The 576716-nt window shown below is 41.2% G+C and overlaps 18 protein-coding genes across 27 annotated transcripts in view; 12 read left to right on the forward strand and 6 right to left on the reverse strand.

Moving 5' to 3' along the window:
- Positions 1 to 3435: 3435 nt before the first annotated feature.
- On the reverse strand, positions 3436 to 8990 carry LOC117261959 (uncharacterized). The gene is made up of 12 exons (XM_033634568.2): positions 8795 to 8990; positions 8626 to 8669; positions 7803 to 7866; positions 7514 to 7645; positions 6416 to 6520; positions 6273 to 6322; positions 6070 to 6189; positions 5903 to 5948; positions 5633 to 5704; positions 5306 to 5459; positions 5128 to 5210; positions 3436 to 5039 (listed from the first exon to the last, which is right to left on the reverse strand). The coding sequence occupies exons 1-12, from the start codon at positions 8825 to 8827 to the stop codon at positions 4890 to 4892; spliced, it is 1053 nt and encodes a 350-aa protein (XP_033490459.1). The 5' UTR covers positions 8828 to 8990; the 3' UTR covers positions 3436 to 4889.
- Positions 8991 to 11958: 2968 nt separating this feature from the next.
- LOC117262656 (ADP-ribosylation factor 5-like) lies at positions 11959 to 18003 on the forward strand. The gene is made up of 6 exons (XM_033635713.2): positions 11959 to 12168; positions 13065 to 13145; positions 13285 to 13394; positions 14621 to 14692; positions 16417 to 16542; positions 16654 to 18003. Exons 1-6 carry the CDS (start codon positions 12102 to 12104, stop codon positions 16738 to 16740), a joined length of 543 nt encoding a protein of 180 aa, XP_033491604.1. The 5' UTR covers positions 11959 to 12101; the 3' UTR covers positions 16741 to 18003.
- A 3412-nt stretch (positions 18004 to 21415) lies between these two features.
- On the forward strand, positions 21416 to 25098 carry LOC117261860 (protein tyrosine phosphatase domain-containing protein 1). Its single transcript, XM_078168366.1, has 12 exons — positions 21416 to 21597; positions 21686 to 21766; positions 22419 to 22537; positions 22768 to 22905; positions 23008 to 23279; positions 23373 to 23675; positions 23755 to 24009; positions 24104 to 24220; positions 24324 to 24425; positions 24567 to 24647; positions 24769 to 24879; positions 24976 to 25098. Exons 1-12 carry the CDS (start codon positions 21416 to 21418, stop codon positions 25096 to 25098), a joined length of 1884 nt encoding a protein of 627 aa, XP_078024492.1.
- A 1641-nt stretch (positions 25099 to 26739) lies between these two features.
- Positions 26740 to 30380, forward strand: cimap1b (ciliary microtubule associated protein 1B). The gene is made up of 7 exons (XM_033635797.2): positions 26740 to 26923; positions 28030 to 28145; positions 28241 to 28441; positions 28612 to 28713; positions 28806 to 28927; positions 29015 to 29155; positions 29229 to 30380. Exons 1-7 carry the CDS (start codon positions 26919 to 26921, stop codon positions 29319 to 29321), a joined length of 780 nt encoding a protein of 259 aa, XP_033491688.1. The 5' UTR covers positions 26740 to 26918; the 3' UTR covers positions 29322 to 30380.
- Positions 30381 to 31847: 1467 nt separating this feature from the next.
- rabl2 (RAB, member of RAS oncogene family-like 2) lies at positions 31848 to 36191 on the forward strand. Its single transcript, XM_033634564.2, has 8 exons — positions 31848 to 32524; positions 32675 to 32704; positions 32872 to 32951; positions 33053 to 33132; positions 33545 to 33656; positions 33762 to 33859; positions 34890 to 34973; positions 35281 to 36191. Exons 1-8 carry the CDS (start codon positions 32418 to 32420, stop codon positions 35359 to 35361), a joined length of 672 nt encoding a protein of 223 aa, XP_033490455.1. The 5' UTR covers positions 31848 to 32417; the 3' UTR covers positions 35362 to 36191.
- A 1833-nt stretch (positions 36192 to 38024) lies between these two features.
- shank3a (SH3 and multiple ankyrin repeat domains 3a) lies at positions 38025 to 322320 on the reverse strand. Of its 3 annotated transcripts, XM_078167968.1 has the most exons (26): positions 322126 to 322320; positions 238293 to 238749; positions 201190 to 201393; positions 192731 to 192802; positions 160852 to 160960; positions 160148 to 160299; positions 158093 to 158260; positions 152815 to 152931; positions 139309 to 139386; positions 138606 to 138672; positions 137543 to 137772; positions 137164 to 137333; positions 122868 to 123049; positions 122421 to 122444; positions 96620 to 96733; positions 64321 to 64396; positions 60859 to 60941; positions 58608 to 58732; positions 58081 to 58216; positions 54433 to 54513; positions 54231 to 54254; positions 53723 to 53850; positions 53377 to 53482; positions 52132 to 52658; positions 49910 to 52023; positions 38025 to 44556 (listed from the first exon to the last, which is right to left on the reverse strand). In XM_078167968.1, exons 2-26 carry the CDS (start codon positions 238605 to 238607, stop codon positions 43986 to 43988), a joined length of 5973 nt encoding a protein of 1990 aa, XP_078024094.1. In that variant the 5' UTR covers positions 238608 to 238749; positions 322126 to 322320; the 3' UTR covers positions 38025 to 43985. The 3 variants fall into 3 exon arrangements, with proteins under 3 accessions (XP_078024094.1, XP_078024095.1, XP_078024096.1); XM_078167969.1 differs by lacking the exons at positions 54231 to 54254; positions 122421 to 122444; XM_078167970.1 differs by lacking the exons at positions 192731 to 192802; positions 201190 to 201393; positions 238293 to 238749; positions 322126 to 322320 and adding an exon at positions 185362 to 185647.
- A 24437-nt stretch (positions 322321 to 346757) lies between these two features.
- On the forward strand, positions 346758 to 354028 carry arsa (arylsulfatase A). The gene is made up of 8 exons (XM_033634911.2): positions 346758 to 347026; positions 349497 to 349737; positions 349865 to 350083; positions 350568 to 350737; positions 350944 to 351068; positions 351408 to 351535; positions 351627 to 351729; positions 352432 to 354028. The coding sequence occupies exons 1-8, from the start codon at positions 346803 to 346805 to the stop codon at positions 352725 to 352727; spliced, it is 1506 nt and encodes a 501-aa protein (XP_033490802.1). The 5' UTR covers positions 346758 to 346802; the 3' UTR covers positions 352728 to 354028.
- mapk8ip2 (mitogen-activated protein kinase 8 interacting protein 2) lies at positions 353164 to 393186 on the reverse strand. 4 transcript variants are annotated; one of them, XM_078167971.1, is made up of 15 exons: positions 393033 to 393181; positions 392685 to 392929; positions 375195 to 375300; positions 365638 to 365877; positions 365447 to 365522; positions 364219 to 364422; positions 361070 to 363293; positions 360600 to 360811; positions 358575 to 358650; positions 357706 to 357878; positions 357496 to 357605; positions 357291 to 357413; positions 357093 to 357163; positions 356902 to 357000; positions 353164 to 355692 (listed from the first exon to the last, which is right to left on the reverse strand). In XM_078167971.1, the coding sequence occupies exons 2-15, from the start codon at positions 392747 to 392749 to the stop codon at positions 355620 to 355622; spliced, it is 3852 nt and encodes a 1283-aa protein (XP_078024097.1). In that variant the 5' UTR covers positions 392750 to 392929; positions 393033 to 393181; the 3' UTR covers positions 353164 to 355619. The 4 variants fall into 4 exon arrangements, with proteins under 4 accessions (XP_078024097.1, XP_078024098.1, XP_033490800.1 ...); XM_078167972.1 differs by having other exon boundaries at positions 364321 to 364422; positions 392685 to 393186; XM_033634909.2 differs by having other exon boundaries at positions 392685 to 393185.
- On the forward strand, positions 377575 to 381220 carry LOC117262167 (gastricsin-like). Its single transcript, XM_033634912.2, has 9 exons — positions 377575 to 377652; positions 377812 to 377953; positions 378056 to 378173; positions 378537 to 378655; positions 379544 to 379743; positions 379877 to 379993; positions 380131 to 380278; positions 380559 to 380657; positions 380789 to 381220. Exons 1-9 carry the CDS (start codon positions 377579 to 377581, stop codon positions 380951 to 380953), a joined length of 1182 nt encoding a protein of 393 aa, XP_033490803.2. The 5' UTR covers positions 377575 to 377578; the 3' UTR covers positions 380954 to 381220.
- A 1422-nt stretch (positions 393187 to 394608) lies between the features above and the next one.
- Positions 394609 to 397094, reverse strand: LOC117262540 (zona pellucida sperm-binding protein 3-like). The gene is made up of 8 exons (XM_033635545.2): positions 396585 to 397094; positions 396324 to 396442; positions 396071 to 396174; positions 395805 to 395982; positions 395589 to 395706; positions 395421 to 395503; positions 395153 to 395340; positions 394609 to 394977 (listed from the first exon to the last, which is right to left on the reverse strand). Exons 1-8 carry the CDS (start codon positions 397032 to 397034, stop codon positions 394913 to 394915), a joined length of 1305 nt encoding a protein of 434 aa, XP_033491436.1. The 5' UTR covers positions 397035 to 397094; the 3' UTR covers positions 394609 to 394912.
- Positions 397095 to 408239: 11145 nt separating this feature from the next.
- LOC117262539 (zona pellucida sperm-binding protein 4-like) lies at positions 408240 to 410734 on the forward strand. The gene is made up of 8 exons (XM_033635544.2): positions 408240 to 408680; positions 408788 to 408975; positions 409076 to 409173; positions 409364 to 409521; positions 409603 to 409795; positions 409894 to 410080; positions 410199 to 410274; positions 410543 to 410734. The coding sequence occupies exons 1-8, from the start codon at positions 408299 to 408301 to the stop codon at positions 410641 to 410643; spliced, it is 1383 nt and encodes a 460-aa protein (XP_033491435.1). The 5' UTR covers positions 408240 to 408298; the 3' UTR covers positions 410644 to 410734.
- Positions 410735 to 411720: 986 nt separating this feature from the next.
- chkb (choline kinase beta) lies at positions 411721 to 422216 on the forward strand. Its single transcript, XM_033635709.2, has 11 exons — positions 411721 to 412314; positions 412975 to 413083; positions 413276 to 413389; positions 413744 to 413877; positions 413966 to 414070; positions 416617 to 416675; positions 417864 to 417951; positions 418097 to 418205; positions 419301 to 419401; positions 419508 to 419589; positions 420908 to 422216. Exons 1-11 carry the CDS (start codon positions 411812 to 411814, stop codon positions 420962 to 420964), a joined length of 1461 nt encoding a protein of 486 aa, XP_033491600.2. The 5' UTR covers positions 411721 to 411811; the 3' UTR covers positions 420965 to 422216.
- Positions 422217 to 422403: 187 nt separating this feature from the next.
- cpt1b (carnitine palmitoyltransferase 1B (muscle)) lies at positions 422404 to 436826 on the forward strand. 2 transcript variants are annotated; one of them, XM_078167974.1, is made up of 26 exons: positions 422404 to 423113; positions 423206 to 423394; positions 423535 to 423719; positions 423819 to 424170; positions 424295 to 424440; positions 424567 to 424721; positions 424832 to 424992; positions 425107 to 425229; positions 430825 to 430965; positions 431121 to 431260; positions 431416 to 431587; positions 431748 to 431849; positions 432301 to 432441; positions 432531 to 432608; positions 432711 to 432818; positions 432922 to 433006; positions 433631 to 433826; positions 433931 to 434116; positions 434205 to 434310; positions 434397 to 434513; positions 434628 to 434792; positions 434905 to 435039; positions 435491 to 435643; positions 435762 to 435875; positions 435984 to 436076; positions 436188 to 436826. In XM_078167974.1, the coding sequence occupies exons 1-26, from the start codon at positions 422862 to 422864 to the stop codon at positions 436320 to 436322; spliced, it is 3930 nt and encodes a 1309-aa protein (XP_078024100.1). In that variant the 5' UTR covers positions 422404 to 422861; the 3' UTR covers positions 436323 to 436826. The 2 variants fall into 2 exon arrangements, with proteins under 2 accessions (XP_078024100.1, XP_033491572.2); XM_033635681.2 differs by lacking the exons at positions 422404 to 423113; positions 423206 to 423394; positions 423535 to 423719; ... (3 more) ...; positions 424832 to 424992; positions 425107 to 425229 and adding an exon at positions 428712 to 428905 and having other exon boundaries at positions 430807 to 430965.
- Positions 436827 to 436979: 153 nt separating this feature from the next.
- sephs1 (selenophosphate synthetase 1) lies at positions 436980 to 444389 on the reverse strand. Its single transcript, XM_033634014.2, has 10 exons — positions 444312 to 444389; positions 442190 to 442312; positions 441969 to 442065; positions 440766 to 440869; positions 440525 to 440632; positions 440155 to 440309; positions 439954 to 440044; positions 439751 to 439850; positions 439124 to 439336; positions 436980 to 438290 (listed from the first exon to the last, which is right to left on the reverse strand). The coding sequence occupies exons 2-10, from the start codon at positions 442283 to 442285 to the stop codon at positions 438076 to 438078; spliced, it is 1179 nt and encodes a 392-aa protein (XP_033489905.1). The 5' UTR covers positions 442286 to 442312; positions 444312 to 444389; the 3' UTR covers positions 436980 to 438075.
- Positions 444390 to 444970: 581 nt separating this feature from the next.
- bend7 (BEN domain containing 7) lies at positions 444971 to 452778 on the reverse strand. 2 transcript variants are annotated; one of them, XM_078167976.1, is made up of 10 exons: positions 452584 to 452778; positions 451960 to 452037; positions 451519 to 451872; positions 451103 to 451219; positions 450677 to 451020; positions 450212 to 450319; positions 449899 to 450016; positions 447628 to 447741; positions 446338 to 446379; positions 444971 to 445839 (listed from the first exon to the last, which is right to left on the reverse strand). In XM_078167976.1, exons 1-10 carry the CDS (start codon positions 452645 to 452647, stop codon positions 445781 to 445783), a joined length of 1398 nt encoding a protein of 465 aa, XP_078024102.1. In that variant the 5' UTR covers positions 452648 to 452778; the 3' UTR covers positions 444971 to 445780. The 2 variants fall into 2 exon arrangements, with proteins under 2 accessions (XP_078024102.1, XP_078024101.1); XM_078167975.1 differs by lacking the exon at positions 444971 to 445839 and having other exon boundaries at positions 445889 to 446379.
- A 1693-nt stretch (positions 452779 to 454471) lies between these two features.
- On the forward strand, positions 454472 to 462795 carry prpf18 (PRP18 pre-mRNA processing factor 18 homolog (yeast)). Of its 2 annotated transcripts, XM_033635807.2 has the most exons (11): positions 454472 to 454642; positions 455686 to 455763; positions 455993 to 456019; positions 457344 to 457445; positions 457542 to 457655; positions 458011 to 458157; positions 458682 to 458750; positions 458997 to 459137; positions 459245 to 459316; positions 459411 to 459566; positions 462008 to 462795. In XM_033635807.2, the coding sequence occupies exons 1-11, from the start codon at positions 454577 to 454579 to the stop codon at positions 462086 to 462088; spliced, it is 1053 nt and encodes a 350-aa protein (XP_033491698.1). In that variant the 5' UTR covers positions 454472 to 454576; the 3' UTR covers positions 462089 to 462795. The 2 variants fall into 2 exon arrangements, with proteins under 2 accessions (XP_033491698.1, XP_033491699.1); XM_033635808.2 differs by lacking the exon at positions 455993 to 456019.
- Positions 462796 to 465478: 2683 nt separating this feature from the next.
- On the forward strand, positions 465479 to 481609 carry LOC117261887 (uncharacterized). 2 transcript variants are annotated; one of them, XM_033634448.2, is made up of 6 exons: positions 465479 to 465572; positions 468218 to 468794; positions 473379 to 473555; positions 475116 to 475325; positions 477832 to 478045; positions 478460 to 481609. In XM_033634448.2, exons 2-6 carry the CDS (start codon positions 468309 to 468311, stop codon positions 478636 to 478638), a joined length of 1266 nt encoding a protein of 421 aa, XP_033490339.1. In that variant the 5' UTR covers positions 465479 to 465572; positions 468218 to 468308; the 3' UTR covers positions 478639 to 481609. The 2 variants fall into 2 exon arrangements, with proteins under 2 accessions (XP_033490339.1, XP_078024103.1); XM_078167977.1 differs by lacking the exon at positions 465479 to 465572 and adding an exon at positions 466261 to 467414.
- A 62463-nt stretch (positions 481610 to 544072) lies between these two features.
- LOC117262012 (MAF bZIP transcription factor b) overlaps positions 544073 to 576716 on the forward strand; it is a 51574-nt gene continuing 18930 nt past the window's right edge. The window contains exons 1-2 of the mRNA XM_033634626.2: positions 544073 to 545432; positions 552644 to 552714. Coding sequence (XP_033490517.1) covers positions 544456 to 545432; positions 552644 to 552671 — 1005 coding nt within the window. The 5' untranslated portion in view covers positions 544073 to 544455 and the 3' untranslated portion in view covers positions 552672 to 552714. The remainder of the gene's footprint in view (positions 545433 to 552643; positions 552715 to 576716) is intronic.

The raw sequence follows: 576716 nt of genomic DNA on the forward strand, positions 1-576716 counted from the left end.
GTAATAGTGCTATCTGGGGGTCCGAGTGGGGGCCAAAGAGTTAAGGTTAAATGGATAGAAAAGTAGGAAAGAGCACAGGTAGATAGAAAAGTAAGAAGGAGCATAGGGAAGGCAGAGCCAAGAAGAGACGTTTGTGTGGACTGAACTCTCCCCCGCCGGACCGGGCCGTACACTGTACCTCCTAGAGAAGAAACTAACAGGAGAAAAACTTACCTAACTTTAATCAAGGTGGAGATTAACAGGTCAATTGTTGTTGCACGTACTTGCAACTGTGAGTGAAAGTTGGAGCCATGCTGGGGGAGGGGAGAGAGGTTTAGGGAGAGTAAATGAAGTTAATAAGTGCCCCTTTTCCTGGAGAACCTGATGACACTTGTTGCTGAGGTGGATGCCAATACATCAATGGCTGTGTCAAATAAAATCATGTGCTTGTGTAGTTGGAGGAAGTCATCTCAAGATAAAGATACATTTGGCAGTACTCCTAAACAGGGGCAGAGGCATTTTTCTTTTCCACTAACCCTGTGACATTATCCCCAACACTCACACTCACTATCATTCTTCACTCAGCTGCCTGTTCCATCAGCAGAGGCTGACCTCTGGTGGCGTGTGCTGTGCACTACAATATATCACCTCGATACAGCATCTTTCTATCAGTTTATTAGAAAGAGGAGCATCTGTATCTTTGATGGTATTGAAAATAATAACTTAGGGATTTCTAAATACCCCAGTACATACGACCCAAGCCTGATATAGAGTCTGTTTTAACACCAGATATAAAATAACATAAGCAGTCACTGGTGTTCCTTTCCAGGAGTGACGTGTAATTTGATGAGGAATATTTTACAAAGGCGTGTCAGTGTCACACAGATACGCGGCTAGAATTTTCCTTCTAAAATGAACTGCCAAAGAATGATGTTTATAATCTGGTTATATAGCCACCAAAACCACCAAATTGTTGGCCACTGGCAGCCTATCCTTTTATTTCAGTTTCATTTTTAGTTGTCATATTGAAAACAACTGATGGGTGTTAACCTTTCCACTGGAGAGAAAACAGTGTGAGTGCACATAATGACTTTGTAAAAGGGTTAAAATAATTAAGTTAGTTTCCTGGTAAGTGTTTTTTCTCATTATAATATAGCACCACCACAAATAAATTAACACATATACAATGTAGACATTTGACAGATGGCCGTAACAGACTGCTTTATCATTTGTACCTTAATGATGTTGATATCAGAAGACACAAGTGCTTTTTGTTCTTTCTTTCCCCAAATGTAAGTTCCCTTTTCTAATACAGGCAGAGTTTTGTGTTCAATAACCTTGGAGCTGGAGGACAGAACACATTTAGATATCCTGAAAGTCATTTCTAAGCCATCGCCTCACAGCTTAGTCACTGAATCTGTGCAGGTCATTCATCATATTCAGAAAATTCGCTGGGCAGATATTTAATGGAGCAACTATGTGTTCAGGCAGACAAACATGAACATGCAGTTTTGTCACTACAGCAGGGATGCTGTTTATGCCAGTGAGCCTTGTCGCTGTATGGGGGACAGAGCACCAGAGTGGCAGGCTAGAGTGATGGCAGAGGATGTGGAGGAGATGATATGATGTGTATATGCTTAGAGCAGGAAGCTGAAGAGGGAACTATGAAATGGCCAAGCAAGGATCAATGTTCATCTTGAAAGTAAAAGACGAGATACTCTGCCGTGACAACTTTTCAATCAGTGCCACCATCTGAGGACAGAGCTCTGCACATTAAAGAAAAGAGGAAACATCTATCACCACAGAGCGGATATGTCTCACGCACCATCTTATAATAATACTGATTATAAAAAAGTGATCCTTGACTTCTCTTCTTTTTTTACTTGCCTCCTTCTCACTGAAGTTGGGTAACCTAGGCTCTGTTGCAAAGCAGTTCTCTCACACTTTTTTTCCCTTTTAGAAATGTAAGATAATTGAGCACCGCCAACTCTGCTCAGGCACTGAAACAGCTGATAAGGAGCTGCTATCGTGTTTGTGATCAGTGTAAAAGTAAAGACATATGATAATGCTGTGTATTGTTCTTGATATTGATGTATTTTATTAAATACATGTTTCTGGAAAGGAAATAGATTTGGTTTAAAATATGTTTTCAGTGTTTAGGTTCTAGAAGAGCGTTATAAGAGGAAGTGGGTTTGAAAATCACCTCTCAGTTTTTGTTAAATCTGTTATTACCTGTAGTGAAGTACAAATATCTACAATTCTGCACCATGGGTTTAAGAAACGTCTCATTTGCCTTTTATATGAGTGTTTTGATTGGGAATCTTCGTCTGTTACATAGGTGTGCTGGTTGGAATTTCCCTCATAAAGAGAACTGCAAAATATATGACTTCATACTTTAATTTATAACCACCAAACCACCAAATTGTTTGCCATCGGCAGCCTCTCCTTATATGTCCTTTTTGTTTCTAGCTGTTGGCATTGAATATTGCTGATGGGTGCTAACTTGTCTACTATGAAAGAAAAGAGTGAGTGGTTGTAACGACGTTGTAAATGGGTTGAACTTACTCATCATAATAAAGGACCACAAAAAAAATCAATACGTGCACGAACGTGCTTGACACATGGCTATAAAAAACTGCTTTTACCATGTTGTATCCCAGTGTGTTGTGCCTATGTTCTTATTGTGATCAGAAAATACGGGTGTTTTTCTGGTGTTTGTTGTTGTTATTTCCCCCAAGTAATGTATGTATCACTTTTATTTTTCTCACACAGGCACAGCTTTGTGTTCAGTGTGCCAGACTACCTTGGAGCTGGAGAGCAGAACACATTTAGAAAATCATTTCTGAGCCACCGCCTTGCAGTTTAGTCAGCAAATCTCTGAGGTTCATTCATCATATTCAGAGAATTCACTGGGCAGATAATTAATGGAGCAACTATGTGTACACACAGACAAACATGAACATGCAGTCTTGTCACTACAGCATGGATGCAGTTTATGAGCTCTGCTATGTTCAAGTATGGGGTTTTCTTTCTACACATGACCAAAAGAATAGAAATATGACCAAACAGCTGAGAAATACTGCAAATGGGTCACTTATAATAACTTGCACTGTGCTGCCCAAAAGTGTCCATAAGTTGGCCTCATATTGAGGAAACAATCTGTATCAATTCCCTGTCTTTCCCAGGTACTTATATTCGCTGAGTGAGGCTGCTTTTTCAGTAACACTGTGGTGCACAGTCATTATTTTTATCACATCCTATCCCTGAATAGACGAGATATCTGGGGCACATCAGATAACCGATGGCTACAAGGAAATTAAAATTAGGTTAAGACGTGCAGCATGGCTTTTTATTATTATAATAAAATGACTCAACAATTTGAATCTGTGATAAGAGCTCAACTTATCATCATACAAAGGTGTTTGTTGTGAACGCAGTGATGAAAAAACACAGCTCTGCAGAATGGAACATTTATTTTTTTAAACAGGCACAAAAAAAGTTTTTTCACAGACATATCTCAAATTTTTAACCGTGTTGTGCAATTAGATTGTCACAAGCCTTGTGTTATGTATAACCTTTATGTTTTATTGTTTGCATCAACCCCATGTATGCAACTGTGTGGCCCTCAGAAAAGAAAGTGAACATGAAGTTTGCTTTACAGTACAGTAGATAACTGAGCGAGTCAGGTGATCACTTATACAAGCAGCAACAGGTTGGCCTGCAGCCTGTTAACCATTAACAGAGTGTTCAACTGGAAGACAGACACATGTGACTAAACATGATCACAGAGTTCATACGACAAAAAGAGTGTGTACTGATCTTTGTGCCAGTGCTTGTGTATGTATTTATGTGTGTGTGTGTGTGTGTCTGTGTGTGTGTGTGTGTGTGTGTGTACTTGTACATGCTACACAGTGAGGACCATAAAATGTATTTTAGTAACATAGTGGGGACATTTTTGCAAAGTGAGGACATTTTGGCCGGTCCTCACTTTTTCAAAGGCCTGTTTGAGGGTTAAGACTCAGTTCTAGGGTTCAGGTTAGAATTAGGTTTAGGTTAGGATTAGGGTTAGGCATTTAGTTGGGATTGTTAAGGTTACGGTAAGGGAGTAGGGAATGTACAGTGTACAGTGTACAGTACAATGACGATCTTAGCAAGTGTGTGTGTGTGTGTGTGTGTGTGTGTGTGTGTGTGTAGACAACCAGTGACCTCAGTTACACAACCACACATTATTTTTTACAAGATACAGTTGTGGTTGCACACAGACGTGACAAAGCAGATATCGTGTTCCTTCTCTTTTCTGCAGCAACTCAACATTCCTCACTGTCCCAACTCATAAATGCTCCTCACACTGAACTCTGTGTTATTGTAGGTGACGCGTGCTTCTGAAATGACACAATGGTGAATGCAGAGTATGCAACCCTGACAGGTTCTCCATCATTCTTGTATTGTTCTGCTGAGGGACTATTGCATAACAAGTCGATAACAAAGCACATAGTCAAAAAAACACCTCAGTGAACAAAATGCATGTGACAAAACATAACAAAATAGAAACCCATTGCCACAATAATTACATAATTCTCTGACATTTTAAAAATTTTAATAAAACAGTACATTAACAGAACATATATAAATATAACTCACTTTTACAATTTATCAAGTAGTCCCTTTTGCTCCCAGCAGCTGCAGAGTAAAACACTGCATCAGTTGGTGTTTTTTAAAGAGTCTTTGTGCATCCTTTAACTTTTTGTTCTATTTCTTTTCATCCCCAGTCCTCAAATGAAATAGTTTTGTGTTTCACAATGATGACACGAAGTCATGTAGTGTGCAGGCGTGCAGTCAGTCTTTCTCAGGCCAGAGTGTTGTTCCCATGGCACAACAATGTCTCCGAATGCGTTTAGAGTCAAGAATCACTACGAGCTCCTCAGTGATTCCTCAAAGAAGGCCAGGCGGTCGTGTGCCACCAGGGGTGTATTCTCCCCAAGAATGGCCTCCGTGAAGTTGGGCCGCCTCCAGGCGTAAACCATACTGTTCAGGAAGCCTTGCAGGGACACACTGGCAGCCTGGAAGAAACAAAAACAAAACTATAACCCGCAACTCAGACATCTGATGATAATTTATTATTATAAACATTGTTCTTCTGAAACGTACCTGTATCGCAAAAATGCCAAATAGGCTGCGTTGTTCAATGGTTGTCCACATCATCAGAGTAGACAGCAGAATGAGGACAAGAGCTACAGCAGGAAGAGATATTAAGCATCAATCTGATGTTGATTTAAAGCCAATAAAGTGTATTACATTAACTGTAAATGTGTATGTGTGTGTGTACCTGGTGTCCAGCAGAACAAGATGACCATCACCATATTTCTTGCTGTCGAAATCATTCTTTTGAATCTCCTCCTTGAACGTCCATCTCCCTCCACAGGAAAAAGTCCTTCCTGCTCATGTCTTTCATACCATTTACCAACCTTATAGTAAATGACCTGAAACAAGAAAAAATGAAGGGTTACAGTCTGCTTACACACATGTAAATACACTATTCAAAGCTTAAGATAACACTGTCAAATTACAAATCTAAGCTTTATCTTCATAGATTTTGAAAGTCAATATACGAGACTGTAAATGAAAAATGTCCTAAATCCTCCTAATTACTTACAGCGCAGGACAACATCACTGGTATCACGATGAGGATAAGAAAAACTATAATAAAAATGTCATGCAGTCTCTCCTGGGAAGGAAAAAAAAGTCATGTTAGTATAAACACACTACAAACTATAACAAAGCATTACATAATAAACACACTACCAATCACATACAGTAAAATGATTAGAAAAAACATGTAAAACGCTGCAAATTAAGAGCAATGTATACTCAAAAAGCCTTTTAGGTTAAAAAAAAGTGTGTCATGAGACAGTGTTATACTCACAGTGACAGAACAGGAATCCCTCCAGATGTGCAAGAACAAAATACAACTGAGAAAAAAAGAAAAATCAAAAAGGTCAGAAACACAGGGGAACCGATTTATTTTACTCCTTTCACTTATTTGAAAGCAGTGACTCTGGAGGAAGTCGGTGATGGAAGCTGTGAGCTCACCTGGTGCAGTATTTGGTATTATTAGGGAGGATCAATGATCGGTCAGTGACTGGAAACAGCAAAGTAGGTTTTATGAAGGGAGTGAGCACATATGCTAAGTATAATGCCATGGGGATCAACCTGAAACAAACAGAAATGAAAAATTAAAATGTGTACAGCAGGAATAAGGTCCACAAAGTCTGGAAGATAGTATAAAAACTTACCAGACAAAGGCATAGACAGGTATAGTGACTATTTTCCTTCTACTCCGACTCTGAAAACCAGAAAGATAATGAGAAATCAGTTACTGAATTAGCCCTGACTGTTCTGTACAAATTATATTTTACAAATGCAGTGGATGCCTCACCTGTCCCCGTTCGTCCTCTGTGGGTCTTGCTCTCCAACCTTGGAATGCGTTCTTGGACTTCCATGCGTAAAGCACCACCAGCAGACATGAAATCAAATAAAATGTCTGCAACGGACAAACACACAAAGATGCAACTGTGAAGTATAACAGTTTGTAAAGCAAAATATGCAAAATGTGACAACATGCATCATGAAGCTAAAAGGCGGATCACTTGAATCTGATCAGTTAGGACTTCCCAAAGGTACTTACATTTGTTTGGGTACATAAAATACTATAATTGAATGTTATTAATTAATTAATGCTGTGAGCTGTCAAATTCTGTCTCAACTGCAGCCCAGGAACATTTGACAACCTTAAAAAATGTGCTTATTATAGTTCATAAATCAATAATAAAATTGGGGCTTGTTGCCAACTGAAGTGTATAAAGAATATCACTCCAACCAATGAAATGATTCATTTAGGCTCAGGGTATTCCTTTGCTTTGTTTAAATATTGGGCTTTTAAAAGGCTAAATATTTTCCATATCTGTATTTTGAAGGAAAGTCACAATCTGAACTGAGTGAAACTCGTTTTTGTTCCTACATTACATTCTTTCCTATGTTTGCTTTATGTAACATCACTATCTACTCTGGCCTCAACTCTTATCACTTTAAAATACAGTGTGAGTTCAGAAAATGTTGGGCTTAAGCTGATGCAGTTTACGAAAGACTTGAAAAATTAACAGAGCATGAAACATGCAGCATCACCTTTTGGTTTAAGGACAACTTGGCTTTAAAGATGCAATGCAAGAATCATAAAGCTTTGAATTGTTTTACTGCTAGAATGACGTGACTCTTCTCAGTTACAATCTTAAGTGATTCAGGGAAAATCCGCCAGTGATCAGATTAGACACCGAGATCATGATCTGCTCCTCAACCCTGAAAACTACAGGTGCTTCAGCAAGGAAGTACCCAGGCCTAAGTGGATGCCTCTCTTAACTCCCCTGTCTTGTTTTAGAAAATGAAACTTCAGATATGTCTCCTTCAGACACCAGGAAACAATAATGTAAATGATTAATTTATAGGGGTAAGAGGTTTTACAAAGTGAAATGTTTCTCACCAGTGACAGCGGCAGGAGGTATTGGCAGACAAACACACTGTTTTCAGTGCTGACTTTGTTCATGATACTGGTGGACATCAGGATCAGAGCAGCCAGGAGGTCTGCCAGGGCGAGCTGCACCAGGAGGTGTACCTGCAAACAAATAGAGGAGCTATGAGATGCATAAGAAGACAAAAATCAACAAATGTCCTGCACTAAAACATCAGCATCAACATACAGTAACACTAATGCAGACATACAGATACACACACAGGGATTCATATACATAAACGCATACAGCCTGACTCACCTGTTGGTGTAGACGTCTCCATTTCCATATGGAAACCGCCAGGACAGAAAAACTCCCAATCACACTGCAGTGAATAGAAATATGTGAGGCATTAAATAACACCATAAAGGCTGGATATGTCTGCACTGAATTTATTTTAGGAAATGTCTTGACCATGTAAGGTTTAACACCAATGAGGAGCCTGAAGTTGCCACCACAAAAACACTAAAGCTGAGATGGGTTTATTGCACAGGTCAGCTAGACTTCTTTGTTTGAAACTTATCTCAGACACATGTGATACCTGCGTAAAAAGCCATAAAATGACAGACATGTTCAGTCATAACCGTCGTCTAGGGTCCATAGAAACTAACTGACATTTTTCCCGCATTTTCTTCTCCAGCACCAGTTTTGTTCTGTCTTTGTCACAAGCAAATGAAAGAAACAGCGAGACTCATACACAAAGTCACAGCAGCAGAGTGACTGAGTCCATTGAAGGAAGTTTTGAGTTTTCAGCTGCTACAACTATCCTGAAAACGACAACTCAGTGCTGGATGTTACATTCACACGGTGGCAACATCCTTAATAGAACGAAACATTATGTAAGAACTCTGGAGGAATTCAGAAAGAAAGCATCAGCCCGTCTCTTGTCACATGCCACCTTGCTGGTTTGGCAAACCTCCACAATCAGATGATTGAAATCATAAGATTATTATCTGCTGATTTACTGTAAAACTCAATTTAAAACATGTTTATATATGCCAATATCTGGTTGCTATATAAACTCGCATGTGTTGTCAGAAGGGTAAATCAAGCATGAGGAAGTAAGCACAATGAAGCATATTACCTGGGAATGAGTAACACGATGTACTCAGTAGAGAGAAAGTCAATCTGCAACAACAGAATTCAAACAGATCAGAATCATAAATGCAATGTACCTCTTAAACTCCCAACAGTTTTCATTCATTTTCTGTTAATTTGTTATTGTACAGAAAAGTATTACACGTAATGCCTACCTGATCTCCACTCAGTACACGATTGATCTCCATGATGAATATCCAATTATCAGTCTGTTTTCACTCTTGTCGGTCAAGGCTGAATAATGTGTCTCCTTAACAGGTTGGCCCTTGTGATAATGTACTTTCATATCGGAGCTCTCCTCTATAAAAGTCTGCAGCTTGTCCTATCCTGCTGTTTTGGCTCCACCTGCTTTGGGTGTGTGCTTCATGAGCTGGTGCAACACTTTTTTTTTCATGGGAATCCCCGGGTGGGACAGGAATATTCCTTGTCTTGCCTCCAGTGTTTCAAGAAATGTTAACACTTAACTGTGAGATGGAGTTCCCTCTGTACTTTTTGTGTTTACACTGATGTGTCTTAGATGTGGCACAGCAGAGGGTACTTTTCACATGCTACAGTACATGGCTGTGTGGGAAGGTACAACAGGGCCTGAGTTATGTTTACTTGCAAAACTTGCCGATATAAATCTCATTAGCAATACTGTTTTTAAATTTATTAAGAATGCACTTCCTGTTGCAAGAAAACGTATAGCTCTAACATGGATTGCCCTTTGGAGAAAATAACATGTTCTGAGAAGCAGATATGATCAGCTCATTAAGTTATGCCAACCCTATATTGACCATAAGGACTCTCTCAATCTGCAGTTAAATATCTACACTGTACAACATGTTTAACCACTGTCTTATAGATAGATAGAAAGATACATTCAATTCTACTGATTGACTCAGACTTGATGTAGACTCACTGCTGTAACTACAACAATACACCCTGTGGGTACTCACCTACGTAATGTCTCTCATGTTATATTTTGTTATATTTTGTTATGTCTTATTTTATCTAATTTTGTTTTATTTGACCTTGTGGACAGTGTTGTCAAGGTGAATCTGTAATAAGGGTGGACGTAGAGAGGAGGAGGGAAGGGCAAACTGTTTTGTCTAGTTCTGTTTTGCTGTTCTGTTGCTTAGAAATAAGAGATGTACGTGTAGATGCCCTTATCTGAACTGGTGGTTTCCTACTGGAGGAAAAGGAGGCACCCTGTCAAAGTTACCAGCAGAGGAAGTGGAGAGAGTGAGCTCATACAAGCACCTTGGGGTCTGACAGCAATAAAAACAGGCCTGGTCACATCACACTGGCGCCCTCTTCAGGCAGGGTGAGAGCACACTATCCTCCCTGAGGAGACTCAGATCTTTTAGTGTGTGTGTGTGCAACAAGCCCCTGAATATCTAATATCTGTTTTATCAGTGTTGTAGCAGCACACTATTCTTTGCTATTGTGTACTGGGGTGGTACAGTAGCATCGAGGCTAGTGAGATCAGCAGACTTAATAAGCTGGTAAGGAAGGCCAGATCTGGAACGGGACAGTCTGGAGGCAGTGGCAGAGAGGAGGATGAAGGGCAAAATTAAAGCTATCCTAGATAGCCCCTCTCAACCCCTCTATTACGAGCTGAGGCAGGTGGGCAGCTCGTTCAGCTAGTGGGTCATCCCACCCAGGGGTGAAACTGATCACCTCAGGCGCTCCTCTGTACCTGCTGCTATCAGACATGTACAACAGCAGTGTAAACCACAGGCTTTTCACAGAGTCTAGGACACTTACACTTGTCTCCTGTTCCACTGTTTCACTGCTGGACTGCTGAATTACATAGCTATCATGTATACAGTATGTTAGTATTTTCTGTTATATATTATACTATATCTATATTATGTTATACCACACCTGCTATATTACACTTCCTGCATTATACTACCTTAACCTGCTACTATATCTCATACCCCATAACATCATAATTTATCATATTGTGCTGAATTATGTTCTGTTTTCTGATTTGTGCATCATATTCCATATTATATTCAAATTACATCTCTATGTACAAATAAACACAAGTCATTATTTAATGAAATCTTCATGCTTTGCTGACTCTGTTGCTTTTAATCACAACTGTCTTTTTAATGATACCACGGTCAGTTTACCTTGTAGTTTTTGTTTCTATATGTTCTTGTATAGTTTGTCTATTTTTGTTTGTTTGTTTTTATCTATTTTTATTTTCAAGTTCAATGTAGTCTCACAGTGCAGTCATTACGTTCACAGACACAGCCCATGCATAACTGTCTTGCAAAAGAGTCCTTGGAGCTCGGGATCTTTTCAAAGACCATTTTTGATTCCCACTATCCTCAGGTGTAAGGAAAATACACAATGGGTAAGAAAGAGCACACTAAAACAAAAACAAACAAACAAAAATAAAATTAAATAAAATATTATTATGTAAAAAAAAGGAAAATCATAACAGTCAAAAAGTGAACTATACATTAATATTAATAGTCTCTAAAAGCAAGGTCAGGGTCCAGTAGATCACATCATATAAAAAGCTATTAGATAACAGGTGCCCATTTAATTTGAAATATATCTGTTTTTAATTACAGTCTAGCAGTTATACTTTCATACATCCCTAATTTTCTCCCTTTATTGTGTTACTGTGGGGGTCTGTGGCCTCAGCCAGGAAATTGTGATCATCTTCTTCGCAATTAAAAGAAGGATCCTCAGTATGGATGTATTGTTATTATACTCTACATCAGCAGGTAGGGATCCTAATAAGAAGTAAGAAGGTTCTACAGGTAATATTATATCCAAACATTTTTAATCTCATTTTATATAGGCCTAGGCCAACCACTTATTATTCTTTTACTTTCTTTGTATGTACCATTGCTGTCTTTGTGCTAAAGAATTTCTTTGTTATGTATAACTTGTTGCATTACAATCAGGAGCTGTAGACACACACAGGCTGTTACATACAGGTGGACTGCTGGGTGAAGTAACGTACCTGTTAACGTCGAGCAGCCACGGTGCACGGTTAACAGCATACATGTTTACATACTTCCATACAGTATTTATCATGTTGTGGCAAACGTCTGTCACAGAGACATCTAGTGGTAGGAATCGGCATTGCAGTTTACTATGTGATGAAAGCAGCTGTTTTGCAACAAATAAATAATGTGGGCTTTTTATTTTGATAAAGACGGGCTTCGGCAAACAGTTAAAATGATGGCTCGGGATATATTGTGTCTTGAATGTGTCTGAGGGGGAAAAACGATAAAATGTATTCAACAAGTGATCGTTCACAGATATCGGCGTGTCAATAAAGTTGTTTCAAACTGATGACGTCGTGGATTCCACGTTGGCCCGGACGTGGCAGTCGGCAGTCGTCTTGTGTGGAAATCAGAATAACTGGATCAGTGTAAAACCAACACACGTCGCCTGTGCTGTGGCTAATATCGGTTCTTCTGCCATAGATTGAAACACCATCGGCCAGTAATGGGGCTCACAATCTCATCCATCTTCGAACGGATCTTCGGCAAAAAGCAAATGAGGATTTTGATGGGTGAGTGAAAGCGGTGTCTGGCTGACGAACGTCAGTGCGAGGCACGGCGGTTAGCTTTAGCATTAGCTAGATAAGTAGTTAGCTAACATTAGTTCTTTATGAGCTTTTAACGGCGGTGTAGTTATCAAACTTTTACAGTACAGCATTTGGGACAGGAGCGGAATTAAAACGAGCTATTTTATTTGTTGTAAACGTGGAGTAAAATACGAAAAACTAGCTTTCCCACCACGCGCTAAGTTAGCTAAACGTCGGGTGTTTTTTTAAAGGAAGTTTGGCAATGGAGTCTCCTAACGTCAAAGAAAACGAATTAAATTTAAAGAATACGTCTTTACATTGTAACAGTTTTCAATAAAATGAGTTTGGCTCGAATTGTTGAGCGTGTCTGTCGTGTAATAATTACTTTCTTGCAGTAACTTATTTCTAGTTGGGCCATAATAGCCGTTTCTTGATAATGTATTTTAAGCTAGCTCTTATTAGTTTGCCTATCTTTTTTTGACGGTGCCTCGTCATAGCTCTTTTCTACCATGTTTCACTTGTTGCCGTGTAATGCTAATTATCTCCTGACGTTTGATGGACAAGTGCCATTGTGTTGCGTTGATCTTCAGTTTGTTTCCGGATAGTTAGGGAGTAATGTGTCCTCGACGATGTTAATTACATATGGATCAGCTTTAATATTATGGGATGTTACCATATAATACTAATTGATTAGAATTGCTCAGTACACATGATTGGCTGTGCGCAGTCACATGTACACCGTCATTACATGTCATCAGTTTTCTGATGATTAAACCTACAGGAAAACGCCTGTTACGCAATGAACAGCTGGTTGTCAGCCATTGCTCTATCCATCCTGATATATACATGTTGATTTCTAATCACACTTTTTCCTCTTCTAGTTGGGCTGGATGCGGCTGGTAAAACAACGATCTTGTACAAATTGAAGCTTGGTGAAATTGTGACCACCATCCCAACCATTGGTAAGAAATATCCCAGCAGTTACTTTAAAGTTCTTTTATTATCCTCTGTATTATTTAATGCGTTCCCTTAACATGTTTAACTCATTGAACTTTGTGGACAGTGTTCTCAAGATCTTTGCCCTTTCTCTCCCTTGTGAAGGTTTCAACGTGGAGACAGTAGAATATAAAAATATCAGCTTCACTGTTTGGGATGTGGGCGGCCAGGACAAGATTAGACCCCTCTGGAGACATTACTTCCAGAACACACAGGTATGGGTGTGACTGCCTCAGTGCTGCAGGACAGCTTTGGTTTCATGATGCAACGTTAAGCCCATGTTTAACATAATTTAACTACAGTGTCAGGGAGGAGCAGTCAGAGCATGCAAATACTTACACTCAGATCATCAAGTGAAGCTGGTTCAGAACAATACTTTGATCAGTCACTATCAAAAATACTGTATTGATCCCTGAGGGGAAATGGTGTTTAGTTACAGTCACTCCAATGTAAAGAATAGAGCATTATAAGAGGTAAGAATAGGAATACGAAATTAAGATTAAAGCAATACAATTAAATAGAAATGAAAATGTGCAAATTTCAACTACAATATCTACATCAATAGAATAAAACAAGAATAGAATAAGAGTAAACATAAGAAATGTGCACAGTTATTTGCATTGTATGTTGATGAACTCATGTCATCAAAGTATAGTGCCACTTAACGCAAGTTTCACTCATCTATTCATTTTAATACAAGTTTTTGCAGCCCATTTGTCAACAAGGGCTTTCATCTGAAACAGGTTTATCCTCTGGCTACATTGGTGCTGTTGATAAAAGAGGAGTGTAATGCTCACATTTCAAACTATATACTTATACTCTTTTATGTAGCCTCATACTTTTTTTCAAAATACTTAATCGAATCAAGAAATACAACTGTTGCTCTCCTTCCTGTGCCTGTTTTTTTTTACCCAGATCAGTCCTGCATCAGCCAAGATGCGTATTGTGATATGAACAATTGGTAACATTGCATCTCCAAATTTCGTCATAAATATTTCCTCTCTACCAGTCAGTTTTGTAGTTGTTGGATCTTTGATCATGTTCAGTAATTGACAATTCTTTGTACATTACTTAACTCACTATAATTAGCCTAAATAGGTCTGCTTCTAAAGATTATTTCATTATAGATCAATCTCCAGGTTATTTTCACATTTTATCAATAAATTTTTGTGTGTAAAATGTGAGAAAATTATGTCGATCACAGTTTCTCAGAGTTTGAGGTGACATCTTCAAATGTCCATACCCAAAGATATTCAATTCACAATCGCAGAAGGTCAAAGAAAGCTGCACATATTCACATAGCTGGACCCAGAGAAACCAAAAATGACTGTAAATTTATACTATATTAAATAGTTGTAGATTTATTTTCAACCGTTACAGTTCTGAAATTAAGAAAAGGGAAAGTGATCACTTGGATGCTTTTTTGTTTGTTTTCTTGTAGGGGCTCATCTTTGTGGTGGACAGCAACGACAGAGAAAGAGTGGCAGAGTCTGCAGATGAGCTCTCAAAGATGGTACGTAATTAATATCTAGGGACTGTAATTAAAGAGTGTTCTCTGTAGAGAGTTTCAGTATTTTACATTTTTGTTGTGACATGGGAAGTAGCTGTCTTTGATTTGGAGTTGTCTTATACTGTGATGTAGTTAAATCAGAACTAATGATGAAAATAAAAACAGTAATAACACAGTGTAAACTGTTCAATGGATGGCAGTCCCTCACACCACCAGGATCTGAATATAGTCAAACTAAAACCTGTATGTGTATGTTTGGGTCTCTGTGTGTTGTTCACGGGTAACCCATAGACTTCGAAATGATTTAGATAACCATGTTGGTTTCTTCTGAGCACATCGATACAAATGCCCAGTAGCCTTAATCCTACTATAGTTGCCTTGTACTGTGTCAGTGTTGCTGACGTAGCCTATTCATTACAATGGGTGTGGTCACCTTCTTCATGAGTCACCAAAATATTCTGAAGTGGAATCATTTTTTATTGTCGCTGCCTCGGTGTATGAACTACAGCCAGTGTTAACATGTTTGGGCTGTGCTTTTAATCAGTCATTTGCATTTTTGCAGCACATGGTCTGACTGCATTGTTATAAACCACTGAGAATGTTTTTATGCATGTCGGTCTATAGGTTGATTTTGATACTCTTCAGTTTACTGCACTGCGCACCAACTGGGTTTGTTGGGAAATGGCATCGGCACGCATTTGGTGATTACCGTTAGTAACGCTGTCCCCACCCAACAGTGTCAGCTCTGTTAGCACCATTAGCAGTGTCAGCATGCTAAGTGTTGCTAACATAGTTAACAATGCTAAAGGGGTTTTACGGCTTGAAAGATGGCCGCTCACTAACCAGGGCTACCTGGGAGAGACTGGAGAGTAGCCACCATGTTTCTGCTGCCGTCCTAGTGCTGGGACAGCGTCACCAGAGGTAATCAACAAATGAGCATTACTACTAGTTAGCTCCTGCCCAACCTGCACATGTTAACATGGCAAGTTGGCTGATTGTCAGCAAAGCCACCAGCCAAAGTAAAATTAAAGGCAAGACATACAGCACATTCATGAAAGTTTCACCACCTCTAAATGGATAGCACTTTGAAATGCAGCGCTAAAGCTCACAGAGTCAGTGAAGCCCAGGACCAAAAGGAACCACCTCTTATATTTATCAACATTTTGCTGTTTTGTTTTGTTTTTTTTTGTTTTGTTATGTTTTTTTGGTATTTCTTTAAGATTAACCAGGTAATTACCAACCAGATTTTTACTAGAAGATGAGCAGGGAGATCTGGATGCTGGCAAGATGATGGAAAGTTTACTATAGTTCATTTACATATACTACCCACTAGGGATGGGTATCGTTAAGATTTTTTATAGATACTACTACTTTTATCGATACTACTTATCGGTTCTTTTTCATTTCTATTTCGTGAGAGGCTGCAGGATGATTATGAATAATACCAAAATGTTAAAATGTACCGATAAAAGAACTAATAATGTCAGAGCTTATCAATACTATGGTCTTTAAAAATGAATACCGGGTTTCAGTACCCATCCCTACTACCCACATGTTCAGGATACAAAGTGAAAAACATCCCTCTTAAAGACTCACATCAAAGAAATAATATTAGCGCACTGTAAATTTAAGTATTAAATAAAATCACACTTTTATCTGTTTGTAGTGTTTTGGTCATAATATGAAATCTCAGAGTTGATGTTCTAATCTGTTTTCTTCCTCCCTAGTTGAATGAGGACGAGTTGAAAGAGGCTGTTTTGCTGGTGTTTGCTAACAAACAGGACCTTCCCAACGCCTTAACAGTCAGCGAACTCACAGACAAACTTGGTCTACACAACCTCCGCAGAAAAACTGTAAGTAATCTGAATAAACATGCTCCCTACACCTGCAGTAAGAATCAAATCTGTAAGCACGTGCACAGAGCTACATTCATACCTAATACTTAATAATCTCTGACCCCCCAGTGGCACATTCAGCAAGCCTGCGCCATCCAGGGCGATGGGCTGTATGACGGACTTGACTGGCTATCCAAAGAGCTGTGCAAGAACTAAAGAAGGATCAGCTGGACAGATGAGAGAGAGAGAAACTGAACTCCACAGGACAGGAGAGAAGGCACAGACATTCAAAACCAGAAAAATTTGGTCTTCCAGCACCAATGTTCACAAAAAGGACAAGGCTGGTGGACGATATATAATCATCTTTGGGAAATTTTAATATTACATGTTTTTTCTTTTATTATCATGCTATTACCATATTATCTCTTGACATAGTCTTTATTTTTTTCCTTTTCTTCCCAACTCTTACATGGCAGCAGGTTGTAATTACACATTCAGTTGCATGACGAGCAAATGGTCTATTAGGGAAATCTCATGGAAACAGTGAATAGAGTGATGGGAGTTGTATTTTTGTTTGACACCTGGGCTCCTGTTTAGGCAGCATTTGCAGTAATTGAGTACATATATAGCTGTTCATCTCCACAACCCCTTGTGGATATTAGACTCCCTCACAGACCTGACCCTTTGCTCTTCACTGCTGTGTCTCATGCCAACTCATTTCTGTAAAGGCCTGCAGCTCGTAGAGGGAGATGGATGGGGATTGCGGCAATTTCATAGATAGATTTTGTTAGTCGTGCGGGGCCTCCCAGTAAATGGATCCAAAAAGGAACACGGTGCCTTCTGGTCCCTCTTAACACAAATCTGAGTAATCCTTTCCTTTATCTTATTCTGAGGTCATGCTTACTCGTGAGATGCTTTAGTGACTTTTTTGCTTTTGAAAGATAAAATAATGCAATAAGACACTTCCTTTTGTTTTGCAATGTGTGCTGTGGTGCAGCAGTACCACACCAGTGTGAGAGTAGTCTTTACAACTTCACCATCAACCAGGGTTTTGTCCAGTTTGAACATTTGTAAATTTGTCCGCACTCCTCTTCCTTCTTTTTTTTAACACCCACCATGAAAAAAACGATCTAATTTAAAAGTTAGTTCTTTGTCCGCTCTTTCTTTAAATCACTTTTAACGCAGAAAAGGGGGAAGGAAGTGTCTTTCCAGTGTTGACACATGGCCAATGTCAGTGTGACACAGTAAAGTAGCATGTTTCTGTTGTTGTTTTTGTTGTACTGTCTCAATGCAAATACTGTATTATATTCTTAATTATTCTACCCCTCTTAAAACACAAAAACATATCTGCCCATGAGCTTTTTTTTGTGTAAACATTCCACCTTATGCTTGCAGATGCTGAAGCTGCTGCTCTTACAATTATTCGCGAAAAATATTTTCCACAAAAAAGCTCTGAATAAAAATGGTGTAAAAACAAAACAAGTTTGCGTTTTTGACTCCACTCATTGTTGAAGTCATTTTACCCATTCAGAATATTTTAACACTTCTTCATTTTCTTCTTTCGTCTTCATTTGTTTCAAAATAACTCACTAAAAAGCTCAACTGGCATCTTCTATCAGGAACTGTGCCTGATAAGAGGAAGTGTATGAGCTGTTAGGGTCTGTGACAGATCTTACTTTGAAACCACTACACTGTTTAAAACTTCTTTCATCTTGTTCATATATGTTTGTCTAAGCAGGGGGATTGTCTGACTCTATACCACAACATGTACTGCTACTGCATGTTGAAAATAGCCCCAGGCCAGTAGGCTTATTTTGCATAAGAAGTAAAAGGTTATGGGTGTAAATAAGCTGTCACGTAGCTCCTGTTACAGCTGTAAACTCACACATAGAGAGCTTAAAGCAGTATATATCTAAACTGCCCATCAGTGCTATGCCTAAGCAAAGCCAACATGACCTGACCTGCAGTTGATCTTTGTTCTGACCTCTAATGACATTGGATGATACCTAGGAAATGAATGCAGCAACAAGAACAGACTATGTAGGACGGTCATTTCTGTCCCACTGATAGAGAAATAAATTGGCACCAGGCTTAGAATGATTTCACATACACAGCACTGTTGTGTGTAATATTTCCTTATGCAAAACTAGTTTATGTAAAGTTGATATATTATCAGTAACATCTGACATACTCTAATAATGTAGCACACCCAATTATTTTTTAGTAAGACTGATGTTTTAATGAAACATCATTTTGTGTAATCATGACCATAGTACAGGCCTGAGTTATATCTGTCGCAACCTGCCTCTTGGACCATTACAAATGTGGGGGGTACACCAACAATTTAATCAAATATAATTAACAAAAGCAAATTAATTAAATACATTCTTATAACAATAATATGTGTTGTGTGAGTCTCAGTGGAAATAGGGAGTGCATGTGCATTAGGGACAAGGTAAGGTGTTGTAAGGTGCATGAAAGAAGAAAAGGGATACTGTAGTAGACTTACACTGCCGTCCTCACTCGACTGTCGGTGTGCCTGCAGGACACGAGAAAAAAATACATCTCCATCATTATCACGCTGTTCCCATTGCTGCACTGCAGGGGGCGATATGTCCAGAGCTGCTCCAGCAGAGGTGGAGTTCAGCCTGTTATTCTTTCCTGCTTTGTCCTGCTTAGGATGAAGATATTCTAGTGAAATAAATTTAGTGTATGTTAGTAAGTCAGATTTTTAAATTGCTTCTTAACATATTGTTCTTTTTTGGTCGTTATTCCACTCATCCACAGTGTGTTTAAATCTGTTCAGACAGTTGGTAAGTGGTTGAAGGGAGAGACAGTGGCGGAGCGTTTGGAGACAGGATACACACACACACACACACACACACACACAATATTTTAAATGCAACCCTTGCTTTTGCTCCCATTTTCACAGGTTAAGTTAAAGATCTAAGACTTTTTTATGAACTCGGTAGATATGTTTCTCTCAAATTTGGTCACTAAAAAATTCACTTCTGTGAGCACTTCTCCTTTTTCAAGATGATCTATTCACCTGACAGGTGCTGCATATGAAGATGCTGATTAAACAGCATCATTACTAAGCAGGTGTTTGGAATGGTCACCATAAAAGGACACTACAAACATGCAGTTTGATCACACAACACGATGCCACAGATATGGCAGGTTTTGAGAGAGTGTGCATTGGCATCCCGACTGCAGGAATATCCATCAGAGCTGTTGCTTCTAAACTGAATGTTAATTTCACTACTTTAAACAGTCTCCAAATTTGTCTCTGTGAAGTACATCCAACTGGCATCATAACCGCAGAACACGTAACCAGCTCAGGACCTCCACGTCCAGTGTCTTCACCTGCAAACTGTCAGAAACTGTCTCAGAGAAGCTCATCTGCATGCTTGTTGTCCTCACCAGGGTCTCGACCTGACAGTGGTTCATCAGCGTAGCCAACTAGTGTGGCTGTGAGGCCTGTTGGATGAACTGCCAAATTCACAGAAATGACTTCGGAGACCGCTCATGGTAGGGAAATGAACATTCAGTTGACGGCTCTGAACAGCACTGATGGACATGCCTGCAGTCAGAATGCCAATGACACACTTCCTCAAAACATGGGACATCAGCGGCATCGTGTTGTGAAATCAAGCTGCACATTTTAGAGTGGCCCTTTATTGTGACCATCCCAAGGCACACCTGTGTGATGATGATGATGCTGTTTAATCAGCATCTTGATATGCAGCACCTGTCAGGTAGATGAATAAACTTGGAAAAAGAGAAGTGCTTTCTAACATGGATTTTAACAAAATTGTGACCCAACTTTGAGAGAAATATATTGGAGTGCATAAGAAAAGTCTTAAATCTTTATATATACACAGTGTTGAGGAGTAACTAGTTGCACGTAATTAAATTGCAAAATAAATGTAATTGTAATCAGTTACTGAGAAAAAACAGTAATTAAATTACAGTTACTAATTAAGATGTGGTTGATTACAAAGTGTTTTTTGTGCATTATTTCTGGAAATCTTTCAACTTTGTTTTCCAGTTTAAAACATTTGTTAGAAAAATAATCAAATGTAAAAAGTTACATTACATACTACATTTTTAACAGGATAACTAGTAATCTGTAACCTATTACATTTTTTTTTATAATTGCAGGACATTACATTACATTAAAATATAATGTTTCTCAGTGAACACAAAACATATCTGTGCTTTTTGACAGTTGTGAGATCAACAACTTATATTTTCTTGGCATCAAGATGTAAAGTAAAATCATGTCTGAAGCTTTAGGTGGTGCCAGGTAATTAGGACCTTCACACACAATGTTTATAGCAGAAGGTATAGGTATTAAATAATCGGCTTGCTATGATGTGTGAATGTGTGTCCTAATGTATTTATGACAGCTAATCAGGCTTAGTGGAGCTGGGTCAGCGCATAGTTTTGTCAGTGTGTGTATCTGTAAGGAGCAGGGTGGGTTAGCACAGCAGAGCACATGTGTGTTCTGCTACTATCAGCACCCTTTTTCTTCAATTTTCTCTGAGGATACATTAAATGGGATTTACAGCTTCACTGTGCAACTTAATCAAAAAGGTACGTTTAAATCTGATTGCATTATATTGCATAGAATGTGATATATTCACTGTATACTGGATGAGTCGCTATTTCTGATATCCCCTCCAGCTCAGTGACTTTTTTATTTTCAGTAATAATAGTACCTAAGTAACAGCACCCAACCGCAACAAATGTCACTGTGACAAGCTGTATCTCTGTCAAGTGTGGGAAGAAGGTCACATGAGGTTTCCAGCTGGCCTACTTGGAGCATAGTCCTTAACATCTACAGTGTGATAGCTCATGCTGATCTCAGGGTTTCCCCTGGTGCAGGATGATGCCGACCTTTATACCAGTACCCCAGCCTTCCTACTCCCAGGCCAGGGAGAACCTGGTGAAGGCTATTCCACCCAAGATCCTCTGTCTGTTGGCCTGCGGAGGGAAAGACTGCCGCTATGAAGGACCAGAGTGCTGGAAATTAAATCAGCAGGTCATCCGAGGCCTTTTCTCCTCCTGGTGAGACGGTGTCACTGCAGCTGTGTTGCGTGCTGTTTCAAAAACATGAACTGGTAATTTACAGATTATGAACTTCTTCCCATGGCAGGGTGACAGATGACATTATTGCCATGGCAAGACCATCCAAGTGTCTGATTGAGAAGTACAACATCATAGACCAATTTCAAAGGTAATCACTGTTGCTCATTATTCCTGTGTTGTGTGTGCTGTTCTCCTGTGTGTCTGTGCAGTGTGTGGTTATGTATGATACACGAGAAGCTGTAAGAATTATGAGCCTTCTTGAAAGGTGTGACAACATTGTTATCGTACAACTCCCTGCGCACATACAGGTAATAAATAGGAAACAAAGTGGGGAAGGGATCAAGATTAGAAATATTAGATTAGACAGATTAAGAAAAAACCCTCTGTTACTTTCTATTGGGTGAATGAGGGTCTGACATCATTACTTTTATTATTACACTAATCAATTTTTCCCACTGTGGACATATTATTACTTTATTAGTATAAGAAATATTACCTTTGAGTGGGCATGATTCAGGGCCAAAAAAATTCACAATAACATTATTGCAATATCTATAGAAAATGTAAAATAATAATCACCTTTTACTCTGATTACTGTGTTTTAGGTCACTTCTTTTGGCAAATAATTTACCATAAAAAATTCAAGTGTAGGTTGGTGGAAAGGGAGACAACGCAAGAACATAAAGAAATGAAAATGATTTGGTTATTTGCCATTTCAATATACTGCGACACCCCTACCTTTGAGACACATACACAGCACCAGTGTCAGTCATTGTCTTCATAATATGACTTTCTCCCAGGCTGAACATCCGATCGATCATCAACATGCAGATACCAGGAGAGCATGCTCACTGTGGACCTCCCCTCGACCCTGAGAGTGGTTTCACATACTCTCCACAGGTCTTCATGGACAATGACAGTGAGATCTCGATACAGTAAATACACAACATGAAAGATTGACTGCCCTTTGTGTGCCACTCACATGGTGGGAAATGTGAGATAGAAACAGTTGAGCTGATGTAATGAGAGTTTTGGTTTGTGCCAACAGGGCAGCAACTAATTAGTGTTGTGTTTCTACATCATAAACTTGCCTGCAAACACAGCTCATCCTTATGAATGTCCATATGCACATATTTGTATTTTTTGCAGTTTACTTTTACAACTTTGGGATGCCAGATTTTGGTGTGTCCTCTCTCGTTGGTGTTATTGACGGGGTGAAGGTTTTGGCCTTTGCAGTAAAGGAAGGAAGAGTGGCTGTGCACTGCCATGCAGGCCTGGGCAGGACAGGTAGGAATATGCACTACTGTTCATATAAACAGTGTGTGTGTCAGGCTGTGCACATTTAGTGCTGTCATGTGTGTTTTCTTGTGTGTTCTTGCTGCCTAACAGGTGTCCTGATAGCCTGTTACTTGATTTACACCCTGCGCATCAGCCCGAGTGAGGCCGTCCATTACGTACGGATTAAACGGCCACGCTCTATCCAAACCCGTGCACAAATCAGCCAGGTGTTTGACTTTGCTCGCCTGCTTGGCACACAACTGGTGCAATACCCGGACCTCAGCCTGCGGCACGGCGCACCTTTCACCCTGCAGCACTACCTAAACCGACAGGCAATATTGCTGCATGGCCTGGAGGCACGCACCCTCAGACACACACCCAAGGTCAGAGCTTTATCATTACATTAACCCTTCATCATGAATATATCTAAATACACTGTGCAACAGTTTACATCCCCCTTCTTTTTTCTCCATTAGGTGGTATATCTTCTGTGTGTGCATCTCTCCTGCTTGGCCCTGGGTCTCCCTGCTCCTCCAGAGATCCAGGCCGAGCTGGAGAAGAGGTCAGCACTGAGGACCCTGAACAGGGCTGTGAGGGAGACCCTGGTGTCCAAACAGTACTTGCCCTTACTGAGGGAGGGTCATAAGGGCTCATGGGCGGGTTCAGGGTCAGTGTCCTCCTGGGACGAGCCACTGGGATTCTTGGAGAGGAAGAGAGAAGTGCTGCTAGACAAACGCAGCTACAGCGACTCTGACCTCAGCAAGATTGCAGTAAATGAGGTGCAGTTTCAGATTATCTGTTCACAGTTACATAAAGTCTCATGAGGCTTTTCTCACTTTGTTGCATTCTGTCCTGAAGGATATGGAGTCAAGCACATACTGCACCCCAGCACTTGGAAGTGAGAGACAGTGGTGTGTACAGGATCTCATACGCTCTGATTTGAGACCAGGTAGTCCGATCCTTGCCACCCTTTCACCAAGTCACCAGACCATCAAAAAGAAATCTCAGACACTCAACATCCCAATATCTAACATAACAACGAGCAACAACTGTGCGAAGAGGTCTAAGTGCACGGCTAAAAAGACACTTGGCAAATACAGCTCCAACATGGAGGTAACTGTGATTCTTACAGTGAAAAATTAAGCCAGTAAAGCCGGCTTCAATGTGAATGCTTTAAAATATTTTCATATTTTTATGTCATATATAGCTGTGCAGAAATCCACATAATCCAGGCCCAACTGCAGTCGCCCGTGCTATTGCTAAGGCAATGGCAGACCATGGTCCTCCAGGAGAAATCATCCTGCAAAGATCGGCTCTGCTGCAGGTGAATAACACCGCTGCAAACCTGGTTTCACATCGCAACATGTCACTTTGATCTTGAGCTCTAGAGCCATTGAATTAATACAGTCACTTACCTTTCCCAACAGGAGGAGCTAAACAGTAGCGACTGTGGCTGGGCTCTGCTGGTCACTGAGTCAGATCCTCAGGTTCTCAGTTGTCTGTTGTGGACCTGGCTGGACAAGTTAAGGGTCAGTGGCATCAGACAGGAGGGAATGATTCCAGTGTTTTCAGTTTATGAAGTAAAAAATACACCTTGATGTGTTGCATCTCCGTTTACACTCCCCATACTGTGGTAACGTCCCGTCTCTGTCTCTTCAAACCTCATCCAGGAGCCTGTTCTGAGTGCAGAGGATGTAGACAGGTTGACCAGTGGAGCGAACAACAGGAAACCTCTCAGTGTGCTCAAGAAGGTAAAGAAACACGTGTGTGATGATTCACCTTTGACTCTTGAGTATTCTTCTTAAGACTCCTTTACACTCTAAAACTCGTATGCAAAGATTTAAAATGTTGTTCAATATGACATCATTACAGCCACAGAGACACACCATCTATTGTCTACTGAGCTGTGTGAGTACAGTGACCAACCTGTGTCCACACAGAGAGGAGGCAGTGCTGCAGCGACTGATGCGGGCCCTTACAAGGGTGAGACACGTCGAATTATAGCATGTTGAAGTTGTGCAGTTCCACAAGAAACCATTTAATATTGTTCAATAATTTGCCTTTTTTAAATATCACCAGCGCCCCCAGGAGGCAATGGGAAACCTTGCGACTCTGATGAAGGTCCTGAAGGCGAGTTTGAAAGAAACCTTCCACAACTACAGATACCTCACAAGGGCCTGCAGCACCAATGCTACAATTTGAAGCATGCTGTGCGTTCCAGTACCCACACTACCATACTATATAGTATACCAGAAAAAGATTTAGTGTGTCCCAATATGTAGTATGTCAAATGCAGTATGTCAAAAATGCCAGGATGGTCTACTACTGTTGGTCCAATTTTGCAGTATGCAAGCCAATATGCTTTTCTGGTTCTTCTGACCCACAATTCTCTGCACAGCGGACGACACGACACATCGACTGAGTGAGCAGCAGAGAGATAACAGCTTGATGGCTCATTGACAGCTGTTTGACAGCTGACTGACAAGCTGCTGTCAGAAGTTGCAATGACAGATGACAGCGCATTCAAGTAACTGATGACCAGTCGAAGAGTAATAATAGGAATATTGATTAAGTTGAAAAAAATTAATAATTAAATATTACAAACAACAATAGAACATAACTATTAAAATATTAATTGGCAGAGAACTGCAGATGTATGAGGGATTCAGGGCGTAATGTTATGAGACAGTGGTATGTCCTGTGTGCATACTGCATGCAACAGTACGTACATTTTGAGGGCAGCTGCAGCACCTACTAAAAGTAAAAAGAAAAAGTATGTGATGCGGAACGCACATGGACTGATTACTGAAAAGGCCTACTGGGCACAGGCCCAGGGGCCCAAAGTGTCAGGGGGCAACCCTGGCCTTCACCTGCAACATGTCACTCAAGTTAACAGCTACTGATCAAGAAGAGACACAAATGACCAATAAAGACACCATATTACCTCAAAGAGACACAAAACTACCAAAACATGCAGAGAAATTACAAAAATATGCAAAACAACAACAAAAAAGAGGCAAAACCACCACAAAGCCTGTGTGTTTGCAACTACGACATATTAAAATGTTTGCTGTGAAAAGGGCAGATTAGAACAAGTCTTTTTGGAGCCCTTGGCAAGATTTGGCCTTTGGAGTACCCCACCAGCTCTTACTGACACCATCCAGTTCACAAAAAAGTAACCAACCACCAGAAAATGTCTTTCTCTATCTTTTTAGATTTATCAAATAAACTGCCAACCATGTATTAAGTATGATCTCCCCAATCTTGTCTTAGCCTAATCTAAGTTTATCTGTTATGTTTGGCGCTAAAATGTTGTGTTTGTGTTGTTTTTTCTTGTACTTTCACACACTATCACCACACACAGGAGGGCGACAAATGTGCAAAAATATACTAATCATTAAAAAAGAAACATAAGAGCTCATAGATTTTTACGCTTAGATCCCTTCTCTATCTTTTTCAAGAATTTGTGTGGCTTCAGTTGATACAGAAGATTGATCCCTCAGACCCACAATATGAATCTGGATGTATCCTTGAAACCACAATTAACTGAGTTTAAAAAAAGAAAAGAGAAATAACACCTTATAAAACCCCTAATGTAGAATTCAACAACGACACTAATACATTTACTGTAGGCTCATATATTTGTTTCATGTCTACTTTAAATAGTATGTAAGCTACTGTACCTTAGTACCAGTAGACTGAATCCAAACAGTGTGTCCACAGTGTGACCCTGTGGCCTGTGTCAGCCTTTCATGCCTAATAAATCATTTACACCATCTGCATACTGTGTTTTCTCTTATAACATTATCGGGAAATTCCTTCACTTGACCTGCACTGTTGCAATACACAGCACATATTAAACATGCCTGTCAGAGAGACGTCTCCACGACAGCGTTGTCATAGTGAAGCTGACAACAAGCACTAAACAATCTGTGTTTGGGTTCAGTGCACATGCTGAGTTCCTGGGATCTCACCGTAATACCCTGACACACAGAGAGGCTCACAGCAACATCAGGATACTCATGAGGTAAAATGATCTATCTATTTATTTTAGGTCACTAAACTGATAGCAAGTTATTGATTTGTACGTACTTGGTAGACATCTTGTGGTTTTGTTACAGGCTACTGTAGGTGTATGATACCTGTGTTCACTTGGTGAACCATTAGTTAAACTTTACCCACATATCACCATTAAACAGTAGGCCTTTATTCCAGCGTACAGTTAGCTCATTTGAGTTAGCCAGTAGCTAGCTCAAAATGTATCTCATTAAATGGCCTAAACAAGTGACAGTGCTGTCAGGTTCACTGCTCTGTAACTAAAGTGTAAGATTAGATGTAGTGCTAGCTTTCATATGTGTGACAAGTGGAACTAATATGACTAAATTATAGATTTTAGATGTTTCTTTGTTTTCCTCTCAGTGATTGTATGTTTTTTTTAAAATACACCCTAAATAATTAATTCAGCTAATTATATATTTACATGGTAAATGTGATAAAATGAAATAAAACTAAACTAAAAACGTGTTTAACATTCAAATTTTTTTAAAAAAAATCACAGCTAAAGGGTGTTTCCTTATTTTGTGACAAACAAAACTTTCTATAACTTTCTAGTGCTTCACATCCAGCTCAAATGAACACATGCTGCTGCTTATTATTATTCAAAAACATCTGCTGTGATTGACAGTTCTGCTGTCCATGGTGACATCACACACTGAGGAGCAGTTCAGAATGATGCACAGTGTGTACATGTGAACTTCCATCAGTACCTTCAGGCTTTAACTGCCCCTAAATAACATTTCTAACAATAAAATACACATAATACGGCCTCTTACGGAGCTTGTTGCTACAAGTCCCAGTTATTTGCAGCACAGAATCTAAAGAAACATTTACTAAGTTTGGAGTAGACTCTAATAAAACCTCAAGCACCAGTCAGACCTGTTAGAGATGCTAATGAGGGCTAAATTTCCCATTCAAAGGAAATGTGTGCCAAGGGACCTTTAGAGGGCAAGTGAGCCAATGTGCATAGGAGTCATAAATTTGATAATTTTTATGCTACAACCATGGATGACAGCAGAAGTGCTCCAAAAGCTAATTAATGAATATTCCCTTCCTTACAATCCATCTCTCTCTCAGGGTAATGTCAAGTACTGAACCTTGGGTTGGGACCTGGAGGCCCCACAAGCCAAGAGGGCCCATAGCTGCCCTCTATGGCAGCCCAGGGCCCAAGTATGCACTGCCTGGACTCACAGGTATAGCCAGAATGGCCGTTAAGCTTTTTTTTCAACCACCAACACCATTATTATGATTAGTACTGACACTGTCTGTCCTTGTTTCCACCATAAAGGAGTTTCTCAACATGACCCCACTAAATACAAAGCACCAATGTTCAGCTTTGGGGCACGTCATGACCGCAAGCTAGAGAGCTCCCCTGGACCAAGCTACCTCATCCCCTCCAACATCACCAAAGTGGGCAGAGACGGCACTCCTGCGTTTTCACTCCACAGCCGTCCAAAGGAGCCACAATTGTTCCAGGCTCCCGGACCAGGTCAGCCAACCCCTTCACACATAACTGATTTTGTAAAAGCGCATGGAATTAAAACGCTGCTGATCTCAAATCTCAGACTACGCACTGAAATCTGACATTTAAATGCACACTGTTGTCATCTGAGTTTGCCGGTCAGCAGTGTTTTTAAACACACTTCCTTGCTGTTTTAGGCAAATACTCCCCAGAGCGTTCAGTAAAGGCGATCTTCCACTCCGCTCCTGCTTATTCTCTATCTGGGAGGGGCAAAGACATCAACACTATCCAAACACCAGGTACCGTATTTGGTGTCAACTTTATTTAAGCTGTGGGTAATAAAATTCAATGTTGCATGGAGTATACATTTCACCTGTAACTCATTCTGCAGGTCCAGCCTCCTACTCTCTGCCCCCAGTGCTGGGAGACAAAACTGTGGCCACATCTGCAGCTCCCACCTTCTCGTTTTGTGGCCGCAGCAAAAACGGAAGCTTCCATGAGGACCTGAAGAAGGTCCGTATGAATGTCATGACAATAATTTCCTTAAAAAATATGTAGAACTCCTTACACTTTTTCTCTATACATTTGTTCCCCCTCCAGACTCCTGGCCCCGCTGCCTACAAAGTTGTGGACCCTTGTATTTACAATAAAAAACCTCCCCAGTTTAGCATGACAGGCCGCAACTTCCCACCCAGTGAAACCACAAAGAAACCAGGACCTGGCGCACACTGTCCTGAGCAGGTAAGAAACCTCACTGGGGCTTTGACGAAATATTTTGCATTTGTTCCTTTGCTGACGTTTTTTCTCTTCCTAGGTGACCTTCACAAGAGCAAAAGCTCCGAGCTTCTCCTTTGGACTACGTCACTCGGAGTTCATCGCGCCCCTCATCATAGATGTGCCTGAATAATCACACATCATCTCATTTCAACCAGAAATTCACACAGCATAAAACAAAAAGCACAATAAAGCTCAGAAAGCAAACTGTGCAGAATTATTGAGATCAGATTATATCGCCACAGTTGAAAGGACCCACTGTGTTAGTACATGTCACTTTGTCAGGGTTATGACCACTATCAGTATTTGAAGTAAGGAATACTGAATTTAAAAAAAAGGCTTCATGAGTGGCACATGTCTGACATGATTTTTAAGAAAGTATCTTAGACTGGTTTTATTTCCCGAGCTTTTTCTTGTTGGTTCAGAAAACTACTATTTATTTGTGATTTTGTAATTAACATTTTCAGTCAGTACTTTATAAGAATCAATCATAACATGTCATGGCAGGTGTTAATAGTAATATAAAAGATGGCTTCATTCCTTGTAAGTGTCCCAATGAGCCTTGTCAGGGAACCAGCATGCACCATAACGCAAGGCTCTCCTACTGGCCTGACCTGAATGGAATGAAGCCAGTATTAATGCTTTTAGACACACCTGCTGTGTTAGTCAAGAGGGGTCTGTGTTTAGCTGGCACATAAATCATCAGTGTAACAGAGACTATGAAACTATTTTATCAAGAGAAGTGAAATGTTATTTTTATCGAGGATGTTGTGTTACTTCCAATCCACAAAAACCTTTGATGCACTGAAAAAAAATCACTTGTCCTCTACACACCCAATTTGTGGAACTGGATGGTAAATGGACCTGCATTTGTAGAGCGCCTTTTAGTCATCTAGTGACCACTCAAAGCGCTTTATACACTACGAGTCACGTTCACCCATTCACACACTGGTGGCTGAGGCTACCATACATGGTACCGCCTGCTACTCAGTTTTAACACACTCAAACACACCGATGGAACAGCCATCGGGAGCAATTTGGGATTCAGTATCTTGCTCAAGGATACTTCGACATGCAGCCTGGAGGAGGCCGGGATTGAATCGCTGATCTTTCGATTGGTGGACGACCCGCTCTACGTCTAAGCCACAGCCGCCCATTCAGTTCAACATTATATTAAACACTTAAGCAATGACATTATGCACTGCAGTTATTTTAGTATAGAAATGGTAATTGGAATGATTAAACATGGAAAGAATGTTTCTCCAATTATATTGTAGCTTGGACATTATGTCCTAAAAGATGTGATGGGACAAAGAGAAGAAGGGGTATGTTCTTGATGGTTACAGGTAGAGGCAGGGGTACTTTTTTAAAGTCTGGCTGCTGAGTTTGATATTGCTTTTTCATGATATGGGCCTGCAGATGCAGAGCTAACTGCAAGCCCCATGCGGCAATGCCATTTAAATGGGAACATTACCTAAATTAATTACTCAAATATGTTATTTCAGTGGCCTAGGGAAGGTAAATTAATATTTGTGAACATGAGCTACTCTCTCTCAAAGCCAGACATCAGAGAAGAAAGAAGGCTAGGCCAGGCTAGCCATAGGCTGCTCCAGAGACAATGAATGGGAGCCTGATTTTGTGGACCCCCTTTAAAAAAAATAATAAATAAAAAAATAAAAAAAGAGAAAAATAAAATCCTTTGCATTTTTTTTTATTTCCTTGGGACAATAATACAAAAAACTTTTTAAAATGTGTTTTATTTATTAGTTGGTTTTTTGTTTTGTTTTTTTTAAATCAGACCTCATACTTTTTTAAATATAAGCCTCAGCCTAATGGCTGAGATGGCCCTTCATGGTAATGGTAAAACAGTAAGAAAAAAAGTACAACCCATGTACTGTTATAATGCTTTTGACATGTTAATATACCAACAAATATCACTTTGTTACCATGGAATTAGTAGTGTACCAGTACTAGTAGTATTTTCACGTATGATAGATTAAGACCTACTTTGAAAACATCTCAGAAATGGTCCAGAATTTATATATTTAAGCAATATCACACAAGAGGGAGTGATGTTATACTCGTATATGTGATTGTGCTGTGATTGTCTATGGCCAAATCACAGCCATGACGATATACGAGTATAACATCACGAGCTCGAGTGTGATATTGCTTAATTAACAACAATTAATGTAATCTTTTTTATTTTCATAAAAATGTGAATTTATTATTTTAGCATCACCACCTTTTACCATAAAAGGACAATTCAACCGTTTGGTTGAGCATGGATTTAGACAGTGAAAAAATAAATAAATAAATCATACTTAAACAATAAATTATTTCAGCCTATATGTATTGGATAACATTACATGTTTCATTAAATAACAATGAATGATCAGAAGACTTTTGATTTCTTAGTGAATAGTGACATTAGTTCAACACCATTACATTAACCTTGAAAAGCCAAATGAACCGTTTGGTAGGGCATGTTAAAAAGTAATATTTGACCCATATACTTCTTTTATTTTTTGTGTTAAAAACATTAAACAAATTGCGTTTCTTTAATTAAAGAAAAAACAAACAAAACAAAAAAAGAGAGAATCTGAGGTCATTCTTGACAGGCACTTGTAAGGACAGCAGGCGCCATGACGAAGGGGTCCTTCAGGCGTCCCCGTTGCATAGAAACGAAAACCGTCGGAGATGAAACAACCACAAACTTTTAATATCCTGATACCCAGATGAATACATGGAACCAACAGACTTTTCCTTGTGATTGAGAAACATAATTAACACAAGACAGTCAGCGACATTAGGATAAGTACTTCTGGTTAAATGCTATCAACGCTAATTCAGTTAGCGGCGCTAACGTTAGCCTCCTTCAGTGCTCAGGGTGAAATGTGGAAGTAACGGTACAGTAATGATACTTTAACAAGACAAATGTAATTATTGATCGTCTCTGTGATATACTCAGCTTCAGCTAGCATGAGTTTTGTCGATGTCAGGACCGAGAACCCGGTGAAATGAGCGATATCTAGCCGAACCACACGATGTGAATCTCGGCTAACTGACGGAAAGCTAGCTAAGACTCATTCTCATTGTCAGTAGCCACCGTATACTAGCTCCTATTGGAGCTCAGGTTGTTTGTTAGGTGTTTATTAATTCAGACAGGCAAGTGTTGACTAATACAATCGTCCCAGGCAAAGCATAGAAAGTTTAATAAAGTACTAAAATGGCTGGCGACATTGGCAGCATCCCTGAACTGGACCAGAAGAAGTACGACTCAGAGGAACAAGTTAAGATCATCTGTCTGGGGGACAGTGCTGTGGGTAAATCTAAGTGAGTATTAGCCGCAGTAATCTCAGGCTTCCTGTAGCTGTTTTGTGTTTTATAATATTTGTAACTTTCCTGAATAGAACATCTATTATTCTGTCTAATATTTCATTGTTGCGTTGACACAGACTGTGAATCTCTTTCTCTCTCCTTAAGGCTGATGGAGAGGTTTCTCCTGGACGAGTAGTATCCTTTTGCAGCATACTAGTGTCAGCCATTTCTGTAAGTCATTATATGTAGTATTATTATAGCCATAACAGCCTCTGTGTGCACATGAACATGCTATTTAAGGGCAGGCCGGCCTGCCTCTGACAAAGCTGTTGAGAGGTTAAGACCCTTAACTGTCTCTGCAGTCGGCCGCAGCAGTTGTCAACCTATGCACTGACTCTCTACAAACACACAGCCACTGTAGGAAACAAGACAGTAGTGGTCGGTATGTATGGTGCAGCTGCTTTTGTTCTGCTGTCAGTGACGACAGGAAAATCACCTGGAAAGCTTAAATCAGCAGGGATGGTTTTTGTTTTTGATTCACAGATTTCTGGGACACAGCTGGTCAGGAGAGATTTCAGAGCATGCATCCTTCGTACTACCACAAAGCACATGCATGCATCATGGTAATACACGCTTTTGGTTTTACGACAGGTGCATTTCAGTACTCATCTTGCTCCCTGTTGGGACCTTGCATATGTGACTGTAAAAAGTATTCAGAAAAGTAAGGATAAATGATTTCAGATTGATTACTTAAACAACACTTTCCATAAAAAGGCCCAAAATATTGTTTAAGCTACACTCTACACTCTGGTTAAAATCCATTTCTCAAGTATACATTTAACTTGTTCCTTTAGCCTTAAAGGGTTTATCTCACAAAAAATGTACTCATGTTTTGGGATTTAAGAGGCAGAGAAGTCAACAAGGACTTGTTAGATGACTGCTGGAATGCACCAGTTGAACTGGGGAGGTGACACACTGTCACTGTCAGTACATAAGGCTAAACTCCTGTGTAAACACCTTTCTTCTTTCTCTTAGGTTTTTGATGTTCAAAGGAAGATCACATATAAGAATCTGGCCAACTGGTATAAGGAGCTGAGAGAGTACAGACCTGAGATACCCTGCTGTGTGGTTGCCAACAAAATTGATGGTGAGTCTGGCTCTGACACTGCACATAACAATGATTAATTGCCCGACCAACACATATGACTCTGGACGTATAGAGGCAATCATGTTTGTTTTTCCGTATCTGCAGCTGACTTGAAGGTGACACAGAGAAGCTTTAACTTTGGAAAGAAGCAAGGACTCCCATTTTACTTTGTATCAGCAGCTGATGGGACCAATGTAGTTAAGGTTTGAACTTTTGCTTATTCGCCTGTGGTATTAAAGGGAGAGTTTTTGAAGTGGAGTTGTGTAAGGTACTTATCCATAGTCAGTTTATTACCTATAGTAGATGGCAGTCACAGTCGTGTTGTAACAGAAGCGAAGCAACATACTGCAGTGGACGGGGGCGTTAGTCACCTAAAAAATCAACATAAGTTTAAGTGTATGTTATATTTAGAACATTTTCACTGCCTTACCTTGTTGTCAGACAGCCCTCTCCAGCAGAGAACTGAAGTTGTTATATCACTCATGTTCTTGTCAAAGCCACCAAACTCAAACAGTAATCTTAGCTCGCTGAACATGTTAGCTGCTGGTTTACCGCTGTCTCTATCATTTAGTTGTTTGTGTTATTGTGTGACTTTAGTGAACCAGAACTAAACCTTTAAAACACCAAAGTCACACAAGAACACAAACTAACGGATTGAAACAGCGGCAGACCAGCAGCTCCTGTGTTCTGTGAGGTCAAATTGCAGTTTTGTTAAAGAAGTCTGGTGGCTTTGATAAGAGCATAGTTAACAGCATCCGTTTCCCGTTGGAAATGGCTGTCTGACGGCAGTGTAAAGCTGTGAAAAAATTATAAATGTAGCATACGCTTAAATTGATATTAATTTTTTTAGGTGGCTGAAATACATCTTGTTGCTGCCCCTGTCCACAGTAGTACTTTGTTTAGCTTCCGTGGCAGTACTCCTGGCTGCTTCTCCAAACTGGGACCGTGCTGACTGCCATTTGCTGTAGGGAACACACTGACTGTGAATAAGTACCTCATACAACCCCACTTCAAAAATCCAATCCTTTTAATGTCAGCGATCACTAAATTAATTCTTCATGCATTTCAAACTCATTAATACAGTTAACTGTATGTATGACATTACAACAGGTTTGACAGTGCTCCTTTTATAAACAAAATTTCAAGTTAATTCAGCCTGTATAATCTCATAAATTGTCCAGACCACTTGAGCGCCCCCTGTGTGTTGATAGTTCTGACTGACTGTCACAACAGATGTTCAGAGAGATGATCAAGAGAGCAGTGGACTACAAGCAAAACCCCAGCGACTTCATGGATGAAGTGATGCAAGAATTAGAGGTACACCTCTTTGAATACAGAAACACAGTGTGATCACTGATGTGCTTATCTTTGAAGCTGTTTAATACAACCCTAACCAAAGGCGCTCTAAGAAACTCCATAATTGGTTTATAAGCTGCCATTGTTGTTTTGTTTAAAACAAATTTGTGAGATGCCCACATTCATGAACACAATTTACTTTTTTAATGACTTCTTTGTTCAGTTGGAATATGTTTATACTAATTTACTCTCCTGTCTTTGTTGCTGAAATGAGTTTTTGGCTAAAAACATGTTTGTATTGATGTCGTTTGTTGCACTAATCTCATAGAACTTTGACCTGGAGAAGAAGGAAGATAACTCAGAAGCAGAGGAGGACGGACTGAAAGCAGAGAGTCCCGAGCTGGTCTGACAGATGTTTACACATCCTTCAAACCCTGTTCTCATCTCATGGATAAGTTATCCTCCTCTGGGGTTGCAGCTCAACAGGCACAATATTTGTCACTATGTTGGTCTGCTTTTATACCAGTGGTTTCTAACTCAGCCACGTGAGGTTGGCAGACAGTCTTGTAGTCACGTTTTAAGTCACTGCCCTCATGTGACATCTGCAGGGAAATAAACCTGGTGGAATAATTAGGAATTGTGTTAATATTGTGTCATTTAGCTGCTGTGTTAGGCTTGTCATTAATACTTTGTCTAAAAACATCTACTATAATAATAGTAGAAAATCCTACAATGAGGCTGAATGTGTTTTCATTTTGTAATAAGAATGTGAAGCATTGAAAAACGAACTCGCACAGCAAAGAGAACGTGTGACTATGAACTGTATTTGCTGCTGTTCTCGATGTTTGTGTGTAGTGTTGTGTGCAGTGCCAGCGGGGGAGCTGCTGCTGTTGGCTGCTTTTGTTGCATTTATTTTATGATGTAAAGTCTGTTTCAGCACACTTTAAATGAAAACTTAATGTACCATGTAACCAAATTATTATCATGTCTCTCTTTGCCACTTGCTGTGATTGAGCAACAGGCACAAGAGCACCCAGTACTCAACTCAGCATATTGTACAACTGCCAGTCATACATGAGTAGACATCAGCTGTATTGAACTCTTGTGAAGATCTCAGCCTTGTGAAATGTTCAGCCAGCTATGTCCCTCATGATGGATGTGAGGTGGCTGTGTGTGTGTTCATATTAGCAGGAATGGTGCCATGAAGAACATTAAATCAGTTTCCTGGCAGAAAGTGAATTTATAGGTCCAGTCTGTTTTCTTTAATTTATAATCACCTGAAAATATGTTTTTTAGGGCCAGAGCAGCACGTGATTGTCTATTGGGGAGGCTTAACATACTCAAAATCTCATGAAACTTTGCACACACACGTCACATTTGGTGAAAAATTTGTCATGTTCAGCTTCCAAAAAATGGCTCAGTAGCGCCCTCTACAATTTTTTTTTTTTTTTACAAAGCAGCCCCCGAAGCTGGCTTGACCTACATGTACGAAACTTGGTAGGCACGTGTAACATACCAGGACGTACAAAAAAGTCTCTTGGAGCCATAACCTAAATCCAACAGGAAGTCAACCATTTTGAATTTTATGTGGAATTTTTGTGCATTTTTGGCCATTTCCAGGGGTCGTACTTTATCAAACTTCTCCTACGGATTTGATCGGATCGACTTCAAATTTGGTGTGTACCATCTGAAGACATTGGACATCAAAAGTTCAAAGCTTGAGTTTTCATTCAACTGTGTAACCGTGGCGAGGCGTCAAACTGGAAGTGGTTTGTAACTCCAGAATACATGGTCCAATCTGCCCCAAACTTCACGTTTCATAAAGCTCCAGGCCTGAAGCCACCTACATGCACATTAGGTATCATGGTGATTGCGACACCTACTGGCAACAGGAAGTACGTTTTGTCAGACACTTATCTTTTGATTTACATGATACATGATTTACAGAGTTGGGACTACGGTTGAAGAGCAGCAACATGATGTATAATTCATGTCCTCTACAGGGCGACATAGTGGAAAACAGAAGTAATACAAAATGTAAAACAGGTCATTCTAGCGCCCACACTCCATGGAAGATATACCATCTCACCCCAGCATACAGTTCCTGACTTTAACAGAAATGAACTGCCGCGTCAACCGGCATTCTGCCAGCACCCCTGAGTTGCGCAAAGGTGCGAGGGCCCGTTCATTGCTGCTTGCAGCTTTAATATTTTCTTGCTACCTTAGAATGAGACGTTTATTTCTATAGTGCATAGGGAGCGAGTCCAAATCCACCACGTTTCTGCATTAGCCCAGAACGGACAAATTAAACACCGGCTCTAGATAGGGCCATTCACATTTTTGTGTCAGCGACTGTAGTTTGCAGCCACTCAGCAATGAGCTATATCGGAAAAACACACATATTTTACGTGAAATGGCCTCATTCAGCATTTTTACCACTTTTAATCACCAGGGGTCTCATTTATGAAATAATGCGTAGGATCCAAACAAAAAATGTACGTATGAACAAAAGCCAAAAATGGCATCTGCCAAAAAATATTCTAACAATTTCTACAATCAGGCTTCCACCTCACCATCTGTGTTAGCAATTACCCATCTCCAAAATGTATGGGTTAAAGTTTCTCCCATCAAGTCTGTTTTTATACATGACAACTTTTTGTGTGAGAAGTGGCGGGCTTTCAGGCCTCATTTTGTGCGTACGCAATGTTTATAAATGACACCCCTGGCCCCTGGTTTGTTTTGCAGAGGAAAAGACCTCTGCAGATAATTTGGCTCCCAGTAAAAACCTCTTAAACAATGATCTCTAAAGGAATCTTAACCAGGAGTTCATGCTTGCCACATGGGAAAATTCTCAGCTGGTTGCAATCTGCAATCCTCACCACTAGATGCCACTAAATCCCACACACTGCTCTTTTAACATACCATTCAGTTATTTATAGCTGTTATGTTGTACACAGAAACCATGTGTATATATAATATTTATATTTGGCTGTTTTGTGTGGCATTTATTCAAAATAAATCACACTGGAATGTTACTTTAGTACCGAGAAACTGAATTAGCAGGAACAAGACTTTGATGAAGTTCATGTTTTAATTATAAATTTATTACATAATATAACAAACATATATCTCTGTGGTGGAGATATCCTGGGCAACATCTCAGATCTTGCCTCAGCTTTCACTATCACCCTTACTCTGTTTGCATGAAGAATACTAGGTAGCTTCTGGTGAACTTTTATTTCGACTAGGGCTTTCGTGTATTAAAATGTAGGGGGATTCCTAATGCTCCAAGCGTCCAGAAGTTGCCGGGATAGAAGTCGTAGATGGTTTGCCTGGTCAGCAGATGCTGAGAAGGGGAAGTTCACCTGTGAGACAAGGCTGAGGCGTTGCAGTGATACATCCACCATTCTAAACTTCACAGTGCAAACAAGGAGAAAACCAACAATGAAAGAAAAAAACCCCTTTGATGATAAGATCACTGGTTCCAGTGGGTGACCAGACCCCAGTGGGTTTTAAAAAGGTTACACTGCTCCCCCTACACTATTTAGATTGTGCTTTGTTGATTAGAAAATAAGACAAAGATAACCCTTCACTGAACTTATTTGACCTAATGATGTGTAAGTCTGTTACATGTTGCATTTTGCATCTGTATTTGTGGTAAACTTACACAACCATCTGGACCAGATATTCACTACAGCATTGTTTCTTCTAAGCAGGCCAGCCTGTGTGAGTCCAGACTGTACACGTTCACCCCTCGTGTTTGTATTTATATGGGAACAGTAAGTCAAGCTGGATAATAACCTTCATCACAGTAAAATCAAGCAATCGTGATGTGATTTGTCTCAAAATTTAAATAGAAATGTTAATGCAAAGCTCACAGGTAGATATACACAGGCTATTGTTTACATTCATAAACAATAGCCTGCTTCTTTACAAAATAATAACAGAAGGATCTAACAAATGTCTGTAGTTCTCAAGATTTCCAGGAGATGGCACCATATTATTGAGTCTAACAGCTCAAGAATGCTGTAACTAAGATAGTCCTAAAGCAAAGACAAATATACAGTTAAAAGTTAAGTTATTTTTTGGCACATTTTTCCTTTGTGTTGTTTGTTCCTCACTGGATCACCTCACATAGCATATCCAAAACTCAGAAACTGAAGGTCTGAAAAAGGAAAAAGGAGTGCTGCCAGACAGAGTGGAGGGTAAGGAGCGCAAATGCCATCTGGAAATGTGTGTACAAAACAGTGACACTGCATAAGCTGTACCTACACAGTTACAAGGTGAGTCATAGTTGTCTTGCAATATAAAATGTGACAATGGTTTCGTTCAATACCCTGTGGTGGTCTGTCTCTCCGTCTGTCTGTCTGTCTCTCCCTTTGGGCAGAGCAGTCCACTTTCTGAAGACGTCACTCGGTACAAAACAACAGTGCAGAACAATGAAGTTCAAATCTGGAATAGAAGATGAATGTGTGTGCATTTTTCTGTTTGTGTGTGTGTGTGTGTATGTATTGTGTGTGTGCGTGTTTGTGTGACACAGCCACTGCCGGGAATCTCTGATGGTAATACAGTAAGGCTATAGTGGACTAGCTCCAAAGATGTGAACCCTAACAATCAACCATACACGCGCTCTCACTGTCATCCTCGTCGTCGCTCTCACAGATACACTCAAAAAAATGGAAACAAACAAGCATTTGCACACACGCACAGTCACACACGCATGGTGAAGAGGAACGACCACACAGAGATTCGGGGAATCCAGATGCACGCATGCGCTTGGACGATGGGTGGCTTTTATGTTAGCACCTTGTCACCTTGTTTTGTGCAAATCATCCCCTAGTTCATAGTTCAGAGTTCAAAAGTTCAAGAGTTCATAGAAAGAATAAAATCTGCTCACCTTTTCCACAGGTGGTTAACTATGCATATATGCCAAACATTCATATATAGATCTATATACTTTTTGTTTTTCAAAAATTTATATGAAATCTATCATATATACATTGCTTGTGATTTAAAAAAAAGAAATTTTTTGTAGTTTGTTCATTTTTACAAGTGTAAGTACGTTGAGAATGGACAGGATATTCATTTTTTTCTGTCTTTTTTTCTGTCACTCTAAAATTCAAATGAGTGAAAGATTTAAGTATCATGTTCCACACGCTACAAAATCTACCCACAGTGTCCGAGGGTAACAAATCAAAGAGAGAAAGAAAAAACAAAAAAGTAATAGAAAAAGAACAATAAACACAAAAAGTCCAAATGAGTCTGAGGACAAACTGTAACACTGGAGTCAGAAGTAAAATAATCAGTGAGGTCACAGTGAGGCAGTGAGTGCTATTCCTACAACCCACATACGACGTTATATTTACCACCCGTTTCTTTTTTTATTTGTTTTTTTTTTATAAACTGCTAGCATAAAAGAGAGAAAAGAAAAAAAAGATGCACACAACTCCTCACCAAGTGAAACTGCCTTGGCATACTGACTGGTTGCTGCTGATGTACGGAGGTTTTTTTTAGTGGTAATAAAGATTACCTGGCCGTCTGTTCGAGAAAAGCTATGGATAAAATGCTTTTTTTGTTGCGTGAATAAAACTCACTGTTTCTCACTGCCAGCAGAAGCTACTCATGAGTACAATTGCAGATTTTGTATTGTTAAAGGAAAATTCAGTTGTTTCTTTTTTACAACCTGGGTCTTATTTTTAGAGTTCCGGCTGCCACCGTTCATGATAATACTTTACTCACTAAGTAAATCGTAGAGATAGAGGGAAGCAGCGACGTACCAAGACACTGCCAGGTTGTAAAATACTGAATTTCCTTTAAGACCTTACAGAGGCGTTCCCATCCCCACAGCCTGATAAACTACAGACACATTTTCTGCAGTGGCATTTCAGAAGGGCACATACTTTACATCTAGCTCATTTCAGCCCGTGTATGACAAGTTTCTGTTGATTACACTCCAGGTAAAAGTAGGTTTTAAGGATAACAAACATTTGCTTTGCTTCAGTTTAAGCTTAAAGGCATAGTTTGGATTTTTTGAAGTGGGGCTGTGTGAGGTACTCACCCATTGACAGTGTATTACCCACAGAAGATGGTGGTCAGTATGCTCCCAGTTTAGTGAGAAAAACGAGAGTAGCGACACAGATGGGTTAGCAGCAAAACACATTTTAACCTCTTGCACAAAGGCCTACCTAAAAAAGATCATTATCAGTTGAAGTTAACACTATATTGAGAATATTTTTACTGCTTTACCCTGCCGACAGACAGCCTTGTCTTTGGCACTACATTTTCTCAACCATAGAACTTTAGCCCTCCATAAACTTAAGTCCTCTGTGCACTGTATTACACTGCAGGTCAGCAGTTTGGGTCAGACGTTCAGTGGTTTAGGGAAGACACAACAAACACAAGAAAATAAAAGAACTGAGTGATTAGCAAAGACCAAGTGTCGTGTGGGGACAAATGGATACCTTAATAAATCAGAATATAGAGAAGAACTTTTGCAACAGACCGAAAAAGAAAGAGAGGCGAAACTTGTGTGAAAACTGGTTGCAAAGATAGAGCACAAGCCGATTGTGTAAACTGTAAACCCGTGCTCATGGACCCAGAGAGCTGCTGCTGCCTGGAACTGGTTACAACACAACCTTATGATCCTTCTAAATCGGATGCCGCCAGCGCTTCACACTTTACAGGTTGTTCGGTGAGTCGTTTTATTTATTTGTAGGTATTAATTTTACCAGGAGGTTGGGTACAGCCGTGCTCTTCAGCAAGTGTCTCTCTGGCTTCTTAAGCAGCGGTTTTACATAATCCTCTTAAGAGAAATGTTCAGTGTAAACGTCGAGCTGTCTCAGTCTGTGTGTGTTGATGTCTATATTCAGTGTAACTGGCCACAACTATTTTCATTTATTTGTTTGAGCAGCCCCCCAAAACAAGCATGACATCTTTAGAAAAAATCTTTAGAAAAGTGATGTTTCATTTCAGGCTGACCTACAGTGTAACACAGTGCGCTGCACAGTTGTGCTTATGCGTAGGAATACATAAGTTCTACGGCTGAGAAAATGTAATGCTGAAGGAAAGGGCTGTCTGATGGCAAGACAGAGCGGTGGAAATATTCTCAGTATAGCATCCACTTAGACTAATATTGATTTTTTTATATGTAGGCTTTTTTTAGTGGCTGAAATACATTTGGCTGCTGACCCCAACCACGACAGTCCATTGCTGAGCTTCGTGGTGATACTCCCGCCTGCCTCTCCAAACAGGAAACATAGAGATCGCCATCTACTGTATGTGATACACTGACTGCAGATGAATACCTCATACAGCCTCACTTCAAAAAGTCCAAACTATCCCTTTAATTTGACCAGGCTCACACACACACACACACACTTGGTTTCCTTCTGCAGCAAAAAAGATAATTTCCTCTCTACTGGTGATGAGAAACATCCCAGTGTTTCCTTCTGTCACGACCTTGTGCAGCCTGGTCTGAGAAGCATCATCAGTGGTTGCAGGGATGGAAATTTTACTAGCCGACTAACGTTTGTTTTTGTTTTTTGTTTTTTTTTACAGACTGTGGTGGTGTTAAATTGTCCTCACAGGTAAGAATTGAAATGAATAGTGATAAAACAACAGCCAACAACATCTCCATGCTAGTGCCCCAAACTTCCATCCCTGAGTGATAAACAGGCAAAAGATGAAGAGCCCCTTTTACCAATTAGCTGTCTCATTAGGTGGTCCTTACTGTACGCTGTTGTGGATAAAGTAGGGCCAGAGAACCACGTCAGTGAGAGCTGTAGCTGAAGCGGTAGGGATGGGTGTCAACTGGGGTCTCAGCCTCACATTACGGGATGCCCTTTAGTATGAAGGAAGACCGTAAGAAAATAAAAACAAACATCAAACTCTCTGTCCAAGACATGATGCAACTCGTCATGCTACGGTTCAAGAAAGGGTGACCATAAGGAAAGTTGTATACCTATGACAAAAATTTCATTTCCATATCTATATACTTTTTTTAAATTTCAAATATATATTTATATATTTATATATATATATATGTATATAATTGGTAGAAATGAGTAAACTATTGGTGGAATAAATTTAAAGATTTCTCTCTGCCTTCTATACTAAAAACCAAAAACAGGCTAAGATTAATTTATTACATTTCCTCTTTGCAACATTGTCTTTTCTTCTGAAAGCTATATTTAGATACATATATATCATATTATATAATACCTATATATAATATTCCCTTTGGAAAACCAAAAAATTGATTATGAAAAAAGCCACGAGTGTTGATTAAACATTCTCCAAATATAATAGATAGCACAGTCTGGGTACCAAGGTGGAGGGGTTTTCTCCCGTGGTTTACTTGGTGGAGCTCCACCTCTGGGCTCGAAAGTCTTCGGTTTAAAAACTACAGCAGGTATAGAGAAGACACACCTTTTCAGAGCTGTGTCTGCAGTATGTCCGTAGTCCTGTGTTCATCATTGTTGATCTCTGTATAAATATTTTGAAAGGCAACTGAGCTTTCTGTTTGGAACAAAAATTCTTCCTCCTCCTCCTTTACTCAAACTGCAAAAGGCTTTCAGAGGCCTAATAGATGGAGGGATAGAGGTAGAGAGGAGAGGAGGGAATAGTGAGAGAGAAAGTGTGGGTGTTACTAAGGGAACAACTGAAGCTTTCACAAATCAAATGTTTTAATTGGAGCTCATGCGATTCTCCTCGGCAAAGAAAGACCAGAGCCTGTTTTGAGGTCTGATCTAATTGGCTGCAGGCAAGGAGGTGGGCAGACACTAAGGGCCGAGTAGAGGGGAACGAATGTATTGACTCCTCCTCTTCAGTGCAGTGCCAAGTGCAGGGTATTTATGCAGAAAGGGAACATAAAGTGTCGCTAAGGTACACAGGTAAACATTTGTGATGCAGAACATAAAAGCAGCCAGAGTAAAAGAGGAGCGGCCCCTATCCTTTCTCTTTCATCAACACTGTTATCTTGCCCATTCTATCTTCGTCTTTCTCCCCATCTGTTGCTGTGTCTCAGGGCAGGGGTCAGCTCTCTAGCAGCAGTTTTAGTGCTCGTTCAATGTTCATGCGGTGTCCGACTCGCGTCACTCCCAGCTCTGCAAAGTCATCCTTAGTTAGAGCTGGGAGGTGAGAGCCTTCGATCTCGTGTTCCTGAAATCCTGCTCTGTGCTCCCCCAGATTGATGCTCTCCAGCCAGTCGCCGACGTCGTACTTATTCCAGAGGTGGAGGGGTTTCTGGTGGAAGGGCCGGAGGGCTAAAAGTGGTGACCCCAGCCCGGGGGAATGAGAAGGTGATGGGGATGGGGAACGAGAGCGGGAACGGGCGCTGGAGCTCCTCATTACAAAGCGGACCTCTTTCGGCTCCTGGGGTAGGCTGAGGCTAGAGGATTTGAGGATGGTTTGTGGCGGTGTTGTCGGTGAGGTCGGTAGGCCGAAGCTTGAGAATCGTCCAAGAGGGTCGCCCCGATCAGGTGAGCCTGAACCTGGGCTTGGGGTGCGTCGGGTGACAGGGTATCGGCTTCCAGGGCGGATGGTGTATGTGGTGCCATAACTTCTCTGAGAAATGGTGTGGAGCTCGCCTAGGCTGCTGAAAAGTCTGTGGGAGACAGAGAGAGACAGAGACAGTTTCAGGAATGTTAACAGATGAGACGAAAGTGAACAGATGAAGAAGAAAAGGAGACCAAGCTTTGGGTTATATGTATTAACCACTTTAAGTTCTTAAGTTTAAGTTAGTGTAGGCGTGACGTTAATAACTGACTGAATAACAGACCCAGCTAGTCTCACATCACAGCGACATCAAAGCAGCAAGCTGCGCTCATTGGTCACGACATCATTTACAGCTTTACTACTCAATCGTGAATATATCACATTGGACTTGCATCACTATTTCAAGTAATACATCAACTATACAAGGGAATATATGGCAGCATTTGAGAATAAGGCAATATTTTCACTGACATCTACACTCAGTCCATCTGAACATTACTGAAAGTGTTTTTCCTCTAATGAATTAAACCAAAAGCTACTTCCTGTTAAGGCATATGTGATCCACAAACAGCAAAGGCTCAGAATAAAAGTACAGTAACAACCAGATTTAGTGTTTTACATTGAAACGAGGACTAACGTGAAAGCACTGACAGTACAAACATGTGCACGCATATATTTACTATGTCAACACACAGTAGGCAGTTGCACATTACTGACAGTGAAGTAGCTTTTTTGACAAAGAATTACAGTTGAACGTATACTTATTTACTCTGAGGTGCAGCTATTCAATGCGCCAAGTCAACAATTCGGGAATCTCAGTGATTAATCAAACCAATCTTACCATCTGCAGCATGAAGAGGAAGAATTGTACTAACACAATCTGGCAACAATTCTCAAGAATCTGATACTAACAACAGTTTCTCCAGCATCTTCCAAAAGAACAATAAATGCCGTATAACCCACATTTTTATGCCTGACCCTGTTTTGAAAAATAATAGCATCAACTTGTTAAACAGTCTGAAAGTGGCTGATTAGTATACTACTGATCTAATGGAGGAAAAGATGGCCAGAAGGGAGGAGGATGGATTAGAGATTAAGTCTAACATGAAAGTTTAGCTTGGTGTAAGAAAGGAGAAGCAAAAAGGAGGAGGCCTAGATGTGGTAAGAGTCGGTGCAATGGTGTCTGCTTTGTTCATGCATGTTAGTGAGTGTGTTATGTACACGTGTGGCACATGTCTTCCCTCTACTGCATGTGTCTGGAAACTTTGATGTGGACTAGAGAGTGTGATGGAACAGAGGTAGCTAAGGCAGCGCACAGGCTGGAAGAATGATCAGACTACAGGGAGCCGACGGATATGAGATGAGCTCCATGCGCACTTACACAGTCGTCCTGCCCTCCTGGGCGCACAGTCAGTTCTAGACCAATCAGATCAGAGCAGCAGGGCGGAGCATGCAAGGTGAGCAGAGAGAGAGCAATGGGAGAGAATGTTAGCATCACTCCATGAGACGCAGCCTGCCAACCAGACTCTGCTTCAGCCAACTCTGCTGTCTTTGACGTGCTTCGTGTGTGTACAATTCTGTGTGTGACTGTGTGAGTGTTGCTGTGAGTGCATGTATGCGCCCAGGTATTTATGCGTGTGTGCATGTGATGGTGTTTTTGATGTATAAGCACGACAAAGGCAGCAGAGCAGGCTTTGGCACTGGAAGGTCTGACCAGTGGGCTACATGAGAGAGAAATGAGCACACTATTCACATATCAAACACTGCACAAACAAAAGAAAAACAAACAAACAAAGAAACAAACAAATAAAAGGCGGGCACATGTCCCTTGACTTTTGTGGTTGCTTTTGTACTTATTCTGAAATTATGTGGACTAAATGAACCATTATTCTTGATAGCAAGCAATTATTTATATGTGTTGTGCAAGTAGTTGTGATTAATTAACATCTGTATCTGCTACACTGTTTATAAGGGTGTGTGTGTGTGTGTTTTCAGGAAATATAAACTGCTGTTTTAGTGTCATTTAAGAGACCTACAGTATCCAATAAGCAAGACAGTCAGGGACCATGGCCATCCTCAACACAATCACTGAAAAACAAAACAAAGTTATGCAAATTACATAAACAGAGAAGAACAGAAAACCAAAGGGCACAAATGAAAAAAAACACAAAACAAAAAAAAAAACGAGAACCACAGGTTTCTAAACCACCCAAAGCTGATACATGATACACAGCATGTGAACGAGGTGGACACAAGAGAGACAAAGTACAGCAGCATGTGTGGTTTCTGAAGGGTTTAAATGGGGCACACAGTGGATGGGGTAAGTGAGTAACATTACAGTTAAGGGTGCTGGGATGCCTACGCTACATGTGAAATGCTCTAGTAGGTGAGGAGGAGAAACAAATGCAGAGGCAGAGAGAGAGAGAGAGAAAGAGAGAGAGAGGGAGGAAGAGAGAAAGAGAGAAATAATGGTGTGCATGGTCATCTTTGTCAGCCTAGGGCAATCAGCTGTTGGGATGGATGTGGTGAGGATGAATTTGATTGCATTACCTCCGAAAAAGGATGAGCCCAATCATGAGTGAGTGTTACATGATATGTTGTATTTGATATCATGGTCACCTGTTCCTTCCAGGGATCATGATGTTGTTGAGGTACACACCGATGATTGATGGCTAAATTTGGCTCAATGTCACATGGTGACTTCATGTTTCATTTGCGGTCGCCCAGGCATCGCAAGTCTTAAGCGATAGGGATGAATGAGCTTTTCAACCCAAACTATCTTGGTAATAGACTACTGTTACTAATAAAAGAACAAAAAGGGGATCAGACTGCAAAACATGCTTATAAGACTTTAAAATACAGAATAGTTTATGCTTACGCAATTATCTTCATTAAAAAAAACCCCCAAAAAACAAAATCTGATAATCTGAATACATGACTTTGTGATATTTATGGAGGTGCTGGAGGTAAATTCTGCATCAAGGATTTCCAGAGGCAACAGCATGAAGTAGCAGCAGACTTTTGTTGATGCCAAACTATACTGTAGCTCTCAAATAACAAATTCTGCCAAGCGCCAACATTAGTCAGTATCAAAGGCCAAAAACTAACAGCCCTATACTGATCAATTCTCAAGAGTCTTTCCATTCTTTGATGGGTGTAGATTGCTAAAAATCTAAAGCATTTTGGTTTCACTTGTGCGGAGTTGGTCAGCTCCTCCTCATGAGATTAATACGATAAGCGGACTGCGAAAAGGTCTATTCTAACATCTTCTTAAACTTAGAGTCTCTCCTCAGGTCTTTTAGCTCCTCTTAATCAGCAGTGAAGTATAGTGAACATGAAAGCAAAATTGTCCACCCTCCTTATTCATTCGAACAGAAATGAGGACAAGAGAAGAAGAAAAGAGAGGAGCGAGACTAAAAAATCAACTGCATCTAAAACTTCGGAGCTCTTTGAAACCTCCATTCAGAGATCTTCACTGATAAATTACTGTAAATGAAGGATTCTCCTGAACAGCACGTTAAAATTAACACTGATTAGTCTCAATTTCATGGCAGAGCAAAACTACAGTGGACAACCAATGAATGAAAGCATTTGTTCTTCCAACTTGCCAAACCATAAAATCACAACCGGGCCAAATCCTGAGTAGATCAGAAGAGAAGACATTTATTTGACATTTACCCTTCCTTGGCACCTCAGAACTTTTGACAAGGTCAGGTAGTCTTGTCATTAACATGGCAGTTAATGCTGAGATCATGAGGGGATGGTTTTAACATGACACACCATTATAGTTCAGTCATGTTCAAATATTTCTGAGAATACATCCTTAAATCTTTGAAGTTATCACTGATGATACTGTAGGATGGGGCACGATGATAAGAAGGAAACTGCAGTTTCTGGTCTTATCAAGTTTATATCAGTGATGGCTGCAAAGAGGTGCAGATATAAGAATGCATTATGTATTATTTGAACAAGGACTCTGGGAAAAGCTCAAGGAAAAGCTGGAAGGGTAGCTACTGGCAGGGTCAAAGGTTAGAACCCAACAGAGTGTGTGTGAGATGAGGAAAGGCTTTCGGGGAGAGCATGCCTCCAAGCCCTGTTACCTTGTTTGCATCAACAGATAATCTACTACTACTACTACTACTACTACTACTACACACACACACACACACACACACCCACACACACAACAAACAGCGTAACCTTATCATTATTGCCTACTTCTGCTTGATGTATATACTTTACAACCCCGATCATTTAACAGGAGGCCAAGGAGTTCAGCTGCAACTATGGAAACAAGGAACAATCGAGACCCAAGACCAGAGCCATCAATTGTAGTACTACTGTATATCTCTAACACCAACAATTTGTCATGGTAACACAGTCCTACAACCAAATATTTTATATTCTTTTTTAAGTAACTTTTACTCTGAAATAGTCTGTAAGTGAAGCAATCAGGTGATGCAAACAAGGTAACATCATAGATAAAAGAAAATACATGAAACAAAATGTGTAAAGGGTTATTTTCCAATGGGATTAGTTGATAGGCTTGTTAGGAAAAGTATATATTTAAAAAAGCTTAAGTTTACCCTAGGGGCTATAACCTTAAGGTTTACTCTCTTCGGTGTCCTCACATCTGCAGAAATATAAAGGACTTCATTGTACCTTCAGGTATGGTGTGAAAACAAGAAACCCACAGATAATAGACAAAACAGCACTGTGCTTCAGATGCTCTAGTTGACCCCAGTGTCGCTGTGAGAAGCAAGCTTGCCTTTGCCTCTTCTCTATGCTTCATATTTGCTTTTTACTCACTGACGCTGCAACATGCTTTGTGACCCATAGAAAGTTAAAGCAAAGATTAACAATGCTGTAACACTAACACTGTAAGGGTAGCTAATGCTAGCAATGCTGGTGGCTTCTGATCTCATTAGCGCTTACCATCACAATGGACTGGCTTAAATGTGGATTCATTTGCATATTTTAAGATGTGAATAAAACCAAATCATGCACAGAAATAAAACTTAAAGCCACCCTCTTTGACTCAGCCTCTAGGTATCTCTATTTCCAGATAAGTGTTATTAGATTTAAGACCAAAATAGACTCGAAATTGTTGTCTACAAAATATGTTTGCTTTTAAATAATAAATCAAAGCCTCTATGTTTGCAATCTCTCTTCCAGTGGGCTTGTTATTGCAAAAAACAAGAAGGGATATCGACTGCCGACATAATAATGGATCTAAATAAAGAGTAATATAAAATGTCGGTAGACAAGAGACAAGAATTAAACTCAGTGTCTGACAAGTATGTAATTTAAGATGATTTCAGACCCTTCTTTCTGATGTTAAACCCTGGAGTTGCTTTAGATTGTTAACTCTCACTGTCTCTGCCACTGTCTGAGTAAAATATATCATGACTTTTAATGTAACCATCTGTTCTGTCACGCAGTGTCGAATACAGTTTTCTTACCTGGCACCTGCCACGGGTGACTTCCTCCCCGGATCAAGTGATGCTCCCAGTGGTTCCTCTCCCAGTGACCTAGTGTCTTTATTTAGCTGCTGTAGTCGTGAACTGAGCTCCCCCATAACAGATGGTTTTGCTCCCTCATCTACACCCAGTCCCAGTCCCAGCCCACCAAGATTGCCCAAACTCCCAATACCTAGCCCCACCCCTGGCCCGCGAGGTTCCACTGGGTCCCCCCACAGCTTGGACCTCCGCTGGAAGAGGTAGCGTGGCTTGGTGGGGGCTAGTCCAGTCACTGAGGCTGAACCACCTGAGGGCAGCCCAGCTCCTCCAGCTGCAGCAACAGCCAGGGCGGCAGCCTGTTGTTGTGATAGCAGCTCGCTGTCAGAGCTCTGCTTCAGCAGAGGGTCCCTGAAGGTGACGGGGCCTTTACTGCCTCCTATCTGGGACTTGAGTCGGGGCTTAGGAGGCACTGGCGGCTTGTCGAGCACAAAAGTCTGCCCGTCAGCATAGGAGGTGTGCGTGGTATGTGTGTCGGCAGGCTCGCCGCTTTCTGAGGACAATGTGGACATGCTGGAAACCGTGGAGACGGTGCTGGTGGTCTCAAGATGGTGGTCTCGCTCTCTGTCGCTGGAGCTGCGCGTGTCAGCCTCCTCCACGCCTGAGTCAGCCGCAGAGCCAGACTCGCCCACCGGTGGGGGCTCCAGAGGGTCAGATGGCTTCCCTGAGACAGCTGCTGCACTGGGTGGAGGTGCCGGCTGGGGAGGCTGAGGCTGGGTGGGGGTCACAGTTGGGGTTGTTGGGGTTGAGGGAGTCTGGGGTGTGGGTGTTGGAGGGGTAGTGGGAACGGAGGCAGGTTTAGTTGGAGACACAGGTGTCCCCTGTGCCTGTGCCAGCAGCCCATTAGCAAACTCATCCGGTGGTGGAACAACTCCAATCTTACGTAGCTCCTCTCTAGTTTCCTCATCACTGGAGGACAACATTGCTGGGGGCAGGGTCACTGTGTATGGATCCACATCCTCCTCGGAGCTTCCCTGAGCCAGACTCTTCTCTTGGGCTGGACTGGCAGGACGCTGAGTTTGAGGCTGGGCCTGGAGCTGGGCTTGGGGCTGGGAGACCGTGGGACTGGGGGATTTAGCTCGTGGAGTTGGAGATTTGCTGGGCTCTGTGGATGTTGGGGCAGGTGTCTGTTCTAGTTCTGGACCCACCCCGACAGCCTGGCCATTACTAGTAGCATGGACCATGATAAGCCCTGCCGTTTTCTGTTGCGACGTATCCATAATACTGATCAACATACTTTTTTTATCCTCTAGTCTCTTCTCCTCCTTCCGCTCCTCTACTCTGGCCTCCATCTCCTGCCGGAATGATACAGGTGATGGTGATGTGGCCCACTGTGGTTTGGTGGGCTGGGGAACTAAAATAGATGTCGGGGAGGATCCAACTCCATACCCCACTGCCTTGGTGCTTTTAGGCGAAAAAGGGGGAGTTGAGGGAGCCCCTTCCCCATGTGGAGACTCTTTGGTCTGAGGGTCAATGAACATAACGCTCTGGCCTGCCCGCTCCTGTTTAGTCCTAGGCTCTGGGCTGCCAGTTGGGGACTGGCTCTGGGAGGTCAGTGCTCTCTCCCTTGCGGCCAGCGCAAGAGCCAGTGGAGAGTTGGGGTCCAGGGGCTTTCCTGTGAGCGGATGAATAAAGGTGGTCCCACTAGGTGAGGGGCTCAGGGCCAAGGCAGGGGGTGGCAGCTGTCCCAGCTCTCGGGTGAGCATCCGTTCATCGATGGAGTGAGACTGAGTCAGAGAGGGGGAGTCGGAGCTGGTTGCAGACGCCCCCTCCATGGTCCCAACAGAAAGGAAGACAGTGGATTTCCTCCGTTCTTCAAGGCGACGCTCACGATCTTTCACTGCTCCAGCTATTGCAGCGGCGAAGGGGCCCTTACCCTGAAACATCATCTCCCCCTGGGCACGCATACGCTCTCGCTCAGCCATCAGCTGCTGCTGGTAGTAGTCTGCACGGCTGGTATGTGTGTGTCCATGGGTATGTGGGTGTCGTCCTGAGGGTGAGCTCTCTCGGGAGTGGGCAGCAGCTAAGGCTATACTAGCTTTTTCTTGTGCATCTTCCACCTGCAGTAAGACACAAATAAATCAGCCAAACATGTCAAAGTTAGAGAGTCTCTGACACATTAGTAAAAAAATAACAAAACAGAAGACCATGCCCAACATGTAACCTACCTGTAGTTGTTTCACCAAGGGACTTTTCTTCCTCTGGGGTTTGGTGGGTGTGTACAGTCCAATGCTAAATTGACCCACATTAGCATAGGGGTTGTCAATAACCCGACCCTTCCTTTTGATTCGCTCAGGTGGAGTAGCAGCAGAAGGACGGGGAATTTCTGTAGGTTCTACAGGTAGATGGGAAGAGTCCTGGAGGATGATCATGGAGCGGGCTTTCTTCTGTCTCTCTATGTGTGTGGCCTGCCGCTGTGCGGCCTCGTAAGGCAGGTCCAAGGAGGAGGGCTTGAAGCTGGAGCGTCCTCCAGGCTCGTGGCCCTGACTCTGGGTCCTAGATGGGGGAGGAGGGGGACAGAACGCTGGGGGAGGACCAGTGTCTAGGTAGTAGGGAGGAGGTGGAGGTGCCGTTTGTGGAGGTGGAGGGATGGGATGGGGCTGTGAGTGGTCTCGGAGGGTGTCTGTCATTGAGGAACTGCGTGGAAATCTGTTCTCGCCTGCAAGGGCAGACAGCCGATCCTCCTCAGTGGCACCTGATGAGGGAGGGAAGAGCACAGACCCTCTGGTGACCAGGAGTAAGCTCATGAGATAAGACCATTTCATACCAGCCTAGCAGGTCCACAGCTGCTTCCTGAAAAATACACTGCAATGCATCCATCTGTAAATCTGTTAAGTCACACATTTAATAATGTTTAAGGTGTCTTAAATCCAGCTATACAATATTTCAATAAAACTTGTAATACTGGTAACTGTTTTTGACTTATTTAACAATTAATTCAACATTCATTTAATGAGTGTACTTGAGAACAGGAAAAATGTTTAATAATACAGATGGTATTAATAATGTATGTGTATATCTACTTTTGAAATAGGCTCTGTACTTGAACATCTGCTCTGCAAATCTGTTTCCGTGAATATCCAGTAAGCACATTTGCACATTCGGAACATGTAATGCAATGTAAGTATATACTTGTAACCATGTCAACATTTGTTAATATGTATTTCTTGTCAATAGGAACTCAAAAATAGGGCTTCGATGAGGATGCAGCTTCATCTTCAGTATTTTCTATTTGCTGTACAGCTGTCTATGTGCTATTCTTTGTGGGTGTGGTGATGCAATTTTACAAAGAGAATGAAGCTTCCTTGTCTTATATTCCCTACATGTCAATATATTACCTACAAGCATACTGTACATAAGATACACTATCATTCACCTTATTTGAATATGTACAGGATGGGTGATTGTTTTACCAAAAGACTTGGTCCTGGACATCCCCTTTGGTAGCGGTATGTGACCTCTCTCAACGCCTGGATGAAGACCGCCATGTAGAGTCATTCCTTGTCTCTCAAACAGTGACTGCAGCACAACAAAACAAAGATATATGAAACACAGTTTTAATGCCTTTAATGCGTCTGAAAACTGTATACAGAATACCAGCAACAAAGCAGGACAAAGAAGTGTACATGTGTGCAGTGTTGCATAGTGCTGTGAAGCCCAGGTGTTTTTGAGTTATGTTATGCGTCAGATTGAGTTTGCATGTAAGCCAGCACAGTGGCATATGCTGTCTGCCAGTGTGCTGTGTGTAGGTGCACTCACACTGATCTCTGCTGGTGTTATTCTCCTGCTGGTAGGCCTTTGTTTGACAGTAGCTGCTCTGTAATCTGCCTCCGAGGGCTGAGAACGCAACATAGACTCCTGGGACGCCAACATTTCATCTAGTCTCTCTGTTGAGAAGGAAATGAGCCACAGCTAAATACTGAGACACAAGACCAGAGAAATGTTGTGCCACATTGTGATTAAAAAAGCATCTCCAAAATGTAGCTATACACTGCAATGTGAGGTCATGCGCTATGGGACTGTATAAAATTGCTGCACTATCTCAAAACAAGTTCATTGTTTCCTCGATGACCACTAGGGAGTGAGCACTCAGAATTAAAAGAGACAGAAAGAGAGGAAAAAAGACAAAAGGCAGAGAAAGAGAGAATCCACATATTTCAAGTGTTCTGCTCTTCACCTCTAAATCAACACTGCTTAACTTGAGACAGCAGTGATAAATCATCTTTATGACGTTCAGAGAGGTGTCAGTTTCTTGCCTCAGACTCACCTCCTCTTCTCCTCCGAGCAGAAGCTTGGTGGGAAAAAGATAGCGTCAGCAGAGGAGGGGAAATGACAAGAACAAGCCAACAGAAGTGACTATTCTAAAAGTTAGGAGACACACCAAGTTTTAATGACAAAGGGAAAGCAGAAATGTGACAGAAAAGGAGGACGAGAGTGTGGAGTTTGCATGCCAGCTATCTGGCACTCACCCAGTTCTTCCAGCTCAGCGGTCATGGACTTAGAGCGTAGTGTCAGGGTGGTACTGGGAGCTCTCTTGGGTGGCGGGGGAGCTGTGGAGAAAAGGCATGGTGTTGAGGATGAGGTTGAGGGGGATGAAGATCCTTTTGGTTTGCGGCTCAGTGCCCTCCTTGCATCCCCCAGACGGCCAGCCCATCCCGTCCTTCCTGCTTTGATCTGGTCAAAATCAGATGAACTGGACGGCTCACACTTAGCCAGGACCTTGTTCAGGCTACGGTTGGAGCCCAGCTTCTTCATGTTTGGCTCTCTGTTGGTCCGATGGCTTGTTAATTTGTCAGATTGTCTCCAAGACTTTCAGTTTTCTAGTCTTTGTGGTGCAAGAATTCCTCTCCACTGAGGAGCCCAGAGGCAGTAAATGTACAGCTCAGTCCACTCTGTAACATCCCCGGCTTTCTGAATCCTCCCATTACACACAGAACAATAGATTTTGTCTGCCACAATAGGCAGAATAAGTAAAATGAGTGTGGCAAGGAGAGGGATAAAGTCCTCCATCTTACTTTTAATATGCTGCCTGTCTGGAATTTAGCAGGTGTGTATCAGACAGAGACGCGCTGACACACCGGCTTACACACACATGCATATCCTCCCACATGCGGGACCACATGCAGATACACAGAGAAAACTCCCTGAGGGAGGACATAATGACGTGTGGGCTGACAGACGAAGAGATGACAGTAAATTCAACAGCTAAGGAAAATGATGCGCTGCAGACTTTATACCCAAAAGCCCATGGGAGCCTCCCAATCCTACTACACACACACAAGGCAACTGGGCTGTTATCGTCCCACTCAAAGCGGTAAAACACATCTAACAAATACAAGCTCCAAATGCAAACGACAGACTTGCAGTTTTCCAAAAAAAGCTTTAAATCAGGTTACAATAAACACTGTAATTAACCAAATTAAAAATAATATGATCATGTATTTAAGCATGCTAAGTCTGCATAAACGGTGAAATGCCATGCAGCTGTAAAGAGATCCCCAAGCCACATACAGCAGCAGTCTCTACATGCTGCAACAAACCCAAGTTTCCTATCAATACCACACAATACAACTAGATCAGCTCACTGTCTCCGAGATCGACAAGCTAGCTCTTAATGCACCACTGTAGAGCGATAGATCTCCAAATCCCACAGATGCCCTAGTGCCTTACTAGAGCCTAACTGTCCTGCTGCCGTCAGCAGCTGCAGATCTGGTGTACATACGCCATCCTGGGTACAGTCCATATCAAACATCTTCATTTCCTCACCAGCCTGCACATTCTGGTACAGTGGCAGGGAGCAGAGGAGACAGAGGAGGACGGAGCAAGTGAGAGGAACAGAGACAGAGTCAGAGGGAGAGAGAGATGCTTTTGCTGTAATGTAATGCTTAATTCAAACATGCAGTGTAGTCACCATGGCAACAGTGGCAGTAGTGAGGCCTCGCATGGTGCAGAGAATGTGTGTTTTGTATGTGTGTTTGCCTGCAAGTCTCTGGGTATGAGTGCGTGTGAGAGTGTGAGAGCATGCGCCTGTGCATTTGTGCAAAGGTGCGGCACAATATGCAGAGTCCCACCAAGTCCCACCGGAGGAGCGGTGCAGTGGGAGAGAGGGTGTTCGACACAGCTTAGGATGTAACAAAAGAAGACATTTTGGAGAAGTTTGAAAGAGGAATGAAGAATCCTGTTCTGAGGTCTGAAACACTAAACACGCTCCATCTTGTCTGCAGCTGTTTGCACTGTTGTCAGCACTTGAATCGATCTGTCCATCTTTTCTTCAATTTACAATAAAGGAATTGCACCAGCTATTGTCTTTACAGTTACCTCGCTCCTTCTATCACCTACTGAATATCTGTGGTCTCAGCAGAGATAAGCAAGCTTTAATGGAGGCAACAGACAATGACTTGAGAACACAAAAAGACAAAAAGGCACTGAGGTAAAGACACACTAAATAAATGCAGTTATGCCTACATGTTTTCATGTAGTTCCAATACATCTACCATAATGGTGCTGTATTGCACCAATGACTTAAAATACTGGGAGTAAGCAAACAAAAATGTTAAAAGAATTAGACAGACATTTTGGGAAATACACTTACTTGCTTTCTTGGTGATGGTTTGATGACAAGATGGATACTTCTCTTATTTTCTCTCGCATAAAGCCTGGAAACAACAGCTAGCCTGTCTGTGTCCAAAGGTAACAAGATCTGCCTACCAGCACCTCTAACGCTCATTAATTAACACTTTCCTCTTTGTTTAATCCGCACAAAAACCAAAGTGTGAAAATGACAATTCGCCCTTTTATGTGGCGGACTATTTCTTGGTCACAACATGTAACTGAGAGTGGAGACCCAGAGTCTCCGCTGGTTGGCTGACAACTTCACAGAGCCAAGAAACAGTCTGGCACATAATCCCCCGTAAAATGGCAAATTGTCATTTTAACACTTCAAATTTTGTATGGATTAAACAAACGAGATATAACGTGTTAATTAGTGAGCTTTAGCCATGCTGGTAGGAGGACACAGCCATACTAACTGTTCCCTTTTGTTTTCAGTCTTTGTGCTAAACTAAGCTAACCAGCCGCCGGCCGTAGCTTTATATTTAACGGATAGAAATGAAAGCAGTATTGATCATCTCATCTAAGCATATTTTCCAAAATGTCAAATTTTTGCTTAAATAAATCATGACAACTGAGTGAACTTAATCCACTGAGAGAGATGGGACATGCGGATCAAAGCTCCAAAAAAAAAAAGGCAGTTAGTGGACCTTGAGTGCAGTTTTTTTTCTTGTCAAAATATGTTAAACTGTATAAACTATCATCAGCCATATCTAGTAAAGATAAAAGCTAGAAGAATGATGGCCAATGTCTAGAGATGAGTTTATTGAAAAGAGACAAGCATAAGGAAAGATACAAAGGGGTGACAGAGAGACAGTGAGACAGATTAAGAGACAGCATAAGGCCCTGAGTAGCAGGATTTAGTTGATATAGTACTGTCCCAATGAAACTAGGTCAAACCCATTTATCACTGTCTCTGTATCTCAATAATTGCAAAGGAGGTGCGCACACTACTCTTCCACACACACACACACACACACACACACACACACCATTGCAGTGTACACAGTCCTGAGGTCATAGTGCCAGGACTGTGTGGGAGCTGAGTAATGGCGAGCTGTGGTTGACATGGAAACCACATGAATTTACAGCAGGCGAACGTAGTAGAAATCACCTTGACAACGGAAACACACATATCTTTTTAAGTCCTCTGTAATATGAAACCAACTTAAACGTTTCCATTACATTACAGCTATAAAATTTATTAGCAAACAACTGAGACATCCTATAGCAAACTATGTGTCATGCTAAAATCCCTAAAGCACACACTATATTTCAATTAAGCCATTACTACATAATTAGGGGAATAAGTTATATTTAAATTACTGTTCATACTAATTTTTATGTTTAATAATAGTTACAAAAAGCACATATATAAAGTGGAATTTTGTGACATTTAACATGAAGAAAATAACATTTTAGAAATGTTATTTATTACATATGAAATGTAATATTTCACATGTGGAAATACGAGTTTAATGTAGAGGAGCTTTTCCTCTGGTCTTTACCTTTCTTGCGAACGACCTCCTCAGACTCCGGTTTGCGCGTGACAGACACCACCTTCATCAGCAGCCTGTTGCCCCCTTGCCGGATCAAGGACACCACCTGTTTATGGCCCACCTTCACTACATTCACCCCGTTTACCTGAGACAAAACAAACACAAAGACAGAGTGAGCCACGTCAACACAAGTGCGACCATTTCCAACAATTCTGCTGACACCAAAGCACCATAGTTACCAAATTCTGGTTAATTAGTTTACACAAAAAGTAAACCCACTCAGAGGAGTTAAAGGGATAGCTTGGATCAATGAATGCTTTGTATAGCTTCATATGTTTGCTGCAAATATTCACAAATATCTACAAACCCATTTTGCTGGCACAGGAGGAAATATGCGTCAGATCCATGAGTGTACCATGTGACTGTGCAGACTGCAGTTATTAGTTTTTTTCTCTGTTCAGGGACATCACCGGTGTGTTCAGTAATGAGACAGATACAGACGGAGAGGAAGCAAGTGAAGAGCTGTCCTTAATTACCTCAATGAGAAAGTCTCCTGTCCTCAGACCGGCCCTCCAGGCCACTCCCTCCACGTCCACAGACTCCAGGTACTGCAGGGCAGGGAATGCTGGGGTGGGGGTGAACTCTTCAATGGGCGTCTCAGCTGAGAAGAAACACAAAAAGTAAACCCACTCAGAGGAGTTAAAGGGATAGCTTGGATCTTTTGAAGTGGGGTTGTATGAGGTACTTATCCATAGTCAGTGTATTACCTACAGCAGATGTTAGTTGGCACACCCCCAGTTTGAAGTCCAACAACAGAGCTAAGCAACACGGCAGCAACAACATGTATTTTAGCCACCTAAAAACATCAATATCAGTTTAAGTGAATGCTATATTTAGATTATTTTCCTTGCTTTACCCTACCATCGGACAGCTATTTCTGATGAGGATGTAAGCAGTTATATTGCTTTCCTCTAAGCCAGACTCCACTGAGGAAAACAACGATTTAACATCACTGAACACAGGAGCTCCTGGTCTACCAAGGCCTCCATCAGTTGGTTTGTTTGACTTATTGTGTGACTTTGGCATTTAAAAGGCTTAGTTTGGATTCACCAAAGTCACACAGTTACACAAACTAACTAACTGAGCGAGGCCGCAGTAGACCAGCAGCTCTAATGTCCAGCAAGCCAAAATCATTGTTTTTGTCAATGAAGTCTGGTGGCTTTGAGGAGAGCATAGATCTGGAACTGGAGATGTTCACGGCTTCCCTATTGAAATGGGCTGTCTGACGGCAATGTAAAGTGATTAAATTATTCTCAATATAGCGCACACTTGAACTAATATTGATGTTTTTAGGTGGCTAAAATATGTTTTGCAGCTGCCCCCGTCCACAGCAGCACATTTCATGTCTGTCGAATCTCCAAGCTGGCAGACATCTACTGTATGTAATACACTATCTATGTATAAGTACCCCATATGACCCCACTTCAAAGAATCAGGACTGTCCCTTTAAGCAAAATCTACGACTTCCTTTGATTCATTTATGCTTTTCTAGCAAATTAGATTGCCAATGATCACAACAAGATCACAAACAGAACATTTATTACATGCTGCAAATAATATTTGGAAAATGTTGGCTGCTGGTTTAAATCTGCTCTATTTTAATTTCCTTGGAGGCTGTGCTACATTTTTAAAAACTTCTCTTATTGCTTTACTAAAGTGATTTAATTAATAAATTTGTACTGTTTAGTTTTATTCCTTGATTAAAGGTCTCTATATTAGTCAGTGATACTAGTAGCCCTGGGTGAATGTGCTACTGTTACCTGCATTATTTTTTGTAGTGGCATACAATCACATGCTTACACGCTTGCACAACAGCATGTATGTCTCAACAAAAAAGACACACACACACACACACACACACACACACATACAGTACACAAGCCCACTTTGTTAAGTGAGTGCGCCACCACAAACTCCATTTAATCTTGGAACGAATCCAACTAAATCACTGACACATGAGAGTTCTCAGAGGACCACTAAGTGAACTGCAGTGTGTTCGTGCATGTGTGTGTGTTTGTGTGTGTGTGTGTTTGAGGGTACTGGGGAGTAAAAGACAGAGTGAGTAAAAGAGAGCGGGGTGAGCCAAGATCCATGGTAGTGAGTGATGGAGCAGTAAAGCACACTCAGACTCCCGGCAAGGTGCCTGAGAGGGGTTGCCATGGTAACCAGCCTGAGCAGGGGTGCTGGCACGTGCATGAGTAAAATGAATTTGTGGCGACAGAGAGGAGTAGAGGGGCGATACCGGTTGAAACGCGGACAGGTTTGAAAGCTATTGTGTGAAAGTATTTTGAGAGGAAAATGGACGGGGAGGATGTGAGGAAGGTGGCAAAAAACAAGAACAGACAGAGCAAAGATGAGAGCAATAGGAGAGGAGGGGAGTGAGGAGTGCGTCTCTACTAAAGCTGAACGCCATGTGTGGAGAACAGATGGGACAGCTAGCCGACAGCTCAGCCAAGGATGACGCCACCAAAGGGGCTACGTGCACTCACTCACACACGCGCGCACGTACGCACACACACAGAGTGCATCTGAGTATACAAGCTGAATGTTGACCAAAGCTGGTCGTGTTGTTGACTCACACACTAACAACACAGACTGAGCTGTACTCCATGACTCAGATCAACAAACTATTTCTCACATCAAAGCTCTCACACATTGAAAACAGGTAGGTAGTGAAAGTGAATGCTTTGGATAAAGTGTGTGCGCACGCGCTTGTGTGTGTCTCACCTTTGGCTCCCCGCAGGACAAAGCCAAACCCCTCATTTTCTTTCTTCTGTAAAACAGCATTCTTCTCCTCTATGATATAGTCACTGTGAAGGAGAGAGCAGAGAGAGAGCAGGTATGAATCCAACACCATCCTCACACACACAAAGAGAGAGGGGCGAGAGGGAGGGCAGGAGAGGAAAGAGGGTTGGTCGGGGGGGTTGACAAGTGGGAGGAGACGGAGGCACACACATATACATTACATATATACACACCTATAATTCCTTTCCTATTAACCAATTAACCAATCATATTAAAAGCCAAGCAAGCAACCACAGCTCAGGATTCTCTGGGATTGTACCAGTATTTTGAGAGAGTGAGAGAGAGAGAGAGAGAGAGAGAGAGAGACACACACACACACACACACACACACACACACACACACTGGTATAGAGAAAAAGAGAATGAGCAGGCGAGAGAGAGAGAGTCCTTGTGATTCTGAAGTATCTGTGGGATAAAACCTAAGAGTGAATCAATCTTCGGGCTGATCCCTCAGATGAGACTGCAGCTGAGGAGGGTGTGGAGAGCTTCTGCTAAAGAAACTGACAGAGATGGCTAAGATGCAATATTATCCCCTGACTAATGATAGAGGGAATAGGAGGAAAAAGTAAGTGAGCACTTCATCACTGCCTGATTTTCCTGAGTGTTAAGGGGTAGAGGCTGTTAGATGGTGTCAACCTGTGCTGCTCTGCACACACTTAAATGCATCCTTTTTTTTTTTCAAGCCACACATCTGTGTCCAAAGCCTGTGAGCCAAAACTGAAGCAGAGTTAGTAAAGCAGTCTTTGCAGCGAAGCGAAAATCAGCATAATGGCTGGACGTGTGCAAAAAAAATATTCAGATAAACCTGCCTTTCTCATCAAACTGATGACAGTAATATGAGTTGTAATGGTTTTAATCTACATATATGATAATGAAAGATGTAGATTAAAAACATTATAAAGGTGGCTTAAATATGCCGCACTTAAAGGTCCAGTGTGTAGGGTTTAGGGGGATATATTGGGCAGAAATAGAATATAATATAATAAGTATTTTTTCTTTAGTGTATATAATCACTTAAAAATAATAGTTTTGTGTTTATTACCTTAGGATGAGCTGTTTATATCTGTACAGGGAGCAGGTCCTCATCTACCGAGATCCCCATGTTGCACTGTAATGTTTCTACAGCTGCCCGCAATGGACAAACCAAACACGGGCTCTAAATAAGGCCATTTGCATTTTCACGTCGGCCACTTTTTGTTAGCAGCCCCTTCGCAAAGAGAGAAATCAGAAAAACACTGATTTTTTAAAATGCAAAACTGCTTCATTCAGTGTTTTTACCGGTTTAAATCACTGAGTCTGTTTGTTTTGGAGAGGAAGAGACCGCCAGAGTAATTTGCCTCACGGTAAAAATCTCTTCAAAGTCTGGAACAGAAAAAATGTGAGCACACATTCAGTTGTTAGAGAAAAAAGGTGAGCACACATTAGCAGGTGTTAGGCTAGGGGCCCGTCTGTGACTTGCCAAAAAGCAAAAGAGAAACACTGATTTGCAACGTGCACTGCTTTATTCAGTGATTTTTACCGGTTTAAATCACCGGGTCTGTTTGTTTTGGAGAGGAAGAGACTGCTGAGGATAATGTGGCTCCCAGTAAAAACCTCCTGAACAATGAACACTGAAGGAATCTCAAGTTGAAGAGGTTTCAGCTGGTTCCTCACTGCTAGATGCCACTAAATCCCCCTTAATCGGACACACTGCTCCTTTAAAGTGTAGACAACTATAACTTAATACTCTAAAACTTAAATTTGATTTGATTGTACACAATTTACAAAAAATTGCAGTATTACTTGTAATCTTCAGTCTTTTCACACCACACTTTGATTACTGTTTACAGCCTGAACACCTTGACAAAAGTTTTGTAGTATATTGTCGAATTTCATTATCATCAGTCATCCTACCTCACAGCTGAGGCAGAAGTAGAGGGCTGGTGTTCAGGTTGCAACTCAGTAGGCGGCTGCAGTCTCCATTAGCTTAGATACACTTCACCCTCTCAGACTTACCAAGGGAACACAGAGCTCCTGCTGCTGGAGCCAGGAGACCCGTAACAAACCTTTCTGCAGGAGGGAGGTCAAAGGTTTGGTTTCATAAAAAGCTATCTATCCACTTTTGCACTTATTGTTATGCACAGAAAGCTGTGTTGGTTAAACATCAGTAAGATGCTTTGTTTTAGTCCAAACCCTTTTATCCGCCACGCTTTCATCTCTGCTCTATGCCCCAAATGCCGCATTAATGCAATAAGCTCACTGTCCTTGTTCAGAATCTCTATCCACCTACATAACTCAATAAAGAAACTCTGATGTAAGATTTGAAATGATAAATGTTTCCTCAAAATAAACCTGTCCTTTGACATTAGTGATTTTAGTATTCCTCAGACTGCAGTGCAGATATCCATCTAAAGGACTGCAACTCAATAAGTTTCTGTCCTACCTGAGCGTTTAGCTGGCATGTGCAACTGGTATTTTTTTCAGACATTCATATGTTGCATCTGACTCTTAAAATGTCAGTCTCATGGCTGTAACCTGCTGTGATTTTGTGCAGAGCTGATTCTTACTATGGCACCTCTGGAAAGCAACAAGAAACTTACCTCATTCTCTATTTGTCAAGTTCACAACTGAACTATGGCACTGTCTGCCTTTTAAAAAAATACTATATACACACCACGCAATGCCTCGACTATCACAGGCTAGTGTGGCTGTGGTTATGCTAATTCCACAAACCTGGAGCTCTGGTAATAGAGATGACATTTAAACCAACTAAAAACCTAGAATGCAAGAACTTGACATTTTATAAAAGGCTGAGAAAGTGGGTGGAAACAATTGTCACTCAGACTAGCGCTGTATCTCAAACTGACACACTGTGGCATTAAAGCCAGAATTTGCATCATAACAAAACCAAACATAGCTTGCTACTTCACTCGCAGCTAACAAATCTGATTTAGAAGAGAGGGAGCACTGACACCCTCTGTGCAATAAATGTCAAACTCTAGACAGGGACGGCAAATAAAGAAGGACGTGAACTAAGAGTAGAGAAATAAAACATTAAATAGATTGAATGAGAACATCCTGGCAGCAAATCACAAAACTGTGCTTGTGCTTGAGTATATACTATGCATGTGTGTGAACAGTGCACATGCTGACAGAAAAAAAACTGGCTATGCAATTTATATGCATGTGCGTTTCACATTTAGAACTGGGTGCACTGGCATCCTTATGCCTTTAGATGGCAGCAGCTTCAAGGTACTCTAAATCCCTCTCACATGGACTCCATTACCCCTGATCAGTAAAGGAAGCACTCTGCGATATGACCACTTTAGTTTGTGCAGCACAGTATACACAAACACAGGGCCTGCATGTTGCAGTAGCAAGCCAGCTCAAGGAAAGAGGCTGTACCTGTATGAGGTGAAGTTGTCGTAGGATCCCACAGTGTAGTGTCTGAACAGTCTCTTAGTGCGGTCCTCCCGTGTCTCTGCAAAACAGATTAAAAGGCTTTTTAATTTAAAATTGATAAATCTGTTCATACTGGGTTGAAATAGTGTATTCAACTTCAAAGTCAATTACTCATTTGGTAATCTATTGTATGTATAAGTACACCTGCTTTTGGTATTACGTAGAGAAGATATTTAAACTGTGAACTCCTGGTTTTGCTTTATCTTTACCAAGGCCTTATACAAAATGTTAAATAGTAGTGCCATCAAACTGTGACTAAATTGCTGTTGTGATTTCATATCAGAGACACATCATTACAAGTTTAAATTCCTAGTGAAGTGTCTTGAAAGCAAGGTCAGCCACATTTGCCAGTGTACAGTGTTCTTGCAGCATTTTGTCACAAAATTGAGTAAAGGAGCTGAATCCCAGGAACGCACTTCTTAAATGTGATTTAGGAAGATTTATTTTATTGGAAAAGATTCACTTCTGCTAGTGACGTTTAACAAATCCATGAAAATCCAAAAATGTCAAGGCTGTTTCTGCCTCAGCTCTTTGCGTGGTAATATAAAAATGTCAGCAAAAAATTTAATTCAGTTAGCACAGAGAGGAATTAAGCTACCACAGAGAAGTAATTATCATTAACATGATTCATTTATCATAACCTACCAGAGTATAATTGTTCCATGGTAATTTTTTGTTTTTGAAACTGTAAAATAATTGCATAATTCTGCCTTGAAAGTCTTTCTTTAAAAGCGGGCAAATGCACAAGAATGGAAACCGTGTTGAGCTCAATTAATATAGTGTGTGTGTGTGCACAGTGTGCATGGTTCCTGTCAGCATGTGGGTGGATTCATCCTGTGGGAGTGCTGATAGAGATCGATGCCCTCTCCCCATCCCAATAATACACACTGCACCTCCACTAAACAGCAATCTGCTGACTACACACCCCGAGAACCTTTCAGGCCACACAGAAACTCTTAATTGGGCAAAGCTGTGAGAGCGAGGGGCGTCCTGGTGGTGATGTGAGACACACGGTGTGAAGCCACGAGTCTGGCTTGTAACCTTGGTCACACGGCTCCCCCTGCTTCTCTGTTTCCTGTCACTTCTACTGTCTGCTATCTAATAAAAGCAATACATCAAGCTGTTTGAGATATCCAGTCTGTATGAGAAAGAAAGAGACATGTAGGGAAAGAGATCAAAGTGAGTGAGCAGACTTGAAGTGGCTGGTATCCTCAGATCCACTTTAGCCTGTCCATCTGACTGTGTGTGTGACTGACAGACTGTCAGCTGAGAACAACTTGAAGCTCTGATAACTGCATCCACTGACACTTGGTAACGGAGCAGAAAGGCAAAAACAATATAAAGGATTTAGCAGTTTGCTCCAAGTTCTGAACCATCATCCTCTGCTCTTCCGCTTTCACCTGCCGTCTCATTTTCTTCATCTGCTGTCCTATTAAAATCTTGTTTACTTGTGCTGTGTTCCTTATTCTTCTAGAGTGCCACTGTGCGAATCTCAATCTCTCTGATTCTTACACATTCATTTGTTTCAGCATGATTGCGAATGCGTGGCTTTCCTCATCCCTCACTACACATGCCTTGGTCATGTGTAGTGTTTTAATGAAAGCAGCCTACATTACAAGACCGAGCTCTGCCTGTTTGATATCAAGGCCCATCTCTTCCCAGAGAACCACAGTGAATTGGTCAGTGTGTCACCGCCATGGTCACTGGTTTCAACGTTATGTGTTTGACTTGTGTTTTTTAGCTGCAAAGAAAATTCTCACCTAAAACATTTTTTCATGGTCATAAAAAAAAACTTTTGCCGATCTAATTGCCCTTTTTTGAACTATTGTTAGATGTTTATTTTTGACAGACATGCTCAGATATTTGCAGTGCAGCCACAAACAAGCGTGACAGATATTTGCTATTATCAAGTTTTGGGTTCACTCCATCAGGATGAGAAAACGTGATTCTTTCTGGAGTCATAATTTTGCTGCAGTGATCAATAATACAGAGAGTAATTCGGCTTGAAAAAGCAAAAGAGACACCGGTTTCTCCAATAGCAGCATTTGCATTCAAGGGCTATGTGTCTTATATTTTCCATACTGAAACCACTCTGTTTTGTTCTTACTAAGCTATCGATCACTGCTCTCTCCACCCACACAAAAAACCCACAGCTGAACGCAACAAGTTCTCAAGAGGGTGGACAAAAGTCATTCTGGAAAATATGTGTCAGAACAAATTGTGAAATCTGGATTGTTTATTTCAGGATTTCCTCAGCATTGATCTCTTTGGATGAGGATGTAGTTGAGAAGAGGACATCTTCCTTTTGGCACCCACCTCCCTGGACTTGGTTTATAGGTGTGTTGGAAAACTGCCGAGGCAATGATGTTATAGCAACTTTGTAAGCAGCAGATAAGTGGTGTCACCATCCCTTTCCTCCAATCAGACCCTGTTTCTTTAGCCCTCTCTGCTGCCAAAAGGAAGCCCTGTGAATTGTTTTTAATTTGCTCCGACATCTTACAACTTGGCTGCCTGGGTCCAGACTTTTGGATCCACCCACTCCACTAAGGAAACGGAGTGTAACAAGTTCACAATTCCATCTGGAATCAGGCAAACAACCTGGATGACTAAGACGACCATACAAAGACATGAAATGTGAGAAATTACAAACTCAAATGGGAAGTGGAAAAGGAAGGTTGAGGGAAAGTGGGTACATGAAAACGAACGGCATTTTCTCACAAAAACTTGAAGAAAATTGAAGATTGATAAAGAGTGTGTGAGTATCAAAGCAGGAGGTTTGTAATCAAGGTGGAAGCTGAGTGGGCGTTTTTGCTAGTTATCGGTTATCAGAGGAGGTAAGGCGGAAACGAGATGAGAGGCGAGGGCTGGTTGGTATTTTGTCTGGATCAGAAGGTTACTCTACGTCCGCTCTTGGGAGGAAAGACATGGCATTTTGTAAGCACTGGTTGTCAAAAGAAAGAAGAGATCAAAGAAGAGGTGATATTTGGGGAGAAAGTTGTAGATGAGTCAGCAATTGTCTTCTCCCGCAAATTTAGAGTCTGTCTCACACACACATTCTCACTCAGCCACACAATCATCAAAAAGCCCTCACGTCAGAAAGGGACAAAAGAAAAAGAAAATCAGCCAAATGCTGGATAATTTGGGGAGTTGTTAAATGTAAATGTGCACGCTGAGAGTATTTTGTGTGTCTGAGCGGTATATGCATTTGTGTATGTACAGTATGTGTGCGTGTGCGCAGCCCGTGCACGCCGTGTGATACCAGATGCAGTCTAAGAGCGTGAAATGCAGCTCATTCATCACAGTTGTCATCTATTTTGTACAGCCCAGGAGCATCTAAAGGCAGGGCCCTGATAGCACAGATAACCTAAACTCCACTTCCATCTATCACACACACACACACACACACACACACTGGAAACAAGAGAAACGACAAAAGGCGTCCACTACTGTAAGTAAAGGCTGTTGTTTTAGTAGTAATGTACATTTTGAGGCTTTATATTATTATTATCATCACCATGGTTAGCTTACTAGTACAGGAGGCTGTGTTTTAGCACCAGGTGGGAATAAAACAACAAGAAGCATTTTCCAATTTGCACTAGAGCTACAACATCTGGGCTGTCAGAGGGGCAGATAAGTACACTGAGATTTCAGAGAACAAAGACAATGACGAACTCGCTGGATGTCACTCAGTAAACTCCTTGTTGTACAGTCATGTTAAAATGAAACACATTAAAGGATTACCACCTACTATGAGAGCCACGACAAAAAATGGCAGCTGGTTGGCTTTAGACATACTGTCGCTGTTTGGTGATAATACTGATGTCCAGATAAAACATTCAGTTAATGTTTTTCTTCAAACCACTAAGTTTTTGCAGACAAAGAAAAATATAAATAAATAAACAGCCAAAAAGAAAAATTATGAACATTAGCAAAACATCTTAACAAAAAAAAAAAAAGAAATAACAAAGTATAATGGCACAGTGTTTTGTAAACACACTGAGGGGGAAAGCAAGAGAGGAAAGAAGGAAGGTCATTTCCCTCAGAAAACAGCATGAGAGACGATTGCCTGTGAGTGCACATTAGGAGGTGGCCTCAGAATGTGGTTTAATAAGAGAGATCTAAGGAGAGTAGCATTTTCATTATAGTCTAGATGCTGCATCTGGTGACAGGAACACAGATGGTGGTAATGACGTCCTTAGAAAAACAATGTCTAGCACATGAAGAAAAAAGTAAAATTTGGTCAAAGCAAAAGTTTTATTTAAGCCGCTTACTGATAGATAGACATAGATAGATACTACAGGTATGACTGATACAATAGATAACATCAGCATGTCTTAAGTTTCCTCTGTCTCTATCACGTACTGATATGACACAGCAGCACTCACGTTTACACCCGTGCTCATTAAAGCTTTTACACTCTCTGTTTCAAACACCTGGCTCTTAGTTGGTCTTTCCTGGGAGGAATTTTCTCCTGCAAATGAGGTAATAAATTTCATATTTCTGATGACAGAAAACATGGTTTAGATGAAAAAAAAAAAAAAAAGACTAAAAGACTTACTAAAGCATTGATGCTTTCCAGCCACTTGTGTGGAGCACTAAAGGCTTCAGGAATGCACTAGGGGCACCTGCTGGTCAAAATAATTCACAGCAGGCAAGTACACTGTACATTAAGGCTGTGTTCACACCTGCACATGCTTTGTGTTCACACCATAAACAAACATCACCTGACTTAAAGCTCTTTAGGCTGTCTTGGTACCACATGTTTAACTGGTAATATATAACCATGTAAACAAACTGGACTTCAAGATCCTTATATTGGCATCATACGGGAACTGTCCATTGGTCCGACAGCCCATTGGTCCGACATCCCATTGTTCCGCCCATATTAAACCCATTGTTCCCAAGTCCGTTCCGAAATCATCATGATGCCCTGTGGTTAAGGTCTGGTTAGGTTTAGGCACAAAAACCACTTGGTTAGGGCTAGGAAAAGATCATGGTGTGGGTTAAAATGAAAAAGAAAGTGACATACACATAAGCTGTGAGTCTGCTTCGCCTCAAGCCTTTCCCAGCTGACTCAGAGCCGGTCACGGCGCACCATCAAGGTAGAAATACGCCCGCCGGGAGCCGTTCAGCACCGCGGACTGTCGGACTAATGGGATGTCGGACCAATGGGCTGTCGGACCAATGACATGGACCCCATCATACAGGTTAGGTATGAACACACGACCTTGCTAGGATGTGTTCAATAGTTGATACAGGCCACTAAATTAAACCCATGTCACAAATAACTAGACATAAATAAATCATTACTCACCCTTCAGTGTTAGCAGCCTAGTGTAAACTGTACTGTAGGAGGGACAATATTTCTGTCCTTCAACTGAATAATGAAGTTGGTGTGCAACCATTTAGAGAAACACAATCTCCTGTGCAGACCCAAAAGCTGAGAGGGGTTCTATTACCTCATACTTTTGATAGAAATGAACATAAGTGTACCAATCATGCTGTCTGAAACAACTTTGAATGCACTGATAATGTCAATATCTTTATCATTCCAGGGTTTCTCCACACATTAATCTATTTGTGGCTGCCCACCACAATTAAAACATCTGCCGCCACATTTTGGTTTTCTGGATTTGGAGCTGGACTGTTCATTAGGAGCTCTGTTGGAATATATACATATACTGTTCAGTTATGTGTTGCTCCACACTCCTGGAGTGTAGCACATACTCTGAGCACAGATGGAGAAACATGGAGGATCGGATTGACTGATCAATTATCAACCAACTCAAAAATTCAAAGACTTTGGCTGAGTTTTTTGTGGGTCTATTCACAGACCCACAAAAAACTCCATATTTAGAGGGGACACAGACTGACACAAGGGGACACACAGGCAAGGAGACAGCAATAAAAAAACCTATAAAGTTGGCCCCCCTACAGCCCAACTCCTGTCATCAGCTACCGTCATACATAGATTCTAATTCTGTGGGAATAGTTGATACAGGGCTTCAGTCAAAACAACCCCTTTTGTCTTAATGCATACTTTATAGTGACATCACAACCTACACAAACTTTAACCTCATGACGTCCAAGCAAATAACATCACTGCACTGGCCACATACACATGAAAATGCAGCAATAAAACCCTGACAACTGATTTAGGTAATGTTATTCATTTTAGTAACACTTATTAAAGGCATGCTATACATAATTTTCCTCACAAATAGTACACAGACTAACACAAAAGTAATCACTCTCAATCATCACTTATGACCCACTAGAAGTGTGTGGCGGAGTACTAAACTACAGAGACCCTGTCTGAGTTAACAGGCTCCAGCCAGTAACAGCTTACAAGTTAGATCAGGACTTTAGAGAAAAGATGGTGACCGGGTGCCAGAACGTAAGTAGCACGCATCCAAGAGGAAGCTACAAAAATGGAGGACATAGCACCAGAAAAACACAAATATACAGCAGGGCAAAACAGCAAGCATAAATCTGGTTTGGCTTTCACTTCTGCTGGAGAGCACTGAAAGAGAGGATGGGGATGAAGAGCAACATGGGGTTGGCCTGTTTTCTATTGGACATGTAAATGTTAATGTCAAAAAATGCTAACAGATAAATGCTCTGCATCTGCCTCATCTACAGACTTAATGTGGTATTGATTGAAAGGTTTTGTTTCCATGTGTTAGGAGCGATAATTCATCCATAAAAATATGAGAATGAGCTGTTTGTTTTCGCTGGCGATAGCTGTGAATGTAGTGTGTTAAAATCCAGAGATGGAAGCATATTTAGCACACAAAGCTGTACTTCACGCTGTAACGTCGCTGCTCTTTCTGTCACCCTGTTTAACCTGCCACATCTCTCACAGCTCTGCTGTGAATGTCGCTGTCTTAGCTCACAGTGCTTCTCTATTCAGGACAAATTGTAACACCTTCGCTGTCCTTGTCTGAAGGACACAAGAGCTACATCACATAAACACAGATGCATGGAAACACAAACCAACACAGGCACACACACCGTCGCTGTGCCCTGCTGAATGAGAATTAACCTATGCTGTTTTACCACTGATAAGAGCTGCAGACACATGCACACACGCGCACACAAACACACACACTTATCAAGTGAGCCTCATTGACTTTTTAATTCTTTCTTTCCACACCCCCACTCAATCCTCCTTTCCTTTTCTCCTTCTCTCTCTCTCTGCTTCCTCATTCATGTCGTGCATGTTAACCTCCTAAACCAGGTGGATAGAAGACCAAGCAGGGGGCGTAGTAAACTCTGAGGGCTCCCTACACCTTGAATACTAAAACACTGTTTAAATTAATCAGAACAATGCTGGACTCCCCAGTGTGACAACTTTCCAAGAGCCACACAGCCTGTGAGGAGATGCTTGTGGCAAAAGAAAAATAAAGACAGAATCACACTCTTTCTTTCTCCTTTGTGCTGTCACACAATGTGCCTGTCGTTCCACAGATCCAACAGGGAGTTGCTGGACCATGCAGATGGATACAAGGCTAACCCACTTCCACACAGCACAGAGGGAAATAGCAATGTCTTCATTTTCTTTTTCCTCTTCATCTTTCTGTGTCTATTCTTGATTTTCTATTCGTCTACCAAATGATTCTCGAATAAGACTTTAAAAGAAAAGTGAATTTTTTTTTCATTCCTGGGTGAAATTAGTCATGCTCACAATAGAGCAGTGTGATAGAGAGGACACTGAGGGAAAAGAAAAGTACAAAAGAAAGACTAAAAGCGGGCTCTGTATCCATTTAATCTTTATCTGTTCTGTACATATAGGGAATTCAAATAAACCATGCACATGGTTGGGAGCTGCAGGATAATGTTCGACATCAAAGGTGGGGTTGACGCACTACTAGATCTTTTCATCAAGTCATTTGTCTGCATACATGGACATGATAGGGAGAATGTAGAGTAGCTTAATTAAGTGTGAAGTGGAGGGTGTCAGAACAAAAAGAAAAGATGAGGAGGGAAAAGCAGGGAAGGAATGTTGGAGGGCAGGAGGACAGGGAGGACAGATTAAATACGAGACTGAAATGGGATAGCAGCAGATGACAACAGACTGACAATGAAAATATCTCTGATAGTGTGGAGTGTGTGTTGTAATGTATCCTGCCAAATAGTCCTGATTTAGTCCTCCAAAACAACCAATATGACAGTTCCAAATACAATGCATTCACACTGATTATTTTCTGAGGGTTCAGATTTGTTTCATCCTCAAGATTTTATTACATCAAACCATTTTTTTATATGCTATATTAACTTAATGTTATCTAACTACTGGTTCTACATTCAGTTATCACCTCTCTATATAGCAGTTTTTATTGTTAGTGGGAGAGTCCATCATCCCAGCGATGGATGGAAGTTACATGCTAGCCAAGATGCCAAGAGAAAATGTTTACATTGTACGTTTTTGCAAACTAGGGATATGTTACATTTGTATGTTTTACATGTATCATATCAATATTTCTTAAGTGACGTACATTTGACTACATGTATATGAGCCGGGGGGCATGGGATGAACTTTTACCAACCCTAACCAAGTGGTTTTTGTGCCTAACCACATGTTTACCCCAGTGTTGTAATAAAAAAAAAAAAAACCCCACAAAGAACATACAAATGTTACATATCCATGGTTTGCAGAAATACACTGCTCAAAAAAATAAAGGGAACACTTAAACAACACAATGTAACTCCAAGTCAATCACACTTCTGTGAAATCAAACTGTCCACTTAAGAAGCAACACTGACTGACAATCAATTTCACATGCTGTTGTGCAAATGGAATAGACAACAGGTGGAAATTATAGGCAATTAGCAAGACACCCCCAATAAAGGAGTGGTTCTGCAGGTGGTGACCACAGACCACTTCTCAGTTCCTATGCTTTCTGGCTGATGTTTTGGTCACTTTTGAATGCTGGCGGTGCTTTCACTCTAGTGGTAGCATGAGACGGAGTCTACAACCCACACATGTGGCTCAGGTAGTGCAGCTCATCCAGGATGGCACATCAATGCGAGCTGTGGCAAGAAGGTTTGCTGTGTCTGTCAGCGTAGTGTCCAGAGCATGGAGGCGCTACCAGGAGACAGGCCAGTACATCAGGAGACGTGGAGGAGGCCGTAGGAGGGCAACAACCCAGCAGCAGGACCGCTACCTCCGCCTTTGTGCAAGGAGGAACAGGAGGAGCACTGCCAGAGCCCTGCAAAATGACCTCCAGCAGGCCACAAATGTGCATGTGTCTGCTCAAACGGTCAGAAACAGACTCCATGAGGGTGGTATGAGGGCCCGACGTCCACAGGTGGAGGTTGTGCTTACAGCCCAACACCGTGCAGGACGTTTGGCATTTGCCAGAGAACACCAAGATTGGCAAATTCGCCACTGGCGCCCTGTGCTCTTCACAGATGAAAGCAGGTTCACACTGAGCACATGTGACAGACGTGACAGAGTCTGGAGATGCCGCGGAGAACGTTCTGCTGCCTGCAACATCCTCCAGCGTGACCGGTTTGGCAGTGGGTCAGTAATGGTGTGGGGTGGCATTTCTTTGGGGGGCCGCACAGCCCTCCATGTGCTCGCCAGAGGTAGCCTGACTGCCATTAGGTACCGAGATGAGATCCTCAGACCCATTGTGAGACCATATGCTGGTGCGGTTGGCCCTGGGTTCCTCCTAATGCAAGACAATGCTAGACCTCATGTGGCTGGAGTGTGTCAGCAGTTCCTGCAAGACGAAGGCATTGATGCTATGGACTGGCCCGCCCGTTCCCCAGACCTGAATCCAATTGAGCACATCTGGGACATCATGTCTCGCTCCATCCACCAACGCCACGTTGCACCACAGACTGTCCAGGAGTTGGCGGATGCTTTAGTCCAGGTCTGGGAGGAGACCCCTCAGGAGACCATCCGCCACCTCATCAGGAGCATGCCCAGACATTGTAGGGAGGTCATACAGGCACGTGGAGGCCACACACACTACTGAGCCTCATTTTGACTTGTTTTAAGGACATTACATCAAAGTTGGATCAGCCTGTAGTGTGTTTTTCCACTTTAATTTTGAGTGTGACTCCAAATCCAGACCTCCATGGGTTAATAAATTTGATTTCCATTGATAATTTTTGTGTGATTTTGTTGTCAGCACATTCAACTATGTAAAGAACAAAGTATTTAATAAGAATTTTTCATTCATTCAGATCTGGGATGTGTTATTTTAGTGTTCCCTTTATTTTTTTGAGCAGTGTATATAATACCAATGGTGGCACGGTGGTACAGTGGTTAGCACTGCTGCATCCCCCACCCTGTGGGGTTCGAACCCTGGGGTGGGGGAGCCCCTCCGTGTGGAGCCTGGGATGCTGGTCTTTTTCCAGGTACTCACAATCCTCCCACAGTCCAAAGACATGCAGGTTGGGTTAATGGTCACCCTAAATGGCCCATGAATGTGAGCATGAATGGTTGTCTGTCTCTACGTGTCAGCCCTGCAATAGTCTAGTGATCTGCCCAGGGTGTACCTTGCCCCTCACCCAATATCAGCTGGGATAAGCTCCAGTCCCCCCGTGACCCAAGGGGGTAAGTGGTTACGGAAAATGAATGAATGAATGAAAAACGTACGAGGAACTCACAGGAAACAATCCGGCCTTATAATGATAGCTTTCTTTACACCTTGTGAAAGCTGTATTAAATTACTGTTGATGATGCCAGTGTTCTGTTCTCCGTTAGACCTGCGTGACAGATGGTTGAATAGCTTCAAAAACTCCTTTCACCTTTCAGATATCCTATTTTTTGGACCCTATTATTTGTGGGTTCTATGTCCAATGATTTTTGTTGCTTGCTGATACTAATGAGGCGACATTCATACCTAGTTCAATCCCTGATTTGGCTGCTGTGCGGAGGTCAGGGGACAGGGAAGGAACACCTCTCTTTTGTCAATCTTGAGACAAGTATTTTGGTCATTTTTCATGTGTACAACCAAGTGCAACATTATGAATGCCTTCCAGGATAGAATGTCTAAAAATGTGTGCAGTTTAATAACTATAGCGTTTTTCCTCTCTCATTGACAGCCTGCTTTTCACTCCGTCTTGGAGCGCAGACGTTTCAAGCAGCTATAATCACTTTTGCCTTGACAAGGGTAGGCAACACATCGTGCTAACTAGTTATTTTCAAACACAACCCAACTTGGTTGCAAATGTTACATCCTACTGCTGCTTCAGATTAAAAGTGTTAGATTGTTGAAACACAAGGTGGCTTTTATTGTGAAGCAGCCACAGCTAATTGAGTGATTTGTAATCATGATTAGCACTGACTGAATGTTTAGAAATAATGCACCAAAAACAAGACAACAATCATTTTTGTAATTTTCTTGAAGCAGATCGCTTTTAATATTACGGGGGGAAGTGGGATGCACACAGTGAGCTGTTAGATAAAGAGCTACAGATGACAGGCAACACACCTCCAACTTCTCAAGGTAACCAACGTTACTATGACTTGCTGTCGTGTGGAAAATTACTCATGAAATCAGATTGAAGTTACAATTATTTTGGGCTGACCAGTTTATTAAAACATTGTGTTTTTGTTTGGATGTGCTGACACATCAGTTGTTCCTCTGGTGTGTTTGACAGAGTAGCTGCTCACGAAGTGTTTGCTGCCCTCTGAATGATGGGACCTGCAGTAATAAACCTTATGTGTTGTTACCATGGTAATTATGGGTGTAGCCAAATCAACCTGGACTGAAATTTAGAGAGAAAAAGCATGTGCACAGCTGTTATTGTTTGTCAGCAAACTGCAGTCTCTGGTGTCAGAGTGAGAGACTTTGTAAACCCAAGCATCAGCCTTGACCTCATCCTTAGGAGGTCACGCTACTGCCACCTTGGCTACAGAAGGACAGTCGTTATTCATACAATCCCAAGAGGTCGACAGAGATAAACATAGGCTGTTTCATGTCTTTGAACAAATGACCAACACTGTCAAATTTCTCGTAAGGGCATTCTGCTTGTCAGCTGGTTTAGGTTTTCTCTGCTGACTTCCTCAGACTTTCTCTCTAACACTGTAGGAGCCAAGAGGAGAGGAAAGAGGAGAGAGGAGAAGGAGGAGATGGTTTCTGGATATAAACTTAACAAGGCGCTGTGATCAAAGCACAGACTAAAACAACGACATTGCAAGACAGGCTTTTAATAAAATAGAATAGGAGATGAAATCTAATAATGCCAGCACTAAAAGAGAAAAGTTCATCAAAGCTGTCATGTTTGAGAGCTGGACAACGTTTTGCCTCGGCTTTAGAAGTTAAAATGCCAGATCTGCCCTCTCTTATTTCATTAGGACCAATAGACGGTCACAGGAGTAATGGAATTTATATGATAATTAAGACATATCTATATTAAAAAGGGACACACCAGCAGGAACCTTCAATTACTAACAAAAATGTTCCAAGAATTAAACAAAAAGGCTTTCCATTTGTGTAAGGCTGAGATGAAGAGGAGGCGATGGATAGCAAGAACAAAGGAAAAAAGACTATGATTATCATCTATGTGGACACTGACAAGATCTTTAATAAGTTATTTTTTGTAAAATATTTATTTGACCAGAAGTCATAAAATGTTTTTTTTTTTTTTTGCACGGAACCAAGCTCAGTCATAGTCACTCAGAATTGTAGTAGTGCACACCCTCCTCTTCTAAAAATGGAAACGTTTGTACGCTTGCAGACAGACATTGTTCTTCTGTCTTACATTTCCCCTTATGCTGAGTCATATTGCAGTAGTAGTAGTTTCTCACATTTACAAAAGCGGCCTATTTTTAGATTATCCTACAAGATAACATTTCAACATCATAGGCAGTGTGACGACAAGTGAGCCATCTGTTTGCCCTCTATAGTGATCATTTAATGGCATCAGAAGAGTGCTGAGAGCTGTGGACAGGGAGTGACTTACCCCAGTACAGTTCATGACACTTGGAGTTTGGATGCTCAGCCTTCACGACCGTTACCACCCCGTCTATCCTGCTACACATCACAGGCAGATCTGACACCATGACTGGACAACAGTCCATTTTTTTCCACTTTATCTTTACAACCTCCTCTCTGAGACTTTGACAAGGAGGTCGCCCCTCCTGCCACTGGTCCGGCTCCCAGCTGGAATCACCGAGAAGAGTCCGGCCTGGCCTCCCTCTCATCCTCGCCTAGAGATGATTAAAAGCACTCCCGAAACGCCCATCCTGTGCCGGCTGCTATTCAGAATTCCTCAGCACCCTTTTTCCTCTTAAAGGCCTCCCTGATTTCTTCGTTTTGAGAGTGAAATAAGACTTCCTGGATGAATGGCAATAAATACTGTGTGTCGGCGTCTCTGGCCTTAATGTCCCATTTTATTTCAGCCTCCAACAAACAACTCCAGCATAGATTTCACATCCCTGCTTCTCTGCTGTCTTTCTTTTTTCTCCTCCCCTCTCTCAGAATTGGTTGGTTTGTTGAAGAGCCTTCTGAGAGCTCGTTGTTACCGCGTAAGTGTCGGAGGCAGAGACCAGCGGCTATAAATACCTCCGCTCTGTCAAAGTGGAAGCATTGAATAATTAAGTCAAATTCAGACAACAAGAGGCAACTACTGTACGAGCTTTTCAAACATTGTGACGGCTCGTCACGACACGCCTTTGAGTCAAGGTCAAGACGAGGAGAGATGCAGTCAGACAAACAAACACATATTCTGGGAATGAGAATAGAAGCGGGAGACTAGGTGTGTTCAGTACAGGAATGGATGTATCTTTAAGACTAAATCCTCGAGCTGAACTGAGTGTACTGAATCATCAATGTCACTGCTTGAATCGGTACCGTTATGTACTGGAAGTTCCCTCACTGGTGAATGAAAGCATCACAGTGCACTCGGCTGTCTGTTACTTCCTGTTTGAAATCTTCCTAAAATATGGTGAAAGTAAGCGCTGTGGTGGTTCAAGTTGTTCCCTTCTCTCTTTCCCTTCATTTCCTGTAACCTTACCACTGTACACGTCCTAATAAACGTGAAAAAGAAAAGAAAAGAAAATGAAAGCAAAAGAAACAATCATGTTGCAGATCAGAGGCTAATGAGCAAATAAACTTTAAAGGGCCAGTGTGTAAAATGGGTTGAAAACAGTGACATCAGTGGTCAAATTCTAGATTGCAGGGCTCACTCGCTCACCCCTCCCGTCGGGTAAATGACGGTGGCCTCGTAGGGACAAAAAGCCTTGCGCACGATTTTTTCAGGAGTAGGTCTATCTAGCGACGAGGTGAATGTTTATTTAGAAATCTAAGCCATGTTACTATATTGTAATGAATCCCTCACGAGCAGGAGACCAGAGGAGCGTTCAGGAAAAAGGCCCGTTTATTTGAGCACTCCAAAAACTCTGGTAACACTCCACTCCGTCCCAAACTCTGACTCTTCTAGCGTAACAGACACACTTCATAACTTTACACACATACTAGTTTACCATACTAAGTGGGGACCCCCCTCCCCTCTCTGCTCCACCAATCTCCAGCCCGCACACTGACTGACAGCGTAGCCGGTAAACACAGCTCAGCTGTTTATTTAGCCTAGCAGTATCTCCGGACTATAGTAGCTGCAATGGACGACTTTGAATGCGATTTTGAAGAGTTTCTTGTAGCGGACACAGACCCAGAGCCATACCTGTTTGAGCCGGAGCACACAGATGAGGAACTCCATGTGTTTGATGCTGAGTGGGCGAGAAGAGAGGCTGAATGCACAGAATGGGATTCGGTGCTACTGCTGCCATCGTTGGGAGATATATCATCAGGAGGAAAAGCGCCGCAGAGAGTGCATCACAAGGAGTGAAGTTGCGTCTTCTTTTCCTCGCAGATGACGGTTTGGGTTCATTCTCTCCTGTTGCGTGGTAAGTGTGGTCCATTCGCAAACTTTATAACTAAAAAAACTTTTCACTAAACTTTTCTTCCTTCCTTCCGCTGTCTTCGTTGGTATATTTATTCTCTGGCTGGCTGGATTGTCCGCTCGGGCTGCCTTACATACATGGCGGCGCAAGATGGCGACCTCTCTAAAGCAAGGCCCTTGCTATATATATATATATACAAAAGCATAATTATAAGGCTTTGAAAACCAAACAAATTTTATTTTATAGCGATCATACACTTGTATACACATATTAATGGGTAGAATATTCAGATTCAGATTCAGATTGACAATAAACCATGCCAAATATTACACACTAGCCCTTTAAGCACTGTTACTATCAGCAGAAAAAACACATGTGGTAGTGTCCACACACACTCCACCCATAAAAGTATATAATCTAGGGCAAAAGAAAAGTAAGAAATTCTTCCTACTCTTTAACCAATCAACCAATCAGTGAGGGAAAAAACCCCCTGCTATCTCCAGGATGTCACTGCATCGTCTTTTCGGTGATTATGATGGTGTATGATGTATTGTCTGTATCTGCGTTGGACTAATGTCAGTAAAGTTTTTGACTCTGAATATCTACATTAACTAAACCAGCCACCGTGCACTAAGTGCGCTCTAACTGAGAGTAGTGTTTTTCCTATTTTCTTTTTTTTTAATTCGCTGCAATTTTACACTAAGCTTCCAATATGTGAGGAGGCGCTGAGTGTCTATTCTGCTCTGAGCACTGCATGTTTGGAGGTTTGAGAGTTGAGAAAGGTTCAGCTTTGGGTCAAACGCTGCATTTGTCCATGTCACTTTCACAGTGGAGGAAGGGCATGACACGCACCACAAAGACCAATCGCCACCTCCTACATGTACAACAATAATGGAGGAGAAATTTATACGGAACCCAAATAAACCAGTGGGTCCATCCTACATGCTTCAGCCTTCTCTTATCCAGAGCAAGAGCCAGAGCAAGTACTCTACCATGTGCTGACATTTATTTCTGCACATATCCATATCATAGCAACCAGACACAACCAAAGCGTCTCTGCTAAGGAAACACTGCACCTCCGAAGCACTTAAGCGCTGCCAGCTTTTCAGCTGTGAAAAAAATGCTTTAGTAGACACACAGCATTATGAAAATAACAACAGTGATTGTCTGACCTATGAGAATTTGGTCGTACAAGAGCACACAGACAAGCATACGGCCAGAAGGTGGCAGCGCCAATATAATCAATGATTTTTTTTAAATCAAAACTGGCTTGAGATTTTCATCAGGCTCATGAGACGCACAACTGTGTTTAACATGCAGTACTTTTCATAATCCCTTACACATAAAATGACAGATAGATAACATGAAAAAATAGAAACAGAAATAAAAACAGAAATAAAATAATTTAAAAAAGAAAAAAAAACTACATTCAGAATGGACAAGAAGATAAAGAGAAGGCAAAATGAAAATGAGAGGAAGGGAAGAAATAAAAAATAACTGAACAGAGGGCATGATCTTTGCGTTTGGATGCATTTCAGGCGAATATCGCAGGATGGTTTTTGTTTAGTACTATTAATTCTTTCTATTCATACATACAAATGTTCAACTTGCAGTTACCAGTACCAACTGTGCTGTGTTCAAAGCTTCTTTCTTCGTCTCCAATGCTTATATTGGCCCAATACTGTACTGAACTGAAGCAAACAGTCAGAGCAAAATTATTCAAATCCAAAAAGAGATTTAGAATTTCCACCCTCTCATTCTACAGGAGGGTGGGGGACTGATGCTGAGACAGAGATGGAGGGAAGGATAGTAAAACACGGAGACAGAAAAAAACAGGGGTGCCTTGGTGTAAAGGTGGGCGTGTGATTAGTCATGCCCAGTCAGAGGGATGCTTTACAGCTCTGCCAGGTAAGTTGCTGTGTGTGTGTGTGTGTGTGTGTGTGTGTGTGTGTGTTGCCTGCCACATTTTCTAGACACGACACCCACAACAGTGAACACAGTTGTTGTCGAGTCATGGCATCGAGAGAGTTTATGTAAACAAAATGATTCATCCGACTGTGTCAGATTACTCATAGAAGCAGCTATACCAGGTGAGTATGGTGTGTAAGAGCAGCCATGACACTGTGAAATAGACTTGACTTTCAGAGAGGAATGCAGTGACCTACCCATATGTGTGTGTGTGCTTGTTTATTTGTGTATTTGTGTATATGTGTGTGTTTCTGTGTGTGTGTGTGTGTGTGTGTGTGCGCGTGTGTGTGCAGGTGACCTGCTGTCATCCAATGCGGCCCCTGTCAAATGTGATATGTCTCTGCTCCACTGTGAGACCTGCTTCAGCTTTGATTCATTGTTCAAATAGCATCGCCATCTATTATGATTTGATATGGATCTGTCCTCCAGAGAGAGAGAGATGGCTCAACACACTCGACTGACTTCTGATGAAAGTACAGATAGCAGCCATCACTCTGCTGCGAACAAACAAACACAACACCCACCCACACCCACACGCACACGACACCCACACACACCTTGAGATGTGTCACTGTCGGACACTTCAGGTGGATTTTTTTTTATGGGGGTAAACAGCAGGACTCCTCTTGAACTGCCAGTCTATAACACTGACTCAGCTAAACTTTAATACCAAAGACATGCCTTCCAACCTGTGGTTTATACTCTCCCTCTCTCCCCCTCTCTTTCTAATAAGATGGATTAGTTGGCTATGCTAATCTATCTGCTGACTCCACACAGAATATAGACAATAACTGAAGTGTGTGCATGTGCATAAGCATACACGTGTCGAGAAAAAAAAGCCTGTCTATTTGTATGCATGTGCACATGCCCTGCTCTGTGGTGTCAGCATTTGCATACTCACTCTGAATTTTACAAGACAACACATCAGAGTTTCTGACTGAACTCACTGTCTACGTGATTTGCAATCTGGGCCTCAACAGACAAATTAATAGCTCCATGAGAGGACTTAACTGAAAGTAATTTGTCATTGAAAGGTAAACGTTTTTCTGTTAGTTATTTTTATTAGCTTGCTCAGTTTAACCTTTGAGAACACTTAAACTAAAGATGGAATAAATCTGAACAATAAGGCATAAAATGTAGAAATGAATCACGGCAAAAATATGGACAAGGTGACCATGAGAGCACAAGGGGCTCAATGTGGGATGAGGACTCACTGGAGGATCAGAGCAATATTTGTTTTTGTACTCAAATCTGTTTTCTATTTATTTTCTGTGCAGCAGATCTAAATTTTCATTCTGTTGCCATCACAGATTTGGTCTGTCTGGCTTTCATGACCATGGATTAAACTGTGCTGAAACAGAAAAATTACATAGATCAATTAAGTAGGTTCTCTTTGAAATGATGGTATGCTCTTGAATATTATTTTGAAAATAAATATTGAAAAATCATAGTTCTAATAATTATGGTAAACCTTGTAGGTAGATGTTGCCTTATGAAGCATGAAACTTAACGCGTTCAATTTTGTCTCACTTGACAACTTCTGTTGAGGTGCCATTGAGCAATTCTCTTAAGCCTTGAGCATGCATGGTTTTCAAGAAGGTATAAAATACAAGCTGAGAAATTAGAGTGACTTCCTGTCTCCTTCGCAGCAAGCAAATGTAAAAGGTGTGATGAGAAAAATGCAAGTGTTACCAACATGTTTTCGGTGTGACTGGCCTTGTGAAAACATAAAAGCATTCATTTTCATTGTCAGTGTGACATTCTAGGTGTGAAGGGTTGAAGATTGACACGTCCTTGAAATGTTGATCACATCACAAAAAAGGGAGAGGAGAGGAAAAAATGGACAAGGATAGTGGAAAGAAAAAGGGTGACGAAAAGGAGGGAAAGGGCTGAGGTTGCAGTTGTTACTCTCACAAAGCCAGATGCTCTGTTAGCAGACTAAGGGTGCTTGTAGACCTTGAGTTCACTTGCTCTGGTTTGAATCGGGGACTAATTTTGTTATAAAGTTGAATAAATGCCTAAAGTTTGTGTTCTTTGTGTTCATTCACAAGTGGACCAGATAAAATGCCTGCGTGAGAAACGCAACACTTTCTAATGTCAGAGTAGAGGGACAACTATGCGGGTTGATTTTAGCGCTGCTTATCGTGGACTTTATTGCTTGCATTGTTCATTTTAGTCAAACCATACAGTTTGAAAATGAGGCGTGGCTCCAACTAGAAAACAATGTTTTGATGCAATGGATGTGCTGAATGTGCATATTAAGGCAGTACAGGAGGAGGCGCACATGAATAATTCTCCAGGACTGTAACATGCTCATGCTTGTTTAACCCAAACAATTTGTAATGTGTCTGCAAAACAGATTGAGATCGGAACAAGTTCACACCACAAACGTACCACACCAGAGTTTGTTTGTAACCAGACCGCAACCATTTCTTCAAGAAGGTCTCATTCTGGTTGTTTTCATGCACAAGGGTGCGATTGCTGTGTTCACACATGCACAAATGCATGGCACTTAGGGGGCAAACAAACTTGAGTTCGATTGAACCGAATCGAACACAGCAGGTGTAAAAGCACCTGAAGACATAGCTTAAATTAGTCCTGTAACTATCAAAACAAATCCGTCTCACATGAAAGTGTGGTATGTATGAGAGTTGTTTCGATACCAATACCAGTTTCGGAAATGCCAACTGGATACTGGATCCAGCATCGACGAGCATGTGATTGTACCACTCCATTACCACGTGACTGATTAAACAGATAAAACAGCAGTTCACTGTAAAATAAATTCTTCTTTGCTGCTCTAAAACAGTAGCCTACACAGCAACTGTGTAATGTTAGCTGTTAGTGAACTATCAGCATTTGGCAGTTTCTATGGTGACTCATTCTCTGAATGTTGTTGCTCATGTTTTACAAAGGGTTTAATCTGAGCAGTGGTATCAGATCATGGTAACCAACTGGCATCGGCGGAAAAAATGGTATTGGAACATCTCTAGTATGTACAGTACAGGCCAAAAGTTTGGACACACCTTCTCATTCAATGCTTTTTCTTTATTTTCATGACTATTTACATTGTAGATTCTCACTGAAGGCATCAAAACTATGAATGAACACGTGGAGTTATGTACTTAACAAAAAAAGGTGAAATAACTGAAAACATGTTTTATATTCTAGTTTCTTCAAAATAGCCACCCTTTGCTCTGATTACTGCTTTGCACACTCTTGGCATTCTCTCCATGAGCTTCAAGAGGTAGTCACCTGAAATGGTTTCCACTTCACAGGTGTGCCTTATCAGGGTTAATTAGTGGAATTTCTTGCTTTATCAATGAGGTTGGGACCATCAGTTGTGTTGTGCAGAAGTCAGGTTAATACACAGCCGACAGCCCTATTGGACAACTGTTAAAATTCATATTATGGCAAGAACCAATCAGCTAACTAAAGAAAAACGAGTGGCCATCATTACTTTAAGAAATGAAGGTCAGTCAGTCCGGAAAATTGCAAAAACTTTAAATGTGTCCCCAAGTGGAGTCGCAAAAACCATCAAGCGCTACAACGAAACTGGCACACATGAGGACCGACCCAGGAAAGGAAGACCAAGAGTCACCTCTGCTTCTGAGGATAAGTTCATCCGAGTCACCAGCCTCAGAAATGGCAAGTTAACAGCAGCTCAGATCAGAGACCAGATGAATGCCACACAGAGTTCTAGCAGCAGACCCATCTCTAGAACAACTGTTAAGAGGAGACTGCGCCAATCAGGCCTTCATGGTCAAATAGCTGCTAGGAAACCACTGCTAAGGAGAGGCAACAAGCAGAAGAGATTTGTTTGGGCCAAGAAACACAAGGAATGGACATTAGACCAGTGGAAATCTGTGCTTTGGTCTGATGAGTCCAAATTTGAGATCTTTGGTTCCAACCGCCGTGTCTTTGTGAGACGCAGAAAAGGTGAATGGATGGATTCCACATGCCTGGTTCCCACTGTGAAGCATGGAGGAGGAGGTGTGATGGTGTGGGGGTGTTTTGCTGGTAACACTGTTGGGGATTTATTCAAAATTGAAGGCACGCTGAACCAGCATGGCTACCACAGCATCCTGCAGCGACATGCCATCCCATCCGGTTTGCGTTTAGTTGGACCATCATTTATTTTTCAACAGGACAATGACCCCAAACACACCTCCAGGCTGTGTAAGGGCTATTTGACCAAGAAGGAGAGTGATGGAGTGCTGCGGCAGATGACCTGGCCTCCACAGTCACCGGACCTGAACCCAATCCAGATGGTTTGGGGTGAGCTGGACCGCAGAGTGAAGGCAAAGGGGCCAACAAGTGCTAAACACCTCTGGGAACTCCTTCAAGACTGTTGGAAAACCATTTCAGGTGACTACCTCTTGAAGCTCATGGAGAGAATGCCAAGAGTGTGCAAAGCAGTAATCAGAGCAAAGGGTGGCTATTTTGAAGAAACTAGAATATAAAACATGTTTTCAGTTATTTCACCTTTTTTTGTTAAGTACATAACTCCACATGTGTTCATTCATAGTTTTGATGCCTTCAGTGAGAATCTACAATGTAAATAGTCATGAAAATAAAGAAAACGCATTGAATGAGAAGGTGTGTCCAAACTTTTGGCCTGTACTGTATGTATGCATCAACATAGGCACTGCATTTTGCCTTACACATCTGCATGCAACATTAAGCATTTTGAAATATCAATATAATTTTCCCTGAGGTATTCCTGTTTTAAAAACTAAAATAAAGAAATAGAGCTGATAAAAGCAAAACAGATTCCATGATACCTTTAATAATAATAATAATATTAGTAATAATGATAAGCACTACCAGAATTCATCCTTAAGTTACTTGGTTTAAGATAAGGATCAATATTTTGCAATACACATCACAGACATTACTTGACAATTATGCTTTCCTCTCTCTAGCATCCACATGTAGCTCCCAGTCCTCATGGACTATGAGAACATCTTGTGGTCTCTCTTTTATCCGTCTCTTTGTCCTACACTCATCCCCCAGATTGACAAGAGTTGTTAATTATTCAGTTAATCTATCTTTCTTTAATTCATCAAGTATTTATGTCTCATTCGCGTAGTATGTTGATGCATGTGTATAGATTTGTCACTTGTTTCCCATGGGGGTTTGCCTTAGCCTGAAAACAAAATGGCTTTCTAATTAGGAGTGTGCTCTGTTACAACAGTCAACTGTATTTGAAATACAATGTTATACTTAACTATGACAAGAACGTTTCTGACTGATGCTGATATTTCAGTAATAGACAGTGGGCTTAAATCACATTTGCAGTTGCTCCAATTAAAATAGAGCCCTCAGTATTCATCTTTAAAGGTGACGATGCCCATTAAAAGTGTTCAAAAGAATGATACTGCCACTCATTGTGACATAGTGAGGAAAAAATGTCAAGCACTGCTGTTAAACAGCCTTAGATGATGAATGAAATCCATCACTGTAGCAGCAATAAGTATTGACCTTGCACCTGGGACGTGAGCAGGGAAGAACCGAGCCACAAAAAGTCCACAAAGACCTCCAATCGTTGGGAAAACTACGCTGATAGTTCCACAGTTCTGACCAGATGACTCCGAGTATGATTGCTAACCAATCCGCTGCACCATCTCTGTGTCCCCTCTTACCTTTCTCTTCCACCTTACCCTCCAACTCGCTCTGCCCATGTCAGTCTCAGCTGCCGCAGCAACGCTGATGTTTAAGCATTCTAGGGGAGTGCAGACACACTCCAAAACTTCTTAATGGGCAGGCTAAAAATAGCTCAGGCTGGATCTGACTGGGCTGATTCATGCGGCTGTGAGTCATTCAACTGTGCCGCGGTGTGAGGAGAGCAAGGGAATACAGTGAACGAGCACAAAGAGAAAAGAAATAAAAGTTTGCACGCTTGTTAAGATATCAAACCATTGAGAAAATCAAGCATTGCTTATCCCATCACAGAGAGAATGTGCATTATTATGCTGTGAGTGTGTGAGTGTGTGTGTGAGTGTGTGTGTGTAGAGGTCCTTAAGGGCATTTGAGGCTGCAGGGCAACCTAAGAAAAATTAAAGCTGATATAATGGCTGCTAAAAATGCATTGCAGTTTCATTTACCATTTGGCAGAATGTGTCTCTGTATTTGGCTGCAGCAGGCCCATTTCTTACTGGGGGACAGCAGGATGGGGGGTGGGGTCTTCTAGCTGGAGGGCCAGAGGGTCCCAACAGATTGTAGCCAACAGATTAACAGTACTGTTGCTGAAAATGAGTGGTCCCCGGCAATTTGGTAGCATCATTAGAAAGGGAAGAGCAGTTCATACTCACATCATTATCCCCTCCATTACCACGGGTAAACATCTCCCATTAACCCCCACATACAGGCCGGCAGCATGTGTGCTGTATGTGTGTGAGTGTGTGTGTGTGCGCGCGCGTGCGTGTTAGCAGGATGGGTAAAGATATCCAGGCAAATACTACAGATTTAAGCACAGCTCAGCTTTAAAACAGTGTGTTGGATTCTGAGTCTGGAAAGCACAGTTTTTTTTTGTTTTTTTTTTTACCTTAAACAGTGCAATGATTTATAATAACACATGGATACGGCACAGTTACCCAACAAAAACACATATCAGCTGTTTGCCCACAGCCAGCAGCCTTTCACCACTGCATCACTCATTGTACTCATAATGAATTCAATCAATAGTCTTTGCTTTTCATACTCATTTTCTTGCTCAAACCCTCCTCTTTCCTATTTCTCTCCTATTTTTCCCCCTTTGACTTCTACACTTCGCCTTTGTCTTTCCTCCCCCTCTCTGTCCCCTCGAGCACCGGCTGAAGATGAACTGTTGGCTGCAGGTAGAGCTGGCCATGCTGAGAGAGAGGAGAGGAGCACTGTGGTGACAGATAACAGCCAAGCGAGTCAGTGATGGTTTAAACTGTGCCTCTCTCACATGGTCACCTGCTTCCTTTCTCTTTCTCTCTTGTCTCCGTCTCTCTATTACTTGCTCGCTGCCTTTACCTCTCCCCTCGTGCTCTCCCAAACTGAAAAAGCTTTTTCCAGCATCCCATTTTTTTTTTTGGTCTTTCCCCCGTCTCCATCATTGCTCTTTCAAACCTGGCAGAGAGGAGTGAAAAGAGATGGAGGCAGATATAGATAAAGAGGGATAGCACTTTCAGAGTCATGACTCATAGGTGATGTACAGCGGCAGAGAGAGAGAGGGAGAGAAAGAGAGAGCAGTAGTATTTGGGTTACTTAATTGTAGACAGGGCTGTCTTTCCTGCTTCACTAGGCTGAGACATATTGCCCTAACTGTCAGTGACGCCTCAATGGTTGCCTTCAGATAAACAACTGTGTGTGTGTTTTAGTGTGTCAAAGTGTGTGTTGCTCTGCTGTTGTATCACTGTTGATGAATCTCTGGATGAGGATAAAATTTGCTTTGAAATGCTTCAGTAGATTTAGAAATTATCATGTTATTAAATAATATATTAAATGTATTGTTCTGTATAATGCACTTCCATTTTGATCATTAAACACAATTATAATCAAATCCCCATTATCTACAAGTAGCGCCTCTAGACTTTGGACTGAATGGATAGAATTCAGATTATACAAAGAGTCATTTTGGTGTATTTGTGACAGTCAGGAAAATTTATTAATTGTTCTACAGCCATTGCTTTTGCATTAATTGTGTATATGCTAATATATGCATAACTTTGAGCCTTAATGAAATGTAAACAGGTGAGTTTTAAGTATACAGTTGTCATAAATGTTGAAAGTAGCTATAGAGACAAAAACTGTTTTTTTGTACCAGGCTGTGAACATGTTTATTTCTGCTGTAAAGTTCAGCATTTTAACATGGGAGTCTATGGGGATTGACTGGCTTCTGGAGCCAGCCTCAAGTGGCCATTCGATGAACTGCAGTTTTAAGTGCTGCTGCATTAACTTTATTTCTTAGCATCGGAGGTTGACACCTGGCGAAAAAGGCTTTTGAAGCCACTGTGCGTCGTGTGATAATGCAATACTGCATGTGGCCAATACATTTCTTACAGCCCATTTCCTGGAAGCTTGGTTTGAAGTGTCACTGGAACAGTTTCTATATTCATGTAATATGATGTGTATGTACAAGACAAACTCCTTCCCTTCTGATATCTCCTTTGGGACCTTAATTTGTACAAAATATGTACAATAGACAACAATTTTTTTTGATCCAGTTTGAATTGTGCCATGAATTCCTCATATGAAGTCTGTCAATTTCAAAGTCAAGAAAGTCCCGGGTTGTGGTGGTAGTTTTGTGAGCAACCGCTCAGTCGAGTACATCTCTCATCTCGCTTGATACACGTCACCACCATTAACATCAACATGGCTTTAACTTCAGCACAAATGCAGTGTTATCTTATCCGTTGTGTTTTGTCCAGCAACTCCTGGTCAGAAAGCTAAAGCACAAGCAAGACCTGTTGCTTGGTGTGTACATCCTAGTTGGAAACACACAGGCATCGTAGCTTCAACGAGAGAAAGTTAATGAGGTCACTTACACACCTTTTGGGTGTGTCGTCTTTCTAATTGCGTATTTTCACAGTCTTATACTTCCACCATTTTAAGACAAACTCAGTTTTCTTGACTTGCAAAATCATCTTTTAAATTGACAAAATTGTAATTCATGTGTAATTCATGGCACAATTCAAATGGGATCTTGCAGTTGACTACTGTACATACCAGAAGGGGAGGACCCTCGCCAACTGGATGACATGCAGTGGGGGGTTGTGGGCTGGAACCAAGCCCGTGGCTGCTGTGGCAAGGACATTACCTATGTGCATGAGGTGCCTGCACTACCCACTGAGCTATTGGGAACCCCACCATCCCTCCATTTCTGAGTGAAATGGCACATATGGGTGGAGTTTAGTAATAAGAGGCATTTAAATCAAATCTTTCTACTTGATTGGATCATTTAAAGTAGGCGAGTAGTGACAAGGAGCTGTAAAGAGATACAGGGCTGTACAGGACCGCTGGCCTCCTCCCCCTCCCCTCCCACCTCCCTCAACTGTGTTAGTACACAGGAGGCAGAGGCCAAGAGATACATGAATAAATTTATACAAAGTTTTGCCAACTGACATCTAAACATGCACCTTTCTCTATCTTAAAGCCACTACAAACCAAATAAATAGGTGTGGTTTATATGATGGAGTTTGCCAGTTGCCTTCATCTGATCAATTTGAGTCATCACACTACTGTAATGTTTCTAAGAGGAGAAAAGAAGAGGAAATTTTACTTATAATTTTTCCTACAACACAAGATAACACAACAATTAACACAGGGGCCCACTGTGTATTTAAATGTGTCTGGTGTTTGTGATGGTGAACTATCTGCCTTTTCATTAACAGTAAGAATATATGCTGGTGATTAAAAACTAACACCCAGCATCCCCATTTAGCATCAAAGAAAACCAACAATACCTAGAGTCAGAGAGGAAGAACAGGAGAGGCAGCAGACACTTTTAATCGCTGAGAAATAGGTATCCGAGGGTTCTCAGTTTTTGAGGATTTATGAGTGAGTGGGGCTCAATATCAGGCCCATCTTGCTCCCTCCCTCTACTCGTTCTTTTTCTCTCTGAAAGACACGCTCTGCCATCTCCACTTTGCTGTCCTTTAGAGTATGCTCCACCATCCGTCTCCCTCACTATCTGGCCCTTTCTTTCCCACCTTCCCCTATCTTTTTCTCACAATGCATTTAAATGGGGTATTTAGAGATTCCGGCCTTTCTCATCTCTTCACACATACTCTGAGGTAACCTCAATCCCTCAACAGCCCTTTGAAAAGGAAAAAAATGCCCCAATTGCTCCAGAAATAGGTCCCAGGAGATGCATGATAAACATGCAAGGAATAGGGAGGTATTTATGACAAACTTGTCCTTGTACCATTTCCAATATACATGTACTTGCTGCAGCATCTTGCCAAACTTTTTCACACAATGACCAGATGTTTTTCATGATGCTGCACATGTTGTCACCCCTGAGACCACAGCAAACGAAATGTGCCATCTGCTAATTAAATGACAGTCTAAGCGGGGATGTGGTCACATTAATCTGATGTACTGGCAGTTGTTTACAAAGGGTTCCATTCAAATCTGTCACAGTGGGATGGATGGCAGATTCATCACGGTCAGCAGAGATTTACAGTGTGTAATAATATAATCAACACAAGTTCTTTAAAAAATTCTGACCTTTAAACAGAATTACAGTTTTAATAACAGCCTGGTTGTTAGTTGGTGTATGTTTTTTCTTTCTGTGTGCTGCCTAAAATAATAACACCACAGTGCAGCAACAGCTGATTTTGCTGGCAGGCTACTGTAATTATCAGCGTTCTAAAACATCAAGGGTTATTGCCAAATTTAGGTGATGTTTGTTGTCTCAGGCAAAATTGCTTTCTTCACTTGCTGAAAAACACCTGAATCTTAAATTCAGGCATATTCTCAGGTGACTGGTGACAGACAACGTGGGAAATAACAAACTGATGTAGGAAGTTGGCGAAGAAGGTTCTAGGGAAGGAGTTACACAATATTTAATTTACAAAATATCACAAAATAGCTACTATGTTCCCGTATTTTTTAACAAATACCTAAATAGCAATATTGCGACATTGTCGAGTTGACTATTAGTGTTTTCTCAGAGTATTTCCAAAATGAGATTTTTGAAAAATAATCATCAGTAATGTGGATATAATGACTAAGTGCATAAAGACAGCTAAAACAGTCTGGTAAGATCAGAAAATTACAACATTTTACTGTAATGCAGCCTTTAAAACTAAGAAGAGACAACATTTATAATGTCACGATTTCCAAAATCTAAGCCAACACCTTGTTTCATATCATAATACCAATAATGTGTGAATATATTGCCCAACCCTAGCTGGAATACACTGAACATCACAGAGTAATGACACCAGCAGTAACAGTGTGGGTGGTTTTAAGAATGTCTGTTTGTTTCAAATCGTGGGCTAATCAGTTTAAAAGACTTAGGGCCAGATCTACTAAAGGTCTGCGTGTATAAAAACGTGTGCAAACTACTAACAGTGCGCACTAAGGGTTGCGTCTTTCAAAGGTGCAAAATAGCACGTCTGCATCCAGTTAGTATGTTTGCTGCAATGAATATGCAATATGGGGCATTTACACACAATTGTGCGTGTGCTGGGAGGAGAAAATGTAAATATATTAATTTAGCACATGCAAAGTGATTTATCAAACCTGAAAGCAATTTTGCTCATAGAAACTGCATCTATATTTAACACGTGTCAAAGGGAGGTGCAAACGGTTTTTATGCGTAATTGCGCACACATGGCTGCGGTTATTGTTGCAAGAAGGAGACATCAAAACGATGAAAGAAGACGTAGAGAATGCATTTTTCACCCTTGTGTGAAGCAAGCAACACGGGCTGGAGCAGAATGCCATGCTGACATACTAACACACACACACACACACACACACACACACACATTGAACACGCGATTGATTAAATGAATGAACATTGGAAGCGGTTCAGCGGCAGTCCCGCCGGCTGGCGCAGTCACTGTTGAGATTACATTCGTTTTTTATTATTAACAAAATGTTTTTTTATTGACTGTATGAATGGTTTTGTTTTCAAATAAATATTTGGAAACGAAAATGTATGCTTTGGTGTACTTTTACATAGTTTTGCAATATGTATAGCAGCCTATTGTATGTATCAAAATGTGTAATTTTCAGCAGCGGTCAGAGGTATAAATGCTCAGAAGTGTAGTGTGTTTCATTTTTGTAACTTAAAGGCTTCAGAAAACATACAAGACACATCTTTAGGAAAAGTCATAGGAAGAGAAGCTTGTAGGTTTTATCTAAACAGAGTTATTTGCATTATAAAAACCCAAACAGACCGTCGTGGTGGTTCTAGTGTTAAACATAATGCTGTAGATTAGAATACGAGTGCTAGTGTGACCCAATAAACTGCAGAGCATTGCAAAGTTAAGCAAATCAACATTTACTGAAAAAAAGATGATTTAAGTCACTTTCTAGACTCCAGACATTATTAACAAACGAAATACTCAGTCTCATTAACGTCTAATTATGTTAAGCCATGCAAAATCATATTAAAGACACATTGTTTCAGTCACAAAATATATTGGGCTATAACTCTAACATTTATCGTGGCAAAAAAACTAAACTAAACAGTTCTTTATCGTATAGCCTATTTTACACAAAATGAATAATCATAGCCAATATAAGAAAACTTAAACGTGACAGTTGAGTGTATTATTTGTGTTTCCTTTTACGCATGTGGAACTTGCCCGCCGTGCGCACTTCTCCTCCCTCTCCGGTCCCTGGCTGTTGGTCACAGATTTCTTCCCATGTAGCGTAGCGTTCCTTTGTGAGAGAGTCAGGTTTCTTTGCTGTAGCTCATTTAAGTGTTTATTGGTCTCATCTACCAACACCTCTAATTCCATAGGGTCGAATTTCACTTGGCGCTTTCTCTCCAAACTCGCCATGCTGCAAACCATAAAACACGCACACCCCTCATTTAAATAGGGTGTCTCCAACACGTTTGCACCTCTTGTCATTTACGCAATCACTCTTAGTAAATCACCCGCAAACCGCGGATCAGCCCCACACGCAAAATTCTAGATTGTGCAGGCAAATTAGTACAGGCAAATTGGGATCTTAGTAGATCCGGCCCTTAATAGGTAAACATGAAATACTCTTTGGTGGTGCAATTTACACAACTGAGCTGTTAACTTGCAATTAAATTTGTTTGTATGGGAGAGAAAATTCAATATCTGATGCTGTGTTATGCCACAAAATTTTAAATCACACTCAATTTGAACATTTTTCAATATGATTAAAAATGGAAAATTTTTAAATTAAAAAAATATAAAGAACATATGAATGGTTGACTGTTTACTGGTAGTTTGCTGTTGCATTTGCTGAAAAATTGTCTGTCTACATGTTTTTTCGCACAGGCCTAAGTGGGCGACCTTTTCAGTGCACCTGCGTTTAATTAGGCGCTAATTAAGTGTCCCTAAAAGCTTGACAATCTTCGGTGGAAAACTCAAGACAGTCGGCAGTCAGCATGGGAGGCAAATGTCAACTAATGAAGAAGGAAAAACAAGCTTTTAATACTCTGAAGGAAACAGATTGTTTTTAAAGACAAATTGCCAACAGTGTCTTTCACTTGAGCTTACATTGTCCTAATGGATCTGGAAACAGGAAAGAACAGTGATCTGAAAATGACCTTGCAAGCCTACTTTGTGTTTATAAATAGAAAGTGCAATTATTTCCAATTGTAAAACAAGTTTTAAGACCAGTATGCAGCATTTTGGTTCTTACATATGCATAATTGGAGCGATTGTTGATTTTCCAGGCAATTCATTTTAATTACCGCCACCAAGGAGAAGGTTATGTGTTTGGTTTCGTTCGTCTGAGCCCTGTCAGCATGATTACAAAAAAACTACTGGCCCGATTTTCATAAAACTTGGTGGAAGGGTCTAGTATGGGTCAAGAGCGAACCCATTTATCTTTGGAACATATCTGAATCACACGATTCACAGGGCGGATACATTATTCATTTTTTCTTTCGTTAACATCGAAAGATACGGCATTTGGCCTTGGCGGAGGTTTGCGCTCTCCCAGTGCCCTTCTAGTTTTAAAATAGTTTACTTTGGTGGTCCAACTTTATAGTGGAGACATGTTGTCAGAATGATACAATTTTATTGCAAAACAGGTAGATATACAGTGCATGGCTCCCAAAATTTGAGACAAAGAAATTGCTGCCTACCAAAGGTCAAAAGATTTACCATACTTGGAAGCTTTTCTGAAGGACGCACTATATATTAGATGAGAATGAAAACGCTTAAACTCACTGTTGTCTCAACAAAAATGGTTGTAGTCTCCCAGTCCCTGTATCAACTAGGACGTTAAGCTGTTTCACTCAGTCTTGTACTGGTGTTTATTTAACAGTAAGACCATATCTGCTTGTTCACATATAAATTGCACATTCATGCTTCTTGCTGCCAAAATTTACAGATAATATTGCACTGTCTGGGGGCACAAGTAATGTCACTCCCACTTTGTGCTTTAATTTTCTGATCATTAAAATCCCTACATATAATTTTTCATTAAAATCAATATTCAGTTTTGGAGGCAGTGTTCAGTGGTTGCAGGAGAGCTATTTTACAGATGCTTTCTGTAGTTGACACAGGAGGTTAATAAAAAAGTTAAAATTGAAAATGAATTACAAATAAATAAAGTAATCAAAAAATGAAGACATTTTACAGTAGAATAAATATATCAAAAGTAGTTCTCACCCCTTCAAAAATCAACACTTTATCCTGGTGGAGGGGTTCGTGACCCTTCACGCTGTGTTGTCAAGGGCAATGGCTCCTGGTTGGGTCTACCAAGGCAAATTGGTCCTTGGGGAGGGGCCAGACTAAGAGCGATTCACAGACCCCATATGAATTGGCCAAGAAGGAGCTGCAGCACCACCCAGGAAAGGGAAATCGGGTCCCTCTCTGTGAGCTAGCTCTGGTAGGGGAGCCCATTAGTAAGTGTCTGCTAGCTGAACCTTGACCCATGGGGCCTGAAAGACCTACTCGAAGCCCCGAGATCTGACAAAGCAGCAGACTGGTACATGGAAGCTAGAGGGTTTGCAGCTCCAATGGTCGCCAAAGCAAAAACCCAGGTATGGGAGGTCTTTGGTAGGTTTATGGAGAATAACTTTTGGTTGGCCTCAAGAAAGTCCTAGCAAACTGTCATGCGACTCAGACAGGGTGACCCTGCTGACCCTGATCTGGGATATTGTTGAGCAGTGGAAGCAGCACTTTGAGGAACTCAACCAACATGAGCTCTCCAAGGTAGCTTATAAACTCCTCAGCAGTAAGGTGCCAGATGTGGATGAGGTTCACTGAAAGCTCTGGACACTGTTAGGCTGTCTTAGCTGAGAACGCTGATTCAACTTGGATGTTAGGGACAGAGCCTGCAGTATGGCAGAACAGGGTGGTGCTACCCATTTTGAAAACATAGCGCCGAAGGGTGTGCTACAACTTTTGTGACTCACGTACTGGGGCTGTTTACGGTCAGGAAGAGAAGTTATCAATTAATTTACAGTGTACTTTTTCCTTATTCATATTTTCTAGTTTTAGGGTATTTACAATTAATAAACAATTACAACACCTGAGACATAAACATAAATGTTTGAATATTTTGACAGCCAGATTTCTTGTTTATTTGATCAAAAATACATTAGCAGATGCTCTGACACCAAAGCAGGGACTGTAGGGCTTACTTTGCTTTTCAGCACCATGGACAGAGCCACGGCCAAACACCACTTCAACACATGACAGGAAGATAGAAACTTGTAGTGTCACAATATGAACATGTATGTGTGTGTCTGTGTGCATGTAGGCGTCTTACCTAGCCGTGGGTCATACTGCCTCATCTGAACTTCTTCCACATAGTCTGCCGGGAACCAGCCTGTCCTCCCTTTGACCGTGCCTTCCCAGAAACCTCCTTCCCCTATACTCAGCACTGAAAAGAGAGAAAGAATAGGGAGGGGGACTGAGTCAGTCAAATACTGTTATAAAACATGCCTAGTTTTCATTACTGTGAGGCTGTGGAGCCTGTAGAGCCTTGGAAAAGAGACGACAAAGGGCCATACAGCCAAGTGAGGTATTTAGGTTTCCATGTTGTGGGTTCATAAATTACAAGTGTGCATCGACAGCGAGGGAAGGAGGGACAAGTGAGAGGGAGAGGGAAAGATTTTTGTTTTACAAATACACACAGATGTGAAAATATTGGTCTGTAACTAATGTACTGTACCAAGGTGCTTGGGCAACATCAGCTTTATTCTCTTTCATGCCAATAAACGGGGAAAGAGAGACTGAGAGATTTAAAAGTAAAGGGAAAGACTGGAGGGAAAAGACAAAAGGAGATCAAGAAAAAAATTGAGAAAAAAAAGAGGAAGGAGAGGTGGTGAAAGAGAGCAAGAGGGCGGGCAGGAGAAAGAGAGAGATTCCTTCTAAGTTCCGCTGTGGTAATTAGAGATGAATGTATAGTTGATATTGATCTTCCCTGCAGGACTGAGCCAGCACGCTCATTTCTACAACACTCATCCATTATCCCAGCAAGCTAACAGACACACACACACACACACACACACACACACACACACACACACACACACACACACACACACACACACACACACACACACTCCTCAGAGATCACCAGCTGGAACTGAAGCTTTGCCTGAGTGAGCCCTTCTTCTAAACTGGTTGCTAAGAGACGGCAGTATGATGTTGCAGCCAGCAGACAGCCTGCTAAATGATAGTCTACTTCCTCCAAACTATATTCTACTCTGGCATGGGGACATGTCACGGTGATGTAACCTGGGGCACTGTGAGAGGCAGCCAACTGGACTTCATCTTCAGTGACATGATAGTAAATGTTCAAATATCAGCCATTCACAGGATTCCTTGCTGTATCTTGTAACAAATGCATTATTTTCTCCAGGTCTTGCTGCTGAAATGTGCCTACATCTTACTTCTCCTAAAATTTAAACCATTCACATCCTGTTGAAAAGACACTCATGTCTAACAGGCTTGAGCGGGAGTGTGTTTCAGTACATTGTGTGATCAGCCGAGTTCAAATCAGCCCTGTAAGTAACAGTAATGGGGAATTATTATGCTTCTCCTTATTTTTTGAAGGATAATCATATTAAACGTGGCCAAAGTTTCATATAATGAAGTGAAAGTAATCCACGTGAGCAAAAACCTCAGGCTTCAGATCTTTGAATACTTTGTTTTCAACATTTTTTTCTACTTTGGCTACAAGCTGATGTCAGCTAATGTCAGATTTCTTAATAAGGTAATTTGCTCCAGGCACACTACATTGTGTAGCCTACACTGCTACATGTAGCTACATGCTAACATCAGGTACTGTGTGTTCCAATCCCCATACTACCATACAACATAGTATGACAGAAAAAGATTTACTATGTTCCAATACATAGTATGCCAAATGTAGTATGCCAAAAATACCAGTCCAGTCCAGTTTTGTAGTATGCAAGCCAGCATGCTTTTCTGGCTATTCTGATCCGCAATTCTTGGCACGGCAAAAGACACATTACATCAACTGTCAGAAGTCGCAATGATGGATGACAGTGCATTCAGGTGACCAGTCAATTCATAATATAGGAATAGTTATTGTTTAATTGAGTAAAATAATCATAAATATAACCAACAACAAAGGGCATACGTATTAGATAACAATGACAGAGAAATGTATAGCCTCTGTAATTTTATTATCGTGAATATGATATGTTAGAATCTACGATGTATGCAGTCATAACTTGTTGTGAAATAACAGCATCAGAGCTTGGTGAACAGCATTTTGTTTTAACTTCATGGCAGCAGATATATGAGCAAGAGGGTCAAAGCTCAGGGTGTCACATTATGAGGAAATAGTATGTTCTGATTGATGTTCTATTGAAAATAGTATGTTCTGATGCAACGGTACGTACTTTTTAGGGGAAGTTGCAGTAGAAAAAGTATGTAATTCGGAAACAACCCGTAAACTTGTTTGCTGACGTTGTTAATTTGTCCCTGATTTTGGATCGTATACCTGTTCCAAAATGTACAGTTGTGTTTAGAAGCTTTTATTGGTGATTTTTCATGATAGACAGTGCCACTATTCTCCATTACATTTACTCTGCGTCTCTGCAATAATGGCGCAGAGACGCCAAGATGTGGTAGTAATCAGAGCAGTCTGGGCTTTTATGCAAGGGCGGCTTAAAGAGACAGGTGCTAAAATGGAGCGTTCTCAAACAGAGGGTAAATACAGATGTTCCATTACCATTACACCACTAAAGCATGTAAATATGTTCTAGTAGAAACTCGAAATACAAGTATGAACCAGAGAGATAAACATAAAAGGAATTCTTTAAGCGTACAGTATTAATCTATCTCAATGCGTGCTACATGCTAAAAATCTCTCAGTGACACAATGGTACTAAAAGAAAACAACTCACCACAATTGCTATGTACAAGTTGGTCTGTGTACATGCTCATTATTTTTTCAATGCTTGTGGATTGGGGTTGCACTCCCAGCTAAACCCCCCATAGCTCACCTCTCTGCCAGGCTAAACACACACTAGCTAATAGAGAGGTGGTGCGTGAAAGGGGAGAACGGCTGTTTATCGACTTCCCGCTGTAAAAAACATGACACTCAGCACACAGAGGATACATGGACTGATCCCCCTCTCTGATCTCAGCTTAACACAACTTTACCCTGCCGTCTCCTGAGAACAGACTCCCTCTGTCTCCTTTTTTTTCCATGTTTAAACCCTTTATTCTCTCACTGTCTCTCTTTCTCTCTGCTCTGCACGTCTTTCTCTCCCGGTCCCCTTCACTGTGTTTCTGAATGATTTCTCGGTCATCGCCTCCATCCCTCTCTTTGTCTTTGTCAGTGTGTCCATCTATACTGTAATGGTGTCCCTGCAGTAGACAGGTGCCGGCTGTGCTCTCTGTTCCCCATTGACAGAAATGAAAGAAAAGGTGAGCCCTCTGATTGATCTTCTGGGCCGCCCTCGCTCACTTCCCTCACTGCCTTATCCCCCCGCTACTAATCCATTTCTGGTCCCTGACACCAGCACCCGACTATATGGACAGAATCGACCGCTGAGTATGTAAGAATGCAAGCAGAAGTCACTGTTTCACACATCTAAAATATCTATGTACACCTTTATAACTTCCTGTTCTTGTTCCTCCACACATACATATGTGAGGTACATACAAACACCCTCTTTAATTATCTTTAAACACACTGCAGGCACTCTAAATGCTGAAATCAAGCCAATTAACTGTCAGTGAAGTCAAGGAAAGGTCAGTGAAACATGCACATACACACACACTAGCGCAGAAGTATTTTAATACATAACATGCTTGATAATCCTCACAATGCCCTCAGCAGTTGATAGCAGAGACTCTGCATAAACACACAAAGAAAATAATAATCAAAATTTCACTGCCACTCTAACACTCTTAATAAGGTCTTAATCAAAACAGCTAGGGTTATTATTTTGGCTAAATTACAGTGTTGAGTGATACCGTATATTTATAGCAATCTGTTTCTACAGATCCAGATGGGCTCGACTCTATATCTGGCGCAAACAGACATAACAGCCAAGTGCATGTATAGTACATGTCCACACAACAAAAACACATGCATCTACAGTGTGTATGCCCTTACATGTACTTAGAGAGTTCCCCGCTGTGTCAGTAGCCTCTACCTTACACCGCCACTCTGTTTTGGTGCTTGCCAACACTGCGTTGGCATGACAACTGTCCCTGTGAATCAAATGTGGGCTTGCAGGAGCCAAGTGGCAGGAAGGAACTCAAACAGTGCATGTCTGTGCAGGAGGATTTACAATATGTGTGTCGTGTTGATGTTTTCGTCCAACCAGACCGCTTTGGGACCACTGCCATGTGGAGAGCTACAGTTGTAGGTAGTAGTGGGAAAATGCCTGCCAACAGTAAAGGCAGTCCATAATATGTCACAACTGTTACAAGACAAATTAAGTGGAAAAAATATATATTTATATATATATATTTTTTCTATTAATGGTCCTGCTGGTCTCCATACTGGATCATTTTACCACAAAGAGCTGGTGTCAATGTGTGACATTTTGCATTCATCACTTTAAAAACACTATATTTCCTCATATTGTCTGTGCTGGTGCAACTGTCTTCACCCTCTGTCTGAGAGGCTCTATTTTAGCACCTGTCTCTTAAAGCCCTCCTGCAAAAGCCCAGTCTGCTCTGATTGTTTCCGGGTCCTCTGTATCTCTACGTCTCTGCAGCCTCATTGCAGCCGGGGGAATGCTATAACAGAGAAAAGCGGCACTTTTGACCATGAAAAATCAATAACCAACCAACCAACCAACCAACCAACCAATAAAAGCTTCTAAACACAACCAGACATGTTCCAGCAAGAACATGATTTGAAATTAGGGAGAAATTAACAACATAGGCAACCAAGATTCTCTGACGTTAGCATGTAGCACAGTAGGGGACGGAATGTAAATACTTGAGAGCAGCTGACCATATTAAAAGAAAACAAACTGTCACGAGCTGATGACGTCTTATATATAAAAAACTGCTGGAAACAAACTATCAAGATCAGTCTGAAGCCTGAGGTTTTGGCTCACAGGGATTACTTCTACATACCTTTACCTTATTATTCAAAACTTTGGCCACCTTTAATATGAACATTAAATATTGTAACTTCATATATATATGACAGAAAATAAGAAAAAGTATATTAAGTCCCCTTTAAGATAACTGCAAGTTTGCAAAAACATTGCAAAGCAGTCACTCCTTAGCTTTGATTGAAATGCATTTAAGAAAGTGCAGACTGAGGTTTCTAACTGGCAGCAGTCTGCAACCACTGGTGACTTCAAACAAGTATGTTCACTCAATCACTCTGAGGAATGTTTTTAGGTCAGATTCTATGATAATAATAATAATGGTATTTCTAGCTAAAGGGTGGAAAGATCACTGGTCAATAAGTCAGAGTCACTTGACTAAAAGCTCTTCAGATTTTCTTACAAGTTTATGGATGGTCTTGACAAAGTTTTTCTGATTGTGATATTTTTCTTTTTGGCATCTGCCATGAGAAAAAGTCCCTATTCAAACACAGAGACGACATACAAAGTAGTTTTCTGTGGTTCAAAACAAAGATTCAAGTAGCACTCAATCTCTCAACGCAAAATCACACAGTCTGTCACGGCAGGTTGACACCACACACTTGGTGGTGGACTCTGGAAGTGATTTAATGGCTGAACAAGATTTTGATGAGTGCATTCAATAAGCAAGGAAACAACCAAGATGTAGAATTCTGATGCAGAAGGGCAGGCAAGGGCATTAAAAATTGAGTTTGCAAGTACCTCATGCTCATACTAAATGATCCTTTTCTTTTTAACTTCATTTAGAGTTTTTGGAAAAGGGAGAGCAGCTCACAAACTGGCTACCTGGGTCAAAATGAAGAATGCAATTATTTCTCAAATGGATGTCTCCTGCACGAATAATTACATTGAACAAAGGTATGAGTGACAGCTGACCTCAAGAAGAAGAAGAAACACACTCTGATACAGTAGGTGGGACTCAGCTTCTTGCATACACTGAAGACTGCCTTTGAGAAGAGTGGATTCACCGCAGAACGTTCATTTTTTTATACTCTGTTCCACTCTGTATGGGGGTCTACTGGGGCTTAACTGATCCACACTTCAGTACATAAGGCAATCAACACCTCAGCTGGACATCAGACAATAAGAGGTCAGGCCTATCTCGACTGTATCACTAGAAGCAGTGATCTGCCATGCTGATTCATAATCACCTCCACAGGCAAACTAGTGGGTGCAAATACACAGCATATGTTGACATGCATTCATACACACAGTCACACATGAATACACGCACCATTACACACATGGTTACACACGGAGTAGCCACTTTTTTGTGTACACCGAATCACAGTAGTATCATGTTGTGCTTTCTCTAGAACATTTGTCTGTGAAAGATTCTGCAAGATGGTGAATGCACTGAGCAAGAATGTTGTACAATGTGGAGTTGACTGGATTGGGCAGCTGCAGTTTGAACAGCTGCACATCCATGTTGAAACCTGCACTGTCCATACCAAAGGTGCTCTGTAGGGTCAACGTCTGGGCACTGCGCAGGCCACTGACGCAATGAAAACTCACTGATATGTTCCTCATTTGGTGCCGACATGTGCCTCATGACATAATGCTGGTGGTGTGGATGGACTGTAGCCATGAGGGATTGACGTGGTCATCAACAGTGTTAAGATATGCTGTGTTGTTCAGCCATTCTTCAGTGGGTATCAGGAACCCTTATGTGCTAGTGTGGACCAAAAAAAAAAAAAAAAAAAAAGAAAACATTCCTCACACCATCACACTGCCACCGACAGCCTGTGATGTTTACACCTAACAGGATGGCTCCATGGATTCATGCAGCTTGTGCCAAATCCCCATTCTTTTATCAGTATAATGCAAAAGAGGCCTGGACTTTACTCTCCTCAATGGACCACTTTTGATGTTCCTGTTCTTTACTATGTTGGCTGCATCCACTCAGCTCCAAGTCCAGTCCACAAGTCCAGAATGTATTTGGGTCATATTGTGTGAATGAGAGCAAACAATTCAGAAGTGAGTCAGCACAATAAATAAAATATAATGGATTGATGTAGTAAAAAAAATACTGATTGTTACATGTATTGTTGTGCAACTAATTGTGACAATTTATCATGATTTAGATTTTAGGTCACACCACCCAGCCCGATCAGACCTGAACAGCAACTCCTTGAGTGTCAACAGTGTTTTAGTACTGTCTATACACCTACTGAGATTCTTAACTGCCAGTGCACACACATACTCAAACAGATTGAACAATACACATCAGTACGGGAATATATTGTATTATTTCCTCTTGCAACACATTATCAATACCCTAGTGCCAAATATCAGTATTTTTATTAAGACATGCAGGTGCTCTAAATGAATCCCCCTGTCAATTTGACCTACAGGAATCACTACTTCATGACTCCTTAGAGGGGCTGTTATCAAATGAATAAGGGTAAAGTGAACGGAAAGTTAACTAACTTGCGGTAACTCCCAACAGGAAAATGGCAGACAGTGTGGAATCGGACAGTGGGGGAAAACAAATCAGAAAGACTGTCATCTTTCGAGTTGAAAGTCTGGGCCCACCTCGAATTATCAATACCTATCTGAAAAAATACTGTGTACTCACAAAAACTAATTGAAACAAAACAAAACAAAACAAAATCACAGGAAATGTCTGTAATTTAGTCTTTGTCAATTGGGTTTAAATTTGTCAACACAAGCATGAGGCGGCGTTGGTGCAGATATTTATTGTGACTGGGATGTCTACATGACTGAGAGTCTACTGCCTTCACAAAGTGTTATGTTGGTATTGTAATATTCTTTAATATTTAATATTGCTATTTTGGTATAGATACATCCACTAGATGGCACTAGAGGGCAGAGTCAAAAGTTCTCACAACAAAAAACATGGAGGATGGAGGTCGTAATAATTTACCTTCTAGTGGAGGCAGCTTTGTAGATGGCGGTGGTCTGTAAGGCCATTAATTGCACTGAAGCATCGTTCCGCCATTTTAAAAATGTCTTTGTCATGTCCTACTGCCGTGTATCGCTTGAACAAAGCTACACTGCCCCCATGATCTCCGGTGGTACTGCTCCCTTTTGCCTATATCCATAAGTTTTCAGACAAAGAACACAAATACGGATGAAATGAGCACAGACAGAAGGTTCCGTCTGCGTCCGTGTACATATCTAACATTGAGTATAAATGAGCCATATCGCAACCCCAACTGTAAGTCAGGCTACAATGTGTATGTGTGTGACTCTTGCACTTTTTTGTACATTGTTTCATCTTAGTTGCTATATTCTGTGAAACTGACACCAAAGTGCGGTAAATAAACACATAATTCCTGAATTTTTAGAGGCTGTTTTTCTTCTTCACTTACATAGACATTATGATGTATTATAGACAATTGTCTTGCAATCAGGGTGCCAAATGAACACCCACTAAGTGCTAAATGTGGGTAGATTTTCCATTTGGCGAGTAAATCTTAGAAGGCTATCAACCACACTGGCGGGTATATGATTGTACCAAAATAGTCATTTAATAAAAAACTATGCTGAAAGTCTCTACCGTGTTTTGGTGTCATTGGGGGCGCGCTGCTCTGCTGCTTCTAAGCTGCTCCTGTGCTGTCAGTGTTACACACGTGCGTGAGCGTGCCTACATGGTGCCACGAAACTGACCGTCTGGAACGCTCCTAGTTTTGTGCATAGACTGTATGAATGGACTGTATAATGGACGTAGCTACCATGAGGTCATCCACTGGTTTGCGCACTGCTATTTTAAAGCCTCAAGTTTGCATTTTCTTGTTTTTTTGGAGCCAGAAGTGACCATAATTGGATGAGAGGCTGGTGCTTTGGCAGAACAAGGGGCAGATCTGATTCTCAGACTATAGCGCACTTTATAGACAGCGTGTCACTCAACCAGCCCTGCCCTAAATATGCATTACTTTGGGCCTTAAGCGTGTGTTAAAAAAAAAAAAAATATATATATATATATCACCCTTCGTACAGTTGTCACATGGGGGTCTATGGAAATTTACTCAGTTTTAGAGCCAGCCTCAAGTGGCCATTCAGTGAACTGCAGTTTGTGGCACTTCTGCCTTGGCTTTATTTTTTTGCAGCCTTGGAAGTTGCAACTTGGTTTCGTGGCACTGTTTACCTTACAGGACATGAGCTGATCCACTAAACTATGACTTGCCGCTGGTCAGCTGCTAGCTAGTGTTGTGCCCAGTCCCATGGCCAGTGAGTCAAAAAATTAATTTTGGACACTACTTACAAATGTGTCAAGTATCACAGAATCGCTATATCGTGATATCACTGTATTGTGGACAACGTCTCATGATACTATATCATATCAAGAGTTACTCTGTGATTCCCAGTCCTTACAGTAACTGCTCAGGCACATATATTCTGTGTACTCTGCAGTAAGACTTTGTATCTTTCGTAGCACTGCCCAACATACTGTATTGTAAAGCCTCAGATATCCACAGCAAGTTTCATAGTGGATTGAATAACATCTCACTGGGCCATTAACGGCAAATTGTGAGCTTAGATAGAAATAACATACAAACGAAGCATGAAATGTGACCAGAATGGAGAGTAGCATAATAGAGAGCCCCAGAGAATGAAACAAAGGGAAAGAATGTGACAGAAAGAGGCTTGCATTCAGCAGTGACAAAGAGAGATGAGAGCCAGCTAAAGACAGACACAAGCTGACAAAGGGAAAGAGCTATGTTTCAACAGGCACCCAGTTATTCATGAGTGTCCAAGTAGTCGGCTGTCTGGTGAAAAGTCTGGTACAGTATTGTTCTGTGTGTGTGCGTGCGTTTGCATGCATGCTACTTCTGAGTTTTGCCCTTGGTTAAGTCAGTCACGGCTCCTGGTTTAAAAATAGCATCAGTGAGGATGCAGAGCTATTTATACTCTTCACACACCCTGCCTGCAGGCTTCAATGCACCCCTGCTCGACTGTGTGTGTATGTCTGTGTGTGTACGTGACGACTGATTGCGCTTATTTTAATTCTTGCTTTGCTTCACTCTATTGCTTTGAGCTGAGTCATTCATTTTCTTTCTCCTTCTCGCATCGTCTTTGTTTCTCTGTATACTAAGCAACCGACACACAGACACACACATGCGTGCACTCATACAGAGCGAGGGCAACTGCCATGAACGACTGAATGAGTGGCAGCTGGTGAGGAAAGGAGTAGACTTTTCAAAACACGCCGCAAACATATTTTTCACAGGTAACAGTGGGTGCGTCAAACTCCTGTATTTGCCTGCAGAAACAGACAATAAAGGATGCAGCTGTGCTGAGAGAGGCTGATGGCTTTCTGCCACTGATGCACTCACACTGATTCAGACAGGGATGCCATGGAAGACTTGCCAAAGCCAAAATACAGCTAGATTTCCATAAAATGCCAAGACAGGATTTCTGCAGGTTGGATCTGCTGTAATAAAACACAGAAAGCTGTGCAACTTTTATGTTACTATTCACATACCAAATGGAAATATTGGGATTAAGCAATATTAAAGGAGTAAAATAATATATTGGGGTGGTAACTGAGCCATTTTTTACAACAATTTTATTCCTAACTGCTGAATGAAAGTAGATGCACTGCTTCTTGTTGCTCGGATAACCTGCCTCTTAAATTTGCCTCTCTAGCTGCTGCATACTAGTCTTAATGCTTCCCATTTAACTGCTCTACAAAAATTATCTGTCACTTGGCTTTTCATTTCTCCAGTCTCCACTTTTTAACTGTGGCTGTCAGGCAGACATAAATTGGTGCAGTCATGTATCCAAAAGAATCACATTTAAAGTGATGCACTGTACAATTTCTGCAGCCATATTCCATAGTTGCAGAATGTAGACATAACAGTATAGGGAAACAGTGAAGAAATGATAGCAATTTGTAAGCTACCTATTAGATACACCTAGTATTTGTTCTACTGTTGGTAGCATCCGGTACATACACATTTCATGGTTGTAAGCAGGAGCTGTCTGACAAAACCCAGTCTATTGTAATTTTTCACCATTCTGTTGCTGCTCCCTGCTGTTCACTTCATGCCCAGTGCTTTGCTTCTCAGTTTCCACTGAGCCTTTTTAGCATAATGAGTAACAAACACTATCAGCATTCTGACCACTAGTGTTGGAGAGGTGTTAGCATACAAGACTCACACAGACAAAAAGCTCAACCACAAGTGATTTTAACCAACAGTTTCAAGTGTAAGTTAAAGAAGATAAAAGATATTTAAGTCTTAAAGGGGAACAGCACTTAAATTAAGAGTTCCACTATGTTATTTCCATGGCCTGGTAAAGTTCAATCAATATTTATGAATATGAGCAACTCTCTGTCAAAGCTAGAAACCAGAAAAGTAAGATTCAAACTAGTGATGTCATGGGGTATAAAGTCTGGAGCTGCTCCATGAACAATGAATAGGAGCCTGATTTTTTTTTTGGACCCACTGAATTTGTGTTTTCTTTTTCATACCCAAATGAGCTTCATTCTAGTGTAGAGTTTTCAGTCCTGAAACATAAAATGTACTCATATACTCAGAACATCCCCTGGGTGCTCTCAGTGTCATCTAGAACATCTTAACCAATTTATTGTCTCTATGGCACCTTTGCATTTTTACACAGAACAACATGGGCATCATGCTGCTCCAGAGTTGGTTTTAGAAAGCATGCCAGCATCGTGAAAGCAAAAGAGGCGTGACATGTAACACAACAGCGTCAGCCTCTAGTGTGACATGTAACATATGTTCGCAGTGCTTTCTAAACAATAGCAATGGCATTAACATGGCAGTAACAATCATTTACCATTCCTGTTGATCGCATCCTCTGCTCAGTGGGTAAGAAGCTCCTGGACCTTACTGTTTTTCCAATTTGCTGACATTTTTGGCCACTATTCTTCGAGTTAGCTGCTAACTGCTATCACCTACTTTTTAAATCTCTCACAGTGGATCACACGCAAAATACATCACAACATCATACCTGTGCCATCCACGATCCCATCCTGGCAGCTACTGTGTTTATACAGACGTAGTTTCATCGCTGTTACTAACTCCAATGCCGCCCTCAAGGCAAAACATTTCTGTCCCCCCCATTGCATGATTGTACCTGTTATACAGAATGGCAAGGCGGCACAATGGCAAAAAATTCGCACCTTGAAAAAGCAGTGTAAAAGGGGCTCATGAAGCAGCTCCAGACTTTATGCTTGATGACATCACAAAATTGAGGAGAGAGTTGTTCATGGTTACTGATATTTTTGGTCAGTCTTAGACCATAGGAATAACATGTTAATTTTGAAAATGGGCGTAGTTCCCCTTTGGGATTATTACGTTATTTTTAATGTTAATATATGTCACAAATATGAATACATTGGTGACCCCACCTGTGGTCCTGACCTCTGGGTTGCTCCCACTACAGCATATGGGGATCCCATGATTCTATATTAAAAAACTGTGTGATGATGTTTTAATGAAAACAATTAACAGCACTACTGTATGTGTCTGCATATGATGTACAGTAAGTATAATGTAACGTGAAATAGGGACTTGCTGAGTAAGGTGTTTTCTGAATAAAGAGAGGGCATACTATATCTCAGCCTACATAGATGTGTGTGTGTGTGTGTGTGTGTGTGTGTGTGCTTGACATATAGTGTGTGAAGGTGAGAGTGTAGAGTATTCCAATAACCAGAGTGGAGCTGTTATTAGATTTGGATCCCTGCACTCTTTATTAAACCTCAGTTCAATTCAATGTAATAGAGAGGGAGCAGAGTTGCATCTTTATGAAACAAGGGGGACACAACCAGAGACACGCTAACACACGCCTACACACACACAAAAAGGAAGAGAGAGGGGGATGACTATGTACCGAAGTGCAACAGGGACGGTCATCATTACCTGTAGTACAACATATGAGTGGGATAATATATGCTAATACTGTGGAGGAAGAACAGACACACATGGAACCTTATAGATTGGGTAGTGTGGAGCAAAACAGGCTTTAATAACAGAAATAGAGAAGATGAATAGGCAAGAAAATTAAGCGTAATGACAAGGACGGAGGTGGACATTGAATAAGAAAAGCAGAGGTGGCTGGCAATTAAGAAGGTAAAGTTGAAAAGGGTGAGTGGACCCCAGAGTAGAAACAAGACTGAATGAAGTAGAGAGCCAATAAATAAGAGGGAAGAGGGATGGTCACACTGCTGTGAGTCAAATGTGTGCTGTGGTTTGCTGCATGTTCATCCTCACAGGACTTCTTTTGCTTAGAAGAGGGCGAGGGAGTGGTGCAGTCTCTGGCTCATCAGTATTCAACTGAGAGGGAGAGAGTTATAGAGGAAGAGAGAGAGAGAGAGCTTGAAAGAAATAAAGACTTGACAAGTTTAAGAAAAAATTAAAAAAATATGGAAACAATGAGAAATGGCTTTTTGTGAATGACAGCAGAGTCAGAAGGAGGAGTGAAGCAAAGGAAGATGGCTACAGAAAAAAAGGAAAAGAACAAGGAGGGCGGGAGTGTTGTAAATTATAGTGGGAGGAGGCGGAGGAAGAGAGGAGGGAGGAAAACTCCAAGGCTGACTCAGAGGGATCCCTCTTCTCTTCTCATCTCATCTCCTCCCACCCACCCACCCTCCCTCCCTCCCAGGCTTGAGGGGAGCTACATGACATTCCTCTTCTTTCATTCTCACTTGCTTTTTTATTCCATTTCTCATTCTTTCTCTCCTTTTGCATCAACCCTCAGGTGGAGACAAAAATAGAACAGGCTACCTAATAGTTACCCTCTGTCTTTGCTTTTTTTTTTCCTCACTCCAGGGCAATATCATGGACAAGCCTGGCTCTGATGGCACAGAAATAGGAACAAACTATTTTAAAGGGACAGTTCACCCAAAGGTCAAAAATGCATACTTGTCCTCTTACCTGTAGTCTTATTTATCAGTCCAGATTGCTTTGGTGTGAGCTGCCAAGGGTTGGAGATATCAGCCATAGAGATGTCCACCTTCTCTCCCATATAATCTGACCATATTTTCTTTTTACCAAACACTAGTATGACCATACAGAAGTAAGCGTGCATCTACTGCTAGCTCACCAAGCATCATTGAGCTAGCTAACGTTACAGCTTAGCCAAGGGGGACACCATTAATGCTTGCACTGTGGGCTGTCACGAGCATGAGCCTCTCGTTCATGAGCAGTAGGGCTGGGCGACATGGAAAAATTAAATGTCAAAATTAAATATTGGGTGAATATTACAAAAGATGAATAATCATCAGTAATTTGGATATATGGAGTAAGTGGGTCAAGGTAAATTACAGAAAAGCTGGAATATTTACTTTATTACATTTGATAGGGACGATGCAATTTAATGTGAGACTGATGTGTTGCACAGAGAGTAGGGATGCACTGAAATGAAAATTTGTGGCCGAAGCCGAAGCCGAAGCCGAATAATATTAAGCGCTTGGCCGAATACCGAGTACCGAATACCGAATATCGTAGTGTCACGATACCACAGCGAAAATTAGGCAGATGTGCCTTTTGTCATTTATGAAAAGATAAATCACTCTTCTATAATACATCAATGATATTTCAATGGAATAAATAACTTATTGACTTATTCATACTTCAAAAACAGCATCAATAAGTGATTAACATAGGGGGGATCAAAATAAAAAAAAAAAAAATAAATAAGAATCAACCAGCCACCCTCCTCCCCTGACAAGTCCCTTCATAAGTAAAGAACAGTCCCTAAAGTGCGGTGAGGTTTGTGGGCTGTGAACGGCTCGTTTCTCCTCTGACACATCACATACCTGTGTTCGGCTGGCTTGGCTGTTCAGGTACTTCTGGGCAGTCCACACGCCAAGAAGAGGATATTATTGGAGCCGACTTCTCCGTTGCCGGTAAGCCGATGGCCGCCATATTTGACAGGAATACGTATTCCTGTCTGTGTCTGTGACCCCCGTTCAACCCACAATTGGTGGGATTCGCCTTTCGTTTCTGCTGCTGGTTGAAATCTGTAGGCTGCTTGCACAGCGTGCTGAATGATTTAAGCCTATTTTGCTCGCTCAAAACTATTTTTAGTCGCAAATGCGAGTGCGGTGACGGACGGATCGCCACACTGCCGACATTTTATTCCGCCCGTCACAGCACGCTGTTTGATTGCGTTATCAAAACATGCCACTATTATTCAGCCTTGCTTTTAACTTATTCCACCGAATACCGAATGTGTGTTTTTTTGCAATATTTGGCCGAATATATTCGGTTACCGAATATTCGGTGCATCCCTAACAGAGAGTTTATTGCTATTGCTATATTTCACCTCTTGCCCCTAGTTGGGCTTTTGCATGTAGCCCTACAATGTTATTAAGATCATAAAATTACATAACTATACTGTATTGCAGCCTTTAAGACAAGAAAAAGCCAACACTTACGATATCCAAAAGACAATATCTAGTTTGAAATATCACAATATCTATATAATGCCTATAACTGTCCTAATGAGTAGATTCATACACGTTTCCTTCTGCGCGGTGGTGGGTGTAGTTCAGTAGAAAGAAAATAGTTCCTACATGAAACTGCTCACAGCAAAGTCTGTAAATTATCTTGAGTAACCAGGTCATGATTTCTGGAAGGAGACACTGATGTTGAGCTTTTCAAATGTATATTTTTGGCGCTTTGAGCACCACAAGCTGAATGCTATTTAGTTCCATTATTCAAGAGAATGTCTGCCTTCTCTTGAACATCCCTCATCTCTGCGGCTGATATCTCCAACACATGGCAACTCACACCAAAACAATCTAGACTGATAAATAGCACTACAGGTAAGGCAAGGCATTTTTTGATTAAGGGCTGAACTGTCCCTCTAAATACAATGGTTAATTATTAATATGTATGCATCAGCACACACAAAAAAATCCACATCAAAACATGGTATGATAAATAATATCAAGATATTATCACCTGGTACACTGACCAGCAAGGAACAAAAAATAGTGGAGTTCTCCATCAGAGTATGCCAGTGATTGATTAGCTGTAGGCCAATCATTGATTGTTTGTTGATTGTTAATAGATCAATGATAGATTGTTTGTATTTGAGTCGTTAATCACACACCTAATCACTTGATTGACGAGTCAGGGTGTCACATGAATGATGTTGTTTATGCCATGATAAATGAAGATGCCGTAATGAGCTGACTGCTCCAGCCTCTGCTATATTACATGACAAGAATGCCTGTTGTTGACGGAAATTACATGTAGCTGCATGGGAGAGTTGGGTTGGCGAGTGGTCATGGGGCTGAATTCAAGGACATTAATAACAAGGATAATCTCCAAGGATACCGAGTCCGTTCTTGTTTGATTGTTTTTCATTTCAGGGAGTCCCTGCATGCATTTGGAGAGCGAGCTCAACAAGAAGAGGTCAAGACACAAGGTTTTTTAAAAATTTGCTAAAAGCTACTCTACCTGACATCACCAGGTAAGGACATGACCTTTACATGGGCATTTTATACACCCACGACTGCAAAGTAGGTTGTCACCGTGCAGGACAGAAAACGCCTGTTGTTAACAACCATCTGGAATCACTCAGTCAGTTCAGCTTTGCCCTCACTGTGCCCACCTCAAACAGTGTGCGTCACATTGTACATGATAGAGTGATTGTAAATCAAAAGCATATCTGTGTTTCTGTTGAATATGTATCTGCTTCAGTCAATGGCTCCTGTTTATGCAGCAGTTTTCCTGTTCATGTTTATTCATATACTGATTAACTCTGCAACTGCTGTTTGTGCCTGTTTTCTAATTAGCATTTTGTGTGAGGCGACATCCCAGTAAATTACATGTATGTTGGGCAAGCATAGCTTATCATTTCAGTGAGAAGGTAAGTGTGGGATGATCCTGTAAGATAGTGTGCACCGTATGGGCATGTTTGGAAAACAGATAAACAAAACAACAAAGAGGATGAGAGTGTAATAGGAGGACAGGTGGTGTGTTCAGCAGGGAGCAGGTAGGTGCGTGGGCGGGACCTTGCACCCCGCTGCTACTCTGATTGGACAGCTAGAAGGTTAGCTGTGACATCAGCGTCCTTGCCTTGGGCTTGTGACCCTGTCCAGTATCAATAACACACACGCACACACACACACACACACACACACACACAGCTTGGAACATTATGAATGGCCAAAGAGTGAAATCTGTTAATAAACTGACTAGCCTCAGGTTCATACTGTGACAATATTAATTTCTCCTCGGGAACATGGGACACACACTCTAAACCTCTCTTCCCCAACACACTCCTCCAGTGTCCCCATGCACACTGCACTATTCTATTAAACATCTTTGCGGCCTCTCAGGGCTTCCTCATGGGGGTTGTCGAGGAGCATGAGGACCTACTATCAACAGATGTGTTTGAAATGTGCTTTTTAAACATCTTTGCGGCCTCTCAGGGCTTCCTCATGGGGGTTGTCGAGGAGCATGAGGACCTACTATCAACAGATGTGTTTGAAATGTGCTTTTTAAGTATTTTATTCACCTCTAATGAAGTTATACTTTTACATGTATGGATCATATCTGAGAGGACAAACATTTGCGTTTTGGATGTGGCTACCCGGCATTAGGCACTTGTGATTAATGACAACATGAAGATGTCTCACAGATGTAAGAATATCTGTAAAAAGCGTTATATCATCATTTTAGCCCAAGTAAAGTCCCTTAAGGAACTCAGTGCACACTATTTTAACCAAATGAGAGAAAGTGAATATATAATTTAACAGTGCATGTGGCTGCACGCTCTCTGAAGCTTTTCCTGTCCAGTAGCTGAGTGAGAAGATCTTGATAATTAGGGATTGTGTGAAACTTTCTGGGGTGCTAGTTAATTTAGTCTCTATTTTTATTATCTCAAGTGATAACAGCAAACATAGTTTGGCGATAAATACGTTTCACAAATTCCTTTGTGATTGTGTGCTTGTAAAAGAATGTGACCACTGTCAAAATCACATCTAGAGTACCATTCCAAACAGCCGAGTCGCAAGAATAAAATGTTGGCACTGTATGATTTATACATGTCATAACATTTATAAAATGATGTAGTTAAGATTACATATTATAAACTGAGTTGTTCATCTGCACCAAGCAGCAGACAGCAGCAGACCACTGTTTAAGACCAACAAACCAGAATATGTATTTTTACCAACACGTCAGGACATTTCCAGCCTTGTTTGTAACAACAAAACTGGGTATTTTAACCCAAAACATGATCTTTGCCTAATCCTAACCTTGTAGTTTTTTTGCATGAACCTAACCACATGTTAACCACAGCACTGTCACAACACAAAATTCAAATGAGAGAAACAAAGTCAAAGTTTGCTACATATGAAACCTGCAAATTTCACATATCCGTGGTTTGTAGAAATGCACAATTCCAACATTTATTCTGATGAGTGGGTTGTAAAAACTTGTATTAATCAGTAAATTAATCAGTCAATGATAAAAATCCATCTACAAAATTTTTGTGACCTAATAGTGCCGTCATTTAAATCATTAAAGAGCCACAACCAAAGCCAGATGTGCTACAACCTACTGCCAGGTGGCAAACTGGTTTCCACATGCAAAATATCACATATGTTGACAGGTCAGCAGGGGCTCTCTTTAGACATGCAAATGCATCAAAGTCAACACAAACATCTGGCAGCTTAGCGCTTATGTGTTGTCAGACAATACAGTAAATTTAAATGCATTAAATACACTGAAACACTGCTTGTATAGTTGTATGTGCATGTAAATGAGTGGAATATACAGAAACTACTGCAGAATGTTTACTCCAAAATAAATGATCAACAAACTCCAAACCTTAACAAGCGTAGTGTACATCTGCCTTTGACACAAAATAAATGTACACTGTGTATGTGCAGATATGTACACATAGGTATATAAAAGATGACAGAAAGAGACAGACAGACAGACAGACAGACAGAACAAGGGCAAAGAAAGACAGAGAGACATTTCTTCCATATGTGCCTCGGATATTAGGACAGCTGGTTGCTGAATACTTGAAGGATGCTGTTTATCTAACTTGTGGGAGGCAATTACTTACACTGTGCTGCACAAAGACAAACACACACAAAGGAAAGCACACAGGCAGACATACGCTTGCACATTTACACACGTATGTGCATCACATACACACTTCATGATGCAAACAACAATGGAGAGATGCTCAGAAATACCCGCACTTACACACACACGCGGTACACTTCATGCTACTACCAGACTGAGAGGAAGTCTAATTAATTCAACCCGAGCTCACTGTAGAAAGCTAACAATGATATTTAGTCTAAATTTAACACTTTGCACACAGGCTCTCATCCAACCTGATTTGGAAGTAGCAGATAAAAAGATAAAATGGGGGAATGTTTCTAAAAATCAAAGAAAAGAGTATTGTTTTTAAGAACCAAATGGATTTTTTTTCAAAAATCACTAAAGGCATAATTGGTTCATTTTTATTTCTGTCTTAAAATTACATGTCAGAGCTGTAACACACTTAGCACCTGTTGCTTGGTAACAGACAGATGCATATGCATTTTAGTCTTAACAATAGCAAGCTTTGTGGTCAGAAACATAATGCATTGTGCAGTGCTTCATTTGTGTAATCCAGTGGTTCTTGGTCTTGTCCAAAACACACACCAGTGTACATATATGTGTAGCAACTGTTGGAGAGAATACAGTACATGAGAGGAGAAGCATGCCTTCAGACAGTGGCGTCAGCAAAAAGCTTTTGCAGTTCTATGGCATGTGATCAGTTTGCCAGCATTAGCAAACGGCTGAGCTACTGTCTGTGTTCCCAGAGATCATAACAGCAGTAATAGCTGCTTTCTGAGCTTGTGTGAAGCCAGACCCAGAATAATCCATTAAAAGCAAGTATATGTGTGTGTGTTTGTGTCAGTATAGCTGGTTCAGGTATCCTCCACTGCCCATAGCAGTGTTAATATTCTGCACACACTGGGTGCGGCCAAACCCCATTAATCATGTTTGTGAATGTCTAATCTCAACGTTACTTGCGCTGGTTTCATTTTCATGGCTGTCTGCAAGATTTATAATGGCGTTTGGAGAAGGTGTATGTGGTGAGTGTGTGTGTGTGTGTGTGTGTGTGTGTGTGTGTGTGTATGTGAGATGTAATACATTGTTACGGAAGTATGCTCTTAAATGTGTCACCTTGTTGAGGAGAAGAATGTCCTGAACGTGCAGTTAATGCTCCCAGCGGGGGAACCAGCATGTTGATACACACATCTGTTCCTTTGAATATGTTCCTGTGTGTTACCTTTGCACCTGCAATTGTGTGTGGAGTCTGAGCAAGTGTGTGAATGTGTATGGGGTCACAAAAGTGCAAAAAGCTTGACTGGGTTATGGTGGCATGTGTGCCCGTTCGTTACCATGGTGACCCTAAGTGGTCTTTCAAGAGATGTCCATCCGGATGATGAGATCAGATTACATCAATGAAGAGAAAGAGCGGAAACAAACACAGGGGTGAGCAGGGGAATGAGTATAGAGAAGGGAAGCAAGAGGGTAGGGGGATGGGCCTAGGCGACCTGTTAATGGAGTGTACCAAAGGGATCATCAAACACACACACAGCTGTGACCAGACACACACATGTACACACAGACAGACCACAAAATCAGATAATCTTGGAAGCATCCATTTCTTTGAACCGCCATCAATGACATAAGCACACACAGACACACACATACACACACACGCACACACACATAAATACATACCCTCAAACACCCCATGATACCAAGTGCATGCTAGTTTTGTGGTCCAGTGGCAGTCAGTGAGTGAGGAAGGACAAACAGATCTCATTACTTGAGACTAAGAGTCTGCTTGAAGAGCTGGATGCGGATGACCCTGGTAAATGGCGGACAGCGGGACTGTTTGTCTAGACGAAGACTGTCTAGAGACATTGATCTCAGACAGCAGACCAATGGACTGACAATCACTGAGTAAAGACTGGGAGTTTTTCCAAGCCGTTCTTCATAGTGGAGGAGAAACTGGTTGCACGTGATCATGGGAACTCTAACATTTGATCCAGTCATTGATTCTAAGTACACATTTAAGGCACATCTAATCTTGTTCACGGGGGCTATATGTGCATCTATCAGCGCTAGTCTAAGTGAAAATGAAGGATGAAAACATGGGATCACATGCCAATTTTTAGAACCATAAAAGTCCAATTTTTATCTCAATATCAGGTTCTTTTTTCAGCAGGTTCACACTGTAGATCAAAGATGTGAACCAAGCTTGAAGATTCTCAGTCAGTGAAGTCACAACATCATTTATTTGTGGCAGCAGAATGGGAAGTAACTGTGTCTCCTAAATGATTAAAAGTTTTAACCACTTTGTCATCCTTCTTTCAAAATTATAAAGACAAATGTCCATTTTACCTTTATGTACATCATCATCATCATCATCATTGTCATTGGCATAATTGTCATCGTCTTCCTCATACGGGGTGTCAGCTATAAGATATCACATGTGTTAATACATAACTGATAAAAAGGAAATATCATGATTTTCATTACTGTGTAAATACTTAGTTACTGTAAATGGTAAAGTAAATTAATCACAATTTTCACACCAAATACTCATAGTGGCTTTCTACAGTGAAGTTACTAGCACTATACAACTACAACATACACTACTGTATGTTATTGCTATATGCAGACGACTAAACATTTGAGAGTCCACAAAACACAGCTGAGCGCTACTCAGTATGCCACTCAATCTTTGAGAGGGTGAGGGAGGACATAAGCTTGAGTAGAACAGATGATTTGAATAGAAGAATTGTGTAACTATATTTGAGCGGGCAGGATTCTCACACTCGTAATGATCAAAGCTGCTTGCACATTTTTGGCAGACTGAATCACCTCAGCACAAAGGCTAAATCGAATGTCCACCCTCTGGACTTTCGGACTAAGCCCTTGTGGACTTTAGTTGTACATACAGTGACATGTTCACGGTCATCATGTCAACTTTGGCAGGGTGTGAGACTGCAAAGCAGCTAATAGACAGGCTTCAAGTCTGTTTCACTCTTTATTGTAAAAACGTTTGAGCACCAACTACAATCACGTACAGTGTGATTGCTGCAGCACTATGCTAACGTTTTAATATAGTAACTGTTTACCAGATTCATTATAGTCCATTTTGTTTTTTTAGTAGGTAATAGGAAATCTACAACATCACATCTGTATTGCACTGATTTGTGGGTTACTAAATCAGTGAATTCTAGTGAAGTCTGCACCCCAAGCGGACTCTATTGAAGTCTGCAGAAAGTCTGCTCGAGGCCCCTTGTAGACCGGATGGATTCTGGATTTGGCCAGCCCTCAGCACTCGCAGACTTACCAGGAACGCGCAAGGCTGCAAGTCTGCAAGTCTGCAAGTACCGGAAAGTCTGTACATCTGGATTCAGTCAAACTAAGCTGAGTCAAACTGAGAGTAGAGTGTCACCTGTTTAATTTGACCAGGAAGTGCAACACTTGTCATGTTCTTAGACCCTTTCTTTTACTTTCAACATAAAAGCTGGCAAAGTGGCATTCTTTAACCACCAGAGAGAGACTAAGAGCAGCATTTAGTGTTTGTATTATCTCAAAAATCAAAATTTGTTAACACTAAATGACCAAAATCAAATTTAATTTGTTGGCACATTATCTATTTTTCAAGCCATTATAGCACAGCAATTTTGAGCATCAATTTAATTTAAAAGTAGTTACTGGCTTTATATCATATTGGCCGTGTTATCAAGTGTGCTTTTTTGAACCAGATATTGGGTTTACTTATTTTGTACGTTTATACTTAACAGAAAAAAATATTAAAACTAATAAAGGAAAATTTATGAATGAGGCTCATTGTGACCTCCAAGCTGAATGCTGCCCTAAGAAATCTAATGAGTCTAATATGAGGTGGGGTGGCACAAATCCAACATACCCATATGAATAAACTAGGAGAAGGTCTGTTGGATTGCCAGAATTTGGCTGAACTTGAAGTGCAGAACCACACATCTCAGGTGCTCAGAAGCTGCCAAAACAGCTGGAGAAAATTGAGATAACAGACTCAGAAATTACCGCGCAAATGATCAGGATTGCACGCTCAAATCTTTTTGCTCTTATACGTCTGTGCACTCTTAAAAGTTGACCTGCAGACTGAGTAGTGCTCAGAATTTGTTTTGTTCTCTCTCAAATCTTTTGACGTCAACATACCCCCATACTGCTAGAGCATGGATTACATCCTTTATATTTCTGCTAACGTTTATGTTTAACAGGAAATAACTAGCTTTTAATATTGGTTGGCTACTGTACACTGCAAGAAAACAGACATGCTGTGTAAAAAGCAATAAATAATTGAGGAAGACCCTTCGGTTTACCTAAAATGGGGTTTTAAATTTGAAAGCACTCTTCAGCTGCAAAATGAGGCTGGTTAAACAGCTTGCTCTCATTAAATTTTGAAACGTTTCCACTCAAATTGTGATGAATATCTTGCAGTAAGTAAAGCCAAACAATACTCTCAATATTGAGACTTGAATGTTAAGACAAAAGTCCAAGTGACATGAAATGATATAGAAGCAGTTAGGTCAGCAGTGGGTTTTACATACAAAACGCTATGGGAAGTTTCACTATAAGGCTCTGCTGTATTTACCATCTGAGTCCAGATAGTCTTCCGCCACTACAAAAAGAAAAAGAAACACATTGTGCAATTCTTACATCTTCAAAAATCTTGCATTAAAAAAGGACAGCAATCATCACACTTGACCAGGAATGGACTCCAGTCTACTGCTGTGAACTAAACTATGTCTCCCATTAGAACAAAATCAATGGTCTTCATTAAACTACACAGTGTGACACATCTTTCCCTGTACAGCATACAATATTTCTTGCCTCAACAGGCCACAAATCTGTCCTACTAACAGGTGAGCTAATAGACATATATGCTAATGCTTACCTATGTAAGCATGGATGCTAACACTCGTCACACACACACAGACAGTCACAAAGACAAATAGACGGATCATTTAGTGAGATTTACCCAGTCTGATCTCATCATAAAGATGTTCCTCTGCTTCAGCTGGTGATTAACAAGGGTGTGAGGACATTAACAGGAAGACAGAGATGAGTGTATGAGTGTGTGTGTGTGTGTGTGTGTGTGTTTATGGGGTCAGGGGAGGGGAAAGAGGCTAATTATTCATCTCTGAGTCTGGTAGTAGCATGATTCATCTATTCATCTATCTCTCATATTTCTAGTTTGGAGCAGTATCAGAGTTAGTGTCAGGGTACAAACAATTCTGTTGATATTTACTTCACATATGCACATTCACACACACGAAAACTAGTCTCCGGGTAAATCAAAGTCCCTGAAGGTGTACATGTTTTTGATTTGTTTGTCACCTTAATCAGGAAGGTGAGACAGGAAAAGATGAAGAAACATACCCTCCTATCATTACCCCGCTCTTTCACTTGCCTTACCTCCTCTTGTCCTACATTGCAAATGAGCCCTATTACTATTAGCAACTCATCCATTTATGAATGCAGATTAGATGAAATGCATTATGTATCAAACCAAGGGTCATCCATCCCTAAAGGGAGTAGCTTCTCAGGCCTAGCCTCTGTGTGCACCAGGAGGGCTGGTCATTCCCTGCTAAGACTGCATGCTCGGACTACTGGACTAGACAGAATTTGGTTACCAAAACAAACCTGAACTGCCTGGGCTTTAAGATGTTCGACAACCAGCTGACATCAATGACGTATTTCTCAGTTTATATCTCAGGACTCAAAAAGCATAGTGACTGCAACACAGAAATGGTTATGATGGTCAGTGTTGCATAACACAGCCAGATGGTTTACTTGGCTGGGCCATGGTGCTGGCAGCCATGCGACTGTAAGCTTGTCTCCTGCATGGCCAACATGAAAGAACGGCAAAACATTGTGTGTTCACATTAGTGGCAGGGTTATGGATTCAGCTGCACCGACAGATCCATTCAGTAGATGGAGGCATACTGGCTGCTGTTGAGTCATCACAGTTCCGTTAACATTTGTGTCAACATCAGTATGCATCACCGTTTCCAACAATGCTGTATCATTCGGTTTTGTTCAGCAAAAACATGAGTCTGAATTGTTGAATTGGAACTGTTTATCATCTTAGTAATTCCTGTGTAAAAGGGAGCAGTACTTCCATAAAACACGCACGATACTTTGAAGACAAGGCATCAAAGCATACAGGCCGAAGTCTACTGGTGAACGTTTCAAAGGTCAGAGAAGCTGGGCGACAGAAAACATCTAGGAAGGGGTGAGAATTCTTCCATATGTATCCAGGCGGAGAGAAGGGGTCTCGTCAGTGGTTTAAAATAGTGTTTTTGTGTTGTTTACTACTGAATGTTTCTGAGAAAGAAGGAGGGATAGATAACAGTGTTTGCGTGTGTGTGTGTGTGTGTGTGTGTGTGTGTGTGTGTGTGTGTTGTGGTTGTTTGCACAAAATCCAAATTGAAATTCCAAATTGACCCTTAATCTGTACTTCCTGTGCCTCTGTAGATCTGAAAGGAACATGAGGGGTCTCAGCATGAGTGCAGCCGCGCACTCTCTCTCCAGTCTTTCTGAGGACATGAGGGAACTGTTTCCATTAGGCTAATGTGGGTTTGATCCATGGTGATGTATGTGAAGTGGCAGGATGTAGGGTGTGGGGTCAATGTGAGGCTGGGTGTCTGTGGACAGGTGATAAGAAGAGGGAGAAAAGCAGTTATACGTTCAGGGGGAAGCACTCTCAGAGAGGGAGAAGGACACAGTGTGTGTATGCATACCAACAACCAACAGCACACGGGACCTGTTTGAATTTGCATGCCCTCTCCTTGAAGTAATCTCAGATTTAGACTGAGATTGCACACATAAATCAAGTGGATTCAAACAGGGCCAGGGACTAATTGCTACACTGTGGGTGTAGGGTTGACACACTGAAGTGTGTGGGAGAGATACAGGGTGAGAAGAATAGTATGGAGTTTACCTTCTACGTCATTACAGTCATAGTCTTGAGTGAAGCATGAATGGAGACAAAAGCACACACACAAACACATGAAAGCGAAGCCACTGCCCCTCTGTGTAAAGCAGAAAACAGCACATTTACAAAGTGGATGAAATGACAATTCACAATGTCAAGCTCATACGACACTGAAATGACTCCCAGGTTGAGCGATTACATAACTGCTTTGCAGCCAAAAACATAGTGAAGTAATGGTGTGCTTTGTATCTGACAAGTATGAGAGCATAGGTATGTCTGCTCTGACAGTCATGAGAGCCACATGTAACCATGAACTTACAGGAGATCCTAAACGTGACTAGTGGCGATGAAATACAGATTAGCAGCAGTAGTGTCAAGAAGTAGTAGTAGTTACAGTGTTAGGTTTAGGGAGGAAATAAAACACATACACACATATCATAGAGGGCAACCTACCTTTGACTCTCTCTCCACGGTTGAGTTGAATCTCTCCCTCCCCCTGTGGCGTGTAGGGCTTGACCACGATGAAAGTACGTCCTGGGACAGCACTGTAGAGTTTCCGTTTGGGCCCGCGGGGGCCCGTCAGTGCTGGGGGCGTGTGATGAGGGGGGCTTGGGTCTCGCTGCACTGAGCCAGGGCTGTAAACAAACACATATGTTACTGTGGTGATTCCAGGGAGCTGGTAACTGAAGCCCGTGGTCACCGACATGGTCGTCAGCGGGACGGCAACCTGGTGACACCCCCTGGTTGTTATGCTGGCCAGGGAGGGATTCATAAACAAGTCCAAGTGCCTGCTGATCAACAGTCAGTGTTCCATGGGAGAGTCATGAGAGGAGAGTACACTCCTCCCAACCACTCTCTCCCCCTCCTCCTCTTCTTATTCCCTCTCTTCCTTCTTTAATAGCACAGACAGATCCTTCTTGCTCCCTTTTACCCTCTCCTTCTATCTTTCCCCTCTCCCCCGCATCCTAACCGAGGTAGAAGCAGAAATGTTTAACGATAAGAGGGACTGCACTGCTTCCTTCTCTGTGTGGGTCTGTCAGATCCGTCTGGAAGCCCCCCTTAGGCAAACACATCCTGAGTTGGGGCTCCAGAAGAAGCCCCCTCCAGAGAGGGACAGAGATCCTTGTGTGTCCCCAGTTCCAGCTGCTCCAGGCTGGGTTACAGATCCTGCCTCGTCCTTGGGTCCTGGTACTCCTGCTGTGGAGGAGAGAGGCTGGGTCTGCTCCCCGACTCCCGCTCCTTCTCCTGGGAGTCCCGCCGCGTCTGCCTCTCCTCTCCCCTCCACCCCTCACACACACACGCTCGCTCACACACACTCACACACACTCTGGCAATGCTGCTGCTGCTACTGCTGCTGCTACTGCTGCTGCTGCGCTCCGTGGCTCCCCTCCCCTTTGACGGCTCGCTCACACTCATACACCACGAGCCCTCTATGTGCATTCTAGCCGTGTACACAGGCACATACACAGACAGCCCCCTCCACTCCTGCTAACATTGCACCTCCGCTAGCATGGCATACGCCACCGCCAGCATGTTGCTAACACATCGCTGACACTCACATACACACACCAGTCCCAGAGCACGATTGATCTCCTCCTGCCTGTCTGCCTGCAAGCGTGCATGCGCCATGGCTCCCTGAGGCAGGCTGTGAGAGTATGTGTATGTGTGTGTGTGCTTGTGTGCAGTGGGGCGGGGGGCAAAAAGCTCCAGCCCATTTGTTTTAATTGTTGCTCCTCCCTCTTTTCTTTTGCCTTGAATCCCCTCCTTCTTTCTCTCATTCTTTCGCTTCCATTTCACCCTCTTATCCCTCTCCTTCTCAACATTTCTTCGCATTGCATCTTCACTCTCTCCCTCTTTCCTTCTCTCTCTCTCTCTGGCGGTGAATTCTAATACAGCAGCGGCAGAGCTCCGCCTAGTCTTCATTCATCACTACTTTGCCACCACCATGTAAGTTGCGTTCAGCATTATTTTGCTGCTTGTGCCGTCAAAGCTTTCTTTTAAGCAACAACACATGTATTACATACATATATATAAATAGGAAGTGTATTTAATGAAATCAGATGTTTATGTGTAATCAGCTTTAGAGTGTGCTTGTGTGAATTACAACTTGACTGAATTGGGACTTTGATGCTATCTCTGCAAAATTTCCTTGAAAGACTAAAAATCTCTTAACCCCTTCGTCCCTGTTTATCCACCTTTCAACCTCTGTCAGTCTCTTGCCATTCCTCCCTCAGCATGTTGTATCAGTTACTTTATAACCACCGTTCTTTCATTCACCTGATTCTAGCCTCATATGCCCTTTCCCCTTCGTTCGCTGTTCTTCCATCTACCCCTTTCCTCATTTCAAGCCTTGTTTGTCCCTTTCTCTCCCCAACTCTCTATTGCTTCTCTTGCTCACCCCATCTCACACAGCCTCCCTTTCTCTGTCCCTCTCTCCATTGAAACAACGGCTTGCTGACGGCTTTCCAATTACCGCAGGGACTGAGGGGCCGGGATGGTTGCCGCATGTTAATGTCTGCGCCCCGGCGCTGAACATCAGCAGCACACACAGCTGAGATGAGGGAGGGCTGGAGAAGCAGGGAAATGAGGCTGTGTCAAAGTGACAAAGAGAGCCAAAAAAAATTAGATCCCTTAAAGGATATGTATTACAGTGACTCAAATCTACCTTCTCCACTCAAACACCTCCGCCACACCATACACCTACTGTGAGGTTATGCACACAGTTTAACCTCAGCTGTTCCCTGCAGTTGAGCTGATGACGGTTGGGTTGACATGATATCTATGTGTCAGACAGAGGGGAGGGGGTGGAGATGATTCCTGCTCTCTTCTCGTCTTTAACGACCTGTTTGTGTTTCACAGGAGAAGGCTTAAATTGGCGACTGTGCTTCAAGGTTTTAGATAAAAATACTGAAAGACATTTGGCTCACCATAGATCAGATATCATAAATTTTAAAACAGTCATAACTGTAAAATTTGATACGCATAAATGTCTTTTTATCAATTTTATTACATTTCAACAATAAATTTTCTGCTCTCTTTACATTTACAGTGTATTTGCTAGACTGGACAATTTCTCTCTTGAGAGTCATTTATACGAGATGTTCTTTAACTGTATATAGTCTACCATTATAAGCATTAGTATCATGGTCCACCCACGAGTTCTCTTTAGTAATATGCACTTCTTCATTACTACATATCCTCTCTGGCTTTAATACGGTTTAACAGCCCACTAGAAGGGTCTACCAAAAAAGCTTTCTACAGTCACTTTGAAATTAGACCAAATGAGAGCAAAGAGCAGACTCTTCTTTGTTGTTATAGTGACCAGGAAGCTTAAAAAACAGTTCAAGGGTTTCTAATTTATTTCTCATCTGCACTAAAGAAGGACATGACAAATACTCAGTGTTCTTGCCTTTGCTCTGAGTTGTGTGTCTTGATATTCTTGAAAAGGTTTCGTGCCTATTTTTGTTGTTCGTGCATTCCTGTTGAATACTGGATACGAAATAGTAGCCAAACTAGATTTATATATCAATTTCATTCCAGCATGATGTTTATTTGTGTTTTTCTCCAAAAGCAACAAATCACTTAGGCATCAGTGTAACAATTTTCAACATGCCACTCGCTTGATGAATTTTGCATGATGATACGATTCACTGTTTTCATATGCAAACTTGTGCTACATTCGACACAACAGCTTCTTTATTTTCTTGCATATTTTGCTTTGTTGCATCTTTTTTTCTCTTTCTGTCTCTTTCACTGTGCCTCATTATAAGTAGCTTCTACAAGATAGAGATGTAGGATCCATTACATGCACACACATACACAAGTACACACTCATATATACACAAAGTTCTAATGCAGTCTATTACAAAAGCTCCGTCGTTTCCTTGGACACCAGCCCTGCCTCTGTAACGATGGCAACAGTCAATAAAAGGAAAGGAAATATACCCAACAAATGCACTGATAAGTCAATAATATAAACCTGGATCTCTATATCAGTCAATGTGTCATCACTTACATTAAAATATATGCATTATTTTCCCAGCGTCCCATTTTCTCTCTGTATTCTACTTTCACACATTCATGTAATCTCACTGTGAAAAAAACAGTGCACCAAAGCTACTGAATGAGGTAGTATTAATTCAGTTTACACAGATCACAGTGACCGTGACTCCAAACACTGTTTAATTCTTCATACAAAAGGATATCAGACTAAATAAGTTGCAAACGTTAATGTGATCCTTAATAGGGTACAACAGGGATACTCAACTCGCTTTGCTCTAGGGCCACTTTTGCAAAATGACAGGAGGCCAGGAGCCAGCAAATAAGTAAATATCTATTAATGTGTAAAGAATAAGCCTGGTGGGGGACACTCCCCTGGCACATTTTTTGATAAACAAGATCTATGTAGAAGCTTTTCTAATTTACTCTGGCACCTTATTACATTCAAAGTACAAAAAAGAAAAAAACCCTACTGTGAAACAATTTATTTTCATTGTGAATTAGAAAATGTTCGGCGAGCCACTGGCACCCTATCTGGCCTGAGGTAGGTACTAATGGTGTACAACATGTTGAGGTTTCAACCAATGACTGTCTATAAAGATGGACCTGTCTACACCTCATCATACAAAAACTGAAGCCAAAATATCCCGGATATGGCAGCCACCATCTTGCACTGGTAATGTCTTTTGGAGCCAAAGTCTGTGGTAACCTGGGTCAAGACCTTTGAATTTATTCGCCTGGCATCATTACATGAAACAATGGTTTCTCGGTTAAAATAAAAAAACAACTAATGAGCCCTTTGGGTGGACTCACTTAGCCAATCAGGCCATGGGCGGGACCAACGTAGTTGTCAAGCTCTTGTTCAATGTTGTTGGGATTCACAGGACCACAGATGATTTATCATTTGGTAAAATCTAAACTGGAGATTTAAAGGCTTTTTACTCTGCATGCTCTTTGTTCTCCAAACAAAGAGAGCTATGTGACACCCATCTCCTCAGGAGATCTCACCTCACACCTCAGTGAGACTCAAGTCCCAAAACTTGATTGGACAGGACCTTTACAGTGACATGTGATTCTGATGTCACAGGCATCTGTAGATCTGTGCTCCCTTCCAACAGATCTCTCTCTGGCCCTGGAGCTACAACAACTGTCTTGCTCCAGCTGTTGAACAGCTAACACCTTTTTCCAGCTGGGCCTGGAACAGCACAGAGGCCCAGACCCTTGCTCCATAGCCCAAACCACTAAAGGGAGGGCAACTGATCATAGACTTTCTTGGAAACACAAGGTTTGCAACTAGTTTTCCAGCAACAAGGAACTAAGTGAGTTAGCACCCAGCATCTAACTCTGCTAAACCCTGAGCGACCAGCTTCCTCGGAGTTTCACCTTTGGAACAAAGGACACAACAAAGACTGCACCTGGAACCATCTTCCCAGCCTTCTTCTGCCGGCTAACAAAGCAGTACACCACCAAGTGACTCTTTCTCCCATCCATTCAAGGATCGGTAACGTAACAACTGGGCATAGCTTATCACAGCTTTACAGGCTAAGCAAGACTGTTTAACTTGTTGTATGTGATTTGATGCTGTTTACTGAGTTATTGTTGTGATAGTTTGCAGTTAGGTCACAGATTAGTTGGCTTCGCCAAAGCTAACTGTTTAGTTTGCTAATACTGTTCACAAACGGATTCTTGCACACACTAAACAATCTCTGCACTAATCCAGACCGTTTGCAACACAAATCACATTCACATAGACTCATGAACAAATAGGCTTTCAACAGAGCTACACCCAAACAGGCATCTCAAAGTTCCCGCTTCTTTTCCTTTGTCTTTGTCCTGACCACACGGTCAGACAAACACCTCCCCCGACCTGAAGCCAGCTTTGATTCGGCCATCTTGTAGTTCCGTGTTGTCAGCCATTTTGTTTTGTAGGCCAAACGGCTTTTTGATCACCACACCCGCCTTTGTCTTTCTCTTTTCTCTCTCGCACACACACACACACATATACACACCAAGCTTGTATATAGGTAGTTAGAATTTGTGTGCTTTGGTTTGCTTTGCTAGTTTGTGAATAAATATAATTCTTTGGAATCATACCTGCTGTCTGTTTAATGTTGCACAAGAGTGAATGAATAGTCAACCTCTGCTGCGTCTAGAACTCCGAAATCCTTCAGGCATTACCGTTAATTTTGGTTGTTATCATTAATTTAATTATTAATCAAACTCCAAATTAATAGTTTAGCCTGTTTTATGAGACTGATATCTTTAACTGGCTATCATTTTTCCCTTTACGGGAATGGTGCCCCACGAGGTGATTTAATGTTAATTAAGTCACATTATTTAACATAATTATTAATTATTAATAATGATTATTAATCATTTCTGATAGCCAATTAAATCCCTACATATTTGGTGTCCCTTGGTGAGACCTAATATTTATGTTTCCAACATTTTGGTGCCTCCGTTTGAAGCCCGAATTTAAATCCTTACAATGCTGTGAAGCGGTGTGCCGGCACCCATGAGGAGTAATAACAACAGTGGCAAGCGCTGTGGACATGATAGATACTGCCATCGAGGCTGTTCTAAATTGACATGTCTTCTTAATATTGCATGACATCGCAGCTTGTTTTACTTTCCTCCACTCCACTCTTAAAACCTGAGCAAAACAGGTATGTTGGCATGGGAGCGCATCACTGGGGACTTATAATGATGTCACAGTCAGGCGGAAACATTGGTCTCTACTGATTGGTTAGGGAAAATCGAATACCCTTCCCCAAGTGAAACTGATTAGATGGAAGCAATGTCAGAAGATAGAAATGCAGCGTAATGGGGTAACAGTAATGTCTAAAATCAGGATAGCGCATTAGCAATCTGCGTGGCATTAAGTGTCTGCTCATAAACACGTTTAACAGGCTTTGAGACTCTATGGTTTGGTATGGTCTATGGTTTCAACCTTTGTGAAGATGTCGTATAAATGCTAATGACTGTATCTTTGAAACATTTTGTTGTTTGGTTTTACCAAAAAGTCATTTGGTTTTTATAGCAGGAGTCAGAATGGGAAGAACCGAGAAAGTGTCTGTAAATATATCCTTAACTGTAAATTGCACAAGCAACCAATAACAAACAATGATGATGAGGTTTTGAGTTACATTTTGTGCAAAATCAAGAGCAAACACTATTGTCTCATTCATTACGTGCCTTTTACCCCTTTATCTGTGGTTTTGCATTTGGACCCAACTTGAGATTATTCCAGATAAGTGGCCCTTATCAGAGGTCTTAAGACAATAACCTGGGCACTCCAGCTATCTGATGCTTGATTAGGATCAATGAGACCACTAAACGACAAGTTAACATTTGAACAGCTCAATAATGAGTCCTGCTCCTCCTCAGTTTGGAAGTCAAAATCTATGAACTGCCTACATAACGCTGAAGATGCAACTGCAAATGTCAAAAAATGCCATTTACACAGATACTATCGGAATAAGCAGCTTCAGTGTAGCATTTTCTCACATGACTGCCCTGGCTCCTCAGGTAAATGGCTTTTTTCCTCAAATAGCCCAGCTCTCTAAGGTGAGATGAGCACATTATAAACAAAGTCATCATCAGCATCACATTTTGCATCCTAATGATCATCAGTATGTCCTTGCTTTGCTGCACTTGAATGAATATATGCTCTCTCATTCTTCCTTGCGCGATGTGGGAGTGTTTATGGCTATCAAGGTGGAAGTAGAATGTGGATTCATTGGGCAGAACATATTAGGGTCAGGAACAGCAAATCTGTTTGTACATGGACAGCTTATGCTTCGCAGAGGCTCCATCATTAAGCGAAATTAGAAGAAAGGGTCAATTGGTGTGATCAACACATAACCCTAAACTCCACCTCAATTTTAAAAAGGGGAGGATAAACAAACCACTTATCCCATACTGACAACATTTGTATGCTTGGGCATCGTTTTCAAGTGCAAAATTCACCTACACTAAAATACGTGCTCTACACTTTTCTGTGTGTACAATTTGTCCCGATGCACTGCATTAGTAGTATTGTATGGTGTAAAAGAAGTGTTCCCTACTACATTTTTTCATTTCTAATATATTACTCTAATCTCATGGTTTGGATAGTTGGTACACCACTTATCCATTTTTATCATAACTTTTATTTAAACAGGGAAGGCCATGTTTATGTTTAGCAACAGGGCCAATGTCTACAGACATTTGAAGAGGCTCCTAAAGGCTCCAAGTGCTTTATGGACTTGAAGAAGGCTTCTGACAAGGTCCTTGAGGGTGTGTTGTGGGTGTGTGGAGGGAATATGGGGAAGCTTGCTCTGAGCCATACAGTGCTCAAATACAGCTCTAAGTGAGTCATAAACATCTCACGCCCAACCAAACTGAGGGAATTTTTACGAATCTTATGGTCTTGTTCATGAGCAAGAGAAAGACAGAATCTGAGATTGACAGGTGTGTCGATATGGCGCCTGCAGTGATGTAGGTGTTGTACTGTACTGTCACGGTAAAGAGAGATCAGAGCCTAAAGGCGAGGCTCTCAGGTGACTTACCCTCCAACCACCACCTATGGTCATAAGCTCTGGGAACTGACAGACAGAAGAAGATCATGGATAGGAGGAGGCAAAATGAGTTTCCTTTGCAGGGTCTCACCCTAAGGGACATGTTCAAGAGCTTAGAGGGAGCAAAAAGTAAAACCTCCGGGGCACATCAAACCTGAAGAGATCCCAGGGCAGACATGTAAAATGCTGGATGGATTACATATCCGATCTGGACTGGGAACGCCTAAGAATCCCAAAGGAAGAGCTTGAGGATGTGGCTGGCAAGAGGGGCATCAAGACTGCCATGTTATACTACTATTACCACGACCCATACCAGAATGAGTGACACAAGATGCTAAAGAGTAGTTAAGGCACCAAAGCTACTGTGCCTGCAGTTACTGGCAGTCACCACAATTGGAGGAGCCTCTGCTTTGTAAACCACATCCACATTTGTTAATGCATTCTTTTTAATACTTGGAATCAGACGCACATTTTGTTAATTTCTGAACTGCTCTTGATTTGAGAAGTAGCAAACACGCACACACATTAAATCATCTGTATTGTTGGTTTAATGTGTGCGGCCAGGCCAGTGCAGACGGCATCAGTGTTTTAAACAAAGATAAAGGATAGAAAAAAAAAAACGTTTAGCCTATCAGCACCACCCTCTGACATGAATTATGATGAGCACAGGCCAATGCTACTGTGTCCTCATTTCAGGTAAAGCCACAGGTAAAGCAGAGGAAGCTGAGCTCTTCATCTCCTCCTCCTCTTCCTCCCTATGCCTGTCCTCTTTTCTTCTCAGTGCAGCTCAGCCCCTTTGGCTGTGTAAACGCGCCATGGATAATCTACACACCAACAGCCACTGGTGTGACTAATGCAAAGAAAGAGAGAGGGATGTGGGGTCAAAAAGAGGTGAGGAGAACTGCAACAAACAAAGAATTAAGAGGTGAAGGGAACGGGACAGCCCCCTGTAGGGATGTCATTATAAATCACATGAGGGGTCAAAATACAGAACATCAGCAGGTAATGACACAGTTTCTTGCTCGTTGAAATCACAAGCTACCAAAACAACCTTACATGGCAACATGTTTCAAGTAATTTTGTGTGACTGAATCTTAATTTGAAGTGAGGATTTGGCCCCATGTGTCCAAATCTCCTCCAACTCTATTCAGATAAAGGATAGCAGGAGCTTATCCTGACATTCAAACATTTTGTCCAACCAATGGCCTGGCTGGGTGTGCATTTCACAGAACCTGTGCTAGCGGTGCTTTAATGAACTCGACTCTTAGGGTGTTTTCATATTAGGTACAATTGATTCGGACCGTGTCAAAGTATGATTGCCCCCTTTATCCACTCCCTCAGTGCTCAGCTTTCACATTAGTAATGTTGTTCCATATTAGAGTACACTTGTATCATCTTCTACGTCATTGACACTTGTTTATGTTATGGCAACAGTGTAGAAAAGAGCGCCAATCGCAGGATCCCGAGTCCATACGATGGAGTCAACCTTTACATTATGCCTATGGTTAATACTTTAGAGTCAATGTCAAGAATGATCTTTTGACCCTTCTTTATCACCCACTGCCATGCAGTTAAGAGAGCGGCGTGTGCTACATGCATATGCAGATTTCGGAGGAGATCTCCAGTGGAGCTGAGAGATGCCTTTGCAACTCTACTTGCCAGTTGGTACTTGTGTTAAAGGTCTAGTGTGTAGGATTTAGGGGGATATATTGGCAGAAATGGTATGAAGTGGGTACATTTTCTGTAGTGTATAATCACCTGAAAATAAGATGTGTTGTGTTTTTGTTACTTTAGAATCAGCTACATAGGCAGCGTGCCCTCGTCCACAGAGTCTATTTTGTTGTTTCTACAGTAGCCTAGAATGGACAAACCAAACATGGGCTCGAGACAGGGCCACCTACAATTCTGCATCTTCCCATCAGCCACCGTAGTTACTACCCCCTCTGCTACTAGCAGCACTGGAAAAACATTTATAACGTGAAACTGCTTTATTCAGTGTTTTTACCAGTTTAAATCATCAGGGCTGTTTGTTTTAGAGAGGAACAGACCTCTGCAGAAAATTCATCTCCCAATAAAACCTCCTGAATGTCTAGTTCTTAAGTTGTCAGAGCAAAAAGGTGAGCACATATTAGCAGGTGTTGGGCCAGTGGCCCGTCTGCAACAAGCCAAACAGGGTCAGAGAAACACTGATTTGTAACACAAAACTGCCTTATTCAATGTTTTTACTGGTTTTGAACACCTGGGTCTTTTGTTTTGGACAGACCTCTGCGGATAATACGGCTCCCAGTAAAAACTTCCTTAACAATGAAAACTGAAGGAACTCTAACCGAGAGTTTCAGCTGGTTGCAATCTGCAGTCCGCACCACTAGATGCCACTAAATCCTATGAATCTTACACGCTGCTCCTTTAGATGGCATTCCAATTCTATGTTTTGGTATGGTTGGTTTTCACACCTGATGCAAACTATACTCGATTCCAATTCGCAAAATGCGAATGGGTCTGGAGTGTACATTTCCTCTATTCCCAAGAGGCGGTATCAACGGCTGTCACTCAAAGTGCCCCTTCACGCAACTGGAAAGACGGAAAACCAATCAGAGTAAACAAAAAGTGTAACGTAGGCTAGCACAACGCCACTGTAAACAGACCAGCAAGCTGCAGCGGAGATGAGCTGTGATGATGTCTGGGAAAGAGTGCTGCCATCTTTGCAGATTTCCTCCTCACTGTGGACTCCGAGTTGCATTGCTGTGATTCCCAGCTTGGTCGCTTCCCTGACCTGCTCCTCCATGAGAGCAACTAACGGAGAAACAACAATAGCCACTGGGTTTTCACTTAGTCACATCTTTTTCCCAATCACCGGAGCCAGTTGGTAAATTAAACTTTTACCAAACCCCGTAGGAAGGACGGCAAATGCATCTTTTTTTCAATAAAAGTTTTCAGTGCAGCCGTTTGTTCTGCTTTTAAAGAAAATATACATTCCAGTTCTTTCAACACATTTACCATTGCAGTTTCAAAATCAGTAGCCATGTTGGTTGTTTACGAAATGCATTCACTCCGCTCCTTGTCCCTCCTATTCTGATGACGTGATTTCAAATAACCCACCCCAAAGTAATAAACTGTTGTGATTGGCCCGGTAAGCTTTAACCGATGCCAGAATGCGCCTTTATGATTGCATGGCCAGACTGATTTGCGGAGCGAAATAGAATATGAGCTTGCGAGATTAGGATGGTTTCACCAGGCTACATGAACTGTTCTAGAGACCACCTTTTAAAGTGGGTTCGGACATGGATCGACGTACTGCGCACGGGTTTAGGCACTTTAGGACCCCCTTGAAAATGAGATGCTACATCTCAAAGGGCTATCCTATTAATAATAATAATAAATTCTTTCCAGTACAGTTCACAGTTTTCACAATGATAGAACAAACTGGACTTTTTGGTCAAGTGTACACGGATCCACACCCAGGTCCCTGATGTGACAGCTTCCATGGAAAAACCTTACATATCCATCTCTTGCCCAAGTGTTCTCCCATTCAAGGCTGTTGTAAAACAAATGAAACAAGAGCAACACACTGGAAATGGAAAAGATGATAGTTGGTATCCTCTGCTCAGTAAAATGATATCTGTCAATCTGGCAGCTTCAGAGCTTTTCTTCCAATCCAAGACTGATAACTAGGTCCTAAGGTACACAGCACAAAATCACAATATCTGACACTGTCAAGACAGTGTCCTCTTGATGATATATTATCTCTTTGTATTGACAGCACATCATGGTAAGTAGCCAATTAACCTCTCATGACACAGACAAATTTGTTTTAAATACAATTTTGCTATGTTATCATATCATCACCCAGTGTCATGTCTTATTAAACTGTCAACCTCGTCAGCTGGAGAGACTGTTTTTAGCACACTTCGGTGCTTTAATCTGTCTTGGGGAGCTTTGTTTTTCTTTTGTGATCTAGTCTTAATAAGCCACTCTGACCTAACTCTATCCTCTCTATTATCTCCATATAAACTTTTTGCTGAAGCCTGGCAAAGCTATTGAACCCTGGCAGCACTGCACACGTGCACCGAGGAGGAAGTGATGGTGAGTACCACAGGAACTTGCTGGAGTCTGCCGTTGGGCGGGCTGTTGACCGGCCAAGCTAATTTCACACTCCCCTGGTACCCATAATGCCTCTAGAGTTACCATGGGCATAAACAGAAGGTCAAAGAGAGAAACAGAGAGAGAGGGAGGGAGAAATATTAGAGGGAAAATATTCAAGGACAGCATCAGTCTCACTTGGGTGCAAGTTCTGGCCATGGAGACCAGCTGCTCGTTTTGGGCTTTTTATACATTCACCTCACTTTAATACTTGGTGTAAGGGTAATGCACACTGAAGAACAAGGTCTTTACTCCCTGTGTACAGAAGGCCATTTAGGCCAGGACACAGCGGACATACTAAACTTACTATCCTCCTTTTTCTTTTTCCCTTTCTTCGCGCTCTGGCTCATCAGCCTTGTACAAAATGAGCACAGTGACAGAGCAATAGATGCATGCCAGATATATCAGGAGTTAGTTTCTTCACATTTCATAGAAAGATAAGAGGGCGGGTAAACACTCCAGTGTGAATTTATTAATGAACTAAATTCATTTCATGTAATTCGATTTAAGCGTGTGGAAACAATGCCTATGCAACTTAGTCCTTACGAGCTTTAGTTTCTGTGCGGGGTGATATGTGCATGTTGCATGATTTAATAAAGGATGTTGACTGCTGTCTGGCTGCAAACCATACAGTAGATTAATGGAAGTGTGTACATGTGTACGTGTGTACGTGTTTGCGTGTGTGTGTGTGTATGAATGACAGAATGAGAGGTAGAGAGGGGGAGAGAGCCTTTGATGGATGGAGTAAAGTGACAGGAGAGTATTAGAGGGAGTGGGGAATACGGCTGGAGCTGTGTCTGTAATGCAATTCCCCTGTCAGACATCAGACTGTTTCACACAAACACATACACGGTGTGTGGCATCCAGGAATCACATTAAGTGTGTGCAGTACGTAGGTGATCTTGCTCTGACATATGATCATAATAAAAAGCTTAACAAACCAAGTGTCAGTAAACCACTTAAATCTACCGCTCTGAGATGTGATCAGAGCCCTGGTTTACTGTGCAGTTTGTCTAATGGTTCAGTGTACAAGGGAGGAGATTTGTTCCAGCACCCCAGCAGCACAACTACGTCTCTGGATTTATGTATCAATCGAGTGACAAGCTGTTTTGAACCGAGTGGTCCGTCCTGACATTACTCATAGCTCTAATTTCAGAATGTATCCTCTGTCTCTCAATCTCTCTCTCTCTCTCCCACAAACTGACATACAAACACATTCACAGCTTGGCAGCCTTCAATTGGTCCCCATGGTGATCATTATTAGCCGCTTTCCATCTGTCTGTCTCTGAATTGTGCAAGCACCCATGCACACAGCCATGTGCACATGGCTATACGCATACGAACACACACAGAGATTTGAAGCATGTTATTTGCCCTCTGTCCTCCCAGCAGGACAAATGCTGTATTTCAGCCTCGCTTGTTACATAAACAGGGTTGTTGTCTATGCCAGACACACACTATGCTGCTGACCGTTGCCCTCATACCCTGACAGGAGCGCGGGCCACACAACAGCAAAACCAAATGCAATTATAACAGACCTCATACTGATCGCTGTTTCAGTCAGCCACTTTAAATCCATACATTTTCATATTCAATTGCTTTTTACAGATGACTTTTCCGGGGAGGTTGCAAGTACAGTTTCAGCGGAAAAACAACTTTCATGTGTGCCTGGGATTGGTGCATGAATAAATAAACAAGATTTTGCACTGATTGATGTTATGTCATGTTTATCACCAGTAGCAGACGGTAGCAGATGGAATGAGATGCAGAAGGCTGCCCGATGACTAACAAGTGATTCAGACACATCACAAGGGGCTTTTTGCTTTTTGAAATTTAGTTTAAATATCAAAGTAGGTGCTTAATCACAGGGCCAATCACAGATCATCTATTTAAAGTGACTATCTGCCAAAAATGGTAAGTGTAAGATTTGAATTAGGAGCAGGAAGAGAGAGATTGGTTTGTTTACAAAGCTCTATCAAAACTCATTTAACTGAGTAGTTACTAGAAATAAGAAATGAGTTTCAGCTGAGGTCAAACAAAATCCTACAGACCTGAGTCTTCCGCGATGGCCGTGTCCATGAGGGTAGCCATGGCTGTGGGACCTTCTGGGAACTGGCTTGTCGTCTTCATGCATGTGATGTAGCGAAGGCGAGCGGGAATGGGAGGATCTGGAGCTGCCTGTACTCTGGAGACTGCTGTCAGGGATCTCTCCATGACGACTCTGACAAAAAGCAGAGTATGATGTGCACGTGTAAAACAATGTGTAGTGTACAATCATCTTATCATCTCAGGTATGGAACATTATGTCAAACTGTCATTCTCCTTTTTTCCTTCACTTGTGTTATCTACTCTGAATTTCATGTTAAAATGCGAACACACACATTAAGATATAAGACACGCACGCACAGCCCATCACTAGCTCCATCTTACCTCTCCGAGGCTGCTGTGCTGCTGCCCAAGAGCTGGCAGACTGCGCAGTGAGGGGACAGGGGAGTGACCCTGACGGCCACGAATTTCTCTGGGGGCCTGAACATGGATGTGATCGTGGTCGCCATTCAGGTTGTTGTCACTCGCAGAGCGGAGCAAGGACCGTGGCGAGGGCAGGGTGCCTGGCGTCACACGTCGACGGTTTGTGTAGGAAGGGGTCTCCCTGAAAGGCACTGAGAGAAGAGACACATGTAGCCAAGAGCACCTCTTAACAGACTCACTATATCATGTGGAGCTACTGTAGGGAGCACAATGACCAGGATGTTTTAACAGGGAAATAACTGCAACTCCACACAGCTCAAGGTCACTCAAATTTGTTTAAAGCCTGTTACTAAGTCTTCCTAATCTGACAGCAGGCTGTGATTACATTTCATTTGCAATATATTTACACAGCTATAAACTATATGCAAACACTTACACAAGGATCAAGTGATACAGTGGATCTGGTACTGCAGCAAAGCCTTGAAGATGATATTATTGAATCCCAGTTGTGCCTTCTGAATCATATTAATTACACTTTTAATATTCTAGATAAATATGCAGTATATATAAATGAATAGAGTTTATCTATAGTGTAATAATGGAGTGGCAAAATTATTATTTAAAATGAATGAACCACATATTCCAAACATTACATGTGACTCATATTTTAACATGTTAATTATTTAAAGGGATAAAATATGTGAATAACAAATTTCACAATGTAAAAATTAGGGAATTACATCCTTTCTTCACTAGATGGCAGAGTTTTCCTGTATGTACATGCCACAGAGAAACTGCTCAACTCAGCAGGGATCCAATAAACCTTCTCCACATCATTTATATTTCCATTTCCTTTCCTTCATTTCCCCACACCTCTGTATATAACCTGTAATCACTTTCCCTGAACTCCTCCACTATCTGTGCTCAGCCATTCTTCAGTCTGTCTCCCTGACACCATATTCATGTTTAAACCTATAAAATGCTGAGGTAGTCTGGTGATATACCACCACTGCTGTCAACTTACCAACATCTGATGCTTTGTGGACCTTTATGATTTCAGCCAGATCAAAGTTTCCTGCTATAATAGCCACCTGGAGGAGTGGAAAAGAGAGGAATAAATCAGAGTGAAAAGGGTAAACACACAAGTGATGGAAAGTAGGTAACAGCAAATTTTAATTCTGTGGAAAATGAATAGAAATACATCCCTTTTTCACTCACTCTCCTTATAAATGTTTCATACATTCAGTCCTTTGTTGTGGCAGATGCATAAACTCTGTATATGTGGCATGTTCTGGGCACTGTGTGGACCAGCCTGCCTTGTGTACAAACAAATTAACTTTGATCTGCACAGGAAATCTGTATCAGTGTCAATTTCACATGGATTTCATCAACCAGAAAGCTGGAATTCAGACACAGATTGAGATTGGTGCCTTTACACTGCTTACGTTTTTAATAGCTATCAGTATACTCAATATAGCAGCACTAGGCTGTGTAAGACAAGTAATAATAATACATTTTATTTGGAGACGTCTTTCAAGTCACCCAAGGTCACCTTACAGAGTGTATAAGATAAAAGACATCATTAAAACAAAACATCAACATAAAAACAAGTGTAGTGCACAGTGTCCAGTTAGGGTGAAGTCATTCAATCCATTCTGATCCAACATGTCAAAGATGTAAGGTAGGATGATACACAACATGCGGTGGTTCTCGGATACCACACATACCTGAAAGGCGGTCTGGCTGTTGTAGTTCTTGATCTCTTTATTGGCCCCCCGGAACAGGAGAACTCGTGCACAGCTATCCTGAATGACAACAGAGAGATGTGTGTTTGACCAGGACTTTTAAATGTCATCTTATTTGATTTTACCAACCCAACCACCACAATAAATGTTGGCATTGTACGTTTCTGTGAAGCACAGCTATGTAACATGTGTACAATATTATGTAGCAGATGTATGAAAACTTCACATTTTTAAAAAAAATCATGATTTGGCCTAAAATATCTGGTTTTGGTACCAGAATTGCAGCAATGGCTCGCTAAAAGACAACCGGTTTTATTGTGTGTTGTTGTCACACCATCCACCATCCCCTTCACCTCCCAATGATAAAATCAGCTCATACATATAACCCTAAATATGTCACTTTAGAGGGCGGCACGGTGGTGTGGTGGTTAGCACTGTCGCCTCACAGCAAGAAGGTTGCCGGTTCGATCCCGGGTGTGGGAGCCCTTCTGTGCGGAGTCTGCATGTCTCCCCATGTCAGCGTGGGTTCTCTCCAGGCACTCCGGCTTCCTCCCACAGTCCAAAGACATGCAGATTGAGGACTAGGTTAATTGATAACTCTAAATTGTCCATAGGTGTGAATGTTGTCTGTCTCTATGTGTCAGCCCTGCGATAGTCTGGCGACCTGTCCAGGGTGTACCCTGCCTCTTGCCCGATGTCAGCTGGGATAGGCTCCAGCCCCCCGCGACCCTCAAGAGGATGAAGCGGTTAGAAGATGAATGAATGAAGATGAACGTCACGTTAGAAATGATATAATATAAAACATAACAAATGTACAGTGCAAACTTGCAACAACATAAAAGAAAGTTAGATAAACAAAATTTCCTATATTTTGGACATGATTTGGTTAATAAAAGCCAAATATCATGTAGAATATAGTTATGAACAGGCTTTGCAATCTGAGCCAGAGGCAGCATCACAAGCTTTAGTGGGAGTGTAGAATAATCAAGGGTGCCTCATGAGAAATGCTTGTACTGTGCACATGGTCATCTCCAGAGCCTACCTGACATGAGATGATTATAAAGGTTAGGGGTGAATAAATTGACACTTCATGATGAGGTATTGAAAGGTTATCTCTATGGACACCTTTTTTAACAGCAGTGTTGTATAGGCAGCGATTGCATGGCCATGTTTGCACAGCTATAATTAGAGCAAAGAAATTAGTAAAACTCCCTCTGCTGTGTTAACACTGCTCTTTCTCTCTCTGTCTTACACACATGTACACTCCCTAAGTCACATGCAGACAACATGAGTTTTGAGATCTCTAAATTGCTGCGCAGCTGACACCTAACGTCATTTCTTTTCTCCCAGACTGTTGTCTTGTTGACACAAGGGTGCAGAAACTACACAACTTATTATGAGATTATAATTGGTACTATAATTATTATGATACCACTTGGAGAACATCCAAGAACGCAGAAATCAATAATTGCATTACTGAAAGTAAATCACGTGAAAGGTCACTGTGGGGCAGATTGTTGTAGTTTTTAAGTACACATGTGATGCATTCTTCCCCAGAAATATGGTGTATGTATCAAACACAAGAGCAGGTGTAAAAATATCACAGAATGGATATACACAAGACACAAGAAAAGGTTATAGCTGAGAAGGGAAATATGAATTAATCCACAGGAAATCAATACCATCAGACAAACAGTAAAGGGAACGCACTACACAATTACCTAGAGAGCGACAAAGTTCACTAAAAATAAACTAAAAAACGATTCTTGGTAATAATTAGAGGAAAATATATTAAATGTCCTCCGTCTGATTGTAAAAGCAATCATACTGCCGAGGGGTTGTGGTTTGCGTTGTGATAAACTTTAATTTGAACTTGCCATTTAAATAATTGTAATAGCACTACAGTCTGCAACTGAACTCTTATTGTATTTTTACTGCATTTCATTCAGTGCTGTGCTGATTCTTCAAATATATCAGCACCCATCTCACCTCCACCTGCTGCACTAAGAGCTACTGGGCATCCTGCTCTGCTGCATCCAACCCATCTCTGTCATTATCTCCAACAGTTGGGATGGTTTGTACTTTTTGTGTGTCTTTAATGTGTATTAATATGTCAGTACATCTCATTTTCATCCCAGATGAAGCTCTTATCATTGCAACTAATTTTGTGTGTATGTGTGTCTGCAGCCTCTTTCCTGTGCGCTCTTATTAAATACTGCTTTTGTCTTGTCTCAGACTTGTCACCAAGGCGTCCCAATAACAAGCACACCCAGTTTTTGGCTGAGAGAAAATCAAGCATGTTTGAAAACTGTGGTAGCGTCTGGGACAGCTCAAGATGAGGTGAGAACGGATCTCTGAACTGCTGGAACTAGAGGACCCATCCTGACAGCACAAACGCAAATTCAGTGCCAACTTGAGAGTTTTAGTCTCAGACTAAAGAAAGGAATGTCAAACAAACACTTGATTCATCATGATTCAAGCCAAAAGAATATTATTAGGCATGCAGAATAATTCCAGCAAATACATATGAAGCATAGTAAATACCTACAGATATTAAAGGAATGCTCTTGCTAAAAGTCAGGTCCTATTCACACAGTTTCAAGCCAGCACTGTTCGGATTCTTAGGTGACTTTAAAGTTACGTGAGGCTGGTGCAACAATTAGTCAGTTCATTGGCAACAAAGGATTTTAGTTTCCACCTTGACAGCAAACACTTGATGCTTGTACACCGATACAAACAGGTGATTCATTCTAAGGTCCTCGCTAATGATGAATGTAGAGAAAAGGGGGGGGGGGGGGGGGGGTTACTTAGCCCACAGTGGTGTTTGGGTGGGTGGAGGGTGTCAAGTGGCATCCATATGAATGCCATGACCAAAGGTCTTCCAGCAGAACATTGCATTGTAACAAAATGATCAATGTTACTCACTTCACCCACTACTGGTTTTAATGTTTTGGCTGATCGGTGTATTATCCAGCACTAACTGCAAATGTGAACCTACTTAAAGACATGCTTTCCCATTATAACTATGAAACTAGGCTTTAAGACATAACTGAAAACAGTGTATCCACATTACACAATACCAATCTGGAAACATTTCACCCAAAGCACAACAAACCTGAATTTGTAAAACAGTAGTTGTTCAGCTCTGTGAAAAACGCCAGAACAAAACACACAAAGCCTCAGCTCTGCAGAAATCGGGTCTTCCAACTTGTATGTAACGCTGACACCACAACAGCTGTAAGGTTTAACATTATCTCTCAGTAATGTTGTAGACAAGTACTTTACACAAGTAAAAACACATTTCGAGGAAAAAATGTGCTGATATACATTGTTAGTCAGACTTGAATTTATAGTGCTGTAAAAACTTTATGTCGTACCAAACAGCCCTTTCAATTACTGTAAACACAAAGAGGGAGCAGGAAAAGAGAAAACAGGCACAAAGAGACCTAAACACGCCACATACAAACGTACTCATGAATGTTTGCAAGTGAGGTAAGCAAGATAATTGTTATTGTCAAAGGGCCCGTTGGCAAAACATTGATTCAAATATAACTAAAAGCAGCATGTGTGGGAATCAAAAGAAGGCTGAAATGTATTTAATACAAGGAACCCATCATAACAAGCACAAAACAGACATCCTCGGTAGTTTACAACCACACATTTCTCTCTCCTGTGTTTCAGAGCATTGCCATATATTGTTTTGTGTGTAAATGAGCACAAGCCCCTCTGGCATAAAAAGCCCAATCGTAGATTGATAGACATGGTTATGTGTCCATGTGCTGGCTGGCTGAGGGTCGATATGTAATTTAACACAGAGAGCAGAATTAACAGGATTGGCCTTGCTCTACATTCAGCACAATGACTCTGGTGACTTCTGTCACCAATGAGTCACATGTTCAGGGACACGCAGGCACAAATAAATCGCACATGTGGTTCAGTTAATAATGTCCATGTGGATTTACTCATCAGGCTGAATGTATCTGCTGCTGTATTATACCAGATATATTACTGTATAGGTTAATACTGATGCACTGGGGCACCCTCTTCTGGTAAGACACATAGATGGTAACTCTGTGGGTGCTGTGTCTAATTCTGAGCAGCGTATAATGACCATGGTGTCAACTGGGACACAGAAAACCTGCATAAGCCTGCAAAGCCCATGTAAACATAGATGGTGAAGACACAGGGGTATCTGTAAGTGGAGCAGGTGTTATGAATAATGCATGATTACTCTTCCTGCTAACAGCCGATACAACAACTAAAGGTCTAAAACATCTAAAAACCTATATAGATAAATGCCTATGGCTGTTAGCTTTAGCTAATTGCTAATTGCTTATGCATTATGCAGTTGCATGCACAATGTACACACACACACACACACACACACTTCAGCGTAAGGAGTTACAATAATCACCATTTCTAAAGTCCATTCAAAAGGAAATGTGAGAAGCTAACGTTGCACGACCTATGATGTATTCAGACAAATCTGTGAGTGCATGTGCAGATGTATGTGTATTTGCACTTCTCGCCTTTGGTGACAAAACAGGTTTCATGGGAAATACATCAAGATTGTAGAGAACTGTCAAAGGAATGTAGAGGATTAACTGGAGATATGTTGCAAGGAAAAGGATAAAGAATGATACAAAGACAAACTCAGGTGAAGCCCAAAGGTGACACAGTCATATTCCCTCACTCATGTGTAGTTGTAGGCTGTTTTAAAGAATATTATGTGCAGTATTTTAGCACACAGTAATGACAAATCAAGGCTGATGCAAAGAGGTTCGTAACTTTCAGGAGAGCAAATTTCTAAAAAAAATAAGAATTGCTGCATTATTGAACATCTCTGTACCATGCTATGGAAGGATTGGTGGTAAATGCCAAATCCCTACCAGGTACTTAAATGAGACCTTTAGCGCTGTCAGTGTTGGATGTCATGGCATCTTGAGCATCAAAACTCCCATTATAACATGCAAACATGTACACAGAAAATATAGATTTGAACAGATTTTATATTGCGAATACACTATGTTAAATTAAAAATCTTTCTATTTATCAGCTTATTTTTAAGGTGTTTAAGGACAAACAAAAGGTTGCAGGCTGTTATGCAGGTTTTAATGGGACAGGAGGACCTGCTGTTGATGTGCGGAGAGAGAGAATAACCCACAGGTCTGACTCCACCAACAGGCACTTTCTTGTTTTCATGTAGATCACAGATAAGAAAGCTATATTACACGTATGACATTAGGGACATGCAATTCCACAGTAAATGCTTTATCTGACGATGATGCATCTTCCTCAAGTAGCTAAAACCTGTCTGTTGAGCCGTTAGCCAATTATGCAGTATTTCCACTGCATGGTACAGCACGGTTCGACCTGACTTGCTTTTGGTAGCAGATACTTTTCTCAGTGCCTTTTTCAGTGCAGACAGTACCCCCTAAAAGTATGCAGAATCATTAGCTGACTGTCATAGCGACACCTCATGAAACTACCTTCATCTTCAATGTGACACAAACACATGAACACAGTGTGGTTATCCCCTGGGTCCTTTCATCAGCAACCAAAAAGAGGAATGTTTGTACTTTGTATATTAACCACGGTGTGGTTTCGCAGACTGCCATTTTTAAAAATCTGTTATTGACTGACTGATTTTAGTTTTGTTGTTCGGCTCAGATTCAATCCTCTCACAGTGCGATGAGATCTGAGATGAATCAGCATTTCTTTGAGCTCTATTTACCATGTCAAAACTTTCGATTGCTTGCTTCAGTGGTCACTAATTTTCTAACTTCTGAGCTCCTGAAAAGCTTCTAAGCTGAAAGGCATGTTGTGTTACAATGACAACTGGCAACCATGAGGGTCATGTCATTAGTTGCGGCATAACTGCATATTAGATGTTTTTAATATGGTAATTTTGATATTTGTTGCAATTGTCCTCTGTTTTCATACTGAATTTAAATCTTAATGCGGTAAAATGTTAACAAAAACGCACAACACATAAACAATGATATGATAAATCTTGTGGCAACCTTGCCCCGTCCTCAAGTCACCCCAGGGTGCCAAAGCACTCACTTTGGGAACCACTGGTCTAAGGGTTACACACAAAGACCATCTGGCACATCTGAATATCTCCATTTATGCATGTTACAAGATATTAACCTTGTTTTATTGTGTCTTTGTCTGGTGTCGATGTCAACACGTTACCTTCTTAAATAATTAAATGAATAAAGGTTTGAGAAACTCAGCAGCTGAATTCTTGAATTTGTGCCATTTAAAGTCATTCTACAATATATTGCACAGACACACAGTGTACACAGACTTGCGCACCCACGCACACACACACATACACACACAGAGGCCAATTACAGTGTAGGCCATCTGTCTTGCTCGTCTCTCCAAGGCTTCCTATAGGAATTCATTGAGAAAACCTTTCCAGTCGTCCTCACCATGGTTTGCTACATGTGATTACATTAGCTACATAGAAATACACAGTGAGTTAAGTCAAGTACTTTACAGTAATGTCACGGGTCATTCATGTGTAAAGAGTGTGACAGATGGTCTCTCTCACAGCCATGTTTATACATTTGTGGTTTCCTTCTCTCATTAGAATTGAGGCAGATTTGACATCCTCCACTGAATGTAGGGCTTGTTTTTACATCTAAAGCACATAAGATTCATGATTTAAGGTAGGCTTGGGTGTTACGAAATTTTTAATACCATAATACCATCCTGAAATTTCACCAGGGTATATGGTTTATGACCATATTAGTGTGCAGCGCTACACCTATTTTCTTTATTAAATAGAGAAATACTGTGAAAACTGCACCGTTTGAATATAAGTTTTTCTCTTTCCGGGGTTCTCACACATTTTTATTATAGACTGTATAAATAATGTACATAGCGACAGTGTTTGGTTGGTGGACTACCAGCTGGAAGCCACAAGTTCAGCATGTCAGCTGTTGCCATCTTGTTTTTTTGGAGCCAGAATTGACCATATTTTGACGAGAAGTTGGAGCTGTGGAGGAGCAACCCGTGGATCTGACTCATAGACTGTGGCGACACATTGCAGGCAGTCTGTCACTCAAGCATACCTGCCCTTAAATATGCATAACTTTGGGCCTTAATAAAATGTAGGGAGGGACAGCTGACAGTATAGTTAGCGAGTTGGTTAACTTGTTGAGCAGAATGACCATACCCTCAAACTACCACACTACTTTCACAGCAGTTAAACAAAACCAAAGTGTGCATTGGCGCTCCAAGTGACAATTAAACACCCTAGGCTGCCATATCAAGCGTTCAATCTCAAAAATGCTGTACATTTTAAAAATATAAGTGGGGCAGAGGAATAGAAACTTTGGGATTCCGACCCCACATGTTAAATCACAATGTCACAACATTGTTTTTCTTGCCCCACTTGCCGGTGTTTTTCAAGCATATCAGAGTCAAACTCTATTCAAACATAATTCCAGATAGCTGGCATACATGGAGGGCGAGACAAAAAGCAGAGAGAAAATAAAGATATGTATGTGATGACATGCAAGGTTATCCATGGATGATTACTAGGGTTGGGTACCGTTCACAATTGAACCCATACGACACCGGTACCGGTATCTGGAATTCGGTACCGGTACCAAACGGTACCTTATTTTGGTACTTTTTAACCCTATGGGCCCTAGGCCTTTTTGGGGTATTTTTACTGCCTTTACTTTTAAGCTCATATCACAGTCATTATAAAGGCTACATACACATGCTATATCTTGTTTGTTTTTTTTTCAGGACAATCTGGGCTAACCAGATTTGCCGTCATTTTATGTCCTTCTATGTGCCTGTATTTTATATCAAGAAATTCCACTGACTTATTCACAAGTCAAAACTGTGTTTTATCTGAAAGAAACATGCAATATTTACATCTAAGATAATAGAAAAATAGTCAACCAAGTGCAATGATGTCCTCCAAGATAATATTTGTTTTTCAGTTTCAGTTATATATTGGGGGGACATTCTGGGCATTGGTGGGGGGGCACGTGTCCCCCTCAATGTATATGGTGACTACGGCCCTGTCAGCATTCATAATTAGGCTGCAGTTGTCTGGGTGCGCAAAGGTGAAGTGGCTGGTCTTGTCATACAAAGTTTGATGGAGTGTCAACTGGACAATATGGAGATATTTGCATCTTGAAAGCCGGACTACAAATGTGGATAGACAGGGAGAAACACACGCAAGCCTAAGACGTGGTAAGATACGATATTCCTCACTATATGAAGTGACTGGTAACAAGATCTGTATCATAGATTGTAAAGAAATTCGTCAGGTTTTTATTTTGTAGACAATTGATCTGTATTTATAGTGTGATGGGATGACAGCACAATATGTGTGGTCCTGCGCTTTCATGTGATATGCATGGCATTTCTGTGCGAGCCTGCGTTCACGAGTAATCCATCCAACAGTAATATGTGTGCAAAGCTGTATGAAAGCTCTGTTATACATCATTTTATTGCAACTTTATCAATTTTTTTCGCTGTGAAACCATTGGATTACCAACAGGTGCTTGGCCTTGTCGGAAAGCTACAGTTCTGCTGTTTCACGTGATATGCGTGGCTTCTCGCTATGACGCACGGTCGCGGAGGAAATCCACAGAGAAGAACGGGTGTGAATTTGGACGCACTGTGCGTCGTTCGGGCCCATAGTCTAAACTTCTCAGTTTCAACATTTTATTGAAAACATTTAGGAAAAGTGCTGCACATTAACTTTTGTCTGCACATTTTTTTTGTCACCATTGTTGCTGAGTCTGAGGTGGGAGTCATGCGCTCTCACTCCACCTCCACCTGAGGTACCGAAATTTGGCACAGATTCATTTTAAGTGAATCGGTACTCGGTAATACCGACGTGAATCGACGTGAAACCCAGCCCTAATGATTACTGTAACAGTTAATTGACTTTCAAGTATTTTACTTAGTCCATGACTTTTCCAGGCCTGGAAAACAAGATTGTGGAATTCCATGGCGTTTCACTGTTTTCCATGACCGTGGGAATCTTGTCTTTCATCAAACTACAACCAGCTAAATTGCCTCATTAACTCAAGGTTAAATACACTTAAATCAAACTCAAAAACTAAAACTAACAACAAAACTAAACTCACCAAAACTGTATTGGTTAGTGTTGTTAGTCATTTCATTCAATTCAATTTCATTTATAAAGCCCAATATCACAAATCTGTATTTGCCTCCTCGGAGGTCCTTGGACCCTAAAAGCAGATAAGGACAAACTCTCCAAAAAAACCTTTAACAGAAAAAAAGTAGTTAGTCAGTTAACTGTTCCAACAATCATCAACTCCTGTTGGCTAAAATAACCTTTTAATTCAAACAAGATGTAAATATATGCTGTTTTTCGCTCTGTTGCTGGCCGCCTGTTTAGCGTTCTGTGACGTTACCTCAAACACCACCAGCTGCCTTTTTGGGCTGGAGACTTACCCCTGGTCGCGCATGCTGTGCACGACATACAATGAGTTTAAAAGAAAAGGAAGCGCCTGTATATTTGATGGTGCTGAAAATCATACCGTCAGGATTTTTGAATGCCCTGATAAACCATAATACCGTGATGAGCCTAATTTAAGCCTGAAAGACCTTAATTAAGAGCTGAATTGATTGTCATTATTGTGCACAACAACAGCATAATACAAAACAGTAGCATGAAATACAGTGATACTTTCTCAATACAGCTTATTATAGAGTTGCTTCAAGGTTTCATTGGTCTGACTTGTTTGAACAGTTGTGTGTGTGTTGCGCCACCTCTCTTTAATTTCACTCATCAGTGTTGTCCCCACTTGCCATTACCTACTGTGTCCTTTCTAAATCATCCATCCAACCATCTCCCATGGTTCTGTCTGCCAGGTAGAAGACCCCCGCCATGCATTCATTCATTGCTGCTGATCACATGTGCAAAGCTAAACCCCACTAAGTAAATGTTAATGGCCAGCCAGATCCCAGCAATTGGACTTTAGGACCATTGATCAAGCTTACACTGTTGCTGATTATGTTATCTTCCCATTCATCTCCCCTCTGCCACCTTCATCTATCTGTCCCTCTTCTTGACACTCACTTTCTCTCTCCATATTGATTTATTGATCCCAGCCTGGACTACTTCTTTCACCGTCAATTCTACCAGCCTGTTTCTTTCTGTAATGGTACATAATCATCCAAGCCAGGCCTGTTTGGAGTCTGCTGGAACCCTGCTAAGAGACACCGTTAGTGGGATCAATCAGCTCAACGTGGTGTTTGACCTCCGCTGGTAAGATAACAGCCATCCTTAGCAGTGGAAGCACACAAGAGCTGGGACCATGTCCATTACAAGTTGTACAAGTAACTGTAAATTAAACTATTCATCCATCCTCTGTTTGATTACATCCACTCTTGCTCAACACACAAACACACACACACACACACACACACACACACACACACTCTGGCAGTCCCTCCCCTGAGAGGTGGAACACGTAATGACTTCAGTCACGTGGATGTGTTACAAACAGCTCGTATTAAGTTTTGATGCTGTGCTTCCAAAACCCATGCGGTGAAACACACACACACACACTCACTCTCCCTCTCTTTCTGTCTCTCCTGAGACTATGGTGTTCCAGTCCAGTTGAAGCAGGTCATTCCTCATGACTGGAATTAGTCGAGCAGTACGTAGTTACATTTACAACACGCAAACACACACACACATGCATGCACACATTTTTCACTTGTTCATATGCAAAAGAGAGAGAGTAAAAGAGAGGAGTATGTTCATTTAATGTTCATGAACTCGGCACTACTGTCTGTTTTCCAATGAGGGAGCAGAAAAGCCTCTCCCAGAATGCCCAGTTACAAGTCTCTCTGTGAGCAGCCTCTAACCAAACAGGACAACGCAACACATGGGCACACTGTACCTAATGACATCATATCATCATATTCCCAGGAGTATGCTGGTTTTCACTGCCCTCATCTCCCAGTGTCCTCATGTACCTCTCTTGATATAGAACACAGTCATTCATATTTTAAAACATGCACTCTATGTATTTCTTTCCTGTCATCACAACCTCACAAGACCCTAAACTTATATTATTACTTTATGAGCTGCTACAACTGTGCCAAATATGATTTTCGGAATATCACATAGAGTGCAATACAAAATACCGACACTCCAACCATCATCTCAGGCAGTGAGAACTTCCTCTCTTGGGGACTGCAAGGTATGCACAAAAAATGTCTCCAAGAGGAATCAAGCTGATGGAGAATGTTGTGGAAACCATTGAATATTAGTGACAGGATAAGTTTGGAAATGTTTTATATTTTTCTTATTGCCAACAAATAGTATGACAAGACCAAAATGAACATGACTCTGTGTAGCCAAAGTCTGATATGGCATATTCCTCAGCGCTACAGACATTTACTGATGTCTAAAAACTATTAGAAACACATCACTGTTGCACTGGGTGACATTCATTAGCACAAACATGGCCACTGTTGTTTATTTTGCATCAGTGCCATTAACACTGTTCTGCCGCTGTAAATACTCACCAGAGCAAATGTGTGTTAATGTGCAGCTGAAAATAGTCCCCAACAAATGCACTACTCTTTCCCATATGAGTATAATTTGCTAAAGAATAAATATTTTTAATGGGATTTATTGACAAAAAGAAAAGCGTCAGCCTTATACTTTAAAGGGACAGTTCACCCCAAGATCAAAAACACATATTTTTCCTCTCACCTGTAGAGCTATCTATCACTTGTTTTGGTGTGAGTTGCTGAGTGTTGGAAATACCGGCCATAGAGATGTCTGCCTTTTGAATATAAAAGAACTACATGACACTAAAACGGTAAAACGGAACTGCTATGTCTCTTTCAAGAAATCATGACCCAGTTATTCAAGATAATCCAAAGACCTTTTTGTGAGCAGTTTCACGTAGGAACTATTTACCAGACTACACCGTGCAGTGCAACATATCCTTTATGACAATGATTGGAAATACAGACCAAGGTAAGATGCTCAGTGTGTATTCATGAATGAATGAGAGCTTGAGGTTGTCACTGTTGTACAAAGAATCAAAGTGAATCATTGATCCTGATGAGGACAGCTCAATAATGACTCTGTACAAGTGCACACAGTCCCAGTCTGGCACTGATACTCTCTGGTATGAGCCACATTTTAAATACAGAGCATCAAAAAATAATAAACTACAACAAAACACTGTTTAATGCTCTTATCCAAACCACATAGTGCATAAATGTGTGATGGAAACCCACATGACTGAAATATCACTGATCTTTGGCCATTTTGGTGCCACACTCCCACTTGGTCCACTTCTCTTCAATCTCCTCTCTCAGTCCATTATCATAACAGGCAACAAACACTGTGGAGATAATGACCAGATAAAGGATACCTCTACTTCCAGCCTGCCACTCAAGTACACACAGGTGTACATGTATGTGCGCGCGTGCACACACACACCCACACACACACACACACACACACACGAAGAGGAAAAGCATGGTGTGAATGCTATCCTGCAACTCAGAAGGCCATAGACAGTAACAATAAGTCTCTGTGTTACATAAATGTCCTTGAGTAAGCCATTGAAGTCCCACCAGATTAAATGCTGCAGCACATACAACTCTTGGAAGACAGGCAAAAGCTTACATACATATGTACTTACATAATGCTCAAACATACATGCTACAATTCACATATACAGACACACCAACCCACCTACCAACACAACATTTACACTGCATGATTCTGGATGACCGACTTCAATGACAACATTTGTGAATATTCACTGTAAGTGCTTTCTAGTTGTCTCTATACAAAGTCTATGTGTGACAAATACAGTATGGTTAGGTTTAGGCAACTAAGAGCACTTGGTTAAGGTTAGGGAAAGATTGTGGTCATGGTGATTTATCTAAGAAATTTAACAGACTCTAAGATAGGGCACCAAACACTTTCCGTATGGTACCCTAAGAACCATATGTAACCCATATGCACATGTACCTAAAGGAAGTACTCTTTATCTAGGCTGGGGTTGTGTACAAGATGCTAATAGCTGCGTCACTGCTCCATCAAGCTCTTGCTGTATTTCCTCTTCATCGACAATGTCTGCACTTCACTCATTGCCATGCCAGTGTCTATTCTCTGCTGACCGATAAACAGACTGCAGCATTTCTAGCTCCACTTTTAGCACTGGATTAGTGTGCTAGGTACCCAAACAAAGACGGTAACGAAAAAACGAGATGGAGTGGTTCAAATTTTGACAATGGAAACCCCTGCTTGGTGGAAACAAGGTATCAAACGACCTTTTCACCCTGTTATGTGAATATGACACTCACTCCTGCATTGGCACTGAACATTGGCATTGGGTGCAAATCGTGCACAACTGTCCAACATGAATGTAATTCCACAGAAGACTCCACACCCCCGGGACACAAACACACAAACACATTTTTAAAAAAAAATGGTACCTGGTTGTAGAGAGCACACACATGCAGGGCGGTGTTTCCAGATGCATTCTGGGCGCTCATTTCAGCTCCGTAGAACAGCAGGTGTTCCAGGTGCTGCACGTGGCCATAGCGGCAGGCCTGGAAGGACACATTCACACATATACTATTTTTACAAACATATTTTTACAATCACACAATGACTATGTTTACATGCAGACAATAGTCCGGTTTTTGCACTTATTCTGAAAAAGACAATATTTAAACTAAGCTGTTTAAATGGCTGATGAAAATGAATATTCCACTAATATTCTCGTTAACATGTAGCCCAGCAGTCCAATAAACATGCCCTAACATGTCATTTATCACATCAAAATATGGAAAAAAGTATAACTGCTGAAGCTACTTGTGCAATAGGAGGTTTTTTCTACCAGTGGCCGACTTCAACCATTCAACCATGCAAACAGAGACTCCCTCGTTTATCCTTTGACCATCTGAAAGGCCAGTGTTGTGATATTTACACATATCCAAAAACCTGTTCATATCCAAGTCTTTCATAGTGTTTAAAAGTAGGTGTGTTTCTCTTTCCGAACAGAAATGTTGACATGCGTGTCTGCCACAGCCTTACAAACTGCTGGTTAGTTGGTTTGTATGCAACATATCCATGGCAACACACAGCCCTGACTGCAAAGTGGCTCAAGGTCATATGTTACAAATTGAGATGGCTATTCAGAATGCACTGTGTACATGTCCAAAGACTGCTCCTAAGCCTGAATAATACCACCATATCCAAAATGACTTCATTGGAAAATGCTAAATTCAATACCACTTATAACAGTGGAATATTTGTGTGCATATAAACTTAGTCTCTGAGAAAAGAACATACATAAGCAGGACAGTATAAGGAACAAGAAGTGAGGTGTGTGAAAGTGTAACAAAAACCCCACACTGGATTTTAAAAAGGGATGTAATGAGTATGTGCAACTGAGCCAAATGAGCCAGCAGCACATTGTGTTTCTGTGAGCTGATCAATCACAATGAAGAAAGAGTGAAAACTGATGCTATATAAACAATCATGAGTTTGGCTGTAGCCCCCCTCTGGCTCTGCCTGTTTGGCTGGACCCAGTCAGTGTTTTCAGTGTAACCTACCTCCTCACTACAGAATACAGATGAAGCGGTGATCATGGTGGAATAGCTTGAATATTCTCAGATACAAAAGACAGCCCAAAACATGTTTCTACTGATCACCTACACAGTAAATTTAACAAAAACTAAAACATGTAACCCCAAGAAATGTTAAAACTGTTGAATCATTTCCCCTCGGACTAATTCTCCTCATGCATGTCATTAACCGTCTGTAAAAGCAAGAGAGAACCTTATTTGTATCACCTGAGGCGAAATCTGAGAGTCAAAATTATTCTGACAAGAGTTATGCCTTTTTTCAGCTTCTTTGTTTCACATAACTGGGAGCAATAAACTTTTCATCTAATCTTTAGCTATCTCCTCTCTCTTTTTTGCCTCCTACTCCATGGTTTTGTCCTGTGTCATTGACAAAGAAGCACACCAACTCTCCCCAGCAATTGTTCTCTCCCTCCTGTGTTCTGTCTCGCTAAGAGTGTGTGACAGCAGTGAGACAGCGCACAAATGATGCTGGGATTGTTGTTGGTTATCAGACCTTCAGCAGTGTATCCTATTGTACACGATATATAGCTCTAGAATACTAATGCTGGGAAGGACACAGGGAAAGGGAGATGAGGAGAAGGAGGTGAAAGAAATGAGATGAGGAGAAAATGTGTGGAGCTGAAAGAGTTTTGGATTTACTGTACAGCATCTCGAATTTATGAAGAAACATGACCTGAGTCCTTCCATTTAAACCCCTGGGCATACACAGTACTCATCTAAGAGTCGGACAGAATTTCAGCTTTGACGGGGTCGTTTGCCATACAGTGCACAGGGGAGAGCAAGAACGGATCGTGGCCTGATCAGGGATCACTTTCTGACATGCCAGAAATTTGGCTGTCACACAGTTAAAGCAGAGATACGAATACATTTCCCAAGGTCAGTGCCTTTTTTCCGAATTTAAAGTACAGTGTAGCTGATACCCAGCTAGTTTGTTGGTACTGCTAACATGCTAACTTGTGAGTGTGTATAGAAGAAAATGAAAGAGAGGGAGACTGAGAGGAAAAGGAGGAACCAAAATTTGGACTGACCCATTTTTGCAGAAATTGACTTTCAATCTCTTTTTGGAATGTATGTCTCTGTATTTGTAAATTGTACCTCTGTGAGCAAACAAACTTTGACTTACCCACAGTGCTGGAGTTTTCAAATAAATCTTTATTGACAACTGTCAATAGCAAGTACAGTCCACAGGTGCCGATGGACCGTTTTATTGTCTATTTTACACATACAGTGTGAGCACTCAGGTTGTGGCTTGACGATTGCACCAACATTGTGAGCCCATAAATTGCGAGTTTTGGCATGACATTGCAGACAATTTACCTGTACAGTGGGGGCTGGCAACATTCCTACAATGGGCTCAAATTGTACAGTGTAAACACAGCTTTACTGTATCTGCATGCTGAAAGGGCACATGTTTAAAAAACAACCCCTCATAAGTCTTCATTTCTCCTTATGGTGGTTTTTGAACATGCTTGCTTTAAGGACACCAGAACGGAGGACAGAGATGGTGTGTGATGGAAACAGCATCACTATGTTAAGAAAGCCCATAGACACGACACCAGAAACCTAGTATTGGGCCTCATGCAAGAACCTTTGCAATTTTTATCAAAAAATTTTCTGTTCTGATTCACAGAACTCTCTTTACTGCAAAAACTCCTCATTAATCGCTTATGTCAGACTGATGAATCCACCTGTTCATGAGGACATTCACATCATGAGATTTTATCATTAGTGTAATAGACACCCCTAAAATAGTCCTATAAGGTCAGTTGTTCTGCTCTGTGTGGGCAAGATTTATTTACAAATGTAATACAAGAGTAAAAAGAATAATTCAATTACTGCTGATATCCACGTCCAAGGTGGGTTAGGACAGTGTAATCAGCTGTAACTGCCATATGAACACCAGAGTATGAGCATCACTCTTCCACACATGCTCGGCCTGGGTAGCACGCAATGCAGAGCGTTAGCAATTAGCTAGCTAGAGGGGACATGACACAAGAAGGAGGGAGGGACTCTCACATGCACACACTGCCTGGCCCGGCTACCACAACACATAACAGAGAAGCTGGGATCACAACACACACACACACACACACACACAGAGGGAGCGTGACTTTATTCTGTGCTCAGGACGCCATTACTCCACTGTATCTTCACATAGTAAATAGTGGTTTGCAGCTACATTAATGTTCTGAATGTCTATTGCACCTTTGACATTGTGGAATAGGACATTTGCCCTTCTAGTATTATTAATAGTATGGCTGCCAACATTACGTCATCAAAGCAGCAGCATATTGTGACACTCATGAAGAGGCAATAGTTTAGGATCCATGAAGTTAGACGTGTTTTCCCACCGTGAAGAAAGGCAGACCATCTGCTCATGACATGCTGGAAAGATGTGGACCAAGTGTGAATTTTATTTGTACCTTACAGAAAATTCAAGTATGCAAAAATTTGTGAAAGCCACAGTTTCCCTTTAATGGCTCGTATATAGCACAAATCTGTGCGTATGACTGGTTCTTGCATGAGGCCCAGTGTCTTCCCAGCACAGAATTTCAATCAACCTTTGTGTTTAAAGAAACACTTCACAACATAATGCTTATCAAATTTGACAAATAACCTATTTAATTAAACATTTTGGTTAATTTTGTGTTTTATCCAAGGCTACAAAGTTTAGTTCACCTCATACCAAGAAAAAAAACAACAACTTGTGAAATCTGTGAACTTGTCGTCTTGCTCATACACTGTTCAAAGTAACAATAATAGCAAGACCTTGAGATGGACTGCACCAGGCAGAGGGTGTAGTGTTAAGTAACTATGAAAGAGAAAATAACAGATGAAGGGTGGAGTTGGGGAGCATGTGAGTAATGAAAGGTTGGTGCAGGAGACGGGAAAATATTGACTGACACGCTGCCTCTTTTTGCAATTTTATTTGCCGAGTTCTGTTTCTCCTGCTTCTCACTTCAAATCAGCTACTATGTTTACAGTGGCCACAGATAAAATACTACTGATAAAATAAAAATAGTGTGGTGTCATCTCCTATGATAAAAAATATTGATGAAACTTCGTTTTTCCACATTAGACTCAAAAAGGTTTGTGTAAATGTTTATTTAATATTTATCTAACATTAGAGTTAGTTTGATTCCCCTACTGTCACTACAGCAAAATGTCACCATTCAACATTTCCCCAGCACTTATTCATATTCAGCGTCAGCGACAGAAGTGATGAGTCCCACAGGTTTCTGTTTGGTTCCATTCACAGAACAAGAACCTTCAGACCTCCAGTGTCTTTCTGTCACTACTCGGATGTAAGCTAAAAAGCCCTGACACAAACAAAAACAGCATGTAGGCACTAGCCCCCATTATGCTTACAGAGCAGGGCATGCCTTGAGGCAGTGTGAGTATAAAATGTACACAATATGCCCTGTTTGCTCTTCGTAGGTCAAAACCTATTTCTTCCCTTTAACACAGATGGACACCACTACTTGGACTGCCAGGCACTCACTCGGATACAGTTGCAGCAACAGTACGATGAGTAACTATATTGATATCAATGAACTCTGAAGTCCCAGTAACTCCTCATTAGCCGTCAGTGTTTGTGCACTGCCTATCTCTGAGTAAATGAGCATTTAAAATGTGTGAGTGTGTCTACAGTATAAGTACAGGTGTGGGTGGTCACTAAATCAACAGTGCCATGTGTAAGTAGTAGTTTTGCAATTACAAAATTTATGTTAGCATCCAACACACATACGTTTGCAGAAAAACAAAAACTTTTGCCAATATTTAAATTTATTTCTTTGGTTTGGGACTGCAGTTGAAAGTGCAGAATGATTGAAGAGTCTGCCAAAGCGGTGAATGTCCAACCCTTTAGACTGGAAAAAAAATGACTTTCTTCCAAGCTAGAGCTTCCCGCCAGCACATGACCCCCCCAAGGGATTTGACCACCACAAAAGAAATTCTTGAACTGAGGGAAACACAAAAATCAATTCAATGAAACTAAAAAAAAACAGCCAGGACCTCTTACCCTGCACCTACATTGGTATTCTGCACACAACCTATCACTGTTCTATCTGTGTGTGTGTGTGTGTGTGTGTGTGTGTGTGTGCGCGTCAGTGTGTATTACCTGGTGTATCTCCTGCCAGCCATTCTCATCCACACAGCCGACCTGTGCATGATCATGCAGCAGCAGCTCACAGCAGTAGGGGTCTCCTCCTACCATTGAGCTGTGGTAGAGAGGAGTCAACCCCCTACTGTCTTTATAGTCAGGTGATGCACCCAAGTCCAACAGCGTCTAGTGGGAAAAGGGAAAGGTTGAAGGTTTTAGGAATACTGTTTAAATTACTTCATGCAGTCTCCAGTCCTTGTTGTATTTGTCATCACCATGCAATAGTAGTGTGCTGCAGGGATGATGAAAAAAGGGATTTTTCCATTGGATTTGGGAGTATTTCAGAAAATAAGCTCTGTAGCAAACAAAGGTTTATGATACATACACATTTTGTTCAATTCTTTGATGATTCTTTAAGCGTATATGCAATCGTCAGAAGTAAAAAGCCAATGTTAGGCTTTAAACAAACTACACTACGGTTGCATGACCTAACATCACCACCACAACAAGGCTGTTAATCTGTGTTCAGCGTGATGAAATCTGCAGGCTAATTTAGCCACTTGACAGCTACTGTGTTTTTCAATACCTTCAAAATTCACGAGTGGGGTACTTATTGATGTATTTTATGTCATAGAAAACAACGTGAAAGTCTCTTAAGCTTGTGTTAATAACAGACCTTATTTCAGGCATCTACCCAAAAACCCACTGACTTTCAGATGAAGCAACTGAGAGTGCTAAAATGCTAATCCATTTACGGGTTTTAGGACTCATTCCTGCATCACTCGCTGAAGAGGTCAAAGAGACCAGTGTATATTTAATGTATATTTTTATTACTAAGTACCTGCATTTGGAGAAAATAAAATCCAGGAACCTTAGCAAAATAATCATTCAGTCAGTGGAACTGATCAACTCAATCACCACCGCTGAAATAGAGCCTGCCAGGAATGAGTCCTAAATCCCGGAAATGAGTTAGCAATTACCACTCCTGGTTCCCTCGACTCAAAGTCAATGAGTTTTTGTTTAGATGCCTGAAATAAGGTCTGTGGTTAACACAAGCAAAGAGAGACTTTGAGGTTTTGTTCTATGACAAAAAATACATCAGTAAACAGCCCACTTGTGAACTTTGAAGCTTCTATGTGTCTTAAAAAGGTGATTGCTACCAAGTGGCTAAATAAGACTACAGAACGCCATCAAACCGAGCTCCCCCGAGCACAGCTTTGCACACACTTGTAATGGTGGTGACGTTGGGTCATGATACTAAAGTGTAGTTCGTTTATAGCCTGACAACAGTTTTTTACTTCTGGTGACGGCATTGAGGCTTCAGTAATCATGAAAGTGGTGTTCATTTGTGAAGCTTATCTTGCTGAACAAAACATGTAATTATCATAAACGTTTGTTTGCCACAAAGGTTATTTTCAGCAATAACACAAAGTCCAGCAGAAAAAACCCAAAGGCTTTTTAAAGAGGGAACCAGTGTGATGCTTACTTCTGCGTCAGCCTACAGAAAAACATCATGCGTGAGGGACTCTATATTAAAAGCATTCTTGTACTGAAGCACACGTATGTAAAATATTTGTGAATACACCATTGTCGATTGTATTTGGAGAGATTAACTGGAGTATGACCTTTTGAAGACTTACTATACCTACAGCAGCAACAGCTTATGTATGTTACACAGCCCGGGGACACTGAATGTTTGGATAATGACAAAGACTGAGCGGAAATAACCAATTCCATTTTCAACAGTTCTGGCTCAACAGGAAATCAATTATATGACTCATGTAAATCCTTTCATTAGGGTTACAAGCCTCCTCAAACCAGACACATGCAAGGCCACTCAATGAGTATGCCAGCCCATTCAAAACGGGCATGTTAAGCCTCACATATTTAGTAGTTGCTCAAGCACCCTCTGTACTCAATTGCTGTGCCAGAGATTGCCTACCTGCAAACTCTCCTTTCCCACAGGGAAAGTTTGCAAGCAGGCAATTGGTGTAGCAAAAGGAATAAAAGAGATGAGTCAGCTTTCTGCTACGATTGTGTGTGTGTGCGTGTGTATGTGTGCGTTAGACTCACTATAAGCGCTGTGTGGTTTTTGCTGCGCACGGCCTTGTGTAGGGCGGTAATGCCATCTTTTGTTCTGAAGTCCAGATGCGCCCCTCCACTCTTCAGCACCTTGATGAGCTCTGCACATCCTTCCAGCTGTGCTGCCAGCGTCAGAGGACATTCTGCAAAATCCAAGGATGAGCGAGCAAACGATATCAAAAATCAGCGCATTCCCATTTTTGTGCACTTGTCTTAGACGATGAACATCCAACAATTGAAGCTGTCAGTATTTGATGACTAAATTGCCCACTACTTATTAAAACTGTGGGTTTACATTTTCAGTGACTCTGCATTTGGATAACTGCCTTGGCTGTCATGACTGTCACCTTCCTGTCTGCTGAAGTGACTGCTTCCTGTTGGTGTTAAATCAACCCATTCTTATGTCCCCCCGCTTCACAGCCTCTCTGTCAGACAACAGGTCACCCAACAGGGAAATCTCCTTTATGGCTGGACAAACATTTGCATAAACGCGAGGAGATTAGCAAAGAGAGTAATCCAGCTTTGCTCAGCATGCAGAAGGCTTATTTCAGAAAATCCATACATGGTCATTTTGTGGTGAAGACAGAAAGAGACAGACAGAAAACGCACAATAGAAAAGACAAATCAAGGTTGAAAAAAGACAATTAACTAAAGTAGGGGAGGGATAGGATTTTTCTTAGCACAAACTTCCCCACCTCCAGTGTCTGGATCATGGAAGTTGGGGTCCAGGCCTTTTTCCAGGAACCTTGAGACTTTTTCAGTGTTCCTCTGCTGCACATACTCCATGAACTTCTTCAGGTTTGCCTAATGGAGGGAGACAAGGGAGCCGGGAGAGGGGAGGTGGGAAGGAGAGGAAGAGACAGCTGTGATTGGGTGATGTCAGACTTGTGTGGATGGGGATGTTCAATAATGCAGTTCATAGATGAAAGCTTAAGTCGCTGCTCTCTCCTCCTGTGTTTGAAGGTTTTATTTCTGTTCTGTCATGCCAAGCAAATGGACCATGTGCAGGAGATATATAAGCTATAATAGGATGGACCAAAAAAGACAAGGAAAGGGCTGTAAAGTAATACAGGAATGGAAACCTTTCCTTAGGATATCAGTGACACGAAAATTAGATTCTGGGGCTAACATCACATTTTAACTTCAAATGTAATGGCTATAATATTGTACAGTGCCTGAGAGCAACACTGGGGCTAACACTGATGTTTAAAGTCATTTTAATAAAACAAGCAAAGACACATGCACAATCTCACATGCAAACCCTACCCACCCAAATACTAATACACACATAGCACACACACACAAATACACTTAATTTCCTCTGTGACTTATGATTAAAAATATTCATCACCTCTGCTGATGGGTTTAAGCCTGTAGAGTATAGAGTGAAAAATGAAGCTATGAGCAAGATAACAACACTAACATTTCATAACGGATTACTAGAGCCTGAAGAATCAAAGCAACAATCTATCTTGTACTGAGACATACTAATATACCCAGAAAGTATCTAATGACTATGTACTGTACTTAAAAAAGGCATGAAGTAAAAATAGAAATCATTAAAACAAATCTACTACACTATGTTTTAATACTGAACATATAAAATATCAATGATAGCCTAATATGTGTCTGAGGATGTAATTACACAACATCTGCAATATTCCAATTGAGCTTTACAGAAAACTTTCATTACTATTGCATTCTCTGTTTCTCAGTGTGAGTCATTATGTAACATCCACATGTGCAAAAGCCTCCAGACACACACACACACACACACACACACACACACACACACAAACATTTGCACAACTTAATTACTTGGCACAAGGCATTTCATACAACAAACTTCAACACATACAAACATGTAGACCCACATGCCAGAACGTGAACAGAACACAGCAGCCATTTTTGACACTCACCATGTGCGGCATCATATACCGTATGTCCCTCGTTCTTAGAAGTCACACACTACACCTTTCGAATTTCGCATCACACACTCCCTTTCTCTTCACACCAAGTCATCTGCAGCCTGCTAGCCTCTACAAGCCTGCTTCTCGCTCATAGACGCCACACTGCCATGCTGCGAGGAGCTGCCGACCGCTACTCTCACCATCTCCAAGTCAAACTGAGTGAGAGAAATTCACTTTGGCTTTTTCCTTTTTTGTAGATGTTCTGTGAGGCAGTTGTTATGGTGATGGGATACAAAGACAGCTCTGGCAGCCAATGTACACATGAGTGGGAAGAGCATTGAGGTTGTGCTTGTGAGTGTCTGTGGTGTGTGTGTGTGTGTGTGTGTGTGTGTGTGTGCGAGCGTGTGTTTGTGTGTGTCCTGCACAATGCCTCAGATACTGCCTTGAAGAGGCTCGGTGATGATTTGCCAGTGATCAGGTGGATCTGATGTGTGGTTTATTGCCTGTTAAACAGAGGACTGATAAAAAGCCTTTGTAATGATTTATCTGTTTCGGTGAGGGTCTTTATAAACTCTTTATATTTTCTCCGTCTTGCTATCTTTCTCTCTCTCTAACAAGCACCATAGATGCACAGACGTGCAAATACACAAACAGAATCATTTCCAAGTCATCATGACATACTGACGATGTATAAATATTCAGAAAGAAATAACAGAACGGTGACAGTCTGTCATACATTGAAGCTCTGTGCCGAGCTGTTGGAGAGACAATCTGTTTGTTGTTATTTTGCAAGACCAATAATTTGCCATGAAAATGACAGAATGCATTTCAGTTATATCTACTCCTAAAACATTGATCAAAAGAGAATTGCATACTCATTTTAAAACAATGCTAAATAACGGTTCAATATAAAATGAATTAATTTTACTTAGATTCCAAACCCACCCATCTATGTTTTAATAAATAGGTGAGACAGTTTTACAGTTTATGTTTCAAGCTCAAAAACACTTCCAAAATCCCCCCCATTTTATCCCTTGGCAACATTAAAAAATCATCTTAACTTTAATCTCTGCATGTCTTTTATGTTTCCTCCTTTAGGAGACAGGTACTGAAATTCTCTTTCTTCTTGACTTAGTCAGAAACTCTCTGTCATGTTCCCAGCTTGAACAAAATATTTTGAAAAAGCCTTCAGCTGGTACAGAGAGATGTGTGTGGATCATTTTATCTCAACCATCCGTACGCTGATTACCTATTACATTAAGCAGCGATTATTTAACAGTAAATAGGTCTATCTTTTGCATTTTCATTTGCATTCATCACCCAAGCTTGTGCATGCACCTGCAGCAACGCCTGGCAATGATCGGCAAGTGAGGTAAAATGCTCATTCTCAGTTCATAGAATTAAGTGGATGACATTAGTGGAAAAAATTATGTAGTATCCCGATCTGTTTGTTTTTAATTCATTTATTTGCCAAGTTTCATTCACATATGAATACGACTGTACCACATCTAAATGCAAAATTCTTTCTGTTGTTCTCTGGGAAGAAAGCTACTTTTTAAAAGTCTTGCCATGACTTATGGTTATTAGTGTCATAAAACACTGGTGGGTGGGGGGAAAGACCATGAGGACCAGTGATATCAACCTTGATAGAGTATGTACTTTATATTCCAACACAAAATCTCATAGAATAACAAAATATTAAACATTAAAGGGGAGCTACACCCATTTTCCAAAATTATACATGAAACCTATGATCTAGTAAAAATGATCATCTCTCTGCCACTTCCAAAAACTAGTGCTAAAACTCAACTTAATAAATTAATAAATTATAAAGTCTGGAGCTGCTCCATAGACAATGAATTCTGAAAGATGTTCTAGATGACACAGAGAGCACCAAGGGAAATGTTCTGAGTATATGGGTACGTGTTCTGTTTCAGCACTGAGAACACTACAACAGACTAAAGCTCATTTAGGTGTAAAAAAGACAACAAACATTTTGTAGGTCAACAAAATAGGGCTCCCAGTCATTGTCTAAGGAGCAGCTACAGACTTTATACCCTATGACATCCCGAGTTAGAGACACCCTTCTCTGGTTTATGGCTTTGAGAGAGAGTAGCTCATGTTCAAATATTTCTTGAACTTTCCAAGGCCATGGAAATAACATATTGGAATTCTTTCATTAAGTGACATTCCCCTTTAAGAAACACAAACAATTGCTTTGTCAGACCATGGCCGATAGCCTTGATACGCTATACTATACAAGGTATATAAGGCAAAATGTTGTTGTAAGCATGTAGGCTTCTCTGGCAGTCAGCCCTGTTTGTATCAGCATGACAGCCTGTCTGAAACCGCTGAATAAACTGCCGTAGGAAGTTATAACCCACTAACACAGAAATGCCAGTCAATCACACTAATAGGAGACGGTTGAGGGGCTGTGATTGAGCTCACACTGTGAACACTCGTGAAACCATACTGTATGTAACTATTTCCAGATAAAAGCATAGTTGCTGTTTAGGGAAAGTCACTGAACGTGCAATATATGCAACCTAATTTTGTCACAAATACATTTTTTTTTTCACCAACTTTAAACTTGACAGTTTGCTGTTGTTGTTTGAGAGCTACAACAGTTTCAATTAGCCTAAGGGGCATAACAAAGACAACTTAATAGATGAATCTGATCCAGCATGTACTCCTCAAAACAAACAACTTCCCTAGCAGCTTCAGCTGTGTATAAGCTCTTCTCCATCAGACTACCACACTCATATGTATATTCTTACAGCGCTATAGTTTGATTACAAGTTATCATGTACGGCCTTATGTTGTAGTTACCTTCTTTTGATTATGTGTAGGTTCACTGAGCCATCACACGTACAAGCACCAGCACCTCCTGTGGAATCATCTTCCTGTTAGGGTCTGGGAGGCAGACACCGTCTCCACATTTAAGACTAGACTTAAGACTTTCATCCTGTTTTCCTTCAGAAGGAAAGATGTGCTCTTCGTCAGCCCATACTAATTTTGGCAAATGAATGAGCAGACAGTTCTGTTCTCTTTTTAGTAGCCATTCAACAATGATTGCCAATACAGCGGGAAACTCTCACGCAAGTACGCAACTAAAACTCATCTGTCACTTTCAAACAGTAGTCACAACATGACGCCTCAACTGCAGCTCAAATCTCACACTTTACTCCAAATGCTCAGAGTTTTGGTCTGGCATGGTAACAGTGAAAGCACTATATTTTAACTGAAATACTACTAAGGGAACAGAAAATGACCTGTTTCCACAGCCAAAAAGGATGGTTCACTAAATTTGCTGCAATGTGCACAAGGTCATAAGGTAGTCAGAATTTTCACACAACTTGTTGTTAACATCTAACAAATACTCCATTAGCTGCAACTTGTCAACAGTGTCACAAGATTTAGGTTTAGGTTTTATGGCTGCCCTTCTTCCATCTGCCATGATTTATTAGTTTGAGGCTAAGCTAACAACCTAACACAACCTTGTGATACAAAGTGTATTTTTCTATTTCAAATCTATCCCACATTCTGCAGGCTTTACCATTAAGTGCAGCGGCACAGACCCCAAATCGCAATGAATACACAGATACAGATATTTACTCATTAGCTGCACTTTTCTAGACCCCAACCTTTGACAAAAAGTTTGACTGGAGATCTATGCAGCTTCTGTACAAACACTAGTGTCATGAGGATGGTGTCACCCTACTGTGCTGGATCAAGTAAAAAGAAGAGGGGGAGGACAAACAAAGAAAAGAAGAGAGAAAGAGAGAGAGGAAGGGCGAAATGAAAGATAGTGTCTAATCTCGGTGCAGCAGAGCAAGAAACAGCAGCAATAATCAACTCTGAGAATCTATGGCAATTTACCAACTTGTTAAACCAAGAAAATAGCCTGCAGATATAGTTTGATGCTCAGCATGAGGTGTCCTCTCCATATGATTAGAAATTATTCCTCATCTACACCATTTAATTTGTGCTTGTGATATGAATATACTTTTTGTCCCTGCACAAACTTATCACAAACGGCCACAAAACGTCTATGCTATTACTATGTATTTCTTCTAGGAAGTCCACTGATAAAAAATCCGATACACACAGATTATCAGTATGTGAAATGTGATAAATTAACAATGCTACTAACATTAACGCTGACTCTTTCTTCATTCAGTAACCTGGGAAACACCCCCTACTAATATGACATAAAAGATCCCCAAAACTGAAGCTAAAACATCTCGATTACCCCCTGGTGTATAGGTTATATACCCTGTTTTCTCCATGTTAGCAGATTGGACATGAGCCACACTATTAAAAACATCAAAGTACACATTAACTCAATTTTTCCCAAAGATGGTTTCGGTCATTTAAGATAGTTATTATCACACTGATGTATGTTTAATCACTTGTTTTTCTGATAAGTTTGGTTTTAGTTAGTAATATGATGCTATAAAAAGGGGTGTTACATAATGACTGCCTGCCATGTGCGTCAATGGGTGTACTTGCGTGCTGCTTGCGATTCAATTGCACAGATGTGCGGCTGTAACTCGATACTGTGGCTCCACTTCCTAATCGCTACTGCTCAGACTCTGGCTCCAAATGACATCACCAAAGCAAGATGTCAAATCCTGTATCCTGGATATTTTGGCTTCATTTTTGTACAGTGGGAGAAAATGAAGATGTGTTGTCCATCTTTATATAGTCTATGCCCCCTACCTTACAATATAACTTCCCTGTGGTAAATATCAACTGCCTTCTTATTTAGCAGCCAGGGTTAAGGCAACTTCCTCATATCGAGGGGCAGCCTTAATACTCTCACTGCATTTAAGAGCTTAGAATTGCAGGGAATTGTCATCAGACACCTGAAGGACTTCAGACTCCTCATTAACTTAGGATTCTGCCCTCTCCTACAGACTTTTTTTTTTTTTTTTTTTTAAATATTGGCATGATGGGATATGTGTCCTGAATGCTATGCAGCACCTTGTAAAGGATCACCAATCAGAGGCACAAGATGAGTGGAGGAGCTACTTCAGCTAGCAGGACAAAGAGGATAAAGGTTCCTTCTTTTAGTTCAGTACCCTGAGGAGGCTCTTGTCTCCTCCACCACTAAGGGGGGATTATCTGACACTACCTGATAAAAGCCTGGGTAGGAGGCCAGAAATTACAGAGACAACATGACTCCCCCGTCTCCCCTGCTGTCGTCCCTGCCTCTTTGACTCACTGTGTTCTGCCGCTATTCTCCCATAGTTTTTCCCCTCCTTCTATAAAGTGTTTTTGCCACAGCTTCATAAAAGGAGGTGCACACACTCGATGTCCTGCTTAATAGCTAATGTGCATCCATGTGTGAAACATACAGCATGCACATATGTGTGTCAGACACTTTCACTGCCCTATATTTACACTCATTACCACATGGCTACATAGCCCCTGGTCCCTCACAGCTGGCCTACAGTACGCTGGGCCATGGATGAGTAGTAATTACTCATGTTCACCAACATGATGCTTATTCGGTAGGATCATACACTGGCCTAATGTGAGCTGACCTGTAAAATACACACATGTTCTAAAGCGTCACAACTGCTTAGGCAATAAACACAGTGAGCCAGTGCAGTGGGTCATGGGTATGCTCTGGGGACCGTCAGACATCAGGATGATATGAGTGCAGCCTAAACAGTTACGAAAGAGCAGAGGCCTCAAGCAGACGTGAAAGTTATGCTTTACCCCACTGAAACGGATTACTGCTGTTAGTGCAAACTTCATTACAGATTCCGTATCATGAAGACAAGCATATGGTTACAGTTAAAGATATTCACACTTTTACATCAAGGTCTATTGCCTATGTCTACACGTGGCACATGTGTATAAAGATTACAACATGGTGCACAGACCTACTAGTGAAGTTAGCCATTTCATAGGGTAATCCCTGACAGCTGGCAACAAAACAGACTGTTAAAAATGGTCACTGATCTTATTGTGGCTAAAACAACTGACTCACATGGGACTACTTAATGCCTCCAGCTCATCAGGTATACCATGTCAACATCAAGCAGTCATATTTGTGTAGTGAAGAGGATTCAGATGCCAGGTGACTTGTCTACTCAGTCTGGCTGACAGCAATGTGGAAAACGGCCGTGACACTGACTGATGGTCCGATAAATCAGACCCAACAGGGTCACTGATGATCAACAGAGCTGAGACTGTTGTGATTAATATGATTATATTAAGTACTCTGCTGATACATAAATATATAGGGAATTCTGTACGTATACAACGTAATATTCCAGAGCTGTACCCCGACTCGTCACTCGAATTGCATTTGGCTGACAATATGAATATTTGACTATTTGCTCCTTTTCTCCATGAAGAATTGAGAATTTGAACAGGGTTCAGCTGGATGTTCACTGTGACAGTGACATTCATGTAATATAGTAAACAAGCCAGGTTGGCCCTCAGAGCTAATGAGTGATACCTATGCTAACAACAAATCAAAAATGTGCAACAAACGAAAGCCAGAGAGTATATAATATTACATTGCTGTGAGCTGTAAATTCACCACTTCTAAGCAAAATGCAGCAGATAAAATCATCTTGGAGCCTGAACTGGCAAAGCCTCTCTTCCACCAGGCAGCTGCCACAGAGCGGAGCTAAAGCGAGTAGCTCTCACTCTGCAGCTAAATTTGGGGACCGAAACATCCCTAAAAGTACAGTGACTGACAAAAAAAGACTTGAAGAATCTCAGTCAGTTCACGGATCTTTAACTGATGATTCAAATCTTTGATTTTAAGGGGGCAGCCCCACAAACTCCAACCATCATGAGGGCGCGTCCATTAATACAAACCTACCAAAGGCATTAGCAGACTATGTTTTGTTGTATGAAATACCGGTGCTCTTACTACAAATTGTGCTGTCAACAGTAAGTCACACATTAAAAGAGCCAACTGCCCCTTGGTGTGTGTAGTCATGTCAGCAAACACAAACACCCTTACCTGGCACAGAGTGTTCCTGATTCTCTGTCTGTGCTTTGTTGACAGTCACTTATATAAAGACTGGAGAAAGGGCGGGCAAGCCATGACCTCCGTCTCCCAGATGCTTTGTACAGAGGCCGACCTGCTGCAGGGGCACTGCATTTTAATTAGACCGACAAAGCTGGAGACACACAACTCCATATTAGATACTTGCAGAATCCGGCTACATTCTTACAGCCACAGGGGACACGTCACTCTCAATATTTAGAGCATGTGCATAAACACCAATACAGACACGAAAGTAGCAGAGGAGTTTTATTTTGACAAATTTAAAGATGTTTACACCATACATTGGTGCATAAAATTGACCAGAATGCAGGAGATAAAGGCCTCTAGTTTCGCAGACTGGGCAAGGTGGAGGCGCAGTGCACCTGCGCTTCGCCAACTGGGTGTGGCCAGGTGGACACCGTGCGCGCTGGCGCAGCTACTCCTCTTTCCCACCTCCGTCCCTCCTGCATGTGCAAGTCGGAAAGAGGGAGGAGAGAAGGCGTGGAGTGGGTTTTACACAGCCCATTCACATCACACCAATCAAATGAGCCCCTCTCTTCGCCCTTAAATGCGCTGTGCGAAGGCGTAATGAGAGTTTACTCAATTCACCACGGCAGAAGAGAGCAGCAGCGTCAGACGGCCAAACTTCTCCCAGGAGGAAACTGATGTTTTGGTCCGGGAGGTCCAAGCACGCAGTGTCCGAATATACGGAACTGCGAGCAGACCTCCACGGGCTGATGATGCAAAGGTAGCCTGGGAGGAGGTCACCACAATTGTAAATCAATGTTGCGTTTCTCTCGTGCGCGCACGCTCACTCTGCAGTCTCACTCTGTTTCTTTTCTTTTGACTTTTCTAAGATGACAGATGCTGAATATATACTCCCTATCTGATGCTGTGGCTGTTTGTGGTTGGCTGAGAGGGATGTGAACTCATTAGTTTGCAGCTGTGTTAATCAAATCAGGTTTCCATTACGTGTGCCAAACGTGCCAAACAGTGGCAATCCCCTTTGATCTGACATCAGATGTGACAGGACAGTCGATATAGAGATACATTTATGTGCTGATTGCAGATAGTTGCATTGAATAGTGGTTTCTGTGGGTATTTGTTACATTGTTAATGTGCCTGACATTCTGGAAACCTGCCCGTGAGGCTTTGGTGACGTGTGCGCACTGCCCGCTGGTCAGCCAAACTTACACCGGCTGCGCTCCCCCTGCGCTGACAGTAGACCTGGTTTCAGCTGGCGAGCTTTTAGCGCACCTTCGGCGAAGCCTTTGTCACTGTCACTGCGCCAAGCTGGATCTGTCGACACCTCCCCCTGCTGCGCTGCCACACCCATCTCAGCGCACCTCGGTCTGCCAAACTACCAAACTGAGCGCGCCTCGGGTTGCGCTGCTCGAAACTAGCTCTGCGCAGGGTTCGCCACCCTGCCATGCCGGGAAACTAGAGGCCAAAGTGTTTGACACTCAAAATTTTCTGGCAGAGGATCCTCAAGCCCCCCATTTCATATTTGTCTCCCCTAATGTTGAAAGGAAACCTACGCACTTGTCAATAGTAGACTACTAAACACATTCATTTGTCATAGTAAGTGGGGTTTTATTTTGCATTTGTGTGCCATATTTCCCCAGTTTTTTAAAGAACATCAATATCTGTCGAAAATAACTTAAAATGCAGTGACATAATGGATTAAAATGATTGTCCTGTACTATCGCAATACATAAAAACACACACTTTAGAATATTTAGCCTCAGAGTAGTGCATGTTGAGAAGAAAACAAAAAAGTGCTGGTTGGGACGGGATTTCATTTTTAATGTGGAAAATGAGGCAAATATTTTTTGATCATCTTCTATACATATGGTCTTGTAGTTGAGGAAGTCACAGTCATGCAGTCACTGAGCTCCCTAGCTGAGGAAGATAAAAGCATAAGCATACCAAGATGCACTTCAAGTCTTCAGCAAAACCACAAAGGAAACAGTGACAGTAGAGACGGTATAGTGAAGCTGTCACTGGTTTTCTGCATCTTCAGTTTGACTCAAGGTTCACTATCAAAACAGAGGCTCCTCTTTTTAAACTTCTTTTCATCAAGAGAAAAAAAAGAACAGGCAAATGGCCTAGCTAGTTTTATTTGTCAGTTTATTCTATAATTCATGGATTTATTGCAGAGTATGAAGGTCTAGAAGCATGTTCCCATTAAAAATGCAACACAATGATATGGTGTGGCAGAAACACAAGAAAATGGGGTCACGTGAGGGGAAGGAATGGAGGAGAGTGGTGCAAAGACATGATAGAAGAAGAGAGAAGAGGGTGAGAATAAGAGATGAGAAGAGTGGAACAGTTCTATTTACAGCTCTAATCCCTCTTATCACGTGTGATATTGGTTTATCTTGAACCTTTGAGCCATTTGAAAGAAACATCCTACTTATAAACTGTGGAGTTGTGTAATACTGAAGATGTTTATAACAAAATAGTCAAAGGAGAGTCAACAGATAAATTTTGGGCCCAGGTGCAGCTGTTAGTTGTCTGTTCAGGTATGGGTCAGAGATTATTACTATTCCTTTTCATTTTCAGTCCACCCCAGGTTTAGGTAAGGCTGTGTTTGCTGAAACATCAGCTGCACACCAAAGGCAAGTAAAACGTGCCTTTTGTGGATCCATCAGTGAGGGTCACCACACTCTGGCAGACAACTATTTTTAAATGATTTGAAATTCTGCAAAAGCATGTATGGTTTTGGTCTTTGCCTGTTTTTGACTGCATTCTTGCTGATCACTGTACACCCTTCTCTGACTGGGAGCCAATCTTATTATAGCAAATAATGGCTCTGTGTCAAACAGGCACCTGGCTGTCTGTCTGATACAATGGCTGTGAAGAATGCACTGGCATCTTAAACTTTCTGTGTTGTTAATTTAGAATAGAAAATGTAAAACTGTAACTGTAACAGCGTGTGTGTGTGTGTGTGTGTGTGTGTTATGAGTGAGTGCATTCACATGGAAAAGCATAACCCATTTATGATTGTGTTTATGGAGTATCGTGTCTATGTGTTAAATGAAAACACCATATCCAGTTTTCAGAAACCAGGATAAGTCCCATTCATGACAAATCTGAATATGCTACCTTAAGTACTCCAAAAGAAAACGGGATACTCTTAAAAGTATATACTTTATCAGGCTTACTGGGCACTGGCGACAATCTATCACAGGCGCAGCTTAAGCCTTGTAACATAACAACAGCAGTGGCGGCGGCAGCATCTCACTCCTGGTGCGATAAAGAAATTAAGTTTTGTCTTTCAGTAATGAAAAAGGCTGTGTCTCATCATGCACTGCACCACTGTCCTTCATTGCGGTAGTGACAGTGACAGGCTGGCTCCTGTGGGGAGGACAGTGGTATAAGAGTAGCATAGCTGCTTTTATGAATAACATCAGCTTAGTATGGAGTGTGTGCATGGTTGAGACTAGGGTTGTCAAAAGTATTGATACTCTGAAAAGTATTGATACTCAAACGCTGTATCCGGATACAATACTCATTTACAAAAGTATCGATACTAACAGTGCACGCCACCTCAGCGCCTGTCTGGTGCGCACGACGGGTCTGACGGACACGCGCTGTGCAGGCAGCATCTAGCAGGCACAGAGCCCTCACTGCAACCCGGCTTGTTGTCGTTGCTGTGCATGCACGCACACATTTCTGTTGCTGTAATATGGCCAGCACAGCTGCAGGAGGATCAGAGCAGCCAGTTTTGGTCAAAAATGATAAAGGAAAAAGCGCAATATTTAGTGAAGTGAACACAGCACGCTGCAGACAGCAGGTACAGCCCCTCCCCTCACCAGCAGCTGAGCAGCTGGTGTCGCCAACATCAAACTAAAATATAACTTCTAACATTAATGTGGGAGCTAAGCAGAAAACTTTATCAGTCATGCCCGTCTGTAACATTAATAGACAATGTTAGTTTAACAGGACAACACAATTATGTGTGTCTGAAAAGTTATGTTAACTGCAAAGTCACAGATTGAAGCTGAAAAAACGTTTGGTTTCTCCCGTAACCCCTGGTTCTCTGATCACATAGTGAGGTAGAAACAGGAGCATCCTGAGCCTAAACTACCAACTCTATTTGATCAGCAACGAAAATATGGTGCCAATTCACCAGAAGCACAGAAAATAAACAGGGCTGTAGATAAATACATTTGTATGGACAGATCTTGTTTCTGGTTGTTATTTATTTTGGGGGGATTTTTTGTTGTTATCATTGATGTTACTGTTCTGATCTTTATTTAAAAAATGACATGCCTCTTAATTTTTTGCTGCTGTATCGAAACTGGTATCAAGTATTGAATATTTTCCTGGGTATCGATATCGAGTTTGAAATTTTAGTATCGTGACAACCCTAGTTGAGACATAGAGATAGAGAGATGGTGGTCAGAATTCAGCTGTTGGCGATCAGAGCAGAGCAGCAGAGCAGAAATTAACACTTAAGTTGTCAAGTAGAAGTAAATGTACAGTAGGTTGGTTTGTGTTTGTAAACATTACAGCGCCTGAGCAAATAGCATGCAGTAATCAGTGACTGAGTTATTAGTATTTTCATGCGTACAAGGAATCTGAATAATCTGATTTCTCTGTGATTACGTAAACACCATATCCTAAATGCTCATTAACAGGTTATTAATGTCCATGTAAATGCACTGAGTGTTCAAGTCTTACAGAATACACAAGTTGGTCAGATTTATATTAATTAACATTTTGCACACAAACTAGCAATAAACAAACCTAGAAAAATACTACTTGCAGATAGACACTAGTATGTCAGTAAAATGTAACTCTTGAGCACATCAAATAAATGACTGCAATGTTCTTTCTAGTTTGCATGTCTCAGCAAACACTTGGGCTGCTACTCAACTCAAGCTTTTTCTCTTCATCATTCCAATTTTCACAGATGCAAGTGGATTTTAAAAACAACTACTTTTAATACAAAGTATTTATTTTTGCCATCCAGAAAGTAGCCACACGAAATGCTTCAGGGAACCATTCTGTTGGAAAATGGACTGCCCGAGCATGACATATTTCACTTGTCTGGTGCGACATTATATTACCTCTGATGTCACTGCATTGATATGATAGCCATCAGGTTACCAATGGCAATGCATAAAAGGTATAAAATATTATGATCACCTGCACATCTAAAATTCAATCTAATTCAACAGCCCTGCTATTGATATTACCCATGACGGTTATATATTCAAATCATTGGAGGCATGTTAATTTCCCTCTGAATAACATTTCTAAAGCCATACTTTGTGGTAGTGTTGTACTGGACGGTATTATTTAGAGCCAAATCAATACATTATTTTAACAAAAACTGAGGCTGTATTAAATTTATATGCATTTCTTCCAGGGCTATTTTCTTTCATTTGCCTGCACAGAAGCTGAGGATATCCAGTTACCCAGTGTATACTGCATCTGTGTATTCCAGTGTATCATAGGTAAAATAAGTTAGCCTATTGGAGATGAGCTGTTTGCAGAGGTGCAGTAAGAGCCTGCTGTCTGCAGCTCTTCATCAACATCTCACTGTGGCTGTTTCTGCTTTTGAAGCATTAGTGGACTTTCTTTTATTTAAGATAATCACTTTCTGCTAATTTGGTGATAAACACATTTCTTTTCTAATAGATTTTTCACATTAACGTTCCTCCATTATTTTGTGATGTCACAGCTTTTAATGTGAAGCAGCAAAATAAGGAAATGTTGGGTTTCAATGTTGGGTCATCAGCAGTAACTTAACACCACTGTAACGTTACAGCGGAAAGCAAACATGAGCTAGTAAAATAAAGAAGATATATAAAGTAGAATCAGGATGCAGAGTAGAAACTAAACTCCAAAATACAGAGATTCAGTTAGAAGCTACAAAAGTTGAACACACAGAGACTTTTAAAAACATCTTCCTCACTGGTCTCCGGGACAGACAGAGGTGAGAGAAGTCTCACAATGCATACATTTGTTTCAAGGGCGATCAGGGGAGATATCGAGGGTTGGCTGCAGTTGGCGAAATGTCACCTCTATCACCTCGCCTATCTCCGGTGCAGCTTGGCGTGGCTCGGCATGTTAAAACTGACAAAGGAAGAGTAAATCGGCACAGCACAGTTTGACTCTGCGTGGCCAAAGGTGGTAATGGAAGAGGGGTATTTGTTCCAATGTTTGCACCATTTTATACCTCTACAAATGCATGAATAAAACACAGCGTCGAAATGCTGTTTACCCAATCCCTTCTAAAAACCTTTTACTGTCACCTGATGTAGGTTTTTGAATGATGAGATTGCTACATAAAAACACCGTGGCCCACCTAATGTGCCAAGGCTGAACCAAGTCTTCTTTGAGAATTGGGTGTTAGCAATCTTCCAAAATAACTTTATTCCTTAATTCCCCTAACCAGCATGGAAGCTACGCAATCTACTACTGTAGACACAATGTTTGTTTGGTTCCAAAAGTCACACAATAACACAAACAAACCAACTTATCAAGGCAGCGGTAGACCAGCAACCAGCAATTCCCTTGTTAGTCTTGCAGGGTAACATTACTGTTTCTGTTGAAGGAGTCTGGTGGCTTTGAAGAGAGCAATATAACAGCTTCAGTTCTTGTCGGAGAGGGCTGCCTAATGGCAAGGTGGATAAGTACCTCATACATCCCCACTTCAACTCTCGCTGCTTTTACCTACATCACTGCTTTTTGCTAACATCTATTCCATTTGAATAACCCGGAGAAGAACCATGCTCTGACACAACATACCAGACAATAACATATTACATTCCAGTCAATACTGAAGACAACTAAATAATACTGGTCAGCAGGGGTGTATATAGTCTATATTAGCTACATGTATTCAAATAGGGTTGAGGAGAATGTTGTTTGTATGTGCACCATGGAAATGTCATTCACTCTCATTACACTAGTCTCTGTACATTCATGTAGTAACCAGTTGGAAAACTATTCCCTGGGTTCAGACCTCTGCCAAACTGACTGATTTGCCTGGCACTGTGACATCAAACAGTGGTTTCTGTGTTCAAATATGAAAAAAATCCAAGGAGTGCCATGGGGGGACTAACAATTAGCCAATTGGTATCAAGGGTGGGAAGAGCACTGTTGTAATGCGTTGTCAAATGGTGCACCAAACCCATGGGGAGGTATAATGACAATGGCAACTGTTATAGACAAGACAGACACTGCTATCAATGCTGCTCTAAACTGCTACAGTACTGTATGTCTTCTCAATACCAACCAGCATCATAGTTTGTTTCACTTCGCTAGACTCCACTCTTAAAACCCTGGCAAATCCAGTATGGTGACATAACTACACATCAGTGTGGATTTAAACTGATGTTAAGATTTAGGCAGATATGTTGGTCTCTAGTCATTGGTTAGGGAAATATCCAGTCCCCTTCCCCCACTAATGTGGACACAATGTCAGGCTAAAGATGGAAACGGTGTATAATGAGTTGACAGTTCTGTCTAATAATTATAAAGAAGGTGGGCAGGCAGTTAGCAAAAAGAAACAGCGCAGTGTGCCATGGGAATATCATGTTTTTAACTAGCTCATCCTGTTTTTACAACAAAAAGCTCGGCTGAAGTTCACATCAGTCTTACAAAGTTCATTCTCAGTTTATGGTCTCGTTATGATTTCATCCAAACTTTTTGTCTGATATTTTGCCTTTCCACACATACAGTACAGTCTTGCATTACTGCCAGACTGTTTTTGACGGCTGCCTATTTCTGTTCTGGTGTAACTACATGTAAGAAGGAGGGGTTTGAATGGTGTCTATAGATTCTTTTAGAGCCTTTTTTTTTAAATCAATCTAAAGCCGTTTAAGCCTGTATTTGATACTCAAATTAGGTTTTCGGTGGAGTATTACTTTAAAACAACAAGAAAAATACCTGAGACTAGTTTCCACATTGACCTTTAAACAGTTGCAAAGTCCACCACACACACACACACACACACACACACACACACACACACACACAGACACACACACAGGCAGATTGTTCGTTTAACATTATATCTTACTAGAGGATTTAGTAAATCTGTCCAATAAAAGAACATATTAATTAACTCTTGGTTTAATGTGGGTGTTTATACTCCCCTAACAAACAAAGCTGCTGCGTACCGCTTCCCGCCTGTTCGAGCAGATTGGTGTTTTTGTGTTTTATCTGTGTGCATCCACAAGCACTTCTGCCTCTGTCTATGTCTGTTTGGACCTCAGCCTACAGTATGTTTGTCTGAGAGAGCCACAGCTTAAGTAATCTCCAATATCCATACCTAACAGGCTTAAAGTGTAATGCTCTCAGCTACAAAAAGACCAATATGCTGTATGACAGAGTATGGACCTGATCCCGAGGAATAGGATTTTCTGTGAGGGGAATCTTCAACCTTTACTGTATAGCAGCAAAATAAATCTCTGAGTAATTTGATACACTCTTAAGCTTAGGGGGAGACTAACACCACATGAAAAAGCAGTGGAGGCTTGGGGATGAAATGTACTGGACTCATTCACACACATATGTACACACGCTTTTACACACACAGACACACACACATAAAATAACACTCACTGATTCATAATTTAGCACACTAAACACATTTTATTTATGATGCATGAGTGCAGTAAAAAAAAAAACCAACAACACTCAGATACAGTGATGGGAGTGCTGTTACTATGGCAACAGCATCTAACACATCATTGAGCATAAATGTTTTCGCGCACCATGCAATTCAATTTTACACCTCTCTAGTGAGGATTTAGGAAGAAGCCCAATCCCACAGCTTGCTTAGTTCACAGGAGACACAGTCATTATCATAATAATCATAACACCCATTCTAAATAACTTGTTCCTACCAGTGTCCCTTATGGTTTCAGTCCTTTAACCAAGATTTCTCTCTGTTTGTCTTTTTTAAGCAGGGGGCTCCTGATCTTTTATTGATGTTTTTGAGGGCTAATAGAAAGCACGTAAAGGACAACAAGAAAAATAGACAAAGAGAGAGCAACAAAAATGCCTCTCTGCATTCTCGCCTAAAGCCAGCTTTTACCTGGACCCCTGCCATCTGCTGACACAGCATGCACATACCAGTATGGTTACCCTATTATGGGGGCTATCTCCTTTTATAAACCATGTAAAATGAGACACATTAAGACAGACAAATTGATCTGACATGAAACACGTGAAAGCAGTCTTCACTAAATGTGACTAGTCATTCCCCGTTAAGGTAAAATCTGAGTCATTCATACATGAAACAGCGAAAAATCAGCTCTTGCGGTCAAATGAAGTTCACACACACATCCAGCCAGTCCAGCGTGTGAACTTAATGTACATGCCAAGCCACAAACTTTGAATAGAAAATCCAGAATTAAACGATAGCAAAACAAAACTGAAGTTGCTTCACAACAAACTGTTACTACACACTATTACAAACCTCTGTTCTCTCTGGGTTTCTAAATAAAACAGTGTCAGAAGGCAAAGCCTCACTGAGACAGTAACCTGCATTTACTCTTGATCGCATGAGTCATTTAAGCAGTAATGTGTTGAGTCTAACCTCTGTAGCCCGACTCCTGGAAGCTCTCTCTGAACGTAGCAGCATGGTGTCTCCTGAGTAATCCTTTTCAGCAACACTGGAATGCTGTATTTTAGCTCTGTATAATTTCTAGTATTCCTCTTGATGAACTACAGTTTGGGCAAGTGGGGCAGTATGAGGCAGCTCTGATAGGGTTGGCTAGAGGCCGGAACAAAGCACGGCAAAGCCACGGCCTCTTTCCCACTCATCAACACACTCACAAACATGCAGAGCACAGGCTTATTGTATATGGACCCCCAAACACATTCTGCTGTACGCTCAACCAATTCCACCCGCCCTCCTGGCCACACTGGCAGCATGGCTTTGTCCAGCATTGTCTCTTCCATCGGTACAATTGAGCTCTGGCTTACTTGCCAACCCATTATTGTAGAAAAAAAAGAAGGCATGGGCATAAACAGGGACACACAAATTTAAATGTGCAGATCTGTGTTAATGACTACACAGGGACACACTCAGGCAAGATCTCTATGGAAGGCAGACCATTCACGAGTGTTGTCACAGTGAAATTCCACTCAAAATCTATGGGCTCTATTTTCGTGTTGGTGCAGAGTGCAGTGTTGGACTGGCCAGCTGGTATTTTCCTGGCTTTACTGAGGTTGTTTCCTCTACTGCAACAATTTGGTATCTTGGTGACATGCCGTGTGTGCCAGTGGGAGGAGAGGTGAGGTAGAGAGCAGTCTCTAACTGAAATGGTACTGTGCACCGTCAAGCCACAATTGCACATGGCAGATCTGCTGGTTAAATTTTGTGTAATAAAAAATAACCACAGAAACCAGTGCTTATGTGCACAACAAACTTGTCATTTTTATTAATTATTCTGCAGTTTCTCCTGCAAAACAGCAGGCACTGTTCCATGAAAAAAAAACAGATCAATTAAAACTTCTCTCTCCGTTAATAACTCCCTCAGGACTGTTCCTTTCTGTCAGTCCCCTCCTTGTGTCTCCAGGTAAGTAACTGGGGCCACAGCTATGCGGCACACCATCTTCTTTTTAATGAGTATGGCCAAAGTGTCACCCTGTGTTTAAGGGGGATGAAAGTCACAAATGTGATTTGCCATGATTTTCACAGCCTCTAACACAGCCACCTATAACGTGTGATAATATATTCTTTCTGATCCCACTCTGTATCCGAATGAACCACAGATGTGCCAGGTGAGCCTGGCCCCGAAAATACCACAAGTTTTCTTGGCACGCCCCCAACGCACTGAGCAAAGAGCACTTGACTGCAATCAACCGAGCTGCAGGGTTCACAGAGCCCTATATCTAAAGTAAGCTTAATATGTGCCCTGAGATCACTGACGTTTCAATGAATTACAGTTAAGACCAGGTGGCAGACACTCTGACACCTGCAAACCATCAACGCACCTGCTTGCAAGGCAAATAACTGTTTGTGAGGGGTAGACTGGGATGAAAAAGTGTTTCTACACATGTTTTGGTTAAAAAAAAAAAGACTTTTTGGAACATGCTGAGCGCAAAAACAGATGAAAGAGAGGTTATAATGATGCTTCGGAGGTGGTTTGAAGAGTTTCTTTGTCACTATCAAAACTGGTGGTAACCATGAACTTCAATCTGACCAGGTCTAGCTGGAAAAAAAAGATCTCAGTCACAATTTCTGCCTGATGCCTCCTACTACTGCTGTTACTATTAGTCATACATCTACTGTTATTATAGACATATGATTATTATTGTCATATACATATACTATCATATATTAATATATGCTTACAACATATGCTACCAAATTACTGTTATCATTATTATTATATTATTAGTAAAATTAATGTTATTGCAGCTATTGTCATTACTGCTTGCCCTTTTCTCTCTGTCTCTGTCTCTCTGGGTCTCTCTCTGTCTGTCTCTCTTTATGTATCATTCTGTCATATGGATTACTGTAAGTTTATTATGTGCATCTGTTCTGTCCACACGACATCTATTGCACGTATGTTCGTCCTGTCATCAGTTGCTCTTCCTGGGGTTTCTACCATTTTTTTCCCCTCATCAAAGGGTTTTTTTGGGGGGAGTGTTTGCCTTATCCGCTGTGAGGGTCCAAAGGACAGAGAGATGATGAATGTTGTAAAGCCCTCTGAGGCAAATTGTTATTTGTAATATTGGGCTTCAAAAATAAAATTGAGCTGCATTGAGCCGTGACATTTAAAAATGAAATATTGATATCATGTGAATAAAACACACATGATAATATTATGGAAATAATCCAGCGCCTCTTAAATCATCACTTTTTTTTGTTCTTGCATTGTCTCCTTCTTCCAACACCATCTGCTTGCCTTTTTACTGTCCATTAAGTGAAATCGCTCTTTGTTTTACACATTCTTTTTCACAAAAGTAATAGTTACAGACACTCTCTCCATCTCCCTACACTTGTATTTTGATTTTAATTACTTTGCTAAAACAAGAGACAAAACCCACAATAAACAAAATTATAGATGAGGAAAAAAGAGATGAGTGGTAGCTCTGTATCCTCAAGAGTACAACAAAATAAATGGTCGTGTGCTCATAGAAAACAGGGAGCAACAGGACACAAAGGAATGCAATCCAAGTACTCCCACAATATCTAAATGTTTAAGGAAATACTAGAAAGCCTTTATCAGGGTGGCTAAATCATTAAAAGAGCCACCGTGTTTCAACCACTGTAGGTCTTCTTCAGAGCTTTAAAGCTCTTTTAATGATTTAGCCACCATAATTAAGACCTTTTAATATTTCCTTCCTCATTTACATATTTTGGAGTCCCTGGATTGCCTTCCTGTGTGAAAATATAGATTAGTTTGACTGATAGCATCATCATTGTTATTATTATTTTCAAATTATCTATAAATATCAGGATAATGTCATTATCACAAACCCTTTAGCCACCATAATAAAGTACTGAAAATCTGATATCATGCCAGCCCTAGTGTGCAGTCTAAGTTGCAGTCCATAAATTCCGCCACATGAAATATGACAATGGAGCTCTATTGTTGTTTGTATGCATGCCTATGTGTGTTTGTATTTTGTAAGCAGCGGGAATGCATGCTGTCATCAGAATCAAAGAGTCCAGAGAAAGAAAGAGCTGAATCAGGTCCAGTCATGTGCTTTTAGACAGACACACAAACTGACACCAGGACACAGACAGGCAGACAGTGGGGAGACAGAGCCAGAGGGTGAAACACAACTAAACAGACCAAAGGTGAACTGGAGCTCGGCAGCTTACTAAAACTTGTCAAATTACAGCTGAATATGTAGCAAAAATGATCCTCCCCCTACATTTGAACCCTGGCAGCAAATAGGCCTACGGGCTACAGAGAGTGAACAGAAGAGGGCAGAAAGCACGCTCCAGGCTGAGACAGGGGGTATGTGGGTAGTGTATTTATTCAGCTCCATGATTATTAGAACTCTATTGTACTTTACGCCTCTGGCATCCTTTTCTACAGTCAGCTATTCATACTGCTTGACCTAGAATGATGAGTCTCCTGCTAGTGGGATGTTTCGCTGTACGGAACGGGAGCTATACAATGTGTTATTTCTTTATTGTGAAATGAAATTGTGCAATGAGGTGTAGCATCAAGACCAAACAGCAGGTCCCGTTCCAGTTCAGTTATATGGATGGGTGAATGCAAAATGCAGAGGACCTTCACTTTTTCTCAAACGCATCAGTGGTGATCAGTAGTGTCTTAGATTACAGAGGCACACACAAACAAACTAAAAGGAAAAATAGAAGTATGTGGAGCTTTGAGCCAGCTAAATTGCTTTTTGTTGGGTTTACATTATCTGCAGACAGGAAAAATAAGATAGATATTTCATTCTAACAGTGTATGAATGTGGCTGCGGTGTGCATGATTGCCATCTACCGAAGAAATTTCTGTTCAGTATAAGCCATAATGCACAGAATGGAAAGCAGGGAGTTGACTGCATCCTCTATACTGCAGATCTGGTGGAGGGCCAACTGGGAAATTGTTGGATTTAACCCACTTCAGCTTGTCTCCTTGCCCACTGTCACAGGGACTTATTTTAGCAATGGTAGAGCAACACATTTAAACCAAATGTGTGATCTACTTATGTATTTAACTTTATCTGATCTGAAACTTTCAGACTGGATTCATCACCAAACTGTGCCATGACACAATCCCGTTTTAAAGCTAAGCGCTATGGACAACACATTCTCCCTATTCTCTAACGCACTGACAAAATACTTAACTTGAAACACAAAAACAGAGACCAAAAAATGAACATCAGCAGTACCTGCAAGCAGAGACCCACATAGAGCTTAGTGGGGTGTGTTATGAAGAGCCTGGGGCTACAGTTTCAACATGGCCTGATTTCAGAGCATAATGAACACAACATAATCAATTCACTCTTTCTAATCTGTCTAATCACTGTCTCTCTCTAACACACACGTACACACCCTACGCAGGTTAAGTGAAAAATTAAAAGAGGAGGTGAGATACTCTTGTGGTGACACATAAGGGAACAGTGCTGCAATTTCTCACACAAGAACTTACACAAACATGCTAAAAAAAAAAAACAGGGATACATCGAAATTATGGTTTAGTTCAGTTTAGCAGTCACGTTTCAGTGCAAGCTGGGTACAGCAGAAAAATCATGGTGATAAGCAAGTCTGGGTGTTGCTGTTGAATGTGTGTTAGCATGTTGGATGTGCTACTATTCATATAGGAGCAATTATACACAGCTCTCTCTACTTTGCAGCTGACTGGGAACCTGCGGGCAGGTCTTCCAGCTATGGCATTACATCTGCACACTACAGTGTGACTGACTTGCACACAAATCTGCTTGTTGTGCTAACCTCAGCATAAGTTGCCAACAGCTAAAAGTTTGTGGGTAGAGCCTGCACTTGTGAACTTTGGTTCTGCATTACATACATCAATCTACAGGGACTGTATTCTGTGTGTGCAACCGTGTGCATCAGATGCAGACACATCGACAAACACAAATATTGTTACAGCCCTACTAGAAAAGTAGTAGCACACAGACCATATTAAGGTTGGGGCAGTAGCCCACTGTATGGAGTGTATTAGGTATGCAATCTTAAATAAGACTGTCACTCTATAAGCAAGGGCCAAAGCAAAGGAACACAAATCACACTTTAGCACAGAGTGTAGTTTTAATGAAGCTTAGGGTACGCTCAATCAGGAAGACTTTCTTTATGCTTCAATCATTCACAATTTTCTCTCTCCATCTCACTCCCCTCGCTTCTCCCAGTCAGCTCATTACAGGCAATCGCTCTTCCCAGTTAAACCAATCAAATTTCACTCAGCAAATAATGCTACTGCTGTCTTCTCTGCTGCTGTCAGCTGCGCCCTCCTACACCCCATCAAACTCCAGTTATCATATCTAGTGCTCAGGTCAAGCTCATCAAAAGTCAACTCCTCATCACATCTAGATCCTCAGCACCCTCCTCATCTCGCCATCACTACCAGTGTCTAGGCTCCATAGGTGGGGTATCTTATTCTACTACTACTTCACCACCCCCTTTAAAATATATCACATCACGATCGCTGTGATGTCATGTATCATCTAACTGCCAAGGACTTTACACATATTAGTCAGTCTCTCCTGAGTAATATGGCTGTTACCTAGCTGGATTTGTAAGCACATGAAAAACAAAGTTACAAAACCAGAGGTGTGGTAAAACTGTAAATGATGGGCTTTATACCCCATAGATTCTGAACTCTATCAGAAACTGACCAACTAGACTAATGGAAGCCATATTTATGAAGGATATTTTGTATAGAATGTTAGCCTGCCCATTTGTGCAGTAGCTCAGGTCAAGCTGCCCAGAGGGCGTCCTGCTGACAGCTGCCACCTGCTGAGCCTTCACTGACTAAGACTGACAGCTCTGAGACTCTCAGCGGAGGCTCACAGAAAATAATGTATGTGGCAGTTATTTCGCTTAACAAGTTTACCCACTGTGCCACAGCTATTACACTGTCTTTTCGGCTCTTTGCAGCTTTGTGTCTCTCCAGCACAAACACACACACACACAGTGAGGCCGTCTCCATCAGAGAGCATCAATAGCAGGTTATGACAGCATTGTGACACAAGCGGGGCATTATGATAACAGACAGTGAAGACCACAAGGCAGATTCTGTCCCAGAGAGACCCACTGGCACACACACATTGTCATGTGCATGCATAAACACATTTTCACAGACACACACACGTGCACCCGCATGTGCACAAACACAGCCTTGTACACAGGAATGTCTGCCACATACAGACACACACACACAAATGTTTGCCTTATTTAGTCAGAGATCCAAAAGCAAAACACAACCACTCACACTGACCACAACTAGACAAAACGTTCACTAACATATCAGGCACACACACACACACACACAAATAGACACAGTGATCCAAGCCTACGGTTAGTAACTGAACCAGTGCAGGGAGAAACATTAGCATTCTGTCAAGGTTTCAGACAAGACTGCACCAGCTCTTCACACAGCCAACATGCAGCAGAGCATAACAACAGAACGAAAGCCAGAGAGAGAAAGGGAGAGAGAGCTTAGACAGGTAGGCAGGGATGAGTTGGGGAGTGTTCGGGAATAATTAGAGACAGAAAGTATGAAAAACAGAGAAACAGAGGAGGAAAAATATGTGCTTACACCAGAGATAATGACAAAATTAAATTATAGAGATGATGAAAGCAATTGGGGTACCTTACTATTGAGTCTGGCCTTCCTGGCTTCTTTAGTTTTCCTTTCTCTTCTCTGGGCAGCTTGTCTTCTGCCCAGAGCGGATCCCATCTCACACACACACAGACACACTCGCCGTCACAAACACACTTCCGTAGGTCAGCTACAGTCCCAGTGCCAAAACATCATCCACATGGCCATATCCAGTCCCCCTCCTCCTCGTCTCCTCTCCCCTTGTTCTCTCTCCTTCTCCTTCACTACCTCTCGGCTTGTCAAAGTAGCACATGCACGCTCACATGGTCACTCACACAAACACTCGTCCAAGCACAGACGTACACACTGACTCCTGTGCATGCACAGACAGACGGAGAGATGGCAAGGGGTGATTTTGCAGGATGCTGGAGAGAACAGAGGGAGGGTGGGGAGAGTGAGAGCTAGAGAAGAGGGAGGGAAAATAGAGGGAGGAGAGAAAGCGTAAGATAGAGGGAGGTTAAGCAGAAAGAGAAAATAAGGGGGAAAATGGGTGGGGTGTAGAAGCTAGGAAAGATACGGATATTCAAAGGGAAAGGAAATAAAGAAAAGAACAGGACAAAGACATAAATATACTGTAGGACACTGGTGCAATCTCTGTATCACAGTCTAAGCCAAGTGTTAGATGACAGACAGAGCCTTTTGACTACTGACTGATGCTCATGTCTTTGAATCTAAGTGTTCCTGAAAATATGGTTACATTTAAATGCAAAATGTTTGTACAATTTATTTGTACAAATAACCCAATTGGCAACTCCACACAGTCACAGTATGTGGAGTAGTGTCACACATATTAAAACATCAACAAAACCACACAGACACATACGGTCTCTCAAATCAGAAACAGCAAAAAAAAAAAAAAACATGTCAGCTGAGCCCCTCGATTCAACTGGGAAAACATTTTGAAAAATCCCAAGTTCCATGTCTGTATTTGTTTGTCTGTGTGTGTGTGTGTGTGTGTGTGTGTGTGTGTGTGTGCACACTCTTATTTCTACCCAGATATCTCTTTACTTTTTTCAAAGTACAAAATTTCTCTTCTTTTTAAGGGATTATCCATAAGGGGAGCTATGTGTGAGAGGGATTCCCCACTGGAAATATCCTCTCATCCTGTGCCATGCAGCTGTGCTGGTGTGTGTCTGAGTGCATGTTGTGCATGTGTATATGTGTGTGTACTATGCAGAAATCCCACATCAAATTTCATGATGGCTGCAGTAGCAATAACACTGCACTGATATGAGGGTTTAGGCACTATACAAATGCTCTGTGGGATCTGGCATCTCAGAACAATATCACACCTACAATGAGCTACATTCTCTGTGTGGTTTCACTGTAAATTGAAAATAATGCAGGAATTCTCATTCATAAATACAATAAGCCGCTAACAACAATACAAAGCCTGAGTGTAGGAGGAATAGCAATACACTGCATGACGTTTTCTAGTGGATCCGTTTATGAATGCTTTCCCACACATGTACACTGTCACAAAAAAAGGCATGATATGAGCATTGGTTTGGCTTGTGAATCATACTGAACAAGACTAATCATTTTTACCCAAGCAAATTCTTTTGATAGCGTGTGCAATTTCTCAGCGGGTTTATGATATTAGCACAATTGAAATGCCCTCACTCTGGCAGTCTGCTCTGTGGAGTCTGTGACCACATTACCAAATAGTGCGTTACTAAACGCTCTCCACGACTGTATATGCCTCTTTAGTTTCTTCCAACCCACCCCCTCCCTGGCGATCTCTGTGACCACTACGCCCAGGGCTTTCATTCATATTATATATGCATGTACAGCGTACTCATGTTTCCATCTTTCTAGCCATCCAACCAACTAGTCTTTCATGGCTATTGTCTATATATCTTTAATTGGCTGCAAAATTATAAAAGCCCAATCATCTTAAAACTTGCATGAGATCTGTTCCCCAGAACATATATGAAGAGTTCATCACAAGGTCACATAAACTGTAGCTGCACTGATCAACTTTAGTACTAAAGCATTAGTACTCTGCTCCTCATAAATAAGACAGAAAGATGGAGGTGATCATGCTCTTAACATGTCACTGTGAAAAGTGGATAAATGATTCATACTGTACATCTACAGTATTGGCCTTTCATGTGATGTGCAGGGATTAAAAAATAGCATCTCGGTTTTAAAATTGCACCTCGATATACTGACAGCATTATGTACTGTGAAATGTTAAAGATATATATATACAGAGAAAAGATGTGGTATTGTAACACAGTGAAGACAAAGTTTATGAGAGAATTTAAGGGTAAAAACAAGTTTTTAGATGGTAACAGTCATTAAGTCAGTTTGAGTCAAGTGCATAAATGACTTATAAAAAACAGCTGGGGGGGGGGGGGGGGGGGGGGGACTTCTATCAGTGGAAGCTCTTTGTCAAACTGCAAGAAAGCCATCCATTCTGCAGCCCTGTTTATCACATGGCAGTCCTCCTACACCAAACACCCACTCACATGCACTCTTTTTTTCTCCTAAAAGTATACTATGTAAATGTTCTCTGCAGCCACCTCTGTGTTGTTAACCAGGACAGAGTCGGGTGAGGAGGTCTGCCTGGGTCGGGTGTAGAGGGGAAAAAAAAAGAATGGGAAAATCCTATCAATTATGACCTCATTTCAAACTTTAGCCCGCGGCTAATGAGCTCCATACCAGCAAAGTAGGCTAATGCTTGACCTCTGCCTAACAGGGCAGCTTGCTGCAGGATGAATTGTGAATATCGTGACTGCCAAGGCTGCAAGAGTCACCCATAACAAGATTTCCCTCTTTACCTCTGGAAGTCATTATGCAACAAAAGCAAATGTGCCATTCAGGAAAAAAAAGAGAGAGGGGGGCAAACGTCAATGCTCCATTACTTTGTAACACCGCTTGCTTAAAGCTCATCTTCGTTAATGCAGGCACAAGAGAATATTTTCTTTTTATTACCACTGCCTAGACAGAGACCTGTATAGAGCCTTTAACATTCATGATTGAATAATTAGCATACTACTGCTACGAATAATTAATACACCACTTGCCTTTTCAAACATCTACATATATTAAACACAATAGTCAAATAGCAGTTGACTCTGACCATGAAATTAAATAGTGCCATAAACTGAGCTGCATTCCTTCTAAATTATTTTCACTGAGGAGGCAGTGGGTGGTGTAGCCTGCTACAGCATTCAGGTTGTATAGTAAGTGTAATTAGGCCTTTACAATCAATCATAATGTATAATCTGTACAAAATATTTTGCAAACACAAATAAACACCAGCGTTTTACAAATGCATGCATTATGACAGATACTTGACTCGATATCTCAGATAATGACCAGTGTCTCTGTGTTCAGGTGTCACTGTGTTGAGAGACATGCAGATAATTAATGGAGGAAAACAAGAATTTACTGTGACTGTTTCTGGAGCTTCTACAGCCAAATTACCACCTTCAGTCTCTCCAATAACACAGCTGTCCTGGATTAGTCATTGCTGAAAAAAAAAATAGCTCAAGCAACACCGTGGCTTTCACTGCCCATTCACACATTCAGGTTTGTACTCAGCATGATCGAGTTAGAGGCTGGGAGATTCACACTCTTTTCTTCATCTGAACATTTTACCAGTTCAACATTGGCTGGCCGGTGAGGCAGGCCAGTCACAACAAGTGATCTCTTTATAGATGATTTATTGTGTGAAATTACTACCTAAATTGCAGCTGGGCTGAAACTGATCTTGGTTGAGTAACACTCATATACTATGTCATAGCGATGTAGCACAGTAGCAGACGGCAGCACCTCACACCAGACTGGTTAGACAAGAGACAATATTTGAGAGTATGACTCATCCTTCTCATCACAGCTTTCTTGCATCTGCGTCTCATTCACTATTTTTTTGTTCTCTCTGACACTCTCAATAAAGTACACTGCAGAATACACTCACTGCCCATGAAAAAGAGGTGGACGAAACAGCCCAACAAAGAACTGAATGAAAAATCCCCTCTTTTTCTAAGAAACCATGTTCAATGATATTTCAAATCTCCCACGCACAAATCCAGGATTCAGCCCTGGATTCCCAAAACAGGCCACATTTTGGCCTCTACTTTCCAAATGTTCAACTAAATGTTGAAAAGTCTCTCTAAGGGAATTGGACCCTGACAGAAAAGGACCATACTGTATGCCACATTTCTGTGAAAACAATGCCTGTAGCCACATGCTCTGCTTATTCATTGCATATAGAATACATGAGCGGTTATATTTTCCGTAACTGCTTATCCTGTTGGGGGTCGCAGGGGCGCTGCAACCCATCCCAGCTGACACTGGGTGAGAAGTGTGGTACACCCTGGACAGTTCGCCAGACTATTGCAGGACTGACACATAGAGACAGACATTCACACCTACACCTACACCTACCTTCACGCAATTTAGAGTCACCAATTAATCTGCACGTCTTTGGACTGTGGGAGGAATCCGGAGTACCTGGATAAAACCCATGCTGACACGAAGAGAACATACAGGCTCCGCACAGGAACTCTCTTGCTGTGAGGTGACAATACTAACCATTGCACCACCATGCCACCTAATAGATAGAGAATAAAATATAGATATATAATAGTATCTTGCAATACCCTTGACAGATAGCTCTGAATTGCTGTTGTTCTGTTTGTTCCTTCAAGGGATACTTTGCTGATTTTCAACCAGCTTTGTATAATGACAATGTAGGTAGTACATGTAAATGCACAGTGGTAGACTTCCCTTCATCTTACCAGCACCCAGATCTCCCTGCTCCTCTCCCAGCTCAAATCCACTGGCTCTGGGGCTCTTGCTCGAAATACAGATTGTACTTCCGCATTTTTGTATGCCCACCACCATGGACATAGCAAGTAGAAACGTAGATAGAGTAAGATCCAGCTCTGTTGCTTTCTGTCAAACTGAGACTTAAACTCTAATCATATAGTAAAATCAGGCAGCGCCAATCAAATATAAACCTAGATTCTGTCACTGTATTGCCTATTCCTCGCTTATAAGTCTTATAAACATTTCAGTGCACTACTTCGCTGTAATACAAGAATTTGTAAAGAGGAAGTAAGGACCATACTGTTTCCTGTATTGCAAAAAAGGAGGCTGAAAAAACTGAAATCAAACTTTACTACTAAGCAGTGCTGATAAAATATGAACAAAGATTATGTTACTGCGTTGCCTATTTCTCACCTCAGATGTTTTTAGAGACATATGTTATCTTACTGTTTCACTGTCGCCACAGTTTCCTGTGTCAAAACAAAAACGATTGCATTAAGTCACCCACCAGCTGGAGCATCTATTGGTCTGGTGCAGCACAGTAGGTCTTTTAACCTCTTGAGCAAATGTAAATGGAACCGCCCTTTTCTCTGTTTTCTCATCATGTAGCACCAGTTTCAAAAGTTTTTGCTTCTTTCTACTGTTTAGACGGACCAGTTTTATGAAAAGGCCATCTTTTTGGCAATAAAATACTTCTTTAATTTGAAAGCAACTGAGAAACGTACAAAGGCAATAAAGAGAGACAAATTCATAACTGTGACAATTGTACAAGTAACAGACATCAGTGCACCAATAATGCCAAATGCCTAAAAAAGGAGGTTCTAATCAATATTCTTGAACCACCCCATGTTTTCTAGGAACTTTAGTTCCTCAAACTATGACAGTGAGGATTAACAATATAATCAAATTTTCTCATGGGATAGAGTGTATATGGAGCTCACTGCAAATCAGCATTAAGCTGTTAAAACTGTTCTCACCAGCATTAGTCTATTAACTACAAGAAAAGCACATCTAAGAACATTAGTCACACAGAAGGGGTGCAGGCAGCCTACTTTGTGGTGTTACTTAATGGTGTTTTATTCATCAGATTATTACGTGATGCAGCATGTTTCAGTGGTGTCTCATAACAAAATGTGACATATGCTGAATAACATAAAAAAAAAATGTTATTTTCTTAGTGAGGTTGAGCCGAAATTGGAAAATGAGTTTTTGACAGTCACAAGGGTGAAAAGAACTGACTGACGCATAAATGATCAAAACTGCGGTTCCGCAATTTGTAAGCAAAAGCAGCTCCTGACTATTGTTCTCCGTCTCTCTCTCTAACACACAAAAACATAATTGACACTGTTAATTCTCTCCAGTGTAAATCTCCTGCCCTCTGATGGGGTTTGATGCAAATGCATTCAGTTCTTTCTGCTGTCTGTTCCACTTAGTACACCCCCACACACACACACACACACAAACACACACACAATCATGTCTACCTCATTTGCGTCTTCTTACTAACATCTCCTCATATTTCAGACCTGCCATTCTTCACCTGTCCACTGGCTGTCCCCGCTGAAGTCCTGCTTCAGGTGATCACCTGATTAGTCACCTGCTTGCACACCTGTTCCCCATTACTCTGTTAGTCATAGTGTATACTGTGCCCAGCCAGTAGTATTCACCCTCTGCCAGATTGTCTAGATTGCTCAGTAGCCTAACCGTGCCAGCCTTTGTCCTATTCTGCAGCTCTCTGTATCTGCGTTTGTGACCACCTGCCTGCCCCTGACCGCTGTCTGCCAGCATCGCCTCTTTGGTTCTGTTTGCCAGTTTGGACTGCCGTTTGTTGCTGTCTATAAGCCAGCATATCCAACAAGTAAAGACTGATATCAATGAACCAGCCTTCCCTTCTGTATCTATTCATATTCATTCAAATGCACAAAACAGAAACACACAATTGTCTGTTATACATATTCTCAACCTGATCTGGGACCATAATCAACAGGAGACAAACTATCACTGCAGCATTAGATTGCATGTTCTGCTCCATTCTAGTTTTTTATGTTTGAGTAGGACGGAAAAGCGTGTTTAACATATTAAGCCAACAAGGAAGAAAATTACAGTGCTACCTGCTGAGTATTTTGACAGAAGCAATTACACAGGATTGGTAAAAGACAGAAATACAGAGATACACATGAATGGAAATAAGTGAAACCATGATTATCTTAATCTCTACCTGTTCATTTTAATGTGCTATGGCAGCACAAAACAGGCATTGTCTCACTCACACTGTCCTCATGCAAACCTCTCAGGGCTCTGCATGGCCTGGAGAGAGTACCTCAATTACACATGAACCAGCAAGCACACACAGTCAAGCTGTTACTGAGGTCCACTCTTCAAGCATCTTATAAAGATTAGAGAATTAAACTTAACCAGAGCCTCCCTGCACTTGCTGTATCCACTTGGCCTGTATGCTACCTGAGCTTTGCTCTATGCACTGCATGCAGTGTGTGTCATTCACTGGGTTTAGAAGGTTTCACAAAGCATAAGCTCTTCAGATGTCAGGATGACAGAGTGCACAGCTGTTTGGTCTTACCTTGGTGTGGAGCTTAGACAGCTGCTTTTCATCCAGGTAAGTCTGGGTGTAGACACGTCTTTTATAGCGGAACTGAAACGAAACAAGAACAAACGTAAGAGGACAATCGGGTTTTACTCTCTCTTATTGTCTGCTTCCACTGCTTCACAAAAAAACACAAAACAAACAATCATCAATCATCACTGAGTATCAGCTCCTTAGACCAAACTATGACAATTTTCAAATACAATATTGACTTTCCTAAGACAGAGAGAGAGTGGGAGGGAGAGAGAAAGACCAGAGAAACAGAAACTGAAATATCAACCCATTTAATAACCATGCAATGACATTAGGGGACCAAACATCTCCCTGTATACGGCTGTCATCTTTTGCCAGCGTTCCTGCTTGTCATCTTTTCCACATATTACATCTTGCTTGAAAACCCATCTCCTGCTCCTTGAAGTTTTAGTATGAAATATAAATTGCAAAACAATAAAAAAGGTTTCCAATTTCAACTAAATAAACACACAGGAGGAGCATTGCAAACAGGTCTGACAAATTAAAAAAGACAAGTGCATTCATTTAATAAAAAGAGTGTTTTTCCCCACACTGAGTTAAAATTGTTTCTCCAACTGCAAAAAATCAATTTACTGTAGTATGTCAAATAGTTAACAGAGGTAAAACAATGTTGAACTCTGATGACCAGACATTGATTGGATAATACAGAGTCTGAACACTCAGCATCCTGCAGAAGAATAAGTTTGAAAAGTAATGGGAAGGTTGAAAAAATATTGTGGGAAAAATCATGCATTATGCGGAACACAGTAAAACTGAATATCTTGACATCCGTCTTATTGAGTTATCTATAAGCAGTGCCAACTGAGAATGGATTTTTTAAAGTGGGACCATATGTGTTCTTTTACAACAAACAAGCTGCATTTGCTCACATAGTGAAGTGATTTGTCTGCTCCCTTTGACCACTGGAGTTGTCTTTTGGCAACAAGCAATTTGCTGAGACAAAATGCAGTGACTCATGTACTGTAAATCAATGCATCTCCAACTACACTGTTAACAATACAGTAATGCCTTTTTCTTTTTCTTTTTCTTTTCCTTTTTTTAAATATATCAAAGCTCTTTACACACTGTGTTTTTGTAGCATCAGTGAAATCTGAACTTCTACAGTAAATGATGGTCACACTTAAAGAGATACTTTCTGACTTTCAACCAGCTTTGTATCATAAACGTGTGGGTAGTATGTGTAAATGAACTATGGTAAACTTCCCACCATCTTGCTTGTGTCCAGACCTTTATGCTCATCTCTCAGCTCAAATCAGTACATGACGCTGCGCTGACTCTAGAGCTGTTGCTCAAACTACAGATTGTACTTCTGCATCAGGACAGTATAAAAGCAGATTTAGAGAAATATTGCTGACCACCTTTCTCTCTTAAACTTGGACCAAACCACAGGCTGTATAATAATGATGGACAACATGACAGCTACCCAAAAGTGAGGCCGAAACATCTCAGTCGCCCGCTGATGACTGACTGCAGTACTGGTCATAAACCCAGCCTCCTCCATATTCGTGGATGGGACATGGGCCAGACTAAAAGATCAAAGTTTACGCCAAATACAGTTTCCTCAAAGATGTTTGTTATAGGTGGTTCTTATCATACTGTGTTATTTTTTTTCTGATAAGTTTGGTTTTAGTAATTTGATGCTATAAAAAGGGGGTTTGACGTCATAACTAACAGCTGTGTGTGCCAATCGTTTTTGCGATCAATGGTGCAGCTCGTGATCAGTCAGATGGGTGTATGGGTGGGAAATCAATACCACTGAGATCACTACTGCAAAGGCTCTGGCTCCAAATGATATCACCAGCACAAGATGGCAGCTGCTGTATATGGTGTATTTTGGCTTCATTTATTTTCAGTGGGAGAAAGTGGAGCTGTGTTGTCAATCTTTGCATAGAGTCTATGGATCAAACAGTAAAACTAGGGAGTGCTGGGCAGAGTATTGCACTTCGGTTAAAAAAGGGCATTGCCCATTTTTAGCCTGAAATGTTTTCAAAAACATATTTTAGTGCACTGTTTAGCTGTATTATCAAAGTTTGTAACCAGGAAGTGGGCGCCATACTGTTTCCCGTATTCTGTAAATATTACAGGAGGCTGAAAAACTGAGGTCAAACATTAAAACTAGGCAGTGCTGATCAAATATGAAGCAAGACTCTGTTGCCAGGTTGCCTGTTTCTCACCTTAAATGTTTTAAGAAACATATTGTAGCTTACTCTTTAACTGTAAATTGAGACTGTTTGTTAACAGCCAGCCACCATGATGTTTCTAGATGGGAAACTCGCATTATGTCATCCACCAGAGGGAGCATTTATTGGTCTGTTGCGGCACTGTACTGGTAGTTGCAAGTTTTCTACCTCCAGAGCAAAAGCAAATGCCACAGTGGTTTCCATTTTTTCTGGTCATATAGCACTAATTTCAAAAGTATTGTGTCTTTCTACTCCATATACAGCATAGTTTTATGCAAAGAGCATCTTTCCAGCTCTGAAACACCACTGTTAGAAACCTCTCCCAAAATTCTTGATCTAACTGTGTTTTCATTAATGCAAAATCATCTGGTATGCTTTCTATAATATGCAACTCCAGTCTCTTACCATTTCCCAACTTGTCAAAAGCCAGAACATTCATTAGGTCTGTTGCAAGCTGCTTGTTTAACAGACAGGTTTCACTGAACACTGACAGACTGTAATAGCTTTAAAAATTTGTTACTTTCACTGCCCAGGACTCGAAATGTATTTCAGTTCGGTGAGTTTGTGTGTGTGTGTGTGTGTGTGTGTGTGTGTGTGTGTGTGTGTGTGCGCACTAACACATACGCACCTGCATGCAACCATTCATGTGCGTATGTGTTAGTGTGTGCGCACGTCTTTTTCTCCACCGATGTGTGGTGTTCACCAACAGGGTAAATCCAAGACACAGCAGAGCAGTTTTGAGCTGCTAATCCAAACCTGTCAATCATCTCTACACACCACAGGCCTCAGGGAATAACTGCTGGTCAATCAATGACACACACAGAGCTCTGACAGAGTAGTTGCAGACACTCATAGCACACTCAAACACACACACACACACACACACACACACACACTGATCGGATCCCACAGTTGCTCAGCTGGACTGTAAGCCTTTGCTAGCACGACATCACCAGGCCAATTCGCAAATGCGAGTTAGTCAGGAACCTCTAAGTTCATTTTCGATTTCCAAGGTCATTAACAAAAGCCTTAAACAAGCAACAGACAGCATTTTTGCCTATATATATCATGATGAAAATAATGTGGGTTGCACAGGGCAGTGGACACAGTAACATCAGACTATCAGCGTTTACATAGGTTACTTAGTGGCTTTGCAATCTTTGCAATAAGCTCCTGCCACCGGGGACGAATTTTCGCGAAAAAAAAAAAAGCTTTACGGCAGGAAATGCGTCATGTATTGCCAAACTGGTCGGTCAGCCAATCAGGGACTGGAGCTGGTCCTTATGAGGAACTGGCCAGAGCATGAGACAGTTGAGTCAGGAGCACAATGGCAGACGGACAAAGTTTGGAGATAAGTGAAAAACGGCCTCCCAAAAGAAAAGAGCTAATCTCTCTGAGGAGGTGAGGATGCACAAAAAGGAGAGTGATAAAAGAAGAGGAAAAACAAGAGTAAACCTCAATCAGGCGTTCAAGAGCTGGAGGGAGCTCCGTGACCAAAGAGGCTTCAAAACCCATGTCCAGCTAGCTTTCTTTCTAATGGATCAGTAAGTAACACGGCTAAATGTTAGCTAGACCAGAGAGGACTGTACTGTACTGGCCGCTAGTTCATTCCTAGCCGCCGCAGCTAATGGGCACCCAGCCTCTTCGACCGGGAGAAGTGGAGTAAAATCCTCTCCTCCGCTCCCGTTTGTCTGGTGAACGCCTCTCCTCTGTCAATACACTCTGCCAGCAGTTTAACAATATTGATGCCAGTTGTAACATTTGAATGTTTTAGTAGTAAGCCATTTTCTAAGCGGGATAATGCATAGTGAGTCGGTGACTGTTGAAAAATAACTCCACTGCGCGTCGGGGTTCCATTCCCCTGTCGGGAGTTATTTTTCAACAGTCACCGGCTCACTATACATTACCCCTTACGTGTCTACTGTTGTTTGTACTGATACTGTGCATAGTGGTACCATTTACTGTGAGTTGTTTGTACTGGTACTGTGCATTCTGCTATAATTATTTGCATTACTATTTGTTTTTTTTATTTAGTATGTCCACACACCTTCTCATTCTACATATACATAGAGGTATACTGGTGGCTTTACAGCCTACATTTTATTGATTATCTCTGATCCCCACGCTCAATTTGGTCTTTGCGACAGTGCGAGCAACACTGCTGACGCTAGGTGGCGCCAAGCTAAAAAAAAACAAAAAAAAAAAAAACAATCCTATCTGTTGTCTCTTTATTTCGAAATGCTTCTGGATGCAGTTGGAAAGACCTACAACCAATCGGAGCAACAAAACGTGCAATAATGCTGGGCAACAGACAAATGTGAACAGACTACATCGCACAGATTTGAGCTGTGTCATGTCTATGATAGAGTGGTGCCATTTTGAAAACAGTATTTCAACAGAAAGTTCAACATCAGCTGCAGCCATCTTTGTTGTTTTTGAAAATGCCTCAACGGCACTCCTCTTTTCTAAGCTAGGTTTATCTTGCCGTTGTGTCTCCACCATGAGGGTGCACGAGCCAAAACAACGCCATCATGTATTTTTCATTATGCACGAAGGCTCTTCAATTTGTAAGTCATTGTCTGAAACACCCCATGTTGGCTAAACTAAAATGCTAATAAGCTAAAATGTACATGAGCTCACTTTATCATCATGAGGTGGAAAGGATGGATGGATGGCGTGACACAGGTGAGGCGGCTGCTAAGCTGCAGACTACTGTTTAAGACCAACAAACAACAAAACCAGGGGTGCCATTTATAAAACCGTGCATAGGATCCATACTAAAAGTGTGCATGCGAACAAAAGCAGAAAATAGTGTGCCAAAATAATATTCTGATTTATAAAACTGTGCTTATACCTGCCGGTGTACATTTTCCTTTTATAAGTCCCAAATCAACTTGGAATTGTCCGCACGTGGATCAGACTCATATCTTGCCCTCTACACACCAACGTTCAAACATAAATGGTCAATGCAAAGCACCTCATGAATGCTGATGCATCGATATGAGCCTGCTGATTTGCAGGTCTTAACGGCGTACCATGGAAACAACTGAGTGTCAACTCAGTATTTATATGTTTACAGCAATCAGACTGTTTCACACCTTGCCAAAATGATTGCAGCAATCAGAGGTAACCTCAATCTTAAGATATCATTTCAAGATGGAAGTCTGATAGGTGAACAATTTACTTCTTTAAATTTGTTATGGCTATCTTGGCCTGTATTATGATTCATAATGAGGATATGGGGTGTAATGATTGTGTGAAAGTTGTCACTGGCTTCTTTTCCAGACTCTGAGTATTTACACAATTCATATGTGCAGGTGGTGAAGATATATGAAAGGTGACAGGAGTGTGTGTGGCAGCCACTTCGATGTCTCCAGTGTGTCATCATTATACACATAATGATTTCCACACCACTTAAGCTTTTGTGTCGCCAGTTTCCCCTGTCTCAAATGTAACATATTCAAGGTTTGCAGAAACATACATGCCAACATTTAGAAGGCCTTAGACATTTGACTATATCAGGCTATATGTGCAACCACTTTCAAACTGACATGCTCCAAAAACTTTTTATGTATCATGCATCGATTTACTCTCTTCTACCCACCACCCTTTTCTTTCATCATTGCTTTCAGCTCTGACAGTTAACACACAGCATGTTCAAGTCCAGGATTCTTATTACTTAAATTACTCCTTAAATAAAAGATAAGCCCTGAACAGAAGTATCTGGGGAGTCTACTGGACACAGTGAGGCGCACACAGCCAGAGACCCCCAAAATGACCTTATAACCACCGTGATTCTCCATCCTCCATCTCCCCTCTTACAATATCAAATATATGCAGAGTAACACTCATGACACTGCCCCCAAGTGTTCCAGTAGAGTATAAAGAGTTAAAGTAACTGTGTGCTCTCTGGCAGAGAGTTGCATGCTTTACTAAGACTTTATACAAATTATTTAAATTTCCTAGAGTCTGGTGAATTTCTAGTTTAAGTTTGAATTAATCAGTGAAATGTGAATAAGAGGAAGAATGTTAATCCAAACCCAACTGATATGAAGATGACAGTGTGAATGGCTGATGCTCATATTTTGATTCACTGCCTGCAGACTTATTTGAGCCTTTTGTGGGTTATATCAAACGATGTTTTACTAAAGGTGAGTTGTCAAGAACACCTCTGAATTAAGTCAATATTAGTATCCATTCAGATTAAGAAATGTGTCTCTGATTCTATGACAAATCATCAAGGTGGCAAAACCATGAAAATATCCTCTAGCCAGTTTTCAATGGTCTACTTTTGTCTGCAGCTAAGAGCCCAACTCTAAAGCAGCACAGTACACCAAATCTGAAATAATAAGACCCATGATAAGAGTGGAGAGGAGATGAGACAAAACGGCGTACCATAAGTATGCAATTTGCCTCTACATTTAATAATTACTGATGTAGCCAAAACTGCATCAACAAAGAAAACATGTTAAAGGCTTTTAATTAAAGAGACATATTACAATTATAAAGCACTTTAGCACTACAATAAGTAATACTGTATAAAATAATAATAGCAGTCATCTCCCAATGCATCAGAGATTGACATAAAACTGGGGCTTTAGGTGGAAAGTAAATCTGTATTATGCTTTTCATCTCTTGACACATCATAAAACTAGTGAAAACAAGGACGGCCAGTCAAAAGACCACCTGGCATCTTCACACCACTCTTTGTAAGGCAACACATCTTTACACGCCTGCTTCTCTCTCAGATCAAACACCATGATGGACAAGCACGACAATTATCTCCATGAGATGACAGCCACTGCAGACAACACACTGTCATTGAGCGGGGTATTACTGCTGCTGGATTTGACTGACACATTATGACAGAAAAAACATACACTGCGTGCACAATGATGCACATACACACACCAGCATGCTGTGTGAGCCTGCATGTGTGTGCCTGTGATGCCTACACGCACTCATATAGACAACTTCAAAAAGACTACAGTAGATACTCTTCAACAACAATAGCTTATGGGAAAAAATAGCACCACCACAGTGGCCCTTAAAAGTCCATTTGAGATAGTTGTTGAATTCCAGGGGGCTGCATATACCCTCACCTTATCGCTATAAAGTAATTTGACATGATTTACAGAAGTTCACTCTAATATTATATCCATATCTGTTCAGTACCCTACTCTGTCTCCAAGGCTGGATAACTGACGCAACATGCTCTATGTACTACTACAGCACATTACCACATACTAATAAGTATGTGTACTAGTAAGACCACCCTCTCCACTGTAACTCTAGTGCCAGTTTAGTCTTGTGTAGCCAGACCTACATCCATATTGTTGTGTCAGAGAAAGGTCTGGGAGCACCCATTATCATTCTGGTAGAGGGAAGAAAATGGTCTGTGTTTTTGTATTTCTCTAAACCAATCATAAACACTTTGGGTGTTGCAAAGGCCAGGATTCAGTGATGGTGCCCTTGCAAAATGACAGCACACAAATAGCAGAAGGGGAGAGGAATGCCGACTGAAACAACCAGCAAATGGCTGGCTCATACCTAAGGTCTACAGCCGGTGAGTCAGACTAGTACCTGGGAAACCCATCATTATGCATAGTGCTGTTCTTCTGCAAGTCTTCACAAATAAAAAAGGGTATAGACTGAATTTCTTTCACTCTGCATCAGGTGAATGTCCTTCACCCAGTCACAGGTGGATGGAAAGTTTGTAAAGAGGTGCAGTATGTGTTGGTCAGCCAACTTGTTTGCTCGTGCTCAAGTCCCGTGCTCAGCTTTTGTTAATATTAGTCTCCTGATGTGTGTAGCATTCATGAAATACCTCACTTTATGTCTTGCAAAGCTAATTATTAATACAATAAATCCAAAATACACAAACATGCTTGCCTTTTTCAAAGGAGATAACTCTGGTGTGTGCACACAGTACATAATGCAGATGCTGCACTGTGGCCTCGCAGTGGGGTTCTGGGTTTTTCATTTTGTCAACATAACTTTATTAATGACAGAAAAAATTGAGTTTTGGAGTCTGAGAATCGATTCAGAATCGTGAAACTCAAGAATATCAAATCTTATGTGAGAGGATTTTTTCCCCTCTTACTTGGAGGATGATAGGATACACAGAGTACAGACAGATTATGTAGGGTGTGGTGACATGTACCCCCTCTTGCTCTCTTCTGCCAACACACTGCCTCATACATACACATGATCCATACCTACCTCCAGGTAAGGTACAGGTGCAATGGATGGGAAGGGGTATTCCCTTAGCTGTCTCTCCTCATCCAGAAACTTGCCAGCCTTGCCGTTGTAGGCTGGCTGAAATAGGCCATAGTTGAGTACATCCTTCAGGCTCTGGTTGAGAGTACACAGGATCCGCTGCTTGGACAGCCAGATAGGAGCATCCACGTTGAATTTCATACATTTCTGCAGAGACAACAGCAAAAGAGGGGAGAAGGTCAAGCACATGTCATTTTTCAAATCTCTCATACTGCACTTCAGTTGAGTAACACCAAGAGATTGAAGAGTCATATTTACTGAGTCACATTAATATAAAATTTAGGTGCTGAAAAATGTGTTAGAATATTAAATAGGACCTCTTTCATTACAGAGGAATTTATTGAACTTCCAATGTCATGCCCAGAGGAGTAGCTAGGCCTTTTATCATAATGAGCAATTCACATAGGTATGGTAGCATTTCACCATTATCCATTACTTTTCACAAAAGGTCATCTTGAAAGCCAGCACTAGTTACGATACTAAAGTAAACAAAACTGTAATATAGGCAAAAGCTCTCACAGAAACACCTTCCTGACACCCATTTTTCAGCAGCATAAATTTGAGTCTACATAGGAGTGTGCATTATTCATGCTCTGAAAATTAAGCTGTACAATATGTAAGTACTACACAAATGGCTGCAGTAGCTCTGTCTCCAGTCATGAATGAAACAGTTCACAGGTAATGTATTGATGCCCGTGGGAAAATTCTACAAATACTTCTGCACTCCAATAAACATCTGTATAACACACACACTGAGATGCAACCTCAGTGGTACTCTCTTTTCCATAAATTACTATTATTACCACAATAGATAAAGGTTGGTTAAGTGTTAACTGAACTGCATATACTGGGCTAAATTCAACATTTCATTCAAGGACTATGGTTATTGTAGCAAGGCAGAGCACTTCCCTCTAGCTACCACATTGTGGAGCCTGAGAGAGAAAGAGAGAATGTGAGAGAGAGAGAGAGTGTGCAAAACCCACAAGTAATAAATCAATCACTGCTGCCTGCAATATCGATTCAGCACCTCAACTCTATCCTGTTCAGCATCACTGTGCTTCTGACACTCATATACAACTGTTGAGAAATCACATCTTATCACAGCAATACACCGCAACTAACAGCCACATGATGCAGATGCGCACAGGCAGCTCTGAAGTGAAACGTCAGTGCAGACATTTAAAGATCTTAGCCTGTTTAAAAAAAAAAAAAAAAAAAAAAAAAACTACTCTAGCTGAAGGTGCAAAGACATAACAGCATGCAGAATTCTTACATTATTACTAAGGGAAGGAACTCTGACTTTTGAAATATTCAGAAACTATATATACATATATATATGAATGCACAAACGTCTTTGTACAATATATTGTTCTAGGTTTGAATTTTTATCAAAATAATACCTAGACACACTAAAAATTCAGACAACTTTCCACATTGAACGTCTGCAGACATTTATAGTACAATTGAGGGTCTGCCTCAGCCCCCAGGGGTAAACAGGAGGGCTGGGAAGTGAGTGTACCATCCTCCTGCCATCAGGTCAAACTGAAACTAAGAAGACACTGCTGGGTCTGGAGTGAATGTCTGTGAAACTTTGAATTGGCCTTAAGGGTGGGGGGTATAGGTATGGCAAATAATATGGGACATCCAGTGTTTCAATACAAGCAGCTACAAAGTATAGCTGTCTATGCTTCATTTGCATAGATGTCATCTGATGTAATACATATGAGAAGAGATGTTGTGATGCAAATGATAAAATTTGTTCCCAAAGCAGCAAACGAAACAGAGGAGTCCCAGGAATTCCTAGCAATTAATCAAGTTGAATAATCCAAAAAAACAAACAATATCCTGTCGGACAGAAAGGGGGGAAACCAGTCAAGGACAGGCCTAGAAATACCAGCCTTCCCTCTAATCTTTAAGGACACAGAATCATGTATTCATGGTGTCAAACAATGCACTGATCTGAGTGCAGCGGTGCAGCATATGCACCAGAGTTGTAGCTCTGGTCAGTTGTTTCAAGATGGTAAATTTGTTAGAGGTTTGTTTCTGTGAGATCAAGACAGCGTCCCTTCTGCAGAATGTCTGGTACACATCCAGAGGAAGGTGAGTTTTTATTGCATCATTAGAGTGCAGATTAGGGCCAACAGCCCCTATTACCTATCTTAACAGTCTTATAGGGACTAGTGCAGTGTCTGTTCAAAACATGCCTGGTCAGAGCAGGCCGACTGTTTAACATCCGGTTTTGCTGCTTCCAGCTTTCTCGACAACCGCTCATTCAAACAACTTCACACTCAACACTGTGCTGCCTCAGGCCCTGAACAATACAATGCCATGACACTGTTGCGTCACCGAGCAATGCTAGAGTATACGTGTCAGTAGCCATTTGGTAGCTACTTGGGACGGGGCTATTTCCAGGAACAAAAGTATTCATTCCAACAGCTACGTACCAGAAATGTTTGAGTTTGCAACAAGGTAACATCTCCACTCTCTTTGGATCTGTCTTTCTTCATCTGTTTTTGCATGTACTGGAGCGACCAACTGAGATCGAGCGAACGATACTTGTTCGGGGACCCCTAAATATGTGCTGTAGATCTCGAGACCTCAGCAATATCCACTGAATGTGAGGACAATCAGATGAACCGTTGTCGAGAAAATCCAAGGGCAGACATAGACACACAGAGACTCTTTGCATTTAGTTAGATAATGTCAAGAGGACTGGGACATCAACACTTGTTAAGCATGGCATCCACAAGATCATACAGTGGTATCAGGCCTAGAGCAATTCAGGGGGAAAGGAAATTGCTAAATAGAATTGCTATTATCCTTGGTATGATCAGTCTCATTGATAAAAAGCCAGCAGATGATCATCAGTGTCCTCCTTTAGACAGGTAGTAGATAATGATGGAGTTATTAGAGCCAGCATGTTATCATCTAAACATTCACTGATGATTTGATAAATGTCTGATTGGGCTGATTCTCTGACTATAAACTGTACTGTTAATGCCTGTAGCTACTGGAAAAAGGTTGTGGTATCAAACAGCTCAGTCAATATTATAACACTTTGAGCCACATCTTTCCTTCAACAATTTTCACAAGTCAAAACAAGATCAGTCTACAACTGAAATGTGCTTAAACCTGTGCTCTGAACAGGAGGTGCCCCACTTCAGGACATCAGTATCAGCTTCTTATAACGTCTTTTTAAATAGTCAATTTTGCATTTAATGCAGTCAGAATCAAAATTTGGTTTATTGCAGAGCAGGATTTCACATACAAGGGACTTGCTTTGGTGTATGGGTGCATAACACAAAAGTAGTAAGACACTCAAGAAACAAATATTGAATGTAAATATAAGAATATGAAAAAAATCTATGAAAATTGTGGTCAATATGTCTGTTTTAAAAAGTCAGAGCTAAACAGTTTTACAGGTAAAAGCTTATTTGCCTCTCAACACGACCAGCAATGTTCCCCATCTGAGTAGTAGATCAATTCACCAAAACAGTCTTCAGGATAATGTACAAAAATACAGGAGTTTAAACTTTTGTTTATGCAGAAAGATGCCACGGGCAGCAACATTTCCAAACTCCAACTCTCCACTACCTACTTCTCTAATACTTTCACTGTCTACTTTAAAAACCAAGCGATAGGAAACACAACACACAAGCCATAGGAAGATGTTACTCCAAAACTGTAACAAAACTAACACCAAATATAGCAATGAAAAGCTGCATCTTCACTTGAGATAGATTGTGTTTTTTATTACACTGAGAGACGATAGGAGTGTTGGGAGAGACTAAAGGCTTAGTATTAAGAAGGCCTCTTGGGACAGTCTTGTCACAGCAGGGAGATCTTACCATCGACACACAGCCACACAGCAATGAATGAACACACACACAAACACGTATCTGCGACTTCAAAGTGGAATATTTAAAATAAAAACAAGCTCATTCATGGCAAAATGTCCTTGTGTGTTATTAGCCTTGTGTAGGACTTAGAAATTAACTTTATTAAAAAAAAGCAGAGCTAGCAAAGTCACTTTCAGCAGTGACTAAGTAATTACAGAGAGTGAGAACTGTTACATATTGTACATACAAAAAATAATCAGGAAACACTGTGGAGAGTAAGCTGTGACAGATTTTTTTAAAAAGGCTCCTTGGGGTAAATCAAAACTCATTTAATAGTGGATATGAGCAAACCCTATGTCAGTCTGAGCACTGTTGGAGCACTGAGCACAGGGTACAGTATTTCTGTAATGGAATCCATAAACAAACAAACAAACAAACAAAAATAAGAAGAGTCAACATGCAGGGAAAAATCATTTTAGGGCCAGTGCGGCTGTGTCAGCCTGACAGACAGTCAGTCCGCAGAGCTTCTTCTTCTTCGGTTACAGACAGTGAGTTAGGCAACACTTATCAGGTACAGTGTCATTTATCAGTGTACAAGAGACATATTCTTGTAATAATGTATTTATGTTTAATTTGTTGTTTTGAAATATATTTTAATCATCTCTAGTATATATTTATGCTTTGGATCATCTAACTGTCATCTTTCAATGCAAATATATCGTACAGGATGTACGTGCACACAGCATTTTCAAGCACACATCTAAAACTGGGAAAGTGGCCAGACTCTATAGGGTGACTTTCCATTTTTCTTATCAGCCACATTTGTAGTTGCTCTGTTGTGTAAAATAACCTTGATTTTAGTTCTCAAGGTGGCAGCACAAGATGTACGTTTATGTAATTGTGGGTCTTTGAGTTTGTGTGCCTCGCCTGTCCTTGTTAATCTATGTGACTGTGTCTCCTTGTGCATTTATGTGTAAAGTCAGTTTGCTTGAATCCACATAAAAGACACAACTGGCATTAGAATGTAACCCTGACACCTCGCACCTCATAAAGCATGCTGCGCACTCGTCCACTGCATCACGTCTCCTTTTCTGCCAGCACCTCTTCCCACCTGCTTGTACAGTGCTGATACTGTTTTGGTAATCAATGAAGCATTAGCAGTAAAACTTTCACTTAGAGGCATAACCCTGATTACAGTTTCATAAAAGAACTACTGTGCTTAATACTAAATCAACTGACTGTAATTACCGTATTTAGGACAAGCTCATCTATAATTTTTTAAATCAAGAGGAGGTAGTTACATTGCATGATTACACTTGATTGATTAAACATTTAGGCCGGGTTTTCTTAAGACTCACTTAAGTCTTTTACTGATCTCTATTGCACGCAAATAGTCTGACATTAATGTAATATGATTTAACAAGTATTTAAATCAACCTAATTCAAATGCAATAGTAATTCAATAGTGATATAATTGCACTGGTAAATCTCAAACCTCTTACTACCCTCCTTTGTCAAGGTCCTCTTAAAGAAGCATTTCACTGCTGGAAAGATGACCTTTTAATAAAACTAGACTGGCTATGCAGTAGAAAGATGCAAATGCTTGTGAAATTGGTGCTATGACCAGGGAAAACAAAGAGAAATTAGAAAAGCATTCAGAGAGTGCAGACCTCCGCCAAGTAAGTGATATTCCCTCCCCCTCTGCATCACATTTTGCAACCTGCATCACAATTAGGTTATTTGCATCACTATCATTATTAGGTTATATGGGAACTGCCCATTGGTCCGACATCCCATTGGTCCGACATCCCATTGTTCCGACCATATTAAACCCATTGTTCCGAAGTCCCGTTGTTCTGAAATCATCATGATGCCCTGTGGTTAAGGTCTGGACACTTGGTTAGGGTCAGGAAAAGATCATGGTGTGGATTAAAATGAAAAAGAAAGTGACAAACACATAAGCTGTGACCCTGCTTCGCCTCAAGTCTTTCTCAGCTGACCCAGAGCCGGTCGCGGCGCACCATCAAGGTAGAAATACGCCCACGGGGAGCCGTTCAGCACCGCGGACCAATGGGCTGTCGGACCAATGACATGGACCCAGGTTATATATGCCTTCACCATGGAGACACTGTGGTGTATTTATTTAATTTTTATTTTGTACATTAATTTCAACTTTAGAATAACAGCAATATTTAGCAAGTAGAACTAGACGTGCTTTCTGGCCACCAGATGGCACTATTTCCAACGTCTTAATTGCTGCTGAGGCTGTCAGACCTTAGACTTTATTTATTATTTTTATTATTTTATCAACTTTGCTTCAACCGATCAATACCAAAATATTATCGTCTGTTCCTTGTCCCATTATCCACCTGTCCGGAAATTTCATCAAAATCCGTTAATAACTTTTTGAGTTATTTTGCAGACAAACAAACAAACAGACAAACAAACAGACCAGCGCTGGCAAAAACATAACCTCCTTGGTGGAGGTAACAAAGGGCTGTGGCATTTGCTTTTGCTCAAAAGCAAAACCTAAAACTACCACAATGCATTGCGCTGCACCAGACCACTAAACATTGCACTGGTGGGTGATGTAATGCAACCTACAGTGGACTGTATTCCACAGGAAAGAATATGGCAGCAGTCGGTAATAAACAATCTCTGTTTGATTTTGGTTTTCAGTGTCCGTTTTTAATAAACAGGAAGTAGTACAGTGCCCACTTCTTATTCAGAATTTTTCGTATTACAGCCAAACTGTGCCCTAAAATATGTTTCTGCCGACATTTTAAGTAAGAAATAGGCAAAACAGGAACAGAATGTTGGTTTGTATTTGCCCAGCACTGCTTTGTTTTACTGTCTGATTGCAGTTTGGTCTTTGTGTCTCTTTCTATCTACTTCTGTACTCTTTCTATCCGTGGTGGCGGGCATACAAAAATGCAGAAGTTCAATCTGTAAGATGGAGGGAAGTTTACCACAGTGCATTTACACATACTACCCACATTGTTATGATACAAAGCTGGTTGACTATCAACAACGTATTCATTTAAAGGCCCTGCACACAGGTTTTTTCAGTTACTCTGGCCGATTAGACCTCTCTTCTGGACATTACTGACATCGTCCTGACTCTGTTTGCACCTGGCACAGCAGAAAAACTTTTTACACTTTCTTAGGAGTTTTGGTATTGATGACTTCATCAAACTCTAATCAGCCAGAATAACTTAAAACGCTTGTCTGAGTGTGCAGGGTCTTAAAGCAGGGACTTAATTCAGGAACACCCTTGTGGAAACTCACAGCTTGGTTGCTCCATATCTGTTTTTATTACTTCACAAATTACCTGAAAGTCATGGGGTACAATTATACCAGTTTGTTGTAACATGTAATGGCAGTGACTAACACACAAATTGAGCAGTTGCAGCATGAAAAGTTGGATTTTCATCAGTAAGCATCACTATAAATTGCCGTGGAGCCGTCACAGGAATTTAAAGTTGGCACACAAAAAACTACCTACTGATGTGGAATTTCAATTTCTGGCAGTTTTATAAGCCTGAGAAGTTTGGCAGTTGCCAAACAGGAAGTCACAAACTACAAGATCTTTCACCAGAAGGACTTTCCAGTGAGTGTGTCATGTGATGCATGGGTCAAACCACAACCCAGGGTCAGGGGTGGGGGTGCTTACTAGAAAACATCAAAGTCATAGAGTAACAAAGTAGCATTCCAAGTAAGTTGTCAGAAACATTACGTGCAATAGTCCACCTTCCACCTTCTTTGCCCCTCTCTTTGTCACTTTCTCTCTCTTGCTCTCAAATACACACAGACAAACCTTAAAAGCACTGCAGCAGGGCTAGTCTCTGTCCTCAAACTGTGTATTGTGCTCTTGTTGGCTATAGCTCACTGACAAAGTCCCCAACAGTTCCGAAAATTTAGCATGCCTGATATCTGAGCTGCATCTGCGATGCAAGAGTGAGCCTCTACGCTTGCATCTTTGTTTGAACAGTTCACACATGGCACTTGAGCAGCCATTTGCCTCTTATGTGGGGCTATTGTTGGGGTGCTCCAAAAACTGTTGGCCACTGGGGAATCAGGCCGAAGTCGTGTAGTGTAATCTAGGCATAAATGGTACTAACTCTATTCTTATATCTCTGTTATAAATAGATCAGGCTTCACATGATCAAAACTCATATATTCTAGCTTGAATAGATTTGCCTTATCTAAGTAAGTCTGCTACATTACATTACCTTGTATGCTACTAGCAATGATCAATAATGTTATTAAAAAAACAGCACAATTTATTTTTAACAATGTATTAAGGATCAGTAACTTGTGTTACAAATGAGTACATATGTATAGTGATTAAGGGGCTAGTTGTAGTACTGTAGTAATCTATTTCCCTGGACTGAGACACAAGACAGCTAAATCTGCTAGCTCTCAACCACCATGCAGAGTGACATGACTAGAAAGTGTTTTGAATACCAATGTCCTCTATCACACATTCAGCTCTTTATCTTAATTGATCCATCCACATCAACAAATATTTCACTTAATCACAGCACACACAGCATGAAACTAACTCCAATGAGCACAGAAATGCCTCTATTATAAGTATCACAAAATGTGGCCCCACCTCCACTCCACACTAATACAATCTGAGCATGCAGGTGGTGTGAATTCAAGTCTGTATGGGTTTAGTCCATCAGGCACACTGAGATTAGCCCATGCTGTTCTCATTAACTCTGGAAATTAAACATTATTTTGGCCTTGTCTTAAAATTATTGATTTCATTCGCATTGATCAAAGCTTTTCTAATATCCAGAGCAACAAACAGCAAACCATAGTCATAAATCTTTTAAAGATGAATATTTAATGGATTCGTGCCAAAGCAAACCTGGACAGGCAGTCCATTGTTCAAGCCAAGAGTGACAAATAATGATGAGAAGACTAGTGGAAGGAATAAATCAAATGCACATGGGTACAGTGAAGAAGATAGTTAGCGGCGTTTTGCTAGCCAGTGTATCACAATTCATTCTAATTTAAATGATTTAAGGACATTAAGGACAAGTAAAAACTAATTGAGAGTGCTTATGTAACAAGGTTGAAGGGTTACACAGTCCTTTCTTATATCCTGAAAAAATCTGGTGGATAAGGTGAACAGTAATCATCGACAACAGAAAAAACACTGACTGTAGCCGAGGGTAGAACACAGAGATCTTATTTGACCTCAACATGTAACCAGGGGTTCTTGAAATGGAAACGCTTAGGGCTGACACCCTCTGGTTTGTTTGGTTAGTCACTATGCTCTTATCCGACCAAATTCTCATTGGTCTCATTACTCAACACAGAAAAATGGATGAATAATGACAGGAAACATTCAGTCTCAGATTTATGATTATGGATCTATTTTACAAAGTCTCCAAAAAGATACCGTAGTTTAACTCTGGATAACAAAGGTTCTGAAAGGGATATGACCACACCACAACCAACGCTGGAACGACAGGATGGCTAACATTAGCCTCTGGGCAAATTAGGTTTCTCACATACAGTTTTCCAGAGATATTCAATGTTACGTTGTATACCACATCAACCCCAGATTTGACTTCTATAGTTTCTAGTATCACAGATTTGTCTGCCAGTGAGACAGACTCGTATACCCAGTTCAGCTGGAACAGTTCTACTTGAGCAATACAGCACAGATTATTTTCAGATTAGGTTACATTAGACATCATGTCACATGCCTGATCAGACAACTGCATGAGACATGCCACTCCCCCGCACACAGAGTTGACTTGCCCTGGACAAGAGTTAATGTCTAGATCTTTAATGCTTTGGTAGACACACTATGCTACCAGGTAGAGTGCATTCAGTGCACTACGACTGATTTAGTTCGTCTAGAAATAATGTGCAAATTTCTTTTTCCTCCTTGACCAATCCATTGGTTGAACAATAGGCTGAATTTCAGTCGACCAAGACTTTCTTAGTTGACTACAGCCCTAGAAACGCTACAGCAGCAGTACATGAGTTATCAAACATTACAATTTGCACAGCGAATCTGATGACGCAACAAGCGAAACGCGTTGTTCGCTCCTTTTGTTGTTAAACATTTTTGAATAAACTTTGTGTCAATCCTGATATTCTAGCGTGCGCTGGAAGTTTTTGATCTTTTGACTGTGATTTATCCTGCACCAGCTGGCACCTAGAAGAAGCACTGCGCCGCTGTGCACAGGGATTTACTATTTTTTTTACTATATTTTTTTTATTACAATTTGCACATTATGTTTGACTGGCATACCCAATGTCTTCATAATCCAATTATACCAAGATTAAGTCTACAGTTTTTAGGGTTTAATAGTGATCGTTACTGTGGAGGGTGTTATTAATGAAAGAGATTTGTGCTCAGCTGGTCTGCCACAGGTAACTGACATGTCTTTAAAATAAAAGGTTTAAATCTCCCTCTTTCTTATGTCTGCTCTCCCTGTCTGTGTTTTCTGTTTCCTTTTATTTAGCTGCTGTGCCCCACACACATGCACACACACACACACTCGAATGAATGGACAGGTCTTTCACTGTTTTGCTGTGGTTCCTTGGTGCCATTGAAAACACAGGTCTTCCCTCAAAGTGTCCCACAGGTCTAAATAAAGGCTATGAATGAATCTCTCTTCCTCCTGAGTCGTGCCTTTGAACTGCAATGCAGAGCCAGCTAGACTGGATATAACATTCAAAGCATGGGAGAGAAAGAAAGAAAGCGTGAGTGCAGTAGAAAGAAGAAAAACAAATGGAGTGACTCGAGCAGAGAGAAGGAAAGAGAGAGACAGAGCAAGACAGTGGAAAAAAATGCACCAAGAAGGATAGTGCGCAGTTATTGAGTATATGCCACTGTGTATGAATGTGTTTGTTTGTCTGCCTGCTAGTCTATTAAAGGCTTTTATTTGATGAAGTAATCACAACAACCTTTGCAAAGCGTTAGGTGGTAGCAAATATGGGGTGGAAATGTATTGTCATTGAAATTTCTTTTGTAAAAATGAGTCGCCACTCTTCTAGTTCTTGGAAACTTTGGTATTAAAATACGTAGACAGTCATAACTTCTCTCATATAGTAAGTACAGATTTATTTCTAATTCAGTCTTCCCACACTACCATGGCCCTGCAATGTCAAATGGGATTATGACAAGGATTAATCACATCTATTGATATTTTAGGATGAGGAAGTCATTCTTATAGCAAACACCACCTTGTCTAATGTTACGTAGGTCTATTGGGTCAAGACACAACATGATAAGTAAAAATGGTGGTAGAGCAACTGATTGATCTTAGACTCATCTAGCAAAAACTAAAACTGTTAACTGCTGCTGTATCACATCATATCGTATTTTAAAATGCATCTTGTACATTATAAGTCAAATACTACTGCTACACAAACAACTGAAAAGAGAAAGACAGACCATGGAGCTGTTGGATAAAGAAGAACAGGTAGGCCAGAGAAAGCTTCTGAGGATATTAAAGGAGCTTTTTGCAAAGTTGTCTGGACACAGTTCTCAACATGGAGGTGGCTGAGCCAGCAGGTAGCAGCTACCAATGCTAACATCAAAAACAGTGCTAAACAATGGCAACAGTGCTGACAGTGCTAACAATGTTAACCACGGGGGAACCAGAGGGTGGGTGCTACACTTCCGTGATGATGCCGTCCCAATACCAGCACTGACCACCATATGAGCACAGCGTAACAAACCACAGAGAACCTTGGATTACAGCACACACAGAGGTAGTGACTTAGTTCTCCACTGAGGATACCATTACTCCACTGTATCTTTACATAGCAAATATTGGTTTCCTGCCATATTAATGCTCTTAATGTTGCAGGCAGAACCTTGAATTAATATGAAAAACTAAGACAAGTTGTATTGGCCAATAAATGTTGAATTGTGAACAGTGTAGACTGTGCATTTTTCCCCACATAGTAACATATCCTACACTTGATATTTTGCAAAACATTCAGTTTGCACAACCTAGATACAGACTTTTAAGAGTTTACATGTAATTCCCTTAGACTTTGTGTAACTAAGGTTAAGCTGCTATCAGAAAGTGAACATTTGCCGCCTTCACTGTGTCCAATGTAAGCATGATGGCAGATAAACTAGACTGGACTAGAACTTTTCCCCAGCAGACATTTTGACTTGTTAAAGCAAGAAAAACACAGGTGTAAATATTATCCATAACAATAGCTCTATCCAGTTAAGTGTTTCAGTAAGTAATTTCAGTGAGTGAGCGTGCACAATACCAGAGCTAGAACTGGCCCACCTAACTGGACTGCAGCCTCCATTAGTGTTATTAATACCATTTGTGATTTTCCTGCTTTGACAAGTCAAAATGTCTGCAGTGAATTACTGGAATTACTGTATTATACACCCCTTCACCAGCAATCTACAAATACATAAATTGGCAATACATAAACAGCTTCAAAGCTTGTTTATCAGGCTTGAGCCAATAAACAATGTTTATACATTAATTAGCCTAAGGGTGGGTCTGCACCATTATTACGCCAGTGTACGCCAGTGGTGCGCCAAGTAGGTGGAGTCTGAACACCATTTGACAAGTATTGTAGCCAGCAAATGCACTGGTTCCGATGTTAAATTTGAGCGGCAAGAGCGACATATACATCACCATGACCACATGGCTCATACAAACAAAAATAATTATTTGTCAACTAGGAAAGGCACCATGGCTTTGCCCTGTAGGCAAACATTGTTGTTTGTTTTGTCACCTGACAATAATGTAGCTGCTGCCACTGGCTGACACATCACAGTCCATTTAAACAGCTTTCCAGCCCTTGCTGTAACTTGTTAAGCCGCGCACCGGTGAACTAAAGCAGACCCTATATACTGTGCAGGAATGTAGGTTACTGTTTGTAAACATGCTCACCACTGAAAGTGAAAGTAAAAACCAAACCCAGACAATACGCCTTGCTATATTTGCATTTTTTCGATACTGTGTCTCTTGGATGCCTGCTGCTTTTGGTCTGGCAACTGGTCACTACTTTCTTAAATGTCCCAAGCATAAAAAATAAGTGGAAAACAATAAAAATACAGGCAGAGGGCAGAGTCTCTGCAGAAAAAACACTGCCAGACATGTATACAGGGTCACAAGTGAGGATATGGCGGGATTTTTTCTTTATGTGTTTAAACAGTTTTTTGGAAAATCCTCCATAGTATATCTTTAACGTAATTATGTCATAGGAAGCTGGGAGCTGTGATGAAGAGTTGCACCCTGCTGCCAAATTACACAGCACTTCTTGGTGACTGGTGCTGTGATAGTAGCTTGCTGCCTGAAAACACATTAAGTGCATGTGAGTAAATACACATGCATGTGTGTGAAACAAACCGGGAAAAATCCTCGCTGAAACGGCCAGTGAATGATCCTCTCTAGCGTGCCATGTTCAACCATGTGTAACTCTCCTCTCCTGCTATAAAGCCCTGATATTGACCCCGTCTTTACAGAGCATAACAATGCCACAGCAAGCCTCAAGAAAAATAGAAAACTGACACAGAAGGAGAATCTGGATGCTGTCTGGTGTCAATTTTTTTTTTATCATATTACAGTAAGTATGTGTACATGCTATGGACAGATTCTTTTAGAGTATAAATTAATAATTGATTAATCCATTAGTTGACTGGAAGAAAATTAATTGTCAACTATTCTGATTGTATATTACATATCTTTGGACTGCTAGTCAAACAAAGCAAGATTTGACACCGGTATGGGCGTTTTTCAATGGTTTACTGTTCAGGATTGTTGGTTACAGTTTGTAAACATGCTCGTCAGTAAAAGTGAAAGTAAAAGCCAACCCTAGATTCACTTGCATTTGCCATTCACCTCAATATTTTTGTATTTTTTCGATGCAGTGTTTCTTGGATGCCTGCTACTAATGGTCTAGCACCTGGTCGCTACCCTTTTATAAAACCCCAACCTCACCTGAGCACTGTGGGGTTACACGCACATAAATGTTCAGAAAATAAGATACAGGCAGAGGGCAGAGTCTGTGCAGAAATACACACCACCACACACTTCTAGTGGGTCATAAGTGATGACTGAGATGGATTACTTCTGTCAGGGTCAATAATTATTATTATATTTTTTTTATTTTTTTTTTAGAAAAATCCTACATTGCATATGTTTAGACACATTTTAGCATTTCATAGACTTAGTAATTGATCACCTATTTGAGAAAATAATCTGCAGATTATTCAATAATGAAAATAATAATTTGTTGCAGCCCTAGATTCTATATGATGGACCATAAACACTTTGATGGTTTCCTATGGCTGAACGTCACTTTTCCCTTTAGAAATTCTGCACAGTGAATGAAGGCATCAGAGCCATACAGCCAACACTCGTGACACTAAAATGATCTTGGTAGAGGATGAAAAACTAGGAGCTGAGGAGAGCTGGAGGGGCTTTTTTACTTCAAGATAAGAGTATATTAGAGAAGAAGAACAAGATACTGCAGCAGGCATATGTTTCAGTGGAGAGAGTCAAGTCAGGTGCTTCACTACACTGCAGAAACGTGGCTGGTGGTCACGACACTTAAGCTGCAATTTTCTTTTACAAGAAATGCTGAATCACATTCTTCTGCCAAACTGCATGTGTTGGCTGTGTTCCTCTTTGTGTACATGTATAGCCAGTGTAGCCTTGTGTGTTTATCAATGCCCCTCCATGTCAAACTCATTCGCACACTGGTTGAGATCAGACACCCAAGGGTATAACATTCTTGTCTTCAGTCTCCCTCTTGTCTTCACACACTTTAATCTAGGGCCGAGCCTTGATCTTTTGTCCGCTTAAATTAGAGACATAAGTGAAGGATGATTGGACAGGAGAGCATGGGCTTGAGGGGAGAGATGAGAGACAAACTGTAGGTCACACTTGTGGAGCATGGTGGGACGATGAACAAAACAAGCGTGAAGGAAGAGAGAGAAAACCGCATGTTTTCAATTAATCACTATATTAGATTGCCTAAAGCTAGAGAATGATCATTGGGTATTTGGAAAGTTAAATCAACCAGGTTCAAAGTTGTTAATCTCTCTGTATGCCTCTAGGAACCACAAATATATTCAGTCTCACAATTCTACAGTCAGAGGAGCAAACCTGCTATGCAAACAAGGGGAAACTCTGTGCCTACCTACAACAGACTTTGTAAAGGAAGTGGACATAGCCACCATGACATCACCCGTTGGTTTGTGGACTACAGTGTTGAAACCTCACATTTAACATTTAGGCCGTCACTTTCAGTTCATAATTTAGGCAGTTTGGAGCTAGAAGTGACCATATTTGGATGAGAGGGTGGAGGAGGAGTGAGATGGTTTGGTTTTGAGAACCTGAGGACACTATGCATGTCCACCAGTACTAGCAACCTGACTGCAGCTGGCTCCTTCCTGGTGAAACCATACAAAGTCGCCAGTAAGGCTTAAAGGGGAGCTATTTTGCTTTTCAATATTTTGTGCATATATAATGTTACAATAAAGGATGTTTATATTTAACATGGCTAAAGTTGCAAATAATGAGGTAAACGTGTGGAGAAATAATCCCTGTGGGCAAAACCCTCAGATTTTCTACCATTCTGAACACTTGGTTTCCAACAGTTTTTTCTACTCTGCCTACAGTATGACATCATAGTGTACTGGATTTCTTTACATTGTCATTTACTCCATGTACGCTACAGAAAGTGTTTACATTACCTAGCAAAAACTGCTACATGAAGCAACAATGTCAGGGAAACATGAACTTTGTTGTCAGCATTGTTAATTTCTCCTCGATTTTGGGTCATATTCCTGCTAGAACATGTCAGGCTGTGTTTGAAAGCTTTTATTGGTGATTTTTATTGTTAGCAAGTGCCGCTATTCTTCATTACAGTCATTCACCCAGCTGCAATGATGGGGAAGAATCATTGAGATATGGGAGACCCAGAGGTGCTGACCAGTCAGAGCTAACTGGGCTTTTCAGGGAGAAAGGCTTAACGCTAAAAATGAAGCGTTTGAGACAGCGGGTAAATACAGGAGTGTTGTTTTAACCATTAAAGCATGTAAACATGTTATAGTAGAAACTTTGTATACAAGTATGAACCTGAAAATTACTTCTCTTTAAATATATATTTGCTGGAAAAAATGATAACTGACTCCTTAAGCGGCCTTCACATAATAAGAACAACGCGCTTCACTCACCGCCAGGTGCGGCGCAGCGGCGCAGTCAAAGTTCAAATAATTTCAACTCTGAGCGCAGCGCTCGGGCGGAAAATCCGAGCGGTCCGCAATGCCAAGGGTAGCAGTGCCACTTTGTCAGGCGTTGCCGCCCTCTCCATAGACAAACAATGGGACAGCCAGCGCAAAGCGGTTTTACAGCTGATCATGTGTAGAGGCCTTACAATGTTGAACAAGACAAGGCAGCATCTTTCGATGACCAAACTGTTACATTAACTTTCCTAAACTAAAAACACATTGGGAAAGGGTTCAAGTTTCAAGACAAAAACATATACAGCACCCAAGACAAGTCCAGGGCCATTTAATGTACACAGTTCTATCCTGAGTGACAGGTTGCAGTGGTAGTGGTTGCATCTATTTCACTCTAAATGGGACCATAATTTTTCAAAATAAACGTGCTGTGTTAAAGACTTGAAACTATCGATTGAGACCATGAAGTCAAAGGGTCATCTTTAGGGTCATTTTCTCATAGACCTTTATACAATCTGACTACATTCTGCAATCAGTGGAGTTGCCCCCTGCTGGCCAATAGAAAGAATGCAGGTTTGAGGCACTTCCACATGGGCTTCACTTTTCAGAATTGGAGGCTAAATCCATTTCGTTCATACAGTCTATGCATCTACCAAGTTGACTTTTCAAGTACGTATCTAATTAAGTAACTAATTAACAACACTGGCCTGAAGTTCTGCATAGACATCAATGAACACAATTAGTGTGCTGTGTTGTGTTTTTTAATGCCACAGAGATGAGGTAAAATGCATTACACTAGAATTTTAAACAGGTTAAGGCAATGGGTTGAGTGGTTCTGTTTGAGTGGAAAATAAAAAATACAAGCCAGTGTGAACACAAGTTCAAGTAAGTGCAAACAGGTCGACTAAGTGGAAACAAACACAAACACGCATTACATCATTCCGCATCTGAATTCAAAACACAGCCCAAAAGTGCCCTACTAATTAAGACGTATTGTTTGTGTGTGTTTGTTCGTGATTATGCAAGCAAGGATGATGCATGGAGCAGGACATGACTATAGTATCTCTAAAGGCGCAGATGGCATCCAGTCACAATGGAAAGAGACAGGGCATTGTTGTTGCCTTTTAGCAAGAAGTGATGCATCGACAGAGAAGAGAAAGGAGAGTGAAGCGTAGTGGTGAAGTGAAGTGAAAGAAGAAGAGAGGAGTGCAGAGATGATGGAGTGTAATGACTCTCACACAGCCCTGTCTCCATCTCCCAAGACCTCTGGCTGTCGCTGCCCAGATGACATATGCACTAATTAACAGTGCTGAGCTTCCTACTGGATGTGGGAAGAGCTCAGAGTCCTAACCAGTGCCCTAAAGGGATAATATAGATCACTAGTACTGTACAGCTAACATGTGTTTGTTCCCTTGTCAAATGGATTGTAGTGGATGAGTTTAACAAAAGTGTTCTGCCACCAGATACTACTGTACAGTAACATATGCATGCTCGTTGTGCTTGCAATCAACTATGGATAAGCTTCAGTTTGACAGACAGACTAAATGAACTGCCTCTGTCTTCTCCTGGTATCCTCCCCTGGCTCTGCTCTTTGAGTTTTCTTCTGTTTGGCAAGCATCCAGGATAATAGCAGGTGCATATGTTTCCCTGTCTCAATCTGAGGATCCTGTAGGAGTAGACTCAGCAACAGGGATACAAACTAATACTGTTTCATCTTCCAGCCCTACATATTTCATAGCACAGTTAAAGCAGCAATTTATAATAGATGAGGAGCAAGAGGTAGCACATGCTAGTGCCTGACGTGTAAATGAGTCACTCTCTGTCTCTTTATCTCTCCCCCTTACTGAGTCTGTTTATCTCTGCTTTTCAGTCTCTTTCTGTCTACAACAAGTTTATCTCAATATGCTATACTATAAAAGATGTTTAACAGGCATCGAAATATAGCCTTCTGGATCCACATCATTAGCCTGTTTCTAACCACACTACCTGTTTTACAGCTTCAGAAGTCCTGCAGTCCCAAGATGTTTTATCTAATGAAATTAAGTGAAATAAAATACTCAACCTGCATCATCAGCTTTCAGTAAGGTACAAGTTCAGGCAACAATTAATTAAACAAAATTTCAGAAACTTAAAGCCAGGGAAGGCTCATCTTACGCTCTTGTCAGAAGAGCACCAGGGTGTAGCAGATGACAAACACTATGTGATATTAAACATGACATCTGTGGCATCAGGCTACACGTAACATTCACTGTAATACAGAGCACCTGGTGTGCAATTTCACATCAGAAAGATGTAGTGCAACAATGCACACAAAAAAGAATTGGAGGCATATTCATCGGCAAGAGCAGCAATCAAGGCTAAAAGATATCGTTCTGCTTTATTAAGAAATGGTTTAATAATAATTTGTGCTGTGAATAAAACATTTAATGAAAGTATTACCTTTTATTTAATAAGTGTGTTGGCCATCACTTTGGGCAGAGAACAACCTCCTTCACCTTGACATTACAGTGCTGAACTGTGTGACCACAAGTGGGTGAAGCAGCAAAACAGTCACAAACTGAGTTCCTCATCTGGAGTGACAAATTAGAATGGAGAAAGGAAATCAGTCACTGTTTGGGGTGGTGTAATTAAAAGTTACACCGCCCCATACTCTAGTTTGTTAGGTGTTTACTCATGCGTAGAATGCAGACACAGTCATTTAAGTGTGGTGTGCCAATATCTCACACAAGTCATTTCCTCTCTGTTTAGCCCTGTTAGCTATATGCTAAAGAACTGAGCAATGGATCACTGCCAAATCTTTCTCACTAACATGGATTTATTTAAGCATGTGCTTAAAAGGCAGGAGCTACTTTATCTTACACACATCTATAGCAGTTTCCAGGTTGTCACCATTTCACATATTTCCATCTCTCATTTGTTCTTACAACTTTTTTTGTTTGTTTGTATTAGCAATGTCAAAAGTTAGTTTCTGCAGCAGTGTTGTTAGGTCGGGGCAGCTTTACCAGTGGTTACAATGAATGAGTGGTACTGCTAACTAGCTCCCAACTAGTGAAGACCAGAGAGGGGTCAGTGAGCACTATGTTTCCATATGTCAGCATATAGCCAGCTGTCTGTCAGCAAAGCAAACAGAAAATAAATAAAAGGCAAAACAGTTACATGACAAAATAATTAAATTTCACCATTCTAAATGAATAGCGGTACTAAAGCTCACTGGGTCAATGGAGCACCGGACTAAGAGGAAAGAGTCTTATATTTCACTTATATTTTTTCATTTTTCTCTTGAAAATCAACCAGTTTAATACTGGATAATGGGTGCAAGGCCATCTAAAGCAAAATTAACTGATACCTACTGCCATCCCTAGTAGTAGATTGTATTTCTCAAGTCTGGTCAGAGTAAAACTGAAGTCTTAAGGTCCCAACACATGCTATTTCACTTAGCCACATTGTCTTTGAAATAGGGTTGGGAACGATTAACCAATACAACCGGATATCCGGTTTGACAAGCGAGAGATACGCCTGCGTCGGTAGCAGCCTCTTCAATCAATACGTTTTAGCCATGAATGATTAGATGAATTGATTGTAGAGTCATGGATCGGGTATCGCGAGACTAGCAATGGGTTGACTGGCTTTAACAGTTTGCGTCTCTAAAACAATGCGAGAGCCGGCGGCATGCTCCGTAGCAGGCATTACTGACAACGATAATGGATGTAAACATCAGCGCCAGCTTGGCCGGTAGAGCTGAGGAACAGAAGCTAATGCTGGTTGGATAAACCAGGGAGCAGCCAAGCCGCAGCAGTAACTAAAGGCGAATCCTGCCGGTTGTGGGTTGAACGGGGGTCACAGACAAAGACAGAAATACGTATTCCTGTCAAATACGGCGGCCATAGTGCTCCGGGGTGCAAGATAACGGCTTACCGGCGACCGAGAAGCCTGGTTCCAGGTCCAAGAAGTCTTCGTCGGTGTCATAACTGCCCAAAAATACCTGAACAGCCGAGCCGTGGCAGCACACAGGTATGTGGCGTGTCAGAGGAGAAACGAGCCGTTCACATTTCCACAAACCTCACCGCACTTTAGGGACTGTTCTTTACTTGTCAGGGGAGGAGGGTGGCTGGTTGACTTTATTTTATTTATTTATTTTATTTTGATCCCCCCTATGTTAATCACTTATTGATGCTGTTTTTGAAGTATGAATAAGTCAGTAAGTAATTTATTCCATTGAAATATCAGTGATGTATTATAGAAAAGTGATTTATCTTTTTATAAATGACAAACACAGAGTGTAGCAAACACAGAGAAATAGTCTGACATGCTGTCAGTGATAAGCTGCTAGTCATCACAGTCCATGATATCAACTAATAACAGGAGATGTCAGATTCTGCCCCTACATTGCATGTTATTATTTTATTCTGCTTTATGTTTATATTGTACAGCGTTATGATAAACTTTATTCCAGACTCGAGTCCATATAAGATACATACAAAAACACAGACAATGTGTGATTTTGTTGTAGTTTGTCTTTTTATTTTATTTTTGCCAGTGCCATACAGCAACAATGCTTGGGGATGTGGTCTTTTACAAATTTGAAAATACTGTAAGAATGTCACTTTTATAGAATTGGCTTCTTTATTTTATAATATATGATTAATGTCTACATCAACAAATGTTAACCATAGAATCGTATCAAATCGTATCGAATCGTAGCATTCCCACACTGTATCGAATCGTATCGAATCGTTCTGTATTAAAAATATATCGTTTTTTAATCGTATCGTAACCCGTGTATCTAGATACGTATCGAATCGTCTATCACAGAGAGAGATTCCCAACCCTACTTTGAAATGAATCAAAATTAATATCAAAGAACATATAATTCAGCAGGCGGCACGGTGGTGTAGTGGTTAACACTGTCACAAGAGGGTTCCTGGTTCAATCCCAAGAGGGAGCCCTTCTGTGCGGAGTTTGCATGTCCTCCCCGTGTCAGCATGGGTTTTCTACGGGTACTCCGGCTTCCTCCCACAGTCCAAAGACATCCAGGTTAACTGGTGACTCTAAATTGGCTGTAGGTGTGAATGTGAGTGTGAATGGTTGTCTGTCTCTATGTGTTAGCCTTGCGATAGTCTGGCGACTTGTCCAGGGTGTACCCTGCCTCTCGCCCAATGTCAGCTGGGATAGGCTCTCGCTTTCGGTTACGAAAATGGATGGATGGATATAATTCAGCATAGCAAAGCCAGCTTATCAATTTCAAATAAAATGTTGCACTAAGGATCCTTGTTGCATCAGGGAAATATGTTCAGACACCTATGGTGCCAACAAACAATCATCTTTGTCTCATCCTCCCATTTCTGCATGCACCAAGTCAAGCATGAAACATTGCTGTTACAAGTGAACACGTCTTGAGGACACATCTGGCTACGGACAAACTAATAAAAACACAGCATGTCTCCATTTGTGTCTATCACAGTCGGCATCCACACGCATTTGTTGTAAAATGAGACAGTCTGACCCCTTAAGGTAATCACATACTACAGCTGAGCTCACTCTGAACAGTTAACGCACATTTGTTTGATATGGGGTGTTATCAGTTAGATACTATGAACAAGCCTCTCTCTTTAATGTTAAGCCCTGCTGGCTATAGGAAACTAAGTGCAGGTCTATACACAGTGGACTTTCGAGTCAATCTCCAAATCCCAAAGCATCAAATGAGCACAACACCCAAGGGTTTACATTGAACTATTACCATACTATACCCCTGAGACAAGGAGGGGAAAACAGCATTGATTCAATTAACTCGGATTAATGGGCTACCATCAAGATTCAGACACCTTGAAAGACACCATGTGAACACACACTACACACTCTATTCACACGGAAAATGCTGAGGCTGGACTTTCCCTAATTATGGACAATGGTGCGTGATTCACACTGTCCATTCGATTCGAATAGTTGAGTTTAATTTGTGTTGACGTGGCAGGCTGTCAAGGAAAGCAGATTGGAAAGCTAAGGTGTGTATAGGTAATCTTCTCAGTCCTGTAGCAGCAGAACAACATGAATCTCAGGAACTAAGAAAAAGGGTATTAATGCCCATTATATGTATAATATATATATATATATATATATATATATATATATATATATGTATATACAATGAGCAGCAAACAAACTATATACACAGCGTGCAACAACTGCTGTTATCCCACAAAAATGTATGAATAGGATGACCATGTAGCCCATATTACCATTTCATGGCCTACTGACAACAAACATAGTAAATTATTAAAGATTTGGGTAGGAAGTGTCATGACTGACTGATATGTCAGAATCTTACAAGAGTTGCAAATCTACACTGATCGGCCACAACATTAAAACCACAGACAGCAGAACAATATGCCTTGCCACACTGCAAAGACTGCTCAGAATTGGCCCAAGTAACACGACAAAGAGCTCAAGGCAATGACCTGGCCTCCAAATTCCCAGGATCCCAATTCAGTTGAGCATGCATAGGACATGCTTGTACCCAAACCTTGCAACCCATAGGACACAAAGGATATGTTGCAATGCCCTGGTCCCAGACACTGCAGGACAAGCCCAAAGATCCTATGTCCATGCCTTGGTAGGTCAGAGGCCCCCTCAGTGGATCAGACTGGGCTCTGACCTGTCGAGGCATGGATAAGGGACCTCTGGGGTGCCTGTATGTACCATAGATGCTTGATCGGATTGGGATCTTGGGAATTTGAGGGCCTGGTCGACACCTTGAGCTTTCTGTCACACTTCTCTGGCTATTCCTGTGCAATTTTTGCAATGTGGCATGACACATTGCCATCAGGAAGTGGCCTGCAACAGTGTTTGGGTGGGTGGTGCACGCAAGTGGCTTCCACATAAATGCCAGGACCAACAGAACACTGCATTGTAACAAGATGATCAATGATAATCCCTTGTCTGTCTGCAGGCAAATGTTGCCTTTAATTAAGTTGCAGGTTAGTTGCAGGTCTCAACAGTTTACCACAAGTACTTCTTAGGAGTCACGTTAGGGATATCTACCTGGCTTCACTTGGACAGATGGGTGCATTTTGAGCAAGTGAGGGAGAAAAAAGGACAGGGTGGGGGTTACTACTGTAAAGGAGGGACAGTGTGCATGTGTGTAAGAGTCAAGACAGAGGAAGAGAGGAAAAGAGGGAGTGTATTAGTGACACTTTGAGCCAGGAAGAGGGAGAGATTATAGATGTGTAGTTCCAACAGCTTCAAATTGAGCAGCTTTAAATTCTGAGACTCAGAGGAACCTTATCTTTCATCTGCAGAGAACCCTGGACCTGAATCTGTAAAGAGCTAGCAGGCTGTAATCTCCGGTCAGTGGCCACTGGCAGCCACTTCACATTCAGCATTTGGTCTCGTTTGTACTGCAAACTCTCCCTCACTAGGACCAGATGACTGCAAAAGTTTTTTGAACTGTCTTCTCTGAGCCCCTGTGATTCTCAGATGGCGATTCAGATTGCTACATGGTAATACAGTATTATCATTACTACAGTAATAACTATCTTTTGACTTGTTACACAGAGAACCACAACTATAGATGGAACTAGAAGAGTTCAGTTCTTGCAGTGGCACTGGTGAGAAACTGCTCTATCTCTAAATGGAGATTGTTTACAGACTCTAGGCACTAATGGAAAATTAGTGAAGAGTGGAAGAACGTCATGACTACCAAATGCACACATAATGCTCAGTGCGCACACACACACACACACACACACACACCAACAAATGTACAGTACTTAGAAACAGGTGTAAGATATTCCTCAGCAGCCTCCTCTGCCACTTCCTCCATGCCAAACTCTGTCTGCCTCAGTCTCTCTTACACACACTGCATTTTAAATGTACACTTTACTTCTCCGCATCCCCTTGTGTTGAGACCACAGCATCACGACATGGAGGACTATCCTGCATCTTAACAACCACATCAGACAGGTGCAGCACAATGCTGTCTGCAGTCTGTAAACACACTGTAGACTTACAGTATACATTTTACACTGATTCTAAAGCAGGAAATGTTTTTGTTTCCCAGGACATGTTTATCCTGCCTCTTAGCCTTTCTTTTTTTTCACTTTAGGTTCTGTTTCCTTAAATTTGCATATCATCAGCTAGTTACTCTCAGGGTGTGCCAAGGAGCAGTGCACCCTAGCTGGTTGCCAAGGAAACTTGCTGAAATTTTCAAATTGGCCAATAGGTCCTGTTGGTAAAGCTTTTTGAGCATATAAATTTCCTCATGCACTATTGAGTATGATGGCACACTTCTTTCTATATCTGCCCGTTTGTGTAGCAATGCCACAGTTCATTTGATTGATTCCCACTTAGAATGCATTACTTGTTCAAACTTTCCATTTTCCAAGGTAAACGTATTAATAATTCACAAACTATATCCCCCAAAACAAACATGGTATAGGATATTGGAAAAGGGCTTTGAAGGACTGGAAGGCAAACTGGAATACATCAAACAGTCATTATGAGTTTCTGCTACTATCAGCTTTTTCTCATTTATTTGCCAAATGCTTTACTGTAGTGATCAGGCTCATTGGGTCTGTATTGAGGGTGTTTACTGACTGACTGAGGAATATGGCAATACGATATGTATCAAGATACAGGGATTATGTTTCAATATCATTGCGATATATTGCGATACTCTGAGCAAGGTCATATATTGCAATTTTTTTACCTAATTTCAGGACCTAGCAGTGCACCCTGTATGAGCTGTTTCAAAGGCCTGTGTTTCTTTGTGTCCCATTGGAATGGAAGATTTAAATGGCTGGGGATAAATTACAACAATGCTATCTAGTGGTCAGGGTTTTAAACAAAATGCAAAATGAGCCATTGCCACAAATCTTTGTATGTAAATTGTTAATTAAAGATCAATACAGTGTTTTTAAGAATTTATACTAATGCTGCGATACTCATGTGTATTGATATATTTTTACAACCCTAGTCTGTATGGATTGTTTTTCACTAATTATGTCCTGTGGGTGTAATTATTTATATATTTAATATTGTTAATTTATGTGAAAACTAGACTCCTCTGCAAAATATTTGCTCTGACTGCTTTTGTGTATGAGTCTTCTCACCTTTTATCCCAAACTGTACTGACACTCAAGATGTGTTATTAATTGAGTAGAACATAGATTTGTTTCTAATCTTGAATCCATCTCGCCCTGTGCTCAAGTGTGACCGCTGGAGTCACGTCTGAACATACTCACACATCACCTGTCAATATCCCTTGTATGCTTTAAGCTTTAAATAAGCTTTTTTTTTTTACATGTCGACCTGCCCTTCCAACATGCCAGGCCCATCACCGAGGTGATGTCCGGCAGTGCTGTGTTCACCAAATGCTGCCCGAGTTCTCACTGCAATGCACTGCCACAAAAATATGCTCTTAATAGTCATTCTCTTCTTTAAAGTAGTACAACTCACATTTTTTTGTTTTGAAAAGGTGCTCAGTGAATGATGTATCATTTTGTCAAACAGTTATTTTTCTTAACCTTGTGCCTGTAATCGCACTCACTGCAAGTCACACGGCATCCCTGTTTTTATCCCTGTTATAAACAAAGTTGTCGTGAAACAGTAAGAGTAAGATTTTGACACATTGATTTCACTCTTTCTGAGGCAGACAAGATCGCATCCCTCTGCTCTTAAATTAGACAAAAAGGTTGTGTGACCATGCCATGGAGAAGTCAGACATCTATGTGTCTCACCCACACTGAATAAGTGATTCAGGCATTAGTGTGAATGAACCCGCTTTTACGTCTGGAACCTCCCGTCTATGACGAGCTTGTGACACGCCCTCTTTGAGGACTTGGAAAAACTGTTGCTGCTAGAGTTAAAGGCAGTGAATAATACTACTTAATAATAAATCTGTATCATCAATATGTACTACTGAATATAATGTGATTGTAATTGTATGCATACGTACATACTGTTGCAAACGTATAAGTTATACAACGCTACAACTAATACATACCACAACAACAGCCATTTACCATTGCGCATATCTAGTGTATGTTTGGTATTGTGTTGTATCATATTGTATGTTCTGTGTTGTGGCTGCAGCATGGGTGAACAGCCCAGAACAAATTTCTCACTTTGTGAGACAATAAAGTTAATCTTGAATCTTGAATTAAAGTAAGAGCTGGTAACTTTATGAAAATCACTTTGTGTCATGTTTGCTTAATTATTAAATAATTAAATGATCATAAAACTGAAATGACACCTCAGATTTTCCGCAGGGCTGTTCCACATGAGTTTAAGCTACGTGTACCTAATAATCTGCCAACGGTGTGTATAACTGGACTGGGGATATGTTGTTACCCATCATTTTTTCAGTTTAGTGAACAATTTGAATTCATCTTGCAAACTCACATTGTTGATTTACAGTGAAATGTTCACTCATGTTGCACTAAGTCATGACACATACACACATATCGCACACAAATCTAATTACTCAGCTGTTACTCACACCGGCCACAGGAACCACTTGAATATTCCATGTAAACCATAATTATTTGACAAATGCATTTACAATTCTGCAGGCAGACGTGCACACACACCAAACATCCTATACAGAAACAAACTGACTGTAAATGGCCTGACACTAGGACAACTACGGTGAATTCACCAAGAATCAAAGGAAAGATAGGGAGTAATGAACCGCACCTTGGGATTGACATCAAGAGAGACTCCAGTTCTGAGTTGGTGTCATAAGGAAAATGCTACAGAAGCTAACTTATAGAAGAAGCACATGACACAAATATAGCATGCACAACCATACATTAATGTGTGCACACAGTGACACACAGCTTGATTAAAAATATCTAACATTTGTCAGAGGTGAAGGGCAGGTTCTCTCTTCTGCCTCACTCAGACACTTTGTGTTTTTAGGCATGGGTAAACATTCAAAGAGACACACTTGCGCACACAACAAATATCGATTACAGTCCTCTTCTTCATTGCAGTTGACAGGCGAGACTGAATATGCCAACAAGATCTACAGTTCGTGTCAGTCATCAGGGAGTCACCACCACGTTTAGGAACATTCAGAAGACACAGACACACAAACATACAGACACACATATCCATACATACGCAGATTTGTAGAGAAATAAAGTATTAAGTTTTAGTCCTGGTATGAGTCAACTTTTCAGCTATCCAGTTATTTTGTTACCTTGGAATGCACTAATAATTCCAGATATTTTGAAATAACAATGGGATACTTTCACAGTTAAAATGATGTCAATTAAGTGACAGTAAAATGCATCTACATTTTCCCTAAAAGTCCCAGTGCGGCTTATCAAGCTTTTCCATAACGTGTGACTAATTACAACCTCTGAGTGCACAATGTGCATCCATGTGATCAAATCAAGTTAAGATGGAGGAGCAGGCAGCTCCAGTGGGAATGAAAACATTACGTACGTCATCTCTGGGAACTTGTAGCACTGTGCTGAAACAATGTGCCGACCCACCTTGAGAGAGGGGGACCTTTTTCCCCAGTGTGAACATGTTTAAGATTCTAAATGTGCCTAACCATAATTCAAAACCAAATGATGACTAACAGATGTAATTAGGTTCTTTGCAAAGCTTGCTGTAGGGTTGCAGGTTCAACCAAAAGCAATTAAGATTTAATTATTTTTGTATTTGACTCCGTAAATGGCCACAGTAAGACAGCAAGGATGAAAAACAAAGACATTCTACCTTTGTAGCTACCTTTGAGCTACTGCTAAGAGACACTAATTTCACTATGATTACAACAGTAGAGACTGATCTCCCCTGCTGTTAAGGGAAATGTAGCAGAGCACTATATTAGTGCAGCTTATTGGAAGTGTGTAAATTGCCACGGGGTCTTCTTTTCCCATTGGCAGCAAAGTAGAGAGTATAGTATTACTGTATTGACTTCAAGTATTGTAATCAAAGGCTCTACGACAGCGCCGGCCACTGTACATATAATTTCAACTCAACTGAATAGTCGGACAGATTAAGTCTCATAAAATATTACTAAATTAGATGATTTCATCTCTTGGTAGAGGCCACACCAGCCACCCAATGTCTAAAAAAAGAAATCACATATTAAATTCTAGTGTCCTCTCCTTTCTAGTTACAGAGATAATATTACAATGGTGAGAGTTGTTCCCCTGCACAAACACAATGAATATCCAGCCCAGACCTGTAACAAAAGCTCAGTATGGTTGGGCTAATATTAATGTCTCCATATATTCCCAGGCTTCTTTCAGACTAGACTGTGAGAGAAACAAATGTAGGAAAACAAAGACAGAAAAACAACTAAGAAGAAGTGAACAGGAAGAGGGAATATAATAGAGTTAACCCGAAAGGAGAACAGATCAATAAACCAATCACAGATTTAAATTAGAATTGGCTATCCCCTAGTGAACATTAATTGTTTTATAATTTAATTTATCAGTATCCAAATGCACTTTCCCCAAAACAACATTTATTGTCTCGTTACACTCCAAACACAAAGTTCTATGTAGCAATGGTGGTTTGCCATAGCTGGTCTCAAAACACACTCAAGCTTTGCCCACCTGGCTGTTAGATATGCCAGAAAATTACAGTACTCTTGTTTACGCCCTTTCCCCCCTTTTCTGCATTTCCTCTCTGTGTGTAGGACCTGATGGACAGATGGAAGAGAAGTGGAATGAATGGCAAGTGAGATGAGAATAAGCGGAAGGGTGTTACATTGAGTCAAATCTCTCCAGCAGCTCTCTCCCCTCATGGCTATTGTGGGCAAATGGAGGTAGGTATATGCTAGCCACGTCCTGTACCCCTGCTGCCACTGTGAATGAAGCTAAAAATAGCAACATGGGATGTGGGAGGCTTTCCAGAGAGATGCCCACCAATCACTGATACAACATTGTATATGTCAATCTGTGTGTGTGAGTTTGAGTGTATTTGGAGGAACTGTCAAACCACTGTTGCGTGTAAGACTTATGTCAGAGGCAGAGAGGACCTGAAGTGTGGATGAAAGGAAATGGAAAGGGAGGCAAAAGCATCCTAATCAGCAAAATGAATGTTGGCATTTCTGCAAACCGTAAATATGTAACATTTGTACGTTTTTATGCAGCAGATATGAAGTGACATTTATGTTTACATGCGGTTATGTTTAGGCACAAAATCCACTTGGTTATGGTTTGGAAGAGATTATGTTTTGGCTTAAAATACCCACATTTGCCACCACAATCACCTTTGAAAATGCTGCCATGTCTTGCTAAAAAAACAGCCAGTTTTGTTGTCTGTATGTCTGGAAAAGTGATGTGTAGCTTGGCAGCTATCTTGCCAAGGTGTCATGTCATCCACCATCCTCTCCACCTTCAGATGACAAGGACAGCTCATATACATGTAATCAGAACTACATCACTTTAGATTTAGATTGATATGATGCATATAATGTTCAAATGTAACATATCTCCGATTTGCAGAAACATACAGTACCAACATTTTCTCATGGTGACTGGGAAAAAATAGCTCTACTGAAATGCTACTATGATTTAAAGCCCAGAGACAGGGATAAACTGTAGATGGACGGTAATCTCCATTCTTATCAAACTTAACAGTGATGACTTCCCATTCTAAATACAGAAAATAAAGCTGTTATCACAACTGGAAAATGAGGGGTACTGAGGAGATGGCACAATCACCACAACCACTATACTCGACGCAAATAATTTGTCAGCCACAAGATAAGGAAGGCAAGATATCACCACTGTCCACCTTGGAAAACTAAAGATGTAATGATCAAGAACCGGTCCTGGCGACTCAAGAAGTACAAGAGGATGCCTGCAACTGAGACCCTGGAGACTGCTTAACAAATGGTTCACAATGCTGGCCACCAGACAAAGGAAACACACCACAGAATCACAGGCCAGAACGATAAATCATCTGATCACAACAAAACAGTCTACTGTGCAAGACCAGCTGCAGTGCATTAATGTAGCAAGAACAGACCCACCAAGAGCTGAAGCTGAAGACTACTGACACAGCATATGGGAGAAACAATCATCACGTACCAACAATGCTCAATGGATAACAGATCTGAAAGCAGAACACTTCATTCTCCCAGAGCAAGAACCAGTCACCATCACAGTAGCAGACATCCAACAGGCACATCAAGAGATGGATAGCATGAGAGTTTAATTTTTTTCTGTAGTAATATCTGTTTAAAGACTTAAAAAGCTATGCAATACAAGACAAGAGAGAAGTTAAATAATAGATTCTTCCTTGGACCACCAAGTACATTTTGGATCAGTGGTCTCCAACTGTCATTGTTTTTTGTTTCTATCATGTTTCAGGTCTCTCATCTGATTCCAGAGTGTCTACCTGATTTTATAGAGGCTGTGCGATATGGTAATATGTACCATTAAAGGGATTTGTCAACTGGTAGAGATTTTACTATGCTGTTTTTATCAAGATATATATTCGTTTAATATTTCTGGTTGTAATATTTTTTTTTGCAGGTATTCAGTTCAATAAATTAGCCAATACAGATGTTTCTATTATCTCATGATTATTTCATCTGGTAAACAGTTTTGCAATTAAATTTCCAGAGAATTAAGTACATCATAATATAAAATATGTAAGAGATAATGCCCGACGAGGTGTCCATTATCAGGAATTAATGGCTGACGTGTAGGTGTGAACCGTCCAACGCGCAGGTCATTAATTCCTGATAATGGACACTTGGAAGGGCATTAGCCCGCTAACACCATGGTCACATTCTAAATGAAAAAAAAAACAAAAAACAATAGCCATGAGTAACTGTCGGCCGCGGCCTAAAGTAGTGAGTTGAATAGTGATTTGGTATGAAAGATAATTGCCTAAAGTTCAGAGAGGCAGTGTAATTCCTGCAGCATGTGTTACAATCTCCACCCTGCAGTGCTCAGGGGATGAGGCCCTGAAGGACTGCACTTGGTGTAAAGTAAATAAATTGTAAACAGGCTTTGACTGCATCCCTCTTGCTATGGTTAACGCTACTCATTATAGATACAGGTTGATACTATTATATAGCAAGCACATTAATTTAACCCTCTGACAGTTACACTGGGACTACTTAGTAGGTGTCCATTATCAGTTTTTAATGGACACCCTGCAGTCAAGTATTCACCCTGACCATGATATAAATGGCTACTACGACGTACACTTTTATATGTTGTCTTAGGTTTTTGTCATTATGGTTAGAAAACACTGCTGAAGAATCTTAAACACAAAATGTTAGGGTTTTTGCTTTAAAACATTTATAGCAACAAAGGTCAATGGTCAAAATAGTGCATTATCAGACACATAGTTGCTAGAAAAAGCAATTTTTTTCAGCCACTCTTGGTTGTGCACATGCATACCAACCAACCAATCAATATATCAACCAAACAGGGTCAACCCTACCAGCAGCACACATAAACCAGACATAAACAGAGGATTCCCACTCTGACTATGGCAAAATAACTCTTTCACCTTGACATACAACAATGACATAAGAATTTCATTCAGACTGACAGTGTGGGCAGATGGTAGTTAAGTAAGAAAAGGATAATTGGGACTAAAAGGATCAAACTACTTGAAGGCTACATGGCAGGAACTGGCAACAAGAACATGAGATTCCACAAGCGATCCCATTACCTGGACAGGTAAATAAGACAAGTGCTCAACTGCCAGTTCAGCGGAAAGAACAAGGTCCAAGGCCATCACAGATGCACTACCTGTCATCAGATATTCACATGGTTAGTTAGCCAAGAGAGGGCCTGGAAGCAGATTACATGAAAACTAAGAAAACAGGAATGGAAATCTTAAACTGACTACTTATTTAAACACAAATGCCTCCTAGACCACATCAAAAACAGTAGTCATTTAAACTAAAACCTATGCCTTGTGTAGTCTAAGCACTTCTAAAACACGTAGCCTCCAAATTAGCAATGCTCTCCTTGTGTAGCGGAACAAAAGAGCCTGCAAAACTTTAAGCTATGGCAGTTGGCTCATTGTTATTGTTGCAACCCTGCTGCATCTGTGGTATTTGTTTTCAATGAAATAAGTGCGATATGAAGTTATATCTTAATTTAAGTTTAGTTTCTCTTGCTTGCCAGCTCTGTCACACTCTATCTGTGAGATTAGTTGTGTAATTGATGGCAAAAGGTCATCTAAACATCAATAATAACATGAAAAAAACCTTTTCATCACTCTCCTCTTACAAGAAACATGTGACAATACATTGATAATTTTATCAAGATTCAAGCATCCAAAGACTGTAAGCCTCAAGGCCAGTGTCCTGAATGAAACATGAAGCATCCACAAGAACATCAGTAAAATGGATCCTGAAAATAAACTGCTCAGAGAATATCTCAAAACAGCAGCAGATAGGGAGAATGTTTGCAATGAGCGTAGAGGAGGTAGCTTGGAAAGCCAATCCCCTACATAGGAACATGGGCAAACACAAGATTGGAAAATATGCATATAGTAAGGTGGACTCTCCAAGCCATCCTTTTTGGTTTCTCTCGATAAGAGACCCCAAACAGGGTGGCTGAGAGCAATGGAGCTGAGAATAATAGAGCTGAGATCTGGGACTTGCACAACCAGACACTGAAATGGTTCTCCAAACAGTAAACACACTGTGCAGAACCCTCAAACTTGTGGGTCTACAGTAGAGTACCAGTACTCTGACTTGAGGAGGACACATACTGGTCTGTCCTAGATGGGAAAAGGGGTATTTTTCCAATTCCATTGTATGTAAGTCTTTCATTCTCATTTTGTAGAATAAGCATCATCACACTGTTACACTTCTGACAGCAAATTACCTTCTGTGAGTGAATAAAGAGGGAGAATGCACTAAAAGAGGTAACAAGAGAACCAAATGGAGAATAAGGATGAATGCAGGTAGAGAGTGGGGCAGACTATTTATGTCAGTGTCTCCCTCTCCTCTGTTGAGAGATGAATGACACCCATTAGCGGTATTGGAAAGCTGTCTCTTTTTGCACCAATCATAGAAACAGAGTTTTGGTGGAATTGGATATGATGACTGACAAATGATACCCATAATCAGAAAAAAAGCACAGTCTTTGCAAATAATCTGCCCAACAGTCTGACTGAACAAATGGTGGTATTGACTGCTAATGCAACTTTACTGTCTCCTACTGCCAAGACACACTACTTAGTTAAAGTTGCACCAAGGACCAGGCAACTCTTTTATGTAATAATGGACTTGGCTTTGTCTAAATCATAGGCTAAATCACCAAAGTCCATTCCATTTCCACAAAAGTCTTCTTAAAGGAGAACTGACAAAACTTATAAACCAAAAACTGTCTCAATGCCGAATCCAACTTTTTGGATTTCACTACAGGAAAAACGATCTTTTTTATAAAACTGGAATGTCTATGCAGGAAAAAGACGCAAATACTTTTGAAATTGGTGCTACATGACCAAAGAAGTCAGAGAAAATGTGCTGTGTCATTTGGTTTTGTTCAAGGGGTAGAAATCTCCAGAATGCACTGCTCCACACCAGGCCAATAAATGCTCCTGCTGGTAGTCGATATAATGCAAACTTGGCTGTTTGACACAACGGTGGCCAGCTGGTAACAAACTATCTTGAATTACAATTAAACAGTACACTAAAACATGTTTCTAGAAACATTTGAGATGAAAAATAGGCAACACAGTAACATAATCTTGGTTTACATTTGATCAACACTGCTTAGTTTTACTATTTGATCTCAGTTTTTTGAGCCTTCATTTCTTATTATGCAGGAAACAGTATGGCACCCACTTCCTGTTCACAAACTGTCACAATTACAGCTAAGACAGCTAAACATTTTAGGTGAGCAATAGGCAGCACGGTGACAAAATCTCGGTTTATATTCAATGAGCACTGCTTAATTTTGCCATTGGATTGGAGTTTGGTCTGAGTTTGAGAAAGAGAGGGGCACTTCTGTCTCTTAATCCACTTCTATACTCTTTGTGTGTTCAGTAGTGGCATGGATGGCGCACAATAAGAAAATGCAGGACAGCCTGCAGTTCAAGTAACAGCCCGAGATCCAGCTAAACTCTGTCAAAACTTGTCATCCAGCAGAGTTTTGCTCGGACGAGAGCAGGGAGTTCTACCACTGGTTAGATGGAGGGAAGTTTACCAAAGTTCATTAACACATAATACCCACAATATTATGATACAAAGCTGGTTGAAAATCAGTGAAGTTTCCCTTTAACACTTAGCAGCACTTGACATTTCCACTACAACTGTTTATTCCACTTCACCCCCTCTCACTAAACACTAACAAGAATGCATTTAACACAAACTGGGTTTCATCTTCAAGATCTACTTTAAATTGGTATCTTAAATTCCCAATGAATGAATTCAGCACATCAGTTCACATCAAAGTTTATATAAAAACTCATCACTTCAGACTAATATGCTTGCGAAAATATTGGAAATTGACATAACAGGCCAGGTACTGAACAAAAAAGTGTAACTATTAAGTCATTTTGATCTTAAAGTCTTTCCCATATGATTCATCGCTTCTCCCTTTTCTCCTGCTGAAAAGTAAAAGTGTTGCCTGGTGTGATCTTCGCATGGTGCTTCATTTCCCTGATCCAGGCTTGAAACACAGCAGGAGGTGTGTAATCCAACTTCAGGCGGACTATTCTAGTGTAATCTCCTGCTCACTCAGAGTACACACAAGTCACTTTTGACTGCTCCATAAAAGATTCAAACTGTCAGAATCTGGCCATCTGTCATCTGCCTCTATGTTTGCCTGTCAGACTTTTAGGCTCTCTCTCTGTTTGTCTTTCCGTCTATCACTGTGTCAGGCTGCATGTGCTCTTGCCTGTTTGTCTGTATTTTGAACTTAATGTGACTCCTTGGAAGTGAAACTAATGATCTGGTGAGCATCTTTACATTACATAAGCACATTAAGGGAAGTCCCTTGGCAATGGGATTAGGACGTCAGGGGCATGTGTGCATGTTGGTGTACCAGTGTGTTTAGGTGTGCTCGCATATGCATGCTTACAGCACACCATTATGTGTGTCTATATGATATGTATGAGCATGCTTGAGTGTGTGTGTATGTGTGCATGTGTGTGTGTGTGTGTGTGTGTGCTTGCATGTGCATGCTTACAGCACACCATTATGTGTGTCTATATGATATGTATGAGCATGCTTGAGTGTGTGTGTATGTGTGTGTGTGTGTGTGTGTGTGTGTGTGTGCGTGTGTGTGCTTGTGTGTGTGTGCAAGTGTCTGAGCTCAACTGAAAAACGTTTTTTGTTCACAGACGGCGATTCTGCAGCACCTTTGGGGAATTCTCTGCTTTCTTTTCAACTGCTCTCCTTTTATGTCCTGTCTTTATTCCTAGCATGCAGCGCCAGGGCCTCACTAAGATACAATAGGTCATTTCAGCCAAGAAGCCAGCAACAATGAGGTAATCAACAATAACAAACACAAAAACAGCCTCTTGCTTTTGCCATCAATGTCTGGGGGAAGGATCAAAAGGACACTCCAACTAAGCCACCTACAGAAAGCCAACAGAGTACCTGAGCACGAGTATGCAGTGACTGGCTGTAAAGGTTTAATCTGCATTCCTATACCATTAGGAGAGGATGTCCCCAGTGGACATGTAAGAGCAGAAAAGGAGGGGTGAGTAGAGAAGTGTTGATACAGAGGCACATTAGTAATAAAAGGCTTAATGCTGTGTTGTTGCACAGAATATGTCACATGGTATCCCTCTAATAGTGTGATCTAATGTGTGCTACTGACAGGGAGAGAGTGCAGGGATAGGTAGAGTGTACATGGGCATAGAGATGTGTTGAATTGATAGCACTTCATTTCATTCTACAGCCAATAAAGGATGAAACGTTTCTTCCTCGCTGTATTTATGTGCAATTCAAGGCAATCACTTTCTGTTTAAGATCATTTTAACCAGTGACTTATAAAGGACATTTTAATGAGAATACTGTCCTTACTGTAGAGTAAAGCATGATGTACTTACTTTAAAAAAGCTAAAAAAAGCACTACTGGAACAATTCATTAAGAATGGCTGTTGTTGTAGTGCCCACATAATCATGCAAATCATATCTGTAGCTGAATCCGCATGTATTACAACAGCAGACCTTGAAAATGAACGAAATGAACTAATTTAGGATCTGATCATTTACCCTATTTTTATACCACGGCTCTGCAGCAAACACAGACACAAGCACACTTCAGTATGGTCACAGAGGTTTTGTGAAGAAAGAAAAAGTGCATACAGTATGTTGAAAATGGGAAATAAAGGCAAGAAAGGATCAATGTCACAGTCTTACGGTTCTGCGTTTTTCCGAGGCTGCAATACTACACACACACACACACACAGGCTACATCTTCAGGAAAAACTCCTGCGTAAAGATTTTACCAAGATGAATTTAGGATTGGATCTCTTCATCTGTCTGGGCACAAAGCAACACCAGTATGAGGGAGACAGGGGTTGAGGTTAAGTTTCACAGATCAGGCACAACTATCTTGATTCCACTTTGTGTCTTCCTGTGGATTTACAATGCCTCTTATATCCATCTTTATCCCTGATGCCTTTTTTCTCTTGCTCTCTCACTCCCCCTCCCCTCCATCCCTCTCCCACTCTCACCCTAAGTGGCCAGTTGTCAAAGTCAGCTGAAGCCCAGTTAATGAAGAGGTAGATTTATTAGCGAGACATCAGTGGAATAGGCAGGGAGGAGTGGAACCCCCAGAAGCCAGCAAGCAAACATAGCCACTAACTGTGCATACCAAAAAGAGAAAGAGAGGGAAAGGAGAGAAAAGATGGATGGGATAAAGAAAGAATGGTTCAGAAAGAGAGGGAAAAAAGAGAAAACTGAAGATGTTTAAAAGAAATTAGGCAAATCCAAAAAGCAGACAGAAGAGAGATAGAAAGCACCCATTCAGAGAGGAAGGGAGAGAGGCAGCTTCCCTCTCTTTTATCCTCTCTCCAGCAGTGGCTACACAACAAGCTCTTACCGTCTGTTGTAGGTCTGGAATTCCAATGCGGATGACCACGGTGTTGCCTGTCGGCTCCTCCATGGGTGCTCTTGCACTGTGGCTCCGCTCTGCACCGGGACGGAAAGCCGGAACACCGACAGGAATGGGAGCAGCGCTGTCCTCTTCCCGGGAGCTGCTGCTGTCAGTGCTGGCCCCCTGGCTGCCGTTTGCTGTGTGTGTGTAAGGGTGTGTGAGTGTGTGTGAGTGTGTGTGTGTGTGCTGCTGCTGCTGCTGCTGGTCCTGCCGTGGAGGGCTGGGTGGCTCATGTTTGCCGGCTGCCGGACGCAGAGGCATGCTCCGTGTTAGGGGCTCGGTCTATGTCTCTCTCTCTCTCTCCAGACACACACACACACAAGCACACACACACACGCGCACACACACCGATGGCTCTCGCTCACACTACACGCACACACCGTTTGCAGCGTGCATCACTCGCCTGGGAGAGAAAAAGAGGGAGGGAGAGAAAGGCAGGGAAGGAGGGTGGCAGAGAGGGAATGGGCAAAGAGGAGGGGGTATTAGGAGATTACAGAGAGATGAAGGGTAAAAACACAGAGAGAAGATAAGTATGAGGGGAACTTGCAAATAAAACTGAGGAGAGATGCATAGATAAAGCAAGATTGAAGGAATTACATTCATAAAATGGTGTAAAATTATTTAACTATAATCTGTGATTTGCACAAACGATAATCCTAATGCAATTAGTTAAAATGTGGCAGACTGAGTCTTTAAATAGAACAAAACATACATAACAAAAACAGAATGAATAATCAACATTTGCATAAAAATACCTGGACCTTAGTATTAAATGTAAGTGTGTTTGAATAGTGTTCAACAGCCACAGTATCACCTAATTAATGTCACTGTTCATACAAAAAGATTTTCACTTTAGTTTGATATTACACATTTAAATGCCAAATTCATATGTTGTAAAGCAACTTCAATTCTCCAGCTTCACATAAGATGAAACTCTGCACATTTATACTAAAGTGCTCGTAGTATAACACTGTTTCTGTCACATGCTGTTGGTCTTGCTGTAGTGCACTGACACTGCGGTGACGTCACGACAGCACGGGGGGATTGTTTGTCCGGATCAATGTTGGGCAGGATTTGGCCTTCATGCTTCACTTTATCTATCTGTGGGGGGTGTCGCAGATCAAATAGTTCCCAGGTAGACACAGTGACACATAGGGCAAGTTGCCATAACACAGGATAAGGTTTTCGTGGGAGTTCTTCTCATTGAGGGTCATTCTCATAAGGGGTGCTGTTTTCATTTACTGTTTCATTATAAACGCCCTGTGAAGCCCTGAGACTGGGACTGTGATTAAAGGCTTAACAAATATTGTCGATTCGACCTTGATTATGATCTGTGCATTGTAAAACAGGTATCCTAAAGCGATTTCATACTCTGTTTGTCAGGTTTTATGAAGAAAGATGTGTGGTTTTTACGCTGATCAACAAACACGCTAAAATAAGTATTTCACTGCTAGAGATGGTCTTTTCATCCAGGCTGTCTACGCAGTATAAAGACACAGATACTTTTGAAATCTGTGCTATATGACCAGAGAACACAGAGAAAAGGGGTTGTGGCATTTACTTTTGCGCAAGAGGTAGAAAACCTGTGCCAGAGTGAACTGTGCCACATCAGACAACATCAATAAATGCTCCTGCTGGTGGCTGACATAATGTGGGCTTGGCTATAAACAATATGGAAGCTGGCTAGTACCAAATTATCTCTAACAGCAAGCTAAAATATATATCTGAAAACATTTTAGGCAAGGAATAGACAATGCAGTGGCGGAATCTTGATTTGTATTTTATCAGCCCCTCTTATTTTTTTTGTTTGATCTCAGTATGTTCAGCCTCCATTTTTACAGTACAGGAATAAATATGGCACCCGCTTCCTGTTCACAAATTCTCATATTACAGCCCATGGATGTATAAAGAGACCTGGATACAGCATTCATTTCTATGAAAGATGTGTAGAGGCGCATGAAGCCAAAATGGTTCAACTGCCACCTATAAAACTGGTGTGCTGCTTCCACATCACTGGGCCCGCCAGTCAAGCCAGCTCCTCTTGGTTAAGCACCCCACTAACTTGAATGAAAATAAAATGATTCAATCTTGCAGCTCTAGACGCATTAGATGTTCCAAATGTTATCATACAAAATGGATCAGTTCCTCTTTTTTTGTAACTCTTTTTATTTAAGTAACAAAGATAAGGTTGTCATGGATGTTTAGAGGGTCAAATCACAGTACATTTTTGACTAACATCCAGGCCTACACTTTTGTCAACGGCATTTATACACGATCCATTTCTCCTAATATTTCGTACATTTTTCCATCTCAAGCTTTAACATAAAAGTAAGTCTATCCATACAGTATATTTTGTTTATAATCCCCAGCCATTGGGCCAATGTTGAGGATCAACTTGCAACTATTTGTTTTTTATGGTTTTCCTGATACCTGCCAAAGTTTTTTTAATAATATTTATCTTTGTGTGCTAACAGATCAAATCTTGATGGTGTAACAAGTTACAGTATTTCGCGGGGGTTCTAAAGCTCCTAAAAATGTATTCACTAATTTACAAATGTATCTTTCACAATGTAAATCTATGGGGAAAAAGTCTTTTTGGGCCCAATGGTGTCATGTGGCTTGATCCAAAATTCCACTGTTTGGCCATAATCAAAAAAAACTGTCTCCAAAGCCCAGGGCACTTCCTAGGGGCTGTTACAGCCACACAGTACAGTAAAATACATTTCTGAAGACATTTTAGGCGAGAATAGGCAATACAGTATTATAATCTTGGGTTATATTTGATCTAAACTGCCTAGTTTTACAGTTTGATCAGAGTTGGGTCTGTGTTTGAAAGAGAGAGAGGCTGGCATACGAAAATGCGGACGTACAATCTGTAGTTAGAGCAACAGCCCTAGAGCCAGCAAAAATCTAGTGGATGACACATTTCATGTCATCCAGTGCATTTGAGCTGAGAGATGAGCAGGGTTATCTGAGTGCTGGTAAGATGGAGGGAAGTTTACTACAGTTCATTTACACATACCACCCACAGTTACGATACAAAGCTGGTTGAAAATGAACAAAGTATCTCTTTAAGGTACTGGCCTATTCAGTTCATGCTGTCATATTCAGTTGAACTCAAGATTACAGTGGAAATGCTTATCAGAGGAGATTGGTACATGACCTGGTGTGTAAGACAAATACTTAAGGGCTTGAGTATTTCCAGTTTCAAAGCCCACAATTTAAATAAGTGAACTTGTCGTGCAAGAAAAAAAATGTGCCATGAAACATTTGTGGCAGGTCTGTAAATTATTAACTGCGATCTTAAGTCAGTGCTATGCTCCATTGTGCTCCATTGTGTTCTCAGTGCCATCGCTGTTCAAGCTGACCCGACAGCTTCAAGACAGCATTTTCTTATTGGTTGGAATTTAAAATAAGCACTTTAGGGAGAATACAAGTGATGAAAGCTCTGAAGCTGCCATTTCACAAGATGGTGTGGACACTTGAGCTGACACACACATGCAGATACGTATATATGCACACACAAACACACACAAGAGATAAATAAAGGCTGCAGGAATATTTACATACATTAATAAGACGTCGACATTGTTCAGCTCTGTGTCCTCTGCACGGCTAATTTATGAAGACAAAGTCCTCGTTGGTTACACAGTTTACATACATATTAGTAGTTTGTCAAGTTAAAGGAGAGAGCAAGATTAAATGCCATCATCACATACGCTCTACCAAACATCAGACATCTCTTTGGTATGGCAAAAGTTGTCCAAGAGAAGACATGGAGGCTGCTGATATCAAGAAACACAAATGAAAGCAGAACTGTTCTGGCTACATGCTATGAGTTAACAAACACGTGGTTGAAGAGAGAGACGAGCGGGACAGAGAGAAAGGAAGGGGGTAGAATTTCTGCCAGTAGTTCTTCCTTGTGTAAAGTTTCAGTATGTCTTAGATTTCCTGTGAAGATAGTTTTAGCTAAAATATCACCTCATTATATCAGAAAAGCTTCAGATTCCTGCAGAGAGCTTCTCAGAGACGGAGTTTAAAAGCAAATCCTACACGCTCGACGACCTTGTGGAAAGACTTAACCGACAGGAAAGTCCCAGATGTAGATACCATTGTGCTAATTTGGAGGCATGTGTTTGCTTTCAGCTGAGGTAATCACAAATTATCCGTGGAGATATTTCGCTCACAAAAATAACCACATTGCATGGTTAAAATAAAACAGACTTATATTCAACTCAAAGTCCCGTATTTACTTCTCATTGTTGTACTCAACTAGCAAAAGGTGAGCTGTGTGTATTCCTGCACAACACAGGCTTGCATGGTAGTGCTTTGCCACTGCTGGACACTATACAGTATGTAATCCCATTAGCATTGGAGAAAGAGCATGGCAGGTAGCCCTAATACATTAGAGGATTTAGCAGATCACTCTGCCTGTATGCGACTTCGGCCTGCCAGGTCTTTAGGGCAAGGAAAATTGATAACTCTTACCCAGACCTTGTAGTGTGGCTCAATATTCACATTTTATAAAGCAATTCTGTGCTCTTACAGCACTAGCCAAATGGGTCTCCGTGTACTATAAAACTGACACAATGGATTATGGCATCTACCGACAAGTTACAACACATTTTGTTACTGGTTTTAAGCTACATATTAAAGCATCTATAATTCTGAGTTATGTGTTCGTTATTATGGACAGCCAACAATTTAATTTTTCAAAATGACTGATATCTGAAACATGTACTGCATAACAAATAACAACAGATCACACAATTATTAGGAAGGAATGTGGCAAAGGGAACTAAGATGGCTTGCCAATAGCAATAATGATTCCCCTAGATAGCAGGGGAGGGCCAAGGAGCGATTTCAACCTACTTACATCATACAAGGATAAACTGTGTGGGCAACAGCACTTGAAGAGATCTACATAGAGAGAACCAGTTATCTGGTTAGACAAATGACAACAGAACAAACAGGGAACAAAGAATTTTGATGGATATGCACTTTTTTTATTTAACTTGATTAAACTCTTTCCAGATCAAAGACATACTATGCAGGATTTTCCTAAAAAGCCATTTATAGACTAATACAAAAGTAATCCCTTGCAATCATCACTTATGACCCACAAGTGGGTTGTGGTGTATTTATCTACGAAGACTCTGCCCCCTGCATGTATTATGTTATTTTCTTGTTACTTTCTGTGTTTAAGACGTTTATGGGCATGTACCCCCATGGCGCTCAGATGAGATTTGGGACTTCATAAAAAGGTAGTGACCAGGTGCCAGACTGTGAGTAGCAGGTATCTAAGAGACACAACGCCAAAGACAACACAAATATAGCCAGAAAAAAAAACACCAAACAAGAGTGAATACAGGGTTGGCTTTAATCCTGCACAGTATACCTTTAATTTTCAGCAGTGCAGTTTGCAGGGTTGCAGGGTATCTCAGATTGAGGCATAACTGGTGAATGTATGAGTGTGTAATTCTACAACTAGATCTGAAACACTTGGGTAATCAAATGATTATTTGGGCAGAACATACACCTGCAAAAGTTTTGATAATCGATCGCTTCAGTCAATATGAAGTATTGATACCAAACATTCACTGGCTCCAACTTCTCAAATGTGAGGATTTATTGCTTTCTCTGCTTGATGAGGGCAGAAAATTCAACAGTTTAAGGTTTTGGGCCACTGGTCACAGTCATGGTCACGGGTCAAATTGTCACTAATTTTCCACCATTTAATTTGATTCAGCTCTGTTTCAGGAAAAACAATCAATGGATTAATCAATAATCAAAATAAATGCACGCTGTAGCTCACAATGTTGTGTTTATATACAGACACCCACATATGTTTAATTTCATTCTATACTACTGAAAATGGCATAAATTGAATAAATGATGAGCACTTGGCACTGGTTCAACTGCTTAATGAAATAGTTGGACCTTGAATCCGGCCAAATGACACTGGCATTCCTAGGGCTGGATAATAATTCAATATTATCATTTGTCATATTCCCCTATAATTGTATTGTGAGAAATTTCACCTGCACCTCCAATAATGTGTGTAGTATTGTGTGATGACATACAGGTTTAGCGACTCGCCTTCCAACAGAGCTTAAAAACTTGAAAGCTATGAGTACCTATAGGTTAACACTGCAGTCTAGATTCTCTGTCTATCTCCCATTGCTTGGGAACATTAAGAGAGTGGACTAGAATTATAAGGAGGCGAGCTCCCATGCCTCAGCTACCAGCTACTGCCTCCTCGCTCTTCAGCTCAGATCTCTTTCACCCCATCCCCTCTCACCCCCATCTCCTGTGCTCCAGCCCAGTGAAAACAAAGTGAATAATTCATGACCATACAGAGCAGCGTGTGCATGGATCCTGTGCAATGTATGCATGTATCTGAAACATCCGCTAGGCTTTAAAAGTCCTTGCAATAGAGCTGTACATGAGGGCATGCACTAAAAGATCTGAAATCCATGGCCAGCCATCAGCCAGACCTACATGCACCCCTCTAAGACATCCACATGGGAAAAATAGGAGGCTGGGGCAGAGGGAGGGAGAAAGATAAAGGTAAGCAGCTGGCTGAAGTAGCATGAAGCAGAGAGGGTCAGAGAGGATGTGGCTGAGACAGTCAGTGGGCCAAGAAAGAAGTGAAGAAAGCGAACGTGGAAGAGAAAGGGAGGGTGGCAGAGTGACAACAGAGAGGGAAGGTGGGAGAGAGGGAGGGAGAGCATTACATACAGTCAGCTTTGACAAACCATCCACATAGCCCATGGCCTGGAGTAAATGTGATAACTGTTCACAGACCCCATCAGAGTCTGCTTCACGCTCCTCTACACCTGGTAAAGCAAATGTCATGGCCACTCACAAACTGAAGTCACCCGGGGCCACATTTATTCACACACGTACACACACATGCACACTTTTTCTCTCTGTCCCTTAAAACATTTCCATTCATTCCATCTTCCATTCCCTTTTTACCTCCCTCTCTCGCATAGCAAATTAAGATGAAGGTAATTCATTGGTAAAGCTGAGAAGCATCAAACAAAAAGAGAGAATGTGGGTTTTAGCCGTCTACTATCGTGTTCTGCAGTAATCGTAGAATGGATATTTCAAGCTACCAGACATAATTGGCTGATTTGTCTTTCAACAGAGCTGACCTCAGAAGACAGTAGACATCCATTTTCACTTTAAATAAAGATAAATTGAGGAAGAGAATTTGTTCAGACACCCATTCCATCCTTGACCTAAGTAAGCGTGAGAAACATGACATTGATGGGTGACAATTAGATATTGAGATTCATAGAATGTAATTGTAATTTGTAGTGATTTTTAGCTTTTCTTCTTGTTCCTAGCAGGATGTGCAGGAGCAGTGTTGCCATCAGGAGAAGGCTTGTGAAGCGGCATGTCTTTTCAAAGTGCTGTCAGGGACTTGGCTGAGCCACCAATGGGTCCATTGAGGGCGGACATGGTAGTGTGGGACTTGGAGGAGGGTTCCCTTTCACAATAATTAAGTGCTCTCTGAGGACAAGAGATAGGACTGTTTAGGGTACACCTGAGTTGACTTGGATGACTTTCTTGGAAGTAAGTAAGTAAGTAAGTAAGTAAGTAAGTAAGTAAGTAGGAAGTGCTGGCATTAGAAGCAAGGTTGTCAAAAGAGAAGCAGCTGCTCTTATATGATGGCAGATGTGCATTGTTACCTAAATGGTGAAATGCCTTTTGCATCATCTAGCTATGCTATCAACTCCAAGAGTGTTGTGTTGGATACTTCAGCCCTCCTCTACCAGTCAAGTGGGCAGGCTGAAGTTGACTAACAAGATGCAAGGCAGCTTTATGTTTAACAGGATAATCATCTCCCAAAGAAGACTAGGATGAGCACTGCGCACAACATATAAAAGATATTTCTGTTCCTAAATCATATGTAGAAACGTTTTGATAACCAAAAAGCAAGACATTATGATAGAGGGCATTACTTAGAAGCAATACTTGCCATCTACTGTAACCGCCAAACATTTGATTGACAGCCTGGATAGGCTTTGTTGAGGCTGGCAGAAAGAGATCAACTTCTACTCCAAGAGGGATCTTTGGTGAAGTACTGTACTGTATACAGCATCTCTCAAAGTCAATAATTTCAGGGTCTTGAAGCATATTACTGAACACTGGTGGCAAAAGGTATTGATCGAGGGAGATACTGCAGGATATATGGCTAAGTGATTTGGGAAAATATGTTCACAGACATTATGACTGAAATTAAAATGGCAATTATTTTTATACCCTGGGCCCACATTAAGGTTCAGTATCTAGAGCATTTGGAGCTGCATATATTGGTGTGTGTGTGTGTGTGTGTGTGTGTTAGAGAGATGCTTCACTACAGTAGCCTTCTTCAATATCAAAGTGTCAACACACACACACACACACACACACACACACACACACACACACACAATCTTCCTCTCTCTCTCTGACACACTCATATACGCAGCCAGCTCACACGGATTAGCCACTCAGTGTAAACAAAACACTGTCTGACCCATTCAGAGCCCCGGGCCACATGCAGAGGCCCCATATGGAAAAATTAGCCATGCGCTAAAAGCTTTTGGAATCAATACTCTACAGTAGCTGCACCACATCCCAAAGCCACTGCCTCCATCCAGTTCGCATGGGCTGACACAGCAAGCAGATGTGCCCCTCCTTTTTCTCACACACACACAAACACACACTCACACAGCTGACATACATGAAAGCTACAGTGATAGTCCTAGGCTCACAGCAGGGTAATCATAATGATATGCCTTTTACGAGTTATAATATCAATATTTGTTTTGATTTGGTTGGCAGGGTGGAAATCCTGCTTGGCAAGCTCCTTCACTATGGCTTTTCAATCCGTCACCCCTGCAGACAGGCCTGGAAATGTGACAAACTGACAGAGAGAAACATTTTAATGTTATGGAAAACCTATTGCATCTCTATTTTTTTTGCCTATACTGCAAAGAGTACATCTGAGGACATGGCTATTTCTACGCTCTGTCAGAAGAGATTTTGTACTGCGTCTGGGCAATGCATCACTGGAGCTGATGTGACATTTTTAATACTGGTTTGTGGTACCACAATCTTTTGCAAACAACACAGACACATGCATACCGTTCTATTAATATGCAAAATCAAAAGGTATGCAATAAACAAAGCAGAAAAAACAGGTGACTCTGAGGATTAAAACTGTTGCCCTGGACATTCTTGATCCGTCTGTATCTGTCGAGGAATGCAGATTTCTAAAAAAAAGTTGTGTATGGTGAATGGCTAAAGTATATATGTAGGGATGCAATAGAAAACAGATAAAACAGTCCTGAGGCACAAAATTGTGCCTACCAGAATCCATTTCCACACAGCATTCTCACAGATTTTTCTCCTCCTATCTTTGCTGTTATTGCTTCCTCTTGTTCTCACACAATTACTCCTCTCGGATAGCCTGTCTGTTTAAATTCTCTCTCTATGACCACAGAAAGTTGTAAATTTACAGTATCTGTTGATCTCTGTATTTCCAGGGTTGCTGCTGGAGTGGCAGTTGGCTCTTTGATGCATCCTGCCTATAAATAATCAATGGGGCTCCCCTGAGAGAACTTTCATAAAGCCTGCCAGCCAATTAAGACCTGTTTCATACCATGCTCTGCATTATCTCTCCACACACCACAAGAGCTCTTTAAAGGCAGGCTGGGGATGCTGAGGAGGTCAAGAATGTCACTGTGCAAAGCCCAGCTTAATACTATCAAATATGCTACACTGGGGAATCAGAGTTTGTGCCTTTTAGCTTATAATACTGCCAGAACACCTAATGCAATTTCAACCTGTTCGCATTCCCAAGTGTTCCAATTAGCCCTTCCTAAGTCCTGCCCCTTTTCGCACTGTGTGCCAATAGCATTTGAGCTATATATATATGTTATATTTAGATATGCTATGCAGTATTTCCCCAAGGATTCTTTTTAGCAGTGATGCTGAAATGCATGATTTATTTTGTGCTGCAGATGTAACACTCAATATCTAGTGTTTCAGTCAATATTGTGACTGTGACATTGCTAGTAAAAACAACTGACTGTTAACAAGTTGAACACAGATACAAGCTACCTTGATAAAAAATTTATCCAAATAGTCCAATAGAGGTTTTTGAGCAATGGCATCAAAACCAAAAATTTGTTACAATTGCACCCCAGCCTCCCCTACCTGCCTTTTCAGTCGCAGAGACTCAAATTGTGGAGAAATGTAAATGACAATGAGCTGGTATACATCAAGATGCCATGTCATGTGCCTAATACAGGACCAAACAAAGCTAAGTGTAAACACTGTCAGAAAACAGCAGAGTGTATCACAGCCTCTATACAGAAGCGTTCAGTGCAGTGTGTGTGTGTGTGTGTGTGTGTGATGAGCGAGGAGAGAGACGTCTGCACTTGGGACAGTCAGGTGAGCTGGACATCAGGTTGGCAGTAAACCATGAATGTAACAATGAATGTTCAGTGGGAGCTACAGTTTGTCAGAGCTACCAGACCAGTGAAGCTATTGTGGCGTTGTGTAGAGAAATTGTATCGTGTTTATTCCATCATCTGATTGGCTCCTCTGATTACAATAACACTTGGTGGCCAATCGATCAGAGCACCCTTATCCAGGAGTAAAAAAATTAAAATCCTTGTTCATCCTTGACTCTGGCTGCTTAATGTAGAGATAGCAAGTTAATCTAACAGCAGTATTAAAGGAATAGTTCAACATTTTGGCAAATTCGCCTATTGCCGTAATCCCTATAGCCATATGAGTAGGTACATTACCTTTAATTGTCAGTGCGTGCTGTTCTGAGATCGGTGGGGCAGAGCTGCCCGCTGAAATGGAGGTGAACGGTACAGGTCCCTCTCTCCCTCAAAACTAATCAAATACACCATCAAATGACTCCAAAACGCTCTAATGGACAACACATGGCTTGCGCATTCTCCACGCTATGAAATAATAATGTATAATTAAGTAACATTACAACACATGAAGCAAATACTCGGAACTACTTTCTTGAGTAAACCACTGGGCGGAGTGACACAGTGCGTACTTGAGACAGTGCCGTTGTTATAGCTTGTAGCCATCTGCGGTATTGTCAGCTGGACGCACCAGAAGGTTTGAGGAAAGTTTTTGTAAATCATGGTTTACACATGCATTGTAAAAGGTTGCAGTAACAAGCCGAAGACATGGAGTAAAGTGAAGTTTCACGTAGTTCCAACCAGTAATACGGACAGGATGACACAATGGCTATTTGTGCTGGACATCGACCCCAACACGCCTGTGGAAATGGTCCGGAAAATGTTTGTTTGCTCCTGCCATTTTTTTACCGGAGGACTACAGTGAAAGGATGGAGCGCAGAAGCTCAGGAATGGTTCAAACGCTTTTCTTGAAAGATACTGTCATACCATCTGTCGGCATCACAAAACGAGCAGACGTGGTAAGTAGGGTTGGGTACCGTTCATAATTGAACCAAAACGGTACCGGTACCGGTATCTGGAATTCGGTACCGGTACCAAACGGTACCTTATTTCGGTACTGTTTAACCCTATGGGCCCTAGGCCTTTTTGGGGTATTTTTACTGCCTTTACTTTTAAGCTCATATCACAGTCATTATAAAGGCTACATACACATGCTATAGCTTTTTTTCAGGACAATCAGGGCTAACCAGATTTGCCATCATTACATGTCCTTCTATGTGCCTGTATTTTATATTAATTTTTATATCAATGAAAAAAACAAATCTGTGTGCCTAAATTCTTACATTTTTACATGTATCTCAGCATAGCAAGTTGGAAAAAGACATATTCTGCCATATATGAAGAGGGGAGACTCTCTGGAATCTGACAATATAAGAACCATGATGGTGGGACATTCTTCACTTCACAGCTGTCCAAAACATGTGGTTTGTGCCAAGCGGACATGATTGCCAGTATTTTTTCATTATTGGAAGAAATTCCATTGACTCATTCACAAGTCAAAAATGTGTTTTATCTGAAAGAAACATGCAATATTTACATCTAAGATCATAGAAAAATAGTCAACTATGCAATGATGTCCTCCAAGATAATATTTGTTTTCAGTTTCAGTTATATATTGGGGAGACATTTTGGGCATTGGTGGGGGGCATGTGTCCCCCTCAATGTATATGGTGACTACGGCCCTGTCAGCATGCATTAGGCTGCAGTTGTCTGGGTGCGCAAAGGTGAAGTGGCTGGTCTTGTCATACAAAGTTTGATGGAGTGTCAACTGGACAATATGGAGATATTTGCATCTTGAAAGCCGGACTACAAATGTGGATAGACAGGGAGAAACACACGCAAGCCTAAGACGTGGTAAGATACGATATTCCTCACTATATGAAGTGACTGGTAACAAGATCTGTATCATAGATTGTAAAGAAATTCGTCAGGTTTTTATTTTGTAGACAATTGATCTGTATTTATAGCGTGATGGGATGACAGCACAATGATGTGTGTGGTCCTGCGCTTTCATGTGATATGCGTGGCATTTCTGTGCGAGCCTGCGTTCCCGAGTAATTCATCCAAGAGTAATGTGTGTGCAAAGCTGTATGAAAGCTCTGTTATACATCATTTTATTGTAATTTTTCGCTGTGAAAACATTGGATTACCGACAAGTGCTTGGCCTTGTTGGAAAGCTACAATTCTGCTGTTTCCGCTGATATGCGTGGCTTCTCACTATGACGCACAGTCGCAGAGAAAATCCACAGAGAAGCGGGTGTGAATTTGGACGCACTATGTCGTTCAGGCCCATAGTCTAAACTTCTCAGTTTCAGCATTTTATTGAGAACATTTAGGAAAAGTGCTGCACATTAACTTTTGTCTGCACATTGTTTTTGTCGCCGTTGTTGCTGAGTCTGAGGTGCGAGTCATGCGCTCTCGCTCCGCCTCCACCTCAGGTACCGAAATTTGGCTCGGTACTCGGTAGTACCGACGTGAATCGGTACCAAGTACAAAAACTACCAAGTTTCGGTACCCAACCCTAGTGGTAAGTGATCGTTATGTATTTTGCTCAGCAATCTCTCTGCTGTAATGTTACCTCCATGTTGAGTAACATTAGCCTACAACCCAAGCATGGTAAATAAGGCTAAAATGCAAATGTTGTTGTGGTTATGTTATGGATAAGTGCTTGCCCAGAGCAAATAGTGAAGTGACTGGCATTACTTCTCATTGTTGGGAATAAACAGACTGCTAGGGAACATTTTATGTTGTTGTTCCTTCAGGAGTTGTGGTGATTTAGGAGTGTGGAGTTAGCATGTTCTCCCCGTCTTCCGGTGATTATTTTGAGGCATACTCTAGATTTATCTTGCACAGGTGTACCTAATAAAGTGGCCATTAAGCCCCACATTTACACCACCGGCTCTGGGTCTCCCCTCAGCCCCTGGTTGCTCGGCAGCCTCAGCCTCTCTTCTTGTTCTCTCTTCTTCCAAAACCTGTAACTAACTTCTGGCTTCTTCTCAACAAACTTGTTGTTTTGATGACGGGAGTAACTGCACTAAACATACGCTGTTTGAAATCACTCCGCCCAGCAAGTACTGTATGTCTGGAATGTAGTTCCGGCTCTGCATTTGGCTTCAAAACAACTCTGTCTCGTAATATTACATTATTATTTCATAGTGTGGTGAATGTGTAAGCTACAAGTTGTCCACAAGAGCGTTTTAGAGTCATTTGATGGTGTATTTGATTAGTTTTGAGGGAGAGAGGGACCTGTACCGTTCACCTCCATTTCAGCGGGCAGCTCTGCCCCACCGATCTCAGAACAGCACGCACTGACAATTAAAGGTAATGTACCTACTCATATGACTATAGGGATTACGGCAATAGGCGAATTTGCCAAAAATGTCGAACTATCCCTTTAATCATTTGGCAGCAACACAGCGCAGCAGGTATAGGGGAAACTCTGCTATGTGCTAGGCTTGTCCATGTTGGAAAGAAAACGAGCTACACAGATGTGTATATAATCACATCTTAAATTAGCTAAATGCTAGCTAACTCACTAGCTAACATATAGCTACTAGTGCTGCACGATTTGATAAAAATGTGCGATTGCGATTATAGTGGACAATATCGCGATTTGCGATTGCAATTACAATATAATTACAATAAAATATAATAAATAAATGGTATCATGAGTCTTTTTGCTTGATTCAGTGTTTCCCCTACATTATTTTAGGGGGGCACTGACCTGACATAGTTATTGTTATGGACAGACAGTGTGTCAATGACCATCAACAGACTGAGCACAGTCAAACACGCTGCTCACACAGCAGCCAGCACGGAACTGTACACACAGCGGAGCGAGCCTGTGTTGCGTTCAGGCGTTGTCACATAAATGACAAATTCCAGCACGCCATAGCACAACACAGCAGCATGTCAAGTGGGCCAAACCCGAGCAAAATTGCTCAATTTTTCATTTGTTATATAGTCCATGATTTCCCTGTGACACTTACAAATGTTTGCTTAACTGCACTTGGATGTTATTTTATGAGGCTCTGGCGGCTTTCAGTTGTCCCTTTGTCTTTAACGTTACACGGCTTGGCTTTCTCTCGCATGCTCTTCCTACTTTTCCCTGTGCTGTGCTGTCTCAAGTGTTGTTATAGATTGGTGGTGTTGCCGCGGGATGTGGCGACTTTAACTTTTAAACTTTTACACAGCGCGTCTTTCAGGTACAGCGACGTTAGACAGAAAGACGCGCTGTGTAAAAGTGTAAAAGTTAAAGTCACCACGTCCCGTCTCAAGTGCTGATATAGATTGGTCGTGTTGCCGCGGGACGTGGCGACTTTAACTTTTACACTTACACAGCACGTCTTTCTGTTCAACGTCGCCGTACCTGAATCCAAAGTATCGCCATGTAACAGACGTTTTTTTTGCCACCAACTCAGCCTGTTCTGGTTGAGCTCATGCTCTTCAGCGTCTGTGTCGGTCACTGCTGCACGCCGGCTGCACGCACCAGGATAGCTTGTGGGCGTGATGTCAACCAACTCCACACACTACAGGAGAGGCAGTCACGTTCACAGGCACACATGTTAACATTTATTTAGCCTACATTAAATCGCAAATCGCAGCCTTTTATGCAGTTATGTAATCGCACAGCCTGACATCGCGATTGCAATTAGATTAATCGTGCAGCACTAATAGCTACATCAAAAGGAGTTGCCTGTCAGATAAGCAACATAAGCCAGGTTTGCTTCCTCCTTATTTCTTTGGTAACTGTTGTGTAAAATGAGCCTTAACTACAAAATGTGATTAAGTATTAATCAGCAGGTACTCATCCACATATTCTAATTAGGTATGGAATATATGCTTGAATCAATGTACTCATTCATACATTTAGTCATGTATTTATGTATTTAGTGTCACTGTGATTAAATGTTTGTTTTTTTAAATTAGAGTAGGATTAGGCCCGAACATATTGGAAGGAGGAGTTAGATGCACCTGTTTCACTGTTACGCAGTACACCATTATGTAAGACGTCATGGCCGGGCCAACCTGGACACCAGTATGTATGGAGGGATAAGGAATGATGTTCCAACATGCCTGGGTAATACACCATTAGGTTCTGGTCAAAGTGGGAAGGACAAAGAAAAAAGAGGTGGAGGTTCACTGGAATCTCCACCTGTATAAAAGGCAGAGCACAGAGAGTGAGTCTTCAGTCTGGTTCCGGAGCCTGACTCATGAGTTGTATGTGTTGTTGCTTGTGAACACATTAAACTCGTTTGCACCTGATTCTAAGTGTCTCCAGTGACTTTCTGAGTACTGCTTTCTTGATTCCAAGACACATTTTTGGGAAAAGGACAAGTTCAAACATAGGTGTTGAGGGCGAGGTCCGGAGTCAGCTGGCCCAGCTTCAGACATTGATTTTTACCTCTTCATAATATTAAAGAAATTGGAAAAGGACAGATAAGTTGGTTGCTGACATACTTTTAAGAAGTCATGGAGTAGTTCTGGCCAGAAAAAAAATCAAGGCTAAAAGTTCCTTTGTTTATATTATCTCTGCACAGCTATGTTCCATCCGTCTCAAAGCTTTAACTAACTTTCTACAGTAGGAGAAACTGGGTCAGTGCCATGGTCTGTAGCCAGTAATAAATACATAGAGTACTTTACTGATCCTCAAAAGGGGAAAAGGGGACATATACCCGGCAGTGCAGGAGCAGTGTTGACTGATAGTCTTGTCTCCCTCCGTCTGTATGCAAAGAATGTGTCCCTTTTTCATTGAGACCGGAATTACTTAGCCTCAATTCACGTTGTTTTGTCATGTTCTTAAAAATGAATATTGTGAATATTTCCTTCCATCGCATACTGTAGTCCTTACTGTCAGCTTCTTGAAATGGTACCCTCATAAACAGACCCCAGCACTGACCTTTTTCTTGTTTCTTGTTTCAGTATTAGACTGAAGTTAGCAGAGACACTCAGACTGGACTATTTGTTTACTTACATTAGCTGATAGGTGGTCTTGAGTCAGGTGCATGTTACTATAAAAGGAATCAGGCAGCAGCAGCATAGTTTTCATTCTGCGATGCAACAAGTACGACTTTCAATCGGTTTTGAGGACCATCCCCATCTGATCAAGAACATTAAGATTACAACAGGCTTGCATCCAGACATGCACACAGAGGCAATAAGTCACAACCAAAACAGAGGAGTGATTTACGTCAGCAAAGAAATATCTCATCTATGGAGTATGTAAACTATCAATCTATCAAAGTGCCTTCCACTGGTCACAGATAAAGAGTTGCCATGAAAAAAAAATTTAAACATTAGGGCTGGGTATTGATACTTGACACCTTTCAGGTATCAACCAAAGTAACCAGTACTAAGTAGTGCTGAAACTTCTCCGGTCAGCTTAGAGAAGTTTCTAGTCCTGTGTTTGATCCTTTCTGTAGATCTTTCTGTACCCAGATTGAGAAAAGACAGACTATTTGTATGATTTGCTTGCAGCCAATCACTGCAAGTGTTCTTTAAACTAATATGATGCATGTTTGGCCCACCATTGTAATACAGTCTGTGGTGTAGTGAAGTCAAGCAGTGTATTTGGCAAGGCTGTCAGCTCAGCATGCCAAGATGCCATCAAAACCTTTAAAAGTATGGCTATACTATACGCCTGTAGTAGAAAAAACATAATTAACCATAATGAAGTACAGTACTCGATTAGAATCGGTATCACTTAAAGGTACTGGTATCCTTATCTTCTAAACCATGCCCAGCCCTAATGATCATACACACCCTTCACAACCACACCCCATACATATGTGTCACGTGTTAAATGGGGATGCATATGTATACAAGCAACAAGAAGAAAAGGTCAGGGAAGATACAATACTGCCAAAGGTACATGCCTACTAGTAGCTCATGATTTGTGATACAGTGGTAGCTACCATCTGCGTACAAACTGTTCAGCTCTTTAAGTTCAGTACCATTAAATTTAAAACAACTGTGAAGCTCACTTTCATATACAGTACAGGCCAAAAGTTTGGACACACCTTCTCATTCAATGCGTTTTCTTTATTTTCATGACTATTTACATTGTAGATTCTCACTGAAGGCATCAAAACTATGAATGAACACATGTGGAGTTATGTACTTAACAAAAAAAGGTGAAATAACTGAAAACATGTTTTATATTCTAGTTTCTTCAAAATAGCCACCCTTTGCTCTGATTACTGCTTTGCACACTCTTGGCATTCTCTCCATGAGCTTCAAGAGGTAGTCACCTGAAATGGTTTTCCAACAGTCTTGAAGGAGTTCCCAGAGGTGTTTAGCACTTGTTGGCCCCTTTGCCTTCACTCTGCGGTCCAGCTCACCCCAAACCATCTCGATTGGGTTCAGGTCCGGTGACTGTGGAGGCCAGGTCATCTGCCGCAGCACTCCATCACTCTCCTTCTTGGTCAAATAGCCCTTACACAGCCTGGAGGTGTGTTTGGGGTCATTGTCCTGTTGAAAAATAAATGATCGTCCAACTAAACGCAAACCGGATGGGATGGCATGTCGCTGCAGGATGCTGTGGTAGCCATGCTGGTTCAGTGTGCCTTCAATTTTGAATAAATCCCCAACAGTGTCACCAGCAAAACACCCCCACACCATCACACCTCCTCCTCCATGCTTCACAGTGGGAACCAGGCATGTGGAATCCATCCGTTCACCTTTTCTGCGTCTCACAAAGACACGGCGGTTGGAACCAAAGATCTCAAATTTGGACTCATCAGACCAAAGCACAGATTTCCACTGGTCTAATGTCCATTCCTTGTGTTTCTTGGCCCAAACAAATCTCTTCTGCTTGTTGCCTCTCCTTAGCAGTGGTTTCCTAGCAGCTATTTGACCATGAAGGCCTGATTGGCGCAGTCTCCTCTTAACAGTTGTTCTAGAGATGGGTCTGCTGCTAGAACTCTGTGTGGCATTCATCTGGTCTCTGATCTGAGCTGCTGTTAACTTGCGATTTCTGAGGCTGGTGACTCGGATGAACTTATCCTCAGAAGCAGAGGTGACTCTTGGTCTTCCTTTCCTGGGTCGGTCCTCATGTGTGCCAGTTTCGTTGTAGCGCTTGATGGTTTTTGCGACTCCATTTGGGGACACATTTAAAGTTTTTGCAATTTTCCGGACTGACTGACCTTCATTTCTTAAAGTAATGATGGCCACTCGTTTTTCTTTAGTTAGCTGATTGGTTCTTGCCATAATATGAATTTTAACAGTTGTCCAATAGGGCTGTCGGCTGTGTATTAACCTGACTTCTGCACAACACAACTGATGGTCCCAACCCCATTGATAAAGCAAGAAATTCCACTAATTAACCCTGATAAGGCACACCTGTGAAGTGGAAACCATTTCAGGTGACTACCTCTTGAAGCTCATGGAGAGAATGCCAAGAGTGTGCAAAGCAGTAATCAGAGCAAAGGGTGGCTATTTTGAAGAAACTAGAATATAAAACATGTTTTCAGTTATTTCACCTTTTTTTGTTAAGTACATAACTCCACATGTGTTCATTCATAGTTTTGATGCCTTCAGTGAGAATCTACAATGTAAATAGTCATGAAAATAAAGAAAACGCATTGAATGAGAAGGTGTGTCCAAACTTTTGGCCTGTACTGTATACGATGTCAAAGAACGAAGCTGCTGATTCAACAACAGGGATATGGAGTGTGATATAAAATTATATACATATATGTGCATTTAAAAAGTCATGTCATCATAGAAACTCTGCTATCTCCCGAGCCTTAAAAGAATTAAATATTCTGACTGAAGTAATATATACATTTTGTAATAGATCTAATTATGGCCTGCGATTACATAACTAGCTGAATAACTCTGTAACTGTATCTGTGACATGTGAGACACTGTTGACCCGTGACTGCTTAAGCATCAGGAGTCTTGATGAAATAATAATGGAGGGGGGTTAATGTGGATGTGTCTTTTGCAACTAATAATATTCGCCTCCAACTACAATGTGGAACTATGGCCTGGCATCCTCCCTCCATACAGTAATAAATATTTCACACTGTTTACTCCATTGCTGTCCTTAAACCCCACAGCATTCTATCTTTGTGTGTGCTTGTGTGCACCCTTATCCATGCAAAATTGATAAAAGAAATTAAATGGGATTATATAACGGGAAATTAACACTAAGAAGGGGCAGAAAAGGGAAAGTGTTTCTCCTAATTTATTAGCTCATGTAGGGAGAGAAAGAATGAGAAACAGACTGAATATAAGCCACTATTCATTAGCACATAAAGATCAAGCCATTTGATCCCTTTCACTGGGGATATAAACCATTACTAAGCCTTCTATTCCTGAGCTTTTATGACTATTGATCAGCATCTGTCAGCTGTGAGAGAAACATACTGTATCTGGGTCACAATCCAGTCCAGTGTCAGTTTGACATATCAGACTGGAGCTCTGATCTGGGGCGACATGCAAAGAAACATCACTCAAAAAATATGAAAGTGGTTTGTGTTCTTGTGTGTGTGTGTGTGTGTGTGTGTGTGTGCGTGTGTAGAAACACTTAAGCAGGGAAAGACATTCGGATTATTAAAATCTACAAATACTAGATAGCCCGCACATAATGACCATTTCCTCCAACATCCACAGTTTGTTTAGCCTTGGAAGTTAGAAAGGAGCACATATTGAATGGCTGAGTAAATACAAAGGACAACACACTATGATTAATGTGTCGCTAGGCAACACCCCAATCCCAGAAGAACACAAAATCTTTGGGATTGGATCAAACAAAGACACAGATCATTTTCACAGAAAAATAGTTTGTGTTACTAATTTATACAACAAATGAATGAAAAAGGAAATGAAACAGAGGAATAATGCTACATTTGAATGAGATGGTTGATGGAATGATGTAGATAGTATAAGGTGAATTTTAAGTGTGCTGTGGCTCTGCACCAAAACCTGGATGAACTGAAACTGCCTATGCAATCAATCCAAAAACTGCAGTTCCTCAAATGGCCACTTGAGGCTGGCTCCAAAAGTGAGTCAATCCACATAGACACCCATGTTAGCAGCAGAAAAAAACATGTTATCAGCCTGGAACAAAAAAAGGTTTAGTCTCTATACAAGGTATTTCCTGCATAGAGAATTAGGAGGCAGCCTCCTCCATCAACTTTTGTCCCACCTCCAGCTCTCCACAAAACTCTGGCGAGTATCATCACGTAAAACACTATTTTCTAACAAGTGCTGCACTTAGAGATTTAAAGTAATACGGTTGTTGCACTTGGCAGATTTCTGTCATCTGTAACTGCAACTTCAGCATTACGTCAATATGGTGGTGCCACACTTATTGGCACAGTGCAATGGTAAAGACGCTGTACTGAGACTACATCTACACAGATGAAATATAAGAAAATAAAGCAGTTTTTTAATCAGCTTTTTTCCCATTTTATCGAATACAAACATTCAGACATTTGCAAAACATTTTAGCTTTACAATACATGAGAACATGACTGCCACAAATAGCCTACTGATGAATGCAAATAATTAAAACTAGAGGGCAAAATAATCAAAATAATTTATTTTAAAAAGGACAGGCTGTCTTGGAAAAGTGTGTGAAAGGGGGATTACTTATAATACACTTATTTCATAAAATCATTTATTTAAATGCTTCAAAAACAGGAGTTCTATGTTTGTGTTACAAAATATTTTGCTAACAGAATAAAATTGTTTTACAAGATAATCAGTATATGAGTATTTGTGGACACATTCCCAGTCTCAGACAACTTAACCAGGTCATGTGATCTGCTACTTCTGTACACAAACAATTATTATTAGGAGTGACTAATCATGTAATAATTTGGCCAAAGTTTATCAATAACTTTATTTTTTCAGTCATGTAATCATCAGAACTCCTAAAAGACTTTGCTTATAAAAAGTGTTTTCTTAAGCCGGCTGAAGGCACGATGCACATTTATGTGTGTGCATGTCACAAACCAATGGGTGACATCACAGTAGCTACGTCTATTATTATATACAATCTACACGCAACCTACATCATTTTACTGTTTACCTGATGTTTTCAAAAAGCTTTTTTAATCATTTTTACCGTTCACACACGTGATGTCAACGGTCCCAATTCCTGCCATAAAAATTAAATAATCTTTAAATCATCTTCATGATTAATGACATGCAGCAACTTGATTAGGCGGTAAATAATTAGAATTATTTGACACTGGGAACTATCATTTCATCTCCCAACTCAACACCAACTGGCACAGATGGTAACAAATTGAATCCAACTTGGTGCAACTGGTTATAATACCCAAATAATCAGCCCACCAATCAAGATAGGGGACCGCAACAACCTATGCTGACTCACAAATGATAAGGTTCCCTTAAGTAAAATCAGTTAGCCAACATCTGCTCCAGTGAGGCTGCCTAATGCTTGACTTATGCTTGACACATCCCAAGTGTTTGCACGGACAAAGCAACGTCACATCATCAGACACTGCCCTTTGAGGGGGGTCTCGTGCTGCTGGTTTTCGCCTGTCCGTGCACATCATACATTTTCCAAAGAATATCGGTTTGCCGTGAGGAGAAACCACATGGAGAATAAAAGATCCAAGCGTTTTCTTGTCACAATTTCCTGTCACCTCATGTCCATGCAACCATCTGTGCGGAAAGCATTCCTGGGGCTTGATGGGTAAGAGACAATCCTTGTTGTGCTGGGCGCTTGCCAGGTGCAAATGTGTGGATGTGAAAAACACTGTTGTGAAAAACAACTCAGGCATGCCAACTTTCACAAGGTAAATCTCAGTTTAAAATGTATGGATGCAGCCATGTCCATGAGAAAACGCATGTAAACAAACAACACTCTCATTAGCGAGAGGTCTTTTCTGTGGGATTCTCAAGTAGTTTAAGTGAGTCTCTGCAGATGCATTATTCAGTCTTTGCAGCAGCCCCCTTTTTCACTGCTTCCCTCTGTCATCTTCACCGATACAAAAACAGATAAAGGTTGGGAGGAAACACAGTGTTTTAGCTCCAACCATCCCCATCCCTGTGAGTAATGGAAATAGAAGGGAAAAGGGTAGATCATAACAGCTACACATTACTAAAGGGCAGTTTCTACACAGATAAGGCTTTTTGCTGCAAAATGCCTTAACCTCACATCCAGAATGATTGAAGCAGATTTCATTAACTTAATTTATAACATACGTGAATTATACAGTAATTATTTGCAGGTTTGTAGTCTGCGATTACAAGGGATATTTTGTAGAAAACAAATTTGAGAGGGCTTTTAGTTGCTCAGGGGTTGCTCAGGTCAACATGCTAACAAGTGTCGTTTTACCACAGGAATTTCATACCGAAGCAACTGCTGAACACAACAATCCACCAGTCTCATGTTGATTGATCCACGTCTGACTTCAACTGTGCTGCCTGATGCACGGGCAGCATTTAGGTCTTGATGTAAGTGCTGCGCAGTCATGCCTAAAATGTTGCTCTTTTGTGTGTGACATCTCCCCGAACTGATTCTAACTCCAGATTTACCGGTGTTGAATGCCTTCCTACAAGACTCACAACTGAAGTGATGAATATGATCAACTTCACATTCATAACCTAACATGCCTGAAACCCTGCAGTTTCTAGTGCTTCCATCAGTTGCCTGATGTAACACAATTAATTTGCATACAAATAGATGCCAGTGAAATCAAGAGGAGGTAAAATATTGAATCACAAAAACTGGAAGGAAGTGAATTACACTGTGCAATGCTGTGTTGATTGGTGTATGAAAAAAAATGTAATAGTATTTAATGTGTCTCTCTTCTCAGTTATGCAAACAAGATGAGGCATTTATGTGCTCAAGATTTTAAGGCATCGTTAAAGGAGAAGGCAAAACAATGGTGCACAGATGGTATCAAGACATCATTTGAAAGTGACAGCCCTTCAGTGCATCCTGAGTTTGTTCATGGATAGGGCTTCAATCTCTCTTTAATTGTGTAGCTTTGTGTGTCAATGACTTGCCAGTATAAATACTGTTTGATATGCCTGCTTGCTGCCATTATGCATTTCAGCGGATACCATGAAACAGAGATATCTAAATATTTCCGTGCACCCTGTTCAGCTGAATAATAACAGTAAAAAAAGGTACTGGCATCAGCCTTTAAAAGCCTGATTGGAGCACCCCTACTTAATATGCAAGAGTATACAACCATGAAATATCCAGCAGGATATTAGCTGTCACTGATTCTAATCCCAGGCTTTACTTTGGCTTTGATATCTGTTGGCCAGATGCTTTCGACAGGAAGTGTTACCAGACAAATAGATTTTCACACTGTGTTTTTGTTCAGTGTCCTCTGTAGACTGAAATGTTTTCAATGTTTTCATGCTTCCATTGAATAGTACAAGAGCCTGTGCTCTATTAACCTTTGGGCTTGCAAATGAGTAGCGAGTATTACTCATCACTAATAGTTGCTGTTAACATTTTCAGTTTGGTGTGTCGATTCTGTATGCGAAGGTTTGCAAATTAATTTTTTAGATTATTAGACAGTTTCTGCATTGTTATAATGACTACAGGATCAATACTTTTATTTGTTTGAGACATACAATTTCAAGGCATATAGATTTCTGACCACTATATTTATTTCTTCCATCCTTGAACTCCTTGTTGATTTGTTGAAAGTCTTTATCCTTTCCAGCTTCATCAAGCATTAAGAGAATGTGTCTGAACCTGCAATTCTGGTAAATGCATTAGCAAAACTCTTTTCTGAGAGGCATCATCGATTCGGAAAAGCCATTTCCCTCTTCTGCCACTGCACACCAACATTACCTGGTGCAGAGAGTGTATTAAAGGGTGCGACTGGAAGTTAACTCACAGAGGCTTTTCTCATCTGTTAGATCCCCAGTGCTGCTCTATTCCTTTATATTATTTCTTTATGCTCAGATGTCCACAATGATTTTTACCATTTTACTTCTTTGCATCAACAAATTGCATACTCACAAATATAAACTGTACTCCAACATAGGACACTCAATTGCAGCACTCATGACATAAAGGTAAAACAATTCCTGCTTGCAATTCGAGGTGAAATGTACCCACAAAGAAAATACCAGAAGAGATTATCAAATTTAATAAACAACCTCTTAAAATTAATCACACCAACTGAATATTTGCCAAACTGCACAAGTTTGCCTACTCTAACCCAACAACCTGAAACCTACAGTGAATATTTACTACTACTTGACAACTTCACTGCTTCTACTTTGCTTCTATTTCTACTTTGCTCCGACCACCAGCACCTGTCTGCTTTGAGTGTAGCCATCATCACTCTCTCATACACTCCACACTGAGTAGGGGTGGGGGAAATAATCAATTCTTAGATGCATCACGATGCAGATGTGGACGGCATCATTTCACAAATGTTAATAATCTATTATTAGTGTTTATTAATAATGTGATGTTCATGGAAAGAGAGACGCATAACTCCATTGTGAGGGCAGTGTAGCACCCAGAAAGCCTACAGCACGGAGTTAAGTTATTATTTATCTTCACAAAAGGCAGCGGTTGCAAGCTTGTTTTAATTTAATATCTTAATAAATACATTTGCAGGACGAACCTGAAGTATACTGTGAATACTTTTTATGCTGCCACCCAGAGACTAAAGTTGCCGGTGCAGAAAAGAGATCAGAAGTAATGTAAACAAACAAGACCGGCTGACCGACACACACACTGCAACATTAACCAACTTAAAACACCTCTGGGAGGAAGAAAATAACTCTCTGCTTAGTCAATTTGACCTCAAAAACGCCTTCATCCAGCCCACTCAGTGCCTTGGTTTTTCCCTGAGTTGAAGGAGCCGCACTTTGGATCAAACTAAAACGTCCAAAAGTTCAGATCAGATAAAGTAGGCTAACTTTTCCATCAAAGCCAATATACTAGTGCTAAAACTATTTGTTCATCAGTCCTAATAGTAACAGATCAATAGTTTAAGTAATAGTGATCAAGTATCATCTCTGTGTTTGGGATGTGAAACAACACTCTAACACAGAATTACTTGTGCTGAACATGTTGACATTTCCATTTTTTGGGGGGGGGGGGGGGGGGAGATATTGCAATTGTGATATGAGTCACAATTGCATTTTTGCATTTTGTTTTCACAGAATGAAAATCAAATTTCTCTGGGGTCTGTGCCAAATAAGCACATTTCCTTACATCTGGAATATAATCTGTAGGCCGTGGCATTTCTGTAGCACCACAATGCCTCATTTATAATGGTATGTTGCGACACATTTTACCTTTACGAAAAAAATTGCAGCTCCTGCAATGTGGATATTGCACTTGGCCATAGTGCAATATCTATAATGTACTGAATAATTGTGCAGCCCTACAATATAGGAAGAAAATGTAGGTTTGGGTCAAATATTTGGGTGTTTGAAATAAATATTCTCAGATGAGGTAATGAATCGATATCCTTGAGGCTATTCTGCTTTAAACGGCAGTTTGTATTGTTTGTGTTAAAAGAATGGGTCTTTTGCATTTCTTACTCAAACTTGCGCCAACCCTGTATAACATGTCTCACTGCCAAACACCTATGGAATATTTGGTGACATCACTCTCCATAAATAATGGCTGAAGGCTACACGAAGCAGTTCAGCTGGTGATTATGTGTGGAAGATGAGGAATGATCAGATATGAACACTGCCACACAGACTTGCTTGATATCAAGGTGAGCATGTCACCGCTATGCCACACACTGTCAAGTACAAACACTTAGTCATAAACATATATCCACCTAAATCTGGCTGCAAGGCTTACTTTAAAATTTTCCTCAGTGCTTTAATTTTGAAGTTAAATTCTGTGAAAACATTCTGTGGCACTTTTTCCTCCCAACACCCACCCCCTCCCCCACATCTCTCTTTTCTTTTGCTTGGCCCCTCCCTGCACCCAAAATTCGTCTGTTGTCGATGTGTCGTGACTGTCTGCCAAGTGCAGTAATTACAGTACAGCAGTAGGAGCTGAGCAATAGAGAGAGAAGCAGCATATCAAACATGACTGCACAGGGCAACGGGTGTGAAAAAAAAAACCTCATTCTCAGAGCTGGAGGCTGCCACATGCCGGAGCAACAAACCAACAACTATTAATGTCTTAATTTTTCCTTGTGTATTTACTTAGAGTTAATAAATATCACAGTCATTAAAACATAATATATCATATAGTGTATTATGAGTCACAGGTTTCATCTCTAACCAGGCCACTTACTCACATTTCCCAGTGCACATGTATTAGTTGTAGTCCATTGATAAAAAGATGAGCACTGTGAGACACCTAGTAATTCCAGACTCCTACATGCCCACTTTATGTCTAAAAATGCTGAGATCTCACACACACAATCACACACACACACACACACACTTGTTGATGTATTGCCTATTACACCGCAATGACAGTACTGGCAGTCGGCCCAGAGCAGTGGATGGTTTATGATGTTGAGAATAATAGGCGCGGTTAAAAATAACTTTATTATCAAATGCACCTCAGAGACAATGGTGATGTAGGCAAAGGGGGCAGATTCTCTGACAAGAGACGAAGGGGAGCACACGCGACTCAGACAGGGTGGGCTGGTGTGGGAGGGGTAACAACATAATGCACATTTACTGAGTTGCCAGACATTTATCTGTCGCTGAAATTACAGAGGACACAGAGCCGACAATAAAGATGTCATCCTGAAGACTGAGAGGACACTATGAATGGTTATGCTGAGACAGTATGGTTGTAGTTTTGCAGCATCATGGAATAACATGCCTGAAGAAAAACAACATAAACCGGTATAAACACTATAATCTCTTTTGATTTTGTGTATTGTCTGTATTAAAAATATTAAATGAGGTTAATATGGGCAATGGCTGACTGATTTGTAATCATTTTTTCCTTTCTAAATGATACTGGGGATTACAGGTCTGCCACTATTGCCTACCAGCCCTAAACTGTGGAAAATACCTCATGAATATTGGGAAGGATGGCCATTTATTGGCTGTCCTGATGGTCACTTACTAATAGATTGTCATTCATTGGCTGCCCCTGAGCTGCCCTGTGCCAGATTGACCAAAGAGAGTTATTACTGAGCAGGACTCCTGCCAATGGCTGACAAAGAGGCAGGAATGAGAGGGTTTTGCAGAAGTGGCCTATTCAGTAATAATTATACCAAAAATACATGTGTTTGGCATGTACTGAGGATATGAATAGATACCTAAGACTTGGATTATGCTACATGAATATGCTGTTAATTTAAACTGTTTAACATATCAAGGAAGAAATCAAGGTAAGGCAGGAGGGGGCCTGTGGAGGCTGTAGGTGCAGCAACATAAAAATATGGAGGTTGGGTAAGGGCTACTGTATGTTACTCATATTTCTATTTTTCCTTTGGGATGCATGCCCAAAACCTGAAAAACAACACACACGCAAATCTGCAGGGGGACGGCTAATCAATATCCTCTAGAGAGGGGTTGGAGATGAAGTGTTCATTTCACTAAAGCTACAATAATGACCTAGTACCTCCACTTCTAGGTCCACAGGGATCTGTGTGCTCTTTTGAGTGTGTTTTATATACATGTGTATGTGTTCCCGTGTGTGTGAGTGTGTGTGTGTGTGTGTGTGTGTGTGTGCATTTGCCTGCATGTGAAATTGTGGTCCTTCAGTCTAATAGCCAGCAGAAAAAATGATTACCCTCTTTCTCAGGGCAGTGAATTAAGAGCTGTTGCGTCCAATGCCTTTTTCTGCTTCACAAAGCACAGCCACCTCATGAAACAGGAAAAAACTGTGGAAAGGTAGGATTGTAGATGAAAAGTGAATGTGGTCATGTGAGAAAAAGCAAAGCACAGCTCACTGCACTCACAAACAGCTTGGATGAGGGATCACAATGTAGATGGCCCTGCCACCGAACCACAGGTTTAACACATAGATGTCTGAGCATCTTCAGGGGAGATATAATGAGGGCAGTGAGAGAGAGAGACAAATGGGGCACACATGCACTCATATAAAAACACATATTGGGAGGCATTTAGTAGTTGTGCACATTTATATTCATGTGCTTGTGTGGTGAATTCCAGTGAGTTAAAACATTAGTCTGTGCATCAGCCAAACAGACATACCACAGGAAACTGTGTGAACTAGTGTGAAATAGAGTGAACACTAGATACTGCTGTTTGCAAGACACACGTGGTGAATACTACTGTGTTCAATCCATATCACAGCAGCCTAGATTGAGAAATAGCCTATTAAATTTCTCCAGTGTTGGTTGTATTTAGGTTGTCACTGCAGACCCCAATAAAAACATCACTTTCAAATCACATGGCTGCAAAAATGTAGTTGTTTTTAAATCCTACACCAGTACCTAATAATCAGATTTGAGTGGGATTATGCAAAATTGACCAAGAAGTCTACATTGCTTCTTACTAGAGAGAAGTCAAAAGGTATGTATAATGAATCAACTATTGATTGCTTTGTTCATTTGAAAGTGGATGCAGTGAAGATGCTCTTGCTTGAGACTAGTTTCTGACAGTGATCACAATCATTAAAAAGTGCACCCAAAGCCCTTGTCACTACAATCATGCTACATATATTCCATTTTTGAGTTGTTTGTTTACTACATTAACCAGCATGTTGTTCACTAAAACGCCACTCACTAAGCCTGTATGCGATAATGGGATAAAAACCTGCATTTCCATTTTTGATCCCAAGCATTGTCATTTTTTGGAACGTGGCCACCATCATTACCCTTCTCTCTCTCTCTCTCTCTCTCTCTCTCTCTCTCTCATACACACACACATACACACACACACACACACACACACACACACACACACACTCTAACATCTGCATACATCTCTGCTCCGTTTTCCAACTTCCTCGACTGCCTCCTATCCACTTACACACACCATTTAGTCTACTTTCCATCACCTTATATTCTCTGGGAATGAATATGCAAGTCAGAGAGGTTGTTATGGAAACCCAGCCTCACAAGAGGTTAAGAGCACAAGAGGTTGATCTAGATGAAAAGTGAGTAATAAGAGGCCTTGCCAGTCTTGGGATTAACCTTATATACATACTAATGTATGCAGGTTTGATTCCCTCTCTGGATAATTCACAGACCTCCTGTCATATGGGGTCATCTTCCTTGGGCTCTAATAAGAGCAATATGCAGACATGAGTAGATAAGAGAGGATCATGGACACACATGTGTAACACGCAGAGTATCCTTAGTTTAAAATATTTTCCAGATGGATCCATGCTGAATACATTTTGGGGTCTAGTAATGTTTGCAAACCGATTTCAGTCAAATCGAGTAGGTTCAGCTAGTTCATACCTAAACCTGTTACCACTAATACAGTGCTGACTCACACAGGAGTTGAGCCTAAGGCTAGAAAAATTACATTAAGCCAAATAAATAGTGCTGTAACAAAAATGTTTGCCAAATTTACAGAGTATTGGAGTAATTCAGAGTTCAAAAGAAGCTAAAATTGGTTTTACAGTGTAGCTGTTCAGGGAAAATGTGTGCCTTCAACTTGCTTAAGGCTTCTGAAGATGCCTTTCTGCATGTTTCTGGCAGAAAGGCATTCTCAAAGCCTGCAACAGCAGACAGCTACAACAGCTTTCCCTGTGTATATATATATATATATATATATATACAGTACAGGCCAAAAGTTTGGACACACCTTCTCATTCAATGCGTTTTCTTTATTTTCATGACTATTTACATTGTAGATTCTCACTGAAGGCATCAAAACTATGAATGAAGACATGTGGAGTTATGTACTTAACAAAAAAAGGTGAAATAACTGAAAACATGTTTTATATTCTAGTTTCTTCAAAATAGCCACCCTTTGCTCTGATTACTGCTTTGCACACTCTTGGCATTCTCTCGATGAGCTTCAAGAGGTAGTCACCTGAAATGGTTTTCCAACAGTCTTGAAGGAGTTCCCAGAGGTGTTTAGCACTTGTTGGCCCCTTTGCCTTCACTCTGCGGTCCAGCTCACCCCAAACCATCTCGATTGGGTTCAGGTCCGGTGACTGTGGAGGCAAGGTCATCTGCCGTAGCACTCCATCACTCTCCTTCTTGGTCAAATAGCCCTTACACAGCCTGGAGGTGTGTTTGGGGTCATTGTCCTGTTGAAAAATAAATGATCGTCCAACTAAACGCAAACCGGATGGGATGGCATGTCGCTGCAGGATGCTGTGGTAGCCATGCTGGTTCAGTGTGCCTTCAATTTTGAATAAATCCCCAACAGTGTCACCAGCAAAACACCCCCACACCATCACACCTCCTCCTCCATGCTTCACAGTGGGAACCAGGCATGTGGAATCCATCCGTTCACCTTTTCTGCGTCTCACAAAGACACAGCGGTTGGAACCAAAGATCTCAAATTTGGACTCATCAGACCAAAGCACAGATTTCCACTGGTCTAATGTCCATTCCTTGTGTTTCTTGGCCCAAACAAATCTCTTCTGCTTGTTGCCTCTCCTTAGCAGTGGTTTCCTAGCAGCTATTTGACCATGAAGGCCTGATTGGCGCAGTCTCCTCTTAACAGTTGTTCTAGAGATGGGTCTGCTGCTAGAACTCTGTGTGGCATTCATCTGGTCTCTGATCTGAGCTGCTGTTAACTTGCGATTTCTGAGGCTGGTGACTCGGATGAACTTATCCTCAGAAGCAGAGGTGACTCTTGGTCTTCCTTTCCTGGGTCGGTCCTCATGTGTGCCAGTTTCGTTGTAGCGCTTGATGGTTTTTGCGACTCCACTTGGGGACACATTTAAAGTTTTTGCAATTTTCCGGACTGACTGACCTTCATTTCTTAAAGTAATGATGGCCACTCGTTTTTCTTTAGTTAGCTGATTGGTTCTTGCCATAATATGAATTTTAACTGTTGTCCAATAGGGCTGTCGGCTGTGTATCAACCTGACTTCTGCACAACACAACTGATGGTCCCAACGCCATTGATAAAGCAAGAAATTCCACTAATTAACCCTGATAAGGCACACCTGTGAAGTGGAAACCATTTCAGGTGACTACCTCTTGAAGCTCATCGAGAGAATGCCAAGAGTGTGCAAAGCAGTAATCAGAGCAAAGGGTGGCTATTTTGAAGAAACTAGAATATAAAACATGTTTTCAGTTATTTCACCTTTTTTTGTTAAGTACATAACTCCACATGTCTTCATTCATAGTTTTGATGCCTTCAGTGAGAATCTACAATGTAAATAGTCATGAAAATAAAGAAAACGCATTGAATGAGAAGGTGTGTCCAAACTTTTGGCCTGTACTGTATATGTCTGTATATATATGTATACTCATAAAGTAGACCAGACTTAAGCTCTGAGACTCTCTTCACTCCAAGTTATCTGTCCCACAGCTGCTCAGATGAACACAGCAGGAGCAGGAAATATTTTGGAAAGGTGTCCAAGATCTGTATCTCGCTGAAATTTGCTTGATACCAACATATTACTTTGTACTTGCATTCTCTCAGCTTTGTGGGCATCCTCCTGGATATGAATTAGCCTAATTGTGATACATAAAAGCCAGAAAAGCAAGAATAAAATATCCTCTATGATGCCAACTCACATTTACATACAGGGAACAGTCCCAGATTGAGGTGGCAGATTTTGTATAAAAATGTTCTTTAGTGGAATCACTTCTAAGCCTACAAAGGCTCAGAGGGAGAGATAGACAGCAAGAAACCGGGAGAGCAAGAGCGAGAGGAGGATCACTGATGAGAAACAGGAAAAATAAAGCAACAGCAAAATCAGTCAAGCAGCATTTCCCAAAAACTGGCCATGTTTGTCCGCTATAATGCGATTAAGGTGTGGTTTTAAAAGAAATGCATAACTTTGATAGTAAGCTTCCCTTGAGCAAAGAACATTAATGAATTTAGGGTTGGCCAGACAGTACAAACAGAGGGGGGACAGATACTTCATGGCCTCTGTGTTATTTATTGACAGTTCTACCAGTAATTCCATTACATAATAAACGAGTCATTTCAGATTGTTTAGGTATAATGGTTTTAGTTCAGTTCAGTGCTATGCAGTGCTGTGATGAAAACTAATGCATCTGGTAAATTGCATGCTGGTGTAATCCTCACAGCCCCTTTGGGACAACACAGACCCCAACTGACACTCATATACACAGACTAAGTGTTGAGGCATTTGTTAATCTTGTAAACATCCTTTCACTGATCTCTCATTAATTCAGCCCAGAGGATGACAGGGAGGGAGAGAGATAAAGAAAGATGGAGTGAAAGAGTGAGGGAGAGAGAAGCGTGCATTCGAAATTGAGTCAATTAACCGCCAGTCTAAAGGTAGCTCTTTCCTCTTTTACCAATATGCTAATGCAAATCATGCTAATCTCTTCTCTCAAAGGCTGCTGTTGGAACAAATTACAAGACAAGGGCCTTATATCTGCATTTTATAATTGTTATTTAAAATACTGTGTGTGTCCATGTGTTTGTGACCTCTTTGTGTAAGCAAGTGAACAAATACACAGCAGATATACGTGTATGTGATGACCTGGGGGACATAAAGCCAACCTTTGATAAAAGGGATAGTTCACAGTTTGTGACATAATTCACTGACTGGCAGTAGCCTAATATCCATGCAAAGACAATAACTATGGCAGTGTTGTGCCCATTCACACTTCACAAGAGGTAGCTCAAAGTTCAGTTCACACAGAATAAAATGAACTAGTTCATATTAATGGTTCAAAATTAGAATTTTGAGCAAAATTCCCCAACAATGAAATAGTTTATGTCCATGTCTCTGACCTGTTTCAAATAAAAAAAAAAACGTGATCATTCACGCTAAACACGCCGCAAGACTGGTCCGATGCTTCTATTCAATGTGTCACTTCAAACTCGCTGCTGATGTGGCCAACATTTTGACCCAGCAGGCACAATTTGCCTATAAATGTGGGATTTTCTGCACCAGAATCTGTACCTTATTGATTTGTTCATTAAAGTCATTCAAATATCCATATGAACTGGCCTGTATTTTTAATGTAAATGAGGTGCCAGAGTGCATTCAATAGCATCAAAATAGAGCTTGTTTACCAAAAAAAAAGCCAAAGGGAGAACCATCTGGACAACCCAACAGAGGTCCGGGCTAAGCCACATATCCTAAAGATCTTAAAATGTCCCTGCATACACCATACCCATTCGAGGTTAGTACGACTGGCCCCTGGTCTCCTGTCATTTTGCAAAAGTGACCCCAAGGTAAAGCAAGTAAGTATCCCTGACATAGTCCCTAGAATTTGAATTTGATTTAATTCAGCGACCTCCGATCGATACGAGACGGTATCAGTAAATATCCTCCAAATATCTTGCCTGGCCCTAGGTCACTTGCACTGTTTGAATTTTTAAGAAGACGGTGTGTGTGAACGGAAATAGTGATACCTATGTTAAAAAAAGGCCTTAAATTCTGTCTTAAATTGACAATATGTATCAATGTTTTTACACCGCATCAGTAATATTGGATTGTTGTTTTTTTTAAAGACAATTTTTGGGGCTTTTTAGCCTTTAATGGATAGGACAGACAAGGAGAGAGAGAGTGAGTGACATGCAGCAAAGAGCCACAGGATGGAGTCGAACCCAGGCCACTGTGGCAACAGCCTTGTACATGGGGCGCCTGCTCTACCTCTAAGACACCGGCGCCCCAATAATATTGGATTGTTGATCACTGAACCGATATCTTGATCCAGAGATATTGTTAAACCACTACCGGTGTTGTGTTGGTATACCGGGTACCGTAAAAAGAGCATTGATAACTGTAGCGCGAGTGAGAGTTGCTCATGTTCAAGTTCATAATTTGTAAACCGATGCGTCCTGTTCACCAAAATTTAAACATAAATAATGAACGCCCTCTTTCAGCACATTAAAACATAACACAGTAACTAAGGCGGAGCTGTTGGACAACCAGCTAGGCCACAATAACTACACACAAGCTGGGGCATAGTTGGTGCAGAGGCACAATGAAACAACTCTAAGTGGCTGTAAATAGAATAAAAATCAAAATTTTTATAGTATTTGCCAGTCAAAAATAGGCACTTTTTCTGCAATATATAGCTTCGTATATGTAAATCAAAGGTTGGGCACATTACAGTGTAACAGTGACTTGGGCAAAAAGTCTGAATAATTCTATACTGAGAATATGTTATAGTACAAAAAATATAGTATTCATAAATGCATACTGTATAAAATTGCACAGACAACGGGCTGTGATACTGGACTCATGAGGTTGCATCTGCAGGCCGGTCTGGCAGAGAGACCACTCAAATCAGAGCAGACACTGAGACAGATGGTGATTTTACACCGGCATGGGAAAAGAAATGGCTCTTTAACATCAAACCTCAGCACATTACTTTGAAACCAGCTGGCCAGACACAAAAAGGGACCGCGAGTCTGGGGAAGCAGCCAGACTCTTAAGCAGAGGTCTCAGAGAAATGGCAAACCAGGCAAGATGGAAAGCAGCCCTTCCATACTACTTTCTAAAATGTCTGCATAATTATGATTTAATTTGCATGTTTTAGGAGATAGTGACTAGGACAAATGATGAAAGTCAAGCAGGCAGCAGAAGAGAGAAAGTGGGAAGTGAGCAAACAAACATTTAAACTAACTGTAAATGGGTATTAATCAATTTATCTAATTCTTAACTGGAAACTAAGCCTGTAAAACCAACAAAAGGTAATAAGCTGGTTAACAGTCCATTAAAATACTTACTACAACTATTAGCCTTCCTCTCTCTGTTGCTCCCCACTCTGTGCCTGTATAGGCCTTTTACTGTACGTTACATTATATCTTATCTGCCCTTGTACTTGCTATCTCCTCGCCCTAATCTCCGCACACTGCATCCAGCACCTGAAGTGACTTTGCATAATTATTAAATGTAAATGTCAGCCGATGGTTGGAAGCTGAATAACACTGAGTGCTGATGGTGAGTCTGATGAAGAGGGCAATGTCCTGGCTGGTGCTTTGGGGCAATAGCTGTCATAGTAAATGCTGATGTGTCTCAACACATGCCCTTTCTCTGCTTAAGATGCAGAATCCCAAATAAAGTATTATATGATTACGATGAACATGAATCAAAACACATTTTGCTTAAACATTTTAATGGTTGCTAGAGTTGGAAAAGTTTAAAAAGTTCTGGTTTCATACTTTTTAAAAACTTGCGAATTGATGTTAACAATTGTGAATATCGATAACTACATTAAGAGCACAGCCTATCTAAAATGCACTTTAGAAACACAGCCAAAATAAACAAAATGAAAAGAATAATTAACTGCCCAGTATTAATTGCGGTGATTCTTGAAAGCCACTCTGTTACCATGGATGTGCCATGACGTAACTGCGGTTGAGCATTCACTTGTTCACTTCCACACAACTGATGAAAAGGCACTTACTGTGTGCCTGATTCATAAAATTTCAAATACTCAATTAAAAGTTGTGTGAAAGTTATTCATACAGTTACATGTGTGTGTACATTTTAATTTCCTGTGACAGGGCAATGCGCTCTAAGTGTGCCTTCAGTCGGTAAAATGCATCTCCATTCTCGAGGTCTGAGTGATATTCAGCAGTGTTAATAACCCATCACACCTCATTTTCATCATCTCGTCTGCTGTGGGAAGAGGTAAGTGGTGTTGCCTCAGGTAAAGTGCCTCATCAACAAGCATATATTCCACTTTAACATCTGATCTCCATACAGGCAACATAAAATACTCTGGCACATGGCTGTCAACTACTACATAAAGGTCAAAGATACGCCTTTGCTAGAAAGCCTTACAAAAAGGATTTTGCTCTCTTAAATGTTGAATCAAAATCATTCGGTCAGGATACAAACTTCCCTTTGAAATATAAATTAATCAGCCAAGACACTGCAATTACCATGCTGATTTGAACATGTCTTGGCAAGCAGTAAGCTTAAAATTGCCCCTTAAGACATTCAGTAGCGGCATGTCACCATTGCCGAATCCTCACAGTCACGGATGTCTATCAAATGTATGCTTGTTGATATGAACTTTCATGATCAAAATGACAAACAGCAACTTGTTGTTGCAGACAGAGCAAGCAGACTTAGCGATAAACGCACAACACTTGCTCCTCATTGCCTCACTAATTCAGCCGCCTTTGTCAATATATTTCCACAGAGAATAATGCTGGTGTTGTGTGGCAATCACGTTCTACTAAAGGTGCTGGAACAATTTAAGCTCTACAACAATCTATGCTTGGCTTTTCCTCAGCTGCAAAATGTGCCAGAAAGGAGGGAGGATGCAAGAGTGGTATGTAGGGCTGGGCGGTATGACCTAAAATTTATATCACGGTATAAATCGAATCCCTTCACGGTAACGGTATATATCGCGGTATACATTTAAGTGTAAAAGTTATAATAGAAGTGTTTCTGAATGGGTTTTGTAGTCCCTTAGCAAAGCTAAATTGATAAAAACAAAAAAACCAACAACAACAAAAGCAAAGATATAATGTATTTTTTAGAGCATTTATTGTGCAGAATGCAGATCTCAAAACTCAAAATTAAAACCCAGTACTCTATGGTGCAAAATGTCCCCTGGGATCTATATCAAAAGGTAATTTCCTTCTTTTAGCAAAATCCTAAATGACTGTTGTGTTTTTTCCACCTGGACCTTTATGCTCTGCCATTTCTCCTCTAATCATCACGCTGTAACCTGTGACAGGCTGTTATGATACCACAACTATCACACATTCACATATGGAGTTTTTTGTGGAGCCCTAACTTAACTCACTCACTCACAAGTTCTCCAGCAACACATGTTGCACGTGCTACGCTAAATCACGGACATGAACCAGCTCCTCTTGCTCTGCTGTCTTGTGCTCGCAGCCATTTTCACACTGAGGCAGGTGCGATGACGTCATCGACGATAGGACGGTAGAGCGCAAATCTCTACCGTGGGCCAAATTTATATCATTTCTACCGTCTACCACATATACTGCGCAGCCCTAGTGGTATGCTGGTAATCAGCTCCAATCATGCATCACTGGAACCATGCCAGTGCTGCCAGAGTATGTATGTATGTATGTGTGTGTGTGCGTGTGTGTGTGTACTTATTTGTTTGTTTATCCAATGAGTGTATGTATGTATTTTTCTTTGTTTGTAAGTATGTATGTTTTTTTGTAAGGCTGACCCAAATGCTTCGTAAATTTGTACCCCCAAAAGCCCTAAATTAAGAAATAGTAATCCAACATAATTCATTATGCATCAACAATTATCATTAGCTATTATCAGACAAGGAGTTTTAAACTTAGTGACAGGCCTAGCTTTGTGACTGTGACACTTTGACCACCTGTGACTGTGAATATGCGAATTCGCGTTTGGTGTGAACGCCCCATTACAGATACACTATCAAGACGTCTAAAAATTCAAGCCTCTGTAATAGCTTCAAAATTTACAAAGACAACCCCAAAAAGTCAAGTGCCGGATATGCCAAGTGAAAACTGGTACATTAGAAATCTACAAACTCTAAGTAACAGCTCAGCCGTCTTGCAAAGTGTTCTTTATTTCTAGCTATGATGGCTAATGTTACTGCGACCTGCATGCTAACAAAGTGGCTATTTGTCAATCATTTTATAGGTGCATCAACTGAAAAGTAAGCAACTGGAATTCTTTGTTTGTTTGTATGTAAATCTGCCTCAGAAGTGATCTAATAATAAACTGAAATGTAAATGGACATGTATAATATAAAACAATTAGGGATGGGCAGCACAAGCAAAAACACTATTCAAAAATCGTGGCAACTATTCGACAATTTTTCGAATAATGTCAAATGTTAGAAACAAACTATGTCTCTATTGAAAGATCAACAATCATGTTTATGAATGAAATGGTTTACTTGTGAACAAGTAAAGAGAGAGAGGGTAAGAAAAACATTTACACAAGAACTGTTACAAAATGTTTTCTTAGATTTTTTAAAAGATCCTTCATTTCCCTATTCCCACCCAGAGAACATTTCCTGTGAAGGAAATGGAGATAAGATCTTAGCATCTCTTATCCTCCATCTCACCACGTCTCCCTATCTACCAACCAAAAAATAGATAAGCCACATGAAACAGACTTGGGTAAAAACGAAAATGAAGTTATCATACATATTTAACAGGAACACGATAACAATGTCTCAAATGTGAAGCATCCTCATGACAATCACTGCTTCTTTTTAAGCCAGCTATTTAAACAGTTTAACAACAATTGTATGTTTTCGTCTTTTGTCATCATTAATCTTTAGACACTTCTTTCTGTGCTGTTTTCCATTGCACAAGGGGAAATCTAACGTTCATGCAAAACTGGAATATCATACACGCACAAGTGTAGACACCACCAGGAAATGATGCTTGCCTTTTTGTCAAAGCCGTCTTGTTTGAGTCATATTTTTTCAGGCTTTAGTCTGAGGTGTTGCCTGAAGTATGTTATTACAAATAATAAAAAATATCCTCAGAGCAGCTGGTGTAACGATTTTAACACAAATGCAGTAATATTTACTTTTTCTTGGTCTTCTAAATTTAAATTTATTTTGTTTTACTGCCAACTTTATGACTTTTTTCACAAAATATTTTAACATTTCATACCCCTGCAGTCACTCAATTTCAGGACAGAACCTAGTAATAAATCACATCCACAATTTTTTAGTAGAAATTAACAACATTTCTGCACTCACACTCTGGCTCACTACCTAACTTTACCTTCCTGTCCTCTTCATAAAGTAGGGACGTATAAAACCTGCTTGTTTTACAAGAGGCAGAGCCGTGGTGAATCAACCAACCGGCACTGCGTCTGAAGCATGAATGAGATGAACAAGTCATCTGCTGTAATCAAGCCACCCTTCCTCCTTCACCGTGCACTTGTTTTTTCCTTATTTCAAACCTTATAAATACAAAATAATTAGGTTGTGATTATGATCTAAAGATTTATTTATCATTGGCTCACTCATATGGTTTGCATATGCTCTATTCTACTTAATCTGTTTTCTAAGAAACTCTCTTTAATATAACCTGTTTTTATGAGTTATTGAGGAGGTGTAAATGCACATGTTTACATAACATTTTACTATTCAACTGGTTCAGCAGTGAGGAGTGCACAGCCCGGTCTTACAAGGCGATCATAATGTTGAGGATTGGGTTTTGAATTTCAGATTTTTGCATCGAGACATGATCTTCTAAGAAAGACTCACGATGCTTCTAAGAATGGATTTTTTTTCCCCCCATAGCTTCCCCACATAACACTTAAAAGGCAACACAGCACAAAGTACAATGCACTGATGCAAGCATCTAGTCACAACACCAAAGATCAACAAAATCCTTCTTTCGAGACACGTACCATGAACTGTGGTCAGTCCTGCTCTCTGAATGAACAGGCAGAGAACCCAGAGGTCTGCCCAGAGTTAATGAACAGAAGAACCAAACCTGTCCATGTGTACTCTCCACTGTGGGAATGCAGGATCTAGAAGCAGACACACAACAGTGACAAGTAACAGAGGTAATAGGATCACGGCTGTCCATCTGGCCTCATCCCAACACACGCCACAGGCTATAAATACCACCTCAATAGCTAATACTGTTGATTTACTAATTCCGTCCCTACTCAGTGACAAATGACTGTGTTCATACAACCAAAGGGAGGAAAAAATGAATAAGGCTTGTTTTAAGTGATTTCCGAGACATTTTGAACCCATTTAATTAGATGATTTATGCAGCGAAACCACAAAATCAACCATAATCTTTCTGAAGTACTTTTTTTTCACAAAAATAAATGTGCAATTTACTACTTTGTATTGCTAATTAAATCATCACAACAGTGACTCAGTGCTTTATTTTTGCTGATCTAAACAATGACCAGTGAGAGGGGACCTCTTTCCTTGAGGATTGTCAAACTTGTTCAATAAATTAAATTAAAAATTAAAATTACATTTAAAACAGGTTAACTGCTCAAAGGAAGGAGGCTCAAAAAAATAAATGGACTGAGGGGACCACCAGCAGAGAAGTAAAGTGAATATCAGCACTGTCTTTTCAAAATGGAAAATAGTGAAAGATAGGCAACACCTAAACAAACATGAAAATGTGATTTATGTTTTGGACTGCAGAGTTGTATGGGTAAGAACATGCTGTGCTCTAAGTCTAACACTAATATAACTCAAACAACAGAAAGTACTGTATATGACAGTTGAGCCATCTGCGTCAAAACTAAGCAAACTCCATCTGCTGATAAAGCCTTTAGGGTGCTGCTGAAGGCCCCAGAAAAGGCTGGGAAAGTTAGCAAATATATTTAGACTGTTTCACCTGACATTGTTATTCTAATTCTGCACATTGTAATTTTACTATTGTTACCTCCGCCAAGGAGGTTATGTTTTTGCCAGCGTTTGTCTGTTTGTTTGTCTGCAAAATAACTCAAAAAGTTATGAACGGATTTTGATGACATTTTCAGGAAAGGTGGATAATGGGACAAGGAACAGATGATAAAGTCTATCGTCTAACAGCCTGAGCAGCAATTCCAATTTCTAAACATGGTGAAAATAACACCATCTGGTGGCCGGAAAGCGCATCTTGTTCTACTTGCTAAATATTGTTGTAATTCTAAAGCTGAAATTAATGTTCTGTGTTGGAAAAAAAGAAAGTGAAAAATACAAAAAAACATATTATATTCTGTGTTGGTACAAAATAAAAACGAAATAAATACACCAAAGTGTCTCCATGGTGAAGGCATATATAACCTAATAATGATAGTGATGCAAATAACCTAATTGTGATGCAGGCTGCAAAATCTGATGCAGAGGGGGAGGGAATATCACCTACTTGACGGAGGTCTGCACTCTCTGAGTGCTTTTCTAGTTGTTATTGATATCTTGTCTACTCTGTGTAACATGGATGCTTCACACCCGTTTTCCCTCCAACAACAGATAAGATCTATACAATGAGCAGTTTCAAGGTTGGCACCGAAGATTAGTGTCACCAATTCTGACCCAATGTCCCTTAGATATGATGTTGAGTAATGGCCAGAAAAGTGTTTTATGCAGAAAATTGTGATGTCACAGTGAAGCTGACCTTTGACCTGTTAGATATAAAATGTAATCACTTCATTATTTTATCCTATTGGACATTTGTGTGAAGTTTTGGCCAAAAATATTTTGTGAGGTTACACTGGCCTTCACCTTTGACCTTCAAAAACAAAATTTGAATCAGTTTATTCTTCAGTTCAAGTGGACATTAAGGTGTTCTTAAGATATCGTATCTACAAGAATGAGACAGACGCAAAGTCACATTGACCTTGACCTTTGACCACCAAAATCCAATCAGTTCATTGTTGAGTCCAATAAACATTTGTGCCAAATTTTAGAAAATTCCTTCAAGGTGTTCTTGAGATACTGCATTCACAAGAATGAGATAGACAAGGTCACAGTGACCTTGACCTCTGACCTATGATCACCACAAACTAATGAGGTCATTGTTGAGTCCAAGTGAATGTTCGTGCAAATTTTGAAAAAAATCCCTCAAGGCATTCTTGAGATATGGCATTCACAAGAACGGGACAGCCAGACGTACGGATGGACAACCCGAAAAACACAACGCCTCCGGCCACGTTTGCCGTTTGCCTAGGATACACGTTTGACTACGCTCGCTTTACAAAATCAGTTGTTAACACAGTAAAAATACATGTGGAAATAAGATTAATTGGATTATATTCACAGGAAGTAGAAAAGACGTTACTTGCCTCCCTTATGAATTAAGAAATTCCATTTAATTGTAAAGTAAATACATTTTTATGTTGGGTTGCTGGAGGGAAAAATCCTGACCATAAACAATATTGTTTGACCCTGCAGTCAGGTGGAAGAGCCTCTCTGGGTGTTACATTAAATTTATTGATATTTGTAAAATTCTTATTATTTTCTAATTAAATTTTTAAAATTGTATTCACCCACTACATGATTAGACACTCTTTAAAACAAAGAATTCAGAAAAATTAAAATGGAAAACACAGATTTCTGTGAAACATAAATCAGAATCTGGGGTACAAAATTAAAACAAATATTTTATGGGCCTACTGTATTTTTCCTGCTAACGGATTTCTTGTGAAGATTTTCCTTATCCAAATGTAAGGCCGGTGAATGGAGTGTGCTATATGTTGCAACAATTGTAAAGCCCTTTGAGACAAACGTGTGATATGGGATTTGGGGCTAAATAAGAAAAAACTGACTTGACTCGATTTAAAAAAAAAAAAAAAAAAAAAAAATCAAGCTTTGTGTAGTGTGACAGACTACACAAAGCTTGATCTTTTTTTCTTTTTTTCTCTCACCAAAATCAAAGAGCTGTCCTAAGCAGAAAAATTTAAAAGAAAGTCCTTACTAGGCAGTAAAGGCTACATTTCAGTTGCAGTTGCAGGGAATATGAGAAATTCCCATCATGACATATACAGTGTCTTCTAGTGAGCAGAAGCTGTATGTTCTGTACAAATCAGCATGTTTTCAGAGACATCTGTTTGTTAAAGTGTTCATGCAAATGAAAAAAAAAAAAATTAAATGTCAAAACGCTCATTTTACTAGCAGCATGCATGCCTCCCCTCACTGTCATCCCCAACGCCACACACAGATACACACTCCTCTCACCACAGACACACAGTGACCTGATTCAAATCAAATTAATGCTGAACCAAGTGACAGTCAGTGATCCCTTAGGTCCATCACCTGTTTGAGGTCTACGAGAGAGACATGACAGGATGAGAGGAAGAGACACAATGAGGCAGAGAGAGAGTACTGCTGTGAGAGGCAGTTGATCTGCAATGCTGCCAGAGTCTTTGGTGTCTGTATGTCAAATGCCAGTGCACTCCATAGGAATACGATAACGAGGGCTGCGCACAGAGGGAATGCCAAATGAGATATCAAACGCAGAGGAGAGCTCAGAAAACACAGAGCACAGCACTGAGCTATTTAATAAGACATAGATAGAAAGACTGCGTGCCTACATTGTACTTCAATACAATCTGGGTCGTGACAACACAGAAGGCGGCACAGGTCATAACATCTGAATACCATGACGTATAGGGTGACATCACAGTGTTTTCTGCAATAGTCTTACTATTATTAGCAAGCAGGAACCTCATGGTGAGAAAAATGAAGCCAACACAGAAGTGCCAAAAAATGCAGTTCCTCAAATGCTCACTTGAGACTCCATAAGCATAGACACCCATGTTAAAAGTCCAGCTTACTGCAGAAATAAATGTGTTCACAGCCTGGTGCAGAACACGGTTTTGGTCTCTATAGCTAATTTTCCTCTTTCTGACAACTGTGGCGTTTGGAGCTTTACGCTCTTTATTAGACAAAATACAATGCAGAGACACACCATCAAATACCTACTAGGCCAGGTCACCTGGCAGAGCACCCAAAAGTTCACCTAGTCACATTGGCTTCCCTCAATAATATCCAAGCGGCAGCCTCCCGGGCTGAAAAATGAAGCCAACACAGAGGTACCAACAACTGCAGTTCTTTGATCGGCCACTAGTCAACCCCCAAAGACCCCCATATCAAAAGCCCAACTTTACAGCAGAAATAAACACGTTTGCAGCTTGGTACAAAAAAAACGTTTTAGTCTCTTTAGCTAATTTTGCCCTCCCTGACAACTGCAAACAGGGGTGAAATTTTATATAACTCACCAGTTTAAATTCAATCATGCTCTCAAATTTCCTCACAGCACATATTTTTTTGTTTTTAAACTCAGTGACCTATATGCAAGTTATCAATATCCGACTTTGACATATCTTTAGTTTACAGTATATGGCAACATACCAGTAAAAAAGATCTATACCAACAAAAAGCATACACTGATGACTTGTGGCCAAAGAGCCATACATAACAGTCCAGAATTTGAAACCCTGACAAGTCTTTATATAATTTGTATACAAAATAATCAATAAAGCTAATATTAGGCAAATGTCATTAAGTGAGATTTGATTTTGGAAAAAAAATTTTTTTTAAAAACATACAATATGAAGTGAAAACTGTTGAATATACTCACTCTTTTGGAGGAGTAGGCTACTACTTTGATGGACTTGAGAGATTTGGGGGTCAGTGTAACCCCAACAGGCTTCATGATGTCTGCAGCTGGTGTGCATACTTTGCATCCAAAGCTGAATGTGATGTAAAACATCTGAGGAAATCTTGACCCTATACCATGTGAATAGAGGCAGCTCATCAAAAACAGTTGTCATACAATTTAGCAAGGCTTATAATATGTAAATTTACATTATTACTATTACTAGTGGAAAAGTAGATGAAAGCTGTTATTTATTTCCATGGCCTTGAAAAGTTAAATCAATTTTGTGAACATGAGCTACTGTCTCTCAAAGCCAGAAACCAGAGTGTCATAGGGTATTAAGTCTGGAGCTGCTCCATAGACTATGAATAGGAGCCTGATTTTGTGGACTCACAGACTGTCTTTTTCTTTTTCATACCCAAATGAGCTTTATTCTGTTGTAGTGTTCTCAGTTCTGAAACAGAAAATGTACCCATATACTCAGAACATTTCCTGGGTGCTTTCTGTGTCATCTTGAACATCTTAACCAAATCATTTTCCATGAAGCAGCTCCAGACTTTATACTATGACATGACACATCTGGATTTTAGCACTCTAGTTTTTGGAATTGGGAGGACGACGATATGCTTACTAGTAATTTTGGACTGTCTTACACCCAGTTCAGACCAAAGATTGATGACGAGATGAGTGGGGGCTTAAGCACATACAGCGAGCAGCAGCAGCGACCCAATGTCCAACACTGGCACACCACGAGGATGGAAACAGAGGGCTCAGCGGGAAAGGAGCACCTGCTGCAGCAAGTAAACACACCGTCTGCAGTCATTTTGGCTTGACTAGCTGACTTCCCTATGAGTCGACTGACTGTAGAAACAGGTGGTGAATGTAAAACCAGCCACCAGCAATTTGACCAACCAACCAGCCAGTTCACACCGCTGCAGATTTTCTCTGCCATATTCTAAAACGGTATTGTCTCATTGCAAATCATTGGTCTGAGCTGGGCTTTAGATCACAGGAATAACATGTATGAATTTTGAAAATGGGTGTAGTTGCCCTTTAATGTTGTTGTATGTCTTTGTTACCTACCCTTTGTTTTAAATACTACAATGTCATGTAGTGTTTGGACTTTCTCTTCTTTCACTCTGACATGTAAAAGCAGAGACACCACAGGTGTAACTAATCACATTAATTATGGTCCTGCTCTATTAAGCTGCCAGTAGGCTAACGTTATGCCAGTGAGCCAGCATGCACAGTATCGAAAACATTCAAATATTAATCCTAAATTGAGTGCAGCCATTATTAATGTTATTAATTACACCTGCGTTTGACATGAAATTAATGTACACTGAAACGAAACAGGTGTGCTGTTTGAGTTCTGGATTAACACCTAAGATAGCTAATGTTTGCTGCCATTTTACGTTACATACGTTAATTAACGGTAGTTGTAACGTTATTACGTTAGCTAATGTAGAAGAGTTTTTTTTCTCCTCAACATTCACAAAACAAATATTCTTTACATAAAAACCGAGCCACAATTTGTCGCTTTTTTTGTTAGCGTTTACCTTAGTGTTAGCTTCATGTAATTAGTCAAAACCCTATCAGTTATCAGTTAGCCGTTGAGCTAGTTGTTCCATTCTTGCTAACCTGTAACGATAACTTAGGTGCAACAACGTCAATTATCACAGGTCCTCTACAGAGGCTAATGTTTACAAACTTTTCTGACTATCTACGTGAACATGGTAACGTTATCTTGACTGTAAAAAAAATGCACATAGATACCAACTGACTTAACCTGAAAAGCACGTAGAAGTGGTCGGCTGCGGTGGATCAGGGGATAATGTTATCTTAGACAAAATTCAGTCTGAGATGGACGAGGTGTGCTAACTACTAGTACTGGTCACTTCAAAGTAAAAGCATCCTAGGTAATTTTCACTGAAACCTCCTATGAATGATGACTGGAAGACTTTTATTTTGAAAACGCAGTGCTCAGCAACTGCAAACTACAGGAGGTGGGCCACAAAAATTTAACAAGTAATACAGGGGCAGAACCGTTGATATTGACACGATACAGTATAAGTACAGAATAAAGCAGTGTAACGTGATTTATGAGGGCAATAACCAGTCTTTTAAAGTAACAGCTAATATTGACCAATTACGATTTGAAAATGTAACATTAACAAATGCTGATGATCAAATTTGACTAAAATATTAATTTCACTACTTTGTACCTGGATATTCAGTTCCTGAGCCTCTCTGAATAGACTCTACAATTGAACACTGACTCTTTCAGAGGTCTGGATGCTGAGGCATTCCCCGCCTCCTCCCATCTTTTTGGTTGCAGCTCCAAGTTCTCTCTCTGGCTTTCATTAACCCATTACAGCTATTGCTTTACCAAAAACAATATAAAAGTATCTAATTTTGTTATGAATAGCACATTAGAATCATTGAATAAAATAGAAAATACATTAGGAGTGCAACTTAATATCCCTAGGACCAGAAAACTTTATGGAATAATCCGAAAAATCCATAATGCAGAGCTCAACTGGGACACTTGGAGTACAAGGGGAATTAAATTTTACAAATTTATTTATAACTAAATAATATGATAAGTGTAATAATAATAAGATAATTATAATTTAAATTTAAATTTAAAAAAAGATATGTCTGGCATGACTGGGAAGGGAAGGCAGAGATCCAGTGGAGTATACAGGATAGAACTAATATGAGGTGTTTGAAATTGTAAGCAAAACTCATGGTGGAAAGCATGAAATCAAATAAAGATAATTATAAAATATATATAACAATAATAATCCATTACAGCTATTATGTGTGGGATTAGACTAGTCAAGGTACATGCCGTGGTGTGCTGCTCATGTGTGACTCATATGTTGTTGAGTGTAGACAACACAAAAACAGTGGCAAAAAGTACGTATGTACTAGATGTGTTGAGACAACAGAACATTGTTAACACAGACAGTTTTACTCATGAAATACAAAAAGGTATGACATCGATCCCATTGACACTAGAATCAATCTTTAAAATAAAAACGTATAGTATTAATATTTTTGTATAAATCCACCCATCCCTACAAACTACATGGCCAGAATTGTGTGGGGACCCATCACCATTGTCACTGTTGGGGAAGCAAAGCTTTGTAAGCTACCAATTACTTCACATGGGAAGAAGTTGAACTACAGCATAGTTATAACAGGGAAAAAAAGCCATTTGGCTGACTAAAGATTTTTAGAAAAAGGAGTTCAAACCACTTTGCAAAAAAGATCAAATTAATGTATATGTGATATGAAGTAATTAAAGGGCCAGTGTGTAATATTTGGCATAGTTTATTGTCAATCTGAATCTGAATCTGAATATTCTACCCATTAATATGTTTATACAAGTGTATAATCGCTATAAAATAAAATTTGTTTGGTTTTCGTAGCCTTATAATTATGCTTTTATATATATATATATATATATATATATATATATATATATATATATATATATATATATATATATATAGCAAGGGCCTTGCTTTAGAGAGGTCGCCATCTTGCGCCGCCATGTATGTACGGCAGACCGAGCGGACAATCCAGCCAGCCAGAGAACGCATTTCACGTGTATAAATGAACCAACGAAGACAGCGGAATGAAGGAAGAAGGAGGAGGAAACAGCAGAGAGTGTTAGTAGTTCATCAACAGAGAGTAGTGAAAGTTTTTTTTTAGTAATAAAGTTTGCGAATGGACCACACTTACCACGCAACAGGAGAGAATGAACCCAAACCGTCATCTGCGAGGAAAAGAAGACGCAACTTCACTCCTTGTGATGCACTCTCTGCGGCGCTTTTCCTCCTGATGATATATCTCCCCAGCGATGGTAGCAGTAGCACTGAATCCCATTCTGTGCATTCAGCCTCTCTTCTCGCCCACTCAGCATCAAACACATGGAGTTCCTCATCTGTATGCTCCGGCTCAAACAGGTATGGCTCTGGGTCTGTGTCCCCTACAAGAAACTCTTCAAAATCGCGTTCAAAGTCGTCCATTGCAGCTACTATAGTCCGGAGATACTGCTAGGCTAAATAAACAGCTGAGCTCTGTTTACCGGCTACGCTGTCAGTCAGTGTGCGGGCTGGAGATTGGTGGAGCAGAGAGGGAGGGGGGTCCCCACTTAGTATGGTAAACAAGTATGTGTGTATGAAGTGTGTCTGTTATGCTAGAAGAGTCGGAGTTTGGGACGGAGTCTTTTACCACCTGGAGTGTTACCAGAGTTTTTGGAGTGCTCAAATAAACTGGCCTTTTTCCCGAACGCTCCTCTGGTCTCCTGCTCGAGAGGGATTCATTACAATATCAGAACATGGTTTAGATTTCTAAATAAATATTCACCTCGTCACTAGATAGACCTACTCCTGAAAAATTCGTGCGCAAGGCTTTTTGTCCCTACGAGGCCGCCGTCATTTACCCGACGGGAGGGGTGAGCGAGTGAGCCCTGCAATCTAGAATTTGACCACTGATGTCACTGTTTTCAACCCATTTTACACACTGGCCCTTTAAGATATAACACAAAAAGTCACATCCAAGCAAAAAAATGACAATTAAGTTTATTGCAAATTAAGTGCCTACTTGCTCAAAATTCATACATAACCAAAAAATAAAATACCGCACTATTCAAAGTGCAAAAAAAAAGCCAGCTTTGGTTTTGTATACAATGTCCATCAGTCAGACTAATGTCTTCCAGAAACCTGGTGGGGGTATTGCACCAAACGGGATTACTCAGATAGCTTGGTAACTTCTAAAACAGCAGGCAACTACTTCTGAACTCCCCTCTTTAATAACTTGCAAAAATCAATGCTTGTGAAAAATTGTGGTCAATTTAGAAAAAATAAAAAAAATCATTCCTTTCATTTTATGGCCCAGAATTGATTGTAGATTCAGTAGCCTATGACTCAAACTCAAATTTATCTATAAAGCAGATTTAAAACCAACTCACGTTGACCCAAGTGCTGTGCAGAAGGAATAAGATGCTGAAAACACATACATGAGATCAGGTACATACTGTAGCACTGTCATACATTTAGAGACACAACACACACAGGAACGCATCAGAGAAAGCCACATCAGGGGGACTCAAACACCAATGAATAAAAGTAGGTTTTGAGTGGAGGGGCCATATGTGATTGGGAAGGGGGATGTTGTTCCACAGTTTGGGGGCAGACACAGCAAAGGCACGATCACCCCTGAGATTAAGTCTGGAGCATGGGAGACCCAGGAGTCCTGGGTCAGTTGACTTGAGGGACCTTGGGGTAGAATGAGCGGTTAGGAGGTCTGTGATGTAGGATAGGGTCAGACCATTAAGGGCTTTGTAAACAAACAGGAGAACCATAAAATCAGTTGTGAACTTTACAGGCAGCCAGTGAAGAAAGGCTAAAACAGGTGTGATATGGTACCTCTCTTCCAGGTGTGAGGAGCCTGGCAGTGGTATTATGAACCAGAGGACTGACTAATCTCGGTGTACAGTGAGTCACAGTAGTCTAAACGGGAGGAGATGAGAGCGTGGTTGACTATCTCCAGGTCTTTTAGGGAGAGAAATGGCTTGATTACTAACTTAACTACAGAAAAAAATGTCAAAATATGGAATTTAACTAAAGAAAAGACAAAGGAAGGAACCTTCAAAAAGGTAAAAAATGTTAAAAACTGCAGGTGCTCTTTGGTCCTCGGCGAGGAAGCATAATGAGGAAGGAGAAGAAAAGAGGAAAAAAATTTAACTACTTGAATATGCAGATATGAATGTAGTTGAACTACCAGCAAGCTACTGAAAAATGTAGTTAAACTGTTAGTTGAATTACATGTAGTTCACTACTCCCCAACACTGATCATCAGATTGTTGTATAATCTAAATTTGTGCCAGATCTCGTAAGGGTTAGGCTGTTTGATTCTAATATATAATATATATAATGCCTTGGACATTATAGCAACAGTCTGGCAATCATCCCTCCTGCGCCTGTATCCAAAGCAAGGCCAAATCCTAGAACACAGAGCCCTGACTTCAAAGCCCAACACCTTTGGGATGATGTGAAAAAGCATCTCTGTGCCAGGCCTTATTGCCCAACATCAGTGGCTGACCCCTCTGATGCTTATGCAACTAAATAGGAGCAAATGCCTGCGGCCAGATTTCAAAATCTTACAGAAAAGCTTCTCGGCTGAATGGATGCTGTTTTAAAAAAATAATTGCAATGCAATTTAATACCCTTGCAATTGCCTCAGTTTAATTATGTATACCGGTAAGTATGCCTGTTCTAATATTTTCCCCACATATAGTGCTGAAAAGATAAAATAGGACAACAAATATCATCTCATACACACAGTAGACTTTATCTTCTCATATTCAAGATTCCAAAGTCTAAAATGTAGCAGCGTCAAAGCTGAAGGTCTGTTTAGAGTCTCTTTGTCCTCTCCACTGTTGAGGTTACCAAATATAAAAGCACAAGTTCAGACCGGCTTCTCATAAACTTTATTTGGAAAATAAACCTCACAAGGTAAAAGAGGTCATACCTTTATCTCTAACAGAGGGAGGTCTTAGTGTTCAGGATTTCTCTTCATTCAAAAATACCGTCAAAATTAATTGGCTAAAATGATTCCTAAAAAAAGCCAGATAGCGTGTGGAACATTATCCCAAACTGTCTGTTAAAATAGCAGATGGTCTTCATTGTCTATTGATATGCCCTTATGTTGTCGGTGGACTTCCTGTCAAACTCAACTTTCATAAGCAAGCTCTTTTATGTTGGTCCCTTCTTTATAAGCACAGCAATTCTCCTCACAAATATTTCTTATGGAACAATGCCAATATTATACACAGAAATAAGTCCATGTTCTTTGCACATTGGTTTAACAACATTCTGCTTGTGAAACAACTACATGACAATGCTGAATTTTTGCATTCATATGATGATTTTAAAGAGAGGTATAGTATTTCTGTCTCCCAACATAGTGTAGAGTATAACACTGTAGTAAATGCACTGCTAACTGGCATTACATCCTTATCACCCTGCAACTTAAATATATATGACGATATCGTCATCATCCTGGGTTTTTGTTTGTATTCTTTTTTTGGAGTTTTCTGTTTGTGCTCTTCCTTGTTTTATGTTATTCATTCATGTTTAATCTGTTTCTTGTTTTATTTGGTAGTGTTTCTCCTCAGGCACCATGTCTGGTTTTGCTTCCTGTCTTAGTGTGTTTTCCCACCTGTTTTCTGTCACTCCTGTTTTCCACCAGTCTCGTTGGTCCTTCCCTGTTCACAGAGTCTTCCCTTTACACCTGTTCTGTATGAGTCTTGCTTGCTCCACCCAAGGGTTCCCCACCACACCCGAGTTCTGCTTTGGATTTCTTCCCTGTGTGTATCCCGTTAACCCAATTGGTTTTCAGTTTAGTTTTAGTTCCTCTGTCTTTTGGACTTTGAGTTACCTGCCTGTTTTGGGTGTTTGTTATCAGCTTTGTTAAAGCTCGTCTTTTGTTTCATATTCACCTGCCTACTGTTCTGCATGTGGGTCCCTTCCTGAACTGATATATGACAGATATCACTACAACCAATGACAGCATTACTGTGAAAGGAATCTCCATTTTTGACTAAGAAAATTCAACAATACCTTAATTAGGTATTCACTTATTAAAACAGTACCATCCGCTGAATATAAATGGACAGACCAGACTCTTGATGCTGAGACATGGAGTACTGTCTTTACTTTTCCTCACAAATATGTGCTGCCCAACAAAATCAGAGAATTGCTTTTTAAGATTATACATATATATTATACAGTAAAGTTGATTATTTATAGATGTATTCCTGATATGAATGACAGTTATGGTAGAAGGATAAAAAATTCATTTTTTCAGTGTGTACATGTGACTTCTGGCGTGATTTTTTGTTAGATCTCCGCACACATTTTGGCAAGAACATTTCAGTCAAAGAACCTGATTTGTAAATGATATTCAAAAATGTAAATTTCTCCAATTTCTCATGTGCCGCTTTAAAAAAAAATCAGATGTAGATACATGTTCTAAAACAATATCAAACTTAAAAATATTTAATAAAAAAAACAATTATTTATGCAAATCTTACAACTTTATAACTAATATTTTACATTCATAAAATAAAATATTTAGAGAACATGCCCTCATATAAGAGACATATATCTTATACAATATCAAACTTAAAAATATGTGATAAAAAAAATTACCAAAACTATCATTTAAGCAAATCTTACTCAACCTAATAACTTTATAACTAATATGGTAAATCCCTGTGTGTGTCCATATACTTCTGTCTATTTCATTTTTATTTCATTTTATTTTATTTTATTTTATTTCATTGATTTTGTTGAACTGTTGAAAAAGTGTTAAAAGAAAAAAAACAAAAACAAAATAAAGGATATAGCAGCGTGGGTGAGTTGGACAAAAATAAAACTAGAAAATGTATCTCTGCATTCACTGTTGCCTTAGCACTGTGTTTTCCCTGTGGTTGAAGTAGTTTGCTTTAAGAGACTAATAAATATGATCTTTACCATAAGATGTGAGATAACTGTCTGCGTACAGTACCCCCAAAAGCTCAACTCATTTATCTCCTCCTCCTTCAACCCTCCGTCAGATGAAAGAGACTAGTTGAGAAAAACACAAATGTACTACCCCCTGAAGAATATTCCATGAATGCATTGTACTGTATCAAGTTGAGCACTGGAGGGGAAAACAGAAAGAGTCAAAGTGTTTACAGCATTAGTGGAAAAATGAACGAAGGGGGTGAAAATTCTTTCAGGTCCTACTTTCAAGCACTGTCAACCTGTCTTTATGAAAAATTAGCTGTGACACTTTTGAAATTGCAAATCAGGGGCTACTGGATATTAATGTGTGTGTTTGTGTGTGTGAGAAAGAGAGAGAGAGATAGAGAGAAAGAGCAAGAGCAACAAACTAAAACAAGAGAAGCCATGCTGGGCAGAGGATGCATTTTTGCATTTTAAGTTGATTCCAAAGTCAGCGAGTCTCAGATGTCACCTGTGTACAGTTTTGTGTATCCATGCCTTTTAAAAGACATTTCAAAAACAAGGAAGAGGACACTCTGCAGATGATAACAGCGACCATTATGTTCACGTTTTTAAAGTCGGAGTCACACACACACATACACACAAACTATTCATCTGAAATGTTAACGCATCTAACTTAGCCAGGAATGACATCTAACCTGGAAATCCAGACATGGCAATTACTTTACAATAACATGTTATTTCTGTACCATCATGACCTAACACAATCAACTCACATGCAGTGACAAGTATGTTGTTGATATAATCAACAGCACCACCCTGTACAAAACAATGCACTCTGCCTTACAGACACAGACAAAAAAGGCCAATGCCATTCCCTTACGTCCTGCTTACCAGAGCAGAACAATGAGTGCAACTGACCTTGACTAAGAGATGTGGACCGAGGGTTATTGAAGGGTCACATATAAAGAACGGGCTTGAGTCTGCCTTTGATTATAATTCTCCTTGGGTCTGAAGGCAGCCTGTAATGAGGCGGGCTGCGAGAGAATATGATGCAGTTTAAACACCATAACGACAAGACGCACAATGCCCTTTCAAAGGGCTCATAGCTATTGAAATGATTGAAATGCACTCTGTGTCATATATTAGCGTATCATACCATCAGTGCTCAGTTGAACCGTGGCTTCGTCAGGCAGCATGAGGGGGAAGAGGTTGGCTCTCTGAGCGGTTATCTGCTAAGCAGTGGGTCAGTGTATGGAGACAGATGGCTGTGTGGCCCCACTGTTAGCCTTGGCAGCAGAACCTCAACAATAGATCTGTGATGTGGCAAACTGATCCTTTGCTGCCTGCTTAGACACATGGGACCACTAACACAAACACAGATACAAACCCTCCTCTGTGTCGCCTTGGCAGGAGCAACCCTCTGGGCAGTCCCACAGTCCCGCTGCCGTTGTCTATGGTGGAGTCTCAATAGGTGGAGTAGGACTCGCTGACAGACTCAGGACTTGCATTATGCCTGGTACACGCTACATGCTGGTACTCACCAATTATCCCCGGTCGTCTTTCACGGCGTGTGTGATGTCATCGGGTTATTCTTGTCCTATTTTTATTTCACTATTATTTGAGTCAGAACTGTGTCTGTTCATGTACCAGCCGACATGTTGTTGTAGTCACCTAAAAGCATCAGCAGATGGCAGGAGCCACATGTAAACTGTCAAGCTACTGTATCTTCCACAGGAAGTTCTGACAAATGTTTCAGAATAAAAGCCTATTTAGAAAATGGAGGGATTCTCTCAGCCGAGGTTATAAGGGGCTTTTAATTTTAAACAAGTGTTGAGTTTGAAATGACGGTGCGATATGCTAACTTTACAAAGACAACGGAGCGGATAAAAAGTAAATATATAAACACACAGAGGGATTAATAAATAACCGTCTATAATGTAGTCTGTTTCAAATGAAGCTGGGAGCCTCTGCAGTTGTGGTGAGTAAAAGCCCCGCCGCTATTTGTTAATGTTATTACTTTATGTCCGACCGTGAGGATGTACCATTGTTTGCTAGCTTGATGCTAATGACAGTAACGTTAACTCAGCGGGTTGACAAAGTGCCTCTGCTGTTTCACACCATCATTACTCTGTGTGGTAACATCCCTAGAGGAAATATTAAAAACGCTGGGGTGTTGTTGTCATACAGTTGTCTACGGCAGCAGATCGCTCTGTGTTTCTACTGGTCAAAGTGATGGCTGTGATGGGAGAATTGGATCTCAGTGAAGGGCAAGTGGTCCATAACTTTAATTTTGGAGACAAAAAAAATGTAGGCTTGCCACTTCATGCAAATTAGCGTAACAGACATGTTCACCTACGTCACACATATCGTCAGTGTTCTAGAATGTAGAACTCTGTAGATATTCATGTAGCTGACATGAATATCTACAGAGTTCTATGTAGAACTCTGTATATATTCATGTTGGCTACATTGTGAATGACTAGATAGTTTCGCAATGCATCCTGGGAAATTCAATCTTAGCAGAAAAGGTTCATAATAACTGGGTTGCTGTTCGGTAGCGCACGGTAAATATTACTTGTTCTTTCAGCAATGGGTTGTGTTATTAACATGCTAACTGGCTAACTATCGTCTTGAAGCCGTCCAGTCGGCCTTCCAGATTCTTGTTTTGAATGTTTCATACAAACTAGCGCCGCCTGATGCTGTGTAGGTTACATCCTGTCATGCAGATGCAGAACAAACATGTTATTTGGCCATTGGCTTTAGTCTTTGTGGTGTGTCCATGTGCTGTTTGGCTGAGACACAGGCAATGTGAGGAGATGCAACGGTTGGCCATCATCGCCACGTGTGCTTTGATGTTGGTTTGGTATCTCTGGGCCTTTTACAGTAAGTATGCTTTTTTTTTTTTGTCTAACTGACAACGTTCCAGCAGACTCGCTATATTGGAGAGATAACAGGGTTCAGTCCTGTATGTTTTAAAGGAGGGACTACCCTTAGCCTTTACCTCTACACTGTCATATGATAAAAGTTTTGAGGACATGAGTGTTAGAGTTTGGGTGTAGCCTCTCCCTTTCCTTGTGTTTTCCTGTTTTCCCCTCCCTATTGTGTCATGTTTGTCTCAGTCTGTCTGTGTTGCTGGGCGTGGACTCTGGGTTCCCTCCTCCTGCCTGCCATCTGATCTCCTGCAGCTGCTGGTTCTCCTCACCTGCACCTAATCTCCAATCAAGCCCTGCAGTGTATATAACCTTGGTTCAGACCTCCAGACTCCGCCAGATGGTTCAGTTTCCGTTGCGGTACAGACGTCTAGGTCTCCTTTCCTAAGACTATTTGGATCATTTGTATTTCTGGTGTTTTTTTTCCTGGACAACCAGTTTACCTGTTTTTTTCTCTGTGCCTCAGATCCACCACGCCAGCTCCACCACTATACAAGACTCGACCTGCCTCACTTCTGTCTTCAGCAGCCAATTTGGTTTCTCCTCCTTCAACTCCACCGCCTGCCCTGCTCCGCCGAACCCAACCTCCTCAGCCTGTCCACTCCAGCCAAGCTTTCAACCAACTTTCCTTTTGTCCAAAAATAAACTGTCTAGACTGTTCAGTCTTCTGGTGGTGTCTGCTTTTGGGTCCTAATATTGGACTGCCCTAACAGAACGATCTGGCCAGCATGGACCCATCAGACACAGACCCTTAAACTGTAAATTTACAGAAAGCCGTCTCCAGTCATGGTCAGTTATTAGGACAACATCAGCAACATCTCCGAGCACTCTCCGAAAGCAGCCAAAGCATGGTAAATCAAATATCTGAACTTACACACCAAGTGTCTCTACTCACGTCTCTGCTCAACCTCCTCAGTCCGTTCCACCTGCTGCTGCTCCTATGCCATCTCCACCTCGGGATTCCTATGCCACCGACCCAGAGCCCTTCTCCGGACAAATGGACAAATGCCGAGGATTCCTCCTGCAATGTGCCATGGTTTTCCAGCAACGGCCTCAAGCATTTACTTCGGACCAATCTAAGGTACAATATTTACTGGGATTATTAAGAGGAAGAGCTTTGGCTTGGGCGGAGGCAATTTATTCAAGTCAATCTGTGGGAACCTGGTCTTATGAGGATTTTGTTCACAAGATGAAAGCTGTGTTTGATCATCCTGACTATCAAGGCAATGCATCTAACCGCCTGTTGAATCTTCGGCAGGGTAACAGGAGTGTGGCTGATTATTCTGTTGATTTTTGGACCTATTCTGCTGATGCCAAGTGGAATGAGGAAGCCTTGCGAGGAGTATTTGTTAACGGATTAAGTGAGCAAATGAAGGATGAATTGGCAACCCGTGATGAACCTGCTGACTTGTGTTCTTTGGTTTCTCTTGCCATTAGGATTGACAACCGTCTACGTGAACGTCGTGCAGAAAGATTCGGACGTTCTCAGCAGCCATCTGCTTCTCGTCCCCTGCCCTCAACACCTACAAGAATCCAGCCTTCTGTGAGTTCCTCTGTTAGAGCCACTGTTTCACCTCCCGAGGAGGAGCCTATGCAGTTGGGGCGTGCCCATATAACGCCTGAGGAGCGTCTTCGGAGAATCAGGGCTGGTGAGTGCATTTATTGTGGCCAAACGGGACACTTTCTGGCAATCTGCCCTATTCGGCCAAAAGACAGGGCTCATCAGTAGAAGTGGGGGTACTGGTGGGCCAGACTAGTTCTTCCTCCCCATCCAAGCCACGATTACAAATACAAGCCACAATCTGTTGTAACCAACTAAACTTGCCTCTTTTCGCCTTAGTAGATTCTGGTGCGGAAGAGAACTTTCTGGATTATGAAGTAGCCATTCAGTCTGGAATAGCCCTGGAACCTCTGGAAAGACCCCTCACTGCCAATGCCCTGGATGGAAGATTGCTGGCTCATGTCACCCAACAAACTGAACCCATCACCTTGGTACACTCAGGAAATCACAGGGAAACAATCAGGTTCAACATTATTTCTGCTCCCAAAACACCATTGCTGCTGGGACACCCATGGTTAAAATGTCATAACCCCCACATTGATTGGTCTGCCGGGAGGATTGTGAGTTGGAGTTCATTTTGCCATTCATCATGTTTGCAGTCTGCTTTGCCTCCCACAGAGGGTGCTGTGGTATTACCCAGTTCTGAGCCTCCAGATTTGTCTTCCGTACCTGCTGATTACCATGACCTTGGTGAGGTTTTCAGTAAAGATCGTGCTCTTTCTCTGCCTCCCCACAGACCTTACGACTGTGCCATTGGTCTCCTCCCTGGTGCTCCTTTGCCATCCAGCCGCTTGTATAACCTGTCTCAACCCGAAAGAGAGGCCATGGAGAAGTATATCAAGGAATCTCTGGCAGCTGGCATAATCCGCCCTTCCTCCTCCCCTCTCGGTGCTGGTTTCTTCTTTGTGGATAAGAAGGATAAGACCTTACGCCCCTGCATTGACTTCCGAGGTTTGAACAATATCACAGTGAAGAACAAGTACCCCTTGCCATTACTCACTTCTGCTTTTGAACCTCTCCAAGGTGCCACCATATTCACGAAGCTGGATCTACGGAACACATATCACCTGGTTCGCATACGAGAAGGAGATGAATGGAAGACGGCCTTCAATACTCCACTGGGCCATTTTGAATACTTGGTGATGCCATTTGGCCTGACAAACGCACCTGCTGTCTTCCAGGCTTTGGTGAATGATGTGTTGAGAGATTTTCTAAATCGCTTTGTTTTTGTCTATCTTGATGACATTCTGATTTTTTCCAAGACCCAGTCAGAACACATCTTCCATGTCCGTCAGGTTCTGCAGCGACTTATGGAGAATAAACTGTTTGTCAAAGCAGAGAAATGTGAATTCCACTCCAGCTCTGTGAGTTTCCTTGGGTACATTATTGAGAGCGGGTAGGTGAAGACGGATCCAGAAAAGATCAGAGCAGTTGCTGAATGGCCACAACCCACCACCAGAAAACAGCTTCAGAGATTCCTTGGCTTCGCAAATTTCTACAGGAGGTTCATTAGGGATTTCAGCCGTGTTGCTGCACCACTTACTAGCCTAACCTCCTCTTCAGTTCCATTCTCCTGGACGCCTGAGGCAGAGGTTGCCTTCAAGGAGTTGAAGAATCTCTTCACCTCTGCGCCTGTCCTGATGCAGCCAGACCCATCCTGGCAGTTCGTTTTAGAGGTGGATGCATCCGACACAGGAGTGGGGGCAGTCTTGTCTCAGCGCCTTGAACCAGATCAGAAGCTCCATCCCTGTGCCTATTTTTCTCAACGTCTGTCTCCAGCTGAGCGCAATTATGATGTTGGTAACCGAGAACTTCTGGCTGTTAAACTTGCCCTTGAAGAATGGAGACACTGGCTGGAGGGGGCTGAACAACCATTTGTGGTGTGGACTGACCATAAAAATCTTTCCTACCTTCAATCCACTAAGCGACTGAACTCCCGCCAAGCTCGCTGGGCACTGTTTTTCAGCAGGTTCAATTTCACTCTTACTTACCGCCCTGGCTCCCATAATGTTAAGCCAGATTCCCTCTCACGTCAACACATGGTGGAAGACGCAACCTGCTGTCCAGACACAATTCTCCCAGCTGAATGTGTTGTTGCTGCTATAACTTGGGAGATTGAGTCAGCTGTGAGAGAAGCTCAGAAGGATGAGCCAGATCCAGGAACTGGTCCCCCTAACTGTCTGTTTGTCCCAGATTCTGTTCGTTCACAGGTCCTGCAGTGGGTGCATGCTTCACGGTTCTCCTGCCATCCAGGGATTAATCGTACTCTCACGCTGCTCAAGAGATATTTCTGGTGGCCCACCATGGACTCAGACACCCATGCCTTCGTCACTGCCTGCACAGTTTGTGCCCGAGGAAAGTCTTCTCACCGCCCTCCTGCTGGCCTGCTCCATCCTCTACCTGTTCCCAGTCGCCCATGGTCACACATCGCCTTGGATTTCGTCACCGGCCTACCCCCCTTCCAATGGTAACACTACTATACTGACCATAGTTGACCGTTTTTCCAAGGCAGTTCATTTTGTTTGTCTAAACTTCCTTCAGCCAAAGAAACTGCTGACCTTATGATTAATCATGTTTTTCGTCTCCATGGTATCCCAGTAGATATTGTATCTGATCGAGGCCCTCAGTTTATCTCTCGAGTTTGGAAAGCCTTCTGTCAAGCCCTTGGTGCATCAGTTAACCTCTCCTCTGGGTTTCATCCTCAAACAAATGGCCAGACTGAGAGAGCTAATCAAGATCTGGAGTCGGCACTACGCTGTGTTGCTGCTTCAAACCCTGCTGCCTGGAGCACCCACTTAGCCTGGATTGAGTATGCGCACAACTCCCTGACCAGGGCAGCCACAGGTATGTCACCTTTTGAAGCTTCTCTTGGTTATCAACCACCTCTGTTCCCGTCCCAGGAGAGCGAGTTGGCTGTTCCTTCAGTGCAGCATCATCTTCGCCGGTGCCGTAAGGTCTGGAAGGACACCCGTGCAGCACTCCTCCGAACCTCCAGCAACAATAAACGTTTGGCGGACCAGCACCGAACATCGGCTCCACGATATGAACCAGGTCAGACTGTTTGGTTGTCCTCAAAGCATATTCCTATAAAGGCAGATTCAAAGAAGTTGTCACCTCGTTATCTGGGCCCATTCTCTATTGAGAAGATTATCAACCCTACTGTTGTCAGGTTACGGCTCCCCAGTTCAATGCGAATCCACCCAACTTTCCATGTCTCCCAGCTTAAACCTGTGGTTGTCAGTCCTCTGTGCCCTCCAGCCGCACCCCCTCCACCCCCCCCGGCTTATTGATGACCATCCGGCTTTCACTGTCTGCCGCCTTCTGGATGTCCGTCGGCGTGGCAGGGGGCTCCAATATCTGGTTGACTGGGAGGGATATGGACCAGAAGAGCGGTCGTGGGTTCCCCGTTCCTTCATTCTGGACCCCCAGATGGTGAGGGAGTTTCATCGGTCCCATCCCTACAAGCCTGGTGGGTCGCCAGGGGGCTCCCGTTAGAGGGGGGGTACTGTTAGAGTTTGGGCGTAGCCTCTCCCTTTCCTTGTGTTTTCCTGTTTTCCCCTCCCTATTATGTCATGTTTGTCTCAGTCTGTCTGTGTTGCTGGGCGTGGACTCTGGGTTCCCTCCTCCTGCCTGCCATCTGATCTCCTGCAGCTGCTGGTTCTCCTCACCTGCACCTAATCTCCAATCAAGCCCTGCAGTGTATATAACCTTGGTTCAGACCTCCAGACTCCGCCAGATGGTTCAGTTTCCGTTGCGGTACAGACGTCTAGGTCTCCTTTCCTAAGACTATTTGGATCATTTGTATTTCTGGTGTTTTTTTTCCTGGACAACCAGTTTACCTGTTTTTTTCTCTGTGCCTCAGATCCACCACGCCAGCTCCACCACTATACAAGACTCGACCTGCCTCACTTCTGTCTTCAGCAGCCAATTTGGTTTCTCCTCCTTCAACTCCACCACCTGCCCTGCTCCGCCGAACCCAACCTCCTCAGCCTGTCCACTCCAGCCAAGCTTTCAACCAACTTTCCTTTTGTCCAAAAATAAACTGTCTAGACTGTTCAGTCTTCTGGTGGTGTCTGCTTTTGGGTCCTAATATTGAACTGCCCTAACAATGAGTGTCATTCAGACTGAAGTTCCCCAGCTGTGATGTACATTTACAGCACACTTACATCAGGATTATTGAGGATTATACTCTCTCCTCGAGTCGTTTTGTGAATGGGCCCTGGATGTAAATGAAGTGGGATCATTGTTATCGATCTGCCAGCACATACGTACTGAGAGGGACGCGGCTAGTGATGAGTGTCTATACCGAGGATATCGATCAGCCGTTGCCAGGCTCAATAGAAACAAGCATGCAAGATAACAAGACACATTGATCACAGTAAACAGGGGGAAACACAATATCACACGACATCCTCTCTCCACGAAGTTTATATTCCACGCACAGCCGCCAAAGAGACAAACACAGAGAAAGAATTAATGAATTGAGAAAAAGACAAGAGAGCATAAACAGGGACCAGCATGCAGATGAGCAAGAGAAGGGTAGAGAGAGGGAGATAGATGACTTGAATCTGGCAGGGGGAGATTGATTAATTGTTTGTGAAGAAGTGGAAAAAATGAGCAGATAATGGAAAGGAAATACAGGGATAAAAAGACAGATAAAATGATCGCCAGGCCGATAGGACTCTGGATGCATGAGGATATGAGGCTGTGGATTTTGATAAGAGGTTGATAAATATGAAAAATGTGTTATAAATTTTGAGAAAACAACAGAAGGCTCGAGTGTGAGGGAATGAAAGAGGGAGGAGAAGAGGAGGTGAAGTTTTTGGGAGGGAAGCATAACGAACCAAATCACAGAGTTCATCTACTGGCTTTAAACCAATCCTAGTAGTGCCTTCCTCTGTTAATCCATCATCAGCTGTTCCCACATCCCCGCTGCCAAGCTGGACTGTGCATAGTCCTGGGTGAGTGAGCAACCTGATAAATGAAGGTCAGGACGAGACAAAGTGCCCACTCTCAAAACTGTTGCCATGGGGCCACAGGGGCCAGGTAAACCATTTACTAACCTGGGGTGTATGTCAATGTTTAAACAGCCACATTTTTGTCCCATCTGTGGTGTCAGATCAGTTCATATTTATATGTCATTCAGTTGAATTAATTCATGTAAAAGAGAGTCTATTGTGTGTCCACCTTGTCTCAGACGCAGTGCAGTGTTTATGATAGTCAGTTTTGATGGGTGTGAACAGCTGGTGGTGTAAATAAATTGGACTCTACTTTGTTTCACCGCGTGTGTGTTTGTGACCGTGTGTGTGTGTGTGTGTGTGTGCGGAAAGATAGATAGGCTGCGCTGCTGTGCGGCTCAGTGCTCAACCATGCAGAACACAGAAACAGTAATCAAACAGAAAGGGAAAAACAAACCACCAGGACTACAACCTGGAACACCTGCTATCACACATTTGACTAGGCTTTAGTCACTAACCCTCCATCAAAGATTTGCTTTGCAAATAGCTGTAGCAATCTGGGAATATAGCCATTAGTGAAGGGCACCCATTTAAGAGGTTGTGGGTTTAGCAAATACCACAGAGCTACCAGGCATGAAGAGACTTTTTTACAATTCCGAGCTGTATTACAGATAAGATATAGACAGGCAGCGCTAAGTCGTGTGGCCCTCTGCCTGCTTCAGTTAATTAAAAATCCACAAAAATAGCACATTAGAAAAAGTGTATTGTATTATAAACGTCTAGTCAGATCCCCACTTCAGGAATTTCTCATTTAGTTATTAGAAAAAGAATCAATCTGTAGTTCAAACATGTCACTTTGCAAAGGAAAGTCATTTGTGCGCACTGAAGTCAATTACGTTCACGTCACTCTGTTTAAAACAAATGGCTACTACATTATGAGAATGAAAAGCTGATTGACCTGAAAGTGAAACTTTCAACTTTAATCTTAGGTGTTTCTCCAGATGAACAGTCCAAATATTCTGTACACATAACTTAGAAGCAAATCACTGGTTAAAAGGGCAAAATGGAAATGAAGAGAGACCTCCCTGAGCAGATCCAGATGAGCACAAACCCCTCGGAGTCCTACCTGAATTGAATTTTGATCTGGATTAAGGCTGATGGAGATAATTATGCATTATGTTCTGAGTTGAACTCTTCTTGAAGGTGCTTACAGCTCCCACAAGAGCATTTACTTCAACAGTGTTTACTGTTGCACAACAAACCCACCACCGCTGGACAAGCTGAACCAAACTTACTCTGACACGGCTGTCACCAGAGCCAATAAACAAGACTAATGTGCATGCTAACACATACTCTACACAACACACTCAAATTCACTTACATGTGCACACATACAGACACGGACACTCTCCCTCTTCCTCTCTCCAACGGTACTAATTGCTGATTAGCCTTATCAGCATCATCAAACTTCAACGCATCACTATGGGGTAGATTGCACAGACAACCATGCCCATGATGATGATAATGGAAATGGAGAGTGCTCATCATCAGGCATGAAACAGCCTGATTACAGTCATTAATGGTTATGATGACTCGGACTGATTAATAATTTAAATAATCAAGTTGATAGGTCTAACTAGGTGGAGTACAATGCTTATTACATATATTTTTATTTGGCTGAAAAGAAGCATTTATTATATTTTAGAATTTAAAAACCTCAATAGGCAGTTATAAGTTTCAGTATTTTTCAGGCAATCTTGCAAATTTGATTGCAATTCTTTACACAGATCAACTTCTCCTCTCACTTTTTAATAAGATTACTTTTTATGTGAGCTTTTGAGTGGGAAATGTGCGTGTGTGTGTACCCATGTGTGTGAGGGTGTTTTGTTCCTCCTCCGACAGATCGTTAAACTAGCAGAGCCAAATGAGGTGCTTCCTCATTAGCCTCATTAAGCTGAACCCTTGTTTTGTTAATTGACATAAAAACAAACACTTGCTCATGAAAGAGAAGCTGCCAATTATCAGCTGTCCCCTCCCCCTGTTTTCTTTGTCTTGCTGTATGTGTGTGTGTGTTTTGTGAATCAGGGCCAACAGATGGATGATTCAAGCTTTCTATGGATCTTTCATTCAGTTATGTTGATGACTTATAGTTTCCGTCTCGCACTTACGATTAGAGAGTTTTGTAATTAAATTTTCATGTATGACTGCATCTATGCAAAGAGAAACTGTTTTGTCGAGAAGATATAGAAAAGCATGCACATCCAGACAATGCAAACTAGGTGCTGGACAAGTGTGTATTGTTACAGTTTCAGTTATCACAAGATGGTGGTTCATACCTGTTGTTCTGGTGACGTGATATCCAAGCTTTTTTAAACAAGCCCCAAGCACTTACTAAATTTTTAAAGTGTACTATGGGGCTTTATGTATGTACATAGACATTGCTGAGTACATAACTGAGTATATCATCATAATCGGATCACTATTTTATCTGCACTATGTGTAATGTTGGCTTTTCTATACAGTATGTGTCTGTATGATATGTATGTATATATTTATAAATGTATTCTATATGTATTCATCACAGACTGTAAAAGTAATAGATGTAGCTACCATTAGTTTGTGGACTGCTGCAGACAGACTCAAGTTTGGCATTGCTTCTGTAGCGATCTTGTTTTTTGGAGCCAGAAGTGACCATATTTGGGTGAGAGTGTGGAGCTGTGGAGGAGGGGTGGATGTGACTGAGAAGCTGAGGACACTATCAGCAGACAGCCTGTCACTCACAGCAACCTGCCCTTTAATATGCATAACTTTAAGGCTTAATAAAATGTAAATGTTTGAGTTATATGAAAATGAATTAACTCATACAGTTGTCATCAGGTGGAAATTAGCAACAGAGACCAACACTTTTTGTAGCAGGCTACATGTTTATTTCTGCTGTAAAGCTGGGCTTTTTAATACGGGTGTCTACGGGGGTTGACTGGCTTCTGGAGCCAGCCTCAAGTGGCCAATCAAGAAACTGCACTTGTTGGCACTTCATATTGGCTTTATTTTTTTTTCAGCCCAGGAAGCTGTGCTTGGGGCCAACTGGGACCAGGTGACCTGTTGGGTGCTCTGTCAGGTGACCTGGCCTTGTGGGTATTTGAAGGTGCGTCTCTGCATTCTATATTGTCTGATAAGGAGTGTGAAGCTCCAAACTTGAATTAAATATTCATGGGGGCATAGTCTTGTATATGGACTCTGTTTTTTCAACTACTTCCTCAAAACTTCAGGAAAGAATCACAGTATCACTGGCATTTTGGAGATGATGGAGTTGGGTGGCTGTGACGAAGTTGGGTGGCTGTGACTCTGACTCAGGAGGTAGAGCAGGTTGTCCGCTAATCGGAAGATCGGCGGTTTCGATCCCCGGCTCCTCCAGTCCGCATGTTGCAGTATCTGTGAGCAAGATGCTGAACCCCAAATTGCTCCCGGTGGCTGTTCCATCGGCCACAGCCACCATGTGATTGTTGCCTCGGCCACCAGTGTATGAATGTGTGTGTGAATGGGTGAATGTGACTCGTAGTGTGAAAAGCCCTTTGAGTGGTCGGAAGACTAGAAAGGTGCTATACAAGTGCAGTCCATTTACCATGACATCTTTAAAAGAATGATTATTTTTGGTATTTTGCCTCAACTGGATAGTAGACAACGGTGAGTAAAATAATTATTGATAAAGGTACTTGGCTAGACGAGACTCCATGATGGCAAGAAGCTCCAGACAAAGAAGTAAGAAGTAAAGTGGACAAAAAAGAACTCCAGTGCTTTAAAAACAAGTGTTATATATGTTAAAGGTTAGCATATCACACATTGTTTTTTTTATTGTTGTTGCTGATTTACCCACACGGGAGAAACTTGCTCTACTAAACGTAAGCAAGTGAGACATGCCTGCTCGTAACCATGGAGACCCCACAGCATTTCTGAGAGCAACGCATAAGAAAGCTTTTGTCAGACAATTTCACAAACTCAAACACACACACACAAAGGCAAAATTGATACCACACAACTGTCAGTAAAATATGAAATCGATCATTGTAGTGATCACCATGTGGAACAAAGCTGATCACTTGCAGCAGGATTAAACAAGCTCTCAACACTTCTAACCTTCAACTGCACACATTCACATACACACACACCCATGTGTACACACACACACACACACACACAGACACACACACACACACACAGGCGCATGCTGGATACCCTCCCTGGGACTTCTAACACCAGTGTTTGAGTTATTGTGATGGTGACAAATGCAACGAAAAAGAGCAGTGGAGAGAAATGAGATTTTTGTGGGAGATGTTTAATCTCTTTCCCACATGGTGCCAGATGACACCGCACAAAGACACACAGACACACACACACACACACCTACACACAGCTTTTTCCTCAGAAATGAACAGGAAGTGAACAGTGGTCTCTGCAAATGGCACGAAACATGCAGTGATTGAACATGGAATGATTTATTACCCACTTACCCTTGCTTGGGTAAAAAGGTGACTTCATGTAAGCGGGCAGAAGAAAATGTGACGGTGGCGAGTAACGTTGTACTATCTTGAGTTTGAGTGGCATTTCCTAAGCCTCTCCAGAACATACAAACAAAGCAACCCTTCAGCAATGTGGACCAAGACACACACAGACAAGAACACACATGCAAACACAGGGACACACTCAAACACAAGCACACATTGGCACACACAGAAATCCTGGGTGATAAGGAGTGTGAGGGACTGGCCAAGGAATGTCTTTGCTTGACATTTGTAGAGGATTCACAGAAAGGGAGAGGGAGAGAGAAGGAGAAAGAGAGACCAACCAGCAATGAGTCTGAACAACCAGGATGTAACTGAAGTGATCAATGAGTCCCATTTGTGCGTCAACGCCTTCTAAACACTGTCAACAAATGATATTACCAGGGGTGACTCAAAGGCTCATCTGCTGAAAAACGCTTCTGTAAGAGGCTTTAAAGGAAACTTCGACTGTGGGTATACAGCTCTAATGGAAAGTAACTAAGCACCTCATTGCAAGTTTCTTTGAGTTACTTTTACTTAACTTGAGTATTTCAGTTTTATGCAACAATAGACTTTTAATCCATAACATTATCTGATTTGAATTTAAAGAGTAACCTACCCAACACTATTAGAAATAGCTTCGCCTTGATCAACTGCAGCAATACTGCTACCATGTTAATGCATCACCGGTTATAATCTATTATAATATATTGAGACTGGATAGGGATTCTGGGGCCTCATGACAGAAACATCTCACTCTGAAATCCATTTTTATCTCAGTTTAGATCAGTGGTTCCCAACTGGTCCAGCCTCAGGGTCCAGATTTCGCCTTAATTATTAGTTCAAGGTCCACACAGTTCAATTTATTCAGCGTCATACTTCCATATGGCTTTGTCATCAAGTTAGTTTGCTGTCTCTGTTAAGTAGCTGTCCATCAGTCACTCACTTTGTGCCAGAAATTCTCTGTACTTAAAAATAAAGTGTGTTTTTTACATGTCACTTGCAGTCCAAGTCACTTGCAGTCTATTCAGAATGGACCCGTGACCCACTTTTGGACCACAACCCACCAGTTGGGAACCAATGTTTAAATACATTCAGTGTCATACTTGCATTTGGCCATGTCGCCGAGCTAGTTTGCTGTCTCTGTGAAATAGCTGTCCATTAGTCACTCACTCTACAGCAGGAAACGGCACTTTAAAATAAAAGCTTTGTGCCAGAATTTCACTGTACTTAAAAATAAAGTGTGCTTTTTACAAACTTGACATGTTTGTGAGTCACTTGGGATCCAGTCAAAATGGACCCATGACCCACTTTTGTACCGCGACCCACCAGTTGGAAACCAATGGTTTAGATGACATTAAAGATGTTCCTATCTTGTTTTAGGATGGGAATTAAGATGGAATTTCCCAGGTCAGGAGTCCTAAATTAGGATGGCATGGACCCTGTGCTAAATTCAAAATAAGTGCCATAAATGGCAGCAGCCCTGTTGTTGGGTCTGTATGGCAATGACAACAAAGGGGGGCAACAACATGAACACCAAAATGTAATGACTGAGCGGCTATTCAAAACATATGATGATGCTTAAAAATACCCAGTACAAAAAAACTAAACATCCTGAAAAGGTTGGGTTTATCTCCTCCACCAACACGATAAGTGCCCTAACTCCTCGTATCTAAAATTAAACACTGGTCTTTTATGTTCATTACAGTGAGTTAGCTAGCCAGTGACAAGTGAGAGATGTTGACAGTAGCCTACTGACGGATGCGCTGTTATTAAAGATACAGGCAGTCTCGTACATATTCTAAACATAGATACAACATAGATACAGGCATGACAGGGGGAGTGCAGATTGAAGAGTTGAATTTACACTTATAGTTAGGATTATTTCAATTGAAATAAGATCGGAGGTAATGAGTTTAGAAATGGCTTCTGGAATACAAAGACATGGATTCTTCCTATCTTTGAAACCTAAGTAAAGACAGGACAAGCAGTTAAGGATTAATACCACATAATAGTACATCACTACATTTTGCTGATACCACTTTGGTACTTAAATCCATAAAGTGTATGTGGTTGCCACTTTTGGTTGAAAGATATTAAAACTTAACCAACCCAAAATTAAAGCAGCTGAACTTCTGATAAAAGAACAGAATAAATGGAGCAACACCTGCGAGCTAGCTCAGGCAGTCAACTCGAGCTGCACTGATTCATACACACAAGTCATACGTCGCTCCCCATATGTCATCTACAAAACACACCCTCCCAATTTGGCAGTTTATTAAAGCTGCAAAATCTTCCCAGCTCTCCTTTTGCACTGTATGCTGCTGCCCTGCATCAGTACTGCTACTCGCCCTTTCAGCCCCACCTCCACCCCAGCATCCACCTGCAGGCTCTGGCTAAGGGGGAAATATTTAATCATCACTCCCAAATATCACATGTGAACATATCTGTGGGATGTGATGAGGCTGGAGTCTAGACACCAAATCTAAACTATGTTTTTTTGTTGTGAGTTGTCTCACTGAAATAAAATCAGAAATGTCATAATAATAAGACATCAGTTTTCTTACAGTCATCTAGTTTGGTGGTCTGCATCTGTCTAATGGTGGTAACTATTTAAACCTGCAACCAAAGAAAAATCTGTGTCCTGGTGGCCTACTGATTAAAATGTATGCCACAGACCCTTGTTGCGTAGACGAGGCAAGTTCATTTATAAAGCACATTTTGGCAACAGGGCAAATCAAAGTGCTTCACACGTAACACCAAAAGCATCGGGACAAAGTGCAAAAGAAACACAGAAATACAGGGACATTTAAATACAATTAAAAATGCCATTAAAGAGCTAGAGAATAGAAAATAAGCACAGGTTAAAGTTACAGTGCCGTGTAAGAAGTGAATAAATATTTGATTTAATAAAAGGCAGCAGCCTTGATTTAAAAGAATATAGAGTTGCAGCAGACCTGCTTTTTTTCTGTGAGCTTGTTCGAGATGTGGTGTATAAAAACTGAACACTGCATCTCCAGACATCCTGGTTAAATAAATAAATGAATAAAAAACAAAGCAATGCCTCACTTATATAGTTAACACACAGTCAAGTGATTAATGTACCATACTATATGCACTGGTCTGCCACCATCTTACTGAGGCACCATGTAGAGACAAGGATGAAGATAAAGAGAGGAGAAGTATGAGGATGATTCAAGAGTTAAGGGGTAGATGTAGCAGCTTTGATAATCTTGTTCTGCCAAGTGTCCCCTTTTTGTTGCATCTTCGGGGAGATGGATATCAAGCTCTGAAAAATCCAAGCAGGCCCTGTTACATCGACAGATATGCCTCAGACACCTCCCCTGTGTATCTCTGTGTGTGAGATTGTGCTGGTGGGCTGACATGGCTGTATGGTGCTATGTGCTCTTATAGCTGTCATGTCTTTGCATCACCATGTGCATTCATGCATGGGTGAGTGTGTTAATAAACGTGCATGTGCTTGCGTGTGTTCATTTATCCCCTTGATTGTCTACGGTAGCACCCCTATCTGAATCTTCATGCTGGTGAATAAGCTTATTAAAGTCAGCAGTCCCAGCAGTCCAGCGCATCAAAGACTACCAATTACCATCCACATTACAAAGACCGTACTGATGTAAATGGATGTGTAGTTCTGCTTCATATCCTTTCAACCAGGGACTGTCAGACTGTAGAGCTGCGCACTGATGAGACTAACAGGGCTTTGATTAACCTGACTGGGCTTCAATAATGAAAGAGACAAAGTAGTAGCCGAAACCAGTGTTCTCCTGATCATCAAGTTAAATAATACACAAATTACGCCAATAATAAGTGTTCAGTATTGATAGAGCTGATCATGCACTTGTGTCAAAGACCTGTACTTGTTCGCAGTCATTAAGTAAACAACTAGTCCAAAATACTGCTATGAAAGACAGTGAGAGACACAATACCTCAAGGTCTGCTCTCTCTCTCTTTCTCTCTCTCTTTCTCTCTCTCTCTCGCTCGTCTCGTACTTGCTGCAGAGCTTTCACCAGGTCGCTATGGTAACTTCGGTTTCCTGCCAAGATCACTTCCAATGCACCAGATTTGACATTCCTCCTTTCTCCATTTCCTCCTTTCCCCCTCCTGTCCATCAGTTCGTCTCCCCTTCCTACTCTCACCTCTCTGTGACTCACCTGGTTGTCAAGGGGTACGGAGCGTATCAGTAATCCACCTTAAACTCCAGCTGACATCAGTTGAGCTCAGGTAGCCCTCAGTGCTCATCTGCCTCAACCCTCCACCTATCTTGCAGAGTGAATTGGATGTTGTTTGCGTGTTGAATCTTTGTTGTAACACACAGATTGTTTTTTCTATTAAGTATGTTGTTCCCTGGAAAAGTACAGATTCCGTCAGCGACAATGTCTGCAGCATCTTGCACACTCTAAAATATATACAGTACAGGCCAAAAGTTTGGACACACCTTCTCATTCAATGCGTTTTCTTTATTTTCATGACTATTTACATTGTAGATTCTCACTGAAGGCATCAAAACTATGAATGAACACATGTGGAATTATGTACTTAACAAAAAAAGGTGAAATAACTGAAAACATGTTTTATATTCTAGTTTCTTCAAAATAGCCACCCTTTGCTCTGATTACTGCTTTGCACACTCTTGGCATTCTCTCCATGAGCTTCAAGAGGTAGTCACCTGAAATGGTTTCCACTTCACAGGTGTGCCTTATCAGGGTTAATTAGTGGAATTTCTTGCTTTATCAATGGGGTTGGGACCATCAGTTGTGTTGTGCAGAAGTCAGGTTAATACACAGCCGACAGCCCTATTGGACAACTGTTAAAATTCATATTATGGCAAGAACCAATCAGCTAACTAAAGAAAAACGAGTGGCCATCATTACTTTAAGAAATGAAGGTCAGTCAGTCTGGAAAATTGTCCCCAAGTGGAGTCGCAAAAACCATCAAGCGCTACAACGAAACTGGCACACATGAGGACCGACCCAGGAAAGGAAGACCAAGAGTCACCTCTGCTTCTGAGGATAAGTTCATCCGAGTCACCAGCCTCAGAAATCGCAAGTTAACAGCAGCTCAGATCAGAGACCAGATGAATGCCACACAGAGTTCTAGCAGCAGACCCATCTCTAGAACAACTGTTAAGAGGAGACTGCGCCAATCAGGCCTTCATGGTCAAATAGCTGCTAGGAAACCACTGCTAAGGAGAGGCAACAAGCAGAAGAGATTTGTTTGGGCCAAGAAACACAAGGAATGGACATTAGACCAGTGGAAATCTGTGCTTTGGTCTGATGAGTCCAAATTTGAGATCTTTGGTTCCAACCGCCGTGTCTTTGTGAGACGCAGAAAAGGTGAACGGATGGATTCCACACGCCTGGTTCCCACTGTGAAGCATGGAGGAGGAGGTGTGATGGTGTGGGGGTGTTTTGCTGGTGACACTGTTGGGGATTTATTCAAAATTGAAGGCACACTGAACCAGCATGGCTACCACAGCATCCTGCAGCGACATGCCATCCCATCCGGTTTGCGTTTAGTTGGACGATCATTTATTTTTCAACAGGACAATGACCCCAAACACACCTCCAGGCTGTGTAAGGGCTATTTGACCAAGAAGGAGAGTGATGGAGTGCTGCGGCAGATGACCTGGCCTCCACAGTCACCGGACCTGAACCCAATCGAGATGGTTTGGGGTGAGCTGGACCGCAGAGTGAAGGCAAATGGGCCAACAAGTGCTAAACACCTCTGGGAACTCCTTCAAGACTGTTGGAAAACCATTTCAGGTGACTACCTCTTGAAGCTCATGGAGAGAATGCCAAGAGTGTGCAAAGCAGTAATCAGAGCAAAGGGTGGCTATTTTGAAGAAACTAGAATATAAAACATGTTTTCAGTTATTTCACCTTTTTTTGTTAAGTACATAACTCCACATGTGTTCATTCATAGTTTTGATGCCTTCAGTGAGAATCTACAATGTAAATAGTCATGAAAATAAAGAAAACGCATTGAATGAGAAGGTGTGTCCAAACTTTTGGCCTGTACTGTATGTCTTTAGAAAACAAACATCATTACTAAATGTTAACTTTATCAATGGAAAAGTTGCTTACACATACCGAATTGAAGCTGTAACCGGTAACTTAATAACTTTTGTCTTGTTTGCTGAAACTGTCACTAAATTCAGACAGCACTGAATGAGATGAATGGTGATTTCTCTGCCCACTCTATTGCCTTGTAGCATTTGTAATAGCCTTGCTGCAGTGAACGAAAACACCCAATCAGAGTGGAGGAGTCTCTAATGCAACTCTCAATCACAGGTTGTGAACTGCAGTCAAACTATTACACTAGGCAATGCTGATCAAATACAAATCAAGATTGTGTAACTGCATTGTCTATTTCTCACCTCAAATGCTTTCAGAAACATATTTTAGTGTACTGTTTAGCTGTGAAATGAGAAAGTTGGTCTGGCTAGTGGGCAGGGCTTGGTGCCCCATTTATGAGTTGAGAGAGAGAAATGTTCAGTTTGTTTAAAGTTAGAGTTGGAAGCTTTAATGAGAATAACTTTGTGTTATATTTGTTGAAACTGTTACTATATTATAAAAGGAGTTCATGAGACAGATTATAATAAATGTCCCTCCTCCTTTCCCACTGCTTCTAGTCATTGGACAGAATTTACACTGAAAACAACCAATCAGGGCCAAGGAATCACTAATGCAGCTGCCAATTGTATCAGTCACTTCGCAAACTGCAGTCAAATTATCAAACTAGGCATCAAATGATCAAATATGAATCAGAAGTCTGTTCATGCATTGCCTATTTCTTGCCTCAAATGTTTTCAGAAACATATTTTAGCGTACTGTTTAGCTGTGAAATGAGAAAGCTGATCCAGCTGGTGGTCAGGGCTTGGGACTCCGTTTATCTGCATCCAGCATGGCTGCCAGGTCACAGGCTTTCTCAACTTACAGCTAAACAGTGCACTAAAATACGTCTCTGAAAACATTTAAGGCAAGAAATAGGCAAAGTTTTGATTTAGAGTTTTGATTCATATTTAATTAGCTCCACCTAGTTTGACAGTTGTTTTCAGTGTAAATTATGACCAGTGATTAGAATCAGTAAGAAGAGGAGAAATATGTAACAGTTTCAGTAACTTATTATTCTTAGTTATTCTCATAAAAGCTTCCAACTGTAGCCTTTAAACAAACCGAACATTTCTTTCTCTCATCTCATACATACACACACACACACACACACACACACACACACACACACACACAATACACAAGGAGTGCATTTGTGAGTTTAATTACCTGTGTTAATAAGTGTAATTGTGTCAGATGTTTGGGGATTAACGCTCCAGTCGAAGTGTGATTATTGAGGCGTTTCTCTTCACTGGTTTTTCAGGGTGAATGATTCTCAAGGGTCTCCACTCCAACAGGGAAATCAAACTCCTGGTGCCTAGCCTCCCTTGAAACCAAGCAACCTTAATGTCACTGACTCACTACAATGATTTCTATTGACTTAATTCAGTTGATTGGAACTCAGAAAATACCACAGTGTTGGAAAATGGCTCTTTTTGATAGTGTGTGGGCAGGGGGTGGTTCTTTAGAGCACCACCGTGTCTGTTTGGCTCCAAGAGTAATGAGTATGCATTACATATCTTTGCAGCTGCTGTTCTTAATAGTCTGTATACTAGAGTGAAATTGTTATATTATAACTAAACTGGGGTAGAAAAACTAGCTGGAGTAAACACAATGCAGTTGAAATTGTCCTCTTTTTTTGTTCTCCTCTGCTGTGTCTCTGGCCTTTTTTTCCCATCAGTTTTGTTGCTGATAAAATCTAAAACTTGTATTGGGACAACCAAGGCTCTAATCTCTGTTTTTCTGTTAAATACATTTGCAAATGACAAGAAAATTTACTGGGAAAATAGCCTTTGGTGTAAGTCACGACTACATTTTCTAACTTTCTGATTCAGTGAGGGAGAACTTGATGTTTTGTGCAGAGAATGCATTTGTAACCTTGCTCAAAACTACTACTACTACATTTTTTCTTTACTGTGGACAAAAAAAGAAAACGGTTATGTGGAAGAAATACAAAACTAAACAGAGATGAAATTATAATGACTTTCACTGACACAAACTCAGCAAGGGACCCCGGTCCTCACCAAATTTTTTATATTTTAGAAATTTACATAATTTGAATGGGATTAAAGCCACCAAAGATCTCTGCAACTCTCACATTACCAAGTCTAATTAGTCCTAGTATAGGACTTAAGAATGTATCTAACAGCAGTAAGTTCTCAGTGGAGGTTATGCTGTGACCTCACTGTCCAATGCTGTCACTTAGCAGCAAATGCTGCACAGGACATTCAGAGGACAGAAACAGACTGAGGGACGCACTTAATAAAAGACACAGCAAGCACTGACCTATACACGCAGTGAAAGTTTCCCAGGAGCATCTGTTCTCAAAGCAAACTACACACTGAGGTCAACGGGAAGACAGACTCACTGATGATCGCACATACTCATAGATGCACACATATGCACACAGGAGGATCCTATTCATAGTGCTAACACTTACAGCAGCCGTCAAAATTGCATGTGATACCTATACCCATGCAGACACCCTGGACCGAATCCTGATTCGTAACCTTTACCCCATGGGAAACCATTTTGGTAATGAGGTCTGCAAAACCACCCCTACATGCAATCACTTTTCATGGTTTTCTATTGTGGTGGGGGCACTGTGACTCCACAAGGACGAGCCCACCCCCCCTCTGTCTGTACCTCCCTCTGTCTATCTCACCTCCTCTTCTTTTCTCTCCCTCACACACACACACACACACACACACAGAATCCCACTGAAGTGTTGTGCCAAGCACTAATTACTCCTCCTATCGGCCTTCCTCTGAGCTTCGACTCTGGCCCCATAGAGCTATTGGCTGATAGTTCGGTGGTGTTGAGCCACTGAGAGTTAGGAGAAGAGAAGACAGAGACCTGCTGCCTCCAAAGGGATTGTCTGGACCTCTGCCCGGCTATGAGATGAGAGGCTATGAGACCTCTGCCCGGCTATGTCTGTCCAGTGGCCACTTCTGGCAAAGCAGAGACAGACAACGAGGGCACAGCTTGGGCCCAGATCTGATAAAGAAAAATACGTCTGAGAGATGTGACAGAGACAGATTAATCAGGCTGCTAGCACTGTGTTAGCCTTGCCCAAATATGGATTTCAGGATCTAGAGCTAAGCATTATGCATGCATGCATCAGCCTGTTGTCAGTCTCGAGATGCGAAGCTGTTTGTGGAATTTAGGACTAATACAAAGACAAATGTATGCTGGTAAAAATATCTATGTTTGAATAGTCTTGGTTGAAAACAGATTACGAAATAAATAAAGGGGAAATCCATATCTGGGCAAGCCAAACTACGTCAGATTTTTGAGGTCTTATCGAGGTCTCTATGAGACAGGACTAAGCACCACTGATTCATACATGCACGCATGCACTCAAACAACAGACACACACACACACACACACACACGCTGTATTTATTTCTGGAATGTTTTGCAGACTCCCCCTTCAAAAAATAAAAAATTAAAAACATCCAACTGGAAGGCCAGAAGAGCAGTAATGAGTTTCACTGTTTTCTTTGTTTTTGGCCAACAGCTGAATCGTGATCAGAGTGAGCGTGCTACCGAGGCACAGAGCGGAGAGAAGGAACTGCTCCACACATGAGACACATTTTTCTAACTGTATGCAGAGGGCAAGACTTCAAAGACAAACCCTCAGAACTCAGTTTCAACACTGTTAATTAGGTTAGGCCAATTTTTATGAAAACAAAGCACAATAATTCAATCAGAAATTTAATATGTTTCAGAAAGAGACTGCAATCATCAGATTGACATTATTATAGTCATTTTTCTCCATTTGTAATGGCTAAGCATTGTTGATATTGTCGATAATGAAAGTGTAACAACCGCATTGTTTTATATGCTCCCCTGTGGTGCTCTGTAATTGCATTCACTCTACTTGGTGTGTGTTTGCGTGCACGTTTGTGCATGACTGCTGTCTTCCTGTTCTTCTGTCTGTTTCTATGGGTACCTGGCTGTCTATCCTCTCCATCCAACACATCTGATTCTGCCCGTTTACTAATGTCTGTGTTGCAGCACAGCAGACAAACTCACTTTATCCTGTTTCTGTGGGTAAAACCCCAGGAGCAGAAGCACAGAGGCCTTGTTCCAAATCTCTGCAGCATGTAAATTGCAGCTCCTCAATCAATGTCCAACTGTGCCTTTTTCCACCTCTGAGCCCAACCACATTGAGGCCAGCGAGTTCCTTTCGCATGTAAACAGCGGGTTATAGCTGCAACTGAGTCCTCCATCAGCTTCATGATAGCCCAGGCTGCCATTCCGGCTCTCACCAATTATAATGGAGCTACTTAATTGAGTTAACCACTGCTGAGTGCTGGGGGCTGCTAATAAGAGTGCAATGGATGGATGAGAAAGTTAACCATCTAAAAACAAGAGTGGTTAGATGTTGCAGCTTTAGTTGTGTGAGCATAGGCAAGGCAAGGCAAGTCAATTTTATTTATATAGCACCATTCATACACAAGGCAATTCAATGTGCTTTACAAGAGAAATACATTAAAATAAAGGAACAATAGATCATTAAAAACTAAAGCTAAAAGCAAGACAATAAATAGTTAAGAACAGTGCAGAAAATGCATTTAAAAAGCAAACACATAGGTGAAGCACTTTGTGTAAAGCCCTGCTGGACAGCTCAATCCTATAATGCAACCTGTGACACAAGCCCCAGTCACTGTAGACAACAGCACAGTAGGTCACTAAGTCAAAGCTGACACAAGAATGGCTTTAGCAGAGGATATAATCACAAAATGTCTCTCACCTACAGGTCTGTAAGTGATAATAATGAACAAATAGAACACAACCTGCCACACATAGATTAATCTCATCCATCCAGATGGAACAGTATCAAGCCAAAATGAAATTATCCACTAAACTGAAGCTGCAGAGGTGAAGATGTCTTGCCACTAATCCAAGAGCCCTCTTTAGTTCTGAACTGAAGAAGCCTGAGTGAGTGGATAATTTCATTTGGACCTGACAAACCAATCAGGGCCAAAATGTGTTTCCTCACCTGCCTTCTGCTATGCAGAAAAGAGGAGAGCACGCCAACAACAGCCCACAGCGTGCCACTCACACATCAGTTGTCCCAGTGCTAACTATGGGCCTTGAAAAGGACTCAGGCACATAAAGCTAACAGGTGAATAGAATGGGAGTCAACTATGACTCTTTGTTGCACGTTTTTTGCCTCTGTCCTCATCTACACAATTATTGGTGCAAAATATTTCAGTGGTTCTCTGGGGTCTTTGGAATAGATATTCCCCCTGATCCAGAACTGGCACTCTTTGGATGCCAAGGGATAACTTTGAACTACACATCTGAGGAACAATCAGCATTGATGCTCAAAATGGTAGCTGCTAAGAAGATGATTCTAACCAGCTGGAAATCATCTACATCCCCAGCTTCCAGAAGTGGCTCAATGAAATACTTATAATCATACAAATGGAGAAAATACGGTCCTACAAGTTTGTAGCATCCAATAGATTTTCGAACATATGGGGTCCAGCCATTGACTATTACAAAGGTAAATACTTGTTGCATATGTTTGCCTACCCTTTATCTTGTAACACCTGACTATGTGACATTCGGAAATTTCTAACACTGAGCGTGTATGTCTGGCAGCTCTTTTCTTTTCCTTATTTTATTTTTCATTTTTTCCCTCTTGTGTTTTCTAGTCTGTTGTTGTTCTTCTTGTTTTGCTATCTTGTTTACATGTTACCTGCATATAAAATTGAAAATTTGAAAATGAAATATATATATAAAAAAAACATGTTGCAACTACACAAATCTGCTGCACACATATCCCACTGAACAAACTGCTGAGACACAGAGGTGCCCCTTGCATACTGTATGAGAGCAATAGAGCTTGTGTTGTGCTGGTGTCACGGCAGGGAGTGCAAGCATCTAGCTTCACCCTCTTGAGTCCACAGAGCCCATTAGAGGGTCCATGAGCTTGTACATTTCCACTTTAGCTCTACTGGCACAGGTGGAACCCTGTTGCTTGGCCACTCCTTGGCTCACCAGGGACACTGAGTTAGGGTATGACGGCACATTATAAAGCCCGTACCAGTCCAGAGGGGATTGATGGATCTGACTCCACAGAGGTCATTGGGTAGACCTTTTACATTGCAGACACTTAACGGGCTCCACTGTTTACTGTTTACTTTATAGTGTAGCCTCAGAATCACAAATTTGTCTTAAAGGACTTAATGGTATCTACTGCTTAGGACAGCAGATTGCAACTAGCCTAAACTTCTCCTGGTTAGATTTCTTTCAGTGTCCATTGTTCAGGGGGGCAGCCCATTTATCCGCAAAGGGTCTGCTCTAGAGTGTGGATACCCGACCCGAGCCTGACGGAGAAATTTTGCTTGGGTTTGGAATGGGTTTGGCCAACTTGACATGCTGCTGTGTTGTGCTATGGCCTACTCAAGTGCTGGAATTTGTTATATACCTGACAATGCTTGAACGCAACACAGGCCAATAGAAACATTTCAGGCAGGAGGCGGTACATATTCAGACTGAACTAATGAAAATGGAGGATGCTAGACAAAAGTTGCTAACAGGAAAGTTTAAAACTGCAAAAAAAAAAAAAAAAACATGCAGGGAAATTGGTGGAATGGAGGCATTTCGATTTAGTCGTCAGTGCAGGTGATAACGAACCAGTTGGTAAGACTCTAATTCAATTATATTTGTGTATTATGTGTGAGTGTAGTGTGTGAGTGAGACTGCATAAAAGGTTAGGCCACAGAGTGTGTCTATAAACTGCGCTCCAGTTGAGTGTGTGTGCATGTATATAACTATGTCAGGTAACAAACTGCATCGGACTCAGGTTGGGTTCGGACTTAAGAATATGAAAGTCTGTCGGGTTCGGGCCTGGCTCGGTTATAACTGTCTTGGACTCAGGTCGGGTTCGGTCAGGAAAATGTGGCCTGAGTCGTGCTCTAGTCTACTCCTCTCCAAAACAAACAGACCAGGTGATTAAAATCTGTAAAAACACTGAATAAAGCAGTTTCACTTTAAAAAGTTAAAAATACTTAATAATATAATATTTGATTTCTGCCAATATATCCCCCTATATTGTACTCACTGGACCTTTAAGACCCTTTGTGCCCATAGAACTATGTGTTTCAAGGCATACCCTTTCCTTTCTCAGATTTCGTTAAACCTTATGGGAGGTTTGTTCATTTGTTTTTACACTACACAACTCATGTCATTCATGCACATGTATACAAAGATTTCTGCTCCACCACACAACAACATGACTCATGCAAGGGCACTCTGACTGAAAACATCGCATTCAATTACAGTTGGAGTGTTTGCCATGACAACGGCCTTCAGTTGCCCAATAACAATGACGTTGAATGAACATTCCTTTGTGATAATATGAATGAAATGTAATGCTGGGGTGGTTGCAACAGATCTACATAATCAATGGCTTTATTAAACCTCTTGTTAAACTGATCTACATGCACAAGTATTAGATGTAATCAAACTTCTCATTTACCTACATTTATGTATGATATTGAACAAGCAGCTTTGCAAATTAATCGCCAGTGCCACTGCTATTACATGTGAACACAAAGACGTTGTCAATAGCGGCCACAGAGGGTTGCATTAACACAAAATGTAAGAAAGTTAGAGGCAGAGAGTGGGAAAGAAACATATAGGAAGTTAGAGAAAGATAACATTAGAGCAGTGGTGGTTTACTTGAGTGCATTATTTTGAGGTCATGCTAATGTTAAATGTTGAATCAATCCTTATAGATGGAGAGATAGAGGGCAAACACATAAAGTAAGAGAAAGAGATGGTGAGACGAAATGACAGTGAAAATGAGAGACACAGTGAAGCCGGCAGCAAAGTCAACACTGTCATTACAGTGACGATTAGATCAGCAGGAGGGGTGAACCGAGGAGCAGAGACACTAAAACACCTCAGAACTCAGCTGAGAGGCTCTGACATGACCTTCATGAGTTAACCACCGATGCTGCTGGGACTCAGTTCTCACATGACCCTGCAAATCTAACTCATAAACCAATAATGTCATGATCTATGTAACAGGTAGGCGTAATACAATGATGCATTACCAATGAAAGGTAACAGTGGCGTCCATATAGTGGTGATTCTGCAATATATGACAATGCAGATAAATTAACTCAGATTCTACATTAATTTATTCAGTGCATTATGAAGTGTTTTCAATTTTGGTGGATTTTATTGACAGCTGAGATTAAACTCTCTGTAATAAACCATCTTGGCCTTTTAATACTCACAGCAGCTTCTTGTAAGACAGCCCAGAAAGCAGAACGCTTCCAGAGTGCAACTGTCTGACATCAAGGAAGAACAGATCTACTGTATACAAGACAAAGTATCATACATTTTGGAAAGGCAAGTACATTAACTCAAGCACTGTACTTAGATGCACTTTTGAGATACATCTACAGTACAATTTACAGGAAAAGATTTTGCTTTTTACATTTAGCTGATGGTTTGAGTTACTTTGCAGATTAAGATTTACATACAAAACAGATAAGTTTATAAGCATGGTTATATATTAAACCACTCAGCTGCATACAGGGTAATTAATAAAATGACCTCCCTGGCAACCAGCTACAACAATGCGCTGCTTACATGTTAATGCTTCAGTAATATCACCAAAATAATATATAATGTAACACAGATGGCAGCTGTCCTGCTGCAAACTCAGTACCTCTGATTACTTTTAATCAAGGGCACACTGTCAGGAGGGGCAAGCCACGCAAATGGCCCCCATAAAACTTGGGGAAAGGAACGTCCGATGGCCACTCATATTGGCACATTTTGCAAATTATAAACTTATCATTAAGGCGCTATACAGTAGGGACAGGCCTTTTAAGTCATTTCCATATATGAGTACTTGTATTAAATCATTTTAGAGTGCTTGAGAACTCATAAAAAAAAGTTCCATGGAAGAATAGGAATGTAAATTGGCCAAATACAGAAAACAAGTGCAATTTGAAAATCATGTATTGAACAGCCAGACTTCAATAAACCATATATTTACACTTAACATAAGAAAAATCAGCAAACTTTCTGTTGCTGCCATAACATAGGTGAGACAAAGTGCTAAAGAACCACCTTCAGAGCTACTCTCCTCACCGTCAGTTCAACATCTGCACTGTTAGCATAAGCTAACACAGCAGCAACAGTAAGCTATAGGGTCCCAAAAAAACTCACACTGACAGCAAAACGCCTCGACTCTGACGTTAAACCTGTTAATAACCATTAAGTGACGTTATATGTGTGATGCTAACAGTTAGCCCCGTTACTGTGTGTGTATGTGTAGGCAGACTCTAATTAGCTTTCCCCAACATGAAGCTCAAACTCCCGCAGCAGTATTTTAACCATTCAAAAAAGTGAAAAAAATAGAGGGCGGCATGGTGGTGCAGTGGTTAGCACTGTCCCCTCACAGCGAGAGGGTTTTGGATTTGAATCCACCAGCCAGCGGGGGCCCTTTTTGTGGAATTTGAATGTTCTCAGCATGTCAGTGTGGGTTTATGCGGGTTCTCCGGCTTCCTCCCACAGTCCAAAGACATGAAGGTTAATTAGTGACTAGAAATTGCTCATAGGTGTGAACGTGACCGTGAATGGTCTGTGGTCTATATCTGTCTCTGTGTGTTAGCCCTGTGATAGTCTGGTGGTCTGTCCAGGGTCTACCCCGCCTCCCCCACAATGACAGCTTGGATTCGCTCCTGCACACCCGCGACCCTGTACCAGGAAAAGTGGTTACAGAAAATGAATGAAAAAAAATTGAAAAGTCATATGCACATGTGGAAGGTTGGGCAGCGATTACTCAATACATTGAAAGAACAATGGCATCCAAATTGAGTACACCACTACTAATGCCCATCCCTACTACACAGTGAACCACAGCTGCCCCACAAAACCCTTAAGTGGGACCACTTCTAGCTAACATATGCCAGCAGGATGCCATTAGTTAGGACAGTCAGCTAGCTACCTGCAACTGTAATATTTACAATGTTAGCTGTAACCGTCTCAATGGGCCTCTTTGTCTGAGGCTCCCCAGAGTCTGGGATCGCCTCTGCTTTTAAGTTCTTTAAGTTTCTGTAATTTTACTTAAGTGAGGGATTGAGCACAAGAATTTAACTTATGATTGAGGATTTGAATACGATTATGATATTGGTAACACTTTATAGATAATCTATTGCAAGAGACCATATCATAATGTGCTGCTGTTACAAAAGTTTTCTCCCTCTTTAATCTGCATGATAAATCATTTAAATGACTAAATCAAAGCACTGAACTCTTAACCCTGTGAGCTTCTGTGTGGTGTCACATTTGAGAAGAGATTGTATCACACCCGCAGACTGAGGAAAATTAACGCAATGCGATGGAAGAAGAGGCTAAATGTCAAGTCTACGCCAATACATGTCAAAATATGTTCTGAGGTCTCTCAGGTTTTCTGTGTGTTGACCCAGTTCTAAAGAAAAGGAATCAAATTCAAATACAACTTTGATAAACACGTTTGAAAGAGACTGTAGTGAGCTCCATCATAAACAACACAATATGCTTCAATCAAAGTGCACTTACAGTTTGCTTTCAGATGTTACACAAAGGCAGCCGGCCACCTGTACAACTCCAGCAATGATGAAAAATGATTGCTGTTTGCTGCAGCTAAGCTGGAAATATCTGGCTGGAGAGAATTTCAGTATCAGTGTCTAATTTCAGTGCTCGAGTAGCCCAAAACAGTGCTAAACATGAAATAGAGCTTGTGTCCACACACACAAACACACGCAGTGTTTAACCTGCCACAGTGACTGCCCGTAAGTTCATTGACCTCAGTCTTGGTGTTTTAGCAGCTCCCCTCCCCACGTTTGTGAAATGGTAACAGCAGGGAATGACGCGGCGTAGGAGAGAGTGAGATGGGATGTGAAAGTGACAGATGAGTCTGACTCTCGCCCCAAAGTGCTCGTCTCATCCTTGATAGGGGGTTAGAGACAAACAGTCAATCATTCTCTGTGGTGGCTCCCCTTGTAGGCATCTCTCAGCCAATGAGGGGTGACGAAAAGGCAGAGCTTCAGAATTCACCTCCAGGTTCATGTCTAGAGAGAGGAACACCGTATCAGATGGAGGGAGAAATTCTTCTTTGTGAAGACTAAATGCTTATAGTTGAGCTGGAAAAAATAGAGGGGAAGATATTAGATAAAGCCTGTGTTTTTTTTTATGATGCTGATATCTTCTCCAGAGAGGAGGGGGGTCTGTAATATTGCTCAGCCATCCAGTATTTTCTTTCATATATATTAGCTTTCATTTTGTTTTTTGATTATATAACTGCTTTGCAACTGAGAATAATAATCTTGTGTAAACCGCACAAAGCCACAAAGATGCAGACAGCAGTAAAACACCAGTCAGATGGATGTTTATACACCTTTGAATAACAGCTTTAAAACTGGCAGCAGCTTCATGAGTAATTTCTCTGTTACTCACTATAACCTCTGATGACTGGAGGTCCAGTATGTGTGTGTATGTGCGAATACACTGTTATGTCTGCACATGTATATCCGTGTATCTGTATCACACACTGGGGCGTGATAATTTCCTTAATCATGGAGGGATTCTCAGAGGAAGAGACTGTAATATAGCCAATTACTCTGCCCTCCACCATTAACAATGACAGAAGATATTAGTTTGGGAGGCAGCAAAAGTTGGAAAGACATCCTCCAGAATGCAGAACACACTGTGGCATGTCCCTCCTTATTCAATTCACTTTGACATTTGACATTTCTTTGCTGATGTGAGTTAGATGAGAATATTGATGTCACTCTTGTTTCTGTTCGCTAAATATGAAGTTACAGCCAGGATACACTTAGCTTAGCACAAAGACTGGTAACCGGTTTCAGTTCAGTATTCAGTTTTAGTTTATACACAAAACAGCTAAAATGCAATCATAACACATAATGGACACATTTTAAATTGGACACCCCGATAAGGTATCTGAGATAGATCAGACTGGCATATACAGGTGCAAAATGTCATGGCTGCATCCCATTTTGGGGGATAGAAAGCCAAAGATCCTATTAATGTCAGTGCCATTTACCTTAAATTTGGATTGTAATTTTGGTATGTATACGTAACCGTTCATATGTTGATATGAAGAGGATCTTTGGAGGCAATCTCTGTTCATTCCTGACAGCTGACAGCAAGAGTTAAAAACAAAATCCTCCATCAAATACGACCATATAAACTCAAGCCCTTTTCCCATGGAGCACAACAGCAAAACGGCAGCCATGTTACATTCAATTAAGTATGATAAAACATAGGAAACATACCTAACAGCAAGAGGTAAAAACAAAATCCCTCGTCAGATACAACCATATAAACTCAAGCCCCTACACAAATTAAGTGACACAGGAATATGTTAGCATAAATGAACTTATAAACACAGCTTAACTGTGCTAAAACAAGGAAACTGCTACAGGGGCAATGTCGCTTACTTCTCCCATGGAGCACAACAGCAAAAGGGGAGAGGTAAGGCAGGAGAGACACCTCTTTGTAGGTGGGGTACTCCCAAGGGTGAACGTAGGGGAACAGAAACTGAGTATCAAATGTTCCACATATTGACTATGGAGGCAGGTAATAACAACTGAAACAAATTTTGTGTAACTATAAAACTTAATATTAGAATTGTACATTTGACTTTGTTATACATATTACTGCTGTATGATTGACCCTGTTACATATACATGCATTTATTTCTTGTTAAAAAAAACATTTGTTCTATAGGCATGTCTAATACTTGTTGTGCAACCTTGCCTGAACCTGAGCATCCACAATACCTCAATAAATTAAGGTTATTCACTGTCATTTCCCCTCCCTGTGCAAGTGGATAATTGACACAACACAGTGGGCCACTATTGCTTATCAGGACATGCACATTTGATTGAATTACTGTATCGTTAGGCTAAGCGTTGTCTGTAAATAACCAAAAGCCAAATGTTTGATCTAGGCTAAGATTTAGCTGGAGACGACAGTCATGCTGCAATACTGCTTGACAATACTGCAGCAGCCTCCCACTCAAGCTAACGTTAGCTATCTATAGCATCATTTTGCTATTTGACAGTGAATATTCATGCATATAATGTGCTTCAAATCTCAGTGTGAAAGCTACACAATATCTTTTCGGCTTTTTCCTGTTTCTCTCCTTAAGTGACAACATGTTTCTTTTACCCAAAAGTCGACATGGAGTTGGTGATGATGAGATGCTGGCCTCGTCTATAGGCCTGAGCTGCCTCTTCTTACGACACGGTAGGAAAACCAATCAGAGGTTTTTGGATTTATTGTTGGTGTAATCGACCACAAAGCAACTTTTCTACTTATATTAGCTGGAGACATGTTTCAATCTCCTCCTGGACTTGCTTCCACTTACTTTCCAGTCTGAAGTATAGGGTCTCAGACACTAAAGTAATTAAAATGTTTGTTCACTTACACCTCTTGATTTGAAAAAAAAAAAAAAAAAGCACATGATACACAGTAACATTTACAACCTAAAAAACACCCGAGACAAACCAAAGACCCTAAAAACTAAACTACCCTAACCACCAAATGTCCCAAGACGTTTATTCCATCAGTGTAAATGCCAGTTAAATAGGTAAGATACAATAAATAAAGACTTGGCAAGTGGAAATAACACTACAATTTAAATGGATTTTAGAGTATTGTAACACGATAAGAAGTTCCCAGCTGTTTGAGGTATTCAAACCTCAACATATTTTAGAAGAAAGTGCTGCCCTTAAGCTCTTTTTGAGAACAGACACAGATAATGACGTTTTTATAGTGTTATCAATCTCATATTGTACCTGTGGATCTCTGCAAACCACATTAAAGCTCACACATTTAAGTTAACTTATTTTCCCTGTAACATCACAATGTGTCACTTTGACACTTACACTAAACAGATGAGATATAATGTATTGATTAAGGAGCTCTAGAAGTTCTGGTAGTTGGATGTTTTTACCTTTGGACAGAGCCAGGCGAACAGTTTCCCCAGTTTCCAGTCTTATGCTGTGATACTGTTTTGAGTGATACTTGTTTTAATGTATTTTGTTCAAATGTTCTTTAAGTCTGTATTGCTGTGATTTCTTGTTTTGGAATGCTTTGTTTCCCATCTGCACAATACATTTACCCGTAAGTACTAATAAAGAAACCTTGAAGCTTTATGCTAAGCTGTGTTAACCAGCTCCTGGCTGTAGCTTCATATTCATCACACAGTCACGAGAGGGGAAGCTACTGATCTCATCTAACCCTCGACAAGAAAGCCAGCACATTCCTCAAAATGTGGAACCATTTCTGTAATTTTATAGATGATTTTAAAGTTGTTGAAACCATGCACTAGTTTGACACTCACAGAAAATGGACATGAGGTTGCAAGGTGTCTAAGGAGAAAAACTCACACTGAGGGTGCCGCCGTTAAAAAAATTCAAACCCTCATCATAGACCTTGTTAATTGCACATACGTTTTTAATTGCCAGACATTTTCTGTGTGTAGTTGCCTCCAAACATTCTGAATAACATCTTGTTACTCTGCTATGAGATTTAACAAGCTGTCTGCAGGCTTGCTAGTGACCAGAGAGATAGAGAGTCATTAGTGTTTCTCTCTCTATATCTCCTCAGTGCTTGAGGGAGAATGTCATTAGCATCCCTCCCTGTCTGACAGGGAGTCAAAAGAGCATCTGCCTCTGTTCTGCTGGTATCACATCCTCTATCACTCATCCCTTGAGGCCCTCAATAGCATTGCCAATGGTTGACCTGACTGCCATTCGTTAGGCCAATCACAAACGTGGAGGTCCTCTGTTTTATTTCAGTGGTGGGGCATGTGGGTCAAAGAGAGCTCTTTGTCGGTAGAAGGCTGTAACACTTGCAATATTTGCAGGGCACGCAGATGTACAGATCTAAAGGCTTTTGATCACCTTCATGACTACATTACCAGCAGCCTGGGAGCCTTTTGCTGAGAACAGAGAGATGGATTCAGGCCTGAAATGACTCAGTCGCCTGTTCCCGTGCGGGAGCAGGAGCACAGACTGGCAGACATCTGGACCTATGTGTACAATTATAAAACCGCTCAGAGTTAAAATTTGTCCCTAAGTTTGACAAATTTCTGAAAGTAATACTAATCCAACTTATGACTGTCCAAAAGGCCTGGTATGATTTTAAACTCTAAAAATCCTCTGAACTCTCGTGGCCTGAGAGCTTAAAAGGCTTCAAAAAGTCGAGCCAGGACATGAGTGTACCCTCTGGTCACCCACAGATGGACTGTATGCCTTTTGCCAGCAAAGAGGGATGTTTTGATTTACTTCATGACAGCGAACAGAGGCACCTTGATTGCCAGAGTGTTTTGCCTGTCAGTGAGAGATGTAATTAGGAGCTAAATCTTCTCTGTGGTGACCTGCTGCTACCTAACACAGTTATCACTGGTTGCAAAGACAGTATACTGAAAATAAACAAAGCAATGATTGTCCCCTCTTGGGCACAGTATGTACATGTTTTGGAGATTGGTACATATCCATTATGTGAAGCTGTCGTAAAATACTGGTATACTCTAACTACAATTTGCAATAGTTGGGTGGCAGCCTAACTAGATTCAAATCTAGGTGGGTCATGTAGTTTATGTAGTTAATTACAAACCACATATTCATTGTATTATCATGACACTTTTTGTCACACCACATGGCACAGTGCTACAGCTCATTGGCCACAGTTGCCATTTAATGACAATCACCTCCTATTTGACTAAAATTACCTGTGACTTGCAACCAAGAGGTCTGCGATTGAATACTGCTAATTTCCCTACATGTTTTGCATTCCCTGATTCCGCCCCAAAAATTGCTCCCTATCCTCTCTTTAAAACACACCCTCGAGCTGCCTTGGTGAGGATTGGCTTGCTGTTGTCCCTAAATCGAACACACCTACACTTTACTCAGTGTCAGATCAGTTGTACCTCCCTGTAACAATATGAGATGCCAGACTCAGATTGTGATCATTTTCCATGATGTACTTTGGATGCAGCTGCACTACCTTTTGAAAACTGATTTACTTTGACAAACTGTATGCTACAGTAAGGCAGTGGTTCTCAAATGGTGTGCCGTGGGTTTTTGTGATAACCACACATTAGCCTATTATTGCAATATTCAACTGGGCCAGCAGAAAAAGTCAAGAATTAATTTTTAATCGACTGTATCAGTATGTTGTGTGCACACATAATAAAAAGGCAAACTCTACCTAAAAAATGTAATTTAATGTAATTAATAAACTTCACAGGGATCCTATTTGTCACCATTCACGCCTTAGAATTTTAAGTGTGTGACACATCAGAAGCCCTGATTGGCAGCCACTGTGAGGGATGATAACATTTAAAAGGAAAAAGCTGTGAGCGGGACAATGGATGACTTTACTGTATGGAGCAAATTACAACAAAGTACCAGCGAAGACGACCTCAGTATACAGTATCACGAAAGCTACCTGTCTTAGTTTTTCTCATTTTTATTGTTTTATGTTGTGATAAGAGTGAAAACACAAGTTATAGAAGATATATATATATATACAGTACAGGCCAAAAGTTTGGACACACCTTCTCATTCAATGCCTTTTCTTTATTTTCATGACTATTTACATTGTAGATTCTCACTGAAGGCATCAAAACTATGAATGAACACATGTGGAGTTATGTACTTAACAAAAAAAGGTGAAATAACTGAAAACATGTTTTATATTCTAGTTTCTTCAAAATAGCCACCCTTTGCTCTGATTACTGCTTTGCACACTCTTGGCATTCTCTCCATGAGCTTCAAGAGGTAGTCACCTGAAATGGTTTCCACTTCACAGGTGTGCCTTATCAGGGTTAATTAGTGGAATTTCTTGCTTTATCAATGGGGTTGGGACCATCAGTTGTGTTGTGCAGAAGTCAGGTTAATACACAGCCGACAGCCCTATTGGACAACTGTTAAAATTCATATTATGGCAAGAACCAATCAGCTAACTAAAGAAAAACGAGTGGCCATCATTACTTTAAGAAATGAAGGTCAGTCAGTCCGGAAAATTGCAAAAACTTTAAATGTGTCCCCAAGTGGAGTCGCAAAAACCATCAAGCGCTACAACGAAACTGGCACACATGAGGACCGACCCAGGAAAGGAAGACCAAGAGTCACCTCTGCTTCTGAGGATAAGTTCATCCGAGTCACCAGCCTCAGAAATCGCAAGTTAACAGCAGCTCAGATCAGAGACCAGATGAATGCCACACAGAGTTCTAGCAGCAGACCCATCTCTAGAACAACTGTTAAGAGGAGACTGCGCCAATCAGGCCTTCATGGTCAAATAGCTGCTAGGAAACCACTGCTAAGGAGAGGCAACAAGCAGAAGAGATTTGTTTGGGCCAAGAAACACAAGGAATGGACATTAGACCAGTGGAAATCTGTGCTTTGGTCTGATGAGTCCAAATTTGAGATCTTTGGTTCCAACCGCCGTGTCTTTGTGAGACGCAGAAAAGGTGAACGGATGGATTCCACATGCCTGGTTCCCACTGTGAAGCATGGTGGAGGAGGTGTGATGGTGTGGGGGTGTTTTGCTGGTGACACTGTTGGGGATTTATTCAAAATTGAAGGCACACTGAACCAGCATGGCTACCACAGCATCCTGCAGCGACATGCCATCCCATCTGGTTTGCGTTTAGTTGGACGATCATTTATTTTTCAACAGGACAATGACCCCAAACACACCTCCAGGCTGTGTAAGGGCTATTTGACCAAGAAGGAGAGTGATGGAGTGCTGCGGCAGATGACCTGGCCTCCACAGTCACTGGACCTGAACCCAATCGAGATGGTTTGGGGTGAGCTGGACCGCAGAGTGAAGGCAAAGGGGCCAACAAGTGCTAAACACCTCTGGGAACTCCTTCAAGACTGTTGGAAAACCATTTCAGGTGACTACCTCTTGAAGCTCATGGAGAGAATGCCAAGAGTGTGCAAAGCAGTAATCAGAGCAAAGGGTGGCTATTTTGAAGAAACTAGAATATAAAACATGTTTTCAGTTATTTCACCTTTTTTTGTTAAGTACATAACTCCACATGTGTTCATTCATAGTTTTGATGCCTTCAGTGAGAATCTACAATGTAAATAGTCATGAAAATAAAGAAAACGCATTGAATGAGAAGGTGTGTCCAAACTTTTGGCCTGTACTGTATATATATATTTTTTGGCTTGCCCTTTGGTTTGCGTTGGACATACAAAGACTGAAAACAACTGTGCTAAGGTTTAATTTAACTACTTTTCATTTTGAAGTAGCTAGTAGTGTTGTAAATGTCAGTTTTAATGTCATTTCCCCAGCACTGATTACAGTTTTTCTCCTACACTAAACCCCTGGGGCAACAAAGGTGGTAGCTTAAATCATTCATGTATTCATCATTCATTATCCATAACTGCTAATCCTATTCAGGGTTGCAGGAGAGCTTGTCCCAGTTGACACTGGGTACCCTGGACACATCACCAGACTATCATAGGGCTGACACAAAGAGACAGACAACCACACTCACATTTGGACCGAAAAGCAAGTTAGTCCCCAGTTAACCTAAGTTGCATGTCTTTGGACTGTGGGAGGAAGCCGGAGAACCTGAAGAAAACCCAAGGTGACATGGAGAGAAATGCAAAACCTACGATGACACAGGGAGGACGTGTGGACTACATACAGGATGGCCCCAGCCAGCTGGCGGATACAAACGCAGAAACTTCTTGCGGTGAAGCAACAGCACTGACCACTGCCCCACCATAGTGTCACAATTTACATTGCCTTGGCAAATTAACACCAACTGTGGTTAAGTCATTAAAATACCACAGTAGTCCAACAATTACACCACAGTGTAAATCTATATCATATAATGTCCTTAGTTACTTTTCACTGAGAAAGTGATATAAGCATGTGTGAGCAGAAATCTTCAACTACTTTGAGAACTTTTTTATCCTTCCTCTTAATTTGAGACCACATTTGAGCACATCTCTGACAGTAACAGATGCTTTGTGTCCACCCAGAATTCAGCTATTCAAATACTGCAGCCAGCAATTCACACTGCTGGGGTTTTAGCATATCTTTCAGCACCCTCCCTCCTTATAAACAAAGCACTTCATTTGTACAAAGTATGACAGCATAGGCCTACATAACAGATGTCCTCACTACTCCAGGAGACACAAACTCACCAAATGAAATGCTGTTTCTGGATAACCTACACCTATGTGTTAAACAAAACAATACACGGCTCAAGGCATAAGTAGATGCACATGCTGTCAAGCAAGACAAGGTTGACTCACTCAGCAAAAACATAGTTTGTAAAGGTGGAAAAATATCCCCCAGTAGCTCTTATCAGGGTGCGCAGTGCTCAGCAGTACCAGAACACCAGGATAAAACTCAAAGAGGCACATTCAGTGCTCCTCCAAGGTGAATAGCAGCACAAACACACTCATACACATGCACAGCAGACACACTGATGCGAGAGGGAAATCCAATCTCTGTGAGAGGGAACTAGGTAAGGGCTGGAAGAGGTATGTGAGGGTGGGCGGATAATGCATATGTGTGTGGTTGTATGCTTGTATCTCTGCTCTGATAGTCGCTGATGGTCCCGACATCCCACTAATACTTTTGGCAGCTCCGTTAAAGCAATGACAGCCTCATCCTCTCACCTGTGACAGTGTACCCCCTGACAGGCACAGAGTGACTCTTGTTTGTCAGCTGTGTACTATACTGCTGTAGGTGCACCTGCAGCTTTGTGCTTGTGTGATCGACCTCTGTGCTCCACCCCGCACTCCGGCTAATTGAAACAGATGGAGAAGTTGAGGAGGGTGAGGAGGAGCCCCGAGGGCAGCGGTGATGAAAGGAGAAAAAAGGCACAGAGCATGTCGAGGCCATCAGGAGAGGACGCAGAGAGGACCCACTTACTTTTCTGGTGCATGTAAACAAACACTATTTATCAACTAAGGCTTCTTAATGAGCAAACCTGAAGTCGTGACATTTATAACACTCAGGAACACCTTTTGGGAGGGAAAGCTCATCAAAATGTATCGTCACATCTCCCAAGCCACGATTTTTTTAATATATGTTGTTTTAATTTGTCCCAAAGTTATTAAAGGTGATGTCTAATAGAGCATGGGAGGTTAGCAGCAGCCAAAGGCCCTTATTAAATATAGTAAAGCTTGTGTTAGCAAAGCTCCAAGTTCAAGTTCTCAGAGCAACTTGGGAAATTTATGGAGGAAAGCACTTCTTCCTCCCTTATAGCGTTTCTTATCTATTGTACTTCCTGGTTCTGATGACTTGAACAAAATATACCTCTATTCTCATTCAGCTCCTCACACAGTTAATTTTTGCTGTCATTGATTTAATGGTGACTCTCGGATATTGCATTTTTTTTGGTGAGAAACGTATGTTTTTGTGTTATTGAGCAATTTTATTATTCTGCTGCTTCCTTTATTACTTGCACATTGCAGACTTGTGGGAAAATACACACGTATGCGGTGCTCTTGACATTGTTGTATTGGCACTTTTCAGCTCTTGATATTTGTGCTGGTCTCAGGGATGCTTCAGGAATTGGAGCTTATTGTTTCAAACCTCTGGATAAGGTCATATAGTAGTAGTCTGAGATGTACATGTAGATGGAATTTAACTGTCAAGTTTATTTGTATACCCTGAATATCAGATCCACAGTCTCAGTGGGCTTTCAGGCCTAAAAACAGCAACAGTTGTACAGTTGTACAGACCTATTTCAAGCTTTCTAAGAGAAAAAAAATCAAGAAAAACTAGAATAAATCTTGGGAGAGGAAATTTGAAAAAGATCTTGTCACTTAAGTGTGCAATATAAACTGAAGTTGGGAAAACTGAAATTACAGAACACTGTACCAAACTGTTCATTTAATGAACATTTAGTGGAAATACAAAATAAAACAATGGGGTTATCACAGAATAATAGGATTATAATAGTGCTACCACTACTTTTCAAATGTGTAAATCAAAGTAATTATACATTGACAATTGCTTTTCATTATGCTTTTCATTAGTTGTGAATATCACTTTCTGTCTGTCTGCTTGTTTGAATGTTCATGTTGTCATCAGATGTTGATATCAATGTAATAATTTTAAAGGTCTGATGTGTAGGATTTAGTGGTATCTAGTGGCAAGGTTACACTACAGTGGCTGACACAAAAACATGAAAATGCAAATGGGCTTATAAAGAGCTACTGTTTGATTTGTCCATTTTGGGCTACTGTAGAAACAACTTTGCAGAATCTGTGGGAGAAGAACGGTTCCATATTTGGATATAAACAGCTTATTTCAAGGTAACAAAACCAAAACAATTCTTATTTTCAGGTGATTACAAACTAATAAAATTGTAGTTATGCATATTATATACACTGGGTCTTTAACAGGGAGTTGTTGACCCCTAGGGGTCCTCAAAGTTACTACTGCCAATTTTAAAAAAATATATAATGTAAGTTTTAAGTTGTTTTTTTCCTCAAAAATAAAATAAGTCAGAAAATACACAATAACATGAATCCAGCATATTAGTAGCAAAGATAAATCAGTCTATTCATAACAAAAAATTTACAGTAAACAAAATTAATGATAGGCTAACTGTTTCCAAATCACTGTGTGGCACCTACCCATGATGGCGAGGTAAACGAGTTAGCTGACATTTATGTGCTATTGATATATATCGGCTAGTTATATGTATTGTTATTCTGAGTGTACGGACATGCTTGTGAGCCATAATAAATAACTTTGTAACCTTTCGAGCAAAAGACCCTGACATACCGTCCACCTCAGAAAGTGCAGAGGTTGAGGCTAACACACTGAGCCATGCTACAATTGCTGCCAACTTACAAGCTACAGGTAAGTGCAACCAAGAGAAGACCTGAAAAAATTCAGACAATTATATCAAGCGCAATTCAAAGGCCTGAAAGACATTGAAGAACCATGTTATATACCATGTCTGCCAGTAGATGCCCCTAAATCCTACACACTGGAACTTTAAGTCCAATAAATACAACCAAGTAAATATATCCATGATGCACTTCATGTAAGAAGATCACTGAAAAACATTATTATATATATATATATATATATATATATATATATATATATATATATATTATTGATAATTATTATAGACAGACAAATTAACTACTTCAGCACTCATTCATTCATCCTTTGCTCTGTCCTACCTGTAGAGATGGACCCCAAACAGCTGCTGAGTCCCACCAACAAATTTACTGAAGTACACAAGAACAAAAGTGCAGAATAACTCTGTCATGAAGAAGCAGGAAACTCCAACTGTGAGGGAAAGGTCTGCTCCTCTGAAAAACTAGAAAGAAGTTGATTCCTTTGCAGCTTTCTAGGCAGACGTTTGGGAAAAATGTGACTGCTGCTCTCAGGCTGTCGACCCAACTACTCTGCCTGTTCCCCTGCATGTGTGTGTGTGTATGCGTGTGGGTGAGAAGGGTATGGCGGCCTCTCTTTGTTGTCCATGGTAAGAGGATCCTGGCTAGTGAAACAATACCTGGCCATTCAAACGGAGATGAACGGACTGAACTGAGTCACGCTGAGCCGATCTTAGCCAGGCTGGGACGAACCAGACAGAGGCGGGGGGGGGGGGGGGTCTGAATACCTCCTCTGTGGGAGAGGGAAGGAGGCAAGCCTTTCAGCAACTGGCCAGTCATTAGCTGTCAATGTGTGTTTGTGTGTGTGTATGTTTCATCATGAGGCAGGTTCAGAGGTTCTCTCGGGGAGTTAAAGGGGATGATATGGCTGAGGGGGTCTGATGGAGATGAAAGTGGGAATAGGAAATGGGGCAGATAGAGTGAAACGGATCACTTTTTACCTATGAGTAAACTCTCCCTCTCTGCAGAGGTAATCCACACCTGCATTAATAATTGAGGAATGCTCTGTTTGTGTGTGTGTGTGTGTGTGTGTGTGTGCGAGAGAAATCCAGCCATTGTTTATCTGTACCGTGCAGTAAATATCTGCACTCTATTTTTTTCAGCATTGAAAGTCAGCAAAATTCTGTTTCTCTGGTTGGCAACTTACCAGATCTGAATTAGGGGGATAAGGATTTACTTCTTATAATTACCACTCTCAAGCTGTGGCGTGACATCTTTATCAGTACAGTTATACTTTACACACACCCCTCACAGCCACACACGCGCATATGCTTGTTCAACTATCCTAATATTCCTCTCACTCTCCCACCTGAGAAGGGCAGCGCTTGTCACTCATGTCAATGAGGTTTCTGGGTATTTAACAGTCTACGAGTCAGTCCTCTTCAGCCTCAAATTGATCTCATCTCAAATGGAGCCAAAAAAGACAATTTACATATTCATGGTGAAACGGAACAATGCTGACTAAATCTGATGAGGGTCACCTTCAAGGAAAGCTGGGGCTGACTTCAGCTGATCAGAGTCAAGTGCTGTCCATATAGACATAAGGTAAAAGCAGAACAGTTAATGGGATGTTGATACAAAGCCAGCATGAAAATGAATGTTTTCTTGCAGCTGTACTATTCGCTCCCTCACCAGCAGTGTTGGACCTAGCACATTCTGGGCACCTAGGCAAGCCCCTGTATATACAAATATATATATGTGTACCATAAAACTTACTAGCCAGGTGTAGCTACACATTTTGACAAATAAAGGCCTGTCTCAATTAGATGCTGGTCTGGTTGCCAAGCAATTTATTTTATTTGTAGAACTTCTTCAGATGTATAAAAGCAGGTTGTTAGCTACCTCAAACTATGTGTCCATTCCTCAATTATCCTGTAAGTTATTCACATTCCTTTAGTCCATAACAGTCCTTCGATCAAAAGAATCACAAGGGTTGGTGTTGCGAGTACTGTTTTAATAGGATAAAGTTGTGTGGTGCCATAATCCATGAGTGCCGTAACTCTCTCTCTCTGATGCGTCTGTTGGAGCTTGATCAAGTTAATTTTTCATAATTGATATATCATCCAAAGCCTAATTTTTAAACAAGTAATATTCACACTGGTTTAGATAACCAATTTGAATTTCCTGATCTTTAATTGTTTGTCCCAAATATAGGCCTGTTGATTTCAGTGACCTAAGAAGAAAATAGCCTGAGTTTTACATACATATATTACTAAAGTTCAGAACCATGTGAACTTTGAGGTACATTGTCACGATGTTTCTTTTCCTAAACCTACCCTTCATCACTTTATGTTATTTACTTTAGTTCGTGTTAAGACCATATTGTCATTTATGGTCCACTAATTAGTAAGATATCATATGAACTGTTGTATGAGGATATGTTGCAAGAATAAGAGGTTAGGTAATGAGAAATACATGAATAAACACCTTAGCTAACAACCAATAGACGTATATACGGTGTATGCCAATCTGGAAATATCCTCTTCTTTTGTGATGTTTTTTTGTACTGCGCGCCAGATGGCTTTTGCCTTTTCATTTTCTTGCACTCTAATGCTCTCCACATACACTCTTCTCCACCATACCCATCAATGTTCTAGCATGTTCCGACTACATGATCACTCACTGATGACAGGCTATTCTCAAGCATTGTTTGTACATTTTCCCACAAATAGTAATTCAACAAAATGTGTACATCTCAGCCAGTAATTTGTGTATAATCCATGTATTTGGGAAGGCTGTAATCACTTGACAGTGACAGGAGAAAGGAATAAAAGAGAAAGCAGCTCTATGAGGACGTAGGATGGGGTCACAAAACACATGAATTTCTAAGTATTCGAAATCATGTGAACTTTGAATCATTTTAAGGTACGTTGTTATCATGTTTCTTTTCATGAACCTAACCACAGTAACTCAATTTGCCTAAACCTGACCTCCAAAACTTTAGGTTAAGTATATAATGTCATTCGTGGGGCACTTTTTTGTAGCATATCATACAAACCGTTGAATGGATCTGTTGTACCTGCCTAACACATTCAGGTGAAATGCATTGTCATAACTCAAGGTGGTTCAGATTTGTGAATCATTTTTCCTTATTTTTGGTGGTTTTAAATTAAAAACAAGGCTTTGGGTGGTGCACTACTTCCACCTATGTCACCTATAGGAAGATCTGCCACTTCTCACCAGTTAAATATTTAGGAAAATGTGATACCAATTGAAACACTAATGTCCTCAAATGCAATAAATACATCAGATTAAATTTTTATTTCTATCCTTATTTCCTTTTATGTCTCTAATCCACTTCAAACCAGCGCACCTCTTACCTCACCACTCTCAATGGATGTCTTTGAATAGGCTTTTCTTGCGCGTGTGTTTTCATGCTATCACGACTTTATCCCCATGTGCAACTGTTTCCTTTTATTAACAACGTTACTTTGACAGTTTTATTTTGTTGACAGCGAGGACCTGATGCACGTATCCATCTGTTTCACCGGGGACCACGTAAGACTTTGTTGTCAGCAAAGTAGATGCTGCATTTTCATCAAGGAAAACATGACACTAGCCTCTGTACCCAGCTGAGAGGAGAAGTGTGTGTGTATACCTCAGTGTGTGTGTGTATTAGGCTACAGTAGTGTCTGGTGATGACAGCTATTGATCACTCTTGTTTGAAATTGTTGAACATCAGCACATTAAAACAGACAGGGTTTTTGCACATAAATGAAAGACAATTTATTCCAAGCGTAGAAAAGGACTAAAAGGGCATCTTCTGACTCGCTGTGAAAAAGGGCTATGAGTCATTGAGTGAACATTTATGGCAAAGCAGCAGTGAAGCTTGATTTTGCCAGGATTATGAGCATGTCGGAAAGAAACATCAAGGTGTCAGTGAGCTCTTTAACCCCAACTGCTCCTGCTTAGCTTCTAAGTGGCAAAGTGCTGAAGAGAAATAAATCTGCTGAGTGTCTAAAATCAGATTCAATTTGACAAAGTTCACAGTGAGTAATGTAGCAACAAGAGACGGAAAAAGATGAGTTCAGCTCCTGAATGTAAAGGCAGGTAAAGTAAAAACTTGAACTATGACATTTGGGATTTGTCTTACTCCAGCTGGAGCTCTGAGTCACTTCAGAAAATGTGAAATAGCCAGCACTTTAAAGATCAGATGAGACAAATGAGAAACAGCTTCAGCGCTGAGAGACAGACAGCGTAGAAAGACAGGGAATAGCTTTTATCGAGCGTGACACCGAGAAATGGGATCTGGGTTTGTGGGCATTGGAGAGGTAATTGATTCAAGGATCTAGATCTGTTCGGAGACTAACCCCAGGAACATTGTTGTATGGGAGCTGATATGCACTGTGATAGCTTAAATACCCATTTGACGGAGAGCAAGTTTAAGCTCTCCAAAGAGTCACTTCTCAAACTGATGGGGCTAATAGCTTGCCATGCTAATTCAGAGTCAAAACTGTAATTAGACACTTTGTATTGCTATACTTGTTAATTCACTTGCAGCTCTTCCCGGCTTCCTCACCAAATGAATTCCGTGTGATTAAAGCAATCTGGCACTGGAAACAGTAACAAGGATGATGAGCGGTACTGTACGCTGAACCTCATTATCATGTGAAGAAAGACTAATACAGAAATGGTGCCACTTTATTTTAACCCCCCGATTAGCATTTTTAAACAGTGTATAGGCAACTGATGAATGTTTAGAAGACACAATAACTAATATGTAAGTAAAGATAAGAAGATTTTATGTGTTCATGTGCATTTGTCGACAACTATAAACCCTGTGAAGTGTGATTGCTCAAATAAAGCACAACTAATCATTAGTGTCTACATAATTTTGTGAAATATAATACGACAACTGAGCAAAATTCATCTGCTGAAGAGGGCCATGAGATGCAAACAATGTATAGCCTCATACGAAAGTAATCCTTCTCAAAAATCACTCTGCCCCTTCTGTATTTGTTTATTCTCCTCTGATTTTCTGTGTGTAGGACGCCTATGGCCATGTGCCCCGACAGCATCAGGTGAGGATGGGGCTTTATAAAAAGCGTCCAGGTGCCAGATTGTACGCAGCAGGCATTTAGGAAACATAGCATAAAAAAATTCAGATGTAGCGAGGCAAAACGCCAAAACAGAGTGGGTCTAGGGTTGGCTTTTACTTTCACTTCATATTGCTGTGTCCAAGGTAAACCATGGACCTTTAAACTAGGGCTGTCAAAAAAAATGAATTAAATTTGATTGATTAGTCACAGAAAAAATAATGCATTAAAAAAATGAACGCTGATTAATCACATTCCGTGGTGCCCTTTGACCCAGTGCGTCACTGAAGACCACAGTTGCTTTGTCACATGATGGAGCATACGAGACAATAATGCTTGTCCCTGTGAATGGAACATTTACATCTAAAACCACCCAGATGAAAGTGTTAATAGGAGCACTGTTCTCTGTAATTTATGCAGTAAGGAATTTTTGTACCATTGGAGTACTTCAAGCCTGAAATATCACCTCAATGCAAAACATTTAGCAGTGAACCTGGAGGTCTGAGCTAGCACAGCCTCTGATGCTAGTGCTAGCAGTCAGCCTTGTCAAGCCACACTCGACCAGGCATTCAGACGCAAACTGTGTTAAGTTTACCTGTGATCGACTATCTAATTCCCTTGCAAAATGGATTGCAATGGACTGCAGACTGGTTTCAGTGGTAGAGGACAGGGGGACAATTGTGTCCAAAATCCAGCAGCATAAAGGGAAATTTCGGTTTATTTCAACTCGTCTCCTATCTTCCTAAATTTGTTTCAAGTGACTAGTGACATAGAAATAATAGTTAACATATTAGCTGTTAGCCTAGATACAGCCGGGGCGCATAGTAGCGTCAGACCTGTTAAAACGTAAGTGAACGGGCATACTTTCAAGTGCAAAGTTAGTCCACTAAACAAGCTTTTTTTCCACAAAGACCGCCTCATATCGTTAGGATAAATGTCAGAGAACATATAGAAAACGACATGTAAACATGTTGTCTTACCTTACCAGTGTGCTGCCATGTTTGTTTACGATTTAGCTCTGCTTTCCAAAGCGCGGCTGAAATATCGCGAGGACAAGCAGCGATCTCATAGCGTGCCTGAACAAGCAGCAACAGCTGGAAGGCAGAACCGGACAGTAGCCTGAAAAGTTCATTCATTTATATTATGAAAGATTTATAGAATAATGGCTGACTTTTTGCCAGACTTTGACTTTGTGGAGCAGGAATTTGATTTTGCAGAGTTTGATGGCCGCCCTTTATTTGAGCCAGAATACACTGACAAAGAACTTTGTGAAACTGAAGAACGGGGGAGGAGAGAGAGAGAGGCGCAAAAGGTAGAGGACGAGAGAGGAGGAATGGCTGCTGCAAGGCTGCGTAGCTCTGGAGATTGGTGGTGTACCTGTGAATGCTGTACCCCAATGCCCACAGAAGAGGAATGCCTCTGTTGCAAAGAATGGGACCGGTTGCAGCCTTATTTTCAAGGTCTGGATGTGACTGAGGACGAGACACCTCCACCTGGAGTAATGTTAGTATCCAGCTGGGCTTTATCTAGAGCTGGCGAGATATATTTTGGCCGCGCTTTGGAAAGCAGAGCTAAATGGTAAACAAACATGGCACCACACACCGGTAAGGTAAGACAACATGTTTACATGTCGTTTTCTATATGTTCTCTGACATTTATCCTAACAATATGAGGCGGTCTTTGTGGGAAAAAAGCTTGTTTAGTGGACTAACTTTGAACTTGAAGTATGCCCGTTCACTTACGTTTTAACAGGTCTGACACTACTATGCGCCCCGGCTGTATCTAGGCTAATGGCTAACATGCTAACTATTATTTCTATGTCACTAGTCACTTGAGACAAATTTAGCATGATAAGAGACGGGTTGAAATAAACTGAAATTTCCCTTTAACCACGACACATCTGCCAAAATTCAATAGAACTGAATTTTTAAAAAAACTTTCACAGCAAAAGTTGATGTATGCGAGCATGTTTGACAGCCCTACTTTAAACTTAACATACCTTGAAGTTTTGACCACGGACTGTATAAAATAATGGATGTTTTGAAGCCTCAAGTTCAGCATTTCAGCCATTGCCATCTTATTTTTTTTAGAGACAGAAGCGACCATATTTGGACGAGAGGTTGGAGCCATGGAGGACTGAGGGTTGGATCTGGCTGGTAGACTGTGATGACACCTCACAGACAACCTGTCACTTAAAGCAACCCTTAAATATGCGTAATTATTTTAACATGAGTGTCTATGGGGGTTAACTGGCTTCTGAAGTGGCTGTTCAAGGAACTGCGGTTTTTGGCACTTCCAAAATTGGCTTTATTTTTAATTTGACAATTTTGACAAAGTTATAAATAAGTGTATGAATTATATGTACATAAACAGTTAATACATCTTTTATAGCACACTGAAATTGTATGTGCTTATATATTTAATATTGTCAAATATCATTACAGCCATGTTGCACGATGTTATCAATTTCTAATAACAGTTTTCACACTAGTTATGGATGCTTCATAGTAACATAAGCACTTAAAGATGTCCTTATCTCTACTGACACATACATTATTGTGTGTTAAAAACAATTTTAACAAGTACTTGTATCTTGCTTCTGAGGACTGATGTTTGAAGTTTCGTACCTTTCCATGTGTTTGCATATTATCCCCTCTCACCTTTATCAGATCCACCCGGTACCCAGGACGAGCTGCAGAGGAAGTCTCGTCTACCAACAGCTGATCAAGATAAACTCACAAATGGGAAAATAATCATTAAGTCAGCTCATGCGTTTTGCATTCATTACTGGTTGTGGCTCCAGAGTCATTAGGAGTGATCTGGTCACATACTGTAACCGAGCAAAGCACTGGAGCTGCTAATGTAGAGCCTAACAATCTTGTTTACATCTTCTTCTGTGAAATATATTCCATCTGCATTAATCAGTGTTTGACATCAGTTTGTCGTGTGTGATGAATGATAAATCTCGTAAGTGAAAACATTCAAATATTATTTTCCGCGGCGATATGAATGATCACTTGAATGAGGTGCTATTTTTTGTTGCATGACAAGTACAGGAGAAGCAACATGAGTACTGTAACTCAGAATTCATTAAGTCCACACAGTGCTCTGTGTTACTCTTTTTAATCAATCACAAGAAGCTAGGGGAGGAGTACGGTGCAGCTTAGTGGGTTGGCTATGTCTGTTCCAATTACAAATGATGACAATGCAAAATTCAAATTGGAAAATGAAAGAAATTACCATTCTCTTTCGACAGCAGCATTCACATGAATATGGAAATGTAGACGTGAAGAGCTGGTCTTTGTGATTATACACTTGTGGCAGATGATAATAAATTCAGACAGAGTTGTTTACAATCAAAGCCGAGAGTTTTTTTTGTCCCCAAGGACAAGCTGAGCCAGAGCACATCTCAAGGTGAGCTGAACAGTAGATGGAGGTGCTGCTGGGATGATAAATCTCAACATCCGTACACACTTTTGGCATTTATCTCATGTAGCACTCATCTGAATATGTTTTATCTCTGCTCTAAGCATACATCACTTATCTCGTAGCCCAACAAATGTAGCAGAAACTCCATTTTGAGTACATGTCATCTTACTCTGTGCATGCCTGTTCCTCTTGAGTCATCTCTGTGTATCTCTCAGGCCCGTCTGTCTGCATGATGAGAGTAGGGGTGATGCAGGAGTCAGCCTGAAAAAGAATAAATCACTTGTGGAGTTTTGCAGCGTGGCAGCAGATGACAGCCGGAGGGTAGCTGGAGGATGGAAGTGGGCATGAGGGCCACTCAGACCGCCTTTCTTTATAATATTACCAGGCAGTTGTGGAGGAAATGATCGCAAGGGCAGGTTGTTCTTCTTACCACCAGCAGTCCATCACAAGAAAGCAGAGACCACGCAGGGAAACATCAGCTGGATCACAGGGGGTGTTGATGCTGTTGTTTATATCTGACTTTCAATGTGTGTGTGATGGTGCAGCGAAGACACGATGACAGTAACACTCATTCTGACTGTAATGTCTCTTCAGAATTTTGTGCACCGGTGACGTGCAGTTGAAGAGAACATTTGCTCTATGTTTAGTACAATGAGAGCTTCAGTGTGCGAGCCGAGAATGTCGACGAAAGTGCATATTACCCCAGCAGGTTCTCAAACATTTATGAGTTCTTCAGCTCATGTTGCTCCACAGAGGCCTGTTAGATTTCATTGCATAATTCTGCGCTCTGTTCCAGCCTCTATTGTGCCAATGAACCTCTGTTTATTTGCCAGGATGTTTTCTATCACTGCTCCCTCAGCTCACAAGCCAGAATAACAATGACTTTTCATCATTGAAAGGACAGGTTGATCCCTGCTCGTACAGCAGATTGTTGCAAAATGGGATCACACAACCGCCTTAAGCTACCTCAGACCTCAGGCTGTCTTCATAGTATCTTAAATGTAATCTTGCTATTAAAACTAAATTAAACTGTGTTTATATGCCTTTCCAATATCATACTGACAGTATGAGTAATACCTGTTATCTATCACGATGATGTGCAGTTTATGTGAAGTCTGAAACAAAAAAGCGCAGGGTACGCAACATTTCTGGTGTTATTTACAATTTGCCCTTATTCATCACTATATCCTCTCTCAAGAGCAACTTCAAAGATGTTGTGGCGTATGCTGCTCAAAATGCGTTTGCATGACGACAAGATAATAGCAGACACACTTATTTAGAAACGTTCTGCTGTCAGGGCAGAGCTAAATCAAAGTATTAAGCGCTATCCATGGTTCTGAATTATCCACTGATTTATCCTCCTGCCTCCCTTCCCCCTCCTCTTCTCACTTGCTCTATCTATCTATCTATCTATCTATCTATCTTATATTCCTGCGCCTCTCAGTAGGCCTTCTCCAACAGCCTGCAAGTAATTTGCAAGTTACCACAAAAGGTGAGAGGGCATAAAATGAGATTTCTTTTCAGCAAGAGAAATGGCAAGAAGAGGCAGATCAGTGCAGGCTGGCATGAGGAAACTACATGAAGGCATGAAAACCCAGCCTAGAAATGTCAGAAAGCTGAACTGCTATTAAACATGTGCCGCAGATACATATCAACCCTCAATGGTCCTATTACTGCTCGATGTATTGTGTAGCATAGCCTGGGAGATGAGATTTAACAGAGATTGTCTCTGGAACTAATGGTATAAATCTGTTTGAATGGTGCTTCTTCTTCCCTTCATAGACACAGAAGTGAGGGGAACTGTGATCCTATGGTGCCCACTAGTGCTCAAACTGTTTATCCACACCTTACGGGGCTGATTTACACAGACTGGGGTCCACAAATACTGCGGCATTATCCTTCGCAGTTTAACTCACAGGTTCAGACTGTTAATATTGTGTGAAATGACAAACAGTAAGAAGGAGACAAGAAAAAAGACCCCTTGGATGCTTGTTTACTGCTGGCTCCCATACCAGTTATTACCTGCTGTGCCTCTTGTGAAGCCGAATAAACTAGCAGCATGTGCAGAAAACTGTTAGCGTGATATTTTGATTCTTAAGAGGAGGAGAAGGAGGTGAGGAGGGGGAGATAAAGAGGTGGGAAGAGAGAGAGAGTCTCTACCCGCAGGTGTCAGGCTGGTTTCCCTCTCTCCCTGGTTCTGTACTGAGAGCTGAGGGTGGATGGTGGGATTCATTTTCTCCATCAGCTCTACTGAGTTGTTTCGTACCACACCTCCATCTGCCTGAAGCAATCGCATTATATGCACATGCACGCACTTGTAAGTGCACGCACATAAACACACACACTAATGCATATCCTTCCCATAGGCTGTGAAAGCAGATGTTCAAAGCAAAAAGCTACCCAAGATTCACACACACTCACACTCTCTCTCGGGACATTAACTCAGATGAGTTTTTCTGGCAGGACAATCCATCTTATATAAAGATGCCCAAAATTCAATCCTAAATAAATTAAGCGACACCATACTCAGCAACAGTCAGGAGAACATGGCAACTGAAGCTTAACAGACACGTGGACACACACAGACACACACGCCATCCCCATCCACACACACACACACACAGGCAGGGGTGAGGACCTTTCTGTAGCCTCAGCTGCTTCCAGCTACTTGTTCTGCTCTGCGTTTGTCACTGACAACGGTTTTCATTTACTCACAGTAAAAGGTCAGAGCAGTCATCTTTTAGTGAATCACAGTGCAGGCTGGGCTGTGAAGCACACACACTGTCATTTATTCACAGCGGCTCTCCTCATCCCTTTCCATGAGACATGCTTGTCCATTAGATGGGCTGTCTGGCAAACGCCCTCACAAGTCGTTAGTGGTGGCAAAACCTAAACGGTCATTATCATTAATTATTTGCTGCTAATGATGCTGCTGCTAGGTATTCTGTTACAAGCTACCGGATTAATGATTGATTCGTCCGTTTACCTGAACTGAGCATGAATCCTTCAGAAGATTTGTGGTCTTAAATTTAAAATCAGCACCTGCCAGGGAAAGGGAGGAATGTCAGTGACACCCCTCCAGGCTTTTGGCACCATGTTGCTCCCTGCAGAGATGTTTCCAGAGCTCGGGGTTTCAGATGATTAGATGAAGGGAGCTCCTGCAGCGAGGTTGTTCTTCAGAAGCTCACAGTGATCTTTAGCTTTTGTGCACATAACAGCTTCATTCTGAATTATTTTTTTTGTGTATGCATGTATGAATATATTTGTGTATAGCACTGTGTTTTTTTGTGTACTCTCTTCAGTTCAATACGTCAAGTACTACAGTAAAGATGTTCCTTAAAGCAGTAAGCCTGCCTGTTCCCTTTTCTCCAGGGTCACGCTGTAGGCTATATATGCATGACATTACACAAACATCATAAAGTATGTACAGAGCTAATGCAGATCCTAATCATCCACGGATGGCTGGCTGAGTTTGATATTTTCACAGCATTAAAAGAGAGCGACCAAACAGCAGAGGATGAGAGAACAGCTGATAAAATGGCAGCAATAGTTGTGGAGCATCTGCCTCTTTACATCTTTTATCTCAGTTCTCTCTTTATCTTCTCCCTCTCTCTCTCTCTAACTCATACACACACACACACACACACACACACACACACACAGAGTAGCTGCTGAATGTAGGTCAGTCCTGTAGAGAGATGTTAAAGTGAATAGTAAATCAAAACTATCTATCAGCCGATGCCACAGCAACGCTTCCCTGAGGCTAACAGTGATGCTGGACAGCACGCAAGCTGACAGGCATACGTGCACACACACACATACACACACTGACACACACACACACACAAGTGTTTTTGGTGAAAAGGTACAGTGGACGTGTTGCATAATTCATCAGGACCAAAGAAAACAGTCATTATCTAGATACCACGAGCAGGCCACTCCTCACCGATTCTGTTTCAGATGTCAGGATCACTTTGCATAATATCACCTGGGAATCACCTGACTGGATTGTTAATGACACACACGCAGGGATTTCTGTGTTATGAACCATTTCATCTCTCCGTCTTTCTCCCCCCTCTCATATACACACAACGCCAGCTCATTTGAATGCAGGTAGCACCCTCCTTTTCTTTTCCTGTCCACCTCACTGAAGCAAGGCCCTGAGAATAAATAAATAAGTAGGGCCCAGCGCTGGACTGTAGTCTGTATGTAACAAAATCAGCTGTGACGTCCATTTCTCCTCAAACCGGCGGCTCCTGCAGCACCGCACCAGCGATTTATTTCTCCTCTTGTTTGCATAATTGACCATGTGTCAGGTCGAATCAGTGGCAGAAACCAAGGTTGCCTCAGAGGACAGAAACTCAGCCACAGGCCCCTTGGACTAACATTTTCAGTCAAGAGACAAAACAGCAGACGTAGAGCAGGAGGCAAAAATAGCTGAGGATGTATTGGACAGCCTGTCCTGCCACAGTGGACACAGAGAAATGGGACAAGTGTGTCTCCACATGACATTCATACAAACTCATGTGAAGCATCAGTTAAATGTTGGACAATGTTAATACCTACCTTCATATGGAGAAGTGAGGACAGAGTCAAACTTGGTCCTCATTCAAAAATGATTTAAAAAAAAAGAAGAAGCACAATTTCCCCCATTTAAAAAATGAAATAAGTTGACCTGCACCATGTAGGCTGCTCCGGTGGACTACATTTCCTAGTCGCGCGTGACGTTAACTGTACGCGACAGTTTCCGCAAGTAAACACGTGACGTTTTGTTTTGGTTCCTCCCTGCAGGCTTTAGCGGATTCTTCCGGAACTTCAGTCAGATGCAAGACGGCTCAGGATGGACACCAGCCTCTTCTTCTTCTTCTTCTGCATTTTTCTTTTCTGCACCTGCTCGGCTTCACCGCCCAATTTCGTCCTCCTTTTCGCAGATGATTTAGGTTTCGGAGACCTTGGCTGTTATGGACATCCCAGTTCACTCACTCCAAACCTGGACCGCCTGGCAGCGGGAGGACTCCGGTTTACAGATTTCTACTGCACCAGCCCTGTGTGCACCCCATCCAGGTAACTGCACTGTCTGTGATTCATGCAGGACTGATGCTGTGTGAGAGGGAGAATCAGAGCTTATCACTGCTGCACAAACAAATCATTTTTTAAATCTGTGCCCACACGTTTTGATAATGTTAGAGTCCAGTTAAGTCCCTTAATGTTACGCTTCACCCTCTCTGACTTTGTAATGATGCTCCTGAAGGTTAAATATACCTTACAGCAAGTGGTTGCACCCCATAATCATCTGTCTAAGAGCAGACAGAGGAGTAAAAGTAGCATTTAGTGTGTGAAATGCATCTGACCTGCAAGGATTTCTTCTTTCTACACATCTTTTACTGTGCATCTTTCCCAGGATCTAACGAATGGATTCTGCTCTCTTATATTAATACTGCAATAACTGTTTGAAGCATTAAACTATATCACCAGAAATGTGAGCCTCATTGAGATTATTACACAATAGGAGATGAAGATAAAGTGGTTAATATAAAGTCACTGCTGTTTAGCACACACACTATAAATCCAGCCTAGTTCATTCAGGGTGTGTGTGTGTGTGTGTGTGTGTGTATGTGTGTGTTATATAGAGGTGCAATTTAAAATAAGCAGACGGTGTCACGATTTGATAACAACTCTGCTGTGTTTCATAATGTGGCTTACACTGATATCTTCAATTTATTACAGCATTGTAACATTCAGCTTTAGACAGTACACTGGAAAAAGGACCTGAAAACAGATCCTGTTGCTTCAGAGAGAAATGAGGAAACAAGACTTAAATGTCATTCTTGATGCACAAAAACAACTATATGCAGCGATCAAAAAAGGAACTGTCATGTTATTTGATTGACCTCAGGACTGTTTTGTTTAACAGATTTTGAACACAGTGAATGAGAATGGAATTGAGAGTCATAAACTGAACGACACACTTATCCAGCATTGTTGCACATTTACATTTTTATAGCAGTGCCTTGTCACTTCCACTATATACTGCACCCTGGAAAAGGAGCACTGCTGTGGAAAGTCATTGTATGGATAAACTTTTGTTCCTTTGCTGTGCGTATTCTGCACCGTTTCCATCCATCATCCACATCCTTAATTCACAGTCTCACTTGGCGTGATAACACCTTGCTCAAAATGGAGAATATCTCCCTGTCGAAAAAGATAAATGGATGGATTAATTTGTGAATTAAAGTTACAGTTTGTAACTTTTATGAAAACAACTTTGTGACATGTTTTCTGAAACTATCACTACATATACACAGTATTATAACAGACAGATCGGCTGAAAAGATCATGTCTCCCATCCTCCTATTGTGGCATCTGGCAGAATCTACCATGCAAACAACCAATCAGAGGCGAGGAGTCTCTAACACAGCTGTCAGTCCTGTCAAGATTCTGTTACTGCATTGCCTAGTTCTCATCTCAAACATTTTCAGAAATATATTTATAAATACATTTTTTTTTTTTTTGAAAGACTTTTTTGGGCATTTTAGCCTTTAATCAACAGGACAGACGAGGGTGAAGGGGGAGAGAGAAGGGGAGTGACATGCAGGAAATGGCCACAGGCTGGAGTCGAACCCAGGCCCCTGTGGCAACAGCCTTGTACATGGGGCGCCTGCTCTACCCACTAAGCCACCAACGCCCCAATACATTTTTAAGATATATTTTAGTGTACCGTTTAGAGATGGGGTAAGAAGCCTAGACATCCGGAGGGAGCTCAGAGTAGAGCCGCTGCTCCTTCAGGTCAAAAGGGGTCAGTTGAGGCTTCTGATCAAGGATGAGGATGACGTTAGAGGTGTTCCGACACATCCCACTGGTAGGAGGCCCTGAGGTAGACCAAGAACACACTGGAGGAATTACATATCACATCTGGCCTGGGGACTTCTTGGGGTCCCCTAGGAGGAGCTGGAAAGCGTTGCTGCTTTGCTTGGCCTGCTGCCCTGGCGACCCAGCCTCAGATAAGCGGATGAAAATAGATAGACGGATGTACCGTTGTAGCTGTAAAATGTTAATTATCAAGCACCCCCCACTGTCGCCCAACTTTCTCATTGTGCAGCTAAACAGTACACTAAAATACGTTTCTGAAAACATTTGAGGCGAGAAACAGGCAACGTAGTGACAGAATCTTGATTTATATTTGATCAGTGCTGCTGCTGTTTGACAGTCTGACCCCAGTTCACGAGCAGTGATTGACATTACTGACAGGTGGGTTAAAGACTCCTTGGCTTGGATTTGGTTGTTTCCATCCTCATGCGGTAATAGCATCAGAAGCAATTCAAATTATCTGTCTGTGTGTGGATATAGCGACAGTTTTATCAGTAATGACAAAAAGTCATTTTAGAAAAGTTACCAACGACAGTTTTATTACTTGTTTTAGATTCTTTTAGCCACATCTTGCATAACCCAACCCTTTTGTCTACACATCTCATACTCTCCAGTCCTTCCTTCCTGACTTAAGTAACAGCCTTGCTTTGTTTCGGTGGTTTTCCAGGGCATCGTTGTTGACAGGACGCTATCAGACCCGCTCAGGTGTATACCCAGGAGTGTTGTACCCAGGCTCTATAGGTGGTCTTCCTCTGAATGAGACCACCATTGCTGAAGTGTTGAAACCTGTTGGCTACGCCACTGCTGCCGTAGGGAAGTGGCACTTAGGTGTTGGGGCCAATGGGACGTTTCTTCCAACGAGGCAGGGGTTTGACCACTACCTGGGGATCCCCTACTCCCATGACATGGTCAGTGCAATTGAATTTAGATGGGTGTAATATGTGATGGTATTCGTTAAAAATAGGCATCATGTAATTTCTTCTTCGCAATATTTATTTTAATATCTATTCTTCTGTCTTCTTGTTTCTTTCCCAGGGCCCCTGTAGGAACCTGACCTGCTTCCCTCCAGATATTAAGTGTTTTGGATTGTGTGATGTTGGTACTGTAACTGTCCCACTAATGCACAATGAGGTCATCAAGCAGCAACCAGTCAACTTCCTGGATCTGGAAAGGGCTTACAGTGATTTTGCAACCAGTTTCATCACCACATCAGCCAAGAAAAAACAGCCTTTCTTCCTGTACTATCCTTCACATGTAAGTAACAAGAACAGTCTATCTACACAGATAGTGTACCTCTCTTACAGTCAGTGCAGAATAAGAGCTCTCTCCTGGCCAGTTAAATGCATTTTTTTTAAAAATGCGTAGTCCACAGTGTTTTCAACCCTATGTAAATAGATTATATAGAATCAGAATCCAGTTTATAGATTTTCACATACAAGGAATTTGCTTTGGTGTTTTTTGCATAACATAAACATAGTTAGACAAAAGGAAATTATATATAAAGTATTGCCAAAATGAAGAGACATATATATAGAATATAATAAAGTCATGATAAAAATAGGAAAAATAAAACAAAGAAAAATATGCACAGTGTATCTGAATTAAAATGAAAGAAGTGTGTAGATTTTAGAGGTGGCAGTTTCTGCAGAAATGTGCAATATTGTCTCAGGAATGTAATATAGGAATATAGTAACTTAGTGCAGTGAGACTAAACACCGTCTTCTACTTCCTCCTACAGCACACCCACTACCCCCAGTACGCAGGTCCAGGTGCAGCTGGGCGCTCTGTAAGGGGCCCATTTGGCGATGCTCTGCTTGAGTTTGACAACACAATAGGAGACCTGCTGACAACCCTGGAGAAAACAGGAGTGATTAACAACACACTCATCTTCTTCACTTCAGACAACGGGTTGGTTTTTGCTCCTGGTTTGTTTTACATGAATGTGGCCTGTTTTGTTTTTGTAGTTACTTTCATACTCTCCACAGCTGTGGTACAGTAGTGTGTTTTTCCACCGTTCAAAGGTTGCATTATATCTGTGCCCTCTTTTATGTTTCATTTATTGCTGTCTTATGATATTGCATGTATTGATCTGTTATTCCTGTCTCTGCGTGTAGGCCTGAGCTGATGCGTATGTCGCGTGGAGGTAACGCAGGCCCTCTGAAATGTGGTAAAGGCACAACATATGAGGGAGGCATGAGAGAGCCAGCCATCGCCTATTGGCCAGGGACCATTAAACCAGGTCAGGACACTTCAGTCATCTGCACCACAAGTTTAGACTGAGTTATATTTCTATAGATAAAAATGTTTCTGTTGCACTGAACCACAGTTTTCCACACAGAGCTCTTTGTTGAAGACCATACTTGTGGTTTTGCATATTTCAGTCACGTGTAGTAAGCTTTACTGACAATTTTCAGAAGCGTATCACAAGTCTTCACACTGATTTCATACATTCCAGGCCATACTGGTCTCCTTTAACTACATTATGACAATAAATGCCATTATGTAATGACTGCAAACTCATCTGCACATATCCTTTTAGTTATTGCTGCTGCTTGCTCTTCTCTATGCATCTCTGCAGGTGTGACCCATGAGATGGCCAGCACTCTAGATATCCTCCCAACCATAGCAAGTCTGGCAGGAGCCAAACTGCCTCAGGTGATGCTGGATGGAGTCGATATGACAGAAATGCTTGTCAACAAAGGAAAGGTATTTGCATCGCACCTCACACTCTCTAGAGAATTAAAATGTGGAAACCAAGCTGACGTGTTCATTTTTATCTCTGATCCTTTTTCTGCAGAGTAAGAGGGAGACGATGATGTTCTACCCCACAGATCCCAGTGAGATGTACGGCCTGTTTGCTCTCAGGCTGGGGAAGTACAAGGCCCACTTCTATACACGAGGTACAGCAGGGTTCATAGACACAATTAGGCTACGTGCAGCCTGCAGGCAAATCAGATTTGTTTCTCAGATAAGATCTGTAAGACAGACTTCCACACTGTTATCTGAAAGTGATCAGATCTGATTTATGTGTTCATACATTGTCAAACTATCTGCATGGGTTGTTGTAACTATGTAGCTACGCTGGTAAGGTGGCTTTCCAACACGGAAGCATGAGAAATAGAGGTCCATTGTTTCGCTGTGCTGAAGTCCTCTTTGCCCCAGCAGACAATTTATTTTGGCTTCTGTCCATACACTGTTGCTTTCCATATTGTTCTCAATAGTGCTGTGCAACTGGCAGCATGAGGTGTGCTCAGCACTTCCGTCACTCTGGATTTGACATTGTCGTCATGTGTCATGTTGCGAGTGATGCAAAAGACACTTCAAATTTCAATTACAGCTGCGAGATTTTCTAGACTGACACGCATCTGTTGATATCTGATTGGAATCACATTTCAAACCACGCCCAAAATGTTTCGATCCAGTTTGCAAAAGTTGCATTTCATGTGTTTTTTGTGCTGTCCAGACTTTCTAAAATCCATCTGAATATAATCTGGTTACGTCAAAAAATGGATCTGGGCAGGCATTAATTCAAAGTCAAGAAGCATAATCACAGTCAGAACTGAAATGGTTTTGACTCTTTCTTGTCCATGTTTGTGCATAAGGTGCCACCCACAGCGGCACTACCCCGGACCAAGACTGCCCAGTGTTCGCAGTCCTCAAGGCCCACGACCCCCCTCTTCTTTTTGACCTGGAGGCCGACCCCTCGGAGCACTACCCCCTCCCCCTGTTTGGAAAACCTGACCTCCAAGCTTTGGTGGAAAGGATCAAGAAAATCAAGGAGCAGTTTGAAGCCACCATGGTGTTCGGAGAGAGTCAGATATCAAAAGGAATAGACCCGGACCTGGAGCCTTGCTGCAATCCTCAGTGTAGCCCCAAACCCAGCTGCTGCAGGTGTTGATGGGACGAGTTCTCACAACTGCTGATGATGACAGTGTGGGAGAGGCTGGAGGTACTGCACTGATTTTTGCCTCAAGATTTCTCCATGAATGCACAAGATGTGATGCTGGTATTGTCATGCATCGCTACTTGCTTGTGGACAGCTAGAATTTAATTACCGTTCATACTGAAGAGTAACAATCAAAACAATCTGTTTCCTCAGTGAGGAGATGATTTTCTTAATGTTGACTACATTTAGAATTAATGTATAAAAATATACTGTATTTTTCCTGACTATTTCATTATTCAATGATTTAATATTTAATGTTCACCTCAACATTCTTCTATTCATAAAATTTTGAATAAATGTATGGATTTTATGTGAAAATATTTTTGCACACATTTTAATCACACAAATAGTCAAGAGTGGATGTGAACAATAAAGACAACATTAAAGGTTTCGGACATCAAGCATATATTTTATTCATAAGACCAAACCCATGACAAGGCAGAGTGATTTTTTTGTCAATTTTTTTGTTGTTTTTCCCTGGAATTTTAATTAATTTTACAAGTCCTTGTTTTTAAAGATACAAGATAGGATATGTTTGTTCTGTCACATACTGTTTTGCTCTAGGTATACAGTGAAGAGTCTTGTTAATGTAATAAAAGTTTGGTTTAACTGTTAATGTATGTCTCAGCGGCTATATGGGACTAGCTCATCCTCAGAGTTTGTCTTTGTGTAGCTGTGTGGAAAGAAGGGTTTTAACTAGGCTGTAACAAGATAGAAAAACATAATCAGAAGCAAATAGATACAGATCAGAGATGAGTCACACTGTTGGAGCTCAAAGGCTATTACTATAATCGGCAAGACGCAATAATAGTTTTCCAGTGGCGCCTGACTCAGTCACTATTCAGCTCTAACAGCGGATTGGTCAGTAGTCTGGTGGGTGTGTCACACTAATGATGTCACATCTCACAAATGTGCCCTAAATGTGCTGCTGAAGCCTGTCTGTAGAGATTAATGGAGTTGGCAGGAACCCGAGTGCCACTTGTGTGACAGATACTGAGTTAACATCGTGTGTAGAAACATAAGACACTGAAATAAAATTATTGCAGATCACAGATATTTACGTGTTTTTGTTTTCTTTAAGGGGTTTTTGTCTGGTTGTGATCTTTATTTTTTTATTTATTTTTAATTAATGTACATATTAATTTCATTTCATAACATACTCAACATAAAGGACACAGCACTATCTTAGATTCGCTATTGTATATACATGATCTAACTGACAGCGATACATATGTAGATAACACCCTACCTCCCTCCTGCCATATCAACAGTGAACTGAGGTGTTTGTTCTGGTGGACTGTGACTGAAAGCAGCACAACAAGATGCTCAACAGTGTCTGAAAGAACAATGGAGATGGTTGGGGGTGGTAAAGCCTGAAATTTCCGGTGACTGTAGTGAGTGCATCACTTTTTAAATATACCCCCTCCCCTATTTAAGGTGCTAGACTGTAAGCTGTGGTATGTTACAACAACCCCAGAGTTGGTTATCGTTTGATGTGTGAATGATACTTCAACCCTTGACCAGACTAAGAGCAATAAGTAAATGTGGCCATCACTTTTATCTGTCTAACTTAAAAAACAAGATCAAAGTCTAACCATTTACATAACTATAAAACCTCCCTTCTAATGCTTTATTAAAGGTTTGATTACATTGTGATACCAGGACCAAGTGTTAGCAGGACGCTCGCACTGACGTGGCTACCGGTCAGTCTAGTCTTTCCTTTTCCCTCATTGAAACTGCCAAGTCAAAAGAAAACGGAGACTAGGATGTCACTGACAACCAGAGTTAAACAGTCGGAGGTGTGAGAATATGGCTTTTCAGAGGGCCTTTGCTTTCTTAGACCTGAAAGTCACATCAATCATAGCAAAGCATACAGTGATCTATGATCTGCAATTGTAACAGTTGAGTGATTTCCCATGAAAGCTCGCCACGGTGAAGGTCAGCAAGCAGTGCAACTTTGAGGACAGGACAAAAGTAAAATGGTTCTGTCATATCATCCAAATGTGCTGACACTTAACTTGCACCTAATCCAAACTGAATCAAATGTCTGCGGGGCTGATGACATTCAAAGATCATTACAACTCTAAAAGCTCTTACACCTGCAGTTATTCCTGTCAGAGTGAGCCATTAATACCCACAACAAAACAACCCCCCCGCCTCCGTCAGTCTCAACTGTGAGTGTTTCTTAATTAGTCTGGATGAGGCGCCTGTATGTCTACTTTCTATACATGTATTTACAACACACACTACGTCTTGTACGCGACACAGGGATAAGCTCGGACCAAGGACAGTTCACTGTACTCTCTCTACTTTGCTCCAATGTCACCATCAGTAGAAATCAAATTAGCAGTTTGTCAATATTGAACAAATACATATTTACAGTTAATTAAATGCCGACCTCTTGATTCCACGCCATTCCCGTACTGATTGTTGAGCTGCTTGCCATTCACTTGGATATGTGTATTTCTTGGTGTGTCTGTGTGCAGTAACCCTACTAGCCATGCATTGAAAAGTGAAACAGCAGTAGTAGGTATATTGTTTTCATTTCAAAAGAGGAACCTTGAAATAAACAGGTGCTCAGCGTCTTAGTTTTATATCATAGAAAAAGATAAAAGAAACAGGCAATCGATTCCATCGGGATGATGGAAACAAAAAAAGAGAGAGTGATGGATGAAATCAGTCAAATGCCTAGCATACTGTAGAAATGAAGATCCCAGTGTTGGTGGGACACAGAAGAGTATTTTACAATGGAGAGAAAACCCCACTGACAGCTCCCTCTGGTGGCAAACTCGATGAACATACACAAGCTGCAGAGAAAGAAGTTGGTTGTCATGGCAACACTTCTTACTCCAGGTAGATGTCCTCAGTGGGGCAGGCGTACTCCAGATGCTCCTGGTAGTACTCCTGGAAGGCTCGTCTGTGGAAAAGACAGACAGATGATTAAAGATCGACCTGCCAGCTATCAGAGGACAGCCTTTAACAGTAATCCTTCTTGTAGTAACAGATTTTACACAGTCATGCTCTGACTGTTTACTAAGAAACGGCTGGTTGGTGCCAACATGAGGAATGCTTAATCAAAATAATTGTAGTGCAAATATATAGAACCACTATACCACTTCTCACTGAATCACATGAGGGTAAGATTAAACAGTTCCACCAATCCCATGCTCTGCTGCCTGCCCTCGCTCCATCCAGAGACAGTGAACTATCTGTATCTTTAATTATTCAAACCCAGTAAGGCTGAATCCGTCATGACTAAACCTGTGATCATTATTTAACCTTCTACACATGCACACATCTAAGGCTATAATTCTTATATTAAACTTCGATCACTGTCAGAATTTTCAGCATTCTGACAATTAGAGGTGCAGTGTGTGGGATTTAGAGGGACATACTGGCATATGAAATATAATATAGCATAGTCTTTAATGTATAATCATCTGACAATAAGACTGATCGTGTTTTCGTTACCTTAAAATAACAATTTATATCTACATGGGGAGCATTTCCTCGTCCAAAAAGTTCCCCATGTTGCGCCGCCATGTTTCTACAGTCTCCCAGAACGGATAAAGCTAATACTGGCTCTAGATAGTGTTATTTACACTTCATGTCGGCCATTATAGTTAGCAGCCCCTCAGTGACAAGCCAAACAGCAACTGGAAAAAAACTGGCCTCTGAATGTCTGGATCTTATGTTATCAGAGAAAAAAGGTGAGCAGACTTTAGCAGGTGCTGCGCTAGGGGGCCATCTGAGACAAGCCAAACAGCGTCAGAGGGACATATTTTTAGTGGTTTTAATCACCGGGCCTGTTTGTTTTGGAGAGGAGGAGACCTCTGTGGATAAAAACGAGAAAAAACTCCTGAACAGTGAACACCGGAAGGAATCTTAACTGTGAGTTCATGCTTGGCACATGGGAGAATTTTCAGCTAGTTGCAATCTGCAATCCTCACCACTAGATGCCACTAAAGCCTACACAGTTTCTTTAAAGTGCATTTACAGTTTAGGTGGAGTAAATATATCAAATTAAACAAACTCACATAAACACAAAAGAGATGTAAAGTCATTACTGTTCCTTGGTATATGTTCGATAAAGAGTAATTGATATGATAATGTGATTTGGACTCACCCAACACACTCTGCTACAGGTCGCATGGACTCCTGGGATACAAACACGTGGCAAGCAAATCTGTTCAGCATCGGGTGCTTGGTGATGAAGCCAAAGTAGCTACAGAGAGAAGAAAACAATATGATGAAATCAGTTGGATATTCAACTATACACTGGTGACACCAGGACAGAAAGCCAATGTGTGTATTTACCAGTTGTTCCTCGGATGGCATCCACAGAACGAAATGTTCTTCATCTGGAAGAAGTGACTACATCTGTCATACTAAAGATGGAGAGAGACACAGAGACAGAAAAGAAGAAAGAACAAAGTCAAATCAAGGCAAGATTATTCCTCAAAATAGAGATGGATGACTCTGAATGTACTGATTCATGTATTCGTTCGGCCATACCTCATCGAGGGTGTCATATTCATCCTCCAGGCTCATGATCAGTTTCACTCCTTGCAAGCTAATCTCCAGTTCACACAGAGAAGGAGGTCGCACGTGTACCGTCCGTTTCCTCGATATCGCGATCTGACAGACAAACATGTTTTAATGGTGCACGCAGTGTAACACACATGCTTGTGTCTTTTTTCTGTGTTTACAATAAGCTTACCTTCTGCATGGCAGCACAGAGAATACCGTTGCCTTGGTGATAAGGTACCTCAACAGACCCCAAAAACTGAACGCTGAAAGTCTCAATCCAGGCTGGATTTCGTTTCATTCCTACAGGGTGCAAGGTGGACACACACATACAGAACATGTGACTCTTTTGACCTTCACAGCGAGACAGAGGAAAAAACAGTGGATGCATTTCTCAACTCACCCAACAACTCCTTAGACTGACCAATGACCTCATGGGCGTAGAAGGCAGGAAAAATACCCCTCTCCCCAGTCCGCATGTTGTAGCCTCGGTACCAGTAGTCATCCTCTTCTTCCTCCACATATAAAGGATCATCCACATCCAACTCCAGCTCGTCTGCATGTCTGGGAATGAACCTGCAGAGAGCAGCAGAGAGGGGGAGGACGAAAAGAGAGCTCTGTTAAACATTTTGTCCTTACATGGTATCCCTGCTGCCAGGCATCCTATAGACTGGAGCTAATGTGATCAAGAAGCATCTGTTTGGGTTTCAGGTGACTCCCATTGGGAAACAGAGAGAGGAGTGATAGCAGCTGACAGCGAAAGACAGTGGGGAGGGCGGAGGGAGACAAAGAGCTCTAAATGTGGGGAAGCACTTAGTGAAAGAGGACTGTGGTGAAGCAAATACATAATTATACATGCACGGCATGTACGTGTATACAAGGGAGACGCATGTAGCTTTCTCTCTCCCTCTTGTATACACACAAGCACAGACACAGGTGGTGGTTGATGTGATTATTACTGGTCTCCCTGCAGCTCTTGAGCCCAGCTGTAGCTTGGACATCTGCCCTTCTCAATAACATAATTAGTGAAACCTCGAAGAAATATTGTTTTGTTTACCCACACAAGGACTTTCTCTCCCGGACACAGAATGGTAATTTGAAAATTAAAGCTAATGGCATTCACAATTCATTCCACCGTACTGTTTCTACAATCAATGAAAGCAACTGCTCAATTTTGTAATTTTTTATTAGGAAATTTGCCTTTTGCTGTGATTCACTTTGCTCCCACTGATGTCCCATTATCAAAAATGAGGGTGCTGTAGATTGTCTTACCTGTAGACTGCCCTGTGTGTCTGGTCCCTCTCCTCTCCATTGATGGTACAGGAGAAAAGTCCAAAGGACTCTGTGCCTATGTGACAACAGACACTGGTTAGACCCTGAATACTACCTTTTCCAAATAAAACTGAAGGCTAAATGTCCAAAATGAAATACTCTGAATTATTTTTTCTCTAACCTGTTACTTGTTGGGAGAACAATTTCAAGTAAACTTTACGTGAGGAAGTCTAAATGGAAGCTAATTGGATTTGTAAAAAAGAAATGGCAACGAAAGCCTTTGTAATGAGCCTTTCATTATGCAAATGACCCTTCATTAGGGATATGAATCTTGAAGCATGAGCACTGATTGATGATGGATGTACTGGGAAGCAGAGCCCTCCCACAGGTCTTGTGTGGGCTCCCTGCCAAATTTAGATCACATGTTAATGTATCATATTGACAGTGATGAGTTAAACCCCGGTGTAGTATCATCAATCGAAGGACCCCGAGTGGACAATTTAGCAATAATGCTGCTGGGCCATAACCTGTATGGTGTATAACTTACACTGGCTTCAGTTAAAAGAATAGTTCCAAATTTTGGGAAATACACTGATTCACTTTCGTGTTAAGATTAAGATGACAGAATCAATACTACTTTCATGTGTGTACCCTACATATAAATCCACAGTCAGGGGGAGGTTAGCTTAGCTTAGCATAACAACCAGACACAGGAAGAAGTTTGCCTTCAGGGCTTTAAACCATGATCATTTTCCAAAGCTAAATTAAGAAAAGGCTTTCTGGCAGAAAACCCTGAAGCAGGGGTCTGCAACCTTTACTGTAATATAATAAAATATTGTCCTCTGGTGCAATTAATGTTTTACCACAAGGTGGATACCCAGCAGTGGGTTATTTCTGATTATTTGGTACTTTAACTGTGCAGCATTGGTGGTGAAAGCAAAAAAATCTGTCCATCACTACTAAATTCTCTATTTTCCTCTGAGAATTTTCCTTCTTCAGATTTGGAGTCTTGCTCAGGAGACTCAAGACCAGCCACTGTTATTGAGGTTCTATAAAATTTAAAGGAAAAAGCACCAGGCTGTAGATGTATGACACATATTTTAGTTTTGTTTTTTGTTTTTTTAAACTTGGTGTATAGGCTACACATTTTTTTTCCAACTGGACAATATCAGAATCACATTTGACTTCCAATAATGACAAATTACAATTAAAAATTTAAAAGATACCCACTATTAATTTCCATAATACACTTTACACTTTACATTTTTGGTAAAGCCACAAGGAGCCACTGGAGAGGGACTAAAGAGCCTCACGTGGCTCCGGAGCTGCAAGTTGCCTACACCCGCCCTAAAGGCAAACTTGTCCCAATAGGGAAAACAGCCAGCCCACTTCTGTCCAAAGGTAAATAAAATCTGACTACTGAAAGTTTAGGTTTTACAGGGCTTTGGTTTTTTCTGTGCTGAACTACTTCGAATTAAACAAGCATATATAATGTGGTAATGAGTAAGCTTTAGAGGTACTAACCTTTAGACAAAACCAAGATGGCGGTTTTCCTCTGCTATAAGTCTGTATGCTAAGCTAACCATCTCCCGACTGTAGTTTCATATTTACTCGACATATACAAGAGTTGTAGATTTTCTCATCTAACTTTTCAACCTGTCCCAAACTGTCAAACTATTCCCTTCATTTCTAAATATTACATCTTTGATTGCAAGTTCATATCTGAGAGTTTTCCAGAGGGATGTATGGACAGAACTCAAGAAACACTTGTACCATAAAGAACAGCTTTATTGTAAGACAAATGCATTTCGGCATGTGGCCTTCATCATGGATGACCCTGGTGAAGGTCACAAGCTGAAGCACTTTGGCCTTACAATAAAGCTGTTCTTATGCTACAAGTGTTGCTTGAGTTTTGATTTCTTTAGACTTCTTTTCTCTCTCCATGCCCCTTGGAAGTAGGCAAAGTTGTGCCACAAACCCCCACCCTGCTTCCACAGTGTCTGAATAGCCTTGTGTGGAACTTACTGGAGGAGCGGGAAGTGCTGTTGACGAACACATTGAGGAACTTCTTGGAGAACGGGAGGTCAGCCTCAGGGGAGGAGTCCTCGGAAGAGCTGAGAAGTTCTGGCCTCACCTCATCATCATCATCATGACCATAGCCCTCCTCTCCTGTCCCCAAAGGCTCCTCATCACAAAGCGTGGAGAGCTCACTGTCATCACTTAGAACAGAGGTGCACCTGAGAGGACAAGGTCTGTCAGTTTCAAATCTCAATTTGGGGCTAGACATTCATAGACGCAGTAAGACTGCTTGATTTACCATGAGAAGGCACACCCTATAGAAGGTAGTGTTTAATTAAAACATTTGAAAGACATTTTTCACAATATTACCTCTTACAGGAATATAATGAAAATAATCATCCATTTGTTCTGCTCAATCTGAACACACATACTCCATTTCATTCTTAGCTTTCACACATCTCATTGTCAGAGCATACCTTCTGAGGCTGACGAGTTCCAGCGTAGTATTTTCATCCACCACTAGCGTATACTTCATGGAGTCATAGGCCAGTCCATCATCTTCATTCGGCTGTCTCAGAGCCAGATCTTTCTCACACAGTGGAAGGTCATGGTCAGTTAAGGAATGGTCTTGCACACTGGCATCAATGGGTGGTGAACTGTCAAGCTCTAAGTCACTACCCCTGTAGGAGTGCTTCCTCAGGCCACCCAGGAATGGGTAAGAGTCTCCGTCATCCTCCTCTTCGTCATTGTCTGTGGAGTAGGTGAGACTGAAGCAGCGGTTAGTCTGGGTGGTGGGTATGTCCAATGTCAGGCTGTGTTTAACCTCAGTGATACGCTCAAGAGAAGCAGAGGAACGGCTCGTTGGCCTGGGCTCAGTCTCTCGTCCTTCGTCCTTGTCGCTGACCACACTCTCACTGAGGCTTGGTGAGTCCATATCTTTCCTCCCCTCCAGCATCGTCAAGTCATTATTGGGCTCTTCATCTTCCTCCTGTCTCCTGGTGTTCTTAGATGGATTGTCTGTGAAGTTCTTCTCAGAGTCTTTAGTGGTATACAAGGAGTTGAAATCTGTGGTTCCCCTCCCATTGTTTGCACAGTGCTCCAAGATCAGAGGGGCTATGGTATCACCAGTAGGGTTGTTCAAATACAGACTGGGACCTTCTTTTGAAGACTCCACACTCTTCATCCTATCTCCTGGCTGCATCATATTCTTTCTGTACCCTTCACCTTCCTTCTCTTCTTCTTCTTCTGTTCCCACCATCCCTGCTTTCTTCTCTTGGTCCTCATCATTGAATCCATCTCCATCTCCAATGTCTGAGGATGGTGAGATGGTGTCTGACACAGACACCTTCCTCTTGAAGCAGTCCTCGGGGCAACTGATTGGGTACGAGCCTTCTGAGATCATCCTGTTGACCAGGTTGCTGAGCAGCCAGGGTGAGTCAGAGTTCTCGCTCAGCTCGTCCTCACTTTCTGATTCTGAGTCTCCCTCACTGGTTCCATCATATTCATCTGCACTGGGCATTAGCCTGGGTCCTACTGGCAGGTAGAAGGAGCGTTTGAAGCTCTCCAGACTGTGGTCTGGTTCTATCTGCAGCACCATCTGTCTGGACAGGCTGTCTTCACATTGTTGGGCTGGAGGCAGAGTCTCATCTGGGTCGGCCTGGTGCTCGAAGGACAGCTCATCGTCCACATTCTGCAGCCCCATCAGAGCTTGACCATCATCATAGGATTCAGGAGGTAATATGGGTGAGTCAACAGGGGAAGGCGTAGCAATAGTGGGTGAGGGTAAAGGTGAGGGAGAAGGAAGAGGAGACCCTTCTTTGATTGGGTCAGGCTGGCCCAAAAGTAGAGATGCTTTTAGTCCCACGATGCCACTGTCCTGCTCTAACTCTGTATCTGGGTCCAGTTCCTGGTCTGATGTAGGCGAGCTGGCCTCCTCAATGGAATTGGTGAGGTGAGATGAGCGCCCACTGCTGCTGTCATCACTGGTCAGGTCAAGCTCTGTCTCTGAGATAGAGGAGATCATGTTGGAGACCACAGGACCTCCACAGGCAAACGCTGCCTCCAGCTCGCCTTCAATGTCAGAGTCAGAGCCTGGAGAGCTTAGGTCCTTATCCTGGTCTGAAGTCATGTAACCCTGCTGGTTCATATCTGCTATCCCTGGGTCTGAGGATGGAGAGGTGGAGTCGTTAGCTGCTCCCTCCATGGCCGAAACTGCTGCATCTGAACTGTTAGACTGGTCAAGAGCATCTGAGCGGCTGGAGGACACGTAGCTGGAGAAGGAGGCTGGTTCAATGGAGGGGAATTCCACGTATGACGATGGATTCTCCTTACACACCATATCGTAGGTCTCCTTACACATGAACTCCACCTCAAAGTCCTTTTCCAGCTCCTCATCAGACAAAGGTGTATCAGCACCGTCGTTGGCTCCCATGGGTGCAGTGGATGACAAGCAGCGACTGGTTGCATCTGGGTCTAGGTCGTTCTCTGGCTCCACACCTGACTCACTGGTGATCGTGTAAGTGTCGGTGGCACGCCTGTTTGAGTGTTTGTGGTTGTGGTCGCTGTTGAGGTCGTGGTCCACCTCTGTGTCCGAACACTGGGAGTGCTCGTCTACAGAAGGTACTCTGGTTGTCTGAATTGAAGGGTCTGCTTTTGGTTCATCACCAGAGCAAGGATGGGACTTGTGTTGACCAAATGAGCCTGTGAAGATTTAAAAAAAAAAAAGTAGAGAAACAAGAAAAGCCATGAAAGAATCAAAATACAGGATGACACAGAGGATTATGAAGAACATGATGTAGAGAGTGCAAAAAAAAGAAGACAGGTCATAAGAGTTTTGGAGGCAAAAGTAATTTGGACAATTAAATACAGTAAGATAAAAAGAAAGAGCATAAATAATAATAAATGAAGAGAAGTTTTTCTCAAAGGAATAATTCACCCACAAAATGATAATTTTTATATCAATTACTCACACTGTGTAACACTGAATTTGTGAAGAAAGCTTTGGTTTTTCTTGCAAGACTCAACGGTGAACAAATCCAAAAAAGGCTAACATTCTTCAAGAATTAAAGTCACTGGGGACCATCAAGCATCTGTTTTCAATCTCTTTCACAACTCATGCAGTATAATCCAAGTCTTATTTATCCAGTAAGCAGAGTTCAAGACTGTTTCTGTGGAAGTGTTTTTAATACTAAGGTTTTTTTTTAGCAAAAATGCATGTGTTTGGGATGTACTGAGCATAAGACTGGATAAATGACACTTTGGTTATACTGCAGTTCACTGTGGAGGGATGTGAGAAAAACTTTATTCTTCATGAATTCAATTTAAACCAGGGCGAGTAATTGATATGCAAATGATCATTTAGAAGATGCAGTATTTCTTTAAGTTCATAATCAGTATAGAGGTTGTGTGATGAAAAAGTTCAGCAAACGCTTCTTAATTAGAAACACACTAATCTTGTTCCCTAGATGGGGTTTGTAAGAATCAACATGACAGTGTTTTGCTGAACAACAAATACTATTGAACAAGTCAAAGTCACATCACATCACTTCATTTCACGTCACGGCACTACACGACACTGATGATAATGGAATGGGCTCTAAGCTTGCTTGGCTGGCCTTCTCGTTACCGTATTCGGGCCTCTCCCGCCTGTTGCCCTCCATGTCGCAGAGGAGGGGCCTGTGAGGGGATTGGGGGTTCCCTCCCTCCCCTGCCTGTTTTGGTGGAGTACCTTTGCTCTGAGACCCTGGTGCCTGGGAAACTGGAGAGACTGGGCATTGGCCTGTCACATGGCTACCATCCTCCAGGCATGAGTGGGTTGGAGACAGACGACCTGGAGGTTGAGAGGATATTTATTTTGTAACTCTGTGTAATGTCTGCAGTTTGTAAAGGATCATTTATAATAGCTGAGCTTCTTTTAAACTAGATTTACTGCCCTGTGGTTGTATGCCTCTGCAGACCAGTCAAGTTTCAGTTACAGTTTACATCCATGTCTGTCCAGACTCATATGCAGCCATGATGGTTGTCAATGCTTCAAATATGGATGTTGCTGCAAAGAAGCTACATACTCTAAAGTGTGAAACCTTTAGACACATGCAGCTAGCACATCCTAGCAACACAGGACGTCGATACAGTCAACACAGTTTTAAGATGGGCACCCAAGTCGGTATCTGTCTCGCCTTCTGTTCCTGTGTTACTGCATTAAATAATGGCCAGAAAAGTGTTTTTATAGAACAGAACGATGTCACAGTGGAGATGAACTTTGACCTTTTGGATATAAAATGTCATCACTTTATCATTTTATCCTAATAGACTTTTGCGTGAAATACTGTCATAATAGTGTATGAATTCCTGAGTTATGCCCAAAAACATGTTTTGTGAGGTCTTAGTGACCTTGAACTTTGACCTTCGATTACCACATTTTAATCACTTCATTCTTGAGTACAAGTGGACATTTGTGCCAGATTTACAGAAATGTACAGAGTGTTCATGAGAATGAGACAGACACAAGGTCACAGTGACCTTGACCTTTAATGACCAAAATCTAATCAGTTCATCATTGAGCCCATGTGAACCTTTGTGCCAAATTAAAAAATATACTCCCTCCAGGTGTTCTTGAGGTATCACATTCACAAGAATGGGACAAATGCGTCTGGCCACGGCATAAAAACTCATGTAGCATCACAATTACAGCAACATCCGATTCACTCTAATAACTTCTTGAAAGATCTGACAATATTTTATCAGGCAAAATAAGAAGCATCTTTTGTGAGGTATCACAAGCAGTAGACCTATGAAAAAAAAGATATTCATAGTCCATATCCAAATTTGTCGCAGATAATTAATCATGTGTTTACCCTGTGAGGTCTTGCGTAAAGAGTCCTGCCAGCTTCCTTTCTTTGGGGACAGACTGCTGTTGTTGTTCAGTGAATCCTGATGAGAACAGAAAGGGGGAGATATTCAACAAAGTTACACAGTGCTATTAAAAAGACTAACAACTACAGATAATCTGTGTTTGTGTTTGGGACCAGAGCTTCAGGCCTCTGACCTGTGACACAGCAGTGGTGAGGTTCAGTGTGGTGGGTCTGCTCTTCAGAGTGCCAAGAGTAGGAGAGAGGGGCGGGGAGGCGGAGGGGGACGGGGGTGCATCAGGGTCAACCTCTTCATCTTCTTCCTCTTCATCGTCATCATCCTCATCTTCGTCGTCAATCATCTCAAACTCTTGGAAGTCATCCTGGAAGGAGCAGACTGGGTGGTGCATGTCACTCTTCTCCAGGATGAGGGAGTCCTAAGGCCAGAGGGGAGAAAGGGCCAGACTTGTAATGGGGTTCAGAGGATAAAATAAAGGATGCTTTATGTTTTCACACCTTCAGCATATTTCAGATAAACCAATTAAAGCATCTCTTGTTCTGACAGCAGAGGGGAAACTATTATGTTGTGAGCCAAGACAAAGGAAAAAGCTGCTACCTTCTACCTGCTGTACTTCCTTTTTCATTTAAAAGCTTTGCCAAGAACAGGCCTGTCTGGGAGATGAATAGAACAAGGGATAGTGCAGATGGACAGCATGCAACACAGTGTTCTTTGATTACACAGAGGGCATTTGTAAAACACAGACACACATACGCACACACACACACATAAAAGCACTGTAGAGGGCAATTCTGCAACAGAGTTCACATAAACAGCCACAGTACATTTTGCTGATATGTTTTTTCCCTGCAGCCTCGGGCGCTCTGTGTGTGCACACCTATGAATACATTTATGTGTGTGTGCACATAAGACAAAGATGCTTAGTGCAGCCTTCAGCATCAGCAGCCTCACACCCTCCCCGTGAAAAGATAAAGGTGAAAAAGGTTGAACCAATTAAGGCACTAAATACAAAGTCACTTTGCGAAAAAGCCTGCAGAGAGCAGAACAATGGAGTAGTCTTGAGGATGGACTGTTTGGAAGAGAAAGGAGGATGAGATAGTGTGTGTGTGAGACAAAGACCAAAGTAAAACAATGAAGGGGCGATGAAATGAGAGTGGATCAATCAGACCTCTCTCAGGTTTCAGCTGGTTTACCGGAAAGCAGCGCACTAAATGATTTTGAGGTTTAATAGACCACACCTCCACGAGCATGTGTGTGCTGCTGTCTAGTTTTCACGTTTGCCAGATACAAGGTATACTGATGGTGCAAGGTCAATAAAGTATCTTATAGACACACATCTCACACTAGAGCTGCAACTAAGGATTATTTTATTGGTCGATTGATCTGTTGATTATTTTCTCCATTAATGAATCAGTTGTTTGGTCTTTAAAATGTCAGAAAATGGTGAAAAATGTCGAGCAGTGGTTCCTCATGCCCAGAATGGCCTCTTCAAATGTCTTGTTATTCAGTTTACTGTCATAGAGGAGTAAAAAAATAAAACAAAACTAAACAAAAAATATTCACATTTAGGAAGCTGTTTGGAGAATTTTGAGCTTTTTCACTTTAAAAAAATACTCAAATTGATTAATTGATTATCAGATGTAATGTAAATATAATGTAATTTAAGGACTAGCTGTTTGCTTAAGAATGTTAGAATTACCCCAATAGTCTAGGACAATGGTTTTCAAATTGTGTGCCCAAGACACACCAAAGAGCAAGCCAAAATCACAAGGCACACCTGTATTTATATAGGTGCACAGCAGCCTCTATAATGTGTGTTATCATTCTTATCACAACATAAGACAATAAAAATAAGAAAAAATAAGACAGGTAACATTGGTGATCTAGTGTTCCACTCTCAGATTTCTCCTTTTAAATGTTATCATACACTCACACTGGCTGCCAATCAGGGCCTTTGATGTGTCACACACTTATAATTCCCATGCGTGAATAGCAACAAATAGGCTCCCTGTGAAAGTTATTTGCTAGATTTTGCCTCTTTATTGGGAAATGAGTGAGCACAACATACTGCTACAGTCAGTTAAAAATTCATCCATCATTTTTTGTATAGGCCCAGTTGAATATTGCCATAATAATGTGTAGTTATCACAAAATCCCGAAGCACACCTGGATTTGGCACGATGGTGGCACATCATTTGAGAACCACTGGCCTAAGCCATCTCTCATGTAGGGGTGCAGAATATATACCTTGAAACTATATACTGTGAAAAGAAAACTGACGTTTACGTTACTCATGCTAATATTGATAAAAGCTCCTCCACTGTAATTTGTCACGGACAGAGTGCATGGACACGACACGATTTGTGGCTTATTCTTTTTTTTGATCATCTCCTTCCTCCATTGAATTCGACAATGCAAACACAAGGATTGATTTATCTGACCAGCAGTTTGAACAGCGCAGCAGTTTCTCTGCCTCTTGGCGCAGTCTCTTTAATGGAGGAATCAAAGCTCACCCTCTTATCCATCCAACCAGGTTCTGCTGACGCCTGGTGCATCCACTTTATGCCACAGCAACAGAAATCAACACTCAATCTATTACCCAGAGAGTGTACATGAATATGCATGCTTAGATCTGATTAACATATCTATTTTTCTCTCTGTGATTTGGCTGTTAAGATGTGAAGAAATGTCTTAAAAAGGATCAGGTGCATGTTGAGAAACCTTCGATCATTATACGCATTCTCACCTCATAATCTACCGTCAAGATTCACAATGCTGTTTCCTCACACTGACCCATTATAATCCATCACTAGGGATGTGTGACCTATAACTCCGTGACAGTGTAAAAATCCAGAGATCCATCAGAGGGGTTGTGAAAATGCCACACCTGCCTGGGAGAATAATCTGCACTGTCAGGAGGCATTCTTTAGTGAGGCCACCTGACAGACAGGCAGGCAGGCTTAAAGAAAAAGAGAGAACTATAAATAAGAGTTGTGTGTCGGCGAGAATCGATCCTCATATTCTCCAGTTCTCAAGGACATCCCATTCAGCCTCGTGACTGTCCCTCCTCTGTCACCCGGCAGACTTATGCAAGCATACTCTCCTGCTGAATGAGGTTAGTCCTCTTACACACACAGAGGAAAGCACTGGAGAGCACAGCTGCAGTCAATGGAAATGAAATTAGTCTAAAGTTAAAACGATATTCCTTGTATCAAACACAGACATGCTCAAATGCATAAAAAACTATGTATTATTTATATTTTCTTTTAGCTCTGCCTTCACAGTTACTTATGCTCAACAGGGCAGTGTCTCTGGATGCTGATCAGCTGGCAAAGAGATATCACTGTAACAAAAAGAAAGGCTTTTTGATGTCTAATTAGCAGACCACAGGCTTCTTCCAGCATGGGTAATTCTCTTCTGCTGCATACTGTATCAGAAGACAGCGAAATGGCAGCTCTACTATACAGTACTGTCCTCAGCAACAGGGAAAGGAGAAGCTCCAGGTTTGACTGCAGGGCCATCTTGCTTCCTGAGCTGACCAAATGACAGAGGGGAGAGCCGGACAGTTGAGAGGAACTGAGGACGTGATCCTCAAGTGAACACATGGCTTTGCGAATGAAGTGGACACCAGGGACTCATAAATTTCAGAGAGGGGAAGTGGGGGCTGGGAATTAATTGGTCTTTTACTGTAAGATCTATCAGGCGGCGAGGGTCAACAGAAAGCAGTAAGGGTCCAGTGGAGGTGCAAAACAGAATGCAGAGAACATTATACAACTGCTAATTGACCATGAATACACTGCTGCCTTATTACTGCCGATGTGAAGGAGCTATATGTTGGCTGTGACCATGTTGCAGTCTGTTCTTTTTCAGTTCATGAAATGCTGGCTACTTATAAAGGTCACTGCTGCATGGTTGGCTCCATATACACCTGCACAGCCATTAGTCTTGGATCACTAAGGCAGTACTGCTAACACTTAAAGGTCCACCATAGGGCCATTTTTGTTTTAGGGAGAGCAGAGGATCTTTAGGCGGAGATAGCAGGTCAACGGTAAATGTCACATAGGAGTGGTAATTGTCATCTGAAAGCAGGAAACTAAACATTATTTGAAATGCAGCTCAGCACTGTGTGTCAAGTGTTTCCATCAGGTGGCTAAAGTGTATATGATGGCCATTTCCATGCTCAATCATGTCTCATAAATGGCTGCAGCAATTTCTGGGTTGATGAATTTGTTATACAGATTTTGTGCTAAATTTAAGTATTATTTACCTTGATTAAAAATTGGTCAACAATCCCTCCAAAATACCTCATTGAGACACCCAAACCTTGAGGGACACCGTAGCAAATGCATGCTATGATTTGGTACCAAAAAGCTCTTGTTCTCTTTGGAGATTTCTGTAAGAATTGATTTTTTCGGTAATAGGAAAGCGAGCACTTCTGTTGTGGAAATTGCCCTTTTATTGTCAATATACCTCTGACAGCCACACATCCTTTGAATGTGCAGGGTCTCTAGTTTGTGGTTGTGAAGTTTCACAAGACTGTGATTATCCGTCACTATAGGTAATTTTATACAGTGAGGTCATGTTTCAAAAAATGAAATAGCTACACCACAAGAAGAGACTGGTGGTACCCATAGAACCCATTTTCATTCAGATATCTTGAGGTAAGATTTTAAGGGACCCCTTTGAAAATGGCTATGACAGTTTTCCCCTCGCCAAAATTTTGCCTAACATTAAAGCTTTATTTAGCTCCCTTCTTGGCAAGCAAGCATGACGTGGTTGGTACCAGTGGAGGGTCCATGTCATTGGTCCGACAGCCCATTGGTCCAACATCCCATTAGTCCGACAGTCCGCGGTGCTGAACGGCTCCCGGCGGGACGTATTTCTGCCTTGATGGTGCGCCGTGACCGGCTCTGGGTCAGCTGAGAAAGGCTTGAGGCGAAGCAGACTCACAGCTTATGTGTTTGTCACTTTCTTTTTCATTTTAATCCACACCATGATCTTTTCCTAACCCTAACCAAGTGGTTTTTGTGCCTAATCCTAACCAGACCTTAACCACAAGGCATCATGATGATTTCGGAACGGACTTCGGAACAATGGGTTTAATATGGGCGGAACAATGGGCTGTCGGACCAATGGGCCGTCGGACCAATGGGCAGTTCCCCCAGTGGATGCCTTAGGTTGCCTACTTTCACATGATACCACGACCTTCGCTACCTTCACTTAAAAAATGAGTGCACCGCAGCCTTTTCAAGACAGTAATGTTGGCCGAGATGCCAGTAGTCCCACATGTCGCTGAGGGATAGAGTAATGAAAAAGGGAGATGATTTATTGCATCTAGGCTTTAGCTCACATCTTGATTATAAATGTAGCTATACCGTCATAATCACTGTCTCCTCCAATTGTTTCATTTTTACAAGGACAGTATAAATTTTGTCTCTGTGTGGGTGCATGTGTGCCCAAGTAAAGCCCCTTTACCAAATGTAGCTCTTAATCTGGATGAATTTTGTGCCGGAGCGTATGACAGATGTCGATTAGCCTCCCATTAATGGAGACCACCCAGTGAGTGATGGCCTCCATCTATCACTGTATCTCTCCATTTCCACATTTTAAACTAGCACCACAGCTGAGACACAGACACCATTGCTCTGTCACATACTGAATTATGCATGTGCTCATGGTGTTCAATCAGGGCTCTGGAGAGACAGAGATGGATGTTAGAGAGACAGGAAGTGAAGAATCAGGGGCGAGACGAGGCAGAAAGCAGCAGGGCGTATGTGTGTGTGGGACTCAGAGGAAAGATTCAGAGACAAAAAAAAGGGAGGGGCTCCCTCTGATGTGGACTCCCTCCTAGTTATATTGATATGCTGGATTCAAAAAATTAAAGGTCATGGCAAAAAAACAAATCCCACGGTTGAAAACACATTGTCAAACCTAATCCCCTCTGACATCATGGATAGTAGGAAAGGACAGACTGAGCCAGAAATGCTATAGCATTGTGGCATTTGGCCAGCAATTACCATTTCCTCAGAGATATAAAATCAGACATTGATAGCAAACCCATGTGAACGATCTTTAATTGCCTTCTTTCAGCTCCGAATGAAGATATTTTGAGGCATCGTGTGTGTCTCTGTTTGGTTTTGTTCACATGTATGTGTGTGTGCTCCTGTCACAAAGGCTAAGTACTGATCTAAAGGGTTACACAGATTAAGACCTGAACCCTATAACGAATCGGAATTAATCAGAGCTGGGGATTGGGGCCGGAGGATCATCTCACTGTTAAGATTGGCTGTTCTTTCTAAACATCAAAGACATGCTGCCCAATATGGCTGAATCATACTGACATAAAAAACAGAAGCCTCTCTTCTCATCAGCAGAGTGCGGTGCACAAGGGAGGGACTGCTGATGATGATGAGCTGACACCCACCCACCTTTTCTGATGCAGGCAAAATCAAATACCATGTGAGAAACCCTGTGCACGACATTCTCTGTCTTGCCTTTCATTCTCTGTTATTTAAATGGACACGCACACACCCAGAGGGCAACTGGGTGTGTGTCCTATCCATCCCATGTCAGTAAGATTACTTCCTCTGGGCAATGATGTAACGTAACAAGGGCCGACACTGTCTGTGCCCTGCGCTTTCTTGTTTGTGAAGTGAGCAGTCAGGGCCGCTGCTATGTGTCTGATGTGTGTGAGATGACGAAGATTGTATGTATGGTTTACTACTGTATGACCTCCCTGGCACAGGGAAAAAAAAAGTCTCTCTTTCTCTGGAGTCTCCTCACACGCTACGCAAACACAGCTTTGTTACAGAAGGGCTTTGCTTGCTATCCATAATGTGTTTTGTCGGTGGATTAAAGTGGAGGAAGCAAAATATCTCGCACAGATTTATGCCGAGAGCTTAACCCTCAGAACCAACCATCCCTGAGCTAAATCCCCATTCCCAGTCACCTCGGCAGGAAGGGAGAGGAGAGAGGGAGAAAGTGAGGGAAGCACAGCTTTAAGGGGGGGATAGGGAGCGTAGAGGTGGTGGAGAACAAGGGAGGAGGGAATCTGAGCTCTGTCTCCGAGCAACACTCTGCATAGCAGGGAGGGAAGGGAAGACACATGGGAGAGAGGGAGGGAGGGAGGGAGGGAGGGAGGGATGGAGGTTGTCTCTGCATAGCAGCAAACTGCACTGGGTCACCCACCCTCTGCTGCAGCCATGGCTCCACGCCACCAGCATAAAACATTTACATCCCACAGGATGGAGAGAGCAAGAAAGACAGAAAGGGAGAAAGAGAGGATATGAGATAATACTTCTTAGAAATTGTGTAATTAAGGTCTAAGCTGGTCGGACATGTGGGATGATACAGCTAATGACTCAATTATTTGCATATACTTCACAACACAGTCACTCGAATCAGACGCTTAGTGGAAGTGCTACTTAGAATTTCTATTGTATGCCGAGGAATTCATTCAACGTATATGGTTTGCTCAGGTCCGGTATGTTATCAGAGTACACGCAGACGGATTCACTGCGTTCACCAAAGCTATTCATGTTTCTCATTTTGTCCCTGGTATTATGATATGGGTATCTGAGGCTTATGATCATTACTGTGATGACTGCAATGCTGGTAAGCTAGGTAGCTTAGATCAAAATCCAGAGCTACAGAGATGCTTACATAAGACAGCTATATGCAAATAAGCAGGTCTCTACACTAAAAAGCTCGGCAAACCAAGATCTATCTATCTATCTATCTATCTATCTAAGTTCTCACACATTCTCGTCAGATACCGAAGCTTGGTCAGTGGCTCTACACATCAAAATATGATGCGCAAGGTACCCCTCCCACATCTGTTTTGGATGTTCAGGGAAGCCTTGTCAATTTACACTCGTTACATGCATGGTCTTTTTTCAAAATAAACTTCTGTTTTCACAGGAAATGTACAGTTTCTCCTCTTTAAATGCATACAGTTTTTGTCAAAATAAGATGTAGGTTAAAAAATTGTTTTTAGGTTTACTTCCTTAGGTTTAGGCAACAAAAGCATGTGGTTAGGTTCAGAAAAAAAATATGGTTTGGCTTGAACTAAGTATTCTGTACGTACCAGCACACTACGTCATTGTTAAAATCACTTGATTGAATTTTGGTGTCACATGAGACACTAACAGAAGGCTCCCAGGTGAAACCAAATGTTTGTCTGAATTAGTTTGACCCATTTTGGGTGGTACGGTGGTACAGTGGTTAGCATTGTCCCTTCACAGCAAGAGGGCTCCTGCTTTGAACCCAGGGTGGGGAGCCCTTCTGTGTGGAGTCTGCGTATTCTCCCAGTATCGGCGTGGGTTTTCTCCAGGTTCTCCGGCTTCATCCCTCAGTCCAAAGACATGCACATCAGGTTAACTGGTGACTATAAATTGGCCATAGGTGTGAATGTGAGTATGAATGGTGTCTGTCTCTATAGCCCCGTTTCCACCGAGCAGTGCGGTATAGTTCAGCTCAGTTCAGTACGCTTTTTTCCCGTTTCCACGATGAAAAGTTGTGGATGGTACCAATGGAACCGTTCCGAACCGTCCCCATTTTTGGTCACCCCTCTGTTGGGGTACCTAGCACACAGATCTGGTACTAAAAGGTGGAGTTGTAAACACTGCAGTCCGTTTGTCAGTAGCAGACAGTCACTCTGCTCTGAGTTGTGGCTGCTTTTGAGGTTCATGTAACCACTGTTCATATGGTGGAGAGTTTTATAAGTAAACTGTAACTATAAAATGAAAGGCTGTTCAGCTGCCTCTCACAGCAGCTGGAGTCTGAGAAAAAATAACTTAATTCACTGGAGCGACCGCTGGCAACTTTTAAGGTGGAACGGTCACTTGATGTTACTCAATGCATGAGATCATGACGTGAATAATCAACACACCATAAATATTCCGTATGACAATTTTGACCATTACTTAGGTTTTTATATGACATACACTCTTAGTAATGAGTGGATCTACAAGCATTAATGTGTATTCATTTTGGCCAGATTATGTGAACTGCATATATTCTAATTCTCGCTTGGAGAGAAGAAAAGGGTCGCATAGTGCTGGACGGAGCAGTGAGTGGTAACAATTCACATTTAAGAGTATGGTTTGCAGCGGAAACGCCAGGGTCTAAGTACCATGTCTGAAGGGTACTTTTGGTTCCAAAGGTACCATACTGAAAGTGTTTGGTGGAAACAGGTCTTATGTGTCAGCCCTGTTATAGTCTGGCAACCTGTCCAGGGTGTGCCCCGCCTCTTGCCCAATGTCAGCTGGGATAGACTCCAACCCCACTGCAACCCCTAACAGGATAAGCGGTTAAAGAAAAGGAATAAATGAATTAATGAATCACAAAATGCCGCCGCCTGGTTCATCTCATCCTGCCACTAAAGAATGCCGCCGTGCCTCAGTGTCTGAGGGCCACTGACCAATTGTCGGTATTTGAGAAGTTGGGGGTGAGACAGGGTCGTACCTGCAGGTTGTCAAAGCAACTGCAGAGGAGCTGTTTGACTATAAACTCATTGGAACATTTGTCAGAAAACAGAAAAATATACATAATTCCAACTAGATTACAAGTTCTATAATATTCAAAGTTAATAGAAAGTGAAACAAACTACTGTAAACATGTTTTACATATATGACATGTTGCTATCCGGGCTGAAAATTTGCATTTTTACATATCTGAGACACAAAGCATTGGTCAAATTTCATTAAAAGCATTAACAATGAAGGAGAGCCCCACCTTCTCATATGGATCAGAGTCATAGTTGAGTCCAATCCCGCAGTCATCTGTGATTTCAGAGAGATCCTCATCATCAAACTCCTCCAGGCTGATGTCATGGGCTGGCCTGGAAACACATGAGAGACAGCATATTTACTACATGTTGTGAGAACACCAGTGCTGTACCTGCAATATGCCTGTTTGATCAGCGGGCTCTCCAGAAGGGAATTTCTCATTGATTTATGCCCACACACTGAGCCCTGTTGGAGGGGAAACCTGCTCTAACTCATGGCCTGTCACCGTCTATCTGGGTCTCATACACATATACTGCACACAGGCAGCCACACGCCCACGTCCTCTCGCTCTCTTCCTTGAAAATCCACACTAACAAGGTGTGACACATTTCAGTGGTGCAGGATGACAACAGCAACACCTACAGTACTGCAAATAAATGCCAATATTTGAAATTGAGTTGGCTGAATTTTTTTCATTTTATCGTATGAGCTGTGGATGTTATAAACAGAGTCGGAAGTGAATTATTGGCAGTTGCGTCTTACACCACAGTTTCTGAACTTCTATTTACAGCAGCACCACACTACAGCAGGGAAGAGTATATGTCTCTGTAATGAGCTGTGGCATTGGAAGTTTTCTTGATTAGGCTCTGTCTCATCTTTGCCCCATTAGTTTCAGCAGGCTCTCAACTCTACAGCAGTTAGCTTGCTATGTGTTGAAGAAAATGCTGCATTGCAGTTTTCCTACCAAGAAAAGGACACTTCAGATATTACGTACAGATGCGAGCTTACATCACATCATAGGGTCCCGTCCACACAATGTCATTGGTCCCATGGAGGAAATAAGGACGTGCTGATGCATCTAAAAGTATAACAAAGGGGGTCATGACAAAGTCAGTGTAATCAGAGTACCCCCATGCCACTGGTCTGATTTATTGTACAACAAGATGCTACTGACAGAAAACAGTCGGGAAAATACAAAGCTAATCATGGCAGTTGTTGAGAAGAATTACTTGCGTGAAATGATTGTGGCCTGTTGTAGGCCTCTATTCTATTAATATAGCTCAGTCGAAGCACAAAAAAAATCAATTTATGGGCATAAACAAACTTTAATTTTAACTCAGCCCAGTTGCCTGTTCTAAAGTGACATAGTTCTGGTTACATGAATATGAGCTGACTTTGCCATCAAGGAGTGGAGGGGATGGCGTGAGAGCAAGACAAGATGGCTGCCAAGCTGCCAACCACTGTTTGAGATCAACAAACAACAAAATCACATTTTTCTAATAAGATATCAGCGGCACTTCCAGCTGTGATTGTGCCACCAAAACCGGGTATTTCAAGCCAGAACAAGATCTTTTCCTAACCACAACCAAGTGGGGTTTTTTGCCTAAAAATAGCCACATCGAAACCACAGCATTGTTAAAGAAAACATAGCATATCTGCAACATAAAAATGTACAGATGTTTCATATCTGTGGTTTGCAGAAATATATAATGCCAACATTTACTGTTTTTTTTAAAGCTATTAAAGTTACATAAATGTCTGATGTTTTAAAAAACAAGGACTCAAAACATAAAATCTTGATTTTATCAAAGGACAAAAGCTATCAAATGTAAACAATATTAAAAGATATGATAAGCTGAACGGCACAAACGGTTCCGATAAAACTGTGTGTTTAAAGTGCTGCTGATACCAAAGTCTTGATATCATTTTTTTATTTGTGGAAAGGTGTAGTTCCGCACAAGCTATTAAGCTTGACCTTGCTGCTGATATGTAAATCTAATTGGATAAAATTGTACCAAAGCTGCAGCTTGAAGATTTCCAACAGTACGCAGACGATTTCAGTGGAAACAACAGAAAGCTGTTATTCCAAATTGCTCAAATTTAATTCATAATGCAAACTCAAGTCAAAGTTCAGTACTCAGAATCCGTTTCTAAAAGACGGGGAAAAAATACATCACATTTATCACTGTTAGATTAAAACTAATTCCTACATGTTATTTATTTTCCTGTAGAACACGCAATATTTATCTGTGTTACATTTAGGATCATGGAACATTAAATAAGAGTTAAGTATTTTACTTAAAGTGCCATATTAAAATGCCCAAATGGATAACATCTTACATCTTATCATGTCATTGTTTTATAATGTGTTCATTTTAGAGGTTTTTGGCTGTATTGGTGGAATGTGGCTATCACAGAAGGTGGTGTGTATTTAATCAGTGTTAGATGTGCAAATTAAGTATGTACTATAAATCCTCTAAGGCTCTGAGGGTCACCTTGACTGAACTGATATGACTTAAGTTTTGATAACACTCTGGCTGATAAGGGCCAAGACATGTGTATATAAAGTGTGCTCAGATCCAAGCAGAGTTGTATCCATCCAGAAGTGCTATGCGTACCGGAGGGATCATGAAGTATCTTGTGGCTGTTTTGGTCTGTGCGGTGCTCGCAGAGGGAATCGTCAAGTAAAGAAACTATCTCTCTATATTTCTCATTGCTGTGCCAGCTTTGTGTTTTGTGATCTTTTTTTTTATCAGAAAGCAAAGTTTTGAAGGTCCTTTGCTAAAGTGACTGAAACTGAAAGCCATAAAAAATCATAACTGTATGTGTTTTTGTTTCCTCAGGATCCCTCTGCATAAGAACAAGTCTATGCGTGAGGCGCTGAGAGAGAAAGGCATCAAGCTGCCTTACCAGGATCCGGCACTCAAGTACCAGCCTGATGAGTTCTATGGCTCTGCCAACATGTACATCAATAACTATGCTGATGTAAGGAATTCTAGGTTAAAGGCACTCTTCCATACTGCATACAAGGTTTTGACGAAAGCATTAACTGACTGATGGGTTTGTACTTTCAATGTTTTTTCCCAGACCACCTACTATGGCGCCATCAGTATTGGAACACCCCCCCAGTCGTTCCAGGTGCTGTTTGACACTGGCTCTGCCAACCTGTGGGTGGACTCCATCTACTGTAACACTGAGGCCTGCAGTGAGTACAAACCGACAGGCTTTACACGACAAAATCTCTCATCTGCCACACTCTCCAGAACATATTTGCATGTGGAGAACTTCTCCAGAGGACTTAAGGCTGATATAGGCCAAGCACGCTGAGCCTGTCATCTTGTTTCCAAGAGATTACATATTGTACATACATGGGATTTAGAGTTTTAGTGTAATTACAGGCATGCTACTAAACATTTCTGGGTCTTTGGGAAGCATCTGTGTAAGCTAAAATTCAGCTCATGATTTCTCTAATCAAGTGAATTATCAGTATGTCAAAAGGCTCTGCAAGGCGTAAGGACGTGTTTGTGGTAGTGGCTCTACAGATAATCCTGACCTATGCCATCCACAGACACACACACGAAGTTCAACCCCAGCCAGTCCTCTACCTATTCTCGCAAGGGACAGTCTTTCTACCTGCCCTACGGAGCTGGAAGCCTCTATGGAGTCTTTGGATATGACACTGTCAATGTGAGTCAAACCCACCAAACAAACACTGTACATCAGTTAAATAAAACACTAGACCGGACCAAGCAGCAACCTCTGGGGCTGAAACATGAAGCCAGTGAAAAACTGCAGTTCCTCAAATGGCCACTTGAGGCTTGCTCCAAAAGCAAGTCAATCCCAATAGACAACTTCACTGCAGAAATAAACATCTTTAGGGACAAATTTTGATATAACTCACCCGTTTACATTTTATTATGGCTTAAAGTTGCGCATAATTAAAGGCGTGGTCGCTTTGAGTAACAGTCTGTCTGCTAGGCATCATAACAGTCCATTAGTCAGCTCCACACCCTCGTCCACATATGGTCACTCCAAAAAACTAAGGCAGTGACAGCCAAAATAGCAGACTCAAGGGTTTCAAGCAGGAGTCCACAAACCAGTGGGTGACGCCACGGTGGCTACATCAGTTATTTCTATACAGTTTTTTGACTGAGCTGAATCTTAGGTACCGAGACTGAGAGATCTACCTGAAAACAGACATTTTCAATATCACCTCTATTAGTGATGACTCACAGTTAAAATATACCTGACATAGGTGTGACCAGAGTTGCATTATGTTGCAAAGTGTTAATACAAAAAGATTAGGGCAGGAGTTTCCTGATTTATGTGTGTTAAAACTTAAAAAAATATATGTCTTTTTATACAGAGGCAATTCTCTGTATAAGATCATTTCAGTATTACAAAAAAATGTAGAACTAGAAGAATACTTTTGCTAATTTGTTTACTTAACAGAGGTCAATCCCATTTGTATTTATTGATGCTGCTGTCTACAGTCATGTAGGCTGAACACATATTAATACAGTCAATAACTTTGCTTCTTACTCATAACTATATTGGTTGGTTTTGGACCTTTAGGTCGGCGGCATTGAGATTCCTAACCAAGAGATTGGTCTGAGCACAGACGAGCCTGGTCAGACCTTCGTGGTGGCCAAGTTTGATGGCATCCTCGGCCTGTCCTATCCAACCATCTCAGCCGGAGGAGAGACTCCCGTCATGGACAACATGATTAATCAAAACCTGCTGAGTTCCAACATTTTCGCTTTCTACCTGTCCAGGTATAACTGACACAAGACTTCTATTAGGTGCTGTGAAACATACAGAATCATACGGGACATACTGCTACTCAGATATTACTGTATATTCACATGGAGAGCTTGCAGCTAAATTTTGGTGTTTGGTCTGGATTAGGGGAGGACAGGAGGGCAGCATGCTCTCTTTTGGAGACGTGGACAACAGCTTGTACGAGGGCCAGATCTACTGGACGCCTGTCACCTCTGAGACCTACTGGCAGATCGGCATTGAGGGGTCTGTGCTTTTCAACATTTCATTAACATGAAAAGTCAAATAATCTGATCGTTACAAGGCATTTCTGAGATTAGTAATTATCTATTAGTGATTATTTTGTGTTGTAAACAACTTTTGGCATGTGTGGTGCCTTGCAGATTCGAGATCAACGGTCAACAGACTGGCTGGTGCTCTCAGGGCTGCCAGGCCATTGTGGACACTGGAACCTCCATGCTGACAGCCCCAGGCCAGCTTCTGGGTTACATCATGCAGGCCATTGGAGCCCAACAGAGCCAGTATGGCATGGTAAGACAAATGGAAACACAGACAGACAGACACGCTCTCAAAATGAAGCAGTAGGAAAGCAAGCTATGATTATTACTCCTCATAAAGCTGCAGCTCTGGTCAGCAGGCTGCACTATTTTAAAGTCATTATGAGCAGTGGATGCCAAGGTCAAAAATCAAACCTGTGCATCAAAAGAGAAGCAAGAGTGTAATGAAACAATGTACAAATTGGGCCAGCTTGTGTTGGTTTGAGTTTCTGTCCTTCTCAAACTGTCCCTCTCTTTGTTGTCTTGATCTCCAGTACATGGTGGACTGCAGCCAGGCCAACAACCTGCCAACTCTCAGCTTTTATATCAGCGGCAATAATTTCCCTCTGTCTCCCTCTGCTTACGTCATTCAGGTAAGTTACTACATGCGTGCATAGCATAAGCATGTGTGCGTGTGTGTTCGTGCCTTTATGTGGGAGCTATATTTTTTTTATTTGTGGGTGCAATGTTATAAACATTTCCAATCTCCCGTCTCCACCTCCAGCACTACCAGAATGGATACCAGTTCTGCTCAGTGGGCATCACACCCACCTACCTGCCCTCTCGCAATGGCCAGCCCCTGTGGATCTTTGGAGATGTGTTCCTCAGGGAGTACTACTCTGTCTACGATCGCACCAACAACCGTGTTGGCTTTGCCACAGCTGTCTAAGTGTCATCATTGTAACCTAACCATGACCATAAACCTGATCAGACAGTGACGACTAAGTCTGTTTCAAATATTGCCAAAGCTTCAGTTCATCTCAAACATCTGTTTTGAAAGATACTGTAATATAATATTGTTCTACATGTCTTGTATTGTACATCCCTAAATTGGTATGTACAGATTTACATGGATTTGTATGTTCAAAACAAAAAAAATGTAAATTTGTCTGTGAAATTGTTTCATTATCAAGCAGAATAAAGGTTAAAATGTTCACTGCAAGTGTTTTAATATTTCATCCTTCTAAATGAGCACTCATTATCGTAACAGCACAGGTCCTGAGATGAGGGACTTCAAAGGGGTTTTCCCCCTTTCATAATTAACCTTGAGCTTGAGTGTGTCCTTGTGTGCGGGTGTCTAATTAATTCCTTCAACGAGGGCCATTTTAAATGTCCTACAATCCTGGGACACATAAGAAATATAAATAATCTCTCTAGATGTTCAAATAGTAGAGAATCAAACAAAAGCATGTATTCACCTTTAGTGCTTTTGAGTGCTTGTTTTTTCTCCACAGCAAATGTGATTATTCATGAGACAGACAAGACAGCTGATTTTCATGTAATAAAATGTATTATATAGAGTACAATACTGGACTTAAAGCTACAGTTGGTAATTTTTATTAAAAAAAATTGCTTGTTTCATATTTGTTGAAACTATCACTTCACACAGCACTAGATGAGACAGATAATCTGTAAAAAAAAAAAAAAAATCATACACCTCTGCTAACTTCATTGCTTTGTAGCGCTTTTAATGGCCTTACTGCATGTGAATGAAAACAACCAGTCAGAGCTGAGGAGCAGCTGTCAATCACTGCTCATGAACTGCGGACAAACTGTCAAGCTAGGCAGCCCTGTTCAAGTACAAATCAGGATTCTGTTACTGCATTGCCTCTTTTTCGTCTCTAATGTTTGAATAAATATATTTTAGTGTACCGTTTACCTGTAAAACGAGAAAGTTGGTCCAGCTGTTGGGCAATGCTAGGTCCTGAGTACTCAGTACCAGCTGCCATGTTGGAAACGGTTAACTGCTTTCAACGGTCCAGGTCACAAATGTTCTCATTTTACAGCTAAACAGTACACTAAAATATTTTTCTGCAAACATCTGAGGTGAGAAATAGATGATGGAGAGACAAAGTCTTGATTCATATTTGATCAGTGGTGACAGTTTGACTGAACACCAGAAGTGACTGACATGATTGACAGCTGCTTTAGAGACTCCTCGACCCTGACTGGTTGTTTTCAGTGCACCACCGTAGGCCCTGGTGAATGCCATTAGAATCAGCAGGAAAAGGAGGTGGGACATGGATTTTTTTCCACAGACTGTCTGTCACATGTATTTCTTTCAGAATATAGTGACAGTTTCAGCAAATAAGGCATGAATTTACTAACTGTAGCTTTAAGTTGCCTACACAAAATGGTGTAGTTTTAAAGACCATTCCACATAGATGCTCACTCAAACAGAGGAGCCGCCAAAATTCCTTTCTGTCAAAATAAGTAAAATGGTATCTTCTCAAAACCTGGAGAAATAAGGTCCCTAATGAGCTCCTTGCCCCTCCAAGTCTTCAGGGAAGCTATGTTTGTAAGTGTAGGTGTGTGTGCAGGTGTTTGTGATTCGCAATGGAAAAACACCACATTGGTGCAGCTGTATCCAAGGAAGCTGTCACCACCGCACAAGTGGAATGAAGCCCCATGTTCTGTTTCTGGATGAAGGGTTGAAAAGTGATGAGAAAAGTGAAGAATAACTGAGAAGGACCAGGAGAGAGGAAGAGGAGAATCCTGTAGCGAGGCAAGTAGAATTCAAAAAGTATATGTGCTCTGGCGATATTAAAAAAATAAATAAATCATTGCTTGCTTCATGGCACAAAGCAATTCTTCATGGTGACAAGCAGCAACAGATTTCCTGTGAAATCTGACCAACTGTCACTCGAGGTAAAATGCAGAATGTTGTTTGTGAAGGTCTGCTTTTTAAACTTTAAGATGAATGTGGTTCTGATTTATTTACACATACAGTCACACTTATAGGGTCACTTCACTCAAATTAAAATAAAACATTCCCTCTTGCTATGCAGACAGTTTGGATTTTACTTGCCCTGGTTTCATCTTTCATTGTTTATCATGCTCAGAGCATTGGAGCTTTGCAATTAAAATATTCAACAGCAACCTCTTTAGAGAAACAGTGCCTGTTACTCTGTATAATCCACAGACACACTGTCAACTGTTTTCACAACTGTAGAAGTAACAGGGACAAAGTATCTGAGGGAAAAAAAAAGATGCTGCTATCGATGTTTTTTAAAATCAATTTTAAATGTTGTGAGCTCAGCAAACAAAATTCCACTCTCCGCTACTGTGCAGACCGAATCAGCGTGACTTCGCACTAACAACAATAATCACTTCTGGGGAGAGAGAGCTGGCAACTGATTACAGTTGCGGAGATACTAAAATCAGCAAACATGTTAATTTCTTTTGTCATTTTCAGCCGTAATTGTAACATTTAAAGATATATAGTTTAACACTGTGGTCCGAAGCATCTAACATCAGCACTGTGCTTATTTTATGCACTGTGTTGCTTCACTAGGCTAAGCAAAACCTGGATAAATGAAACTCAATCTATCTGCATGGTTTTACACTGCCAAAGGTGACTGAGAACATTTGGATGAACTGGCCCTTTATCATTGTATGACATCTGTTTTTCTGTTCCTTTCCTCCTTCCCCTTCTCTGGTTTCCTCCACTGCTCCCTACTCTGCTGTGTTTCCAGACTCCATTTTGTTTGTGTGCTCATCTGCCTAGTGTTGGAGTTCTCCTGTAGCTCTGCAATGCACGTCACAACAGAGTGTGGCCCCATTTCCCCTAAACTGCAAAACCTAAGAATGTGTGTCAGTGAAAAGCTGCAGAGCAAAGGCCTCTGTCCGCTCCTTGTACAGAGAACACACAGACTGACCCCAGCTGCAAACACACCAGCATACAGGTACTCCTTATGCATGCACATCTTATATGTGACACGTCCTTTTGTAAAATACCTTGTATTATTTTGATTTCTATGTCACTTGTGAGATGCAGCCACCACTGCAGTGTTGACATCACATGTCCATGTTCCTGCTTTGGTGTTTAGACAGCGCCCAAGTGAGTGTGCAGCAGTTCCTGTCACACCATGTTGTGTATCGCTCGCTGCTTATCCGACAGCGCACTGTGACGTTCCTTGCGCTCAGTCGATCTCTGCTTGCGATCATTCTTAATAATCAGGATTTTAAGCTGAGGCCTTAAAGCCGAAGAGGAATCATAACCACTTTCCATACGCGTGCAAAAAAAAGCCTGCATCACATCAGTCATTATTTGGAACTGTGATATGCTGAGCAAAATGAGAATCCTACCACAAGAACACAAGTCAGCACAAAATTACCATTCACTGATGCCGGTCATCTTGCTGCAATGGCACACCCTGATTCACTGCCACTGTTAAGGTTCTGCTACAATCTCTGCGTTTCTTCAGCTCTGGCTCCTCATTTCATTTTCTCCCTGCCCTTCTCAGGCTTGAACAATCCCTCCAGCCCACATTTCTAACAGTTATTCTCTGTCATCTCTGATACTGTCACGTCCAAACCAGAAATTGTCAAACCAGCACACTGTCATCTTTGCCTGTCTAATCCTGTATATACACCGACTGCATGTTCATGCATGCAGGTGTCCTTTTTTGTCAGAAAATATAAGCTCAGCTGTCTTTCTGAGTTAAGCTACTTTTCACTTTTAACAATTTAATATGTTTTGTTATATATTTTATTTTATTTAGAGCATCTAAACACATTAAAATTTCTATCATCAATAAATCAAGAAATTAACCTCATATTGATGGATTAAGTCCGGAAATGTGAGAATTTGCTTGTTTTTTCTCATCATACATTATAGTCAGTGATGTACCTAAGTGCTTTTACTCAAGTACATAAATACAATTTACAATTTAAAGTACTTCTACTTTACTTGAGGATTTCCATTTCATCATACTTGATACTTCTACTGCACTGCATGAAATCATTGTACTTTTCACTCTGCTATGTTGTTGGACAGCCTTATTAACTTTGCAAATTAGATTATTAATACAAATTATAAATCAAGTGATAAGATATGATGTGATATTATGGTAAACTACCAGTAGTGTATAAAGTAAATAAAATGAGCTCCACCTTTACCAGCTGCAACATTAAAGTAATGAGCACTTTAATGCACTGATAATTATAATCCAATAACATAATATAAGAGTCAGAAATGAGCCTTTCAACATAATGAATGCTTTGGATTTTGCCACTTAAAGCCACAGTGTGTAGGAATTTCTCCCATCTAACGTTGAAATCATATATTGCATTCAAACAGATGGCGCACTCTAGCGCCTCACTGTTTCAAACACATATTGCAACAACTGTAGCCGCTGTGTACCAAAAAGCTATGATAACACTGATGAAACCATGTCATTCGATACTACATGGAGTATTCATTCAGGCTCCTACACAGACACACGCGACGCGAGTTGACAAACCCCCTCCTCACCATGCTGGCTGTGTTTACAACTAGGACTGTTGGGGCGGATGTAAATTGAAACAAACCAATCACATCTTGTCCTTTGACAACTGACAAGTGGCTCAACCTCACACACCTCATCCCTCTCCTCGCATTACTGCGCCACTAACAGCTGTTAGTGGCCAGCGGCGCTACTGCCGCATAACAAAGTCCCACTCTTTGAGCATAATGCAGGATCATGTATTATGCAGCATCACGGGAGACGGAATCCTCGTCGTCAAGAAAGTGCAAAAGGGAATCAAAAAGGCAGCATGACCGGCGAACTAAAAAAACAAGGGTCAGCATTGGGGTTGCCTTTCCCAGGTGGAGAGAGCTGCTGAAGTAGAAAGGTAATACAATCACAGGCCAGCGCTAACAGTGGCTAACAGCGGCTAACAGCTAACAGCGGCTAACATAGGCTGATCAAACGTCCTCTTTTGCCCAGACATGTCCACTTTTCACGTCCCGTCCGGGGCGTCCGGGGTTTTTTTTATAAACTGATGATAATGTCCGGTTTTCCGTGTGTGTGTGTGTTAGAGTGCGGCACGGGCAGCATATTTCTGTCCGAACCCGAACCGAGCCCGACATTATTTAATGACCAAAGCACTGAGTTTGTGTCACACAGTGGTTACAGGCTATTTAACAGGCCTGGCGTGCGCCGTGGGTGCTCAGCTGCGGAGAGGGAGACCTCTGTGTTTGAGACGGGAGCGGGAGGCGGGAGGTCCGACACTTCTAGTGAGAAGAGAGGGAGACATAAAACAAAATAAGATAAAATAGGAAAAACCTGTCTCCCTCTTTTATTTTATTTTCAGCGTTTAATCAAGGCGGAGGCGGGCGGCTGGAGGTCCGAGGCTTCCAGCGAGGAGAGAGGTAGAAACAAACAGCCAATGTGTGTCTGTGTGTGTTATGTTCAGGTGTTGTCACGTCAATAACAGTGCCCAAGCAATAAACAGGACAGACAATAGGATTTTATTTATTTTTACACTACATTTTCACTGAAAGCTGACCGAATCCGACCCGAGCCCGAATACAATTTATAGCTACATTTCTGACCAAACCCGGCCCGACCCGTCGGGTACCGTCGGGCTCAGATCGGGTAGCCACACTCTAGTGTGTGTATGTGTCCCCTATTGGGGCCTATCTGAATTTCTGTCTTTGAGAGATATTATTTTGTAATATAACTGAATTTCCTATCCATACATATAAATTTTAAATATATTAAAATTATAAGGCATCTTTGAGTAAACTGCCAGTATCATTTAAGTAGGCTATGTCGTGGCCGGCCGAGTGTCCTCTTTTTTGGAAATCAAAATATGGTCACCCTAGGCTAACAGCTAACAGCGGCACAATGATGCAAGGAGAGGGATGAGGCTGTTAGCGACTGGCCACTAACAGCGGCCAAGAGCCAACAGTGGCGCTGGCCTGTGATTGCATTACCATTCTCCCTCAGCAGCTCTGTCTACCTGGGAAAGGCTACCCCGATGTGGGCCTTCGTTTTTTTAATTCGCCGGTCACGCTGCCTTTTCTATTCCCTTTTGTGCTTTCTTGGTGACAAGGATTCCATCTCCCATGATGCTGCATATGCATGATCCTGCATTATGCTCAAAGAGTGGGACTTTGTTTCAAATTTGCCAGGGTAGTAGCGAAGCGCCTCTTGCTCCTCTCCTTCGGCTCCTCAGTCACGCAGTGCTGGTCTGGCTCTCAACGAAAACGCCGAAGGCGGTGCTGTATGTCCCTTGCTGGCGGGTGTATTCTCAAGATGGCGAAACATAATGGAACCCCACAGACGACTTACCCGCACAATGTATAAACAAATCCGAAATTCTCCTTTTACGAGAATAAGTCAGATTATTGGTGGAGGTAATAGTACACCAGTGATGACATATTTATGAATGCAGACATCAATTTTTGCCAATAAACAACTGAAAATGTTACACAATGTCCCTTTAAGTGTATTTTGATGCTAATACTTGTAGTTTTGCTTAAGTAGGAATTGAATGCAGGACTTTTACTTGTGACAAAGTATTTTTACACTGTGGTTTTTGCTACTTTTACTCAAGTCAAAGATTTAATACTTCTTTCAACACTGATTATAGTACACTGACTTTGCTCGAACATAACATGACATTTGAAGATGTCACTTTGAACTTTGGAAACTAGTGATGGACATTTTTCACCATTTACTTATGTTTTACAGACCAATCAAGAAAAAAAAAGTAAAAGAATCATTAGTTATCATTAGCACAGCTAATCCAGATTCTGCATAGCCACTCTTAAAGGTATACTATGCAGGATAATTGGTTAGTGTTTGCAAACACACTCACCAGCAAAAGTGACAATAAAAGCCAAAAGATTCACTCTCATTTGGCATTTCACCTCACTATATTTGCATTTTTTTCTGCGCTGGGTCTCTTGGATGCCTGCTGATAGAGTCTGGCAGCTGGTCATTACCTTTTTACAAAGCCCTGACCTCACCTGAGTGCTGTGGTGGTACACGCCCATAAACGTCCTGCAGAAAAATACACTGCTACACACTTCTAGTGGATCGTAACTGAGGATTGAGAGGGAATACTTCTCTATGAGTCTTGTTTTTTGGGAAACCCCTGCATGGTATATCTTTAAAACAACCCCAGTGAGTCCAATCACAACAATGTAATGCCTCAAAATTTGTGTTAATAGCAGAATAGCAGACATCCATGGTCAAAAATGAGAGATTAGACAAAAATAAGAATGTGAGAAGCAATGAAAAACCATCTGATAGCAGCATTAAAATAGATACAGATACAAAGGGGAGACAGGCCGTGGTGTGTCTACTGTAATTAAGCTGCCTTTAAACCGTGAGCACCTGCTTCATGGTGACACCATCATCTTTAAAAGCCAAGGACATTTGATGTGGTTGCCACTGACTCATTAACAAGATCAATTTCCCAGGGTTTTCACCCACCGTCAGTCCTCAGTAATGTAGAGGCACAACCACACCGGCACACACACACACACACACACACACACATATGAGTCATCCATTTAACCTAATGAGGCACTCTCTCTGTTGTCTGATCCAAACCTGCAGATTACTCCATCTTTAAACCTTTAAAGGCTGCGATGATGCATCAGTCTGCTCAGAACAGATGATTTCATGTAGATTTGGCTGTGTTTGGACTCATGAAGTCATCAGATGCAGAGCAAATAGATGGGAAACATTCACTGGCGTCACATTGATGGAAAACAAACCTCGTGGACAGGATAAATATGACTCATATAATTATTGTTAAATAAAGAAAACAAAGCTATGACAGCAGCCGCTGCAAAGATTAATTTCCAAAAACATGGCAAGTGTTGGTCGTATGCAGAGTGTGAGAGAGACGAAATACAAAAATACAAATAACGTGATGGAAAGACAGCGGGGGGGGGGGGGGGGGCAGAGATGGAACGCTTAAGCTAAAATGAATCTGTATTTGATTTAAGCCTCTTACCCCATGGTAACCATACCCACCCACTCACTCACTCACTTCCCCCCTCTGCCTTCTCAAACAGCCTTCAAAGAGTCAGAAGGCAAAAGTGGAACATCGACTGCTGAACATGTGAGATTCGCAGGAAGAGGAGTAGAGCAGGGAAAATCAGAAGGATGCGACTGGAAATTTGTAGTAGTTTTAAAATATTGATGCACTATGATGGAATACAACTGGGGTTTGGCAGAATTATTGCAAATCTGAATCTGGTACCAAACTGTCTCATTAAATCCAAAACCCTTCAGATCTACTGTTAAATATAGGGCGGTGACTAAAGGTTATTCCCATTATTGATGAATCTGCCAATTATTTTTCTTGATTCATCAGTCACTCAGACAGAAGTGAAAAGCTGTGTCTCAGAGCCCAAGGCAATGTCTTCAAATGTCTTGTTTTGACCGATCAACAACAGTGAAGTGGAGGGTTTGCACAGGTATATGGAATAAACTCACCTATCACCCAAAAATCCATTGATATATGTAGGTATGTGACCTACCCATCTACCTTGTAGCACACCCGCCTCATCAACTACCACTACACCACTGCTGATCAACACCTCAAAAGCTAAATTCACTCAATTCATTGTCATAGAAGACCATGAGAAAGCAGAAAATACACATTTGAAAGGTTGCAAACTGAGATTTTTGCCAATTTCCTTTAAAAATCAAAAAGATGAATCCATTATCTAAATAATGGCAAATATATTTTGCTGATCAACTAATCTTTTAATCATAAAACATCTAGCTGATACATTTAGCTTTGATCAGTTTTGTAGATATGTTTTATTGATTTTCAATCTAAATCCCACAACCGTTCGTCCCCGGACAATAAAGAGATGCTGTTCATCATATATATTGACAACTTGAAATCAGAATGCCTGATACAATCCCCACCACCCTGCCCACCCATCCATAGGATTACAGGTTACAAGATACATTCAGGTAAAGGAGGAAAGCTAGCAGAACTTCACCTAATAATTGTATTAATTACTCAAGCAAATGTAGAAAGACAGAGGAAAGGGAAAGAAAAGAGGAAACAAAAACAAACAAATAAAAAAGAACTAAAAAACTATAACTAAAAAATAGCCAGTGATTTGTTAAATCTTAACACATTGAACCATCTTGGAAACAGATCCAAAATGGAACCCACTATCCGAACCCTCCCACATACTCACAGCCTAACACCCAAAAACTGACCTCCCACCAGGCTGCATTAAGACTGCTGCCTCAGCAAATCCACACAAACAAATTCTTTCACAAAATGTAATTAATGAATTCTGAAGCATGGGTCACACTATGACTCTCACATTTTTGATATATCAGCATGTTTGTTTTAAGGTTTCAGCAAAGCACAGCAGCTGTTTATTCAGAAAAAGCATGGCATACCTGGGTGGAGTTCATTTCCATATAAATATATATCTGTAAGATGAAGCCTTAATAGAAAAATAAAGTTAAATGGAGCACTGTGACCCTTAATGTATTGATTAATTTCCCCATGTTCATATGGAAGCATGTTGTAGTTGGATGGGATACACTCACATATTGTCTTAACAACAGAAATTAAATATTACATCAGTTGATAAGTGCACCACGTGTCCTCTGCACAGACTGATATTCATTCTTTTAAGGTTTGTTATTTCCAGTGGAGAGAGTGCTCCCTCTGTGCAGGAGAAATTACAGTCTGTCATAAATTTCTGGTGCCTCGGAGAGAAAGACAGGCTCTCTTACGGATTATGTTGCCCACTGGAAACAGTGTTAGGGTTATGTAAGGCAGATTACTGTGCCACACCATCACACCACCGGTGGTTTCATCATGAATCCGTCACACACAAAAGCAGGGACACACAAAAACACACTGAAAAGAAACACAGAAACATACATTATTAAATGAGAAACGCACTTTTGCAGGAAAAACAATTGATGACAGCTTGTCTCCATATGCTCCAAACACTAATATGTCATAGAAAGTGAATTATTGGTGACAGTCTGAAATCGATGATCAATGGCTGCACAAAATAAACACAAATTAATATATGTTGTCTTGGATGCACACAAAACTAACTGAAGAGTGATGCAAGTAATCACTGTTCATGTCTTTAGTGCTCATGAACACTGGCTTTACTTTTTAAAGCTGACAACAAAAACGAAAACACTTTAAGTAGATTTGGAGTCAGTTACACAATGACAGACTGCATAAAGAAAAGATTATACCCATCATCCCTCTGACAAATAAAAAGATAAATAAATATTAGTTTGCTCCAGCTGTTTGCCAGCGCTGTAAATTTAAAATATTGATGTAATGGCCAAAGCTTGGCTCTGAACTAAGGTCAGTGGTAGCCATGCAAAAAATCAGGTCTATTGATCTGATATGATCCGTCCATTATACGAAGCTGCAGCGTGTAACTAAATCTAACCCCAGTGCATGTTGTGGATATAAAACCCACTGGGATCTGGCTTGCTAATGTGATTGTTTTCTGTGAGGACATTTGACATGTGGAGGCAGAAACAGGGACAATGAAATGTTGTGGCATGATGTCCATTAGTGCAGAGAGCCTAAACCTAAAAACACACCATTTTCTTGACTTTAATTATTTCTGATACACTGTGGATGAATTTAAATTATTGTATATAGTGGCAAAACAACACAGTATAGCAAGACAATTACAAGTAGTTGTTTTTGTTGTTATGTAGGATTTGTTCTCCTGTAATAACAGAGAGGAAGGCCTTACACCAGTAGCAATAGGCTTGAGATTACTGCATATGGAAATCAAATTAGCAACACAAAGAAATCAGTCATATTTCTGCAACATATTCTGTTATACCTCGAGGCAAGAGCAGATCTGAATATTGCAGCAGCCTCCACACAGTTTCATCCAAATCCAAATCACAGCACCAAAGTGTTGCAATACTCCACATCTCACCAGGCCTGATTAACATCCACAAACCAATCACAGTGAAGAAACCCCATGGCTTTCATCCCACCACAGACAACCTTGGGGAGAACACTGTGGCTGTATCACTGATGCTGCACAAGTTATCGATCTCTGCTAACAGCCAGCAGAATTCCACTCACAATTGTGTTCAGGCAAGAAGAAAACAGCGAGCAGATTTATCATATTGTGTGTCGCAGAGGTCACATTAGAGGCGTTTGAAACCAATATCAGTGGGACTTCCGTAAATCATTGTTCAGCAACATGCCCTTGCCTGGGTTGGACTCAACAGGGCGTGGGCCTCACACAGAGAATGCGCAAGGCGGGTGCCTGTCGCGACAGCTTAAGATCAATCATTTGTCATCTATTTTAACCATCTGCTTTTCTTCACACTTTTCGGAGGATAATAAAAGTTGTCTTTAATTAACAGTTGTCTTTAAGGAGCGTACTATCAACTCCAAAACACAACCGGCCGCGTTCAGCTGCGGCACCTATTGGCGCGCAGGGGAGGCAGTAGCAGGCCTGACAGGTTATTCAAAATATCTACAACCCATGGTAGGGAATGTGCGTTTTTATTGCAGTCATCGAAAACAAAACTGACAGATATGTTCATCCTCTTTATTGTCGTTTCATCCACTCATCATCCGTGCGCATCGTCCCCCATCATCCCCCCGCTGTCGCTCTACATCTAAGCCCTTACCTGCAACCAGGAGGAGAGAGGGAATGGAAAGTGGATAGGGAAAACATCTCAGCCCTGTCCGCCATCTTCTTCCACAAATGACTCAGAGCGACTGCAGAAAATCACGGAGGGGAGCGCAGTCCATTCACAATCACAAGGCAGAGGACAGACGCAGCCGTGGACAGAGGTTTCTCTCTCTGCGGCCCCACAGATGCCCCCCTGGCCGCAAGCCTTCAATCAGACGAGCCTGCTCAGCACCATCAAATCTGCAGTCAACCATCCACACAAGCAGGGAAGGAGGGGGTGTCAAGGCAGAAATGATCTTCAGCGCACAACACCGCAGAAATTAAAATACAATCCTGTTTTTACCCCCCGGTGCGTCCGCGCGGAGCATAAGCGAGCAGTGTGCCACCGCAGTCCGTGTTTTTTCCTCGCCAAATGTCTGCTGCTGTATGTGATGCTGCCTGTGACACACAACGGATACGGGCCAGCAGTGCGGAGACAGGCAGAGACAGAAGAGGAGGAGGAGGAGGAGGAGGAGGAGGGGTGTGGAGCAAGCTATAACGTCAGCGCCGTTACCGTATGAGCAGGCTGTCCTGAGTGGATGCAGGCAGAGCCGGAGCCTGCAGGCAAGCAGTAAAACAGTGGCGTAGAAAAACAATTCCTGTTAAGTGTTAACAGTGACATTACACTGACAGTGAAGCATGTAGTCACAGCAAACGCGCTCTCTCATGTCCGGGGGACCACCAGAGCTCCTTAAGGGGGGATCCAGGGGTTCCCTGGAAAAGACATGCGTTTCAATATGTTATCCAACCCCCTGTTTCAGCACATATGGATAAGATGGACTCTTATTGTCAAGCTTTATGTTTATTCTGACCCCGACCCGCATGTGTCAGCGAACTTAATCCTGGCGTCCATAAACACAAAAGCAAAGAGACAGAAAAGAGAAAGTGCTGACAGCAGGAGAGCACAGTGCAACAGAAAATTAACCAAGAAACAGATCGATATACAGAGAGCGCCAAGGGGGACAGGATGAAAAATAAGATGGCACAGATTTGAAATGAAGAACTGGCGAATTTCTCAGGACACAAAAGATGACAAAGAAAGTGCAACAAAATACAATGCAAGACAAAAATCTACAAGGTGAGACGAATTAGACGCTACAGAGCCTATAGTGTATACCATAAGCTTATGTACAGTGTATATACAGTAAGTTAGCATGAAAATAAGAATGTATGTAGCTAGTTTCCAGGAGTGATGCAGCCCTATAGACTGAGTGGTGCACGGTTTTTTGGATGGTTTGGGGCTTAACATTTAGTCTATATAACCTTACATGTATCTTAAATTCACATTTTTGGAAGTGCAATCATCATAATAAGCCACACATAACATATAGTTGGCAGAAAACAGTCTCTCAGAGGAAAATGCATGAAAATGAAAGCTTATTCTGAGTTGAGACTGGCATTGCATTAAGATGATCAGAGGCTCAAGGCTGCAGTTTTCCTCCCTTTTTATTTACCACTGAATGACAGCTTGTAAATGAACCATCAGTTGAGCATGAGCATGCGCAGTGTGGAGCTGTTCACTGCCTGTGGTGCTGAAGTGTATATTGATAAACTGCAGTTTATCATATGTGCCACACGGGGGAGGCAAATGTTCACTCCCTTGGATGTAAAGCTGACCAGCCTTTGACAGAACAAGTGCATTTGTATTGCCCCATGATGTTAGATTGACTAATTCAGCCAACAAACAGTTATGAAATGGAGGGTTGAGCCCATTTCAATTTTATCTCCCTGCTTTCCTTATTTATTCATTTGGTTGTTAGGATGTTTGCTAGTTTATACCTCTAGTTGTTCACTGCATGGTCAGTCTACAGGTCAATAGAAAAGGAAAAAGTTTGCCATTTCTTTGATGGTTCCCTCCAGTGATTGACACAAGCCTCTCACACAATTGCATTTTTATTTCCATCAAACAAAGATTTACAGTCTATGAACTGGGCAGCTGTGGTCCATATGTAACATGCAGCATTACACAGAGGGAAGAGTAAGTTACACTTTCATCTTCTTTTGGTCCTTACACTTTGGTATGTTTTGAATATGTCAAATATTGGTCACATTTAATGGAGTACATTGGGTTACTTTCCTTGTTTAAAATGAACTATTAACAAGAAGCGAGTGAATTACATACAGACAGTTATGAACCAATCAGACTGTTTATTTTGATGGTCATTGCCATGGCAAGGAATTGAGTTAAGAGAGCACCTTCTCTCCGATGGGGATGGGACCCAGGGTGACATCACCTTCCCATTCGAAAACTAGAAGGAAAGACAGAAGACAAGTGTCACAGCGTGCACCACTGTGGTTGTCTCACAGCACAGGTGGGCATGCAGTGAGACATTTACTCATCATGAACTGGTGTAATATGTGTTGACTGTTATGTCACCTCACAAAATATTAAATGTTTTAGACACTTCATTTTTAATAACATACCTGTTTGTTTTTGGGACACATCACGGATCTTCCTTCCACCTCCAGGATTAGCCAGAGAGCCGCCACCAGTGCCCCAGTTACCACTTGAGGCGCCAGCTCCAATTCCACCGGATGCAGAGGGCGCTGGTCCAAATCCACCAGATTCACAGGAGCCACAAGCTGCATCAGCTCCGCTAGCCTCCTTCCAACTGGGAAGGAAAAAAAAGATGCATGCAGTAAATACTGTGTCAGTTTTCAAACACATTTTTCCCCATGTGTGCACACTCACCCACTGATATAGGAACAAGCCCTATGTTCACTGTCAATGGCATAGGCAGTAGATGTTGCTTTCAAGTGGCAGGTAATGTAGAGCTGTTGGAACAATAGAGGGTTTGGGTTATTATGAGATGTATTTGCATTGCACTTGATGGACATCTGAAAATATGGAGATGCTCACCAGTCCACTGTCAGCACCCTGGAACCTGAAGGCCTCCAGCTGGAACTGAAGCGTGTTCTCTGCAGAGCGAGCCATGTACTTAGAGTCAGAGCCTGTGATTCTCGCATCGAGCAAACATCTGCATGCAGAAAGAACATACAAATTCACATTAGAGATGGACTCACACACAAACGTAGTCTCAATGTACAGAACTTCAATGTACTCATCAAAATGTACCCATGGTTGTCAATGAAGGCATATCTAGGGTTGGAGGACACATCAGGTGTAAGAGTAGCCACACAGTTGTCCACATAAACACGGAGGGGCACGTGGAAGTACTGCTTGACGGTAGCCTCAATATTTATGATGTCGCCCAGGAAGTACTGGTAGCTTGGTCTCTCATATTGCCAGTCATCTGTACAATTACAAAATGACATTTAAGCAATTATGACAAATACATACTGAAATCACAGCAGATGGAGATACGTTGTTCTTTAACTCACCGGTCATGAGTTTCAGAGTGAAGTACAAGAATTCCTCGGCCACCTTGACTGCAGAGAATGGGATCCACAGGGGGTCAAGAGGAAGGCTGCTCACATTGTGCTTCCTGAATGATTAAATACGTTTTCTTTAGAAAGCAGACTAATGTAATTTTCATATTAATGTCCATCCATTTTCGTGTCATATTATGTTATTTATGCATTTGTTTGTTGTTTGTCTGTTTACTGCCACACCTCTCCCTGATAGTCTACATACCTTGGGTAGTGGCATTCCACAATCACAGCAGTGCTGCTGGTCCTCACCACTGGAGCACCGCCCAGAGGTTGGGGATTATAGTTCAGAGTGAAGGTGTAGATGAGGGAATCTTCTGTCATCTAGTTGAGAAACAAATATTAGTACAGTACAAACAAGCATTATACATGTCATAGGGCCTATTTTGCCATAGTTATGATCCATATTCTTTACAATTTATTATTTGTTTTTCAGTGATCAGTGATGCCATGTTCATGCTCTTACCCTCAATGTGCTGAGACAATCGTGCAGTTCAGCCTCAAAAATCAACACCTGAGCAGCAGCGTCCTCAGCGACAGCACCACAGTTTCCCAGGGTAAGATCGGCAGGATTAATCAGCTGTCCAACACCAAACATGTCCTTCTTGACTTCCACGTGAGCATCCCTCTCTCTGCACTCGACCGCAACAGTTGCTGCAGGAACAGGATATCTCAGCTCAAAAGGCACCTCGGGTGCAGGCTCAACCTTTGGATCTTCAGGGTATGTCCAGGTGAGTGGTTTCTCAAATGTCTGCTTTGTCTGTTGGGGATCTTGAGGCACCTGCTTGACAGGCTCCTGTCTCGTAGGTGGCGCTGGCTTCTGGTATCTAGATGGTGAGGGCTTGTATTGAGCATCACAGAGACTGCCAAGCAGAGCCAGTGCCACAAGGCACACAGCAGTACACTTCATCACCATGGCTTCACAACAACAAGTGATCTGCACAGTTCACTGGGTGCTGTAAGGAAGATGGAAATGTGCAGCTACTTTTATAACACAGTGAGCATGTTTACTTCAGTTACATCCCCGCCCCCTCTGTTGGCCATTCCCCATCAGACCTGATGAGCATAAACATTAGCCAATGAAAGAATTGCAGCTGTTGACCAAAAGCAATGCCTACAACTCTGGTGAGGGTTTTCCCAGATAGGTTAAGTTTTTTCATTCTTGCATTTCAATAAATGTGCAATAAAACACAAGCAGTGTATAAAAATAGTCTTTTCAACACAAAACCAAACATGTGCTCAAACAAATCAATATGAGGGTGAACTGCCAAATAACAGGAATAATGGCACCATGAGGGTCATTAAAATTCTTATTTCATTTTTTCCAAGCACGTGAGGAAAGATGTATGAATATTTGGCAAAGATGCACTCAGAGAGTGAGCAGTAGTCACAAAACGTTATGTCAACCCTGGGTTAGGTTTACCTGCCCTCAACATGACATGTCAAACTCAGGATTTTGCCAAAGTACATTTTGTGAAGGACTGCAAATCGATATGGCTACAACCAGTGTCAGCTGAGATTAACAACCAAGTTTAAAAAGGATACAGAGGCTAACTGGTCAGTCAGTTTTATTTACAGTAACCAGAAAACCCTCTGATGAAAAAACGTTGATACAGAAAACAATCTTCAGGAATTGTAAGGTAAAGTGATATAAGCAGAGAATGTATATTATATAAATGCCTTTACTGGGAACACAGTGCCAGCTATGTCAGACCAACCTGAATCTGCAAACAGTTTTGTCTGGGCCACAGGTAAATAATAATTGTGCAAATCTCACAGTATATTCCAAGAAAAGGTCTTAGAGTCTTTTTTGTGTGTGTGTTTTAATTAATTTAGACGTAACAGATAAAAGTAAGTGTAGAAATATCTTGGAAAATGTGTTGAATTATTATTTTGTCACACTATAATTATGTCTTGTTAAAAGTCGCTATATATATAATATAACTAATAACTTGTCTTTTTTAAATTACTATGTACCATGTTTTCAAATTCTCCACATATTCTACCATCTTTGTCAATAAAGTTAAATTATTATTATTATCATTATTATTATTATTATTATTATTTGATTTGCCAATAGTTGAAACTCCAGTTCAAGATATCTTAAGATAGATATCAGGTCAAGTTCAAGGTATCAGCTTGATATTGACTTAATTCTTAGCTTTAATTAAAGCTGCAAGCAGCGATAAAGGGGCGCTTGTACCTTGACACACATTAGGGGTCCTAGGAGCATTTTGAACCCAATCCAGTGTCCACACTAATTATATGTCATGTTACTGTACATCCTTTGTAGACCACACCATGTAAATTTCATGTAAATCAAAAGAAAATTGTCAGACAAGGCTTACTTCCTGATTACAGTAGGTGGCTCAGTTACCATGACATGTAATTGCCATGTTGAAACCATCAGGCCTGCATTCTTTTTTTTTTTTTTAAAGATTTATTTATTGATGATGCACCAAAGTACAAGTGTCATTTTCATTGGTAACACTTTACAATAAGGTACACAAAATTAAAGTAGTTACTGAGGAACTAATGAGGAACTAATGAGTAGTTACTGAGGAACTACGGTACACAAAATTAGAGTAGTTACTGATGAACTAATGAGGAACTAATGAGTAACTAATGAGGAACGAATGAGTAGCTAATGAGGAACTAATGAGTAGTTACTGAGGAACTAAGCTACACAAAATTAGAGTAGTTACTGGGGAACTAATGAGGAACGAATGAGGAACGAATGAGGAACTAATGAGGAACAAATGATGAACTAATGAGTAGTTACTGAGGAACTAAGGTACATAAAATTAGAGTAGTTACTGAGGAACTAATGAGGAACTAATGATGAACTAACTATTAGTTAATGGTCAGTTCCTCAGTAAGCCCTGATCAAATTTCAGAGGAGTAGCTACTGAGGAACTAATGAGGAACTAACTATTAGTTAATGGTCAGTTCTTCATTAACTCATGATCAAATTTCAGAGGAGTAGTTACTGAGGAACTAATGATGAACTAACTATTAGTTAATGGTCAGTTCCTCAGTAAGCCCTGATCAAATTTCAGAGGAGTAGTTACTGAGGAACTAATGAGGAACTAACTGTTGGTTAATGGTCAGTTCTTCATTAACTCATGATCAAATTTCATAGAGGGGTTAATCACGACTTAATAATTAGTGAACTAGTTACTTCATCAGTGCAGAATCATTACTCAATAACCCGTCCATTAGTTAACCTTTTTATGTCCTAAAGTAAAGTGACACATAATGAGTAGTCTTTCATTACTTCATCATCATCTTTACAATTAGTTCCTTAACAAATAAAATCACAGACAGCAGGATTCTTGAGAAGAGTTTAATTAATTATTTTCAGACCACATACACATTAATATGATCATCTATGTTATTCTGTACAAGGTGCTGACACACCAAACCGACATCAAAGAACTAGCGGCAACGAAAGCCAACTGTTGCATCGTCTACGTCGCCTCACGTCACCCTGTGTCAGTTGCATTTGAACACACTACAAAGACTACACCCAACGCTTGAAACTGTTACTCATTTATTTTGGCACTGCCCCATTGTCAAAAGACTCTGGAGTGATATTTGTAATTTTATTGCAAACAATATTAAAAAATAATTTAAGCTGTTTTGGAGGGATGTGCTGTTTGGACTTTTTGACTTTAAGAGAAATACGGCAAAACCCATTGAAAGATTTATTATTAATCTCATCTTTTGGCAAGATTTCACATTCACAAATGTAAGTTTACACATAGAAAACATTTTATATTTTTAATATTTTCTTGTAAACTCTTATCCCCCCCTGGCATATGTGATATATGACATATGTGTAATGTTGAAGATCTGCATTCTGTAAACTTCCTGTCTTAAATAAAGTTGCGGGGGAAAAAAGAAGACTACATCCGACGGCCAAGTAGCACGTACGTTCTGTGCCTGCGTGAAAGGAAATAACGCAAAAAGGGAAACCGGAAGTCCGTTGAATGCATGAGATCAATCAACAAAGTAGCGCGGAGTGACAGAGTGATACATCCTATCAGCCGAGGGGTTTCCTATCTGTGCAGCCGAGCACTGCAGCACCTCCACGGACTATTACATCCAGACGCTCCCGGTGTTTCCTCCACAGGCTCCACTTCACTCAGCTGCCCAACAAACCCGCTGCTTCTTCCCACTTTAACCTGAATAACAAACCAGGGCTCAGTGCTCCGGTTGGATTAGTCTCGCCACCAGACAATCAGAGATCTCCGCCTTCTGATAGTCTGGGGACATTCCTTTCTAAAGTTTTTTTTTTTTTTTTTTTTTAATCAACACAAGGAGGTTATACAGAGTGTTAACTGAAAGTGATCATAGGAAATAACACAAAATGCAAACATCAACTTAATCAAATTACAGTGTAAACACAAAGAGTCATGTAAAGGCAGTATTACAAACATATATATAAAGTAGCCTAACAAACCATATTCATCCATATTGTGAGCAGAAGAGGGTGAAATTAAATAATATAAACACATTTTATATTAAATCAGGGAATTTTAAGTATTTGATAAACAAGTCTAATATTTTTTATGGCTTTGTTATTTGATGATGTTGTTATTGTATTAAAGTAATGTTTGAGTTCATTTTCAAAGTATTTTCCAAGTGGTTTTTTCTTTGCCCATTTTGTTTTGTGAATGTGAAATTTGCCCAGCATGATGATAGTCTGTAACAAGAGGGAAAGGTCGTGAGGTATGGAGGGGTTTTCAAAGTGAAAGAGGATGTGGCTTTCCTGGAGGCCGATCCTGTGTCCGGTTTTGTTATGGATTAGGTTTTGTATATGAGTCCAGAGGTTTTTAGTGTATGAGCACTGATAAAAGAGGTGGATAATGGTTTCTGGTTCTGTTTGGCAAAAATCACAGTTATAGTCTATGTTTAATTTAAATCTCTCCAGGGCACTCCTTTCTAAAGTGTGTTTAACACACCGGCGAAAACGGCCGGCAACAAAGCAACGCGTCTTGCATTTTTGAAAAGGACACGCCTTCTCGGAAATGTGCGCTCCCCCTTTTCTCGTCCGCAAGGAAACAAACACACAGAGAGCTTGAACATGGATGCCGAGAGATTTAACTCCGTTTTATTGAACGTGTGCTCATCCGTAAAGAAAACATTTTTTCCAGCGGATGTCTTAGTTACATTATTGAGCTATCTGGAGTATTTTCATGTCGTATCCGACAACGGGAGGCTTTTAACAGATGACGTCTTGATGTTAGCTTTGCTGCTGCTGTTAGCTGTTCCTGTCAGCTGCAGCCACTGATGCTTTCTAGACATCGTGATTTCGCAAAACTGAATAAATACGACACATAGCAACACAAAACTGCTTTGCTAGCTCAATCATGTTGTAACTAAGATATCCGCTGGATAAGATATTTTTTTTCACGGAGCGTTTAATGAGTTATTACCTATTACAGACATCGCTAACGGCTAACAGGGCTAACAGCTAACGGTTAGCCCAGCTAAACGTGCACACAGAAATAGTAATGTTTGTTCAATCACTGTGTTTATAGACTTTGCAAACATCGGATTAGTCTAAACGGTGATACAGTGATGTGAAAAATGTGATATATAGGCTATATACAGTACAGGCCAAAAGTTTGGACACACCTTCTCATTCAATGCGTTTTCTTTATTTTCATGACTATTTACATTGTAGATTCTCACTGAAGGCATCAAAACTATGAATGAACACATGTGGAGTTATGTACTTAACAAAAAAAGGTGAAATAACTGAAAACATGTTTTATATTCTAGTTTCTTCAAAATAGCCACCCTTTGCTCTGATTACTGCTTTGCACACTCTTGGCATTCTCTCCATGAGCTTCAAGAGGTAGTCACCTGAAATGGTTTTCCAACAGTCTTGAAGGAGTTCCCAGAGGTGTTTAGCACTTGTTGGCCTCTTTGCCTTCACTCTGCGGTCCAGCTCACCCCAAACCATCTCGATTGGGTTCAGGTCCGGTGACTGTGGAGGCCAGGTCATCTGCCGCAGCACTCCATCACTCTCCTTCTTGGTCAAATAGCCCTTACACAGCCTGGAGGTGTGTTTGGGGTCATTGTCCTGTTGAAAAATAAATGATCGTCCAACTAAACGCAAACCGGATGGGATGGCATGTCGCTGCAGGATGTTGTGGTAGCCATGCTGGTTCAGTGTGCCTTCAATTTTGAATAAATCCCCAACAGTGTCACCAGCAAAACACCCCCACACCATCACACCTCCTCCTCCATGCTTCACAGTGGGAACCAGGCATGTGGAATCCATCCGTTCACCTTTTCTGCGTCTCACAAAGACACGGCGGTTGGAACCAAAGATCTCAAATTTGGACTCATCAGACCAAAGCACAGATTTCCACTGGTCTAATGTCCATTCCTTGTGTTTCTTGGCCCAAACAAATCTCTTCTGCTTGTTAGCTGATTGGTTCTTGCCATAATATGAATTTTAACAGTTGTCCAATAGGGCTGTTGGCTGTGTATTAACCTGACTTCTGCACAACACAACTGATGGTCCCAACCCCATTGATAAAGCAAGAAATTCTACTAATTAACCCTGATAAGGCACACCTGTGAAGTGGAAACCATTTCAGGTGACTACCTCTTGAAGCTCATGGAGAGAATGCCAAGAGTGTGCAAAGCAGTAATCAGAGCAAAGGGTGGCTATTTTGAAGAAACTAGAATATAAAACATGTTTTCAGTTATTTCACCTTTTTTTGTTAAGTACATAACTCCACATGTGTTCATTCATAGTTTTGATGCCTTCAGTGAGAATCTACAATGTAAATAGTCATGAAAATAAAGAAAACGCATTGAATGAGAAGGTGTGTCCAAACTTTTGGCCTGTACTGTATATAGCTAAAAGCTCTGCTGGTTTTCTACCCAGAAGTATTTGTAAACAACAAGGCAATTCCCTCTATCGTCCTGCCGGATGGATGAGTCATGGCCTTGTAAAAGATTATGTTTGTTTCTCTTAGTTGGTGAGAATGTGTTGCCGCAAACGCGACAAACATCCACTTTGACTGCGTTTTCTGCGAGCACGACTGAGCCATTTTGTACCGCTACACGTGTTTCTAGTGGGACTATGTTTACAAGCACAACAGTTCAGCGAGCCACCGAAGGACCGCCCTGCAGATTTACTACTGGTTCTGCAACGTAAGGAGTTTTTTTAAACTCTGAAATTGTATCCACCCATCTAAACACAAAATCAGGGAGAAAGTCATCAGTCTTTAGTTAAGCAAAGCGTCTAAAGGCTGACTTGTGAGTCTATGGTTGGATCCAAATGAAGAGCCGGGGCTAACGTTAGCTGGGAAGCTAGCGGAGGCTAACTGGCTGCTTCCCTCCGGTCATGCTGCGGCTAAAGCTCCGCTAGCCGCTCCCAGCTAGCTCCGGTTTGTTATTGAGGTTAAAGTGGGAAGAAGCAGCGGATCTGTCGGGCAGCTGTGTGAAGTGGAGCCTGAGGGGAGCGTACCCATATTCCATGGGGTTCTATGTTCCCCGGGTCCTATGTTCCCCGCTTTGTATGGGACCCCAAAAGGGTCCTATGTTCCCCGCTTTGTATGGGACTGGGGAACATAGAACCCTTTTTAATAATAAGGGTTCTATGTTCCCCGCTTTTCCACAGAAGGACCTGGGGAACATAGGCCCTTTTTTTTAAAAAAGGGTCCTAACCCCTAACCCTAACCCTAACCCCTTTTTCTCAAAAGGGTCCTATGTTCCCCGGCAACAGCGGGGAACATAGAACCCTTTTTCTTAAAAAGGGTTCTATGTTCCCTGGTCCCATACAAAGCAGGGAACATAGAACCCTTTTTTTTTAAAGGGTCCTATGTTCCCCGATCGGGGAACATAGAACCCGGGGAACATAGAACCCGGGGAATATAGGGATGACCCCGAGCCTGAGGAGGAAGCACCGGTTAGCCCCGGTTTCACTACAGGTAGATTCGCTTGCTACAGGGAAGAGGATATAACACCTGAACAGCCGGTCAGAGGGATCTCTCTCACTGACAAGCTCCGCTGCCGACTCAACATGCTCAATCAGCCAAAAATTTGGAATGAATGATGAACTAACTATTAGTTAATGGCCAGTTCTTCAGTAAGTCCTGATCAAATTTCAGAGTAGTTACTGAGGAACTAATGAGGAACTAACTATTACTTAATCATTACCTACCTTTTTGTGTACCCTAAAGTAAAGTGAGACATCAAAATGGGTAGGTAATGAGTACTGAATCATTACCTACTCATTTTGATGTCTCACTTTACTTTAGGGTACACAAAAAGAGTAACTAATGAGTAGGTAATGATTACTGAATCACTACCTACTCATTTTGATGTCTCACTTTACTTTAGGGTACACAAAAAGAGTAACTAATGAGTAGGTAATGATTCAGTAATCATTATCATTATCATTACCGTCTCACTTTACTTTAGGGTACACAAAAAGGGTAGGTAATGATTAAGTAATAGTTAGTTCCTCATTAGTTCCTCAGTAACTACTGAAATTTGATCAGGAGTTACTGAAGAACTGACCATTAACTACTAGTTAGTTCCTCATTCATTCCAAATTTGTTTCATAGTAACTACTTTAAATTTTGTGCACCTCAAACAACTGTACTGTGAACAACGGTGTGATCAGTATACAGTACTTTACACGCAGCCCCCATGATAAATTCTTTAAGCTTAGCCTACCTAAAATGTGACACACTATCATATTTATTTCTAAGGCATCATCGTACAGAATAACATGGATGGTCATATTAATGTGTATGTGGTCTGAAAATAATGAATAAAACTCTTCTCAAGAATCCTGCTGTCTGATTATTTTTGTTAAGGAACTAATTGTAAAGATGATGATGAAGTAATGAAAGACTACTCATTATGTGTCATTTTACTTTAGGACATAAAAAGGTTAACTAATGGATGGGTTATGGAGTAATGATTTTGCACTGATGAAGTAACTAGTTCACTAATTATTAAGTCGTGATTAACCCCTCTATGAAATTTGATCATGAGTTAATGAAGAACTGACCATTAACCAATAGTTAGTTCCTCATTAGTTCCTCAGTAACTACTCCTCTGAAATTTGATCAGGGCTTACTGAAGAACTGACCATTAACCAATAGTTAGTTCCTCATTAGTTCCTCAGTAACTACTCTGAAATTTGATCAGGGGTTACTGAAGAACTGACCATTAACTAATAGTTAGCTCCTCATAAACTACTCCTCTGAAATTTGATCAGGGCTTACTGAAGAACTAACCATTAACTAATAGTTAGTTCATTATTAGTTCCTCATTCGTTCCTCAGTAACTACTCTAATTTTGTGTACCTTAGTTCCTCAGTAACTACTCAATAGTTCCTCATTAGTTCCTCAGTAACTACTCCTCTGAAATTTGATCATGAGTTATTGAGGAACTGACCATTAACTAATAGTTAGTTCCTCATTAGTTCCTCATTCGTTCCTCAGTTACTACTCTAATTTTGTGTACCATAGTTCTTCAGTAACTACTCAATAGTTCCTCATTAGTTCCTCAGTAACTACTCTAATTTTGTGTACCTTATAGAACATACCTGTCCCCCCACCCCACCCCTGGAATGGTACAATGAACCACATCCTTGGCAACACCAAGTCTTTTCAGAATGTGTCACAGAAAAAGGAGAAATAAAAAGGTACATACAAAAAATGAATAAATCCATCAGGCCCAGTAAGCAAATAAATGCACTTTTAACTGAAAGAAGTAATTGGAGGGAGAGATTCCAAGAAAGAACCCCATATTCCATCATGAGTTGCAGGTTTTCTCCTGACATTGTACAGAATTTTCTGTGGAGTGCAATATGATGAAAGTTTATTCAGCCGGTGCTTTTGTGACGGTGGTTTTTCTGACTTCCAGTTTTTAAGAATATTTTTTTTCCCAGCGGCTAATAACACAAAATACTCCTTATAGTGAGTTACGTTAATCATATTGACATCATCCAGAAGCCAAATCCTGGGGTCAGATGGAATTTCAGCCTCTATAATACCTGAAACAGTGGCTATGATGAACTTCCAGAAATCTTCCAGGTAAGGACAAGCCCAGATCATATGAAGGAGATTGCCTTCAGCTATCTTACACGTCTGGCACATGGGAGAGACATCCCCATTCATCTGTCAGGCCTGAATTCTTATAAAACAGGTGATCTACTGTTGCCAGTAGGTGACACTATAACTATTACAAAAGTTAATCATTTTGACGTGTTCAGGGTGGGACCTATCAAACATGAGGTTTGGGGGAAAGATTGAACCAGTTACAAACCACGTTTCATGGTCAAACATGGAAATTTGACAATCCGATCAGGTCCTCCTGACCTCCTGGTCAGGTCTTTTAATGGCACAGACAAAATTTGAAGTCAATAAGAATAAATGTCTAGGACGAGTTCATTAAAATATGACCCCTGTGCTGTGGGTGGCCAAAAATGCACAAAAATTGTACAGTAAAGTCAAAGTAGTGGACTTCCTGTTAGGTTTAGGTCACAGCTCCAAGTGACTTTTTTTATATGTCCCGAGATGTTATATGTGCCTACCAATTTTCGCTCCTGAGACATTTCATCACACCGAGCATGAGACCCATTCCAAATATCAATTTTTTTCACTATTTCTGATGTGTGTGCAGTTTCATGAGTTTTTGAGCCCCTTTAGCCCCTCAAAAATACAATACCTTCATTTTCAAGAAGGTCCTCAAACCACTTGGTGCTCAACACTGATCAAGACATCTTGTAAGAAATTGAAGATATCTTCAGTTAAAATCACGACTAGTCCAAACTACATTTAGGATATATTTAATTTGGGTTACATTAGTAACTAGAAAAGCACTCAGAGAGAGCAGACCTCCACCAAGTAGGTGATATTCCCTCCCCTCTGCATCAGATTTTGCAGCCTGCATCACAATTAGGTTATTTGCATCACTATCATTATTAGGTTATATATGCCTTCACCATGGAGACACTGTGGTGTATTTATTTCGTTTTTATTTTGTACCACCACAGAATATAATATGTTTTTTGTATTTTTCATTTTCTTTTTTTCCAACACAGAACATTAATTTCAACTTTAGAATAACAACAATATTTAGCAAGTAGAACAAGACGTGCTTTCCGGCCACCAGATGGCGCTATTTTCACCGTATTTAGAAATTGGAATTGCTGCTGAGGCTGTCAGACGATAGACTTTATTTATTATTTTATCCACTGCTTCAACCGATCACCACCAAAATTTTATCATCTGTTCCTTGTCCCATTATCCACCTTTCCTGAAAATTTCATCAACTTTTTGAGTTATTTTGCAGACAAACAAACAAACAGACAAACAGACCAACGCCGGCGAAAACATAACCTCCTTGGCGGAGGTAACAATGGAGATATTTGGAGACCAAAGGTGAACGGTACATATTTGAAACTAATGAATGAAAATACATGAATTGCTAGTAGGCCTACATGTCATGTGGATCCAGTTAAGCTATTGAATACTGAAAGGCTTAGCGTACACCCACAGACCATCTGCTTACTCTAACCACTTCACTTACTCTTTAAAATGGATTAATAGGGATGTTACTGTAGGTTGCTCTGGATGCTTGTCAATTTTATTTATTTGTTCTCTTCATGGTCTGGATGAGCAATAGCAAATACACTTGAAGATAAGAAGAGGTATTTGTTTTGTCATGTTGTGCTGCACAAATACAGGGTGACCTGCACACTGTAGGTCATACAGACCCTGTGAAGGTTTTTTTTTTTAAATTGTACAAACAAGCTGTGATTTCTTTTACTCATAATCAGTAACAATCACTGGGTTCTCTGTAGCAGGCATGGATCAGAAACTAATCAATAAATATTTATGTTCATGCATTAGTACATTTACTGTAATGTATATTTTGGTATCTTCTGCTGCAATATCTCTTCAATTCCTGGAGTTTGTTCTCTAAGTTTACGTTTTTGGCATCACCTCTAATCTTGTCAGTGCGTCACCACAGACCAACCAGTAACTGGAGCATTTGATTGGCAGTTGTGGGCAGCAAATAGGAAGGGAGTCACCAACAAGTCAACATTACCCATACCTTATAAAAGTCAGCCTGTTTGCACAATATTTCTCACAGTATCTGGTGTTCTCAATCACTCTATGCTGTGAAGCCATGACAATGAAGTTGGTTTGTGGTTGTCTTCTGGCAGTTGCCCTGCTAGGCTGTCTGGCTGATGCTCAATATTTCAAGCAGCCTCAGCAGCCTCAGCAGCCCCAGCAGCCCCAGCCGCCGAAATACACCCCACCGGCACCTCAGCAGCCTCAGAGGTCACAGACCCCCAAAAGGTACACACCTCAGCAGCCTCAGCAGCCTCAGCAGCCCCAGCAGCCTCAACAGCACATCAAGCAGCCCGTGCAGCCTACAGAAACATTTCACACTTGTGAAGTGGCTGAGCAGTACAAGATACAGTGCGGAGCTCCGGGCATCACTGCTTCAGATTGTGAGGCTATAAACTGTTGCTTTGATGGACGCACGTGCTATTACGGCAAATCTGGTGAGTATTATTTCACTCCTCATAGAACTACATGGATACTCTTGACACTTAAAATGCAAAGTGTGTGGCATGAGCTTTGTTCTTTGTTTATAATTTGTTGTTCTCAGTGACTCTTCAGTGCACCAAGGATGCCCAAATAATTGTTGTGGTTGCAAGAGACGCCACGCTACCCAACATCGACTTGGAGTCAGTCACCTTCCTTGAAAATGATCAGAAGTCCTGCAGTCCTGTCGGCACCACTTCAGCTTTTGCGATCTACCAGTTCCCTGTAACTGCCTGTGGCACTGTCATAATGGTAAGGGTTGTGGCTCATTTGACCGTTAATTTGATTTGTATTAATTTTCATCAGGTTATGATGAATATTAAAATACTGCCGATACTGCCTGCTACTGTAGGAGGAACCTGGGGTTATAATCTATGAGAACAGGATGACCTCCTTGTATGAAGTTGCTATTGGACCCTATGGACCCATTACCAGGGACAGCCACTATGAGTATGTGTTTTTCTTTCTTTAACACAAAGTGGTCACAACATAAAAGATTACTACTAAGTCTTAAAGTATTCAGACAATTAAACTGACCATGAATTTTCTACAACAGGGTAGAATTAGTTCATTGTGATATTTAACAAACTCCACTCAAATGTTTTTGATTTACTGACACAGACTTTATTTTTTGTCCAAGGCTGCTTGTACAGTGTAGATACATCGGCACCTCAGTTGAGGCTCTGGTGATTGAGGTTGGCCTGGTTCCTCCACCACCCCCAGTTGCAGCTCCTGGACCTCTGCGTGTGGAACTGAGGCTGGCCAACGGAGAGTGTCATTCCAAGGGTTGTGTGGAAGGTTAGTGTGAAGGAGATGTGTTGTGCAGTTAGTCTCATTTGGCAGTGAGTGTGTCCCCAACCAATCTTTCTGCTTAAGCAGAGGAGGTGGCCTACAGTTCCTTCTACGTGGATTCCGACTACCCCGTCACAAAGGTGCTTAGGGATCCTGTGTACGTTGAAATCCGAATGCTGGAGAGGACTGATCCCAACCTTGTCTTGACTCTTGGAAGATGCTGGACTACTGCTGATCCCTACCCTCACAGTCTTCCTCAGTGGGACTTGTTGATTGATGGGTAAGAGTAAGGGTTGGTTTGATTTAGAAACAGACACTTATAATACATTTTTGATGTTGTACTCAGCCCCTATTCCTCACTCTCTCTCCTTGCCATAGCTGCCCATACCGTGATGACCGTTACCTGACCACTTTGGTGCCTGTGGGTGCCCAATCAGGACTTGAGTTCCCAACCCACCACAGGCGTTTTGTTTTCAAGATGTTCACATTTGTAGCTACTGGAGGTGGCAATACCGGCAAGAAGGGGGCTTCAGATCCAGAGGTTATGACTCCCCTCAAGGAAAAGGTATACAATCCAACTATCTAGTAAAAAAAGGTTTTTGATTATTTTAGTTGTAATATTATTTCTAATATCGCCCTATCCAGCCAACATATTTTCAATCAATACATTTGTTTTTGACCAGGTGTATATCCACTGCAACGTAGCTGTATGCCAACCTTCACTTGGAAATAATTGTGAACCAAGGTGCTTCAGAAAGAGTAAGTAGTACAGTAGTAATTTTGATAGTATATACACCACCAATATGGTGAAGTCTTATTCCTTTGTTTTTAAATGCAATGAATACAGAAAGCTAAATAGATCACGTTTGTCAAGTGTTACAAAAACAGCATGGTTTGTGATATGGAAATCAGAAAAGCTCTTGGCTGAACATATTTTCACCAAGAGTAAATTACATCCAACATAATCTTGTGTCTTACTCAACCTCAAGACTGACAGAAACTGACCATTGCCATGTATTGTATACAGGGAGGGACATTGCTGCTTCCATCCAGAGAGGCTTCAGAGCTGAGACCAGCGTGGTTAGCAGTGGGGAGCTTAACATCGTGAGCGAGACCACGAGTCAGTAACAACATGGAGACAGAACCTCGTCATGAAATCTCTGTTCCTGTTGCAAACTGAAATGTGACTGAGTTTCAAATAAATCACCAATTTGCTGGATTATGTTGTCTGATGTTATTAAATTTCATTCAAATGCATTATTTACTCTGTGACCTCACAGCAGTAGCCTAAAATCTAAAACAGATACTGCAGAAAAAACATATGACTATGCCACAACATAAAGTACTTGACATCCATCAGATCAGATCAGACCAGATACTGTTCTGACAGTAATACAAGGGGGCCAAAATCAACAATTAAGTGGCTGTCCAAAAGTGTTCTACCTTGTTGAACTTTTACATGGTGTATCCAGTGGAATTCTGTGTTTGTCAAAGTTGCAACTTTCTCCAAAATCCAAAAATGACAGTGTTAAAACTCAAATCTGTGATGTCATAGGGTATAAAGTCTGGAGCTGCTCCATAGACAATGAACTGGGAAAGATGTTTTAGATGACACTAAGAGCACCCAGAGGAATGTTCTGGCACATTTTCCGTTTCAGAACTGAAAGCTCTACAATAGAATAAAGCTTTTATGGGTATAAAATAGAAAACACATGCTGTGGGTCCATAAAATCAGACTGCCATTCATTTTCTAATGAGCAGCTCCAGGTGTTATACCCTGCGACATTAAAAGTTTGAGACTTACTTCTCTGGTTTCTGGCTTTGAGAGAGAGTAGCTCATGTTCACAGATATTGATAAAACTTTTCTTGGCTGTGAAAATAACACAGGCCTGTTGTAATTCTTAATTCAGTTGGTGTTCCCCTTTAAAACGACCCAGCTTTTACCACACAATCACATATCTTAGTAAACTGTAATAAAATCTAGCCTATAATTTTCCCCACACATATGTTTGTACCAAAAAATAAAAGATTCATTTGATTTTCTATGTAACCACAAACATGTGTGCTAAAATTCTAGCCAAACACAAACACGTCATTTCCCAGAAGCCGAATCCTCCTGCGTATGGGAAGCTGACGTCTAACGTCACAACGGCCAATGAGCTTGGCACAAGAACGCGGAAGTGAACTGTGATTGGACAATGAATACGCCAGTTAGGCTCAGTGCGCGTGCGAGGACGAAAAGCTGTCATCTGAATATATGATACTTAAATCGTCGATATAAAACGCCCCCTACCCCATGCGTTTTAGATTACCCGGCTATGTTTGGCTCTTCCGGTTAAGTAGCCTTACCGGTGAACTGCGCTTGTCCGCGAGTCCCTCCTGCCGTTTGAGACCAGCATTTCACACCGGTCCTCCCTTACTCTTCGCCCGGAAATTCACGATGCAGTCGAGCCAAAATGTGACCAGCAGCGACGGTTGTGGAAAGGAGGGCTTGGCTGAGGCAGAGAATCCAAGGCCGGGGCTGTTCAGGACCATTCCGGCTGTCACAGCAGAAGATGCGGGTCCTCCGCTGGAGAACAAATTCCTGGGAGTTGTCGCTAACGAGAGAAACTTGAGGACCCCGAGCCCTCTGTTTGGGGGAAATTACGATGACGACTCGGAGGCAGAGGCTTTCCAGGATGGGAGATCCGAGGAGGTCGACCGGGACACCAGGGGCAGGGCGTTTGCCTGGTGCCGAGACTTTCTGTCAGGGGCCTGGAAGACGATCGATGAGGAGGATTTTCAAATTAGCATTGTCAGGTAAAGCATGTGAGGATAGCATCACTAAGATGCGAGGGATTTACACATGAATGTGTGCGGACCGCTATGTCCATGGTCTCAAATAATGGCTTTACAATGGCCCTCATTTACTTCTTATAACAGCATTTCCCATCTCATTTGGTTTGATAAAGTTACTTGTGGTCAGATTATAGCCTTAGTGTGGACATGGGTTGTGAGTTAGTTCCCTGTTGTTTCATCTAAATCTTGATCCCCATGTTGGGAACCACTATACTGTGACATTCAGGCATATGTTGTATTTGTAATTGCTATTTTGCATTCCTCTAACACTATAGGATGACCCTTTTTTTGTAAGGAGCCTTCAATTCAACCACCCAGGCTGATCACTGTTTAGATTAGACTCAGCTTTGTTGTCACTGTAAACAGTAACAGTGCTGAGGGGTGCAGTTGAGCATTTAACCAGTGATATGTATAGTGGTAGTGTAAGTAATGGTAATAAACAGTATGAAAATGCCAAGGTATATGCAGTACAGTATGAACACTGTGACAAAGGTAAACACAACATAAAAGGTTTCTTAAGAAAAATCTACAGGTGTTTTCTGACTATTGTTTATGACTAGATTCCAGGGGGTCATGTTAACTTTGCCCCAATGTGATAACACTGGTGTGTTTGCTTCACAGCGGTGGACTGAGTAATCTGCTGTACCTGTGTTGTCTGCCCCACCACGTGAGATGTGTGGGAGGGGAACCTCGCCAGGTGCTCCTCAGAGTCTATGGTGCCATCCTACAGGTTGGTCCGTCTCATTGGTGCCCTCAAGAAGTTATTAGTCCATGAATGTGTGTGGCTGTACATGTTTAATGATCACGGGGAGAAAATTCTGTGCCATCATTGTAGTCAGTTAACTGTCACAGTGTCATTTTTCTTCACACTGAAGCATGAACTAAACCAAAAACACTATCAAACTGTGACTGTCTGATGCAGGGAGTGGACTCCCTGGTGTTGGAGAGTGTGATGTTTGCCATCCTGGCAGAACGAACACTAGGACCAAAACTTTACGGCATCTTCCCCGAGGGACGCTTGGAAGAGTACCTTCCGGTATGCACACCTAACTGCTCACATATATGCACACTGTGTGTCTCTCCTGCTTCAGGCAACGTTTTTTAAACATATTTTGTGTGTGGGGACACAGTGACACAAGTCCTTGACTGTCATGAGATAAAAAATGGTTATATTTGTATTGTGTATGTTAAGTGTTTGGTATTCAGGGTTAAACTATAATGTGTAGATTGTACTGAATATATTTTTGTGCAATGATGACAAAAAATAATTGCTCTTTAGAAATGCATTCCCACTGAACAATATTCTTTAGTTGCCTCTAATGTATTTACTTGATCTAGTTCTTAATGTGGAGCGAGCATGTGTATCATCTCTCGGCCTTTGTTTTCCTAGAATACCTGCATGCGCACAGATCAACTCTCAGATTCAGCCATATCAGCTGAGATTGCCACCAAGTTGGCACGTTTCCATAAAATGAGCATGCCCTTTAACAAAGAGCCTAAGTGGCTGTTTGGGACCATCGACAAGTAAGGACACCTTAATATCACTCTATTACTACTGCTAGAACTGTCTGGTTTTTAATTATAAAATGTACTGGATATTTTTTTCCTTTAGATACATGGATCAAGTGATGAATCTCAGTTTTACACGTGAAGCACATGTGAAGAAATACAATAAGCTGATGAAGCACGACCTGCCTGCTGAGCTTGAGAGTCTCCGGTAAGTTGGGCCACAAGCTTCAAATGGCCAAATATTGTATATTGCATGAGGTGACTTTATATTATGATATGCACTGATCAGCCAAAATATTGACACTGACAGGTCAAGTTAATAACATTAATAATCTTGTTACAATGCAGTCCTCTGCTGGGAAACCTCGGGTCCTGGCATTCATATGATTGCAGAGCAAGTACTGTACACCCCCTAATGGTAACAGCCCCCCCGCCCCCCAGCAGGACAATGCGCCATGCCACATCGTAAAAACTGCTCAGGAATGGCCTGAGGAATGTGATAAAGAGTTCAAGGAGTCAACCTGGTCTCTAAATTCCCCAGATCCCAATCTGATTGAGAATCCATGGCATGTGGCGGTACCCCAGAGGTGCTGTGACCATGCCTCAACAGGTCAGAGGCCCTACTGTGAATCAGACTTGGCTCTGACCAGTTAAGGAATGAACACAGGACCTCTGGGGATGTCCAGTGGTGCCTGTCACCAGGGCATTGGCGGTGGATCGGTTTAGTTCTGTGGGTTGCGATGTGGGCTACTGGCACGCTGGATGGATGCCCGATCGGACTGGAATCGGGAGGATTTAGAGGCCAGGTTGATGCTTTGAGCTTTTTGTCTCATTGTCCTGCGAGGGGGCCACCGCTGTCGGGGAGCACTGTTGCCATGAGGGGAGGGTTTCTTGTTCTGCAATGGTGTCTGAATGGATGTTGCGTGTCAAATCACGTCCGCATGAATGCCAAGACGGAAGGTTTCCCAGGGTTGTAACAAGATAATTAATGTTAATCACTTCACCTGTCAGTTGGTTATACATTTTAGGCTGATTGCTCAACATAAAGCCCTAAAGCAAAACCCTTCTGTTGACGAGTTTTCCAGTAAGCTTCAAAATTACTTGGAGGGGAAGTAGCAGAATGGTGATGCAATGGGAGTGGCAGTTTAGCCTGTTTAACCCCTGATGCTTGCAGAGTGTTTGATTAAACATCATGCCCTCAGATAGTCAGAGGAACAGAGGGAGACCTATTGAACAGTTAAATAGTTTTGTGTTGACTTGGTGTTTCTGCCACCAAGGCTACGACGTAACCCTGGGAACATGTGGATCCTGAGAAACAACATGAGACAGCAAATTGGTTACTATGTCACCTAGCATATGCTTGGCTATATTCATACATTATTTATCCAACATTTTAAGCAGTCACAGTAAAGCCCAAAGGCTTGATTCAGTTGTACAATTAATTTTTCACACATCTTTCAGCATTAAACTTACCTATTGAGACTTGAACATGATGAATATTGATAAGAAAAGATTTTACATTAGACAAATAAGGCTTTAAGGGTTATAGTTTGAGATGTATTACACATAGTAATTCAGTCTAATGGCTGACCTTTGTCCCAGTGCCTCCACGTTGCCTGTCAGTCTGACCTCTGCAGCCAGTAGAAAATCAGCCCAGTGCTTATTGTCAGTGTTAACCAGTATCAGGGCATATCTATGAGCAGGTTTGTTATCTTGTAGATATGTGGCAGTCTCATACTGAAGCAGACTTAAGATTTAGAGATCACTTCATGGAAATTCCCCAGGCCAATTGCTGCAGTCATCTAAAGGTCCTCAAACATATCTGATCTGATAATATCTTGGCTTGCTCCAGGCAGGTTATGTACTCCAGAGCGTCTGGAGAGTTGAACATCACTTTTTGTACTTGGTCATACAGCAGTTCTGGAGCTCTGTCAATCATACACACTAAGAACATATTGGGTAATCTGACAGGGTACATACATAGATGCTTTGAATTGCTCAGTATATAATGCCAGTGATGCCTCCATATATACCTGCTATTCAGGAGAGATCATTTGACTCTGATTCTGATATGATTTTACTTTATTGTCAGAAAAGATTCTGAAATTTGTCTCGTGTTCCAGGACATCAGCTTCCACATAAATATATAAATACAAAACATTAACCGATCAACAAAACCACATTACAAATGCGACAAATCACGTCCGACATTATAAAAAGTGGATGCAGTGCAAAAAAATTATTAATTTCCTGTGGGACTTTAAATCTTCTGTGTGATTGTAAACGCCTATATTCTGTAAGCAATGTTAAAGAGGGATTGCATGTTATATTACCTGCTAGACAACATTCTTTTGTATATGCATCACAGAAACTTGAATCGACTTGCCGTGACTCAAGCGTTTGATCCACAATCATTGAGCAGATGCTACACTATAGATATGAAGTCAGGTGTTTATCTCATGTATGTTGTCCACCAGTGAGAGTAAAACTGGAGTGAACATGATGTGATGCAGCCTGCTTTGCTTGCAGTAGAATATTAAGAGCTGTAAACAACATGACATGTTTGTGTGGCATTGCCTTAGTGTATGGTCTTGAACATCTTAACTTTTATAATTTTTTTAATTGATTGGCTTTCTGTTTGGCCTATTTCTCATAATTTAGTAATAATAATTACTAAGTTACACCACCTGTGAATACAACACTGACAAGCTCTTTCTCTCTTCTCCCTCTTTCTGGCTCCTCTCTCCACAACAGTGCCTTGCTGGCAGCGACTCCATCGCCAGTGGTGTTCTGCCACAATGACGTCCAGGAAGGTAAAAACTTTTTCCTCTCTTGTTGGGTTCCATTTTCTTACCAAGGGCGTAGGTTTGCATGTGGAGAGTATGGGAAAGAATTGTCCCCATCAATATTTGAGTGAATTCGTTCACATTATCGTCATTCTAACAGTTCTGTGCACGAAAATATGGCACAAACATCTCGTATTGATTCAGTAAGGGACAGTGCATTTTATTTTTCAGTATGTGATGATCATGTTCAGTGCCTGATCAAAAGTGTTTTCTGTTCATTTCTGTGTTCCACCTCTGATAAAATGCAGCACACAACTGCTAAAGAGGTTACTTCCCCAAACAAAGGAGACACAGGACGGAAAAGTAAACTGTGCCTACACGAGTTTTTAGTCAGCAGTAATAACATCAAATGAGAAAGGTGGATCTACAGCAGAATAAATATTTATTCATTTTGTTCCATTATTACTTATTAATTGTCATGAATTGCCTGAATTTGGTGTTTTTCTTAACATAGACAGACATTTCCATCAAAAACTTGGTGCATAAAACATCACCAGAATGCAGGAAATACAGTGTTTGACACTCAGAATTTCCTGGAGAGCACCCGCACTCCCCCCACTTGATCTGTGTCCCCACCAATGTTGAAATGAAACCTACGCCCTTGATCCTAACACCTCTAAACTGGGCTGATTGATCAACCCCCTGTCCTTACTGTCACATTGCCAAGGAGAGCAGTGCATTCCATAAATCAAACGAAGGCTGGGGTGAAGTTATTAATAGGTGTGGCTCACATTCATATGTATCATCCCGTGATTGAAAATGAGCCTCTGAAGTAGATGATGTGGCAGTAGGAGATTTAGGTTTCCAATGAATGCATTAGCATCATTATGCTGCTCTGACAGTCTCTGCATGTCTGGGAAGCTTTCCAGCTTTTACTGAACAGGTTATTCAACATTCAGAGTAACTGGTGAAACCATTTCTTTATGGGCCTGGCTCTGTGAATTGAGACTTGTCATGGTGAGACAGAAAAGGCCTTTTGATAATGTCCCCTTTATTAACACATTTGCGCGCACACGCACACAGTGACCACTCACCAAACCACCCATATGTGGTGACCAGTTTGAATAGTTCAGATACTTGTCAGTATAACAGAAATACTTGACAGTAGCTGAAGTAAATGGAGAGAGTGAATGATGGTGGGTTTTGCTGCTGCAGGTAACATTCTGATACTGGACAAGGAGGACCATAACTCAAGAGACAGACTCATGCTGATCGACTTTGAGTACAGCAGTTACAACTACAGGTAAAGTCTTAGTTTGTGGCAAATGTAATGAGTCACACATCAACAGTATTGATATCTTTTGTTTAGAAATGAGCAGTTTGGGCTGCAATTGTAGATTGTGCCCTTGCTTATTAATATTAATAATATTATATTATAATTTGTGTAGGGGTTTTGACTTCGGGAACCATTTCTGTGAATGGATGTATAACTACACCTATAACCAGTGGCCCTTCTACAAAGCCACAGTGGACGACTATCCTACCAGAGAGCAGCAGGTCAGTCTAAGTCAATCTACCTTTCTTTGATCACTAAATAAAGCTTCACATTAAATAATTAAAATAGAATCCCTCTATTTTTTGTTGCTATGGTTGGAATACAATTGCCACACTGCACTGTAATGGTAAGCGTTAATTGGTGTCAAAGTCAGAAATACAAACCTCAATATGAAACATTTACAGAGAAATGTTTAAAAAGTCAAAACTTTGTATAAAAGTTAAAAACTAATTTGGTTTATTTCAAAGTGTATTCACAGAGAAAAGGTCAGATATTGTAAGTGGAGGTTATACTTTTGATGAACGATAAAACCTGCAATCACTTTAATTAGATGCTTTAAATGGGGATATTGGGGGTTTTGCACAGCATTTACGGTCATGCAGCACTTACGCAATTATTTTTACTGTTAAAACATTATACAGACTTTTCCAATTTTAGTATTACTCTCACAATTTCCTGTGAAGCTCAGGCTGATACTATATAAGCTACTACAGTGCCAACATTTAAACCCTAAGTTAAACCTAAGATCTAAGGTAATCTTTTAATCTTACTGGGGAATAGATATGACAGGTACTCTGGTTACACAGTACCATCTAGTGGTAAAACTTGTAAATGAAATTTTGAGTTTAAAGGAGGATTATTTACAGCAGAGTGCTGTGGCATGTGTGGGGAATTGTTGAAGCTGAAATCACGAGTCATTGAGGTGGGTTCTAGTGGGCGCCCGGAAAAGTATGGAATTGTTTATTTTCACAGTTTCATTAAATACAGAATAAGCCCAGTATGAGTCACAGGAGTGACTATTCTGATCATAGGTTTCACTTCCTCCAAAGTAAACTGTCGTTAACAGCTGTAGAATTCTGGTCTTAATCATATCTAACAACCAGTATCTTTTCAGATGGAGGTCCCTGAAGGGAAATTATATCAAATGTGGGTCAGTGACCTTACATGTATCAAATTATGGGTCCTTGACACAAAAAAAGTTGAGAACCACTGGTGTAGGTGAACACAAAGGGTGTAAACAAATACAGTTGTAATAAATCCCCAACAGATGATAACTGTACTACATTTATTAAAGATGATTTTGCATTTTATTTCAGCTTCATTTTATCAGAAGTTATTTGGCAGAACAGAAAAAATACACTGCCATTACCGTGGACCAGACACAACTGGAAGAGGACATGATAGTTGAAGCTAACAGGTAACACATGCTGTTATAATGATGTACAGCAGCAGTATGTGTGATTAAAAGAACCAGCAGAGCCCTGGTTTTGTTGTGTCGTCATCATTTTTGTTTTGATTTGTAGGTATGCACTGGCGTCACATTTCCTCTGGGGGCTGTGGTCCATCATTCAAGCAAAGATCTCCAAGATTGAGTTTGGATACATGGTAAGGGGAATTTCTTTTCCTTTAACAGTCTGATGTGATTCAGCTGCAGAGTACATGTATTTTAATCATAGACTGTATGAACATAACAGCTTCCCAAAAGTGAAGCCAAAACATTGTGATCGCCCCCTGGTGACTGGCTGCAGCACAGGTCATAAACCCCGACCCCTTGATGTTAGCAGGTGGGACATTAGCCAAATAAAATCTCACAAGTACACATCAAAAAATGGTTTTCTTTCATTTTAGGTGGTTCTTATCACGCTGCTGTACATTCAAGTTTTCATTTTTCTGATAAGTTTGGCTATAACTAGTTATTCGATGCTATAAAAAGGGGGTTTCACACCATGGTTTGACATAGATGGGGCCCTTTTTACACAGAGATTGTACTATAGAGCTGCTATAAAGTCCCATCCTTATGCAGCCTTTGCATTTTTTCACAGAACCAAACCACAGCAGCATCACGCCTCCCCAGTGGGTGATTTTAGATAGCATGCCGCCATTGCTGAAGCAAAAGAGGTGTGACAGGCATAACTTGAAACGAAACAGTGTAACATAAAACATGTATGCTGCAAGCACTTTTTAAACAATAACAGTGGCATAACATGGCATTAACAGTCACTTACCACCCCTGTTACACGGCGGCTGATCTCATCCTCTGCCCGGAGGGTAAGGAGCTTCCGGACCTAATTGTCTCCCCAGTGTGCAGTCATTTTTGGCTGCTGTTCTTCTTTGAGTTAGCTGCTAACTGCTGCTCGTTGCTTTTTGAATATCCTCTGAGTGGGTTGCACACATAACACATCATCCAAACGTCACACTCGTCCCATCCATGGTCCCGTCCTGCTGGCTGTTCTTTTTACACAGATGTCCATGTGGCGTAGTTACTACCTCTGCTGCCAGCTTAAAAGCAGAACAACTCCGTCCCTCCATTCCGCAATCTTACCTTTTATAAAGAACAGTGAAGTTGGATAAGGGCTTGAATTTCTCACCTTGAACAGGCACTGTAAGAGGGGCTTATATGCGCCAGTTGGTGTGCTCACAATCAATGGTGCTGCTAGCGATTGGTCAGACACTTGTATGGGCAAGAACCATGGAGATCTCTACTGCAAAGACTCTGGCTCCAAACGACGTTACCAGAGAAGATAGCAACAGCGTAGTCAGGATATTCTGGCTTCATTTTTGTACTGTAGGAGGAAGTGGAGACGCATCATCCACCTCTATATACAGTTTATGATTGCAGTACACATTGTAATGTTTGTCACTCGCATATTTAATGTTACATTTTATTGAACCTTGCCTCACAGTATACCCTGTTGTTTTGCAGGACTATGCCCTGTGTCGTTTTGATGCCTACTTCAAGCTCAAAAAGCTCTGGTCCTGATTTCCACCATGTGAATCCGAATCTAATGTCTCTATTTTCAACCATGTGATATCGACACTCTGGTCCTATGCAGCTCTGCTTATGACAAACAATGTGTGGTGAAGGATCGACATTTACATTTTAACATGATACAGGCAATCCATTTTATTTAAGTACCTTTACACATCGTGTGAAGGAGCACTTATTAGAGCAGTTATAGCTCTACAGCATTTAATGTTTTTCTGTTTCAATCATTTGAAGGGCTCAGTCAATGTGATGGTCAGCTGCTGTGATGGAGAATGGTGATTGCCAGAGTATCTGTGTCTTGTAATTTCAGACGGTAAATCTCACTGTTAAAATAATTTTTGTTTACTAAAACAAATAGTATTAAGTTCAGTGTGAAAGGCTTTTGTATATCTCTTTAATTTAGTTTTTTCAGTCATTCTACCTCTCTCTTTTCTTTTGGTGTTCATTCTACATTAGACTTTTTCTTTCACGGTCCAATAACTTTAAGTTAAATACTTAACCTACATTCAGCAAGTTATTGCACGAGGGCTATTTTATACAGTATCACTGTAGTCAACAATACTGTCAATGTAACCATTAGAACAGTTCCAAAGTTTAAGACAGTTAAGTTAGTAACATTAGATCTGTATTAACTGTACATTTCTGCCGCACCTTTAACTGTTATTCGGTTTGTATTACCTTTCGTGTTGATGATGTTTTTCAGAGCTGTTTCTTGTGTTCTGCTTTTGTCTTGGCTGAGAACCATAACCTAGAATATTTAAATGTTTGTCATTCTACCTACTGAATTAGGTTAACTATAATGTCTATGCGGCACATATATGCAACCTCGTCAATCTGAATTGCTTAAATTAGAAAATCTGTATTATAATAAAGTCACAACACGACTTTCCCTTTTGCTTGTTTGAATGTGAAGCAGGGTTTTGACATTTTCTCGAAGCTTTTTTACTTCCTTTTTTAATTTCCTTTATGATTCTTGTATTTATTTACACCGTCTCCTGTATTTGTCAGACTGCACTGCCATCAGTTAATGTCATGATATCCTTGTTTTACACTTAGCTACATCAGTGTACTTTTGAGAATGTACTAGACTTAACTGTGCCTCATTAACTACCTGTAGCTGTTTTTTTTTTAAATTGACAATGTTTCAGTACCATTTCTATCTTTTAAAACTCTGTATTGTATTGGTCCTCTTTGCACTACTAAAATTTAAATTTAAAAGCTAATAAAAAGATGTGCTTAGAACCTGTGTCTGTGCACTTGTTTTTCTTATGACTATCAGTCTTAAAAGATATTTAACAAATGCACTGATACATTTAAGTTACTCTCATATAACGGCACAGTAACTTGACTGCCCCATGATGACGCTAGGAGCAGAGTAAAGGAGCTATGTTTCATCCCACCTCCACGTGCCAAGAATAGACCAGCCAGAAAGAACGACACTGCTCAATGATCGAGGGACGCTCTGAATCGACTGGATCTGTTGCAGAACAAACAGGAGTTCTGAAGATTTAGCCTCTCTCTACACTACACTATTTTCTTTATCAACAAGCTGTTTCTGTTGGCATGTGGCCTTAAATCTTTCCTCTCAGCTGCTTCGTTGTTTGTGCTGTCAAAGGACACGTGACTGAGAGAGCTGCAGCAGGGAAAGGAAGCATGGACTAAACTGTTCTGTCCTCTATTTTTCCATTACAGTGGCTGTTTGGAATTCTTCCGGGGGGCTTGTCTTCCCTTATTTGGAGCACTTAAAGCATCAATCTGAATCTGTGATCGGAGCAGTGGTTGTGTGAGAGGAGCATCGCATGTTTAACCCTATAGATTTTCACCGAAAACCTGGTACAGGCAGTATTCAAGCTGCTATAATGGGCTTAACTTAGATCTGACAGCCAATGAGATGAGTCCCCTCAGGCAATGCTTTATGATGCTTCTTCACTGGATAAGCTTTTGGCTGAAATATGTTCTCACAAGAGTTTGGGGAGCTTTTCCAGCAGTCAAAAATCAGATAGCTTCTCAGGGTATTACAGATAGACGATCATGCAAGGCAGACTCAGAGGAGTGGAAAACTAATGAGGCACTTCGCACATATCACTCTGGAGATGAAGACGAAACCAGGGTTACGGTCCAAACCAGCACATGTGCATTCCATGTAAGTAAAAAACAAAACATAAGTCTCCTAGCGATACAGGTTCAACAAAAGCTAACTGTATTAACTAACTGGTTGAATCATTCATCTTTAAGGTCGACCTTGGGAGACTATCAGAGTGCAGCGAGTACTTCCGAGCCTTGTCCCAGTCCAGAATGAGAGAGACCTCGGAGAGCCTCATCCACCTGGACCACGTGTCCTCTTCTGTCTTCCACAATCTCCTCGAGTTCTCCTTCCATGATAAGTTTAAAGTCCCTCAGGAGGAGTTGGGCACACACATCCAGGTATAAAGACTTCATATCTCCATGTCTCATTTACCCCTGTCACAATCAGAAATCTTATGCTCCCCTGTGCAAATTCAGTGCCATGATTCCCCCCAAAACCAACCTATAATCTCTTGCTTTCTGCCTCTCTGACTCTGGAGGTCAGCAGCTATCTCCTGGCTGAGGCCTTCCTCTCAAAGTGTCTCTTGGTCCTGGCAGATGAACTCAGCCCAGGTAACTGTTTGTCTTACCTGAGTCTGGCTCAGGAGATCTGCTGTGAGGAGCTGAGGATGACAGTGTTCACCTACCTGAGTAGAAACCTGCTGGAGCTGCCTCACCTCATCAAGTATGCATCCCTTAACAGTATAATTACATGACCATAAACTATTTAGACCTAGTTGGCCACATGTTTCTGTCTTGTCCCTAAAACTGATTCACCCGTCAGGTGTCTGAACAATGAGGAGAAGGTTGAAGTCGTCCACCTGAGGAAACAAGGAGACCGACGTCTCTGCAGCCTCAGGAAAGAGAACCTGACTTCTTGGAAAGACCCGGAAACAGAGCGTGCCAGATATATCTTCACCCTGAGAGGGTCAGAGGACAGTGGAGATTGGTGTCCAGTTACAGAGCTTCCCTTCAGGGCTGATAAGTGGTGTTTCACTACAGTGGTCCTATATAACTACCTGTACATAATAGGAGGCTACCGACAGCCTGTGAAGAGAGGCTGGGAGTTCAAGATGGCCTCCTTAAGGTATAATCCCTTCACTCATACGTGGGCTGCCACAGCTCCTCTGATTAAGGTGAGCCAGTCTTCTAGTTTGTGAGTCAAGCTAATGATCTGGCTGTTTTACCCAAAATAAAACTTCTCTTGCTTTCCGTAGTCATCTATATAAAGAAAACTGTCACCATTTGTTGCGTCCACAGCACAGAAGGCACTTCAGTGCAGTGGCCTGTGAAGGCTGTATTTACGCTGTGGGAGGCTGGTACTTGGACTCACTGGTGACCCCAGATTCCAGCACAGCTCTCTACACAGCTGTAGAATGCTATGATCCATGGGAGGACACATGGAGGTTTGTGTCCTCTTTATCAGTGTAATTCAGTGGGTAGGTTTTTGGGATGTCACTAAAAAAATCTTTCTCCCTTCAGAAAAGTATCCTGTTGTTGGTGTATCAGTGACTGATTACACTCTGTCTCAGGTTTGTCTCCTCACTGCCGCTCACTGACTTCCAGTTCACCATGTCCTTGTCCCATGATGTGCCCCTTGCCACTAGCCTTGGACACTGTCTCTATGTGTTGGGGAGCATCCAGAGGACAGGAGAGAAATTGCTGCTGCAGTATAACACAAGGCAAGGTACGGCAGAACTGCAAAGCCCTGTTTGGCAAGAGGAATATGTTTTTGTTTTTTACAGCCCAGAGAGCTTGTATGAATAATGATGTTTCTGTATTCTCTCTGTCTTTTAGACTCCTGGTCTGAACTGCTTCCCACCCTCACGAGAGCAGATACAGACCTCCCTACTCTTTACTTCCTGGGTGCCGCCACTGACAGGCTGCTTGTGATTGGTGGGAACAACTCAGAAAATGTGGTGACATCATTTTGTGTGCAGTCACAGAGATGGGGACAGGTACAAGTACTTCCACACATCTATAGAAAGCTGAGTTTGTCTATCCGAAGCACAAAGACGGCTATTTTTAACCTAAGTCAAAAATAATTTTAGCCTCTTTTTCTTCTGTTTTAGGTGCACAGCACCGAGAAAGTGGCGTTTGCAGGACAGGGGACAGTTGTAGGTGACCAGGTCCTGATGCCAAGTATACAGCATAACACTGTTGCAAGTATGGACCTCAACACTCTCTCCCTCACAGTTCTTCCTCCTCTACCCATCTTCACCCGCTATGAAGCTGTCTTTTATCTTCACTTTTAATATTATAGCTAACTTTTTTTGCTATCCTGCACATATGATGTGATTGTTTTGCAGCTGAATGTAGGTTAAGTCTCTCTCAAACATAAGGAAATAAACTCAGGTGGATTATCACTCTCATCTCTTGTGTTTAGCTTAACGTTAATTTGTAAATAGGGTTGGGTAGTAACAGAACACATGTAATTGGGATTATGTGATTAAATGACAAAAAATATAAGTATTATAATCAGTCCATATTATATTAAAAATATACAATTGACCTATGGCTAAGCCACGCCCCCCTCCACTCACTTGGACAAACAACATTCAGTGACCGGTGCTATGGCAGGTGTCACAGTACACAGAATTTCGCAGGAGGCAATTGGTGATTTTTGGGGACATAACGATCAGATGTCATTGAGAAGTAACCAAAAGGGCCTAAACTACGCGTTGGAGGGATATATCATTTTATTGTTGAGAAGGTCGATGAAAAGCTTAAATTACAGGCCAAAATTTACAGGTCACAGTGTACGCTTGTGAACCACATCTCGTTGCCGTCGCCATCAAAGACAAGAAGTTTAAGTGCAACTGAAGTTAAGGTTTTTGGCTCAGAATATGAGAAAAGGATAATGGCCTTTTTACCATCTTTACCAAGAGTGTCTCTCTGTTAGTTTGGTGCTACAGTATTTACACTGAATCATTCAGCATAACGTTTGCCAACCTTTGTTATCTCTGCGATTACAGATAAGTTAATGAAGCTAAGCTCTAGAAGTTAACGTTAGCTTAACTAGAGCCCTTTGGACAACGGCTAACAATGATGTACGATCACCAAAGTACAAAAACTAGAACAAAATAGGCTAATGAACTCCCAGCAAACAAGGTGACATGATGAACAACGCAGCTAGGAGCTAACATTCGGCTAACTTTAGCTAACGTTAGCTAGAGATGTTAAAGATGACTTTATATTTCTTTCCAGCAAAGTGAGAATATGTTGCCTCAAACACGATGTTGTCTTACCTGAGAATAGATGAAGACATCATTGTTAATCTTATTCACGTTGAGTTGATGTTGTGGTCTAACGTTACCACACAACTTTATCCAAAGGAGACATTTTTCACGGTTGAGATGTGGTTTAAAGTGTAAAAAATACACCCCGTCGCCCAGCCTCTCAGGATACTTTGTGTCGGAGTTGCATGTACCCCATGCACACCGTTTGACCACTTTTTAAACTTCAAATCTCCGAAAAAGCTCATAAAACCGAACAAAACTGGCTTTCTGTAATGCATTTCAATGGACGTCCAGGCAGAGAATGTCCGAGTGTATGGGAATGGCTATACGCATTGTGATTGGCTTATCGTGTTTGAGGGCGGGATTTAGCCATAGGTCAATTAGATTAATATAATGTCATGGATTACTTGATCACATTTTATGATGTCTTTAAAATGCAATCATTTTAAACTCTGAAACTTTTTTCATGATAACTAACATTATTAAGTCATGAAAAGCACATCAAAAACACAGGGTCTCTTGGACAAGTGCCCCATTTTGTGGTGGTAATTAATTAGGGTCATTTGATTTGAACAACTGTAAATGCTAAATATGCAAAATGTGTTTTATTTGCATTGAAAATGTTTTTAGATGTTTAAAGAAAAAAAAAGGCTTTTTGTGGAATTCAGGTTTTTGTGGCTGCATCCATTTTTTTAGTGTCTGGTGCAATGCTTTCAGTGTTTGATTCTGAAGTAATCCGTGTTCAGATTAGATTACATTTTTTTAAATAGTCCAGTTGAATACATTACTGATTATAAAAATTGTCACATAATATGTATTCAGTAACATTTCAGTCTGGTAGACTACAATTAGATTTATACATAAGAATATCCAGAGAACCTCTGGGAGAAAAGAATAGAAGACTATAGAGAATTTTAACTTGACTTTATTGTGAATTACTTTTAACCATGGTTGGAATTTGGTACCCATTAGATGGATTTGCTGCTGTATATTCTGTATCCACATAGGCTATTCTCTGCTGTTCTCGCTGGTATCTGAGATTCAAAATCTCAGAAATGTCAATGAGAAAAAATTGATTTTTCTTGGTCATGTATGAACAAGGAATGAAATGTAAGATCCACTACACTAGAGTTTGATGCCCCACTTTGTTTATTTTTTGTTTTGTTGTTTAAATTAAAGACATTTCTGTTTTTCCTGTTTATATGTTTTTGTGGGATTTCAAGGAATAACTTTGCCCGCAGAATGACAGTTTGTACATCAGTTAGTTATGCTGTGTCACCTTACATTTGTGAGGAACACTTTTTTGCATGCCTCCACAGTAAACAGAGAACATGTTGATTTATTGATTAATTTGGGGCCAAATTTAACAACAACAAAACTATATCAAAACATCTATTAGCAAACTGTCACACAACTTGTGCAAAAATGCTAGCCAAAAAATATAAATAATAGGGTCTGGCTTTGATGCAGGGGTGTCAAACATACGGCCCATGGGCCAGAACCATCCCGCCAAAAGGTCCAATCCAACCCACTAGATGACTACACTAAGAGGGGCCAGGTTTCAGGGGCAAGTTAAACAATGCATTGCTTACTTCATGGAAAATATTGGAGCTTATGTAACTTATAGGTTATTGTGTGATGGTTTTATTGGCCCGCACCATCTGAGATCAAATTGGGCTGTATGTGGCCCATGAACTAAAATGAGTTTGACACCCCTGCTTTGAAGAGACCATAGCTAAGTTTCACTTTCCTAGCAGTTTTAATTGTAAGGTTTTAGCAAAATTGTATGTGTTTGTGAAGTACCGACCATATAACTGGATAAATGAGACTTGGATCATACTGCGGGGAGTTGAGTGAGTGTTTGAAAACTGATGTTTTATATAGTTTCTCTGTTTTTAAAGATGGTCCCCAAACAAACAATGAATTAATATGTCCGCTGTTTTCCGTGAAGACATGCGAGAAAAAAAATTGTCTTCATGAATTTAAGGCAACACAGCATGACTAACTGATTTACGAATGGTCATTTAGAAAAGTAAGAGGAAGGAAACACATTTTGTCTTCTCTTAACAAAAACCATTCAATCCCATTTTGTAACCCTCATTTGGGGCAAAGTCACAAGCTTAAATCTGCTGATAATAATCTGAGAGTTGTGTGCTGTTCCTATCACACTACTATATTTCTATTATCACAGTTTAATACTGCTTGCACTCTCTGGCACTGGAAAGGAAACGTCACATTACTCCAGTTACGTCCTAACACAGCACTGCAGCAGATTCAGTTACATAGCATGAGACCTCAAGCCACATGAGGTTAGGCTCTGTCTATGTTTGGTGTCTTGTTACAAAAAAAAGAAAGCATGTCAGGGGTGAGAGAGGAACAGGCAGAGGGGGGGAGATAGAGGGAGAGTGAAGCTAGTGAGTGGTGTTGGGGAAGGGGGGAAAGAGGGAGGGTTGGAGAGCACAGGAGACGACAGCTCTGATCTCACTACCTGAGGAAAGCCACATCAAGGGCACTGGAGTCACACAGAGCATACAAGGCTGAGTACAGAGGAATTTCACCACCTCAGTGGCACAAACCAAAGTCACAGCTTTCCTCAGCCTGAGTGGACAAGACTGACTCTTTTCTGACACAGGTAAAGTATGGCTCTGTTTTTTATTTATAGTTCTTATTCAGCGCTATGTGTAGATGTGTTACAGTAGCTGCACAGGTTTTTGATGTGCAAACTCAATGTTGTAATTACATAGGAGTATAACAAGTTAGGGAGATGTGCTAAAATGTTTGTGATGTTTGTGTTGTGTTCAGCCATGTATGTCAAAAAAAGCAGGTGAAAATCATGATGGGGAAGTTCAATGACACACTCAAGTGTTGACCAATTCATTCTCACTCTGTTCATTTTTTAAGTGGAAATAAATGCTGACCTTCAAATTGTATTTTAGGCTCGCACAATGTTCTGAAATGCCAAGGAGTTTAACATTAATCCGTTGGTTGTGCTCTGTGTTTATATTTTCATGCCCATCTGAGGTCTCGCACATGCTCAGCCGGTGCACTGCTATATCTGGCCAATGAACTTTGTCCCACTTGGTGACTGTTCAGTCATATGACATGGAAAAAGAAATCCTACACCAGTCAGCCTGGCCATTACATGGAGTGAATTATGATCTCCAAATATTTTCATTTAGAATTCCATAATGACGTTGCATTTAAAAGACAAAAGCTGAAGCCTTTCAACTTTGCAATATATGTTTTTTATGCTGAAATCTGTGAGTCCCATATCCCATATCAGGGGCCTTACCTATCACATCATGAGCAAACACTGCAGATGGTGCAATGTTCCTCCAAATGACGTCTCCACTGTGCGTCAGGTCTGTACTAGTAACACCAAACTGATCCAAAAAAATAAACAGACCTCAGATTACTTTTACTTATTGATTCTTAAACTGATGCACAGCTCAATGGAAATTTGGATTTTTGCAGTAGAATTTTCTCCTTTTGAGAAGTGATTGTGAATAAGAGCATACTACCTGATCACTAGTTATGTGAGAGTTTGAGTAAATTGGTCCTCAATCAATCAACAAATTGAAACATTTGCCATTTTCTGTGGTGGCATGCAAGTAAAACAAAGCTTTCTTTACCAATGCAAGGTAACATGCTATGACTGATGGATATAATAATCGTCATTTTATGGGTGAAGTATTTCTTTAAAGATCAGATAGTATGCTTTTATTCACTATCAGTTCCCTAAAGGAAAAATTCTGCTGCAAAAATCCCAATTTCCTTTGTGCTGCGCATCCGTTTCTAGAATCATTTGGTATTTCATTCACTGTTTATGTCAATAAGTAAGAGTAATCTGAGGTCTGTTGATTTTTTGGACCAGTTTTGTATTACTAGTACACTTTCACAGATGTGACACACAGTGGAGATGTCATTTGGAGTAAAGTTGCACCATCTGCAGTGTTTGCTCATCATGTGATAGGTAAAGCCACTGATATGGGGCTCACAGATTTCAGCATGAGCAAACTATATATTGCCAAGTTGAAAGGGTTTTGTCTTTTAAATGAAGCCATGATGGTTTTCTTCACAAATTTAAGGTGACATGACTAACTGATATACAGATGGTCATTTTGTGCTTGAAACATTCCTTTAAATAGTGGAGGATATGGAATATGGAAGTTTAGATCTTGGGAGATTTGGCATCCAGAGCTGACACAAATGACTTAGATGACTTAAAAAGCATAGAAGACCTTAAAATGATCTTAAGAGTTGATGGGAAAAAAGATCATTTGTTCTTTTATTTTAGAATCTAAAATCTGAATACTTCCTGATGACGCCATCTTTACAATTGAATGTATGAAGAAAGGAAACGGTTATAATATGTCACAGTGTAAAACAGTTTTGGGTACATCTCTATCAAGATCTATATCTTCCACTGAACGTTTGATTATTTTTTTCTTTTATTCTTTTACAATATCATTACTATAGTCATCATTTCCAGTCATAAACTTGATGACTTAAAAAGCTTTCTTTTGATCTCAGTGTTAATACTAATCAAAGATGGCTGAGGCGCATCAGGCGGTGGGCTTCCAGTTCACTGTGCGCCCAGATGGCGTGGACCTTACACTGAGTCAAGAGGTTATCAAAAACATCTACCTGTCTGGAGTGACAGCATGGAAGAAGCGAGCCATTCAATTCAAGGTACAACACCTCAGATCTAACTTTGATCATCAGTGTAAAAATATGGGGTCACTCAATGTGATTACACTTTTATTCATTCATTCATTGTCTAAACAGTGGTGGAGGATGAAGATTGATCTTGCGTTAATATTGAGTGTTGTTGCTCTCATTCCCAGAATTGTGTATTGGCTGGAGTCTATCCTGCCAGTCCATCCAGTTGGCTAATAGTTATGATCGCCATGATGAGTTCCTTGTATATCCGCATAGACCCCTCCCTAGGAATGATTGATGCAATCAAGGAAACCTTACCATACAGGTCAGATATCTCCTGCAGCATTATGTCTTCCCCTGTGGTTAAGTTTTTAAGTATTCTACTGGACCTTTAGGTTTGCTCAGAAGTTATTCTGGATGTATCTGTTTGATTTCACATCCTATTGCTGACGGAGGAAGCGTTGTGCCTTTTCTGAGCAGAAACTATATATCAGTGCAGACCCGAGCGGTGCTGAGTGCCATCCTCTTTGCCACGGGACTGTGGCTGTTCCTCATCTACCTCCTGAGATACTCTCTCAAAGCTCTGCTCTCCTATCACGGATGGATTTTTGAGTCCCATGGAAGAATGAGCACGTCTACCAAAGTGTGGCTGGTATGTTTGTCCTTCAGTCTTTCACTGACTCTGTCTGAATCTTTAAATTAAATCACTCTGTGCAGACGTTATGGTTGGTTCTTGTTAGAATCTGATAGAAAGAACCATCTAGTGTACATGTATGTGTATAATGTTCTGGATGTTGTTCTTTTGTTACCAGAGCCTGGTGAAGATGTTCTCCGGACGCAGGCCGCTGCTCTACAGTTTCCAGGCCTCCTTACCCCGGCTTCCTGTGCCCAGTGTGGATGATACTATTCACAGGGTGTGAAATTACGCACTGCTGACCTCCCATGACCCCAAACACACATGTTGCCACTTGAAATGAATGACACAGAAACATGATAAATGCATGCATGTCATTGAGTGTAACCTGATATCTAAATATTACTGTGTGTCATGTTATCCCATGATAACCTTTACACCTACATTCAAACCTATCTAGCACAAATTAAATGATAAAGCCTCCTCCAACCATGTGATGAATGACGCTTGTTAGACCATACAGACATAGTTTGACTGTAGCACCATCTACTGTTGTAGCTGCCGTCCTGCACCCTGTACAGTATAATACACAGTAGTACAGTAGCACATAAAACATGCTGGATGTCTTCCAGATTTTCTGTGTGTGTATCTCAGCTGCTCTATTATATCAGCTGTGTTTCTACATAACGCTGCTCCTTTGTCCTGACAACACACTCCGTGTTTCCCCACAGTACCTGCAGTCAGTCCGTCCTCTGCTGGACAATGAACAGTACAACCAGATGGAGATTTTGGCCAATGACTTTAAAGATTCCAAAGAGGCAGCCCAGCTACAGAGATACCTGATCCTAAAATCCTGGTGGGCGACAAATTATGTGAGTGGTATTCATAAATAATACAACATTGGGAATGAAATTCAACTGAATCATAATGTTATACAGTAATGATGTGTTATCTTCTCTAGGTGAGTGACTGGTGGGAGGAGTACATCTACCTCAGGGGCAGGGGTCCTATCATGGTGAACAGTAACTTCTATGTAATGGTAAGACTGACACTAGATCAGCCTGTCCTAACAGTGGAGGTTTTTTTTTACTTTTTGTGTTGACTGTATGTGTCTGCTTTGTCTTCGTGATGAATGTATTAGGACCTCTTGTACGTGACTCCAACACACCGACAGGCTGCTCGGGCAGGGAACGTGGTTCATGCTATGCTGCAGTACAGACGCAAACTGGAACGTGGTGAACATGCACCGGTAATGCTTGCTGTGACTTTACTGCCATTCTTCCCTAACCCTTAAACCCCCTTTACACACTTCATTCCTCTCTCTGATGATTTCATTTCCTTTTCCTTCTCAGCTGAGGGCTTTGGGGACCGTCCCTATGTGTTCCACTCAGATGGAAAGGATATTTAACACCACCCGCATCCCTGGGATTGAAACAGGTAAACAGCTGCTAAGGTACAGTTAATAGTGGGTCCCAACTGGTCCAGACAGGGGTCCAGATTGCTCCTTAGTCATTAGTTCAAGGTCCACACAGTGTAATACATTCAGCATCATACATGAGTTTGGCCATGTCTTTGAGCTAGTTTGCTGTCTCTGTTAAGTAGCTGTCCATTAGTCACTCACTCTACAGCAGGAAACAGCACTTCAAAATAAAAGCTCTGTGTCGGAAATTCACTGCACTTCAAAATAAAATGTTTGTTTTTTTTGTTTTGTTTTTTGAGTCACTTGTGTTCCATTCATAATGGACCCGCCACCCCATTTTGGACCATGACCATGAAATGTATAGGCATGACCTGGGTTATACCTTCATGTCAGAGCATGTTTTCCATCACTTGTTAAAAGTTAAATACCTGCATTGACATCACAAATTAAAGTAGCAGAAGGGCAACTGGTTTGAAAGTTTCAGCTCTCAGTCCAATGTACTCCAGTGCTGCTTTACTTTTTAACAAGTGTCCTGCAGTAGCTCAGGATTAGGTATGTGGGATTAAGGGAGCATTCAATTTTCCTCTTATTTTGTACCGTGTCCACACATGCTTCCTTTTCTTATTCGCCCTTCCATGCAGATATTGTGCAGCACCTGAATGACCGTAAGCACCTGGTTGTCTACCACAAGGGCCGTTTCTTCAAATTGTGGCTGTACACTGGAGGGCGGCACCTCCTTCCCAGTGAACTTGAGATGCAGTTTCAAAGGATCCTCAATGATACATCAGAGCCACAGCCAGGAGAACTCAAATTAGCTGCCCTGACTGCAGGAAACAGGTCTACCATCTCTCTCTCTCTCTCACACACACACACACACATGCACAGGACATATATGCACAAAATAAGATGGAAAACTGTCTTACTCTGATATCCTCTCCTAGAATTCCATGGGCTCAGGCTCGGATTAAGTATTTCAGCCAGGGTAAAAACAAAGTGTCTCTGGATGACATTGAGTCAGCTGCCTTCTTCCTGACACTAGATGATGAGCCACAGGGTTATAACCCTGCAAAGACCAAGTCACTTGACAGTTACGCCAAGTCCCTGCTTCATGGAAAATGTTGCGACAGGTAGGCAGAAATGAAGGGAAGATCTGCACTACTGAGACTTTAAGTGGTTTGTTTCCCTATAAAAAACTTTGTTCTTTTTTCCCCACAGGTGGTTTGACAAGTCTCTCACCTTGATCTCCTATCCAAATGGCAAAATGGGTGTAAACGCTGAACATTCTTGGGCTGATGCACCAATTGTCGGACATATGTGGGAGGTATAAAAATGTGTGCTGATATTGTATTTCAAAACAATAATTTAAAGTTCGCAGATATCATCAGTCAGCATTTTCTGTCTGTGTAGTATGTCCTTGCAACAGACTGCTTCCATCTGGGCTACACAGAGGAGGGACACTGTAAAGGGGATGTGAACAAAGGCCTGCCTTATCCCACTCGACTGCAGTGGCAGATTCCAAAGGAGGTGCAGTAGAGTCTTGAATCATTTACTGCCATTGAATTATGTGATTTGCATTTACCGGTATTTGCTCGCATCACAAAATGAATCAGGAGATCTTTCTGTTTTCTCCTTTTTTAGTGCCAAGACATCATTGAGACTTCATACCTGTCAGCCAAGCACATAGCTGATGACGTAGACTTCCACGGCTATCTGTTTCATGAGTTTGGCAAAGGACTGATCAAGAAGTGCAGGAGCAGCCCTGATGCCTTCATTCAGCTGGCCCTGCAGCTGGCACAGTTCAGGGTAGGGCTGACGTTATTGGGACATGACTCACATTATTGTTCACTGATTTATTTTGACAGTTTGATTATATCATCCACCATCACTACATGACTTCAATCCATCTACATTTTAGGACCAAGGAGTGTTCTGTCTGACGTATGAGTCATCAATGACTCGCATGTTCCGAGACGGTCGGACAGAGACAGTACGCTCCTGCACCTCTGAGGCTGTTGCATTTGTCAGAGCCATGGAGGACGCAGGTGCAACAGTAAGCAGAACACAACAATGCACAGGAACACTTAAAATAAACCAGGAACACATAACATAAAACCAAAGAGGACTGAGCAATGGTTAATGGCTCAATATGATTTATATCAGCAGATTCACAGGTAGGTCCAGCAGGGTTGAAGACATTAAAACCCTTTAGGAGACTAGACTTTGGACATATCTGGTATTAAATGTGTATTACTTGCTAGTATTAGAGGTCACATTTTGAGAAGGCACGCTGTGAAAGGTCACATTGTGCTGCTTAGGACTTGGTCACCAGGACCTAGTGGCACTGTGTCTCTGCACGTATGTGGCCTGGACTCTGAACTCTCTCATGTGTCATGGCGGGGTTAAACTGACACTTGCATTAACAGAAATAAGGTGATTCGATGTTGATGTCATATATACAGGCCTGGACGCTAATTTTTCTGCTGGTTGTTTTTTGTGGTCAGAATGCCCAGAGACTCTCCCTTTTTCGGAAGGCAGCAGATAAGCATCAGAACATGTATCGTCTGGCCATGACTGGCTCTGGTATCGACCGCCACCTCTTCTGTCTTTACATTGTGTCCAAATACCAGGGTGTCGACTCGCCATTCCTTAAGAAGGTTACAGCTATTATCATCTATTATCTCTCTATCGTTATGCTTTCTGGTTCACAATTTTCCCCTTAACCTACCACTCACAACCTTTATTTGCTGTAACATTCTATATCTTTGCTTCTAGGTGCTCTCAGAGCCGTGGAAGTTGTCCACCAGCCAGACTCCACAGCAGCAGCTCAATTTGGTCGACATCAACAAGTTCCCTAAATATGTGGGTGCTGGTGGTGGATTTGGCCCAGTGAGTTATAATGTTTTATTTTAAAGATGTGCATGAATTACACAGTCATAATGTTTAACCTTGTTGTCCTGATCTTGTAATATAATAACGTCTCTTGACTACCACCAGGTGGCTGATGATGGTTATGGCGTGTCTTATATAATTGTTGGGGAAAACCTCATCACATTCCACATCTCCAGCAAGTTCTCCAGCCCTGACACAGTAAGAACAATGCATATTATAGTTCCATCTGTATAGCATTTATGCTATCTTTCAAAAGTCAACACTCTCTGTCTCTCTCTCACTGTAATTGCATTTTTGTGTGACCTGCAGGACTCATACCGGTTCGGTCAGCACATTTGTAAGGCCATGCTGGACATCCAAGCACTTTTCAAGCCTGAAAATGATAAGAAGGTGGTTGAGAATGCAAAGCATGTACATATGGAAAATGGGAAAAAACACATCTAACACACACTGCTGGGATGCTGCGTAAGGCTCACATACTGTATGACCTGAGAGTCTTTTTGCTCTGGTTCTGGTGACAGGTTGCACTTTCAACCTTTTTGCTTTTCTGGTGGGTCACACTGTAAGAGCTGGTCATTCCACTCTGTCAGACTAAAGGAATAGTTGTTACTTCTCTAATTTATTTCTGTTTTGTATTATACTTTGCAGATCTGTATTATTTTGGTGCTGAGGGTAATATGTGTATTTAATAATGGGATTTTTTTTTTGTTGCAATGGTTGTTTCTCCCTCCTTTGATGCCATAGACTGTATATAAAGCTAATGTAATAAATCTAGATATAATCTTTATATATATGCACTATAGTTTGTGTATATGCAACTTGTAAATATATCTTTTTAAAGAATTCAGTAGTAATATAAATCATGTTACATGCTTGTATTTATGAATTGCTGTTCATTTTACATTGTCATTTTTGATTCAAATATTAAAGATCATTATACATCTATTACATATAACTCACCATCAGCTGCTTTTGTGCAATTCTAATCATACAGATCACTAAAAAATGAATTCATCATGCTGTTAACTGATTAATATTTTCCATTTTTTACACATTTCAACAACCACTTTTAATATATGAAAAACAGACAGGAAAACAATCTATTATAAGAGAAGTTTATTTTAAGAGATGGGGTGGAGGTCGCATCTTTTTTCCTGATATCCATATGAACATGTACAGAGGCCTTCCAGATTCATCCAGGCTATTAGGACAAACAAGAACGATCTGGACTTTGATCAGCTGGAAGCTTCATCGGTAAGTCAGACTGCTCGCAGCAAACTTAAGAGAGCAAAACTAAATGCGCCGGATCTCCAACACAGGCAACAGCCAATAAACTCACTGATCAGAGTGCTTATTGTTAACAACCCAGACTGCTTTTTACAGTTGCACAATTGTGTGACCATATAATGCAAACTCTATACACCATATTACCTTAAATATGATGACATATTGGGAATGCAGATGGTAGAGGGTTTCATCTCCTGAGGGGTGTGCAGATTTCTTCTCATCTATGACTTTAGACAGTAACTGTTATGTCACATTTGACCTGTTACGTTAACATGAGCGGCAAAAACAAACCATTTTCTATTTGAATATTTATTAGTTTTGGTGGGGACAATACAAAAAGTCAAAGTAATAAAAAACAAACCATTCTGGTCACACTCCGTTTCTTTCAAGGCATCAGTTACAGCAATGAACTAAAATTACGCTTTATAACTGTACAAAGTGAATGGACAAACAAAAACACCACCATGCGGTCCGCTTGCTGGATGAGAGCAATTTTGAAAGACCCAAAGAGGCAACAGACACCAGACTTCCTAGGATTCAAAATGAATCAACAGTATCGCGTTATTGTCTTCATCATCATCACTCTCTTATCCAAAGCTGCCTGCCAATCACGCACGTATAACATAACAGAACACAATAGACACGAAAGGCAAATGGATTTTAAGTATGCACTAATTCTTACCAATTTTTTATCATGGGGATACTGCAGGTTGAGTCCACGGGTTGATGACACGCCCCTTTGGCCACTGTGTGGGGCTGTTTTTCATGTAGATACACACCAACCCAGTCTTTTCTGTGTACATACTATTGTGTGAATATATTTCAACACTCTAGGATGGTTTTTGTAGTTTATGTGTCTAAAAACACTCAGCAGAGCAGAGGTTCCGGTCTGTGATACAGCAAAAGAGGATTAAGAAGTTGCACCGGGAGTTGGGTTGACATTCTGTGTGGCTGCTTGCGGTGCCACCTCTATGATCCGTGGTTTGTCAATGATGCGAGCAGTGCGGTTTCCTTTCTCTACAATTCCGATGATCCACGCTTGGTGGCCCTCGCCGTATTTTGGGGATTTGATCTCGGCACAGAAGCGGGCGGCCTGCTCCCGAGGCAGACAGATGAGCAGGCCTCCTGTAAAGATGAAGAGATTTTGTCAGTCACAAGGGGCTCAAATGATATTTTTATAGTGTAGTGATGCTGGTGAGTGCTCATTTCTATTACTGCACGCGGGTGCTGGCTGTGATACTGATCACATTACTGATGTCCTGGGGCACAGGGCCCAGGTGCCATTAGATGTGGCTGCAGTGCAATAGGTCTCATCCTGTTTTCTGACTGATATTACTGACTCTCTGTTGGGATTTATCTCTGTTTTGGGGCTCCTCTTTGTGTCCCTCAGGGCTACGTTCTTGGCCCAGGGTTGTTCTCCTTTCACTTGGACATATCATTATTAGTTTTTCTTTCTTAGCAATGTGTGATGGGTGACACTCAAGGATTGGATGAGCCTTGTTCAAAGGTACATATGACCTTCAGCCCAACTTCAAACTGTACGAACTCATATTCTTAGGACTGTTAGCAAAAGTATGTCAAATTATTATGTAATTACTACATTTTTTCCTACTTAAAATGTTCCCATCTATTATGGCCTGTAGTCTCTCCATGCTGTAAAACTATTCACATTCATCTTGTCCCATTTAGACTAATCAGACTGCCTAAATAAATTATGACTGGATAAACTGCAGCTGATTCAGAATGATACAGCAGGGATTTTTGTAAAACCAACACCAAGGGTGACTTAATATCTGTTGTAATAGGCCCAAAACTATGCATCAGCTATTCTTACTGACTTGTGAAGCACTTTGTGAGGTTCAATCCACACATGTGCCACATACTCAGTCAATAAAATTTACATTCAAAATATAGTGGTTAAGGAAGAAAGACAGAAACAGATCCATGTATACACACACCTGATGTTTCAGGGCAGGTGCCGTGCATGAGTCCAAACATGTTCCCACAGGCCTTGGACACGGCGGCCATCTTGGCGAGCACCGGGAGGTTGTGGATGACAAATGACACTTCACTTCGTTGTTGCCGTGCCAACGTCTGAGCGTGGCCAAGGATGCCGAACCCTGTGATGTCAGTGGCCGCGTGAGCGTTGAAGGTGTGCATGAGACCAGCCGCTACATGGGGAGACAGAGAGAGAGAGAGAGGAAGAGACTTAGAAGGGCATCGGGATGATTAACTGGTTAATTAGAGATGTGTACAACATTTTCATGACTGAAGATTAGTCAGTGGTAACAAATAAAGATTATTCAGTTTGTGTTGATATTCACAAACGCTGTTACTCACAGTGGAACAAACACTGTGTGTCATCTTAAAAGCTAACAAATAGCCATTATGGTGACCAATGCTGTACTTCAAAAGAAATGTCCTCCATTCATTGTTTCCCTGCCACAACAGCTGATGTAATTATGCCCAACCTAGCATGCTAATTAAAAACAATAAAAATAGTCTATTTTAAAAAAAAAAAAATAAATAAAAAAACAGGCTATGACTGCAAATCAGTTATCTGGACACATTCGTAATGGTTTTACCTGTCCTGTTGAGCCGAGCCATGTTCATCATGGCTTCATGGTAGGCCAGCTCTACATCCTCCTGGGTCACCACCAGCTTGATCTTGTTCCACTTCTCAGGCTGAGATATAGAAAACATACACACCCAATGGCATCAGTGTATATCCTAAAAATAAAGAAATATCCAGACACAATGAAGAGTGTAATGAGTGAGGTGGACTTACGATATCTAGCCACTGATGTACTGCGACGGCCACTTGTGTTCCGAGTGGCTTGGTCAACACCAACACATCTCCTGGCACTGCGTTATCTGGCCTGAGAAATATAAAACATTGCGTCATCAGGATTTTTTGCAAAACAACAAAATAATATGCAATATATAAGTAAGGACATATGTAGTAGGGACTGCTATATGCTATACATACATGATAAATTCGTTGGGCTGGCAGACTGTGGTAGCAACTCCTCCCATCACCACCCAGGGGTTGAGCACTGTCTGTCCTCCTGTTACAGATGTGCCGGCCTCCTCTGATGCGTCCTTGAACCCCTGGATGATCAGTGGCATGACTTTGTCTCTCTCCTGTAAAGACCCAGGATGTTCAGAGCAGAGACAGGGAGCACAACAGAAAAATAAAAACATCATTCTTAACACCCTGAAATAATTCCTTAAAAATGATTCTCTGCAATGAGTGGTATTTTGGTTTGTTCAACCTCTACCTCTTCTTCAGAGCTATTTGGCTGAAACGAGACCCAACAGCGAACGCATCAGCTGACATCAGCTGACATGCTTCTTACCTTTTCTGACATTTTGTTGCTGACTCCCAGAAGCATTAACATGTTGTCACACTCTGTCACTCCCATGGCATACAGGTCACTTAGAACATTGGCACAAGCAATTCTTCCCTGCAAGATAGAAATAATGAAGTTAAGAACATTAAGGGTTGGTGTATGTAGTCACACTAAATAATACAGCCAACGGCAACATCCTTCCATTTGTCACAAGTAAAAGTATTATCCATATAAGAGGAGGTCATACCATCATGTAGGGGTCATCCACAATGGGGTAGATGTAATCTGTTGTCTGGACGAGAGAAAGGCCTCCATGCCTAAGGGGGATCACACAGGTGTCCATGCCTATGCCTTCAAAATAAAAGAGCTCTGTATGTGATATTTTGATAAAGTTTGCGTAATCTTTACCAACGAGCATATTTGACTGCCTGGCTTGATGTCAACTGTTTTGGTGTAAGTTGCCGAGTGTTGGGGATATCGGCCGTAGAGATGTCTGTCTTCTTTCAAATATAACGGAACTAGATGGCACTCAGCCTGTGGTGCTCAAAGCTCAAAAATATGTTTTACAAACTCAACAGCAATATCTTTTTCCAGAGCCCATGATCAGCCTATTCAACATAATCCACAAACCTTGTTGTGAGCAGTCTGTAGAACTTTTTTTCTTTCTATTGAACTACTCTTACCGACTGCATCCCTGTGCAGAGGGAAGCATGCATCTACTCATGATGAGAGGCTCGTGCTTGTGAGAACACAAGACGTAAACATTAATGGCGTCCTCCTCTGCTGAGCTGCAACGTTACTTTGCTAGTGGTGCTAGGTGAGCTAGCAGTAGAGGCACGCCTGATATCTCCAACACTTAGCAACTCACACCAAAACAATCTAGCTTGATAAATAACACCACAGGTAAGAGGAAAAATACATTAAGGAGTGACCTGTCCATTTAATGGAGAAAGAAATCATCAAATTACTCTCACGTCAGTCTGTTGACACTGGTAGCCTGTCCATTTCAGAACTAAGGGGGCAGGGTTTACTCAAAACCCTTACGGCAATTAAATATTTTGTACCCTGAGGTATTTCTTGCTCCCTCTGTAAATGATAGCCAACAATGTTCATCCATTTGGAGCTTACATAAAACACAGCAGGATGTCACTGGTATGGAAAAGGGAAACACGCTTATAGTTTAATAGCAAGCAATTTAGTCTTCAATGCCACCACAAAACTGGTTTTCAAGCACAGAGAAGAATTCTTGGCACACCTTAGGGAGTGTCACGTGAAGAACTTAATTTAGTCATCTTCCCATATTTGACAATATAACATATATTTAGCATTTTATGAGTCATTCTTGTTGCAGTCAGAACAGCTACTGTTGCTTGTTTAAGCCGTACTGCTGGTAAGCACTTATTAACTTCAGTTATTTGTTAATATAGTGCTATGTGAAGGTCATTATTACCTAATCGGGGCATAACTGCCCCCAGGAACTGTTCATCCTCTTGATAGTGGTTCTCCTGTAGGGTTTCTAGTAGCTTCTGTAACACATCTTGGGGCACCTGTGACCAACGACAATAACCATCATTTTCATGCATTGCTTTTATATCATATTTCTTATTAATTTGTAGAGCTATACATAGACAATAATGGCATCAAAGGCAGGTTTTGAAAAGGACAGCCAACCTTGCAGCCTGTGCCCTTGAGCTCAGCGAAGCGTGTGAGCCTAAAGTTCTTGTCCAGCTCATAGCTTTCGGGGTTAAAGGACTCCCTCACTGACATGTCTGAAGAAACTCTGGGTCTTCACCACTAGAACCACAACAAAGGACAGAAGGAAGAAAATAGGTGATTAGAAACACTGTTTAATGTCACAGGGGGGGCGAGGACAACTGTGTTCATTGTGTGGTCTTGATAAACAATAATTATAATAAAAACAACACAGCTCAGCCTCATTCACAACACTGCATCAGAGGAATTATCCACAAACGTTCTCCCATGTGCATCATTTCAAGTCAGTAACTTCAAGTACAAATTAGCTTCTGTAAAATCTGAAGCCACAGCACCGCAATGAATCCTGCCTGTGTGGCTTATAATATTAGACTATGTGACTGTGTCAGAGGGCTACTGATTTAAGTCTGTTGTCATCTTTAGGACTTTAACTATCAGTTATTTAAAATTTCAATCAATCTTAATTAAGCAATAAATTGTTTAGCCGATAAATTGTCAGAATTTCATAAAAGCCCTTGCAAACACTTTTAAATATATCTTGTTTTGTCTGATTAACAGCCCAAAACCTAACGATATTCAGTTTATTATTCAGTTTACAAATATATAAAACAGAGAAAAGCAGCAAATCATCACGAAAGAAGCTGAAAATGATTTTTACAATTAACTGATAAACAAAACTGTTGCAGATCAATTTTCTGTGGATCAAATAATCAATTGACTAATCAATTAAGCACTTGTCATCTTTTGTCCTGGTGACAGAGATAAATGCAGCACTGAATCAACATTTAATAACAGTAAATAACATTGTTTTGTACACACAGTATCAGACACACGATACCAAAGCAACCAAACACCATAAGTCACAGATAAAAGCACCGCCAGAAATACATCAGCGCCTCTCTGGTGTATCTCAACATTTAATGAACAGTTCACCAATGTGGTAATTTTGTGCATTTATAGTGTTGATGATCCAGATATATGTATACTGGGGGTAAGATTACATTGCTACTGTTTGAATTAGGGAAAGAAAAATCAAGTGCATTTTCATTTTCAGGCACAAAATAAATGAAATTCTGTCAGTTTAGTGAGGAGACAAATATTGGTAGGTGTTATTAAAGCTTAAGGTGCACACTAATAAACTGTTAGAAACTGCAAAGCATCCAAAACTTTTCAATATCATCAGTTTGACCCTTCAGTAACATCTTTATGCTCCACACACCCACCCACCACTGGTAACATAAAACTTTGAGCTGGTGTGTGCTGATAAACTCTGATATTTTTAGTTCAATCAAAGGTGACACAAGGATGACCCGGTTTAACATGAAAGTGTGTAATCTAGACCACCTAACAGAGAAGCCAGGTATGTTATTGGTTACTTATAACCCCGGTTTGTTGTATAATTGCTGTAAGTAAGGGGCCTCTGTCGGTACACACAGTGGGAGTGTTCAAGAGCCAAAATGCTGCCAAGTTCATTCAACCCTGAGGCACTGGCTAACAATATCAGTGTTGACTACCCGGTGTACACACTACATTATAAACTACAGTGCGCTCAGGTTTGAGACAATAAGTGCTGATAGTGACAGCCACATCTCTGACATTTGTGTTTGTTTTGCTGAAAATGCAGTTTCTGTTTCCATGCTAGCTCCTGCAAACGCTGATCAATGCATGAGGTGATGGGCATAAGCAGCTCTGAGCAACAAAGAGCTGGGACCATCAGAGTGTGCCAGCTGTGCTACATGTAGAAACACACACTGTACAAGCTGCAGCTTAAATGTGATACACAGTTGGGTAACATAGCGCCAGCTCGTTGCACATGTAAGTTAAAAAGTTGCCGTAGAGCGCCGAATAAAAATGTCGGCGGCGGAAAAAATTAACCCTTTCCTGTCCCTCGCCATGCGATGTGTGCAACATCGGAGTTCGTACCCATAAAACAGCAGTAAACATGCTACTTGTGCAAAGATTGCAATGGTGCGGTGCAATAGAAGTGTTTACGATCGCCCTAAATGCAATTTTAGGACCAAAGCGGAGTTATATTCTTGCAACATTTCCCCTTTAATTGCTCTGTCCAGTTTATCCTTACCAGCCTCACGTTAGCGGTGGTTCCCAACAGAAGAGCGGGGACGGCACCAGAATGCATTGGGGCCAGAATCGGGCGTCCTCGGCGAAAGCCTGACGAAAAATAAAACAAAATTGTCTTCGAACTCAAAAATAGACGACTAAAAAAATAAACTATCACATATTATCATACATAATTTAATAAAGATTCATATCCGACCACGATTCGTCTTTACAAAACAATATATGGTGTATTACACGGAGAGGAATCTCACAAGAGCTCAAAGGGTCCTCTGCCTGTACAGCGGCGGCTTCAACATCCCCTTTAATGAACTGTGAAGTCTGGCAACAAAATCTCTACAATGGAGTGTACCTTTAATTTACTGTTTTCCCTCCAATTGCACCTACAACAACACAGCATTGCCTTTTTGTCAGTTTATGTACTTAATAAAAGCCGAGGCTCATAAAATATATCAAATATGCAATTGTGAGTTTATATTTGACATTATTATGTCAGTATTGCAACACATATGTTTGCCACAGTGCTTTTTAACATTAAAACAAATCCATGTTCCTGTTTGTATAGATGTTTCAGGAGGAAATCCAACAATATGAAGTCTTTTTCTCATTTTATCTTTTGTTAAGTTTGCTGTCTAGCATATAAAAAACAACACAAAGACAAAATGTTCAGGAAACCATATTTAATATTCATTTTATATGCACAGAGCCAAAAATTAAAAGTTATTCATCACAATATTAACAACAACAGCACACTTGATATGCATAGAGCCTAGAGATTCTAATAATGAAAACAAACTATTCATAGAATACTGTGTATTTTATATTTTCAGCCAGATGTCGCCTATTAATATTTTTAATTGGCATAACTGGCCAAAAATACATCAGATATTTTTTTGGATGTGATGTTTGTAATTAAGGTTGATGCTGCACTGCACGTTACACCCACTGAAGTACTGGTCACTTAAAAGGCACAATTCACAATGGAAAACCTCCCTTAAAAAGTAATTTGTGCAAAATATACAGATGCTATACTGTTACAGTATTTCATCTTAGACTTGTGATTCCTCTTAGTTATGACATATGAGAACTAGGCAAGTTAAAGCTATAGCCTATAATGTAAACAGTAAGTCATTTCTGAACATAAAAATGAGCTGACATTTTTTAACCACTGTGTAGTTCAGTGTCTGTTGGCTTAAATCCCAGATCCCAATATCTGTCTGGTGAAAAGTCTCATGGACCTTAAAAGATGGAGTGCGCATGTGCGTGTGTGTGTGTGTGAGGGCGGGAGGGAGAGGATATCATTAGGCAGGCGTCTTCTTCATTTGGTCCTACTGTTTTTTTCCATTTACATCCATAACACAGAGAAGATTACAGCTGCAACGGAAATATCTAAAGTGGCAAAATGCATCAAGTTAGAGAAGTAATGAGAACAAACAACAGATCTGCTGTAAGGCTACTGTGGCAACCCTTGAATCAACCAGTCATGTTCACCACCGTCCCCTCCACACTCGCAGTCTTGTTATAGTCACAGCCTGTGAAGAAAGGAAGAAAATAATGTTAACATTTTACATATTACTACCATAAAAGCCACAACACATTTGATGGGTCTGATAGCCTTACTTGAAAAAAAATAAAACTAAGAGAGCAGAAGGAGACATGCTACTGTGGCAGCGAGGGAAATAGAAAGGTGAAAGAGGGGATAAGGTGCATGGTGTGAAGATAATTAGCTGACATTTCGGGAAGCTGCGTGAGAATGTCAAATGTCACAGCAACAGCGTGACAAAGACGAGCCAATGAGCGAGCCAGCAGAACCAGTTTGTGTGTGTTGTGAAGTGGTGAGACATAAAGACATTGTGGGCTCAGAGGGGGTGCTGATGAAAAGATGGTGTGAGATTGTATACTGACATAGGACCTGCAGGTGCAGACAGAGACAGACACAAGTAGACAACTAAATAAATGGGTAGAATTATGCGTGTCTGTGTGTGTGTTAGCTGCCTGCATGTGTGAAAATTTTAATATGAGGTCCATACTTGTGGAAGGTCCATTTACGGCTTCTTCTGCTTCTGCAGCATCTAAGGAGTCAAAGGATGAACATGGTTTACCTGACTTGTTCACAGAAAGCATCTTCTTTGACTGATAATTTTGTATGTGAGCCTGTTCACACCTGATGTTAACATGTGTCTTGGCTTATTGGACTACAAGTGGACTGCTCAAAGTCTGCCTGTTCACACCTATCATTAGAATATGTTTCCACATGCCTTGAGTGACTACTTGTGATCAGATCGCACTTTCCTGCCCTATGCGCAAATAAACGCCTGCATAATTTCAGTTCGCAAAGGCCAAACAAAGCAGCAACCACCGGGGCTGAAAAATGAGGTCAGTGCAGAAGTTTCAAAAATTGCAGCTCCTTGAATGGCTACTTAAAGCTCCATGTTTACAGCTTGGTAAGTGTTCCCCATTCATGTCAACTGTACAGGTACTCACTTGGTTACATTTCATCAAGGCTCAAAGTTATGCATATTTAAGGGTGTGGCTGCATGAGGTTGTCTGCAAGGCGTCACTATAGTCTGAGTCAGCTCCACTGTCTCACCTAAACATGGTCACTGCTGACTTCAAACAAACAAGATGGTGATGGCCAATTGGTTTGTAACAAGAGTCCACAAACCAGTTGGTGATGTCATGGCGGCTATGTCCATTATTTCATTAAGTCTGTGGGCTGAATGGAGATTTGTCTATGGCTATGCACTCACTGGCGAGAGTCTGCCTGCACACACAGAGTGACAAAGCTAACTGTTTAACGGGTTTAATGACGGTGTTGTACTCTTTCAGTGTTGGTGTGAGTTTGTTGAGACTGTTTAACAGCTGCTGCTGTATTAGCTTGTGCTAAGCGGGCAAACTGACAGTCCTTTGGTGCTGGGTCTGCTGGCAGGGAGTCTATATGCAAGGATGTCATCTGAGTAGGTGGTCCTTTAATGTGGCCCAGCTCATATTGGCGCACATATTGCTGACAGAATGGCCATACACAGCCCAGACCACCTCTGAATGTGATCTGAGTGATTAGATCTCAAGATGCACTGGGTGAAATGGATGCATTCACACCTGTATTTAAAGCTGTCCATTTGTGGTCCAAACACCCAAAACACATGTAATTACCAGGTGTAAACAGGACCTTTGTAACTGACTCATACTAGTAAACTTACTGCATTAATAATAATAGCTAAACTTCCTTTGATCACGCTCACAAACCCTTTGCATAATATGAGTTTACAACTACCCCAACAAAAGAAAGCAAAAAGGGGAAACAGACTTTACAGCAGTACCTCTTTTCAGCCTCCTCCTGGCAAGTTTGATCTGATCTTGAAGGATCTGAACCCAGTCTCGTGGCCCGGGCAACTTCTCTATTCTGTGTTCAGTGCAATATTTCTCTGTAAACACTAGACACAGTTCACACAATGTGTCATTATTGTTGTACCCTGGTACAAAGAGCAGTGGTGCCCCCCCACATTTTTCATAGAAGTGGCTAGATGGGGCCCCTGGAAATCTTTGGGTGGCACACCAAAACTAAAAATCCTAACAGAATTTCAGGAATTCAGTTATGCTGTTAAAGTATACAGGCTAGTTGAAAACTATTTCAATACCAGTACAGTAAACATTTTGAGTTCCACAGCAGTCCTTTTTTATTGTGTTATGTATCTATACAAGTTTGTCAATTTGTTGTCCTTCAAATAGACAATAGTTGTCCTTTTCCTTAATGAGACAAATATACAGCTTTAATTTGAAGGATCACATTGATTGTAGAGAGCAAAACATTTCATGGAAACAAGCCTTTGCAAGGGGAGACTCGTGGGAAGCAGTGGAAACCCATTTTCATTCAGATATCTTGAGGTGAGAGAGTGGAACGTAGATGAAACACTGAACAATATAACTCTTTTTTTGTTTGACTTTTACCTTGGGTAAGATAGGACACTGCAATCAATCTTGATATCCACCTGGATTTGGCACAGCTAGATTGTATTTCACCATTTTCACCAGCAGGATGCAGGCATGTTACAAGCTAGCTGGTGATGTCAATGTATTGGTTGTTTAGTTATGAGTGCTAAGTACAGCACTGTTCTTCAGACTAGTGTAACTGGTTTTTAACTTAAGTGCTGATACAATGAAGTTTGAGAGTTTTAATGAGGTGCAAAGAACCAAGGACAAAGTTAAAAACCAATAACCAATGCTTTCTGAGCCAACAGGACCAAATATGGTGATGAAACCTGTTCCCATAGAGTTGGACGACAGCAGCAAAAGTATGAGTGAAGAGCTGCCTGAACTTGACTTACATTACAATGTCCGGTTGTTGCAGCTGACAAACCACAAAAAACACTTCTCAACACTTCATCAAGTTGTCACACCACAACAACACAAGATGCTTATAACTTTATATTAACATTATTTTGTTGCAGCTAACATAGCTTCTGTTAGCCTAACCCAGCGCTCAAGTCCACAAGCCACCTTATATTACAATCAACATCATCCCCACCAATAGAAGCTGAGTCAAACGGAAGTTTCCTCTGTATCACAAAGCATTGGTAAAATAAAAAAATGGTATGACTCCCCATCAGGAGAACTGTCGAGTTGAGTGTCACTTGAATTTATCAGGTTTGCCTGTGTGTTAGAGAGCTGGTGGTGCCAGTTAGGTTTAACATTTGTGATCCCATCCTCTTCTTGACATACATAATAAACATTTATCCCTGACATAGAGACACCACCAAGATGTTGCTGGCTTGTTGGTAAAATTCTGGAAACAAAAAGCTCCCTCCTCAGCAACAGAATCGGCTTATAACGTCAGGCTAGTTGATTATGTTAGCTTCACCTTGGATCATAAACCAAAAGTTTTACTCAGCTTACTCCTCACCACTTTTGTAGTGGCTCCTCTCCTGGAATTATATATACAATTTCCAATTCTTGCTTCAAAACAAAATATAAGCTGGACCTGCTGCACCCTATGCCAGCACCGCCACCAGGGAGCACCAGCAATGCAACTTGTGTACCATCTGTCTGTAACTACATGGCTTTGTGTACATTTGTGCACTACTCTATTAAAAAACATCTCATACACTGGTCATAAAAAACCTATTGCCATCAAAGGACAAAACATGCTTTATATCACCAAGTTTACCAAGCCTACCTTAACAAATTGTCCTGGTGAGCAATAGAGATGAACCATGCCAGTGATGTCACCAGCTAGCTTGTTGTAAAATGGCTGCATCCTGCTGGTGAAAATGTTGAAATACAATCTAGTTTTCTGGCAAATCTAGGTGGATATCAAGTTTGATTGCATTGTCATATCTTGCCTTGCCTTGCTGCAGTCATATTGTCCAGTGCTTCATCTCTACTTTAAAGTACCAATGGATGCCTTTGGTTGTCCTGTTTAATAAGATTTCAACTTCAGCTTAAAAAATGAGTGCACCACAGCCTGTTGGCCTTTAATTGTTTTCGCTGGGGGGCCAGTGTGGGACAGCAATTATATCAGGGGGGCCACTGACCCCCCGATACTCCCCCTCGGAGGTACCACTGACAGAGACTGATTGTCTTTTGCATCGTACCTTTAATAGCACCCACAATGTTCTGGTCCAAGCCCTTACGGTTATCATTGAGCCCTCTCTTCCTTTTGCCATTTGGCAAGGAGTTAGCCAGCGTCGTATCGTCAAAGAAGGCACACACCTAAAACACATAAAGCTCCATGTTAAATATTGTTGAGCCTTTTGCAAATGTATCTTAATAGAAGTAAATTATTAGATGTTTGTTGTTGTTGTAGTTTACAGTAAAATGTGAGAAACCAGTGATGCCACATGACTGATGTGTTAACCACAATCAGAGGGCCAGTGAATTGGCTCTTTAAAAGGTATTGATGCACACCAGTTTGCGGAACAGCAGGCTGCCAGAGCGTGTATAGTTAACCAGAATGGAGTCCAGCTGAGCCTTTGAAATATACACGTCATGATCCTCTGCAAGACGCACCTCAGACTGAAAAAGAATCAAATAAGAGATACTGAGGACTGTGAAGTAATAAGGGATAACGGTGAATTAAAACATAACAAGATTAATTCAGTTTTTAGTTGTTGCTTTTTTAAGGAGTTCTAGCCTGAAGTCATAATGTTGTGTGATTTTTCAGATGCTTGTTAGACTCAGTGTAAATATAGTAAATACATATAGATTTAAAAAACCTTTTGAGGATTCATTCATCAGAAAGATTGAGTTCAAATTCATGAATACTGTTTCTGTGGAGTGCAGTACACTCAAATCATAAATTAGAGCTACCAGTTAAGTACAGAAACTCCCCTGGCACATGTACATTCATGAACATGCCATGTGACATATTACCTGCTGAGGTTCCCGTAGCTGGTTCAGGAGAGGATCTTGTCTGTTGTTGACAGTTCCTGGATTATTCTGAGGTGGCGGCACAGAAACCTCAGAGGAGACGGAATGACTGTTGGGTGTAGTTGAAGCTTGCTCTGTCTCACATTCCTCCCTCTTTACAGATTCTGCAGGTGCAGCTGTACACGCCGATCCCTCCAGAGGGGCAAGAGCTGCTTTTCTAGTACTAGACACAGTCAGGGGTGCTTTATATATTGGCCTCCTCTTGCGGGGCCTACAGCGAGGAGCGGGGCCTGGACCAAGACGGGGTTGGCATGGTGATGCTGCCTGTTCCTGTCTCTCCAAGGATGCTAGAGAAAAAGAAAGTAACACATTATAATTTCTCTTTCTCACTTCTTCACAGTGTGTGAGTGTTTGTGTTCATCCACTGACCTTTTTGAGTCTGCATCAGCCTCCTCATGGCTCGCAGTTCCTGCAAAATAGCTTGCAAGGTGCCCTTACAGTTACACATACAGCAGGGGGTTTCAGGCACAGCAGGAGGGATCACATCTGCTGGACAGACAGTATCAGGTTGCTAAGAAATTGTCTACTTTAACATGCATACTCATACCTGTGCAATATGCTTCCTTGCCATGCCATTGATAAGAAAGTGTGTATGTGTGTGCATGAGTGTTTGACTGTGTTGTATGGATAAAGTGTCCGCCTTCCACACAAATGACTCTGTATTTGTTTGGCCTTCTACAACAGTCACTATCTCATCTCTATTCTATCAGCATTATTGTTTTCTATGGGAAATTAGTGCTGTGTTTATTGGTCTTCTCCTCCTGAAACCTGCTGTGGTACCCTACCATTTGCTTCGTTCACTTTGATCAGATCCTTGGTGTTGTTGAGGACCCTCAGAGCTTTGGAGCGGGTGCTGTACTGACCAAAGCCTGGACCGTTTCCGGTGGAGGTAGATATGGATGAAGGTGAAGGCCCTGGGTCCTCTGCAGAGTTCCAGCTGTTGCTCTGGTGGTCGTGCGATACAAGAGATGGGGGTGCAGGCTGATGCACCCAGGTCAGGTGCTCATCCTGGGGCTCCTTTGTTACGCTGTCCTGCTCTGTTACCACACGCTGATAAGCCCTGCCGGACTTATCACTCAGAAGCCTCATCATTCCTGTTATTTGCCTCTTGATCTCCACACCCTCATCCCCCAGCCAACCTAGATTGAGAGAGAGAAGGGTGTTGGTATAATTAGTGTGATCTGCCTCTGTGTGTCAGTGAAATTAATCCTTATAATGGCACATACCATCAGACACAGCAGCATCCTTAGACTCTCCTTTGGCGTCTTTGCAGTTGGAATTCATAATATATGAAGGGGCAAAATCTGAAAATAAAATGTTTTGTCGTGAAGCAACAATAATGAAATTAAAACTTAATTTCACATCATGCTCTGTTTGACAAATAGTTGCATAATGATGTTGCGGCCTTTTGCATTGCAATAATGGAGCTTGTGCAGGCTGACAGGGACGGTGATGTCAACCAAAGCCTAACCCCCCCTCCCATCCCATGCAGAAACCACCACCTGTAGGTGGTATGAAGAAGTGTAGCCAAGAGAGGTGGCCTGGATTGCTTCAGCAGAAAGTGAATAGTAAGCTGCATGCCCAGAATGCGCAACATGTTTTCATATTTTGGACTATTTCTTTAATTAATTCAACCTTGAATCTACACTGAGACTGACGTCCTGGAAGGGTTTTACATGAGACTTGAATCAATAGAGTTAGCTGCTGGTTAAAACCGAGGCACAGACTATGGGTATTGTCGTGGCCATCGCTTTTGTTTACAGAGTCGCCTCTGCTGGCACACAGCGCCAGACAAACACCCAGACACAGACGCGCGTCTTGCAAGGTCTTACATTCATTCAGCAGCCTACCTTCATCCGTGACCAGTTTAAAGCTCTGTGACTTCCTTCTCCTTTTCCTTTCCCCAAACTCCATCTTCAGGAGGGATTTAGTCTACAGCAAGTCGTGTAGTCGAGAATCGCTCTTCAGAAAGACGGAATCAGTGACTAGGAAACACTCAGCGGAATCACTGTCCGTCTGCCTTATTAATCAGTTAAATTTCTCCCCAGGCTGCGCTACAGATCCTGTCATCGGCACATTGTCACCGTGTTCAGCTCAAATAGACCTGTGAAATGCTACATGTATGATTTTTCCCCCCGTTGCCAGCAAGGATGCTGGTTCTCCCCTTTCGCCATGTAAATAAATTAATGACTTTAATATTAAAAATTCGTCACATATCCCTTTGCGCCACCTGATGGTATGTTCTCATCTAAAAGGTCGAGTCACAAAATTGCCACTGTGGTGTCCAAACAATGCACTGGCATTAGAACAAAGGCAGTTATGAGACCACATTGCAATCATAAACTTTTCCCCCTTAAATTATTAAGAAATTAATAGTTATTACTGTTTTTATTGTTGTTTGGACGACTCATTTACCTGATTATAAAAATAAGTAAATGGCCACATCTCATGTTTGACTGGAGTGAGCAGCAGAAACTCTTTGATGGGGTGGTTGCTCAATTAATTTAATATTTATCAAAGATATTATCTGTTATGTCAGACAGGACTCAGACTGTGTAAATCCCTTCTCTTTATGCATGTAACGGATATCTATCTCTATCTGGAGCTCATGTTGTGCATCAAAGGATAGATTTTCCCTCCCTCCAGTCATGACCTCGCTTCAGGCAACGGTATAAATTCTGAGTCACTGGCAGAAAATAGGAGGTAGTGTTGAGTCACTTATGACGAGTGCAGGCCAGTTAAATTGATGTTACTTTTTACATTATTCCATCAATTCTCCATTGTTAGCCCTAAACGATTTCAAAAGGTCTAACCATTTTAATCTCAGACCTTGGGAGTAGAGAAAGGCCCGATCCTTACACAAACTGTAGCTTATTATTGCATTAATAGAAGTAGCAGCCTCTATGCAACTGATTTGTAACTCTATATTGTAGAATATGCAGCAAAATATAGCAACACAAGGTAAAACTGATATAGGCCTATGTGTAGCATTTAAATTCATCACTTTGGTGAAATGCTATGTGAATATGCATGCCAACAATACCATAGTGATGTCAATAAAACTAAGCTATTTGTTTAAAAATGATTTTATTTTTTTCGTGTCCAAATGTCGAAATGCAGTGGCAGAGAAAAAGAGAGAAGAATAAAAAAACACGTTAGCCTATTTCATTTGGAACTGTTTTTAAATAATTTAATCACTTGAAAAAGATAATTGTATAGCTAGTATAGCCCTGGACTCGTTTTTGGATAAATAGCCATGCTAATACGAATACACTATAGGCTACAAGTGTGAAAGAACTGAGCTTTGATCAACACCCAAAACAAAATATTGGACTTTAGAAAAAATGTTTTCACTTTTTCCACATAACCATGGCTTATTACAGTGAGGGTATGAATGTTAATCTTGCTTTTTAGTTGCCATTACCCCTTTATATTTATTAGCCTAAATAATATTCTTACTTAGCCTACTGGAGCCTAAAATATCATTATATTACAGTAACTATAAACCTATATCCAAAGAACAACACATTAAACAGTATTTCTGTTGTTTTAATGTGACAAAATGAGAGTGCTTGATCTTATACTAAACTCTATAAGAAGACTAATTATTTACACTGATTTGAATGGCCAGTAAACTCAAATGACATTTTATTTTTACATTTTTATTTAGACACAAAATTAACAAAATAAAGTAAATCACTGAGGACTCTTATACTGAAATTCAGTGTTAGGCTAAAGCTGACTTCCGGTTAAGGTGTCTGGGTGATAACGTTGTTGCAAAAGCTCTACACATGTGGTTATTTGTTGAAATAACAGAATAACGACCACAATTACTTTACCAATATGGACATACTAAAGGCTGAGATCGCCAGGAAGAGAAAACTCGTCGAAGACAAACAGCTTGTTGACGTAAGTAGCTTATGAAGTTGCTTGTTTTTGTTAGCTTGGTAACTTAGCATTGTTGCTAAAGTGTTTACTTGCGTTAACTTAGCTAACAGCTAGCTAACGTTTACTCAGTGTAGTTAACGCTGCCTTTCCAGAATCATCGATGTTTTATATGTATTGATTGATATATTGATACAGTATTGAATTCTACTTAAAGTACTAAATATAGCTGTAACGTTAATGTTAAACATTGTAGTAACTAGCAACGTAGTAGCAAGCTAACGTTAGCTGACAGGTTAAAATAAACGGAAAAAGCTAGCAAAAACGTAACGTAGCGTTAACATTAGCTAACGTTACTCAAAGTATAGGCTGATGTTCTAATTATCACTTAAACAGTCTACTTAAACTGTAGCCAGATTATCATATGGTTTATTCAGTGTTAATATTAACGTTAAATTAATGTTAGCTTTGCTTGCTTCCTGCTGAACTAACACTGGGATTCAAACTAAAAACTGTAAATGCCACACTCGCAGAAAAACACCCATTCAGTAAAATACTAATAATGTATTCAGTGGGATTGGGTTAGTTTATAGTTGAATGATCCCTCTTTGTGCAGCAGGAGTGTTAACAGTCTCATGTAACAGCATATTAGAGTACACTTTAATACAGATAAAATGTCCAAGATTAGGGAATACAGATCACATATTTTTATAATATACTGACACTGTTTTACTCATGGTCTTCTTTGTGTTTAGTAAAACATAAACTTATAAAATTGCTTTGTTGTGAAGATTTGATTTATTATTTAAAATTACAAGATAGTTACATGCAGTACAGCATGCTGCCACATTCACTCCAGCAGAGAGGAAAAATTAATAGTTGTGTTGAGTAAATTACCAGTTATTTTGTATTAAAAACACACACCCTACAATGTCATAACAAAAGAGAAAGAGAAAGGTAAATACGTTATGCCACTCTAGACCTTGCCACCAGTATTGTGTTTTTATTGTGTTTCACATGGGTTTTATTGGAAACATCTAATGAATAAGTTATCTTTCTGCTTCCAGGACTCCAAAAAATTCTTCAAACGGTCTGAGCTTGCACACAAGGAGCAAGAGGATTACTTCAGAAGATGTGGATATAAGGTTGATGTCCATAGCACTTTATTTCTAACTTGCTCACATATACTCAAACACATAAATCACTGCCTTTCCTCAGTTCAGTTTTATCTCATGTTTAGTATGATGCTGTAATACTGTCATTAAACTTTTTGCCAGGAAACAAAATAAGGTCAGGCTTTGATGCTCAGGTGTACATTGGTGTTTTGTGTTTGCTGTTTTTCCCCCAACCTGCCTCTGCTGCCTGCATCTGTAGGTTCAGAGAGAGACTCCTGAGAGCCAGGTATGGGATTGCACAGTGAAAGTAGCTGACAGGATGCATGATAACAGGATAAAACGCACTGTGTCCCAAAGGCTTCCGCTTCCTTGGCACCCTTTCTGAAAGTTCACTCTCAAAAGCCAGCGAGGATAAAAGCAGAAATAACATGGTGGAGATATCTTTATTTTCCAGCATGGGTTGTTAGAAATAACGCCACAAGGGCTGGGTGTTTTTTGTGCGAGATAATGAGATGAATTCAGCATCAGACAACTCAATCTATAAATTAACAAACAATTGCTGTATCTAGCCAGTTATAGAAAGGCATGTGATAACATGAATGCATTTGCTGATCCACCCCCTGCTTCCAATACTCCACTTTTGTTGATATTTATGCCTTTAATAATCTATTTCTTTATAGACCAACCACTGTGACAACTAGACTATATGCTGGACCAGTTTTGTGTTACAAACTATTTCCAAACTTAGCAACAACCACTTGTCAAAAAGCAAGGGAACAAGGAAAGGAATCAACAAAGCCAAAATGGGACACAGACATGGTGTGGATTTCAGCATGGGATACTGAACTGAAATAAAAGATAACTCTGTTACCAAGCTGCACTTGTTATTTTGCACATAGTCTGTGACGGCGGTTTTAATATTTAAACCAATTGTAAGTTCCCCTGGTTTTGTGTCACCAGTTTGCATTGCCTTGTAACAGTTGCTCTATTGAAAACTGCATTTCTGTTCTACTTTGTGCAAGGCTTAACATGTCAAAATTATTAGGCTATGCACACATGCAGTATACTTTGTTTATTTGAGCAATGGCCATTGTTTGTTTGGAAGGCTTTTTTGTAATCAGTTTCTGTTTGTTCTTTTAGATTGTGCTCCTTACACCACAATCTAAGAGTGCTAGGATGCATGTGCCCATGAAAGCATGATCTGGAAGCATACTTTGAGTTTCCTTTTTGCAAACAAAATGACTGAATATGTTTTGCCTGTGATTAGGTTTTAGTCCGTGCAGTCAGTATTCAAATAACACAAAATGAAGTATGAGTAATGTAATATTAAAAATGCCTGCTTTTATTGGTAAGTTATTAGGAGACATGACTTTATAGAGGAGCTGGGGGTAAGATAGGGACCTGAATTTCTGCAATACAGTGCATCATAGTGACATACATCCTCTTCATTGCTGAGGTCTCATCTCCTGAAGACATTACAGATGCTTTTCACATATCCCAGCTGTATTTGTTTCATTTGCATCAGCCCAGAAAGAGCAATCTTTCAGTATTATTACATTCTAAACCTTAAATTATAAGTATATTTCTGTTCTCTCCATGTTGTCCGGAAGATTGATAAGAAAGAAGAAGATGAGCCAACCACCTCAGCTAATCCAGTGTTAGAACTGGAACTAACAGAAGAGAAGCTGCCGATGACACTGTCCCGACAGGAAGTAAGTTAATACTAAACATTAACACTTGCCTCACAGTCATTTTTTCTGTCAGTACTAAGACATTAATTAATCTGTGGCAACTTTGTGTTTGTATAGGTAATTCGACGGCTTAGAGAACGAGGGGAACCAATCCGACTGTTTGGAGAGTCTGATTACGATGCCTTCCAGAGACTCAGGAAGATTGAGATTCTGACTCCAGAAGTGAACAAGGTACGACTGAAGGCATCTTGTAGTGGGACACATTATTCAATAAAGACATGCTGATTTAAGTCCATTCAGTCTGGGGGGGGGGGGATCACAGTAGTCTCTACACTGAAAAAATTACAGTTTGGATATCTGGCTGAAAATGCAAACATACCTTTTCTATGAGCCATCACCTCACCACATGAGCCAGATCTGATTGACAACTTCTGTGAAGCAGTGAATCTTAGTTATGTTGTTCTTCAGAGAATAAAGTTATGTTTTATGTGGCCGTTCGTTATGTGATTCTTATAATAGTGTTATTGTCTTAATTCTTAAACACAGTATGCTGAAAACCTCTGTTTAATGTTGCCTCTGCATCTAGGGCTTGAGGAATGACCTGAAAGCAGCCATGGACAAGATTGACCAGCAGTACCTGAATGAGATTGTTGGAGGAACAGAGTCAGGAGAACTGGACACACAGCACGATCTGAAAGTGCATGAAGAAAACACAACTATAGAGGAATTGGAGGTACATTTCATAGTTAACATTGCTTAGTTAAAGTGATACTTCACCCACAAAATGACCATTTGTACATCAGTCATGCTGTGTTGCTTCGAATTTGTAAAGAAAACATTGTCTTTCCTGTATGCCTCTGCAGAAAACAATAAACATATTGATTTACTGATTGATTGGGGACCAGTTTGACAAAGTTTTGCTGTTAAACTGGTTCCCAATTAATCAATAAAACAATATGTTTGCCGTTTTCTGTGGAGGCATGCAAGAAAAACAGAAGTTTTCTTCATTAATTGAAGGTAACACAGCATGATTAATAGATAAACAAATGGTCATTTTGTGGGCGACGTATTCCTGTAACTGAGCTTTAAGTTTTTTCCTATTAGATCAAGTTATGGGCAATTTATTAATGAGTATTTACTAATTTTGTCATCACAAAATAAAAGCTGTTGTTTTAAAAACTGTTAAGTTATTCTTGTCAGCTTTAGTAAATAAAGGTTACAAATCAGTTTGTGTCTGATACTGAATCTCTCCCTCAGGCTCTTGGTAAAACCCTGGGTACAGGAGATGATGATGGAGACCAGGAAGTCATCCACAAGTTTTTGAGGGTAAGGCAAGAAAATCATGCTCCATCTTTGATCTAGAGGGAGCTGTTGCTTAAGAAATGTATAACACTATTGTGGCTGCCATTCATATTGTTCTTCTTCATTTGTTACAGTAATGATTTGCTTTGTTGTTAAATAGATAATGTTTTCTGTGATGTGTTTTAATGCTGCCATTCAAGAAGAAATAATTGTAATCTGTCTAGTGTCTCTCTAATATTTCAACAGCTATATTTCCTCTTGTATCTCTAGTTTCTTCTTGGTGTTTGGGCCAAAGATCTGAACAGCAGAGAGGACCACGTGAAGCGAAGTGTTCAGGGCAAGCTGGCCAGTGCAACTCACTCACAGACTGAGTCTTACCTCAAACCTCTCTTCAGGAAGCTCAGGAAGAAGGTAACATTTGTGGACAGAACAAAACAAGTTGCAAGGATGTTGTTTAACAGGTGTCAATGTAGTTTTTCCATTTCACATTGTTTTAATGTTTTTACCATCTCTTTCAGAGTTTACCAGCAGACATCAAAGAGTCAATCACAGACATTATTAAATTCATGTTAGAGAGAGAATATGTCAAGGTATGTTATTATCTGTATAACAACATTATTTTTTACCATGTTAGTCCTTTTATTAATATACAAATGAATCAACTTTATTCAACTTTTCCCCCAGGCGAATGATGCCTACCTGCAGATGGCCATTGGTAACGCTCCCTGGCCTATCGGTGTGACCATGGTGGGTATCCATGCTCGTACCGGGCGAGAAAAGATCTTCTCCAAGCACGTGGCCCACGTTCTCAACGACGAGACACAGAGGAAATATATCCAGGTGAGACTCTCAGATTGTCCCCTACAGACAGTGTCTAAATCTCTATTAGGATGGGCTTTGTTTCAAGGACAGTGACGCTGAAGATGAAATAGAAGCAAAAAATGATTGCAAGATCTTTACCCTGACAGTGTAGGAATTTATCATATTCATCTTTGTTGTAGATGGGCCAGACATTTCATCAGCAGCCTATTTAAAACCTGTTTGTTTGTTTTTTAGCTTAGGTAATGACAAATGCTAAACAAATGCAAATGAATGTAGTAAAGAGTAGCAAATTTTTATTGTTTCACTTTTCAAATAAAAACGGGACAGGCACATCAACTGCAAAAAACAGAATAAAAGAGCTGTCGATGCTAACAGTGCTAACAAGTATCAATAACAGTAACTTATAACACACTTTATCTCTCTCTACCAGTATCTTCTTCCCCTCTCTCTCAAACGCACACACACAAACACACCCCTCATGATGTTGTCCATCAAGGTCAAGGAAAAGTGTGAAGGAAAAGACATATTTTCGACTAGTTGACCCCAGGCCAGACTGTTTGAAAAGCTACTAAGTGTCTTCAGAACTGCGTCACATGAATAAACACTGATTTATGAAAGGTATGATTGGCAGTGTCCTTATACTGTACCGATCCATACATGCCTCCTGATTGGTACTGCGCATGTGTAACTCAATGGAGATGAGAATGAAGTGAGATGACTCACTCAGTAGCTATTTCCAGACACTGTATGTAGTTTACATATTTTGTACTGGCATATATTATGTATGCTGTTCAACTCGGAGGATGCTTTTGTGCTGGATGTTGCCCGGTGGCTGCCAGTGGCATAGGCCTGCTCTAGATTAAACACACGTCTGGTTGGATGTCGAAGTGTGCTTTGTGTTTTATTACCAAGAAAGGAAATAATTTGCATATTTACTCTTCATTTATACAGAGAGTAACATAGTTTGCATGCCTAGGATTCATGAGTAACACTTACATGTGTGTGTAGTAAATATTTTGCAAGTAGGGTATGCACATTTTGCTTCATTATTTTCCTCAGTGTCCAGTCTTCACAACTGTTGCATGTAAATTATGTGTGTTAAACTGTCTGCTGATGTTTGTGGAGGAGATCAGGGTTGAAGTTATTTGCTGGTCATATACAGTAATAACCACATTATACCAGTATACCTCCTGAAATGACATGTAAACATTACCAAAATGTAAATGTGTCTAAAAAAGTTAAAAATGCTGCAGAGCATTTTGAGAAATGAATTTACTAGATGGGTTATAGTTGACCCATGTTTGTACATTTAATTAAGAGCTACAGATGATTTTTTTTTACGTTGGTTGCACTGGTGCACAGAATTTAGGTGCACCGTAAATGTTTCACCGTGCTCTTTGGCCCCACAGTATCACATTTTAAGCTTAACCTTTTGTTGGTTCTCTTGGTGTTTTTTAACATTACATGTAAATAATTGCACAGGGCTGTACATTAACTTTTGTGCACATAGCTCCGGTGCTACAGAGACTGAAGGTTTTGTGGCACACTCAAGTTGTCAAAAGTATCAATACTCAAACGCTGTATCTGGATACAATACTAATTTACAAAGGTATCGATACTAACAGTGCACGCCACCTGTGAAGGCAGCGTCTGGCAGGCGCAGAGCCCTCGCTGCAACCCGGCTTGTTGTCGTCACTGGGCATGCATGCACACATTTCTGTTGCTGTAATATGGCCAGCGCAGCTGCAGGAGGATCAGAGCAGCCAGTTTTGGTCAAAAATGATAAAGGAAAAAGCGCTCTTTGGAAATATTTAGTGAAGTGAACACAGCACACTGCAGACGGCAGACGACATCTCTGTTGTCACCAGGCTGCAGTTTTATGAGTACATCCGTCGCCCACATCCGGGGGCCATCATGATAGTCTACAACTACTAAATAGAGTAGCAATGTGTTATCTGTTCAGCTAATACACAAACAAACACGCAGTCCCTCACCTCAAACAAGCAGATCTGTCTCACACACGTAGCACACGCAGGTGCAGTAATTTCAGTCATTGCAGTAACCTATTTTTGTGTAGCAAGTGCAACATACTGTGGGCCTTCATGTTGCACTGTACAGCCCTGTTGCAGAGGCCCAATATGTTGGATCAGGATTAGGCATCTTACCTGGAACAGGACACAGGTGGTGGAGCGGTTACCTCCACTGGTCATGTTGGGTCTGGTTTGGGTCTCTAAGGGTCGGGAACAGGTGTAACAGGCAGCGTAGCACTTTTCTTGATGAAAAAACAGTCACTAGTTGTCTTCATTGTAAAATACTTACATGTTTAAAGGTTGATGTTGCTGTAGGAGGAACATGGTGTGATCATGTGTGGTCTCATCTCTGACCAGAATAGTCGCACTCTGGAGACGTGATCTAAGTGCCAACTTAATTTGCCTTGTTTTCTATTTTTCCTTCTCCAGGGACTGAAGAGGCTAATGACTATCTGCCAGAAACACTTCTCGACGGTTCCATCAAAGTGCGTGGAGTACAACGCTCTTTAACTTGTAACTTCAGCTTAATTTAAGTCAAGGCTGTCAGGTCAGTTGTATCGCAGTCCAAAATGAGAACTTATCACAGCAGCTCAGTTAAGAGTTTTGGCATGACTGAAGTTTGGATGTGGCAGAAGTGATTCAAAATCTTGTATATGAAGGACCTTCAAGTTCATCTGCCTTTTGTTGGAGATAACAGTCTGAGGGAATGCTTCATTTCAACAGAATGTGGGTGCACATGATCTTTTGTATACAGCCAGTATTTTGCTAACTTAACCCTTGAGTCTTGTCCTACTACTGGACAAGACTACTGGGAAAATGATTGCACCTGTCATGCCATTAATAGTCACATGTCTTCAGTCCTACTTGAGAACATGTTTGTTTATTGATGTTTGAGGAGTTCCAACCATTGTTTTTCTGAAAAGTAAAACCGTAAAAAGGTTAAACGTCAGCCAACCTTTTCTGTAAATACTGGCTTTCACAAGTTTTTCAAAGATTAATTTTTAATGATGTGGGAAACAATATCATTTTGCCAACAAAGATCCAGTAATGTAAGTTTTATTACACCTGAGATATCACAGTTATTTCTTTATTGACATGCTTAAATCAATGCAGATTCAGCTGTATGTACATGTTTGAATTTTCAGCAGATAATTAAACCAATCAGCGTGTCACTGTACTATCTTATTGAGAAAATAAAGTGTTGTTTTGTTACACCAGCTGTTGGGATTGTTAGTTTTCATGCAGTGTGAGAAGTTAATTTGCCTTCCTGCTCTGTAATTGTCAAGACTTGCTCTCGTCTTCTGCAGCTGGACTGCTGAATCAGTCTATTTTTAGCCAGCATAGGTTTTTTTTTTTGCCTATTAGAAAATATGTCTGCGGGGAAACAGTTCCTAATAAAGGACGAATGTGCCGTGACATGCTTCAGTAAAATTTGGGATTGCCCACTGAGTGACTTAAGGACTTATTAAGAATGCTCCAGTCAGATGAAAATAGGCAATTAAGGAATCAGTGAGCTCTTCTGTACAGCAATCCAAAGCAAGAGCAAACCTAGATCTGCTACAACTGATTCCTGATGGAAACCTTCCAGTAGTTTGCTAAGATGGTAACATCCAGCGTCACACACTGACCTTATTACACTGAGTAACCATGGTGATCTGATCTGTTCCTTTTGGTCATAGTATGTTCTCGGCTGCCTGAACCCACGTCAGCACGGTTTCAGTCTGTCAGCTCTGAACGCGTCACTAGACTCAGCTGGACAGGTTGGCAGTTGGCAGTGCAAATACCGTGAATTAGTGCTGGGTTCTCCTCTGAATTTTTACCACTTTCAGCACCCACATCCTACCCACAGCAAAAAGGGAAAAAATTCTCTTTCAACAGCTACAGGTGCAGAAACATTCTGAATTCAGGAGCATGAAATAACCTGATAAGAAGTCATTATGTTCGTCCACCCATGGAGTCATTTATCTGGCTGTCCTTGAGATAAACTAAGCCAAATATTTTGGCTTCTGTCCAGTCAAATGTGTTGTGTCACTGTCAGCTCTGACGTTTGCTTAGCCAAGGCCGTGAAATGATGGTCCAGTGGAAAGTATTTGCAGTTCATTGTAAATTAACACAAAACCTCTGAGTGTTATGCTGGGGTGTTTGTGTGAGTCCTCTTATCATCCAGACTAGTGGTATGCCAAAGAAAGAAACATCCCAGAGACTATAAAGGAGCTCAAATTAAATTTGGAAACACAATAAAACAAAATTCACCTTGAGATCATTACCAGTTTGGTGAGTAGGAGCATGAGATACCTGTTTGCGGCGCTCAGACAGATGTGGGACTGATCAGTGCACATGCTGAACACATGCTGATACAGTGGACAGTGAGGACGACACGTCTGGCTTAGATCAAGCACAGTGGGAGGGAAATTGTGCAGGAAAGGCTGTTGAGGATGAGCAAGGGAAGAAATGGCTCCCTGAGAAGGAGACGGGACTGAGAGGCATGCATTTGGGATACACTGTAGTTTTTGGATGTTCATGGTTCAACAGTTTTGCAGTTATGCAAGGCCGTAGCTGGGAAGTCAATAGTGGGGGGGGGGCAAATGTGCTGGCGGATCCCATTCCCATCCCCCAAGAAAAAAAAAATTTGAAAACTTATTTCCTGTTAAAATAAGCAAGTACAGCTGTACAGTAAATGAAAACTACTACTGTCTACATGAATTACACGTGCAGCGCAACATAAATGACATGTTTTTTGTGTGTATATTTGTGTGCCCCCCAGTATATATCCTAATTACTGTCTGCAGTTATGTGTAATGTTACAAAGGGTTGGACAGTAACTACGTACATTTACTTGAGTACTGTACATTAATTTTTTGAGTGTCTGACTACTTTAATATATATTTTTTTTTTTATGACTTTATAAGCTTGTTGCCTTGCATGGCTTCTGTTCCACCTTGCCAGTTTCTAATTGCTGTAGTTAATCCTATTTTTATGTCTTCATGCTGTCTTTGTCCTGTGAATTTTATCCTTTTATTGGTTTCAAAACATCTCGCCAAATGACTGCAGCTGAACATTAGCCAGCTGGCTAACACTGACACATTTAATGTGCATTGTCCTTATAAATAAAATAAACTAAAAGAATGAATAATTCACACCACTACTGAAAGACAAACTTTTGACTCCACTACATTTCTATGAAGTTTCCCATCATTCAGTACTTTAAAGCATAGCTATGTAGAAAGTGGAATAACTTTCTTTTCTAAAATTCAGTTGGCCATAAGATGTGATAATCACAGGAGAAAACTCAGTCAAAGTAAACAACTCCTCCTACACCTGCAGTCAGGTTCAAAATGCTTGCTGCATTTTTCAACAGTACACTTTGAACTTGGTAATTATAATGATGGCTATCGCAGATAAAGATAAGGATTCTTAATCACCTGAAGTCCATGTTTGAGGTTTTTAAGATAAGGAAAGATTCATATTTCTTTGAATCCCATCACTGCCAACAAAATTCACTGTCCAATTTGAGAATCATGTTGAGGTGTAAACATTTGCTTAACTCCAGATAAGCTTCTTACACCAAGTCGTCTGTGCTTGTAGTAGCTGCATTTTGGTCAAATAACTTTCTATGTTTTTTTACTGATTTGCCTGCAAAGTTGTCGTATTGGATCAGGGTCCTGTGTGAATACAGTATGTTGTTTCAGAGTCATTATGTTGTAAATGCACTGATGTTAAAAAGAAAATGTACTTTTGAAAACTGAAGTATGTTTTAAAGCAAGTACCCCAGTGCTTGTAAAAAGAAAAATTGAACAACTTTCATTATATATGAGTAATAATTAACTACAAATATCTACACTTCGACTTAATGAGTTTTGTACTTTGTCCACCACTGACGCCGCATGTTGCCCTTTATAACTTTGATACATTTTGCATGAGAGCAGCTTCGGCTCACTGGATTTCTCTGTGTGCTTTAGTTATTTGAATCTCACAACATGACGCTCTGATTCCAGTAAGTCTACAACTCTTTATTGTGCTCCTCTTTTTACTTGTCCAACTTCTTACTTGTACAACTTGTCCACCCCATTCAAAGATGTTCTAAAGACTGCAAACTAATAGGTGGCCTCGTCCCATTCTCTTGGCAGCGACCCTGTATGTGAATATGCTGATTTAATATGGCCTGAACTCCCTGACAACAATGAGGGTTTGTATTCATTATGTTGGGGCCTAATCAGTTTTTTTCTCCAGTGACCTCAGATCTATGCGTGGCCCCATTACTGGCTGTAAGATGTGGGCAAGCTGATAAAAACCGGCACTCTGTGCTCCTTTTGTTCAGGCGCAGTATTGTGCCAGAGTAGAACGTGTGAGGGATCCACTCAGTGTCATTATCGCATTCAAATCCCGAGGCTTCGTGGAAGGATTATCTCCATCGCCCCTGTGCGACTGCATATATTAGCATGGCAATGTGGAAATCAAAGCTAAAGTGCTGCTTAATTGTTTTCTAGTGTATTATTTCATGCTACATCATGTGAGGAAGTGCTGATGAGGTGGGTGAGATGCTCAGCTAATCTCAGTGTAAGTAAAATATCCACAAACATACAGAAACATTATTTAGTCTGATTATTAATGTTTTTAAATACTGTTGCATGCAGTATTTGAACCTTGTGTTTATAATTTGTCTTCCTTTCAACTACTCCTGCATTAAGATCAAAACAGCTATTTAGTTCTGCTCATATTTCAGCTCATCAGTTTGTTTCCAGGTGACCGCCCTCCTTTCATTTCCAGGGAAATGTCTTGTGTGTGGTTGCTGCCAGCTCGCAGGTCTTAACTGTAATTAGGGCTTCATTTCTCTTTTCATCTGGACTGGCCGGACTGTATGATCGTTGCCAGGCACCTGCAGAGGTGAAAACCAATTACCGGTGGAGGCACGGTGTATCACACCAATATGCCCCTCTCTCTCTCGGTCTCTGTATGTGTGTGTGTTTGCCCTTCTCTCCTCACTTTGTCTCTGGATCCCCGCCAATTTAAATGTATTTATGCACTTTGTGTCATAGTCACAGAGACCAATATGAACCTCCCTGTCAGTCCTGTGCGAATACTTGGCTCATATCAGGGGTCACGTAGGTAAATTGATGTCATTACCACTTTCAAAGTGCTAATTGTATTAGCAGGGCTCAAATGGGGCTTAAAGGTCAGAGCGTTATTTAAAATGTTAAACCTTCTGATGAATGTGATGCATTGAGGTCATTCAGGGCCAGGGTGGCAGCAGAGAGGAGAAAAATGATGATGGAATATGGCACTGAATGTTGTTCTTTAGTAACAGTATTCCTTCATGCAGCTCCTTTATTTGTGTAGGTTTGAGAGGCGTATCGAGGTTCAAGGTAGGATTTATTGCCATTCTCTCCATATGCAATATGCAGTATACAAGGGGAAGGAATTATGTTCCTCCAGGGCTTCAGTTTACACCAACAGATACAGCAAAAGACTGAATGTTGAAGTGTGCTTCGTTTCTAACACTGTAATGGATAAAAATGTGCATAGAAAGATAAGGGTGAAGGGAACCTATATCACCCTGGATAGGAGAGGTCTGGACAGGTTGCTTTTCCATCACAGTGCAGAAACAAATTGAATAAAAATGAAAAGATCAATGCCACTACTGCATCATCATCTCTATTCTGCTGCTTTCAATGTGCCATTACAATCCATTTTTAGCAGCCGCACCACATAAATGGATGTTTTCATATGAATTGGCCTTGTCCGCTCTCACTGGAGCCATCGCCATGGTGAAGTGTGTTCACGGCCACCACTTCCCTTGGTTCACAGAAGACAGGAAGGAAAAGTAAAGGAAACAAAGGTCAGCACTGAAACCACACACAACATTAGATGGAGCCAGTGATTAACATGGTCCTGTAAGGAATGAAATGGCAGTGTGTGAGATTAGAGAGGATGTTAAGCTTTTTTTTCCTCTGGCTTTACTCTTAATCTTGCACCAGCAACTTTAGGATGACTCTGTTGACTCATCATCCAAGCAAATTTGTCGCCTTCTGCTTTTTACAGCTCTTGTCTTCCCTAAAGGAACATTGTTGTTGCAAAATAGGAGTAGTGTGTCTCTACACTTTGTAATCAGTCCTTTGAGACTATACAGTAGGTTTGCTGTGCTGCTGTTTGTCCTTGTGTGTGTGTGTGTGTGTGTGTGTGTGAGAGGGGTGGGGGGGTGGGTGGGGGGGGGTAGAGAATCGACCTCTCTCTTGTTTTAGCAACAGTAAATCAATAGTTTTCTCAGAGTAAAACCAAAGCACATTGCCCAGCCCCCTGCAGTTTGCTGTTAAGCATCTATTGGATTTTAGGACGGGACAATCACATGCCTACAGCTGGGTCACCACTGACCTTATGAAGTCCTGGCACAGAAATATGACTGATTTACACCTTTACGCATAGACTGCTGATACACTAAACAGCTCATTTTGTGCTGACGCTCTGTAGACACACACACATACACACACACACACACCGTCGCTACTTCAGGAGAGAGAGGGAGGGAGCTGCAACAGCTGAACTTGCAGCGGAGGCAGTGGAGAGGACGCATGTGGCAAGTCTCAGCTGGTTTGCTTTGGCTGAGAGCATGGTGCACGTAAACCCTGCTTCTCTCTCTTCCAGTGAATGCACAGACGATGAGAGGACGCTCGGCTAATTGATAGGAGAGGATACAGCTGCTGGCTCTCATCACAGTATAATTTCTGCTCGCGGTATGGACGGGCTGCAGGCGGAAAAGGCTGGAGTTGGCGGCACCGGGGAAAACGCAGAGGAGAGGTACCGCGCTCTCGCCTATGACACCGCGCTGAGCACTCTCGTGGCAGTGGCCGTGTACGTGGTGGTCAAAGTGAGCCTGGATGGCATCAGACAGTGGCGGGCCAGGATCTCGGTGCTCATCTTGGGTTCGGGACCCGTGGGGCTGACGGCCGCGCTGGTCGCTGTCCGCTCCGGTAAGGTGCTGAAACTGACCGTGCTGGATGAGAGGTACCGGACTGCCCTGCTGTGCCGGCCCCAGCAGATCGCACTGGATCCCCGCAGCGTGAAGTTTCTGCTGGGACTCGGGGTGGACTTTGATAACATGGAGGGCTGCTGGCACAACGAGCATTTCTTCACCAGGATAGGCGTGTTTCAGGAGTACATGCTGAGCATCCTGGAGCAGAAGAAACAGAAGGTGGACGTCAAGGTGCAGCTGGGGACCAAGGTATAGCCTCATCACTGATTTCAGTTAACCCTTATCCATTATCTGATAGTCTGTATGTTAGTGTCTCCTAAGTAATAGGCTTTTAAAAGTCTCTAATAACAGGTGCTTCAAAATAATCCCCATGTGCCACTCTCTCAACGAGGCTATAAATCCTATGTTATACAACTTCAATTTCCTCATGCAGTTTTATCAATAATACATCGAGCACTGATCTGGAAATAATTTGTGATGGCTCTGTAGAGAGATGAGATAAACTTCAAGTCTCACACTGCCTCATTTTGTAATGACTGTGCCTTCATAGTCTGTCAAAACCTGATCCTCCCTAAGTGGCAGCGGTCAAAGCAAAGAGGCTGGTGTGTGCCTGCACTTCAGCAGGGGTCTGATAGCTATCAGCTGTGATGGTGACAGAGATGTCTGTTCCCATGTCCAATCAGAAGCCACTGAACAAGGCTGCTGTCTCATACTGTAGCTCACTGATTCCTTTTCTGACATTTAAAGAGCCTTTTGGTGCCCTCAGCATGAGCTAGTTTTCCCTTTAAGCACAGCACAGAGAACACATTTTTCTTAGCAAGCATAATTTTATTCCTTTCTTATAATGCTCAGTTTCCTCATATACACCAAACATGCATATACTATTCTACAGTTCTCCCACAGCTACTCATAACATAACATTGTATAATGTCAGACTGCAAGCAGGCTCATCAGTTGAAATAACCTGTTATGTAAGCTGACCTCAAACCTACAGAGGATCCTCGCTACAGTTTTTAGGCCAGTGAAAAAGGAAAACACTCAATATAGTAAACAACTTACAACCCCAAACTATTATATCATCAAAATAACATGGATTTAATTACAGATTTCTACAACTGATTTTCTGAGGGTATCCCCAAACCATGTGCAAAGTCACTGAAATGTTACTGTGCACTCTGGCACCTGGCCACGAGGTGTGATCAAAGATGAAACCACAGATGTTATCCCTGTTTTATTAAAAAAGAAAAGTTATGTTTATTTGTATAGTCCTTACTGTGAGTTTCATAACTCCCACACCAAGAGAACAAAAACATGAGAACAAAGCCTCCCTGCCAGACCTCAACTAAGGCCAAAGAAATACGCAACCTACAAACACAAAAACCTCAGAGGGGTTTCTCAGAGAGGCGCAGTGAGTGCTCGGAGTGGGCAAACAATTATGAAATGTTCAGTGAATATTTGTGTCATGGCTGGAAACCAGAGCGAGACTTTATTAGTGCTCTATTAAGGTTGGACCGGAGTGTCACTGCGGATGCTGTGACAGTAGAAAACATAGCTATCTGAGTGGCACACTTGTGTGTTGCTACTCTTCCCCGGCTCTTGCCAGCAGCTTCTTTCCTCCTCAGCTCCAATGTCATTCCTGTTAACTGCGGTGCCCCCCCCCCCCCCCCCCCCCCCCCCACTATCAAGTGACTCACCAACCTTTGGAAGATGGAAGACAAGGTCAAGAGGGTCTTTGATCACAACAAACTTCAGTTTCGTTTAGAGCCACTGCCAAGTCTGCCATTTCCTCTTGATTAGACAGGACATTGTGTTTGATGAATGATTTTCTTTTCACTCTCCCAGCCTGTAAGTGGTTTCAAGGTCTGGGAATGCAAAAGGGGGTCTTTTAAATAACCTGTTCTCTGCAGTCGAAATGGATTTAACATAGATCTCTCGCATCAACTGTAAGGCCCTTTTATTCTCCCTTTCAGCCTGTCAGTCTCTCCCTGACTCGCTTTGTCCTGCTCTGTCTCCTCCTCTGCACAGGAGAGTACCTGGTGTTTTACTGAGGGGCAGCGATGCATACACAGGCATAATAATAAATCTCTCTGAGAGATGCGCTGTTGCCAAGACAAGCACAACCTCTGGAGCCCATTTTAATGGCTTGTAAATGTATAATAAAACCTCACCTGTTCCTTTGATTAATCGGCAGGTGAAGAAGGAGAAATCAAAACATTTTGTTATGTAAAGGTTATAATAGTGAAAACTGTAACTCATAGAAACTTTAGTGTAAATGTGAGAAGTATCAGCAATCAAAATTAGCCACAACAACAAACTGATACACTTCAAATATCTGCACAGGATGTATCTTACACTGAGAAAGCTCCATCTAATGAAGCTCATATCCTCTCCTAACTGTGAGCTCTGCGTGTGTATTGGAATATTTCTGGAAAATGGTGTTTACAACCTTATCTGACCTGCCTTATATTGAAGTGCCATATTGTCCTCATCTGCCCCTATTGAATGATACGTCCTCTTTAGAGCTCTCATGTTACCAGAAGCTTGCACGTTTTGTTGGTCTCAAAGCAGCAAAAAAAATGTTAGCACTCCTCATCCTCTCTCTTGGAATCACTGGGGACAGATTATTGGATATAATATACATTTAGATGTCTGTAAGCAAGAATGCATAATTCTTTAATTTTTTATTAATCCTTTTACTGGCCATTTTTATTTTATTCAACCGTAACGGTACAAAATTGTAGAGAAAGAGCAATTACACTTAATGGATAGCGAAAAGGCAAGAAAGTGAGAAGGGAAAGAAACAGAAATTATTTAAGAGTCTCTGGATTATTTACATGATATAAATATTTCACTTTTAAGTATCATGGTTATCATCACTGCTGGTATACTGCGTCACCCCTGGTTTAAATATTGGTGCTGTAACCTGCAGAGCTGAAACAATCAATCAGTTAGTCAACTGACTAATTCGTTTAAGGACTGATTAATCCATGAGGTGGTTCCTTTCATCAAAAATGCCAAACATCACTTTACATCCAGCTTCTCACTTTTCAAGACTTGCTGCTTTTCTTGCTGCTGCATAAATAATAAAGTACTGTAAAACTTCAATTAAAAGCCTAGTCCCAGTTAAATGCTGAGTCCCTTTTACTACACATTTTGACAAACCTGTCTCAATAGGACGCCTGGTCTGGTTGCCAAGCATTTAATTTTTTTAATAGAAGCTTCTGAGTGTATAAAACCGGGTTGTTGGCTACCTTAAATGATGTGTCCATTCCTCGATTACCCTGTAAGTTCTTCATATTGCTTTAGTCCGTGAGGTCCCTCAGATCAAAAGGATCAAAAGAATCAAAAGGGTTTTTTGTTATAATTAATCCAAGTTGTGACTGAGTATTGTTTTAACAGTATAAAGTGGTGTCATGTCCATATGCCAGGTGCTGTAATCCTCAAGTGCTGTAACTGTCTCTCTCTGATGCACTGTCTGTCAAAGTTAGGTCACATGAATGATTCATAACTGATACATTATCTGAAGCCTATTTTTTATACAAGTAATATTCATACTAGTTTAAATAAACACTTTGACTGCATTTCCTGATCTTTGCTGAGCAACTGTTTTGTGTGAAAGGAGTTAAAGGCCTGTCCAAAATATAGGCCTGTTGATTTCAGTGATTTAAGCAAATAATAGCCCAGGCTATTAATTGAGGTTCAACATTGTGCTATGTTTCTCTTGCCTATCTCCATCAGTTATATCTTAGTGTTATGAAGGCTGCATGGTGAAGACAATTTTCACAGTGTTGACCTAACTAGGTAACTAATTGGCAGATGGATTAATAAAGAAAATAACCATTAGTTGCAGCCCTGGTAACCTGTAAAAAATCTTTAAATATTTCTTTTGGTTTCACTAACCTAAATATGTTAGTGTAAAAACACACATAATGCATGATAATTTATATTTTGTGTGAAGAAAAAAATGAATGCTTTGCAAGTAAACCCTCATTTTAAGAAATATTGCAAGGTTTACTTTGCAGAATTGTGGATTACTGTTTGTAAAGAAGCTCTCCAGTGGAAGTGACAGTAAAAGTCAACCTCAGACTCCTGTTTGGCATTTCACCTCATTATATTTGTGTTTTTTCAGCACTGTGTCTCTTGGATGCTGGCTGCGTACAGTCTGGCACTTGGTCTCTACTTTTTTTGAAAGCCTCGACCTCACCTGAGTGCTTTGAGCCTACACGTCCATAAGAGTCTCTGAAAACAAAACAAAAAAAACCCCAAAACAACAAACACACCACACACCTCTAGTGGGTCATAAGTGATGAGTGAGAATTTTTTTTAATCCTGCATAATAATCTACTACAGCCACAAGTGAAAAATATATTTAACTCCTCAGCTCCTCAGAACAGTAGATGTGCTGTTACTGCTCAAGTCTCTTAATAAAATAGAGTCAATGTGAAGCTCTGACAATGTGAATTCAGCTGTAAATGAAATTCTAATATTCATCAAACAAGCATGTAAGGACTTGGACCTTGCATGTTCTCCCTGTGTCAGCATGGGTTTTCTCAGGGTACTCAGGCTTCCTCCCACAGTCCAAAGACATGCAGGTTAATTGCTGACTCTAAACTATCCGTAGGTGTGAATGTGAGCGTGAATGGTTGTCTGTCTCTATGTGTCAGCCCTGTGATAGTCTGGTGACCTGTCCAGGATGCACTCCTTCCCTCACCCAGTGTCAGCTGGGATAGGCTCCAGCCTCCTTGCGACCCCTAACAGGATAAGTGGTTATGGAAAATGAATAAATCAAACAAGCAATTTTTTCCCTTGTATTTAGTTTAACTCTTGTTTCAGTTTACAGAGGAATACCTTCGGCGGATCCCACGGAATGAGTGGCCACGTGTGATTGTAGTGGCTGATGGGTCGTGTGGCGACTCCTGCTCGGTGCTGGGCATCAGCTCTGACTACACTGTGGAGTCCTGCCATGCCTATGGAGCTAACGCAACTATAGAGAGACTAGACCAGAGACAGGTCAGGACACACATACACATACACGCACACACACTCTATACGCATACAAGCACTTACACAAACACTAATGGATGCATTCACTCCTGTGCACACACTGAGGCAGTAACCAACAGGTTGCTGTTTGAGTAAAGAATGAAGGCAGCAGAAACAGGATATTGCAGGATATTACAGTGAAGGCGACTTTATTGTCCTCATAAGGCTGACTTGTGCAAACAGTGATGTGGACCTGCCAATAGCAGCTGAGCACAATATCTGACTCTCATATAAACAGCCCGATTATGGCAGAATGTTGGATCTCGTCAGCATAAACACTGGCCCTATTTTTTGATTTACTCATTGAATTTGATAAGAGCAGCTGTTGGAGGCAGGTGACGGCGATGATAAAGCCTGCTATTCAGTGCGCCCCCCTGGCTAGGCTCATAATCTGTTCCCTGCCAGGTGAATATGAATCAAGATATCAAAACATCAGCTGCAATGTTTTTCACGTAGTGTGCCAAAGGTCGCTTGACATTATATAAGCAGATGGTTCTGTGAGTGATGACTCAGTGATGTTATCAAAAGGCCCAGAAAGGACTGAATAGATAAATGTGCAACACTCCCTTCCACACAGCAAAATTAATTCACTTCATTTGTTCTTTGGCTGCAGCTGCAGATTAAGAAATGAAGACAGAAAATATGAAAGGTGTAATATTTGGAATATGATGCAGCACAGGCAGCAGATCAGCCTTTGGGGCTTTATTCAGGCAGAAGCATTGTTCAGAGAGACTGACAAACAAATGTCACATCCCTGTTGGTCCACTGAGTTTGGGAAACTGAAGATGCAGACAGATGATATTTGCAGCAGTAGTCTGCTCCTCATCTTATGTCATTGTTGATACTGTTCATAGAGACTGACTTGTGAAAGGTTGCTCTTATGATTATAAAGAGTGACGATCTGTACAAAAGAGAGGATTAGTTTGGAGGAACAAATAAACAGGTCAAAAGCTTTCAGGCTAATATCGTCTAATATCTGAAACACAATCATTGTCTCCTTTGCCGTATTATGCCACTATAACCATTCATATCACGTTCTCTTTAGTGGCTGTGTGGCTGCCTTTTATTGGCCCCGTTTCTCGCTGGCTGTTTCCTGTAGTGATTGAATTTACCTCCCAGGATATGACCTGGTCGTCCCCACCATCCCTTCCATCTCCTCTCAGTCGCTGCTCTGTTTGCTAGCTAACTCCCTTGGTTGCACTAAATGCTATTTGATCCCACTTGGCTGGTTTATGTTATTGAAAAGAGAATTCATCACTTGTGGCTTGAGGGAAAATGAGGAGTCACTGCCAGATTGAACCACTGAATAAAAATCAAGATAGTCTTAATCTCCACTCAAGTGACAACAGCCCCACAGGCAGACATGGTATACATGGTATATGTCCTCTCACCACGTACACATCATCAGGTGCATGTATGTTAGGAATTAGATTAACTCAGCAGATATATTGGTAATGTCCACATAATGATATAATCTATGACACTAATCTCACTTCCTTTTTTTCCCTCCGTGTCTTTTAACTTCAGGTACCCACTCCTGAGATCCGAGCCCACAGCCTTTACTTCGACCTGTCCGCTTACGGAGTAGAGGCCCTCCGAGAGCACCGAAATCCCACAGCCAAACCTGGCTTCCACCTGAAGATTTATGGCACCTTCAGAAACCGCTACATGGCCCTTGTCTGCCCCGCCTCTGACACCAAGATGGTTCGCTTCCTCAGGCACACGGCCAACTCCTCTGTGAGACTCTGAGCTTATTTACTACTTGTTGTCGTTGATAAAGACTCTAGGTATGAAGAATATGCAGCTGTTTATCCATGTCAATGCAAGGGAAAGACAGATAATAATAATGCTGGCACAGTGCTGTGCTGCCTTGTCTTGCTACTTATTCCTCACCTTTCATTCAGCAAATGGCCTTTGACTGCACTATTGTGGGAGTCCATTAGTGTCTGTACGTGGGTGTATGTTTGCGTCAGTGAGTGTTTGAGTCTGTGGATGTATTTGAGTCTGAGTGTGTCTGAGCCAAAGGGAGCATCAGATGAAGAAATGGGGGAAAGAGGGGGAGGAGAAAATAGACCTCACTAGTGTGTGTGCATGCATGTATGTGTGAGAGAGTGAAGAGGCCATCTGTACCCTGCTGTTACACATCAGTGAATAAATGGAGGGCATGATATTTTCTTCCTGTGCTCACCAGCAGGCTGTAGGTGCTTTTACAACCACTGGGCAGTCTGTGTTTTATCTGAGCATCTCTAGGTTTTCATGTCAACTACTGCTCTGGTCATGCGTAGCCTGTAGCCACAGCGTGCGGTGTAGTACACACAGGTACATAGCAAGACCAGCCTTTGAGCACTTGTTGCTATGTGGGTGGCCATTCATATGCACTGTTACTTGGTAACAGATGACTGTGCAAGTATGGGTCGAAGAAGAGCAGAGTTTAGCAGAGAAAGAGACCAAGAGAGGCGGAGAGAGCGAGAGAGGCTTGTCACTCAATACCCACAATTACTGTAGAATTGATGAGAGGGCACACTGCAGCTTTTCTTCTTCAGTGTTCCTACATCAAAATGAAATGACAAAGTGCTTTTATGAGTCAGAGTTGCTTTGTTACAGATAGATGAAAGCATGTCACAGAACCTGTAAGGGCTACAACTAATGATTTTTTTCATTTTCTATTCATCTTTGAATCATTTTCTTGATTATTTGAGTAATTGCTTATGAAATGCCAAAAAACAGTGCAGAGTAAATGTATCAGGAAATACAGGCAACAACAAAGGAGGGACTCAGCAGCACAACTCAAAAACACAATGAAAAGTCTTTTCTTGGAGAAATCAGAGATTGATACACAAGAGTCGGTCCAAAAATACCAGGCAAAATACAAAGGATAACACTAGAAATGCACAAAGAAAATTACTGGAACGCTTACTAGAAAACAGTGAAGACAAACTGGCACAAGGGTCAGGTGGAACTGATCATGATGGGGAAGGTAACCACACAGGCGGGAAACACGCAAAGGCAGGAAGTGAGGTATCTGAGACAAGAGACACAGGTGAGTAATACAATAAGACAGAAAATAATAACAGGAAAAACTAAAAACAAGAACACATAACCTTGACAACTGGACCAGGATGTAACAAATGCCTATCACAATTTATCGGAGCCCAAAATGACATCTTCACTGTTTTTTCTGACCAACAAAGACAATCTCTAAGAAAAGCTAATTTTGCTTGAAATGATTGACTGAAATGATTAATTGGATTAGCATAATAGTTGCAGATTAATTTTCTGTCAATCAACACTTCCTTTAATGAACTAGTTGTTTCTAGCCTGGGAACCAAACAAATCTGTGAGCTCACGTGTTATTTGCTCAGGCAGATGGTCAATAGATCGCAGATACAAGCGGCCGAAATTATTTTCCTCAGAAGGGTGTCTGGGCTCAGCCTTAGAGATAGGGCGAGGAGTTCAGACATCCGGAGGGAGCTTGGAGTAGAGCCGCTGCTCCGGGCACGTCCCACTGGTAGGAGGCCCCGGGGCAGACCCAGAACACACTGGAGGGATTACATATCTCATCTGGCCTGGGAACACCTTGGGTCCTCCAGGAGGAGCTGGAAAGCATTGCTGTGGAGAGGGACGTCTGGGGTGCTTTGCTTGGCCTGCTGCCCCCGCAACCCAGCCCTGGATAAGCAGATGAAAATTGATGGATGGAGATGGGCAATAATTCACATTCGTGATTTGGTCTGGCAATGTCAGGCTAAGTTTATTGTTTCAGCTGCAGTTTGTGTCAGTTGAGATGCATCTTTCCATATCTCTTGTCTCAATAGGTAACCTCCAGTGACTTGTAAAAGAATTTTTGATTAATTTTGCAGATTTTTGTTGTAATCGCATACATTTTTATACACAATTAGATTATTGCAGTTACAATTTCTCTCTGAATTCCATGGGAAGGCTTTAATCACCACCCCAAATCCTCTGCAGTCATGGTTCAAGGAATTTGCAGTAAAAACTCATCTCAGCTAATCTTTTTTTTTTCTTCTTTCACACTAAGAAAACTTAAGACACACTGAAGTCAGGAAAAATGTGGGGCTTCTTGTTGTAGTACCACTGTGGCGGCATGATGACGAGTGGGATATATTGTATCATGTGTAAATGTAATGTTCATAAGCAAGGCCATGTACAAGAAGATGAGGTTAAAAGTTGGTGAAGTGGGCCTTTAATGATGCTACAGATGATCTGTCTCTGTTTTGCTGCCCAGATCATGAAGAACATTTTCCACCAGTCCTTCAATGTCTACAAGACGGACATAGAGCCTCGTCTCAACGACATGACACTCCATCACATGCAGTGCAGCCGCCGTCTTTTTGAGATTCAGTTGTCACACAGACGCATCAGCGCTGCCTACATAGAGGGGGACAATGTGGCGGTCACTGTGGAGGGGGAGGCGGCGCGTGTCCTCAACTTTGACACAGGTATGCACGTCTGTAAAATACCAGTTATTACCAGTTAATACCAGCACTGCCCTTTGAATAAATGAGACAGAGTGAGAAAGAACGAGATGGAAATAAAAAGAGATGCAAGGAGAGGATAAATTATTTTTTATGTGTGCAGCCTGTGTGTGAGTCATTACTGCACTCAATGGCCTTTCAGCTGACGCTTATCTGCTTTTGTCTCCATGCTGCTTTTTTGTGCTGCTGTTTTCAGCCACAACTGTGACGTCAAGGCCACATATTAATGTGTGGTCTGCAAAATGAGAAGCTGTATACTTCTTATCATGAATATGTGTTGTGCATTACTGAGATAGATTTTATTTGATGCATGTGTGTCTGTGATTTATGTTTCCTCTGTCTTCTCCTCTCCTCTTCGACCTCCTTTACATCCTCCAGGTTGTGGGGTGAATCTAGGCATGCGAGGTCTGGAGTCAATGGGGACGTTCATTTACCGGACAGCCACAGCTGTGGACCAGAATGATATTCTAGAGGCACTGTCAGCTAAAATGCAGCACTCCAGACAGGTGGCTGAGACCTTCAAGCAGACAGGCCTGGCTCAATCAATGTATGAATGAAACACGAGGACGATCTGGTGAATGCATAATGCCACCTAGAGGAAAGTGGTGGATTATTTGTGTTTACAGTGAATGTTTACAATGAATCGTGAGTCTAATGCTGAAGTGGACCACTAGTGGTTACACAAAGAGCTGAACAAGCCTGAGCTGTGAACAGATGGATAATGGATGTAAACATGTGACCATAAATCTTCTATGCGTAATGGATGGAGCGAGAGTAACCAAGACCACATTTGGTACAATGCATTTGAAGCTGTTCTGGTTTTTCAGGTTGTTAATACTGTGGCAGGAAGAGATATTTAATCTGTCACTGTTGCAGTGGAACAATATACGTTGAACACACTGCACTCTGGGTTTCTGAGTGAAGTGTTAGAATGCAGGGAAAATAAAAAACATAGCCCTAAGAGATTAGGAGTAGTTGGAATAGATGAAAACTCTGTGATGCTTGTCATTTTCATCACTGTTGTCTTCTCTTTTTAATAGAGATGAATTGACTTGATTTCCAAAATCTAGTTGGTTGAGCTCTCCAGGCATCACGTCAATGGTGCTAGAGGAAATTAGATGGTGCCGTAGCATCATCAGCTACTGAATCATGTATAAAACTGTTATTGTCCATGATCTGACAGAGAAACACACATGTCTTAAGTGTTGTAATCAAGCCTTTTGTCTTTGTGTTTGACAGCGTGGTGATTGTTGTGCTGATGATGTTCTAAAGTATTTGCTAGAGTGGCCGCTGTTTGTGTGCTGCTTTGTAAAGTAAGATTTGTATATGGCATATTTCAAAAAGGACAGGGGCCAACTGTATTATCACAAATTATTTTTGCCGGTGTCACATTTTGACTTGCCTTTTTATATTTTGCTCCAGGTGATCTAAAATGAAAGTATATCATTATTTCAGATTAAGGAGAGTAGTCTATGCTGATTAATGTCCTGCTCCTTTTGAAGTGCCAATAAAGATGGTGATTTGGCAAGAGTGACATGGGTGGTCTTTACCCTTACATTTATTTGATTCGAGTTCAAATGCAATTTAATAAAGAGTAAGAGCAACCTTAATTCAGCTGTTAGTTGGGGCTCTAACAAACTGCTTATGTAAATTGAGGTAGATTATTACAGCCTCAACAACAGACTTATCTGTTCTGCACTGTCAGTCTCTCATGACTGCGGAAGTATCGAGATTTTTATTACAGTTTTAAAGCTGCTGTGTGAAAAACCTGATCAATATTTGTGAACTACAACCCATGCAGACAGTACAGTATCAGCACATTGTTTCCATTATGGTTGATATGAGGCAGTACTGCCCTCTAGTGGTGTATCCTGTCTGTTGCATCTGCCTCAGCTTCAACACTTGTATCTCCATTTAGGATACAAGTAAGCCTATTTTGGGGCTTTATTTATACAAATATTGGGAAAGGTGTTGGTTAAATCCCCATTCCTTTTGATTTTCTTTCAAGCACAACACTTCTACTAATCACTGCTGTTAGACTAATGTGCCCCCTGTTACTTCTCCATTGCAACTGCATGAAAAAAATACTTCAAGAGTTTAAGTTCAGGTGTGTCAGATTTAGGAAATGGTAAATCATGTTCTTAACTGTGTTTTCCTTAGTGTAATCACCTGATAATAAGAATTGTGTTTCCATAACCTTAGAATGAGCCATTTCAAAAAGCGGGCCCTCTTTCATGGAGTCCACCATGTTCTTTCTACAGTGGCCCAGAATGGACAAATCAAACACTGTCTCTAGATAGGACCATTCTCAGTTTAACATTCTCCTAGTTCTCTTAGTCCTATAGTTCTCTCAAGGCCCTGACAGACCAAACAGACGGTCAGCCTTCAGTGCTTTGGGCCGTCAGTGAGCACCTGTGGCCCTCATCACTGCGATGTGTCCCGTATCTTTGGCCCCTTGTCGGCCTCTGTCAATTGGCTTTGTTTTGTTGCTGATTCAGCATGTTGAATTGGCGTCGACAACTGCAGAGCCTGTCTGTGAATGAAATCACTCTGATTGTCAGCATTAGTGCAGAACGTACATGGTGGTTGGCTTTTGGTTGAAGTCTTTGCAGTGTGCTCATGTGCAGACTTTTAGTTGAGACACAATGGATGTGAGGCGACTCAGCAGGGGCTTTCGCTAGTCTGAGGTCTTTACACACTTGGCGCATGGAAGAAGTTTCAGTTCTGTGTCCTCACAACTAGATGCTACACACTGGTCTTTTAAGGGGTTGAATCTGGTGTCCTGTCCTGTCCTGTCCTGTCCTCTCCTCTCGTGTCCTCTCCTCTCCTCTCCTGCTGTTCATGGGAAAATACTCAAACTGTTATTCCCAGCCTGCCCCACATCTTTGAAATTATAATATGCTTCATAAAGTTAAATTATAAAATGAAACATATTTACAGTAACTGATATAAGGCTGGCATTAAGAGTGACATACTACACTGAAATACTGTAACTAGCTAAAAATGTACCCCTGAACTCACACAGTAATGCCAAATGTTTACAGTGATGTCTCAATCAAATTTAGTTTGCCCAGAACTTTTTCAGTGGATGATTTTTTTTCACTTTGTAAAAATGATAACTAATAAAATAAATAATATAAAAATGAAACTATAAATTACCAGTTACCTTTTGGAATAAATACTGTGATTATTCATTTGGCATTTAAGCTCGGCCTAAATGTCTGTTTTAAATGTTATTTTGTACCTTTATGCTATCCTTTACATATGGTTTGTTTCCTATGAGGAAAAACACATATACATATAAAGGTGTTATGGAGTAGCTTGCTGACAAATAGCATCTTATGACAGATCAAACAGAGATAGGCACTGTGAGGGACAGGTAAAAAGCCTTATCAGCTTTTCTTGCCTCAGTGAAACAACCATTCACTGTCAGGAATCTGGGATTTTTCTTTAAATTATAAATATCTTGTGCTGTGATGTGTGCGGTGAAAACATTTGTAATGCATCCAATAAATAAAACACTTGTCATTATTGTTTTCATTATCCTCAGACAAAAGCAGATAATAGGTGTCCAGTAAACAATGTATTTGCATAGTTTAGTTTCTGTTACTGTTAATAATTCAACAAAGGAAATGATAGCCTACTTGTAATTTTTTTTTTGAGTATTTAAAAAAGAAATCAGTAATTTCATTAGGCTACTTAAGGATTTTTATATCTCTAATATTGTACTTCGCTACATTTCCTAGTAAAATCAAAAGTCACATGAAGAAGTCCTGCTTATCTGGGTGAGAAACAAACAAAATAGGCAGAGAAGAAGAAGTTGTGACTGCGGCCGCAGGGAGGCAGAGCCCCACAGAGCTGCATGTTCAGTGCCAGTTAGACAGTTTTTTATCCACTTTTAGTTTGTAAGAAATAGCTAAAACAATGCAATATGCGAAATCACGTCATCATGCTCACTGTAAGCATTATTGCACATGGGCACGGGCTAACAAAAAAAGAGTTGCATTTACCTTAATTGATCGCTGTTTTTTAATGAACCGCCCAGCGAGCGCGCTTAGTGACTCAAATCAAACACACCCATCCAGCTGCCCAACAGGTGCATGCGGAACTTGGCTAACATGCTAAATACTGACATGCTCATGGTGATGACTTCTGCCTCAGTGTATGAGGCCTTTGTGCTGTCTGTAACACCCCGTGACGTGACTGTAGAGCCTCATTTAGCTCCAAATGTTTGGGAACTCCGAGGAGCGCAATGGGACACAGGCTGAGAGGACAGTTAAAGTGTAACAGAGAGACTGAGGAGTGGACTGGTTGTATTATGCTCTGAGACTGACAGTGGAGCAGACTGTGGAGGACTTCCTCACACAAAGCCATTCAGACAGGTGAGTGCAACAACACACTCATGATGGATATAACTCGCGAGGAGGAGACAGTCCACGGCGCATTGTGTGTAGGCCTAAACTACATTTGAGCAAAAACTGCAGTTCTTTTGTAGCTGCATGTGTGTTTGTGGCTGCAGCTCTGAGTTTTCTGCTCTCTGAGTTTACATTGATATACATCTCTTGTTTGTCTTGGTGATTGGTGTTTAATTCTGCTGTTAATTCTTCAAGAAATGGCAGATTACTAAATTGTAGTTTAATAATGCTTTGCACCTCTGTGGTGTTCATTTCTATTTTTATTTATTGTCATTCATCTTTGCTTAGGTGTGTCTGGCTGTGTAATGGGTGGGCTCATCAGTTGTATGCACAGTGCTTTATGTTGAAAAGGAAAAAGGTATAGACATCTGCTGACATGTTAAAGCACTTTATTTTGTAGCCTAAATGTGTTTCAAATGTGTGTCATGGCACACTTATCACAACATAAATGTTTGTTTTTATTTACTACTTTTAATTAACAATTAACATTACTCATGGAATATTTGTTAACAAAATGATTCAAGAATTCATTTTAAACTTTTAAAACCACATCAAAACACCAGTAACACCTCCATTTAAATGCTAAATAATGTAAGATAGTGTGATGTGTCACGCACTTCTAATTCCCTCATGCGAACAGTGACAAATGAAAATTAAATTAAATTACATTTTTAAGGTAGTGTATGCTTCTTTATTAGGAAATGGGTGTGCACAACATACTGATACAGTCAATTAAAAATTCATTCATAACTTTTTGTACAGGCCCAGTTGAATATTGCAATAATAATGTGTGGTTATCACAGAATCTCACAGCACTCCATTTGAGAACCACTGGCCTAAAACATCATCATGCACATCTTTCTTTGCCCTCCCTCCACTCACCTGTCTCTTTTAAAAATGTAACGCCTAGTGTTTACTTTATTGACCTACATTTTACTTTTATCTTAGTACATTTTGTGGTAATTTTACTTTTACTTAAAAATTACTTCAGTAAAATTTGTTTAAAGAAACAGTAGTTGTATTTGAGTAGACTATTTTAGTACTCTTTATCCCTGCAGATACCCACGCACACTGCATACTGCTGACATCTGGAGGTCAAGTGCCTTGCTAAATGGTTCATTGAAGGTGTCGTCTCAACCAGCTTAAGTTTACAAATGTGGCTCCAATTTTGTAAGTTCAGAACTAGCTCAGGCAGACAATCTCTAAATGAAAGGCTTATTTAACAACATATTTAAGCCCCGTTTCCACCAAACGCTTTCGGTATTGTACCTTTGGAACCAAAAGTAACCCTTCAGACATGGTACCTAGAACACATTTCCACTGCAAACAGTACTTTAGTCTCCAATTCAGTTTTCTGGGAGTAAAAATGATTTTATCCTAATGGAATTAAATAATAAAACTTGTCTGTATCTCAGTTTTATTTGCCACAGAAAACAGATCACTGCACGAAAGGGCGTAGGTTTCATGTCAGCATTTGGGGGGACACGTGAATTGGGGGGTTTTGATCATCAAACACTTAATTTCCTGCATAATGAGGAGTTTTTATGCACCAATTTGTGCATTTTCTGCACTAGTTTATGGTGAGATTGTCTTTAATTTTGTGTTTTAAATATTGACGGGGGGGGGTGTCCCCTGTTTTCATAGACCTATGGCTTCATGAGTGTCAAGATCTGAAAGGACTGAATGCTATATCAATATTTTTGAAGACAGATATTTTTAGCAGTGTGCTCAACAGTGATGAGTCTTGAGCTATAGGTGCGAGACAGTGACCTGCTGAGATCTATTAAACTGCTCCGTGCCAACCCGTCCCACCCTCTAGCCTAACAGACAACCTCCCAAAGCTGTTTGCTCTGTCTAATTAAAAACATTCATCCGCTAGCTGTGCCCTCCAAGGTCAATAGTCTGGACCTCTGGACTGGCCCCTGCTGTAGCACAAGGCCTTTCATTAGATTAAACACAATAATGAGAAAATCTTTTATCTTTGCATATAATTAAAGCGGGGATGAAGGACAACTTAATCAATGATGTGGAATGACAAGTTCGTAAATGAATTAGACCTGCCAATGGGGGCTAGGCTGCGATCAATGACAAATGTTAAGCAGAGAGTGGATGGGTTGTAGTTACAGCAACGGGCATCTATGAGTCCAAGCAAGAATATTTGCTGCTGCGGGTATAGACTGAGATTTAGCTAGATCACCCTCTGTGTTTGTGTGGCATTAAATGGGGAAAACAGTTTTCACAGAATCTGTAAAATCCTCCTTTTCATTATGAATCAAAAAGACACTTGTAAAGAAAATTTGCATGTACACTAGTGATCATGAGATTCATTTACACCTTTCTTTGGTGACTTAAACTGTGTCAAGTTGCATCACATTACTTTAGCCAGCATGATTGTTTCATTTTAATAGCATAATTTTGCCATACGAGGGCAGTGTTGTCCTTTGAAACAGCCTCCAGGCTCTCTCTAAGTTTAGCAGGCTGCAGAGCCAAAATGCAAAACTGGATGAGGAAATGGATTGTAGATGGGATAGATGGAGACTGCACGGCTGCTGTGTGCTGTTAAACATGCACATAAACTAATTAATTCTGATAAAAGCAAATATATTACAGTATTCTGGAGTGGGATAATCTGTCACACTGAATGCAACTAGTCTAATGCAAAAAACTAATTTACTCTCTGACCCTGGCTCATCAAATTTTCAGATATCAGCTGAGCAATTATAGTTTTGTGTGTAAAAATAGAAATTGTCATAGTCTAAAGTTTCTTTCCATGCCGTCGGAGAAGCTTGTGACAGACACCAAAAAAAAAAAAAGAAAGAAAGAAGTGGTTTTCACGGTTCTCTGCCGGCTGTGTGAGTTTGTGTTTGAGGAGATGGGAAAGGATGTGAGCACGAGCGTGTATTGACAAGCCTTCAGTTGCTGTCTGACACACAGACAGGAAGTCACTGTCACATGACTGAGATATCGGCACCTTGTCCGATTGCACAGAGGGCCTCTTATGTATGCTGCCAGCACAAATACAGGCCAAGTCATTCATATACACATACACACAAAGAGAGAAAGAAGGAGTGAGAGGATGAGGATAAAGCAAGAATAAAAGGGAAGACTTTTTAGGGCATGTTAGTTATCCGGGGAAATTATTTGTCTAATGTCTTATTGGTGAATCTTGAATTGTTCTTTTTTAGTACACATGAAACAGCGAGGTGAATCCTGCAGCTGGATTTCTACCTGACTTGGGCGTCTGTCGAACAATTATCAGTTCTCCTATCTGTTCGGCTCCTATCTGTCCCATCACACTCACGCCCAATTTCCCTAAACTGTCACAGCTAATAATTGGGCCTCTCTGTCAGGAAGGAAATCAGGCCCGCTGTTCTAACTAAAACACACATCCCTCACCCCTCCCTTCATCCTTCCTTCTCCCCCTTTTCCCCTCTCCTCTTCCCATCTCCATCACCCTGTTCCCCTAATACAGTGGAAATCAGCTCTCCAGATAGAACACAGCCACCTCCTCCTCCATCTCCTCTTCTTCCTCCCCTGAGTCGGTGTGTGTGTGTGTTTGTGTGAGTGTGTGTGTTCGGGAGGGTGCACGCTGTGTGACAGTGGTAGCCTCAGGGCCAGGTTGCTGTTGACAGGGACGAGGGTCTCTGATTTGAGGAGAGCAGTCACACCAGCGACTGCAGCTGCCTCCCCGAGTGACACCTCCCTGTTAGTGGGGGAGATGTGGACACGTGTGCCAGTGTGTGTGTGCGTGTGTGTTGGCAGTGTTGATGGCGGGGTTGATGGACTGACTGGCTGCCTACAGTGCTCAGGACAAACAGGGAAACTTTCCCTGATGAGCTGACAGGCCCTCATGTTGAACACCTAACTGGGCTCCGGTTGGTGCTCGGACAAAGTGCAGAAGAGGTGACGACAAGGAAGAAAAAAAAATGATAACACAAGCCAGGCAGGTCAGGAGAATACAAAGAGGTGGAGAGAGGAAACTAAACAGCATCTAGTCCTAATGGGTCACGCTTATGTGCAGCACGCATACATGTCTGTGCGGCTTTGTGTGTCTGTGTGTGCCTCCAGAGTCCAGGCTGTGTAGATCACCATTCCACCTTATCTAATTTCATTAATGTGATCCCCTGTCCATCCTCTGACGGCTTAATAGCCATTATTTGTGGGTCCCTTCAAATAAAGGCTCAGCAGTAAATTGCAGTCTGTGGAAATCGAGATATAAACGCCACCCTGCATTACTGTATAATATCTTTCCCTTTAATTAACTGAAAGCCATGCTGACATTTATTGGATTGCAAGTTACTTGTTAATGGCAATAAATTGCGAAACAAAAAAAAGAATCATTGCTTATTTTACATCAATAATTTGTGGACCTTTTGCTAATGATTATTCATTACTCGCCTATGGGGACTGTCGTGTTTGGTGAGCTAAAGTGAATGAAGAATGTAAAGATTTAAGTGGGCAGCATCTACTTAGTGTTATGGCTGCGGTGCCGTGCATTAAATGCCTCGCTCTGTTGCTGTCCCTTTACCCTGTCTTCTGCATCTGGCTTTTGGTGAAGGATGTGCTCGGTAAAATTTATCGTGCCGGGTTCATTCCATCAGGCTGAACTACTTTTAAGGCGAAAGTGTTGCTCGTCTGTGTTAGCATTTTGCTCGTATGAAGATATTCTGTCCAGTGTGCATGTTTGCTGTGTTTTTGCAGAGGGTTTTTAATCAACGGCAGTGTGGTGTGCATTTCACAAATTCATCATTCACCAGACACCTGGGCCTAGAGTTTGCTCATATTCATCAAAGTACGTCACATGTAAACAGTGTTTTATTACTGACAATGAATCAGACCTGTGTTTACCAAATTATTTTGAAATAATACACTGAATAATTTAGTCGACACTCGCATATTGGGCAGCAAGATATTAATTGTGACTGAAGTACGGCAATAAATTCAAGCAAAAGCAGCTGTGATTTGTTAAACACAAAAAGCTGGCTAGTTCTCATTTTTAAGTGATTGCTTTTTTGATAAAGAGGGAAAACATACTTTAAAAATGACGTTTAATGGCACATTTTTTGTTTATAATAAATGTAAAGGAATTGTTTTGTGGGAATTGTGACCTAATTTTAGGAAGATACAAAACAGGATAGATAGAAAAATTTGATGTTAGAAGGTAATATACAGTTTATATATGATTAACCACGCTGTGCACATACAAGATGAACAAACCACAGGTGTATTTGTGTTGACATGGCAACACACAGACGTCAAGGCCTCCGTACCTGCCCTCGCTAATTTGTCACCACTTTCAACAAAAAGCATTCCTGTGCAGCGAAGGAACCAATTTCCCTCTGTAGTGCCACTCTGTGTGTGCGTCACTCAGTTGCTACCAGCTTGCTATTTGGAAGAACATATTCCCTGTCGTAGTGGGCACCCGTCAGAGGGGCGGGTGGCTCTCATCAGGCGCTGCCACTTGCCTGGTGCTGGCATTGATCTGGCGTGGAGGGAACGGAGATCTGACAGCCCTGCCACAAAAATCAGACCCTTCAGACGCCAAGAAAAGAGACTTCCTCCCCCCCCCCCGCCTCTCTTTGCTCACAAACACACGCACACGCGTTCACACACAAACACAAAGTCAAAAAGAGCAGTCGGTCAGAGTGTACGCATGCAGCTAGGGCCTGTCAGTGCAGATCTAGTTGACGAGGCTCTACATGTAGGGAGGGATTGGGGAGGAAGAGAATTGCAAGTGGGGGGAGAAAGGAGAGGAGAGGAGAGGAGAGGAGGGGAGAGGAGAGGAGGGGAGGGGCGGGCATCAGGCAGACAAAAACACAGTTTAAATGATGGGACATGTGCGGGAGAGCCAGCTCACACTCGGCCTGGTGACCCCTCCACTCTCTGTGCGCTCTCGCTCTACGGTAACCTCTCCACGTTGCCATCCTGCCCCTGGGTGATTGCGAGGGTTATCCTCTCTGCTGCATCATCTGTTGTCCCCCAGTTGTGGATATGACCGGAGACAAGCTCTGAGAGAGACGTCCCTTTCCACTGATATCACGCTGTGTCTCTCACACACTTGTCTCAAATGCCTCCTACTCATCCCTTCTGATGCCTCCCATCAACCTGCGGATGAACAACTGTGACAGGGAGAGGGAGAGACGTAGAGAGACAGAAAGGGAAGAGGGGAGGGGCCGAAAGAAGGGGGCATTACAGAGAGCTGTTTATTTTGCAAGGCTGACAGAAAACTCTCCGAAATGCTGAGTTGGGATCACGTTGAGTAACATAGACTGTGACTTTTTAGGGGAGAAACAACCTGCTTTGGTAAACTTGGAATGACTTTGGAATAATCTGGACCCTCGTCCTCATATTGTGGAATGTCAGAAGAGAAATGCACTTCAGCAGTTCAGAGCGGCACTATAGAGCCATATACAAACCATCTGAAATGACAGGTCAATCTCAGACTTCTGTGGTTCAAAATGTCATCCCTCTTACCCTTCCTCTCCATCTCTGTCTCACTGGATCAGTTTTTATTGTGAAACATTGTTTATTCCTGCATGTGTGCAGGCTTGTGTAACGTTAACCAGAAACAGTTTTAATCTGGAGAACTGTGCTCTTGAAGGTGAACCTGGGCATTGATGCTTAAGGCACTCTCAGACAGACCAAGGAAAAACTCTTTGTTTAGTTGGGCTTATCAGTGGTTTATGTTGTATGTATATTACATCAGGGTGGAAATAATAAAAACAGGAGCACATGATGTGTTTATTTCTATCTGTGGTCTTTTCATCACCTCCACCAAGGACTGCTGTTTGTTTGTGTGTTTGTTGGCAGCATTATGGAAAAACTGCAAGCCCCATTTTTCATGAAACTTGGTGAAAGGGTGTACCTGTAGCATGGGCCAAGGAAGAACCCATTACATTCTGGAGTGAATCTGAATCCCAGAGTCACGGGGCGAATACACAAATTATTTTGACGAAGAATCTTTGATGTAAAATCACCATAAATATGTGACTGAATAAAGGATTTATATATTGTTTTGTCCTTGCTCTGCTTAAAGGCCTGGAACCAGTTGCACAAAACACTTTAAGTTTTCTCTGAAGCTTAGGGCTTAATTTCTCCTTAGCTGAGGGACTTACACAGTTGCACAGAATCCCTTAAAAGGTTTCCTCAGTTAAGGAAATATTTTAACTCATTTACTGCACTGAAAGAGATTTCACAGTGGTAAAAGTTTCCATGGAGATTGTTTGTTTGCTTGAACCCACACTTGTGATGCCTGTTATTTTCTAACAAAGTTGGCTTAAAGTTAGATAGTGAAAAAAATGGTAGAGACAAGAAAACCATATTGATCAGAGGCGGAAAAGATTATAGATTATACTTCTGGAGGAATACAATCGTGCTTCCTATGATTGTATTCCTCCAGAAGTAACATAGACTGTGACTTTAGTTTTACTACAAAGTAAAGTTGATCCTCAAATACCAGAAAACAGGAAACGATTGTAGGAAGAGGCAAAGAAAAATAGTCAGATCTATAGCGTAATATCAAGTGTATCCATTGGGTTCTCTGGTCGCAGAACGCTCTTCTTGGGGTGTGTTAATTTTTTTCATTTATCACCATAAACTCGGTCATGTTGCAGTTCAGATAGACTCAGAGGTACCTTATGTTTCTTTTCGCCTTGCTTTAGTTGCTAAGGTCTTTTGTGCAACAGTCTCAGGATTCCTTAAGTATAAGACCAAGACAAGGAGAAAACCATAAATACTTAAGTGACCATTTTAAAGAAATCTTAAGGAGAAAACTTAAGAGTGCTTTGTGCAATGGATTTTATTTTGAGGAAACCTTAACTAGGACTTAAAGGAAAATCTTAGCTTAAGGTTTTTGTGCAGCCGGCCCCTGCTCACACCAGGGAGTGGCACAGCAAAATTCATCTGCATGTTTTTACGTCATATTTAGTCATAGACACTTGGTAATGCAGTGACAGCTCGCAGGGCTGGTTGGTGAACTACTGAACTTGGTGAGCTAACCGCTAACCAGCTGGAAAAATGCTTGGATGGCTTGCTACACAGCTACAACTCAAGTTTTAGTGTCAGACTTCACCAAAGTTGTACTCAAGGTAGACAAATGTGTGTGGATCTATTTCTGATGTCTCTTCAGTAACTAATTGTCAGGCATCTGGGAACTTTTTTTCTGTCTTTCTCAAATCACTGCTTATATCAAATGCTGTATAGTGAGAATTGTATGCTTGGTGATGCAAGAAATAAATTAGTAAGATCCTTACTTAGATAAGACAAAGTGAAGATGGAGGTTACACCCTGCAAGAACAGGCTTAAGTAAAACCATGATAGCTTTATGTGGAATCATCAGCTTGTGGCAGATAGAGCTTTAAAACCAGCTTTCTACACGTTGATCTTTAGTTAATCCAGAGTTATCTGCACTTCCTTTACATAATATTAGCTCAACCTCCCCCAACACAAAGGGAATAAATCTTATCAGCCATCTGGACTGTGCATTTACAAAATGATCAATTTCAATCAAAGGAAATTAGAGGAGAGCTTGATGTATTTGACAAATAGATCATTGGCCTGCTTTACCTCTGACCCGAGTGTGACGCTTTGTCGGACAATAATCTCTTTAGAATTATTAGAGCATTCAATTAGCCAGATTAAACGACACAGCCAAGAAACATGTTGCTAACACAGAGAGGTGAAGCTGCATGGGCTGTCTCTGCCTCGCTGTCTCACCGGCACTATTCTGCGCTCTGTTTCTCTACTGTTTTCTCAATGTTCTCCTTGAATCTCTGGCTCACCTCCCACCCTGTTTTGTAAGGTTTCTAGAAGCTTTTCTGCTGTTTTTTTTTGCGTGTGTGTTGTTTGGCTCAAGACAGTAGTCGAGTGTCCCCAAAAACATGAAATTACAGAAGGTAATGGAGAGCGAAGCAGTGGCGAATCATCTCGATACAGTAAGGAAGTTCTCTCTTAGATCACACACACACACACACACACACACACACACACCCCTAGAATCTAAATCTTTTCTTTGGTCACAGTTGAAATAAAAGTTCACAGCCCCTGGAGTGGTGAAGCCCTCAATTGTCAGCCCCTTACAAGTCCTTAGTGTTGTCTGAGCAGTGTGCTGTCTGCAGTGGGACCTCGTCATTATACCGTGTGTGTGCGTATGTGTATGTGTGTGTATCCCGCTCTAGACTCAGCCAGCAACATCACAGAGTCTGTATAAGCTCGTGTCCCAGGGGCTGTGTTACTGTGTCACTGGACCGGCGCCTCTGTGCTTCCTCCTCTACCAAATATTCTGGGCACTATGGTCACCAGCTCATAATCAAACCTCAGGGGCCCTCTCCTCATGTACAGCACACACACACACACACACACACACACACACCCATGCAATACAGGATGATATGTGCCATCTATCCACTTGCATAAACACCACGTCATAAAGAAAACCTGTGCAGTTATCGTACGTACGAACCTTACACATGGATACAAGCATGTGTGACTGAATGTTTTAGCTGTGAAGGTTAACAGAGTTTAACTGTGTTTGTATTATTAATTACGCCATGTTTACGACCTCTTTGGTCCACACAGTTAAATTACATCATGCTGTTTGTACTAAAATGAGACTGTGAACCATGTAGAATAGGAGGGACTGTCTTTTTAGAGGTTTGATTTCCTCTTGAACTTTATACATCAAAATGTACGGCTGCACCCTTAAAGTCGGCGATTCGAAAGACCCTCAGTCGAGGGAGAATCCTTTAAATCAAGCAGTCTTTTTTTTTTTTTTTTTTTTTTGGTCACCCAGTGTGCAGTGTACATCTGGGGACATTTCTGTCCCAAATTTAGTTGCAGAGTGAGCACTCCTTGTTTTCACGCTGCTCTTCAGTACAGACAGCTGCCGACACAGAGGCAGATGTCCACAGGAAGACAGACTTCACCTGGTCAGGCTCCGAGATAATGTTATCTTCTGCCTTCTACTTAGCAGTGGTGAATTTACAGCTTACAGACACTTAATACAATACAGTCTCTGGCTATTGCTTGACACGTGTCGGCATAAAATGTTGCACATTTTGAATCTCTTGTTAGCATTGTTAGCTTGTTTATTATATTATGTGAATGTCATTGTCGCCTGCACATCCCAATGAGCCTCGTTCAAACTCTCAAACTCTATATGGAAAAAAAAGAACTTATTGTGTAGTATTTGTGTTGAACAGCCAAATCTAATTTAACTGAAATGAGTCAGGTGCAGCCCTATTAAAATGGTTCTTTCCACTGACAGAACTGTATCTATCAGTGTTTTATTGATTGATTTGTATCAGGCATATTGTGATAAAATTTTGTAACCTAAGTTGCTTTTTTATGGCCTGTACATTAAATGTTAAGTCATTTTACACACATTTCAATGGAATACAGTATTACATTGACTTCCACTATTTGATATCTTTGTTTTAAAGATTATTTTAAACAAATTTTAAACACATTTTTATGGGTTTTAACAATGCCCTGTCACACAAGCAGAATTATGGTGGTCACAAAAAAAGAGGAAAGGAAAAAAGACAAAACATTGAATTGATGTATTTTCTATTTTAAAATGCAACATAACTTCCCAGGTCACATTTGTGGAGTGAAATTTGATTTTTGGCCACCCACAAAGTCAAAACAGTGCAGGCGCAATGTGCAGGGAAATATTGTGTTTACATTTGCATGATTTATGTGAAGAAATTCCAAACTGATACAACAGAAATAAATCTTAATTTTCTTAATTTGGATGGTTTATTTAATAAAATGAAATGCACACTGGGTTGATTGACTGGGGGATTTAATTTCTTATTTTAGTTACTGATTTTATCCACTTGAGTAAAAATAATGTTAAATGGGCTGATTTTCTTATTTGTTTCAGTTATTTGAATGGAATTGATGCTAATATATTATTAAGCGACTGACATTTTATTTTATTTCAGTTTTATTCTCTTTAATAGTCCATGAGTGAATTCAGTATATTTTCAAGGTAAACCATCAGACAATGGGCAACTACAATATATGGGCAATAAAAAAGAACAGAAAAAAAAAAGAACAGAAGTTAACGTTCAGTCCCCTTGTTTATTTTAAAGTCACCCACCGGCCCTACACAGTGGATTTCCTGCAAGATCTCCATTAACAATAGACTGAAACAGGTGCTAAACTTCCCACCTCCCATTAATTATTGGTCTTTAATTTCACGGACCTAGATGTGGCTGTTACACACACACACACACACACACAGTTTGAGCCATAAACCCCTTTCTGCCAGTGGCTGATGCACGGCACCCTGTTGACACACACTAACAGTGATATATACCAGTGGATGAATCTCTAATTAAGCTTTGGCAGGGACTCCGCAGTTACTTAGTGCCACACTTCATTATCTGCACATAGTCCTGCTCCAATGCTACAGGCCCGTCGTTGATTTAAGGTAACGTAGAAAATCTCCACACTACATTGCATCTGTTTCTTCTCTTGAAACATTTTTTCAGCCTGAGATTTATATAACGTTTGGTTTCAGTGAGTTTGTATTTAAAGATTAAATCTGGGATTTATTTGACCACCTAAACCTGAGGATATAGCCTCATATGTTACCAAAAAACATATGATACACTGTCACGCAAGCTTTTTTTGTGACTTCCAACATGTGAAACTGCAGAGCTCTAAAAAAACATGACTTTAGGTTTTGCTCTAAGAAAAACACACAGCCAATTTGCAGCAACTGAAAAAGCCCTACTGTCTGATACCATAGACAGCATTATGAAACAGCTTTTGCTCCTGGGCTTCCGCGGCCAATCAGTGAGTTGCGTTACATCTGATCGCTACATGCACCATGACAGGGAGAGGTCAAGAGTCCTGACCTGTGATGATTGCCGGGTTGACAGATGTCATGTCAACTTTGTAATGGGTTTGTTTTAATGACAGTGAGTCACTGCTCGTTTGTGCGCGGGGTCACTGTTGAACACACACTGGATCACTGTCACACAATTTTCATTCCCCTCTGACGCAATACGCTGTAACAACTTGTGATCTGTCTGTCACTCAACATAACAATGTCCTGTCAGCCGGCCGGAGAACTAATTCTCGCATGAACTAGTGAAAACACAAACACAGTAAAAATACAAAGTGTGTAACCGCTGCACATTGTGATCATTAATGGAGAGTGAAAACACCTCTCAGTTAATAGTGATCTCCTGTCATACAGCATTTTGGAAAAAAAAATACTGAGGGATGCAACTTTTCTCTAATTAACTATGTCAAAACTCTCTAATATACCTCAGTTTCTAACACAACCTATCATAGTTTAATTTTCATTATCTGTATGTCCTTTGCTCTGAATTCAGTCTCTTTTCCTTTCTTGCTTCAGGCCCATTTCCCTCTTAACCACGGCCTTTTTTTACATCATTGTTTGACCAGTGCGGAGGCCTATGTGTGTCTACAACACATAACAAACGAAACGAGGACTACAAATGAATCACAGGGGGTGTGAAATTCTTTAAGAAGTGTTAAATGCTGAGTCGTGTTAAATTACAACCAAAGAAAGAGACTCTCTAAAGAATTAGCACTTAATTAGGTCTTAATTAGCATAATTATGCATGCTAACAGTGTCTCGACAGAATAGCAGTTGTCAGGAGGGTTGAACCATCTGTAACGGCAGAGGATTAATACATCATCTTTTATATCCAACAACGCTTTACCTCTTCTATCTCAAAGTGCTTTTCATTAATCAATTTCGCTTTTATTGGAGAGGAAATTTGTCATTTTTCATTATGTGCCATTATACCACTCCCTTTGCAGCTATAACGCTTCTAATTAGGCCTCAAGTGTATCCTCAAACACAAACACTTGAATAGACAGACGCAGAGATCGTATTCACACACACACACACACACACGTGTACAATTATAGCAATTGGCAGTGTTGTGTTATGTTGACCGCACTTCACATGGGTGACGTGGGCAGGTTCTGGTGCCGGTGAGGAGGGGAGGGGGTAGAGACGGAGGCAAGGGTGGAGAGGATTGACAATGAGACAGAGAGGAGAGGCTGAGAGTGAGCAGAAGGCGGAGGGGGGTCGGTAATCAATGAGAAGTCTTGAACTTAGGGAAACCTTTTCATGTTTGGTAATCAGCTAAGAGTACACGTATCACCTCCCCGAGCTAGGGAGGAGATGAGGACGGAAAGGAGAAACAAGGAGACAAAATGTGGAGCCTGTTGAATGAGGACAGGAGGGGAGATTCACATGAAGACGCATTTTAGCTTTGTATAATATTCACAGTTGTCACAAAGCAAAATTTAAATTTAACTTCAGTCTTTACAATTCTCTAAAAACCTGTAGTCTCCACTTGTTCAGGGTATTTACACAGTTTAGTCTGGCTAGGTTATGTCCTGAAACTTTGATTTTTTTCCTTTTTTTGTAAAGTGGAACATTGGAAGACGAGTCCCATCACTAGCTTTTTGTGGTGCTTTCAGTCATGTTAACACTGTCTTCACTGGCAGATGTGGTTTGCTAAGTTGTCATGGGGAGCTCAGCAGCTCTTGTGATTTAATCTGTAGTGAATCTGGAAAAGGCTAAAAGAGACAGCAGAATTTGAAAATACACCTTCCTGCAGCTCTCCCCTATCCGTCCTAAGCTGCTCCCTCCAGACGACAGCTGGCATGCGCGCACACCTCATACAGTAACCCAGTGTTTCCCATACATTGATTTATTTAATCTTATTTCATTGTAAAGTTGCATGCAGCACAGTCACTCAGCCCTTCACCACCATCTCTCTATCTGTATTTATCAGACCACAAATGAATGCCCTCCAGTTGGTGGCTTTAGCACATCAGATACGTCCAATGCAAACCCCCAGTGCCAGGTGTCACAGCGGGCTGGTGGCAAGTAGCAACCCTGGATCTATCGTTAATTAAGGCAGCAACAGATCTGGCTGGGAGCTGGGGTTTGCATTGGCTGATTTTGAGCTGCTGATTGGGAGTCTGTCTCCAGAGGTGCTGCGCGCTCTTCTCCCAGCGAGGTGGTCTGCAGCAACAGGAAGTAAGGTGGAAGACACACTGTGATTTGACGCTGTCACTAACATAAGCTCCATAAACGTGAACTTGAAGCTACAGCCCCCAGCCTTTGGCTCTGGTTAGGAGAAGACTAAACTGATGGCAACATTCTCTCTCCATCTCTGAAACACTTTGCTGATATTAACAAGTCTTTTGCTGATTGTCAAATTTCCTTTTAGACTCCTCTTTAGGTTGCTTTGCAGTGACAGCAGTTGTTGCCAATGCTAGAATGGCAACTTTCTCTGCAGGATTCTCCGCCATTGAATCAGGTTGTCACCAAAGGGACGTGCGCACACATCTGCATTTTTCGTATAGCCAACAGAAGGGCCTGTTCTGTAAAATGACTTTTGTCTGGCCAAAGTCTCCTATCACGGGCTATATTTTTTTAAATCCTGAAAACAGAGCCCCTTAGGAGGTACAGAAGTCAAGTTTTCTCTCAGACCACTTAAATTACATAATACTCAAAATTTATTATGGAATTTCTGCACAGTGATGTCAAAATTAAACTGCCTACTCCTCCTTTAAGCATGAACGTTCATTCTCTACCTTTGACAAAACAATTCCAACTCAAGGAGGTCCACTTACTGACTTTTTCCAAAGCTTTGAATTGTATCACACAGTCTTCATCAGTGGATAGTAAGTGACTACGAGTGAGTGGACCTTGAGTTTTCTCAAACTACTATTTCCAAGGACAAGAATGACCCTTTTTCCTTTATTTGAGGATTACTTTAACGACTGGTATACATGAGCAGCAAAGTATCTTGAATTAAATACGATACAAACTTAAAGGACCGACTTTATGATGAAAATGTTCATTAGAATGACTGTCTACTTCATTGTTATACAAATTGGCTAACAAGTAATTCTGATGTCTTTTCTTGTTGCATTTCCACCTCTCCCCCTTTTTCCCATATTCCATCCGAGGAATCAATGTCTTGATGGATAACAAGCATGGCACATCTCACCTTCCTCTTTAGGGAAGGGTGACAGAATCACTCCCAGTGCTGCCATTTCCATCTACCAGCCCCGCAACACGCACGCTGACACACACAAAGGTGTGGCCAGGGCACATGCGCACCATAGCTGCAATCTATAAGAGCCCTGAGCCTTAGGCGACCTTGAGACACTCCACTCACTCTGGCCTTGCCAATAGCATAAGTGTGTGTGTGTCTGTGTGTATGTACGTATATGTGTGTGTGTTGAGCATGTCTCACCTGCATACGTCCATTTCACCCAAGCATACTCATAGAAACTCTCCTACACTCATTGATATAAAACTCTTGTAGCTGATGTACATGCTAATTCTCTTCATATGATATTTAAAGTGGGAGTCCAACACTCGAACAAGGTCTCCCCCTCTCCATTTCTCCCCCATCTCTCCCCCTTCCCCTTCCTCTCCCAGGCCCATAGGGACATTAGCATTATCGATGAGCTCACCCCGTCACCTCAGACACAGGCTCTTAAAAGAGAATAATTTCATGCAAATGAGATATTGATGAGCTAATGATTAATTGGCTGCCTGACTGTGTTAATATGCAATAGCTGTCGTGTAATATGCATTTCTAATGACTCTGTCTCAGTGTGTTCAAACAAATGGGCGACTTTGATCATTGGGGTACTCAGAGGCTTTCCAGCATGTTAGCTCGGGGATAAAGCTTTGCCTGAGGGGTTTGTGCAAACTACCATGGGAATGCAACCACAGAGAAAGGGGAACTTTCTCTGTGGCTGCAATGTGTCTGTTTTTCCTCTTTGATTTTTTTTTTTTTAGCTATACCATATGTATCATATCAGAACAATATTAAATTGAATGCAGCTCAAATACACACACACACACACACACACACACAAAATTCTGTAAAGATGTATGAGCACTCAAAATGTAAAAACATGGCTTAACAATAAGGATTAAATGACCTCCTGGGGCCAGCAGAATGCCACATTGGGCTGGGTATAATCTAGCAGCTCACACGCCTGATCGGGCAAGTGTTAAAAAAAAAATGTATATATTGTTTTTTCTGGAGCTGATGAAACAAATAGCTAAAGAGTGAGTCTTCTTGCTTCCTTCTCATCTCTTTTGAGTGTTGCACATGCACAATACCGATTGGGCACTTGCGAGGATGTGGCAGTGGGTAAAGACAAAGTTTATGAGCTGAAGCACAAACGGACATTTTAGTTACCCTGAAAACAGGAGTTTGGCATTAGAGGGTGAACACCAGATATATTATGTACAGTTTGCCGCAAGCTTTAGAGCATGATAGATAAAGCAGGGTCGTTTTTCAAAGGCACATCAAGTTTCCGATCAACATCACAACATGATAATTTACTTAAGTCTTTGTTTTTATGATAACTGATAATAAATAAAACAATCTGTATGGCGGTAAGTAAAAACTGACTGAGAGCAAGTCAACATTTGACTGCAGCCAAATAACAGATACTCAACTATTGTGGTATAAACATGTAAAATACGTAAACTCTATGTTTTAACATAATTTCTTAAAATCAATTTGTAATTTTACATAGTGTGTGAAACAACACATTTTATTTGTATATTTGTAGCACATGTACAACACTGCAAGTTTGCTGTACAAGTGTGGAAAAAGCAACATGAAATCATGTTGTTGCTGCACACTGATGACGTAATTAACAATTGTTGCACTGTTAAAATTTAGGTCTACAAAATATATGAATCTGTTTCTGCCATGTTGTTGGATCTGACATTAGTGAAGTTTTTCTCGTAATTTTTTAAGGCTCAATTTAGCATCTGTTGGGATGCAGCTTGTCTGTGCACATTTCCCTTTTTAGGAGACTCAGATTTTTTTTTCTTTTTTTTTTTGTATACTTCATCTTAAAGCTGTGAACCTGAAGATTAATTTGAGTGAATCTTTCTCGTCATTAATATACAGTACACATTGTATTTTGGTTAGACACCTATTCAAATTTTTAAAGTTTAGATTGTATAGGGGTTTAGAACATAATGATGGAAGTATATGATGACCATTCACATGCTCAATGTCTCATAAGTTATTTCAGCAGTTTTTGGGTTGACACTATTTGTTTTACAGATTTGGAGCTAAATTTTTGACAACTCCAGAAATGATAAAGATGGTCAAATATCCCTCCAAAATACCATATTAAGACACCTAGACCTTGAGGAACACTATGGAAAAGTCTCATGTTGTGATATGGCATCAAACATTTTGACATTTGGAGATTTCTAAAATAATTGTTTTTTTTCTATGACTGGATGGTGAGCACTTCTGTTCTGAAAACTGCTGACAAACCTCCTTATTGTCAATATAGCTATGAAAGCCATACATCCCCTGAAAGCCTAAGGTCTGTAGTTTGTGGCTGTAAAGTTTCACAAGGCTGTGATTATCCTAGAGATTACAGTAGGTCATTTTATACAGTGATGTCCACTTTTTAAAGAAATGGTATTGCTACAATGAAATGCCTACTATGGGGGCTGACATCATCACACATGAATACAATTGTACTCATGGAATCCACGAGAGTCTCAGCTTTCTGGTCATACCCAATTTATACAATTCCAACACTGTTTAGGGACTTCAGTATGCAGAAATATTCAAAGACGCCATTTTAAGAAGGTGAAAATGACACATTTGTACTGCATTAAAAAAAAGAAACTGCATGATTTTGCCCCATATTGCACGGGACAAGCATAATGTGGGCAGTGGGTAGCCATAGAGCCTGTTTTTATTTAGATATCTTGAGGCAACAGGTCACGGACCTCTGTGAAATTGCCAATCCAGTTTTTCCCTTGCCAAAATTTAGCTTAACTTTGGAGCGTTATTTAACTCCCTTCCTCATTACCTATCATGACATGGTTGGTACCAATGGATTCCAATGAAGATTGCCGCGGGGTCCTGCGGGTCTTTTAGGGTTATTCAGTCTAACATTATTAGCTAATCTTGGTGTATGAACGCATAATTTTATCAGCCAATTACCAAATTAAAAATTCACATCTTTAACCAGGTAATTAGTGTAGTTTTCTTACCTGCTGGTAAACTTTGTAAAAACATATCCAGTGGAACAATCCACAGTCCAGACTGAGATAGATCTTTGAACTCACTGACACATTCTGTAGTCCCATTTTAAAGCCAATCAGATGAATTATTTGAACAGGAAGTAACCTCAACCTGGGTTAACTGTCAATCAATAAACATTCACCAGACTCATCTCCAGACATAAAGACTGCTCCGTCCCTTTACCTCCTGTAACTTCATATCATTCACCATAGATCAACTGCAAACTGGAACATTTAAGGACAAAAAAGCACAGTTTGATGGCTGTAACAGCTCCCATTGAACTCATATCTGGTGATTTGACACAGATAACGTGACGGCTGGCACAAGGCTGTTCCTAGCTTGGGCCATTTCTTCCTAATGGTCCTTTTCCCGAAATGTTCCAATCATGGAGAAGTCTGGTTGAACTAAATGGACACTGTGTGTGAGGTCACTGCATGTCTGTGGCGTGGATTTTAAGCTTTTCCACTAGGCAAAATTGTGACCGATCAGTTTAGGGTAACCCCTGTTTTTGTGTGAGACACACTCGGTATAAACACGATGAATGAAGATGCTTATGAACAACAGACAGGGGCAGAAAAACTGCTACATGGCATACACGATGCTGTGCTGGGGATGGGCTTTACACATGAGACATAACACATATGTAAATACGCATATACAGTATGCACACATATGCACAGCATTATAGACCACAACCAGTGATCTCAACATAATGATTCATTAATTACTGAAGCATTAGTCTTTTCTATATAATGTCCTAATCTGCTCTAATCCATATGGCCTAAATACCATACAGCATAAATACAGTTTTGCATTAAATATGAAATGCATAACCTTAATTGACCGGTAATTCTTCATTTAAATGTTTACAATGTAAAATAAAGAGATAAAAGACACTAAATAAGCACTTGAATTAACTGAAATCGCATTGCCACTCTAAAAACATTTATAATGACACGTTTGGGATTTATTCTATCAGAAATACGGGTATGAAATGTAGCTAGCATTGAATGTCACATGCTAAACTGTATATTCAGACAATTTGCAGGATTCCACCGATGAATGAGCCGTATTATTCCACTCGTATAATAATATTTATAATATCAATGGAGAGGCAACATGTTAGAATGCACTGAGGCGAGTGTGTGTGTGGGGGATTGTGTACGTACAAGTGTAAATGTGTCTGTGTGTGTAAGCGGCTGCATGGGGCTATGAGTGTGCCTAATCAGACTGACTGCACCTGCCCTTGGGGACTTGCATGGATCTGTCCAAGTGTCATTCAGTCTGTCCATCTGTCTGTCTGAGGCAAGAGGAGGAATGGTGTGAGTACATGGCATCAACAGCAGTATGGGCAACCAGGGTTCAGGATTTGGTGTGTGACGTGGCTGATATAGGAGGTGAAGACAGATGGATGGAGAGACAGGACTGGACAGGCAATGGAACAGGCAGACCTGTGGCCAGACCTGTCAACAGACATAGGCCTGCTGATGTGTGTGTGTGTGTGTGTACACGCACACACCTGCAAAAATGGCAGTTGATGGCTGCCACTCAGATGACTAATCTGCCATCAGTTGAGTGACAGGGGAATGTGCTGTTGCCCTGACCTGCTCATTTAATCACCAAGTGTCCAATGAGGCTTCCCACATTGTTAGCTGTAAACATCCCCAGATTTACACTCAGTGAGGGTCAAGTGTGTGTGTGTGTGTGTGTGTGTGTGTGTGTGTGTAACTGCCCGAGTAAATAGTGTTACAGTGGTTCTGAGTTGAGGTTATCATCATATTCAAACTTTGCTTTAAATACTGCTTCATTTTTTGTAGCGTTAGAAGAATTTTGGTTTAAATTCATGGCTATTTATCGCTTTACATATTTGGTCCCTTATATTTACCAGTCGTGACAATGGGACTGGTATATATTTTATACTTTGAGTCTGTGTTTGTGTGTGTTGCCATGGCAAAGTATGGTCCTGAAGACACCTATTGTAGTGGCAGTGATGTCAGTGGCAGTGTTATCGCAGTGACAGCATCACAACCATGGAACGTGCAGTCACAAAACTTTACTGGTCGTGATTTTAACACGTCCTTAGCGTCATAAGTTCTGCTCCAAAACTAACTGGGGTCGGATTCACAAAGCTTCCTGGTACAAAGAGTTGCTCTGAGTGACGAATTTCTAAGACAAGGTCCTGGCAAAGATAAAAGTTATTCATAAAGCATCTTAGCCCTATAGAGAGCTCCTAAGGTGAAAAACTATTATGAGTAGGGAGGAGGACTTTTAGTTACCTAAGCAGAGGAGAAAATGGTGGAAACACCAAGGTGGAGAAATATTCTTCTAATGCTGAATGACAGTAAATAAATGAAATGCTACAGATTAGATTGTGTAGGGATAATGTTTGTGGTTGTTCTCATTAGGAATATGCACATATTTGCCACCCAGTGCAATACTGATATAACACCAGAAATAAAATGATCACAGCACTAAGATATTTGAAACACTGGAAAAATGCAGCAGTGCAGCAGTGATGACTTTGGTCTGTCGAAACCTTCCCTCAGTAGTAACACAGTATCACAGTAACAATGAAGACACTGTTCACTGTCTCATATTGTGACGCAGTTCATCTCATTTCCACTGGGTGTCCACACCTTGCAGGCTCACAGAAGGGTTTGTCTGTGAGAACCAATCACATCTGTTAAATGAGTGCATAGTACCAAGAAACAGGGTCGACCACACCTCCACACTAAGGCAAAGTTTTCTGTCCCTTCCTTGCTCAGAGTTGCTCTGAGAACTTTTCTAAATCACTCCTAAGCTAGGACTCCTTACTAAAATATTTTAGGCTAAGTTAGGAGCTCTCTGAGAGTATTGTCAGAATGTTTGTGAATACAGCCCTTGGTTAGGTTTAGGCAACAAAATTGTGTGGTTAGGTTTTGGAACAAAAAAAATTATATAGTTGGTCATGAAATAAGTACATTTGCCACTAACCTAACGTGACATGTCACATGACATAGATCACATATGACACCTCACATACTGTATGTCACTAGTGTGTCAGTGAACACATACTAGCATACTGTGCTACCTTTACATTAGAAGAAGTCGACTGATTTTGGGATGTGAGCAGCTGTCTTCTGGGTGAAAGTTCTGTGTTTGTTTGACCCATGCAGAACCCCTCCCTTCACAAAGGCGCTTCTTTGATATTTGTACAACCTTACATGGACTTTGTCGCTTTTCATGCAGCATCACATCACTTCCTCCTCTGCACCTGTGACAGTAAAAGTAATAACATTGCTATGACCACTGGATGGTGCTTCCTGCCATGCTAGCTGTTTCCCCTCATTTCCAGTCTTCATGCTAAACTAAGCCTAGTCCTTATATTTACCGTAGTGACATGATAGTGTTATTGATCTTATCATCTAACTCAGAAAAAAAGGCGTATTTTCCAAAATTTCCGTAAGGGAAATTACGGTTTATTTCAACCTGTCTCCTATCGTCCTAAATTTGTTTCAAGTGACTAGTGACATAAAAATAATAGTTAGCAATCTCACGAGAACAAGCAGCAACAGCTGGAAGGCAGAACCGGACAGTAGCCTGAAAAGTTCATTCATTTATTTCATGAAAGATTTATAGAATAATGGCTGACTTTTTGCCAGACTTTGACTTTGTGGAGCAGGAATTTGATTTTGCAGAGTTTGATGGTCGCCCTTATTTGTTTGAGCTAGAATACACTGACGAAGAGCTTTGTGAAATTGAAGAACGGAGGAGGAGAGAGAGAGAGAGAGAGGCGCAACAGGTAGAGGACGAGAGAGGAGGAATGGCTGCTGCAAGGCTGCGTAGCTCTGGAGATTGGTGGTGTACCGTGCCCCAATGCCCACAGAAGAGGAATGCCTCTGTTGCAAGGAATGGGACCGGTTGCAGCCTTATTTTCAAGGTCTGGATGTGACCGAGGACGAGACACCTCCACCTGGAGTAGTATCCAGCTGGGCTTTATCTAGAGCTTGCGAGATTTCAGGCACGGTATGAGATTGCTGCTTGTTCTCGCGATATTTCAGCCGCGCTTTGGAAAGCAGAGCTAAATGGTAAACAAACATGGCAGCACACCGGTAAGGTAAGACAACACGTTTACATGTCATTTTCTATATGTTCTCACATTTATCCTAACGATATGAGGCGGTCTTTGTGGAAAAAAAGCTTGTTTAGTGGACTAACTTTGCACTTGAAGTATGCCCTTTCACTTACGTTTTAATAGGTCTGACGCTACTATGTGCCCCGCCTGTATCTAGGCGGCTAACATGCTAACTATTATTTTTATGTCACTAGTCACTTGAAACAAATTTGGGATGATAGGAGACAGGTTGAAATAAACCAAAATTTCCCTTCAAAGAGTTTTTTTCTGTCCCTTATGTTGTAAGAAATCTTGCAAAATAGACTGATACATCTTAAGGGTTTAATCCAAATCGTGATAAACTTAAATGTGTGGAACTTATTTTAGAAAGAAAAAAGCATGATCAGGATAAATAAAGGATGATAAATAAATAAACACAGGTTGTTGCAATTCTCCAAACCAACTGCAGATATCAGTTTCAGTATACAGTATCAATGGTCTGTCTTCCAGCCAGGCTATCTTGCAGCCTGTCACTGTGGGTGGACGTGGGGAGAGCTATATGTCATCAGCAGTGAAAGAATGGAGCAGTGTAGGACAGATAAGAGCAACAACATGTTTCCCAGCTGTGATAAATCCTTCGGTCAGACAGCGCTGCTATTTCCCCTCTTTCATATATGGGCCATTTTATTGAATTTAGCCACTGATAAATAAATGGACTGCCACAGACCCGTTTAAGCCTGCCCTGAGGAGGATACTTGGCAGGAGTTTATACAGTTGGCCTTCTTTCTCGCTCTTTCTCTCTCTTGTGATAGTGATTTTGTTAGAGATCAGAGAAAGGTGGAGGGATATTGAGAAATATGGAGAGGTACAGATAAAATCCTGGATGTATGTGAAAACAATCTCAGAAAGCATTACATTTTTGCAGGAGCAGTAAACCCTACATGAATATATGGACCTGAAAGCAGAGACAATTTCAGAGGGTTACAAGTAAGCCAGTTTGGAAAATGGATTGATGGATGGAAATCTGAATCCGGACTTGAATGAATTTTTTTTGTTACAGCAAAACAGTTAAGGCATCAGTACGCTCTACCAGAACAGCTTCGAAAAACCGTCTTCCCCACACATTTTTTTTCTGTTGTTTTCAAATTGCAGGGGCTGCGTCTGACAATTTCTGTAACACACACTTCACACAGTGCGTGTGTGTGAGAAGTTATCACGGGTTTAACTTCTTCATTTTTAAACTCTTTGGTTTTTTTCATCTTTTACACAAGTAGTTTTGTCACTTGTCATGAGTCCAACTGAGTGTAACAAGGTCTTTCAGGAGAGAAAATGTTCTCCGTTATTCACAAATTTAAACAATATCACATCTCCGCTCTCTATATTATGTCCAGCTTTTCAATCTGCCTTTGAGTTTGACCGTTCAGAACAGCTATGCTCACTTTCGCCTTCAACGAAGTTTGACAACAAGTCATATAAACTAGCTATTTTCTAGCATAACCCGACATTACTGACACATGGGCCGACGAGTCTGACCCACTATAAGCCACTGATGCAACACTGAGAGATAGCAACAGTGGAAATATGAATGTTAAATTTGCAACATGCAGGGCCAGACTTCCAGGAGTGCCCAATGCTGTTATGTTAATAGAGATGCACCCTTTATTAAAAAATAATAATGATAAACAATATGAGATAACTATTTTATACTGTATGGGATTGTATAAATCTTACTTTTTAAAAGAGATTTCATTGTTCTCTGCCCATAAATGACACATCTTAGAAACCTGTTGATCATATAGATACTATACATATCTGTGTGTTCAATGGGGCTGCCCCATAATAGTTGACTAAACATTAGTCAACCAGAATAAAAGGTCATTAGTTAGCAAGATTTCATTGGTCGCTTAGTCGCAGGAAAAAAATATGAAACTGTGACTTGTTAAAATAAATCACAACCTATATGACTGGACCATGTAGGAATTTAATTTGAAAGGACAGAAACAGGATGTGACCACGGATCATTTTGAGAAGGTGAAGGACGAACCCAAGGTGATATGTAAACTCATCTTCATTGGTCGACTACAAACATGACGTATCATCTGAAACATGGAAGTACTGTAGCTACATGCCCATTAGCCACTTTGCACAATCATTACTGCTTTGCCGACAGCATCAATAACAGGCGGCTCGCTCAGTGTGTGACGTGCACTTGTAGATAAAATATAGGCCTATATTAATGAAGGTTCATTAGTACGGTTTTGTATTTCTCTGTAATGTAGCACAGTGTTACTGATACTGTTCTTTCTCACACCTTCAACTCAAACCATTGTGTTGCCCCGCCCAAACTTTATAGTTAAATAATTACATTTATATGGTAAACATGCGGGTGACTAGTCAAGTAATGGCCCTAAATGATGACTATTGGTCGACTAGAAAAATTCTTAGTCGGTTGCAGCCCTAGTTCAATCCGACAGGTGCTGTAATATTTATGTAACATTTATTTATAGAATTTATCGAATATATTTTTATCCCCTAAAGAATAGCTTTCGTAATGGTCATCAGACAATCTTGGCTTCACATACCTGCATATGTGCGCAGAATCTGTAGGCTGTGGGGCAAGATTTTGGTTTCGGAAATGTACTGCTTTGAAGTCGGTTTGTAGTCCCAGTAGTATTGACTAATCTTGTTTGAATGGCAGGTAAACAGTCCATATGGAAAGGCAGAGTGAATTGCCCGAATTGTACCTTGGAATCCATCAGCTGTCAGCTGACAATAATTCAGCTTTATATTAGCTTTTAAAGGTGCTGTATGTAAGAATGTGGCCAAAATGGTTACTGCACTCAAATTCAAAATACTGCCGCGAGTCGTGTCCGCCCCCCCTCCCCTACAGATTTGAGGTTGCTGCTCTGTGCTGAAATGCTGCGTTGTGCTCCGGCATCCGGCAAAAATAGAAGTCCTGCATATCTGTTGCGGAGGGCTCCGGAGTGCTGCACCTGAGACGGAGCTGGAACGCAGCACAGCTGCAGCCGGTGGAAACACACACATCGACTAGAATTGAATCCTATCGGCTCCGCTGCCGGGCCGAAGCGCAGACGCAACTAACACGCATCTGGTGGAAATTGGGGGTGATTTGTTTGCCCACGGGCGGCTGCCGTGGCAGTCTTGGCATTTTTGGGAATCATAATGAGGTCGTTTGGGTTTAGTCGCACCATCAGCCATTGTAGCTCAATCGTAATGTAACTGATGCTGAGACTCAACTGACTGCGTGACTGGTAGACGGCGGTGGGTGGCGCAACAGGCCAAAACACAAATTCAAAACAGACCGTAAAAAAATGTTTTAAATGCGAATATTCTGGCTGTACTATTATTGTCGGTGAGATCGCTGTGACATATTAGGATGATTTTACGACTATTTGCCTTAGATTTCTTACATATAGCTCCTTTAATTTTTAATTATCTGCATTTATGTGCAGATATCTGTTTATAGATTAGCCCAAATGTCTGAGTCTTGGCCTGGATATCTGCCAGCTACACCCGACCTTCCAAATTATCGGCCATTGCCTTCAGAGGCTGTATCGTCATCAGACTGATAGCCAATGATCACAAACTTCAGGTGTTGAATTCAGATTATGTGGACTGACTTCTGAGGTTTTACTCATCATAAAAATGTCTTTTTTTTGTTATATTGAAACCCTGAGTCTTCAATCATTTCTGTGGAATAACCCAAATGTGCAATAAATAAAAACAATAAAACATAACCAAGGAAAAGACACTTCACATGTCCATTTGGTTTTATTAAAGGTAAACCGCTTTTATTAGACTTTAATATGTCTACACATGATATCTGAGCCTCACTTTGACATGTCATGACATGTTACATGCTGCAGCTGTCTATGACAAACTAAGTGCTTGATACACAGCCAGATGTCTGTGTGCTGGTCAGGTCTGATCAAGGTAAAGATCCATTAAGTTAGTATGCAAATGTATGTATATGAGGGTCATTGATTGGGGTGAGCAGGCCGTTTTTAAGGCCTGGTGATGCTGATGAGGAGGGAAGGGTTGGTGTGACCTGTCTGGGTCTAACTCAATACAGTGTCACATTACAGCACAGCTCAATCACTTACAATCCTAGAGTGGACCAGGTAATACTGTCGCTTCCTATTGGACCAGAGAGCATCACAAGATGAATGTGACCTCCACAAACCTATAGAGTGATAGTGATGTTACAGTCCTGGATTCCTGGAATCTACACGTGGTCTAATGAGTTCACTTGTGGAGGGACTTAAGGATCCGAGGAACCTTTACTTTCTGTTTTTGTGTACAGACTTCACAGGATCTGAGACCAGAATATGTGAATCTGTACCAGGAAGCAGTTTGGGATTTAATATAACAGCAGCAGGGACAGAGCACAGAAATACTGTTGCTTTCCCAAAACTTGACATAAATCAGAAAATAGAGAAACGATGTTCCATTTTGTGTATTGTGCAGAATCCATTCAACAAAGGACTCGGTAAAAGCAGTAGATTGTCACTGCAGCAGTTTCCACAGTGACAGTGCGGCGCTTTGTATGTAAGAGATGAGGGTGCCATTTCAGATTTCAGAGAGAAACAAATAGTCACTAAACGCTCCATGTTTAATTGCTACATTCTAGTGTTGATTGATAGATTGGAATATGCTTGTATTTTAGTCTAGGTTAATTTTAGTGCTGAGATAAAAAATCGAGTAATTGTGCAGTTTATCTACAGAAAGTAATCAACAATAATTTAGATTATCGTCTAAAGGAAAGCTCCACCTTTTTTCCACATAAATGGTAGTTCAATAATCTTGGCGAATGCTGTGGAAACAGTTGTGTCATGTCTTCTGAGGCTTTGGTGGAGATTTGTCAAGTCTCAGAAATATGTCAGCTCAGGCTGGGAGACAAATTTTTAACAGAAAGCTTGCATTGCTCGCTGGGAATGTGGATTTTGAAAAATATTGGCTCTTACCAGGCAGAGGGTGTCTAACAAAATGCTATTGGTTGCATCATGTCTTTGTAACCTGAGTACTAGAGACTTAACGTCAGGATATATATATATATATATATATATATTTTATCTGTCTTTCACACCAGGCAGTATTTATAATATGTACTGGGAGGGACTCATCCCCGCAGTATTGAAATATGCTCAAAATGCCCCCCAGTGTATTGATAAAAATATGATAACAGATAATAATGCTATGCAAAGCAACAACACAACACCGTCTGACATAATTTTTCATAAATAAACTTAACAAACAGCTATTACTATTACATAGGCATTCTAGTATTATGTAAACTGCAGTTCTGCGAGTGGTTTGTGTAAGTGGCGTTGCCGTACCCCAGCAGAAGCTGTTGCTTCACTGATGTTGGGAAGGAATTAATGTCAAACTCTATACTGTCTCCCTGATCTATTACTTTCAAATGTATGAACAATTGGAAAGCTAGAATGTAACGTAATGTGTTACATAGGCTATATCCTGTTATAGTTTTTGTAAAGTGTTAGTATGGCATAAAAAATGTCATAAAAAGGTCATAAAAAAAAGTCATAGTATATTGTGTCATAAAAATTTCATCACATAGTATGTCATAAAAAGTCATTGTGTATGCACTTTTTCTGTGCGGCCCTCAATCATATGCTGGTTTCCTAAAATGGCGCCCAGTCATCAGAACGTCAGGGGCCAGTTGCATAAAAGATGTGTACGCCCAAAAACAATGCGCACGCCTTTTTCCATACATTAAAAAGTATTTATAAAGGAAGGATGTGCGGTGAGAATGTGCGCACCTCACGCACTCTTCAGAGCAGGTGTACACATGGTTTTAGCCGAGGTAGCTGCAGGTGAAATGATAAGGAGAATATTAAATACGTTAAATACGTTACGGGACGGATAACAGTGTTTTGAAGTTGTGGCCAATTTCACTGATTTTTTTGTTTTGTTATTTTTGCAGTGTACATGGTGTTCTGTAAAATGTCAATCAAAGGATCATTTATAAAGGTAGTCTTGATGTATGAGTGATAAAATTCAGCATTATTTTTATTTACATTCATATCCCTGTTAATAATAGTTTAATTTTATCCTGTGGAGCACTTAGTAAGCATGTCCAACATGAGCCCTGTGATAATAATAATGATGATTGAGATTATACAGTGATGATGGTTTGCAGAAATGCAATGTATTAGTGATGAGGCTGCTACATATATCCTCAGCTGTGCGTAATGACGGCTGCTTGATTTTGATTTTTGACTTTTATTTGGATCTCTGTAAGTTCATTGACTAACCCTTACAAGAGTCTACATTAGAACAGCTAATCATACAATAGTTCTTAAACAATTCAGCATGTAATTACACGCACACACACACACACACACACAAAAACACACACACACACACACCATATACATGCTTACATACACACATACAACCTACATGCATTAGCATGTACTAAATATATATTTACATATCCATCTACATGTGCCCACTTACAACACCAATAGAAGAATCTTGCAATGAACAATCCAACTGCGGTGTTACTCGAGTTATTGTAATGACTCCCATTTAACAGTTCTATAAAAATTAAAGTCTGTGTTCCCATTTCAGTTGTTATTTTTGGTAGAAAGTAGTGATTCTTGTCTCTTATGTTACTTCACATTTACCAGTACCAGTTTATCCTTAATACTTACTGGCTTTTTAAATTTTTGCGTTTTTTAAATTAATGCAAAAGAATATTGTCTCACATGCTCCTACTGTGGGCCATCCCATTATAATATGTACTTAACTCACTGCTTTTTCAAACCCACACCTTAAGACCATTCTTGCTGCCTTGCTTTATGTGATCCACAGTCATCTCATATCTCTGAGCTGCATTGCGTATGCATGTTTCTCCCTTTGTGCGTACACACAGTTTTATGCATCTGGCCCCAGATCTAAGATTTTTGTTTTAAAATCCTCTAAAATACTCTGTTTAGCCATTAAGGTTGTAAGGACTTCCTCTGGAGAGGAATTTACCTCAACACCCCTGAAGGGTTGGGTCATAGAAGGTGCCCCCCCCCCCCCCCCCCCCCCCCAAGTTTCAAATAGATTATAACGGCCCTGCTCCCCCAGATCCCTCAACTTTACGGATGTACAAAGCAACATTACTAGAGTGCCCGTTTCATTCATTTCATTAACCGAGCTGATTCAGCTTCTCAGATCTCAGGATTTGCTGCTTTTCTCCCTTGAAAGACAATAATGTCTGTATTTTGGGGTTTTGGACTTTTGATTAGCCAAAACACGCACTGGACTTTCACCTCTGTCTAACATTTAACAGACCGAGCAATCAATCAATTAATTGAAAACAGAATTTACAAATAAATCAATAATGTTAATAAGGTAATTGTAGGATAATCATGCAGCATGCTGGACGCTTCACTTTTGTAGGACTATAGTTGTGTTTAATGTGGACTGGAGAAAAAAACACTTTTCAGTCATTTTAAACCAACACAAAATGGAAAAGACAGTAAAGAGCAGGGCAGCACCCCAAGTCAAATTTCATCGTGGAGTGTTGTCCATTCCTGGTCTTTATTTTATATCACTTCCATTAGGTATCCAGCTTCAAGTTTTGAAGGTTTAATCGTGAGTTGAGCGCGTTGCCTTATTTTTACAAAATGAATAAGCCCTCATAAATCCTCAGGGTAGTGTTGAGTGCAGAGACTGAAAAATGCCACATTTGTCAGTCACTGTGATATATAATTTCCTAACACATATAGGCTCCACTCATAGCCTCATTTTCTTACCTAATACTGTTAGCAAGACAAATAACCAGGATCCCAAATCTGGGACAGTAACCAGGAGTTACTGATGAGGTAAAAACTCTCTGAGGACAGGAAACCTTATAGGAGCCATACGTACAGTATGTAACCTGCGTCAGAATCTATTGTGGGTGAGGGGTCTGTGCGTATATATGTGTGTGCGTGTGTGTGCGCATGTGTGAAGCTATACCATCTGCAATAACAGGACCTGACAGCTCCCACACCCCTCAGTGCAGTGTGTGTCTATGGGCTCATTCAGAGTGACAGTGTAGATTAGGGGTGTAATCCTCGCAGAGCTACAGGGGATCTATCAGTACCCTGGGCTCCAGACGCACACACACATACACACACTCATTGCACTGGAAATTAATTGAAATGTTAATGGAGGCGAAGACTCCATTCTTAATTGCTTGGTGCTGGATTAAGACAAGATCGTTTATGAAGAGAAATTAAATCAGGATCCAGGGCGATCTCGGTTGTAAAAAGGTTCCAGGCGTGTGCGGGAAGGTCATAAATGAGCACTGATTGTCACAAGGAACAAACGGCGTCTGACACCCTCTGTTTTTGTTAGCAGGTCATGTTAGCAAACTGAATGGGATAATTAGTTAACAATATGTACTCAAAGAAAGTTCACTGTATTTGTCTTTTTTTCCCCAAAATGAAATATCTGAGGTGGCAGAAAAATAAAAGCAGTGTTTTGAGTTTTCCCGGATGTGTCGAGGAAAAACACTTAGAGGGAGGCTTTGATCTTAGTTTTAATTAGCTCCTATTCCCCTCTAGTATTCCTCTTTTCTGTATTTGCAAGAAAGCGTATGAACAATGCTCACAACGAAGCCTCTTCTGCCGATATCAGCATTTTACTTAACTTTCCCTCTTAACTTGTTTTTTTTTCCTCTTTACTTCTCAAAGTGTACCCTCTCTCCCTCAAAATGTCACCACATAAGAGAACAGCAAAGAGGAGCTCATAGCTGCGTTCCTCCACGTCCATCTCCTCTCACTCACTGACTGCATGCCTTCGAGATGTATCCAACATACCGAATGCGTGATATATTCATCATGTGTATGTTTTTGAATCAATATTAATTTCAGGCCTTTCATGATGGCAAATCAATAGCAGCAACATTAAGAGGCTCCTTTGCATGTTGAGCACCTTGTCTCTGCCAGTGAATGGAGACGTGATGAGAGGTGAGAGAGCATCCATGGTGGTGCCAGCGGGGAGGCCCAAACTCACTCATTATCTCCCCTCAATTAGACCCTCTCGCTTCGCCACCCTGGGCCTCCACAAAGCATGTGTGTGTATATATGTGTGTATATGTGTGTGTGTGTGTGTGTGTGCGTGTGTGTGTTTCTATTCGCCTTCACCCCGCTGAGTTCATCATACAGGCAACTGAGGAGTGTTTCCACTGAAAATCTCTCTCACTGATCACTTAGACGTAATTGGACAGGCCATTTCTCTCTCTTTTTTCCTCCCTGTGTGTGTGTTTGTGTGTGTTTGTGTGTGTGTGCTCAATGAATAGTGATATGCAGTTCTAAAGGGTTTGTTTGACAAATACACAGGGGACGAAGCTGAGGTGTATGGAGCATAGAGAAGTCCAAACCAGTTGGATTTAAAGGGCGATTCTGGTCATAACTTGGGTCTTAGTTTTGCAATTTTGCCCATCATTCCAATCCTAATTATATCACTGTACTGACCATGTTGATGAGACCTGGGAACTCTGTGGCTAAAAAGAAATCAGAGGGGCAAGAAACACAAAGGGTCAGATGACCATACAGGTTTTAAACAAACCCTCTGTTAAACCACCCACAGTAAACATCCATCACAGTTTACAGGCCTGAATTAAAATGATTGAGATAGTAACCACTTTGTTGCGTTCCCTGATATCAGAAATTACTTTAGTGAATAAACAGGTGTCATAACTGATAGGAATAATGGCCAAAACTGAGGAAATATGACATAATATGTAATAAATGACGTAGAATTATACTTTAAATAAGGGGATGATTCATTATCTGTCACAGAAACAAACACAGACATGTTAACTAGTTAGCTCTCTAACGCTGTCTTGCTCTCTCTCGTTACATTTCCACGTTAATGTGCACCGGATACATTGAAACTTTACATTTCAACAACACTGTGATTAATGTGGTTAGGTCTGGGCACAAAATCCACTTGGTTACAGTTAAGAAAAGAAGTTTTGGCTTAAAATACCTTAATTGGGAGACACAGTCCCAACAGGAAAGGCAGTTTTTATGCCTTAAAAGCTGCCGGAAAAACAGCAAGGGGTTGCTACAAAACACCCATGTCAGTGCTTAAACAGCCACTGAAAACAAAACAATGACTCACTAAATCACAACCAGTTCTTTTGTTTTGTTGGTCTTTAACAGTGGTCTGCAGCTTGCAGGCTTCTCACTAAGGTTTCACTCCATTCATCATCACCTCCTCCTCCAGATAGTCAGCTTATATATTATGTCACTTACAAACATTCATATGATACATGTTAAGCATTAAATGTAATGTGTTTGTGGTTCGCAGAAAAGTACAATGCCAACATTTTCTTCCGGGCCTTTCACAATCTTAACTTCTCCACATCTTTTTATTTTCTGTGCAGTTTTGGTTGCGTTCCCACTCTCCTCTGCCCTGCAGCTGTCCTTCAGACCTGCAGGCCACCTGCTTCAAAAAAAGTCCTCTCTTTCCTCCAACTACAGTTAATTGTTTGGTCGTCCTGATTCACATAAAGGAGGTGGTCGTACAAAAACACTGTCTCACAAGTCTCACTGTTACTGTCCTTACCCACAGTTTAACAATGCTATATGATCTGGTTATTAAACATTAATCCACATCTTTGAGCCAGTCAGACCTGAGAATTTTCAGTGGCCCTGGTATGACTCTGATGTAACTAAATGTCATGTTACCAGTCTGAGAATCTTGAATGTAGAATAAATGTTTTTATCATTAACACGCTTGAATTCAGACAGCTGTATGGAAAGACATTGTCGGCCACATTCTCCACCTGTGCATGTGTGGTTTGGGGCTGTAATGTATCCCAGCAGCCCTGTGGTTCAATCGTTAGCCTGAGCGAGAGTGTGTGTGTGGCACAGCAGAGGGACTCCAATCCAACATTTATGAGGCCTGTGTGTCTGTGTGTAAGTCTCTGGCCTCTTGTAGTCCCGAAGCACAGGTTATAACACTGGAGGAGTCTCTCTCTCTCTCTCTCTCACACACACACACACACACACACACACACAGCTGTTGGTACTCTTGACAGCACATTACCAGGCATGCATTACAGCATTCACACAAGTAAACAGACAGATACAGACACAATGCCAAGGACAGTGAGCTGAGCTCTAATGAACTATGAAAGTTAAGTCTCTCAGTCTGTTTGTGTGTTTGTGTGTGTGTGTCCAGAGCCAGAGAAATACATGTGGAGGTCAATTTGTGGGGACGGATAGTTTTACAGTTTTACAAAAAGCAGCGAGAGAGCGTCAGGAGATGGAGAGAGAAAGCGATGAATAAAAAGTGAGAAGCAGCAGTGTATATAATATGTGATGAGCAAAGTGAGGAGGAGCTGCAGAAGTTTTGTCTCTCCATCAGTAGCCCAGTCCCTGGTCCCTCGGTGCGCCTTCCTACCCCCCAGAGGGCCTGTTGTTTAGGGTTGCAGAGCCACCTAGGCCTTGATGAATTTCTCCCCGTCAACAAATTAAGAACTGCTATTGTTGCTGTGACAACAAGGCATCCCGGTCGCCGTGGGGAGCACCATGGAGACCAGTGACAGAACTCCAGAATTCTCCTAATCATCCCCAGCTGTCAGGAAGCACCTGGCCTGACACCTCTGCTTAAAACCTGTCTCCCAGGCATAAGATAATTACAAGTGCCAGCAGAGAAAGAGAGAGAGAAGGCAGGGAGAAGGAGAGCTAGTGAGAGAGGAGAGAAAGAGAGAATTCTTTCTTATAAGTGGCTGTGTGAGGAACGGAGTGCAGGAGCTTTTTTAGACAAGTTGCCATTGAAGTGGAGGAAGTGTTCAAAGGCAGAAGTGGAGTTGAGTGTGGGGAGGTGTCTGGGGTGTCTCCCCTCTTCCCTAAAGAGAAGGCCTGGGAGGGGGTCCCTAGATAGCGCTGTGGGGGACAGGTGAGGGACGGAGCTGTCACTGGGCCCACATTCACACACACATTTAGAAGACAGAGACTGTTTGACTGGTCCAGAACAAATGCTCTATGGATTGCACCACATTTTGGGGGTAACAGTTTGTGGAGGATCTTTTTTTTTCCATTATTATTTTAGAAAAGTTACACTAAAGTTATGAAAGCTCTGGTCTGCCATATGTATAGTTGCAGGGGTAAATAGAGTAATGGCTTGGAGAAAGTGTGTACAGAGCTTACAAAACAAAAAAACCTCACTGCTGACATGCCGAACTGCCTCTCTGTTTCTGACAAAAAGAAAAACACACAGGGCTCATGTCACACCAGCCCTCTCTATAACCAGCCTGATTGCTAAGTGAGAAAATACTTGCCAAATCAAATGTACTGAGCCGCCGAGGAAGAGCAACACACACATCCGCCCGCGTACACACACACTCACACAGAGACACGCTTACGTTTCATTACATCCTCTCATTTCTCTAGCAGCGGGGCCTTCCTTCAGAATAACACTCCTGTCATCCCAACCACAGGGGGCTAAATTATTCAAATACTCTAATTCTTCCCTTCTTCCTCCCACCCGCCCTCTCTTACTCTCCAGCACTCTGCCACTCATAATTTGTCTTTTCATTGTTGCCAATTTAGAGGCAATCCCTCCCATTAATGATGCCAACTGTTCTAAATGGTGTGGCTGAGAGAACGGAGGAGGAGGAGGGGGAGATGTCAGCGAGAGGGAAGCAGTGCACGTGTGGCAAAGACAATGCTCCGGATTTTACAAGCTGCTGTGCAGATATAAATGGATGATATACTGACTTTCACCCATCTCCCTCTGCTGCCCTCCCACACGCTCTGATTGTTAAACAGGCTTTGTTTTATTAACTGTTTAAATGTACATATGTGGCTTTATTTGCCTGTCACTAGTAAGCATATTTTGGGAGATTAAGAAATATATCTACATCTGTTTCCTGTGCAGGGTCTACTCGGGTGCATAAAACTCTGGAATATATTTTCACTACGAATCAATTAAATCATATACTTTTATGGTCCTGCCTTTGTATTGGCAAGTGGCGAGCTATCTAAAAACCACTTTCTTTTGGTATTGACTGAATGAAAAGTACAATAAAGCTGAACACATCAGCGGGGACAGTGATGATACAGCAAAATGGCACTTAGAATATTGTTTTTGTCCTTTTATGTTTTCTCCTGAGAGCAGCTATACCTACAGAAATATACAGGAAATTGGATTCAAATCATGAATATTTGAAGTTGAGAAATAATTTATTCACATGCATCAGTGTGGTGTTATGAGCAGGAGAAATAATGTCAATATTTCATCTCTGAGAAATTATGCAAAGACACACTTGTATTGAAGCTGAATCTGCATGTTTGTAATCTGGATATTGTTCTTTGACTGATTTTTTAAAAATTCAAAGTGAGCTGCATTGTCTCCTTTGTGTTTGGAGGAGAAACGCAGGACTGCAATACTTATTTTATATTTTTACCTCTAAGCAGGTGTAATGTGAGTTACTTAAAAATACTGGACCCTCTGACCTTGTCTAAATAAATAAAAAATAACAGTAAATAAATAACTTCTTGGCTGAAGGATGCTGGATCAATGGGGGCCTCAGTAATGATTTTTTCCTGGAAATACCTGTGTTTCAGATGAATCTGTAACATATTTTCTTATGATCTTTTTTATTGCAGACACCTCATACTAATTTTAAGTTTGCCTCACACACATAAAAGATGCCATTTCCGAATTTACTGCCTCCATTTCTGAGTTATAGATTGTGTTTAATGTCATAGAACCGTTTAAATAGCTCAGTTAATTATTTCCAGACCTTATCAGAGGTGATCACAATCACAGGTAAATGGGGAGTGAAGACGCAGACACAGGGAGACACATGGGGAAGGAGAGACAGAGCAAAATAAATATTGATTGGTACGAGAAAGACGAAGAGAGACAGAGAGAGTGAGTGAGAGAGGCTCGGTTAAGCTGTGTGATGGAACTGCGCTGCTATCTTAAATGAGGAATCCCATATGAAGGTCTGGATTAACCAAATTTAATCCCTCATCAAACAGACAATAACAGTGCAGCCTAATCCCCCAATTCTCAGATTAGCAGCGCTCCTGCTCTCGTCTTGGCAGCGCAGTAGGGGCCAGTGCCGGCCCATTGAGCTCTCCTCCACAATGACCTCTGGATGAGAACGGGCTTACAAGCCGCAAGCCTGAGCTTCATCACAGCAGCTGCTAGTCAACAAAGTTTGGCAGGATGAACAGTTATATGAGACAGGACGTGGGAGGGTGGGAGAGAGGACATTTGGGAGTCCTGGGTTGACCTGAAAGTTTGTTAAATTTAATTTGTAAAGTGAAAAATAAATGTCAAGTGTCTCTGGGGTATTTAACAAAATGTCCAGTAAATGTCCATAAATACAGTATATGATTAGCAGGAAATTAAAGAAAGGAAGCTCAAAGAAAGGTGTTTTGGTGCACTCGACTTTGAAGACCTTGATTGTACTACAAAACCTGTAATTAGAGGTTGAGATAGGGGGATGTAATTACCTCTAAGAGTGAGTACCCTGGAGTAAACAAATATGTTCATCAAGCAAATAAAGGATTAACGTGTATATGCTCACTTCACTCCTTAACCCGTCTGATTCATCTGGGAAATGCAAAGCACATAAGGCGAGAGGGTGAGAGAGACAGGGGGAAACAGAGAAAACAAGAACAGAGAGAACGGGCCAAAACTGCTGACGCCCACTCTTCTGAGCCGGCTGGATGAGTCGTTTCCGTAGATAAAACATAAATAGGCGAATGCTCGTTGGGAATACGTGTTTAACTGAGAAACATTTATTCATGTTTTTCACTTTGAAATTTGTGAAATATTACTCCAGAACAATTTGATCCCAACCTCTTTGAATTCCCAAATATTTCCAGATGATTTAGTTCCTGCGATACGTCCACATTTAAAGCTTCATGAGGGAACGTACTCACAGAGGCAGCACTCAAGTCAAGGTCTTGTTAACTAGTTTGTTTTTGCTGATGGAATCATGTGCCGCAAGTTTGGGCACATAGCTGAAATTTTGATTTAAACCTCTGTTGACTATCTCCTGCTTTGTGTGTGTCGCTTGTGCGAATGCTGAGCTTTAGTTTCCCTCTTAATTAAGGTAATTGTGATTGAAGAGTGGCCTGTTTTAGTGTTTAGCCTCCAGGCGGAAAAAGGTTGTGTTTTTGCAGAGCTAGTTGGGCTGTACTCAAACCTGAGACCCTCCAGGCACCAGGAGACAGCGTATGTGATGTCTGCTGACCTGTGGAGACCCCGCATATTTAGGTAAAGATGTACAAAGACATGCCGAGACATCTGTGTAGACAAAGCAGTGCACCTGAATGTTAGGGGTGATGATGGGACATGACAGAGCGCCTGAGAGCTTTTTTAGAGACTTGCATGTAAAAACACAGACATGAAGGACTGCAGGGACGAGGCCAAGCATTATGCAACCTGAAGCAAGTACTCTGCATGTTTTATTTTCTCCTTCACTTCTCAAAGCACTTCACTGTTAAAATGTATCACTATGGCAACATTGTAAATCATATTTTACTAAGCTGCTCCCTTGTTTGTGTTACGTCGACAGAAAAAGAAATCCTCCTAGAAAAAACTAAGACCCTATTTGTATTTTTTCTTTCAGGTTCAGGAAAAAGAATCACACTTTTTCCTATAGAACTCCCTCTTATATAAAGTGCATGTATATCTATACTGTATGCCATTGCCCTAGCTAATTTTATTTACCTTGCCAGCCCTGTCTCCGATAAATTATTTATATACAACTAATTTGAAACAGCACATGCCAAGCAAATTACTTCCTCTATTAACATAATGAGGAAATGTTGGTAATTATGTGTCCGGCAAGTCGCAAAAATGTTGATATGAACATACTGAGCAAAATGTTCACTCAGATTATTTCAGTTTTCCGCCAAAATACGCAATCTTGTAGAACAGTGTCCACTCAGAGTCACTACAGCATTAATTTTAATGCCATTTTTTAAATTAACATTTAACCTAAATCACAACATTTCCCTAATCTTAACCAAAGTGCTTCAGTTGCCTAAACCTAAGCCACGAGCCTAGATGTGAACCCAGCGTTCTGGTGTCAGGGTCCTGCACTTTGTACACTCGCCATCCTCACCGACCACCCACTTGTGAAGCCTATGTGGTACATAAATGTCACGTTTCGATACATAAAAGAAACGTATCTGATCAGGATCCAGGCAGGGATTATTTTGCCACAACAACATAATCAAGAAAGCAGTTTAGTAACATACAAATTAAATTTCTAGAAGACAGGGTTGCATACTTTCCTGTGTGTTTTAAGCATTTTCTGCCAGTAATATTCATTTTATTATTAGAAGCATTTGTGCTAGCAGCAGCAATGACTGTAGTACTATTCTTCCATAAATTGTCTTTTTGTGTGGTTATGTCTGCGTAGTGGGTTCATGTGTGTGTGTGTGTGTGTGTGTGTGTGTGTGTGTGTGCATTCTTTGGAGCAGGACCAGCGCAGTAGTTATGGAGCTCAGGCGGGCTAATGTTGTACTGCTGCCAAAACAGTAAAGCAGCCCCCACTGATATCAGTTATTAATATTTAACTGTCCACTATTAAAGTTTAAGGCGGTTGAGATGGAGCTGGGGGGAAAAGAGGCTACTTCATGTTCACTGGCCGTGCAGCACTGTAAACACGTTCACTAAAGCCCCTGACAGTGTTACAGTGTGGATTTAGGGAGCAGGAGGCAACAGTGCATGAGGCTACACTTGTTCTGTGTGTAGACATGCAGTATGTGAGCAGAAGACACTGGATCTGTTAACTGCATTTATTCTGCATGAATATGACTCTTTTATTGTCTTTGCGTGATATTTGAATGAATTTAAGTATTGTTGGGAGCCGGTGGCCAACATGAACGATATGCATATGTCTTATGATAGAAATGAATAAATGTGGTGTGCAAAGGTTATGTTATGAGGCTGCATTTCTTGGCTGCTGATTGTCACATTTACTGTCCTCAGTCATCAGGGTGCTGTGAAAAGTCTTGTGTAATTTCCTTTGTCATAAAACTCCTATACATTTACTTTTATTTGTTGCAGTAAACCTGCACTAGAAAACAAATAAAACCGCCATATGGTTTATTGTGTTTTACATTCAATACGCAGTTATAAATGCACGGCTTAATATGGAAACATATATGAAAATGTAACAAGGGTTTTGTGTCACGTGTGCTGCCACATTCTTAATTACACTCGGCAGACATGTATTTTTTAAAAAAAGTGCTTTAAGTACTTTAAAAAGCTCTTATTTCTCCTTTAAATTCAATTTGGAGAATCAATTTAGTACACTGTACTGCAGGGCAGTGAGAAAACAGTCTTGTAAAACTTGTTACCCCCATCACTACACGCTGTTTTCACTGTTTCTTTTCCTCCAAAGAGCCTGGAGCGTGACCTCCCCCTGACGTTTTGAGGTAAACAAGTCAAACCAAGGTTAAAACAGGAAGAAATGCAGTGTGAGATTCAGCGATGTTCCAACTCGCTCATGAAGAGGTTCTATAAAAGAATAGGCTGGCTGGCTAAAAGTGAGCATGAAAAATACCCCACCTCCACGTTGACCCATATCATCCATTATGTGTGGTGATTATGAGAATAGAACTGCCTTATGGGTAGCCACAGTTCCAGGAAACAATAGCTCACTGTCAGGCTGTGTTTTAACCGTAGGATGACCAGCTTTATTACGGTCTGATTATTGAAGCCTCACTGAAGTCTCACCAGCCGTCGTTATTCTGGTTGCTCCACTGAACTGCTGGATCAGTCAATGACCTGCTTCAATTTATATTCAGATAAATGAACCAACAATTGTACCACACACAGGCGTTTTCAAAGAGGTCACGACCACAAAGAGAGCACAGCTGACAAGGTTTGTAATAGATGTGGCCTGCACATGATACTGGATCATACACCAACTCCTTCCGCTCTCATATAAATAAAAAAGGGCTTGAAATAAAAGGTGTGTCTTTTCCTAAACTGCTTTATGTCACAGTGCTTCTCATACATAATGCATTCATGCAAATGACAGTGTTCTGCCTTCAGAAATAACAAGAGAACCTAAATCTTTGCCAAAATTAGTCTTTTAATGAAATTTCCATGAATGCAAATGCAGGCCAGGTCTGAGCGTAATTCTGCCCAGGAATTAAACTAAGTTGGCCTGGTTTATCTTAATAGCTGATCTCAGCCCAGTGGGGCCGGTATTAAGTCTGTCGGTCGCAGCACAGCGCTCAACGCAATCACAGCTTTGCCTTCTCTAGCGTAGCTTACTCCAGTGACCAGCACAGAATTAACATGTGCATGGACGTGCACTCACACATACACACACTCACATTTACACCTGCACATATACAATCCCACACACACATGCCTCAGTGCATTCCAATATGATGTTTCTCCATTGATATTATGGATGTAATTATACTGAGTTGATGATTAAGGCCGATTCGTCTGTGGAATCCCTCCTAAATGTCTAAATATACAGAATTGTTTAGCATGTGACATTCAATGCAAGCCACATTTCAAACCAGTATTTTTGTAGAATAAGTCGAAAATGCGTTAATAAATGATTTAGGGTGGCGAAATTCTACACTATATTTTGTGTATTTATGTCTTTTTTTATTTTATATTGTGAAAACCTGAGTGAAGAATTACCAGACTATGCCAGACAGGTGATAGATTTAATATTTAACATGTAGCTTTATTTATACTGTATAATAATGCTGTAGTAATGAGGTGTGTGTGTGTGTGTGTGTGTGTGTGTGTGTGTGTGTGTGTGTGTGTGCAAAGCACTCTCTCCATTACCTGACATATCACCTGACAGACGCGGGGTCTTTGCAGGCAGACGGCACTTCATTATGAAGCCATTTGGATTAGAACAGATTAGGACATTATATAGATATGTAGAAGAGACTAATGCTTCACTAATTAATGCATCATTATATTGAGATCGCGGCTGGTGGTCTATAATGGTGTGCATATGTGAGCGTACTGTATGTGCATGCGTACATTATGTCTCATGTATTCAGCATCTTAAGTTTCCCTGTCCTTGTCTGTTGTTCACAAATATCATCCGTCACTGTGTCTCACCCTCTGGTCAAATGGAGAGGATCCGTGTGCTGCACTGAAGTGTCACAATTGTTCCACTCACAGGACCATTGTGTGTTTGGTATATAGCTTCCAGTGTTGAAGAGAAATCACTGGTGCCCTCACTCTATCCCAGCACAAAGTGACTTGGAGTAACTGCCAGTGATAACTAGTAATTACATCCATTTAAAATGTGCATTATTTTACCCCTGCATTGAATAAACTAGTGAGGCAGAAAATTGTCCAGTTTTATCCTCTCCCTTATAAACACACATTTTCGAAAGGAAGCACTTATTTTTGACAGGTTTTATCCTTGAGTGAGGCTAAACATTCCCGAGGAGTTTCCATGTTAATTGTCACACAGGCAGACGGACACAGGGAGCCAGACGGACAGCAGGACAGACGCACGCTCAGTCACAGTGAAGTAACCCAGGCCAAAATTAATCTCTCCAGTTCACTGCAGTGACTCTTACCCTGAGCCATTGAACTTTGATAGAGGATTCATCTTTTGAAACTAGACTAAGGCATTTCAACAAAAAAAATATTATTTTCACTATTCCACAAAGAGGACATGATTTCCTGGGTGGAAATACATTTGAATGGACATGTGCTGTCTATTCACCAAGGGAACTTTCTCTTAATACCAGTCTGGCTCCGTCCCTGTATGTGTGGACTCATTGTATGCATGTGGCACAAAGAGTGATAGGAGTCTTTAGAAAAGAGCGAAGCTCTCCACAGATTAGACTCCATTAGCATTTAAGGTACTGTCATAAATTCCTCTGAAAGTGGAGAGAAGAGGCAGGACAAATGAAGTAGGATTAATAGGGGCCCGAGCCTGACCGATAGTGGGGATTGGGAGGCAGGGTCACCTTGGGATAGAGGGGCAGGGTGGCAAATGTGAAGACTAGTAGAGGTAACGGTAAGATGGACTTAGACATACAAGACAGACATAGGAAATACAGTATTGTACAGTTGAATGTTGATAAAAGAAGAATGAGCATGAAAGGTAAAAGGTGAGAGAAAAAGATATGAGCTTAGAGTGTACAGGAACAGAAACAGAGTTGGTTAGGTCTGTGACCTTCCCTCCAGCTGACCTCCAGTCAGGTAATGAGGTCAACGTACAGAGACAGATAGCCACGGTGTGTGTGGAGGGTAGGGGTACACGTGTGTAAATGTACACCTGGTCAGTACTTCCTTATATAATACATCATACACACTCATATTTTCAAACACCTGCAAAAAATCAAAATATAGTTAATCTGTGAGGCTGGAACCAGACTTTTTCCCATACAAATATTTATGAGATGACAGTAACTCGCTAACAATGATAAAAAGCTGAATTTTTCTCCTGTTATCCTATTCTTGCTTAATAGATGTAGGTAAGAGAGAGAAAAATATTTCATAACTTTAATGTGGTTTCTGATTTTTATGCGTCTGTGCCGGCAGGAGCTGTGGACAGACGCATTATGTTTTTGGGTTGTCTGTCACAAAGTCAAAGGTCAGCTTCACTGTGACATCATAATGTCCTGCAGAAACACTTTTCTGGCCATTATTCATAACTCAGAAATAGAAGGGGATACATTTAGTTAGATACTGAATTGGTGACACTAATCATGAGTGTCCACCATGAACCTGTGCTGATTGTATAGATCATCTGTGTTGCCAGGTTAAAGATATGTGTGAAGCATCCATGTTTTAGAATATGTGGCATCTTTAAAGCAACATCCATTTTTGAAGCACTGTCAACTGTCAGGGATACACAAGTCTGGACAGACATGGATGTAAACTGTAACTACAACTTGACTGGTTCACAGGGGCATACAACCGCGAGGCAGTAATTCTAGTTTTATACTAAATAAGGTATTAATTGTACTGCCAATATGCATGCATAACAAAAAAGACAGTTGTCTCATGAAAAGTATATGGGCAAGGCTAAGGAAAGATCCAGGTGTTGACAGTCCAACTCTTCATCATGCTCCGAGTCAGATTCAAAGGGAATGGATGTGGCTACTGCAGCATGTTTACTGATGATTATTGAATTTACTTATTTATTTTGCCTTTATTTAGCCTGGAAGGTCTCATTTTTTTGTCTCACTGAAATACAAGTGTCACCTGTTGTGTTTACAGACACACATGCACTTGATATTGACTTTGATATCGTAGACTGTCTCTGACGCTGTGTTCCCTCGACATTTGGTGTTTTTGAGAATAAGACTAAGACTGTGAATAGTATGTAGACACTGCAGAAAGAATGAATAGGAAAGAAGAGTATAACAGGTAGAGTGGGTCCAGTATGCTAAGCCATGTTTGTGATCACTGTTTGCTTAGCTGCTGCTAAGTGAAGTTGTCAGAAGTCAGGCTGTTCTCGTGCACTGTTTGTATGTGTTATGCACCAGAATTTATGTATAACTCACACAATAATGAGCCAGTGTAGTTCTTACATAACCTACAATATCATGAAGGCTGCATGACAAATACACTGACAAGAGTAAAGAAGGAAACAGTATAAAGAGTGAAAGTCCGCTCTAAGGAGGCAGGTTGGGGTAGTGGATGGGTCAAAAAAGCACAAGACTTTCCCCCAGTAGACATGTGTGCATGTCCCATGTGAAACCAAGAGAACTTTGAGTTATTTTAAGGTATGTCATCATGTTTTCATCCATTTTCAACCACTTATCTGAAGCCAGGTTACAAGGGCAGCAGGCTGATCAGACAGTAACAGCACTACATTGCCCACATAACTTTACGTTAAGTATCTAACATGATGTTGCATCTCATTGGGAGCTAATTTGATAGATATCATACGAACCGCTGTATGAGGATAAGTTGCAACAGTTTGCTTCTCTCTTGTGCTTCACTCAACATAACACTCAAACAAACACAAACAAGTGGTCATATCATCCATTGTTAATATTGAAATGAAATGAAATTCATGAAATTTTCATTTCAAATGAAATGAAAATCAAAATATTGATTATTGCTGCTTTAAAGCAAAGACTACATTAATATGTTTGAGGGTTTGATGCATATAAATTATGCATTTCTCTCTTTCCCTCTGCTTTTATTAAATATATACTGGCTGCCTGGAATAGCTGAAGTGCAAATAAAACAAAAACACAACTCAGCTGGCACGTGCTGTACAGAACTGATTTGACAACACTTTTTTAAGACAAAGGGAGAGGCTGCAAAAGAACATGATTTTTTTGGGGGGGGGGGGGGGGGTGGGGGGGGGCTGTACCTGAAAGCACAGTTTGACTGGATGCTGAATCACTGACTTGCAGCAGACTTGTAACAAAGTTTCTCCCTCCTCTGATCTGCAGTTTGAATTGACTTTCAGCCAGCCAAGGAGGTGAGGGTGAATGTCTGCCTTTATGCAGCTTAACTCCCAACCCTTACAGTAGCAGGGACAAGGTGACTTACAGGTAATCTATAAGAATAAGGAGCCAGGCAGGCGCCCTGGGCTTTTATTAGATCTCCGATACTCCTCGGCCCCAACCCCAGTCCCAGCCTCGGCCCCAGATTGGCACTCGCCGGCTCCACCTAGAGAAGGGCTACGTCGCAAATTACTCCAGACAGCCACTATGACATCCACCTAAAAACCACCTTTCCTTTAACAGGGTGGCCGGGGTGGCGGAGGATAGAAGATGTCAGTGTCTCCTCGCATTCACCCGTGGAGAAAGTGAGAGAGTGAGAGAGGTAGAGAAGGAACACAAGGATCTATCCGTGAGAGCTTAAGGAGTTTTCTAACAGTACATTGACCTTGAGTGCTTGCCATTGATTTCCAGTAACGCCTCCCAAACAGCGTTGCGAACCCCGCCGAGCACTGCGGGACCCTGATTGGGAACAGATTTCCCAAATTCCGATAGCGTGCCACCTGCCCAGGATGATGGATAGTCCTCCTGTATCCCATCAATCCTCACCTGCTGCCGAGGAGGTGACACCTGGGCCAGATTTATCATCATATACGACAACAAGCCGGGCAGCCAATCAGAGAGTGGCATACTAAACTGAGGCCCCTCCCCCCTGGAGGGCTCCATTATGTTTGGAAACAGATTTATTCCTGCGATGTGACAAGAGGAGGGGAGATGAGGAGGGAGAGGAAGAAGATAGAAGGAGAGGGCAGAGGGAGATGACTCCCTGCGATACACAGAGGGTTAAACTGAATGAAGCTTTAAAGGGGCACTACAGAGATTAAGAATTACGCTTCAAAAAAAGTTGAGAGGCATATTAAAAAAAGACTGGTCACAACCAAAGCAACAGTGGCCAAGATATCCTAACGATTTGCAAATAAATTCAGAGCAACATTTTGTAACTTACTATTCTATTTACTGCTTTAATCAACACTTCCTAAGTATGGTGTTGACAACTGTTATGTGGACAGCATTACCTTCCTTTTAAATGTATTTGCTGTTGCAAATTAGTAGTGTAACTCTAGTTACTGTACACATTATATTTTTGGGTTATTTATTATTACGTCTCCATGATTATTAGGTTGTTACAGAATACTGTGATTAAGACTGATATAGCAGGAATAATTACACATTGTGATTTTGGAATTACAGAACTAATTTGTATTAGTAGTACTTGAACTATTATTCTATTTATATATTTTCATGTGTACCTTTAAGTTGCTATTTAAGTCTCCTTAGCGCTTTTAACCAACTGAACAAGGGAGTAGGATTACAGTAGTATGTCAACATCATTTCTAGGGAGACAGGGTGGCTGTGATGACATCATCGGGGTTATTTTGTCAAATTTTGAAATAGTTTTCACAAGCTGCGTGGTGCTCACAGCCTGGTCTCACTCCCAATTTGTCAAATACCAAGGCTTGGTCAGTGGCCCTTGGTGGCAGGTATTGAGGCACAGAGGGACCCTTTGGTGGCAGCATGAGACACACCGGGTGGCATTGTTTGATGCCATTAGCAGAAGGGGAGATTGATGGGTCAAAAAACTCCCAACTTTCAGATGGGAGACTGCTGTTCGTTTCCAATGTGAAATCAATAATAAATCGAGTTATTGCAACAACAACTTTGTGTGTTAGTGTTTATATGCGAGTGATGTATTAGTAAGAAAAGTACTTACTTTAGGTCCGAGCCATGATGTTTTTTTTTCTTCTAACCATGTGCTTTTGTTGCCTAATAAAGTAAATCTAGAACAAAGTTTTTTTATCTACTTTCTAAGTTTATTTAAAAAACCAAAACAGACTGCATGTATTTAACAAGCAGGAACTGTATATTTCCTTTGAAAACAGAAGTTAATTTTGAAAATACACAATGCATGTAGTGTAAATTGACACGCCATCCCTAAACATCCAAAAGTGATGCCGGAGGGGTACCTAGAGCATCATAGTTTGATGCTAAGGCCCCTGATTTAGTGTTGGTATTGGATGAGTTGGGAGTGAACTCTGCTTAAAAGTGGGGAAATGCCCTGTTAAATATTTTTTTATTGTGGATTATAAATTGTGTGGCAGCACGGTGGTGCAGTTGTTAGCATTGTCGCCTGGCTTCCTGGTTCAAACCCAAGGGGGCTCGAACCTCAGGGTGGGTGTTAGTATGTATTTTTACATATTCGCTGACCAATGGATATTTGGTCAAAGAACCCCTGAGGATCATGTTCCGCCAGGACAGCTACAAGTGAGACTAATTTTAGTTGGCTGAAGGCCAACTTCAATTTGACACAGTGCCATGTAGGTAACAGCACACGTGATACCATCTTGAGAATATAAGCCATGTTCCACACTGTGTATTTATCAATCACTTGGCCTTGCATGTGGCAAATGTTGATCCGAGCTTGTAATAAATGTGCATTAAGAAAGAACTCCGTGATCGGCCTCATCCTTGCATTCTTCAGATCATCACAGAAATACCTACTCTCAGTGGGGGAGCCCATGTTGCACCCGTGTCAGCAAGCTCTGGGTACTCCTGTTTCCTCTCACAATCCAAAGACTTGCAGGTTGGGGATAAGTTAATTGGTGACTCTAAACTGGCCGTAGATGTGAATGTGAGTGTGAGTGTTTGCCTGTCTCTATGTGTCAGCCCTGCAATAGTCTGGCATCCTGTCCAGGATGTACCCTGCCTCCTGCCCAATGAGCTGGGATAGGTTCCCGCACCCCCGTAGTTACGGAAAATGAATGAATAGTAGACTGTCTTTGAAAGCATTTATCCATGTTTGCGTAACAGAGGCAAAAAGTTATTTTAAAAAATCCTTTAAAACTTCTAAGAAGTTTTTACTGACATATTTAAAACTAGTCTTTACACACAGTATGTTTATAATGTTTTTGTCAGTATCACTAAGTCAATGTGTTCATATGATTCACAATATACAGCCTATCACATGATGAATTGATCTAATTCCATCTCTCAGAAATGATCATGGAAGCAGAAGAGGTGATCACAGGACCATGAATGCGCTAATCTAATTAATATCCTCCTGTTCCTGCCACTGATTTTACGACTAGTTAAAAACCTTCTGCTGCTTTTATGGCTATTAGAAGCCAAGTGTGAGCTATCTTCTACTTCACTCTATTTTCTCTCTCCACCAGCAGTTGGCCACCCCTAAAAATTAAGAGCCTCTCGGGAGCATAGGGTTCAACACACAGACTCAGAGGCCAACTACCTCTGTATCATTGCAACAAACGTCTACAAAAAAATCCTTGTGATGATGGTGTTGTATTGCTAGATGTTTTCTTTCTGCAATTAACCTACCATATCCCTTCCCCCAAAATGCTTTTCCTTGCCCTCTTCCGCTCTACAAACCCCCTCCTCCTTTCCCTCCCTTTCAGTTGGCGGAGCTACAGCGGTTTCTCCAAGGCTCACCAGGCACAGTGCTTTAGCCCTGTGTAATCCTGCCAACCCTATTTCATTAGCCACGCGGACTAAAGAGCTTAACGACACAGCCCCATCGCAGTAGACGGAGAGAGGGAGAGAGAAAAAAGACACAACACAAATTCCTCAGAATACATGGCCGCTCAGCCAGTATTTACGCTTTCTCCCTCCCTCTCTCTCTCTCTCTCTCTCTCTCTCTCTCTCTCTCTCTCCACGCGCCTTGCCATACCTCTCCCTCTGCCTCTCCATCTCCATCTTGCAAAGGAGCCCAGAATGGATTAGAGATGGCATCAATGGGATGAGACGTATTACCAATCGATTTGGAGGGAGTGTGGCATTGTTCTTCTGAGTGGAAAACTTTGGATCTGGCCAATGTGCCGATTGCCAAATGCAGCTGATTTGGAGATGGAGTTGTGTGGAGGAGAGACTCTCACTCTCCGTCTCTATTGCTCTCTCCTGTCTCATTTCATCCAAAACTACTGCTTGCGTTTAATCACTAAAGTCGTTGAGGACTGTTTTGTGGTTCGTCTGTATTGTCTAAAAGAAACATGTCGGGTTTAAGAGGCTGTAAAGTAGCTTTGTACTGATCTCGGGAGAAAGGAGGATAAACAAGCAGATTGGGGAGAAACCTGATCAGTGTTAATGGTGATGGTTTAGGATTTCGTCTCTCACTGATGCCTTCTGCCTGACAGCCAAAAACACCATTCTACTGATTAGATAGAGCTATTGAAAAAAAAACAGAAGCTACAGACTAGCCATGCCCCTAGTTTCCGTTCCTCCTCTATATCCTAATGAATAAAATCACAATTAACTTCTGTGCTGACTGATCCCGCATAAACTTTATAACACATAAATACTTGTATAATCATTATTCCACCCTGAGTCTGGGGTTGATTGTGCTGAATTGGCAGGGTCTGATCCAGATGCTGTTGATCATTTACTTGATATTAGTGGAAGAGTAGTGAGAGTGACAGGGGCCTTGGATGAGGAGCCTGAGGATGTAGGGGGGCCTGACCGGGGTCTGGGCTGGTTGTCAGCTAAGGGCACAAGGTGTGGGGGACAGGGGCAGAGACTGCTGCCATATTTCTTCATGAGGGCGACAGTGACAGAGGAGCGACAAAACGAATGGCCTGTCAAAAGAAATGAGAACGAATAGTTCCTGTGTTCCATGGAAAGAGGACCCTTCAAGCATCAAAGGGTGGTTTGTTTGGAGGCAGAAACCAGGACCAAGTCTGCAGCTAGCATGACTGCTAACTACTGTGAATCATGACTCTCTGAAGAGGCCAACACAATATGTTTGAAGAAGAGAAGGTTTTTTCTGTCCATTAATTGTTGCAGGGCTGCATTCAGTGACTCACAAGCACCGTGATTACTGGGTGGCGCCACTGAGCGCTATCTACCCAAGTGATTGATGCGCGGGAGTGCATTTCCTACCTGGCTTCAGTGTTGGCTGCACTTAGAGTGTTCAGTGCTGTGTCTCTTCACAGTTGGGTTTTGCAATGATTGTAAGCAGGGCTGGCAAATTTCTCGCAGTAGATCCGGAGTGGTAGTGTCCGCTTCAAGCCTTCGCTTAATGCAACTTGTCTGTTTGTAGAGTGAGTTAGCCAGAGTCTGCGCCGGTCTGTCTCTCACCCTCCTTGGAAAACTGCGCCTCAGCTCTCTGGCACTTGTATGCCAGGCTGTGCATCATGGTGGGGGCCTGTTCCATATTCCCAGCCTCTAACTCCCTGGTGTAACTGCTGTTTTGTCTCTATGCATCACGACACCCTCACATGTGTCTACCTGGTTTTGCGTCTGCATTTATGCTCTTTGCTCCAGTCCTTGTCTTCATATTGATTGATGTTACTTCTATTGTTTTTGGCCCCCCCCCTTTTTTTATTGTAACACAACTGGTTCAGTTTGCAGCTTTGTTTGTGCCCGCTTCGCTTTTTATTTATATTTTTGTGATCACTTCTCGTGTAAAGTAATTTTGGACCTGTGTGATCTTGCTGAGTCTTAAAGTTTAGTACGTGTGGGTAAAATTGCCCAAGGTGCCGTTGTTGACAATAGACCGTTTCAAACTATAAACATTATAAATGAGTCCTTTTGTATTTCCTGTTGAAATATTTTGCAATGTATGTCAATGACATCTGCTGACAGGATGTAAACATGGACCCAATCTGTTGCCAAGCAATGCAATTTCAGCAAACCAGTCTATACCACTACAAAACAAATAATAAAACCCTATTTTGCCACATGTTGATGACCACCACTAACAAGACAGGTAGTGATAATCTTAAAAAGTTTACCAACATAAAGAGGTTGGTGAATTGTGATCATCATGATGATTTTTTTTAGGTCTGTGTCCCCAAGTGATTAGCATCAGTTTGACAGAGCTCACTAGTGAAAAATAGTTCCATCATAGAAACGTAATTAAAGGATCTACAGGTGTTTTTACTTTTCTTTTGTCTAATCGGACTCCTTATGCTGTCATGAGACTGATGTTTCTCTTTCCAGTCATTTGTATGTGGAACGGGGGGAGACACATTCATTGCCAACCTCAAACTACCCCGTGCAGACAGTTTGGGGGCCTCTCATACAGGAAATGTTTATATTCTTGTGTAATAACTGCACAGAAAAAATAATATAAGCAGCTATTTGTCTGCAGTGAATGCAAGAACAGTGTCAGCAGCTAATGACAGTAAAATGTTTGATGAAATGCTGTATAATTGACTAGCTGTTAGCACTTTAGTAAAACTAGCTCCTGCAGTTAAGTGTTTACATCCCTGCCCATACTGTTACCTGTACCCCCTTCCTTTGCCGACACCACTCTAGTACGTTTTCCAGGCAAATGTTAGTCTGCCTGCAGCTTCAGGATCAGCCCTGACTCTTAGAACTTGTGTTTATATACAACTGATTTGAAACACCAAATATGTTCTGAGGAAAACGTAATGCAGAGAAAATTATGTTTTCTATTGACATTATGAGCAAGTTGCAAAAATGTTGATACTGCACATACAAGCTTTTTTTTTTTAACATTAAACTAAAATCACACTGTTTCCTTAACCTTAACCAAAAGGCTTTTGTTGCCTAATGTTAACCAGAAGTTCTGGTGTCAAGGCTCTGCACTTTGAACACCCGCCATCCTCCCCAACCATCTCAATGTGAAGGCTACACAGTACATGAATGTAGTGTTTTGTGACCTGAAGGAAACATCGTCAGGCAGGAATACCATTGCTATTACAGTGTAATTGAGGAAGCAGTTTAGTAGCATAGCAAGCATAATTTCTAGGAGACAGGGTTGTCAAGATGGTGTATGCATGTAAAGAGTGTATTTGGTCGGCATCCACCTAACCATACTATTGGTTTTGTTGCACCTGTGGATGGGAGAAGTTACTTGTCATGTTACTTGTCAGTTACTTGGTTCATGAAGTTCACCGACCTCATGTAATTTCTAGCATAGCTTCACCTTACTTTGACCTGAGCAGAGGTGTGATTACCCAGGATCCCTGTGTGAGCAGTTTCTATGGGGACTATAAATGAAAACTAAAACTATTTGCATTGCTTGATACCCAGTATATGTGGTAAGCTGCTGTTGTTCTTGTTTTTGTTGGTGGTGGTAATTTGGTGAACCAGCCCTTTAAAGTACCTGCCACATTTAAAGAGATATTTGTGTTTACTGTAAATCAGCTGTTTGATTCAACTCACTGCCTTTTGAATGTGGATGTTTTGTATGAGTGCCCCATTTTCTGTCTGTCTCTGTCTTTTTCTTTCCTCATTCAGTGTCTGTCTTTCAATACACTGTAGCTTCTCCCCGCCCATTTTTTTCCTTTAATTTCCCCCCCTCTTTCTGCCTCTCTCCACTTCTTTTTCTGTCTCATCATTAGTGGCTGTCCCATGTTGAGGGGAGAGTAATCTGAACTACGTGTCCCAGGGGCCCATTCCTTTACTTCCTGCTGTAGGAATAAGTGGCCTATTGATTAGTTATCAGCCCGTAATTGGGCTGCGATCTCCCTCGCCCTCAGATATCCCCCAGATATATGACACTCCTGACAGCCTGAGAGGTGGGTGAGAAGGCGGGGGGTTGAGTGGTGGCGGGGGGGTTCCTCCTGCCTGCCAACGCTTTACTCAACAAAATGTCTTCCTGACCACATAGATGCCAACTGCTACCCACGTCTCTCTTCCTGCAAAGGGATTTTCAACATCATGCCAGGGAAAGATTATTCAATCTTTCAAATTATACAGTCAGGGAGAGGTCCTGCAGGATTTTATGCTCTGTGTTAACTATGAGCACCCATTTTTGCCATTTTCTCATAGCAATAAACTCTGAAATTGTAATCAGAGTTTTAAAATGAAAATGGTGCGGCTTACCGAGAAAGAAACTTATATAAGCTCAGAGTAAGTACACCATTCGCATATGGATAATTGCCTGTGAGGGATTTCAATACAAATTGAGGCTCAGGAAGCGGATAAGCAACAGGAAGGGTGTCTCTGCTCCTGTGTAAGCATCCAAATCTACTGTGAGTGCGCAAAGAACCATGACTAACTCTTACTAAGTCTGTTTGTGCGTTTTTAGGAAAAGCTTAAAGATACTTTACTCTCTTCTTCATCTCACTCCCTCTTGCTGTCATAACCTCCTTTTTCCCCAAAAATTATGTGTCGCTCTCGGGACTCTTTAGGTTCGAATCAAAATTTATATATCACTCTCCAAATGCACCCACATTTTCCACTCAGCATCACACGGTGCTAATTGTGAGCGTTTGCAAGCTTGATCAAAGTGTGCAGGGAGGAGATGAAGAGGAGACGTGTCCCGCTGGGTTCTCCAGACAGACACAACATGTCAAACCCTCCATTTAGCAGCCAGATTAACGCTTATCCCAGCCCTCCCCCTGCTCCCTCGCTCCTCCCGTCTCTCCCTCAAAACCACATTTGATAAACATCTCATTTCCACACTCAATATTGCCATAATCAAAAGTCCACCCATTACATGAAGCCTGTTCATCATCCTGCTTCACTCATCCCTCGGGCCAGCAATGAGCAACCTTTTCCATCCGCTCTCCCCCCTCGCTCTCCCCCAGAGAAGTGAATGTCCCAGTGGAAGTGCATTTGTCTCCTGGCATTAATCTAGTGGAGATATAAAGGATTGTTGTATGAGGCCGTGGTGTCCTGTGGGCTGTATTGTCTCTGCATCTTCCTCTGTGACAGAGTGCAGAATAACGCAGAGAGATGTGACTTTAGTTTGCTCGCTCCCTCACACACTCCTCTGCTTACTAAGAGCTATAGGCAAATGATTCTTCCATTGCTAAGGAACAGATGAGGGGATTATCACGGGGAGGTTAAAATTAATATTTACATTCATCTGCAATAATCTTAAATCACACTGCATGCAGAGGTGTTTACATTCTCATCTTTCTTTCGGCTGAATCTCTTAGTGTCTCCAAAGGGATGAAAGCCTGTGTGGGAAGACTTCAGAGGAGGACTGGGGTGGGAGAAGCACCGTGGATCATGTGGACTGCTGTATCTGTAATGTGGCACCACCTCACTATTGTCTGCTAGGGCTGCCCCCTGATCTCCACAGAACCAGTGGGCTCTTCAGCTCTCTGGTTTAAAACATACAAAGACTCATTGTGCGAGTGAGTGTGTCAGTGTGAGACTGAGTGTGAGACAGAGCAGCCTGTAGACATCGTGTAGTTACAAAGCATATGAACTATACAGTTATTGAGTGTGACATTTTACATTTCTATTTTTATCATTATTATTCATTATTTTATGAGTTAAGTTTTTAAGATTTTCTTTTCTTTTTTTTTTGAAGCTATACTAAAAGTTACCTTACCTCTTACTCTAAAGCCCTTACCTTAATATTGTATCCAATTAGAATAATCATAAATATATAATGCATTGTTATTGTACCATATAGTTTGCTTATATATTTTTTTATTCGTAGCATTTTCTAGCCTTTTTGCTGACTTTGCATATTTTTGTCTGACTAAGTGTAACACTTTACATCAGCAATAAACAGTATTAACATGTAGATTATTCCAGTGCAACTGAATTTTAGTTGTTATTTTTTTAAGTTGTTGGACCACAATGAATATTTGGGGCCGCAACTAACAACTATTTTCATTCTTTAAACTTTTTTCAGTTAATCAGGTAATTATTTAGTTTGTAAATTGGTGGGAAAATAGTAAGAATTGTTCCCAGACTGTCAAGTTCACATAAACCAAGACCAGGGGTGCCGCCAGGAATTTTGGGCCCCATGAAAAAAAATCACATTGGGCCCCCCTGCGCAGCTGTTGTCACCACATCTCTAGGACCTAACTGACCCATTAAAAGCTTTACATAACCCTAACTTTGAAGGTTTGCAACTGTCTTGCTTCTTGTAGTTCAATACTACCAAGACCAAGTCATGACTGAGACCAGAAGAGTATCAAAACCAAGTCAAAACTGAGACAAGACTTGTTCAAGTCCCACCCTGCATGAATGTGGAGCATGCACACCGTAGGCTCTCCTCAAATTGATCTGAAAGATCCACATTTCCATAAAAACAGATGAAGATTCCTATTTATTCACCATTTTTATGGCCATACTGCATGTATGTGTGTATGTATTAGGTGTACCACGAGAAATGTCTTGATAAAGTAATCAAAAGGCAATGCAGAGGTGAATTTTATGTGTGGGAATTTTCCTTTTGGTTCTGTGAGCAGACAAATACGAACACCAAGGAGCTAAAATCAACTTAATCATTTGTATTTAACACTTCTTTTTTGCCCAGGTAGTTTAGTGATATGACCAGACCTGAAATAAAATCCGGAGAGCTGAGACAAGACCAAATAAAAATACGTCTGAGTCTGAGATGCAACGGAGACTTTCAAAAAGTGGTCTTGGGACCCATCTTAAGACCAAGACTGATCTCAGTTACTACAGCACTGTTCCCAGAGTCCAAGGTGACATCTTCATATTGCTCATTTTGTCCGACCGACTAAAAAACTCATATTCATACTCATACTCAAAACGCATATTTAATGTGCAGTGATATAAAACAGAACAAATCAGAAAATCCTCATATTTGAGAAGCTGGAACCAGTGAGTGTTTGCCACTTTTGGTTGATAAATAACTTTTAATTATGATAAAATAACTTGTTAATACATTTTCTGTAAGCTGACAAATTGATTGCTCTGCTCATAGCTTTTGACACAACTTATGTGTATTGAATTTGACCCTGGTTCTAGACTGGGTTGTTGTTACAGTTGCATATGTTTTTGTAAGATGTCATAAGAGAATTGAATTAATTAGAGAACTCCTGAGTCACTGAATCACAGAGGGTGTTTCAGTCCTGGTGAATAAATCTGTGGACTCAAAAAGAGTTTATTAAGAGAAGCTGGCTGTGTTTGGGTGACGATGTGGAGGAGCTGCAGGAGCATAAAGAAGAAGATTACTCCTTGCTCCTCCTCCCTGTGTGACGGCACAGTTCGACTCTGACTAATGGGGAAACTCTTTATGTATATGATTCACATTAATAACAGCACAGAGTGGACACTGTGGACATTAATAACAGTGTACAGTTGCAGGGAGCATATAGCGCGGTACATATACCAGCCACATCAATAACAACTCATAATCTCCAACTGCAACATGAATCATCGTGCCATGTGTACGCTGGAAGTCATGCATGCAAACACTGTGTTCATGCATACACCTAAAAATAGAAAATCACAGTCATTAGCCATGAAAAGCTAAAATTATCAAGGAACCATCAGCTTTGTGGGAAAAAAATAGTGTGTGTACCTTGTATTGTTTTTGTTATTTCGTGTGAGTGTTGACTACCTGCTCCTCCACATGCTGGGTGATGCACGGTGGGGATAGCTAATGAAGCCAATAATGTAGCAGTGTGTGTCTAATGAGAGAAGATGAGCTCAGGTTCCATACGATTCACACTTCATTTTAGTGTGTTTGTGTGCGAACATGATTACATTCATGAACCTTGACTGTTGAATCCACAATGAACTACTTTTTCTTCACAGAAAACCTGCAGCGTCCAATTTCACATATTTTTTGTATTCATAAAGCCGTTGAAAATCATTAACTCGCAGACTGCGCTGACATGTGAACGACCCACATCTCTTCATCATGTTATCCGTTCACGCTAGAGATACCGTATTTTAAACTACACATGCAGCTTTGCTGGTTTTTAAAGTATAATAGCTGTACACCTCGTGTTACACAGAGACAGAGAGCAGATGAGACTGCTCAGACGCTGCCTGTGATGTCCACCTGCTGTGAGAGACAATAACCAGATGTGAAGAGGAGAGTTTGACACATGCAAGTCTGCTCATTGTGGCCAATTACCAGGTTGAAGCATCCTTCTGGCAGGCACGGAGCCAGAGAGAGAGTGTCACAGCCCGGTTTTCTAATCAAGAGCATCCAGTCATTTGAATCTGAATCTTACACTGCTCCGGTGTTTTACTCTGCATAATGTTTCCATTTTGAGGCTTTAAGGGCGTGATTGACTGTGGTGACTTGGACATTTCTGCCACTGCCGAGTTAAAAGCAGAGAGGTAGACTGGAGCAAAAACAGCAGAGCAACCTCAGCCCTTTATACTGTCCATACATTAGGGCTGCAGCTGACGACTGCTGATTATTTTCTTGATTAATCAATAAAATGTCAGAAAATGGTTAAAAATATCCATCCCAGTTTCTTAAAGTCCAATGAGACCTCTTGTTTTGTCAATCGAAAACCCAAAGATATTCAGTTTAATATGATATAAACCAGATAAGAGCAGGAAATCTCCATATTTGAGTTTCTGAAAACAGCGTTTTCTGCCATTTTTGCATGAAACTTATTTTAAAGGTCCAGTGTGTAGGATTTAGTGACATGTTGCGGTGCGGTTGCAAAACTGAAACTCCTCCCGTATGCCAAGCGTGTAGGGGAATTACGATGGCTGACACAAAAATGCAAAAAAAACAACAGCCCTATCAAGTGCCAGTGTTACATTTGTCCACTTTGGGCTACTGTAGAACAGACTCAATGGAAGAGGTCCAGCTCTGTGTCATTCTAAGGTAATGTATATGAATATTACACACCATTTCTGACAAGAAGCCCCAAAATCCTCCACGCTGGACCTTTTAACATTTAATTGATTAGCAGAAAGTTGGTGATTATTTTTCTGTTTATCAACTAATTAAATAGTCGACTAATTGTTACAGCTCTAATACACACTGGTAAGAGCATACACTTCCACAATCTCTGCTCATGGACAGACTGCAAGGTAATGATCAAACTCACTTGTTGAGGGCCCGTTTCTCCTCCATTAACCATGCAGACGTTTTTCAAGTCCACACATAAACAGACAGTTCAAACTTGGAGCTTCTACCTGCTTCCTGAGCGAGTAAATGAATCGAAAAGGTTGTAAAAGTCTGATTAATGCGGGATTGGAGAACAGGACGGTGAGATAGTGGGAGAGAGAGGCAGAGCGACTAAGCCTGTTCTCTCAAACGTAGCACTTTGCAAATATGGCACTTTGTTTCCGTGATGTGGAAGCTTATTATCTTAATATGCATTCTTTTATTCCCCCTATAAAACACTGGCAGTGGAAAGCGTGGTACCGTTCTTCATGCTCCTCCTTGTAATAGCTTCTCACACAGCTCCTCATTCTATTACAAAAGATACAACAGTTAGTTAAGACCCCACGAAACATTTCATTTTCTGTCCTGCTAATTAAATGTGTCTCAGATGAGCCCACTGAGCCCACTCGTCTGGTTGTCCCCCATTTGGGGTGCCACCAGAGTTTAATATATGGCATTAAACAGGGATTGAGAGTGAATATGAAGCCTACCTCCCATTGGGAATGTAATGAATGATTATAAGGCATAATCTTGGTCATGCAGAAATCCTTTAGTTTAGTTTCCGTCGTTTTATTTAAGTTACTGTCTGTTAAATATGGTAATGTCTTTGGCTATTTTTGGCACGCTTGAGATTTTGAATAGTGTGAGTGGGGTTATAAACTGCACATCTTGCAGTTGCATAAAGTGAGCTTTAATGAGTTTTTTTTCCTTCAATGCTCTCGATCCTCTGTTTCCTTTCTCTGTTAAAACACTGTGATAATATTTTATCCAGCTTTAAGATCATATTGTAGAGTTTAAGCTGCCATATTTGTCTTCAGTGAATTACATGCTATTTATTTCACAGACCTCACAAGTAGCGCCTGCTTCCTCACCTGTGAGCAAAACATTTCTACCACAAAGGCGGGTAGAAAGCAAACAACAAATTATGCACATCCTCAGCAAGCACGTATCTTCAGGGAACCCCAGAGGCAAACAAAAGGTTAGCATGCTGAAAATAAAAGTGACGTCTATTGCAACGCGGTGCATAAGTCACGCTGTAATGAGGATGTTTTTAATAGATGTAACAATTAGTAAAGTCACTGTGTCAGTAAATCACGGGGAACTCCAGGAGCACTGGTTATCCTTTACCCAGGATGCATCAGTGTTCTCCTGGGGTGAACTCTAAAAGGTCAGACGGTGTCTCATTAACACGTACTGTAGCTGGGCTCCACATGTAGAGGCCGGACTATTAACACAAAGCTGGTGTGTGCACGTTAAGGCCGAGGCATCAGCAGGGTTTCAGAAGAGTCAAAGGGTTGGATGTTTTCATTCACAAATCACTTGACTGCATCGCTGTGGGGTCACAAACTGATATAAATATTAGTTTTACAAGTATTTAGTCCTGTTGAAGACTGGTTTAGGTGTGTTATTCTTACAGAGGGTGAACAAGGCCTCAATTTTTAGTTAAAAGAAGCAATTTAAGACACAAATAAGGGCTGATCTGGTTGGTGTCTGACTTTTAATTAAACATAGGTGTAGATTGGGGTGGACGCAGGGGACATGCTCCCCTCAATATATTGAACATGTGCATTTGTTCCCCTTAATAAAAACCTAAAGGAAGCAGAGGACTTTTATTTTGACAAAATTAAAGACATTTCCACCATAAAATGATGCAGAAAAGACACAAACTAGTGCGCAACTGCCTCATGTTTTCCCTCCTCTCCACCAAATGTGGGAACAAAACCTATAGCCATGTATTTAAATATATGTAGATGTGTTTTAATCATATAAAACTAAATGCTCTTAACTTCCCCCCTGTACTAACACTGTATAAGTGGTCCACCTCCTGCTGTATAAGCTTATTTTATGATATATGCCTGAGTGCAACCCCTGTAGAGAGCAGGAAGAAAAAAAAAATCATCCCTGATAAAATAAAGACAGCAGTAAACTTTGTGGCAGTGAGCTGCCTACGTGAAACTCCAAAGGGAGACAGAATGGGGTGCATACAGGACTATTAGCCCTCAGTAACACAGCTGATGCATTGGCTCTGGACTCTGCTTGTTAACCCTTGAGACTCCCCAGCCGATAAATCCTGGTTTAAGAGATCTGGCAAACTCAAGAGCTCACACAGCAGCTAGTGTCCGCCGCTGCTGCTTTCAAATATGGACCTGTGTGGACACGTGAACAACTTAAAGTGCTGTCTGTGTCTGTTAGTGACATGTGTGTCCAACTGTTTTACATATACAATAAAGGAGTTGTGATTTTGGCAGTCATTTTGCAAGTGTTACATGACATGCAGCAGGGTCATTTTTATCACCTCACTCAGTTGTGACATAGCCTCATTTTCCTGTCACTGAACATGATGTGATGATAGTGGTTAAACGACATACAAATGACTCTACACAAAGCAATATATATGAATCATATGCACGACTATTACTTTGACACTTTTTGTCCTGCTGTGCTTCTTACTACCAGTCTGAATTTCCACTACAACAGCAACAACATATAGTAGCATCAGATGGGACACCTCATCTGTTTAATATTTATTCAAAGGCATCAGAGGGGCCTCTGTTGTGTGTTCTAATGAATAAAACACGATGTTTATCCTTTCCTGTTTAACGTTAAGTCCCCATGAACAGTCACAGGGACCAAGAGAATATTTACTTGCGTCGGGGACACCGGGGAGTTGGATTATCTGCTGGCGGCTTTGTAGTTTTCTGAAGCTTCCCCGTGTGACATGTTCCAGGGAGAGTTCTCTTATTTACTCTCCAGTCCTCTGTGTATAGCCCTCCTTATTGTTTGTTCTTATGTGCCACCACTCCTGAGGAATGTGCTCCAGGAGAGAGACACACGGAGAGAAAGAGAGGGGAACACTGATGCTGTGATCATTACATGGGATTGAGACTGTAGAGTCCAGGAGGACACAGATGGAGGTGTTGTCACAACGGAGTATTCAATTAGAAAAATGATTTTGTGTTGACAAGCATTAAATGTGAATGCATTAACATGGGAGACACTTGTAGGAAAATGCGTTTATGGTTTTCTCCTTAAAGAAAACTGACTTCTGTATGGTTAAAGCTCTGTTTTTATATGTAAAAATATGTTTTTATGTTTCAATTTTGTTTTAAAATGCTCTTTTTGTCTTGTTAAATCATCATCATTTTCAGCAGTAAGAGTAGCAGAAAGCAGACAAGCCTCTACAAGAGCAAAGTGACTTAAAAAATTCTTATTTTTTTTACATTTAAAGCACAAAACCATGTGCACACAGCCACTGTATGGGACACACAGTCCCTTACAAAGCCACATGAAGTATCCTTTTATACCGAAAGGTGGCGACGTTGGGTTTCCAAACAATGTCGTTCAACCACAGCCATGCCATGCTCCTTTCAAGCACTTTCACGTTCCTCGCACAGCGATCCGCTTTGTCTGTAGTAATCTATTTCTGCAACTATATGTAGAATAAAACTATTTATCTATCGCTCATTGAGAATCGTTCAGTGTATTATGGTGCATTTAATTCCAATGTGTGTGTGTAGAGTGACTAAAACAGTTGTCTCAGACGAGTTTTGAGATCCTTAATTATAAATCTGCTTATATAATTTATGAAAAACACCTGTGCAAAGTCTCGCTATATCAACATACTAAATGAGAGCTGGGTTAATGAAGAGACTGATCAGCAGACAGCTCTGAAACAAACAATATTGTTGATGAATATGACTGTAAAATGTGGATATTTTATGTGATTATTATGATGATGTAAAAACATTAAATATGTGTCGAAATTATAACGATCTGCTAATTAAGGAAAGACACATGCATGTTTACCAGCTGATATCTTCTGTTATTCCACGGGATGTTTTTTTTTTTTATTTCACTCGCGTTTGTTGCTTTCTATGCAACGTGTTAAAATAATGTAAATAATGTCTCATGTGTCAATCTGCAGATGGGCTCGGACACTTCAGAAAACTTTGGTTTCTATACTATTATGCTAATTACCTCCCAAGGCTGGGCTCCTCATTGGCTGAGTCTCAGTCAATTTCATATTTCCAGTCCTGACGTCAGGGCGCCTATAAAACTAAGCAATGCTTTTTAACTCGTCGGCTGACTGATGCCTTAGAAAAAAAAATCTATCAATCCTAGGGTGGAGTTTTTTTTTTTCCTCCACAAAGCAACTATTTGCCCGGGACACGTGCGTGAACCTCCTCAATTTGGCGCACTAATCCTAAAAGGAGCCATGAAGTGTTAAATGGTAGAAACAGAGACAGCGGCGCTCAGACACCCGCACGCTGGGAGAGAGGGAGGAAACAGCGCTGCTCCAATGCGTCTGTGCAACACAGGCTGAAGAGAAAAAAAAACTTATCGACTCACAAAACCAAAAACCTGCGCTGCGCAATTAGTGCGTGAAAATCCACCTTTTCTCCGGTTTTGAAGAAAATAAATAAAGAAATCAAGCTGGCTCAGTGCGTGTCTCAGCAGCCCACTTTGACAGGTGCTCCTCACCCCCTTTGGAGGACTGTCAACAGCAAGAGGATGGCATCAGAGCTGGCAATGAGCAACTCCGACCTGCCCACCAGTCCCCTGGCCATGGAATATGTTAATGACTTCGATCTGATGAAGTTTGAAGTGAAAAAGGAGCCGGTGGAGCCCGATCGCAGCATCAGCCAGTGCAGCCGCCTGGTCGCCGGGGGATCCCTATCTTCCACCCCGATGAGCACGCCTTGCAGCTCGGTTCCCCCCTCGCCAAGCTTCTCGGCGCCCAGTCCGGGATCAGGGAGCGAACAGAAGGCACACTTGGAGGATTTCTACTGGATGACCGGGTACCAACAGCAGTTGAACCCCGAGGCTCTGGGCTTTAGCCCGGAGGACGCCGTAGAGGCGCTGATCAGCAGCAGTCACCAGCTCCAGACCTTCGATGGCTATGCCAGGGGGCAGCAGTTCGGCGGCGCAGCCGGGGCAGGAGGCGCCATGGCCGGGGAGGAGATGGGATCAGCGGCCGCCGTGGTGTCCGCGGTTATCGCCGCAGCCGCAGCTCAGAACGGGACTCCCCACCACCACCACCACCATCACCACCATCACCACGCAGGGGCACACCATCCCTCCTCCGGGTCTCAGTCCGGCGGCGGCGTGGGGGGGAACCACCAGCACCTGCGCTTGGAAGACCGGTTCTCGGACGAGCAGCTGGTGACCATGTCTGTGCGGGAATTGAACCGGCAGCTCCGGGGGGTCAGCAAGGAAGAGGTGATCCGTCTGAAACAGAAGAGGAGAACGCTAAAGAACAGAGGCTATGCCCAGTCCTGCCGGTACAAGCGGGTTCAGCAGCGGCACGTCTTGGAGGGAGAGAAGACGCAACTCATTCAGCAGGTGGACCACCTCAAGCAGGAGATCTCCCGGCTGGCCAGGGAGAGGGACGCCTACAAGGAGAAATACGAGAAGCTCATCAGCACCGGCTTCAGAGAAAACGGAGGATCCAGCAGCGACAACAACCCGTCGTCCCCGGAGTTTTTCATGTGAGTCTCGGCGCTGAAAAGTTTTAATACCCGACCCTCACAACAGACAAAAAAAACTTTAAATACGCACGCAGCTAAAAAATAGTTTGTGCGTGCTTGTTGAAATTGTTTTGTAAAAGCTGCGTTAGTTAAGGACAAAAGAGTTTCACACTTTTTCTGTATTTCAAAAGTATTTTGTTTCAGGGTGAGGATCTTTGTTTGATTTATGTTTAATTACAGGAAAAAGGCCTGTTTAAATGGCTGAATAAGAATTCGGTTTCCACAAATATTTTAAAGGATTTCTGTCCAATTCGCGATGTTTGTCTTCAAACACACTGCATTCAATGTGTCAACACTTTGCTGAGCACAGGTCCGCCCTTACAGCCTCATCCTGCGCCTCGTCCATCCTGCTCCCCTCACCCCAAAATTAGTTTTATGGAATTCAACAATCCTCAGACACAGCAGCTTTATTTTGATGTGAATTTATTTTAGATTTCTTTGTTTGAAGTCAGTTTATATTTTTGGATATGAAGGATCTCATTTTCATATCATCCATCCTATGTCTTCAAAAACATCCAAACTCAGTCACAGCAGAAGTTTCGACATTTGATGTCAGACTGTAACAGTTATGTGAAACCATGCATGCTGGTCATGTACGGAGTGTGTTTTTACTTTTTATTTTCTTTTTCCTTGTTTTTGTGAACTTGTGTATAATGATTGTATGATACCATGACTGCATTGTTCAGCATCATCATCTTTTGGGATTTATTTGTGGGACAAAAAAAAAGTGTAAACAGGTGCATTCATCCGTCACTTTGCTTTCATAAAAGTTCCCCGCGAACATGGACCCTTCAACATTTTATAGGCTGCTTTTGGAGCCCTGTGAGGAGCCTGACATTGTGGAATAAAGCAACTTTGTACTCGATATTGATTTATACAGACAGACGACAGACTATCAAGGTTTAGTTTGTTTAGCAGGAACAATTATATATATTTTTCCTGACAAATGCAAAGACTAAATAGATTATTGCGATCAACAAGTGGGGCTGAAGATAAAATGCTTAACACACAACACAAGCAGATTATGATGCATGTCCTAAAATAAATGAGAAGCAGGCCACTTTGTCACGCAAAATTGTTGCAACAAATGATCTATTCTTTCTGCAGTTCCTTGTTAATGTGTCTTCTTTTCATTTAAGGAACTTAATTAAGCCTATTCGGTCAAATAAAAACAACTGTGAACTGTTTGGGAATTGAAATTATGTTCTCCCGGTGCTGTAGAATAATTACGCATCATGCAGCCAAACGTCTTTTTGTGATGATTTCTAAACAGTAAAATGTATTGTCTGGACAGTACAGTGAACTGGCAGACATCGTGTTCACTCTTAAAAAATGGAATTTAATAAATATACCATTCATCAATAAACCTTCATGAATGGAAACAAATAAATTCTCCTGAAAATGTTTATTTTTTTTTGTTCTCTTTAGTTTTGCATGTTGTTTGTCACTGTGTCTCTGTGGCGACACCACACACTCTCAGCCTTGTAATCTCCTCTCGATCTAAACTGTAAAATAAAACAGAAAAAGTCAATTGCAAATGTCATTGAGATAACGCAAACATCTGTTCACACACATCTGGTTTTGTTTGGAGCGCGGTGCAGATGTTGCGCACAAGGCGCGTAATTATAACACCTCCAAGATCAAATCCAGCTCTAATATATGCACTTAAGTAAATTCAGTGTGCGGGTTTCACTTTCTTTTTCCGCCTGTTAAATACACACTGAAATATTTCAAGTTTTTTTTTTCTTCTTTTGCTCAAGAAATAAAAGAGACGCTCTGCACCTGTTGCGTAATTAAAGACAGAAAAGCTCTTTAATTTCTCTTAAAAAACGCGATGAAAATCACACCACAGTGCTCAATATTTCTAATATAATTTCATTTTTGCCTCGAGGCCTAATAAATGTGCTGCAGGTGTCCTAGAAAAAGCTGAGTTAATGATTGATGTTAGAGTAAACTTGCACTTTTTACTCGGCTGCTGTTCACTTGTTGAATATTGTCTGTGGACAGTTTCATTTCAAATCGACCGGAGACAAAGGTCTAGATGACAAAAACGACCAAATACACGATTATGCAAAAATATATATAATTTTTAAAATGTGATTTTTGGCTTCCCGCAAAAAATTCCGTCTGAAAATGAACTTAACGCAAACACTTTATAATAAAACCGCGGTGGTTTGATTAAAACTGTCGAATTTCTACTTATATTAAATTATGCTTACAGTAATATTTATCCTGGAAAATGTTTTGCTGTTGTTTTGACACGCAATACTTAGGCACCCCACCACTTTGGTCCAATGTAAAGATCCTTTATTTGACTCAGACATAAAAATGCTGATAAGAGTAAAAAGAGGCACTCGGAGTAATTTGGTTTTAGCGACTGACAGCTCCAGTAGCTTAAAACCTGAATCTGGCCTGCAGAGTGTTTCTCCTCCTGAAAGCAGACTGATGAACTCAGTGCGTCCTAAAGAGCAGCATGGCTGAGATAAAGGCTGCATGGGGTTAGGCTGCCATACAAGGTCACTGCCACCACAATGCATGCTGTTGGAAATCTGTGTATGTGTGTGTGTGTGTGTGCGTGTGTGTGTGTGGAGGAAGGAGGAGGAGTAGGGGGGATATTATCTTTTCCCACTGCAGGACCTTTACCAGTCGTGCTTGCATGTGCTGTGTGTATGGACATAAGGAGGTGTTTTTTCTTTCTTTCAAATGTGTGTGTAGCTTGTGAAAACTTTAAAATACACCACACTGATGACATGTCTGAACACAGAGTTGAAGACAAAGACACCTGTACCTGTACACACACACACACAAACACACACACAGAGTCACCTGGCCGTTACTAGCCCCCATGAAAGCCCAGAGTGAGGGACAAGATGGGAGAGCACGATCCCCTCATGCCTGGAGGAATGATTTTCTCTGTGATTAAAAGTGAGTGAGAGACAGAGATAGAGCAAGAGGGACAGAGAGAGCCGTACACAGGGAAAGAGGGAGAGGGAGATGCTGGCTGCCTTCCTGCTCCTTTCAGATGATAAACGATCAGAGATGCGTCCTAGCTGAGAGGAGAGGGCCTTTTAGTGAGCATGTGTCCACTAATTTATGGCCTTCCTATCTGATTAGGTCAATATAGTGTGCTATTTAATTACATTTGTGTTATAACCTAGAACTGGAGATGCTATACTTCTTTCACGGCCCCTCTTTCTCCTGTGAGGCAGATAGGGTTAGCTGAGTTTTCTGTGGAGTCTCAGGGTTTCGCTCAGGACAGCCTCACCTGGAATGTCAAGTGAGCAGACAGGAGAGGAAGTCTGCTTTGTGTAAGGGTTCACAGGTTTCCAGTGTCTGAGCTCCGTTATTTAATATGTAAGAATGATAAAGTGGAAACGTGGTCATCAGTGCAGGGGTGGAAATTGCGTGGGACACTTTCTGCTCGTGTGTGTGTGTGTGTTTTGACTTCTAGACACACCGAGGGGCAAGAGGATTCTGTAGCACTGGTTCACTTCCTGTGTTGAAGGAGGACAGAGGGCACAGGAAACAATATCTCAGCGCTTCCTCCTCACTTCTCAGCACTCGACCAGATTCACTTCTTCTTCCTCCGCCTTGTGCTTCCTCACTTTCATTCGCACACCATGAGAAACTGTGTACACGCAGCACACAGACACGCCACATTATTAATCTTATCAGTGTGAACTGTAATTCTATTCTCCGGCCCGCCATATTGACTTCTGCACTGTGATCATTTGCAGTCTGTCCAATGATTAGGTTATTAAAGATAATGTAGTTGTCTGCTGTCACAATATTGGACTCTCTCTTTCAGGTCAACTATGGGAAATCACTTTGAAATTTATCAGTATTGACATTTGAATCATCCTCATGTACTTCGCTTTAATGCCTCAGAATTAATAGGACAAAGGATGTGTGCACTTTTTAGTGTCTATTTGTGTGAGTGCTCAATAACCAGCCGGCATTGTCTTTTATTTGACCTTGTGGAGGAAGGGTGTATGTGTGGTTTAAGTGAGTGCATTAAATCTATGGGAATGAGTCATTTTAACGTGACATTGTCAGGCTTTTTAGCCAATCAAAAGGAAATTTAAATAAAAGTAAAATGTCTCAACTTAAAGTCAAAAGGCCAAAAGTGCAAAATAAAAATCAGGCTGCAGTAATTTTTTCTTTATAAGAACACACAAATTTATTAAAGAGATGCTCCGATAGTCCCTCTATTTTGACGTATAACCATTATAATTGAAAGTATTAGCTTTATATAATCATTTGGGCAGTAAATAAACAGTTTATATCTTAAAACGCTACTTGAAAAAGCATTATTATGTCAAGTTGTCAGTAAAATAATATATACACTCCAGGCTACCAACCACCGCTGAATAAAAAACAATTTCTTTTGTATTACTCTAAATTATTCTGCAACAATTGGAGCCACATGTCACTTTGTAACACAACAGTTTTTGTGTACGTCCATTTTTTTTCCTTCCCTGTGAGCGCTCCCTTCCCCATGACAGCCACCCCCCACCCCCCCTTCCCAAAGGGTTAAAAACATATTCGCATTCAAAAGAGGAAACAATCTCAATCTCTCCCACTCAATCCGCATCTGCATCACTCCACCCGATAAACATTTACATTTAAATTGATTTAAATCAGCTGCATTTATGTTCCTCTGTGGTCCGTCCATCAACTAGACCTGCAACGCCACAGCTTCTCTCCCTCTCTGTCTTGCAGTGTCCTGAGTTATGTGTCATTTATTTGAAACCCTAATAATTTAACTTGTCCCCTCCTGTCGCGGTTTGTGCATGTGGTAAGAATGCAGCAGCTGTAAAGAAGGCTTGTGCCGCTGCCTCTGTGTGTATCTTATTGGCTTAACACAGTGATTTTTCCCAGCAAATAGAAGCATGGGCAGAGAGGAAGTAATGTGATTGTCTGAATCCAATCCCATAGTCTTGTGTTGAATCGAGATTACTGTAAATGCTCGGCTGTGAGAGAATGTGCATGCGGGCACATGCAGTGTGGCTCGTGTTTTGTGTATGTTGCAGTGGAATTCAAACACTAGATTTGCATTTGCTCGTATAAGGAGCTCTCCTCAGAATGCATCACTAAAGGGCAATAGATGAAAGCTAATTATGATTTAATTATATGTGATCACAATATTCTGACTCACAGATAAACATAGCTCAGGCTGTGTTGACGTTTTCAACAGTGAGTTGAGTTGCAGGGCACAGAGTCAGTGGAGTGGTGTGTTTTGGACCGCAGCGGACGTGGTGAAGGGGGGTGTTTGAAAACTGAGTGCATTATGCGACTGTGTGTGTGTGAATGTTTGTCTATGTGTGCGCGTTTAAGTCTGCGCGTGCATGAGTTTGTGTTATGCAGGGTGGAGCTGGAGCCGAGCCCGACCCCTGTGTGTTTTACCTGCATCTCAATGAAGCGAGAGAGGTGATTTACCCTTCTACTGCAGTCAGCCTCTCTCTCTCAGCCAGTCAAACAGACATTGATCTCTTTGCCAGGCAAGGTGACCCACAGTGTTGTTCAGCTCTTCCAAAGTCTCTCCTCTCCCTTTCATTTGTACCTGGGAAAGGCCTTGACCCCACACACTTCTGCCATGTAGCAGCCCTCTGCACGTGGACCTCACTTCCCCTGTATCAAGCCTAGTATGTTTGTGTGTTTGTGTGTGTGTGTGTGTGTGTGTGTGTCTGCTTGTTTGAGTTAGCAAGAGTGCACACAGACTAGACATGTATGTGCAAGTATGCGTGCACAGTGTGTGTATATGTGGAAGTGTGTACATGCCTGTGTGTGTGTGTGGATGTTCCTCTGTGTCTGGCTCTGTGTTTATCAGGCTCTTTGTTTGTCTTCACCTATATGTGCATATAATTATGTGCAGACTGAATTCTACTGGGCTGAAACTGTGAATCGTCACAGCCACACCTGAGAGTCTGCTCTGCCCATGTTGATGTTTTGGAGCATTTTTCAGGTGACGGCAGGCTTGTCTCTGCTGTAGGTCTGTCACTGGGAGCTCCTATGGAGCTGAATGGGTCAGAGTCCATTTGCCCCCAGTGTGAATCGGATTACAGGGAAATGAATGGCTCGCATTGTTGCTTAAAGATGGATTGGGGGGCATTAATATACTTTGTCGCTCCTTCGCCTCATTTCGCTTTACTGAAACCCAGCGAAAAAAGTTTTTCAGGATGATTCGTCACTCGGTTTTTAAAGCAGGTTTTCTTTATCCACGGTCGTCCCTGACGTGTTCATATACAGTAACATTCACGTGTGTGCATAAGTTATGTTGACACAGAGATGTGTGAATAACCCTCTGTCAGATGTGCAATGATCCTCATGAACTGACTGACCTGAAAATGTAATGCCAGCCATTTATGAACTGATAAATTTAATCTGCATTTTTGTTTAATTATTCTAAATAATGCATTCAAAATTAGATTTTTTTAAAAATGAAAGCTGGGGCAGTTTTAATATCAAACATAATCATCAACATAATGTTACAACCTTAAAATTTATTTCAGTTATACTTTGCTTGTGAAGTACTGTGCACTGTGTGTGTGTGTGTGTGTGTGTGTGTATGTGTGTGTATGTGTGTATGTGTGTGAGCGTGCATGTGCATCTGTGCCCAAGTCTTGGAAAATGCTTGTGAGTTTTATCCAAACCATAAAACAAATCTAAACCTTTTATTCAGATCTAATAACCGATGCTGGCTTGAATCTTTGATTTTTATTTGACTAAGCTTTTAAACTAAGTTTTATTTGTGTTGTTTGTTTGTGTTTGCTTTATGTAAATGTTTATATATGATTCTTAATTGTTTTAAACTTTTACTACAAATAGTTTGCCTCAACTTTAAATATTTGATAATTATACTTTGATAACATTTTATGAATTCAACTTATAGGTCAATTTAAGAAAAAATATAAATGCCAAAGTGTGTTGTTTAGATTAAGTTGTACTGGTTTTCTCAAAGGACTTAAATGACTCTCTGCCTGTCCACAGTAATTTGTGACTTTATCTTTGCTCTCTCCATCATGTCACTTTCCTCTAAATTTATGGTCCGATTTGGAAGCAAACAACCAAACACCTAATATTCAAAGTGTGTTATGTCTGCAGCACAGTTTCCTGTGCTGTGGAATCAGAGTGTTGGTTTTATAATACATTTCTGTTTCCTGTTTTCACAGGACGTCGAGAAAATTCCTCCATCTGTGATAGAGAGCTGTGACTTCTCCGTCCCACCACCCTGGAGTCTGAGGTAACTTCTCCTGCTCTGTTTTTTAGTCTTTGACACTCCTTTGCTTTACAACGCAAATTCATTTAACACATTAAAAACGACATTTAAAACTAATGTCAAATTAAAGTAGAATATAAACTTCATTAACAAGTTTAGTGTTGCAGATATGCAACGATCTAGATTTAATGTCTGCTGCATATTTATCAAAATACAGCATATAATGTTCATACCAAGCTTTCAATAATATTGTGTGTAGTAACTGATCCATTGCAATGAATTCAGGTACTTAATATTAGTCATTTTATTTACATTTTCAAAATTCAGGATTGTACACAAAAAAAGTCAGTGTCGATTTCTTCCACTGTGAATCAGGTTTATACCTGAGACAATTCACTTTATATTTAAAAACAAAAAGTTAGGTCGCATCGAAGCAAAATAACTGAGATGTACTGCAATTTAAATAAACAGCATACTGTACATTTTGAACAGAGTTGCTGCACAATTTTTAATTTTTAAAACCATTGTATATATTTGGTTTCATAGGTGTGAGTGAAGTTGATATATGAAAATTTACATTTTTGGTTTCTTGCTTTCGGCATCCAAACAATTTGAAAACAACTAGTCAAGCAGAAGCCTTAAATCTGTAGCTCTATAACATCTTGATATTTTCAATATTAGTATAAATCTGACACAAGTTTGTGTAATGCCTCAGACAGGAAGAAAGTCCTCTGAGTGAAATCAAAACCACAATCACTTGTTTTATATTGATTTCATTTAATAAGGAAGCACCCATCTGGGACTGCAGACACCTGGGAGGGTTTCATTATTAGATGCATTTTTTTCTCGATTCATATTTAGGCATATGAGGATCAAACGCTTCTTCAACCTTTGTTGTGTGCGATGTTATGCAGTTCTCTGTTTTGGTCTTGATTGACAGGAGGGTGACATGCGCAGGGCTCATGGGATGAGGCCAAAAGTTTTGTCTTGACCCTTTGACCTCCTTCACTCTCTCAGCTCTCTCTGTGGAGACAAACACTGTACAGTATTTTTTGTTTCTGGCTGACACGCAGATGGACGGATGGTGGGATAGCAGAGGATGGCGGATGATGAAGGAGTGAGCGAGGGAAAGCGAGGGCTAGTTTTTACGCTATCATGTTGCCAGTTGGAAAATAGCTGGAGAGGAGGGCTGGAAGGAAGGAAGGAAGGAAGGAAGGAATCGAGGTAAAGTTAGGGAAGAAGTTGAGGGATTGAGGACAGGAAGGCACCTGGATTTGAATGCAGACATGCACGCCAGGGTGTGAGAGCAGGAGGAGGCGAGGGAAGGGAGGAAGGGATGGCAGGAGGGCTCCTGGCCGTGGATGCAGACAGACAGGCAGGGTAACCAGAGGCAGGCGGTGACCTTCTCTGCTGCTGGAGGATCGAAGGCTTTATTTAAAGGCCTGGTCAATGCTGGGTGCTGCTGAGGTATCAGCCTCGCAGCCAGGCGACTCATCACCACTGTAATACAACTCTCTAACCCTAACCCCCCTCCTACACACACACACACACACACACACACACACACAGGACACTCTCTGGACACCTCAGGTTTTACACTGTACAGTCGAGAGGCTGGACAGAGGAAACTACAGCATCAGCATCAGCTAATTTTACGGTGCAGCAGACAGTATACTCCACTTTCCTCATGTGCTCAGCATTGTGAAGCACATGCTTGTTTTGCCTTTGATACACACTCCATCACTGACCGATTATAAATAGACTGCATAATGCACAGTTTTAGATGTGATGTATTGATATACAGCGAGGACGGGGGTGATGAAAGAGTTAAACAATGACAGAATGCAGGCTGCTAAGGTAGGACACCTGCGTCTGTGTGTGTGTGTGTGTGTGTGTGTGTGTGTGTGTGTGTGTGTGTGAGTGGAGCACGTGTTTGTGCGCTCGCATGTGTGTGGCTGCAGCGTTAGGACACCTGCATGCTTCAGCACTTTCTGGCTGTCAGGAGCTCTGAGGTCACAGGCAGGGGAGTGGAGAGGGCACATTAGAGGAAGCTTCAGAGCCCCCACCCACCCACCACGCCTCCTCGATCCTTCCCCCCGCTGCACCTCCTCCCACCGCCCCAACCCCCCACTTTCCCCCTCTTCCTCCCCCGTTATCCCCCGTCATCCCTCCACCTCCTACTCGTCTTCCCCTCATGGTGACGGGGTGAGTCGGCCACTCGCAGGGGGAGGGGGCGCAGGGACGCAAGGTGCCTCTGTGGCTGACAGCAGGCAGGTCAGGTTTTTGTAGTCACGGCAGAGGAGGAAGGACACATGCGCACATGCACGCAGACACATCAAGGTGTGTGAGGGAGGAAGAAAGAGAGCATGTATTTAAGTGCTTGTGTAATTACATGAGTTGTGTATGTACACACCTTAAAAGCTTTTGCTGTTAGATGGTTGTTCATGAGAATAGGCAGAAGATAGATATTAATATAGATAAAGATATCTGTTCAGGCTTGTTAATGTTCATCACATTGGACTACACGGTAATGGGAATCAAACTGGAGCACTTCTCGCAAAATACTCGAGGGAGAAAATCTGACTGATGTGTGTGTAGTCAGGAAAACTGTATTCTCATTGACACTGAAGCAAAATTCCACAATATGATTTCAGATGATAAACAATAAATCTGGATGTATATATTGAATTGTCACTTACAAAACACTGCAGCTGTGTTGGCTTCCTTTGTATTCTGCAGCGACAAGGATTTGCACCCTTCCACAGTTTGACACACTTCGCTATCCATTTACTGCCTGGGATATATATAACTACTAGCTGCTCAGTGTGAGACTCGTTACACTGATAGTGACACAGACGTCATCCCTCAATCCAGAAAATCCAAATGACAGGGCGGGTATGAACAGGATGTATGCTCATTATTAGGCCTGGTCTGAAAAGAGAGAAGCAAGTAGAATTGGGGTTTGGATTAGAAATAACAAAATAAAAGGGGGAAAGATTTTACTTGCTGCACTTGTAAAGGTACACAAAGTGAACGCAGAACAACTGAGTTTAGATTCGGAGTGTTTTTAAAAATGTGTTGTGTGTTTTCACTTTGTTCTAAACCACAGAGTCGATGAAACTGGAGGAGAAAGCTGCACCCTGGAGCCAAACCTTTAAACATCAGCACGCTCCTCTTTTCAACTTGTGTTTATACACAATTTTCTCTGTGATATTTCAGTTGTTTAAGCCAAGATTGTGTTGTTTTATTCAAACATAATTAGTTGTACAGCTGTGTTTGTGTGCATGTGCATGTGTGTGTGTGCGTGTGTGTGTGTGTGTGTGTGAGCCTCAGAGCCACTGTTGTCCTCAGGTTGTGACTGTGTGTTCACAACATGATTGAGAGAGGAACTTGTGATCAGCCGCAGGTTAGTGTGATATAATGTATTCCCCTGAATCACCGCAGCCAGCAGCCCGGGGCCTTCCTCTCGCCCGCAGCCTCCTTCCCCTTACACACTCACAAACACACACACCTTCCTCGCCCCCCCTCGCGTCGCCGTCCCCTCCTCTCTCCTCCCTGCGGTGACTGCCCAATGCTAGCTGCTTAGCGTTGCACCCAGTGTCTAATTGAATTCCAACACTCGGGCGTTAGCTCCTGATGCTACAGAGATGTTAACACGGCACAATACTAACAGTCCTCGGGACGTGTTTCAACACCCGGCTCCTAAAGAGAAAATTAGTGCTAAGCTCACTCTGGCAGCACATGATTTATTCAAAGCTCCAAACTATGTCTTCTGTATCCCCTAAAGGATCGTCTTTTATAGCCATGAGCGAATCAGCACTTCATATACACACATGCAGCACATGCAGAATAGGTATTGTGGCTGCGCCGTTGGTAGACAGAATGTGTGTTTCCTCTCGCTTCTCGTGCTTCTACTCGAGTGTATCCATTGTCCCTTATATAAATGTGTCTGCTGGTCTCTCTGCATCCATATTGCTGGCGATGCCGTCCATCCCCTCTCCCTGACACCCTCACTTTTATACCCTGGCCCTCAAACACTAGCTCTGGGCTTTAATGGCACATATTTCCTGGGCCCGGCTGAAACGGGATGCATCTTCTCCTTGTTAGCTTGATAAATAACCGGGCTGCTGGGAAAGTGCTGAATTTGAGCTTTCAGCCTCTATTTTCTGCTGGATGACATTAATTTTAAGTGCTGAGAAGGAGCTAACTAATACAGACAAATAAATAAGGAGGAGGAAGGGAAGGTGCAGAGGTGCTGGAGTCACTCTGCTGTCCGCCCCCCCCGTACCTGTTTATACACACGCACTCATATATGCAATATGCAAAACTGCAGAAAATACACAATACACACAAGCAGTGCACACACTAAGTTTCTCAATAGATGCTTCTGTTGTTGTCCAAACTGAGAAATCATCTTGCCCCATTGTTAGTGCGACCCCTGCAGAGGTCAAATGTTGAACATGTTGCAGGTAGACAGACAGTCTCTCAGGTCGACGGTGAGATTGGCTCCATGCTTCTCTATCTACTGTCTGCCTCCGTCCCTGCTCCCTGTCTGCCCCTCTCATTCTGTCTCCTGAATTCTGTGTTTCATCAGAAAAGGAGATTAGTGTGGCAGCAAAATGGTGGCGGATCACAGAGCACAACACTATGGATGAATTGTATTTATATGAGCTTATAGAGACAACAAAACACAGATCAGGTTTGAGTCTAAGTGGCTCATTAATGGATTGCAATTTAAATATTGAGAGTAATGGAGGGAAAGTTAATTAGTGTTGTACAGAAAAGGCAAGAAAAAAGTTGTTTTCTGGCTCCAACACTGGTATTAAAGTGTGTTTAAAGTGGATGAATAAAGCGCAGTTGTATTATTTTTGCATTTCTGTTTGGGTGTGTGCAGCGACAGCCTGAGAACAGGTTAATCTCCATCGTGGTTTTTATAACCGCTTCTCTTTGTGTCATCAAAATCTTACTCTAAGCTTCATCAGCTGCACTAAAATTTGTCTTAGAAGAGAATAAAATATATTAAAATACAGGATAAAAGTCAAATTAAATATCTTAAATATTAAATATCTTTTCTTTTTCTTTTAATTTGGATTTTAATTTGACTTTTTTCCTGTTTCACAATTTCAAACCAAGAAAACCAAGCAGACTTTACACTGAGAAAAAGCATTTGTCACATGACAGCAGAAAAAGCACGGCAGTAAATGTGTTTTACAGCCAGACTATAAACAAGGAACACAAGGATGTCGCCAGAACATGCACAGCACTGATGATGTGAATCTACTTTCATCAGTCCCAACATGCAAAATTATACTTAAATGTACAACTATCAGCTCCATGTCACTACACACACACACACACAATTTTAAATGCTTTTATTCAGTCTGAAACATCAAACATGTATTTGCTCCGGTGCATTTACAGTGTTTTTTGTACAACCATGTAAGCTGCACACACACACACACACACCGTACCTCAGTTGTGTATAACACAACACAATGAAGTGGCTTTGGCTTAGACACCTCATACATTATTTTAACAATGTATAGCGCGGTGAATAAAAAGGTCAGTGGTTGAGAACTGGCTCCATGTAACAATAAGATGCATGAACTGAGCACTGCAGGCCCTTCAGTCAGCATCCTGCTGCTGAACGCTGTGAGGAGGAAACACATGTGAGCTACAGTGATAGATTCCACTGTAGGGTGTGTGTGTGTGTGTGTGTGTGTGTGTGTGTGTGTGTGTGTAAGTGTGTAAGTGTGTGTGTGTGTGTCCATTCAGTGTTTATGGGGCGCTGTTGTGAAACACCTTATAACAATAGATTTACTTGGTCTATCATTATTGATTGTACATTTTTCCCTTTTGCCCTTTGCCTCACTTTGATAAATGTCTTTTATTACGACAACATTTCGCTTTTAAAGCACATCGTGAGCTGAGACTTTGTTTTTAAAGCGACGCTTTTATTAGACCAATTCTATTTTTGTCAGCATCCGAACGCACTCCGGCTCTGCAGATGCGATGCAAGCAATGCACGTTTCTGTTTGCAAAGCAGGGTTTAATTTCCAGGGTGTATTTATCACATGCTGTCATGTTGTGGTCACATGACCACATGAACCACTGCCAGCAATTAAGGCTGATAAATCACTCATTTACAGGAAGAGAAGGAGGGACAGAGTCGGGCAAAGAGGAAACCAGAGAGTGATAAGAGAGAGGGAGAGGAATAATGAATAGCCTGTACCCCTTCACAGATATTTTATTCTTTCATTTTTTTTTAAACCACAATATTGAATGTTATTGTGTTTGGGCAGTGTAGTATGAACTGTTGCCAGTGAGGCTCATTGACTCCTACAGGCAGAGACAAAGAGACAGATGGTAGTCGTTTGTGTGGTTTACTGTGATTGTGACCTGACTGCACTGCTTTATTTACTGTTGGAAGTGTGTGTGTGTGTTCATGTGTCCATGTGTGCAGCTGAGTGCACGCCTGCACAAGCAAATGCATTTGTGTCATGACAAAGAAAGAGATGCAGAGACTGAACGTACACAACCGTCACTTCACTCTCTCTCTGTTGGATTCCTGCTGATGGATTTCCTCTTCGTCTAAGCAGGAACGCACACACACACCGATGGCTCTGCGTGCAGCTATTCCACATACCAAACAATGCTGGAATTTAATTAACAGCATCCTTTATTTTTGTCACAATGTAGATGAAAATATTGTTATAATGCAGAGTTTAAATTCCACCAGACTTATGTTTTTTCTTCTTCTTGCCTTTTTGACCTGCTGTCATAGAAATTCAGACACATAACTGTGAGCCTTAGTTGCTGATAAGACACAAGTCTAAGCGAGGTCCTGGGATGTGAGCGGGGTCTAACCTGTGCAGCGTCTGTATAAGTTACATCAGAATGTGTGTTTCAGCAGCGCGGGTCAGCGCTCTGCAGAGTCTCAGCCTGCCCACTCACTTGAATAGGGCTGATTAAAGATTCATGACAAAAAAAAGGAAAAAAGGAACGCTTTTAATGGGCTGGAAGAAGACGAGGAGAGAAGAAGAGGAGAGCAGTGGGAAGGGAGACAAGCTGTAGTTTCAGTCGACAGTCTGAACTCTCATTCACTAAAGACAGCGGTCACTAACTGACTGAAGGTGTCTTCACAATGAGACCATTGAGAGAAGTTGAGTCAGTCAGGTTTTCTGCTGCAGAGGGAATATGACAACAAAAGATCAGGGATCAGCAGTTGCTCTGTTTGAGGGGGTCTTCGCTGCTTATAGTTACTCTATTTTAAATTAATATCTGAGTGTGTGTGTGTGTGTGTGTGTGTGTGTGTGTGTGTGTGTGTATTAATGCTATATTCAACGGAGGCAGGACCCTGCTGTCCACGGTCTTACCACTACTATAATTATGAAAGCCACTGGAGTAGCTATTCTGGGGAGAGAAATAAATTGTGTACACTTTAACTGCACCAGAATACAAAGTCAACACTGTGAGTGTGCGTTTTGTGTGGTATGTGAAGTATTGCCAAAGACTAACTAGCATGGGAAACTCTTTCATTTTGTCAGCGGAGAGGACAGACAGTGTGAGTCTCTACATTCTCTCTGATCTTTGCTGCCTACTTGTTTTCTAGTAATGTAAACTGTATGCTTTGTAACATGTTTTTTATTCTCTATAAAGAATGTTTATGGTGTTTTAGGTTTTAATTCTTGTCATGCATTATGCTAATTATTATATTTCTGCCTTTTTTTATAGTGTTTTTAATCTTCTTACTATATGATCAGTAAGGTCTTCTATTCAAGATTGTAGTTTTATTACTGATTATTTCTATTAATGAAATGTAACAGATGGGAGCAGTAGTGCCTGAGGCCTTGTGCAGTGAATTTCTTTTGATTTACCCCCCATGCAGAAGTTACCACCACCCTCTGAATCTTTTTTTTTTTTCAATACACACGTGACGTAGGAAGGGTGCTATACCGTCCTCATCTCCCTCTTTCTCTCTGTCTCATGTGCTATGGTTAAAGGTTGATACACGTATGGGGGCAGAGAGGGAGGAGACACCAGGGAAGGAGGAGTAAACAGGCGAGCATGCTCACTCTTGTCATGTGTGCACATGCCTGTACAAATCGAGGGGGGAAAGGGGGCCACATCGACTCCATGTACACCCTCTCTCTGTGTCTCTTTCTTCCATTCAAACACACATGTACAACTTTTAAAAAGTGGTGGTGAACGCATCCCGGAAAATGTATTTTTACAACAGGCCTAAGGCGTCAGACTGTAACACGTCATGTTTTTGAAGTAGCATAATTGTCACAAAATGCAACCTGCCTGTTTTCGCTCTGAGTAATAAATCAAAAGAGTTCATCACACACGAGGATGCTTGTATACATTATCGATAATCCATGTTTAATGTCGCACATGGGGTGATTGTGTGAATACGGAATTTGGCCACAAGCTTCGTCGGGTCTGTTGTATAATACTCATACGACACATACATTAAAGAGATCGTGGAGCATCACAGAAGTCACACAGCAGGTGTGAGCAATGGACTATGCAGTAGTCTTTAACTACACGTCTATGTCAGTTCTTCAGTGTGAAAAATGCAAATATGTGTGCTATTTTCTGCATATTTTCTATCAGTTTCAGTTTTAGTTTAGTTTATTTAAGAAGGAGCAGTGCAAATTAATAAATACTCATGGGTATAAAAATGCCAGAATTAGCCAAGAGGCTATTTTTCATCTGTAGTCCCTTGGCCAAGATACACAAGGCTACCTAAAATACAACAAAGCACAGAAAACAGGGCATAAATTGATACTTGTTACATCAAAAATTATCAATTGGAAAATGTTTTTAAATACAATATGTCAAAATTTCAATTAACAGAAAGCATGTTTAAAAATTTCTGTTTCGTTTTGGTGGTGCTGGTGGGTGCATCGCACTGTTCCATACTGTAGATTTTATGTGACTTTATCTTGAGTGAATTAAAGGGCCTGTAAAAAGTGGAACGTTATTAGCGTCAGACCACCTGGGGTGAACATCTGCAGACTCAGTATGCAGGACCAACATACATCACTGTTTCCCTTCTCCCTGTTTACTGTCTAACACACACACACACACACACACACACACACACACACACACACACACGGCTCGGCTGCATCCATCTTTTACATGCCTCTTGTCTTATTGACATATGCACAGTTGTGCCGTCCTGCAAAGAGGGGGGCGACCTGCTTATTAAAGATGCCACAAGGTCACAGGTCAAGTACAGGTTCTGCTCTTCTGGTCAGCCCGGGTCAAAGGTCAGCAGGTCAGCGTCAGAGGCCAGGATGATCACAGCTGATTGGTTCACAGTGCAGCTCACCAGTAATTCAGAATCAAAGTGTAGGATGATTTTTGTTTTAGCTTTGAATGATTCCTCCGCATTATTCTGCTGACTGCACGAAACCTTTTTATTTGTTTATCTTATTTCTTATTCCTACAGTAACTACTCTCCTTTGAATAATTAGATGTTCTTTTCATGTTCTATTAGGACTGCTTTTCCCTCACTATTTTTTCATCTTCAAAGTGAAAGCTAAAATAGGGCGATCATTGCAATTTAATTACTACAAATCCCTTTGTGAATTTGTTCTTGTGTTTGTTTACATGGATAGATTTGCCGCCTTCTGCAGTTTTTTTTTTTTTTGTGTGTGTGTGATTCAGTGAATGTCTTTACTTTCTTGTGTCGTTCTGTATATGCTTTCTTATTTATAGTGAGTGTGTAAGTGTGTGTGTGTGTGTGTGTGTGTGTGTGTGTTGATGAAGTTGCAGTGGGGTTTATTTAAATAGATAAGATGGTGTTTTATTCCCAATCAGAGGAATCTCCTGTCGCATCTCAGTCTCTTCATAATAACCCCCGGCATTGCTCCACATCCCCCTGACACACACACACACACACACACACACACACACACACACAGAATATTGCAGACACTGCAATTTTTCTCTCTCTCAGGGGTAAAAGGCTTTGATAAATGAAAATAAATACTTTTTCTTCATACAAGGAACAGAAGGGGAGAGGGGGAAATGGCAGAGGAGACAGGAGGTCTGTGACAGTTTGATGCTTCAGTACAAGCAAATATATGACAACGAAACACCTTCTATATCTGTGTGTGTGTGTGTGTCTGTGTGTGTGCGGTGCAACTTAGTGCTAAACACAGATACGTCCTCAGTCATTGAGGGGAATAAGAGTGAGGAAGACAGTGATTCAGAGATGTGAGCTGGGGAAAAGGGAGATATAGCAAGTGGCCTGTAGGCTGACATGTTAACTGAGTTACAGTGAGAGGAAAAAAAAAGCAGCACAGCACATGATTTAGAGGAAACAGGTTCTCCTCCCTCATCTGTCTGTTTCTGTGACTGCAAGGTCACGTAGACGCCTCCCTCTCTTTCCCTCTCCACCTTTGTTTCCCTCTGCTCCTCCGGACCTCATTTCATTCAACACTCCCAAACCTCCGACAGCTCCATAACTATAACTCTCCCCTCCCTGTCCTCTCCTCCTCTCTTCTCTTCATCCACAGCTAAATGACTCTGTCAGAAATAAAGAGCACTTATCTTATCTACTGCCTCCACTCTGCTGTCTCGATCCCTGTCGACGTCACACACACACAAATACACACACGGGGAAAAAAAAAACCAACAACTTAGGGACAAATCCCTAACAGACACATTACACCAACAGACGTGTATCTTTTATTATAACTATTATTGCAGTCATAATGACTTTCCTAACCCATACTCAAAACCTTTTTTATTTTCTCTGCCTGTGTCTTAATTATTCCCCTCAGATGGAAGACTCAGTCTCGTTCAACAACATTTCAGCTCGTTGTACTGACTCAAAGTCCTCAGCCACCTGCCAGAAAGAAAGACATATCAGCCCACAGTGTAGCAGACAGACAGGTAGATGGAGGCTTGACAGAGGACAGGTGTCCACTCATTCTGTTCTGTCACCACCCCCCCCCTTTCTCCTCTTCCTCTCCTGTCATCCCCTCTCTCTCTCCTCCCTGTGGTGGAGAGGGATCTACAGCTATCTGCAGCCCGTGGAGGGCTTACTGTGTGTTTTGTCTTTGTGTGTGTGTTTATGTGTGTGTGTGTATGTGTGTGTGTGTGAGTACGAGCCACCTACCAGGTACTCAGCAGGGGGCCACATAGGGATGAGAGGAAAGAAGGAAGGATGAGGGGGTGGGGAGGAGGAGTATGATAGGGATAAAACTCTCGGCAGGAACACACACAGTAACCAACTACACACACGCACACACCAACCCAATCGCCAGAATAAATGTTGACATTGTACGTTTCTGCAAACCACAGCTACGTTACATTTGTACATTTCAGATGTAGCGGATATGTTAAAACTTTTTAATTTTGTGTTGTGACAATGCTGTGGTTAATGTGTGTTTAGGTTTAGGCTTTAAACACCCAAGCTAGGAGTGCCCCGGTAGCTCACTGGGTAGAGATGCCCTGGTTTGAGTCCGGCACGAGGCCTTTTCTGCATGTCATCCCCTTTCTCTCCCATACCCTCCTTGTCTTAAGCAGAAAATGCTTAATTTGACAGAGAAATGAAAAGAAAAAGAAATAAAACAAAATCTGAATTAGTCACTACAAACACGACTGGAAATGTCCCGGCCTCTTGTTAAAAAATACCTGCTTTTGTTATGCTATTGCGGTCTATTGCTTGGCGGCTGTCTTGTCCAGGTGTCTGGCTCCTGGTGACAAAACTTTGCTCATATACATGTAATCTGAACTACGTCATACGAATTAAATGTACAGTTATAACACATCCGTGGTTTGCAAAAATGTCCATTGCCAACATTTTATTCTGGGCAATGAGGATGCACACACACACATACACACACACTCAGTTCAGCCCAGCACATGCTCCAACAATCGGTCTTCCTGAACACTCACTAACAGTCACGTTACAGAGTGCAACATAGATGCACATTTTGATCAGCATGTATTGTGATGACTTGGCCTTTCTGTTACCTAAAAGTGCACACACACACACAAAGTTGTCCTGCCAGTGAAGTTCAGAGGGATCAAAGGTTACGAGTAAATTCCATCGACTGATCCATCTGCACGTGGAGGTTATGCATATGTTTATTGAACCTAGTCCAATTTGGCCACCTCACCTGAGTAAATTAACCTGAAGTATTTGCATACTGTAATGTTCAGGATCGCCCTTTGTTGGCTGTGCCTGCGTAGCCAGAAAAGCAGAGAGGGAAAGGAGGGAAAGAAAGGGAATGTGCTCGCTCCGAGCAGATAGTGGATATGTGTATGCAAGGATGCTTAAGAGACGGAGAGATGAAAAGAGTGATAATTCTCCTGCTACCCTGAGGCCTCTCGCAGCCTTGCGGGCTCCCTATAGGTCCCCTGACGCATGCCTTAGCAGAAAGCCGGGGCCCGCTAATTGGCCCCTGTGATAACACCAGAGAGAAAGGCAATGTGTGTGTGGGAGAGTGTGTGTGTTTATGTTTTGGTATTACAGCGCTGCTGAAAGCTTATATTTTCTACAAGTAATAATTTATTGGTTTGTAATTCTGCTTTGAAGGGTGTTTGATTTGTAAGCTGTGAGGACATTTATTATGATCTGCTAGCTCATTGAAGTCGGAAGCCACTGAAAGACAATTAAAGCATATACACTAGTTCAAAGCGCTGCTTCAATCTTTAAACAGCTTGTTTCTCTCTAATTGTTTCATTATCTCAGTGTGCTTATTAAATGTACGATAATTGTTAATTACCACATGAGGATTTGTAAAGGATTTGTCTTGAGTATCAAAACAAATTAATTAAACTGAACACATTTAAAACAACAGCAATGATAACAGCAGGTGCAGTGTGTGTGTGTGTGTGTGTGTGTGTGTGTGTGTGTGTGTGTGTGTGTGTGTGTGTGTGCATGCACGCATCCACATTTCCAGTGCTATGCTTGTTTGTTTGAATCTCTTTGTTTAATTGAGATTCATAGGAGGAATTTAAATGAGATTCAAATGAGATTCATAGCTAATTGTAGCAGCACAGGTAATATGCAGATAGATTTAATGATGATTCAGTGTATCTTGCAGTCTAACAAGAGTTTGATTAGACCATTGGAAGACATTGGCTGAAATCATTACAGTGGCCTGAGAGAAAAGCAGCAGACGGAGGAACTATTGTTTAAAGGCCTTTAAAGGGAAATAAAATGGTTTTTTTTTCTTCTTAAATTACAGTTTTCCAAAATGCACTTTTAAATTAAATTTGTAGACATCCACACTTTGTCCTACAATATGGTGCGTTCAAACCAGGAGACAATAGAAGCGTCTGCAAAATGGATGTTAAAAAGTAGACTGGATCATGTGACATGTCAGGTCTTGGGAAAGTGTAAGCAAAGATTATGTTCAAGATAAATTCCTCCGCTGAATTATCTCAAAGTGAGCACACTGTAACTGTACATGTGATCCCATACACTCACCAGTTTAATCTGTGTAAAATCCAGCTGCTCACGACAGCTGGGACATTATAAGTAAATAAAACGCAGCTCCTGAGCTTGCACATACACGCATGCACACACGTCAACACTTATTCTTCTGTTGCCTTCTGTACATGAGCAACGAGTCGTTTCCTTCCCTCTCTCCTGCTGTACATACGCCAGGACAGATGTGCACTGCTGGATACTGTGTATTTATCTATAGTATGTTTACCATAATTAAATTGATGGGAAAAGGCGTTATGCACTAATCAGTGTGTGTGAGCGTGTGTGTATGTGCGTGTTGGGAGGTAAAGGGCGTTACATTTAAGACCAGAAATTCATGGTTGCAAAGGCATCCGGATTCTTAATTCCTACTATAAAGAAAGGTACTCAAATACCCATAATTCCTCTCTGTGGGGTGCACCCATTTGTAATCCCAACTGTTAATCTTAAATAATCCCAATACTGTAAGGTTTCTGATATTACACCGTGAGGGAGGGAAATATTTCAGTTTATTACCAAACACTACTTGCACCGCCCTGACTGCAGACGACGCAACAAACATACACACACATGTAGGCACAATCACATGCATACACACACACACACACACACACAGTGCATACACACATAAGTCATATGTGGTGCCTTATTTTGCTTACATATAGTCATTATAAGTGGACTTACATACAGCAGGTTGCACAAACACATAAAGCATAGGCATTGTGATGAGGCACACAATGAAACAAATATTCTGTGGGACTGGTTAAGGCGCAGCAGTAGACACAAGGCTCTCCCTACTGTACAACTGCAGTATTGATAGATGCTGCAGAGCCCGAGTCTACCGTCCCACTTTATTTCAATTAGCTCACAGGAAGCAGGAAATAACCTGCAAATCAATTGTCATTTCTACGGGGCCGAGGCTGGAGGCTGAGATTCACTTTGTCCACCAATAAAAGATGATGTAGCCATGAAGAAGATTAAAGGGAAATTTCCTCCTCACGTTCTCTCACGCTGCTGTACGGTATATCATTAGTGTGTGATGTTCAATGCCTTCAAGGCCGTTATGATTATTTTATTTTTTTAAGTTTGTTTTAATGGTGTACACACTTGCTTTATCCACTGCTTTAGCAAGTGATTTCCTAGATATCCCAGAATCCTGCTTTAATAATTCTGTGACAACACGTTGCTTCTGCATTGTTGTATGTCAGTGTAAAATGGTGGGTAGTTCACTTATTCTTACTCCCAAGTTGTCAAATGTTGATGCTTGGTCAATAGAGTTGGGTCAATGTCCAGTTTTGCTGATCCAGACTGATGTACAAGCTTAAACCAGTTAGATTTTATGCAAACCGGTTGAATCTACAGCATTTGTCATTATGACATGTTCTGGCAAATCAAAAAGTAGGCTACATCAGCAATCTGTACTGACGGCATCACAGCACTAAATCCAACTGTATTGCATTAGTAATAAGGAATATGACAATGTGATGAACATAAAAATAATATGTTTGTTTGTAAACAAAGACAACAGTGTCTGACAGGCAATGAGCCAAGCACAGCAGTATGAAGGAGGTCAAATTTCAGCAGAGATGCGAGGGGGAGAGTGAAGAGTGGTGCATGTTGTGTTTGTTTACTTGAAAGTTCCTGTGTTTTTTGGGGTGACTAAAGAAGACATGGAAGAGTTAGTCTCTTAATAAAACTGCACCAATATGGCAACATTTTGGATTTGAAGCCAAAGAAAGAGGTGATCCATGGTGCGACGTTTAGAGCCGAACTTTTGTCAGATGCTCTGTTTCTGTTGATTCCTGAGCTCTGATGTTACGCTATACAATGTGATGAATATAATGTAAGATGCTTCTTCGCTGCTAGGACATGGTGTCATTATGTGCCACTCGGGAGCAGCCGCTGAGTCAAGTGCGTAAAATTTGGTATACCGGTCCAGCTCTTGCCAAATCCCATAAGTCAGTGGCCCTTTATATCAAACTACAGTATGACGCTCTAGGTGCCCCTCTAATGTCTTTTTTGGACGTGTCAGGGATGAGATGAAAGTTTCCGCTCATCACATGGATGTACTCATATTTCATAATAAACTTCCAACATAGGTTTAATTCAGTAGATATACTGTATGTAGATAAAGTATTTGGTGAGGTTTAGAAAAACATGGTTTGGGTTAAAATTTGTACATTTGATACTAATGTATCAAGAAGCTATGTGACATGACGTAAGTAGCATACATCATGTGATATGACATACTACGTTACATAACTCAACTTTAACTCTTGCTTCATACGTGACACTAACAGTGGTCTCCTGGGTGAAAGTCCTGTGTTTGTATTATCTGTATTCCCAAGACAGACTGTCTCGCTCTTTATACTCGGTTGCTTGGAGACTCTAAAAGTGACACAGCCTGGTGCATCTCATATAGATGCTAAAGAGGGCAACCGTGCGTTGGTATCAGACCCCAAGGACCACTGACCCAGCTTCAGTATTTGACAAGTTGGTAGTGAACCCGTATAAGATACATTCTTTTATAATATTTAACGCCACAATAGCTGCTCTGATCTGAAGTCCTATCCATGTTTTCTCGATGTTTGCTAGGTTAGGATACACACACCACAGACTCACATTAAAATACACTCTGTCTTCATGGTGGACCCTCGTGCTTGCATGAAATCAGCCCTGAGATCACACAACAAAAATAAATATGATGAATGCTGAACCCTTTTAATGAGCACAAAACTGTGCAGAAGAGCAGAACACCATACATGCACCATGAAAAGCCTTTAGTGAGGGAGGCTGAGAAAGGGAGGTCAATATGGATTGCAACCAAGCAAGATATAGTAGGTTATATGGTGTATGATCATATCAGAAAACACAGTCATGTATGCACCCCCACTTTACAGCATATCACACACACAAACACACACTCACCTGAAAACACCGGGGCACACCGTGGTGTGATTTGTTTGTGTTGTTGGTGCAGTGGACTGAAGCGATGGAGGTAGTAACTGTTTGATGGTAGGCTTTATGGAGACACTATATAACGCCTGTGACAGTTTATTCAGTGCATGTCAGGAAGGGGGGATTTGTGACACTACAATGGCTGGGACACTCCTGCAGCCCCATGCACTTATGCACCCACCATTCACAGCTCCGGGGGGAAAAATGAATGAGGGAGATGTGAATCTGTTTGCATGTTAAATGTCATAGAGCTGTGCGCAGTATAACCCTGAAACAAGGCTGTAATTCTATAATACAAGTGCTAAACTCGGATACAGCGGGGATTGACAAAAATCTCACTCTTTTTAATTTTAGCTGCTGATTTGATTGTAACATCACACTCATGCCTTTGACATGCTCGAGTAGACACAAATGTCTGAAACGGTTTAATGAGAGATTTTTCCTCTGCTTCACAGCTACAGTGGCAGGAGATCGGACAGCAGACTGAGATCGTTAGACAGCACATTTTCTTTACAGAAAAAGAAATTCTGCCTTCTTTTTGCACTAACTTTTTGTCCAGCTAGTTATTCCCCAAGGTCCATTAGCTGAGTTCTCATTGGCTCTCCTCTTGGCTGGATGCTATTAGACCTGGGATTGGGTATCGAATTAGCCTGCTGATTGGGTATTGAAGGAGTGAAGACTGATGAGAGGATTTGGCTAAGCTTTCTTCTCCAAACCTCATTACTCACACTCACACTCAAAGAGAGCAGAGCTGGAAGACACATACACACACACACACATATGTACACACAGACGTTTCATTCCTGCTTAAATTCACACTTTTCCAAGGAAGATTGAACAACTTAAACATCATCCCACGCCACCAATCGCCTGCAGGTAGAAGACAATTCATTCCTCACAAATACACCGCTCTCTTAGCTCACCTCTCACACCTGCTGCAGACAGAGAGCATGATCAAAACCGCTAAACAAATATCTGATATGATGCATGAGCAGGTGCTGCAGAGACTGGAGACGCTGGGAGACAACCTCTCTACGCTGAAAAGAAAGCGTTGTCGGCCCAGGAGAGTGCTGCATGCAATTGGAGGCTGCTAAAGAGAGGGATGTGTGAAAGGCTTTGTGCTGATTTATGCTGTGTTTCATCCCACAATAAAGATTATGGATGATGATATTGATTTAGCCGGGGCTGTGGCCATGACTGGACTCAGGCTCTCAGGTTGGGAGAAAAGAGAATTTAGCTCATTATCATTCTCAGACACAGTGAGGAAGCCTTTCTCTCAGTGTTTGTGTGTGTGTGTGTGTGTGTGTGTGTGTGTGTCTCTCTATATTTGTGTGCCAGAGTCTTAGATCATCCTCTGTATTAGCAGCACGACTCTCCCCTCCTTTAGTGTTTGTGAAAGTGTTGAACCCCATCCTGTCCTCCTCTTTCACGAGCCAGAGAGCGAGCAGCAGGCGTTCCCAGCAGCACAGCAGAGCAGACCGGGAGGAAGGGATGAAGTTATTGACTCCACTTTGATTTAACCTCTCCTGCCTGATCCTCAGAAGCGCACAGACACATGCAGATTGGGGAATTCTCAAAATAACAGCTGCCTTCTCAGGGATGTGCACGTTAAGGATAAAAAGTCTGAATTTATTTCAGGCCAGCAATTTTGGATATATTTGTGTATATCAGTGGTGGAAGTACCGTAGTTGTATTCTGCCCCACTCCTTCAAATGTACCTTTTAACAACTCCAAAGCCTCCACACCTACATGTCACATCTTCCATATTTAACACATGCAGACAGAAAACAAAACAGTGGTTTAACAAGCAGCCAGCTTATGTTTTTAAAAGTATTTACTGACCATCTACAGCTGGCTTTGCTCTGGTGACTGCATACAGTACTCCACAGGGTTCATACACTCTCAAACTCTGAAGAAAACACATCTCATTTCTGAATCTAAATTTACCTGTGCCTAATAGCAAGCCAGCTAAGACACATAAGACAAATCTGAAGTTATGAGGAGGCACATTTAATCTCTTTTGGCATTGTGTTCTCCACACCTGCATCCGCTGCACCATACCAACACTTCCAGGACCAGTCTGTCCACTGAACCCACAGAAACTAAACCGTAACTTAAACTAAACTAAACTTATGCCTAACGTACGCTGTCAGACTTTGAAAAGACTTTTAAAGACTAAAGTCTGACAAGTAAAGTAAATCTGAGAATTAGTCACAAACTATAAGATTTTGCGAAGACTACAGATCTTGGAGGATCACGATTTGCAAGACTGCAACTAGATTCCCTTTGAAATCATTAATCACCGTGTTCCAGGTTGAAAATAATACACCAAACTCCCTTTAAAAAATCTCCAGAAATACAAACTCTAGAAATATAAGATAAAAGGTGTCATACGTCAAGAGTAGTCTTGTCAATAGTGTTGTCACAATACTTCGATACAATACCTTGAAAATCCCAAATACAATTTGAATTCTTTTTTATAAAAGATAAGTAAAAGAAGGTTAAAACATGAGAGCAGTGACTTTCTTTTTTTGGTGAGTAGCAGAAAACAGCAGCATGTAGTATGTAGGCTACAGAACTCTACTGCTTCAAGATTCTACCCACCATCTACAAGGCCCTTAACAACCTGGCTCCTCCATGTGTCTCTGACCTCTTCCATCAGCACTTCCCCTGTCATTGTCTCCGCTCTACTGACATTACCTTCAAATCCCCAGGAACGAGCGCCGAACCTGGTGTGACAGGGCATTTTCAATCACTGCCCCCTCTCTGTGGAACTCACTACCAAACCACACAAAAAAATGAATTAACTGTTTTTTTTTTTTTTTTTATCCTACTCAATGAAAAGCATCTTTGAGGATTCTGAAAAGCATTATATATGTCTGGTGTATTATTATTATTATTATTATTATTGTTATTATTATTATTAGTGTGTAGTAAACATGAACGACAGGACAAAGTGAGAAACCACAGCTGACACTGGTGCAGTGATACTGCGGAAAATGAGCACTGAAAACATTTCAAATATTCATGATTGATATGTATTGATAAATTACTATTTTTAACAAAACTAATGCATGCGTTTTTTGTCTCCTTAACTTGCTACCAGCCTCTGTTAGTTAAATGTGCTAATTTAGACAGTGGGAATTAGAGGCAAACTGTTTGAAAAATTAAGAATTCTCACTAAAATGGTTGGTGAATCAGATACACACTGGATTAATCACCAACCCTTATTCACTCCACAGCTCCACTCGTTTCCCCTCCTTTTCCACACTCCAACAGAACGGAGCCGTTCACGTTTTTTTTGGGCCTCACCGGAGTCCCTCTATTCTACTGTCTACCCAGTTTGCTGCTTCCTGTGTGGTGCAGGAGAGACTATTGGTTAGTTGGTTAATTGGTTTTTGACAATGTTCACATCATTGAACATCACTATTTGCATGAGCCAAGACTAAATATATATGATAATATTGAACATGTTTGACTTAATCAGAACATCAGGACAAGAAAAAGACTGAGCTCACCTTACACCAAAAGATCAAGATCACAGGAGCACGCCACACCTCTCGCAAAACTCTCAGGATTTTATTTCGACATTGGAAATTTGTCTGTGACAGTGAAATTGCTAGAAAAGTCATTTGGTGTAAGGCTGGCTTAAGTAATATGTCATTGTCCCAAACTTTCTGCTGTGTTGTAGTGTACACCACATTTTAATCTTGAAGCTAAACAAAATGAAGCTAATTTCAACTACTTTTAATATTATTGGGTAGTTTAATCTGTAACAATGAATCATAATTTATAGACTGATCATTTCCTTTGTATGTAAAACCCCAACCCCTCTGAAGTAATTATGAAATGGTGTAAAATGTAAAATATTTTCCTCCTCACTGTACTGAAGCAGGAGCAGGCAGTGTGTACAGAAGCATGAATGGTGCTACTCAAGTGAAGACAAAAACACTGTATTCATACCACAGTACTACAGTACAGCATGTTCTTGTTTGACTCGTAAATAGTCAGTAAACATGTCTCTGCACATTGTGTCGGTTTAGCTAAATACATCTACACAATGTTTAGCTAATACGACCCTAATTTGGGACCATTTCAGATTGAAACAACAGCTATTATTACGAGTAATATCACTGAATGCTGTTTTGCTGAACGCTGTTAGAGTTGTTGAACAGGACAATGGCGCCAAAGTGCACTTCTCTTTAATTAATTACCCGCTTTTGTTTCTGGAGGCAACACACAAACACACACGGATAATCACACACTCACAAACGCACAAGAGTTTGGTTTTTTAGAGGAAAAAGGAGGAAGTGAGGGAGAGAGAGAGAGGAAGAGGGTAATATCAGCAGGCTATCTATCCTCTCTTCCACTGGTGCATCCCAATCCTCTTTGGAAATAACAAATGCATAAAGGAGCCACAACACAAATATATCTGCCTGGCTCAGATAGATAGGGCTATGCGAGAGTTTAATACCCTTATGTAAACCAGTAACAATCAAGCCCTAACACACACCCCCACATCACCACTAAGGGGACAATAAGGAACACGCTCTATTCTCTCTCTCCAGATATGAACAGTGAGGAGTGATTGTGTGTGTGTGTGTGTGTGTGTGTGTGTGTGTGTGTGTGTGTGTGTGTGTGTGTGTGTGTGTGTGTGTAAGAAAGAGGAGAGGGAGGAAGCCCGAGCTGTTTTCTTCAGCAGATAGTGAACAATGCAGTAGCCCAGATTGGTTGGCTCCCTGGTGCTCGTTGTGGTGGTTGTTGTTTCAGAAGCAGAGAGTGATACAGACCCTGACCTCAGAGACCGCAGCACGTCTGATACTCTATTTCATTCATCCCTCACCATCCAGTCTTTTGATATCTCACTCTCATCCCTCTGCGGCAATTTGTTTTCATACTTTGCCTCTTCTCTCATCCTCCCTCCGCTCTTCTTTTTTTTCCTCCTTTGCTAAAACTGACGATTCAGTCGACAAAGAGAGGAGCGACACTTAAACCGAAGAGGCCATTTGTCTAAAAAATGACACTGACAAGCAATCCGAACTGAGGAAAACACTCCAAGACTGGCACATTTATCAAATTAATTTGCCTAAAATATACTGCACATATGGCAGGTTTACTTATTTTGAGATGCTCAGGAAAAGTTATTACACGCTTATGATATATCTCGACTCTCAAAAAATAAAATATAAGATGATTTTGCATCACTGTGCTAACTACACATGCACACACAGATTTGGACCAGGAGGGAGAGAAAAAACGACAAGGCTGTCTTTTTAAAGGTGGATCAATATGATTAGTATGCCGTGCATGTGTGTGTGTGTAAGTGTGTGAGAGTGGGGGTAGTATAGACAGGAGTTAGGATAGCAAAGGTTAATATCATACATCAGCTGCCATCTGCATACGTCTCTGAAGGAGAAAAACACTCTTTGTCTCTGTGCTCTCAGTAGGGTTGATCGCTGTAAGATTATACACCGGCTGACATTTCACACTTGCTAGATGGAGAAAAATTTGGACGCTTTCTTTTAGAGGTGTAGAGGGGGCAGCCATAACAGCTCAGCGATTTAACACAGTCTCCCTGGCAGCGTTAATCTCTCTCCTAACTAGAGGAAATATATATTGTGATATTTGAGACAGTTGTTAACAGTGTTGTTAATAAGCGATTTTAGCATGAGCTGAAACAAAAATGCTTTTCTGGTCTTCCAGGGAGTACTACTGTACATTAACACAATTTTACAGCGGCCTTCTAATGTCAGCAGCTTCTGCAGATATTCGGAGCTTTTCTACAGTTTCTATCAAAGCATAACAAGTTGCTGCAGCGGTCTCAAAGATGTAAAGAATCTGTCTTTTCACTGCAAGCTCAGCGAGACATGATCAACATCTGTAAACCAAGCACACACAGAAAGTGAAACCCAATGCAGTGCAGGGAGAGACAGACAGACAAATCAGTCTGTGCTGCATATGTGTGTGTGAAAATTGTGCCTTGTCGTTAGTGTGTACGTTGGCCGTACTTGATTGCTGTTTGTGTGTGTGCATGTGTCTTTGTGATTGCGTGTGTGAAAGCATGCCTTGAAGTTCTCCTTGATCATCAAGCTTAATGCTGCACTCTCTCGGCCATATAAGACCCTGCTAGGAAACCATCAAATATTTATACAACATTATCCCTGATCCTATAGCCTGTAAGTAAAGAAAACACTCTGCTGACTTCCATTGCATTATAGAGGTTCAGGATTCAAGCTCTGGTTTTGTTTTGGAGTTGTTACAGATTTTTTTTTTTTTTTTTTTTTTGCCTTTCATCCAACGCTAGGTTTTGTTGAGGAGCACTCGAGTGGTTGTGCCGACAAGCCGCTGGGTAAATTATATAGTAAAGAAGACGCTCCGTCACAAGTGCTGTTTACAGCTCTCACCGCAGGATTTGTGACAGTTTTTGATATAGTGATTGAGAGGGAGGATGGTGGAAAAATACAGAAAGAGAAAGCGAGAGAGTATTAATTCTACATCCCAGACACTGAATGGCTGCTGTTGTTCTGAAGGCTGTTTTATGGAGCAGAAACAGCCTGATCTCTGTGTTGTTTTCTCCCTGATTGATTGCCCTGGCCTGAGGCTCCTCGGAGTGCGCTGCGTTTTGTCTGAGTATTTACTGGAATGTTGGGAGGATAAAAATCACAGCCTCAGCCATCACACTACACAGGCAGAGAGGCAAATACAAACAAACCCAAAGGCAGGGGAGGCCCACACAGACGGACAAATGGGGACACGGACGGGGAGACACAGGAGAACATACAGCACAGAGAGACAGACATACAGTATCCTAGGCAAATGCATTTTCTGTACATGTGTCACCGCAATAACCCAGTTGAGAGATCGATACAATTTAGTGCAACTTTTTTCAAACCAGTAGCTCCTAAATATTTTCTATCCTTCCCCCTTTTAGACACCTAAAAACATTTGACTCTCTGAATCCTAATAGCCTCACTAGCATCTGAGCTCTCTTGTGTCTTCGCTGTTCCCAACTGACTTGTATTCACACACCTTTTTTCACAGCAGACATTTTTGACTTGTCATAGCAGGAAAATCACAGGTGCAACTAGTACCATTATCAAGATTCCATTTCACCTCGTTTGAGATGAACTGCACCTAACCTGGAAAGCAGACGAGATCTAACGGCAGGCAACAGGGGGTGGTGACATAAGCTGCAGAAGTTTTAGCAAAGATGCTCTGTTTCCAGCAGCCTTTAAAGAATACACAGGAAGTCACAGAAATACTAACATCCTGTTACATCCATTTGTAGGCCACCTGTAGTTTGCAGACCACGTTATACCCTTTATTATTATTAGTAGTAGATATGTTTGTTAACAGATTAAACCTTCATTGCACAATTCGAGACCAATCTAACATTAAATACTACAATAATTCAGAAAATTTGTATTTTCTGCAAAACATGCAGTTTGTGTTCAAAACTAAGACCAATCAGCTCAGGCGACAACATCCTCTGGGTCTTGCAGTTGGTGGACAGCAACCATGGCACCTAGCTCTAAAAACTGCAGCCACCTTGATTGTGTGAGTTTGCTGTTGCCCACGTGTGCATGACGTCAGAGCAAATCTGGAT

Source organism: Epinephelus lanceolatus, chromosome 5 (assembly GCF_041903045.1).
Source record: "Epinephelus lanceolatus isolate andai-2023 chromosome 5, ASM4190304v1, whole genome shotgun sequence".
Lineage (NCBI taxonomy): Eukaryota > Metazoa > Chordata > Actinopteri > Perciformes > Serranidae > Epinephelus > Epinephelus lanceolatus.

Coding starts and splice junctions, on each gene's coding strand:
- LOC117261959 (XM_033634568.2), bottom strand. CDS start 8,827: ATGGAGATCAATCGTGTACTGAGTGGAGATCAG. Junction 7,646..7,802: donor GGAGACGTCTACACCAACAG/GTGAGTCAGGCT, acceptor ATTTGTTTGCAG/GTACACCTCCTGGTGCAGCT. Junction 5,211..5,305: donor CTTGTTCTGCTGGACACCAG/GTACACACACAC, acceptor TTCCTGCTGTAG/CTCTTGTCCTCATTCTGCTG.
- LOC117262656 (XM_033635713.2), top strand. CDS start 12,102: ATGGGGCTCACAATCTCATCCATCTTCGAACGGATCTTCGGCAAAAAG. Junction 13,146..13,284: donor GACCACCATCCCAACCATTG/GTAAGAAATATC, acceptor TCCCTTGTGAAG/GTTTCAACGTGGAGACAGTA. Junction 13,395..14,620: donor ATTACTTCCAGAACACACAG/GTATGGGTGTGA, acceptor GTTTTCTTGTAG/GGGCTCATCTTTGTGGTGGA.
- LOC117261860 (XM_078168366.1), top strand. CDS start 21,416: ATGATGCCGACCTTTATACCAGTACCCCAGCCTTCCTACTCCCAGGCC. Junction 22,538..22,767: donor GGTCTTCATGGACAATGACA/GTGAGATCTCGA, acceptor TATTTTTTGCAG/TTTACTTTTACAACTTTGGG. Junction 24,221..24,323: donor AAAGATCGGCTCTGCTGCAG/GTGAATAACACC, acceptor CTTTCCCAACAG/GAGGAGCTAAACAGTAGCGA.
- cimap1b (XM_033635797.2), top strand. Junction 28,146..28,240: donor TGCACTGCCTGGACTCACAG/GTATAGCCAGAA, acceptor TCCACCATAAAG/GAGTTTCTCAACATGACCCC. Junction 28,928..29,014: donor TCCATGAGGACCTGAAGAAG/GTCCGTATGAAT, acceptor TTCCCCCTCCAG/ACTCCTGGCCCCGCTGCCTA.
- rabl2 (XM_033634564.2), top strand. CDS start 32,418: ATGGCTGGCGACATTGGCAGCATCCCTGAACTGGACCAGAAGAAGTAC. Junction 32,705..32,871: donor AGGTTTCTCCTGGACGAGTA/GTATCCTTTTGC, acceptor CTGTCTCTGCAG/TCGGCCGCAGCAGTTGTCAA. Junction 34,974..35,280: donor AAGTGATGCAAGAATTAGAG/GTACACCTCTTT, acceptor CTAATCTCATAG/AACTTTGACCTGGAGAAGAA.
- shank3a (XM_078167968.1), bottom strand. CDS start 238,607: ATGCCTCTGCGTCCGGCAGCCGGCAAACATGAGCCACCCAGCCCTCCA. Junction 152,932..158,092: donor GCTGGCAGGAGATACACCAG/GTAATACACACT, acceptor GTGTCCTTCCAG/GCCTGCCGCTATGGCCACGT. Junction 60,942..64,320: donor GACAACTTCACCTCATACAG/GTACAGCCTCTT, acceptor TCTCCTTCACAG/TGACTATATCATAGAGGAGA.
- arsa (XM_033634911.2), top strand. CDS start 346,803: ATGGACACCAGCCTCTTCTTCTTCTTCTTCTGCATTTTTCTTTTCTGC. Junction 349,738..349,864: donor TCCCCTACTCCCATGACATG/GTCAGTGCAATT, acceptor TTTCTTTCCCAG/GGCCCCTGTAGGAACCTGAC. Junction 351,536..351,626: donor TGCTTGTCAACAAAGGAAAG/GTATTTGCATCG, acceptor CTTTTTCTGCAG/AGTAAGAGGGAGACGATGAT.
- LOC117262167 (XM_033634912.2), top strand. CDS start 377,579: ATGCGTACCGGAGGGATCATGAAGTATCTTGTGGCTGTTTTGGTCTGT. Junction 377,653..377,811: donor CTCGCAGAGGGAATCGTCAA/GTAAAGAAACTA, acceptor TTGTTTCCTCAG/GATCCCTCTGCATAAGAACA. Junction 379,744..379,876: donor TTCGCTTTCTACCTGTCCAG/GTATAACTGACA, acceptor GGTCTGGATTAG/GGGAGGACAGGAGGGCAGCA.
- mapk8ip2 (XM_033634909.2), bottom strand. CDS start 392,749: ATGGCGGACAGGGCTGAGATGTTTTCCCTATCCACTTTCCATTCCCTC. Junction 357,606..357,705: donor TCAGTCTAAGGAGTTGTTGG/GTGAGTTGAGAA, acceptor TGCACCCTGTAG/GAATGAAACGAAATCCAGCC. Junction 357,414..357,495: donor TCTGTGCTGCCATGCAGAAG/GTAAGCTTATTG, acceptor TTTGTCTGTCAG/ATCGCGATATCGAGGAAACG.
- LOC117262540 (XM_033635545.2), bottom strand. CDS start 397,034: ATGGTGATGAAGTGTACTGCTGTGTGCCTTGTGGCACTGGCTCTGCTT. Junction 395,707..395,804: donor GCCTTCATTGACAACCATGG/GTACATTTTGAT, acceptor TTCTGCATGCAG/ATGTTTGCTCGATGCGAGAA. Junction 395,341..395,420: donor GCTTGTTCCTATATCAGTGG/GTGAGTGTGCAC, acceptor TTTCCTTCCCAG/TTGGAAGGAGGCTAGCGGAG.
- LOC117262539 (XM_033635544.2), top strand. CDS start 408,299: ATGACAATGAAGTTGGTTTGTGGTTGTCTTCTGGCAGTTGCCCTGCTA. Junction 409,796..409,893: donor TGGGACTTGTTGATTGATGG/GTAAGAGTAAGG, acceptor TCCTTGCCATAG/CTGCCCATACCGTGATGACC. Junction 410,081..410,198: donor TGACTCCCCTCAAGGAAAAG/GTATACAATCCA, acceptor GTTTTTGACCAG/GTGTATATCCACTGCAACGT.
- chkb (XM_033635709.2), top strand. CDS start 411,812: ATGCGTTTTAGATTACCCGGCTATGTTTGGCTCTTCCGGTTAAGTAGC. Junction 414,071..416,616: donor GCTGAGCTTGAGAGTCTCCG/GTAAGTTGGGCC, acceptor TCTCCACAACAG/TGCCTTGCTGGCAGCGACTC. Junction 418,206..419,300: donor ATCCTACCAGAGAGCAGCAG/GTCAGTCTAAGT, acceptor ATTTTATTTCAG/CTTCATTTTATCAGAAGTTA.
- cpt1b (XM_078167974.1), top strand. CDS start 422,862: ATGAGTCCCCTCAGGCAATGCTTTATGATGCTTCTTCACTGGATAAGC. Junction 435,644..435,761: donor ACTCGCCATTCCTTAAGAAG/GTTACAGCTATT, acceptor CTTTGCTTCTAG/GTGCTCTCAGAGCCGTGGAA. Junction 435,876..435,983: donor CTGGTGGTGGATTTGGCCCA/GTGAGTTATAAT, acceptor GACTACCACCAG/GTGGCTGATGATGGTTATGG.
- sephs1 (XM_033634014.2), bottom strand. CDS start 442,285: ATGTCAGTGAGGGAGTCCTTTAACCCCGAAAGCTATGAGCTGGACAAG. Junction 440,633..440,765: donor TGGATGACCCCTACATGATG/GTATGACCTCCT, acceptor TCTATCTTGCAG/GGAAGAATTGCTTGTGCCAA. Junction 438,291..439,123: donor CACCTGCCCTGAAACATCAG/GTGTGTGTATAC, acceptor TCATCTTTACAG/GAGGCCTGCTCATCTGTCTG.
- bend7 (XM_078167975.1), bottom strand. CDS start 452,647: ATGGAGTTTGGGGAAAGGAAAAGGAGAAGGAAGTCACAGAGCTTTAAA. Junction 452,038..452,583: donor TAAACTGGTCACGGATGAAG/GTAGGCTGCTGA, acceptor TTTTATTTTCAG/ATTTTGCCCCTTCATATATT. Junction 450,320..450,676: donor AGCTACGGGAACCTCAGCAG/GTAATATGTCAC, acceptor ATTCTTTTTCAG/TCTGAGGTGCGTCTTGCAGA.
- prpf18 (XM_033635807.2), top strand. CDS start 454,577: ATGGACATACTAAAGGCTGAGATCGCCAGGAAGAGAAAACTCGTCGAA. Junction 456,020..457,343: donor GAGAGACTCCTGAGAGCCAG/GTATGGGATTGC, acceptor GTTGTCCGGAAG/ATTGATAAGAAAGAAGAAGA. Junction 458,751..458,996: donor TCATCCACAAGTTTTTGAGG/GTAAGGCAAGAA, acceptor TTGTATCTCTAG/TTTCTTCTTGGTGTTTGGGC.
- LOC117261887 (XM_033634448.2), top strand. CDS start 468,309: ATGGACGGGCTGCAGGCGGAAAAGGCTGGAGTTGGCGGCACCGGGGAA. Junction 468,795..473,378: donor AGGTGCAGCTGGGGACCAAG/GTATAGCCTCAT, acceptor CTCTTGTTTCAG/TTTACAGAGGAATACCTTCG. Junction 478,046..478,459: donor TGTCCTCAACTTTGACACAG/GTATGCACGTCT, acceptor TACATCCTCCAG/GTTGTGGGGTGAATCTAGGC.